At 40.8% G+C, this 487,587-nt stretch overlaps 1 protein-coding gene and 1 long non-coding RNA gene across 2 annotated transcripts; one reads left to right on the top strand and one right to left on the bottom strand.

Annotated features, from left to right (window-relative positions):
- The first annotated feature begins 2,654 nt into the window (after window positions 1-2,654).
- Window positions 2,655-267,628, top strand: SORCS3 (sortilin related VPS10 domain containing receptor 3). The gene is made up of 27 exons (XM_053949043.1): window positions 2,655-3,260; window positions 88,364-88,431; window positions 129,374-129,473; window positions 148,186-148,344; window positions 171,276-171,349; window positions 189,939-190,003; window positions 196,792-196,910; window positions 209,464-209,553; window positions 211,438-211,617; window positions 213,392-213,538; window positions 213,983-214,085; window positions 216,431-216,507; window positions 216,613-216,704; window positions 219,687-219,794; window positions 235,343-235,460; window positions 236,939-237,072; window positions 241,210-241,323; window positions 242,778-242,949; window positions 246,473-246,659; window positions 249,613-249,746; window positions 253,930-254,053; window positions 256,625-256,737; window positions 258,475-258,606; window positions 260,514-260,613; window positions 262,664-262,769; window positions 266,799-266,959; window positions 267,546-267,628. The coding sequence occupies exons 1-27, from the start codon at window positions 2,655-2,657 to the stop codon at window positions 267,608-267,610; spliced, it is 3,648 nt and encodes a 1,215-aa protein (XP_053805018.1). The 3' UTR covers window positions 267,611-267,628.
- On the bottom strand, window positions 59,897-70,528 carry LOC128791402 (uncharacterized). Its single transcript, XR_008432043.1, has 3 exons — window positions 70,316-70,528; window positions 66,408-66,473; window positions 59,897-59,969 (listed from the first exon to the last, which is right to left on the bottom strand). It is a non-coding gene; the product is annotated as an uncharacterized LOC128791402 (long non-coding RNA).
- Window positions 267,629-487,587: the final 219,959 nt, after the last annotated feature.

The raw sequence follows: 487,587 nt of genomic DNA, 5'->3' as shown, positions 1-487,587 counted from the left end.
GACAAGGACTAGGTCCTGAGCAGTGTCCAGCAAGGCTGAGAAGATAAATAGGATTGGGTGGACTGCACTGCAGGGAACTGGCTAAGTAGTGGCAATTGCCAGCACCACAGTAGCTTTTACTATGTGCTGCCTGGGATTCTGGTTGTGCAGAGATCTTCAGGAGCAGCAGTGAGCTGCTGCTGGGTCCAGTGGGACTGCAGAAACTTTGATTATAACTTAAGAACAAGTTCTGCCTGTCACAGCTGCAGCCTCACTGCTAGAGGATGGCATTAGGTGGGCAGTGCCTCTCCTCACAGTGCACAGCAATGGCAAGACACTAGGGTGGCATATGTGCTGCTAATGCCACATACCTGGGGACTCTGTTCCTGCAGCAGTCGAGTTTGGGGGGCAGTGGGGTCCTTCCTATTCCCCACACTCTGCTGTTTGCTTACAAGCAGCAGCGGCGTGCAGCCTCGGGGCTGGTGAGTCCCTGTGCATGCAGGGTAGTGCCTGCCACGAGTGTGTGCCATTTGTGAATTCCCCTCGCCTGAGGTTTTGTGGAGCAGCTCTGGCTCAGGCCCACGTCACTGCTCCCACACAAATAAAATGTCATCTAAACATTTTGGCAGCACAGTACAAAAGGAGCCGATTCCAAGCCAGGAATACCATCCGTTGCGTTGGGAGTGGGTGATTCGCTTCCCCTACCCCCACCTCCCACTTTCCCTCTCTGCGTTGGGAATTGAGGCTAATAAAGGGCCGCGTTTGTGGGTAGGGCCGCCGCCTCCTTCCCGAGGCTGTCAGCTCCGTTGTGTGCGCACCGGCTGCCACCCTGGCCCCTCTTCCCACTCCTGCAGGACAGTTCTTCAGCGATCGCTCCCCCCGTTTGCAACAGGCAGCGCTGTGTGTAGCGCTGTGTGTAGCCCCTCTTTCCTCCTCCGGCTCTCTCCTCGCTCCCCCTGCGGCAGCCGGGCTGCCCGGAGCCCCCCAACCCGAGCCAGGCGCTCTGCAGCAGGCGCTGACCAAGAGCCGGGCAGCAGCTGCCCAGAAACCTCCCCGCTCCCCAGTGCGGGCAGTGCCAGCTCCGCTCCTGCCTCTGTCCTCCGCTCCCTGCTGGGCTGGGAGACCCGCGATAGGCGGGAGAAAGTGCTGAGCCGCCCCCGCACCGGGCCTGGCGATGGGGAGGGGAGAGACCGCGGGGAGACCCGTGTAGTTGCTGTATCCGTCTTTGGACGGCAAAGAATGGCTGATGCGGGAAGTAGGAGGGTGGGACGATAAAAAAATCGCTAATTATCGACACTTTTCAAAGGGAGGAGGAGAACGGGAGAAGGTCGACCGTGGGTTTGATCCGAAGAGAAAGTGCCAACGTGTTGCTGCAAAGAATCGGTCCGGAGTGACGCGGCACTGGCACAGATGGCGATGACAAGGGTGACCCCACAGGGACGCCCCGCAGCCGCGGGAGGCGGCAGCAGCTTCCCTCTCCCATTCACAGCCTGCCATTACTCACACCTTGTCCGGGGGCTGAAGCTGCAAAGGCTTCTTGAGCTTTGCCAGCAGAAAACAGGTGTCCTGGCCAGGGGGAATGCATCCGTGCGGATGGGGAGAGGGAACGCTGCGCTGCCGTGACCTAAAGAAGTACATCCCCTCACTCCTTCTCCCGACACAGTCCCGAGATGCTGCTGCAGGGAGCTGCCTGCAGATACTGCCCTTTCTTCGTTGTTGGCCCCACGCAGATCCTGCTAGTCTCCCTTGCTGGACGGTAGCAAGGTTGCTGGGATGCCCACGCACACGCGTGAGTTCCCGCGGGCGGGAGGCTGCGCTTGGGACGGGCACATCCACACGCACGGAGCTGGCTCTGGAGGGATGCTGCTGGATGGCCGGGTCCGTGGGTACGCTCTTACACACGGGAGGCACCCAAGAGCCGCTCATCCCAGCTGCGTTCCCTCGTGCCCCCGTACCCGTGGCTGACATCCAGCCTTTGTGCGTACATGTACACGCACACACACAGGGCGAGGAGCACCCACACCGCCGTAAACACGAATCTGTGTACATATACATCAGGAGAAGCAGGGAATGACGGCTGCTTTCTCTCGGCCAGGAGCGCACATACCAAATCAGGAGAAAAGGCTGGGTGATGCTCCAGCTGATTCGGTGCAGCGCGGTGTCCCGCTCCCGCCCCCGGTCCCGCTCCCGGCCCCCGGCGGCGCGGCGCGGCGCGGCGGGTGACTCGGCGGTGTATTTCAGCGGCGGCGGCGGCTTGGCAAGGCTCGGGGCTCCTCCCCCCGTGTGGTGGTACCCTCTCACTTGATCAAATCCTTGAACGTGAACAGTTTCACTGAAAAGCACTTTTGGGAAAAAAAAAAAAAATCCAGCAACAGTAAGGAACAGAATCCAACTACCGGGGAGAGTTTTTTTTTCCCTTTCCCCCCCCCTTCTTTCCTTTTTTTTTTTTTTTTTTTTTTTTCCTGGTCATCGTCTCAGAGGCTGAGAAAGAGTCAAGAGAAAACCGAAGAAGAGAAAGAAGAAGAGCGAGAGAAAGAGGCGCCTTTTGCAAATAATAAATATTATAATTAGAATCCGGCCCCTTTCTTCCTAAAAAAAAAAAAAAAAAAAAAGCCCTAAACGCAGCGCCTCATCCCCCCTCCCTCTGCAAGCCCCCCGACTCGCTCCGCAAAGGCATGGAGAAGGGGACCAACTGCTTTCCGACCTGCCACACCATTTTTCTCGCCTGGACATGGTTCTTACTTCTCTCTTGGTGTTGCACCGGCGCCGAAATAACTTGCAGATCCTGCTCATCTCCATCGCCCTCCTGGCCGTCCTCCTCGTCTCGCCTTAGGCAGGAGCAGCGACAACCGCCGCCGCCGCCGCCGCCGCGAGGATTACGGAGCTGGCCGGGCGGCCGAGCGCGGGGCTCGGTCGGGGCGGCGGCCGCCGCGGAGCCGGTGCCGGGCGCGGAGCCGGGGGGCCAAGCGGGGCCGCGGGGAGCGGCGCTCCGCGCGGCGGGGGCGGGAGGCGGCGCGCCCGGGAGCCGGGGCCCGGCGGCGCCGCGGACCCGCCGGAGCACCGAGGGGCGCCGGACGCCGCCGGCCGGCGCCGTCCGGGGGGTGCCCGCGGCCGAGGGGCAGCGCGGCGGCCGCGCTCAGCCCCGCGGGCCCCCGGAGGATGGGAGAGCGGCGCGGCCGCGAGGGGCCGAGGAGCCGAGGCTGAGCAGCACCACCTTCGCGCTCACCGGGGATGCGGCGCACAACCAAGCCATGGTGCACTGGTCCGGGCACAACAGCAGCGTGAGTACCGCCCCGCAGACCCGAGCCGAGCCGAGCCGGTCCGGCGGCGCTTGGCGGGGACGGAGCCGGGACAGCGGCGGGACGGGGCTGAGCCTGCCGCTGCGGCCGGGGGTGCGGGGAGGAGAGGGGCGCTGGGCGGGCACCGTGCCCTTGTCGCCAGCGGGAGTGGGAGACGGAGCGATGGCCGCAGGAGAAAAGTTTTCCTGGGGAAAGGTGAAGGCGAGTGGGAACACGGTTCTGCCCCCGTGCCCGAAGGCAGAGCCGCGATCCCCGGGCAGCGCGGCGGCAGCGCCCCAGAGGGCCGGGCTGGCCCCAGCGCTCTCTGCGCTCCAGCGTGTCCCGTGTGCTGCTCCCCTGGGGACCCCCTCTCTCAGTCTCTCCGTATGTAATAAACACCGTGGCACGCTTCGCTGCCTCCCTGCCTGGGATGTATGATGCGCAGGGCTGGTGGAAAAGCCCTCCAGTGCCCCGCTGTGAGTGCTGGAAACAAGAGAGATCCCATTAATTCCTTAAGGGGTGGAAAGCCCCACAGCACGTCAAGGAGCTTTGAGGAGAGGCACGTAGTGCAAGCAGAGTGGAAAGTTTGTAAAAAAATCCATGGCATCTCACGCGTTTTCCCGAAGTCAATAATAACTAGTCACTGAGGTGTCCCTGAAAGCCTGTGGGACTGTGTGTGTGCGTGTGTAGAGGGCACGTCCCAAAAGCCCACACGTTGTGCCGTGAGAGAGCAGGACCCTCCCTCACACCCGCTCTGCAACTCCCGGCAGGTGGCTGTGGACAAAACTTGAAGTTTCTTTTGACTTTGCATCAGAAATGCCATTTCTACTCTCATGTAGTCTGGGAACAGATGTAATCTAAAGGACTCCGGAAAACCTTTATGTCTGATGACAATATTCCCATTATTCTGATTATTATAGCTTGTCACTGCCTTGAAAATGCCTCTTTTATTGTTTTTCCACTTGCCACTATTGGAGATTAATATAAAGCAATTAACAGCATAAAACAGATTGGCTGCATTTTCAGATACATTCTTCATGGAACTTACTAGCCATGAAAAAGCAAATTGTCTGCCTACTTATCTATATGTGTCTCTGTGCATCAGCTATGGGTTGTAATGTGCAATTCAACTTTTTCTTTTGGACTCGATTTTTTCTTGTCTATTTATTGCTACTTAGGTAATAATTCTGACAGCAATGTAGATGTTACTTTGATTTAACCAATTTTTAAAGGCAGTTGTGTTTGCCAGACATGAATTTCACTCTCATTAAAGATGAAAGCAAACATTGAAGAGAACACAGCTGTATGATATATTTCAGCACTACACTTGTCTCTAGGACTACTTATTTCTAACATAACATGCCATGTAATGAAGAAAACAACCCGTATACCCTCTCTTTTGTTTCATTTTGATGCTGAATCAAGGGGTGTTGAGTAAAAGAAGCTTAAATGCCTCCCCCATGCCTTCCCAGCATGGATTTCCAATAATTTTGAGTATTTCTGCTTAAAGTAGCAGTGAAAACTCATTCTGTAGGCATTTGCAGGGGAAAGAAAGGTTATTTTTTTCTAAAGCAGAGCTCAGAAAGTGATTTTCACAAAATTCTCTCTCCTTGGTTTCTTTTACAGAAACATGCTATTTAAATAACTAGATTCTTTATTCTTTAAGTGACTGAGAAGGGTAATGAAAGAAAATATCTTGATTGTCCATGGCATGCCATTAGGATTTTGCACCTCAGGATATCATGCATTGAAAGCTTCCAACTCAAAAGCACAAACTAAAGCAAAAGACTGGTGTTTATTGCCAGTGTGGTGTTTGTAGAAAGGAGAAGCAAGCATGATAATAAATTAATATGTTATCTTTTTGTGATTTTCCTAACATGAAGTCTAGCATTCTGAGAATTTTTCTCTCTTGTCTTTTGGAGAAAACATAATGCATTTAGTAATTAATTGGATTTTTTTTAACTGTGTAGAGGGAAAGTTATATGCTTGAACCTGGGTTCTTTCATTAATTAACAGATAAGGCTGAATCCAATGCCTATTTTTCTGCTGCAGCTCAGGTTTTACCTAATTCTACTGTTGGTGTGCCCATGTCACAGGAACATGAAGCAATTTGCCCAAGGTCACTTGGGCAAACAGTGTGGCTTCTTTTGCCAGTCACATTGGTCCCCAGCCCCACATCACAAAGCATACATTTTCTTAGGTCACGGGAGATGTAAAGCAGCAGGATGGTGTGTTGGAAATGGACAATAGGTATTAACTCGTGTCATGATTATGCCAGTTGACCTAGTAGAGTAGGTAGGATGCGTCTGTATGTTATCTTGTATTCAGGCTCCCAAAGCAGTAAAGAGGCAAACAGCTTTCTTTTACCAATTCTGTTACTTGAACATGCTTCAAAACCTCAGTTTTTGTCACTTATGTGTTATTAAAAACATGATCAATCAAGTTTTGTGCATTAGTAGTGGGGTATTCCTAAAACTGGATGCATTTGCAAAGAAGATCTGCAGACATTCCACAAAAGGGAGGCCTTTGCAGCTGCTGGACGTCTTGTTACCTAGAATGTTTAAACCCTCTGCTTTTTAAATTATTGTTATTTTAAAAGCAAGTGTCTGTGAATCTCCTATCCCCCTTTTCTCACACATCCCTGAAATCACAATTTAACTTACTAAAACATAATCCCTTCCAGGCAAAAAACTTTTGTTTTCTGTATTTTCAGATAGTGAGGTCAGGATTATGATAGAGGCAAAAAGCTGGTGACATCAGGGAATTTGGGTTCTCTGCTTTGTCCTGCCCAGAGGCTTTTTCTGTGACCTTAGGGAAGACAATTAACCTCTCTGGATCTCCTCTTCCATGTTAAACAAGAATAGTACTACTTAGCTACCACAAAGTGGTGGTGTGGAGCAGAATTCGTTTCTGCTTTGTACAATACCTGAGGATCTTGAAGTGAAAATCGTTAGGTAAATACAAAACTGCTAGTCTGTGTAGAAATGAGGTTTGTGTTCTCTATGTTCTTATGGAGGGCACTTGGCTTAATTCAGTGGGTCTGATATTGGAAAATGCAGACTTCTATTTGGGCTTCAAATACCAGTCTGCCCTAATAGAAGCATTTGTTGAGCAAGGTCATGAAGCTCTTGAGGGACCTTGGAAAGATCAGATAAAATGTTTTCTTGCCAAAGCTTTTCTAAAGAAAGGAGGATTCTTAGTGAAAAATACTATTATTTCCAAAAGATATGCAAGCCATTCTTTTTCCAAAACAATTTCTCTCTGAACACACATGCTGTGTACAAATGTGTCATTCAGTGAGCAGTTGTACCCTTCAGAATTGTTTTCTCTCTCTAGATGTTTATGTTAGTGCATGAAATTTTTCCTTGTTCTGCTCATCAGATGCTCTCTCCAACCTTCTTGTGAAGATGATTTGATTCCTCATATGATCTTCTCCTCCTTCCTCTCTTCCTGATTTATAGGATAAGGACCTGAAAAAAAGGTAGCAGCACCTTTAGTGCTCTTACAGTTTTAAACCTCACTATCTCGTTTCTTGATAGTAGGTTTCCCAAGAGATTCCAAGAAGCTACAGTGAATAAAATACACTTACTAGGATTGCTCTCCTAGTATGGTCACTGGTGGAATGGGAAATGGGAACTGTTTTTCTTAGGTTAGAGAGTTGTCCCTCTGATGAAAGTAGCTGTTTATAGGAAGTACTTAATTTTGCCCATGCCTTTTCCACAGTGGAATTACCACGAATTCTGTGGCATTGTGGCTGGCATTGTTTTTTTTTTTTTTTTTTTAATATCAGAAGAAAAGATGCACATTTCTAGCTTTCTCTGGAAGACATTTTTAATCAACTATCTATGGAGAAGCTGTGGCTATGATCACTGCATGCTTTAGCTATCCCATGTATATATGTCTTTGCTTTTTTTAGTAACCAGGGGCAAACTCCACCGAATCATTGAATATTAATGGTTGGAAAGAATCTTAAATATGATCTAGTCCCAATCCCCACTGTCACGGGCAGGGACATCTCCCAAATTCTGGCATAAATTCTCCCAAACTTCTGGAATAAAGATGAGAAATGCACTATAATGCCTCAGTAAGAGCAGAAGAGGGCTAAGGCATGTGTATCTTGCAGGTTGCTGCAGCCAGGCCTAGTTCCTCTATGATACTAGGGGTTGGATTTTTCATACTATATGAAAAATGTCAGCAGGGCAATTTTTTTCATCTCATTGTAGTAGAACAGTGCAGAAAATAAACCAGTGGAAGTCTGGTGTGCTTCAATGATGCAGCTGCTGCTTATGCAAACCATGCAATTGCACTGATGCTTACAGCATGATCCAGGCCCTGAAAACTGGGGAAGGCAGGATGAGAGCTGGTGAGACACTGGACTGGGGCTTGGTTTGTCTTGGCAGCCATGCTGCACTGTTTTGTCCAGTCAGCCTGTGACTGTTATTTCTAGAGTTAATGTGGTTTCAAGATTAACTCCAAGACTTGGGATATGAGATGCCTTTGGGACAAGATAATAAAGAGGAGGCTAATAATGCTGCAGTAGCTTACAGACATTGGAAGTAGAGTTAGAAGATGCAGCATATCTTTTTGGTTGAAAAGGGATTAACATGTGTTAACAGCCCCAATGTATGTCATACTGGACGTTAGGAAAAGTTTCTTCTCAAAGGAAGTGCTGCAGCAAGGTACCAGAAGGGGTTTTCAAGACTCATGTAAAGATGATAATCTGATGGGAACCACTCTGCTCTGAATGGGTTTTCTTTACCTCCTACTACCACTGATCCTGTTTCTTTGCCCTGTGCAAGCTTTGGAGGCTGGCAGTGACAAGCAGGTTGTGCAAGTTCTTCCAGTGAAGCCTGTCTCTTCCGGGAATGATTCCTCTGAATGCTTTTGGCAGAGTTCTGGTGTGATCTGCTAATGTACTGGTGGTTGGATGCTGAGACATTACTCACTCCCATGGAGCATTACAATCTGGGGAGGCCAATGGGATCACTCTGTGCCAGGTAGTTTTTCATTAAGCTGCCTTGCAATGCGGTGTGCGATGGGCAATATTTGCAATTCCAAATAGACTGCTATGCTTGGAAAGGAGGAAGGGAAATGTTTAGGCAGGCTGAATTTAGTTGTCAGCCGCGGGTAACTGCTCCAAAAGTCCAGCTGGATTTCAGTCTAAAATGTTTACTCCTAGAATGCAAAAATGGTGAGAGAACAACCACATTAATTGCACTGCCTTTGGCAGATATTTTAATTTCTATTCTGGACTGCTTTGTTCTCAAATAGCTTTTGAGTATGCTATGGTCTTGTTGCCATTGAAGGTAGGCCAACTCTGGCAAAATGTCTTTATGCATTTCTACTTTTCCTCTACCTTTATTAATGTAGCTTGTTATTAAAGTCCTTCTCCAGGACTTTGTCAATCCATTTTTAATTAATGTTTAAATGGAAGATTGGAAAGAAAAATGAAACCAACATGGCAGCTACTGTTGTGGTTGTGTTGAGTTAGTAGACCAGGGAGAAGGCATCTGGAAAATAGTTTTTGTGCTATTTCTCTCCAGACTGGTTTCATTGCAAAGTCAGTTTGATGTTTGGACCTGGGTACTGTAAGTGGATCCCAGGAAACTGGCAGGTTCCCTGGGCCGTTTCCCTGCCTGGCACAGCAAACTGTGGATGTTCTTGTAGTTCCAAGCTCAGTAACAGATCTGCTCCTATCTGAGGTGCCTATCAGCAGTTTCTCTTCAGACCTCAGTACTCATACTTTGCCATGATCAGGGATGATGCCCTGGGACTTGTGGCTAAGCTTTCAAAGTGGATTAAATGCAAATAGAAACAGCTATGTGATTCTTTAATTATTTTTTTTCCATAATGGAAAACATTTATCCAATTAGATGATGAAGTCTTTTGAAAAGGGAGTTGAGCAGATAATTTATGTTAGGCAGGAGAGATTTTTCTCAAAAGGGAGGTGAGATGAAACAAATATTTTCTTGAAGGCACGGCTGTAGGAAGATGAAACTTTCTGAGAGTTTCCGAATTTACAGCTGTGTTTGTAGTAGAGATTTTAGAAAACATAGGAGACAAGTGTTGTCTAATGGGAAAAGCACAGGTTAAGGGCAAAGATCTTTAGTGTTACTTGCACTGAAGAATACTGGAAACCAGTCTTGCAAACAGTCAAGAGTTGACTCAAGTCATACTGGAGTATCATGCTCCTTGAGCACCCTGGATGTCTGTGGGTAGAACAGAGAGCAGTACATGCTTATGTCAATCAGCACTCACACACAATTCCAAATTCATACCAGAACTGAGGGCCAGGCCTCATGGTTGGGGCTGCTTTGAGGACAGGGGACCTGTCAGTTATGGAGTTAATGCTTGGGTTTGGCTGGGCTCTGGTCAAGTTTTTCTTCCATTGAGAATCTGTGTTTGAAGGTGTTGAATCCAACCTGCCTCAGTCAAGACAGTAAATTAAATGACATGTTTCTTGTGAAGCATTGAATCTTATAATTGCAGAAATTCCCCAAAGCAGCGAAGTATTTGTTTGGATCCTCAGTTTAAATTGATGTAGGCTTAATCTAGGCTATTTTACTCTAGTGGAGAATTCATCCTGGAGGATCCTAAAGCAGTGGAAAGTAAGATTGAGAAATGAATAAGAGGTGAGGAAACATGGAGCAGTGCAGCAAGGAGACCTGTGGGCCCTTCACGTTTTCTGAATTACAGCCACAGGACTGTGGGCAGATGAGTTTTTTCCTCTCTTGTGCACAGCCTTTCACTGTCTCTTGTTTGGCTCTGAGAGTTTGTTACTCTCTGGGAGTTTGACCCACACTGTCAGCCATGTTGGAGACTGCTCTGGTGACATAATTGGTGGAGCCCAATAGGAATTTTAAGCTGAAATATCCCTTCGATGGAATATACTTTGTTGCAGTCACACCTTTGCATACAAGCTTCCTGGCTTGCTTAAACTCCATGTAGGAATACAAAGTAAACAATTTCCCAAATCCTAACTTCTCCTAATGTTCAGAGAGAACTGCATCATTGTTGTTAATATTTCCTCCATGCAAAAAGGAGAGCATGGAAATATTTCCTTTCCTGTCTTTATGGGGTATTATGAGACGGAGGGAACTGAAGAAAATTTGCTGCATGTTTGTAGAACGTGTCTGTGTGGGTGTAAACATATTTGATAAATAATCTGCCATGGAAACTTTAGGGTCAATTTCCAGCCTTCATAACCAGTGGAGTCGCAGCATGCAATAAAAGTAAAAAAAGATGGATGCTGAGTGATCAAATCTCACTTTTGTTCCTCCCTCTCAGAGCTGAAGGAGACCTGATTGCTCTCCCACTGAAACGAGCGCCACAGCCCTGACACAGAGGCTGTCACGGTGTTTTTTCCCCTTCGTATTCCAGCATGCGCCGCAATGCCAGGCAGGCAGCTCTGCAGAGCACTACAGTTCAATCAGCCGGGATCCCCGGGGCCGGGCCGAGGGAAGGGTGCGGGTTGCGGGGCGAGGGAAGCGGAGCCGGGCGCTAGAGGGAGCGTGGGCATCTGAGAAAGGGAGGGAATGCTGCTGGAGCCGGGACTGCGTGCTGGGAAGGCAGAGGCTGCTGAAATATTGATATGGAAACCCGCTCGGAGTCACAGGCTCTGGGAAACTCCCGCGGTCTGGGGTTCCCTCTGCGAGAGACCAGAAGAGTCCTAGCAGACACTCGGCCGCGGTAAAGCGTTTCGCCATCCCGTGCAGCTGATGCGGTCTCCTTTTGTGCCGTCTCTAATCGCTGCCAGTCTTTTTCCTGAAGATAGTTCTCCCTGTGCCGGGGTCTCTCATCTGCTCCGTCCCCTGCAGCCCGAGCCGTGCCTGTACAAGCTCTGGCATGGCCCTGCAGCTGCCGGCGCCGCCGCTGCTCTGGGCGAGGCTGTTTGGCCGCTGCGGCGCGGGGAGCAGCGGAGCCGCTCCTGCCCGCTCCCTCCTTCTCGTCCGCTACCCTGCCCCGTTGTTGTCGCTCCCGGGGGACTGCTGACACAGCCACCTCGCTGCCCATCTGCTCCCTCTCCTGCGCCATCGACAGCGGCAGGGGAGGGCAGGGGAGTTGGGCTCCTTCACTTCTCTCCCTGTGCCTGATCCGCAGGGGACGCACTTGCCCTGACAGGTCCCTGCCACTTGGCACTCTAACTTTTTGACCGAGCTGAAGGTATTGCACAAATCTCAGGGTTTGTGTTCCTCCTTTCTTTTCTTGTGGATGTGGAAGAATAGGAAGAATTGGAATTTTTGCCAGCCACTGCATTGTGGGACAAAGAAACATTTCCTGGGAAACATAGTTGCACTAGCTGATCACTTTGGGACTAAAATGTAGGTTTGGGATTTAAAAAAAAAACTAGGACTGAGCAGCTGCAAATCACTTGGGTCAGTGATGGGCTGAAGAACTGGGATGCCAGAAGCAACTGCTTTGACACTGCATCAGTCTGTAACATGGGTACTGCTGGTATATCTTCAGTGGTGTTGCTGGTAGGCTCCTGAAATGGGTTGAGCATCTCCTGGGGATTTGGTGGAGGACCCCAGTGAGGGGTTAATGGAGCAGAAAACTCAGCACAGAGCTCCTGCTGACTTTCAGGGCAGAGAGAAATGTATGGGTTGAGTTCAGATGTGCATCCTTGGGCACGGGAGGAGAGCAGGCTGTGCATGCAGGCTTTGTGATTTGTGGTCTTGCCATTGTGCCTAAAATGTCTTGGATTCCCTATCCACAAGCAGGAGTTAACTCACATGAAAGGCTCTCACTGGATGGACATTTGCAAAAGCTGTTGTGTGGAAGAGAATGTGTAAAACATTATTATCTTGCTCTTGCCAAAATACTTTAGGATCTCGTGGGTGAAGGGGGGATGGAGTCGAAGCTTTAATTGGTTGTTAGCCTTTCCCTGCAGTTGGTGCCTGTTTGAAAAATCCCTCTCAGGCGTGATCAATACCATGACGTGCAGGTAGATTTGGCTGGTCTGTGGCCTTATTTGCCTCTGTTAGAGAACTGGGAGGTGAATTCTTTCTGCACAAGGCAGTGGGGTGGATGGCTGTGTATATGGAGACATTTCTCTGTTCCAGTCTTCCTGTCCTTTACTACCAAATCCTACCAATTTTGTGTTTGCAGAATGGCAGGCATGACTGTACATAAAAATGTCTTTGCTGCCTCCTTCAGCTGTGTATTCCAAAGGTCATTAAAAGGAAGGTCAGTAGTATAACCTTTTTTTCCCACTTTTTTTGAAAAAAACTGAGGCATGCAAGAGAGGAGGGATATACTCTGGGCTATGACCAGTATTGATGGGCTACTAAATAACAAAGGACTTACTTTACTTCATTGCTACAACTTAGATGCTGTATATTTTTTTAATAAGAGATTTCATAAAAGGAAAAATAGGCGAGGAGTTAAGAGGGGAAAGAACATGGCTCTCAATAGTAGAAAAGTAGAACATGGTCAGCTAAAATCATTAACAAATTGATCAAGTTAAAGCATTGCAAAGTTCTGTCTCAAAGGGTTTTAAGATCATTGTCTGCTGTTCCAATCCCTTTACCTGCTTGGCTTGACAGATCAAGCCATTTCAAATTGCAGCTTCTTTTGAGCTGGATGAGAATCAGCATTATGGGAGCCATGAATTTGAGCTTTCACTGGAAATGCAGACAGGAAAGGAATCACATCTGTCTGATCAGGGGAGTGGGAGTTGACTCTGAGGTACGTGGATTGTTTGGAATACTCTAGGATGAAAGCACATGTAGGTTTGTATGCCTGTTTGTGCAATCTTGCATGGGATAATGTAGAAGGATGCAAAGTTCAAGGGACTTGTAGGCTTCTTTGGTCATTACAGTGGCCTTCCCCTTTATGTTCCACTTTACAGCCAAAGGGGAAAGTCTTTGCCCAACACCAGGTGCAGGTGAAATACTCCTGAGAGAGGGCAAATGAATTTTCCTTCTGCCCCCCTTGGTGGGGCCTGGTTGGGTTTCCTCCTGGCAGTCTTCTGCCAGGTGGAGGATTGAACCAGTATGAGAGTGGTTGTTCTGTCACCCACAGTGTCTTTCTAGTTTTATTCCCAACCAGCAAAATGTTGTTGTTCTTGACTCTACAGTGGGAGCATGGATGGGAGTGCAGCTGGGTGTCTGGGGATGGGGCCTGGCACTTGTGGACAGACACACTGGCTCTCTGAACTTGCATAAACTGCATCAGCCTGTAACATGAGCACTGCTGGTATATCTTGTGTTTGCAGTGGGGCAGGTTTTTGCTTCTGTCTGGCCAAAAGCCCCAGTGCAAGACACAAGACTGGTGAGCCTGCATGTGAAGAAGCACTGACAGCTCGTGCTCACAGTGTGTGGTGGGAGAGGCAGACATGCACGCCTGCCTCCTGGGCTCTGAAAAACACATTTGTACCTGGCCTGAAAAGAGGTTTGTCTGTGAGACAGTGAGATTGCAAACCTGTGTGATAGCCATGCTACTTGGCACAACTGGTATTTCAGAAGAAAGACTCTTTGTTCAGGTGTACTTTGGCAACTATTGGAGCAACACCAGGATAAAGCCCCATCCAGTCACGGTGTCCATATCAGGTGTCACTGAGGTATAATAGAGATTGTTCAGCTGTCTGTGGTCAGACTTTATGGGTAGCTGAGCCTTTAACTGAAGGGCTTTCAGAAAAGTGTGGGATATGGAATACAGCAGAACAAGATCTGGCCAGGACAGCCCACCAGATTATGATTTCTGCTGAGTGTCTTTGAGGCCCTGCCCCAGTAGCCATGCTGAATACTTTATCTGGTCTGTGAGAGCTGTGTGCTCTCTGAAGGACCAGGAAATGAGCAAAATGCCTGGTCATTTTGTTAAGCAACAGGAGTTTGCAATCACTTAACTGTGTGCCCTCCCAGGACTCTCTTCTCTCTGTGTTTGCTATCATCTCTGTAATGATCCCTCATTCTGCTGCCTGTTTGGAGGGGTGAAAAGTGGCACAAGGTGTACTTGGCTGAGCATTACAGATGTGCTGGAGAGCTCACTGTGAATGATGCATCAATCAGCTGGAGCCCTGCCAGCTCTGAAAGGGGACACTGGGTGCCTTATGGTTCAGGCCAGATATTATTTTGGGGCCTGCTTCTTCACTCAGCTCAACTTAGAGGAATTCTGCACCTCTGTGACCTTTTATCCCCTGTTGAGTTCAGTTCAAATTGGTCCAAAGATTCCAAAGTTGTCCCTCTAGTGCTAACTCACACATAGCATGGTCTGTTGATCCAAAGCAGAAACGGCTTCTTTTTCAAGGCACCTAAACCACAGCTACAGCATCAGCACTGATGAGTCCTTAATTTTCTTAATTAAGTGTTCATGTTGGTTTTTGCTAACCTGCCTGGAAACTCTGTTCCTTTAATCAGAAGGCACCACTGCTGGTAGTGTAGCATTTTCAGTTTGCTTTTACAGCACCTCTTTGTGGCAGGTTCAATGTACCCGCCTTTCCCTTTAATTAATTTCAGATTATCCGCATTACTTGTTCCACTTCACATACTGCAAGTAACAAAGCCTGCCTTTCTGAGTTGCACTAAGGTTTTGTTCTTATGCGTCTCAGCTTTCTGTGGCTTTAAAAAAAAATTTATTTATGCTTCCTGTAGTGCTCCTGGAAACGGGCAATAAACTGGTTTGGGGAGATGGAAAAATGACTCACAGAAAGGGGAAATAGGCAGGTCTAACTCTGCAGAATGAGATCAAATGTTAGACGATAAAATATTGAATCATTTGAGAATGATATGTCTTCTGTAGAAGAGAAGATTCTCATTTTCTTTCCCAAAGACAAAGTTTAACAGTCATGAAAGTCACTGACTAGTGGATGCTGTTCTCAGAAAGGCTGGAAGAGCCAGAGTTTTCCTCATGTTCTCATCCTGGAGGAGACAGGGGTGAGAGGCCAGAGCTGATCCGTGTCAGGACACAGGAATGAGTCAATATATGTGTGAGTGCTCTGTTCCACACCTCATGGGGACACATATATTCTAATGCTGCACATTCTTACCTAAGTGAGTTGGCTGTAACATTTTTTGCCCTTGGTACCTAACGGGTTTAGCAAAACAATGCCTGCTATTACCTGTGTTTGTCAAAATCAGCTATGTGGGAACACCTCAAAATAGAATGGGAGGGGACAGAGTGGATCTTCTTGGGCTTTTTTACATCTTTTAAAGTCTCATTTTAATCACAGTGTTGTTTAAAAAAAAGCCCTGTTTTTGAAATGTAGGGGATACTGTGCCTATGTTTATATGTGTGTCAGGATATGTGACTTGATAACTACAGAACTAGGTATATAAGCATATAATTAGAAAACCTAAGTACCATGTAGCCAGGGATGATTTGGGGCCATAGTCTGAGTTTTCCTGCTTTTTTTCTGTTCCTTCTCTACACCCCTCACTGTAACTTGGGGGCTCTGATGCTCTTACATGGTACTGCAGGTCCCTTCCTCCTTTTTCCTTTGCTGTGGCCTTTGCACAGTGGCAGTGACTTGGACAGGCTTTGGTATGAGTCAGAGTGAAGGTTTTTCTATGCCTGCCACAGCTGGATTTGGCAACCCTTAGTTACATATGAGGTTCCTTAGGCTGAACTTGGTTGTTGGTGTGCTGAATTTGGAGCTCTCCTATAGCACATGTCCTCCCTGGGTTCAGTTCTGCTCTGCTCTCATCTGCAGATCTCACTGATCAGGAGATGGGAGGAAATGGTAGCAAGGTGGAAAAGAGCTGGCAATTAGTTGGGGTCTGTCTTTTCAATTTTTTTTGTCATGAGCTTAAAGTGTTTTTTTTTTTTTTTTGGTTTTTTTTTTTTTTTTTTTTTTTTTTGTTGCTTTTTTTTTTTTAATGACTGTGGAGTTTTTTGGTTTTAAAAGAGATGTAGAAAACTGTGTTTAATGATAAACATTTGGAACAGGGGAGGCTTTGTTCCCACCCAGCTGTATGTACAGCACCTTGCACAAATTTTGTATCTTTAAAGGATGATGTATATGATACAGAAGGCAGAACCTTGCCATTTGTTTTTACCTGCATATATAGAATTTGAATTCCCTGAAGAGAAGGCAGCATGGGCATTCCCTGCCAGCTTGTTTCTACAGAACATAGATGATCAGTTGTGACAGGGCAGATGTGGCCTTTTCTGTTGTTTCAGACTTTTTGACACCAGCCTCTGCCAGTCCCTGGGGTGGCACACTGGTCAGTTTTGTGCTTCCTTTCTCCCTCCTGAATGTGGGGTCAGAAGGTGTTTTGCTCTTGTGATAGTCCCCTGTGGTGAATTTTTCTTAACAGTGCTGGCTACAGGAAGCTGGTAGCTTTTCCAGGTTAATTCTTTATTTAAATTTTCTGCCTCCAGAGGCACACTTGTGCCTGACTGGTCCTGATGCATTTTCCTTGGGCATCCTTCTGCTATGGCAGCTCCTGCCCAGGGTACGGACAGAAAATGAACCTAAGAGATGGAATTAGCACCAGAGGAAAAAAAAAAACCAGTCCCCTGAGCAAGGCATGCACAGCCACTGGGAACTTAAGTAGTGTTTGGATGATGTACTGCTTTGTGCCTAAGTCCTGCTGGGGAAGAAGGGAGGAAAGTGATTATTTGAAGGCAGATGATCTGACTCCCAGGAGTCTGGGACATGGTCAGTTCAGGTTAGACATGCCATGGCTGAATGATACTTGGAGCTGTCTCAGACAAGAACTGGGCAGAGAAATGCTGTCAGGAGGTTTTTCTCCTTCTGTTTTAGGCTGAATGGGTCATTCTCACCTGCCAGGGTGTATAAATTGCTGTCTTGCAAGCTAAAGCTTTAGACCACTGACTAAATGGTCTGTCCTGCCATTAACTGAAGGGAGAGGAAGGATGTCAGTGAATGCATATTAGCCTTTCAAGGAGTGCTGTTCAGCCCATGTTAGCGTTCTAAAATCCACTCTGGTTTATGGTGATTTTACGCTGATGTTGCTTCAGTAGAGCTTGATCTCTGCTAGTGTGGGAAGGACCCTGAAGTGAATATTCTGGTGTGCAACCTTAGTTTTGCCAGTGTGGGTCTTTAAGTGTCTTTATGTATCTCCTTTAATTTGTGCCTGTGACTTTTTTTTTTCCCCCCATTGTCTTGTATTTTCTTTTCTATTGTCCTGAACTTGGGACAGTGAAAATTATTATATCTTATTGTGGGGAACATGACTAAGTCTGTGACTTAAGGAAGGAAGACTCAGGTATTGCCTTACTATGGGCAAGTATCTTTCTCTCTTTCTTGCATTGATGAGAAACTTGGATGTTCAAGAGCACTAGCATGTGCTTTAGCAATAAAAACAGTAATGTTAATTGCCTACCAGTGATTTGGACACTTGAGGGTGAGAATTGCCAAGCTGGAACTTGCCAAGTCTCTGTTCTTTAGGGATATTTAGAATAAAAATCTGAGTGTTACACTGTATCCTAAATGCTGTTGGGCTTGTTCTGGGAGAAGACAGGTATCCCTTCCTAGTGCATGTAGTGTCTCTCAAAGTCTTTTGTGCCGCTGTGGGCTCTCAGTCCACTGCTTAGCTAAATATCTTCACGGCTTCTGGGGGTAAATGTTTTGAGAGGTCACAAACACCTGCCTGAAAGGAAGTTGGAGGGAGGGAACCATTTGTAAAAAAATAGCAAACCAGGCTTTTAAACGTTGTGCTATGCTGTAGCCATGAGCCAGGGTTGCCAGCCTCTTCTGTTCTTGCTGTAGAAACAGCTGCTGTGAGGAATTTTTTTTGGCTGAGTAGATAGAGTACACAGACTTGGCCAGGCAGACCAAGTGCTGTGAGTGATCTCTGCCAGACTGGAAATGGTGTTCTGGATCTCTCACTTCTGCTTGGAGTAACTTGTCACTGGAACCCTTTGGTTTGTCTTTTGTTCTCTCTCTTTAATAAAACTGCTGTGCTTGGTTTAAATCCTTGCTCTTGCAATAAAATCTTGATAAGGACCTTAGCTTGATGAAGCAGGAGCTCCTGTCAGAGCAGCATGTTTCATTTCAAGGGTGTATTTTTCATCTTCGTGATGCTGAGTAGGGCAACAGTAATACCTTCAAAGTCAATGCTGATACACTGATGAAACGTCAGTAAGATGAGAATTAGACCCACGTGCCTTCCTCTTCTCTGGCAGCTGGCAGGCTTGCACAGGATGGAACTTGAAAACCTCTTCCATCTGCAAGGCTGTGCTTCTACCTGTGTTTCATAATGGACAGCAACCAGGAGAGCATTAACCCAGTGATAAATTACCAAGAGTCAGAAGCCATCAAGCTGCCTGGTGAAGCAGAGGTGTCTCTTGGAGGGGTTGAGCAATCCAGGAATGCAGTCCTTTAGAAGTAGCTTAGAGTGATGATGAGGGATCCACTTGCAAAGTTCCACCAAGAAGTATCCAAACAGCACATCAAACAAAAATGAGGCTTCTTTGCTGCCTTGGTAGTGACCATCCTGGATTGTGCTGTGGGGTGTTCTCTTGCTGCTTTGCTTATTGCCTGAGCTCTGATTCAGTTTCACAAATTCCATTGTTGGCTGTGACCTCTCTAGCCCTGCTGTGCTGGTCCTTCACTGGTCCTGGGTTTAGGTTCCCCTCTAGCTCAGGTCCTGCTGGCTTGTCTGACTGGGGCAGAAGTGCTTTACAGGGCCTTGATGAAAGCCGAGAGAAATAATCTGGTTTGTGGCTCAGGAGTTAAGGCTCCTTAGCACTTGAGGATGAATGACTTAAAGCACAAGCAGGCAGAGCAGTAGAGGTGGTGTATTTATTAGAACAAGTTCCCATTAACTCGTCTCCTTGACAGGTTAAATATCTCTAGCTGTTCTTGTCCACTGTCATATAAGGTCTGACTCAAAGCCAGTGAATTCTTTGCATTTCTATTGACTTTAATGGGGTTTGGACATGTGCCCAGGATCATAAGATCAGATGTACTGGACGAGACCAAAAGTCCATCTATTCCCAATGTCACACTGCTCAGTAGCACAGCTGTATCTGGCAGTGAATTGTATCTGGCACCTCTCTGGAATCGAGAATATGTAGTACAGAGAGCTCTGTAAATAACTGACTTGCCTTGGTGTTTTTGAGAGTGTGTGGACTGGTTGGCAGGAGGGAAATAATTTGGGTTTAATCCCTGACCCCCTCACCACCCTGACAAGTCTCCCCAGGTTTTGACTTGGACCAAGCCTGGACTTGCATTCTGGTTTAAAAAAGACAAACAAACACAACCAACCAACAAAATAAAATCACATCTCCCTAAATTTTAAGGAATTGTTTAAAGATTTTTTTTAATGGAAAGGTGATACTTTTATTTTAAAAGTTTAAACCAAAATATTTATCATGTAGCTATGAAAACAAACTCAGCACGGTTTAGAAGATACAGAATATGCTGGCTTTATGAAATTGCTATTTTACTGTAGAAAGTCATGCTTGAAGATACTGCTCCTGTGATTTTTTGTGCCATGTTTTCTTGGTATAAAATCTGTGAAAAGAAGGTTGCAGGTTTATGTGCTCTTGTTGGAGGAGAGCAGTGAGCTCCATGGGTAAAAACAAAGATTATGGTGTCTGATGCAGGGCCTGCTTGTAAGGTCGTGTTGTTTTGTGTTAATTACAGGAATTACCTTGCTGACGTCAGTTTGTAAGTCAGCAGGATGGATACTCACACACTGTTCTGGAGGTGGCCAGAAAATGACAAAATGACAGGTAGTTTAGAGAGTGTTTTTTTGCTTGTGTTTGTTAGCTTGTTGGTTTTTTGTTTGTTTGTTTGTTTTTTGTTTTTTTTTTTTTTTTAAGACTTTTTAAACTGAAAACTTCAAACTGAAATACATGTATGATTTTTGTTTGTTTATTTGTCTGAGTTTTTTTTTGTTTTGGTTGTCATGTATTTAATTTTTAATACGGGTTTCTTAACATGTTTTTTGTTAATTATACCAGTTGATAGAAATTAAAATCAAACTACCCCTTCTTCATCCTGATTTAGAACTGATTTAGAAACTCACCAGTTTATGGCTGGGTGGGTTGGGTGTGTTTGAGAATGGAGAGGGAGTTACACTTCAGATCTAAATTACTTGGTCTCATTCCTGAGATACAAGAAAAAACTACAGGGTAAAAAAACAAAAAAAGTAGCATTTGCCACCAGAAAGTTGCAACTGAAAGGCAGTCATGAGTGCCTTAGGGGGCCATGGGTTAGAGCTTTCATGTGTACCACTCCTGCAGGATGGACAAATATGTGGGAACTCAACCTTTAGGCCTTACATCAACCACTGACAAGTTGTTTCCCTCTGTGCCTCAGTTTTCCCACCTGTGAGAGGCAACTGACCTTGTGTGCAAAGCCCTGGGGGAGAGACTGGTGGGAAGCACTGGATAAGCCCTGTTATCTATAGCTATTGGCAGCTGAGGTCTGGACCAATGTGCCTTTTTTTCTCCTTCCCGCAGGGAATCAGATGTTGGCCACTGTTCAAGGCGGGCAATAAATGCAAGCAGTTCTACTGTATTTTTTCAATCTTAATTTTCTTGGGTGGCAAAAACAGCATAACAAAGTTATGAGACCTGTGGCTTGTTTGAATGTGACCCCATCTGTCTATAGTGGGCTGTACTCTAAGAGCTGCTGCATAGATGTTCCAGTTGAATTCAATTAGTGGTTTGCTTTTTGAAACATAATTTCATTCTAAGTGTAGAAAGTGTACAGAGCTGAGATTTGTCCTGCTGCTGGGAGGAGAGTCCTAGTCTGATTATTTAAAATGAATTAGTTCTGATGAAATATTTAGCCTTTAAACAACACATTTAATGCACTGAATTGCATTTTATTTATTAATGGCTGTTGCAATGAGATTTGGAGAGAAATTCTGCTAAAATGCACTGTTGTGATACTGCCAAATATAGTAATGACTATAATATTTTGTTGAATTATTAATATCCACTGTGCCTACAGAGCTACATAAGCATCAGATTTCAAAATTGCTTTTATCTGAAGACTGATATTTCACCATTGTTTTGGGTTTTTTTTGGTGTTTTTTTTTTCCCAAACAATTTCTAAAAAAAAAAAAAAAAAAAAAAAAAAATTAATTAAAATGAAAAAAAGAAAGCAGGAAGGCCAGTCAGGTATTGCCACTGTTTAACTCTTTTTTTCATTATCAAAGCACCCCCAGGAATTGTGTCAAAGATTATTTCTTTCTGCCCGTGCCAGGTCTGTTTGCAAAGAGAGATTCCTTGTATGGAAAGCCTGCAGTGGAAAGGAAAGGTGTGTGTGGAAGCCAGGCAGAGGGACATCACTGCTGCTTTAGCAAAACAGCCTCGTCCACTGCCACCTCCCCTGCTGCCAGGGCTGGCCTGTACACGTCATCCATCCCTGAGCTTATTGACAAAGAAGGATAGGCAGAGCACTTTTAATCTCTGTGGACCAGGTTTTCTGCCTCTAGGACAGACACTAATCTGTCAGAGGTTGGGCTTCCAGCCAGTGACTCTTCTCCAATAAACTTGTGGTGCTGGCCCCAGGAATGATGGCAAATTCTGTCTGTGGGACCCCAGCACCCACCTCAGGGGGAATGGGCCTTACCTGTTTCATTTCACATGGTGTCCAGGATGTTCCTGGATGTTCCCTGCTCCTGGATGCTTGGCCTGACGTGAGAGTGTGATGGTTTTGCCATTGGTGTCCCCCAGCATTGTTGTGTCCCATGCCAAGGAACATTTTCAGACAAACTCAGACCTGGTTTAAGGGATTGGGTAGCCCAAGAATGTTTACTTTTGGCACCTTGTCTTGGGGAGAAAGGAAATTCATCCAGATGGAGGCAGACCCTGATGTTCCAAGTGGTCTCTGGACCAATAAATAGGCCCTAACTTGTCTTACTTTCTAATATGGGCATAACAAATGAAGAACAAAAGTGACATGAAGGTAAAGGTCTCTTTTGATCTAAGCACTTGTTTTTCCACTCTTTCCTTTGAATTGAATACAAATTGTCTGAAGTCTCCCTGGATTTTATCTGGGGCCTGTAATACCAGTACAGGATGGTAAAGATGTGAGAATGTACCAAAGATTTCCCTTATCCACCTAAAGCTATTGCTTTGGAAGCATCCTGTTAGACCACTTGTCCAATTGCCCCTTGCTCTCTTGTGTGACTATTTTGGTTGCCAAGGAGCTGGGGAAAGCTTGCAACACATGCTTGTTTATTATCAGCAACCACTGTGTTTTCCTCCTCTCCCCAGTGTCTTTCCCAGTTTATTTAATTTTCCAATTGAAGATGTCTATCAGAATAGACAATAATCTAATATCAAATATTAATATCAATATCTAATAATAAAATATTGATAAAGTCTTCTTTTGAGAAGGCTTTCTGAATATTTGGCTGTATCCTTAGGTACATTAAAGGGTCTAATTTGCGTCTCTGCAGCCAGAGATGTTGTATTGGGTCTGGCTGGGATGGAGTTAACTTTTCCCAAGGCAGCGCTCCTGGTGCTGTGCAGGAGCATCTGTAGCTGGAAAGGTGTTGGTAATAACACACAGTTCTGGCTATTGCTGGGTCACCCCCACCCCCCAAAGGCCAATAGGCTGGGGTAGGTGAGGGGCTGCGAGGCCAGTGGCATCCTGTAATCCTGCATCCACATCTCCTTTTTAATGCAGGCTCCTACTCTGTCCCTGCTGTGCTGTCTGTAGTTGTGGCCTGGGGAGCTAGTGTGAGGGAAAATTCCAGGCTTTAATCCAAGGATGGCTCCTGGGAGCCTCCCCAGGGCTTTCTTGTGTCTGATTAGTGGATCAGCCTCAAATCAGTGCCTAGGGAACAATCAATGCACTCAGCTGGGCTCCCTGGCTGCTGGTGAGAGAGTGCCCTGCATCGCTGGGGGATTTGAGTGGGGCTGGCAGAATGCTGCAGGGGTGAGAGGAGACAAGTTCTTTAGAGGGTTAGCTGATGATTCAGACAGCTTAGAACAGTCCTACCTCAGAACTATGCACAGGGGAGGAAAGCACTGGAGGGCTAGAGATGGCTTCAGGCTCCTTTGGGTATTTAGCCCAGAAGGAAAGTACAATTTCCTGCCTGTCCTAATGATCTCTGGCAATTATCTGCTACCTTCTGGTGAGACAAAGGGAGATGTAATGGGAGAAGGGAAGAAGAGGAAGCTGGAGCCTTAGTAGTGGTTGGGTGGTTCAGGGAGATGAAACACTTGGGAGCCAAGCTGGAAGATGACAGTGAGGACTGAGTCAAGCAGTGCTACAGAAAGTAGTGCCCAGATCAGGGCTCCCCATGTCAGCAATTTTTGGGCCAATATCTTTCCCAAAGAGTTTTCATATCTGGAGGAGGAATGTGGTCCTGTGCCATACCTTTGGTCTGCATGGAAAAATGATCCTCCACGCTGAGGCCATGGTCCTCTCTGCTTGCTGGGTCCCACGCTCCCAGTAACTACATTGGCAGTGAGCCACCAAAATCCACTCTGGAGAACTGAACTCCTTTCACTACACATTATCATGGGAGAAATATTGAAAGTCATGCCCTGTTTAACCTTAGAGAAGCTTCTCTGATGGTATCAGACATATGCCACAGTGACTGCACAGAGGAAGGACACAGACACTTGGATTTGTCTCACTGGCTTTACAGAGTGTAATAATCTATTGTGAGGAAGAAAACCGCTTCAGCTCAAACAGGCAGAACTTTGTAGTAAACAAACTTTCACTTCTGTGCAGGGGGTTGTCAGAGAGAAGTGATGGCAATAAATAGATTAATTAGGTTTCATAGAAACATAATAATTGTATGTAATCTACCTTGAATATAAATAGAGGGATCCAAGCAGATGATGTGCTGAGTGAACATACCATCCTTGACTCCTATAACTGCTCCAGAGAGCAAAAGCCTCCTTCTTGCTTATTTGCACACTTGTTTCTGGTGTTTGTTGCTTACCTTTTGCCACCAGAAATTGGTAGCCTGCTTCCATGTGCTAGAAGACAGGTTTTGCTTACCACTGCAAGATACTGTGATGTAATTGTGACCACCCAGGGCTTGGTCTGAAGCCCTGCTGCCTGAAAAAATAAACATGAGCTGATTTATCTTTCTTTAGCTGTCACTTGCATTGTAATCTTAGGCTGTGAAATGCATTTATGTGGTGATTGTCCCAGTAAAGATATCATCCATTTTTTCTGAATTTCCAGACAATGTCTTGTTTTACATGTTGATATGCATGTTACTGTGAATGTGACTGAAACAAAATGGTCCTTGCTTTCTAGTTTTCCCTGCTTAGACTGTGAAGAGGAAATGGTCTGCTTGCAGGCATGAATTTCTTGGGAAGAGGGGAAAGCACCAGCCAATTCTTTGTGTGCATCCAGCAGGGCCTGAACTGGTTCAGGTGCTGGGGGATGGCTCTGTCCCTGTGCAGTTCCCTTCGTGTGTGGTAGAGCTGCAGCAAGCCCTGAATGCAGGGTATGAAGAAGTACCAGAGGACTGCAGTGTGACCCGTGCTGCTATTCCCCTCTGAGTTAAGCATTCTCATTCAGTGGTGTTATCCTATTCTTACTTAAATAAATCCTAATGGACTGCAGTCTGTGGAGAATTTGAAGAATACAAACTCCTGTCTCTGTTCTGTTCCAGGCAAGAGAGCCCTGAGTGAACTTGAGCTTCCTTGGTCATGTTCTAATGATTACTGCTGTTGATGCTCATAGGAAGTAAACTGCAATAAGCAGTGTTAATATTTTGTCAGGAAACTATGTATTAAAAATTTATACCAAAGTATTATCCCCAACATCACTTGTACTCTATTTGCAGCTGGGAGAAGAAAGAAAATATAGAGGAAAGCAGAATGAAAATTTATTAATATATTATCTAAAGTGACTTTGCTTTCAAAAGAATGTTTCTTTCATGTTTAAGTGACGTCATTGAAAAATATTTTTAGCCCTGCTAAAAAATTTTAAAATTTTTAATATCTTGCTGTTTACTGGTTTTATGACAAATGTTGAGTAAGAATTTTTACTTAAAGATTTCAACTGCATGTACTTCTACTTTTAAAGTGGGAATAAAATCAATATCATGAGTCTGTATAAGACTCATGGGAGAGGAGAGTGATTAAAGAATTACTATTGATATGGTTTTCATTCAATTCTCCAAGAAAATTGAAAATGTCTTGAAAAGTTTCATGTTTAATCAAAGGATTTTGACAAAGTACTCTTATGAAAAAATGTTAGGGAATTGCTTTGATTAGGAAATGCTTTGATTGTTTGTTTTTGTTCAGTGCTCGAAAAAATATTTTAAATATTTTGAGCAACTTTAAAAATTGTGTGATAAATATTTACAAAACCAGGGAAAAGGTTGAAACTTGAAATAGGAGGACAGATACTTTCCAGTCAGCTGCAGTCATAGATAAATCTGTCAACATTTATAATCTGAAATAGGAAGTTTAAATATCAAGTATCATGTGCTGAATTCTTATATTGAACTGCCTACAATCAATCCATAGGGTCAACTTTTAAAATGTCAGAGGTTTAAATGTACGTGTTGACAGGAAGCTGAGATTTGCTCGGAACACTCTTGTGCAGCCCAAGATGCCGTTTTCCCAAACATGGTGACTGCTTGTGACCAGTTAGTTTTTCTGGCAACATTTCTGAAGTAATTGGCACTGTCTTTAAAGACTCTTAGTGTGGTTGCATTTTGGGGCACTGGAGCTGATTCTGTGTTGTGAGTGTTGTGAGCTGATTCTCTGTGTATGCTTTGCCCCTGGTAGTTTTGGCCTTAGTGGATTTTTTTTTTTTAATTAAATGCTGCTACAAGAGAGGAAATGATTTGTGGAATCAGGTGAATTAATGATTATTTTAAAGGAAGATCTATCTGTTCTTGAAAGTCAAGAAAGAATTTAGCATCTGCTTTCAGGGCAAGGCTGCACAAATGGATGAGGAGAGAGAGTGTGATCAGGGCTTGTGCTAGCACAGAGGGTGTCACCACAGCCCATGCAAACACATCACCTCTGCAGTGCTGGGCTTTGAAAATGGCCCCTCTTAAATAAACAGCCATCTGATAAAGACCTTTAGAGGAGCTGAGAGTGCACCTCACTGATTAGTGAGCTGTCATCTGGCATCAGAATTTGGTGCCATCTCCTTGTTCTTGAGTGTCTTGTTACCATAAATCTCAGGGACTCCTTGGAAGGACTGAGGCACCCTGGTCTTTTGGGAATTATGTCCACAGGTTAATGCCTACTTTGAGGCTGGGATCAGGCATTTTTGGGTCTGGCAATGATGATTCATTGAAAGTGAAAACTGAAACCTTTATTGTGAAAGGAGATAAAAAGGAGAGGAGAAAATAATGCAGTAAAAGAGTTTGCCCTGCTTTTCATGTTATTTTCAGTATTATTATTTACTGCACTAGTAGTTTAAAACTCTGACTTTGGATCCAGTTCTCTCTACTTGACTTCTTGTAGTGCTAATGACCTCTGCTCAAAGAACCTTCAGTTCAAGCTCAGCATCCTGTGAATGAGAAGAGATCCCCTGAGCCTTGACCACCACCTCTCCCTAGCGCTCTCCAAGACATAAAAGAAGAAAAAAAAAAAATCTTTTCTCCTGGGTGATGGGAGAAGAGCTGCCACTCAGATATTACTCAGTGTGTTGTGGGCTGTGCACTGGAGGAGTTGAACTGCTCTTCTCAGAGTCTCTCAATGTTTAAGAACACACTGATTAGGAGCAGGTAAAAATAGCAGTGTAGGAGGTTGCTCACTAAAAGACTCCCTTAAGTAGGAGGAGAAAATAGAAACTTTGCTGATTATCTACATATATGTATATATATACACACACACACACACAGCCCCTGCTAGGAAACTCTGCAGTTGGATGTGCAGCAGCTTCTTGTGATCTGGAAGTAGCTGGTTGGATTATCCATGAAATGTGCTTTGTTACTTCAGTCATCAGCTCCAACGTGTTTGTCATTGTCTTCAGGATTTTTACCTCATTTCCCTACTCTCCCAGAACCCTTTCCCATCCCTAAACATTTACATCAGGAAATTGTCTTCCTTATTTAGTCTGTGCAAGAAGCATGTCCTGTGCCACCTCATCCCAATCCTTGCCTATATGTGAATCTTGTGTGCTCACATCAGCAAGTGTGGTGGCTTTTTCAAACAGTGCAGAATGATGCCATGGGGTAGAAAAAGTCCAAAACTTTAAAGATGTGTGCTCTTGGGGAAGGGATCTGTCTGGGCTTCTTAGGACTTCGGCACACTTCTAACTTTTCAGAACCATGGATGTATTAAATTTTATGGTGAAGCCCCTACTTTTTGTCTGGGGTAACTCATTCTCTGCATGGATCTCTAACAGTTACTTTTGCTCCCTGGTGAGTGACAGATCAAAGTATTAAACTACAAACACAGCAGAGATTGTGTGCTGCAAAGCATGGTCCTCTCTCCTTGTCCAGCTCCCTGGTTTTTAATGTGGGGCAACTACTCTGCCTTGGTGGACTTTGGCTGGACTTTGAGTCTTCATGAGAACTCTTGAGTATTTAAAAGAATTCTCTTAGAAGGGGTATTCATGAATTTGGCTGGCCAGGGAGCTGTTTAGATAGAGGCAGTTTAAGAGTTAACTGTGCTCTATGCAGTTGTGCTGTTTCCATGTATCTCCTTCAAGCCTTTAACTCCATAGCAACCACATGTGCATGTCTGCCTCCTCCCTGGCTCTCCTCGCAGCCTGATTAATGTGCACCAAAGCTGGGATGTTACTGAGTGATAAATTCTGTAGAGTTGGTTCTTCTCATGTTCTGCTGTGACCCATTTACCCTCCTGGGATTAGAACTAACCCTCAAATTATGCGACTCTGGTATTTCTCAGGATGTTTCCATCTGCTTCTATCTCATCTTGTAGCCAAGTCTACTGCGGTTGTTTTGTAATCATTTTCCTCAATAATGTGATTTTTTTTTCCAAATAATTTACTGCAAGCAAGAGAAGTTTTAAGTCTATTTTGACATAAAACTAAAGTTATTTATATGCTCAATTTCTGTGTTTTTGAAAGAAAATACATAGTTTAAGATATGCTTCTGAATTAATTACCTAGAGGAGGAACAAGTAGCAAGTAAATATCTTTTTTCCCTATTGCATTTTTTTCTCTGTGTTTTTACTTAAATAGCAATTTGCTTCTGCTTCAAATGAAACTGGTTTTGTTTGTGTAGTGTGAGTTGTTTGTTGAGGTGGAGCTGAGTAACACTGACAATCTCTAAAGGTTTCACCGTAGGAATGAATAGGTTATTTGTGTGTACCTTCTTAAAAAACAGATAAAAGCTGATACCCTGAGCTGTGCTAGCTGATTATGGCTGTTCTTTTACTCCCTTGCAAACAGGTAGCAAAATGTGTTAGAACAAAATACAAGTTAAACCAATTTTCTTGGCCATTGGGACTAGGCTGTGAGTTTGCATATGGCCAATTACCTCTGCTCATCTGAGAAACAGTAATTTCTTACGTGTGGTAACTTAATTGTTCATAATTGGCCTGTCTGTACCCTGTGATTTCAAAGCACCAGATAGATGGAAAAGCTCAAATGGATCTTTAAACAGATGTGATCCAGACAGCCAGCAGTGCTTTTTGCAGATAGATGGCATGCCAGATCTATGCAGATGCACAATGTTTTTTCATTATCTGCTTTGGACAGGATGGGGACAGAGAACACCAATTCCTATAAGACTGCAAGACTCCACTTTGCTTGCTGGAGACAATGTAATAAGCCAGCTGTCCTTTAGGGATTGCAAAAGAGCCAAGGAAACCTCATGGCATTTGTGGTCTTGAAAATAAAGCCACTGCAGGGTGAAACTCTGATTTTTTGCTCACCTATAGTAAATTGTCATGCTGGTCATTTGTAGACTCAGTCACGAGAAGAAATTCAAAGAATCTCTTCAGATGAAAAAATTACCACATACTGTGAGAATATTAGGGTTAATGGTATGTATACTTACCTTGACTACATTCTGCATTAGGCGCTGGAAGTAACCACTGTGGCAAAGCAGAACTGTGGGTTAAATGGACCCTTGTTCTGACTTAGAGTGGCCTTCCTTATGTTTCTGTGGCATTGTCACTGAAACTGGGAAAAAACAAAAACTCTTCAACAGAATTTTTAGTGTTAGAGAATCAAGGCATTATTTTATTCTGGCCAGGATGTGCAACAGAAGTAATTTCTGCACATTGCCCAGGCTGTGCAGAGAAAATCATTCCATCACACATGATTTTTACTAGATTTTTCAGATAATTATACAGTCAAAACCCATAGGAATTCATAGTTTCAATGTTCACTGGTCCCAAGTTGCAGAGATGTCAGTATTTGGTTTCCTATTGGTTATCAATCCTTTCGCCTTCAATGTTAATTAGGTTCTCATTCTCTTGTCTCTCTTTTCCCAGACCGGGTGTCAGGGGTGAGGTTTGGAGTTGATGTTCAGTGATGGTTGTTATTTTTTGTGCATCTTCTGAGCTACTCCCAGTTTGTTGAGATGTTAAGTTCATCAGGCCTCAAGTGGTGAAATAATCCTTTGAGGAAAAACTTCAATTCCCCTCCCCCTGGGCAAAGGTGAAAAAAAAACCCTGACTAAACTTATATTAAAAATTTTAAACTTGGTATAATTTCCAACAGGACTAGTGAGACAATTTTTAAAATAGTTGACATCCAATGAATCAAATTCTTTCCTTTAAACAGCCATCCTAACGAGAGGCTCATGATCCATCCTCAACCCAGTCTTTTGCCTTAGTGGAATTCTTGCTCTGAGGAGAAGCTGGACTTTTATATCATAGGATCTGAGCAGGGCAGTGTGTGCCAAGAGCAAGGCACAGTGGAGGCACACTGGAGAGTAACACCTGCTTGTTGGTGGCTTGCTAGCTGGCCTGGCTGCTGTGCTTGGTGGGAGAATGCTGGAATTCCAGGGAAGGTCGTTCTGGGAACAGGATTTCTTAAAAGAGGATGCAGACAGGTCGGAGAAATCTCACACCTGATGGCTGTTATCTTCTGGATATTGGGACAGCATCAAGATCTGACAGTTGGAGCAAAAATTCCTAGTTTTGGTTCAAAACTAACTTCAGCTAAGAAAGGTTGTTGTGTGGAACAGTGTAGAGCCCAGCATTCAGTGTGCTGTCGGTGCCACTTCAGCCTGTGCCATGAAGTGCCTCATCTCCCTTGAGAAACCATAACCAAGTACAGAGCTTCCCAAAAATCTGAAGGCTAGCACAGGGGGAGTGAGGAGTAGCCCTAGCCCCTGCCAGAACAGGAAGTGTTGAGACCTGGACAAACAAAAAGTTAAAAAAAAAAAAAAAAAAAAAAAAAAAAAAGCAAAACTAAAATCTCAAACATGTCAAATTTTAGGAAGCATTGAACACTTTCTTTTTTTGCTGCTAGCAGGGGGTTTATGACATTAATGCTGTCCCAAATTGATGACTGCCTACAATTGTCTTGCATTTCTCTGTGACTGTTCAGATTCTACTGTACCCACAGGGGATCAAAGAGCTGCAAGAAGAGAAGATACTTAGCATGAAAGAGTCTCAGAAATGCTAGTTTAAACAGTTGTGCTTTCCTCTGCTCTAGAAGATAGTGGTAGAGTTATGTTCTTGCTGAGTCATTATACTGTTTCCTCAGAGGAAGACAATTTTCCCAATCTTTGATTCAGCAAGGGGTTTGGTTATTGAGCACTGAGACTTCCAGTGTTATGTAATCTTACAACGAGATTTGAGTGATTTAGAGTTACTGTTCCTTTAGCAGAGTCAAGGTAAAGGATTTTTGCTGGAGCAACCTTGCCTTAACTCAGCATGAAGTCAAACAGGCTCTTGTGCTGGCTAATTAACACCTGTGTAATATTTAGCCAACTTGCCTTTGTGTTTTCCAAACTGATCTGCCAAACACTGGCAGTCTCCAAAGTACAGTAATCTGCTTGTAGATTCCTGCTGATCATTGAAATGAGTTTGTCAGTTTGATGAGGCTGCTTCTTGGTAACTCAGGGTGGTAAAGTTGAGAATGTTCCTTTGACTTGAAGTTTGGAAAGTGGTTTATTAGCTGAAAATTAGGTGTGGGGGAAAAACCTTGGGAGTCCTGTTTCCTCTGGAATGTGACAGCTGGTGCAGTAGTGTCCTGTATTGCCTCTTCCTAGGGACTACAGCCTAAAACATGTTTGCAATAAAATAAGAAAAGAAGAAATTTGTTTTGTTTGGGGAGTTTGGTGACTGGGAATCCTAAATGCTGGATGTTATTGTCTACTTTTATTACTGTTAAACTAACTGATGCTTTGAGGGAAGTTAGAAAACCTTAGTGTTTTAGGAAGCATTCCATTGCCATCTTGGGAGTGTTTGATATTTCATCTTCTCTTTATTTTTGGCTGTGAAGATGTCTGCATAAGAATGAGATACTTTGCTTATGATTCTATCTACTTGCTCCAACTATGGCCAGCTTAATCTCAGATGTAAACAGCATGAAGACTTGTTTCTTCAGGCTTTGTGAGAATAAACATGATTAATAAAGGTGGGATAAACATCAGATTAAAAAAGCTTTCCAGGGAATGCACTGATATCCTTTATGGTGCTGTTAATAATAATTTTGCAATAGGGTTATTTCTGCATTACTGTGTGAAAGTCTGAGCTCTGGGGAAACCCTGCTTTTAAGCTGCATGAGGACTTGCAGTACCTTCATTTCCCGGGTGGCACAGGGTTAGAGGTTGCACAGAGTTGATGTGACTCTCCCATGGTTTGAACATGCTTGGGTTTTGCAAAGTTCATGGAGATCCTGCCTGGAGAGCTGTGTATGTTGGAAGCCTGAATAGTTCAAGCTCTGAAGACTCAGCTGCATCATGCACTTTGCATTGTGCCATATGAGAGTTGATTTCTCCTGGCAGCTGGCCGAGCACTGGGAGCTTACGTTTCAGCAGAAGGCTCACTGAATGAATGTGCTTCTGCAAAACACATTCAGTTGGTGTCTTTTCTGGGGGAAATCTGTCAGAAACTTCTGAGCAGCTGTAGTTGCAGCTTGCACGTGGGTTAGGGATTGCCTGGTGGTAGGAGTGGGTGAAAAAGAGACAATCACATCTTCTCTCTTGCATGTTTCAATAGTAGTGGTGGTTGAATCTCTAAGTATTGAATTCCTCTGTGCCAAACCATTGATATTGACAGAAGCCTTGTTAACCTTGACGCTTGGTGGAATGAATGATTTGTAGAAACTTAATGAGATGATTATCTGATGATTATTCAGTCCTGTAGATGCTTGAGATTGCAGTGATTCTACTGACTGCTGCAGCCAGCAGGTTCCCACTTGGCTGTTGTGTCCAAGCACATCTGATTCCCCTTTGCTTGCACTAGTGCATTTAGGAGTGAGTGATACTTACACGTGCTTTACTCAACATTATGTGCTAAGACTGTCACCCTATGGTGACCCACCTTGTCCTATTCCCTAAGGTTCACACTCATCCCAGCTGTAATAAACTACAGATGTTTTATTCTGATGAGCTGTCGATAAGAGGTATCACTGACATAAAGATGGCTAATAGCAGCAAGAGATGGAAAACAGAGATGAAAATAAAATGTTTTCAGGGAGCTTTTAGCAATTCTCTTGTGATCCTAAGTGTTGATCTTGACTGCACAGAAATGATAGCATGTACTGAGACACTTTTTGCTACATGGGGAGAAGTAGAAATGACCTCTCTGCAGGGTGAATCAGGGAGGAAGGCCTGAATCCTGGAGGCTAACGTGAGATTCTTGTTTCCAGAGTCAGAAGGTGCTGGGTGAATTGGCTGTTGAAAGCTTGGCTGCTGTTTAAGCAACAGATCTGCACAGAGTTCTTTAGAGACATATAAAAGTCCTTCCTAATGAGAGGTGGACAAAATCAGAATGACTGAAACAGTTGTTTATATTGCTTTTGGAGGTTGATTGTTTGGTTTGTTGTTGTTGTGTCTTTTTTTTTTTTTTAATTTTTTTAGCCTGGTACAAGACATGCATGAATGTGCACATGCATACATATATGGATTTCTTGAAACCCAGAGCCCGCTGCTTGGAGTAATGGTGCAGATGCCAAAGCCCAAGCGAAAAAGTAGAGTTAACCCATTGGTCACCATCTAATTCATACCTTGTGCTTCATTGATTCTCTCCTTTGGTGGTGGTTGAGGGGAGGGGATTTTATGGAAGAGCTCAGTTCCTCCTCTGGATCCCTGAAGCAGCTGGAGCTTGGGAACATATTCCTGGACACATGCTGGCTGGAGGCTGGAACTGGACATCCTTGCTTGCCTGGCTCTTCCTTTACCCAGTTGGATTATATTCTTTAGGGTGGGGATAGGGCTGTGGGGCTGTGTCATTTCTGTCTGTTGGAGTCATGAATGGCAGAAAATGACATCCCTGTATTGTTGGTGAGTTCCTTTTTGAGGAGGTGATGACTCCCTTGCCTGTCCCATTCTCCCACAGCCCTTCATGCACACTCCAGTCCTTAGGAAGATGGTAAGGCAGAGGGAAAGCAATTCATTTCCTGCCAGATGGGGAGGTTGTTTCTCCCAGAAAACTTTGTAAAGTCTTGCAGCCTCTGACTCTCCACATGGTATCCAAAGCTTTGAGGGAATGGATGCTTCCATTGGTGTGGATAGCACTGTGTGATGCTTTGTGCTCTGAACCTGGAACAGGAGCAGCCAGGGACCCAAACTAGTTCATGAATGTTTGTGAGCAATTGTTTCTCTTGCTGTTGTGCTGTTGTGCAGTCATGAGCAGGTCTTGCCTCCTACTCAGCTTCCTCCTTTGGAAAAAGAATAAATGCAAATGGATTTTGTCTCCTTGCTGCTCAGGGAAGTTGAGTGTTTTGGTGATGAGACATCAGCCATGTATGATCTTGGGATTTCTGATTTTTAAGCTGTATAATTTTAAAAAAAGAAAGACACCTGTGGGAAGCATTATGGTTTGCAATCCTTCTTACTATGAAGAGGTTACAACTTTTTTCCTGTTTATATTGTCCTGCAGTTGATTTTTGAGCAAGGTAGGGAGAATGTTCTGTGAGTTTTTCTTTTTTTTACTTCTCATTTTTCTTCTTCTCATTGAAAAGAAGGTCATCTTCTACAAGGCAGGAGGGACTTTAAACGACTGGATTGGTAAATATAGACTGCTTTCACCGACCATTCATTATTCCCATGTGTTTTATTTGCTGCTTCTTACATCTTTTTCTTAAATTCTTTGTCCAATTCTACTAAAATTATTTTGGGGAAGAAAGTGTGAGGAAATGAAAGCCTCTTTGAAATGCCATAGCTTTTCTAGTGTTTTTTTCGGTGTGATTTCTTTTCTTTTTGGGTGTGCTTTATTTATGGTTGTTTTCTTAAAAATAATATTTAACAAAGATGTTCTTTTGTATTCAGTTGTGAGGAACCACTTTCGGTTTTCAGTTCTGGAATAAGAACAAAATGTTTAGATCAAAAGGGCAGAGAAATGTTTGCTTTTGGTCAAAGGAATATGCTATTAGAAAGATGTTTGGAAGAAAAATTATTGACAAGGCTCTAATATTTAGGTACTGAAAAGTTTCTAAGTGCTTCTTGTGCTTTATAACTCCTCCCATTTATTGATAACTTGAACTTTTCTCTAAACTTAGCTCTTCCAGCAGCTTGTCTGGCTGTACATTCCATGTTGAATCCCTTTTAGAAATCCTTCACATGTAACTTAGGTTTGGGCAAATACATTTGTAATGCATTACAGCAAAGAACCTGAAAGCAGAATGAATAGTGCTGTCCCATTTTCACTCCATTCTATTTGGCAGTGTCTCCAAGACATGTATTTACTAACCTTCAGCAAAACTTGGATTATTTGAATCCAATGTTTATCTGGGAGGTTTTTTTTTTGTCATGGGCTGGATTTTAGTTCTGTTGGTTACAAGGTGGTAACATGACAGTAATAGCATTTTCATCCTGCAGAATAGTGCATTCAGGAATATTCCAATAAATTTTGTAGAAGGCTCCATGACAGGAACATTTCTTAAATGGAGGAGTTAAAAGACTGTAGCTACACTGTGATTCCATCTGACTCTGTGTGTGCTGCCAGCTGAGGCTGTTGTGTTTGGCTGTGCTACAGCCTGTTCCCATGGCCTCCCCTGGGCCAGCACTGCCAAGGAGCTGATCCATCAGGTGGAGGATTCAAAGACTCCAGGCTTGTCTTTGCAGTTTTCAGCTATCCTTTCCTCCCCCAGAATTCATCACCCATTTTATCAGGGTTGGCACAAGGTTTGCTGTGGGAATGAACAGCTGGGGGTGGTCAAGTGGCATATGACTACTGTTTCTGGCAGCAGGTTGGGTCTGTGCTGCATCAGAGTGGTTGCATAACCAGCCCTTGGTTTATTTCTGCACTGACCAGCCAGTGTCTAGTTATGGTGTACTTACATTTCAAAACATATTCTCCCTGTTTGCTTTTATAGATCTATATAGCCTATAGATGCAATGCTTTTCCAACCACAGCATCTCTGGATGAGATTGCCCTGGTGTTCCCCCCTGACTGGAGGCATGCTATGTCTCAAAAGGTAGCATTCTCTTAGTGCTAGGTAATCAAGAGCTGATGGGAATAGAGAAATGAGAAAAAGGAAACCATTCCTTACACTTCAGGTCTCATTGGAGGCTGGAAGGATTGGAATCTTTCAGGCCAAAATACTGCTGCATTGTGTTCTGTATCTATTTGAAGTTTGCAGCACTCATGAAAATAGTTTACAAGTAATTTTGAGGTCATTACTTGAATTTCTGGTCACCACGGGTAGTTTTTTACATTACTCAGCCTGCCTGTCATGTTCCAGCACAGACTGTAAGGAAAACTAGTAAAACACTTGGGAGTTTGAGGGTAACAATTTAGCAGCTGTGCTGGTCAGAGCTGCTTAAGTGCAGATTGGCTCTTTAGATTTCACTAAGTGCTGCTCTGGGTTTATATGACTGCTTGGTGGCTGCAGATTTGCTTCTGCTTCTACTTTTTTGTAACATGTTTGGTGGGGCTGATGAGTTTCCTTGTGGTTTTTTATGCCTTTTCAGGTATTTTTTGGCTTTCCCAGTCTCCTGAGGATTTACTTCCCAACCTTTCTTGGGCAGGAGGGTTATATGACTGCTGTTATTCTAGCTGGACTTGGAACCAAGTCCTAGCCCTACTTAGAGCTGTATGGCTGTCAGGTGGGAAAGCTTGGTCTGAAAAGGTTCAAATACTCTTCCCTTCTGTGTGTCAATAACTATAAAGTCCTTTCCAGACTGACTAAATGTTCTGTATTTCAAGCAGTGCTGTGGAAACAGTTCCATTTGGCATTATGCATTAGTTGGTCTATTAACAGACGTGGGCTATTGAATGCTGACTGCATTTCCTACCAGTGAATCATGGGGGCTTTCAGCTCACTGCTTTGTTACTCATTTGGGATTTAAGGGTTGGTTATAAATATGGGGTCCAATACTAGATAGATTGGTGAGTCTCCTAGGAGATGGATGCCAGTGCTGGCATGCAGAGAGAGATTACTTGAAAAGCTTTATTTTATTTTCATCCTGCAGGAAGATGTTGCTCTGACTGTGATGTGGCTGCAGGTAGTCAGAAAACCAAGGTGCTTTGTCCTGAGACAGGTAATATTCTTGGCAGAACTGGAGTCAGTGACTGGAAGCTTTAGGAAATTAATTAAAACACTTCCTTTACAAACTGTTTGACAGCAGACTGACTAACAATGAATGAACTGTATAGCACTAAACATGACTAAAAATTAAAGAAAAAAATGGTACCTTCCTGCACATGTATCCATCCTTATATGAACGGGTTGATAAAAACCATACAAGAAAATTTTGTTCAGTTTTGTTCAGCTGTATTAATTTTATTAATTCAGCTGTATCAATTTTGTTCAGCTGTATTAACAAAACTGATTGTAATAATGTACTTCATTATTTGGGTTTGTATTTCTTTTAGGAAGACTTGGGTTCCTTCTAAGAGGACTTGGTTTAGGAAGGGTTAGATATAAAAGGCTCAGAAATATGGAATGGGGAGTATGATATTGAAATGCTTTGAGTGGCAAAGCTGTTTTAGGAGATTCCTGTGCTTTTTGAAATCCCCATCTCTGAGTGTTGTTCCTCTCCACTGTGTTAATGCCACTCTTTGTGGGACTGTAGTTGTCATGACTTAGTGATGATCAAAAGATCAAAGGCAAAACTTAAAAGGAGGGGAGGGTGAGTGGACCCTAAATCTGAACTTGACCCCAGGAATGTCTGTGGGCATGGTAAGTTACCTTGAAGAGGGTGGGAGTGAGCACAGTGGGAATCTCTTGAGTGGGATTTGCAGCCAGAGAGATTTCAAGGTGTAATTGTGCCCTTATACATCCCCAAAGCATTAGTGCTGAGAGTTGTTGTACTTCTGTCAAGGGTCAGTTTTGTTGTGTGATCTGGAGGTAGGAAGAGAGAAATAGCAAATGTGTACTAAATTGTAGAAGTTGCCTGTCTTTGTTGAACCTTCTGAAATACTCCATGCTCTGAGGGAGGTGCTTGGGGAAAGTTTGGGTTCAGGTAGGCAGGAGGCTTGCAGGTTTGATATGAGAGCTGCAGAAGCCTCTGCCTTTTCTGTGCTGCTGGGTCTGTCCTGGTATCTGCCTCTGGTGAGACAGATGGAGGGATGTGATCTCAAGGAACAGAAGTGGTGGTGTGACTTGGTGGCTGAGCAAAGTGTATGAACAAAGGATTTTCTTAAATGGGCAGGAGATGAATTGTTTTTCTTTTTTTTTCTTCCTCTGTGGAAAGGTGTTGGGGGTGATCTCGTGTAATCATCCTTAAGGATGGACTGGGGATATGGGGTGTTTCAGCAGCTGCAGGAGCAAAGGAAGGACTGGCTGTGTTCTCTGACCTGACCAAGTCCTTAGGCTTTCCCATCTCCTTTCTTAATTAATAGTGAGTTTGAGGACACTGGACAATAGGAATCAGCAATTCTGTTTTTCCAATGGTGTTGGAGGGATATGGATTAGTGTGAGTTTTCCTTGAGAGTCCTGCAGTGGGGCTGGAACCTAGGAGTGCTTGGGAAAGCATCCTCTGTTGCTGAAGCTAAGGCAGTTTCATTTTTGTGGCACTAGATTTCTTTCTGGTATTGTCTTTCTGTATACCTCCAGAGTGTGTTGTTGATATACATTGCAGTAACTCTCGTTAAAGTCAGAGACACCTTTAATAGAGATTCAAATTGCTCAACTGTGACATATAAACTGCAACAGCAGCCCACAATAGATATGTTTATGTGACTAGAGCCATCTGACTAATTCATAGCAATTAACTTATTTTGTAAATTGAACATGTTTTTCTACTTGCATATTGTTCATTGGCAATTTGGGATTTTTTTCAGGTTTACTCATTCTTCAAAATTATCTCCTATGTATCTCCTATGACTCATTCTTTGTCCATGGCTAACTCATGAACTCCTTCATACAAGCATTTAGTGTGCCAATTAATTTGAATTAGCTTCATAGGTCATTTGGCATTGGTTTGGTGTCCAGTTGGAAAAGTCCAAATGTTGGGTTTGAGGTCCTGGAGCAGAGGTCAGATCAATAGGACAGAACTGTGCTCCAATATTTGTATAAATTTTCTCTTTCTGTGAATTTTTAGACAGAAGTATGCTCATTGAAAGTGTTTTAAGAAAGGTTGCACCAAAAGATGCTGGAGTAAGACCAGGGCCAGACTGTAGGTTGTCTGGGGAGATAGGATAATGCTACTGAAGTAAATCTTTAGCAGTCTGTTGTGGTAGGTTTTCTGATGGCTCAACAAGATTGGCAAAAACTGTTCTTCAGCAACAGCTTATTCGACCTTCCCTTTTGCTGCCTGGGCAGGTTTGACTGTAGGCACAGGCATGGGATGGGATGCTGTCAAGTTATGCCCCTGTTTTCACTTACTCATCTGAGTGTTCAGTGCTGAATGATGTACACCCTCCCTCTGTGCTGCTGCTGAACTCAGGAGAGACAAGCACCAGTTTTAGCCAGAGCCAGGAGCTTCTCTGTCATCCTTCAGGGTGGGGTTATGCCTGTAGCAGAGAGCAGGATGTGTGAGATCTCATTTGCTCCTCACTCAGCCTGCCTGTCTGCTCTGAAGGAGATGTGGCAGCTACGCTGTCATCTGCAAATCCAGCACTGGTTGGGTTTCACATCTTGGCACATTAATTTGAAAATTATTTAAATCTGTGGATATGTCTGTGGTTCTCAGGAACACCCTTTATTTTTGCTGTAATTAGCCTGTCCTCTGGCAGAGGGGCAGAACAAGCAGCTCAGAGGAGGGAATGTGTAAGAGCTGCAGAAGTTCTTCCAGCTCTTCTCTCAGTGCCTGTTTACTCATTTGTGATCTGTTTAACTGATTCATAAGCTGACTGTGGGACAGGTCACCCACACCTTAGCAATTACAGCATCCCAGATAATGAGTCTTCAGTCAATACACTTGATTCTCTTTGTGTCTGGTATTGGCAAAAACCTTTCTTGGCCTCTGACCCTGCTGAAGGTTCCTGCTGGTCTCACTGGGGTTGTGCCTTGTCATGGCCCTGCCTGGCAGAACCTTGCTGATGGATGTTTGGAAGGAATTGTGTCTTGTGAAGAGGGAAGTGGCTGATAGTGGCTAAACCAACCGTGTTAGTGAAAATGAAATCCTCCCTGCTTGCAAACAATTCTGAAATATTTTATCAGTGTACTCTGGAATTGTAATACTGAGCCTATTTCCAAAATGACAGGCAGTGGAGATGGTTTAGCATGGAGAAAAGGCTCATCCTTACCCTGTGTTATAGGCTGAGCTTGCCTGGATCTGCAAGTTGCTGCTGGTGGCTTACATGTTTTCCCCTTCATCAGTCTTATCTGTCATGGATTCATAATGCTGTGGGGGCAGTCTGGCAGGCAGGGGTTGGTTAAGCTATGTCAGAGCTTTTTATTATTGAAAGCACGTTCAGTCTGTGGATGTTAGTCAAAGGTAAATTAGAATGCAATTGGTATATGCATATAACATGCATATTAATTTTAAATGTGTTTATTGCAATTAGTACTATTAAAATGAATGCCAGAGGAAACAGGGAATGATTAACCTCGCATAAGCTTTGTTGTAATTTGTTTAAAAAGTTCAAATTTAAAATGAGACAATCAAAATGTTGCTGGTTGATAAGGGGGAAGACAGGGGGATGTGTTTGAGCATGGTTTCCCAGTGAATTCATACAGAGTCTTTGCCACTCTCCTCTGGTTTGCCTGGGTGACTCCTCCTCTGCTGTCTCTCTTGTTGCTGATTAAGGCTTTAGGTTTGGATCTGAAAGATTTGTGGTGCAGCAGCTCTTCTCCTTCTTTGTGATACTCTCTGCCTCTGTTACTTGCTCACTCTGTTGTCTTTGTTTTACAGGGTCTTTGTAGGGCTGGTGGGAGAAGCATCAGGGGTGTCCCACCAAGCCAAGCAGGGACTTATGTGCAGAAGAACCCCAGAGGATGAAGTCCTCCCCAGTCATATATGAATTTAGGGTCTCTGCTGATAATACATGGCTGTGATCTCATGTAGCAGGGCAAGAGGAGGCTGAAATGTTTGAAGCTTAGACTGTGTCTATTGGAAGTGTTGATTGGAGTATTCTGCTGGAAGTGAGAGTCACCTCTGGTATCCCAGTAATTACATACCCAGACCTTGTATTGATTGTGTTAAAAAATTTGTTTTGTCTCATGCAACTGGTGCTCCCCAGTGGGTGCTGTTCCGGGAAAATAGATACGTGAAGCTTCCAGAGACTTGCTGAACAGAGCTAGGGGCTTAGCCAGTGGGTGAATCCTGGGAGAGGACTAGGAGACACTCATGTGATTTCTGTCCCTGGGAATCTGTTTGGACTGTGATGTTAACTATGTCTTCTGTAAGTGCCAAAAGGGGTTGTTTCATCTCTTCTGTAGCCTGTGCGGTCTCGCTTAACCCTAGGGATTAGGCAAAGAACAGCCAAAGAGCTGATGCAGAGATCTAGCAGAAACTTACCTCAGACAAGTGCTGTGGGTGACTCACTGCATCCCTCCTCCTCTCTGCCAGCCTCTGCTGCCTACATAAATTCAGTTCTGCTGATGTATTCTCATCCTGGTAAACTGAATTCATGGTGGAGATTGTTCTAGTCCACCTGGTTAATAATAAATACACTAATAAAACTTGTCACTACTTCAGCATTATTATATAAGTATAAATCTGTAAGTAGATCAGGCTTTGTTCCATGAACAAAGAACAGATATGAGAGTAGAAATGAAAGATACTGCATATTAGAGCCTTGGTGCTGTGCAAAAGTGGGGTTGCAGTACAGCTGTGGGCCCTACTATTCAAGCGACATAACTTTGATGTTTCCTCCTTCTTTCATCAAGAACTTCTGTTTTCTGTGAAGACTGATCCCGTGTTTCTGGGTGTGCATGTCCTGTGCAGAGACCTAGTTATGGGAGAACTGGGAGCTGCTTGTCTGTGTTGATGCTGTTATAGAGAGATCATAGTGGAGTGATACAGAAAAGATTTCTTTTACACAGATACACACCTGACCTACTGCAGACAAAGTGCATCTGGTACATGAGCTTGTGCCTCTGCAAAGTGCTCTGCACGTGTGTGGATTGAGCCAGCTGTAGGGCTTTCGCTGCTGTACCCTTTCAGATTATGCAGTCACATCCCAAATATAATAACCTGTCCTCTTTCTGCTTCTCACCTCTGTAAAAGCTGTGCCAATCTCTGTGCGACTCTAAAGAAATGATGGGTAAGCATGCACTTTTTTTTTCTGCTTAATTCTTCTGTCTGAAGGATGACTGGAAGACAGCTTGAAAGAAGGGTGTATTTTCTTTCATTTGCCTCTTTGTTTACATAAATAGAACACAGCCTTTCAAAAACAATGGCAAAGTAATGAACAAATTGAGAGGAGCCCTAAGAAACCATCCATGGACTCTGTCTTGGGTAAAGGGCCTTGGAATACCATCCTGCAGTTTAATTAATCCAAGATCTTGGTGTTTGCTATTAGCTGGCACTTCGGAAATGCTCTTTGTCTTCTCTACAGCCTGTTGAAAGGAAAGGTTGATTCATGTTTGGAGAAGAAATGTTTCAACTATGTCTCTACAGATTTCAAAGCTTGACATGTTCTTCAGTGTTTGCCAACCTGATATCCCTGTGATAGAGGCCAGAGGTTTACTCTGATTTCTGCCTCTGCTGCAGAATGGTTAAGCTTTATTTGTAGTCTAAAAGGAGTGACAGCATGTGGCTTCATTAGAGCCTGCTGTTCCTGATTACATGACGGCGTGTCCCTGTCTCTGATTTGGTCACAAGCTGTGATACCTTTGGTTTTGCTGGGGGCAGCTCATTGGGAATACATTTTGCTTCCCAGACAGTGTAAATAGTTTTGTGGCCAGCACTGTAGCTGTATGAACTTAATGGCTGTCCTAGTTTTGGAAGACATTCATGTACAATGGCCAGCCTTCCAGACATTAGCCACTAATAATAGCAAGTCATGTAGGAAAAACCAATGTGCAGGAAATCCATTTGATAATGACTGCATGATGCTGTTGCAAAACATCACGTTCCCAAATAACATTTGTCTGCTTCTTATCCATCATTTTCCTTCAGCATCCCAGGAGATCTGCTTTCTTCATCCTGGGGCTTCCTTGGCATATTCATTTTCCAGGGGAAAACAGAGGTCATTCAATACAAGACCCTTGAACCATTTTTTTCTGAATCTGCTGAGGACACTGCCTATGAGTCATAGATAAGCAGTTGTAAATCTGCTGGCTATTTGAGATTTTTGGGGAAGAGGCAGTAGGGAGAGGCAGTTGTAGGTGTGTGCTGTTCCTTTGCTGCATTAAGCTGCCTCAGCAGCCGTGGTTGCAGCTCTGGCACTTACACCTGTGTAAATAGATGCATGTGCCCAGTTCTGAGACCCGTCCTCTGCTTCAGGTTTAGGCTCTGAGAGAGGCTCGACTGATTTGACTGGTAAGGTAACCTTCTGTGTGCTTCAAAATGGTCTATGGCTGGGTCAGGGCATGAACTGTTGTCCACAGACACTGAGTTCTACTCAGAAGCCAGGGAAGGATCTGTTGTTTTTTGAACATCAGCCTGTGTCTGGCACTTTCCCAGGGAGATAACTTATTTTTATGCTTATAGGGTATGCTAATCCTTTTTGCTACTTCCTTTTTTTTTTTTCTTTTCCAAATTTTGTCTGAAGACACATAAACTGATTTCAGCCATGCTTGACAAAAAGGTAGAGAGACCTTGATGTTAGAAAGCCTTTTAAGTTTCAGTTTCTAAGGTGTTCAGAGAAGGGAGAGACACCTTTGAACTGGGATGACAGCTCCTGTCACGCTGAGGGAATCCACATGGGGACCTCAATGACTGGGGAACCACTCTGCCCTGGGCAGCTGAGAAACAGTGGGCAGTAGGGGCCAGATATTTGCCCTGCCCTTGGCTTCTTTCTTTGCACCTTGGGGTCAGTTCTCCTCTCTTACAACTGGATGGTGGGGGGCTGGTTATGTTGGGAGCCTGAAGCTTGCAGATCTCTGCCTCATTCGCAGGAGTATTTTACAAGTCTGGATAGAAAAGAACCCAAGGCTGTGGGTGGAAAGCAGGCAGAACACAGCTTTGTGTTCAGGGAGTGACTGGCACAGGGCAGAAGGTGGGTGGTGAGAATGCCAAAGAAGGGATCTTCCAAGGAGCAGGCAGTAATGGCCCTGACACACTCGCTGTGTGTCATGGGTTAAGCCTGTGATGGAGGTGTTGGAGCTGGGGTGTCTGCAGTGAAAGAATTCCTGCTGTTTAGGAGGTAGAGGGGCACAGCAGAGGGTGGAACTGTTGGCTGCAGCCCCAGGAAGTGTCCATTGCTGGACAGCTTGGAATAGAGGACAAGGTGGTGAAGTGGGAGCTCTCAGCACCCTGAAGAACAGCACACATCAACTTCCAGCCAGCTGTGGGCTTTATCTCACTGATGACTCACTGTGCTGCCAAAGAGGAGCTTGTAGTTTTAATCTTGGAAACAGTAACATGTGTTGTGTTATTCCTAATGACCAGTGCTGAACCTGGAAGCAAATCCTGAGATCTGCTTTGGCTAGATTCTTCTACTGGCATGGCTTGTAATTAGCTCAGAAATTACTGCTAGGGTGGCAGGAAAGGGAGAAGGATAAAGATGTGAGATCCAGATTCATAAAGGTTGTCTGTTTTTGCAGCCATCCAGACAACACAACAATTGTTAATGTTCACTTTGGACATACAAACCATGGTTTTTGTGGTTTAAAAGGGATATTGTCAGCTATTTATTTATTGCTTTTAATTTCTTTTTTGCTCTTTGCAATATACCCCAGAGGTTCTTGAATTACATTTCGTTCCCCACCAATTTTTTGTCCTATTCTATTTCACAAAAGACAGCAGGAATTTTTCTTCCTTATTTTTCTCTTCTTTCTTTTTTTCTTTCCCCCTTTATGTCAGGTCTCATGTATAGTTTCTATTGGCAATTTAACCACTTCATTGTGCTACCCCTGAGGTAGCTGCATAGGAAATAAATTTTGACTAACTGAAAGGAACTATAAGGCAATATAATATTTTCCTTTCAAAATGAAAATGTACCGGAAATTTCTGGATTCTTGAAAGTTGCAGAGCATCGAGTCCTGTATATCTTTAATAACCTGTACTATAGGCAAAAGAAAAATACCCTGCAATTTGGTCTGAAATTGTGTATTTAGCAAACAATGCCTTATATGATCTATGCAAGTGCTATGCAGTGGACTTAAAAATGCAGACTCTCCCTTGCTTTGTGATTTTCATCAGTTATCAAAAGCATCAGTCCACATTGTGAGCTTGCTGCTGGGTTCTTGTAATGAGAGCTGAGTATGAGCTATAGAAATGTAAATGGAGCAATCTGAACCTGCATCTTTGCTTTTCCTACTTCTGCAACTTCTGTAATGTGACTGAAGGGAAATAAATCAGCTTAAAAAAAACTCCACCAAACTTCCCATTTCATTGCTTTTCTGAAAGCTTGTATGCTTGGTTTTGGTAAAAGGTAATTTTCCCACCAAATTTTAAACCCTTGGCAAGGATGAAGATGAGGCTTTGCAGTGGAAACAGGAGTAAGGGATCTTTATCTGTGACTGTGCTGATGGATGTTATTATCAGTCTAGATGGTGTGTGCTGCCAGGTGAGCAAATGATACACTGATTTTAATACTTTATCCCAGTAGTCCAAAGAATAATACTTCATTCAGGAGGAAAAGGAGAGAAGGAGACCCAGACTGAAATGCAAATGTGCTCATTGAATGAAAGAAAAATTTGTGTTCAACCCTGAACGGCTCTCTGAGCTTCATGGATTTGCTTCTCTAGGCCTAGGCTTGGACATGCAGACAGGCCATGGCAGGAGAAGCTGAGTTTGTTAGAACGGAGCTACTTGGTGGTGGCTGGATTCCAGGGCTGTCAGGCTGTCAGTCCTTTAGCTTTTTTGTTAGTCATTGTGTTTCTTTGGAAAAGGGGGAAAGAGATCCATGTGCAACACTAAGGCTTCTTGTTGCAAGCAGGGTGCACTGGAGGGCAGAGTGGTGGCTGTGGTGACAGTATCTCCTTCCTCTTTACCTGGGCAAAGATGCAGATTGATACACTGCTCCTTAGCATGCAAAGGTGAGACTGAAGCCAGCCTGGTGAGCACATCTACTAATTGAATAAGGGTGGTGTGTAACAAACCCTGCTCCTTATTGATAGGAAGAAGGTTGCACTCTCTTTAAACTTCATTAAACTCTCTGTAGTAATTAACCACTGTGCAAATCAGCGTTCTCTGCAGTGCTGTTAGCACTGCCTGGCCATACCTTATTGATTAATCCAGCCCCAAAGTCAGTCTGCTGGAGAGAAACGACTTGGAGAGAACATGCTTCTACTTTCTCTCTTGTTGGGAGGGGACCAGGTAATTTGTTTTAAGGGAGCAGTGTCTGGTTATTAGAGTTTCTAGCATGTTTGCTTCTTGTCATGCCAGGAGACCAAAGCCAAGGAGTTTTTCCCACTGCCACGAGTAACCAGGGCTGAATGGGACAATGGCTGTTTGGGACCAGCCTAAAGACTATCTAATTTAGCTTTATTGATGCAGAGGTGATAGATAATCAAGAGAAAAATGAAAGGAATGGGGCAAATTGGATTCTTTAGTTGGCTTTTGGCCATCCTTGTATTAATTTTTTTGTTGGAATCCATTTCTGTTCAAAAGACCTGAATAGTAAAAATTAGCACAATCTAGGGAAGAAAAGGGTAATAGATGCACAAGAAAGGCAGTGATGGGGCCAAAGGGCATTTAGCCCAAACACCTTGGTTCCTAGATGCCTTTTCCGCTGATTTATGTTAAATTTTGCTTTTCCTCTACCTTTAGCATAGACTGTCTACGGCCAAACATTAAAGTGAGCACAGCACCCTCTAGTTCTGCAGATCCACTTTTCCAGTTGTGCCCTTGAGCCTCTCCCTGTAGACGTGACAGTGTGCTGCTTGCTCCTGTGAGCTCTGCAGAGCTAATGTAGCTGTAGGAAGAAGATGGATTCTGCTCCCCTCATCTATCACCGGCAGCGCTGTCACCCGGCTGCGTTTGTGCGGCTGAGCCCCTTACTGCACGTAGGGCCCCGAGAAAGCAGCTCCCTGCCTGGTGAGAATACACCGCTGGTGCCCTCTCCTGGAGCCAAAGCCGCGCTCTGCTAATCCCTGTAAGAGCATCCTCTCCCTTCTTTTAGTGATTCACAGCTTGGAAACCGAGGCATCACCATGGGGGACTGTGGTGGGGTATCAGAAGAATGAAGTGTGCAGTCCCATGCCTTGTGACAAATACCAGATGCTTCAGAAAAATGCTTGGCATCAGTGTGATAATACACACTGCAGGGAAGTTTCTTCTTTACCTTGGGTTGTTTACAGGCCCAGGAACATGATGCTTTAGGTTTGTATGTCATGCTGTAACCTGCCAGTGGCAGTTTAATGCAATGGTGAAGGTTTGTGTGGCTTTCTGGGGCTGTGCTGTGCCAGGAGATAGCCTGTATAGGGTGTGAGCTACACGCCATGCTCTGCTTTGGGGGTCAGGAGCTTGGGGCCTGTAAAGCTGAAATGTTGTTTGCTTTTTTTGTTCTCAGCAGCCAGAAAGATGGTGGAATTTGGCTGCCAAAAATTCTCAAAGTCAAATGAAAGGTGAAACTGAGGGATGGTTTGCCCCCTTAGGAGCGTACACTGAGGAAACGCAACCCATACATGCAAGTTGCTACCTTAGACCCCATGTCTGTGTTCTGGTTTTTGTGGCTCCCTTTAAAAGGCCCCTTTTGCACTATCTGTGAAGTCTTTACAAACCAAGGACATTTAGCTCAAGGCAGTACATGCTGCCACACGCTGCCTCCTTGGCAGATAAATGCAGTGCATATGTTTGTGAAGAGGGTATGGCAGCATTTCCAGGTTTCTCCTGGTGCTATAGGAAAGGCTGTGAGAGGCAGGTAAGGTGGTACTGAGTGCTAAGAAAGAACCAGTGGTGCATTATGGAAAACAAACTAATGGCAGGTTGAGGGAAGCCATCAGCTACCTGGCAAGGCCTATATTCATTTAGTCTATTGGGATGCTGGATTTTTAAAACTTAACACTCCCCAATAATACTGAGTCGCTGTGTTGCCAGCCAGCTGGCTGCAGTTGCTGTGATACTCCCCTTATTTGCAAGAAAACTGAGTTTCCAGGATCTGCTGAATTTTGAAACATCAGCAGAGGCCAGAAAAGTTCTGCTAGAGTGGGTTTTGTGGTAGACCTGGGGCAATTTGACAATTGCACTTCAGATTCTGCAGGTCCCTTGTCAAATACTTAGTTTTGTTAAGAAATTAGTTCCTTTCCCCCTTTTGTTTTAGTTTTTTTTTTCCTTATTTCTCCTAATTATTTTAAACCCCCTTTTATCTCATATGGAATCAGAACCTTTAATTTTAGTTAAGCTTTTGTGTGTATATTTGTAAGGGAATATTTTATACATCTTGGATATTTTCTGTTTCTGAATAAGTTTTATTCTCATCCTTTTGCTTTCAGGAGTGTCTGGAAGAGGAGAGCAAGTGGGAGGGACAGGGCTTTGAGGAATATTTTGTTTTAAATCGCTGATTTCTACAGAGATTTCCCATCTTAAACTATGTTGGTGGAAAGTCATAGCAATCATTTACTCTCTGAGAAGTCTGACTCTTGGGACAAATTTCTGGAGTACATCTGAACTTCCTATATACTGAATTCTCCTTGCAGAATATTGATCCTGTTTTCTGGGTTACAAAAGAGAGATTTGGACTTACATGCTACATTTGTTCTTTATTACATCTTCTTACTTAGTGCTGTATTTAATTTGTTCCAGAAGGAGCTGAGGAACCTTAATTTGAGTTGTAAAACCATGACAGCACCCAGAGAAACAGGTTTTTCTCTCATTAGGACCAGGTTGTTGGAACCACAGTGTACAAGGTGGGAAGCAAACACGGTCTGCTCTGACAATGGGGCAAAGCAGTGCCTGGAAAGCGCCACAGTTGTGCTGGAGGCCAGCATCTCCCAGGCATGACTCAGCTGTGCAGCTGTGGTTGAACCTCTGTAATATTCAATTTGGAAGACTTCCAGAAGAAAGCCTGGGATGTAGGCATGGACTCTGTATGAGGTCTGGTCCAGCCCCTTCCTCTTGTCAGGAGAGGCAATCCTGCCTGTGGAGTGAAGGTGGTTTCTGATATTATATCTGTGTGTGCATGGGGAAGGAAATAACTTACATTGCCATCACAGGTTTTGATGATTTGTTTTCCTATTTAGTGGTCTGTAGCACACAAATACAAACTTCTATGGCTTGGCCAGTCCTGTGCTGCTGTCAGTGTCTGCTTCCCAGCCTCATTCAAGCATCCTCCTGGCATTATGTAATTCCCAGCACAGGTAGGGAAGTATCTTCACTGCTGTTGAATGCTTGAGCAAGTCTGTTCCCTTTTGCAGAACTAACCCCTGTCCATAATTTATAAGCACTAGGAAGATCTCATCTAGAAAATGATGTATAATTCTTGTCAGCCATGTTCAAGGAAGAAGAATTGAAAATGAAACAAGACAGGCAGAGATGGGCTAGTAAGATGACTGGGGAAAAGAGATCACCTCTCACAAGTGGAGACTAAAAGCTTGTAAAACTGGTGGAAATTATGGCAGAGGTGGGAAGTGCCTGTTCTCTCTAAATGTGTTAAGGTCACAAATAGTAGGGAGGAAGAAGGGCTAATGAAAACAGAGGGCAGTGTTGGTTCAGGAACAATCAGCTGTTAACTCAGTGAATGAGCGGAAAGTAAAATGGAAAAAAAAAAAAAAAAGGTTTCTGTGCAGAGCAATGAGGCTGGGTAATGGCCTTCTCAGCAGTACCAGGAAGGAAATGGAGCATTTTATTAATGAGGTAGTTGCTGATGATACTTGGGAGGCTTTGACACACAGGAGTCCTTGCCTTTTTCTAGACAAAAGATGTGGGACACTTTGTTGCTTTCTGGGCACCATATTTTTGTAGGATAAATTCACCTGGCAGTAGTCCAGTCCTCCAACAGTTTTCAGCTGATCATGCTGCTGCTGTGTGTAAACAGCAGCTTCATTTCACTATAGAACAGGTTGTATTTTAAGCTGTGGAAGGTATAAGTAGTGCTTTTAGATATTTCTGTATGTCAGCTTTTTGAAGGTAGTGTTGGGTGAACAGTATTCCTGGAAACTTAAGGAACAGGTGCTTGCTTCAGAAAATGGTGATGAAGACTGAAATAGCACTACCTGTGGCAGAAAACTCTCTCCCCTTCAGAAGAGAATGATAATTGTAAACACTTTCTTGGACATCCAGAAGGTGATTTGGGACACTTGCCTCTTTAGCTGGAAGAACCTTCAATTTGTCTTTCAATTAATAGGGCAGCATGTTTGCACTGGCTTTGGATGGGAGTGCAGGTATTCTTTTCTTCTTTCCTTTGCAAAGAGCAGGTGGAAGATGACAAGTAAATGATGACATTATTACGCTTGCACTTTAATAGTTTCCAAGGAACTTGCAAGTAAGCGAAGGCAACACATGAAATATTAGATTTCTCTTTGCTCTTATACAAAAGGTTGAAAGCTTCCAGAGCTGGAGTTCAGGGTACGTGAAGCATATGGAAATAACACCTGCAGCTTTGCCTGAAGAGCTAACACTGACCTTTTTTTGAATGATAAATTAGGTTGTTTTGTTTTTTTTTTTTCTTTTATCTCAATTGGAAAAAAGAGATCTGGTTTCCACACTCAAGATTCAGTCCGTTTATCTGTAGAAGAATTCCTTCTAGATTCCTAACTTCTCTCCTTTATGTCTGCCCCCTTGTTTGAGGGCAAAATTAGTTTTTGAAGCAAAGTATTTCCCTTTTGCATGCTTTCCCCCTGCCCCAGTTTATAGAAGGATGACAAATAAAAGCAGTTTTCTATAAATGAATGGAAGAAAATAAACATTACGACAACCGTACTTTTACAACTGGTCATTTCCAAAAGGAAGCTCCCTTCAGTATAATGTTGTAGATCTATAAGCAGGAGGAATGCCCAGTTTGCTCCACATATGCCTGTATCTTGGCACTGTAGCCCCAGAGCTGTCAGTGGTGAGTTGAGCCAAGGAGCACTTTGTCCCGGCTTCTTGCTCTTGTGTTTGCCTGGAATACAACAAAGCCAGAGGGAATTACAGGACTTTGATGCTACTTTCTCACCAGGTAACTAGAAAATTACTCAGGACTTTCCCTGAGAGCTGGAGACAGGTGACCTTTCGTAGAAGAGTTCAGTGCAAGGTTGTTCTTGAACTGACTAGAGGGCATAGAACTGAGAGGTGATGTTTACTGTCTCATCTGCCCAAGTTCAGGTGTGTACTGGGTATCACATGAGACAGGTGCTGCTGTTGATCTGTCCATCCTTCCATCCATCCTTCCATCCATCCTTTGTAATCCTGGGATGGGAAGTCAGAAGGGTTGCTCTTGAGGAGTGTGGTCAGGGCTTGCTGACTCCCTACTGTCCTAGTCCAAGTGCAGTGGGAGATCCTTTGGTACTTAAAGCTGCCCTTTCTGGTACCGATACTGAAAGTTTTGGTTAAATGTGGGTGTGAGGTCCCAGGAGGTGAGTGGCTCCAGCCACAGTGTGCTGGCTGGCTCTAGCAGCCAGTTCTGTGTGTGAGCAGGTTTCCTCTGTGGCTGAAATTCCCTGCCCAGAGAAGCAGCACTTCCAACACTCACACCTGTGGAAGGGGACAGACAGTATTGGAGTATCTACACTTACTGCTGGGGTTTGGATTTCCCTCACATAATTTTATTTGTGCATAGTGGATGCACATTGTTTGTTCATTTTTATCTGCGAATTTAACACCAAGCTTTGTTTTCTGAATAATGTCTTATCCACATAGTAATATACCCAGGTCTGATAGTGCCTTATTCACAGAGATAAAGCTGCCTGTCCAGTTCTTGGTACCACCATCTCTTGGCATTGGTAATGCTCTCTAGGGGATTCAACCACCCGCCTACCCCCATGCTCTTGTGGGTTAAAGGAGGTAATTGTGAAAATGTAGCATTTGGAGGTGTAAGTAAGGGTTAGTCAGAACAGAATGAAGAGGAGGTGGTCAGTGAGTACACTCATCCAGTGCAGTATAGGAGAGAAGCAATGACACAGAAACACTCTGTATCTGTGCAACTTTGCTTTGTGTGGCTTGTACTTTTCCTGTGTTCCTTCATAAGCATTTGATGTGAACAATAGCAGGCCCAATGCATCAGAATACCTGAGTGTGCTGAAGGATGAGGAAGTGCTGTGCAAATCCCAGCTGCCATTCTCCTTGGTGACAGGCAGCAGGAGGAATGGATGCTGAGGGACATCTAACAAGCTGCAGTGCATGGTACAAGAGGGAGCACAGCAATAACCAGATGGATGGTAGCTCTAGCTATGGAGTGTGAGAACAAGCTGGTGAACTTTTCCCATCCAAAGTTGCTGAACTGAGAGTTTTTCCACTTTTTTTACTTTGAATGATCTTAAGAAACTCATTGAAAGCTGGGACAGGAGATAAGGAGCTGTAGGAGGAAGTGCTCCAAGCTGTGCTCTACCAGATCAGAGAAGGACTCTTGAACTCCAGCTTATCCCAGACTTGTGAGTGGTGGAGGGTGAGTAAGCTGGCTCCTGCTGTACCTTGATGTCCTGCCTTCTTGCCACGCCTTCTTGAATTCTCATGGAAAATCACAGAGGGATTTGCTTCCTGCCCTCCTGCTGTATTGCTGGGTGGTGGATGGAGAGGAGTGACCTGCTCCCTTCATCCCTCGTGGTCTACAGCTTTTACTGTATTTGTGTCACAGGCTGAGGTGGGGCAGTGGCACACCGGTGGATGAGGGAACTGTCCAACATCTGAAAGATGTCTGTGCATCAGGAAGCACAAGGAGTCCTTTCAATGAGCACTGCTGAGTTTTAGGGCTTTTGTAAGCTGAGAATTTATAGTTGCAGGTATAGTTCAGTGCCTTGATGTTCAGAGCCTTTATCACAGGGAGATATTAGGAGAACTGGACTCTAAGTTCAGGACAGTCTGGTCTTTCATGATAAGAGGGGCTACTTGCACAGATTTCTGGTATGAGAACACCTGGTCCTTCCAGGAAAAGAAATCTATTCTGTGTCTAATCCTCCTGGCTGATTCCATTTTGGTCTGCGTATAAAGGGCCAGCTAGAACCTGCTGGTGGTTTTGAGAGTTTTTCCACTTGCTGATTACGATCTACATTTTCTTTCCACCAAAGGCAAGTGCTCCAAGAAAGCCCTGTGACTGCTGTATGTGTGTCTGCTGAGCTAATATTGAAGATCCATCATTCCCTTCTTCCATCCCTTTTTGTTTGCATCTAAATATTTTTCTGGGGGCAGAATGAATTTGTCATTGTTATTAAGCAATGGATATAATCTTAATTCAGACTCATGCCCTGAGGTGTTTTCTTTGCATAATTGGAACTTCTCTGAGCTATGAATGCATGCCTGTTTCTCTGTGGATATTAGCAGGCTGTGTGTGGTGAAGATTGGAGGGTGGAGGAGGTTGTGCAATGAGTGAGTCTGGTTGTCTTGATGGCAGTGAGCAAATAGAATCAGGATGTCTTAGAATGTCTTTATTAAGGTGAGAGCAACTTCCCACTGCCATTTTTTGTAGTCTGTCATGCCAGCTGATTTAACCGTATCATTTTTTTCTCCTCTCTACCCTTTCAAGCTTCATTTTCTCATATTGCTCGCAGGGAAATGAGCAGCACAAGCCCCCATGTGCCCCAGCAGCCTGTTCATGGTGAAGGGGTGACAGTTCATTCCCCTTGTGAGCATTACACAAATCTAGAATCTTCTTGATTAGGACCTGTCCATGTGCTAAGGCTGGCCTAGACTGGGGCATATTTTGCTTGTATCCTGGCTGCAGTGTGTTACCCAAAGTGTTTTTCTGGATTTGTGGTTGCACAGTCCTGTGGTCATCTCACAGTGGGCTTTCACCCTTCCACTCTGACAGTGGGTCAAGAATGGACATCTCTGTTTTACCAGGAACCAGGTCATGGGTAGTGACTGTTTGGGGTCAGACTGAGAGTTTGGTCTGGAACTGAAAACTGGTCTCTCAAAAAGAGCGGGCCAAGAGTAATTCGTTATTTTTCTCATATTCATGTCTAAACTTGCTTGAAAATGCCTTTCAATGTCTCTATTTCCCTAGTAGCACTAAAAATATTGTAGCCTGACTTCTACCTTAAGCCTCCTATCTCTCTGCAGGTGTCCAAAACCAGCTGTTACGTGTCATGATCACTGGGTTATAGATGAGGAGACTCTGTGACAAAAATATTTTGTGTCATACTGGTATTTGCACAGATCACTGAAAAATCAGAAGTGGAGTGAGCTGCCAGGGTTCCTGAACTAAAAGCTTTGGAAAAGAGCATCTAGGGAGCTGAGGTAGGGCAAATTTTCTTGAAACTCCCCCAGGTAAAGATCTCTAGCATTCTCTTAGGTTCTCCTAAAAGCATGTATTTTGTTGCAGGGAGAATTGTGTCAGTAATACACCGGCTCTTTGCATCAGAACATTTCCATGATGCCTGACTTAAGGGGTTTGGCATTGACCATTTTACCTTGGTTGCTGCTTTAAGCTTGAAGAAACAGCAAAATGTGTCCTTGGGCTCATCCTCTCAGCTGTGTTGCAGCCTGTCCTCTGCTTTTTCTGCAGCTGGAAGCAGACTTTCCCCAGCTGCATATTTATCACTAATTAACATGATACCAGGACAGCACAGGGTCCCCTCATTGAGGAAAACCAGCTGATTATGTATGACAGCTGCCTAATGTAGCCTGGGCTGATTTTGTGGCCATGAAGAAGGGGTTTGTTGAGTTGTTTGACTCCCTTGCTGCAGTGTGCAAGAATTCTACAAATGAGCAATCCTTAGGAGCCTTGCAAGGCAGGGCAAGTATTTCAAAGTTTACCAATATATTGGCAAATTAAACTAGGAAAACTGTGCCAGGTTGTCTCTCTTTCACAGGTACATGAGAGAGGGATATGTACAGTCTTGGCTGAACTGTGCTGGAGCTCAAGGCTGGCAATGAGTGAGGACAGAAGGTCCTGAGTGAGGAGGAATGACTGAGCTGTGCCAGGAACTGACCCAGAGAACAGCAGAGGGCAACACACAGCTTCAGGACGGAGGGGATGCTTCTGCTGTGCTTGTCTTTTGGATACTGTTATCGGTTTTCCAATGTACTAAATGATTTACTCAACTCCTTTACATTTTTTTTTAAATGAATAAATTAATTGCTTAATTTCCCTTTACCTAGGTCTTCTGTTGCATTGGGGCACAGCAGGGAAGCTGGAAATGCTTGTCTATTGGCTATTCCTAGGGAATTAAGGACCTGAACAGCAGCTAATCAGTGTTTTAGCTGCAGTTTTCAATATTCTCTCAGTGTTAATGTTGATAATAGATAGTTGGCCCAATTAAAACAAAAAATTATCAAAGCGTGTTTGAAGTGCCCTTTGGTAATTCTGCATGTGTTTGTTGGAGAGCACCTAGGAAAACAAAATTTGACCTTCTCCAGAATAAAATCATGTTACAGAGAAGGATGGAGACAGTGGGAGACTAGCAAGTAAAAGTTGATGTTAATAAGTTGTGGCAGAGATTTGGCTGTACTGGATCATTTTACCTGTTAAATGCACTCTCCTGCTCATGGCACTGAGCAATAAATGGGTGTTATGTTGTATAATCCTCTGTGGTAGTTCTTCAGTGATATCCAGCGGCAAAGAAGCAGATATCTTTTTGACCCTGAAGGCAGTTAACTTGCATTCTGAGGCATGGGATTTGATTACTGTTATCTTAGCTGCTACAACAGCAGTAATTAACAGTAAAATTAAACAGCTCTTTTTAAAGCCTAGACTTGTTCTGAATATACTGACCATTTAATGGGGTCAGTTTTCACTGATGTGTGAGGTATGTTTGCTGCAGTTACATGCACAGAACTGGCTGATTCCATATTTCACAAGACCATCAGATGGGAACATTTGCTCAAAACCATTTGCTTGTGCACTTGGCCTGGTGTGTGCTGTGATACTGACTTGCCTATGGGTGGTAAAGTTGCTTTGTAAAATCAAGCCCTCCCAATTTAGCATAGAAGTGTAGATATCAAAGTTGAGAAGTTCCTGCTTTGATTTTGTGTGTTAAACTGGGTTAATACTAATTATTTTCTAAGATGGTGCAGAGGAACTGCTAGATTAAAGCAGGAGAAGGTGGTGGCAATTAGGAGAGGGTGACTTCTGTTTTGAAGTCAACAGCGACTTTGAATGCTGAAGATTTCCTCTTTTGGATCATTTTCTAGACTGTGGTTTAGAGTATGTGTCTTTGCTGTGGTCTTAACACACAAACATCTACCTGAAATCCTGTGTATTATGATTAACCCTGTGCTTACTGTGTGTATCTTGTGACACTTACGTCCCATTTGTTACTCTTTTAAATTCCAAATAAAAGGACTGTTGTTACTTGGCTGGCCTTAGTATCATGTCAGCAGACATGAAATGTGCCATGGTTGTTAGCAGAGAGTTCTTGGTGCTCATCAGGCTTCAACAGGGACAATTGTTTGTGCCACATCAATCCAAAAAAGGAAGCCTCAGTTGGATGGCATGGTCATCTTTGCTCTATCAAGTTTTTACACTGCAAAGATTTGTAGAACTGCGTCTTTCCAGCTCAAGAGAAGGAGAAACAGGAGACAAAGAGATTCCTGATCTTAAAGTGCGTGGGTAAGGTTAAATATAGTATCGAATTGTCTACAGAGTGGGTCAGTTTGAGTTTGCTAAAGTCTGTGAAGTTTGCTGAGGACTGTGAAATCTGTGCTGTTGGGGTGCTTTTGGAGTACACTAGTACTGAGTATCAGAATAACCTGCTTGTCTGCTCAGAATTGTTATAAATGGTAAGAACTGCTCAGTCTGAGTGCATTATTTGGAGAGGAACTGCAATACAAGTGATAAAGAGGAGGGATCAACTTTTTATTGGGTTTCAGGACTGGTTTCATTAAGGGGAGATAAAGAAGATTTTCCTCTAAAACCTGGTTTTGCCAATACTTCCTCTGTGCCACAGAGCAAGACACTAGGCTTGCACTTTCTAGGGGGAAGATTTAGGTGCCTGATGCCAGCTTAATTTCAGTGGCTGTCAAGTGCTTGAATAGGAGTTGGGATGTGTGAACCTGGTATCTCGGGCCTCAGGAAAGTTGCTTAGGGTAAAGCAGAGGTGGCTTTCAAAGAAGCTGTAATTATTTGTGAAAACACCTTTGTTGAACACAATGATTGCAGAATAAGTTTTGTCCTTTGAGGTGTTGCCACACTTATTTAAGATTGAATTTCATGCACTGGCTTTTCCTTGCAGAGTCTGGGGTCTCTCATAAGCTTAGTTCTCAGCTTGTAAAATAGAGTTAGTCCATAATTTTTTTTCAGGTTGTAGGATCTTCTGGGGGTAGCATTTGGCAATGATCTTAACAAAAGACCTGACAATCCAGAGGTATTATCTTATCTGGGTCTTGAAGTGCTATTTTTGTGTGAGTAATTGCTCACCAAGAGACAGCTCAGAATCCTTGCTCTTGTGCTGAGGTACTTAGCTTTGATCACACAAGGGGGGCCAATTGCTGCAAACACTTTCCTCCACTCCCTCTTGCTGTGTTCTGGAGCGTCAGGCTGTAAGCTTGTGGTGGGCAAATCCAACACTCAGAAGAAATAAATGAAATGGCCTAGATACTGTGAGAGTCTTGAAACAATATCCAAAAGGGAGTTGAAATTCAAAGTCTCTGAAAACCCTTTGTAGCTAACTTTCTAGATCTTCTGCTCCTTAGCAAAAATGCTGCAGATTGAACTGCCAAGACCAGAAAGTATTTTTCCTTCCATTAGCTTCTCTGGGGAGAATGGCTTGCTGGACTCTATTAAAGCTGGAGAATCGAGAGCAGCTGAGGTTTGCAAGTCTTGGATTCTGAATTGTCTTCTGTCTTTAGAGGTAGCATTATTGTTTAGGGTATAGAACATTAAAATGCATAGTGAAGATGTAATGCTGCTGGACAATTCTGAGCTGCAGCTGATGTACTGGCTGTTAGTAGATGCTTGCTCTGCTAGCAGAGTGCTTGAGGCCATATTTGTGGCACTGCCACTGACAAAAGTCTGTGAGCATTATTAAAGGCCAAAGTTTCTGGGGAGAAGAGTGAACAAATGCCTTCTGCAGAGAACTGGGAAACACTCAGCACCTACCTGGCAGCTTGCAGAGTTGGGTCCTGGATTCAGAGGATGTTCTGCTCAGAAAATATTCTCCCGGTGAATAAACAGAAAGGATGATTTGATAATTCATAGCACAGAAATACATCTTTCACTTTAATCAGGAGGCCTGGCACAGCCTGTGCTGGTGGCTGGCACCAGCAAGTGTTGGTTGAATTAACTACAATGGATTTGTCTGGTACGCTGAATGGCTTGATGATTTGAAGATATGTGTTGATGAGGTATTGAGGGATGTGGGGTGAAACCCACTGAGTCCAAAAACCTGGCAACTGTATTGGAGAAGAATTCAGAAGTTATCCTGTGGGATGCAAGAGATGTGAGTTCAGGTCCTGGCTTGGCTGCTGACTTCCCATGTGGTTTCAGGGCAGGAATTCAAAAGGGATTTGGCATTTACAGAAAAGTAGCAGGAAGCAATATCAGTCCTCTCAGGCTCTATCTTGTGTGGTTCTGAATTCTTCACCTTGTCACTCTAAACCAGGAATGAACATACTTTTTAGGATACAGGGAAAAGTTGAGAACAAGTGTATTTATATATAGGAGGAATCCAGATACAATGATGATGAAAAGTCATGAAATGCCCAAATTTCAGACAGATCAGGCATTCTTCCTTCAGTCAGAGTAGGAATAACTGGTGTTTCAGGTATTGGATACCAGCTTTGCAGAAGGCAGACATGAAACAGGTGTGCATACACGTGTGTAAACAGACCAAACATAAGCAGTTACTTATGAGCACAAGTAGGTCTAATTTTGCACTAATAAACTTTAAAGAAGGCAACTAAAGAAGGCAACTTCCAGTTATCATTCGTCTGGGCTTTAAATGTTTGTTACATCATCTGGAATGGATCAAGTTTGTAGGACATTCTGTTAGCATTTGATGCTTTTCATGTTGTCATCCCTTTCATTTCAATGGTTTGAAACCACTTAATAATAAAAACCCTTGGAAAGCATTTTCTTTTTTCAACTCCACGCTTTGTCTCGCATTTTGTCTACTATCACCCCACGACTCCCCCTCTGTTGACAACCCTGTGTAGAATCATCTGTGTTGAGACATGGCATGAAGTACTTTTTGTGGATGGCTCCATGGCCTGATGACGCTGGGCTGGAAGAGCTCTTTAGGTCAGCTCTTAAAATTATGTATTAGAGCATTCTAGAAAAACCCCAAACCAGTCCAAACCCCAAACCCACTCGTGCAATATGACCTATATCATTTATTGGTAGCTCCACATTTGAGAAAGTTATTTTTCACCTTCGTGGTACAGAAATAATGGCCTGAAGACCTATTATCCTTGAAGGCTGCAGATTATTAGAGTTTCTTTTGGGAGCTGGTGACTTGGAGAAGAGCTCCTATCACAACAAGCACAAAAAAAAGACAGATGTTTCTTGTGTTATCTTTCTACTGAACCCAAAGACAAATTTAGTCTGGGATAATAGATTTAGGTCTGCATTTTGTCTGCTTTGTATAATCTCCTCTCCTTGTGCCTGATGGTGTTTAAAGTATTCCTTTGGCTCATCCCAGATCTGATTATTATATTTTTTAATTATTGATGAAGTAATTATTATCATAGAATAATTTACTTTGGTCTTTTTTGTAGCCCATCTCTTCAAGGTAGCTGAGTTTGTGTTTCTTCTGTGTTGTAAGAAGTAAGAACTTATTCCATCCAGCTGCATAAACAGGTGTCTCTGGGTTGGAAAACAGTGAGAGTTATGTACCCGCACCACTGAAAAGTCATCCATAGGGTCTGGAGAACCCAGAACATGTTTTATCTGTTTGCATTTTGTTTAGATCTAGTCAAACTTCCCACTTGGAGGATGGGAACCCTATCTACAGAATCAAACAGCCTCATCTATGATCTTTGACTACAGACTTCCCAGGGACTTTGTGATTCATTTCTCCTCCATTAACTAGAAGGGCAAAGGTATTTAAAGACTGTGCTGAGGCTCTCTAGAGAATAGCTGGTATCTTTTCTGACAGGATTTATTGTTCCAGTAAATTAGATGAAGCTGATGTTGTAGAACAACAAAAGCATGCTTACTGCAGGCTGTGCAGATTTTTTGAGGGGGGTCATACAAAGAGTGTAGTTTCCAGAGGTGTTCTGTCTCACCCCTGCTGACCTGCTGCCGCACTGAATCAGTGCTGCCGTTCCGTGATCATGACACTCTGCTTTATGGTCATCACTGGAAGGCAAAAATATAAATAATCATAAGCCCTATGCAATCATAATCCATGTATTAAAGCCATGCTGAAGACCACTTTATAGTTTTCATCACAGCAGAATCAAGGCCCCTCATTCTCCCTTAGAGCAGAAGTAAACAACTTTAGGCCTCATGAGCATTAAATGTCTTTTGGACAGATGAGCTAATTTTTGTTGTGGCAGAGCAGTGCATGACCCAGTTTCAAGGGATGTAAATTGTTCATGTCTCCAGACACTAGTGAATAATGCAGAGTTGGACCTCTTCTTGGCCTGGCTTTCTGGTATTAATGAGACCCATTTGTTTTTTCCCGAGTGGAAATGGAATGAGAACACATGCCTTAATTGTGTCTAGGTATGAAAGATGCTACCTTGTTCTTTTAAGAGCATGAAAGAAGTAAACCCCTTCCACTCCTCTTACTAAAGACACCAAGCATGATCCAGAACGGAAACTTCTTGAGTTTTGGAAGTCAGTTTTGGACAAGCAACTCCTATGGCACAGAGCCTCCACAGCAATCTTTCTTCTGGGACTGGGTGCATAGATGGTTTTACCAGAGATTTGTGGGTGGAAAAAATGGCTGTGGCAGTGTCTCCTGCTCATTGTGGAAAAAAGGATCTGGGTCTACATAAGAGCACCTAATTTAGGATGTTGAAGTGTGGTGTGGCACAGCATTGATAAGAGGAAGCTTGTCTAGAGCTTAGAGCCTTTCTTAGGGTTAACATTTTGTTCACTGGGACTTTTAGTGAAAATAAGCCTCTGTTTTGCTTAATATTAGCCCCTCTTCTGGTTGCCAGCAGTGAGGGCTGTGAAGTCAGGAGAGAGCACCCTCCATTCTGGCTGTGCATTTTATACATTTTTATGCATTTTGTAGTAAAGGCAAATTGAACAGTCTGCTGCCCCAGGCCCTGTCTTTGGGTTGCAGAGAGATGTGTCACTTCCATGGTCACAGTCAGCTTGGGTTTGCAATTCTGTTGGTAATGTGGGATTACCAATTGCTTGTTCCTTCAGATCAGCAAATTTTACAAGATTGGTTGGCACAGGGCTTTGGTAACCACCTGTAAGTCTCTTTGGTTTTTTTTTTGCTGAAGTAACATTGGCTTATATGAGTTGACAGGTGGCTGTATATGAAATGACGGGTTTGCTGCAGCAGCTGTTTTGTTTACATGTGTGTGTGAAACACCAGTATTGCCACCCTTGAGGAGTAAAATGGTAGAGAGTCCTAACCTTACCCCCTCATGGGTGGATCTTGCATTTGCACAGCTCTTCTTGCTCTGAAATATTTACTGGGAAATTCTACATTCTCTACCTCTTCCCTGGGCACAAACACACCCACGCTTGACCTAGACAAGAGCATATTCAGGAACAGCAAGTTCCTTCCATGAAAAGGAAAAATGAACAATGCAATAAGTGAGTCACCTTATTGTTTGGATACTGAATTATTTAACTCCATGCACATCATTAACATATCATTGACCACAGCAGAGTTTGACAGGTATATTAACTTCATTCTGTTTGTTTGCAAGAGAACAGATGGGGGCTGGTCAGCCTCATATGGCAGGATAAAAGGCCTCAGAAACTCAGTAAGATATGAAACATTAAGGAGAATTGGACATTAAGTTAGAGTTCAGGCTGAGTTTTCTTACAAGTAGAAGTAATAAAATATACTTTTATTATTTTAATGACCATGGCATGGTTTGAATTGCAAAGGTCACTCTGAGATCTAGAGGAGGAAAGAAAAGAGTATGATCAAGAGAACAACTCTTTTTATCATCTTTGCCATTGTCTACTACCAAGGTTGCATTCTTCTTGTGCCAAATGGTTATAGCACCAGGCAGGTCTGCAGAGTGATTTAGTGTATTACTTTGTATGTACCTATGATTTTGTTTGTGAGACAGTTAAGTGTGTGCTAAAAGATCTGGTTTTCAGGGTGGTGAGTGTGCACAGTTCCAGCTGGCAGCAACAGAGGGCATCTAACAGATCAAGTGTAGACTCTTCCATGCACAAAGAGACTTTGTGTGCTCTGATTCATGGTAGCATCTCTCCTTGCTCTTGTGCAGAAGGACTGGGAGCCAGTATCTTTCCATAATGGTTGCATCCTATTTGTGGTGTCAGAAACACCAACAACTAACCATGGTATCCTCCTGCTTTAGAACTGCTTAGAGCTCTTTTATGACCATTGTATCCCGGTGTTTTGGGTTCCTTGACACACAGGATGGCATTTCACCTGCCTTTCACAGGATGAAGTACTAGAAAAAGGAAGGGGGGGGGACAGCCAGTGCTACAGGTAGATCCAGGTCTCTTTGGGATATTCTGCGGGATCTGAGATACATCTTTAAAGTCATCCTTGGCAATGTGGTTGAAGAACAGCTGGAAATTTGGCTCTTCTGTTTTTTCACCAGCTCCCATGGCCCTTTGTGTATTAATAGCTGGAGCAATCCTCTTTTGGCACAGAGGGTGTGAAATGTTGTCATTAGAGCAGGTTAGGAATTTGGTGGTGAGCTTTGTGTTGAATGCTGTTTCCAGTGCCTGGTCTGTTCATTCCTTTAGGGTTTTCAATCTACCTGTCAGCTCCTTATTTATTATTTGTAGCTTTCTGTTCTCCAAATGTTGACATTTTCTAAAAGAAGAGTGCAGGAAGAGAACTGGCCTTCCTAAGAAGTGAGTTCTACAAAGAGAAGTAAAATACAGTAATGAAGGAAGGAAGAGAGAGAAAGAAAGAAAGAGTGCGGGGTGGGAGGGTTGGGGGGGGAGGGAAGAACAGAAATCCATTTTTGATCATGGTAGTGTGAGAAGTCAGGAAGCAGTGCTGCAAGCCTGGATTAAGTGAGAAACCTGCCCATATCATGTTTACAGAAGGCAAACACTAAAGTTATTACATTAGTTAAACTGGCAAGAGAGCTACCCTTATTATTAATCTAATATTGCAGTGGCTGGAATTCAGGTAATTGTGCCTATGGCAGACACTTCTGAAAGTTCATGCTTGACTAATACTTCTGGGGGACAAAACCTGACAAGAAATGAATTACCTTAGATACAACGTTCACTTCATAGTCAAGGTCCTCTACATCCATCATTTGACACAAAGCTCCTGTTCCTGAATCTGAGTATGTGCTTGAGCTCTTTCTCATTTTATGTGCATTTTTATTCACTTGCCCACATACACAAATACACATCTTCCTAGCCTTTGTGATTATACAGAAAACGTCAGAATGGGAAATGAAGCATTAGCTATCTCCCCAGGACTTCAGGCAGCCGGAGTGAATAATTTTCAGAGGTTTGAACAAGCTTGTTCATTAAGTGAGGTGTTAACCCTGAAATTTGCAGATGACCAATTAAGCACCCATAATGATTCACAAGTGACAGTTTTAGCAAAAACACACAGATAATTTGTAGAGTCATGAACTCGTCCTGTTGGAAGCTCTGTGCAGCACAGGATAGAAATATTTGGGTACTTCTTGTTCATCTATACATGTAGCTTTAGTAAAGCAAATGCAGAATAGTTAGGGAAAAATAAAGCCCATACAGAACAATCTGTGAATACAAATAGTGATGATCATTCAGGGTCTCAGTTTGTCTAGTTAGATGGGATATGGATTAACTGGACAATATATGACAGAATCAAGGACTTTTTTTTCACAGTGTTGGTCTATCTTGCTCTAGAATGTGAAATAATGTATTGCATGGAAACCTGTGCTCTGAATTGTCCATCTGTGGATAGACTTGCCTTGATTACATGTGTGTGGCTGTTTGAGGGTGAATAAGCCTGGTTCCAGTCCCTGTACCCCACCTCTGTTGTAATTAACACTGGACCAGAACAATAAAAGTCTAACTCAAACCTGGCTGCACTAGAAGGATTTGCTGTCATGCGGTCTGTTCATTGAAGGTTTTGTGGCTTCATACACAAAGACAAATGTTAGTGGGTGAGTACCACCTCATATGGTGGGGATAAGCTCTTGCCTGGGGTATGACAACCTCCTAGTACCATCCAAGGCCAGTCAGAGATACCCTCCTGATGCCACCCATGCCCACATTAAGGCAAGAGCTGGCAAATTCCACTTTTGTGGGACTGGAAAGTGTAACCAAACACTGAGAATGGAAGAGGCAGCAAGATTGTTTTAACTGCCAGAAGAAAGTATAGCTCTGAATCTGTAATAAAACTGAAAGTCTGGTGCAGATCATGTGAGTTACGCAAGGCAGAAACAACCATGAACTTGGGTGGCTGTGAGTCAAATTTACTGTAATCCCCTCCTTATTCTAGGCATGCTTTTAAACAACTGACCCAAGACATCAGCTATCTTGGACACAGCTGATCATTTTAGCCAAGGAAGTAACCCTCTAACTCTGTTATGATGGCATATGTTTATCCTTTTGTAGAGGGATGGAGAGGATTTACTCTGGTGGAATGCTGTAAGTAGCAATTTGAAAGAGGAGTTTTCATTTTCCTCTCTGTTTGGAGGCAAAAGGGAATGGCACATTTAAATGAAGGTTGACAACCTTCTTAGCCAAGAACTGGTAGTCCATTATATCAAAAAGGTAGGACAAAGCAGTCCAGGAGAAAATGCTGAATCTAGGCTTAATGTCAAAGCTTTGAACAGAGATAAAAAGTAAAGAGAATCAAAAGGCTGGAAAGATCCAGTTTATCTCTTCTATTGCAAACACATCTGGTTGAGCAAGGGTGGCCAAAGACACTGTCACCTTGCATTCCTGGCACCTGGTAGGCAGAGGTTTGTCCTGGTTGTCAGTAGGACAGGATGACACTAAGTCTTGGTGTGGAAGGCTGAGGGAACTTGTTTTCACCCCAACAGTAGGCAACTAAGCAGTACTTGTTCTTTAATTGCTGATAGAAACCTGACTGGTGAAGCTGATGTATTAAATATATCACAGACCAGACTCAGCTTTGGTCAAGGAGGACCCATTTTCTGTTGAAATTAATTAATTACAATCAATGTAAAATTAAATTATCTGGAAGCAGTCAGAGCAATTAGTTCAGCAGCTCATGCTTTCTTTGGCTTGCTGGAAGACACAGGTTGTGCATGTGTGTGTGAAATGGGTTCATGGAACACCTGACGCTGCTGTGGTGCAGGAGATGGACTTTTCCCTTACTCCCTTGCTTACAACAAACTGTGGGTCACACCTGCACCTTCTTTTCAGCTGTAATTGCACAGCCACAGCCACTCACAGTGCCAGGGCCTGGGAAGAAATTAATTATAAAGCAACAGCCAAGTAAAGGAGGGCTAAACAGCTTAGTGTGCCCACAGGGAATCTGCAGGACTTCCCACAGGCTGGCACTGCTGTTGCAAAGTACCTGTTGTCCTGCTGCCTGTTGCTGTTCTGAAAACATGCTCTTGCTCTCAGCAGCTTTTGGGGGAACTCACACAGCTAAACGTGGTATGATTTATCCCTTTCCATAACACAAAGAAAAAAAGTGTATAAAGATACAGGAAGGTTTCAGATGAGCTCCCTCTATTATAAGCCATTTCTTAACAGCCAGGACACCAAATAAATGCCACATATACACTGAATTTAATGCACACGTGTGGTCACCAACCTCAGGGTTTTGAGCAGCCTGATCTATTAGTAAATCTGTTGTGCATGCTCCATGCAGAGTCAGCTGTTAAAAATGAGAACTTCAGTAACTGTTTTGTGTCCCCTATTTACTGTGGCCTTTTGCTGCTCAGAGATTGCAATTTCCTTTTGCTTGAAGCTACATACAGTGAAAACTGGAGTTTATCCCCAGTGCTTTCAGACGTGATTGCCTTCTTTGTAGGTTAAAATTCAGCCAGCTGGTAAAGCAGGGGCTTTTGCTAAACCATCAGCTATGCTATTACATACCTTTGGGAAAGTTGCAGCACAGGGAAAAAGAGGAGAGTGCAAGAAGTGTCCTATGGAATTATGCTCTTAAAAATGTATTGAGAATCAGTTACAATGATACCATTTTCCAAGCTTATTACCTTTACAAGATTTATGTGATGCCATCTTCTAGTTTCATTATATATTTTGTCATTAAAAAAAGCCTAACCAATAAACTGATAACAGACTTCTTCCCCAAAACCCATCAGACCAATCCACATGCCACCAAAACCTGCACTGGAACTTTAACCTCATAAAAACTGGAAAAACATAGCTATGAACTTTTCCTTCAGATTCCTCTCTTATATTGCTTTCATTTTTTCATCCTTTTAAAGTCTACTAATAGGGCTTTTTTGTTTTCTTCTGAACATCCTTTTTTGGCAGATGCATAAATAAATATGTATTCAAAACAACAATAAATACTGTTAGGCAGTTGTATATGCCCTAGGATCTTCCACCAGATGGGTGTACATTTGTAAAGCAGTAACAGAAATATTCTTGTATAATCCAATACTTTAAAAAGCCCCAAAATGTACATGGAAGTCAAAGCAGAAGGTAAGAGTTCTTGTCTACGTCTCCTGTTGAAAGATTTCATCTTCTCTCTGTGTGTCTGTCTTGTGTGCCCTGGGTAACTGCAACCTGGGGGGGAGAAATAATGGGTCGAGCATCCACGTGGAAAGGAAAAAAAAAATACAAACAAACCAGCTTCAGATGTTTGCTGATGAAAACAAAGTTTCTGTGGAAGTAAGGGAATGTCTCAGATCAGCTGATTTGCATAGTCTGGGGTTCCCAGTGGACAGACATCCATGTGGCAGAACCTAAACCATACCAGCACAGCTGGTAAAAGCGGGTGGTGTCAGCAGAGAGGCTGACCCTGAATGGTCATGCAAAATTGATTTGTGCTCTTACTTTTGGAGATGGGTCCCCCTGAGCCAAGGCTGATGCACACTGGCAGGGAGTGATGCATAGGCAACTTGTTCTGTGCTGCATATCTGTTGTGACAGAAAATAAATGACTTGTTCTCTACTCTTGTCAGGCTAATGCTTTCTGTGGGCACCAGAGAGAAGGGGAAAAAAAAAGGGAGAACCACAATTAAAAAAATGTGGCCAGATATGTGTCATTTTTGACACTGTCACAATAAGGTTAGTGTCTGAGTAGCTTAAGCTGCCTAGAAATGAAAAGTCAGGTACAGAAACTTGGGTTAAATTTATCACCCCAAGTGATGGTAAGAACCAGAACCTGTCTAGCAAGTTACACTGTCTCCTTCCCTTATGGATATAAATTAACTGCATTATAGGCCACATAAATTGCATTTGTACCACACAGATTTGTAAGGGCTGTATATCAGGAAGGACTGTCTTCTCTGCTAATGACAAAGTTGCTTTGGTCTTTTCAGAGCTTGACATATTGAGGCATAATCCAGCTTATTTCTTTGTTCTTTCTCCAGCATTGTCATCTTGTCCTTGATTATTTTGTTTGCTCAGTGACTGTGTTTTCTTCTTGCATCCCATCTTCCTGCTTCCTTTCTAAGCGAGGACAGAATGACAGTGAGTCTTGATGTGTGGCATATTTGACAGGGGCTCTTTTAATCCCATTGCTGAAATATCTGTACAACTATGTAGCACTGAATTTGTTCACTAAAATATTTCTTGAGGACTGGAAGGGAATCAGGTTGGTCTGGAGGAGGAAGAAAAGGAAGGTAAGACTAGACTGGGCTCTCATTTGCTTGCATTTGGACCTGTAAACTTCTCTGCTGTGTCCTCTGCATTTTCACTGGGGCCACTTAGACCAGCAGACTTTATTGTATTATCTTTTACTTCTGAAACAAAGATCAGACACTAATCCAGCATCACTGTACTTGAAAAGGGTATCAGAACCCTATTTAATACCCTGAATGCTAAGAAGTGGGCTTCCTGCTTTGAGGCTTGTGGGTCAGGCCCTTTTGTACTGTGTGTGCAGTGTACTTGACTCTGGTTTTCCTTAGGGCACTGTCTCATGATAGGCAATACTGAAATACTTGCTCCTGCCATGTTCTTAGGGCACAAACCCAGACTGGACTTGATTCTCACTCATTCTATCTCACTACTATTGTCTTGCTTCATGCTCTCAGCTTCTACCAAACTGGTTCTATTCTTTGTCCCATCCCAGAGGTGTGTTCATCTTTCCTTCTAAGGGAAGCCATTATCTCCTAAAAATCACTTTCTGCACAGCAATCCTGACAACATTACCTTCTCTGGCCTGGCTGAAAATACACAAACATTTACTTTAACTTTCCCCCTGCCCTGACTTGTTCTCACTCCTGTCAATCTCTCCTTCAGTAACTCATCTCCACAATGCACTGAGGATGGGTCTTGCAGAGTGTTTCCAGAAAGAAAATCCTCTGCTGCTTCAATGAGCAGGATTATATGTAGCAGGCAAGATGCACAAAGTAATCCTTGCAGTGCACTCAGTGCAAGTAAGACCTCAGCAGTAGCTCTGTGGCCAGTCTAAGTTCACTCAAAGAAAGATAAAGATCATTTTAAGAGACTCTCTCAGAGAAAAATGGAGATACTCAAACACCTGGCTTACAAGGAAAACTTGAATGGATGGGAATTGTTCAGCTAAAGAGGAAACTGCAGAGTGATGATAAAATGAATGGAAAACACAGCTCTTTAAGGTAAACAGGTGGTTTTTTTGGTTGTTTTTTTTTTTTTTTTACTTTTATCTGTGAAGCATCGGATAAGCAATCATATATTTATATATTTAAAATACAGCAAAACAGAGAAAGTTAAGTTATATGAAAAAGCTTATAGTGAGTAAAGCCATATATAGCTCCCTGGGAGGTGTTCTTTCTTGTATCAGAGATCACTAGAAATAGACCAGGCAAATATCTCTTGGGAATGATTCCCTGCCTGGGGAATGAAGGTTGGTTAGACAGCAGAGCTCACTAATTTAGTTGTTCTGCACTTCCAAACCTGAATGATCCTCCAGATTTGTCACTTGTTGCAGCAATGGCAGCAGGTTTTGGTTCTAGTTGCATCTCTCTGTGAGTGTCAATAAAATCTTGATCTGCAAGAATCATTGTGTAGCTTAACCTCTCCTTCAGTCCTGTTAAATAACAAGAACTCTGATACAACTGCATGCAGGCTTTTGAGACAGAAATACCATATAATTCTGTCAGATAAGGCCTGGCATCATTTTCATGGGTTTTCTTTAGGGAAACGTACGAGTACTTTCTGATTGCTATACATATAGGTACAAGTTTTCAGTCTTTTTCTGGAAAATAGGAAGCACTTCAAAACTGGGTCCCTCTAAGCCACTGTATCTAAAGGAAATAATTGTATTTTTGCACTGTGGGATAACACTGCAGTAAGTAAGCGAGTAATTGTATTTCTGCACTTTTCTGTGGGATAACACCGCAGCTGTGGTGATTACATTTTTACTTCAGACTGTGGGAAGAATGATAAGATAAACAAGTGTAAGCAGGCCGTGCAGGAGAAGCTGCAGTGAGGATTGGACTAAGCTCTGTTTGGCAGGGGGACAAATGGAAACTGCCCTTGTGTGGTGGTAAGAGCAGTGTGTGGGGGGCAGAGGCAAGAGTGAATTGCCAGCTGGGTAGGAGAGCTGAGCTGTGTCAGCACAGAAAGGGGTGGGAGAGCAGTGAGGGAGGTCAGCCTGACTGGAGATGGAGTCAGATGGGGCTCTGATTTCTGTCTTCCTAGTGGTGCTTGCTTCTGTGTAGCATAGGGTAGTTCCTAGATGTCCACTGGATCTCCTGGTATTTCCACTTTGTTGGGAGAGTAGTATCCTAGTCCAGGCTTGACAGTCAACTCATTTTACCACCTTGTAGCTGGGACAAGTAAAAGGTACTTCACTTGTGTGAGCTGTGACAGCTTGTGGCTGTTGCAGATAGCTCTCTAAGCTGCTTAGCTCAGTTCTGCTCAGGTGTCTGTTGCCAAAGCTTGCTTCTGATGTCCAAATGTAATGAAGCTGGAACAGTGACAGTACACTATGAAATTCTCCCTTGTTTGTCAGTTCTGCTTTTTTTTTTTTGCAAACTCTCCTCCATCTAAAGCTGTAGTTCCACAATGTCCACGTTGTGTTACTGCTCTCTGATGTTCCTGTGAAGTGAGCCAGTCCCTGCAGCCCCAATGGGCTGGGCACCCAACAGCTTTGTGCAGGATGGCAGTACTAGCTGGCAGCAGTCTGGGGCTGCACCTCAGGTGTTCATTTAAAAGATGACTGGAAGCAACTGTGAGAAATCAAATATGGGCAAGACAGAGGGGACTTAGCATTCCCCTTCTAGCAGCTTTTAGAAACTGCATTCAATTGTCAAGGCACCGTATTTTCTTTATACTTATGTTTGATGTGTCAAACTCTGCATCTTTAGGTGCTGCATTCCTTAAGAGGAGCCCCAGAATAATCTTAAATTGTATACATCTTGATGATTTTTAAGTGCACAGTGGCAAAGAAATCCTGATCTGACTTTAAAGCAAACTCACCTTTTCCAGTCTGAGCACAGAGCTCTCTCCTGACATGGTGCCTATATCAGGCAGTCACTTCTTGGGCTGTGTGAATGCCAGGCACACAGACAAATCTGTGTGATCTCCAAATTGCAGGACTTCCATAGAAGAGGCTGAGTTGCAATAGAGGGAATATGAAACCACTTCTATGTTCTAAAGAGGCAGTTTGTTGTATCCAATGTGTTTTGACAGGTAAGTGCTATCTCAGCCAGTCTTGGATGTTGCCAGGAGACACTTCAGGTATAATTAGGGGTGTAGGCTGCAGTTCAAAGCTGGCTATTGTTCGTTTGTTCTGCTGCTGTGGCAAATGGGCTTTGAGTCACAAAGACATTGCCAAGGTCTGCACTGTCTGTCCATAGATCTCCATAAAACATTGCTTACATGACCATGAAACTTGCAATGGTTGGACATCTATCTAGCTACCTCCAAGGCTGGTTCTTGCCACATGATCCATGACTATTGCTCAGTTGATAGAGAAGAATATTATGCCCTTGTAATGAACAAGATGGTTGTATTTAAGAATGCCCTGAGGTGATAGATCTTTACCACACATTAATGGAGCAGCAGGTGATCTTTACTTTCTAGGCATGATGCAAAAACCACTTGAGTAGCAGTAAAAGAATTATGGTCTTGTGGGTGGAAAGATTTTTGATTCACAGTCTGGCGAAGTTTGTTGTCTGGCAGATTGGCTGCCAATAAACTGGTGAAAATGTGGCCTTGAAATAGGTAAGGATTAGCCTTTTGTCTTCCACACATCTCTCAGTGAATCATCCCTGTGCACAGATGTCCAGATACTCCTGCTTACTCAACAAATGCACCCTGCAAAGCCTCATTTATTACACACCTTTAGCAGACTGAATTCCAGGAGCCTTTGAAATCTGTAGGATTAAATGTGATATGGGCCAGCAGGGAGAAAGAGGCACCTACTATATGTGATAAGAGATAGTGTTTCCAAGGGTTTCTTTTCCCCTGCTTTTTAACAATTTGTTTGTTTACCAGAAAGCAAATTGAGTGATCTGAAATTAAATTTGCATCTGCTTGATGGAATGAGGAAAGTGCTTTATTTATGTTTTCCAGATTAAGTTAAGTGAATGGGGTATTTTGTTCACTTTGCTTTTATTTTTCAAAGGCATGTTCCTGTTTAAATTTGAGTGAACTTGGTTCTGAAATAAAATTCTGAAATAGAAAAATCAAGCTCCATAAGAAACCATTGTGAAGGCCAGATAGCCTTATCAGCTACTCTTTAGCATGGACCTTATCAAACATTTTGAAGCAGTCTTGCTTTCAGTCTTTCCAATAGGAGAGTTTATTATGTTGGGCTGAAAAAAGGACTGTTTCTGTACCAGACCTAGGAAGAACATCACAATCTGGGGGTTTGGGGTACAGAATTTCAGTGCAGAATTTCTGCTGCATCTAACTTTGCAGAGGAAGTGCTCCCAGCATGACCTTGGCTGCTTTGGGTGGTACTGCTGGGGTGGTGCTGCTCTGCCCTGTGGGGTTGCCATATGTGGGGAGGATGTGTAGAGGTGGCTCCACACGGAGCTCTCTGGATTTTGATAGTTCATTTGCATCTGCCCCAAGCTGTGTTATGACCTATTAGACTCTCTCCAGAAGGGGGTTTCCATAAACAGACGCTACATTTTGATTTACTGTGACTTCTCTTTTTTTTTTTTTTTTTTTTTTTTTTTTTTCCTTTTTATATGAGGAATAGGGACAGGAGATATTTTTATAGTGATGAACTATCTCAAGAAAGATAGGAAGGTATGTTACAGGATAGACACAAGGTCCTCTGGCTTTACTGTTGTGTGTGCTTCTCATGTTGATCAATGGTGTCTCTATCTGAAGGGAGCAGAACTCAGCTGTAGTCATTTAGATTGGGTTTGCAGATCTCTTGGTCCAGCTCCTGCTCAGATCAGCTTCAAAGGTTGAAGAAGTGATGTTAGATAAAGCTGCTCAGAGCCTCATCCAGTCAAGTTCTGAATTCCTCTAAGTACAGCGATATCTCAACCTCCCTGGGCCCTTGATTTAGTGGTGAATCAGCTTAATTGTGAAGGACTTTTTCTTCTCCTTTATAGCTTGCTGGAAATTCCTTGGTGCCACTGCCTGCCAGGAAGGTTGGTCCCTGTTTGAAAGACTTGATATCATTTTTTGTGATGATGACTCAGAAGTCTGGGGAGATCATAGATAAGGAAAGTAAAATAATGCATTCCTGAGCTATTACTGTTCCTGAACAGGGCCAGCAGCTTTCAGTTTGAAGGCTCCACAGTGAAAGTAAGATTAATTTTCTGCTCATCTCCCTGTTTCATTAAATTCCTGGTCTCAGCAACAGATTCATTTTGGACTATTTTCTGTTCTTGTTGCCATCTTTGTCATTGGAATGGGATATCAGCATGTTAATGCCTCATATAACCTATGAATGATGGTAGAGCACAGTCGCTCTTTGACATTTTCAATGCCCTGTAATTTCATTATCTGGTCATTCTTCCCTTCCCCTGCAGTGTAGTGTGTCTGACATGGTGATTGCCACTTCTAATGTCTTTTTCTGGTACTAGTTCCAAAGATTTTCCTCTGTCATTATGGGTGCTTTGCCTTTCTTAAAAGCAAGGTAATTCTTCAGGTGAAAAAGAACTTTATCTTGCATCCTCAAACTGTATTATTTTTCTTGTGGCAGAAATAATAAATTGCTGCTTCTTTGCAATTTTCATCCTGAAGGATTTTATAGAACCATGTCAGATACATATGCATCACTCTTCACTGTAACCTGGTCACTTTTCTGAGTGGAATAGGGGAAGTCTGTGTTTAAAAAGTGTCTCCTCATTCGGCTGTGGAGGAGAGAGGTGTTGTGTGTCTGACATGCTCTTGGTGTTCCACTTCAGACAATCATCTTGGCATTTCTCAGATCCCTCATTATTGCAAGGCTGAAGGACAGTGGCAGTGCCCTTGATTTTTCTTTTCCTGTCTTCCTGTGGTATGTTAAAATAAATTTTTTTTGTGGGATATTGCTTTGTTTTGACTTTTGCGGTTAAGGTCTGTCTGAAGTTTGTTCAGATGAGTTGAGAAGTGTCTTGGGATTTGCACGATTTGGGGACACATAAGGTGCTGTGGATTGCTCCAGACAAGGTGTCCTTTTATAATTCCATCTTCTTATGTAATGAGCCCATGTAGTGACTGTGCATGCAGGTGACTGGTTGAAATCCTGCTTGTAAATGTCTCTATGTAGCAAAGACAGTAGAAGTTGGGGCTTGTTTTAGGAAAAAGGTTAGGGCACTCATTAAATACTTATACTAAGCAGGAAGAATGTGCCCACATTAGCAATGCCTCAGTTAACAGCAGGGAATTTTGTAGTGTGTAACAGTGGGTCTCAGTCATGGATATGTTATATTTTATTAGAGGTTTTGGAAGAGTGTTAGAAGGGGGTTCAGAAGAAACCTCTCAGGGAAATAAAATTAGAGATGCAAAACCCAAGAAGTTTCATTTGTGCATGTTCTTGTCCATTGTCCTTGGCAGGGAAGTCTTCTCAAAGCCTTTATCAGGGTCATTACCCATTCACTAGTAACTGTTATTTACAGTTTGCAAAGGCTTTTCTTGGAAGGTTTGAGTGTTAAGAGGCACCTTCTCCCGAGTTCCAACTCTGTTTTGTTGGAAAATTTCATGTGGAAAATGTCACCTTCTTACTGAATCTCTTTTAAAAATTGGTTGTAAAAATTAGATGGCCTAAGGTATGCAGGCTGAAGACTTTTGGTTACATCACTCGGGATCCATTGATGTTTTAATTAGTGCTAAATGCTGTTGTTTCCACCTTTTCACACAAATTCCTCATGGTGACATTACCGACTCTTCTGGGCACGAAGCAAGATGCTGTTGTGTTTGTTGCTGCAATGCTTTGGATTTAGTCTGGATTGTGGTAGACTTGCTATGATTCTTATGTTTGCAAATCTTGCAATTCCATTCTTCCCTCCCTCCCAGCTGTATCTGAGCTCTTCTGATACACATATTAATTCTCTGTTAATTCTGGACTTTCCATGGGACTGAAGCACTGCACAGAGACTTTCTGAGAGTGGACATACAGCCTGGTATTTAGAGCAAGGACTGACACTGTTTGCAGCAAGGACATTTACGTAGACCCAGCCTTGTGTCAGAGCCCCTGCTCTAGTACAGGACACAGTGAGGTTCTGCATTTTGCACTAGAACTGCTGCATGTCCCTATTGAGAGCTGACACAGGGGAGCTGGGTAGAACGAGAGCTGTTTGTGAAGGCTGTAGGCCAGGGAAGGTCAGTCTCCCAACACTCCCCTCTCTTTATTGACTAGAAGGGAATCCAAAGCAGACCGAGCTCCTTGGACTAGCTTTAAACCTTTTTAAAGAGGAAACATTTAAATTTAACGTCTAAAAGAAGCTTTATGGACCTGACTTTTCAGCCATGCTGAGTAATCTTGCTAAAGAGGCTACCTTGTTTTACAGCTTTAAATCTACTTTGGACAGAATATTAGCAATTATCCCATGGGGGACAATCCTGTTTTTTCTGGATGAGCTAATATGCTTCTTGCATCTCTAATTTCTATTGTGCTGTGAAGATGTGGATGATTGTTATTAAAGACTGTGAGAAGCAACTGGTCAGCTCATTGTCAAACTGCTATAATTCATGGGTGTTGTACATGGGCTGCAGTTTGCTTTACATTGCAGTCCGTGTCTTCTAAATTGTTTTCATAGAGCTTGGCCAATAAAATTACAGGTTTATTATGTTCATGCAGATCTCTTGTTTAATCAAGAATGCCACACACGCTGCAAATGCAAAGCTGTTCTTGAGAAGTGTGTGAATCAAATTGGCTTTATTTTCCTTTATGTTTGAATGTACATACAGTATTCTTGGATGGAAAGGGCTCATGGCATCTGCAAGTGCTTGCAATAGCTGTTCAAGAGTGCTCTGTGCTATTCTGTCTGTGGCATTGCTAATCTGAGGCATCTAAAACAGCCTGAGATAATTTATTGTCTTCTTTCTTGGTAGGGAGAAGAGGGAAAATAATGCAATAGGAATAATTCAAAATCATTATGTATATCTATATATTATATTATATATAATGTATGCATACATGCATATGTGTAAAGGAAACATAAAAATAAGAGAATATGAGATTTTGGTGTTTTGTTTTAAGGCATTGCTGGCCTCCAAGAGCTAGGGCTTGTGGAAAAAAAAAAATGCAACAGTCCATGAGAGATAACTTGAGCTCTGTGATGCACTGGAGGACGCTGGTGCTCTGACAGCTTGGTTTAGAGCTGAGCCCCTGGTGCCTGTTTTTGTGCATCAATTTTGTAATGAGGTCTGCTCTGGCTGCAGGAATGTTGTGAGGAGCTTGAAGCTGTTGGAATCAGTCCTGTGCTGGTGCAGTTACTAAAGAGATCTGTATCAATTGCCATTTGAAAGACTGGACTGGGGAATATCTTCATTCTTCTGCATTCTACATGTGCATTTACAACAGGTTACACTTTTCCAATAACTAGGTTTACTGAAGATTGTCTTTGGAGCTCTTGCTGTCAGTCCTGATGTAAAAAGGTCTCAGAGAAATATTTCTGTTTTGGGAGGTGTTTTAGAAGAAGTAGTTTGTAGATGATCATCTTAGTGAAAGGACAGTCATAAAACATCAGAGGCAAAAATGAGCCTTTGGATTTGTTTAGTCTGTCACAGGTACTAAAAGATGTGCTCACCTTGTCCTACGTGTCCATCCTGCAGGGTAAGACAAAGAATCTGTGTTGAGTTTATACACTGACACCTCTACTTGAATCAGCCCTCTGGTCCCCAGCATGCTTCAGCCTCTGGTGATGTTCAGAGCTCTCAGCTTTTAGCAGCTCAACACTTTCTAATGAAAAGTGTATTGCTCCTGTGACTTCATGGTACTGATAAAGACAAGACCTTGTGGTGTGACTGGTGAGGGAGAGGAGAGGAGATTATTCTGATGGTAATCCAGGGCTCTTGAGGCAGTAAAGAGGAGATGAAAACTCTCACAGACCTTGCAGAATGGCCATTACAGATCTTGTTTAGTCAATTTGCATTCTTACTTTGTTGTACTGCACAGTCATTTCCTCTTATGTTCCTTGAGGGGCAGAATGATTTTTGGAAGCTTTGAGAAATTTCTGGCACAGCACATAAAACATTCCAATGCAGGAATAGTCAGTGGGACTATCGATGCTCTTTAGAGCCCTTCTGCAGTGATGGGTGGTTTTGATATCTCAATGCAAGGTGCAAGATAACCCTACAGCCCATGTATGTGAAATTCCCTGAAGGTCATCTGGAGACCCTGCAGACCTGCAAAGGATTTTCAGAGAACATGAGACACTGTCTCTTCTCCCTTTTCTACCTCCAGCTTTTGGGTCCTAGATGTCCTTCTGATGGTGATGCAGGTACTAGAAGAGCAAAGCACTGAGCCTTCCTTTGTTACCCAGAAGTAAAAAGGATCTGTCTCTTAGAGTTTAGCATCCTAAATCTTGATCTTAAAAGCAGCCTTAGTTTAAATGTCAGTCAGCAGTCTCACTTGTCATAAGATTCTCACTTGTCATGATTCTTAGAAGAGATTCTTATAAGACAGTGGCTTGATATGAAGAATGTGCTTCGATTTCTCTGTCTGCTAGAGGGCAAGACTTTTTCAGGTCCATAGAAATAATTTTTTTGATCCCTAATTAAGGAAAGGAGAGAGATTTCACAATGTCAAACCTTCTGAAAGTTTTCTATTGAAGTGAGAGTTGCAGAATGGAGCCAGTAGGTGTCTGACCAACTGTCCCTGTGCCTCAACCAACTGTGAAAGGATTCCAAAAGTTAAGAGAGCTTTGGATTTCTGCAAAGGTGATGTGCCTCTTTTCTCTTATACAATCCATGTACATAATGTAGAATCTGAACTTCTGAGTCTCCTACTTTTACAGCCTGAAATTCTTAACCATAATGTAGCATTAAAGGAAATTGGAATTCAAGTTCCTCTATTTTTCTCAACTTCTCTTTTTTTTTTTTTTTATAAGTAACAGAACACTTAAGTCTGTAAGAAAAATTGCCCTTGACAGCTTCAGCTGTGCTGTTCCATATCTCCCCATGTAGGCATTAGCACAAGGTATTTCTAAAGTGGGAAAAAAACATTTTCTTTCTTTCTTACTAAGGTCAAAACCAGATGAATGGGTTTTTTTTCTTAAACACATTCCCACCCTGTCCCCCCCCCGTGAGTTATTTGACTGACACTAAAAATTACAATTGTATTGAGGATCCTCAAAGATTCCTTCATTTTCTCCTACCCCACCATGAGCTGGTGCCTATCTTTCACAGGACAATTTTTTGAGAGCCAGAAGGGGGGTGGGGGGAATATATTAAAAGTTTTACTGGTGAGATGAGGAGGATGTTATATCTGCTGGCTCAGTGTGGTGAATATATACAGAGGAATAATTCCCAGCTCACATTCTGAAAACACCTAGTGAGAGAGATTTCATGTAAGTCTGCTTGGTTACAAAGGGCCCTCCAAAGGAGATAACATCCTGGCTCCAGGGGTGCTTGGCATGAGCAAGAGCTGCTCTGCACAGGAGCAAAGAAATGAAATTGCCCAGACAGAGTGTGTTTTCACAGCAACATATGAAAATTCACAGATGAAAATAATTTTGCTTTACTATTTAATGATACAAGACATATAATAATAGTAAAAAGCTACTTATGGTACAAGTAGTTCAGCCATTGTAATGATGATGAAATATGTACATGTGACAAATACAGAATAAAAATAAAAACAATAAAGGTGATTAAAATAATGAGTAAAGATTATTTCAAAGGAATATGTGTAGGAAAAGCAGCTGCTAGGGCAGAGTCTGACCTTACCATAGTTGACCCACTAAGTTTTAAAGTAAGTTTTGTCGCCTGCAGATGAGAACTGCATAAACAGAAGTTCAAGGTCAGGAGAGTGCAGTTAATTGGACAGACCACGTTTTTATTACCTTAATATATAAGATAATCAGATCATTTAATTTTTTTAAAATCTATAATAATGCAAAAATATGTTAATTGGCTATTTAGCACTCAAACTCTTGCTTCTGACCTTTTGTCTATCAAGAGCCCTGACTTGTGCTTGTCTCTTACCTCAGGCACTTTCCTATTCTGTGTGTCCCAGACTCAGCCTGACTGACCCAAGTTGCCTGTGATACTTACTCATATAATCTAAATGATCACTTTTATTTTTATCTTGTTCTTCCTGTGATGATTCTCATATTTCACCTTCCCTACTGTTTAATTATAAGTACTCTATGTATGCATATTTAAGACCTTGTGATTGCATAATGAATTTCTACAATGATGTTACAGTTGTTTAAAGTGGGTTCTCATATGTGGTGGAAAATCCAATTATTGGATGTTGATAGTTGCAGAACCATAACTCGAACAATTTGTGCATTTTGCCCTTTTTCCCTCTGTGCTACACTTGACATTTGACAAACTGCAATAATCCTTATTTCCCTGGGATGCTGTGAGAAAGGGAATGAGCCAAAGTCTAAGGTGCTTGGATTGCAGTTGATAAAGATCCAGGAGTGGAAGGTTTTTTAACTGGCCACTAAAAACAGATGTGAGGGTTTATCTCCCAACAGGTAGATTGTTTTCTTCCATGGTAACATCTGTAAAACTCCAACTTTTGGACTGGTTCTCCTGTGCTAGCAGTGAGGCATTTTCACATGAAGTAAGCCTTTGTAGCCATGAGGCTGGAATGCACTTTAAGAGGATATCTACTCAACCTTCTGTCCCTGGAGGGGGAGAGAATCTCTTGCCCATGTACTGATCAATAACAACTGTTTGAGTTGCTAATTGGAATCTGAAGAAGATCACTAATATTTATATATGTACATATGCAGGGGAGAGGTGAGAGGGCATATGTGTGAGAGGAGCGACAGTTCCTGAGTAGAACCTGGAGCCCAAAAAGGAACAACTATAACCAGCCTGAATTTTCTTGAAAAATCACCTTTATAGGAAGTTTTTTTTTTCCCCTCATCCTTTCAGAAATGCCTCAGACACAAAATTTCCCACATAGTTTAGCTTCTTTTATAGAATCAGACACTCTTGTCTGCAAGAAAAATCCTTTCCTGTCCCCTGGCAGTTGATAGGATCTCAAATGGCTATGCTCCTTTACATTTTTTTTTTTTTAATGAAATTGAGAAGTCCTGTGAAGGTAGTGTACCCATACTTGGAGTTCAAGTCATTCCTTCTTTTCAGGTCTCCCCATGTCAGAAGCTTTAAATGGCCCTTCAGCAGAAATGTGACTGACTCCACAGAGATAAATTGCTGCACAAAATCTGCTGCTTAGCAGATGGTATCAGGAGATAATTGGAATAAGAACTGAGACAGCAAAGTATCTGGAGCCTTTTTTCATTTTCTTCTTGAACTTGGAGGTGTGCACACAGCAGCTTTAAAAGGAAGACGGAGAAGGGAAAAAAGATAAAGTTTTCGAGGCTTTAGAGAGGGGCTTCTTAGAAAGGGGGAAGAACTGGGATAGGTGATCTAGTGTGGGTTGCTGAATCAATAGAAATAAATAATGAGTTCTTTGCTATCAGCTCTTATAAGGTATGATAGGGGACCCTTAAATCATATCACTACATGACAGGAGAGATTGTATTTATGTTAAACTGAGTTACACAGAGATAAAGCTCAGGCTTCTGTTATTTTAAGCAATCTAGATGTTTTTTTCTGGTGGGAATCTGTATTTATGTGCAGAAAAACCATCCTGAAAAGCTGGGAAAAATTCTGTGGGGCAAAACTGTGCCTTGTCAGGGGGTTGGATCAGATAATCTGGGGAGTATTTTCTATTTCTGACTTCTCTGACTAATGCTAATCACAAACGGCTCACAGTGCTGGTGTGTCCCCCCTCCCTTCCAGTGTGTTTATTCCTAATTACCACACCTTTTCCAGGCACTCTCTCCTAATTCTGTGTGGCTGATAATTACTTTTATATTACATAGACACAGATGCACATGAGTGTGTGCACTCTCCTGCAGCCTCTGGGACAGGATCCAGCTGCTCTTTAAGGACTGCTGTAGGCATCTCATTTATTTCTTTATTAAGGAGTTTTTGCACAATTGCAATTAGAGCTACAATTTCTGTGTGTGCGTGCACTAAAGGTAAGCATGCAGGTATGAAGGAGATATTCTTGCTGAAACTGAAGCAGGATTTACCAATTTTATTTCTTATTTTCTTGGAAAAAATGTTGCATGAGAGATATTGCCCAATTTTTAATGTGTAGTGGAGACGAAAGAGCCTGTGGCTGACTTGCAGCCACTCTACAGCTGGGGCTGTGAATACCCTCCCTTTGGTTGATAATTGGAATGTCTGCCTTGGGAGGAGGAAAATCAGACTTCTTTTCCCACATTGTTGTAAAACATTATAGTCCAATTCCTTTTCTGAGTCCTGGAGTCATTAGTCATTGCCTTGCTGGTGGGGTTATTCAGCTGCAGTCACTGCCATGGCAAGGATTTGTATTTGCGAGGCATCTGAACATATCCTAAATTACAGTCCCTGCACAAAAATGCCTAAAACTAAAAGCATGAAAGACCCTGTCAGATTCAATTAAAAACACTTTCCAGATTTGTGAGAGGCCAGTAAGGTAAATCCATGACTCTGGAAGAGGTGTCTCTCTCAGTGTTGATGCTGATGGGTGCTGTGTCTTTGACAGACTGGGCTTGCCCTTGAATTGCCAAGGCATCCAAGAGAACCAGCACACAAAATTTCTGCCCTGCTTTTGGTCATAAAGGCACAGGAGGAGAGAGTTGGGTTTTCCAGATATAGCTCTTTCTGCAAGGCATGGTAGTGGTTTTAGTTCTGTGGTTTTTGTTGTTGTTGGTGGTTTTTTTTATTTTTTTTTTAATCATCAGATTCTGTTCATTCAGTGCAAGTCCTGTAAATGAGAATTTTGAACTGCTGCTTACATCTGGAAGGTGCTTTTTTGAAAATAATGTGATCTGTCTCCAGCTGTGCCAGTGGGAAGACCTCTGCTCTGGCTCCAGCCCATTGTGGTGCCTGATTTATATTGAAAGGAAAGAGGGCAGGGGACAGAAGGAGCCTGCTGTGGCAGTTTTCCCACTGCAAAGTGATAAGCAACACAGGCAAAGAAGGATTAAAGGTGAATATCCTCCTTTTAGTTACTGGTTCTTGTTTTGAGGACAAATTTGACAGTCTCAGCTGTTTGGAGATCACAAGTTCACTGGAACATGTTTTGCTTCTGTGTGTGATCTTGGGATTTGTCTCTTTCAATTTCAGAGGGCTCTTTTGTCTGCACTGCCTGAAGCCACCCACAGATCATTTTTGTCTCTCCAGAGATTAAAAAAAGAAAAAAAAAGTAGGAAAAAGTCCTTTGCTGCAAGTTAAATTGGCAAAGCTTTACTCTTACACAAGTGCTACTCTGATTTCCAGGGGCAAGATTTGGCCTGTGTTTGTTGTCAGTACCTCTGCTGTTTTCTTATTGTCAAAAGACAATATTCTTATTTCTTAGGATGAGCTATTCATTAATTCCTATTATCTGGAAATAAGTTTTCTTCAGCTATGCTCACCAGACTGGGGAAAAAAGGGGAGATTGGTATTTAAGGTGTATGTGTTCCTTTATAGCTAATCATTCTCTTACTCTGGGTGAACTCAGATTGGTGTTTTATCTTCCAGATGATGCCTCTTACCTCAAATTATGGAATTCTTTCAGCTATGCTGAATTCCTCGATGGAGACTCTTTTTCAGAATAAAGTAGTCTTTGATTTTTCATATGTATTCACAAAGTGGATTGAACCAAACTCTTAAAAGTTGATTTGGAGTCTTCTTTCTGAGTGTTCCCATGTAGAGAAACACTTAAAATTTCACTTAACCTCTCTTTGCCTCCTCATCAGTAAAACAAAGATGCCGTTATGTGCCTTGTTTCATAGTGGTGATGCTTGCAGAATCTGTGAAGACCTGTGGAATTTAAATTCCTCTCCTGGGAGCTTTGTAATAGTTCTATATGCTTCTCACAACTGGAGATGGCACTCTTGGGTATTGTTGGCAACTGCACTCAGACCTCCAGTGGAAATGAGGTTGGTGATGTTGCATAGTGTGATCACTCACATGCACACATATATTTTTGAGGCTGTATTTGTGTGAAGAGATTTTGATAAGACCAGGATTATGCAGTGATTGTTTTTGAGACTCATGCTACCTTGACCTAGGAAAACACTTGTACTGGAATAATTTTCCTCAGAGCAGCCTGTGCCATGCTGTGTTCTGAATTCCAGGTTAAAGCAGTGCTGATAGCACATCAGAGTTTTAGGTGTAGCTGCACAGAGCCTCGTAGTGTCAGGTTTTCTCACTCTGCCCACTGAAGGAGGAGGTCAGAAAGGTGCTGTGTTCCGTACAACACCATCCTCAGCAGCAGTAACTGTGTTCTAAGGCTGATTTTGCATTGGTCTGCTGGGGAGGACAGCACTTACATCACTTGTTTGTTTGTTTGTTTATAGTTTCTTCCCTTTCCTTGACTAATGACAATGACAATGTCTTTGTCAGGAATGAAAAGTTTTTTTAACTTTTGCTTTTCTGTTTTTCTCCTCCATCAACCTGGGGTAGGACAGAGTCAGTGTCTGGGTTTGTGCTTAGTTCCTGCTTGAGGTCAGCCTACTACACACTTAATCACAAATATAGTTTGAGCATGTAAATGGTCCTTTCCCCATCTTTTGAGTGTTTGTTTGGGAAAAATTAGACTGATATTGGTGGCTTTTGACAGAATTAGGTTTGAGTGAAGAGATTGCATGAAAGAGTGCCTTAGAAATTCATGATTGTGAATGTGCATGTCCATGTGCTTGCCAATCAGTCCATCTTTAGTTAATAATCTTGTGCCTTGAAAACCACCCACCACCACCACAAAAAAGAAACCCAAACCAACCAAACAAAACCCCAAAAAGATCCCAAATAAGAAAACATCAGGGACCTACATAGATCAGTGCTGCTGGTGTTTAAGTCCCAGAGCAGTTTAAGCCAATTCTTCTTTGGCTGTGAGCATTTTTACAGACACTGGTTCCCAGTATCCTGTGGTTGCTCACATTTGAAATTTACTTCTTGGGTGCTGTTGCTCTCATATGGGTTGGGGAATGGCAGATGGAAATTTCAGACAAGCTTCCTGTGGCTGGCTTGGAGGGTAGAAAATGTTGCAAACATCATGGAAATATGTCTGTGGGCAGGAGACAGAGACCCCCAGCATGCCAGAACAAGTAAGTGGAGAGCTCTCATTTTTCACATGTAAATTTGTCTGCCCTCTTTCTGCTGTGCTCTGGGCTGCCTAGTGCTCGTCCCTGTACTCTTTATTAATTACACTTGGCAAATATGTGCACAGGGCTACTGATGAGTTGTGTTAATCCCTGTGCTGATACAGCAGGACCACAGAGAAGAGATATCTCCTGAAGTGAATCAGAGCTGGCCTTTCAGATGTCTGTCTGATATCTACTTGGGCTGCTGTGCTCTTCCCTCTCGTGACCCTAATATTAATGTCCCCTTACACAGGAGTGCAGGGTCTCCACACAGCCTTTGGTGTGGTGCTTTTCATTTGTTCTGAAGTTCATTGTCAGCCTGCTGAAGGAACTGCAGTGCCTTTGCACTCTTAATTTGTGGGAAACAGGCATTATATATTCCACTCTGGGGTATATGCAAAGCACTTTGCCAGTTTAGAATTGGCAAGATCAGGAGCTGGGTTTAATGAACTGAAGTAATTTTCCTTCATAGTAAAATTTTATTGGCATGGAAGATTGTTACACCACCAAACACTCTGAAAAGCTTCTGAGTACTTTTGTGATTTGTGGGCTTGGAGATTCCTGATAATTGCCTGAACAATAGAGATCCCTTCAGGGATGTGCTTTTGAGATGGAATGAAATGTGGGCTAATGTTCCTGGTTGTATTTTTTCTGCTTTCATGCCAGCCAAGTTGTGTTAAGACTCAAGGCTGCTGAATTGGACAGTTTTGGACACTTGCTGGCCTTATTTTAGAAAAGTGGTCCATCATATTAAATCTGGATTTAGTGGTTTAGTATGCTGTAGAGCATTGTGTCAGGATTCCTCAGTGCCAGAGGCTCTTAATCTGTACTGACATATAGACCATTGAAGGTAAATGATTGACAGGTGTTGGCATTTTTATATAAACCTTAAAGCAGGGTATTTAGTAGACAGTGAAAACAACTCCAGCCTATATGCAATGTGGAACTGCATGTGTGAAAAATAAAGCACAGAAGAAAATTCTTGTAGAACTGGAACATCACTTCTTTCCAAAGAAAATATATTTTTTCTGATTATCCTTTCTCCATTCCCATTTCTGTCTACAAAACCAAAACAATTTGTTAAGTTATTCAGGTCATTAAGTTTTGTGTAAGCTCAGCTTGAAATTGCATTTTCTGGAGGGATTATATTGCCTTAAGGGAGATGTAATTCAGCCTCCTTATTTCTACATTCTGTCCTGCAGACTCTTTCCCTTTTTTTTCATTCTCAACCAGCTGAGCTGCTTGGTGTCCCAAGGGACACCTGCCCTGGGGTGTCCTGGGAAGCACAGTGTAGTGTGTGGAGCCTATCCTGCAGGAGATGAGGAAATTTCATATCTAAGCTGTATTTCCTGAAGTGAGAAGTATGATCCCATAGCAAAATGCAGTTTACATTGAGCTGACTTGGAATTAATTTTGGAAAGATTGGTTTGATGAATAGAAACAGTTTAATTTGGCACTATAAAGGTGTTTTCTTTATTTTGATTAAATAATGCCTAAGTGTAAGTTTTCACTGTTTCTGATTTTCTTGGAATTTAATAATTTTTTCTTTTCCCCAGAGCAAAATGTTTTAATTTATATTGCAAAGTGGGCATTTTCTATGGGGTGGCAATTCTTTGTCTCAGTTGAGGGGGAGAAAAAGTTTTTGTTTTGAAATAGTGCCTTAATTGTAAAATCTCCAGTTTTCAGTAGAATTCAGCTTTCAAAATGAGACCCATAAAGATTTTCATGCAAAATTACACTGGCATGGGAAAAAAAAAAAGGTAATTTGTTAGTGTTCACAAAAACAAGCTGAGCTTCTTCAACTGCAAAGCAGAAATTGGAATCAAATTTCTCAGACTGAGTCAAGGAGGGTTTTTCCCTTTTTAATTTTTCTTTTTCCTGTCAGAATTCAGTTCTGGAAAATGTGTCCAATTTTCCTTCTATTTTGTTCCATCCTTTTTCAACTAAAGCATTCAAAAAACAAGATGTCAGAAATTCTGGTACTTTCCCACATCTGCCCCTGCCTCATGTTTCTTGTTAGCATGGCTGGTGCAGCCTGCTGGTGCCTCAGAATATCCTCTTGGAAGGGTTTGATGTTTTCTCTGCAGAGCTGTGTCAAACACAGCCCATGGGAGCAGCTCAGCATCCAGCTCTGCCTCTCAGGCTCTTGTCTGTGTCTCGACCCCATGGTGTTCCCTGAGCAGCTGAGTTTGCTCTGTGGTCTCGCAAGGCAGTGTGTAGGAGGAAGGTGCTTTTGCAACTTTTCTTGGGAAGGTTGTGTGCTCATATTCTCAGATCCTCTCTGATTTTCAGACTCCCAAACCATTGCAAGAGTTGCCTTTATTGAATCTGGGGTGTTTTTTTTCAAAAGTAAGTGGGAGCAGAGTGGAAGCTGCCTGGGTTAGTGGTGTGGGAATGTTGCCTGTCCTGGGCTCATGTGGTGAGTGATTTTTAGGGACAGGTTGCTGTAGTTGTTACCACTGCCTCAGGAAATTCCTGCTATTTCCTGGGACCGTGTGTAAGATGCTGCTCAAGGGATGCTTGTGCTTTCCATGCATCACCAAGTAGAGGTGGATGTTAGTACGTCATTCCGGGCAAAAATCCAGAAGAGTCATCCTTGAACAACATGCTTTTACTATGAATTTATACCCAGGAGCTCAGTAGCATCCAGCCCACTTCCATAAAGCTGCTGTTATCCTGGGATTTGCAGGGTGGTAATACAGAAGTGACGTCTTCATAAATATAGGGCATAGGAGATCTGGGGAGAGACACACCAAGAGCTGGGAGAGTATGGATGCTGCCTTTAGTTGTAATTGCAGTTTAGGGTAGAAATAAGGTAGAATCTGTTGAAATTTGATCAAGACACAGAGATTTTATTTGCAATGTTTAGGAATGAATCCAGGATCCACTGAACTCAGCTGTCTTCAATGTGCTTAGACTTTGAAACTCAAAAACTTTGTGAAACCTCACCACCGTTGTGAGCAATATGAGGGATGTAATTTCAGGCAGGGCAGGGCTTGTGCCATAGTGCATGGCTTCCTAGAGAGTCTTGAAAGGAGTGGTGGCTGAGTGCCTGTGGGATTATAGGGAACATCCTAAAAATGTCATTCTCACTGGGTTTAGCTGGGAGAAGGCTGCCCTGCTGGGTGTAAGGGGTGGAGGCACACAAACCATGCAGACCTTAATTGCTGCAGCTTGCAGCTGGCTCTTCCTCCTTTGTATGGGAAGGTGTATGCAGGGTTTAGGCTGCATTAAAAATGATGTTAGCCTTATTTTCCCATAGCACAGAGTTGGTTTCAGCTGACATGGACTTGCATATGCTGACTCAAATCTGCCTGGCAGGTTTCTTTTCACACCCTGCTGGAAGCAGCTTGGCTATTATCTTCCTAAAGGTCTCTGCATGGGGAAATAAAGAGTAAAATGCAATAGGGGATGGTAAACGTGAATCCAGGAGAGGGAGGAAAGCTCAGAGCATCTATTCTAAAGTCATTAAGATGGGCACTGACTGCATAGTCACGTACCAAGGTCCCTTACAGGTTTTTTCTTGGTATTGTGCTGACAGTAAATGAGTGCTGCAGCAGCTGTGATATTGATTAATCCTTTGGCATTTTTCTGTAAAGCTTTAAACTTTGCTCTCTCTCACAGCTGGAGCAGATGTGAGGGAAACTGGCCTGTGCTTGAATCCAGCAAGGAGGAAATGATGCTGAAATGTTAAAATGATGCAAAACAAAAATGAAGAGATGCCCTGGAGCTCTTCCTTACGGCAGGTCCTGTAGAATCCAAGGGAATGAACTGTATGACATTAGTAATGCTAAAAAGGCAAGGAGCAGATACTCAAATGCTCTTACTTTCCCTCTACTCCCTCTGCACAAGTTCCCATCCCATGTGAGCCTGGAGCTTGCACAGAGGCTCCCGAGCTATCAAAATGCATAACTGCCTTTCTGGAGAGAAGGGCATTGGGCTATGTAGCTTGTGGCTAGGAGAATTACATTTACCTGTGAAATCTGAGGTCACAGCACCAGGTAGATCAGAGGGAAAGTATACTCCTCTATATCCCCCATGTACTGCTTAACTCCCTCTCCCCCAACCTCAGTTTTGCAGGGGCATGACTCAGGAGAGGTTTCTCCAGAAAGTCAGTGATTCCTGGGGCCTCTGACTGTCCTTGAGCACTAAAGAGCCAAGTGAAGGTTTGTCTTGCTCAGTGCATAAGCAGAATGTCATGCTCTGTGTCCCTCTTACCACTGTGGGAAGGTGATGGCATGTAGGAATTCCCGTGCTCTGGAGTCAGTGACAGCAGATGGAGAAAACAAAGCTGACTCTAGGCAAGATGGATTGTTTTGGTGGATGGAGATCTACATAAAAAAACTTGCCAGTTTGTTCTGTGGAGACTGAATAATTAATGATAGAATGTTGGGAGACAAAAGAAATTGACTGTAATTTTAGACTGAGCTATTGAATTAACAAGGGTGCATTTGATACCATCCCTGACTTTGAATAATCATAGTTGCAGAGGGGTCAGCTCACAAAGTCTGATTAATTCCTGGTGGCGTGTTTTACTTCAAATGCAAAACATTTTGGGATTAAAATAAGTGTTACTGGTTATACAATGCACTAAGCTAATGATTATCCATTTTATTTTTAAAACCTACTTTATCCTATAATACTGCAACTTTAATGGATAAATGCTCAGCTTTCTTTTAGGTGGTTTCATATGCCCTGTGTATTGTTACAAAATCTAACATCAACTTTTTTTTTTCTCCTCTTTTCCCTTTCTCACTCCCTCCCTCTCTAGGTGATTCTCATTCTGACAAAGCTCTACGACTTCAACCTGGGGAGTGTTACGGAGAGCTCACTGTGGAGGTACGTGGAACGTGGAAATCACAGCATGGAGGGCTGCACTGTGTCTGGGGGCTGACCTGGGCTGTGGGCATGGGGGAGTACCTGAGTTCTTCAGACGAGGAGCTGGGAAAGAATCTGAGACAAATGGAGCTGCTCTTTGGAAAAGGGATGCAAGATTAGGCCACATTCCTTTCATGAAGTGGGGTCTGCAAACAAGAGGGTTTCATCATGTAATGGCACTTCCCTGACACACAGAGGAGCTTGGTTTCCTTCTCACCTTTGAGTGTCCTTCCTCTCTCTACTGTGAGGCTGGCAGTGAGAACAGGCTCTATAGATGGGTACACACTTGCTAGAACTGTGAGAAGGAATAAAACACAGTGTATGATATAATCTTAGCTGTTCCTAGCCTTGTTCCTCACCCCTGTGAGCTAAGAGGGTCATCTTGGCAGTGACTGTGTGTTGGGCTGTAAGGAGAGTAGCTGCTGGAGGAGCTGGAGATGCCACAGTGTCTTCTCCACTGTGGATGTGCTTGGATGCTGCCACATAGCTGCCATGTTCCTAGTCTGGCATGGGAGATAGACTGTCCTGCCCTGGGGAAAGATGCTTCTGGACAGAGTGTGTGTTTGGAAGTCTGTGTTTGCATTTAAAATAAAGAAATAACTTAAAATCCCCTCAGTCCCCAGACTCAGCCCTATAGACAGGTCAGTTCCTTGATATTTGAAATCAGCAAATTGCTTCATCCTGCCTGTGGAGTGATCCTGCCTTTAACAGAATTGCCATCAGGTGTTTTTTACCCTAGATACATTAAAAAAAAGAAGAAAAAAAAAGGCAGCCAGGGCTGGTGGGACCAGGTGCCTTGTTTCAGATTTACCTGGTGTATTACAGCTATTGTGAAACCTGCTCAAAGTGTAGCTGGTGGAACAGTCAGTGCATTGTAGCCATTGCTTGGGTGTGAGCCCTTCGTGGCAGATGGTCTCTTGCACTTCTTTCTTCACAGGTGATTTAAAAGCTCCTGTTTGGAGCAGGCTTTGGCCATTTGCTGAAGGTTTATTCCTGTAAATGTATTTAAGGGTTAATTATTCAGTAGAGCTCTTGAAACTTCTCAATTTGAACAGTACTTAAGAAGCCTAATTGCACTGCACCATGGTAATCTGCAAAGTATAAATAACCATGCAGCTAATAAGAGAGAACAGTCATTTCCACTTACCCTGGTACTTTTCAAGGTATTAATGCCGTAAAAAACTTTTGCCTCTTTACGTAGCAAGTACAAATGGCACAGTAATTGTACTTTAAATGTAACTTACAAACAATCTGCCCTGCATAAATGATGTAACACACAGGCAAACCTTGTCTTAATCCTGAGCTTGCAGCATCACCTGAGCTCTGCAGAAAGGTAATAGCAGCACCCTTTTTGGAGGCTTCCCAAAGTGATAGAAATGTAATTAATCATCAATACTATTGAAAGCATCCAGCACCTGGTCAGTTGGGAAAACTCACTGCTTTGTGGGAGTGTGTTTTGGAACACTTCTGCATCTGGTCTCCAGTGAAATAGGGGCCAGTGGGGGGCCTGGAGATACAGAGAAGTTGAGAAATTAGAACTTCTTATGTTCTTTTCCTCAGGGTAAGAGCTAGCAGATCTCCTGGGCTCTAAACCTTATTTTCCACTTGGAAAATCTAGGAATAAGCCATGTTTTACTTGAAAGGGGAGTGTGGCATCTTGGAGAGCATCTATGAGTTTCTCTGCAAAGGACATTGTAGAAATGCAAATAGATACGAAGTGTAAGAAATAAGCCAGAGAAATTCTCCTTTTCTGGGGATTTCCTGTTCTATTTGCACATTCAGGCCCCTGAATCTTTCCATTATTTAAATTGGTGTTTTTCAATATTTCCTTTTTGTTTTTGAGACCCTGAAAATTTTAAAATGAGGATTTGTCTTTGCAGAATGAATGTAAGCCTCCAGGCAAAAGGTTTGCTTTCTTTCTTTAGTTACTTTTTGTAGACTCTTTGAGCCCCCATATGGATCACAAACTGAATGCAACTTCAACTATGTATCAAAAGATGATCTGTACATTTCCAAGTTTTTTTTTTTTTTTTTTTTTTTTTTTTTTTTCCCGTGTTCTGGAAATTCAGCTAATCCTTTCTGGTAGCCAGGAGTCCTGCCCATCTGAGCCGTGCTGCTGTGTGATATCTATCCTGACCACTTGGCAAATGCAGTTGCCTTCACAAGAGAGGAATGTGGCTTTTGTGGCAGAGAGCAATGAATTACACAGCAGAGGATGCTGAGATAGAGCAGAGTGCAATGCAATCTCCAAATATCATTTTGCATCAAAATCTCCTCCTCAGTTCCCCCTGGGTTTATGGCATGAGAGGTTTCTTTTAATGGAAAACTGAATTGCCATATAAAAAGAATTTCTAATCACTGCATCTAAATACAAAAACAAGTAAATCAATAAGAAAACATCCTGAATGTAATTAAAAAAGGGAGTGAGAGCAACAGAGGAAGAGAGGAGAATTAGAAGTTACATTTGAAAATTGCTCCTATATCAGCCTGGTACAAGCTTAGACAGAGGAAATTCTAGTCAGCATTTGAATGCAGGAACACAGACATAGCTCTAATATCCAAATTCATGCTTCTTGGGCTCAAACAATCACAAAAAAGGTTTTCATTGCTACTGAAGCAGCCAGCCTTGAAGCAGCCAGCTTCAAGGAAAAAACACACAGCCACACCCCCCCCTCTTGCTTGTGGATGCCACATCTCTTCTTCGTCACAGGAGATACCTGTCAGTTGTGGTTTAGATTTTTGTTTTTCCCACTGAGTTGACTAGAGGTGATAATTTTCCTCCTATGAAAGGAAGCTACTTTATTGCTACTTTACTATACCTGTGATGGTGTGAGTAGCTCATGAATTTCTAGAGAGATGTCTTTTTCATAGGTCAACAAATAGAACTGTAAAAATTATTTAAGCCTTCCTCAGTTCTCATTGCCTAGTGAATTATCTAACTGTGTAGTTAAGAATCCTGCCTGCTTTAAATAAAAAATTAATGAAGGGACGGCCATATGTTTTCTGCAGATTTTTTTTTCACCCCACTAACACCTCTTCTCCATCAACAAAAGGAAAACAATTTTGCCTTTAAATCTGTCAACTTATGTGGTTTTGATTTGAAGTGCTGTTGGAACACCTCTAATTCCCAGACTGTCTGTAGGCCAGGATCTCTGTACCAAAATTCATTGTCCATGAGGAACTGTAAGCATACAGGAGTGATCTGTATGAAATATGAACTCTCTTTAAAGAGTAGATGCCAGGCTCTTCACAGGAATTGTTTAAGCTATACAGTATTGAGATAGGGTTGTGGGAACATTCTGGATAAGTATTTAAAGTTGATATCATAATATTTAAAATGTTTTCAACTGCTTCAACCAGAGTGTATTGAGTAGTTTCTTTCTGCTGAGATAACTGGAATAAAAGGTTTGCCATTGTTGCCTGCTTTAGTACTCAGGAATGTATTCATTTATTTTATTTGTTTGGATTGCAGTAGCTAAAAAGACAGCTTCCCTCTCAAGGGAGCTCTCAATCTCAGGTGAAGACAGAGAGACAACGTGGTGATCCAGAAGACAGGAGAGGCACAAGTGAACAAGGAGCTATTTACGATCAATGCCACAGCCATGACTGCAACACATCAGCTAATTGGGCAGTGTGGAGCAGTTTAGATTTTCTTCCAAAGTGCAAGCACTTGTATGTGTCAGCTCAGAGTCCCTCCTACCATTTTACCCACCTCAGATAGGTCCACCGGAGTTCCCCTCCTTTGGCTGTTTTCCTGGCTAAATTATCTGATTGCACATAATGCTGGCCCATGCATTAACCCAAAATTGTGACTAACTCTTTCTGTTTAAGGGGCTAAAATGCTGATGAATAAATTTATATATATATATATTTTCTTTCTTGTTTATTAACCAAAAAATTGTCTCCATGGCAGCAGTCAAAAATCCCCAAGCATTTTTTTTACTCTTGTGGCTGCTGTGCCTAAAGAGGTTAGTCTGTTGTCTCAGTCTCTTTGTTGAGTTAGAAAAAAAAATCAAACCTTTCAGCTTTTTAATAGAGGCAGCTGCAAAATGCAGCAGCTGCAGCCCTAGTTTGGAGCAGAGAGGAGTAAAACGCCCCAGCTTGGTTGCAGGCTGCCTCATGTCGTGCATTGCTGTTTCATTCAGTTCTGTTTGAGCTGCCAGAGGGCTTCATGTTGTTTCCTCCCATAGAATCTCCTCTTAAGCCTCCCACAGTGCCCAGAGACCCTCAGCATGTGGCAGTGTACCTCTAGCATTGCAAAAATGTCCCAGGTCACGCTGATTTCTATGTCCTAGGTTTGTGTGTTGCACATAGAGCTGGCTTCATAGGGCTGCTCTAGGTGGGAAAGGGTGAATGTGGTGTGAAGTGCCCTTTGGGAACTGAGGCTTAGTCTGGTTGCTCCAAATGTAGCAGCTCCTAAGACTGGTGAGTAAAGAAGTCAGGGATCAGGAGACTGAAAAAGCAAATTTCCATATCATCCTCTGTGAAACAAGATAAACCTGAAATAGGTCATGACAGAGCTTTCTTAAGAGTGTTTCTATCCCAGTATCAACACATTATTTAGACTGCATTATGAATGGCAAATTCTGGTTTGTGCCATAACCTCTTGTTTAGTACTGGTTTGGCTCCACTGGGCCATTGCAGTTTTCTGGAGTCTGCTGTATTGAAATGCACTCTCCATGACCAGCAGGTGACATCTCCTCTCAGTATTGTCAAATTTCATTACATTTATAATTTTCCACTTTTATGCTGATGACATGCATCTTCGATATGTGCTATTTTCTGGATGATTGTATTCAGGCGTAAAATTAATGGAGCTGATTTTCAAAGTAGTAATGCTTCCCATTATTGCATCTTCTTTGGCACTTTTTAATAATGCTGCAAAGTGCAGAAATCCTGTGCTGATGAGGAGAAGGGTTTCTTGCATCTGCAGTGAGCCATTATCAGGGCACTGAGGGACGGAGCCAGCTGTGCGTGCAAGCACCCTGATCTCTCTTGGATTTGAAAACCAGGGCAACCAAAAGTTTGGCATCTCTACTGTTGCTTTGGCTAGAATGTATAAATAACTTAGCTTAATGATGGTGAGTTTTTTGAGGCTATGAGAGCCAGCTATGAAAATCTTTGTGGTTGACAGCTGTTGGTTGCAGATTATATTTGCTGAAGAACCACGGGGATGGGGAACCACAGCAGATGACCACAGTGTGAGACAAGAGTTGTTCCTCAAGGCTCCCAGCTCCCTGAGTTGCAATCAGTGCACACCTTCAGCAAAATCGCAGAATGATGCAGTTCTTAACCTCCAGTACTCTTGATGATTAGTTGTTTCCCCACAGTGGGTGGTTCAACCTGGCTGGCAGTCATAGATGCCATACATAGATGTCATCTTGGCATGGGAGCCACACTGGAACTCTTTGGGACATGCAGAGTAGCTGCATATTGGCCCACTCCTGAGCTAGCTGCTGCCAAATGAAGATGGTGGCCCTTAGTTTAACAGCGTGATCTAAAGAAATACTTAATTGTGGATGTCAGGAAATATACTGAAGGGATTGTTCAGATTTGCTTGGGCTGTATGTAGCGGAATGGGATGGTTCATGGTAATTAAAAAAAAAAAATATATATATGAATTTAAGGAGTTGAACAGAATGAGCCACAGGTTTAGCCCTCTTCAAATGTGCCAGAGTCCCAGGTAGTGTCCAGAGCATACATTCTTTGCAGTTCAAACTAGAAGGAGATGCTGCCATTACAACAAAGGGATAGTGTGAGTTAAAACTATTTTAAATGTCTGTTTTGGCAACCAATAATAAAAATTATTAGGCTTATCTTAAATTCAGGCCTATGCTTTAGGATTAGGCAAAATCAGTAATGGTAATAAAGATAAGACTTCATTTTTTAATACTTTATTTTTTAAGTATAAGACTAACTTCTGTAGAGAGGTTTCATTTGTCTCCTTCCCAATGTTTCCCTAGCCCTGTTATATCCCACAGGATTTTCCAAAAGAAATAGTAATGTTCACACCTTTTCTTTCTGGTGATTCCTTGCTGTTATAGTGTTAATGTTGCCTCAGAGATGGTGGAGACCAAGGGGGCCACTGCAAAATCATGTGAAAAGTATTATCCCAGCAAATGAATCTAAAAGCCTTTGCATGTGTCTTGGGGTGGGATTGAAGTCCCACCTTTGCTTATTAAGATGTCTTAGTCCTCTTGTTTCAGGAAGCTCATTTGTCTTTTGTGAGCCAGCCTGCTGACTGGTCCATTTGTTGTGTCTCCTAATTGCTTCATTAGTGACCTCTCTGTGGGGGTGGGGAAGTCATCAGTCAGGGGGCCTTTTGGATTTATTAATTTTTTGTTTGCCAAGAAAGCTCTGAGACTAATTGCCAAGACTTCCCAGAAGATACTAGTTTACAAATTTTAATGACACTTTTGATTTATTTATGTGCTACCCCCTGCATCTGCTCATCCCTATTCCTTGGTGAAATTCCTACTGAATTGGAGAGAATGAATAAGAACAGAACTGCAGATTGTAACAGTGTTTCAGATAGTCTGCTGCTTTAAGAGTAAATGCCCATGCTTTATTTATATCTGTGAATCTCTGAAGACAGAGATAAATCTTGGCTTTGGCTGCGTTCTGCCCCAGAACCTCATTTTGGCGTTGCATGGTGGGAGCACAGGTGTTCACATTTTCATGTGCAGGTAACTCCTGTCCCACCTGTGCTACATCCTCACTCTGTCACACAGTCACACAGCTTTTGCAGCTTGAAAGTGGGGCTGAAGTTGTTGGTGTTCAAACACGTGGCTGTGAGGGGACTGGGCTGGTAACTGACAGTTGGGTGCTGCAGATATGTTTGGGTGGGGAACGTGCACTTTGAATATACCTAGAGAGGTTATGGGTTTGTACATAGGCGTTGATCTCATAGCTAAAACTGGGCTACTGGCATACTCCTTTTAGTAAGTAGACCTGGGAAGTTTTGGATACATCTTTTCTGGCTGAATACAGGGAAGCAAAAAGAAAAGGCGATTTATCAAATTCCTAATTTTTTGAGGAAACGTTCTTGGGATGAAAGTGGAATTCCAAACAAAATGTACAGAAAAAAAAACATGCTGTGTTTTGTTTTAATTTTCTATGATTCAGGTAAGAGCCCCAGCTATCTCTCTTGAATTATTTATATTGTACAAAAGAGCTGCAACAGGAGAGACTGAGAATCTCTCCAGGGAGAGACTCATTCTAGTCTTATGTGTGGAAGATCCAAGATCAAGCCCTTGCTCTGAATAAGTATAAAGGGAAGTGCTTTTTTATTCCTCAAGTAATTACATTGTGTAACTCATTGCTACAGGATGCTGTGAGGCAGAAATAATAAAAGCATAAATGGATTTCAAAAGGGGACTCAATGAATTAATGGAGGATATTTCTGCTGGTGGCTGAATAATGTAGTAGTGTTTTATAACAATGAAGAAATAGACAAGTCGATAAGTTTTGGATCAGAGTTGCAAAAACATCTTTTTTGTTATCTATTTGTCAGCAATGAGCTAGTCATGCTTTAAGTATTCTAATGGAATTGCTGGGATGGTGCTGGAGATATATTCCACAGTATTTTAGTGGGTTTGGGATCTGGGGATCTCTAAGTCCAGAGAGCTGGATGACAGACCCTGAGAAGAAATCATGCTATCTTTTATCTCTTTCATATATTTTCCCAATAATATTTTGTGCCAGATTAACAGGTAACACAAATATTTGCAATTTGGTGTGTCTACTGTGAACATCTTATTCAAACAAGGGATTTGAGCCTTCTGCATCATAGGTGGTATCTCCATCAGTTGGTGTCTCTTGGATGCTACCACATTTTGTAACTAAAGGTGCTTCATTGGCCTGGAAGTGCTCTTTGAAACTGTAGTTTGAAAAAAACCAAAAAAACCCAACCCAAAATCAAAGCAAACCAACCAAAAATATCTTTGGCATAATTTAATTTTAAGCTAGTCCTTTTAGGCACTCAGCTGGGTCAATGGACACTTAGACCTGTTCAGATCTCTAGTAATTCCATTCCAGAAAACTAGATAATAAAATGGGAAATTTAGGGAATTTAATGCCAAAAGATATTTCCAGTGTAGATTTATAAGCATTAGGAGCTCAGTGTGAACTAATGAAATTTGTGGTGGAAAAAACCAAAGTATTCTAGGAAGCTGGAAGAATATGCTTCTCCCTGTGTTCTCAACTAATATATGCTATATTTATTATAGCTTTTCTGTCCTTATTGGTGAATTTCTTTGATTATGGCTCCGGAAGAAAGGAGACATCCTATCTCATCAGCAATTAATTTCAAGCTCTGGTCATATTCCCAGGCATTTAGTTCTGGGGCTGTGGTGGAGCAGGTCAGAGGAAGCTTTGCCAAGAGCAAATGTGCTTTTGAAGCCTCACTGTCCCTGTGAAGTCATCTTGTCAGGGCTGGCAAGTAAAGTGTGTTTGTATAGCTTTGCCTACTTGTTTAGAAGCAGCAAGGCAGCACTCAGGAGGGAGTCTGTAGCCAAGAACCTGCTGTTGCAGATCCTGAGGGTGTTGTGACTGTTGCTGCATCAGCAGAGGCGCACCTGTTAACAGGAATTGGCTACTCCATCGCTTCTTTTATCGTTTGGAGCAGCAATTCCATTGCTCTCGTTAAAGAGCTGCTCCTTTTGTTGAGTTACCTAATCTTACATTCTAATGAGATTTGGATGTCGACTGCAAAACTTTTTGCAGGAAGTCACACGTAAAGACAAATTTGTTTTGACCTTACTAATGTCTTTTTCTGATCACTCTTTGCTGTGCAGAGGAGTTTCGTTGGCAGAGATTAGTAGCGAATGCATTCAATGGGAATCTGTGCCAGTAGTAATGAAAACCACACATTAAATTTGCTTATAAATATGCAAATAGATAAGTGAAAAATAAAACTTTCTTAATAAATTACATTACAGTTTCCATACTAAGTTTTGTCTACTAGGATTGGGAAGGAGGTGACCAGAAAAGAGCATGTTAAAAATCTTACAATGTTATGTGGTATGGACAGGGTCTCGCTAAAGCCAGTAGGTAGAACATCTCTCATATGAGGAAAGGCTGAGAGAGCTCTTCAGTCTGGAGAAGGGAAGGCTGGAGTGGGACTGGTGGATTGCATCAATGTGTGCAAATTCCTCAAAGCAGGGGGAAAAGAAGATGGAGCCGTGCTCTTTTAAGTGTCTGCCCAGTGACAGGACAAGAGACAATGCATGAGTACAAACTGAAACTCAGGATGTTCCCTCTGAATGTGATGGAAAACATTTTTTACTGTGTAAGTGACTGAACACTGGCTGAGGTTGTCCAAGGAGGTTGTGGTGTGCCCATCCTTGGACATATTCAAAAGCCATCTGGACTGATCCTGGGCAAATGTTTTCTAGGTGTCCTACTTGAGCAGGAGGTTGGATCAGATGAGCTCCAAAGATTCCTTCCAACCTCAGCAATTCTTTTGTTCCAAGAAGAATAAAGAAGCATTGATCTAAGGTTCAGACCCAGTAGAAGAATGTGGTTCTTAGGACAATATGTAGTTAATCTGTGCATCTCCTTGCTGGAGCCTGTTTTTACCCATGTTTTAGGTGGATTCCTAGAATCAGACACAAAATCTTTCAAGGATTGTAGTACATGCAAAGACTTCATGTGTGGCTCAGAAAGTTCCTTGGCCTCTGATCAGTCAGACAGAGATAGATACTGCCACATACTCTCCAGGCAGTCTGGCCTGCATAAGGAGCCACCAGGTTCTTGCACAGAACAGTTTCTGTGTTGGTGCCACCTCGTGATTGCTGCAGTTCTGCAGGGCAGCACCCCTATCCACACTGAAGGTAGGCTTTGCATTGCCTTACAGGATTTCTCTTGAACCAAGCTGTTCTTTTCCTTTCTCTTCCCATCTCCTTCCTCCCTTGGCTTTTCTGTTCTTTCCAATTAGGCTTCAGATCAAGCCATAAATCTTGGATGCTTTGTACAGCAGCTTGTAGAATTTAGTACTTTAGTACTGTAACATGGTTGTGTCTGTTTATATTGATGTTTTATTATGTTGTGATGGTTTCTTTTTTTTTTCCAAATGCACTGCCATTTTATAATGGCTATAAATAATCAGAAGTATGGAGAAACATACTTCTTTATGTTTAAAAAAAAAAAAAACTTGCAAGAAATACTTCTATCTTTCTTTTAGTCTGGTCTTTCTCTCTCATTATGTCCATGGTAGATTCATTAGGCTTCTAATGAAGTTAAAAGTACCCGTGTGAAGTGGTCACTTCTCCAAATAATATTTACAAAGGGCTACATTTCCCCAGCCTGGAAGGCAGTCTTTGATTTATTTACTTACCACTTGTACTTCATCTGTAAAATCTGTCAGACAGTTCTTTTACTATATGCCTGACCAAGTGAAAATGAAAGCTCTTGTAAACTACTAGATCATGAGAAGCCAGTGCATTTTTGCATATAGAGTTTCTACCTCTGAATAAAAACTGTAGAAGATTAGTGAGGCCTTTCTGTAACCATATTGCTAAACCTTGTTTCTGAGTCTTTGAAGGCCAGCTACTTTAGAAAATTGACTCCATAAATATTAGTAGTCAGTTATATCCAGTTTCTCTGAATGTTGCTGTCCAGATGCCTGAATCTAGAAGCAGGCTAGCAGCTGGGCATTCAGCATCCTGCAGGTCAGGTCAGGCATGCAAAAATCTGGCGCTGTATTGGAAAAGTTGGGTTGATGATAAATCCAATAATATCCTTTGGCATCTGTAACAGGACTGTTTTCCAGATCTTGTAGTCTAGCTCAGGGTACCTGTGAGGAAGATGATAATAGGAGACAGGAAGATGGCTGGGCTGTTAATACAGTTACTGCCAAGTCTTACCCCAAAATCAGGTAGTTTGTTCAGGGCTGAGAGATGCACTGTGAACTGACGTGGGTGAATTCTGGTGCATTCAAAATGCAACAATCTGCAGCTATCTGTAACTAGTGCCAGGAGTGCAGGACACTCTTTTTACAAAAAGTCCTGGAAGTTCCAAAGGTGCCTGGGGAGAAGTATGCAGAAAGAAAGAACAACCCATCACTGGGACCTGGGTTCTGGCCCTTGGGAATCTGAGCTCACAAAGAGTAATCAGCCCCATGGAAAGAGAAATGCACATTGGTCCTCTTGCATCTCTTTCTCTGAAATGTTAGAAATTGTAGGAATCATTTTTTTTAAGAAGGAAACCTGGTTGCTGATTTTTGGTCCTGGTGGGGAGAGGGTGATTATTAAGCAGCAGGTTCAGAGCAGAAGTCAGGAACAGCTTGGAAAAGAGTAGTTCACACACAGGTAATATGTCCCAGGTCTTGGTGTGGAAACAGGAGGATCACACAACATCCATCAGCACAAAGGGATGTATGAGTTTCCATGGAAAATCATAAAATATGATCCCTCTGTGAGTCTTGTGTAATTACTTCAGGGATCACAGAAAAGCTTGATCATGAGGTGCCCCAGACACAAATCTCTGTAAAGCCATTCTGTGGGAAACCTTGTCCTTTCTTTGGATTACTTGCAGCTGTGAGTGTGGCTGAGGAAAACCAAGGGAGTAAGATCACCTCTTCAAATGTCAGGTTTCAGATATAATGTTATATTGCCATGGAGTAGTTAAGCTACAGAGTAAGCAGTAGACCATGGTACATCATTCAGCGTGCCTTTAGCAAAGTAAAGAGTAAATGTCTCCTGGAAGATTAAAATCCCATTGCTTCTATTATGTGTAACCAATAAAGATAAAGGGGATGTCTATGAGGAATACAGAGTTGCCACAGAACATTTAGCTTTTTACCCTCAAGTGTGCATTTTCTATTTTGTACAAAGCATGGGGAACAAAGGAAGAAGAGCTTTGGGGTTTCTCTTCTGGAAGAGTATATGGTAGGGGGGACTGGTGGACCACTTTCCTTGCTGAGGCTTGGAGAGTGGTCTGCACCAACACTGCCTAATCGTAGGGGCTGAGGGGTTTTAGTCACATCACCTGCAAAGTTTGTATATGTTTGTTGTCTTGTGGCTTTTTAACAGTGATGGGCACAAGAACATGGCCCATCTGTGGTGGGAGTGGACTTACAAGAAGCCCATATTTCCTTTTTGAAAGTGTTCCTTTTAAATAGTGACAGTGCACGAGCTTTGTTTAGGGGACAGATGAGGGTGACGTTAAGAAGGCTGTGGTCTAACTTAGTTGTTTAGCTAAATCTGATCCAAGCAGGGTGCATGATGTTGTTTGTCATGAAATGTCCTCTGTCACATAACATATCAGAAGAATCATTATTGTGTCTGTGCAGACATGGGATGGGAATGGTGTTTTTCCTCAGTATGCAATAGCAAACTTGTTCTTCTTACATCTGTCTGGTTCCAGAGCATCACTGGACATGGCACTTTGCTATGTCCCTCTGGCACATCTGGAATTGGATCTGGAATTTTCTGCTAGGAAGCTTTTGAAGCATGCTTGGCAGTGGCATTGTTGAGGAGCTCAGATTTTGTGGAAAAGTGGGTTCTTTGCACAGATATTCCAGTTTTCTATTGTTAAAGTCCCTGTATCGCTTGCAAAAAGCCAAGTCAGAATCCTTTGTTCTTAGGGCTCCTTTCTTGTGTTTTATCTCAGCTTCATTGGTCACTGTGCTGTGCTCCTTCTCATCCCATGTGACAAAAACCATTACAAAAGCTGCAGTAAGCTGTGTTGCAAACTACTATCTTCAAAAATGACATTCATAAAGGTTAATAATTGGAATGAGCTCTGGCAGTTACTAATTAGCACCATTACACAATCAGATCACATTCTGGCAGTATTAGGCATACTTAATCAGTCAATTATCATTGATCTTGGAAAGTGGTGCTCTAAAGTTAGCATAAGGTGCCTTTGTAAGTGGAAAGAAGGAATATGACACTGCCACAGTGGTCAGGCTGCTGCGAACACGTGATTTGAGGGACCAGTGTGGTGTACCTGATTATGATGGATAGATTGGAATTAAAAATCAGATAGTATAGACTCACCTTCAAACAGGCATAAATAGGTCCTATCACTGTCTCTCTTTGCCATTTCAAACAGTAGAGGGTGTTCAGGGAGAGAGCTGGCTTTGGGGAAAAATGGATTTAATGACTTCAATGAATTTCAGTTAACATGTAATGACTTACAAGCTTTTTGAAGAACAGCTGCAGCATAAGGTACTATTTTCCTTGGTTTTATTTTTCTTCATGTGAATTATGGTTCTCAGGGTAAGGAAGTTGTAAACAAGATGGGGAGGCACCAAAGGATTCTAAATTCTAAAGGATTTCCCTTTAGAAGTATTTCATAAAGTGACCTTAATCTTATGAATCTAAATGTTATGATTGCTCTGTGCTCTCTCAGACACTCAGAGGCATGGAGCCTTTGCTGCTTGTGCTGGCTCAGAGTGCAGAGGGAACAGGGCTGGTGCTGCACACAATGGCCATGGTTTTCTAGCCAGCGTTTGGCTGTACTCAACTTGAGTGTCTCAACATGCATCTCTTGTAAAACCATCTGTTATTGTGCCTGGTCAGGAAGGTATGCAGACATGCGTGGCCCACGCAAGCAAGGATGGTGGCTACAGCCCAGTGTGTGAAGGCGATTTTCCAGATCTCTGTATAGAAAATGGATATGTGGAGTGGTGAGGGCTGACATGCTTGTTTCTGCACTTGCTTCCCTTTTATAATTCTGTGTTTTGACTGTTTAAGATACGGTCTGCAATGTGTTCAAATTCACAAGGGATAGAACGGGCAAGTTGTCAACAACATGTTGGAATGTAAGGGGAATCCAGGAAACTGTGAAAGTAAAGCAACTTGTGTAGGTGAAAGGGCCAGGAAAAACATGAGTTGTGCTTGACTCCCCTTTGAAGTTTGGCCCAGGGCCTCTGCCTGTTCAGCAGAAGGGAAAATGCATTGTTGCTATTATTTTGGAATGCATTTGTAATCTATCTCTCTCTCCTGCTGCTTATTCTCTGAGAGTTTTCATTGTGGGCAAATGATCCAGAAAAAAATCTGGTTAGAATCTTACAGGCTGGATGTTTCCTCTAAACCACTTTGTGCGGCAGAAATCTGAGAATACACTTCAGGGCTGACTGAAGTCAGAACAACATTGATTATTTTTTCTGTACATCTGAACATTCGCCTTTTGCTCTTGGAAAAATCTGCAAGGGGTCTTGGGAGTAGGAACCAGGAGAAAACATGTGAGAAATTCAACTCTGGTTCCAGCTTTTGCGAAAAGTTAGCCCAATGGGAAGGAAATTGTTTAAAAAGGACTTGATCATACATCTGATTCCAGAAGTAGTAGAAAGTGAATGCAAGAACAAACAGTCCAGATCCCCAGAATTTCCTTGACTGATGCAGAGATGCAGATTCTTCTCAGAAGCTTCTAGGGAACTCGGCTGTAGAAATATTAAATTAATATTAAAAATCTGAGCATGGCTATGGATTGTAGAATGATTATTTAATCTGGAGAGAGGAAATATGTACAGGAAACCTATTTTAGATGTAGGTCACTAATGTAGTATCCAAATTTGAAGGAGATTTGACTAGATGACCTTTAAAGGTCACTTCCAACCCAAACTATTCTATTCTGACTAAGGAAGTCAGAGTGTTTCCAGGCATTTTTCCAGAGACTTTGGGTCAGGTCTTGTAAAAATAATGAAGAGAAACATGCCTTCATATATCAGGTACTTAGCCTGAGAAAATTCCCAGAGCCAACCCTGGGCCAGCCCTGTGGGAATCATGTACCTCAGGAGAAGCTGGCAAGAGCTGCTGCCTGGGCTGGGTGTCGTGGCAGGGCTCTGGCTCCTGGGTGCAGATGCTGCACGGCAGAGCTCAGGCAGGATTTCCCCTCAAAACCTCCAGTATTCCATAGCCTGTGTAGGTAATTCTGGAGGTGACAGATGTGCTTTAAGAAATGAGCAAGGCTCAGAGCTGGTAAACAGCTCTGGCATTCTGCTGTATGACAAATGACATCACCTATGAAGTGTGCCTTGGTATGGCAACAAATACTATGGCAACATCTGTAAGTGGAGCTAATTTTAGAAAAGAGGTGCCAGGCTACAGTAGCTCAGTTAAGGAAAACAGTTGGACACTTTGTTCTTACAGCAGTCCTGTAAATATGCAAATATATACAACATAATCATTCCCTCCCCCGCCTGGCCTCCCAATACCTGTTCTCCACTTACTGAGTATTTTGCAGCAGTGCAGAGGCAGGTTTTAGGAAAAACACCCTTAAAGCAGAGCATGGATTTCTTGGGAAGGTAAGAAGTGTCCATTTTAAGGGACTTAAGGTACATGTTAGCCTTTGAGGTAGATGTCTGCTTCTGGTTAGTCGTGCCTTTGGGAGGGAGGGCAGACACTGGTGGATTTTTCTTAACCCTATGTCTGTATTCCAGTGATAGGAGAGCTTCTCACCCATATCCCTTGGGAAAAGCAGCACAACAGACTTCATATTAGAAGCTGACTACGGAAGGAGCTGAGAGGTTGAATAATTTTTCTTGAGCGCATTCAGCACACTTTTGACCTATCAACATTTTGTGACCTATCCTACCTTGTCTTGAAATGTCCCCATTAAAATATTATATAAATGGGGTAGTGAAGCCAGCATGGAAATTGGACAATATGCAATAAAAAGTGTTAACTTGACATTGAGGCCGTGCTCTCTGCAGAGCATCTGTTCTGATTTCAATCCCATCAACAAACAAAATATGGCAGTGCAGATGTGCAGTTTGATAGGATCTTGGGTCTGATGGCTTGAGAACATGAAAAATTCTCATCTCACCTCTTTGATGCCCTCTCCAACTGATTACACAGTGGAGACCACAGAGTGCAAAAATCAGCTGGCTGATGTTGGAGCAATACTGGAAACATGTGAGTGCTGCCAAAGCAGTTGTGTTTAAGCCAACAGTGCTGGCTGAATGGCTGGTGGAAGAGCAGAAGGATGAGTTTGAAATGTGAGGGATCCTGAGCAGCTCATCATCTTGTTTCTTTTTCTTAAACAGGCATGAAGCTGTGGCAAATGCTGTTGTGTTTGTACCATGAGGCAGTGGATGATTTTTTAGATACAGTACTAGGGAAATTGGTGAATATAGGCAAGGACTCCTTGATAGTGATTTTTTTTAGCTCATGGTGGTTGGGTAGGAGAGATCATAATATAAAGAGAGTCTTAGGACCTTGTTCACTGGAACAGACTGTTGCTTTGCTTTCCAAGAGTCACCCCCCATGGAGCAAAATTACCAAGTGATTAGTTACTTGTGTGTAGAGTGAGATTTTATCATGGCAAGATATATTTTAGAGAAGGAATCTTGACACTACAGTCTTCCCTGAAGCAGATACCTTCTGGAAATACTGGGTGTAATCCTAAATAAAATGAGAAAAAATGTCTAGAAGCAAGTATAGGGATAAGCTGTGAAGTGTTAACTGTGTCACTGGTGACTCATGGATGTGGAGCTATTAAAGAGGTTATAAAGGCAGAAGGAGCATTGTACTCAGACACTGTGCAAAATCATGCAGGAGAAGAAAATCGGTTGCAGACATTAAGCAGAGATTAATTCCTCATCTAACATCTGCTTGATCAAGAGCTAAACTCTTGGGACAACATCCTATCTTGATTGTAATATTAGCAGTAATGAAGAGTTTACCTTATTTATTAGTACAGTCTCCCTCCTGTTTTTTAAAGAAAACCCACCAAAAATAGAACAAAATACCTCCTTACCCATGCTTGCCTAGCCTGAGTTTATCAGATTTTAGCTCTTTGTGCTTTTGTGGACTGAATGGAAAGGCCCTCACTTTCCCAAGTAGAGGGGGGAAGACTATAAACTTCCAGTTTGTAATGTGGGAAGAGAATTCTCGGAAAGGTGCTCTTTGTGGAAGCGCAGCTCGGCACATCCTCAGATTCATAGATTTAAAGTACAGAGAAGTAATGGTAATAATCTAATTGTATAGTGCAGTCCAGAGAATCTTACTCAATAATTTCTACATTGAGTCCCCAGTGTAGTTTGAAGTATTGCTTCTTGGCTGGAAACATACTCAGTCTTCACTAATACTTATAGTCTGTCAATTATGTGATCTGATTTGCATTGCTGCTAGAACTGCATTTCATTTTTGATGTTGCAGCAAATGGACTCTGGGCTGAGTTGGCCAAATTCAGTGATGCTGAAAGACAGGCTGGTTTGCTATATATCTGAGAGCCTCAGCACCTGTGACATTTCAAATTGCAGCCATGATTCCTGGATGATGAAACCCAAGCATTGGAGCTCTTTGTTCCTCACTTTCCCTTTCATGGCATTATAATTATTTGCAAAAAGAGCTCAGGGCAAAAAAAAAAAAATAAAAATCATGGGGATGAAATAAAGCACTGGCTCATTCATGTGGATCCCTTTTTTTTTTTTTTTTCCTGAGTTTTTTTTTTTTTTAATCTTTAAAAGACCCTTGAAAGAGGGAATTTTTCTTCTTGAAACTGAGGATTGAGAAGGTGTTCTTCCTTTTCAACTCTGCCAAAGGCTTTTCATGGCTGATGAGTGTATCCCTGGAGGGGGGCAGACAGAGACTGTTCTCCGTGGATCTTGGATATGGCTGGTGCCTGAGGGAAAAGAGAATCTTTACTTCAGCTTGGTGCTGCAGTAAGATTATTAAGATTGCATGTTGGAGGCATCTTGGATTCAGCCAGCCCCAAGGCTGGACAGAGGGGACAAGGCTGACCAACCAGCAGAGGTGCATCCCTTGGTGGATCCATTACTGCTCTGGTGTCTGCTGGCTCCTGTGCTCTGTGGGTGCCTCCGCAGCCTGGGTGCAGCCTCCATCAGGTGTTGCATCACCTGGGTGCTGTTATCAAACAGCAAATACTGCTCAGTGGCCCCAGCTCCTCATCAGCAGCTGGGAATACAGGTACTCAGTACATTGAATAGCAGGTGCAATCAGGAGACCCCTGCAGATGAAGGTCCTGTGTGCCTTGGCTGGAATAAGGGCAGCTGTAGGGTAAAAGGCACTGTGCTCTCATGAAAATTGGGTAAGGTGTCCAGCTCCTTCTTGATTGTTTCCCCTGCAAAAGTTCCTCTTGGCTCAAAAGAAAAAAAAATCATAATTCCATGGCTTTGTTCTTCTGAAATAGGAGGTGGTGAACAGCAGAATAATGTTGGATTTTATTTGCTGTGGCTATAAGATCAGGAAAATACAGACAAAGGATGCAGCTTTCCTACTGCAGGAACTGATACAGTATTTTCTACTGCAGGAACTGATACAGTATTTTCTAAAGATACGATCTTGGCTAGTCTGACTGCTCTGGCACAAAAACATGGCTCCACATTTTGGAACAACTGGCTTGTGTTTCTTCATGTTATTAATTACCTGAAAATAGCTCTTTTTTTTTTTTTTTTTTTTTATTTTCTTCCCCTACATGGGTTTTAGTTTATCTTCCTAGAATGGACTATTTTTTTTAGCCTTGCAACTGTAGTATTTACTTCCCTCATGTATTTTCAGGTGCAGTGGAAAGATGCTCACTGCACAAAATAAAGCACAGTTTCTATCTGTATTAGATTGTAGATCCCCATGCATTAAGGTGAAAAATCTGTCTTTGATTCCCTGCCATTAAATACTTGTTATGTTGTTTATAGTGTTTTAAAATTAAAACCTCATCTGGTCATTTCAGCATTTGTCACCTTCTACTTTTCTGCCTCTCAATAGACCATTTACAAGTGTTTCTATTGGCTTTTTCTGCCTAGCAACATTTGTTGCAAGTAGTTTAGGAAAATAAATGGTTTTCCATCATAAATCCAAAGCTGCAGCAGGACTTAACAACCTTTGGTTATCTTTCCTCAGTGTTCCCTTTAGAAAGAAAAAGCTATCTGATGTGATAAAAATGAAGACTTGGTGCTATGAAATCTCTGTTTACATTCTGCAAACATGAAGTTTTTCCATTAGAGTCCATTTTTTATGAAGGAAATTGTGAGATGTCCCTCAATTCCATTCTCTTTGCTGAAATAACACAATGGGGCTGGGGTGTTTGTGGCTGATTGCTGTGGCATGGAGGAGAATTCTGGGACTGGTGTCTCTGGTACTGCATGCTGAGGGAGAGCCCAAATGAGAGGCCAGCTTGACAAATTGCTCTGCAGAGAATGATCTCTTCCCTGCAAGTTTGTGCTCTCTTTCTGCTGCACAGGTCTAATGTGACCAATTACATTTAGTTGTGTTTAAGCAGTGACATTTCTGTCACTTTGTTTGGCATCCAGTTGCATATTTTAAGTGCCAGAGCAGTCCCAAACTTGAATTTTCTATCTGAAAAGCCAGAGATGCTTCAATTTCTTAGTCCATCTAGACATTTTGATGAAGTATCTCCAATGGGCACAGCTGATGATTCTTCAAGTTTCAGGATTTTAGTGACATTTGGCCTAATATTTCGGGTTTTTTTTTAGTTTCAATTTTTACATCCATTTTGAAGAGGTAAATAGGATTTTTTTTTCGGGTTGAATCCAACAGGAATTGGATCAGGCTTCTAGACCTTTCACATTCTGATGATTACTAATAGCTCTCTGTCCTTTCTTTGCCAAATTGCATGTCTAATTATTTTCATTTCACCCACAAAGAGCAGGCTTCACCATGGAACACTTAATTCTATTTACTCTACGAATTTTGCCCAAATTCTTGTTATTCATTTCACAATATGATTAAAAACTGATTTTTAATTGAGAATAAATCTGCTGGATTCATTGGAGATCCCTAACACAGCATAGGTAAGATCTGACTTAGATTTGTTTATCTAAGTATAGTTTTCCCAGTGCTATATATAAGTGGATTTTAGGAACAAAATATTTTAATACTTTCTTCCTTAAAAGCCATTGGTTATACAACAGTCAGGGTGATAGTGGTTTTTATTAAATAGAAGTTTGCTTTCAATGGTTTTGGATTTCTTTGTGTTGAAGTACCAATAGTCTAGAGGAAGGAATGTGTCATAGTGTAGAGATGGTTTCAAATGCATTTTGCAGACAAAATGTAGACAGTGTTCTTCACACAATGTCATTAAACCAGAGCACATGTAGGAAAGAAAGTGAGTCCAATTGAGTGTTTGTTAAATTGTGCTGATGCTTTTCTTTCTGCCAAAAACTAATATTGCAAATATGCTTTTTTTTTTCTTCTTTCGGGGCACCAATCTTTGGTAACAGACTTGAGCCATGTTTGAATTTTTAAGACCTTGTGACTGTTCTCCTGCCTTCTGGTTGAATTGAAAGGTCAATTCTTCTTTGGGGTACAGCAGCTCAGAACTCTTTACAGGTGCTTTCAAAGTCCTCCGTGAGGGAGATTTGGAAGCTTTCCCACAAGCTGAAGATCTACCTTTATCATGGAAAGCTTTACATTTCAGTGCACATCTATTTGCTCTGGTTATTCAAGTTCAAAGCAAGTTCATGGGAAATGGTGTCTGAATGCCTCATCTCTGGACTCCTGAAGTTGGTATAGAATGGTGAAACTCGAGGTGGGAGCAAAGTTCAGGAATGAAACTGAAGTTTCTGTATTTTTCACATTGGCAATATGGAGATGGTCATGCTCATTCACTCGAGGAATGTGTAAGTCATTGCATTAAGATATTGTGGAAATGGAAACTGTTGCATTATTAGTATAAATGTCATAGGAATCTTAAAGGACCAAGCTTATCTGCACCTGTATTTTTTTTCAATACGACCTTAAATGTGGACTTCTCAAAAGCAGTTGTTGTACACAGCCCCCAGAGCCTCACCTCTTTTTCCAAACCTCAGGCTGGATGCATGAAAACCCTATTTTTCAAATATTGCCTGCAATAATTCAATGCTGTCACACTTTGTTGATTGACAGTTGTCAAAGGACAGCCTCTGCTTCTTTTAATGGGTGTCAGCAGCAAAAACTTTTTGCATGTTTAATGTTCAGTGTTTATTGCTCAAGTTGTTTGTTTGGTTGAGGGTTCACATGCAAGATCAGAAGGTTCTAGGGAAGGTGCTACTGAGAAAATTAATCTCTCAGGGACAAAGTAAAATGGATTTTAAGAAGGAAGATGTTTCAGAAGATAGGTGTAGGAAAATTTAGTCTGTTTTGATTAGGTCGTCAATGCTGCATACTTAAGCTGAAGATCAACTCTCATTAAGTTTAATTGGACATCTGTATTAGGTAGGTGTCTTTGAAAATCTTTCCCTTTATACTTTCCTCATTTTCTGCACAGGCAATATTACCCACAGAAATTCATCTGGCTTCCGAATTGCAAAGCCTTTTTTTTTTTTTTTTTTTTTTTTTTTTTTTCACTAAGGGAGAAGTTAGATGAATATTTTATTTATGGGATGAAGTAAAAATTTGTCCTGTTCAGCTACTAATAGTATTTGTATAAATAAACTTTTCCATGGAGAGAAGAGCTGGGGCATAACTAGCTTTGGGTGACACATGTCAAGGGAAGAGCTTGGTGCTGTGCTTTGGGAGCTGGGCTGGCAGGGCTTTATGGTGGCTGGCACATGATGGGGGTCACTTGTCAGTTGTCCCTTGGCTGAGTGGATAGGGGAAGGTTGGTGCCATGTGGGAACTGTTGGGATGTGGTGACTGGTTGTCTTTGTTGCTTTTCTCCAGTCCACAGACCCTGCAGAGAGCATCTTGAGAAAGCCCTACCTGGCAGTGTGCCCTCTTTTGCTTCTCCATCTGGAAACAATTTTTTTTTTTTTTTGGACCAAGTGTAAGCTGACATCAAAGATGTTTTCACTTCTCTCAAAGGTTATTATTTTAAAGGGCAAATAATGCCCAGAGCAGGATTTTACTGTTCCCTCTGTATTTTTTTTTTTTGTGGTGACAAGTTGATTACTTTTCCTGCTGTTTTATTTTCCTGTTTTTTCTTTTCCCCGAACTTCCAACTGCCATGAAAACTCCCAAGTGGTTTTTGCCCAAATGCATGCAGGTGAGCTTTTAAATGTGAATTGCTCAGTAGATAAACGAGGATCAGTTGCTATATTTAATTATGCAGTCTTCTGTAATGTGTCTCCAACAAGCATTCATCTTATGGATAGTAATTATTCTTAGCATGCCCATCCAAGCAAGATTATGCTTTGGTAATTGGTTTTGAATCCTATATCCATTTTATTTTAAACAGCACTCACTTTAATCCTTTCTATCAATGTTTGGGGATTGAAAGTGAGGTGAGCATGTGGCAGGAGCGGGGGAAGGATTTCTCTTTTTCTTTGTTAGGATGCTGCCAAGCCGACATGGTAGAAGTGGAGGGTGGTTGGTGGTGGTTGATGATGACAAACAGGCTGCTGGCTTGTTTGTGCTCACACTGATATTCTGCACAATGAGGATGCCCAGGCAGCTTGTGCAGACCTTCCTGCTGTGGTGGGTCCAGGACCTGCAGTGAAAGTGTGAGACATTTCAGGGCCACACTGGTGATACCATTGCTCCTCACCTGCAGTGGAAGTGTGATGATTTCTCTTTGTGGTTTATGTATAGACCAATGTCCCAGCAACTTTGGGCAGCAGGTGGTCAAATAGCTCTTTTTATGTTTTTGAAATGGAACTTATGGTTCTTCAGCTGAAATGGAAGTCATGGTACCTGTATCAGACAGATCTGAATGTAACCTAGGGAAGTGGTTGTTTTGTGGCTTTATTTTCTTTTTCTATGCTTATTTGGTCTTGTTGGTCACACTGACTATTTTGTTTATGAAAATAAGCTCAGACAGTGCTTTCTGCAAAGATGAACTGGATATCTCCATGCTCATCTCTTCATTTCTCTTCAGTGGGAAACTGAAGCAGAGGAGCTGACATGATGCTTTCATTATACTAGTGTGTGTTCCCAGCCAGAGGTAATAACTCTTTATAATACAGAGGAAAAAGAAAATAGGAGGAAATGCTCATGGCTGTGCTTATGGCTGCTGACAAAAGCACATGTGGAAGATCTTTGTAGTGCCCTGATGTTTTAATAGATGCCCTCAAACTCAGTGTGGTGTAGCCCTTTGCCATGGATTTTCTCAAATATTTCTGGTGCCTCCAGACATCTCTCTTTGACAGCCTGTCTGGTACCTGCTTATTCTTCCCCATTCAGCACAATCCATCTGCAGAGCTGTGTGGAAAGACAGGGAGCAGAGAGCTTTTCATTTTCCCAAACTCCCTGCCCTCTGACCTGTGCAGCATTTATGTGGCACTAGACTTGCAGAGTTCTTGTACCAGGGAAACATGGCATCCTCTGGTAGGTCATTCCCTCGAGCAAAGGCCATTGTGTTTACACAGCACAGCCTATAAACACAGCTCTTGGGAGAAACTAAAATCTCTGTTCAAAGGCTGGTTGCTAAAATCCTCAACTCTGCATGAAAAAAACCAGTCTGGTATACCAGAATAACCCCTTAATTTTCTGGAGGCAGAAGAGCTGCTTGCTGAGTACCCACACTATTTACTACTTCCCTTTGAACTCTTCTCATGTCTGCTACCAGTAACTAAGATGTGTTCAGTCCAAGACAGGTGTACCCTGAACTAGTTTTGTCAAACCAGACAGATCCAAGTGACTACTTTGAGTTCCCTAGTTCCATTTGGGGTTTTAAAAAAATGGCAGCTGTCACATGTTATTACAGATGAGTGTTAAGGTGGTGTTAATTTTGAGTGGCATGAGGCATCTAGTTCTTGGTGGGAAAAATAGCATTGTGACAGTAAGCTTTGCCATCCGTGAAAGGGTATTCTTACAAGGATTGATATTCCATTTGCAGGAAGGAATTTATAATTGTTCTTCCTCATGCATAAGCAACAACAATATCCTACAAAAGGAGTGAAAAGGGAGATTAAGAATTCATGTTCTTTGCTCAGGAGAGGCAAGATAGATACATACTTGAGAACGTGGGTTTAGCTGTCTGTCCAGTGTAAGAAATGATGTCAGGAAACCAAACTTTCATCCTGGGATTCTTTGTGACTTGGCAAAAGCTGGATGGTCTTAGGGAGTTATTTCTCACTGTGGTCTGCCCTCCATCTAACTTAAAAAACAAACAAAGAACATCCTTCCATCCTTTTTATTCTTGTTCTTTGGGGTCAAAACAAACTCCACAAGAGAGAAGATGAGTTTGGGATGCTGCTAACAGGGAGTGGGGTAACTATCTCATGCAAGTCCATCTCCACTGGGGGCTGAACACTTCATGAATGTAGATGCTAGGATTAGGAATAATTATTAACATCCTGGGGAGGTAACGATGGGCAAACCAGCATGCACTGCCTTGTCAAACCAGCATGTCATCAGCACTAGAGCCAGACAATCTTTCATTTTTATTATATTTGTGACATCTCTAATTTCCTTGGCATAATGCACTTAATGCATAATTATAAAATATGCAACTACTCCTTGGCTTTGCTCTCTTCTCGTAACATGAGAGTGATTCTGTGTTTTTATTAATTTAACTTTCTATAAGCTAACAGATTGCCATAAAAAAACCCAGAATTTCTCAACCAGTACAGCTAATAGCTGTATTTCAACAAAAGTCCCATGGTACATGTTGAACAATAACTACCACTTCTGTGCCACTTGCAGTTTTTAATTGAATTTCTGTCCCATGGATATCGTGTCAGAGCCATTCATCTGCTCCAGTAAGTCTTCTGATATTAAACAAGTTCTTCCAAGTTATTATTGTAGTACAAATACTGCTCAAAAGTTGATTTGCATTGCATATACACTGGTCTGGGGAAGGTAATGCAGTGCAGAAAATCTTAGCTTGTATAGGCACAAAGCAATTATTTTTGCTGAAATTATCATATTGTACTTTTCCACTTCTTTTCATGTTGGAATGATAAGATCTGCTCTTTCTGTCCTGCTTAGAGTGAGACACTGACATTGGCAAAAAAATTTACAGCTCTCAGTCTGGAGCAAATCACTCCTTGTTTCTGAGGTGGTGGTCTTGCTTAGAGGCTCTGACTCTTGGAGCTGACTGCACTGGCATGAACTTGGGCCAGTCTGTCGTGTGGTGGGGTCCAAACAGCTCCAGAATAATAAACTTTGACACTACTGAAACTGTGCTTTTGGGTTCAGTGAGTGGAACTGAGGGGATCCATGGTGTAGACTTTGCTGTCACCTTAACTCTGCCTTTTTCTTTAATTTTCTAGCCTTTTTCAAAAGGTGAACCAAATCACTGTGTTCCGTGGAAAGAAAATATTAAACTCCAATTTCCCTCTGTTGGGTTCAGAGACTTCTTATGTCTGACAGTATGTTTATGATACTGAAGCACTACAGTCTATGACTAATGACTCATTTTTGGGCTCTTCTTAATGAATGGTGTATTTGGCTGATGGCATAAAGTAAACAAAAGTAGCGTGAGGTTTTTATCTGAACTGGGGAGAGGATCTGCATCACTGGACTGTTCAGGAGGGAAGGTCTGAACTGTGTTTGCTGGCCAGCAGTAAGAAAAAAGCAGAGAGAATGTCTTCATTGCTGAAATAAAAATGAAACACTGTCTGGCAAAGCTCTTGATGGGAGCTTTCTCAGGGGTTGCAACAAGAAGTGCAGGCATGCCATACCAAGTATTAAGTATGTGGAGATGCCAAAGTGCAAAATTAATGGTAATTTCCCAGCATGATTTTCCCTCTCCTCTGTTTTCTATTGATTAGAATACTAAAATCTATTTGGGAATTAATGATTCAGTCATGAGAAGTCATAGTGACTCCAAATATCTGAGCTTTGGAGTTGCTACCTCCCAGCTGAAGTTCAGCCTGACAGCTGTAATCCTGTCACCCTCTCTGCTCAAGTCTGAAGGACATGCTTGGATGAGTGTAGGAGAATCATTCAAATAACTGGCCAGTTCTTGGTTTCATGTGCCAGTGCATGATGGCTGTCAGTGTCTGCCCTTCAGCATCTTCACAAGAAACTGCTCCTCTGCAGATTAGTGGTGTGAGGCAGGTCTGTGTGAGGTGCAGGTTGTGCCAAGACCTCCAGGCTGCCCATATGCGAAGAGACATTGCTCAAGCTCATCAGCCAGAGGTTTCAACTAGGAGGAGTTCCATTTTTTATTTTTTTTTTTTAAAGCATCTTGGAGAATAAATTCTCTTAATGGTGTGCCTATTGTGATGACAAGGTCTTACCTGCACTGTGGCACAAGGACCAAAGGATATCTGGGTACTGCTGAATGGGCATCACTGGAATCTGTTTCATGCATGAAGAAGCACCTGCCTGAGGGTATCCTGATGTCCAAAGGTGTAAGCCTTGCTGTAAGGACAGCATTTGCTGTATTTATTTACATCCTGCTTTCTGGATCCATCATCATTCTGGGATGTTCATGGGACAGCCCTAGTTTAGTGCTCCCTTATCTGGATTCAAACTGTTTTCAGTTCCCACTGAGCTGTCCAGGAGGCGTTTCAAAGCATGCAGCAAAATCCCATTTAGAGCCTGTCTAGAAACCTTGGTGTGAAAAACCCTGCCTCTTTATCTTCCTTGTAAGGTTTCAACTATGATATTAGCTTGTGACAGCAATTATTGATGGTGTCATTAAGGATGAGATAGAATTCCTGGAAATGCATTTAATATTTTCTCCTTTTTTGCTGTGGGGACACTGATAAGTGGTGACAGAATGAGATGTAAAAAAATAAAAAGAGACAGAGAGAAGGTGGGGGTTAAAGAAACCCATGTTTATTGTTTGCCCTCATCCATGAGGAAGGGAAAATAATTAATCAAAAACTTTGTGTAATAAAGCTATTAATGTGCAATCTTGCCAAATAATGACTTGTAGCAAAACCCCATTATTATTTACTTTCTCTATTTTCAGCATCAGTTTTGTAAAGTATGGACAAAGAAATAACCCCTTCAGAAAGCACTCCCAATGTGCTGTTACAGTTGGCTTGAAAAGACAGCTGCTATTTCACCACGCTGCTTTGATTATTACAAACACATTGTTTTGAAGCTTGGCAGCTGTGTAATAGTACATGAGGCATGGTGTTGTATCTCTTTCTGTGTTCTCTTTCTGTAATCACTGCACTTAAAGCTCAGTATGAACTTTATTGATTCATGATTGTAGCTCGTTAACATGGACCTATTCTCTTGCATCTGAGTCAAGGACAAATAAATATTTGTGTCTAAAATGGACTCTGGGGGAAGTTTTTTTTTTGTCTGCATGGACTGTGATTAATATGGGCACACACTAGAGGGGTTAAAGAGCTATTGAGAGAGGGAGGGATGGGGAAATGAACTGGGGGAAACTTAGCAGATTTCCTGTGGTGGGAGATCCTCTCACCAGTATCTATTTTCAACTGCCTAAGTGATGCAGGTTCACTGTGGTGTTCATTTAAAAGTGGATGATGCAGGATGTTCTGAGGAACTTGCTGTACTGTATTGAGGCTTCCAGTTTTGGATGGGATGAATAGTTGCTTTTGGACATATAATAGCTGAGGGCCTGATCTTAAAACATGAGCCATCTGCAGCATACTCATGGCAGTGGTGTGAATTCAGCAAGTTTCTTGTCCAGATGCCCTCACAGACCCCCTTTGAAGGGACAAAGGTGGGGGAAGAAAATTCATCTGTTCTGAGCCACTGGCCACTCATCACTGTGATTCTTTGGAATAAACTGCAGAGATGAACCACTTTTCCTGCATGTTCTTGTGCTCAGGGTGTCCATGCACTGCTCACTGACCTATCAGCCATGACTAAATGCTTATGCTAGAAATCACGGCAACATGTGAATCTCCCTCTTTTGTACCCATATTTCATTTTCTCCACTGTTCCCCCAGTAAAACCTGCAGAGGTGTGCACAGATAAGTCTGCAGAACTGCCTCTGCACCAGGTGGTTGATCAGACCCCTGTTTACTGCAGGGGGTTTATTATCAGAGCATTCCTGTTCAGCCTGCAGGAAGATTCATTTCCAGAATGTTAAAGCTGATGTTAAAACAAACCACGTGCCTTCTAGTAAGACAGCTAAAAGGGATAAGGAAATGGCCAATGATGAGTTGCCACTATTTCCTAATTAATCACAGGCTATTGCAATTTACCTGCTAAAAGACGGGCAACCCTTTATGCTGACATTATCCGTGGGGAACTTAATGGTACCTTCCAGGAGTGTAATACCATGTTTCATTTTGTCATTGGCTTTTGAAGTACCAGGTTGAGTAGAATGAAGGAAAAAAAAAGCCATTTCTTTCCTGGTCTAAATAACATCACTGGAAGAACTTAAGTGCCACTGCTTTAAAACCTTCCAGGGGCTCTAATCCTGCTGGGTTAGAGCACAATTAAAGATATGCTTCACAATTTATTGAATTTGGGTCTAATTTTTTTGGTTTTTAGGCGTAGATCCATGGATAGTGCTGTCAGTAACATGAGCAATGGTTGATCACTAGGCTGATACCCTGAGTTAGACTGGAACCCAGGTTCAAGTGGAAATCATGGCTAAAGGCCCAAAATATACAGTCATAGACTTGAATGCTTGGATAGACAACTACATGGATGGACTCTGAGCTCTGTCATGGCACAGGGCACAGGACCTCACACAGCCCAATCCATCTGCCATGCACAGCAAATATGGATCTCAGTTTACACTTTGAAATGTCTTCCTCTGTGTGAACCTTTGGGAGGTGCCATACTCCAGCCTTGGTGGTTGAAGCAGCAACAAAATGTGCCCTCCTGTGTAAAAACCACATAGGAAGCCTGTGGCAAAGTAGGAACCCTGCAGGTCTCCCAATATACCTTCCAATGCCTTTAGTACAACAGAATTATTTCTTCAGTGAACCTTGGAGACTGCAGGTTGGTTGTTTGTGTTTGAGCCTTTCTGTGATTAAATCCAAAGACATAAAGTAAATCCATGGTGTGTTTAGGAAAAGGACTTGGATCATGGACAGCTTTCTCCTTTCATTTGCATTGATAATATGCAGGGTACTTAGCCCTTCATAAAAATCATTTAGACAAAAGTCAAGCCTTTATGAATAACAATGTTCTTAGCACACTACTTAGGAGTAAGGGCATAGGGGTATTTATCATTGTGTTTTGGGTTGTAAACAAAAGTATTCCTCCTCCAACACCTAGAGGAAATATCTGCAATGTAGTATTGGAGCCAATTCTCAGTTTGAACAATTTTAAGTTGGATCTTTCTCACTATTTCTTGAGTCAACCTATCAAACTGGAGAGGTGACTGGTCTCTTCCAGTGCTTCCTTTTCTGTCCTTGCGTCTCAGCCTCAGATACTTTCCCTCGACAGTTTGAAGGGAATGTGCATTTTCTTGTGCTCTGTTTACTATTCCTTCGTTAAAAAGATAATCACTCAGCTATCACCTGGGGGACTTGCTGATGCTGATTGACTTTTCAAGCTGCTCCCACTTTATTGATCTTCTGTCTGAAAAGATTCCAACAGGTTTATTCTCCCAAAGGCAAAGTGTTTTGTGTTAGATGAGCTTCTGTGGGCTGAGTGCAAAAGATGACAGGAAAAGGAGGCTTTTCTGGGATGAAGTTATGCCTGTGTGGTGGTTTGAAAGATATTAGGCAGTGATGGTCTTAGGGCATTGGTAGAGTGGGAGTGATCAGCTGTGTGCTTTCTGAGCTGCCCACAACTGGCAAACGTTTAGTGGGGAAGCAGGGGACCCCTGCCCTGTGGTTTACAGGAATTTATTAAACTTGGTGATAAACTGCAAGCTTGCATGTTTGGAGTCTGTATTGATGCGAGCTTAGACCCCAGTGTCTGCATTTTGAAAACATGGTAACTGGAGTCAAGGCTGTTAATCCTCATTCTCAGGGAATGAACAAAACTCACACTCAACCGGTGCTGCTGTGAAATAGTTACCTGCAGTGCAGCACTGGATTTAGGAGAGGTGCAATGCAGCTGCTGATCTGACTATTGCACAAACCAAGAAGCTGGGTGACAGCTGTCTTTCACTTTTGCACTCATATCCCTGTCCCTATATTTCTCATCTAAAATTCTTCACTCTGAGGAACTAGGAGAGACTATAGTGTCATATAACTGTCTGGATGAGAATGACCAGAGTCATTTGGGAGCATTCAGAGCAACCCTAGCTTCTTGCCCGGGGAGCCAGTTGTATAACCAGGTCGCCCTGCAAAGCAAGTGGTACAGCCTATAGAAGAGCACTGTCAGCTGTATAATGTGGCCTTGAAGCTCCTTCTGTCTGGTGAATTATGATGTCTCTGCTATGCAATGCTCAAAAACGTTATTCCAAAAGGCTGGAAGGGCTTGCAGACCCTGTCATGGATATTTCAATGGTAATTGGAATGGATAAGCTTTGAAAAATTCAGGAATGTGCTGATTTTATATATTTATTTCTTATATTTAAAGACAATTTGTGCTGAAGTCTGTTCTGGTGGGAATATGAACACCACAAAATACCTGTTGAGAGCAATATTACCCTGAGACTTATGTTCTTTTACGGCTCCAAATTCTGCTTTCTTCTTTAGAAAACTAAATTTGTGCTATTGCTTTGTCTTGTATACGCAAGTTTAAACTTTGAAGATTCTCACAAATGCAAAATTTTGAAATCCTTGCAAAATGCATTACATCCTCTTGTTAATGTTGTTATGAGTCTTTATGTTTATAGATATACACAGATATAATGGGTCCTGACCTTTATTGTGTAAATCTGCCAATATTACTCATTCACTTGTATGTGATAGGGCCATATTGATTTTCACTAATTGGGGATCTGGTCTTGTCCTATTAGTTCTGGAAAAGTAGCACACAGAGGCTCTCAGTCATGTTGTGACTAGAGGTAAAGATGTGTTCCTAAGTCTAGAAGGTTCTTTCATTGCCCGTCCCCAGCTGTCTCAGGTGGCTGCATCTCATGAGCTTCAGATTTTTTATTTTTGGGCACAGTAAGAGTCAGTTTTTCCCCAGGAAGCTCAGTTAATGTGAAACTGAGTGCTGAGGAGCCTTGCCTGAGGTCAGGCAGGATTCTGTGGTATTTATGTTCAGATTGTGTGGGTGTGCTGCTGGGGACAGTAGCCTTTGTGGGTCACAAGTAGGGGTAGACATAAGGCTTGTGGGAGAGGGGTCAGCTGAGGTAGGGACTGGAGGGAGCTGCAGGCTGACTGTAAAAGTTGGTTTGGGAATTGTCTGCAGTTTTTAATATCTGCGTCTAAGGAACTGGACTAAACTATCTTTATCACTGTCCTCTTTTTTAATTACATCAGTTTGCAAAGATTTGCTGATGGTTTGAAAAAATTAACATGCCTTGTGTTATTTTAGAGATGACTCAGGTTCATCTAAATGTCCCCACAGTACTGCCTACCACTGATGCCAAAACAGGCAGACAGTGTCAGAAGCAAGTTTTGGGTAAATCACCTTCCCAGGGGCCATGAGTGGACACTTGTGTTCATCCCCAGATGGGAAACTGAGATTTGAGTCACCTGTCCCCCTCTTTTAGAAGGGTATGGTGAGCTCCTCTCAGGGTAGTTTGTATAACCCAGAGTGTGCTTATTCTGAGTGGTTGGAAGGAATTCTTTGTCATCCACATCTACCACAAAAATATAGAATTGAGTGAGAGAGCAGTTCCACAGTCTCCCCTTGACATTTTGTTCAGGACACATTTAGGAGAAGTTCCAGTTTCAATATGCACAGCATAGCGTAGATGTTAAATGGAACTTCTAGAACTGCTTCACAAAATCCTACATTCAAAGCACTCCCTTTTGCTATAAAATAATGCAAATTAAAATGATTAGCTACTTCAGAGAATCGTTAGAGAAGCATTTTTAGCTATAGTAAAAAAAAGTAGAAAAGGGCCTGGGAAGGGCCTTGTTTCTAATTAATTGTCTAATTAATATCTGATTAATTAATGAGGCTTTGTCATCAAAGCTGTCTTTTATCTTTCAGGCTATTAAAGTGTCCTCTAGACCAAATTTCTTGAATATGTGTTGATAAGGCCATCTTTGCTGAGTCAGTCAAGTGCTTGGAATCAAATCAATATGCTGCCTTATCAGGGATGCATAAAACACCTCTCTGGAAAATTAGAATACATCAGAATCAAGAACACGATAAATATGTCAGATCTTTTAGACAGTACAAATGGAAAATGAGTAAGGATGAAGTGTAGTTCTTCAGAGCTGTAAAGAAGTAATGCTTTTACATAGACTGCAGTAGTGAAATGACCAAAGCAGGAAAAGTAGAGGCCCTTGGAAAGTCAGACTCTCTAAGCTCCAGGTTGCCCCTGATTCAAGGTGGCTGAACTCTATCTTGGGATGTGTCTGCATCTCATCTGATGAGGTTCTGTGAGTACCATTTCTACCAGCAGGCATCAGCTTTCCTGGCCACAGAAGGATTGCCGCTTCATCGGTGGTGTAAGGGGACCAGCATGCAGCGAAGGGAAGGGCTTGTCCCAGCTTTTAAGGAGAAGCCATTTCACATTTTATCAGGTCTCTGTTTATATTCTTTATGCTGCCAGCAACTGTTGGGAAATCCATATCATACTTCTCTGCTTATCTCTGCTCTCTTCATTTTGTAATGCGATAAATTGTGTAAGTCACAGTGGAGTCCTGATACCATTTAGCACCTGCTTCTAGTAGTAATTCTCATCCAGATCCAGAATAATAACATTTAAAATGTAGAGCACTAGAACATTATAATAAATCATGAACTTTTGATCTCAGTCAGGATGGCTGAGGTCCTTCCCTCTCATTTATACTACCAGCTCAGTGCATGCAATTTTCTGACCCATTTATGGTGAGATACACTTTGCTTTGTGCTAGTTGTGTTGCTCTGGTCTCTTTTTACACTGCAGGGTGGAAGACACCTTAAGAGGGCAATATATCCTCATCTATTTTAGGGTGGATAAAGCATCCTCTTAGTTTACAGTTTTTGTCTATAGGTACAAAAAAAAAAAAAAAAAAAAGGTGCACAGACTTGTGATCTAGAGCTACCTAGTTTGTAGGTGACTAAATTTAAGATGAAATAAATGGCCATGGTACAGAGAAGATGGAATCTTACAAATGGAGGAGTTATGTCAGTTTCACAGTAGGAGGCACCAACCTTTGTTGCTTTTGTGCCTGCTTATTGTGGACTATTCAGCAGCAGAGTCTAAAACAAAGCTGAGTAACCACTACACTGCAGCCTGCTTGCTCTGATCAGGTTCCCAGGTTCTCTGAAAGGATTCTTTGCCTACAGGCTTTTATAGTACAGGCTCTAGCCTACCATCATGTTTAGAATCCATCAGTTTAGCTGGGTTTATTTCTGCTTCAGAGCAGAGTTTGCCATTCTTTGGTAGAAGCAAAATATTGAGACAGCTTCAGAGCTGCCTTGAGCCAAATCTGCGTCCCACAGTGGCTGAGGTATAGTGCCTCTAAATGTCCCAGAGCAGGGAATACCACTCTGATGCTCAAGATGATTTTTTTGGTTGATTTGGTGACTCCCAGTTCTGCTTTGCCAAGCATCCCTTGCTTTTTCTGCCATTCTACCATTTCCTGCAATCCCCTTGTCCTCCTTCTTTGTGTCTCAAAAGAGGGTCTTGCTTCTTCAGGTGGTTCTACAGAATATTTTAGATCTGAAACTACTCCTTCTTTTCCACAGAAATAGTGCAACTGAAGGTAAGGGTGTAGAGAAGAGCAGGGACTGGGGAAGGACACCCTGTTTTCTGATGGTATTTAGGCACCCTGTGTCATGATCTGGGTGGTCAGTGGTTGCTGGGGATATCTAAAGCATCACTGTTTTCCTACAGGACAGGTGCAAGCACCATGCAAACATATGGCTTTCAAGTTAGTCCCCACCATTCCTGTAGGGTTAATACACAAAAACTGCATCACCATAGACTGTTCATGCCCATCTGAGTGGTCATCTCCACCAGGAAATGACTGGTGTGAACAGCACCCCTGCCCTGGTGATCCAGTGAAATGCTGATGAGCAACCAGCCAGTAGAAATGTGACTGATATTTGCAGCTCCTGTGTTTTATTTGCCATAAATCCAGAGGTGGAATATTCTGTATCATTTTGTTAAACCTCTGAGACGTCCAGTGTCCTCCCAAAGGCTCATATGGAATAAACAAAAGAGGATACATTTCCTGTAAAAAAATAAAGATAATAATCTGAAAAAAAAAGGAGAAAAACAAAGAGGAAGCCAGTGTTCCTCTCTTCTCACCTTCATTTTGAACTGTGGATCACAATGACTACTGCATCTTGGCATCTCATTTTTCCTTGCCAGTCTCCACTCTATGTTGTAGATGGAAATTTATCTGCAAAGGTCATCGTCAAGTCTTTTGGATGTTTGGTGATGGGAATCACCATTAATCAAAAAAGAAAGGGGGTGGAGGGAGGGTGCTGAGATCATAATAGTAATTGAGGTGGATAATCTGCTGTTTACATGACATGAAGACTAAAAGTTAAAAAAATGATTTTTTTCAAGAGACATTACCAAAACTATGATCTGCTTGAACTTCTTTTTCCCCAGTGGGATCTCTGGTTTTAGATACTTTTCAAACTTTATGGAACTGAAAGTCCACTAGAACTGATGGGTCATGGTTCCAGAAGCATTGAGAATGTAGAACCTTGTGTATGATGGCAGAAAGTGGTTTTATTTAGATTGTGTTAAATACTCTGGGTCTATGCTGATATACTTGGATAGTTGGGTTTTTATTGCAGGAAGATCTTCCTGTTAAAGATTAGTCCCTGAGGCATCCATGACAAAAGATATAATTGGACTAGTAAAACTAGTCACAGAATGATCAAAGGCATGACTATCTTGTGCAAGGAGTGGCTGAATAAACAGGGAGTCCTGAGACTGGGGAAAAAAAAATCTGTAGATAATATGACAACAATAATTGAAATCACAAATGGCAGCATGGGGCTCCATGGTTTTGTACATGGTAACAGTTAAAACAAAAGGGAGCCTCTCTTCATACAGCACAGAGCTGTGGTGTTTACTACCATGTGATGGAGAAGTTGCCAGAAGCTTCCCTGTGGGATTAGACAGATTTATGGAACTAAAAGCCCACTGATGGCTCTTGCATGCAAAGACATCATCTTCAATGTAGGAAGTCTGTGATATTGCTGTAGCCTGGGACATTACAGCAGGAAGCAGCACCATGTGCTTGCTTGATTTCTCTTCACTTCCTCAGACTTTCATTGTGGCCCTTAGCTTCCTTTAGTAGGATGGAGACAAAGAGAGGCAGTTCTTTCTGCTTGCAATTGTAAAATATTCTGGTTTTACATTTATTGCAGTCACTAACTCATGGTTGGGTAAAAGCAAGCTCTCAGCAAATGTTTTGCTCTCTTAACTTGCTAATTCAGACTACACACACTGGAACTTCCTTGGTTACTGAGTAGATTTAGCTCCACAGGGCTCCTGTGGATACTTCTGTTGTAAAATGTCCACATCCAGACTTATGTCAGCTCCAGACAGGGAAGGACTAAGAATTAGATTTTGTTTGTTACCCCCATTGATGTCATATTTGATGCTATCAGATAACAGTACCTGTGGTGTCCTTGCTGTGGGGTTAAAATATCCTTTGCCATAATCTAGTTAAATGTTTTTGGTTTGTTTATTTTTTCAAGGTTTTTTTTGGTCTGTTGTTTTTTGTTTTGCTTGGGCTTTTTTATTTGTGGGGTGTTTGGTTTTTTGTGATTTTGTTGTTTGCTGTTGCTTTGTTTTGTTTTGAATTTTATTTTATTTTGTCAGCAGAAGTCTCTGTGTGTGAGACCAGGTCAACCAGACAGCCTTGCAGTGGTAATAATGGATCTTTCTGGCCACTGCCTCACTGGACTCTGACTCAGAAGGGGTCTTTTCTCTGTATGTCATAGCTTCAGAAGGGCCTTTATCTCAGGGAGGGGAGGAAGAGGAAGGGAAAGAAGGAAACATGTTTCACAAGTGATGGAAGACTGGCTGCCTGAATTCCTGTCTTGTGCAGTTGAGTTCTTTGCAGTGTATTAATATGTGAGCTGTGTTTGAATGTTTTCCTGCAGCTGGATGTCCAGAGAGATGTGTCTCCTCTCATGTTTCATGGGATTTACTTCTATGCTGCAGCTCTTCTCAGAGCTCTCATAATTGCTCTCCTTTTGCTAGCTGTTGATTTTCATGAAACTTGTAGAAACTTTGTTCCTCTTGGGTTTTTGTTTTTCTGCCAAACTGGGAGAAAATTGGCCAATGAGTAAAAGCAAGAAGTTGTTTGGGGGGTATGGAGAGACAAGCACGCTGCAGGCAGACAGTGAGTGTTCACTACACCATCAGAAGTGAAGCAAATATTCATCTGGCACATTCCTGTTGCTCTCTGAAGTGCACAAAGAATTTGGATATTCTTCTGCTCATTGAAGCAGAGCTGTGCCTCCACACAGTTTTCAGTGTGGGGCTGCAGGTATGTGTAGTGGGACTCTGGGCTGGAGATGAATGCATCAGCTTTAGAAAAAGCTTAGAAAATGGCTGAAAGTCTAAAATCAAAAGCATGATGGCTGCTTCTCCACACAGAGAGAATCTCTCCACAGAGAGAGAATCACAGCACAGAGGAGAAACCCTCTGACAGGAGGGCTGGTGGAAGAGGTTGACTTTTTCATCCCAGTCATTCAGTGCCAGCATTTGTAGCTCTTTTTCTCCTGAGAGACTGATACATGTTTTGTAGCCTATCTCCATAGCTGAATAGCTGAGACTTCAAAAAAGCAAATCTGCCTTTCCCTGTCTGACAGAGCCCTGGCATGGAAAGCGTCACAGAGGAGGAGAACTCCAAAAGCCATTCACATGGCATTGTTTCTGCCTCTCCACACCTTCACTTCATATCTCTGTGACTGAGAAAGTCTTATCACTATATGAAGCCTGCTGGCTCAGGCCAGTTTGTTGGATTCACAGAGAAGCTCAGGCTCAGATTCAGAGGAACAAGATGGATTTTGTTAGCTTGTGGTGCTCTGACTTATGACTAGGTTTTTACAGAGAAGGTTCTTTGCCTGGGTGTATCCCTTGCACCTTGTTCTGCCAGACTGGGGGAGGTTGCAGTGATGGTTTAAACATATCATAACCTGTCACAGGAGGGCAATGGAATCAAGCAGATGGTTTTTTCCCCCCACACTGTTTAAAACAGAATATAATTATGGGAGAACTTGTGGTATCCCAATAAAGCACTTTACAAACCTTGCTTTTCCAAATGGAATATGCAGAATTTGGTGAGGAGCAAAAGTCTGATGCAGCTTAGACCCTCTAGGTCATCATCAGAAACAGGGCCAAACCCATATTATTACAGAAACGTGGGACAAAACACATGGACTGAGTTTATACAGGATTGTTATATCTGACCAGAGTCCATTACACATCACAGAATCAGTTAGGTTGGAACAGACCTTTGAGATCATCAACTCCAGCCTATAACCCAACATCACCTTGCCAACTACACCCTGACGCAGATTGCCATGTCCAGTCTCTTTTAGAGCACCTCCAGGGATGTTGACTCCACCATCCCCCTATACAGTCTGTTTCAATGTATAATCAGCCTTTCTGTGAAGAAATTCCTCCTGATGTCCAGCCTGAACTTCCCATGACACAGCATGAGGCCATATCCTCTTGTCCTGTCACTTGGGAGAAGAGGCTGACCCCCAGGTCACTACACCCTCCTTTCAGGCTAAATGCCCCCAGCTCCCTCAGCCACTCCTCCCAGGACTTGTGCTCCAGACCCTTCCCCAGCTCCATTGCCCTTCTCTGGACTCCAGCACCTCTATGACTTTCTTGAGTGAGAGGCCCAGAACTGGACACAGCACTCCAGGTGTGGCCTCACCAGTGCTGAGTGCAGGGGAACAATCCCTGTAGCATTGCTAGTCCTGTATTGAAAGAGTTGCTGTGCTACCAGCAGAGTATTGAGGAGCATTTTATGAAAGCATTGTTAAAAACACTTTCATGTATACACGTGTGTGTGGGTAGAAGCAATATGCAAATATCAGCTGAGACTGAAGGCAGTAACAACATTCCAAGAGGATGAGATTCCAGGCATAGCTTCAGTGGAGCAACCCAGAGAAGAGCCAGGTAGGCAGCATCAGTTTGCCATTAAAGGCCTAAACAAAGTTAAGGCTGGCTTTTCGGGTGTGACTCATGGAAACCGCGTTTTATATCACTGAGTCTTTTGTCATTTTGATATAACTACAACATTTCTTCCCCTCCGCTACTTTAGTAATGTGCTTGGAAGGGGATCATATTGTGACCAGAGGAATGGGAGAGAATACGGTATCCAGTCTGCTTGTAGTGTCAAACAACTGTAAGGATGTATGGCTAGTTAATTTGGAATTAGAAGTGATGAGTAAAGGAGAAGGGTTCAAGTTAAGATTAAAAGATGAATCAAAACTTTTCTGTTCCACCTGTGGGGGTCGCATCTCTTTTAAATGTTCAGGCTTTTTTTTTTTTTTTTTTTTTTTTTTTTTTTTTTAATGCTTGTTTTCTAATTAGGCAGTTTGGTGGTAGAGTTAAGCCCTAGACTATATGATTGCAGAAGCTGAAATGGCTAATTGTAGATGCCTCCTTTTGAAAAGCTGAACCATTAACTATGCAAGCTTTCAGCTTCTTCATCTCTAGAATAGAGATAGTATTTCCCAGTATGGCTTTTGGGACTTTGTTAGTTTGAATGGATTAGCACAAGACAAAAGCTTTAGATTTTTGGCCAGAAAAAGTGCCATGGAAATACAGTATATTATTGTGATATCCTTTGAGATATTTCTGTGAAGCCAGTGGTGACTGTCAAGATAATAAAGAAAGCCTCAGAGAAGCTAACAAAATAACGATCCTACTTCCTTTCTAGCTATCCTTTGAAAGGGCAAATGCAATGAGTGAAAATGGTTTAATGAGAAAGAGTCATTAGAGCACCCAGCCTGCATCTTTAGAAGTGTGAAAGCATTTTGGGAGATCTTAAAATTGCTCAGAGAACAAACGCAAAGTAGCTCTGTCAGAATATTAAACTGTTATTTGTATTCTCTTTTAAGGCTGATTGAAACCAGTGATCTCTTTCACTGCCTGGTGGTTGGTACATGTGTAGTCACAAAAGTGGCTTGTTCATAGCTGCAGTGCTGTTGGAAGGGTAAGATCAAGGAAGTACCTCTGCTTGCCCTCTGTCTGTTATCCTCTGCTTAGAGCTTACTGTTACCTGAGGATTCCTGACCTCTTGAATTTGCATTTATAGGAGGCCTCGTATACTGGAATTAATTGTCCTAGATTATTCAGTTTCATTAATAAAGCTGCTTCAGTTTCAAGATTGGCTGGAGAGGAAAGGCTGCTATTATTTCTTTGTTTGTTTGTTTGATATTGATACCTAGTGAGACAAGAGCTTCAGATACTTTGGGTGGGAAAATTCTATGAAAATACAGTACATTACTGTCATATTCTTTGGGGTACATGTGTGAAGCCCAGTGGGTGATACTACTATGCATTAGTACACAGGAGTGGTAAGTGCAAATGGAGCTAGTATTTTTGTATTAAAGTGTTAACCAAAACACAGGGAAGTTTGAGATTTGAAGCACCTTGGCTGGTGACTGTTCAAAGGAGAAAGGCTGGTTCAACACATTTAAGGAAAGAAGGACTTTACAATGTATTTAGGAGTTGTCCTTGAAAATGCATTTAAGGAAATGTGTTAGAGCCACATCAGTAACAAAGCAAGCTTTTGACTTCATGATTTCAACTACTTGGAAGCCTGAAACCAGCTGGCTGGTTCTGGTCACTCTTGTGTCACCTTAGGGTCCCTCTGGACTCCAGTAGCAGCAAGGAAAGCAGCAGAGCTGGGTGCAGGCTCTGGCATTGCTCAGTTTCACCAGCCACTGTTCATTGTGATGCCAGAAGTGGCTTGGGCCATTTCTCTGCTGGACAGAAAAGGAGCAGAGGATTGGTCTCAAGCAGAACCATAAAGCTGCAAATTCTAGAGGCTTGTTGAACTTGTGAAACCAAATTACTGGAGCTCAGTACTGGGAAAGGCAGAGAATTGCTGCATGTTCTCTGATCACCTGTCCAGTAAAAAGCATCATTAGAGAGGAGAGCAGGGGCCATGGATTCTCATCCTAATAAAATTGTAGATATGTCCAGGTAGGCTTTTTATGAAGACCTTTCCTTGTTCATCCGCTGAAGATTGTGTTTGCTTTGTCCCTTTGACAGAAGCTGAGTTGGATTGGAAGCCAGGCTCTCCCCACTGTTTGCATGGGGTGGGGGGGCTTTTCAGGCAGGGTCCGACACCCCTCCCTCCTAAAGTCAGCTGGTGCTGAGCACTCTTCTGTTGTGGGATCCTGTACAATGTAGCTGTTGGGTTGTTCTGGTAGGAAAAAATCTTGTTTGTTAGGAAAACAAAGTATGAAAACAGTAGAGAAACAAGCAGGGCAGTGAGGTTTCAAACATGCCCACAAATGAGGAGGAGGACACTACAGAAAACCCTCTGTGACGAAGCAGCCCTTTTCCCCAGTCACGAATGGGTAATACCACCCCCAGATCATCTGCTCCTCTGGGTGGGATTCGCTAGTGTAGGGGCCTGAATCTGTCTCTGTTACTCAGAAAAATTAAATGCCTGGCACAAAGTAGGATGGGGGTGACTGAGGACTCAAGATGCCAGTTTAGGCACATTTTTATCTAGACATGAGTTCAGCTGTTACAATTCTGAGCCGCATTTGGATCCCTATCTTTAAGTCAAAAATCAACCTACCTAAATAAAACTGTTGTTGTTGGGTTTAATTTGGATTCTTATGTTGGATTTGTCTGAAAAGAGAATTTGTACTAAGGGTGCTGCTGATATCAGAGTCCTCTTATGTGTAGATACCATTTGCAATCCCACACTGGCACATGAGGGCAGAGCCTACCCCCAAAGTCCACCTGCATGGGAGCACCACAGCTCCCCAGCTGTGCATGATCAATGAATGCAGAGACAGACACTGCCCCTAAGGACTTAAGTTTTCTTCTCTTTTCTGCTGGCCACCCTTAATGAAACATAAAATCTTGTGTTTTAAGCATAATAATGCTCAAACTGTAACTTGGAGCATCTGCTCACACAGTCATTCCCTTCCCCTGAGCTCTAATAACCACATAAACTCTTTTTGTCTCCTCTTTTCTCCAGGTCAACAGACTATGGCACTACCTATGAAAAGCTAAATGACAAAGTAGGCCTGAAGACTGTGCTGAGCTACCTGTATGTCAGTCCCACTAACAAGAGGAAGGTAAGGGAGAGCCATTGCACTGGTAGCTATAGAAACAAAGTGACAGCATTCTGAGAGGAATTATGATCCTAAAGTAGAATCTGTTGGTAACTCACAAGAGCTTGAATTTGCTGTCTAAGTTGCACTGGTGCAATTCTGTGGAATTCCATAGAACTGATCCTGCTTTACTTGTGATGGTGATGAAAGACTTAATTCCCTTCTGAATTTTCTAGAATAGTAAAAAGGTTGCTTTTATTTGCTTCTGACTGTTACAACTTTAAAGAACTCAAATATTTCTGTGTTTCTTGCTTACACTGGCTTTGGCTATTACACATCTCCCTGCCTTGTATCTCCTTATTATTAGAAATCCTGAGTAAAAGGCATTTATTTCTGCATTTGACTCTTTTTCCCCACATTTGGAGGTAAAGATGTAAATGACATTTTCTTTGGTTGCATCATATAAGGGGGCTGAAAGCAGAATATGCCTGTGAGAGTGGGTGGAAGACCTACAATTTGATTTGGTTGTGTAGGAGAAAAGATGAGGTCACAGCTTTCCAACTCCCTGCTCACTCTTCCCACGTGATGCAATTAGAGCTGCAGCTGGCTCACACAAGCACAGCCCAGGAACTGCTACTCAGTGCCTTTTTACTTTAAAATTATTGCCTGTGTTGATTCAGGGGAGCTAGTAGGACAAAGATGCTTTCAGCTACCCACAGAAATCAGTGTGGGAGGGCTGCAGCACGAAGCTAATTGCTGACAGTGAAGTTGTGCCTGGCCACTGTAGAGGCCCAGTGCAACATATTTGCCTTGATCACTTCCAAACTGGCCATATCTTGTCTCCATCAAAAGATTCCCAAACTAGTAACTTGCTACTTGCACTTTTCTTATTATGACTGTTGTGCTTTCCATCACTGGTTAGTCTACAGATGTTTTGGGACTGATGTTTATTTCAGTGTATGCAACCATAAGGCAGACACAGCTCTGGTTCCTAAGTTTGTTTGGATGTACAGGGAAGAGGAAGAATGCAGTGGCCAGAGTTTGGCTTATAATTTTCCTGATTCAGGAGCTGAACTATTGTGACAACTATCTTGACTTCCCCCCCTGCCCCCTCTCTGAGCAAAACAGGTTAAGATGTTTTGTAGTGAGTTTTCCTTCACTCATATGGCCTTCACACCCATCCTATATCCAATATGGGGGCACTGAAGAGTTAATTCTTCTTCATTCTGTTTCCAAAGCAACTCTGCCCACCCAAAAGCACAGGCAATATGCTCAGTTACAAATCCTACGTCATTGGTGTAAAGACTCCCTCACAAATCAGAGTACAAGGATATATTATTATCTTCCAGCAATTTCTCAGGCTACTGAGCTTTACAGATTAGCAGTCTTTTTTTTTTTTTTTTTTTTTTTTTAATTAAAACCACCTACATTTCATCATATAGTGGCATATAGGCCTATCTTTACCTGCAGTTTACTTATTTGAGATTAGAAATTTAAAAGAAATTTTTGTTTTTCTGTCTCAAGGAAATGATTTTTGGACCTATCTGTGCCCTTCTCATCCCTTCTGAAAAATCTTATGAAATGTAGAGACAAGCTGTAAGGAAAGCTCACAGGAAACCAGATTCAGTGCTGGCTGCTGTGCGAACAACTTGCTTCCATTCTTTCTACCTCTGCTAAATATATGAGCACTGTTACTGTGCATGCTTAAACAGCTGGTCTGTCTGAACTCTGCTTTGTTAACCATCAAAGCAATTCCAGACATTCATGTAGCACTTGAAAAATGTCTGAACAAGGTGTCACTGGACCAGAACATCTGAAATTTGTCAAATTCAGGTTTGGGTTTATTGTCCATCCACTCCTCTTACAGATTCTTGAGTTTATGCACTGCAAAAAAATGCACTAGGGTTGTAGTCTTCTCCCAGTCTCTCTGGGTGAATATTATTCCTGTGGCATGGGGAGTAAGCAGAATGATTTGGCTGAGCTCCTGAGGACAGCTGCCAATACTGAATCACAAAGCAATAGGTGGATCCCAGCAGAAAAAGCCCAGGTCCCTTGTGGTTCACCTCCAGCAGCAGAAGTGCTGCCTTGTTGGACATGATGCAGGGATCTCTTGTGAGCTGCAGAAGAGGTCTTTGCTTGAGGCAGTGAGTGGGGAGGGAGGGACCAGCAGTAACACACATGCATGGAGCCTGTGTCATGAGCCATGCAGACCTCTCCAGCCAAGGTGTTGTCTCCTGATGTTCACTCCCAGGCACTGATTGGAGCCTCCTAGCTCCTGTCGATTTCTGGTGGGTTTGCACATTGCTGCCGGCCCTGTCTACTCATTAGTGCTTAGAGGATTAGCACTTACTTGGAGGAGGAGAAAAGCTTTCCATACATTCATTCCTAATTGATTTACTAGTGAGAAGGATAATTACTTCTCAGCTACCCTGCAGAACTACAGTGGGAATTACCTGTCAGATTTCTTTGAAGACCCAAATGCCTATTTTCAGCTGTTAAATAGGAATTGTGTTCAGCCAAATGCCAGTTATATAAACATCATTTACCTGAATTGTGGCATAACCCTGGGCTCAATTATGAGGCACGGGGATTTAAAAGCTGACATTTTGCTTTCTTCTTTTAAAAGAAAAGCCTTTTGTTTCTGATTTCTTTTTTTAAAAAAACTTTGGTGGGAATATTTTAATTTTTTGGCAACGTGTGCTTTATTTCTTGGAGGTCAGGTTTAGTCTGTAGCTGTTTCTGACTTTTACATGTTGCTGCTGGGTGATATCCACCCCACCCTCCTCGTGCACAGAGTTAACCAAGGCACAGAGCAAAAACTGAGCTGAATTGGCTTTGGCTGTGGTGCAGATCTGGGTCCCAGAGCTCCTGCCTGCTCCAGGTGCTCCCCAACCTGCTGATGGCTGCTCTTGGAGCTGAGATGGGGCGTGTCCATTTCCTAGAAGTCAGAGAAGGTACTGGGAAAATGCACTTTGCCCTTGTGTAGTTTGACATTTGCAGCTATATTAAATTAATATAACAATATGCATATACCAAAGGAAGCTGCTGGGAATTCTTTTTCCCAGCTGTGATACCTGAGCCGGATTATTCCTAGTGGTCAGGGCCAGCTTGGTGATCTGAGACTGCCTTGGGTGCCAGCAGGGGAGCTGCCACGCATTCTGCAGCTCACTGTGAATCTGCAGGCTCTGGCTGCATGGTAGCCAAAACACTCCCTGCTGTGAGCCAGGACTGCTTCGTCTTCCCGTGGAGCTGTCACTCTGCTAGTTCCCTTCCCCTAAGAACTAACAAGTTCAGGGTTTCACAAGGCTTTGCAAGTGTATGGAAAGCCTCTGCTGCTGGGAGTTCAGACTGCCAGACTTGGATCTGCTCTCCTGCAGGTGGTTGGGCTGTTTCTCCTCTCACTTTCACAATAGGCACTTGTGTTTGCATCAGGAAAACCTGCATTGAGCTCTCCTTACCGCTGTGAAGCTCCAGGTGATCTTTGCCCTTAGCAGGCAGACAGCTCTGAAGTCCTGGCGAATGGCTTTTTTGTGAGTTACTGTTTTGGGCTCTGGTGAGAAGCCAAGTGCCTGCAGTGTTGACACTTCCAAACCCATGAAGATGCTCCAGTAGGCAAAGTGTATTCCAGGGCATATCTTCCTCTTCAGTGCATCTGTCCACCCAGTTGATGGCCTGAGAGGAACACCACATGTGAGGCATCTGCTTTGTCCAGTTGCCAAATAGGTTGCAACAAGCAGGCAACTTGTGGTAAACTTCAGATTGGATAAAATTTCATATTTGTTTAGTAGCACCCCTTCCTTAAGGATGAATGGGATTTAACAGCAGATGTTTGAGTGCTCTGAAAAGCTGAAATTAACAAAATGCTTCGCTTTGGCTTTTCTACCCTGTAGCCTGCTGTCTGTCTTTGGGGATATGACAAAAAGCTGCTTACTCTCTGCTGGGCAGAAATCTCAATTCCCTGCTGACCTTTAATTTAATGCTGTGTTTTGGGCATTAGTTACATTTTACTAGAGGCAGAATTTCACAGTGGTCTGGGAATTAAAAGTATTTATTTCTTCCAAAACACTAAGGGAAAAATCTCTTCTATTTTAATAGGAACATTTCTCTTGACTTTCTAAATTTTCAGTTTCTTTTTATCCCAATTCTCTTCTTTCTTTATGGTTGCTGAAAAAATTCTGTTAGGAAATTGAATAATTTCCACAAAAAGTTAAGCTTGTGATTCTTTGCTTAACTGGCTGCACTTCAAAATGTCACTGCTTGGAGCTGAAGTGCTGTGATTCTGTATTTTCTAGCATGAGTTGGTCTGCTGGGTAAGATCCCCTGTTGTGAGAACATTTGCTTTATTCTTGGTTGTCAATAACAGGGCTCATTTTACAACTGATGTCTCACAGAGGGATGTAAAGCCCTTCCAAAAGGGTGCAGAAAGAAGATGAGAATTGAAGTCCCATATATCTGAAGCACTGCTCCTTTCAGGCACAGAGGTGCCACTTTGAATCTCAAGGAATTGTTGAACCATAGATTTTAGGTATTACTTTTTCCTGTGAAATACTCTGTAAAGAGTGCTTATTCTTGGTGAAGATGTTGTTTAGTTGAAAACCCAGTTCTCACTAAGAAACTTTTATCTCTACCCTTGGGAATACTGTGGAGGTGGAGATGATGGAGTTAAAAAAAATGCAAAAGAAAGAGAGGAAAAAGGAAGAGAATAACAACTCTGACAAATCAAGCCCATTTTTCCTGTATAGAGTATTGCTCAGATAAGATGTGGATAAACTGGAGGCCCTGATTGCGTTTAAGATCTGAGGTGACAGTTCTGATGTCTTAGAAATACTTTGCTTTGCAATTCAGTTGGCTCCAGTTGTTTTTTGCTTTTCCCCTGAGCTATTGCAATCATTGTTGCAGGTGATGACTTGAAGAATTAAAAGGTCTATAGCCTTTTATGCTGACTGTCTGAACAGAAGCATCACCCAGGTGCAGTGAATGAAATGAGGACTCCCCCCATTTTTTTTCCTTATACCAGAATTGAAGCATTTTAGGTTTTATTTGAAGGTAGACCTTCCAGCTAAGCTATTTGAACAGTAGTTGCAAACAGAATAAAGCAGAAATAAAGTTATGGTATTCATTTAAAGAGCTTTTGGAAAATGGTTTTTCATACTAGTTTCTTAGTTGTCACAGAATCAAAATGGAGGGGCAGTACAAATCACTGAAGCTGTAAAAGCCAAAGTCATGCTGCACCTCTCATACCTCACCATGCCTCTGAACTTTGCCCATCAGAAGAAATGTTCAGAAGCATTTAGAGTGTAAGAATTTCTGAAAGATAAATATAATTAGATTTGTTTGTGTCTGAGCAGTTTCTTGGGAGAGAAGTGCAGCAACTGCGTGTGAGCTGGCAGAGAGCAATATTGTGTTGCTGTTCATTTTAATGAAGGAAGAAATTAATTGTCTGTAATACTGTAATTGCAAAGGAATGCATCTACCTGACTAGCTGGAATATTGGGAGTGACACCCCCCTTTACAGAAACTGGAGATCCCAAAATGAACACAAAATGAGCTCCCCTTTATTTCTTCTTGCTCACTTGGGGAGTAACTGAGAGCAAAACGTGTCCTGGCCTTCTGTATCTCCAAAGGGAATTCCTCAGCTGTGATTGGAGCCTCAGGGCAGAACCATGATTCAAACTTATTTTGGTTTTGCCTTCATTTCTTAGTTCACATGCTCCCAAAGGGAATTTTATAGCATTTTGTTTTCTCCTTACTCCTCAAACATGTGATAGGTTGATGAGGCAGAGATTCCAGCACGTACCTGAAGCTTGCTAGCCCAGCCTGAGCTGAGCTGCCATGCTTAGCCACAGCTCCCATTAATCATCTGCTGCTTTTTCCTTAGACTGCATCCCAAGCTATTGGTGAGGAACTGAGCTCTGGAATATCCTAAAGCCATTTGGACTTTAGGAAGATGGAAGGTTTCCTTGGACCCTTTTTCCTCATTGTGCTGACACCGTGATCAAGAGTCTGTGCTGCACACTGGCACTCGGTGATGTGATCTCGAGAACGTGTTTATAACTGAAAGGCAGTGGGGCTGTGTTAGAGCCACAGGGCAGGAGTGGTGGAACAAGCTCTCTCTACTGTCTTATCCCTAATCTTTCCCTTCAGCCTAATGGAATATAGTCACTAAATAGCTCTTGGTTGTGCAGCCATTACCAGGGACTAAATTACCTGACCTGCAAATGCTGCTGTAAAATTCTCTGTGTGCACCCCTTCTCTGGACCTGTTGGGCTGTATATGATGTTCCTGTGTTTCTCAGAGCTCCAAAATCCATGTCACCCAGTCCAGGGTTGATGTGGGCAGATATGAAAGCTGTGAAACACAGTGCCTGGCTTAGCTGAGCTCAGGTTTGCCTACTCTGATTGTACCAGTGGATTGTACAAATGTGGCTGCAATGGGGGTAACATCTCAGCAAATCCATCTCATTAGTACACTTCAGGGACAGTCACACTCTGTCTCCAGAACTGAAAATTTAAATAGAGGAATAAAATGTGAATGAAGAAGTAATGTTTTTCTTCACTTACTGGTGTTGCAAAGATGATTTCCTCAAGGTCACCCACAATATCTATGGAAGAGTGAGAGGATGTGTGATATGATGTGTTTTAGCTACAAGGTACAGTCTTGTGAGCTGTTGTACATGGGATTCTCTCTACTTGTCCAATTAATTCAGCTTGAATTTGGCATCTGAGAAAAGAGACCATTTTTGTAAATGTTTGCAGAGCTGTGACCTGCAACTGTGGGAAAGAAATCCTGAATTACAGACATTTTGTAGTACTTCAAGAAGAGGACTTTAGGAATTTCTTGCTTTGAAGGGTTTTCTGTTTTCTATTTTGAATTCAGCGAAGTCAGAGTATGTTCAGTAAGTTCAGCCATTTTCAGAGTAGATTTTGCTGACCTTTCCTGCCTAAGATATACACTTTCCTGATGCTGGCTGACTTGGTTTATTAGGGTTTTGAACATGGTTCAAGATCAATGCCTGGAAAACATTGAGATATAAAGGCATAAATACTCTTTAATCTTTTTCAGTATGTCAAACTTGGTGTTTTAGTAGTTGTTTTTTTTTTTTGGTTTTTTTTTTCTGTTGTGTCTTTTGTGTGTGGATTTTTAAAAATTATTATTACTAATATATTTGGAGGTTGTGCCTCTTTGTGAATCTTTATAGTCAAGATGCTCCTGTGATAGTTTTCTGCCCTCCTGCAGTCAGGAGACTGTGGTGCCTGGCATGCCAGATGCCCCTCTGGAACCTGACCTGACCTGTAGGATCCTGTTCCTAGAGAAAGAGCAAAGTCTGCTTGCTTGTAGGTTTTAATTTTACCATTTCTGGCTTCACATAAATCATAGAGAAAAACAGAGGTTGTGCAACATCTCTGGTCTGGCAGATGACCATTTTCCAGCACAGACAACACAGAATTGGAACCCAAACTTATGAGAGACCCCCAGCGAAAGTTTTCCCCTTTCTTAAACAGGGGCAACATGATTGTTGCCCTCCAGGGAAGGCTGTCCTTTGGAATTCATGAATGTGACAACTGGGGATTCCTGGTATTTTTTTCAGTTAGTGCTCTGGAGAAGCAGATACATTTAAAGACAAACAGAAAAAAATCCCCAGACCCACTGAACCACATACACTCCTCATCAGCTGTTTCTAAAAATAAATGCAATTGAGATAATTAACAAAATACTCCCATATGGCATTATTTAATGGGGCTGAAAGGAAGAGGGTTAGAAAATAGATATAAATAGAAACCACCATTTACAGTGAAAGCCATCCTTTCAGTGCTTGTGAAGGAAAAGAAGTTCAAAGATCACAAAACTTGAGTTAGGGTTGTCTTTGTGTACCATTATGCATCTGTATTTTGTGCCTTTGTACATCTATATTCCAAATTGCAGACAATTTTTGGAGCAAAAGGGCAGTTACCAGGTAAGAGTGATAAGCTTGGCAGGATACTGGTGCAAGTCTATGACAGGGCTGCTTTGTCTGGCTTCCCAAAATTCACTCCCTCTCTCCTGTTGCCCTCTCTGCCTTCTTCACCTTGTATGGTTCCAGTCAGGGTCCTATGGCGACTTAGAGATGTTAGAAGGTCATAAAGACAAGAAATGGGGTAAAACTGCAGAGGTTCCATCCACATTCAGATGTGGAGCTCCCAGAGCTGGCTGTCAGAAGAACAGAGGTAGTTTGCTCCAGTTTAGACAGTGGATGTTAAGGACAGGTCGGGAGTTACGATATCAACTAAAATAAAGCTGCAATTTTGTCTCCTAGCATGAGCATTACTTTCATGAAGCGGGCAGAGTGGACCTGTGTGAGCTTTCAGAGTGCCTTGCCTTGGTTAGAGGGAGGAGAGGGTCTGTCAGGAGGCAGCACCTTGTACAGGGCTGCCTGTATTAACCTGTCAGCAGGGTGAACACAGCAGCAGTTCCTGGTCTAGGGCAATTTTATGAGACTTTTTTTCTTTCTGCATTCTCCTTACCATACTCTGAAACATGGCCATCTCATTTACTGCTGCAGCTCCAATAATATATTAATTTATGAAGTATGAAAAATAAGGTAGTTTTGAATTAACGAGGAGGGGCATGGTGCTTCACAGACAGCAGGATAATCAATCAATAATAGTGAGTCATTATTTCCTGTCATTAAAAAGGAGGGAAAAATAATAGAATGGGTGGAGAGCAGCTCTCAGAAAAGGGGCAGGTGGGTCCTTTTGAAGACCATATAATGATCTGACCTTGATCTTTAATGACAAGAGCTGGCTTGCCAATAATTATTTATTTCTCTTTGAGGAAAATCCTCTCCCCAACCCCTGCCAACCCCAAACCAAATAATAAGTGGCAAAATATCTATTTCATTTTTTTATAAAGTGAAGAATAGAGAAGCTCAGCATTACTGAGTGAATTCTCATTTTGATTAGCAGAGTCTGCAGGGCACGTGCTGGCCACAGTCTCAGTTTGTGGTTCATACACACATCTGCCTCTTACACTGTAACTGTAATGTCAGCTCTGGTGTTATCAATTCTGTGTAAAATATTTTATCTCAAGCAGCACTGGGAAACCTGGAAACACTTCTGTGACTGTGTTAAAATCAGTTTTATTCAACATGGAGCTTGGCAGGGCTAGATCTTAGAGAGTTATTTCACTATGTTGTGGAATGCTTGAGGCTTCTATGTTCATTATTGGGAGTTCATTGCCCTTCTCCCTCTCGATTCTAAGATGCCTTTTTTTTCTTTGTATACAGACAGATGTTGCTGGACTCCAAAAGTAATGACAGGGGTTTTCTAAGTGGTACACAGATGTAGTTAGGGAAAACTCAGTTTGTTGTTTTCTTATAAATCTAGGCAATCAACTCTTAGACCAGTCCTTCTATCTCTGAGGAGAGATTGGTTCTGCCATGTACAGTGAGCCCTCTAATATTTTAATTCTCTGTCACTAACAAAACAAACTCATCTGACAACTTTTTTCTCCCTTGGACCCTTCCCATGGCAGACCAACATGATCCTTAAAAATGCCTGCATAAAGCAACGAAACTCCAGAAGCAGCTGTGCTCAGAGATTGAGAGGCAGTGGAGTGCATGCAAGGAATACAGTGCTCAGGACCTGGGAAAGTTAAAAGTGGAGTAAGCTTGGTAATTTTCTGATGTTTGTCAATCGATTCTAAAACCAAAGTGTCAGGGTTTTGTTGGAGATAAAACTCTTATCCCCTCTTCCAGTTCTGTTTCCTCTTACACTGGTTCTTCAGAGCCCTGCAGTGACCAGAGCTCACATATGTGCAGGAAGGGACACAGAAAGGAAAGCGCATGATTTTCCCCAGGCTGTGAAGTACCTGTGACCCTGTTGGAATAGGATGTAGCAGCTGTGGTTCAGTCACTGGGGCAGCCACTCCCCTGCTCAGACAAGACTACTGCCATAAACCTGCAAGGACTGTTTCATTGGGAGCTAATTAATAAATGTAATGGAAAATGTCAAAGCCAGTGAGGTGCTGGTTGGGAATCCTCTACCTAGGTCCAGACCCTTCCCATGTCTGGCACCTGAATCTTTGGCACCCAAGTTAGCATGCAGAGCTGCAACCTCAGTGGATAGCTTAGAGCTGAGTGCTACCATGCAAAGTGCTGCAATGCCATTATGTTTTGTAACTTGGGCCTCAGCCTTGCATCCAGAAATTGGATAGACCTTCTCCTATCATCTTAGCTTCCTCCAGTGGGGGATGTTAGGAAGAGTGAGGGACATGAGTAATAGATGTCAGGTAAGTAAATTGAGATAGATTATAAGCATCTGGATGTGAACAGTGATAAAGCTGACTGTTGTCTATGTTCACTCTGCAATCTGACTAAAAAAGCAGAAAAATAAAGTGGGTAAGCAAAGGAGAAGCAATGATGCATTTAAAATTGTATTCCGATTTAATGGCCTCAAGGGAGATACATAACACGATTTTTATTTTTCTAGAGAGTCATGAAACACTCTAGTGTCCTCAAATGAAATAGATTGCTGAATACAGGCTGCAAAAGTTTACCCTCATGAGTAACTATCCATGCACATCTTTTTTGTTTTCTGTAATGGGGCAACTACTGTGAGTAAACTCATACCCACATGTAAAGTGTTCTCCCAAGTGAGACCTATAATCAGAGGAGTGTTTTTATATAAATGGTGTTCTCAGTTCCAGCAGCTGTGGTGCACACAGCCTCTCCTTACTGATAACATTATTTTCTGTAACTATTTCTGCTTACATGGGAAGTTACCATAATGGTGAAAACTACTTTGTAGTTGCATGGAGAATAGCACAACCATGCATTTACTCAAATAACATATAATTATAACAGTGAATGCTGCTTTTCTCTTTCTGTGAAGACAGTTTGGGATTAGAGCTGTTCCCTGTCACTCGGAAAAAGCTGGTGACCACAAAACAATGTCTCAGATATTGTAACAACTGGGGCTTTCCTGTGCAGAGTCCAGAAGAGTAAAAAGGCATCATGCAGAGCTATGCTATGCAGAAATACCAGACTCTGGAGCAATATAATAATATAGATCAGAAGCTTTGTATTTGTGTGGAAGCACTGGTTGGTGCCTAAGATCGCCAGTGGAGGTTTCTTCTACTTCTGGTTCAGGCCCATTTGTAGAAGTGCTGGTCAAACTGGATGTACAAATCCAGTGGTGATGCTTGTAACCCATTTGGCAGTTTGTGGAGCAGAACTCTGCATGAACATGCTGTGACACAGAAAAGCCTTTGGCAGATTAACTGGACAGCACTGAAGTGGCCTCAGGCAGGTGGGAATACCGTGGCAGAGGACTTTGCTCTGATGATCTGTGGGGAGCTAGAGAATGTGCAGCTCTAACAAGAATATAATGGGCTGGAGTAACCTTGGATAAAGGCTGCCTTGCTGTGACAATGAAAAGGTTTAGCAACCAAGCATGTGGCTCTTGCCAGTCAGTCACTCTTTGCCAGGTCAAGCACATGCTTTTTGGATGGCTTCCATCCCCACTGGCACCTGAAATTTAACAAGCAAATGCTTGCTGTGTTTTGTAATTAAAAGTGAAAAGTACATGTTTCCAGTGCCAAAAAGGCAAGAGAAAGAGGGGAGACATGTTGTTCTGACCTGCTCAGCAGCAAAACAAAGATAAGATGTTCTGCTTTGTTGGGTCTGTTATCATGGCTTATTTCACTCCTGTGCATGCAAATTGGATCCAGCTTGGGATTTGGCATTGTGGGCAGGTTCAGATGGCAGCCTTGGAGTATCTGTGTTCTTTTCCCAGCTCTGAGTTTTGTCTAAGTCTTACAGCCATGATAGATTTTCATTTCCCACCTGCCAGTGAAGATGGTAGAGTGGTTTTCCTTGAAGAGCTCTTACTTTATATGCAATTTAACTTTAATTTGCTCGTGATCCTCAGGGCTTCTTGCATGGTGCATCTGTGCTCTTGCGCAGGTGCTGGAGGTGGTGATTAAAATGGAGTGCCCTCTCCATAGGGAAGGGAGTGTGTGAGCTTGGAACTCTCTGAAGTGTTTTGTTTTGGTGTTGCAATTTATGGTAGGTATGGCTGAAGTGCCAAAAGGCTCTTGCAATTTTGTACAAATCTGAACAGTTAATAGTAATTTTAGTCTGGATATAATTGCATATAAGAGACAATAGAAGACAACAAAAGATTAACCAGGATTATTGCCTGTAAACAAGTGTGGTAGGCTGATGTGCATCTCCTCAGAGAAGGCAAGGACCACCAATGCCCACTTTTGTTTCAAAAACCCTGCTGTTGTATGTTAAATAAATTTTTTCATTTTACAGCTTATTACTTAGTTTCTGATAATGATTCTCTTCTTTTATGTACCCTTTATGAAAGACAAAACATTCTGCAGAGACAATGAACCTGCGTATCACCTGAACAACATCATGTACTCTGATCATTCTGTCTCAGTGCTGCAAAGGTGGGGAACCCATATATGAGTTCCCTATGATGCTGCTGTCTTCTCAAACCAGTTTGGAGGATTAGAGAGCTGTCAGTTTCTGGCACAGCTGCAGGAGTCTATGGAACAGGTCCTCCAGAGGAATTGAATCCTTACAGAAACAGCTGTTGATGTCTGAAAAGTTCAGTGGCAAGCAGTGTGATTCTGCAGACTAGTTGTTGTTTTGTAATTACAAAGAATTCCTTATGGGAAGGAAGTTCTGGAAGGAGGTTAGCGTGAAGTGTCTGAAATGTCTTGAGAGAGCCATTGGGCTCTTTGGTCACGGTACATATAATGCAGACCCAATGCAAAAGTCTCAGGAAACTCTTATTTCATTGCTGAGTTTCTATGGGTGTCTGAGTAATTTTTCATTATCCAATAATAAATACAGTAGTGAAAGTCACCTTTAACACTTAAAGATTGCTTGGGTTTTATGGGATTGTATTGAAGTGAGTGCCAAGGTATAAAAGCCTTATGGTTGAGGTACTTTTATAACACATGCTTCATAAACCCTTATAAAGTCAGTGCAGTGCACTTCATCCTTTAAGATTACAGCACTATGGTTCTGAGAGCTGGTGATCTGGTGCTATATTCATTAATTAGATCTGTCATTAATGTTAAATTTCGGGCAATAAGAAGTGAAGTTACAAGAAGTTGAAATGGGGTAGGTCCAGACAATTTGTCTCTTATGAAAGCTCAGTGCCCCTTTACTGCTTGATTGATACCCACAGGTTGTCCTTAACATTAAGGAAGTTTTTGAGCCATGTGAAGGAAGAAGGAGTCCCAAATCTGGGCTACTCTGTAACGCAAAAGTTTGCAATGAGCATTTTCCTTTTGGCACACAAAGTAAGTAATTATATAAAGCCTATTGCCCTCTTCCTGGACGTCTTTTTTGGTTTCCCAGAGAGCCTATGTCTCTCTTGTCACAGCTGTTGATCCCTAAATGATGGAGTGAATTTCTTTGCTTGTATGTAAATACACAGGATTTCTCTCTAGAGCAGATTTTTATCAGTGACATGTCCCATTTTTTTCCTGTCTGATATGTTTGGTGACTAGAAAACAGAGGTTGCTTTCATTTCCCCCTGATTATTGTAGAGATCAACATGTCTACAGGGCAGTGAGCAGGTATTTAGCCATCTCTGAGCATCAGTGAAAGTTTGTATAAAGTTAAGGTGTGCTTTCTAGAAACCCTCTTTCTAAACTAGTGCAAATCATTCAAAGACTTCTTTAGCTGAGCTGATTTATATGGGTGATACTTTTGCTGTTAAGTAGACAGTTACTTGTGGCACCAGCACTTTTTAGTCTCAGAGGGAATTGGGCTGATTTAAGTAAATGGAACTTTTTTAGTTTAAATAGCATGTAGTGACAAAAGAAGGGAAAAAATGGATGAGATTTTCTTTGCAATGAGTTGCACCTGTCCTCCATGGGAATGGCAGGGAAGGGCTTTAGATCTACTGTGTAGCTGTGTTCTAGGAGATTTGGGTTGTGGTCACATCTCTGAGGGCATCTTTTAGCTTGCAGGGCAAGTAATTGCAGTAATGGTCCTGGAGAGAGAAAAAATGAGGGGGGAATGAATAACCAAGTATTTGCCAGTGAGAAATTTCAGATGGTCACACATGTAATCTAAAATGCTTCGATGTATAAAATTACTTTTCGCATAAGAGAGTTCCAAACTGTTCATATTTACCTTGATGGACTGATGTTTTGAAGGAAGAAAACAACTTCTGCATCTTTAAGCCTTTAAATGTCACTGGATTTTGATTTCTCAGTTTTGAAAGGAGGAAAGGACATCAAAAATCCAAACAAAGCAAAAATCCTCCACTTGCATTGACATTTCAGTATAAATTGTTGAAACTTTTTGGCTTTTCCAACTCAAAGCTACTGTGAACCTTTGTGGGAAGGAGACATGAGGCAATACCCATCAAATGTTTCAAATCAAATTGGAAAAAAAGAGAAATGAAATAATTTTTCTTTTTTAAAATCTGATTTGTTTTGTCATTGATGATGTAGATGTGGCCACACTTTTGGAAGGATCTAAAGTGTTTCTGAGTTGAGAGCCTAGTGGAAGGAGGCAGAAAAAACCCAAAAAAATCCTTTTGACTTTTAAGCTGAGCACCTTCAATATGGAAATCCCCATGAACCTGTAAATATGAAAGCTCAACTTTCTGCCTTTGCAGCAATGTTTGTGGCAAAGCTGCCTTTTCAGTTGTAGGAGAGGATAATGCGGTGCTACAGAGTAAATTCTAATACTTTGCTAAGGAACTGGGTTTCTTTAGAAGCTGTGGAGGCTTGCATGGTTTGTAGGTGTTCTGTTGGTTTTGTTTATTTTTTTAACTGCTTTGTTTATGTTTTTTTAGAATAGCCTTTTATATAGGTGAATGTGACTAGGACCTCTGAAAAGAATAGCTTATGAAAAGTGCATTAAAGTGAAGAGGAGAATCAGGAGGCAGTACACAATGGTTTAATGCTGCCTATCTATTTCTCAGAACTAAAGACATTTATTTGAACCTGTCTTCTTTATTCATTTGACAGCTCTCTGGTGCTCCTTTGCTAATGTAGCTCAGTGGTACTATTGCTACAGATTATTGCACCTATAAAAGTGGTCTGTGCTGATTTAGGGAGATGCGCTGTGGTAATTTACAGTGAAAATTTACGTTCGTTGAGAAAAATAAAAGGCTTCATTGAAAGCTAATATTAATAAAAATGCCATTTATGTGGCATGTTGTTTTGGGGTTTTTTGGTCCAGTGGTTGTTTATTAACTAATTCAGCTGTGTACAGAACACATTCCATCGTGATCTCTGTGCTCAGGCTACCTGAATTTCCATGCCTGTCTGGGCATGTTGTACCATTGTGCCTGTGAGAGGTGTGCTGCCTTATTACTGTACAGTTCAGTATTCCACAACACAGCTCTCTCTCTGCCTTGCTATCCTGGCACAGAAAAAAGAGGAATGTGGCACTATCTTAACTCATCCACCTGCACATAACCCATGTGAAAGTAATACCATGGAAGGTGTGTGCATTAACCCAGTGACTGGAATTTTGATCTAGCAGAAACTCAGGTTCTCAGTTACAAATAAAAGTAGTTTTTATTATATTAGCCCCATCAGAGGGCATTAATTTTTAGTGGATTTGTGCTGCAATATGGTGCCACTTTACTTCCTACCTACTTCTGCATTTGAGCTCCTTTAAGGGTCTTACTGTCCAACAAATCTGAGTGACTCTCAACAACTGCTGTGGTTTGTGTACCAAATACATTATGGCAGGCACAGGTATGACATCTTCTCTCCTTGTTCTTCCTGCCTGCAGCTTGTGCTATTTATTCCCTGGGGTAAATCCCCTTGAAGTGTTCAGAGCTGGATATGTTTCCCGCTAATGTACTAAAGATCTCAGTCCATATATTCTAGTTAATGTTCTTGCAAGGTGACCTCTTCATATCATCATCTTTCCATGTGCTGCTTCATTGGTGTCTGGTGTGCTGCCCACCTGGAGTTCATTCAGAACAGCCTTGTATGTGTCCTCATGGTCCCCAAAGCTCCTGCTTTAAAGGAGATGCACCATGTCCCAGACAGCTCTCTTCCTCTGCATCCATTCCTAAGGAATTCTCTGAAGTTTAGTCTGATTTTCAGCCTGTTTTGTTTGGTCTGGGGATATCCATTCATTGTTCACTGGATTTTGAAGGTCAGAAAAGGTATGTAGCATAAACTAACCTATCTCAAGTATGTTTTCAAGGATTTACCCTTGGCAGTAACCAGTCCTGCCTACCCTTCCCCTTTCCACTTAAACTAGAGAAAAAAGCAACATTTTATATATGCATGTATATATAAATAATCTAGAATGTAGAAAGACCAAATGCATTTTCCTTTTAAATAAAGGCTGCTGTTTAATTTAATATTTTAGAAAATTATTAGATCTTAAACCCTTAAAAATTACATCTGACAAGTCTCTGGTGCTCCTTTGCTACTCCTTATGTCAATTATAAATGGCAACACAGGATGCTGGCAGAAATCCTCATTCAGACTGGAGTTTGTGTATTGTCTCTTAATGAAAAGTGATTAATCTAAATCACTAGTGGGGTAGATGCTTCATCCTGGTCCCATAATGAGAAGTGGTAGTTTCAGGCCAAAAGTTCTCTCCCCCTATAGTTTCCAGGAGAAAAAGTAGAAAACAATAAAAAAAGAAAAGCCCAGAGACTGTCACTTTGCTTTTCCTGTGTGCCATGTAACAAACGTGTGTGCCAGTCTGAGCTGTGTGGCTGGTGGTGAGCTTTTGTTTTTCACTCTGATTGAGCCTCTTGCTTTTTCCATCCTGCTCTGTGTAGGACCAGCCTTTCCTGGGAGGATGGATGACAGCAGAGATGTTGCGTATTCGTTTCTCCATTTGAAGAATGGAGAGTGGATGTGCAAAGTGGGTGAAGGCATGGGGCATGATTTATGTGATGTCATCTCTAGATATGACTGTTAGATTCTTCCACCTTTCCTAACTTGGTGGTTTTATTATCTGATCTTGTAACAACTGTTACACATCCAGAAGAACAAATTGGCCAGATTTGTCAACCATGTGGTGGAAATACTGCTTTTGTTGTCTCATATGACCATTTCTTGAACTATCCACTGAAGTGCTGCAGATCATGTGTGAAAGGGCAGAGGGGATGTCAAAAGTGACAGAAAAGAATATCTTCAAATAGTTGTGAAATCATTATTGTTTGGGGCATAATGAAATTTATATTTTGATTGGATTAGAAAGAAGAAATGTACCAAAGCATCCTTTAGAGTGGAGATCTTGGAGGTCTCTTCTCAGGCTAATTCCCAGGAAATCACTTGTGTGTGGGAACGTTTCTCGTTCCCAGCCCGTGCACCAGAGCACAATGCAAGTGCACTGCTTCAGGACTTGTACTGTGGGTTCCCATGGGAATTGCTGGGGATTGATTTTGGGGCTGGTAAGTGGTATATGTGAGGGATGTTGAAGGTGCTTTGACATCAAGCTGGATTCATACAGATGGCTTCACTCTGGGAAAACGTTCACTTCTACTTCAGTTTTTCATTTCTTAATGGAAAGGATCAGAAGCCATTTACATTATACTCCCTTTCCCTTGGTGACTTCATGGAGTTAATGAGGTACTTAAGATTAAACAAGCACTGAATTTTTTTGCTTGATGAAGGCCTAACATACCAAGGGCTTTTACCATTCCTTGTAACTGATTTTTGCTGTCAAAATTGATGTATTTCCCTATTGTAGTCTTGAAGTTGGAGCTCTGTGAAGCTGGATAAGAGAAGTCAATGTGGACAAAACCCAAAACTGCAGTGGATCTCAGCTAGCTGATCATTCTGCAGTGAGCTAAAAAAGGCCATTCCTAGATGTGTTTTCCTGCTGAAAGACAGTTTCTATATTTGATTCAGCTGCTGTATCAACAACCTGCTGTGTTTAGAACAGCTCTAATTTATTTCCCACTGTTTGCCTTTATTTTATGGTACTGGTATTTGCTTTAATGTGAAGTAGTTTTCTCCAGATGTTAATAAGATGGTGTTAATGTTTCCACAACATTTTTCTTGATAACATTTATGTAGAGCTTACCATCTGATAGTGTGGAATCAACCCATTTTAAAATATTGGTAATAATTTTCTAATTAAAATTAGAGGCTCAGAAGTGTTTTCCTCCCTGTAAAAATTGAGGTCATGCACTTTCCTGTGCTTGGGAAAAATTATGTTTTCACTGACTGAATAAATGTCTCTTCCTGTACAAATTGGGAGTGTGATATATGAAATCGTGTCAGTGTTTGCACATGTGCATGTGAACTATACCCAGATGCCAGCAGCTGATCCAGGAAGGCATTCTGTGTTTCCAGGGAGGTGACGCTCTCATTCATAGCACTGCAAGCTGCCAGGTAATGAACCTTAAATCTCAGGAATGCTCTGTTGTTTACTTTTGGAGAGAGGATTCCACATGGAAGACAGAATATGGTCCAGGAAATCCTGGTGTGGCTGCCTGAAGTTCCTATATCCAAACAAAATCAACTTTGATACATAGAATTTTTCTTTCTTGCTGGGTTTTCTGAATTTATCCAGATAAAATGAAAAAAAAAACCAAAAAAACGAATAGCTCAAATCAGCAAATGAGTTGCCAAAGAAAATGAAACTGAAATACTAAAACCCATCCTAATTCTATGGGATGCTATACTCTTGAGTGATCTGAATACATCTGATAGGAAGCATGTATGACCTCACTCTTAAATGATGTTCACTTTCACATTTCCATTAACACTTTTCCTCCATTCTTCTATTTAGATCATGCTTCTTAGTGATCCAGAGGTTGAGAGCAGCATCCTCATCAGCTCTGATGAAGGAGCTACCTATCAGAAGTACCGCTTGAACTTCTATATCCAGAGCTTGCTCTTCCACCCCAAGCAGGAGGAGTGGATCTTGGCCTACAGTTTAGATCAAAAGGTAAGCAACTGATTTAATGTTTCAATGATTTTGAGCCAGGAGTTGAGGGGGATATTGTCTAGAACTGCTCTCTCTCAGAGATGATGGAGAATTTATAGTGTGCTTTGCTGTTCTCACTTTGCAGGTTTAAATGTGCTCAAAAGCCATGCAGTGACTCCAAAGCCAGTTTGTTAAAAGGAGCTGAGTATTAGTGTGATCATGATGGGTGTGGAAACTTCAGTAGTGGTGATACTATGAAAGATGAGAAGATTTAGAGATTTGACATGACATATGGAGCTGTTCTAAAAATTATTGATTCATAGGCACTGTCTCTGAGGATGGAGCACTCAGGCTGAGTTGGTCTGTAACAGCTGGCTGTTGAGCATTGAGGGGTGCTCATTCTGCTTGCAAACTGGAAGTCAGGGAGCAGCAACTGATGACAAACTCCTCTGTGCCACTTCTAAGCCTCTTTGCAGTGCCTTCTGTGAGTGAGACATCTCCAGTCTGTTACTTTGTCCTTAGCAGGTTTGCTCTTACATAGCACTCATCTGTCTTGAAAGGTGCTGAGCAGAGCAGGTGCAGTGTGCTAGTAAAGTGCTGTGGTAAGGAGATGTGTGCTTCAGTTCTGGAGCAGCATCCCCACTACAGCCCAAAGCTGAGACATAGACAGGATGATCAAGTTACAAATTCTACCGAGTTTAAAACTTGCCAAACTTTTATCTTTCCTCTCTTATGTTTCTGTCATCCCTAGACTCTGGAAAGCAAAGACATGCTGAATAACCACTAAGTTTTCCTTATTGTGGTGGGCTGACCCTGGCTAGATGCCAGGTGTCCATCAAGGCCACTTGGTCACTCCCCTCCTCCACTGGACAGGGGCAGAAAATATAATGAAAGGTCTGTGGGTCGAAATAAAGGCAGGGAGAGATCACTCAGCAATTACCATAATGGGAAAATCACACTCAGCTGGAGAGATTAATGGAATTTATTACCTATCAATACTCTACTTTATCCTACCCTACTCTATCAAATAAGAGTAGAGTAATGAGAAGTAAAACTAGATCTTAAAATACTTTTCTACCACCCCTCCCTTCTTCCCAGGCTCAACTTTGCTCACAATTTTCTCTTTTTTCTGCATCCCAGCAGCAGAGTGGGACAGGACATGGGGGCTGTGGACAGTTCATCACGTCTGCCTCTTCTTCCTCCTCAGGGGAGGACTCCTCACACCCTTTCCCTGCTCCAGCATGGTGTCCCTCCCAGAGGAGACAGCTCTCCACAAACTTTTCCAATATGAGTCCTTTCCACAGGTTGCAGTTCTTTGTGAATTGTCCCAGTGTGGATCTTTTCATAGCATGAAGACTTCAGGAACAGACTCTTCCAGTGTTGGTCCCCTGTGGGCTCACCTTCACCTGTCCTGCCATGGGAAAAGGGGTCAGCCTGCCTCACCATGGCCTTCACTGTGAGCTGCAGGGCAATCTCTGCTCCAGCACCTGGAACACCTCCTCCCCTCCTTCTTCCCTGACCTTGGTGTCTGCAGCGCTGTTTCTCTCACATATTCTCACTCCTCTCTGGCTGAAGCTGTCAATTTGTTTCTTCCCCTCACTTCATGAATAAGTTATCCCCGAGGTGCTACCACTGTCACTGATGGGTTTGAGCTGGGCCAGCAGTGGGTCCATCTCAGAGCTGGCTGGTGTTTGCTTTCTTGGATAGCTTCTTGCAGCTTTTCTTGGAAGCCACCCCTGTAGCCTCCTCCCTGGTATGAAAACCTTTCCACACAAACCAAAGACTTGTGTTAACCTGTCATATGTGGGGGTGTGTTTTGGGTGTGATTTTCAATTTCTGCAGTTATTCTTGAAGATTTCTGAACTAGTCAGTCTCACATCTCAGCTATAGGAACAATATAGCTAAAATGCTGTGCCTCTCTATTTGAGGATTTCTTTTGGAAGGCTAGTGCAAGTTGTTACCAAACTAGATACTGAGAGTATAATCAAATCATTTCCTATTACTCTGCTTCCCATTTGCTAAAAGAATGCTTTGGCAGGCACCAGGTGTTTTGCTGCTATGCTTCTGATGATTCTTGAGTGACATTTGCAAGAACAAAGCTATTGTAAACATACTCCTTTTATAGTATCAAGTCTTTACTGTATGAAGGAGTTGGTCAAATGTCAAATAGTTTTCTGCACACAGAGGATCAGTGTAACAGGGATTTTGAAGTCGGCTGGAAAGACCAAGCTATTTATTTGATGTTACAACATGTCTTGATGCTACTTTTAAACTGGAGATAATGATTTTGCATGATCCTGGTGTTTATACAGACAGGCTTGGAAGAAACAGGCATCTGATGAGGTGGTCATGTATGTGAGAAGCCAGATGAGACATCCTGAGCGTGCCTTTGCAAAGAGATCCATCTGAGTGAGTGCAGAGCATCTGCTCTTGGGCTGAAGCACTGTACTTCTACTTGCAGAGCTTTGTAATCTTTTTTTTGATGTTAGTCATTGGAAGAAGAAATCAAAATACAGGGGAGGCACGTGTGATTGACTGTGCAGTGGTACTAATGCTCCCCTGATCCAGTGCAGCAATAGCAGGCCAGGAGCATGTTTGCTTCTGCTCCTTCAAACAAATGCATCTGTGTGCACACCTCAGCTGCTATCTTCTGCCCAGGAGAAAGACAAGAAAAATGAACTGAGCTAGAAACACCCTGAAACTGCCTGCATTTTATCCAGAAACCAAATGAAATTGTTCAAAGTGTAAGAGCAAAGATGAGTTGGTCTGTAGCTTGTTGGTCAAGTGAAAATGGAGCAAGGCCAAGTTGAGGCTTTTCCATTATGTCTGCCTTTGGTTCAGTGTGGGTCCTGGAATGGAACCATGGAGCAGTGCTTTTCCCAGTTGAAATGTTTGCTTAACACAACAGGTATAGATTGTGCTGAGCCATGTCTTGGGTTAGGAAGAGTTCTGAAAGAACTGTCATACTGACTCAGGATCACCAGCTTCACTGCAGTCACGGCTGATACTGAGATAATGGGCAGTGCTCTTCGAGTGTGACAGCAGTGCCATGGGAAATCCCCAGCTGAAGTCTTCTGAGAGGCCAGTGTAATGCATGCCTGCATGTTTGGAAACAAGGGCACTGCCACAGTCGAGTGGGAACCAGAGGTCAGCCTTGTCTTTCTCTCAGGTTATGCCAATGCAAGAATAAAGTGTCTTTTAGGCTTTAAGTCCCATATACTTAAGGATATTCATCATGTCTTTTGCATCTTCGTAAGATTGTTGTGGTTGTTCTCTCTCTTTTCCTCTAGAAGCCAGATCTGGCTCTCACAGCTTCCCACTCTACTGTGCCATGCCTTCTCTCCTAGATGTGGTTATGGAAATGGCAATGACCATTTCATCTCCCTGCTGCTCACCAAAAAAGAAATAGCAAGAGCTTCTAAAATAAGTGTCTAGAGAGGCTGCAGTTGTGCTTGCAGTTGTGAGGAGGCTATCCAAAGGGATGCCATGCTGGCAGAGGCTAATTGTCCAACTGCAGCCTAGTTCTACTCATGCTCCTCTGTCCTTTGTTTTTGTGCCGATTTTCCTGCAAAACAGCATGAAGTTGCCTGGCGCAAAACAGGTGGAGCTGTATCAAATAGTGCTTGCTTTCTCAATTCATATGTCCATTTTTTGGGGATAAAACTGCTCTGAAGTACTTTTAATTTGATGTATGAGAGGGCAATAAAATAGAAAGTTTAGCATTAGCCTGCAACCTGCGGGTAATTTTCATCCACTGATACGGTGACAAAGAAGGTGACTTGCTGTATGCTCCGCAGTGCAGCCACTGCTACAGTAGGACACCATATTCTTCTACCTCTCTAAGTTTTAGAAGAGCGTTTGACCCTTTAATTTTATTTTAATGACTCCTTTAGGGACAGATTTTAAAATGCAAATGTAACTCTGAAAACAAATCAAGTACATACAATTTGACTCCCAGCAGCAGAAATTATTAAGGGAAGATCTAATCCATTCTAACTGTAAATGTGTAAACAAATTGGAAAAATTAATTTAATATCTTAGATTAAAATACATATTTCAGATTAATATTTTTCTTATTAATTTTCTTTCAATTAAAAATAATAATGTGGTGTTTTAATGTGGTGTTTTAATTGTTTCCAAGTCAACTTGGAAATTAATGAGAATGATGAACCTGGAAACCCATTTTGCTTAGTATGTTCCACACAGTAAAATGAAATCAAATAGGGACAGTTCATATCCCTAAAATTAATGGTTTTGCTAACTGCCTAGATCAAAATATTTTAAAATTGTTTTGTTTATAAAAATTGAGAACAATATCAAAGTTTTGGAATGAAATAAAAATAGTCAGTATTTTGGATCTTCCCATTAATAGTTTTCCTCTAAGGTCTTCTGACCTACAGTTCCATGGCTGTGATTCAAGCCTTTTTTTTAATGATTGTTTTATCCTAAACATCCCTCCTTGTTTTTAGCTAATTTCTGCACAGTTGACAACAATGTTAAGGTATTTATCTAGTTGATTAAAGTCATGACCAACCAACTAAAAAAACCCAACACCTTTTGAATGTTCTCTTAACAGATTTAATGTCCCTTCCAAGTTGATGTTTTAGAAAGTCTATTCCATATTCTGCGACCTTCTTTAAGAGGAGGAGCCCATCTTTTCTCCACAGAACTGTTCCTTGAAATATGGCTTCATATTGAGAAAGCCAAAGACTTTGTGGTATTACCACTTCTATCAAATGAAATAATTGAATATAAAAGCAGTTCAGTCACCAATTCTTTTATTACCACTCCCACATAGGTATTGTCCTGCTTTTTCCTGGTTAGGGCAATACCCAGAAGACGACTGAGTGAGATGGAATTCAGCAGGCTTTCGGAAAGATACATCGCTGTGTGGCTGCTGGTTACTTTGTTGATTTAAGGCCAAATGACAGTTACCACCATTTGTTTTCTCTTTGTAGTATCCACGGAGTTATTGAGGATACTTCCTCAGTATGAGTCAGCACAGAATATTCGTTCCTGTTCTTAATTTTTATAGCCAATTAGGACCCTCCTCTGCTTTGCTAACTCTCCTGTATCATCACATAAATGCAGCAGGGCTGAGCCAAGAAATCTGTGTGTGGGCATGAACATGTAGCAAGTTCATAGACCCTGATGTTTTCTCACAGTGTATAAAGCACAGGCTGGAGGAATTTTTACAGGGCTTTAAGCAAACCTGTGTGGGTTTACTATTCCCCCTTGAGCAGCCATGTGACATTTTATAACTATCAGGTCCTGGGAGATTAAATGCATCTTTGAGTCGAAAATCTTGGATCTCTTCCCAGTAGCTTTGTGTGTATGTGTCTACTTTATTGATAAAATAGTGCAATCTGATGTATGCACAGGTTGATTCTGTTAATGGCCCCCTTAAGTGGCCTTTGGCAGAAGGTGGACACTATGTAAATGTTACAGACAATTTGCTTCAGGTCAGACTGGGTCTCACAGGGAGTGTCCATGTTAACATTTGGATAAATCACCCAGTACAAAATGGAAAATGGGCCTGCAGCCTCCAGTTTTTGTGGGTATTTGCAGAAAATACATAGGAAGCAATTTTAAACAATCCTTATATCAAAATGTGGTGCGAAGGGGAATATATGAACGAGGTGCAATATTGCCTGTTGGAAAGTGTGGGGAGCTGCTCTGTGGAATGCTGTGATAGCTTAAAATCTCCCAACACAAGCTTAAGGTACAGATGTCATTGCTGCCATTCACAGTGACTGGGGAGGAATATCTTGAGTTGATCTTACATTTTTGATGCTAATATGCTGCGTGTCTGATTATTTGTCTCGTTTATCCAAGAAACCAACTAATTCTCAATAGGCAAAACTTCCCACACTCTGATACGTCTGTGAGGAATGGATGAGTCTGGAGGTAGAAATGGAAGGGATTTTGCAGCTCCATGAAGTTTCTCTCAGAATGACATTGAAACTTTCAGAGCAACATGCAAAACTCTCTTGCATAAATATTTTTTAAAAAAGATAATTTTAAAAAGACAATTTGTTTAAAAGAGAAAGTATCAGTTAATAGGGAGAAAGATATTTAAAATATTTCAAATCACCATTGTTAAGAGAAAAAAAACCCAGGTATGCAACATGTTAGAATTCCACTTCTTCCTTACAGACTAAACTGTGATTTGGAGCCTGCTGGGAAGAGGTAAGAGGCAGAATAATTCAGTAATACACCAATTTAAATTCCCCAGCTACACCATTACAAATTTGAGAACATTGGATAAACAAGAAGTTTGGCAATCAGTGGCTTCTCCCTCCATAGAGCTTAATCTTCAGCAGAAAGTGAACAAAAGAAAGTGGGTGTCTCATTATCTCTTCGAATGAGGTGATAAATAAGAGGTGCAAGATAACATTCTGCTGTATCACCAAGTTGCACCTGGCAGACAGTATCAGGTCTGACTGGGGAGTTTCCTTTGGTGTGGGAGATGTGGCAAGTTATCATCTGAAAATTGGATGCAGTGCATGTCACAACCTTGACTATCTTGACTAGACACTGCTGAATTTATCAAAAAAAAAAATCACAGGTAAGACTGGACTATGTGAGAAAGTTTGTTAGGTTTTATTTTTAAATTGTTTTCTCATTTTTTCTAATGTGCTAGACACAAACTGGAGCCATGAAGGCAGTGTCTCTGCTCCAGGTAAAATGCTCCCCTGGAATTTAGGCCCAGTCTCCCAGAATGACATGGGCAGCTAAGGGTGGGGTTGTTTGGTTGGGGTTTTTTTTTGACAATGTGCAGTTGGGCAGGGTGCTGCCAGAGAAATCCAGGGGGAGTTTCTTCAGGAATATAGGCACCTTATTCCAAGCAGTCATTCATCTTTGGGATTCTTTGTGATGAGCTGTTTTCATGGACACATGGAACAATCCAGTTTGAAAGGGATCTCAAAAGATCATCTGGTCCAGCCTTTCATGGGAAAGGGAGCCTAGATGTGATTATCTAGCACTCAGTCCACTCCTGTCTTGAATGCCTCCAGTAAGGGCTCCTTGGTCTCAGATTTTCATGCCCTTTAAGGAAACTTCAAGGCACATGGGGGCTTCAGGGTTGTTCTTGGGTGAGGCTATTGAACTTTGAGTTGGAACTCCTGATGTTGGAAATGTGACTCAAGGATAGCAGCTGCTACTGCAGATGTGCTGAAATTAAGCAGTGAGAGTTGCTGCAGGTCTGAAGTGAGATGTGACTGGCCCAGGCCTGTAGGTTTTCTTTCCTTAGGAACTGAGGTATGGGGCTGATGAGGAGAGGCAGGTTAGTGTCTGCCTCACATGTCATTTTGATATAAATCAGCAGGCACCCAGACCTGGTACCTGCTCCTCAGCAGCACTTCTGCTCCTGGAATTTAAATGTAGTTGTAGTTGTCAGAAGTTGTTAGAATGTGAGTAACTACTCCTTTTATCAACAACAGCTCAAGACTGCACCTCTTAGGTAAAATACAGCTTTTCTTAGCAAGATGTGAACATTACTTTTAATGAGGAAAGTAAGTTCTTTCTGCTCCTGCATGGATCCTCATGGTAGAATCACCATTTCATTACATGATGTGAGAGAACACACCAGGGCTAGTTTCTCATCATGGCTCATTGATATCTGAAGAGCACAATGCCTGTGATTCCAGTCCTATGGATACAATACTCAGCTTTCAGATTTATCTTGCATAAGTTACTTGACATTTGAGCACCCCACAGAGTGAAACTGGAGGCACGCCTACTGCACTCTTTTCTTCACCCCAAAGGGAAAGAGATTGAGGAAGCTGCCATAATAACAGTTAGTCCTACAGGCCTACCATACTGAGGAAGGAAATAACGTGAGTATATTGCCCACCTGTAAAGGAGCACATAGTGTTTCATGTTTAATACAAGCCATATGATAGTAACTGCTCATAGAAATCTCTACCACGCTGACTGGTCCATTGTATTGCACACTCATATTAAGAAGCAATCCCTGCCTGAGAGTGCTTGCAATTAAACGTGAGGCTGGCAGACAAAGTGGTGTCCCCTGAGTATCTCTAGTGTATTCAGGCAGAGGTCATTAAAGGGTTTCACTGCCTAACTACCGCTGAGGCCTATAACAAAGTCAGAAACTGAGCGCAGATAGAGTCCTGTTCCCATGACTTAGCCACAAATAAGCCTTTCATCTCTTTGCCTTTTGAATACTCTTCTGAGAACATCAGGTTCTACAAACATATCATGTGTCTGTGTTGCTGGACAAGCCACCTGCCAGCAGCTCTCCCAGGCAGGCAGGGCTCCATCAAACAGATAAACTGAAATGTTAGTAAAGTTAGAAAAACACAAACCAAACATAAAGAACCAAACCCCAGACCAAACCCTTGAGATTGGGAATACTTAAAAGCAATTTACAGAAGTCTCTTCTTCAATATGATAATAAACTGAAGAATTGAAATCACTTAACTTCATTTACAAATCATGAATATGTATCAGTGCCTTTAAATGAAAGGACGACTAAAACAGATATAGTGTTTGTTCAATTCATTAAAAGGAAGACAATTTATCAGGAGGTTTTTTTCCACTCCTAAACTAAAGCTATATGCAAATGTCAGTAAATCAAGACCTTGCGCTAATTCTGCAGCATGATGAATATTTTTATAATCCTAATTAGAACCAGTCATTTAGTTCAGCAATTTCCCCCAATCTAGCCAATTTGAAATTAAAATAGATGCCTTGATTACAAAACTCATTAGCAAAGAAGCACCCTTTTTGCTAACCAGTTCATTTGGAATGCACAAGCTGAATGAAGTGAGGAGCACTTGTGTTGTCAATTGCCGTAAGTGAAGTGAGCCTTAATTGTTGGCATTGTGAAGTATTTGTATTGCTGCATGTTTCATTGCAGTATAATATATCATTCATTAAACGTAACAAAAGCATTTTTAAAATTTAATTAAGTGGTGTTGGTGCACCAGGTAATTTTTATAAAGTCAGATGTCACAATTGTTTGCATTTGAAGTATTGATGGGCATTACCGTCAGAAAGAAGACGTATGACTCTACATTTATCATTCTGATTATGGTAGGCCTGGCAGTTTTAATAGGAGATGGGAAATTAAATTATGCAACCTTGGCTCTACTTCAGAAATGCCCAATGAATTTTGTCCTGGCAAAATACTGAACTTTGGGCTTGTGATGATTTGTGGTGGCAAAGAGAAAGTAACGGCTTGTGAAACTTGATTTAGCCAGAGCAGACTTTCCTATTGCTTGTTATTTATGTTATAGACACTTCATGAGCAGGTTTTACTTTGAAAAGGGAAATATAGAGATAAATGGAGCGAGACACATTGGATGCTTAAATGTGCTCTTCTGCTGGAGCAACCTAGTTTATTGTGTAACAGAATAAGGATCCTGTGGCTTATTCCTGGGCCATGCTAAATCATGGCTGTATATTGATTTTATCTGGAGCCTAAGTGGGGTGAAGAGTGGTTATAAATATAGCAGATGGGAATAAAAATGAAGGAGTGAAGAAGGCTGAAGAATAAGAATGCCAGGGACATGATTTATTTTGCCTGACTGTAGAGATCTAAAATGTTGCAATGTACATTGGGTGTCGTGGCTTCACATCGTAGTTGATGGTGATCTACTGAATGGTGTTGATTGATTTCTGGAAGCAAATGGAGGTGACTCTTTTAGGATGAGGTAAATTGTACCTTGGACTCATTTGTGTTGACGAGGCCTCTGCTGAGAGTCAAGAAAGTAATTTCCTTTGCTGAGATGTAACTATTTGCTATATTACCTGAGATTAGGGGACTTGAAACCAACCTTGCTGTCTGGATGTGTGCAAAACAGATTACATGGGGTACAATTCCAATATGATCAAAACAGCAAAAAGCAGTAAGTTTCCCAGTTCCTGTTATTGTGCCTACAGATTCGAATGACCCTCACCCTGGAGAAGAGAGCAGACATGATGTGCAAGCAAAGAAGGAGTTAGCAACCTTTTGTTTTTCTTTTCCTTGAGGCAGCCAGCTGGATGAATGATGCTGAGGGGTGAAGGTACAGTCAGTCCTCTGCCCCTCATCCCCCCAAACATGTCTGTTTGTTACATCACCAGCACCCAGGAAGAGGGGCAGCCTGTGAGGGTGCTTGCAGAGGGCTGCATTTCTGTGTGCTGGACTGGGAGCTTGCACTCAGGAGTAGGAATAGCAGGCCTGGAAATAGCAGGCTGGCCCTTGCTCTCTGTTCTACCCTTAAGGCAGGGGTGTTTTAGCTTCCTGAAATCAAAGTATTTTTATTCAGTTGAGAGATGGGTATCTGACAGACAAAGAAAGAGAAACTCCAGAAGGCAGCAGGCAGGAGCTGATATTTCCTGGCAGAACTTCCAGTGTGGTTGGGGTGGGGTACCCTGTGTGAGAATTTCTCATCAGCAGGTGCTGTAGTAGTAAATGGGCCACAAGGCAGAGAGGGTCCTTCTTTTATGTTGTAGCACAGCAGTCTATTAAAAAGCTCATGCATTTAATTTTGAATCACTTTGTGTCTATTATGTGAAACAGGTTTAGGTAATGCTAGAAGCTTGTATGTTTTTCTTGGATTGCACTTTGCAAGCAGGCTTCTCTCTGTTGTTCTTGCCTTTCCTTTTTGAATCACAACAAACCATCCTTGTCTCCAGTGCTTGTTTTCAGTGGGGAAATGGACCATGTTCTGATCTGATAGCATACCTGAGGTGTTTTACAAAAGATGTGTGCAGTCACACATGTAGCAGCTGATATTCAGTGTGAGTCCATTGATTTTAGCAGGGAAATGCTGATTAACATCACTGGAGGATCTGACCTGAAAACATGTACAGTATTCTTTCCTCACACAAAACAAGATAGATTTAGTTTATGCCTCCCAGTGCACAGAGTTTTTTCCCCCCTAAAATATGCCTGGTGAGACATGCAAGATCCCTGAGCAGAGAGCCTGTTTGCAAGTTCTTACTTGTGTTAAGGCAACTACTTAGTTCTGTTGTTCAACCTTGACATATGAAAATCCACTTATATATATATTTTTAATTTTCTATCTTTTTTTTTTTCCTTCTGATGGAAACTTCATGTAATCAATTTTTCTGGGGAATAAAAGTGCCTGAGGAACAGCTGCAACTCCTCTGTCCCCTCACTAGGCATGGATGATTCAAATGTTCCATGTGCTTAATGGTAATCCAGTGAATGTTTCAGCTTTTCATGCCTATTGTGTCATTGGTGAAAGAGAAGGCCAGTTCCTGGACTTTTGGTCTAGCATGTCAGGAACTTCAATCCCAAGTGTTTAGAAATAATGAATTGGTTCTTTAAAAGTAATGAGTTTGGTAGAGAAAAAATCAGAGAGGTGTGTGAATAATTTCAGTTGTCCTCTCTTATATGTCTCTTGATGCTTCTGGGACTGAGGAATTGTTGAAAACCATGTTTTTCAAATGCCTCCTCACAGTTAATAGCATTAGAAATTTTACCATTAAAAAAAAAAAAAAAGGAAAAAAACTCCCAAGATTCTCATAATGTCCTGATTTCAGCACAGTTCTTCTGCAGGACATTTATGCTCCTAAGACATGTATCTTTATTCATGGTTGCAAATGCTGCACATCTTCAGTTGTGTTTTGGTGCATATTTCAGCTGGCTGTCCATATTGGTTGTCTGGGGGAAGAATGGTGACCTGTTTGTGTAGGGTGTGCACACATCTGTGTGCAGGTTTGAATTTTTGCAGTAGAAACCCCACGGTAGTTTTGTGACAGTTACAAGGAGTTCTTCCAGAGTAATAAAATTCTTTAGTTTTGTGTTCAGTTGATTTTTATAGGACTATGGTGGCTGTAAAATGAAAGTTAGGGCATGATGCAGTAAAATTTTGGTTAATTTGGGAGTATTGTGGGTATGATAAAAGGAGGAGCTGAGGCACCAAAATGAAGGGTGATATTTTTGAGAGGATGACAATTGATCAAAGAAACAACAAAGCTTAAAGCTTTATAGAAAATCCTAGTGCAAAAGAAGGAAAATGGGATCCTTCCCACAGCCTCCTACCTTGGGCAACTCATTTCTGCCAGAGGTTCAGTGATCATAAACTGTCTGAATATAGATTTTGTATCCTTTTATACTTGCAGTGTTCAAGAGATAAAAGCTCGTACAAATAACATGTTAGGAGAATCTACTGGACTCAAGGGGACTTTCCTGCCATATTGTAAAAGAACAATAATGTCATCAAAAGTTTTGCTGCCAAAACAGGACTCCAGTTTTGTCCTCTAACATAGCACTTGCTTCAGGCCAGTTGATTTTCTCAGATCTCAGTGCAAATCCATGAGAGTTATGCACACATACCCAGCGGCACAAATGTCACGAGTCTGAAAGTTCTGCTGCAAAATTGAGTTTGATATTCCCTAGCTAGATGAGTTGTACTTTTTCTTTAGTGACAGCATGGAAAAAGCTGCTTTATTTTTCCTTTGCAGCCTTCCACTATGAGTTATGCTGTACCATCATGGTGAACCTAGATTAATATCAGAAATTAAAATCAAGTTTGGTGAGTTGTTGTTGACTATAGCTGTTGCCTTGAATTGAGTTTGTGTAGTTCTAGGTTTTGTAGAGGCTTTTTTTCTTCACCCTGCTTTATAAGATGGGTTGAAGGTACCTAGAGTTTCAATTAAATGGGATAAATTGCTTAAATATAGACACCATAGAATATTTACAAACCTAGAGAGCTGCTGAGAGAGGCTAGATAAGAGCTTTCTTTTTTTTTTTTTTTTGCATGATCTGCAGTTGCAGATTCATTTATTCCAAAGGTACACAGTTTGATTGCAGGAGCTGGGTGATGGATGAATCAAAGATGACAGTGTAAATGGTGTCTGCCCAGCAGCCTGGAGGGATCCCTGGAACATGTGAATTTCTCATTTGGTGATTTTTCTGGCAGTGATGCCTCAGTGCAGTGACAGCTTCTCCTCCAGCTGTCAAGCTAAATTGTTCCTGATGGTGGCTGGTATTTACAATGATGCTGTTCATTTGGGTTCCTCCAGTAAACAGTCTCCTGTGCACGTTTGGATTGGGATGAACTGAATCTCTGTGAGGTGCAGGGAGGAATTTTTCTTTTTCCATGAGACCTCTTACTCTTCCATTCCTGCATGTGATCTCTGGCTTGGCTGTGTATGTGTGGAGATGGATGCCTGCATAATCAGGCTCTACTTTTCCCTTCAGTTGTTGCCTATTGTCAATGCATGGATTGCCAAGGAATCTGGTCAAAAAGAAATTTGGCTGGCTAGAGGTGAACTGAGTTACTCCACTGGATTTTAAGTGTTATAGTAAGAGCAGTACTGGAGAATATCTTCAAGACAGCAGAGCCCCTTGTGAGAGTTAGCTAACCAGAGTTAGCTGCTGAGTAGGAGAGTGAGGCTGAAAGGAATCTAACTTTCTTTATTATATGTTCAAGCTTGCAGAAGCCTCTTGATTCATTACAGGACAGGATATGAAAAGTGCATGGTAAGGGAGATGACCTAAAAGAATGAATTGTACAAGAGCTGGGATATTTGAGCTGGAGATAATATTTGCTGAGGCTGCATCTTCAGTGCTATCAGAAATTGAAGTGTTCCACCTTGTTTTTATAAACTTTTTGCTCATAGAATTTATTTCACAGCAAAAGTTGTCCTATGACCAGCTTCTGTGTTCTCTTTTGGGGGACATAAGACTCCCATGAACTAAGGTGGGCTTTTCTCTGGGCTGGTTTGGTCCAGTATTTGCTCTTTGTCCCAGGCAGCATAGAGCATAGGCTGTATGTGTGGACCAGAGAGGGATTTCTCCCAGTGCAGAATGTGTACATGTCCTAAGCAGTATCTGTTCATCTACTGTAGTTTCCCAGAAGACTTTCAGGATGGCACTGGGGGCATATCCATGACCAAAAGAGATGGAGGTAGGTGTGTGGTAGCAGCCTATAAGTGCTTGCTCTGCCCCATAAATCCCTGAGAGAACCCAGGGCCTCAGGCTGAGGGGGCACAGTGCTCTCATGGGGGGAACAGAGTAGAAGAGTAAGGACAGTTTGAGAGACAGCTCTGACTTTGTGAAGAAATACAACTCTCTGAGAAGTGGGGGGCAGCTACTGAGGACCTGTGAGGTTTGCTGCTCTTCAGCTGATGAGATGAGAACTGAATGGAATGGGCAACTGCACCCAGGGTGAGATGTGTTCAGGTGTGTGCCTGCTCAGTGTCTGAGGGTGGTGGGTCACAAAAACTGGGGAATTGTTTTGAGTAACCACCCCTGTCTGTGAAAATGCTGATAAATGGCAAACTGCATTGGGTGGCAGGTGTGTGTGTGTTAAATAACATACAAATTAAACTGGGGCAGAATACATTGCTTTAATTTTGCCTAAATGACACATACTGCTTGAAACCAGACTAATATTTCTTTCAAGCTGTGTGAAGTATTTTTACATGACTACATCTCAGAAAAAAATGCTGTTCTAAATGCAGTTTCAAAACCTATTCATTAATGCCCATGTACACACTTTCAGAAATGTTTTTTTCCACATGAAGAAATAAATCAGAAAAATCTTATTTAGAAGGTGGTTTGGTGGTGTGAAATCTATTTCTTCCACTAATCTGAAAAAATCCCTCTGCCATTAAATCCTGGTCAGTAAAATATAGAGGTTAACCTACAAATAGTGCCACAGGGCTGGTAAAGGAAGGAGGAGTGGAACAGCCAAGCATGTGATTGTAGCTTTATGTCCCACTTTGGCTAATGCCTCAGCCTCTCCTGCTTTGTCCCTTGTAGTGTTATGCTCAATAAACATGAAGGATTGGTCTGTAATAGCAATGAATGTACCCAGATGCTTGCACTGTAATTAAAGGCATATATCACACAATAAAGCACATTTGAATGAAAAATCTTCCCATTAGACGTGTGCTTCACATTTATTTCCCCTTATTGTTAAACTTCTGGAGTATAACCATTGATGGAGTGTAAGGAGGGACTTCTAAAGGGCTGCAATATGAAGCCCCCAGGAGCAAAGAAAATTTTCCTGTTGGGCTGGGAGGGCACAGAGCTCCTCAGTGCAGGCTGACCTACACAGCAGCATTGGCTTCATCCCCGTGGTTGGTGGATCCAATTAGCACAGACCTCAGACCCAACACTGACTGATGGTTTTTAAGCTGAAGAAACTGGACTAAGGGATCAGCCTGGCTTTGAGACAGAAAAAAACAGCAACCATTAGAGGTGATTCAGTCTTCTGTGAATGTTAAAGAGATGATCTGAGGGAAAAAGTAGTGAAGCAGCCTTTGTGGGCAACAGGAGCAACCTGGAACCTCCCTCTGCCTCTGGCTGAGCCTATTGGATGCCAATGGAAGAAATTCTGGTAAAGATAACTCCTGGTGCACCTTGTAGCCTCTGGTAGCAGGAGGCAGCTCTGCCATCTCCATCCTCTTCTGATCTCTTCATGGCCCCAGTATTGTTCCCTTGTTTCTGTTCTCTACTTTAGTCCTCCCTCAAAGTCTGTAGCTGATTTTGAAATGGTTAAAAGTTCATGGAGAAAGGAATAAATAAGCAATCAGAAAAGTTAGCCTTCCCTTAAAATGGCATTCCTATTTATAGTACCTTTTGTGAGTTGCTAAAGCTAAATTCCTTAGAAATGATTGAAATGTGTTTTGATTGACCAAATTGAACATATTTTTTCTCCAGATTTTCAGCTTAAGAAAAAAAAAAATGGAAGTAATATATTTCATCTTGCTTCTGCACCATTCTAGCATTTCTGGAGGTGGGGGAAAAACACAAAAAAAGAGAGCTTGTTTTTCACCCAGGGCTAAAACATACCTTAATCTCTTTGTGATACTGATTTGTGACACTGCTCCCTGTTGCACTGTATCTGGAGTTCTTGTTCCACTAGAAACCAATCATGGGGTAGAAGAGCAAAAGATGTTCTGCTCTTGGCAGAAATACCAAATTTTTGGCTGAGTGTGCTTGGTGCCAAATATGGCTTAGGAAAAATGGAATTGTGAAGGTTTTTAAATTGACTTTTTTTTTTTTTTTCACCAGTTTAATCTACTTTTGTCTTTTTCTTGGAGATGTAGTGGCAAAGCAGAGAGAACCAAGTCTTGCTTTCAGCATCAGGTTTAAAGTGGACCCATTGAGTGAAAGCATTTATTTATCCATGAAATGTGACATCACTGTATTGTCTTAACCTGTCTGGCTTCATTAGAAACCAGGTTGGAATTGAGCTGTACAATTACATCCCAAAGTCAGACTTTTCCAAAGCATTTGGTCTTTGTGCAGAAGATCCCTGACCAGTGTCTTACTGTGGTGGGATGGAGACTGAGTTTCTTTTGCCTGAAGACCTAGTGTAACTGACAAGTCAGTGAAATATTTTTCTTAAAATGCAAAAAAAAACCCCACTTCCCAGCTTCAGAAACCTTTACTATTTTTTTTTCCTCTCTGTATGAGACAGATGATGGAAATGTATTTAGTATTTAATTTCTGTCTTGCCTGGTTTTCAAAATAGCCTGTTTCTAGTGTCCCATTTATTGTACAACATCTGCAGGGAACCGAGCAGCTCTGGTGAGTCTCAGACATGCATCAGCCTGGGCATATTCTCTTTCCATACTTAAGACAATCTGGCTGTGCAATGCTAGAGAAGAACCTTGGGCTGCAATGAGGTCTCTTGATTCAGCTTTTAATCACCTGGAAAGGAAATCAAAGTAAAGAGATAAACTGGTCCATTTGTTTCCATTACAATTACTAGTTTTTACTGCTCTGTGTAAACAAAGGCCATAAATTTGGTGCTGGTAGACTTCTTTCTACTAAGTTCAGCCCCACAACCTGTTGGACAAATCTTTTGGCTCGAGACGTAGGATTTATTTTTAGCTTGTTTAGTGTGGAGCTGTCAAGGGTGCCTTACCTGAATTGTGGTTTCCAGGCAGCTTGTGACAAGAGAAGAAAAGGATAAGCTCTTTTTTTCCATTATTTAGGGGTCCAGAAGCACTTCCAAGTTTCAGATCTCGGTACCACTGGAGCCTCTCCTTGCAAGGTGGCGAGGATTGGCCACTCCCTTGGAGGGGCTGGAAAGAGCAAGCACAGACAGTCCTTGAGCTGGTTATCAGCTTGAAGGTGATGTTTGTGTCCCTAATGACAACTCTTGACACTCCAGGGGTGTTTCACTGAGGCCCAGACTGAGGGGAATAGTGGAATAGAAGAAAGAGAGGAATACCCCAAATTTTTCTTTGAGTGCAGCTGTTTCTGCTGTGGGTCATAAAGCCACTTTCATGGCAAGGGTTGCTCCTGACCTGGTTTCAGCCACACACTGAAGTATTTTAGACCTGAATCCTGTACCTACAGTACTGCATGTAACATGTCCTGCCTCTCAGGAGAACCTGAGAAAGGATTTCCATAGACCCCACAGTTTAAACATTACACTGATGGTGTGAAAGGGAGAGGTATCCATCTGTCCTTAGAAAAGCAGGGATGGAAGAAGTGCTAAAGAAGTAGGGCATGTTTCTGGGGTACCAGTAGCTGTCTTCATGGCTGTACTGAATCTATCCTGTTTCAACTGGCCATTGTCAGGCATGGCTTATCTGTTCTGTACTCTAGAGACTGAAAAGTATTGTGAATTTTTCCTCCAGCTCATTTTCCTTCTAGGAATGACCTTTCTGAAATATTAATGATGGCACCTTTCTTCTTTTGCAATTTTATCTGTAACACAGAATTGTAGAGAAAAGATACACTGTGGAATTTTCTGAGAATTTGCAACTTTTTCTGAGCCTTTAATCTTTTTCTAGTGCTAATGGTTTTTTTCCTTCTGTAGAAAAAAATTAAGACCCTGCAACAGACTTTCTTTTCTGAGTTATCCTTTGCATGCAGTATAATTTCCTACAGAAATGTTGACCTAATTTTATTTTTCTTCTGCCCTGATTTGAGTTTTTGGCAGGAACCCTCCACACATCTTTTAGATTTTTCCCACCAGCTCTGGCTGAGAAGGTGCTAGTTTGCTTTGTGCTTTTCTGGGATCAGAGCCATCTTTTCATGTAAGCAATCTGAGCTACTGCTTGGGATCGTGCTCTTCTGAGGCCAAGCAGGCCAGGCTAATCTGACCCTCCTATTCCATAATGTGTCAGCTGCTACCAAGTTATTACCACTAGACCCACTCTCACCCTGATGTATTTATTTTGAATACATCTTTCCATCCTCAGCTGTATATATTGTCTGGAGGAAGTATAGTTTTTTGTGTAATAAATGAATTGTTCCTCTAAATGCATGTAGTTCAGCTGATCTTCCTCACTTTATCTGATATCATTTGCACTCTTGGATGACTGGCAGGCAGAAAACTATGGAGTGTCTCACCAGATGTTTTCTCAGGCTGATAGACCTGATTTCATAGCAAGAAATAATATTTGATTTTATTTGCTTACAGGCTTTTTTGTATGTTCCTGGTGCCTACCTTCTCACATGTGTATACATAAAAGTCTATAAATATCAAAGATCTGTGAATTTCTTTGGCCTGTTTTCTATTGCTTTTCAGTCTAAAAGTGACATCTATACATGTTTCTTGCAGTGATGGAGTGTACCCAGGATATTGTATGCTTGGTCTTTCTTGGGCTTGCCTTCAAACTTCCTTCTTCTGTGTGCTTCCCCCATGAAGACCGAGCAGGTCAGCCTGGGAGCAGATAATGAAATCCATCTCAACCAAATCATGTGTCTCTGGTGGGGTCATCTCCTTCTGCACTAGTCACTGTGAGCTGTTTTAGTGTCTGTCAGGAGAGGTGGAAGATTCTAAGGCTTGAAAAATGAGGAATTTTAGAAGTGCCTTTCCTGTCTAAAGATGAGCCTTGGTGACTAGCTTGGACATGGATAACTAACATCAGGGGGTTGAGTGTCTTCCTGTGTTTCCTTCATTGCTCATTCTTCTCTATTCTCTCCATAACTGGAATTGAAGCAGACCAGTTTCTTATGCTGTTCCAGTTCTGAGAAGCTTTACTTTTCCAGGAAAACCTAAAACCTTTTTTTTTTTTTTTTTTTTTGTGCTAGCTCTCCTTGGTAAAATAAAGAAAACACCCAAACCAAATTACCCACAACCCTGAACAAGATCTTCCAAGCCAGCCAACATGATGTGTCACCCTGAGAGTTTGTACTGGAGAATTGCAACAGCATTTTTCACATGCAACACAGTGTATCTATAGCTCATTTCTTTATAGTTCTGTAGTTCTGAATGTGTTTCTGGCATGTTGCTTGTGTCTGTGGCACAGAATCTGACACCAGGGATAAAGTTCCTTCTTTAAGGGGCTTGCCAATTTACTTGGAAATAATGCTGGTGTGAAATAAAATGTTGCCACTGTTCTTAGAGTTTGAAGACTAAGCATTCTGCCTGTGGTACATAAAATCCTTATGACTCAGATTTGTGCTGAGCAAAAGAAGCAGGAGTTAAGGTCTGGCCTGTAGTGAAACAAAGTTGGGTATCGCTGGGGCTGCCAGCATCTTTCCTCACACAGATTGTGTTCTTGGTGAGCTGCAGGGCTGTGTTGGTGGATGTGACATGTTTGGTGCTACAGTCCTTGAGTGGGGAGTATCGTGATGCTGTTTGGATAAATATTTGCCATTTACCTTTTTGATGGTACAGCCTTTCCTGTTGTAAGTGATAGGTCTGACTAGACTCCTGAGTAGAGGCAGAGTCAGACCCTCTGCATGCCACTCTTTAGCTGCATCAGGAGACAAAACCAGCCCAGACAAACGTGAAGACTCATGATGGTCTTAATTTTTCAGTCATCAGAGTCAGTCAAATGACAGAAGGAGGTTGCAGAAGGACGATACCCTCACAATACCACCCCCAGGGTATACTGGAGTCCACCCCTCTTAAGTACTGTGTTGGAGTGCTCTGGGAGGTGGAAATGCCAGAGATTACTCGTCACTAAAGGGCCAGAGCAGAGCTTTAAGATAGGAAAATCTTGGCACCATACCTACATAGTTTTTTTCCTTTGCTTAGTATTCAGCCTTAGGACAAATTAATTTATATTGAATTCTGCTGTACTTGCCACTACATTTGTTGTCTTTTCTAAAGCTTGTCTTCTCCCATGAAGGGAGATAAAAAATATATGTATATATTCAATTTTAATGCATACTAGAAATCACTTTATTGTATGTTTTATTTATTTATTCAACACTAACCTTTGCATTTGCAACTGTAAATAATACTCTACAACTGAACTGGGCCGGAGAGGCCTTTTAGGGATTTGTTCTGTCATACAGCTTTAAGACTCAGTCATCTGGTTAAAGTTTGAAGTGAATGCCCAGAATAAGGAGGTGAATAATAAATAAAAAATACTGATATGAATAATATCCTCTTTATCTCTTTATCTGAAATCACATAAAGGCTGCAACTTCAGTTTAATCCTTCTGACATCAGTCAGTCTGAGCTTTAAAAGAGAAAAGAAAGAAAAACCCCCAGACCAATAGCTGGTCTCTGTTTTTTAACTTGATACAGAGTGGGATGCTCCCTGAAAGAGACACTGGGAGACATGGGTGGTTGAAAGAGATTGTGCTTCATGTCACTGAGCTTTCTGTAGCTACTGCTGTTATGCTGCTGCAGAAGAAAAGGAAATGCCAGGGGCAAAAGATAAAGAGAATCGAAGGAAATGGCTGTATGTTGTTAATCCTTTACTCTCATGGTGAGAATGGTTAATCCATTGCAGAATACAATCAGGATGCTAGACCCACTTGGGCTTGCTTGTGAGCATGACTTAACTGGGACTAAGTTGCCTGAAGCCTGGCTAACTTGCACCTGTAGTCAGGACATACAGAGGATAACCAAGTTGTTTGATGCAGCTGATGCAACTCGGTCTGTGCTGAGGTCTTTGTATGTGTAAACTATGTCCAGTGACTCAAGGAATATTCCTGGCAGGAACTGTGCTGAAGTCTGGGCAGAGTCGTAGCACTGTAGAATTTTGACTTTGAGTGTGGATTCCCAGTTATTGCTTCTAAAAACCTGTATGTTCTGAGAATTAGTTATCTGAATCTTGATGCTGACTTCATAAGCCTAATCTCAAATTTAGAATTCTCTTCTCCTGGCTCCTTTAATTAAAAAAGACAAGTGATGCTTTGTTGCTTTGTTTTGTATCTACACAGAATTCCTTTTGGGGCAGACAACTCTATCATATTTTTTTTTAGGCAATCACCTGAAAAGCAGAGGAAGTCTGGCTGCTGTGGACTTTAAGAGCAGTATGTTACCCTATCTAGACACAATGCTAAAGAAATATGGCCAAATTAGAATATTCAGATAATATCTGATCTCCTGAAGAACATGGGGCAGAAAATCTTCCTTAATATTTCTTACAACAAGCTCAGTGATGTTGGCTGAAGTTTACATAATTGGAGCCCTTTTTGACATGAAGATTGAAGGATGCACTTCCATATCTTTCCTCTGTATGTGTTTTACTGGCAGCTTGAGCTGTTACTGGCCAGACTGGCATTCCTGTTGGCATAAATGCAAATACCTGATTCTTTTGTCTCTACACATATCAGTTGCATTAGATACTTGATGGAGTCTGAATTTCAGTTTCTGACTTTCTTTTGCTGACTATACAGTGATTTGGTTGTGTCAATGAGTACAAACATAGCAAGAATTAATTAACTGCCTCAGGCTTTGGACACTGCTCAAACAGCCCTTTCCAATCATCTTTCTAAATTGATCTGTGGTCCAGCTCTGATGTGGCTGCTGCATCTCTGTGGTCAAAGATGCTGCCTGTTCAAATATTCAGTGTGAGCACATGTGGTTTACCTTCCCAGTCACTCTTAGCCTTCCATCACAGCGGTGCCACAGGACACATCACTAGGTTGTGAACTCTTCCAATCTGAACATGGACCTGCTTACAATTTGCAAATTCAGTTACTCTAATCAAATGCAATGCAGAATCTCATGCTCAAATGATAGCATTTTCCCACTAGGGACTTAAATTCGGCTATTACAAACATTGACGTTTTTTCAGTTCTCTTATCTACCTCCTTAGCTGGCAATCAACCCTTGTTTTGTTAATCCAGAATATATATCAGATGAAATTTATTTGAAATCCTGATCAAAATGCTGCCTGATATTTAGTTCTCTGTGATCTAGTGCTAAAGCATAGTAGTTATTTCTCAAAGCATATTTTTTTTCTCTGAAGAACCAAATTTGCTCATAGTTGGAGAAAATGAGCTTATATATGTTTTGATTGTGAGAGGATGCATTGTGGATAAGAAAATAGTTACATGGAGAATGGTGTTTGTGGTATTAAGCAGAATATACATGAAGCAAACATATGTCTGAAACTCAGTGTGGATTTGCATAGAAATTTGGTTACATTACAGCCGTGTCATTTCTTAACCAGAAAGACTCAAAAAAAATCATTATATTGAAAATTTTACTTCCAAAAAGAGTCACGTCACTATCTTTGATGTTTAACTAGTGAGCAGGTTGTTTTCTACCTTTCCTGAAAATTTAGACCTCGTTCTCAATATTAGAAAATATAAATTAGGAGCAACTTACTTTTCAATACAGAAGAGATCTGATTTATTCCATAAAAACAAATCATGGCATGACCTTGACTACAGAGTCACTACCTCATCAGAGTCATGTTGATTTGTCTCATTGTATTTGATACTAGGAACTTATATGTCACTTGCTTCCTATTAAGCAAAAAAAGCCAGGGGAATGGCCAGCTTTGTTATATGGCAGTCAAAGTGAATGTGTTGACAGCTAAAATTTGGAAGCACAAAGTTGTTTGGCAAGGTTTGGGAAGAGACAACCTGCTTTTGATTCTCAGAAACCCAGTCTGGTTTAAGAGTAAAGGGAAGACATTGCCTTGTTAGCCTCCCGTGGCATTGAGGGTGATCGATAATTGTGTATAATTATTGTGAACGACCCGTTCATGTTCTTTAATCTGAGCTGATTTAAATACTTTATCTAGCAACAGTCTTCCTTCTTTTTCCTCAAAGTTTATTCTTTCTTTCTCTCTCTGTCTTCCAGCTGTACAGCTCCATGGACTTTGGAAGAAAATGGCAGCTCATGCACGAGCGGGTCACTCCAAACAGGTTTTACTGGTGAGTTAGGGCCACTGGCTTGGCTTGCTTTGGGCAGGTCACGGAGGGGAGAAGGGCATCTAATTGAAGGGATTGGTTGCTTTACCTGAACATGAAGTATACCCTTGGTTTTGTTCATTAACAATGCCATAAATTCAGTCCCTAGAATATACCTTACAGTGCAATACTCTCCATGTTTGTACTTCCCATCTGATAAAATGTGGTGTCTTTTACGGAGAAGTACAAGTCTTTTGATAATTGCAAAACTCCTGCTTCTTCATTGTACACCTGCTTAGAGTAACACAGAGGAGCTGCCCAGTGCCTCAGTGACAAACCTGTGACCATTAGGCTTCCTATTTTCAGCCCTTGAGAGAATTACTTTAGCCTAGAACACAGTCTTTGTGCAGAGCCAGCCACTCTGACCAGTCTCCTTATGCAATCTTGGTGAGAAGGGATGATTCACTCTGCATTAAATCACTCTCTGAGGAGCCAGTTTTATTATAGTGACTAGTGAAAGCCCAAGATCTGCAGTTTGCTAAAAATCTGCTTTGTGACTCAATTCCTTCTCATTTCCCAAGTGTCAACCTCTCGAATTGGAAGAGTGTCTTAAAATCAGATGATGAAACAAATTTAGTTCCTATCTCCAGGCTCAGCCATCTCAGATGCCTCTTTTCCAAACTTCTCTGCATGTAAAGGCTCAAGAATTGACTTTTAGAGAAAAAAAGAAAAGTCTAGTTTTTCTGTAGTTGAATTTAGGATTTGGGGCTTGAATCAGATTCTTAATGCTGTACTTACTATATGCCAGATGATGGGGTGTGTGTGAACATGTAGAAGTGCTGATTTACTGAATCTGTGCATAGCTAAAAAAAGTGTCTGGTCCTTAAGACCCAAAAAGATTGTAATATTAAGGAACCAGAGAGTCACATTTTGGATGGTTAAAAATAAAAAAAGGACTTGCAAAACTTAAAAATTTACTCCCAATTAAAAAGCATTATACATATCTATGTCTATATATCTATAGAGTCTGTATCTTCGAGTCAAATTCTCATAGAAATTTTTGCACCTCATTGAAAGCCTCTGGAATCCAGGCACAAAATATCTATAGATTTTCAGTATTTCCACACCTTACAGTGGAGGTAGACTCCTCATTTCAAATTATCTACATTCTTCTGGAAATCTCTCTAAACATCTTTAGACTCCAGTATTTAAAACATTGACTTTTTGGCACCAGGTCTAGAGATTTCCCTTAGTGTCCCTGGGGAATCTGGACAGTGTGAGAAGATTTTGAACACTGAGGAAAGAAAGTTTTAAGGTTTCTAAGTCACACAGACCTGCAAAATATATCAGTGGTCTAGAACCTTGTCTGTCCAAGTTACAGACAGACTGGCTTAATTCTTTAAAATACAGAGTTTCTCAAGGGGACCTGTGCTTTCTGTCCAATCAGCTAAACAGCTGTGAATATCCCCTGTCCATCTGTCTTTGGAGTCCCTGTCTATGTTTGCTGAGCAGACACAAGGATCACCATCCTGAGCAGAGGACAGAGGACAATTCCATAATGTAGGAAAGGAAGTTGTTTTTCTCTCTTGGTTCGGGTGGCAGGTGGATGATTGGCCTAACTATCAAAAATCCTTTGATCTCACTATTCATGCTGGGTGCACATGACAAAGGCAAGTGTGGATCCTCTCCAGGTGTATCCTTCTGTAGAGCAGAATAGCTGGTCCTTGGAATAATTTTACCCTATCCTTCAAATAACACAAGTGGGCTTAGGGGAGAGGCTTTCTTGGAGGATAAAATGCAACGGCTAAGCTGACTTGGGAAGAAAAGCAGAACCTCTTTTTAAAGGACAGATTGTGATGTTGTGCCTTATTTTCTGCTTCCATATAATAATGGTTAATGGAAATTGCTTGTTTGTCTATTTGACACCCAAATGTGTATTGCTTTCCACAGTCTACCTATTTTTTCATTGTCTTTTGCTGCATGGCTTGAACACTGTTTTTTAGCAGTGCATTACATAATGTCTGTGTTTCAGGTGCCTTTTTCTCTTAGGAAATGTACAAGTCTTCTGTAGTTAACACTCATAAGATATAGACTTAGAAATCTTTATTCCACTCAGAAACAGCAGAGTCCCATGGAGAATAAGCTTCCCAAGAGAGTGAATCAGGTTTTTCCCAGAGTGGGAGGGATTTGAAACAATCCATAGTGCAGGGATAAGAGGTATTGAAATTGTGGAACATAACTCTCCTTAGTTGATTTATTTCTCTTTTTCCTTTCTTTCCATTTAAAGCTGCAAACTGTGATGGCTTGCAAGCTCTGGCTTGTAAGATCTGTACAGAAAAAAATGCAAAAAACTATTTTAGCCTCCAAAATTTGTTGATTTCTTTTTAGTGCACTAAAAAAGAGAGAGAAAAGTGGGTATAGCTGCAAGTTTCAGAGGGATGTAAGCCACTACTCTGTGGCTTACATCCACAGAGTAGAGGCTCAGAAAGCTTCTATAAAATAGTATAGGTTAGAAAGGACCCTAAAAATCATCTAATTCCAACTTTCCTGCCAGGGCCAAGGGCGCCTTCCACTAGACCATCTTGCTCAAAGTTCCATCCAGCCTGGCCTTGAACACTTCCAGGAATGGGACATCTGCAATGCCTCTGGGCAACCTGTTCAATTGTCCCATCAGACTCACAATAAAGAACTTCTTCCCATTATCTATTCTGAACCTACCATCTTTAAGTTGAAAGGCACTACTCTTGTCCTATTGCTACATGTTCTTGTAAAAGCTCCCTCTCTTTAGCTACTGAAAGCTGCTGTGAGTTCTCCTGGAGCCATGAGGTTCTCACAGACCCGCCTCTTGAATCTGTCAGTCTCTCTCTCTGGATGCCATGTCACCAGCCTATCACTGTCCCTGTCATCAGTCCATCAAATACTACATTATTGAACCTCTGAATTAAAACTTCCATGAAAGTTGAAATAGTAATGATAGGGAGATGCCAAAATGAGACAAGCTGCTCTTTTGTGCTGCTCTGCATTGTTCATTAGCAGAGGCACAGGTCAGCATCCTTCATGAAATAGGATGGTCTCCATCTGATTGGAATGCAGCTGGCTTTATCTGGGGTAGGCTTTTCTGAATGTGTTTGCCTTCAAAACATGACTTTCATCTCTCAGGCTGCTTTGAATGGGCTTGTGAAGACTATAGACTTCACCCGGTTCATGTGATCAGTCAGCCTGACAAGGAGGGTCTTATTTTTCTCTCTGAGATCTTTCTGAATAATTGTACCTTCCCTGAGAGACCTCACACAAAGAGACCTTAAGGCCAGGAGAGAATCATGATTGCTTCAGAGCTTGTGAGACTGGGATGTGAATTTTCCCTCAGCAGAGTAAGCACAACCTCTCTGTTAGTCATGGAATACAAGTCACTCTGTGCATTTTTTGGTGTAGCTCTAGCAGGCAGCATCTGTGATGGCTCTCCTCTGGTCAAAACCAAAGCCCTAAGCTCCAATCCTGATTTGTGGCATTGTATCCTGGCTCTTGCTTTCAGCTTCTTTCCTCAGTCATAGTTGTTGGTGTTACTCACTGGTTTGTAGTTTTGTGTTATCATTCATTATGGATGTCGCATGCCCAACAGTTCATGGGACATCTCTCATCAGTTCCTGAGCCTGCTCAAAGTTTGTGCATGAGCTGAGATTCACCCCTGGGCCACGCACAGTTATAAAAAAACCTAGGATTTGAGTTCTCTACTTTGGTAGTAGTGATTCATTTGTTAACTACACCCACTGATGACAGTGGCAGAGCTTGAACAGAATGTGTTACTTGATGTGTGTACAGGCATCCAGATTTGGCTCCCACGTGCCTTGGCCTCAGAATTTAATGACTTAGGATCCTGTAAGACTGGAAATAGGGAGTTTACACTAATGTGATACAGAAATTCCAAGATCAATCAAGATAACTGGAACCAGCATGGGTGCAAAGTTTCTTAAAATCCTACTCAATGTTCTTTTTTTTCAGAACACATTTCTGCAGCTCCCTCTGGGCCCTGTTCATTTTGTATCACTGTAACTTAGACACCTGTGCTACCATGTGGAGGATATTAAAAAACAAAGCAATTTTGTACTGTAGAAATGCTGGGGAAGCTTCCTCGCCTGTAAAACACATGGTCTGTTGTGCTGACTAAATACTGCTCTCCTGATAAACATTCGTAGGACTCGAATTGTCCTTAAGTATTTTTTCTTTACTACCTCTGCCTTTTCCTGCAGCAGCATACTAGGAACTAGTCCACCAGGACTAAGCAGGTGGGCAGGATGGTTTAGTTACCAAGCATTCACCAAGCACTTTGCTGGACCACAGCTTTTCCCTGTCACCTTGGGTGGCTTTGCCTTGTTACCCTGTAGGTGAGACTGGAATAGGAGAGCACCTTGATGACTGTGGTGGGTGAAGTACTCAAATAGAGTCATATGAAGTGCTACAGCGGTAGATTAAGAGCACTAGAGGGTACAAGATAATGAAAAGGTGCTTTAGTGGCATATAAAATCCTTTTATCATATTACGGTTTAATTCTTTAAAATACAGAGTTTCTCAAGGGGACCAGTGTTTTCTGACCAAACAGCTAAACATCTGTGAATATCCCCTGTCCGTCTGTCTTTGGAGTCCCTGTCTATGTTTGCTGAGCAGACACAAGGATCACCATCCTGAGCAGAGGACAGCACTATATTCCTTTGGCCACTAACACCCTTTCTTAGGGTCTCCCCAGGCTTTTCTTTTTTGGAGAACACATTCCTGTTTCTGCCTTACATCATCACTAAGGAATATAAAGTGGTGAATATGGAAACATTTTCCTTGTTGTGGGCTTTTTTTTTTGTTGTTTTTTTTGTTTGTTTGTTTGTTTTTTGGGGTTTCCACCTTCACACAGATATTTGTGTCTATTTTTATTTCTTCAGTGTTGTGACAGCACTGATATTTCCTAATTCCAGTGCCAATTTTGGTGCAGGCAGACTGTTTCAGCAGAAGTTCCAGTAGTGACCTTTGGATACAGCTGACATTACCTTTACTTGCCTAGTTTGTCAGCAAAGAGAGTGGTTAGTCAAATATGTGCCTGCCTCTCCTATAAATCCCACTAATCATTAACTGCCAGATGGTGTCATTGCACAGTGCTGGGGAAACATCGCCTGATTTTTTACAGCCAAGTTTAGTGTTAGGTAAACATAGTCTTGTAAATGTCAAATTGACTCTTAAATAATCCCACATTAGAGTTTTTCAGAATTAAAACCATACCATACATGGAGCTATGGATAAAAAGAATGACTCCAGTTTGGCATCTATGGATGACACCTACGAGCATCACCAAGGCGTGTACCCGGTGCCTATTACTGGAGCCTCCCTTGGGCTAATGACTCATTTGGCTCTGGTAAAGGACTTGCTTCCCATGCCCCATAAGCAAGAACACCCAGGGAAGGTTTATCTTCTGGAGAGTAAAGCTAATATAAATCTGGAATGTGTTACTCCAGCCACCATGACCATGAATTGTACTAAGCTGAAGACAACATTTTCAAACTCTAGCCTCAAGCTCTATAATAAGAGTTCAGGAGAGATGAGACTTTCTCATAAGTTCTTGGCATATATTGGAAGATTCCCTTGCAAGGTCACATTAGTTAATTAAAGACTACAACACCATGGTGATAATAAACCTATTTTTTTTTCCTTTTCACTTAAAAAGGGGCAAAGTGAAACTACTATGAGGCTAGGCATTTTATTTCATATTGTGTGCCTACAATTAATGCCATCGGCACTATAGATATTTTGTGTTTCCAAATGTTAGGTTGTGGGTGACTAACTTGTGATTACACAGTAACTCAGTGACAGAGATATAATTGGAACCTGGATGTAGAGGTGGATACTTTTTATTGGCTGAAATAGTGTTTAATTTTGTTGAAAAGGTTTCAAGTCAATAAAGATATTTTAGAATTCATGGCAACATTATCAAAACATTTCTCTCAAAAATTAAAGGAAAGAATACTGTAAAATATTTGACAGTTTTTGGATGGTCTTTTTAAGTAATCTTAAAATTTGACTAAAACTTCATTTTGCAATATATGATTAAAAAAATTAAAGCAGGGAAACAAAGTGTGTGATATTTTATCTTAAACATAATCCTATCCTGGTTTTGAACTATAGATTGGTAAGTGCTCTTCCAGGGACATTGTGAGAGATTTTATGTATATCTAAGAGAATAAAAACCTAAATGACCCTAAAAACAGGAAAATCCTTCACCTTCTGTCTCTAGGGAAATGCTGCAGGACTGTTTTATAGAGACTGCACAGACCCTACGACTTCCATTAGTCAGTGTAATGTTCAAACTACTGTTCCCCTTTCTGAACACATGTTCCCCTTTCTGGGTCCAAACAAATCTGTGAGAGATCAACAGAAACAGTTGATGTGGGAAATAGTTGGATGTGGGAAAGCATCTTTGTAGAAGGTGGAAAAAACCCATAGTACAATACTGGAGAAGCATTACAGACTATTTTCTAGTTTCTGGGACTAAAACCAAAGATATGTGGAGGTTTGGTGTATGTTTATGCTGACTGATGACTTTATCTTACAAAGGAAACTTGTTAGAACTAATCTCTTGCACCATGAATGTAAGCTCTAACTGATGGATGCCTTAGTATTGTGTGGTGCCCCTCTCCTTACTGCCTGCTTTCCTAGGAAAATAAATGTTTGACATTTTTACGAAGTCCCGTGGATGTCATGCTAATCAGGCTGCCTAGGCTCAAAACTCTTTTAACGAGGAAAAAAAAAAAAAAAAAGAAAAACCTACTAAAAGCATTCTGGGTAGAAGGATTGTGTCTGATTGTGTGATTATGAAGGGAAATAATTTTAGGCACTTTAAATTCTCCTTTAAAACCCATCAACTACATAATAAGTGAACCCTAAGTAAAGTGCCACATGATAAAGTGTCACATTATGTATACACCTCTGTAATTCTGGCTGCTATCACAGCAAGAATGAGTTCTTTCAATGAAAGGTATGTCCTTTGGAAGGGCAATTTTGGAATAAGTTGTCTTTGAAGGACTTCTCTTTCTAACTGCCCTCTTTTTCTCTCTAACCTCTTTTTGCTTGAGAAACGCAACATATCTTGCAGAAGGAAGGATTATCCCTCTCCACTAATGTAACTGTGCATGTTGTTACATAAATACTATCAGGCTTTAAGAATTTGTGATTTGTTGTGATTTTAGTACTATTTGCAATGTTTGCCACATTTATGTCTTTAACGTTCTGTGGCTGGCAGTTATTTTTTTCCTTAAGACCTCAGAAAGTAAGGGCTGAAATATTTCTGCTCATTTGGCTCAAATCTAATGCCTACCACTATATGTCACCTGTTGCACTGCAGTTAATGTTTTCAGCCATCAAAAAGCCTTTGGCTTTGGTCTCTCATCTGTCAGTCTTCTTTATCTCTCAGGAGCCAGTCTCTTCTCTTACCTCTCCCATTGCTGATCTTGGATAATTTTATAACCCCATCTCCTCCACCCTCTCTTTGACTGAGTATCTGAGACTGAAGCAGACTAGATGAACCACTAGTAAGAAAGACCAGGAATGCTTTAAGGAAGAATTTGTTGAATATTTCTCCCAGTTTGTATCAATCCCTGAAGTGGGTCCCAGTGCTGTGTCTGTCTGAAGAGTGCATAGTGGGAGGATCTGTCTTCTTCTCATGCAAGAAGGTAACAAAAAAGATCAAAACCCATCAAAACAAGTAAGTCCTGTGTTCTATCACTGTGTTCCAAAGGCCGTGTTGGAAGCTGAAATGCTGCACTGCTGACTCTTGTAGTCTGCCTGGCCTGACTTCATCCTGGCTCTCCTGATGCACGTGAACTCAGACACAAATTAATTCCAGCCTGTCAGGAACAGTCCCAGAGTAATTCTTTGTGACACTTTGTAGGAAGCATTGATGAAAGCCAGCCCTCTAATTAATATATTGAATAATGCATTCCTCTGAGGTATATGGGGGATCTCCCATAATGTCATAGCTTGGCAAAGCTAATCAAAATCCAGGCTGCCAGGCTGAAAATAGCATCATATTTTGTGCATTCTGGCTAGCAAGAAATAGTCTCCCACTTTTTAATTTTTTTTTTATTTTTTAATTCAAGTTAGGTTTTGGCCTTGGTTCTATATCATACTAATCTCTCCCTTTCTGGGAAAATGGGTGAATTCTCAATGTGGGGGAGAATCCCTCTTGTTTTCAGATGACTGAAAGATAAATATTTGGGAATTCTTTTAAAATCACTACTGTTCTGAGATGTTTCGGAATTACCTTTTCACATACTCTCATTACGGACATAATTTTCTGGCTATTTCATTCAATGTTAAAACACAAACAGGCATCAGGAGTGGATATCTTTTCTGGATCCATCCTCCTTTTGCCCCAGACCTCATCCCTGATGGGCCATTTGATTTCAAGAAATGCACCTTTACAGCTCTTGTTTCTTTACAGCAACTGGGGCTGGAAACATCCTTGCAGTGGAGGAAGTTGCAATCTAATAGAGGATTTATCCTCAACAAGTACATCAGCACTATCAGGGACCATTTTTACTTGAAACAAGATACCTCAAAGATACCTCTAGATACCTCTCTTCAGAGAGATTTTCTCAAAAAGAATCAGGCAGGACCCAGGTAAATTCAAGTTCATTTCTCTGAAGGATCCAGGTAAATTCCAGTTCATTTCCCTGAACAGACTTCAGCTGCTGAACCTTTGGAAATTTGCCTGGCATTAAACTGAACAAAACCAGTTGTTTTATTTAACAGAGGAAGTTGAGCCCATGCTCAAAAAGAACAGTCTTATCATGGCAACACAGACAAGATGTTTCTGCATTAATTTAAATGTGAACCATTTGTGTTGCTCAATAACATCCATTAAAGATAAGGAGGTCCGTTTTTATACCTTCTGCTTGTTGTAAATTAACAAACTCTCTTAAAACGACAATTCATCAGCAGTTATATGAGGCAGAATTCATTCTCGGCAAGAGAGGAAAATGAAACTCCCATTCTTTCATTCCCTGGCATTCCCCTGAGTCTCCTCTGTAGAATGAGATGAGTTTAATTTTGCTATTGTTAAGCACAGTGAGCATGAAGCTACATCAGAATGTAAGAACAGGAAGGAGAATCTTATTAGCTGCACTACAGGTTCTTTTAAATAATGTTGATTCAGTAAGTTGTGTCTTGCTGATCATATAGAGAACAATGATGAAAAGCCAGTGAGTGATGCTGTTTCACTTGCATATTTGTAGTAAGTTAATTGGAATAGGACATAGCAGTAGTTATCGTAGCTCTGTAAGTATCTTGCAAGGTAATTGTTCTCCATTGGGCAGAAGGAAATAAAAATGAGAGGTGAACATTTCCATGTTTAGTGGAATATCAGAAGTTCTGTACCTGAGTTTGAGAGAGAAGCATACTCACCTGTGTCTGCCAGCAAGTACTTAAGAAATAATAAATAATATCTGTAAACTTCAGAGCTGATTTCAGTAGATCTGGGTTTTCTCACACAGGAGAAAATCCTGTTTTTTATTGAAAAAAAAAAAAAAGAAAACTAAGCCAAAAACTCTGTCACATTTTTGGCCAGAGGGTACAGACAGATTCTTAGTTTTTGTTCACAGTATTTTTGGTTTTCAGGTCTTGATTGAAAATCTTTGAGTGAAGGAGACATGTTCCATTACAATATTGATTTTAGGGGCAATCTGTAATAGTGACTCCCCAAAGCCATTTCTAGGTCTGCAGTAGTTTCTCCAGAATTCTTTTTTTTTTTTTCTTTCTTTCTACAAATCATTAGATTTGAACAGTGCGCTGGCACTTTGGAATTCGCCTTGAGGATAGAAATCAGCAGAGTATTACTTTTCATTTGGCCTTGTACTTCTCTTTCCTTTTATTGCTCCTCTGTAACAACAGATTAAGAACCCAACAAAGAGAAGCTCTTGATTTACCTACAGCTTGACCATACACCTTTGCTTCTTGACATGACTGCCACTGCAGCATTCTGCCTGAGCATTCTCACTTGATCAGGGTAATGCTTTTGGGATGGGGATGCTTTGGGATGCTGCTGTTGTGAAGAGCTGGGAGTGTGTCTGCCCCCTGGGCAACCTTGTCTCCTTATTGTTTGTTCAGCTGCCTACATTAGAGCAAAGGTCCCACAAAAGATCTCTGGTTTCTCTGGTCTCTCCTGCTGCAGTGCTGCTCTTTCACTGACAGAGACCTGCATGTGACTGTGTCTGTTTTATTAATCTCCATTCTGCCTGTGAGGATGCTTCTGTCTTGGATGCAAACTTGTGGTAATCTGCTGACCTCATGACACGGTTGCTTTTACAAATCATAGCCACACAGACTTGCTGTGTCTTTAGATATCTGTCTGCTGCCAGAATCCTTTCTGTTTCCTGCTTCTTTGTCTTTTCCTCCTGCGGTATTGAGACAAGTGAGCATCTCTCTCTCAGCAGCTAATTGAGTATGATTTTTTTGGGGGCAAGGAGACACATTGATGCATTTATGCTTGCTGGTCCAGAACAGAGTAGTTCATTCTATTCTCTATTTCTTCTCCTTACCTTTCTTCTTCATTCCTTTCTTTTCCTATTCCTTTTCTGGCTCATGGCTAGAAGTCAAAGAAGGAAATAAGGGAAATAAGCTATTTGTTCTCTTCAGGTTAGTGTCTGAAATGCAGAGAAACAGCTGTCACAAAAAATTTGTGAAACAAATCTATTTTTTCATATTGCTTTTCTCCAAAATGCATGAAATGAACCACAAATTCATTTCCAGAATGTTAGATGTTATCCCAGGGTGATTCTTCACAATATTCTGCAACAGGGAATGTAGAGACTCATTCTTCCTTAATTAATACAATGTACAATGTTCATAGGCATGTGGGGCTCATCAGCAAATCCTATACATATTGTCTGTGCCAAGTTTCATACTGGCATCCCCTCTTTGGACAATTTGAGCTTTATTTTTATCCATCTACTGCTGCATTCATTTATTAAATGATGTTCTTGCTCAGAAGCTTTTTGGAGGCACTTTATTGTTCCTAGGCCTCTATTAATAGATGAATCACTAAACCTTAGCATTTCAGACAGCATGTCATATGTACAGTTAGAAAATGTTTGTAGAAATGAGGGCAATTAAACACACAGTAACTGATAATCCTTATTTTGATGTAAAACATTTCTTGAATGGGTCATGTTTAAGATACTTCTGCTAGGAAACAAATGAAAGAATATTACAAGTCTTACAAACATTTCCTTTGAAGGAGAGGAGTAACCCCCCAGTGAAATATTAGGTTACAGGACTGCCAGGCTAAGCTGAGGGGTCTTTGAGCATGTACTTTGCTTCTCTAAAATTATCCAAAACAGGGCTGATTCATGTTTCATGAAAAAGCAAAGCAATAATCTATAGCAATTCCCCATGTACATGACTTTCATAGGAGGGTAGCCAAGCACTGGGAAAAATTAATTAACTGGGCTTTATAATATAATAGACACTAAACTAATTTTAAGCAAATGCAAAAAAAAAAAAAAATACTCTTGTTTCCTAAAGGGAATTGAAATTTAGAATAACGAAAGTGAAATTGTCCTGCAAAAAAGTGTCCTTCCAGAAGAAGGCAAAACAGAATCAAACCCTTGTGCTTAAAACTTGCAGACCTCTAAACCCTAGGAAAATCCCCTCCCTCCTCTCTAGAAATGCCCTCTCTGAAGCAGCACTGTTGGTGTTGTATGCATATGGGATGGGGAGCTGATGGTGTGTCCTGCACTCAGGCTTGGAGAGGCCTTCAGGAAAGTGATGTCTTAACTTGATAAGCTGATGCTTCATTACTTCCACCATATCCTGATGTTCATGCTGCTAGGACTTGGCAAAAAAAAAAAAAAAAAAAAAAAAAGGCTTCTTATTCGATGAGCATAAGAGATAAGCCCTCAGGACTGCCTTTGCAGAGCCTGGATCAGCTGTACCCCGATGAGTCAGGAGCAGCACATTCAGCTCCTCAGCACCAGGACTGGGGCTGCACCTGGGAGCAACCAGGGCTGGCTCGGCATAGCTGACACACTCCCTGCATGAGCCTCAGCCCCATAAGGAGCTATTTCAAGGGCACTACTGGGAAATTAAGGTGCCACCTGGAGCACATACCCTGCCTGTGTTGCTGGTCCTTTCAAACCTTGACCAGGCTGTGAAGGATCTTTGACCTTCTACTCGCAAAATTTTTCAAATATATTTCACAAGAATGTGCTTATATTTGTTGGGATTTATGGTATAGGTTTGGGACAAATGCCACAGGACTTTAAAGGACTAAGATTAGAACTAGACACAGCCTTATTTGTGCATAGGTTTTGGTGTTAGCATAAAGGGAAAAGAAAAAATATTAAGCAACAGCAGTTTTGCTGTTGCTAAATATACTTTAAAGGTATTCCATGTTAATTTCTGTGATAAATAGAGTACCATCTTTTATGTATTGAGAAGAGAAAAAAATGATTATCTGTGCAGCAGAGCCTGCTGCCTTGAATGGATTCTCTGGTGGTGGTTGATGTGGTTGAACCTAAATGCCAGTTTTCACCTCAAGGAAAGGATTGATTTGGACCTCTTTCCTCTTCTTGGTCTGGTTTATGCACGAAAGAACTGTGTGTAGCAACTTTGTGGTTCAGGGGCCTGTGATCCACTGAGTTTACAGGGAAGGTACAGGTTTAGACATTTGGTATTAGTGGGGATGAGGTGCAGGGAGGCAGATGCATGTATGCACACATGCAGATGTCATGAACACCTTAAGTTTTGTTTTTTTTGAGATACCATGCAGAAAACTGTTGCACTACAACACGAAATAACTCACACACTCACACTAAGATTAAAAGAGTAAAAGGAAGTAACTGTTATTTCTGACCTCGCAATATATAGAATTCTAAAAGTGACAGTGGATTGGAGGATGAAATTGTCACCTTGCCAACCAGTCTGGTTAAATTAACAGTCTGTCAATTCTCTCCTCTCACAAAGAAGAATGCAAAATAATCATTATTTATATGAACAGTGTGTGAGAACTCCAGTAGAAATATGTAAACATCAGAAGGCACAGAAAACTTTTAAAAGAACTTTAAAACTTTTAAAATTACAGGGCGACAGAAAACCTCCTTAAAATTCAATGGGACCATTTTAAAAAGGATTGCCTTTGCTGAAAAGAAATTAGCTGAGAATAAACACTTGGCAATTTTTTTCCCTTATCTTGCAAGCTAAGTCTCACAACAATTACTTCTGCCGATGTCCAGAACTATAGCATCACGGAAATTAGCACTGGAAAAGATGTAGAAAGCTCCAGGGACCTAGCAAAGACAGTTCCTTACAGTATCTTCCTGCCCAGCTTTTTTCCCAAGCTTCATTTGAAATATGCTGTGCAAGCAGGTTTTGCCCATAACTCTTCAGAGACCCCATCACGTCCTAACACATCCAGCAGCGTCTCTCCCGGCTCAGCCACGGAGAATGATCCTGTATTTATGTGTTTAATAAACACATTCTTTGCCCCAACAGTTCAACATTTGTATAGTTCTTAACTATGGTAGTTTATGGTGGTTGGCCCAGGGTTGTGTGCAGGTTGGGTGTATGTGGGCCGTTACGTGCCCAGAGTTAATGTCTGCTGGAGGTGATTTCAGACCAATTAATACATGAATCGCCTTGACCACCTGAAACCAACTGCAGTTATTGACACCCAGACACATGTGATGCACTATCAGATAGAGGAGAAACCTGTTGGAAAGGTATGTGTCATTTAGCAAGGATGCCATGTGGAAAACTCCAGGTCAGTTGAGTGGGAATTGAATGAATTATTTCCCGCTTCCATATAGCCACATGGGCATGGCCCTTGTGTTGCTTGGATGAATTAGAAACGTGCACTGCTTGCCTGGTACAACACAAAAGTGTTTATTCACTTCTGGAGCAGGATGAAATTAAAATTGCATCAGACTAATTGGCAACATCCACTAATTTAACTGCAGTTGTCTGCAACAAGAGGATGAGCTTTTCCCCCTTTACGTATTATTGTACAATAGATGTGCCCTTTTCCTTGATGTTTCTAGCCCTTATTTACTGTACAACACCCTGCTAGTTAGTATCCATCTGTTTCCTCTGTCTCTTTACGTGGACACTGGCAATTGCCTTCAGTCTGACATCTCAACCTGCAAAAATGAGTTTCCAAGTGAACAGCTTGGAAGTCTCAATTCATTGTGAAAGTTTTGATCTTGTTTTCAAAGCTGGGGAATGTCACTTTGACTGAACAGAAACTAGACACACCCCTGGAAAAAAGCTCAGTCCAGCAGGTTCCAGACCAAGTTTGAAAGCCTGACTCCTGTAACCTGAATTTTTGCTTTTACCTTGTAAATCCCAAACACAAATGTTGCTCACATTCAGTGATACCAACTCAAACCTCCAAACTCTTTGGACCAGGAGATAGAGGAATAGAACATCTCTTACTCTCAATTGATAGTTTAGGGAGAAAGGATCAACAGAGGCAGTTGGAATTGCTCAGCTGGTTTCATTTAAGATGCTAGAGGAGACATATCTCAATCCTCCTTTTCACATGTAAATGTCTGGTGTCTGCAAAATGGGTAGGGAAAAAATGCAAAAAATATTTATTCCATGGAAATGTGTTAAGAGTTGGTAGAAAAAGCGAGCTGGGGTGTGAAGTAGGCAGGTTACCTGAAGAGTCTTTGTTTTTGTTTTCTTCTTTTCTTTGATTGTGTTGGCATTTTTTATTTTGAAATATGAAGCACCTTATAGGGAAACATTTCAGGAATAGTTAAAGGGCAGAATATTGCACAGAATTTTCCTTGCTCTTATCAGCTGCTCTCCCTCCCAGTCAGAGATGAAATAGTAGCAGAGTGGCCTAGTAAATGTGCATCCATGCACAATGCTCTTCCCTCAGGATAGGGATAAGGATCTTGCCAGGATCATGTCCATCCTTCAACTTTCAGGAGCACACAATTCTCTTCTGAAAAGAAGGAAGGAAGGATATTGTGAAAAACAAGAGCTACCATGAAAACAGAAAGGAAAAGCAGAATCAGAAGATACAAAAAAAAGGTAATAATTCTTCCTTTTAATGGAATTCAGAGGTCGTTTGAATTCTTAATTGGAAAATTATCCTGTGCCTGCTGCAATTCTGGCTGCAGGCTCCACATTTTGAATACTGCTTTTGCAGCAGTTGGGGAAAGTGTCAGCAGGAAAATCTGACCTTTCCTGTCACTACTGCCTGCAACCTCTCAGCATTTTGCCATGCGAGGGGTGATTAATGAATAGGGATGGTGGAGTATGTTGATTTAGCTCAGTTCCTCACAGTAAGGGTGCCTTGTTTTACTCCCTATGGCCATCCAAGACAGCAGCACACACGGGTGCATTTTGTGAACCTTGGTTTAAATTTTGCTGTCTGGAGTTTATATGCACAGAGCTGTGTGACCATGGGTCAGGACCTCAGGCTCCTGAGTGTTCAATACTCTTGTCTTTGTAAGCCTTTGGACAGGGTTGTTAGCTAGAGCACCATGAAAGCCTTTCCCAGCCACTACACTCTGTGAGCTACACTTGGTTGTATAAGTCAGGGGATGCTGACATCTCAACATGCTTTAGTTGCTTAAATAATATTGAGTGGTGCTTCCTTCAAATATTCTTCAGAGTGTAAGAAAATACAAGGCTGTGAAAGTGTCTCTTCTTGTTTTGTTGCTGCTGCCAGACCTGTGAGGTTGTTGTAGTGAGTTCTCAGGGCTGGAGAATTACAACAAGATAAAGAGATAAAGGAATAGCTTTGGAGTCTGTGTGTGTTTCTGCAGCTGTGCTTCAGGATCTGCATTTACATCTTGCTCTTTCCACTGCTGACTTTTTTGCATTCTTCATGTAAAGCTCCTTCAGACAAATGATGAGAGACCATTTACTAAAACTACCTGAATTCAAGAGTCAGAGCAATGCAAAGCAAAGCTCTGTTCCTTGCCAGTGGGAAGAGATGTGAGGTGAGGCATGAAGAAGCAGCATTGACTGGGGATCTGTTTTGCAATCAGTCATTGGTATAAGAGAGCAACTTGGTTTGAGTGAAGGAAGGATGACCAGTGCATCACTTTTCAGCCTTGTTATCTGCCTGCAGATAGAGCAGCCTGTCTTGCTTTTGGGTTAAAGAACACTTTGTGAGCTTTTCAACTTGTAGTGCACTATTTGGTGAACAGAGGAGTACTAGGGGTGTGCTGTGTGCTAATTGTTATTCTGAAATGAACCATTAGGCTTGTCAAAACTAATTAAGGGAACAAGTAGATGTCACTGGAAAGGAACTTCAAGCTAGAATGACATGTTTCAGGAGATCCCTCTCATTCCCTGGTGCACACGTGAAAGGTATCATGAGTAGATCCACAGAGCTCGTGCATGCAAATGCACAATGGTAATGAGTATTCTGGACTTTGTTAGGATATATTCAAGTTTTTCTAATTGCAGTCCCTTTTAAAATGAATAGTACTGTGGCAGATTGATGTCTCTTATTACCTGGGCCGAATGGTTTCGCCCCATTGCTGCATGGGGAGATACAGTGCCCCCTCCAACTGGAGGGGAGGGACCCAGAGGACATCAGGGGCCGAGGTGAAGCCATCTGACATTGTCAAATGTGTGTCAGGATGCAGCAAATGGCTCTGAGTAAGAGTCTGGTGTCTGGCTTCCAGAAGGATGGATGCCAGGAGAGTGCATTTAAGGCTGAATTTAAGTAGGAAACCTGTTGGTAAGGGCTGCAGGACAAGTCCCTAAAGTGTTCTCCACCTTTTCCTCTAAGTTCTGGAATTACCACTCCATTTCATTAAGTTGTGGTGAATAGATATGATGGTAAGCATGTACATCTCTCTCTATTGGCATGTCGTAGACAAGGCTGGTGGTTACTGAATGACTGAAATTACAGCAGTTAGTGCTACTCATTTGAAAAAGGCAGAAAACTTCTGCTATGGACTTGAAAGATTGCTTTCTATATTCATTGGGGACTAATACTGCAGCACACTGTAATGTTTTCCACTGATTTTTAAAGGAATTTCTGTGTATCCTACTGTCACTTTTAACCATACCCATATACTGGGGAGCTTTGATCCCAATAATTGTGTGATCACAAGAAGTCAGGCTCATTCTGGCATCCTTACCAATAACAGACAGCCCTTCTTCCTTATGGGATCACCCTGAAACTGATGGTAGCGATTAAGGAGCAGACTGTTTCTCACTGTGAGTGGAATGATGAAAGCCCTGCCTGTGCTGCTTTGTTTTGTTGTGTTGGTATCTTTTGGCCACAATTCAGAGCATTGTGAATGGACTTGCTATCAATGTGATGCTCTCATTAACAAGCAGTGCCAGGTTCAGTTACCTGCACACTGGGTCCTAATGTAGTATTCTGACATTTGCAGCACTGGCTGATCTTAGCTGAACTCCAGCACATTTATATGTTTGTCATTGCTTCAGTTGCTGTGCTTTTTGTGGGATTCACAGAAATGTATCAGAGCATCTGTATTTTTAAAATTATTATTTTTATTATTTTTACTGTTTTTGCTGTTGATGCCTCAAGGATGAAAACGGCAAAAGAATGTGATAAAAATGTTTTCAGAACATTAGGGTGTTCTGAACATTGGCTGGCTCAGAGGGAATCTATTATTTACAATCTGCTGTATCAAATTCAACTCTCACCGAATTAGAAACTGACTTTTGTCATTGTCCCTTTTTAATCCAACCCCTTGGTTAACTCAGGAGAAGCAGCATCATAAATCACGTGGACATCTATGGATTTTTTTTTTTCCCCTGCCAGCCATTGCTAGGACTAAATGTTCATCTCTCAGTGATTCTTATCAGCCAGGACACTAATAATAACATTCCTGTTCTGGGCTTATCTTTCCCTCTTCCAGGAGGAAAAGTATCTTTTTAATGCGCTTTGAAAAATATTTTTAGGGAGTAAATAACAATGCATGGGAAGATTTGACTTAGGGCGCTTGAGTTCCAACTAGTGAGATTAAAGAAATTCCTTGTGCCTCTTTTCGTAATTGTCAAGGACCATGGATGGCATGGGATCATGGTGTGAATAATGAATACTTTCTCACCTTTTTAAAATCAGAAATTCACCATATATGCAACACTGTTTTTCTTCTGAAGATGGGGAAAAGGAGGTAAAGAATAGCAAGATTGCCCAGCAAACCAGGGGAAAATCAGGAAACTTAGTCTTTCATGTCTCTAATCAGCCAAATAAAACCTCCTCTTAATTTGCTTTCTGAAGGCATGAGGCTGCGGTGCCCTTGTTTTTCCTTCAGCATTAAAACAGAACTCTGATTTTACTGGGTCTTGGGACCAGCTCTGTTTGCCATCACTAGAACAGTATAGTAGCCTTGATCTTGTAGACAAAGGACAGGCAGGATCACTCTCTCGTGCCTGGGAAGGTTGGTGTAGGGGCCCTGAGCATGGTCTGTACAAAGGAGATGAGTTGTTAAAAGGTGGAGTCCTACATTCCAGGTGTCCCAAGGTTGGTTTAAACTGGTTTTGCATTCCTTCACCATCTCTGTCTGATTGCAGCCTTTCAGCTGACTGACTCTTCTTCTCTCTCTCTCTCTCTGTATCTCTCTCTCTCCTCTCCCAGGTCAGTGACTGGTTTGGATAAAGAACCTGACCTTGTGCACATGGAAGCCCGGACAGCTGATGGATGTGAGTGCCTGCAGCCTCTGCTGAAAATTGGGCTTTGAGCCAAGAATGGAGTGGGAATGAGAATCCACTTTACCCATTTTACCTCCCCATTTACTTTTAATTGGTAGGGTAGATGTGGGTCATGGGGTTTGATGTGATGTTCTTATCCTGAACCTGTAGGGGAAGGTCATGGGCTGCAGGGCTTGTGTGTGTGGAGGTGGTGGACAGAAGCACAGTCTGTTGGGCTAAGAACCCATCTATTCTGTTCCCTGTTTAGCTGTTTCAGGATCATGTAATTTACATCCATCATAAAGAGCTGGGCTACCAGCACTCTGCCATGAAACCTCTGTGCATTTCCAGAGGTGCTCAGAACAGCTAGGTGGTACCTGAGAATTTGAGAAATTACCTGCAGTCAGACTTGCCCTCTTGCCAGAGTGTCCCTATGCTGCTTTGTCTTGTATTGAAAGTATTTTTTATTTTTGCTCATAATGTATGAATACCTGTTCCATACCAACACATTACAGGCTTGAAAAGGTGCCTAGATCTGAAGCAGGAGCTAGGAAAAAAAAAATCTTAACTCCTCACTGAAATGAATCCAGTCACATTTGCAGTGGAATGGATTCCTACGTAGTCAATCTCCACATGGTATTAGAAGTAAGTTGGGTTACTCTCTCCAAAGTGTTTTAGATATTTCTCACAGGAATTGCAGCATAGTAATGCATCTGCTCCTTGTGTGGAACTTTACTCCAGTGTGAGGAAATGGGAGCAATGGGACAAGTGTCCCATTTCAATGCAGGGACAGTATAGAAAACAATATAGGATTGAGAAGTTAGAGGATTTCTGGGAGAAAAAAAAGCCTCATTTTTGTTGGTTGCAAACTTTTTTCTGTTTTAGTCAAGTGCTGCGTAGGCCAGATGTGTGAACAAGCTCCTGTCTGTCAAGATGGCTTCTCTGAGGTTGTGGATGTTCTAATATCACTCACTGGCCTCCCACTGCTATTTAGTGATGGCAGCTGAATAAATAACCAGGCAATAACAGCTCAGGGGTGACAGCTGTTTGTTGAATATGTGGAAAAAGCAAAACAGGTCAACAGGTGGGTGGACAAGGTAGGGAGGCATCTTCAGTGCCTTTGCTGCTGTGTGTACTGTCGCAGGTGTGATGGGAGAAGTGGTCAAAAGCAAATTAAAAAAACCCAAGCAAGAAAGCAAACAAAGTGCTGATGGAATCTGTTTTCAAACTAAGTTTAAACTTGCTCACCCAGCTATTTGAATATTGGATATGTCAAGGATGTAAACGTTTGAAAGATGTATCCCCAGCTTAAAGACAGCTCTCTTCCTTCTGTTCTTGTTTGCTCAGGGGTTTGCTCTTTGTTCTTGTTTTAATATATAAATTCAGCATTTTGAAATTGGCAGCTGATGGTGTAGAGGGTTTCACTGGAAGCCAGCCCCAGTGCAGCTGCCATCCCAGATCTGCGCAGCCCTGCTGGCCCTGCTGGCCTGTACCAAAGGACTCCTCCCCCAGCCCAGCACAAAAGAACAGTGCTGCTCCAATTAGAGGTTCTAAGGCTTAAAACAATATTAATTTGTGTAACAAAGCAATGACAGCCTCACAGCTATAGACTTCCACAGTGTGATATTGTTCAGCTCTGGGTGCTCAGGAATGGGGCACTGAACTTTTCTCACAGTTAGTTCTGCAATCAAATTGGGCCTTCATGTGCTCAGTGAAACAGCTGAGGCACTTACACCTGCTGGAAAATGGGGCCCTGCAGTTACTTCCTCTTGATCAGAAAGCTTCTGATGGAAGTTTTCCTCAGTATCATGCAGAAGGAAGCAAAGGCTGCTCTAATGCCTCTTTTAGGTCAGTCTGGTGTTTCAGTCACTTATTTGATGTATTAACAGACATAGATTTAAGTATTCCCATTGCTTAGTTTAATTCAGATAGAAGAATCTGTGCCTTCAATGTCACTGGCTACTTGAAAAATACATGATTCTTCTAGGTTGGGCATTTTTCTTTCCTCTTATTCTCTTTTTCTCTATGTTTTAAGGTAAAAAAAAAAAAAAGTAGAGGGTAAAAGCAGTGGAGAAGGGAGGGGAAGGAATGGAAGTGCTATTTAGGATTAGACTCCTGAATTTGATGATTTTAAAATTTTTTAATTTTTTTTTTTCTCTTTCAAGAACCTATCTAATACCAATTCAGACCCTGGAGCCTAAAAGGTGCTCTGGAGCTGGGAACAGGTGGTGGGGCATGGTGGAATCTCATTTGTCCATAAATGAGTCAGGGCTATCAATAAGCTTATGGATCTGGGAGCTGGAAGTCCTGTTCACCTCTCTAGTGACTGTCCTTCAAGATATTTTGCCACATGGTTTTGTCTTTCCAGTCATTAGAAATGGTTGTGTCTCTAAAAAACCCATCTGCCCCTGCGTCTAGTCTCCTTAAATGCTGCAAGATGCTGATAATTCCAGTGCCTATCTTATCTCAAGCTGTTCCCATCTTTTGTAGCAGATGAAGTTTTTCACATTTTTTCGACATCTTGGCAGAGTCATTGTAGCAGAATAATAATTGAGACTTGCATTTTTAAATTGGAAAAACATGTAGGAGCCTTGGGCATTGTGTCTTCTGCCAGAGTGTAATAGGCAACAGCAAGGACAGGGCTGAATGCAAGGGAACTATTATGATCACACTGACACAAGCACTCACCAGCATTCCTGGGAAGGATATATTGAACTTCCTGATGTTCAGTGAGTTAATCTTCACCCCACTCCCAGATACACTGCAATAAACAGCATTTGAATTATAGGAAAAAGAGGGGGAGAAAAGCTAACCAAAAAGATAAAAAAGGGTAACTAATTCCTGGAGAGTTTACACATCTTTTTATTTGGGGGAAAAATTATTGAGGCCAGTGAGCTTTTTCTCCCTCTTCACAATGTTATGATTTTAAATCTTGCCTGACACCAGGGCCTGATTTAATCTGAGCCAATCTGCCAATGCAACTTGTCTCTATCAGCTGCCCTTTTCCCTGTTAGCCATGCTGGCCAGCCATCCCAGGAGGGAGGCAGGAATTACTGTCCTGTGTCTAAGTCGCAGTCATCTGCACACAGGTTGGTCCTTTGCAGCCTTCAGCACAGTGACACAACAGCTTCGACTGTTTCACTGCCTCCCTTCAGGAACCCACGTCTTTGGGGAGAGAGCCTCTTGTGCTCATGTTCCTGCCAAAGCTGGCATGGCCTGCAGGAAAAGATGAGACTTGGTAGCTTATTTCACCAGTTTGTCCCTTCCAATTTCAAAATTGTTTCCGTTTTGTCACTTCAAAAAGGGTAAAAATACACCCCAGAACCTCAAGATGGAAGACTGTGTTAAATAGCAATGAGGAGGCGGCTCAGGCTCCTCAGCTGGAAAATGGCTGTACATCTGTGAAAGCCATTCCCTAATCCTAAGTGAGGTGGGAAGGGTTTGTGCATGGCTGTACATCTGTGAAAGCCATTCCCTAATCCTAAGTGAGGTGGGAAGGGTTTGTGCATGGCTGTACATCTGTGAAAGCCATTCCCTAATCCTAAGTGAGGTGGGAAGGGTTTGTGCATGGCTGTACATCTGTGAAAGCCATTCCCTAATCCTAAGTGAGGTGGGAAGGGTTTGTGTGGAGGTATGGGCACTGGGATCTGAGCTGCAGCAAGCCCTCCAGGCTGCTTGATGTCCATATTGCCACTTTCACAGATGAGCTGAGGAAGTGGCTGAGGTTGCTTATAAGCATGACAAGTTTTTAATGCTGCCCGGGAAGTAGGGAGCCCTTCTCAACTCCTTTTGCAGTGGAACATTATAAAAATCCCACAAGTAACAAAAAATCCAACCCTCTGAAAGAACCCTGAAAACCAAAACACCCAAAGCCTTTAATTCTGGTATTGTATAGGACAATATATAAATTGGAAGTAGAGCCCAGGTAGAAACAATCTCCCTTAGGCAATACACCTCCCAGTGGGAGGTAAGCAAGGCTTTGTAGGCATGGCTTAGTCTCATGTCACCTGCCCCTCTGGGTGAATGTCCTTTTACCTTGTGGCTGCCCAGAAAGGGGGTGCAAAATTACCTCAATCTGGAGGAGAGGGTGATAATAGCCTGGAAGTTAGGATGGCCTCTTCTCTCTTAATGGAGGCTTTTGTTGAGAGACCCTGTACTTTCTATGTGAGATGATGTGCTCTGTGAATGGGACCCTTCTAGAAGCTTGAGCAAGGACTTGAGATTGTTTCTTGCTTGGAGTTGCACACAAATTGGAACGGAACTGGATGCTGCTATATTTTTTACCTGATTTTTAATGTATTTTTAAAGGGATTTTAAAAAAAGTCTTTGGGGAAGCAGGGTGAAAAAGCAAGACTTAACTTTATCTGGTATCCTAAAGCACACAGGTTTAGATATTTTATTTGTGTCTGTGTTTGTTTTTTTTTTAATAGGCTTGTATTGTAAAATATATGAAAATAAATAAAACAAGAGACTAATGGAAAATGAGCAGTGAGCTACCCCCCTTCTCCACCACCATCTCCTTGTGAATATTAATCAGGTGCCATTCTTTGAGTATATTTGATTGCTGGTGTAACACACTCGAAATGACACATTTCCCAATAGGCAGGAAGCTTGTTGTCATGTCAACACTTGTGATTTATCTGCATTTATTTGTGACAGGTTTTTATTCCTCTTCCCATTCTGTCACTCAGCAGCAGCAAATTATCTCCTTTTTGGAAGGATAAGAATATCCAGGCGACTGTGTGGGAAAACGTACTGGAGGGAATGAGCTTCTAAAAATACAACTCCTGACCTCTCCTCCTTGTTCTGCCTAATTTTAGAGCTACCTCAAAGAGCAAGTCACTGCTGTTGATCTCTTTGGATAGCATGGCAGCACATAAGACCCTCTTGTTATCCGAGAATTTGCTTTTATCCATTGTGAGGTTGTCTTAGGTTCCACACTGAGGAGCTAAACACCAGCTCTGGGCCAAGTGTGTGTATATCAGTTGATGAAGAACTTTAATTTATGCCAGTTGAAAGTCTGACCTCTCTGCTGCTGCTGCTGGAATTTTATGCTGGGAGAAAGCACAGCTCGGATACTCTGGCTGTTGGCACTGTCTCTAGGTCAGGTGTTTTTCACCATACACTTTAATCACTGCCCAGTACTCTGAGCTGGCACCAGCAACATTTTCTGCTGCTTTAGCATCCTCAGTGGGACTACGATTTCATTACTGCACCAGACCTGTGTGACTGCTCTGACTCAGCCCTTATTAACCTGGAATCCCTGGTGCATCAACCCAGAACCAGGTCTGCAGCCTTTAAACAGGGCCTTCAGTCACTGGGTGGTTGGCCATGGACCTTTCTTAGATTAAAGCTATTTCTAAATATTTTAGAAATTATTAGTCTAATTATTAATGCCTCTGATTTGCATTTTTTTTTGCATTTTTAAGAGTGTTGCTGGGACAAGACTCTAAAAGAGGAAACTATCAGTCTGTGAATCTTGTTTTAGAATTTGGGCAGGCAGTTGGCTGAATCTCACAGGATTTCAATCATGCCCCCCAGAGCTTTCCACTGCCCCACATATTGCTGTCACTGGAAGGACACAGACCAAGGACAAGGCAGGTTTTTCTGATGGAGACTCCTGTAAGCAGCTTTGCTGTCCTAGTGACTGTAATTTTAAACTTCTCTTTTATCATTTTGGGCTCAGTTTGACAAGGTCCATGTCAAAAGGCTCTGTTGTGAACTAAAATCACTGCATCAGGCTCACCCCAGCCCTTACAAACTTGCTGTTTACTTCACTGATGTTCTGTCTTCACCCTTTGTAGAAAAGCAAAGAAGCATTTGAATCTAGGAGGTCTGTAAAAGTGCCAGAGTGCAAAAGATATGACCCTTTTATCACTCTAGCTGTCATCTTAGTAGTATTTTTATTTTCTTCCTAATTTGCAGCTTTCAGAAGAGCAGTTGAAAAGCAGAGATGGCATATTTAGATTACACACATCCAGAAACACAGTGCATTCATTGTTCAGTTTCATGAGGCCTTTTCTTAGCCTGAGTGAAATAATGCTTAATCCCCTATAACCTCTCTCAACTTACTGGATGTGAGCACATCTCTTCTTGTTCTAGCTTTCTATATATCTGCCTTTTCCTTCTGCTGTCTTCACATGCTTCTCCCAGTCCTGATCCTCCTGTCAAGCAATGTCAAGGTCAAGGCCTGACAGGATCCCATTAGTGTGATGATCTTCTGTTCTTCTCTCTGGACAGAAGCATTTGATGCTTCATGCAGTGCATATGACTACTGTTAGGAATCTTCAGCTAGTCATGCTATTTCATGGCCATGGCATTTTCATTCCTAGCCTATGTTTGCTATAAAGACTTAATTTGTGGTTTTTTTTTTTTTTTTTTTTTTTGTATTTTACTACCACAATTTAAAACCGGTCAACAAGGCTAGGGGGTTTCAGAGGGAAGACAGGGCTATGACTTCCAGAAGGGTATAGGAATTGGTGCATTCTACCTGGGTGGCTTCTGTTCTATATGGTCTCATCAGCAGCTTTCTGATGCATTTATGGTTGGTACCCTCCATTTATGGTTTGAACTTCAGTCTCCTGAGGGATGTCTGCACAACAGGGAAGGGAATGGCCGATGTTGAAGTGTGATGAATTCCTAACTTCAGAGAGCAGTTACAGTGTCAAAGGCTGGAGGCAGATCCTGAAATAACATCCCCCTAGCTGGAGATAAGACCTTCTTTGGAGCTGCTGATGGTGTTTACAGACAAGTGGCTCCTACCTGGGCATTTCTGATGTGTCCCCATTCTCCCATTGCAGACACACACTATTTGACCTGTCGGATCCAGGAGTGCTCCGAGACCAAGAGGAGCGGGCCCTTTCCGCGCTCCATCGATGTCAGCTCCCTGGTTGTGCAGGATGAATACATCTTCATCCAGGTACGTTGGCTTCATACAAATGGGACGTGAATCCTGCCTGCACAAGGTATTTTTCTTAGAATATTCTTAGGATAAGCACATGGGACAGCAGTTCTTAAGAGCTGGGAGTTCATCCTGTTGGCTCTGCAGTCTGAGCACTTGATCTCTCTGCTCATCACTTGTCTTGAATCATATATTTTTAAAGTTTGCTCATTAAGGGTCCATGGATTTCACAACGTGCTATTTGTGTGGCTATGTAAAATACAAAGGAACTATAAATGAATTGGGGAGAACAGAGAAGAACGAAAGAAATGTGTGAAGGATTAATTTAGGAACTGGAAAGGTTTATGCTGATTTGACAGTCAAGTAATGCTAATAGAGTGAACCAAAATTTGTAGTAGGAGGTAAAATAGCAGAAAAATTGAGAAAAGATCTTACAGGGCAACTTCAAAGTGAAAGGTATCTGTAACTTTGTCAGTTGGTAATGATTCTGGAGATGAAGAGAAAGTGTTAGAAATCGAATTAGAAACTACATGTTTTTGAGATTTTTTAAGAATACATGGGCTGGATGGAACAGGGCCATCTCTCTAAATTTCCTGTCTGTGGAAGCCTGAGAATGAATACTACAGTCTGGAAGATCACTTCTTGAAGATGTACCATTTGGTTGAAAACTGAGAGCCAGGCTGCAGTGATTCCAGATTGTAGGAAAGCTCAGGAGACACAGAAATTACAGACATGCTGATGTTAACTGCTTGCCTCCAGTGCTGAAGCAGGGGGAACAAAATGAGATGAAGACTGCATTCAGGTGGTACAAAAAAGGCACATGCTTCCCTTTTTGAGTAAGACTGGGTTATATTAAGCTCCTATTTTATTTCCTTGAGTGAGCATTTTTCTTGACTGTATCCAAATTATGAGAAAGATTTGCTGTCTGTGCTGGGATTAGGTGGAAGACTGGATCCCTGTGGCCTGGGAGGACTGCAGGATGAAAACTGCATGCATTTGAGCAAGACTTGGCAGAGTTCTGAAAGCAGGGGAGTCTACTGCTCTGCTGCTCTGGAGATGACCTACTGCAATGGGAGCCACAGCTCCCCTCAATCCCCATGAAACCCAGGCTGCTATGCTTCCTTTGGCCTCAGTGGAGATCCACTGCTAGAAAACACTGTGAATTCAGATTTTGCAACTTTGTAAGTCATGATTTGACTAAAAGCAATGGCTTTCCAATCGATAAATGCTCTGCTCTCCAAGGAGTATTTTAGGGAGATTGTCTTAATGTGGGGGTTTATGTCTGTGGCAAAGGGTGTTGTGGAACATCCAGCTCTTTAAGCATGAGGCCTTACAGATGTTTCTCACTCCACAGCTCTCATCTGTGTTAAAACAAGGCCAGTCTGTTTAGAATCTTTATCTCACAGTGAGGACATGGGCCTGGTGTGTGTGTTCCTCTGCCTCAAATCAGCAGTGAGCAGCTCAGGCTATTAGCTTCTAAAAACTTCAAGTTAAAAAAAAATGTGTGTGTACCAACACATGCATGTATGTATATGTAATACTCAAGTGTCTTGACTATTCTTAGCAAGGTTTTATTATAGCTTAATGGGTGTACGAATTGAAAATCACATCCCCACATTTTAAAAAGCTGTTGAATATACACACAGAACATTGCTGCTGCTTTGTGCAGGAGACTCTCCATTCCCAGACTGTCTATCCCTTTCCCTGTGTTTTGTATCACACTGGCAAGGTTTCTGCCTGTCCAGCAGCCTGCTGTAAGTGGCTGCAGATGCTGGGCAGGGATTGAGCCCATGCAGAGCTCAAGTGACACACAGGCACGTCAGATTCCCAGCACACTCTGAGCTGAAGGTGTGTGAAATCCAGGATATGGTCAATGGACTATGCAGAGTGTTTTCTTGGTAGGAGTGCTGATGTGTCCTGGATGTATTAGCCTCACAAACCATGTGGTATTGCTGCCTATTATGGGATGTGTCAGATTGACTGCTTGCAATGTCTCACGTGTATAATCTGGATAATCTTGGACAGAAGTATAGGAGCCAGGTCTTTAGAATTTTAAATATTAGACAGAGATGAATAAATAAATATCAAATTAAGTGTTAAGAACCTGGTGAGGTTTAATAGCTGCATAAAGCATTGGTGCATGAGTTCTGATATGTCTGTTCTGGAACAAATCAGAATTAATGTATTGGAGTGGAGAGAGGAACTTGTTTTTTTAACTTTTGTCATTAAACCAGTAGATTTTTAGCCTAAATCTGTAGGCAGTGCTGCTCCTCTAAATTTAGAGAGATTGAAACCTTCAGGGGCAATTTACCTCTTATTTCACCTATTTCAACATGAGATAGATCTCTCTTTGAGTGTGCCTTTCTCATTAATATTAGAAGGAACCTAAGTAGAGCTTAGTGAAAATGCCAAAATTTTTGACAGCTAAAATTAGGGAAGATGAATTCCAGATATTGATATCAATGTCTTAGATTATCTGCATAGAGTTATTTACTAGTGAATATCCATTCTAACCAAGTTGATGAACATGCCTGTGCTGTAAGATTCCTGGGGAGCATTAACTTGTGTAACTGCACTCAAAGCAAACGTGATACTATGATCCATAATGGATAGGGGAAAGAAGAACCCAGAAGATATTATAATGCCATTATAAATCAAAAATTCCTGTTGTGCAGCACTTCTGAAAGAATCTTTCACAATTACAGTACAAAGAAGGAAAATGAGAATGATCTTACGCTTGAAAATTTCATCTGTTGAAGAGAGTTTGAAGACTGGCACTTGTTACCAAGCAAAAGAGACAGATAACATAGCCCATGAGGAAAGATGTAAAAGGTAATGTGGAGGAAAGAAAGAAATAGCTACTAAGAGAGAGTAGGAAGAATTATTATGAATAAAGCAGTAGGTGATCACTATGAATTTATTGACTGACTTTCTATTTGATTGATCAGTAGTTATTTAAGGATGCCTATCATGTCACTAGGATTGGATTGGATCATTCTGCATAAAATGATACATTAAGTGAAAATCTTACCTTCTCTTGCATGTATAAATTTTCATTCAGTTCACAGTACTGGTCTGGTGTAACCAGGAGCCAATACCATAATCTTCTTTCATGATTAATACTTAAAATTCCTACAAGTTGCAAAACAAATCATTTATTTGTGAGAAAACCTTGGAATATGTCTGGACTTATGTACTATAGCAGAAGGAGCTAATTTGATGACCAACTTTGCCATTTAATGTCCATGTTCAATTACATAGCTGTGCTCCAGTGAGTACTTGTTACTGAAACAATATCACTTTCCAAACTTAGGTGCAAACATAACCTACAACTGCCTAAAAGATGTGATTTCCCCACAATTACCTGAACTGCTTTGGTATTCTCGTCTGCAGACACAGCGATCAGGGATAGTCATTTGGGATGAGTCTAGAGTATTGATATACTTTGGAGAATTTATATGTTAAAAAATAAATTACAGAAGGAATTCTGGGAATGGTATTTTTCAAGCAAGTCTTGTGTCAGGGTTTCTAATGGAATTGCTCAGGTTGCTGAAAAGTGTTGAAAATTAAATAGGCTTTAATGAAAATGGCAATTATTTTTCAGGAAATTCTATTTTGACTGAGATAGCATTGTTTGGAGAAAACCTTTTTGTTTTCTTACAAGTAAACAAATAATATCAATGCTACTTGGTTCTTTAAAGAGAAGATCAGGAATGATCTGTGTATATTTCCTTGTCAAGAGATCAAAAATTTCCACTGAAAATGAAGGAAAACATGACCAAATGTCACTGCTTATTTCAGGCAGTGAGGAGAGTCTGGGCCACAGAAATCCCAGTACAGTGTTGCTCATTGGGGGGGTCTGAGGAGTCCTGAGGGGCATGAATAGGGCAGTGCCTTCTCTGGGAATCAGCTTTGCTCTGGGATGGTGCTTGTGCAGAGAGCAGCATTCCTGTGGGCAGACCCATAGCTGCCATAGAGAGCTAAGAACTGCTAAGTTAAAGGAGCTGCTCCTGGTTGCCCAAAAGTTGTGTGCAAGCATCTCAGGTACAATGGCTCAGTGGTTCTTCTGGGAGGCTGGACTCCCACTGTGGATGAGCCTGGCTGCTAGTGGAGAGGGATGACATTCCCAGTGCTGACCCTTGTGAGGACTGTGTCTTCACAGAGAAACCTAGGTATCAGGAGATGGACAGAAACAGTGATGGAACTCTTCAGAATGTGTGACATGATGACTGCTGGCACTGCTGTTATAGTGCTGCTGACCTGAGGATGTCAGTGGGACAAAATTTACAGGGCAACAGTATTTTTTCTGAGCTGGAACTGACAGAGTTGGAAAAGGACAGATAAGATTTTGGGCATATTCACAAGGGACATGAGAAACGATTTGGTTTCTCAAAATTGTTTTTTTCTCTTTTTTCCCCACTTGTAGATCTAGGTCTCATAAATATGTTTCCATCCCCCTATTAATTTTGTTGTGTTGTGTAAACCCTTCTGTATGTGGCTTTCCCCTCAGAGATTGTACCAGTCTAGTCTGGCATGCAGTTATCACTGTCCCTGTTCCTCTCTGTCTCTATCAGCACTTGGAGACCCTCAGGGTTACTTTGGCCTTTTTGATTTGAGCTGGCTGTAAGTGCAGAGGTGTGTGAATGGATGATCAATACATGTGTTGGTTGTTTTTTATGTATTTATTTTTCTCCAGGAGGCTGCAGACTCTGCTATCCCACTGGGGAGGAGCTGAAGTTGATCTGAGTTGTAGCTCAGATGTTCAGCACTTTCCATAGCAGTGACAACACCTCTGGGTATAGAAGACACCTCAGACTTAGCAGCTGATACCTGGTTTGGGTTTGGGAGTGATACAGGCCAAACAAATGCCTTTGGAGATGAACTCTCTCAGATCTCTCTTTGACTGGTGGTGTCATAAGGACAAGGAATGATTCCTGTAAAGTTTGATTGAAAAGGATTGGCGTTTTGCTTCAGATCCTGGCCCATTTCCACTTTAAAAGGGAAGTGCTTTGCACCACTAATCAGAGAGGCATGCTGAGAGGCAGTGCCTTATCACTTTCCAAAGCCTTTAAAGACTGGAGGCATAGGTACAACTTCCCCTTTCCATCTCATGGCATAATTTATCAAGGTGTTTAGCTGCAGGCTGAAACTCAAGTGTCTTGTCTTTCATTGGCCCCTGCTTCTACTTCTCCTTCTGGAAAGCTTTCTTGTCTTCTTTCTATGCCATTTCATTTGTGATTCAGTCTCCTGGGAACCCTCGGAACTGCACATCTTTCTCTTCAGTCCATATTCCTTCAGGCTGTCCTGGGACATATGATATTCAATAAAGCTTAGTTGCTCTCCTGATGGTCCTTTGTTTTGAGGTTGATGTGATGAAGGGAGAAAAGAGTGTGAGGGCAGCTGGGAAGAGAGACAGGGTCTTGACTGTGGTTTATAAGCCTCCTGAATGTGATGGGGTCTGTTGTTGCCATTTAGGAGCAAGGGATGGTGGCTACTCACACCTTGCGCATGGAGCAGTGTAGAAGCAGCAGCAGTTCCTGTAGGAATTGTAGGAATTACATATGGAAAATGAAAAGTTCAAGTGAAAATGCTCTTCTGTGATACTGATGTTTTATCTGGCTCTTCTTCACCTTCTGAAGTTTAAACTTGGAAGACTTTTGCTGAATTCGGGAGTTGCACAGCAGGGCAGCACCTCAGCCTGCTCACTGGCAGGAGTGAGAAAGAGCAAATCCAGAATTTCTCCAGAGGTGGTTGTGTGGTGCAGCTGAGTAGGAGTCTTACAGAGCACATCTCAATAACTCCTCTGGCTCAGAGGAACAAACGCTTCTGCCAAAATCTGTTGAACCATTTCAGTCTTCTTTTGCATCAGAAAAGTTTCCTTAAAACATATGCAGATGTCAGTATTCACCCACAATCATTGATAATGTCTTACAAAACCTATGGATAATATTTCCATTTTTGGACGCCTGGTATCCCATCAGAGTGTGTCTAAAAATTTCAGCTGAAGTAATTTGATGCAAAATGGCATTTATATACTTTCTTTTTATTTGTATCAAATTCTGGTTTTATCAGGGTGGATATATTTATTACAACCTTTTTTTTTTCCCCAGCCTCAGTAGAAAGAAAAATACTTATTATTTATAATATTAGAATTTAGGTTGGGGGACATTTCTCTTTGAGGCATTATGGAGGGGAAAAAATTTCCTGATTCTAGAAGCTATATATATCTAAGCCCAGCTCAGAGAAGTAGTTTAATATTATTACTGGTTGTGACTATGCTTGTTTAGGAACACTTGAAAGTGCTTATGTTTAGTAGGACATGAGTGTATGTTTCAAGTTTATTGAGTATTTAAGAATAGGCTAAATGAGCATATTTGCTGAATTGAAGTAATTTATCAGGTGGATAGAATTCAACCAGCAGCCACAGCTGAGCTGATGCTAATTCATAGGGATTCCTGACTTCAGTTATCAAGTTAGCAATTTAAAAACTTAAATAAGTGGCAAATTTCCCCAGGAATAAAGAAAGTGGTTGTTTTTTTTTTTTTTTGGATTTTTTTTTTTTTTTAGATTTTTGTTGTTGTTGTTGTTTTTTTAATTAATGTGAGACTTCTCAGCAGTGAAACAGGATAGAGGGGAAAAATTAAATGCTCTTTTCCCAGTATAGAACCTTCTCTTTATTTTCATAGAAACTAAATACACCACGTTCAAATATAAATTTCTTTCCTCCATTTTTTCCTCCATTAAATAGGAGCCAAAGGTCTTAACAGAAATCAATCCATGCAATTTATTTTTAACTTCACCCTGCTTAGCTACGATTGATTTTTATCTCTGCGATCGATGGTAGAGAAAACGGTTTGGCGGGACAATGGAGCACTCTCCAGCTTGTAGGGGCTGGTCTTTGAGTCTTTTATTGAAGGAATCATTAAAAGCTTATTATGAAACTAATAGGATGAAGACGTTTAAATGATGAACACGATTACACCTGTTTTACTGGTGAATAATATCTGCCAGAGCTGATCTCCTCTCACTCCTATTTAAAATGCTGGACAGCACTCCAGTGGGGGAAATTAATCCATACAGATGAAAGAAAGTGCATCCCACGTGCTAGTTAAAAGCTCTTCTTAAAGCAAGACAGGCAGTAAGTAGTTTGCTACTTTCCTGTTCACTGCTGGGTGCTTTTCATCCATTTGTAGCACAGTTTCATCTTTTCTGTGCCAAATATCACATTTGGAACTTGAGCCTAAACATGTCTTGATAAAAAAATTATTAACATTTTCCTTAATTTATTTATTTTTTATTGATTTTCTTTCTAGGGCTTTTTGTGATGTACTTTCTTTTATCACTCTTTCCCCTCCCATCACGTTGTCTGATTGATCAGCTGAAGATATAAAGTATTGCCTTGGCAAACTCATATGTTTCCTCTGAAATCAAAAGGAGGTTTAATGTGTACAATTATGCTCTTCTCACAAGTTGATTTCTGTGTGGGTGATGTGCACCTGCAGCTCTGATGTGGCTTGTGTTTTGGTGTAGCTGCACATTTTCTGCAGGAGCTGCTTTTAAAACAAATGCAATCCTTCTATTCAAGATGACTCTGTCCTTTAGCTGTGTCATCTTTTCTCTGAGGGAAGAGGCAGCTGAACAGGGACTGAGCCAGTATAATAAATGCTGCTTTGTCACAGCAAATTTTCTCTGATGGGTGTGATGCTCTAAAGAGTGTCATGTTTTCTAAGCCTGCTGAATTCACCAGGCAACTTGAGGGTGCTTCATGCACAGAAACTCCACAGCGCACTGCAGTAATTGCATGTTGTTCAATGACTGTGCAGAAGGCATGATGTTAATGGAAACCACAGGGAGATAATTCAGACTGGATGGTACCTGTCATGATGGGATTTATGCTGGGGAATGCAGAACCTCACTGCACAGAAATATCTGGAAGATTGCTTTTCCTCGTTATGGTGGCTAATCAAGAAGGAAAAACATTACACTAGGTTCATGTTCTTCCTCATCTTCTGAATCTTTTGTGACTGGAATTGTGGTTAGGCTTGGGAGAGGAGGCACAACTTTTCAATCCTCAAACTCACAAACTTGTGCAAGGCCTAGGCAAGGCTGTCTCTGAAGAACCCCAAAATCCCTTGGTAAGGGTGTCAGTGGAGCAGCCATCCTGCTGAACTTGCCATGACTCTTCTGTGCTTTAATCCACAATTTGATTTGGGGGATTTTATGCTCACAAGAAGGAGAAAGGGAACCTAAAGTTAAAGCAATGTGGAGGGATGCCAGGGCTCCCTATGGAGGTGGAGAACACAGGTCCAGGATGCTGCTACAACACTGATAGAGTGTTTCTGAACTTTTAACTCCTACCAGCTCATTTGATGTTACTGGAAGGGAGGGGAACTCTACAAGCAGAGGAATCACCTTGGAAAACAAGTGAGGTGTTTATTGAAAATAACATCAACTATATACTATTAAGAACTTACTACCAACAAGAAGTATAAAATTTGGTTCTGTGAGCTTTTTGCTGACTTTCCTGCAGATTCTTTGAGCAGCAGGAGGCAGATGGGATCCTCCTTAGCCCAGGGGTCTTTCTGAGATTTAGTAATTTCATGTTTGTTCCATCAATATCTGCCTTACATTGGAAATTATGAGTCCCAGCATAAGCCAGCCAGAAAGATGATAAAGAACCCTCCATACACAGTGATCTACAATTCCTCACATCATCTAGGGCTCCTTTACAGTCTGAGACCTCTTAAGTCATTCTGCTTGCCATCCAAAGTTTTTTAAATAAACAGATGTTTTTGCCTAAGATGAACTTCAATCTAAAGGAAAAAAAAAAAAAAAAAGGAAGCAAGCTGCAAAGCTTCCTCTTAAATAATCATATTCAATCATTAACATGAGAAATGGCTTTATGTGTTCCTAGACATGTCACAGAAATTACTGAGATAAATAGATTCCATGACAAATTTTATGTACTTTTCTGCAGTCTTGTGAACGTATTTGTTTTCTTCTTGATGCACTCTGTCTCATTACAGGTCAGGAGGGGGAATGAGCCAACATATCGAGACTTTCAGGGCTTTCAAAGACAAATTTCTCATGTTTCTCTTCTTAAGTGTCAGCTGATATAAGTTAGATAAGACTTTTCTCACGAATGTGGAAATATTAAAGAAAAGTAGTAGCTCATGAGTGGAGGGAGGAAGAAAGAACACAGGTCAGGAAAGACAGATGTGTTTAATGACAAACACATTTGTCCATAGGAATAATTCCTACTGACCAGAAGCCCAATTAAACACATAAAGTAGAAATCCAGGAAAACAGATTAATGATCCAGTCATTAGCGATGGAGGAAGAAAAAGACAAACCCAGCTAATTCTGTACTGAGCATGACAGATGAGCTCACAGCAAATAATTGGGTCACATTCATCAAATGTGAACTGAAAGGAGGCATTGGAGGGCAAAACTCTGCCATAATCTCTGGGATTTACAGTGTTGGAGCATTTGCTCATAGGAAAAGGAAAAGTTCATCAAAATAAATTAAGTTGGGCCTTCCAAAATTCATTCTGTACCACAGTGCTTGCCAAAACTTTATTGGAGGCTCGATCATTTTTTTGGAACTGTTATAACTGTGCATGTAAATCTTGTGAAGATGAGACCCTGGCTGGGAAAAACTTGCACAGCTCCTGCCAACAGAATTGTGGGTGGCTTCATATTAACTGGCTCAGGAAGACCACAAACCTCAAATATTTCTATTTCTAAGCCTTTGTCAAGGTGACCTAGTCCAGGTGGAAGCCTGAAAGGGAGTTTAACTATTGCATACTGAACTTTAACAGTGTTTTAATCCTAACTTTCTACATTTAAAAACCAGACAAACAAACAAATTCAAAGAAACCCCCTCCAGGTACCAGTTTTCAGTGGGATAAAGCCAAAAAAAATGGTGTAAAACCTTTTGAGTGTGACAGACTTGTAGCAGAACCTGTTGTGTCACAGAAAGTGGAAGTTGATCACCCCTTGATATTTTTGCCACTCTGTGTTCACTGGATTAACTGGAAGATTGTTGGACTGTTCCCAATCTCAATTGGTCATCACACCATTTACAAAATATGTAAATATTATTGTCCTCATCTACAAGTTGATGACCATGTCTCAGCCCATTAGAAGATGTGGCTATTGAATGCAGGGTTCTTAGCCAGTAGTCACTGGACATATTCAGTTCATGTGAGAATTAAGAATTTGGGTTTTCCAATGGAGGCCATAAATATTAAAAGAGAAGAGGGGATATTTAATTACTCCCTGTGCTATTTAGACAATATCTAGAAGTGTGGGAATCCTTCGAGCAGTGCTTGTAGAGCTGAAAGAGATAAAATTACTGCAAACATGAATTTTGCCTTATAGCTGGACTCAGTATGAATCAACTGCACAGTTTGTTCTATCTTGTGAAAATTTTATTTTGATGTGGAAGTATTAAATGGGAAATATATCTTTCCAAAGTAGCAGACAATGACCTTATTCAGCCTGCAGAAGAGGAGGCTGCAGGGAGGCATTAGGGCACCTTCCACTACCTAAAGTGGCTATAAGAGAGCTGCAGAGGGACTTTGGACAAGGGTGTGGAGTGCCAGGACAAGGAGGAATGGCTTTGAAATTAAAGGGGGTAGAATTAGATTAGATACAAGGAAGAACTGGATGATCTTTAAGGTCTCAACCCACACCATTGTGTGATGCTGTGATCCTCACAGCTCAGAGCTGAAATGCTCACTGCTATGCCAGTCTGTTGCATCACTCTGGGGAATGGTTTCCCCCCCACCAGAGACCCCTGTAGCTGTAACCATGTTAGTTTAACCCTTCCTTCCTTTATGGACCCAATTGGCCGGGAGCCAATTGGCTCTTCCTGAACAGGAGGGTAGATAATGCCCTGCTCCTCCATTGTTCGCTCTCTTTCCCTCTTCCTCCTATGGAATAAACGTCTTGGACCACACTGGGGGTTAGAGCCTCTTTTGGAATCTTTTGCCTTAACCCTGAAATATTTCCCCCAAAGCTCTCTCAGATCTGGGCTAGCCTTGTAACTCCAGGGGGCTGCGGGGGGACGTATTGCACCAGTCCACAGTGCACTTTCCATGAAGTGAGAGTCCAGTGACTGCTGTTTCCTCCCTGTCTCTTCTACTGGCTTGTTCTGGGTCCGTAGACAAGTTGCTTTAGATTTTCCTGTTTGTGTTTATCCTTGGCTTTAGCTAAATGTTATCTGTATAGAGTTTATTTTTTGTCATATAGGTCATTCTTATGACCTTATGCCATGTGTGCTATAATAATAGCTGGTTTTGTTTTTTTCTCTGGAGGGTGATAAATACAGTTATGATGACATTACAAGTAAAAATGGGAAAAAATCTGAAGGGGAAGTCTTAGTGGAGAAGCTGGTCCAACTTTTAAACCTCCCTTTCTTTCCAGTTTTTCTAACTGTCAATGGAAAAGCCTTGAGTTGATTAGATATCAGATTTCATGACCAATAATAGCGTGTGCTTTGGCAGCTTCTCCAGGGAAGAAAGCCACTATCTAGAGGTGATAGCATTGCTGAGAATACAATTGATGCTGTAGCAATATTCTATGTAGCTCATTCTCAAATATCACTGTCAGATAAAGGAAGTATATCTAGGAGAGAATCTAGGACCTTTCTCTTAGCTTTATTGGAAACTTAAGAAGCCAACAAGTGATATTCCATACAACAGACAAGTGCTTTGTGCATTGTTTTATCTTAAGACCTGCAAGACTGCCAAACCAGCAGAATGTAGGAAATTCACTGATGTAAGCCTTGTTTTAGCCAGGTCTGAGGTGGTGCCAGAAAGAACACCTACAGCAGGAGTAAGTGACTCTTGACAGGTTTTACATCCCATATTTTACAAATTATCTGTGTTAGATCTCATTGATGCATGGCATTTTTGCATAGGCTTTAGTTCATTCAGTCCATAAAAGTGCAGATTTGGATGTCTATCAGTTCCCCCTACGTACATCCATTTTCAGAGAGTATAATTTCAGAGAAACCAGTTTCATAGTGACAAAGGGCATCTAAGAGCTTAGCTCCAGCTTTCCAAGAGCACATTTACAGTTAGCAGTAAATGGTGCTAGTGTGGATCTCTGCTGTTAGTCTCTATAAAAGGTTGTTGGAAGACAATCCTGGCCTCAAGGGACTTACAGTGCAGACAAGGCTGAGTAGCAGCAAAGAGGGATTATCTCCTACTTACAGGGGAAGAACAGAAGCACAGAGACTTTAAATTACTTGCCCAAAGTAATTGAGCTGGACCATGTGATGAAACCAGATCTTCCTTTTCCTCCCACTCAATACTTTTTTTCCTGAGATGTTAAAATCACACTGGATTTCAATCATAGGAGACGAAATGGAAAGTTCATTAGCACAACTTAAATAAATAATTCTCCATCCCTCTCAGGTTTGTGATTTCTTTGGAGTTACCCAAATGCCTTTAGGGACAGCTGTGCCTGTTATAGAAAAGGTACCTGAAAGAAAGTTTGTTAGAGGCATCATCACAGAGTGTCTCAGAAGGGTCATCACTGACTTTCTTTGGTGTTTCCATAGGTGACAACTGGTGGAAGAGCAACTTACTATGTGTCATACAGACGGGAGCCTTTTGCACAGATCAAATTACCCAAATACTCCCTTCCTAAGGTGAGTCCACCATTTGTGAACACAGACATGTAATACTTTGGGAAGCCAAATATGTGAGGTTCCATAAGTTGAAGTGCTGGGTCCTTCACTTGGATCACAACAACCCCACACACTGCTACAGGCCGGGGACAGAGTGGTTAGAAAGTGGCTCAGTGGAAAAGGACCTGGGGGTGTTGGCTGGCAGCAGCTGAAAGTAAGCCAGCAACTCCTGAGATGGATAAGAAGGCAAATGGTATCTTTGTATCAAAACTATTGTTGCCACCAGGACTAGGAAAATGACCTGTTCTAATGCAGATTTGTTTGTGGCCCTGATTTAGAATTTGTGAATGCTATAATATCAGGGGTACTTCTGTAATTTAAAGATCAGAAGTACTTTAAGGCTAGGTGTCATGAAAAATTTTCGAGCCATGTAAAGGAGGATTGTTTATGCTGCCCTTAGTTACTAGAATATTTTTGCTGTACAGTAATAACTATCTGTCATGTGCAGATTAAGGAACTCTGCTGGAGTTGTATGTATGTGAGCTTGGCACCAGGGTAATGCAATATTTGCATTGCAACTGGTAAAAACAGACTGAAGTCATTGGGCATTTTGCTTTATTTTCACACTGTTGGAATAGATTGGATACCTCCTTAATCTTTAAGGAATTACAGCTGCCGGGCAAGAACAAACCTCCTGATTTAGTCTTCCTTTGTTGAGGGAAATGGCAAATCTCCCACTGATTGTACTCACTGGGATAGAATTAGGCCCTCAAATGTTTTTTCTCCCCATCTCTTGCCGATAGGATATGTTAGGTCTATTAGAAATAGCCTCATTTAATCAATCCCAACTTTTCATCTAGATCCCTCACACAAAAGATTAAGATGCGTCCTAGGCAGGATGAGGATATTGAACTGATCTTCCTCCAGATATTCTTTCCTGAAATCAGGTCACTCCATCCTTTGGGAGACTTCAAGAATTAAGATTTCTTGATGCAGAAACAGTGCAAGGAATTAATCAAGGCCTCTTGGTACTCTAGAGAAAGTTTAAATAGATACAAAGAGATAAATGGAGTCTCATATAACCACAGTCATTTTGCTTCTAGCTGAACCTGTGTCAGTTTGTTCAACAATGGTAGTAAGGATGAAGTGCTTAAATACTCATCACCACCCTGAAAGTAATTTCTATTAACCTGTTTTAAAATAATACCAAGAAAATGCACTGTCAAATGTCTTTGATATTAAAACTAAATGGAGAAACCATTGTTAGACTTTTTTGTATCTTGGTCAGCAGCAGAAATCCAACAAAGGTTAGTCAGTGGATTATTTGATAGCCCATACAATGTGGGGTAATTGGTCTCAGATAAACACTTAATAGGAAAGTGTGTTATTAAAAATCACTATCATCAGCAGCTCAAACTGATACCTATACTTCACCCTCAAGTAAATGTGAACTCCAAGGTTTTTTGAAACCATCCCTTGCCAGTTGGAAGCACAAGTCCATTATTTCAGCGTGTGAATGAAAATTATCACTGCTTTTAGCCTGGTGCCATATGATGCTTAGTGACTATGAAGACTTCAGGCTCCAAGGCTGTGAATCTTCTACAAGTAATAAAACTGACTTACAAATTTATAAATAAGAAATGAAACTGGATGAAATTCCTTGAAGGTACCAAAAATGAAGAAAGCAAAAACCCTTCACCCAGCTGGTGATTATTTAAAAAGTGAAATGCAGAAGAGTCACAATGCTGGTAATTTATTGGCTTGCTCTAACAGAAAGTTGTTAAACATACCTATAATTCATGCTCCATCTCCATTCTTTCATAATTCATGGTAATTACTACATGTCCCGAAGGGCAAAGAAATACAGAGATCCTCAGTAACAGGCCTTTTGTCTTCTTTTAACAGGACATGCATATTATCAGCACAGATGAGAATCAGGTGTTTGCAGCTGTTCAAGAGTGGAACCAGAACGACACCTATAACCTGTACATCTCGGACACCCGAGGGGTCTACTTCACCCTGGCCTTGGAAAATGTGAAAAGCAGCCGAGGACTGGAGGGGAATATTGTCATTGACCTTTATGAGGTATGTAGTAAAGGTCACCCTACAAAGAGCAGCAATGGCCTGCTAGTTCAAGCAAGTGTAAATCTCTTACTAACCTCCCAGGATTTTCATTTGTATTAGGATCAGCCCTGAGGCCTTTCCTGGATTCGATGCTGAGTTGACTCATGTGGGAATAGATGCAGTTATTCTGCTATAGGTGCAAAAACTGGCTGGGTTCAAGTCAATGACTGGTTAGCTATGTGTCATTTCCAAAAGGGAAAACCATTATCCTTCTCATCCTAATGTGGATATCCACTGAAAGGCTAAACATACTTGGGCATCTAGAGACATCTGCTTATAGGCAGGGAATCTGGACTGCACCCTGATGAGCTCTGAACAGTTTGTGAACTGTAACCAAAATTTTGGTTAAAAAATAGGTGCCACTTGCCCAGAGATGACAGATAGATAACTTCTACCCCAAACTATCTACCATTCTCATGCTTCTTCCTTGGCCAGCAGCAGTGCATTCAGAGCAGCTCCAGTTCCTGGTTTCTTCAGAGCATTCTGGTTTTGGTGTGTTATTATTTGTTGGATGGAAGATCTGCTGAGATGCTCAGTGCTTTGCCAGCAGCAAACAACTAATCAGTATTACTAATAGAAATGGTTGCAGGCTGATTATCACTGTTACACAGAGAAATGTTCTTGCAGCTGCATGCAGAGGTTATGGCTATACATTTTTTTATTTCAGCCAGAATAATGCTCATTTAACAACATAATCAAATTGTTTATAAAAATCCAGTCAGTTTAAGTCAATGAGGGAAAATTCACAAATAACACATTGATTAGTATGAAGGACAGGGTTTACGTTTTTTCTTCACCTGGTTAAATATATTTTCCTGCCTCTGAAAAAGTATATTTCTTTGTTATGATGAAGCAGCTAAAATTAACATGCATTGTCCCACATTCCTGGGCAAACCTGTGTACTCCCCAGTGGTAGATCATATATTTTTCACTGTTAAATGCTAATAAATTTTTACAGAGTCATTTAAAAAGTAGTATCACTCCAGGGGCTTCAGAGTAGAAAGATTTGCATCCTGACAGTTGCCAGGAAGTTGCAGATTTGCAGAAAATTTCTTCTTCCTGTCTCACTTTCACAGTTGTGCAACAAAGACCAGACTCAACATGAAATCTTGGGGATGTTTTGACAGGCCCATATTCTGCTGGAATGGGTTCTGCTGACAAAAATCAAAACATTTGAAACAACTGGCTTGATTTGTCAGAATTTGGATGTGGAAGGAAAGCGAAGAAATCAAGTTTGCAAAACATCAGTGTCACAGCATGTTCAGGATTCCCATCTTTTATATTGATTTTTTTTCCTGGTACACAAAAGGATCCCACACTGCTTCTGATGTGATCTTCTGTCTCCCCTGTTTTGGCAGTCTGTGGAGGCAGTGGGGCAGACCCCATCCTCAAGCTCACAGAGCTCAAGTGTGAAGGTGCAGCCTGCACCTTCAAGCCCATCATCAGCCTATCTGCAAGAACTCAATGAAATCCAAAAGTGGGCTGTTTCCTAGGGATTTGGTCTGTGACCATCCTTTTCTTTTTTTTCGAAAGAGAGAAACCATATAAGACCTTTCAGCTTTGCAAGATATAACTTTAGTGTGATTTGGTGTTCTAAGATTTGATTGAGATGCCTTCATTGCTTTTACAGAGACCTTCCACTCCTATCTGAGAGTGCTCAGATAGACATTGCTTTTGGCCTGTTCTTCCAATTTTTTAATTTTTTTTTTTTTTCACCTCTCTCCCTTTTTCCTAGGTAGCAGGGATCAAAGGCATATTCCTGGCTAACAGGAAGGTGGATGACCAGATCAAGACTTTCATTACCTACAACAAGGGCAGAGACTGGCGTTTGCTACAGGCACCAGACACTGATCTAAGAGGGGATCCTGTACTTTGCCAGCTGGTGAGTGGCTGATCTTTTCTAGGTACAACTGACTCCTTCAGAGCTGCTTACTGTAGTCACTGGGTTAACAAAACTCTCCCTGTGTTTTTTCTCTTGACCTCCTGTGTGTTAAATGAATTCAGTAAGTTTCTTATCTATAGCTTCATAGGTTTTAAGGGAATATTCTAACCATCTTTCTCAATGTATTTAATAGAATTCAAGTCAGAATAAGAAAGTTGCTGGGGAAAAGTTCTCTAAGTCAGATTGTTGTTAAAACAAGGGCAGACATGCTTGTAGTGCAGAGTTCCTGCTTATCCATCAGGGGAACATATGACCAATGTACTAAGAGCAAAGGGGTCATTTTCAGAAGGATCAGAGCATCTGTGTGCAGTCACCAAGGGTTCCTCTGATATTTAATTTGATGAATATTAAAGCTTCTGCCTTTTGTTTGTTTTCTGTCAACAGCCCTTTTGCTCACTGCACTTGCGCCTGCAGCTCTCAGAGAATCCATACACTTCAGGGAGCATTTCCAGCAAAGAGACAGCTCCTGGGCTGCTGGTGGCCACAGGTAAGAACACAGGTGCTTCTCACTGCTCACCCATACCTCCCTGGGAGCCTGAGAGTACATGAGGCATTCCCCATTGGTCTAAAACCTTTCAGCTCTGTTTCAGCAAGTGCTAAGCTAATTCATATTAACTCCCATTTGCTTTGGGCTAGGAGAAGGCATATGGCCCCAAGTTCAAAAAAGATGTCAGGTATTTGTTGCTCTACAATAACCCATTTGCAGATGTAAGCCCACACTTTCAAGGTACCTTTACCCAGTGGCATTATTAAGTCCTTTCATGTTGTTACAACCACTGAGGGACATGTCTACCTGTTTGCTGCAGGAGAATAGTACCCAAGGGCTACACTCTGGGAGGTGTCACTATGTCCCACCTTTCGAGTAGCAAGCACAGAGCTGTCACAAAGTCTGTCAGGTGAAGCCTGGGTCTCCTGGGTGCCTGTCTTGTGCATGGCACCTGCTTTTAACTCTGAACTGCTGCAAGACTAGCAGCATTTAATCAACACTGCACAGGCCATTGGTGTTGTGGGCTGTTCTGCAAAACAGTGCTTTGGCAGGTTGTGTTGTTTAAATGACAGCCTGCTACAGTACTTCATGGTGGCAGTGGCTGAACCACTGTAATTAATCCACAGGATGGATGGGGCTACCAACAGTCACCCTCAGCTCTGTGGGAGCTGCTGGGCTAACAAAGTGCTTCCTGAATGGCTGGTGCTATTGAAAGCTGGCCTCTGAGCCATGGAGGCAGTTCTGTCTTTTTAAACAGAGGGTCTTACCTACACTCAAATATGTCTGAATAGCTTAACTGTTCTTTCTAAGGCTCAGTTTATCTCCTTGGTTCTCTTCAGCATAGCAGTGGCCTGCAAGTGTGGGCAGTTAGCATATTGTCTGCATGAATTTACAGTATTTCCTCCACCCATTTTCATTCTCATGTCCTTCTGTGCTTCAGTGTGTTTGCCAGACTAAGGCAAAACCTGAGACGGGTCCCCTTCATGACATTTATATCTCAACAAGGGAGATGCCTGTGATTTCCAGTTCACTGATCCAGGCCAAATGAAGTGAGATAATTTGGTTCGAACCTCCAGATATCCCCATGCATAGCCAAGTGGAGTCATCACTCCTGGCAGGTTGCACTTGCTAGATGGATGCTTAGGAACAAGCCCTACTCATGATGCTGTAATTACAAAAGCTTTTTTTTTTTTTTTTTTTTTTTAACCTTTTAGGAAGCAAATAGAGGCAGCAGGACTGTGAGATTCTAGGCATTGATCTAAATTGTTAGTAAATTAGGTTCTTTTCAAACTGCCAGTACATGGGATGAATGCTTTGCCAGTCTAACAATTAACCTTTAAAAGGCAGAATATAATTTTTGCCTTAATGCTTTGTAGATGAAAAAACCTTACCTGTTGGGGATATACACATCTGTTTCCACTAACCAGTTTCACAACAGCAGGAGCATCTCACCATGTTGCTAAATGCATTCAAGGATAAGCTTTGCAATTTTTTTCTCACAAGTGTTGGCTGCTCAAACACTTCATTTACAGTGAGGCATTTCCAGCAATGATTGGATACTTGGACACTTGGTACAGGACAGAGGTTAGATTCCTGCAAATGGCAGAATTATGTTTTATTATCTAATTTTACAGCTGCTAAATCCTCTTGACTTGTTTGGGAGTTACATTTTGTGAGGTTTAAATGCATACAGGTGAAACTCGAGGAAGAGAATGAAGGAAATAATGGAACAGCTTTGCACAGAAAGACAGAATGAAGTGATAACAACCAAATTCTTGCCTTCTTACTCCCTTTCCTTGCCTCCATCTGTAAATCCCTGTTTGAAAATTTGGAGTTTCCATTTTGGTGTTTAAAATATGATACAAAACTTACACTGCTACCTTTAAATCAGTGTCTAATGCTTGAGGACTTCCACTCATGATAAGATACTGGGCTAAGAAGATCTTTGAACTGAAACAGTAGATTTATCCTCTTGAACCTGGATGTCCCTTTAGACTGACCTTCTGTATGGTTGCCCATGTCAGGTTTTCCTTACAGCCTCATCTGAAACAGTTGGTGACTCTTGCTGTTGTCAGGGAAGAAAGTTAGGTAGATGGACAGTATGACATTTCCTATATCCTGAGCACTGATGAAAACACCCTTCTTGAGCTGCTCTGCCTCCTAGAGCCAGAACTTTTTTGAAATAGCATTGACACAATAACATGGTTAGTTGAATTCTGTGATGGTAACAGGAGAGTGTCAACCTATTTTAATTTCTAATTTTCCAGCATTAAATGTCAGAAATTTAATTATCATTTTCATTAGCGTGTTCTTCCACATAAGAATGTCTGACACTTATGTTGCAGGCAATATTGGCTCTGAACTTTCCTACACGGATGTTGGTGTGTTCATCTCTTCTGATGGTGGCAATTCCTGGAGACAGGTATGTTTTGCACAGCAAAGGAAAGCATGGAGCCTTTTGCTATTCTTCTGACTCTTCAATTCCCAACAGAGTGGAGCACTCATGCAGTACTTCCTTTGCTTGCAGATCTTTGAGGAGGAATACAACATTTGGTTTCTGGACTGGGGAGGGGCACTAGTGGCCATGAAACACACGTCAGTGCCCATCCGGCACATGTGGTAAGGAAACTTGTTACTTTGAGAGGGTGCCAGTGTCTATAAAATGAACAGATGAAGTCATTCTTATCTATGTTTTACCACCATTTTGGTTTTATTGATGAATATAATGATTATTGCACCATTTTATAAATATAATGGCTTCATACATAATCACCTATGAGTATGAATTACTCTTTGCAGTGGTAACATACTATGAGCCTCCAGGTGGGACTTCTTTCCTACAGACACACATATACTAAGTCATCCTTTGGGCTTCAGGTATTTCTGAGAGGATGTGTTTCTCGTTTCTACATTTTGTTTACAGAATTTAACATTAATCTGGTAAGACAGATAAAGGGAGGGAGAGGAGAGGGCAGTAGGTGTAGATAAGGACAACAGAGATATGTTGCTAACCCCTCTAGTATTTTACTATCAATTTCCAGAGATACTGTGGTGGCAACTGATTAGAGTTGGAGGTGAAATAGGGCAAAATGATTTCTCAGTTGAAGATACTCTTTTGCTATAAATGGGTTGTAACAGCCTAAGCACTAAAGATACTGCTCAAAATTATCCTCTTCTTAGCTCTTGCCCCTCTGACTCCTGCACCATTTACACATTCTGAAATTCATAACTAACACTGTTTACAGAAAATGGCTGTGATAGTACCACCTTCAGTGGACTGACCCACCCAGCGTCTAATGTTGTTTAGAAGTGAATTAGAAATAGATTTCAGAGACAAGATGTGTTCCTGTGTACAATACTGGGTTGTCTCTGAGTGATGGTGCTAAGCACATGTCTATTACTTTGCATGCAGAACAGGAAATGTGGTCTTCAGTCAAATAGAAAGAGAAAGCAATGGTGTTTGGCAGCAGTGATGAAGTGTTAAAGTCTCCTCTACCTGAGTCATTATTGTACAAAATCCTCCAGTGAAATTGCAGTCATTCCAAATCTGGACACCTCAAGACAGGTTGACTTCACCCACTTACAAGCTCATGTTCCAGAGATGTACTTTGAAAACATTAACATCTACTTTTTCAATAGAAAAAGCTTCTGGACTTTATGTTTCTGACCTGACAGATGACTCTGGGATCACTGCAACATAGATTTCGATAAAAGTTTGAATAGATTGCATTTGAGCCCACTTCTTTTCCACCTGAAGCAAAGAAATGACTGCTTTAGTCACGGTGTGTTAGTGGACTGTTAACCACGGGATGTATTGGCTCCATCACTGGACATACAGAGGACAGCAGTAACAGAGCAGACTCCTAATGATGAGCTGCAGACTCCAGTCTGTGGTGTGAATGTGTTGGGGTGTAACTGGAAGCCTCGGATGGGTAACTCAGTTGTCATGGCTATAATTAAAGTGCTCTCAGGAAAGAGGACATAAGGACCATGTCCCAGTCTTTAGACTGAACCAAGGATGAGTCAAGGAAGGAGAAGTTTGTGTTAGCCAAGGGTGAGCATCACTAGCAGTGGGTGCATCAGACTGCAGCAAGTTGAGCTCTGGAAGAGTGAAAGGCGAGCCCCTTATGGAAAAAGCTGCAAGTCATTAGCCATTTGTTACTGCATTATTCAAGCCAGGTGTAACTGTTTTAATTGTGTCTTTAATTGTGAAGACTCTTTGCACATAAAAAGCACGTTACTACAAGTGCCTGTACTTATATATTGGGAAAGATTTGGTCACAGGTTGACTTTTCATAGGAGCCGACAGCTCAGTTCACCTTTGTTTGCAGAGGTTCATTTCAGATGCTCTCCTTTTACAATAAGTCTCCTGAAATGGTGTGTGCAGTTCTGAGTACCCCACCCACTCTATTAAATGAGTAGTGATTTAGATTTGTTATCAATAAGATCCAACAGGTTTCCTTCAAAATGGTACCCTTAGGGACTTTGGAATTTGCTTCATATTGCTTCAGTAGGCACCTGTTTTATGGGCAGGAGTGGAATAGATTAAAGGGTGCCTGTAAATCTATTAGTTCTCAGGCTGAGACATTGTACAATAAGTTTCATGCTGGAGAAAAGAGGGGCGGATAATTGAAAAGCTGAGAGAACTTTAGCTAGGCTAATGAAGCATGCTGTTCCCTAGAAGTTGAAATGCTATTTGGAGAGATAAGCATGCAAGCAGAATGCATACAAATGCACAGGTGTATGGGAAGATACATACATTTAAATAAATAGATTTAGGGCAGATAATCTTTCTGTGTGCTGTTGTGCTCCCAGAGTTCTGTTTTAGGTGTAAAGTTAACTTCCTGTTCTTGCACAGGTGCATTCTGAGTCAGGTGAAAGTGTCTTGCTAAGTGACATGAGAGGCAGAGAGTTAGGGAATGGTGACTGCCAGTCTTGGCTTTCCACACCAGAGATCTGAGGTTGGTGTAACCCATTGTTTATAATGCACACTACAGTGGCCTCCTGGTCCTTTGGTGGTGTATCAGATATTGTCCCACCTACTTGGAGCAGGGGGGATTCGGTGACCAAGAGCCTCCCAGACAGATCCAGGTGCTCAGATGCCTATGTGTGCACACACATTCAACACTCCTCACTCCCACAAATAAGCCAAATTTGCCTTTAAGTACTCACAGGGCTAGAGAGATTGTAGCTAATGCCAAATGGCATTGATACATGGATGAGTCAAAATGTCCTGTGGTGGTGAAAGCAATTTTCATGCATTCAGGCCAGGGTTGCTTATGCTCTGAGTGTTGCTTCATGCCAGGTGCTATTCCAGACCCAGAAACAGGTCTTGGCAAAAACTCTTGATCTCTTGAGGTCTGATGTACAGCTGCATAAAGTATATCCATGCCCTTATTGCCAGTGTTTATGCTTTCTAAAGCTTTGATCTTTCAAAGTATCTCAGGAGCATGAATTTAGTGGGCTGGGAAATGGCAAAGATTGGTTCTTGTCTGTAAATCCAGCTGCTGGAGCTTGCAGACCTTAGCCAACATTTAATTGCTGCATTTGCTCTAGAGTAAGTATTTTTATGCCTATAAATGTTGTCTGCTTCTATCCCAGGGTGAGTTTTGATGAGGGAAGATCCTGGACTAAATACAGTTTCACATCAACACCACTTTTTGTGGATGGATCCCTTGTAGACCCTGGCATAGAGACCCAGATAATGACGTAAGTATAGCAGCTCCAATTTTAAATTAAAAACTTTCCTTTAAAGGGAAGAAAGGGGATGGCAGAAGGGGTGCATGGAGATCCCCGAGTTCATGGTAACCTCATGATGTGCAGTGCAGCGTTGTGTAGCTGCACATGTAGTGTTTCATGAAGGCATGGTGCTGTTTTGTGGGTTTTGCTGGTGGCCATACACCTGGCTGGCATGTTCTTGCATCATGTGGCAAATAGATGATGGAGCCAAGCTCTTTCCAGCAGTGATAGGGGCAAGGAGAGATGGTCCCAAGCTGTAGCTTGGGAGTTCACATAGAACAGTAGATTGATCTACTTCTTTGGAGAGTGGTGTAGCCTTGATCAGGTTGCATCTAGTGACAACCAGAGGTCCTTTCTCAGAATTACTGCTGAGATTGCATTCTTTGGATCTGAAGGCCAAGGGACTGCAGTACTTTTCAGAAGTCAGAGATCTGCATGATTGTACCACATGCCACTTCTGTCCTTGTTCAAGCTGTGCAACATGACTGTCTTTTGACTTTTCTGGTGGGTATGAATATCCCCCAAACTTGTTGCTTGCATTGTGGGCTGTTCATCCAGTTTTAGCTCAAAAGTGTTCTCATTGTGCATATGCAGAGCTGAGCTCAGAATAACCTTCCTGTTCTGGGGTGTAGTATGCTATGGCTCACCCATCCCATGGAAGGAAGAGGCTGGACTGGCACTGATGGTGCTGGGATCTTCCTCCTCCCAGGAGTGCTGAAGCACTGGGTAAGGCTGATGGAACCAGTGGAGTGATGTTGGCTGCAGAACAGGACAGGATTTGAGTTTAACAACCAGGAAAGGGAAGTTTTTAAGTTCAAAGGCATCTTTAAGTAGTCATCTGACCTCTTGCACAAAGCAGATCAGAGCACTGTGCTCTGGGGTTCTGAACAAAGCAAGGACAAGATGCACTGTCTTCACTGGTTTCAGAAATGCCTTCTTACCTGTGTGTCTTTGAACTGGCTGAAACAGCTTTCTGAAAAACATCAGAAAGCAAGGTGGCTAAGATGCCTTAGACTGAGGCACACCTGTGAAGCATACCTACAGTGGCATGAAGAGGTGCCTTTAATCACATCAGACACTGTTGCACCACTCCAGTTCAGGGGCAGGACACTGATTATAAATTTCATCTTGCAGTCAATCTGCTTCTCTGCATCTTCACTTGAAGTTCCTGCACATTTTCACTGCTTGCAAGAGAGAAGAGATTCATGTCAAGTTTATTTTCTTCTAGGCTTCAGTCCATCTGCATACTTCTATGGCATAAACGCGTAGGTGGAGCTCATTGCTGGTGTCACAGGTAGTGAGAAACTGAGTGTCATCAGTTTCTGAGGAAGTTTGAACAGAATAATAGCTGTGTGTCTTAGACATTTCTGCTAATGATTTGAATGTATTCCAACTATGTTGCATGATTTGTGTTGTTATGCCTTTCAAAACCAGCTCTAAGTCAGCTTTACACAAACAGAAGTGGCCATGTGCCTATACTTGAAGTTGAGCTCAGCTGCAAGAGAGGACCTGGGGGAAAATCATATTTTACTCTTCTAACAAATGGTCATTTGAACAGGCTTCTGTGCCATCTATGCCATGGCAGAAGAAATGTTTGGTGCTGTAGCCTTGGAGGGCTCAGGAAAGTATAGCTGACTCCTGTATAGCACATCCATTTCCCCTGTGATAAACTGACTTAGGAAGGACAGGCTAAGTAATTATGGTTATGCTTTACACAGCAGCACTCCTATGCTTTATTCTCAGACAGTGCTGGAGCAAAAGGCAGCCTCTATGTCTGTCACAGACAGCTACTGAGATTTTATCAGAGCAGAGGTGGCGTCAGTTCTGGTGGTATTGCTCACTTTTCCTTTATTCCAAAATAATGCCTTGGCTTTGACATTTTTTTTTTTTTTTCAAAAAAGCAAGGTCCTGGTTTTGTAGAAGAATATATCTGTGCATCTCTTGCCTTGCTATCTGCAAACATTGCCCTGTTTTTGCAAAGAGCAAAACTGAACAGCATATGATATACCAGTGCCTTTTCAGAAGACTGCTGTGAGCATCCTGTTGGGAAAACACATATGCCAATTCCCAGCTAAAGATTAGAACCTGCAATTCTCTTCACTCTGTGCATTTTTTTCTGCAAATGCAATGATAATGTGTAACTTTCTATGTTGTTTAATACAGTGTTTTTCTGTGAAATTCTTTGTGTAATATGTGTCATTTTCCAGCTGCACACATGTGCAAACATATGCACACATGTGCAGAGAGAGATGAACTCACATAAATCTGCATGTCAGCACCTTCATTAAAATCAGTGGAGCTAATCAGTTGCAACTAGCTGTGGATTTAGGCCATTTACTTTATAAATCAATGCAGTTTGCTTTTGAGATGAAAAATGCATTATAAATCTAAGGTTATTGTTATTTATATCTCTGTAGTCTTCTGGTGGAGAATGTAGGAAGTGAGTTATCTTCCTGAATATTGTGTATTGGGTTTGTTGAGAACTTTTTCTTTTGAAATCTTTGCAGGCATATTACCATTATTATTGCCATTGTTATTGTTATTGTTATTGTCTTTATTATTGCTGTCATCATTAGCAGTTTTAAAAACCATTCTTAATAGTCTGTAAAAGCCATACAAAGAAATTTCACATGACACTTGCAATGAATGTTTAGAGAAATTTCTATCCACAGCATGAAAGGAACTGAGGAGGAAAGAGCCCATTTATAAAGCTGTATGCAAACCATTTCTGTACAGAACACTTAGGTGTTTCTCCCAAAGAGAAATTTAGTGAACTCATCTATAAGGGCAGTGTAGGATGATGCTGAGCTTCTGTAAGCTTTGGCTGAGAAGAAATCAATGAATTTCTATTGCTACTTACCACCCCCTGAACAAAGATTACACATGGTGGTATGGAGGTCCATGGAATTTGTGTTTGTGGGTAGAAACCCCAACGATTTCAAGAAGCTGATGAGAGGAGTACAACAGTTTGGGATTTGCATCCCAAACTGATCATGGGGTCAGTGGGAGCTCTTAGACTTGAAGCAGCACTGAGGCAGAGAGATCAAGGCTGTGGTCATATTTATGTGCTGCCAAACTGGGTAGGTCAGTGGCTTTTAAAAGTTTGTCTCTCATCCTGGAAAATGCAGAATAGTTCATCTAGTGGTCTCAGCTGATTACTGTTAGAAAAGATTTCTTCCATAGATTTGCATCAAAGTGTCTGTGTTCACCCATTTAAAAAAATAATATTCTGAGGAGAATGTGTACACATAGTCATTATACTCCAACTATTATGAAAATATTGCATTATTAACAATATTTTCATAATACTATTTTATTAAAATCAATATATCAGTAGAATGACTTTCCCAACCTTCATTTCGTGCCACATGCTGTGAGAGGCTCTCTGGGCTGTTGAAAGGAGCAGCCCTTTTAGCGCACAATTTTGTACCACTTCATAGCTATTAAGTGAGCTTTTTCCATATCTGTCTTTATTGTATGAGTATCCTAGGCTTTTTGAATTCTCTGTGCTTTGTGCTGTGTATGCTTGTCCTAAAGAGTCCTAAAAAACTTGTCAGTATGGTAACATTGGTAATTTGCTTTATGAAGGGGCTTTATATGATTCTGAATATCTAAGAGTACTCTGAATTGGGAGCTGCTTTTAGTGGGGTGTTGGACAGGATGTCTTGAAGAGGTCTGTTCCAACCTAAATTATTCTATAATTTTGTAATTTTGTATGGCTATAATGCTGCAAAAATTAATTATTTGTTTACAAGCTGTGGGAGCTCAGTTAAGAACGTAGTTTTGTGATGCACAGGGAAATATGAGACTGTGTGAGCTGGTCTGCCTTGAACTGCTACCTAACCAAAGTAAAGCCACTGTCCTTCCTCCAGCCCTGGCTGATCATCTTCTGCAGTTCCTTTTGTTGTTGCTTGACACTTCTCTCATCTGACAAGAGAGTCGGTTCAGCTCCTTTAGCATAGAGCTTTGTACCAAAGGACATTGTGGTGCTTGGTGCAGGTGTGGGAAAAAAGGCTGTAGAACATGCAGAGTCCTGTAGGAAAATAAATGCATAAGGGTGGTGGCTTAGACATGTTCTCAGATGAATGCCTAGAATGCACTAGCCTTTTTGAAATCTACAGGTTTCTAAGTGTTGTGCTGTACTCCTCACTGTTAACTAGTGTATCTTCTAATGATGTCATGTTCTGATGGGTCAAATCTTTCATTTCTGGATTGACAAGCCATAGGTGAAGCATGTTACTTATCTGAGGTTGTCCAACAGGGGAAAGGAATCACACTGTATTCCCCTTCTAGTCAGTTGTGATATATCCAAACTAGTTTATACCATTCAAATCAGAGACAAGATGTTGTCATGGGTCCAGAGAAGGGCTTTATGTTGTTCCAACTCTGACTCATAATTATTACCCCTGCCACTTCACCTCCTGTGCTAAGCATCTCTCCAAACCTATACTAAGAGGAACAACCTTTTTGCTTCACAGCCCTGCATCATTTTAGTAGACTCATTATGTGTGTATGTGTGCAGACACTCATTTACAGATGGGGATCATTAAGTTTCTCTGTACTGATAAATAAATATTTATGTAGACACACCCACGTGTGTATATAAATTTCTACGTAGTTCTACGCATGTGAACTTAATGATCTCTATATATGTGTGTATGCATAATTGAGCATTAATATTTTCAGTGAGCTGAAAGTTGGTCTGTCAACACTGCTGTGACTGCTGCCCTTGGCTATGTGTGCTAGAAAATGTTCCTGCTTGTAAATGAATAGGGTACGAGTCCTGGCCCTTTCCAACACCTCCTTGTTTATGTGGCCATGAAGCTTTACCAGAGATGAAGTGGGAATAATTCTTTCTTTCCAGGAGACCCATAAAATTACTGTCAATCGATCACTGGGTGGCAGAAGAGTGAGGAAGAATGAATAAGTAATTGAGAGATGCTGGAAAAGTTGAGATGGGTGCCAGGGGAGGTTTGAGGTGAGAAAGAAAGTATTAAGAGCACAGGCTATACTGTGTCAGACTCTATTTCAGTTCCATGTTCCAACAGTGGCAAGTACAGGATGCTAAAACCATATGTGTTTTACTAAATTATACTAAAAATATGATTACCTTATATACTTCTCACATTTATAGACATTTACAAATTAGGAACTTTCTTGGCCAAACATGGTATTCTTTGTATTTCTAAGATGTTAGTGAGTTTTCCTATTTTTGAGAGTTTTCCGTCTAAATACTTTGAAAAGGTTTTTAGCAGTTACCTTATCTCGTGGCCAGGAGTTCCATGAGTTACTTTTATTCTGAAGAACTGACCGACCTGTGGAAGACATCAGCAAAGTAGATACAGGCATGAAGGCAATGTGGACAGATTCTGATTCACAGTCAGTAGAGATTCAGCAAACTGAGTATGAGAAAAGGACAACAGCTCCCAAATCCAAGCTCCCACTGAGTTCAAAGTTACATGGGAGCCAGGAGTAATTTTCCTGTCTTTTTCTGATAAGGTGATTAACATCTTTTCTCTTCAAGCAAGGCAACATCCTCTGCCTTTTGCTCAAGTCTTACAGTTACATTAAAAGCTAATACAGGAAAGAAAATTACAAGCTGACACAATGTCCTTGAAGCATTCTGCCTCTTTGCCTAGGGGTAGGGAGACATGGGTCTGCCACCTCTGAGTGGCTGTACTGAGAAAAATTAAGGTGAAACCAGTGATAGAAAATAGTGCCTTTGCTGGGATGAGGTCAGAGGAGCTTGTGTTCTCCTCCCGGTGCCAGGCTTTGCCCTCCACAGCCAGCACCTCTGCTTAGCAACCTCAGCAAATGAGACACAGTGTGAGTGGATGGCAAAACACCTGAAGTTGTTTTTCGTAGAAGGAATTGAGGCTCTTGTACAACGTGCATGAAGAAAAGAGTCAGTGTTCCTCAATTCCCATGGCCCACAGGTGCCTTTAAACTTTCCTGACATCAGTCTGGCCTCTTTTCACTTCACTATGTGAGAAAAGAAGAAGAAACTGTCTGAAAAAAGCATAGATCTTCTGCAACTTTGACTGCTGCTGAGCCACACAGAAATTTGGCAAAGAGGCAATCTGGAAGAAAGATTTCACCAGAGTTCTCTAGAAAGCTAAACCCAACTTGCAGCTTCCAGTGTAGAAAATGAGACGGGAGCTATCGTGCTGAAAGATTCTGAACTTTGTCCCTATTTACCTTCACTTCCTCTGGGAACCAAGGCTGTCCACCCAGCCTGCACATTCTCTCAGGGCTACCAGAACTGTGGACTTTTTTAAAGATCAGAGAGAAGATTTCCAAGCCTAGTTTATCCAAATTGCATAAGTACATTAGATACTAGAAAAGACCATTAGGTTTTAATTGTTGTCCCTACTGTGGTTTTATCTCACTTTTCAGTTTTCCTTTTTTCTTCTGTTCAGTGCAATATTTGTTTGTGGTGCAACTGGCATTGTTATTGGCTATGGATTTTCCTGCAAGGCTCTGATGTGTCCTTGTGAGTTCAGTTTCTCTGTCCTCACTCAGGGGACTGTGCAGACTGCAGTGCACAAACCTATATAAGGACTCTTCGTAACAGAATCCATGAAATTAAAGTGAATCTGTGAAAATAATGACTGCACACAGAAAAAAAAGTAAAATTTGGAACTTGATCTGAGAACAAAAATTCCAAGTGCAATTATTAAGTAAGGAAACCAAAATGATTGAGAGGATATTGGCATTTGCCAGAGTGAGCTGCATTCGTGTATCATCTGATCTAATTTCAAAACCTTCTCAAAGTAATGAATAGCTTGGACTTTGCGAGAAAATGATCAATCTGCTAATGGCATCAAGTGACTTTGCAATGGACAAGAAAATGTGTGTTATAGGAATTCCCATTTTATCCCAGCAGATGATCAGTTTATACCCTGGAGTAAGAGAGTTGATTACCCATATCTTTGTTTGCAAGACTTAAAAACATTATTAACGACCCCAAGATTAATCAGTGTCACTTCCTCCTCCATCTCCCTCTCTGCAAGAGGAATAGTCTGTTTTTTAGCCTTTGGATCTCTGCATGAATTCACCTAAACAGTCCACAAGAGGCACAATATTGATTGTGCTGTTAATAATTGCAGTGTGAGCTGAGGTCTTTCTGTGGCACCTGAAAGACAAATCAGGTGATGAGAACATCTGCTTAGAGTAATCTTTCTCAGACAGCACCATGTGATTTATTTGGCTTTAGGAAAAGGATGTCTGTGACCCAAGACCAGTTCCCAGCAGTAGCACCATGTACTTGGAAGATTCCTGGCAGAAGCCATAAGACACGGAGAAGACACTGTGCTCTGTGGCACGTATTGTCCATCTTTGACTTTCTGGGGCAAACGTTATTGTTACTGGAGTCAAGTGCTATTTACAGACAGTAGATCAAATATTATGCTAAAATAGTCAACATCATCAGTTGTATTTTGCCAGTAGGGATGTTGAGGGAGAACAAAGGATGTGCCCATGGTCAGGCACTCAGCAGGCTGTCACTGGGAGAGCTTGGCAGTAATGCAGGTCTCTGGAGTCCCAGATGGGTATCCCACTGTGCAGACTTTTCCCATTTCTTCGGGGGAGGGAGATGCTCAGTCATGTCTATAATGCTCAGACAAGGGGATGGAGAGGTGAGCATATGCAGGGAGGAGGACTAGAGAAAGGTGTGTTCATTTGAGACTGGAATTTGCTGAAGTGAACAAAAGAAAGAAGCCCTTGCAGAAGGAGCCAGAATGAGCAGCAGGCTGATAGATGATTTCTTTTCCCTAGATAAAAGGGTAAGTTTTGCCTGATGGCAATACAATCCAGGTCTTCTCATCTAGAAGCTCATGTGCTTTGTTTCCTGTGCTGCTAAGTAAGGACAGATGGATCTTGGCCCTGTGCTGTCCTCCTGCCTGCAGATGGGCTGGGCTGTATGAAGGACTCAGGCCTGATGGAGGGTGCACAGGAAGGGGCAGGATGCTGTGCACACAGACATTCCTGAGTCTTTCACCTTTTTGTGAGAACAAGACGTGAAATATTCCGGTGCTCGGATCACACCAACCCTCAGGGGACTGAGAAACTACATTGCCTTGGTACCTTTCCAGCTTAATCTCTCCCTGATCCTGCACAAGGAAAAGGGTGGCACAGCACACCAGCTTTTCTGGGAGCTTGAAGGCTCAGTGTTGGGTTGGCTGCAGAGTTCACTCTGACAGATTTTTGATCACTGAACTGAATGAGTGTTGGAAAGCAGCTCTCCAGAACTTCCTCTTCTGAGCCTTCTTCTCTGATATCCAGGCAAAGTTCGTCACTGTGCTTCACCTGTCGCATGCATTTGGAGCTTACATTTTCTAAGGAATGGCTTCCACATCTGTATTGGACATTTCTGGTTGGAAATCTGCTTATTCATAGGATGAAAGACTGAAATGACTGTATGTGTTGTGTTATCTGGCTTCTGGCAAAGCAGCAGCACTTGCCTCTGCTGAGACCACAGACCCATGAGGGGATGAAACAGTCACATTGCTGATACCTGCCAGTATCTTTTCTAGAAGAGAGTGGCAGCATCTTCAGGTTTCAAGGCTGTCAGAAACTGGTTGTCTTTCATGAGTGCTTAGAAGAAGAGAAAGAACTCTTCTGAAAAACAACATTAAAAATTAATATGCTTTCCCATCCCCCTTCCTAGGTGTCTCATACTCTCTTTCATGTTGCTGGGATTTCTTTTGAAGCAATTGTCATGTAAAGTGGTTTGAGAACATTGGTAATAAATTTTTTAGAGACCAAATTTCAAAAGATTTGATTTGTCATTCAGGAAGTACTTATTTTTATAGCACTTCCTATTTGAAAAAATAATAACAAAAATCCCTGTCTCCTCCATTGTCTTATGCAGTTTTTGTATAGCTAAAGGGGAAATTGAGTCCAAACTGTAGGGCTGCTTTGTAATTACATGTTCTGCAGATTACTTACTAATTGCACTTGGCATTACTTGCTAACTGAAAGATCATGTTGTACCATGTCATTTGCAGTGGTTTTCCTCTTCTGCTAGCACTATAAAGGAAGTGCCCAGGAGCTGATGAATAATACCAGGACTGTTTTCCAAAGCTGAGGGAAAGGATCTGCCATGACTGTACTGTAGGATTTTTTTTGCAAGGTTTTGGTTTTGATCTGTAATTCACAGAAACTCTTTGCCTGCCCCATCTCCTCTCTCTCTCCTGACCTGAGATCTGGCAGTGGTGCAGCTTTTCATGACCAGTTCAATATGGACTGCTGGTGGCCAACACTTTGAATTTCTTTCTTGCGGGCAACTTTGATGTCATGACATTCAGTTTCACTGGAAATGAACCACATCCCTCAGATTCTCTGCAGGAGAAATTCTGTGAAATTTTTGTGCAACCCTCCTCTTTGGGAAATAGAATACAGACCAAGATTTTCTTGAACAAATTTGTCCTCATGCATGCTGCTGTCTGGTGTTGGTCCATTCTTGATAGTTTCACTGCTCTTGTTTTTTCTCCTGAATAGCGTCAGTGGAAGGCCTTACACTGAGAGGGTCTATTTAGATGGTCTAAATTAAACTAATTTACACCGACTGAAAATCTAGATCCAAATAGATGGTGTATTTTATTTGGAAGAAAATGCACCTCTTCATTCTAGAAAAAAAAAAAAAAAACAAACCAGCTGTTTTTCTTACTTTATTTTGGTCCACAGACAGACATACAGCAGCCCTGAGTCATCACCCATTGCCCTCAGGCTACTGTTCCTAGTTGACAGGTCAGCCAAAAGCAACTGAGTTAAAATCTCCAAAGAGGCTCTTAGAAACCATATTTATTGTTTAGGAAAAAATTAGAGGGTTTTTTGTTGGCAATTGCCTGACTTTCCAGTGTCATCTTTCATTTCTTATGTTTCCATTGTTTCCAGTCTCTTACTCCCTGCATCATCTTGCCAGGCATGAGACAGTTTAACTCTCCCTCTCCTGCTCTCCCTAACTGCTGATTTGTGCTCTCAATTAAGTTCTACTTCCTTGTCTCAGTCCCTTTCTATCCAATTTCTTTGTAACTAGTGACCTCCTTTAATGCTAATTCCATCTAAATCCTAATAAAAAAAAATGGGAGATTACACAGCCCATTTGGTTTTCTCTAAAGTCATGATTTATGTTTAATTCATGGAGAAATAGTTCATTTATTCATAAAATCTGGTCCCACCAGCATGACTTGCAACTGTTCTACTGCTGCTCATGTGGTTTTGGCCTAGACAGCTCAGCCTGCACACAGGAGTTTGTCTCACTTTACTGCTACTTCCTTACACAGAGATGGATTCAGATCCAGATTTCATAACAGGCCCTCTTCTTTGTGTGAAATTGTCAGCATTTTCTTTCCTTGACTCACAGGCTATCCAGTTAACAAGTTAAGGAGGTACATCTATGTACCAAGACATTCTGTAAGTGTTCACTGAGCCAGCAGCTCTAGCATAAGCTCACCATTTCCCAGGAAATGGGGGACAAAGGTAGCCTGGCTTGTGGGGAAAAGAATCCCAAATGAATCAAGGCAATTATGAGTAAGAGATTATCTGTTAAGATTGCAGCAGTAGCAACATGTGCTCCTCTGCTGGACATCAGAATGAGAATGAGCACCTTCAGCTGTGGTGAGTTATCTACTCTCTGCTCCAGATCTGACACTCCCTCTGGTTTCAGTGAGAGAAGAGCTTCCTCTCCAGAGACCAAACACAAAAAAAAAAAAAAAAAAAAAAAAAAAAAAAACCAAAACAAAACAACAACAACAAAAAAAAAACCCATAAAAAACAAAGCAAAACCCAGACCAACACATGCTTGTTTTCTTGCCAGGAGGTGATTCTTCCAGACTGTGCTTCATAGCACTTCTTGGGTTTGCCCATTAAATATCTACTTCTGGCACTTCCTCTTAGTTACACAGATGTAAATGAAGAGGGATTTTAGCTGAAATCAGATAGTGATCTTACTTGACTTTTTTCCTTTCTGCATTCTCAAAACAAAAGCACAGATTTAGGTCAGCTGAACGATTCACTAATTTGGGTGCTTTTACTATTGGGGATTTTTTGCTTGCTAAGATATTTCCTCTGCAAGCATTTTTCTTTTACAATAAAAGGAAATAAAAATCAAGGTAGGTTTCAGGCTTTTATAAATGAAACAGTCTATTTATGATGACACTGCAATTAGCTTTTCTCTCAGTATTATCAATTAAAGTATATGTTTGGCTCTCTTTCTGTAGTTCTGGCTTTACTTTTCTGTTGATCCATCCATCTGCTTCTGTAGTTCATCTCAAAAGATGCTGTCTACTAAATATATTATTTTGCTTTTATTTTTTTTTTAGCTATTAAAAGTACTTACAGTCTATTCTGTGGGGCCTAATCTTATTAAAATCTAGCTTCAGAGGTCCCTAAGGTACATTAAGAGAAGCAAAAAAAGCACCCAAGCTTTTCTTGTCTCTCACCTTGTTGATGTCCAGTGAAAGAAAACTGCCTCAGAAAGGAGGGTACTTTTGATGTTAGGTTTAGTGAAGATTACCTCATCAGCTTCTTCCTTCCCTGGCATCTCCAGTCCTCCGTCTCAGTGCTGGGCACATCCGAGGTCCGCAGGTGTTACGCACAAAGGAGCTGAGAGGGCTGGTGAAGGGAAAATCTTCCCTCTTTATCCAGACCAGAACAGCCAAGTGCAGGCAGCTTCAGTGCTTGCTTGCTCCATATGATCTCCTACCAATCTACTTCAGAAATGATAGAAGACTTGATTTAGGCAGGAGAATTTACATTTTAATACCTAGCTGGGCAGCTCATCTGAAACTGCCAGCAGGGATAGATCCACATGGATACAGCTGATGCCTTTCCTGTGGGAGCTATTACGTGAGGAGGTCTGTTTCTCATACCATGAGCAGGGACAGGGATTGAATCTATGGACCAGAGGCAGGTGAGTTGTTATCTTGTGACCCTCAATTCATTCTGTTGACCTGGCAGGAATGAGCAGTATTGAATTACAGAAAAAGTACAGCTATCAACAATACAAGGAATGATAAGGCAAAAGCAATGCAATTTGAAAAGAGAGCACTGTATAAATGCAAAAAGCCTTTTAAAGAATTCCTGTACAAGAATATCCAGGCAGTGTACACTGCATTTGTAAGTTACTGTGTATTTAAAAAATTAATGAAAGATATAATTATAGCAGCATTACCAATGATCATTTCTAAAATTACTCCATCATGAAACTGTAAGCATTTCAGAATTTATTTCCATGTTTCTAATAGTTTTCTGCAAATTAATGTCATCCAGTTCTGGCAATAAAAGCTTTGCCTTGTTTCTCCAAAGGAAGCATTTTCTGTTTTCTTAACAAGGATTTCACTGTAAGCTATGCATAGAGCCAGTTAAGATGCTGTCCTATCAGCTAAGATTTTATGTGGAGTTGTAACTTACTCAGAGGGATAGATCAAAATCTATGCAGTCTAAAGCCAGTAAATTACCATTCTATGTCTTAGGTTGGAGAACCTTTGTTAAATTGAGCTTAGTCAGAAATCCGACTCCATCTAAATACCATCTGGGCTCTTGTATTTATTGTTTCTCAAGGACTTCCACATCAGACTGCTTATATGGAAAAATCAAAATATACCTTCTTTGTTGGCTTCTCAAAGTTGGACCTTGAAAACACAGCTCTCTTGTTTTCTATGCTTGCAACAAGCAATTAAGAGCTTTCAGTTAGACCACGGTAGGCAAAGTTATTGAGGTAAAATTTATAGTACCTCATTTCCTTTCTCCCTGTATTATCTTGATAGTTTAGCTATGTTTATTTTAAAAAATCCACCTCCCTTATTTAGTGACCAAAGTAAATGGGAAATGAAGGCGCATGGGAATCAGATAAGTTGAATGAGACGGTATCTTCAAAGTGATGTGAGGACTCACCAGTCGACTAGGGAAAAATAAAGCCCACCAATCTCTTTTTGCATCTCCTTCCTTGGAACTTGTTTCTTTGCACTTGATATAGAAACTAATATGTAGGAACTGGAACATTTAGTGCCAAGCACTTGTTGATAGCTGCACACTATAAGTTTTAAAATGTTGTAGCTCTTTGCTGTCTGCCCAAGACTCTATTTGATCTGGCCACCTCAAAACAGATATGGGGGGGAGGTCATGTGCATGAACCTTGGCCACTATGGAAAAACATCCAGTGATGTCATTCATAAAACTGAGAAAGTGGAGCTCAGCTGCAACACCTGGTTTTGTTCAGTTGGGATTTGTGCCCTGTTATTATTTGTTTAGCTTTTTTAAAATTTCACAAACAATTAAGATTTTCATCACTTTCCAAGGAAAGCTGCTTGATAGAACCTTGGAATTCCACAGATCACATAGCTCTCTCCTCCATTCCTTGTATTTTCTTATAGAAACTTACAGAAGTTTCAAATGCACAACAAAGTCATCTTGAGGTGTCACACAATGTTCATGGCGTTGGCCAGCGAAGCCATGCTGTAGGTGGCATTTGGCATTGGTGAGCAGTGCTCACGGGGTGCAGGCGCTTGGTGGCTTCTCTGCTGCTGCTTTTATCTCAGAAGTGTCTTCCATGGTGATTGATTAGCCTTAACGAGCTTTTTATTGGACAGGGGAGGGTGGAGTAGAGAAGTTACTATTTTAGGAATCAGCAGAACCAGAACCATCTCTGCAGTGCAGAGGAAAACCTCTCTCTGTTAACGCTCTCTAATTACATTTTGTGTAGTATTGTTTCCATCTAAATTGTAGCAATTATACACAAAGATCTTCTTTGAAATAATTTAATTAAAGAGTACCTGATGTTCTGTGCTTTTGGAATGCTAATATGTTGCCTTCCTCTCAGAAAACCTTGGGTTCCTTTCATTAATTATCAAGAAAGAATTTCCATGTCAGAAGGAATTGTTTAAAAACTTGTTAAAATAGATTTAAAAATCAAGTAATTCTGGTGATTTTTGTAAAGCACAAAGAAACCTTTTGCTCTCCTGATGGACAGTTAGCTAAGGGACAATCTGAGGAGCAAGATTTTCCTTTTCGATGCATTGATTTACAAAGTGTTGGATTTCTCCAGCCCTGTTCTCTTCTGGGCTTATGCCAATGTTTCTCCTTGGTCATGTTCTCTCTTCCTTTTGCTGTGTTTTCTGTGTAATAAGCACCAAATCCTATATTGGTGTAAATCTGCTGGATTAAATGACTTCTGCCTGCTGCATTGCTGTTTTGCAGGTACTGATGTTTCAGTAATGCAGCACAAACAAGGCTGTATGTGCTGAAAGCAGTTGTAACAGCTGATGGGACATACCCAGCACCAAGGAAAAGCGGGGAGGAGAACTGCAGTTAGAATTCCTATTGAGTACAGTTTTGGAGGCTTTCTGCATCCCCCCACCATGCTCCTTCCCATTCCTCCCTTCTCCCTCCTGCTCCCAGTGCTCTGACACCCCATACTGCTTTGGTTTCTGAGGGTTTATCTTGGTCCAGGGTGTGCCTTCTGTGCTGAGGAACAGGAATTGCAGCTTCTCCTATAGCGTGACCTGAATGCCATGGTGTTTCCCATCATTGATACCCTGCAATTAGGACTACACTAAGAATGGTTCTGGACAGCCAGCAACAATCTGCCTAATAAATCCATTCTACCAGACAAGTCCTTCCCCACTTGCTCACTCCTAACCTGAGCCACTTGTTCATGACAGCATGCAGGTTCTTCTTGTATCATACCCTTCCCACTTGTCAGCTTAGTGGAGCTTCTCTGTGAGGCAGAACTTGGATAGAGACAGGTGTCCACAGCAAACCCACCACTTCATACTCTCAGATATTGGCCACCCACCATTGTCTCCCTGATCCCCATGAGCTGAGATGGGTCTCCAAGGGAGAGCATGATTGATTCCTGGGTAGTTGTTGTTTCATGGAGAACAGCACAGTGCAGAGCAATTTTGGCACAGGTTAGAGAAGGGGTGAGGAGAGAGCAAAGCCAACAGCTCTGTATGATTACAGTCTAAACCAAGATGAACTGGAATAAATAATGGCAGCACACTGGAGACACAGCAGGATCTGAATTACAGTCAGTGTGGGGAAGTCTTGTCCTCTGCTTCTCTTTTGATTTCACAGGAAAATTTGTAAATCTTGTCTTTCTCACTCTTTCTTTGTTAGTCTGGAATAATTAGAACAACAAAAATTTTAATCTTGTAAGTGGCTTGGGTAAAATTTAGATTAGTGAAAGACCTGGAATAATAAAAAAGTAACATTTACTGTCCTCTAAACATTGCAATAAGGGTGATTAGACTTGGGCTCCATTTTGTTGGGTGCTAAGGTCAGGGGAAGACCTTCCAACACAGGCTGTGTATGAGGTGTCAGGAAAAGGCTAAACACTCCTGGGATGTTGTAAGAACAGGAAAATATGATTCATGACAGAATACCATTTTCTCTCATTAAGCTCCAAGACTGTGTATCAGTTTCTGCAGCTGAGATTCATGAGATGTTATTTGCTGAATGGAAGTATGAGTCTGGCTGACTCCAGCTCTTTCTTTTCTTTTGTCTCCCACGCTCAGAGTTTTTGGGCACTTCAGTCTCCGTTCTGAGTGGCAGCTGGTCAAGGTGGATTACAAGTCTCTCTTCAGCCGCAGGTGTACCAAGGACGACTACCAAACCTGGCATCTGCACAATCAGGTATCCCCACTCTCCAGGGGGGCCTTGCTCAGGGTTCCTTTTCCTCTGCTCTGAGTTGCCAGGTGGGAATGCAGTTGTTCTTTACAGTGAAGCATATGGATTTTTTATGCATCCCTAGAAGAATGTGAATAAATAAACATGGGGCCAGGCATCTATGGGCAAGTTCAGGATTACATTCTATTTTATGAAAATAATCCATTGCACCAGCTGGATCTTTTTGGCCTCAATGCTTAGGGCAGTGTAAAACTACACCTTATGACTGGATTGTAGATGACACTGAATTCTTTGTAGCTCTGTCACTGACTCATGCAAATAATTTTGTTTCAGTTTGCCTCTTATTTCCCCTACTCAGAAATGAAAATAAAAACATTTATTCAACCTGCAGGTCCTGCAGGTATCTGTAAAACTCTTGAATATCTGTAAAACCCTTGAATCTGAAAAGCTCTTGAATAAAAGACACCAGAGAAAACCACATTATTTCATTCTACTCAAGGACACGTGCTTTGTTTTTCATACACTGGCTTATTTTCATGGTGGATATATTTATATATTTTATACAACTGAGAGGTCGATAACCTCTGCGGATTACTTATGGGTTACTGGCTACCAGTATGATGTCCCACACCCTGCAGGGTAACATAACTAGAGCCAGAATCATTGGCACTGTGTCATTCCTGAATGAAATCCGTGAATGAGAAATGAACATTAATTTGGCAAGGATAAGATAAATGAAGTTGTAGAATTGAATAAATGAAAATCATTTAAATAAAAGAAAAGGGAAGACATATGTGTTACCATGCAGCAATCTTGGGAATTGCTGTTCATAGGGAAGAGAAGTACTTCAATTAGGTATTGTCTTTTTTCTTACTTCTATGCAGACAAATTACTTCTGCAAAATAGAAAATTCTGTTTATAGCAACTCTCCTAGATATCAAATGTTTGTTTTAGATTAGCTACTCCCAGTAGTGTTCTTGAAAACCTTTCCATTCAAAAAGCCCAGTGAAACACACATCAAAATTGTCTATAACAAAGCCAGCTCTGTCACAGAAAGAGCAAGGGAGTTGAGCTCTGTGTTCCACACCTGGGTTTTGTCCCCTGCCCTGGGATTTAGGCCTGGGCACTTGCTTCTGCAGTAGACTTTATTTGACATATGGAAGAAACCCTGGCGTACATACACATTGTCTTCAGGATAATTCGTAGGACTAGATATTGGTGGATACCTTCTAAAAGGTGACATAAGTGGGTGTGATGGCTTGGGCATCCAGACATTTTGGCCCATTGTCATTGGCATCCCATTGAGTCCTCCCAAGGAGACTTTTGATTTTGCAAAGCCACAAAAGAGCAGGACTGTAAGTCCCCATCCTCCCAGTGATAAATGCTCGTTTTCATTGCCTTTTGTGTCTTTTGAAAAAGTGCTCCATTTAAGACCCAGCTGCCTCTACAACTGTGTTTCTCCTCTTGTTCCTTTGCCAATGAAGGGGGAGCCTTGTGTCATGGGGGAGAGGAAGATCTATACAAAACGCAAGCCTGGAGCCCCGTGTTCCCTAAGTCGGGACTATTCCCAAACTGTGGTGTCTGAACCGTGTGTCTGTGGCCAAGGAGACTTTGAGTGGTGAGTATGTGACTCTGGGGACTTGTGCAGCAGCTGTATTTTTGTCCTGAAATACTACCCAGACAGAAAACCTTGCAGAAGAAGTGGGTTTCATGCAGCTTTATAGCTGTGATCATACTATATAGCAGAACTGCAACCCCCAAACCTGCTGAGTGAGGGAGGCTTCCCCTTCATCTGTAGGAAACATTTGTTCATCTCCATGAGAAATCCAAGCCTGGAATTCAAAAGCAAAATAATTGCAAGTACTGATGGACATTTTATGTCTGTCATTCCGGAATAGTGACAGCCAGGACTTCTCTGATCCAAAATATATTCCTTTTAGAAGAGGGAAGGTATTTCTCCCCCAAGGTCATTGACTTCCTAGGGGGCAAGCCAGCAAAACATGCACATTTTTATCATTATTCCTTTGAATAGCTGGGAACATTTTATTGCTTCTTAACAATGTTTTACTGAGAAATTTCTGAAAGGGTTTCTGTGACATGACTGTACAGCCCACCCTTGTTGGATATAACTACTTATTTTGCATAAATATTGGTGTTTCTAACTTAATGGGGCCATAATTTCCAAATTGCTTTAAGATCACTTTGAAGGCAGCTTAAAAATGAAGCAGGGAAAAAATGAGACACTGCTTGCTATTGTTTGACAATCAGAGACAGGAGATGGGAGAATGCATGTCAAGATCTCAGCCCAAGGAATTCCTACATGGCACCTATGATAGGCAATATTTCTAAGATTTAAGACTGTCAATATCTGTGACATTTGAGCTTAAATGATCTGAATGTCATTTAAATGGAATTCAAAATACCCTGAAATCTGATCAGATGGGAAAACATTTTAATCTTTATAGTAGGTTATTCAGGATCAGTGTCTGACTTGGTGTTATTCCTTAAGACTTCACCTACCTTCAAATACTTTCTGAAGAGGTGTGAGGCATGAGATTTGTACATATACTTGGACTTAGCCTCACAGTTCTCTTTTAAAGCATGGACATAGTGAAATGCAGCAAAATTAAGAAAAAATATCAACCAGAGTATTTTCTTGGATATTATAGTAGCTTGTCTTTAAGAGAGAGTCAGGGATATAGAACAGATATTTTCATCTGATCTGGATGGGTATTTAATTTGTTCCTAATGTCAAGATTACATCTGAGACTCCATATCTTGACTCATGAGTTCTTTCCCCTTTGTTTTCATGATGGGAACTCACAGGACGACCTGTCTTGCCTTGCAGTTTCTGCCCTTGGCATTTGCATAGGCCTCTGGGGTGAATCCAGCACCAATCTCCAGAGATGGTTATCAGTTTGTTTTGGTTTTTTTTTTTTTTTTCCTTATGCTGTCTTTTCCTTACCTGCTTTATATTTTCACAGTGAAGTTTCAGTGAAGTTTGTCTTTTCCAAGCTGTAAGCGGAAAACTGTGGTAGCTGAATTGGCCTTAAATACTGCCTTGAAAAGGGTCTGCATCAGAATGCACCTTTTCAATCACTTGACAGGTTCCTTGCATGCATTCAGTATAATTTTTGCTTAACTTTCCCCCTAATATGAGAAAGTATTGCTGTTAAACTTGTCATTCCTGCAGAGGAAATGCAATTAGAAAACAACAAGCTGGCTTTTGTTTCAGACCCTGCACTGCCAACAGAATTGTTAACTGGCTTCTAGCTGCAAAAATTACAGCTGGTGATGAAGAATCAGTAGAAACTTTATGTTGAATTTTGATGCTACTCAGCAGGGCTGTCTGGAATAATGTGTGAGACAGTCCATTTGAGGAAAATACTGGCAATGCTGGAAGTGGGGCACTGGGCTTGATCATTTTAAAAGTGAGAGGAAGGGTGGACTTGTGCTCTGATTTGTGACTTCTAAGGGATGAGACACTTGCTTAGTCAGTGGCACGACACAGGTTATTCCAGAATATATTTTAGATTCATCTGCCTTCCTTGGATGTCAGTATGAGAAGGTGAGATGCTGACAAGTGCCTTTTCTCTGCTCTCTAAAAGGTGAACAGGACAGGTGAAAGGACAGCTCCTACTTTTGCTTGATGCTCTTTCAAGAAAAACTCGTTCCCTTTCAAGGAAAAATGTCCACTCAGCCTCTTCTGCCTGGGCTCACAGTTGCCAGTTCTTGAAAGCACTGACTGCTCTGTCCTTTGTGTTGAACTGAGCAGGTCCTGTGGGTCCAGGGAAAGGAGGAGGGCCAGCAGCCAGGACTGTGTGGGTACAGTGACCAGCAAGTCCTGCCAGATGGGCCCTCTGCTTCCTCAGTAAGAAGGTTTGGAGCTGGTTCTGGGCTTGGAGCACCCTGTGCCACTTGCTGTGATGACACCTGTCTTTGAGAGCTGTGGGGATAGGACAAATAACTGCAGGAGCCCTTCAGCACACGCTGTGAGTGCTGTGCTCCCTTCCCACTTGGTCACAGTGCCCTTGCCCCTGTCTGCCTCATGGTTGCAGTGCTGCTCCCTGCAGTTAGATATAAGGCTGATCTAAAATTCAGGGGCATAAATCACAATTATGCCCCAGTTCAACAAATATTTATGAGTCAGGATCAGGGGTGACTCCTGCCAACCCTTGCAGTCATTTCCAGAAGCAAATCCTGGCCTTTCTCTAACAGAGAGAATGGCAGAAGGATCTCATAAGTGGTATTAAAGTGCTCGCTGAGCTTTCTTTTCCCTCCTCCTGCTTCTTTATTTACTCTGTCAAGATAGCTTTCCTGAGAAAGACAGCACAGCAACTGGACTTGATTATTTCCTTAACTTATGCAAACCCTGGGGCTTATGAGAGGGAAGGTGGGCAGCATGTGAGGTTTTAATATACATTTACCAGAAGTTAATGAACAAGCACAGAACCTTGAGGGCACACAGCAATGTTGTCTTTAATTTTATTAAATATTTATGCAGCTCTTTTCTTCTTTGGGGCAAAGTACAGCTCCTCCTGAATATTTTTAATTACAAGGTCCCTGCCAGGCATTTTTGACTGTGCAGGTCGGACCCACTGAGAATGATTAAATTGAATGTTGAGAGAAAGAGCATTAGGGAATCTCCAAACCATTTAAAGTAGCTCACAGAATTTTTGCCCTCCAAAAAAAGAACAGTAGCAGCCTGGGCCACTGAGGACATAGCACAGTTTTGTCTCACCAAAGCTCTTCCTAGAGACTTTCTGTTGGCAGTTCAGGCTCTGAACAGGGGAAGGATAAAACTCAGAGTGTCCTAAAGGGCACAGAATGCTTTCAAGACAGTGGCTTCTGTAGTGTCTGTGTTTTCACAGAGGTTTAGCATTTTGGCATTTGTTAACTTGCTGCAGGCAAAAATCCAGAATCTCTTTTTATTTGTCCTTTGAATCCGGCCTGTCAATAACGGCTACACATAGAAACCTGATCCAGACCTGATTAAAACTTATGGAAAGCTTTGGATTAATCCTATTGCTTCATCATTGTATTGGCACACAAAGGCAGCTGTAAAAAGAAATTTTGGATGTGGTTGTGTACACTTCCACTCTTAGGTGGTCCAAGGAAGAATCAATACCCTGGATTGCCTTCCCTGTGTGACACAATACCATGTAATCCTTAGACCACTAAGCTGGTTGTATTTTAGTTTAGTGTTGGAAAAACATCAGCTGTTTTTTTTTCTCTCAGGCGAGTCACAGCTTAGCCAAGGGAGCCCATTAACATACATAAATATACATACTGCGGCTAGTTGCTTAGGAATTGCTCCTAGTGTTTTATATTCCTAGCCACTGTTGTGAAAAAATGACTTTAGATCTTAGAAATAGCCTGGCTCATTCTAAAAGCAAAGACTGCAAAAAACAAGCAAACCAAAAGAGCCCAAAAAATGAAATATAAGTTAGAGATTAATAGGAAAAGAAATGAACAATACAATATTCTTTCTGAATCTCTGTCATGTTTTGTTGCCAAATGAAGCACAAGTCCTCCAGTGCTCAGCAAGTTAAGTTTGGTAGTTCTGCTGTTGTAGAGATCAAATGCCTTCAGTGAATTGTGTTTCTGCCTCTCACACTAGTCCAGCACTTTGTCTCTGGATGAGCCCAATCCATGATGTTGTGCCATCCCAGCAGAGAACCACCAGTCATCCCCTAAAACTCTGAACTGACTCTATTAGAGGGTACAGTGATGGATTCATGACTTCTCTCCACAGTGACTATGGATATGAGAGGCACAGCAACAACCAGTGCATCCCAGCCTTCTGGTTCAGCCCATCCTCCCTGTCCAAGGATTGCAACGTTGGTCAGAACTACTGGAACAGCACTGGGTAAGTGCATCTTGCTATCTGTCAGGTTTTGGTGACTGCAGTAGACAAGAGAACCTGGATAGTTCTTTTTTTTCTCTGCATCCCATTATGCTCTTTTTTAGTCTTATTCATGAGGTGATGTTTGCAATAGTATCTGTATGGAAAATTGCCTTGTTCCTCAGAGAGAGGGAGAAGCACGTTAACATAAGTGACACATAGATATTGCATTGCCATCAAGTGATGTGTGATCCTTGGAGCCTAGACTTGGAGCTCCCCTTTGTTGCAAAATTAAAACACAAATCAAAAAGGTCTGCTTGAGATACTGCTGAATATTTAAAAGGAAAGGTTTGAGGTATTTCACATTGTATTTTATTGAATCTCTTACTATCTTACAGCTCATATTTATATCAGCTTCTAGGAAGGCTCAAATGAGCAATTTTTAGTCTCTTTTATGTTTTCTTCCTCTGCCATTTTCACTTTGTACGTACAATGCCTTGCATTTCAGACAAGCTTCATGTGCTGATTTCTCCTGGTCTAACCCAGAACAGATGGCAAGTGTTGGTTTATTATGGCAGCATCACTTTGCAAATGTTCTACTATCATGCAGGAAATGCTGTGAGACTTGAGTTTCACTGTCTGGTGCAAAATTGCTGTGTTCATTCTACGACAGGGCAGGTCCTGCAAATTTTGCAGGGATGATTCTGGGTCATGTGTCCTGACTGCTCAATGGTTATGGTAGGAACCAGCTCTGTTCCTGGCTGGTTGGTGCAGGTGGCTGGATGAAGCGAGGCTGCTGGGAGTCTGGAAGCATTTGATCTCAAAGACCCCCTTTCAGCTGAAAAATTGCTTTGAATACAGGATGTAATTACAGGAGCCCTGGCCAGTATGACTGTTTGTAGCCTTCTTGACAGAGAGCAACAAGAAAATAGTGGGGGTTGATATGAAATTAATAGAAAGGGTCCCCCCCCTCAACAGCACCAGGAATAGCCAAATGTCTTGCTGTTTAGCCAACATCTTCCAAAAACAGCCAAGAGAAAAAGCCATACCTCAAATCATCTTAAAACTGAATTGGGCAAAGCCCTTGCCATATTTTTTCAAGTGCCCTCTAGCCCTATAGAGGCAGACAAAAACCTAATAAATGGTATAAGTAAAAAGCTGGGATGCAGGATGTAATGGGCTGGGTTGGAGTAATTCTCTGCCTTTTAGTAAGGCAGAGTAATTCACCTCCACAGTGTGTCTCTTTTCAGTGATGCTGTTGAGAATCTCTGGAGAATGTTGAATTGTGATTGGTTTGGCTTTCTCCTACTTAATAAAGTGTTAGATTTCTTTGAGTCTTCCTTTCAGTGAGGGGATTGTGCAGGCAGTTAACCTTTGAAAAAACACATGCATTAATATGGAGGAACAAAACAAGAACAAAACAAAGGAACTTTTCCGCCCACTCTCTGAGCTCAGTGTCCTTTGTTACTGTTCCTCAGGTACCGCAGGATTGTGTCTAACAACTGCACAGATGGCTTGAGAGAGAAGTACATGGCCAAGATGGAGAAATGCCCTGGAAAAGCACCTCGGGGATTGCACATCCTCACCTCTGATGGGAAGCTGGTCATGGAGCAGGGGCACAACGCCACCTTCATCATCCTCATGGAAGAGGTGTGTTAGTGGTCTCAGTAAACTTTTCTCTGTGTGCAGGACTGGCATTCTTTTCCTTTGCTTTTCAGATTGCTGAGAGGAAAATAGCAATCAAGGGGGAATCGTGAAATGGTGAATGGTCCTGAGATTTATGAGATTTAAGGAATTTAAGAGAATTGAAGGCTATATTGACACATACAAGCAGGTCATATTAGGTCACACCAAAGGTATTTGGTTATCTTGTCTATCCACTAATCTGACAGGGCCTCTTTACTACTTCCTCAGAGGTTCATGCATGCTCTGCTTTTATACAAGGGGGATTTCTTGTCTACTTGCTGCTTCTTTTCTATTCTGCAGACTTGACATGGTAAGACAATTTGTGTAGAAGCTATGAGTGGGAGTTCAGAAAAGAACAGATATAATCTAAAAATTAAGAATCAACTAGTAATTTATTAAGGAACTCAAGCGTAACTGCTACGTACGAAAAATGATAAACAGATGGGGAATAAGGCAGCAGTCAAGGTAGCTGAAGAGTGGAATCTTTGCAAAGATTTAGAGATTGAAGAGGCAGCTGAATAAATGTGTGAGGGCGTTCACTCTTATGTCTCTTGTTGAAAAATAATGGTAGTTAGAAAAACATTTCATTGAAACAACTTTTTTTTTTCTAAGGGAAGAGGCTCTTTGGAACATGTCTCTGTAGGTAAACAGCTTATTCCACAAAAAGTTGTGTGTTGAGTTTGTTTCTTAAAATAATAGAATTTCAAGAAGAAAAGAAAATGAACACTGAGATTTTGGACAAAGGCATTCCAGTCTTTTAGTGTGAACCTGAGAAGAATTGTGGCCAAAGATTTCCTTATGACTTGGAAGAAATAATTTCTGTAGAGGTCTTAATAATTACTTGCCTTGCTGCCATACAGATTCATTCCTCGCTTCCTCCACCTTCTCTGGTCAGTCTGTTTACTGGTGGTAGTTTTGTACCAAAGTTCACACTTCCTTTCTGAGCCAAAGAGCAGCCTGACCAGCCCTCCTATGGATACATCTGTGTGGTGTCCATTCAGCTGTGTCAGACTCACCCTGATGAGCCAGCAGCTCTTTCCTGCCTTCTAGTGCACACCCTCAATATATGGAGGTGACTGACCTTTGGGCATCCAGTAGTTAAATAAAGACTTCATCACCATCAATTAAAACCTAAGTTTCTCAGGATTTATAGAATTAACTTTAGTAGGATTTTTCACAATGGTATTCAGAATACATGTGTGACAATGACTATGGAAAGAAATGCAGAATGACTGATGGTTTTTCTGGGTTTTCAGGAATATGGAGCTAGACTGTGATTTGGACTGTATACATGCAAGGGAACATGAGGAGATAACCTTTTTAGACTTTTTTATTTTAATCTGAATTTGGTTTTGATCACAAAGAAATACTAGACTGCCAAATAGCTGTTGTGGAGTTGTGTTCTTGACCATGTCTGTTCACCAATTTCCATACTCAGAGCCAATCTTTGTGACAGCACATACCTTGTTTCCTTTCAGTTATTTATGGGCCTTAAAGCAACAAAATGTGCCTCTTGAATATAAATGGATAGCAATGATTTCTTTTTCCTTTTGAAATGCCTCCACTTCTCTTCTATTTTCATTTATATTTATAAACTCCAGAACATCTGACATCTTAGTGTGGGACTCGCTTGTGATGGGCGGCCTTTGCATTAAAGACCCAGCTCATAATTGGGTGAAAGGATCATCTGCCACTGTTTAGTCATAAAAAATCTGTTCCTGCTTCTCTGTGTGAAACCGTCCCATTTCAGAGAGAATCGTATTGGAGAGGCAAGAAGGAAATAGAAAAGGGAATTGTCAGGCAAGGGAGATGAGCTGCAATGATTGGTGCAAGAGATTTCAACCTGAGGTCATCAGTGATGAATCCAACCCAGATCAAATTTTTATCCTCTGTTCAGTATCTTCCATATGAGATGGACTTGGGGTCTTAGTGCATTCCCTTGAGAAGTGGTTTTGAAAGGTTTAACAAGCTGTGGGAGTCTTTCTATCAAATAACTGAATATCTCAAGAGTGTAATTTTGCTCCAGCTAGAGACTTTTTAGAGTGACTTTAAAAACTCTCTGTCTAAAGGATGTTATTGACTACTCAATATAATAGGTATGTTTTAGTGTCGCTACCACTTTAGTCCTTTCTGATTGCTCTTTGGTTTATACTGAAGTTTTAATGTCCAAGTAGGGCAGAGGTGAAAATGGTGCCCTGATCAAGTCAATAGCCAAAACTCCCCTGGCTCCCATGGAATGGGAATAATGGAGCAAGGAGGAAGAGAGGTCTAACATATATAATCAAATACCCATATTTCAAAAACTACATGCAATAATCCTGACTATATGAGAGTCTGAAAACCCCAAGTATATACTCAAAGCTGAAAAATACCCTTCCTGCACTCAGCTTTCTTCATGCAGATAAGGTCTATGAGAAGGATAAATTCTGTGGGGGCTGCTAAGGTCCTGATTTTCTACACATGGGAGCTGCTTCATTGTGGTCTGGCTTCTTCTGCATTTACAGCACAAGTGCATTTACAGCTATAATGGGGTTTATGAGATGACTGTAAAATATTTCTGAATTTGCCATTAAGAAAGGGTAAATTTATGAGCAGGGATTTTTTTTTTTAACTTTTAGATAACATCCTCAATATATCTAGGGACTGACTTCAGTTTGGGGCTAGGAATATCTCCAAAGTGCAGTGATATCTTCTTCACCCCCAGTGAATACACTGCAGATCTTTCATGAAAGGAAATTACTTGGCACAACACATCTTTTATATATATGCAGAAACCTAAAGCTACAGAGATTTAATTTGAGTTGTAGTTTTATTTTAGTTTAGTGAAATCACTGCAGTGGGCTTTAGCTTTGTTGAAATTAGCCTTTTTTTGTGTTACATTAGTCAGCTGGGGACAAGTATAAAAAAAGGCTCCGAGAAACCGAAATAACAGACACTTCTACAATTCAACTGCAGTGATTTAAAGCATGATTTAAACTGAAATAGTGCAACTCTTGTCTCCAGACAATACCTGTGGTGCTGGAATTTCTTGTCTGTTTTTCCCTCCTTCATTTAATAACTGTCATTGACAGTAATCCTAGAAGAGATTTTCTCATCATCTGCTTCATTCTTCTGTGTATCCAGGCCCTGTCTCCGTGTTGACTGACATTAGACAAAAAAAAACCTGTCAGTCCTCAATGGGGACTCAACCTGTATAAATTCAGCCATCCTGAAGCTGCATGTCTAGCTGAAACTGGTCTTCTAAACTCTGTATAATCAGGGGTGGATATTTGCAAGAGATGGTTCATGTCACCTGTTTCAGCTTCTTTAGGATGAGGTGTTGGTCTTTTGCTGTCTGTGTCTGGCCACCTTGGGGAATGACAGAACAAAGCTTGGCTTTTTTTGAAAAGTTACTACTTTGTGTCTATGCTAATGAAATGGAACTAAGTGGGATGGATAAATCCTTTTTTATCAGTCTAGTTTCCTACTCCAACCTTCTCTGTTGCAGGGTGATCTCCAAAGGACAAACATCCAGCTTGATTTTGGAGATGGCATTGCAGTGTCCTATGCCAATTTCAGCCCTGTGGAGGATGGCATCCGGCACGTGTATAAGAGTGCTGGAATCTTCCAGGTGACGGCGTATGCAGAGAACAGCCTGGGCTCAGACACTGCTGTCCTGTTCCTGCATGTGGTCTGTGAGTACTTCCAAAAATCTGACCTCACTCAAAGTCCCTGCAGCTTCAGTGCGACTCAAGAATACATGCAAACCCACATACCCATGCAGCTCATGCTTTTCCAAATGCTTGGGCTTCCAGACACTCCTCTAACTTGTTAAATAGACTTTACTGAATGAAGGGAAAGGTTTTTTTTTAACACAAGTATATTTGCAGTTCTCAGAGTTACAGAGAAAAGTTTGAAAATGTCTGTTGAGCTTTCTGAAAAGGGTCAGAGACCAAGCAGCATATGACCCAAAGTCCAAATGTGTATTTTCAGTACATGTCTCATTCCAATTAGATTAGAGGATTAGATTAAACTACTGATTTTTGAGTCACTTATTCAGAATTTCAGCATTTACAGTGCTAATTTAATGAAATTAGAAGCATTATGCTGAGCGTGCTTCCTGAGATACGAATGTACTGAGGGCTAATGTGCTGCTTTTCACATTTCCTGTGTTTGACGTGCATCCCTGATGTTTCTGTCCTGTTTGGTAGATCAATGCAATTTCTCTCCAGCTGACACATGAGCAAACTCAAATATAGAGCTCTGAGTTAACTTCCCAAAGCCACAGGAGACAGCAGAGAGTGTGGAATGCAGGATGAGACCAAAAAGAGCCCAGTTCTTTGATCTACTCTTAGACTATTAGATCTTCTGTGTTCAGATGCACCCCATCAATTTTGCCCCTAATAGTGATCACAGCCATATCTGCCTTCCCTCTTTACCTCTCAGAATGTCTTACATACTGCCTTTTGCTTGAGCTTTTCTGCTGAAAGGAAGCACATTAGAAATTTCCAAAACTCAAGAACTTTTTCTCCATTTTAATTTCCAACTCCCTGTATGAAGGAATAAATGTTCCTTGAAGCTTTTATTATGCTCATAATTCCCTCAAAGTCAATCATGGCTGCACTTAACAACCTGTTATTAGAGCATTAACTGTTTTTTCCTTCACCTTGGGCCATTAGCTGACAAAAGTGATGGTTACCTGGTAATAACAAGCAGATTTGTATAGATTGTCTGATTTTTCTCAAAGGAACTACTTTTTCATGGTGAAGATTTTAAAGCAGAATGCAACAAGGGTCAGTTCCTTGGCCTAGTTTTGCTTCTCCGTTTTTGATCTGAAAGATCAACCTTTCAGATCTCTCTTTTGATTTTTATAGCATTCTTAGGTGACCAATTTATTATCATTATCTCTAGGGAAATATTTTGCAAGCACTTATATTCATGCTAATGATGAAATAAGATGACACCTCAGTACTAAACTTTTAATATATTTGGAAGTACTGGTCAATATAGGAGGTTTGACCTTGAAGCTCAAATGTACAGACAAATATGCCTGAAATCATTCTTACTGTACAGTCACTCTGGTAGTGGGATCCTGTGCTAAAAAAAAAAAAAAAAGAGAGACAAAAAGGCTCCTTGGCCTCAAGCAACATTAATTTTCTACCCTGCAGTTTTATTAGCAGCCAGTTAACTTTTCGGCTTTCTGGAATCTGCTGACAAGCTGCTTAACTTGATATTTAAAACAAGCAAAGATATTAGTGTTTTTCCTCTTCCATGCACTGTCACAAAATATTTAGGTTCTTGCTGTTCTTGCAAACTCAGAGTACTTCTATGGTCAGAATTCAGGAGTGACTTGCTGGTAGAGACTTCTTGGGAAAAGAGGGGAAGAAAGATCAAGTTTTAAGGTGCCAAAAGCAAGAACAGCTTCCTTTTGTGCTTGGAGCTCTATGTTCCAGTAGTAGAAGAACAGCTCTTGTTTTCCACAACCTTTGTAATCTAAGTAGATGGAGAACTGATTAATGTTCCCATTTTGTGCTGAGAGGTAACATAAGAGGATTGTCTCTGTTGAAATCACCAAATTTCCTGCTTCCCAGAATGAATGTGTTACCAAAAAAAAAAAAAATCTGACTTTTCTCATTTTGTCCTTTCCATCTCACAGAGATAGTCTGTCAGTTTGCTGTGTTTTAAAGGTACTACCCAGAAAGTAACACTGTCTGATGGGCAGCAGTTATCAGCTGAAATTCAGTACCAGCAAAACCAAAAGATAAACAAGAAGAAAAAACAATGGACATAGTAGAAGCTTTAAACAAACTACCAAACAAAACCTCAGTATTTTTTACACTTTTTTTTTTTTTTTCCTAGAGGATATCTGCCTTCTGAATTCAGGGCTTCATGCCCTGGATTTACTCTGGGCATTTGCATTTATTAGATACAACTTTGCACTGGTACTTTGTTATTTTTTAAGTCTTTCAGAATCAAGTTCTTCTGACAGTTACATGCTTTGTTATGCCAATGCACACATCTTTCAAGTGGTTCCTGATGTTTTACTAGGGGCAACTGACTCCCCAAAGATTTCCTGAGGTCGGGCCTACGTCAAAAAGATACCAAGGATTTCCAAAATCACGAGTCTTTATTTTGGAGACCTTTTAAAAAAAACTGTTTGGGGTATTTAATCAAGTCATAAATGACTCATATAACCAGATTTAAGCCATCTTGGCTAAAATGATTTTCCCACACCTCTTAATAGCTCAGTGGTGATATTTTCAAGGAAAAAACCTTCTTTCTCACTAATGTCCTATCCTTATGGCTTTCAATAGCAACTTCACTATACAGTGCAAAGCCAGTTCATTGTTTTTCTTCAAAATGCATTTTAAAATTCTTCTCAACACATTGCTGTCCCTGTCTGAAAATTAGTACTATGGAAAATGTGCATAATAGGGGGGAAAAAGTATTTTCAAATCTGATTATCTTTTTCTGTTGTTCATTGACTGCTGAAATTCTCTTTTATTTCTAAAATATAAATAGACTGTCACTAGACTGTTGCTGCTGACATAGGACTTTTGATTTATTTAAAGGAAAGATCCTTGCTGTTCACAACTGTGCAGGGAGGATTTAACTCAAAGCCTTTAATAATGAATTCTCTTCCCACAGGTCCAGTGGAGCACGTCCATCTGAGTGTCCCCTTTGTTGCAATCAGAAATAAGGATGTCAACATTACTGCAGTAGTTTGGCCCAGCCAGGCAGGCACACTTACCTATTTCTGGTGGTTTGGCAACAGCACCAAGGTACAGACACCCCTTGGTTCATTTTTTCTTCCGAAGCTTGTCACAACAGTCAGGGAGCTCTCTCAGCCGGCATAAAAACTTCTTGCCTTTGCCTGTTTTGTGTTTTAGTTTTTAACTTGGCTGAAGAGGGTTGTCATTATCTGAACTTCAACCTTTGTGAATTTATTTCCTTCTTTCTTGTGTTGTTCTTAAGAACCATTACTTTCTCCACCTGGTTGTTATCAGCCCTACTGAGATTTGAAGACCACTGTTATTACCAGTCTTCACTTGCAACTTAACTGAGCTATATGTGGAATAATGCTGGCTTTCAACACAGTGTTTAAAAACTGCTGGTGTTCAAATAACCGAGGGGGTTTCCATTATGTGCCAGTGTGCACTACATAATGCTGGATTCCAACACAGTACTTTAAAGCTCTTGGTGTTCACATAAACAGTCGTATCTAGAATTTCAAGCTGAAGAGTCTGGCTATGTTAGAGAGGGGGATGAGACTTCTATGTAGCGAATTTTCAAATGATGTGTATTGTAACTGTATGTATTATAAAGAGCTTTTGTAGCAATAGTTAAAATAAGTGAAAATACAAGTTAGGATCATGCTTTCAAATGGAGAGAGCAGGATTGCCTATTAGCTACAGTTTTTATTGTAGACTTTAGGAGTGAGACAGGCACTATTATCCATTCTTACAGTTGTGAAATGTACAACTGTTAATTTCACGATGTAGTTTCTGCTGTTACTTACAAAAGCAGTTTAAGTCATGTCACTTTTCTACATTTGCAGTTGAAGGTGTGCTCTGAGGTGAGATTTCAGCAGAAAGAAACGGGAATTTTACATGAAATATGGAACTTGAGATAAAAAATAGGCACACAAGTATTTTGTTTTCTCTTTGAAAAGCTGCTTAGTTTTAACCTCTTACCCTAACTACCAACAGTATCAGTAGAGGCGAAATAAAAACAGTAAGTGCTTCTTCTACTGGGATTTTACATCCAATTAGGAAGCTCACTGTAAGGACTTGCTGATTTTTGTGGAAGCATAGTTGAGGCAGTGGAAGAGCTCAGGAGCAAAAGCCATTTACTATAACTTGGCAAGTTGCTGTGCCCTACTGAACTATAGTAACCACCCACATATGCACATCCAGTCCATTGCAAGTACCAGGTAATTCCACATAGTTTATACTGCAGTGAAATACAGGGATGCAAAATCATGTTACAGTTCAGATATTTTTCGCTCAGTGCTCACACATGGAGAACCATTGAAGTACATCAGAGATAATTTAGGTGATTTGATCATCTGCTTAAGCCCTCCAGTATAGAATTTTCCTGCCATTGTTTTTGTCCTTACTATAGAAGTTGATTGTGAAGAGGGCCTTAAAAAGATTTTTTGAAATAGAAAAGGTAGTGCAAAGCAGTGGTGTTTTCTGAAGATTTCCATGCAGTTCTCACAGTGCTTGCTTCTGGGTTGGACATATGATCTGTTTCATCTAGCTAAAATTTCAGACACATAGGCAGCAGAGTACAAGCAGATGTGGATGCGTTTGGAATGAGTACTTTGGACATAGCTGCACATGGAGTAGCTGATCCTTTGACACCTTGGCATGACTGTAGTCATTGCTGAAATATGGAAGAGTAAACGTGGTGCCACTTAGTTGTGTCTGAGTCTTAGACCCAGAGCACTCTTCAGTTTTTGCAATGCATTATCTCCAGCTACCTCACAGAATGTTCTGTAACTCTGACAGAAGTACAGCAAGGGACATAGACATAACTGTAACAGCCACCTTTTTTCAGAACAGCAGTCTGTATCACATCAAAATTCCTCCTGAGATGTTTAACGTATGTGTCAGGTCCTTCACTGTGCCCACTCATGGTGTTCTGAGTAGAGGTGAAAGATGGGGACACTGAATTAAAGGATGAGTAATAAAAATGATGTATTAAAGGTGTGTAATATTGTGGCTGGTATTATTAGATGATATCTTTTAGTTCCATACTGAGGGATTGCAACTTCTTTTCCTGTTCAGCCTGTAGCCATCCCAGGCAGAACCAGATGTGTCTCATGTCACTGTGCAGTCTCACTCTCTGTGCTGCAGAACAGGAGAATGTTGTCTTAGACACAAATGACCTGGCTGAGACTCCTCTACTGCTCTCCCCACCCTGCTGAAACTCCTGTACTGAATTTCTACTGTACTGATTTTTGCAGTATGCCCAAAGGCCAATTTGCCTGGATTAACACAGGTCCAGTTTAATAGATGTATCCAGCTGTCTAATAGGTTTGAGCAAATGAACCTTAAACTACTTGATTTAATTTAGAGTTAGTTTCCAGGTCTTGGTTCTTGAATTAAAATTAAGGAGTTGGCTGAATGCTAAAACTCCATGATGGAGGTGAAATCATCCATGATAATGGAATGTCCAGCATACACATATACAAAAAGAAAAAAATGTAATTTTAAAGGCCAGACTGCATCCTCTTATCTGCCTTTGCACAGAACCACAACCTGTAACCTCCAGGAGGATTGCTGATATCACTGCAGTTTGAAAGAGGCCCATTCAGCTTCTCCAGGGTCTGTGCATATCTCAGTAAATGTTAGCTAGGCGTCCAGGGCTGGCACGAGCTGGTGCCCTTGGACTGTGTGTGACATGTGATAAGACTTTTAGTTTTTTACTGCTTTTTCAGCTCATGGATGAGGGGGTCTAAGGAAGGTGCTGCTCTAGAGAGAGAGAAATGTGTTTGCCAGTCTGTCCTGTGCAGGTGGAAATTTTGATTTGTCTATGAAAATGGCATTTGTGACCACTGTTGTGAAGTGCAGTCAGGCTGGCAGCATGATGAGATAAAGTGTGAGAGCTGGAAGGCGAAAATTTAGAAGTTTTCCTCTGAAAACCAACTGGCAGTGTAATGAAGGGACAACAGCAATGGTACAATGGCTTTATCTGTTCTCTTAGACTTCTGTGTGCTTTTGCAATGGAAATTAGTATCACTATTCCCATTTTTGTAGTTTCTCTAAATAAAGAGTTATTTCTGTAGACCAGCTGTCAGATCAGTGGCACTGTGGAGACTGGACCTTTGATTTTCAGTTGTGGTGGGTTGACCCTCTTTAGACACCAGCTGCCCACTAAAGGCAGTCTATCACTCCCCTCCTCACATGGGCAGGATACATAAAATATAACAAAATCAGGTCACAGTAATGACAGAGAGATACCACTAATTATTTTTAAAAAACAAAACAGCCTTGACTTTAGGATATTAGTGTAATTTATTTTAAATCAAATCAGAGTAATATAATGAGAAATAAAACCAAATCTTAAGACATCGTCCCACATCTCTCCTTTCTCCACAGGCTCAATTTCACTCCTGAATTCTCTGCCTCCTCCTTTGTCAGCAGTGCAGGGAGACAGGGAATGGGGGCTGTGATCAGTTAATCACATGTTGTCTCTTCCAATGCTTCCTCCTCAGGGGGAAGACACTTCCCACTCTTCTCCTGCTTTTGGGAGGGAGTCCCTTCCATGGGAGAGAGTTTTCCATTGATTTCTTCAATGTGGGCCCTTCCCATGGGCTGCTCCAGCGTGGATCCCTTCCACAGCCACATTCAGTCAGCATTGTCAGCAGGAATTATGCCATGCTTTCAGCCTGGTTAGCACAGCTTGCCAGCTCGTGGCTGCAGCTTGCTTACAGACTCACAGCATGGACAGGACAATGCTGGATGTCCTCACTCTGACCTGAGCAGTGTTGCTCTGTGAGAGATAAATGGATTTGTGCTCATAAAAGCAAAGGCTGGCCCTGAATCTGAACAATATGGATTGTTTGAAGAAGCATCTGCATCTTTGGTTTATTTTCAATTTGAGGTTGGGTTTTGTACAACAAATAAAGCAGCTGAGCTGGCTGTGTGTGTACAGCGCTGCATTCTACTGCACTAATTCTGCAGTTGCTGACTGCAGTCTGCTGAGGAGTCCATACAACAGTGGGTTGCAGTTCAATGGAATAATATTTCAGGAAACGTTTACTGAAATGAGAGAAACCTCTGCCTGTGGGACACTGCTCACAGGATGGTGTTTAGGCCTTAGCAGGACATGCAAACTGGCAGCACCACCCCTGTATCAAGGAGCAATGCCGTTGTTGCCTGGTGGATAAATCAGGTGCATGTTGTGATCCTGAGTTAATCTCACCCTGATTTTGTCATTTGTGTTTGCCTCCTACAGCCCCTCATCACCTTGGAGAGCAGCATCTCGTACATGTTCACCGTGGAGGGGATGAACACTGTCACCGTGCAGGTTGCTGGGGGCAACACCCTCATCCAGGACACCAAGGAGATCGCAGTGCATGGTACCCTCAGCCTTTTGCTGTCACATCTTGGGGGGTGAAGGGCAGACAGTCATTGCTGATCCAGAATGAACTCTAGGAACTTGATAATGCCTGGAGGAACCTGTGAAGACAAACCTCTGATGAGAGAGTAGCTCAGATGTGTCATGATGACAAAATACAGACGTGAATAGAATGAGGCAGCTAATGAAAATTATAATCTCAGCATTAATAAGATGGCTGGTGTCTTCTGTGTCTGTTGATCTGTCTGTACACACAGACAGGGAACTCCCAGAAATAAAAAACACTTGAACTAGTCTGCCTTCCTTCATCTTCCCAGCTGTGGAAAGAAATAGTCACAGTGCATGATTAAGGTGATCTGAATGCAACTGGTGTCTCTATCAGTGACTGTACAAATGACAGGGGTAAGGAGGGGTCTGGAAAAGAGGACAGAAATGACTCTGTTGTTGGTATCACTGCCCATCTTCCATGTCACAGCTTGTCAATGGTTTTGGTATGTTCTTGCCATATCTGCATCTTGTGGGCTTCAAAAAAGCACCCTTTGGCAGACAATAGAGCTTACCCTGTTTGGGGCTTGATAAATCCTGGGTGAAAGGGCTCTCTCAGCAGCTTTGACCAGGACTTCTAGAATAATTTCCACCCTGGGCCAGTCTTTATTTTCCTTATCCAGTTTTTGGCATTCAGCGTTTGAGAGCAAGCTTTTCTTTGGACTTCAAGTTTTATTGAGAAATCTGGGTTTCAAATAACTTGGGCTTCTTTGAAGCCCAGCACTGTGTAGCTGCACTGTGTGTGTCTTATTTCGGTAATTAAATACAAATAAATGTCCCACTGTATACTCAGATTTAACAGCAGCTATATAGATATTTATTGATTGTCTGACCATGAAATGCAATGGTTTTTCATAATTTGTTAATGTGATTTAGTAATAACTGGACTTGCTATCATAAATTATTAGGAACCTTCTACTTCATAATTTTGAGCACTGTAAAATGCAGTGTTTACTTCTTGGAAATTTCTATCCTTCCACTAGTTTCTGGAGTAAACCTTAATCAAATATGTTTGAGTGATACCCACAGGTGATCTTGATCTTTAGACCCAGCAGGTCCCAAAGAGAGCTCCTCACTCTGTTTTTAAACACTTTGGAAGAAATTTTGCCATTCTGTTTAGAAGATCCAAAGTTTTGGGTTCTATCACAAAGAGAAATTAACCTATTTGGGTCCAGTGCAAATAGTCCTATCCAGTGCTGTGCTGCAGACTGACCTGACCTAAGGAAGGAGTCCTTCCAGCCCCTCAGTCTGGTGATGAGTTCAAGTCTGAGTACATAAACGAGCGATGCCTTTAGTAAACTTGTCCTCTGATAAACTTGTATCCTAATCTGTGTCCTGAGTCAAATGATTATGGGTCTAGGCAGTAATCTAGGCATGGATTTCTGGTGTTATCAGTGGAGGAGATTTAATCACGTATATTCTTAATTTGAGATTAACAGAAAAGAATTTGCTCAAAAAAAAAAAAAAATTGACATGGTCCTAAGGGGTCAAAAGTCAAATATCTGACTCTGGGTTAAACCTTCAGGACCTGAGAGACTTTCCCTGTGCTCTTTGATACTTGATTTATTTAAAAATATATCACACCATCTAAAAAGAAAGAACAGTTATTAAAAAAGATGCCACATAAATGGTGTGCTGGCACATCCGTGCTTTTCTGTGGATTTCCTCATTTATACTCTGGCAGGTTTATCTTGATCTAAAACTAGTGCCTTCTTACAAATGATTAATGGTACTTATTTGAAGTGTCTGGAGATCAGTTGCTTCAAGGTGAGGCACAGAACATCTCCAAAATCAGAAAGGAGAATCTTTTACACTGAGAACTTTCATAAGAGTGTGGTTCCCATCCTGAATCTTTGACTCCCACTGGCCCAAATCCATTGTGCACAGCTGCCATAAGGACTCCAGACTTGGTCTTTGGTCAGATAAGCAGGGAGAAATTGGAGAAATCTGGAGAAAAAATTAAATCGTTCTGTATTTTAAATCTAGGAAGCTTGTCTTCCTCCCAGCAATCATTTAGTCAGGACAGAACTTCCAGGTGTTTTGTCAATAGCCATTGCTTGATGAGCCAGTCATTAGCACCACTGGGTTCTCCTTTGCTGGGGAATTAACCACTCCTGGTTTCCCTGCAGGAGGATAAACAGAGAACATAATTTACAGCAATTGTTTGCTCTGCAATTGTACAGACAGGACTCCCAAATTTCAGCCAGGTGCTGCCTTATTTCCTGGTCAACCTTCTTGTGAGCAGAATCTGAAGTTGAGTGGCAAAATTACAAAGCCCAGAGGCATCACAAAGGCATCCTCTCACCTCTCTCATTCTTGGTTCTGTTTCCCTGGGGAAAGAAAGAAATTGGCAATAGGTCAAAAGGTCATTTATAAGTACCATTACAAACATTCTTTCCTTGCAAGCTCTCTGTCCTGCTTAGTGTTAGCCAGCCTTTTTCTTCCTTCAGCCCTTCCTCACTCTCTTGCTTGAAGTCTGTACCCTAAACACTGCCCATGTAATCTCATAAATATATTTCTATTCTAGAGTATTTCCAATCTCAGCTCCTGTCATTTTCTCCCAACTTGGACTACCATAACCCTGACATCCCTGAATGGAGACAAGATGTTGGCAAAGTCATCAAGAGAGCACTAGCACAGGTGAGCATCTGTTTCCTTGTCTATACAAACATTGACTAGGCTGTTAAAACATGCACTTTTTTGACATGCTAGCTTAAAAGAATGGGTAAGCACAGCAGTGATGACACTCGTTAAAAATCAATAAAAAGCTTCTTAATATGCTGGATCTTTTTACAGAGCCAATCTGTGTTGCTGATTTTGTGGAAATATTACAATTACTTTTATTAATATTTCTGTGTGCTTTCCAGCTTTTAATATCCCTGAGGATTTTGCAAATTCTTGATTGTAATACTATCATCATTATCCTTATTTTTCCAAGTTGATATGACAGTATGTACTGTTCTCTAGTCCAAATATTTGGTTAGTGTTAGTGTGTGTTGTTAAACAGCTGATCCACTTCATCCCAGAAGACAGACATTGTAGTATTCTGGATACATGAGGAAGATATTTTTATCTCTTCCTGATAGTCAGGAGTTTCATATGCAGCTAAGTGCAGCAACTGGTGAACATTTTGAAGCTCTACTCCCTTTCCAACTGGGGCAAAACATGAGGATTCAGAAGGAAAGTAAACTTACCTTTAAAATACAGGATAAAGAGAAACTTCTGTAGTTGGAAGATACTGAATCTTCCTTTGGGATTAATTCGAATATGTAAACTAGTACTCATATTCTTTCAGGAAAAGGGACAGAATAACTTTTGATGTCAAATAGTCAGGGACTTTAGTTTTGTGTGAAATTAGGAGCTAGATTTAGACAAGCTTTTGTGGGTTTGGCATTTTGCCAAAAATGTATCTTGTTGGGGCTTTTTTTTTTTTTGCTTTAGCTACAGCTGTTCTTAGAAATGGAGGCTGATTATTTTAACTGGGAAAGTACATTCCTGCTCAGCTTTTCTCATCTGCGGCCCACTCAAAATTCACAGGTTGTAAGAGTTTCCTTGGTTATTTTTCCATCCTGAAAAAAATGCTAAGTTTATTTTCTTTAAACTGTTTTTCCCTTCTACTATAGTAAAAGAGTCAAGCTTGCAGGACAAAAATAATTAATTAGCTTGTAACTGTGAATGGTTACAGAACAGTAGAAATCTGGTAGAAGTGCTTGCTTGTGTATGCCACCAGGAATGGGCTGCCCCAATGGTACATTTCAGCTCTGGAGTGAGGTGGGATAGGACCAGAGAGCTAATGGAGCTAATGAAGCCTGATGGGCAGGTCTTGCTGAAGGCAGCTGCCAGAGCCTTGGTTCAGCAATCTGAGCCATTCCTACCACAGCCCTCCTGGTCAGCCCCAGGAGTAAAGTCTCCCTCTGGGGACATTGCTATTCATGTATGGCCAGGGTGGATCCCTGTAACCTGACAGCACAAGGTGATTGCAGGCACTTTTCTTCATATTGTCCCTGTTAGTTGCACATTTACCAGTAGTTGCTCTGAGACAAACTCTCTGGATCTGATTTTGGGTCAGTTATTCTTTTGTAGCAAGGAGGACTACATGGAGCATTCAGACCTGGAGACATGCTAGGATTGGACTTCAGGTTGAGATCTTTGAGCCCAGGAGTGTTGTCAAGCCTACATTCACTTCTAGAAAGGAAGTAAAGTGCATCTTTAGCAGAAGCTCAGTTTCTGACCTACCAAATAGGCAGAACAGCTCATGAAGACCACAACACCTACAGTGAAACAAATAACAATTTGATGGGAACACCATTTCTGAAAGTCAATGGAAACATAAGTAACAAAATAGCAGATACAGACCTATTTTTACTTTTCTTCTAGGTGACTGGTATCCCTGATGAACAGATCCTGGTAGCTGTGTTCCCTGGGCTGCCAACTTCTGCTGAACTCTTCATACTGCCCCACAAAAACACAACAGAGAGGAGGAAAAGCAGTGAGGCTGATCTGGATCAAGTAAGGAAAGAAGGATTCATGGAACATTTATTCCTGTCGTATTGTTTGCAGATGGGCCCCTGAAGCTGCACAGCATTGGAAGTACTTAGAATAAGTGTGGTGGAAATGGATGCATCTGGGACTGTGGCAGTATAGTTTATGGCATTAAAGAAAATTATTTTCAGAGAAAAACCAGGATTTTCTGATACCTTGCTGCGATATGTTACAGTCTACCACTAGCAGAAATTCTTCCTAAATCAGTGGAGTGTCCTTTTTACAGTAGTTACGGCCAAAGGAACCTTGAATATGTACTCCCTCTACTCCCTGGAGGAATGCTAATAAAGGGAGGCCAAAGCAGCAAGATAATATACTGAGGTTTACTAAAAATAAATCAGACTCTTCAGCTCATAGATCACCACAACAAGACCTCTTTTTTTTTTTTTTTTTTTTTTCTGCAGCAGTGAACGGCCTGTGCAAACTATATTTGGAAGTTACAATATCCATCCATTTAGATAAATAGGTAATTACAGTGATGTATAGCAACAGTGATATGCAGGCAAGGGAAGAACAACAGCACTAGGCTGCTGGAATTTTCATGTTAGAATTACCCAGTGATTAAATCAGGTCTATAAAGGCAAAGGAGTGAAGTACTGTTGGAAAGGCTGCTTGGCTCTAGCTAATGTTCTTGTATGCAGTATTTTTACAGTGTGCAAACTGTGTGTGAGCCCATTGCCAAGTAACTCTTGTAAGTTTGGATCAAACATTAAATTATTCAAAGGACTGGTGAATTCAGTGCAATTTCTTGTCACCCACTGAGTAAAGTGAGTCCCTGCAGAGTAGTTCCTTTGTCCTAGAAAGTTATCAAAGCTGGTCTCTTAAATTTATAGTGGTCAATGTGTAGGAAAGGTGCATTGAGGTGGGAAGGTTTGAAAGGCTTTTTGGAGGGATGGTCTTGGAGTAATTTCTGTCCTGTCCTATGACAGAATTCCTGTCCTGTAGGATCTACACGTATTAAAACTCCTTCTGAACAAGCTGTTGTGTCAATATTTCATGTATCAGTGTTATGCTGACATCTCAATTAGATTTCTGACTAATTGACTATGAGGCTCAAAGCTCTAGTGCTCTAATTTTAGTTGACAGTCTATTCAGTTGTACTTTGCCAATTGTTGTTGCCTTCTGCTTGAGGAGCTCTGCCTGAAGAGTGGGTCATTAGAACTACTCATTAACTGTGCCCTGTCCATCAGAACTACTCTATGGAGATCAGGCATTAACAAACTGAGGCTCTGAGGTGATGTGCTGAGTATGTGCTCTGGGACAACCATACACATCAGAGCTGTGTTGCTGATCTCCCAGCTCAGCAATTCCAGTATATCCAGTCCAAGGTCCCTTTTCTAAGTGAAGGACAAATATGGCAAATTTTCCATTGACCTAAACTGGATTATCTCCTCCCCAACAGCCTATTTAAATAGAAGCGACATGACAGAATCATTGGGAAGAAAGAAATGTAGGTCTGGACTGCCTAATTTAGTTTCATTATCCACCAATGAAAGGCCAATATGTCAGTGATTTCCAAACACTTTTGATCAAACTCAAAGGATATTATGGAAGGTGAAAAGGTCCTTAGCTATTTTCACTCTTCTCATAGCCCCCAAAAAAGAAAACCAAAATTGCAAACCTTCTAGGTTTGCTTCCCAGGAGAGCTATAATAACATACAATGAGAGTCTCATAAGTTCTGTAAGGGAGAGTTACATGCAATGACACCCAGTTCCTCCAAAAGCATGTGTGCATTTCTCTCCACTTCCTCAGGCCCTGCTGAAGCCAGTAAGAGATGTCAGCCACTATTAACGGGCTTTGTGTATTCCTGAATGTTCTCCAGACTTTGCAATCTTCTGTAGTTTAACTGCTGTATCTCTTCTTATTTCATCAGGTGGTAGAAATCCTTTTTAATGCTCTCAACCAGAACCTGGTCCAGTTTGAACTGAAGCCTGGCGTTGAAGTGGTTGTGTATGTTACTCAGTTAACATTAGGTGAGTGTGTAGTCAAAGGCACAGCTGTGGTTCTCCTGAAGCTTCAGACAACTCCAGGAGAATCAGTCTACATCAGAGCACTCACAGTTTGGCATGTGGCACTGGGCTATGTGCCAACTGAGACATTTTGGTAGAAGCAGAAAGTGTAAAAACCAACCCATCAGGGGTATCTTCATGCTCCAGTTTGTACAAGTATAAAAAGTACCTTGTAAAAGTTCCCTGTGGCTTAATTAACAAGTGCATTGGTGTTTTTCAAGTGTTTTAGAAAACCAGGTGAATGGTGTTCTATTAAGCCCTTATTGAGCACCTGTGGAATTCAGTGGGATATTACTAAGTTTCATGGACGTTGGATCAAATCCTTATAGCAAAGGGTTTGTTACTGTTATGACTAGCTAGGAAGCTTTAAAGGGGCAAAGCACTCAGGAAAAAATTGAGGCCTCTTACAGGGAATATGTGCCTGAATACTGACTTCCAAAAATTAGAACTTAAATTTCAAAAAATAGAACTTAAACTACCTATCTCCATTTTTGTACAAAGTAACAAAGACTCCACTTAAGCTTTGTCAATGCCTTTACTTTAAACCAGCCTAGTGTGAAGGTCTCAGCTATTGATGAAACAGTGATGGTTACAAAGAAGGTGATAGATTTATTTTTGCCCTTACTGTTTGTGACTATCCTTGCAATTGTCTGAAATGTGGGATCTTGTGCAAGTGCCCTTGCTGATAGCCTCTCTGAAAGATTGGGATTCATACCCCACAATAATACACTTCAGCTTCTTGTCAGAGAGCCAGGAGCTGGGCTAAATCATGGCTCATGACCTTTCCTACAGGTAATGCCTTTTAACCTTCACTCTCTAACTGCTCCTTTTGAATGCGAGTGAGATGCTAATAGGAGTAACCTGAAATTGATTAATTTGCAAAATTGGGAATGTGATAAAATGTCTGAGGTCTCCAGGTGGCTGGAATTCTCAAGAATCTGGCTTGGTTCTAGCAAGGCACTGCATTTAAATTATGTTTTGCAGCTATTCTTGCCCCCCCTCCAGTGCAGGTGCTGCATTTCATTCATGAACATTTTGATAGTGTTTTGACTTGGGTGAAATGACAGTCTTTCCCACAAAAGGGACAGAAGTATTAGCAGCAGAATACTGGCAGGATCAGACTGTTAGGTGTGGAAATTTGACAGTGAAATCAGAACTGACTCTATTTGCATGACTTTGTCCCTATCTGCAGGGTGATGGAAAAAGAATAGAGAATAGTAAAACACCAAAGCCAAATATTTATGCAAAATGAGAAACACTCAGCTGCTACTTATAATCATTTGTGCATCATTAGAGACTTCTCATCAGACACTTGATCTCAACACAGTGCTCAGGCCATTAAGATGGTGTGCTCTGATGAGCTCTTGGAATAGCTGCATAAACAAGGTATAGGAATATACTGTATTTAGCCAGCCAAAATGTCAAGGATAAAAATCTCCAAAATATTATAATGTGTTGTGTGATTGAGTCCAGGATTATTGCTTTGGGCTCCTCCACATTATGAAACTGACTCAATTTAAAAGTCTCTAAGGTCCTGTACAAGGATGGACCTTGAGGCTTGTCACAAGAGTAGATCCCTGTCACATGTGAGATAGATGAATATCCTTGGAAGATGGGAGTCGTGCTGTTCATTGATGCTCTAAGGTATCTTCTCTGAAGGGGAATGATATTTATTAAGCCATGCTTCATAAAATTCATTTCCACTCTAGTACCTGGAAAAACCTGAAAAGTAATAGCCCAGACTGTTAATACAGAAGTGATTGGGCATTCAGCTGAGCGTGGCTTGCTGTGCTTTTCCACTCAGGGATGTTAGACTGCACTGTCTTGAAAAAGAGCCTTGACTTTTGAAGGACAAGAGAACCAATTTGTTTCCTACTGATTGGTCTTGCCAAAACCAGCATGCACCATGCAGTAGTGATAAAGCAGATGTGACAGAGTTGAGCTCAACTCTTGGTACTTAATGTGTTTCCTTGTAATATCCCTCAAGAGTAATGCTTTGCCTTTCCTCCTGCAGCACCTCTTGTGGATTCCAGCTCGAGTCACAGCAGTTCAGCAATGCTGATGTTGCTGTCAGTGGTATTTGTGGGCTTGGCTGTTTTTTTAATCTACAAATTCAAGAGGTAAGTTGAAGAACTTTGGGATGGGAGGAAGAGACTCTGGATGGTTTACAGGAATCCTAGGCAGAGGTGCCTGAATTGCAAATGAAGAGTGAGCTGTGCTGGGCATCCGTCTTCGATGAATGTAGCTCCCTATTTCTGATACTTACAGAGGAAACCATCTACTGCTATTTCACCACAAAATGGTGCTCTAAAACTTCACCAAGAGCTCAGAAATCATCTTCTGCTTCAGCAGATGTATTTAAATCACAGACCAGAAATGGGAACCCTTGTGCTCACTGAGTACTGAGATACACAAAGCAAGCTCAGTCAAAAACCACATGATGGATGACTTCACACAGTCTCTACCCACCTGCCCAGCTGCCTTAGTGCAGCAGCATCTCATTTGTATCTTGTAAAGTGAATAGGTTAATCTTGCAGAGGAACAGGTGTGTTTATGTTAAAGGTGGGAGACTCAAAGCCAGAAAAATTTGTGTAAAGCACCAAAATGCCTTTGGGAATATGTGCTGAGATTTACCTTGACAGATGTTAATATAAACCTTTGGCTTCCAGACAGCAGGCAGGACCGGGTCTGGTCCATGACACTTGGCTGCTGCAAGCTGTGAAACAAAATATGTGATAAGAATGGCCTGTTTGCTGAAGGTCTGCTTTATGAAGATATGTTTTAGGCAGATGGAGCTCCTTAGGAGGAACTTTGCATTCAGTACAGTACTTACAGTATGAAATAGTCTGTGTGCCTAGATCCTGACCAGTGGCCAAATATTGTGTTGGAAACATAAACTGAGTCTGACTTAAATAAATAAAACTTTCTGGACATAGTAGTTCCTCTAAATAAAAAACTAGAGCTTTTCCTATCTGGATTCTGGATTCCAGCTAATTGTTACCTTCTCCAGCTTTTCTGCTCCCCAGGATAAGGGTAGTGTTCTCTAAGGATGTTAGTAGGACACAAACAATATTCAAAATTAAATTATATGATAAGGCATCTATCCTAATCTGCAGGTTTAAAGTTTCCCTCCTTGCTAGCATCTTGCGTTAACCATTGTCCTAATCAGTGAATGGCACTCTTGTAGTGCTTGACCCTGTGCACACTGCTGTTATCAAGCTCCCACTGACTTCAGTGGCCCAGGACAATTTCCAGGGAAAGCATTTGTGTGACTCTGCTCAGACACAGACTTCAAAGCATTCAGCATGACCTCCTTTTGCAGCCTGAAATCCCCTCTCTGCTTCTGTGAGGTGACTACAGCTTCTCAAGGGAATGGGATTTGTTTAAGGCATTGATTTAACAGTGTGCTGGGGAGGCAGTTGATGATTACTCTCACACCCAGATGAAGGATGAGGAAGGCAAAGAAATCTTCCTGGGAAATGTGACAAGCTGTAGGTACAACCCTGTGTAAGACATGCTTTCCCTTGTGTCTTGGTGAGATGGTTTTCTAGGTTTGGCCTGATCTCCTTGGCCCTGTGGTCAGCAGTTAGCACTGCTGTGGTTACCACTAGCAGTTAAAGAAGGGTCTTTATATTCCAGCTGCCAGAGAACAGAGAACAGTGAGGAGCTTGTTAATGCACTTTGCTCTGGCACTCTTTGGGTCATTTTCTGCTACTACAGCTCATAAAACTGACTCTTGTACTACTTAAGCACCCTGAGCTTTGAGTATAGCAGCCATCAGCCTTCTATTATGCTCTAGGGCTATGGAGACCCTGCCTTGTTAAAATCTGTCGGAAAGTTGATTGTATGACAAATTGGGAGTGAGGAGGAAGGTGGTCAAAGGATCAGTTTTGCTTAGTCCAAAAGCTTATTAACTGGCTGTCCCCTCTTATCTCTCTGTCCAAAGGGGATAAACCCAGATCAAACTGACAAAGTTTAGGATGAGTCATATACACAAGTAACTTTTCAGTTCTGTCTAAAACCCCTGGCTCACTGGAGCAGAAGTGAGAGCATGCAATGATTCTTAATGGAAAAAGGGGAGCAAACCCAAAAGCCTTCCTGTGGCTCTGAATGATGCAGAGGTCCATTAGTCAAGTGTACTTCTCTGATTAATGGTGGTCCCAGCCTGAATACAGAACTTCTGCTTACAGGGAAAGGTTATGAGAGAGCATAGGCTGACATGATTTTTTAATTCTATAAATTCATAGATTTGGTGCTTTGCTGGTTTGCACACAGACTCCTTATTACGAGTCCATCAATTTATAGACTCAGCAGGCATGTTAAACACTGCTGTCAGAAAGATGCTTATTGAGGAGGTCCCAGTGGAAAAGAAAGGAAGAGGGGGAAAAGTATGGAAATAATCTGTAAAAAGGTTGCTTCTTTTCTGGAAGACTGAGCATATATCAGTCAATACTGTGTGTGTATGAGTGCTGAGCAGTGGTGGGGCTGTAGGGCAGTCCATGTGTGTGTCCTGGGACAGTAGTGCAGGACTTTGTGCTTGTGTGTGCTCAGAGTGATGTGGTTGTGGCCACCTGTGTCTATGTGAAGTACCTTGGCTCTCTGCCTCACAATTCTAAAGAGCTTTTCTCACCTTTCCACGCAAAGTTCAGAGACGATCACTGCTCTGCTATTGCATTGTTTGGAAGTAGAACTGTCTTCCACTATCTCCAGGCATGTTCTCATGTCTCTATGCAGTTCTTGACAAATTCTGGGCACTTAAATCCTATGGGAATGCATTAGTTCTCACTCATTTCCTGTGTAGTTCCTGTATCTTCTGGTGGCATTTATGGCATATTTTTAAACATTAGAAGGCAGGATAAAGGGAGATGATAATGCGATTTGTTGTCTGCTGCTAAACATCCCAAATATGTCCTGGCTTGATGCTGGTTAAGAACAGAATGCTAAATCAAGCCAATAGCACAAGTTGATTGAGGCCAGAACTTCACTGGGGTAAAATCAGTATAGACCTATTGAATTCATGACAGCTGAGGCAATTTCCACTGCTTTCAGTCTCTGACATATCCAATAGCAGATAGATCAGCATAAAGATATGGCATTTTATATTACTTCTTTTGAACACATCTTCTTTCTCTCTCATTCCTGTGCGCTTTAAGGAGCTCAAGATATTCTCCAAAATTTCCGTATTGGAGCAGTGTGAACTGCATGGCAGGAAGACTTTCTAAGAGCATTAGGAAAGACAGTCAACTTCCAACAGGCAGTGCAGATAATCCTGGCAACCCCCATGATGCTTAACACACTCCTTTTCAGGTCTCTCATTTAAACTTGCATTCCTCCAGGGATTACTACCTGTCTGTCTAGGCCTGTATAATCTGTCTACCTCCTTGACTCTCAAGGATATCATTCTAGCAGGCCAAGGTAACTTTGCTTGGGAGAAGGGGGAAGAAATAATCCCTTCACTTCCTTGGCTTCCTGAGCAGCAAGGAAAAATAAGTCCCTGCAAACTTGTATGAACCATAGCATGACAAACTGGTTTTTGCTATGGAATGGTAACAAATAGACTTTGGATGGGTGTTATGAGGTCCAAATCCTTTCTGACTCTGAGGCAGGAGCAATTCTTTATAACTCTTTCAGATGTGGCAATTTCTTCTGAGTCAGTGTGGGCCTGTCAGCAGTAACAAGCCCAGCAATTTTTTTGCTCAGTTGATACTAGTGCCAAATTGATTTTTACTTTTGGTTTCCATTGCAATACTGATCATATAATAAATGCTGAGAGAGTTGACAATTGCAGCTAATTGTACTTAGTTAATTGCTGTTCTCTGAGCTGAGTGTCCACTGTGTGCACAATTTCTCATTTAAAAGGGCAGAATGCTGAAGTTTGCAGCTGAGGGAGCCTTTGTGCACATGATATGAAGACAATGGCCTGAGATTTGGAATACCTTAGCTGTTACTGGAATTAGTGGATGCTAAGGGCACTTTCAGAGATGAACATCCATGTGGTATTTCCACGATTCTGAGAGCTCATACTTTGCATCACTGCCAGTGCTGCATTTCTGGGATTGGTCTCAGCTTAGTTTTGTCTCATTAGTAAATGACATGCTGAGAATCCCTGTGTTACAAACCATGACCTCTCATTGTCCTTTCCTGTGCAGGAAAATCCCTTGGATTAACATCTATGCCCAAGTTCAGCATGACAAGGAGCAGGAAATGATTGGCTCTGTCAGCCAAAGTGAAAATGCCCCCAAAATCACCCTGAGTGAGTTCACAGACCCTGAGGAGCTGATGGACAAAGAGCTGGACACACGAGTGATGGGTAAGAGACAACCCTCAGCTGAGTTCTGTTCCACAGTCTGGGTGAAGATTTTGTTCTTCTGGGTATTAGGAGAGGCAGTGACTGTGGCCCTGGGTAAAAGTAGAGCCCTAGGGCACTGGGATAGGGAGTAAATCTCTCTCAGCAGCAGGATAATGGAGTTTCTCTTACAGCTTTTCAGCTTTCCCCATGGTAGGAACCTGGCTCCAGCAGTAGGTATAAAGAAGTTAGTAATAGCTGTGGCTCACACCTATTCCTGCTCATGACCCTGCCTCCCTTGTGGAGGAGTGCCAAATTCCCTGCACTCTCAGAAGAATCAGCTGAGCCAGGCTCACACTATTGGTGTGCTGTGATTACAAGCAAATATGTCCCTAATAGCTTAATGAGTCTGCTGCTGGTCAGCTGAGCTGTAGTAATTGAGTTTTCTGCATGCTCCCTGCTTATTGCAAATGCATAAAATAATGTGTTACGTTTAAGCATCTTTTCTGTCTTTACACTTACATTACCAGATCCTAAAGAGTGAGAAGCAATATAGACCAAACTGTTGAAGCCACTGCACTGATTCTCTTCTCCATTTTCTCCTCCACAGGAAGCATCTCAACAATTGCCAACAGTGAAAGCACAAAGGAAATCCCCAACTGCACTAGTGTTTAATACTGAGAATCCACTTGGTCTACAGCATTTCTGAATTTTTATTTGTAATTATTATTGTTATAATTATTATTATTATTATTATTATTATGAAAAAAGAAAGAGTTATATGTCATTATTATCATTTGGGAGGGAATAGGGTGGGCTTTTTGTGTTTACCAGGGCTGCATTCATAAATAGTAGAGGTTCTTCATACACATCAGATTAGAAATAAAAAGCAAAGAATGAGTCAAGTGTACAAAGAGATTTGAATGCCTGCTTCCTGTTACATACAGAATGGGAATTAAGTATTCAAATCCAACAGATAGGTGTACCTTAGGCAAGATGTTGTAAGTAAATTGTCCCTTTTCAGCCCTTTTCAGAATAAGTAATGAATCAGCTGCTTCATCCGGCCAGAGGGTTCAGACTGGGTTGTTGGACCAGGCTCTGCAACATGCCAACATCCCTCGCTTTCCAATGACATGCATGTCTCAGCTTTTTGCAGGCTCTTGCCTCTTTTAATTGCTTTTAATTTCAGTCACCCTCTGGCACTGCTGACTGCTGAGAAAGGGAAAAAAACAAAATCAGAGCAAACAGACACGTCAGTGTTCCTTGGACTACAGACTGGCTGGAGGGGACAGCACCACAAGCAGTGAGGAGCAAGCCTGAGTTTATGAATGCAGCCTGAACCCTGTGCATGTGAATAGCGAGGATGCCGAAGGCCTACTGTAGATAATTACAATGTACATAGCTTTTTATTTCTTGGGAAATAATTTAATGTTTAGTAAAAGAAGATATGTTTAAAAGAAAACCTGAACCACACACACACACATGCACGCCCATGTGCGCACACACACACATGTACACGCCAGCCAAACAGGGATCCTGGTGAGCACTTGAATCACACTTTGGTTCCAAGTGTGTTCCAGTTGTCTGTCATATTTCAATCTGACACTGCTCTCTATAAAGAGAGTAGTATATTTCTCTATGTATAACTGCAAGCCTTTTTTTACATATATATATATGGTGTCATTTCCTGTGATGGAGCAGAAAACAATATTAGCAGGCCAGACTATGAGCCTGTCATGAATATTTTAATGATGTTTATCATCTATTAATCTCTGTCACTGTTGCCCACTTCTGAGAATGATCTTAGTGACATCTGTTAGTGAAAATGAGGAAAAGAATCCTGAAATTATCACCATCTCTGTGTGGGTAAATAACAGCAGCCTTGCCATACCCAGCACAACCTCAGCTCAACAGTGGGGCAGGTTGCAGTAGCTTTATTCCCAGGGGGAAGTCATGCTTTTTGCAGTTCAGCTGATGCAGTGAAGTGCTATTTAGGATGTGTAAGAGTAGTAAATTTTGGCTGAGCATGATGTATGCGATTAGGGACTGCTCTTTGGAGAGGGCAGTGGAGGGTCAGACCTGCATTAATGACTATGAAAGGTTCTTTCTTGTGCTGCAGAATGGCAGCTTCCAATTCAGAGTGGAGATTTCTGCATGGTGGGTTGGTGTTTTCTGATTAGAACAGGGAGGTTAATGAAGAAAAAGTATTGAAAAAGCTCTTTAGAAATTTTTTACTACACTGAACTGAGGATATCCCTATGAAGAGGTGGAATTTTGGGGCAAGAGGTTGACTTAGTGGTGAGTTACTTTTTATCTATTTTTCTTGCGTTGATGTCAAAAATGAACCTTATTCTGCAGAGTATTGACTTGTAGGACGCAGCAGGAGGGTACGGAAGATTGGGGGTATGTCTAGGAAGATGTTCTAGTCTTTGTGTGCTAACAGGAGGCAGAAATGACAGCAGATGACAATGTTTGTTATCATTTCTTAGGATCTGAGTACAGGACTTAAATCACCTTTAATATTCCTGGGCTGAAATGAGGAGATGGCTGGAATTTAGGTGTTGCTATCTCTCTGCATTGCAACAGGCCAGTGGGCTACAAACCAGCCTCAGCCACATGCGTTCACTCTATTAGTGGGTTGGAATGTCTTTCAAAGGTTAAAATCCTGATGACTCTGCAGGTGGAGAGAAAAGTGGTTAAACACAATTTTGCAGAACTCAGGAGATGTTTCAAGATTAATATTGTAAATCTAAAAAATAAGGAAAAACTCTTTCTTGAGAAGTACTAAAACTAAATATTCTCAATTCTTTTCCATCAGATTTGTGGATTTTTTTTTCTGTTGATTTAAAAATATTTCTCTACTGTTTTTCCCCTCACTTTTCTGCTGTGGTTTCTAATGCAAGGTGAAGAGCGATAGCTGTGTTATTCTATTTAACCTTGGTTTCCATCCATCACAAGTGCATAAACTGTTGCATTGCTGTTTCTGTTCTACTGAAACGCCAGAGTAGTTTACAGTAATGGCCCAGTCTGGTGATAAGACTGTTAGCACAAGGCCATAGCCTCCCATTTAGGTATAGGTGGGAGGGATGTACATAAACAATGGTCCCATGGGCTTTGAGCTAAATTGTGGGCTGATCTCAGTCTTTGCTGATCATTAGGATTTGAGGTACTGCTGTGGTGAGCTGCTGTAGAGGACTGAATGTAAAATACTCAGTATTTTCTGTATTAACTTTTTCCTTTATAAACCATGAGGCAAAATGATGATTTTCATTGTTGTTTGGAATTTTGTAGGTTTTTCATGGGCTTCATCTCATGTTGTTTTAATAAGAAAGGCAGAGGATTAGTTTTCACAATCTTTTTTCTTAATTTTTTATTTTCACTTTTTTTTTACATTATATTCCATTACTCTTTTAAAAATTGCTGTTAAATGTCCCAAATGGGAGAAAGTAAGAAGGAAAAATTAAAAGTAAGCTGTTGAAAAAAATGGAAAAAATTTCACTTCTCAAAAAGAAATTTAATTAGTGAAGTTGAGAAACTTCTGAATGACACTTTTGGAGAAACATCTGTCTAGAAAGTAATTTTCCATCCAAAATGATCCTAAAATATCCTACAAAACAAACAAGAAAAATCCATGAAGTCAAAGCTGCATGTCAGAAAAACCTGACTGATTCTTATGTTTGCTCAATTTTCCTCTTCCATGAGATTTGGTGGGTGTCACTGCTTCTCAGCGTAGTTTGTCACACGCTGTCAGGACCAGGGTGTGGGCTCCAGGCACATCCCCAAGGTGTGCATGGGACCATATTTACCAGGTCATTCCTGCTTCTTTAGGGCTTCTTTAGGTCATGGCTGATTGTGGCTGAAGAAAGCTTGGAGTCATCACTGAAATCTGCTCCTTTAGAATGCAAGAAGGGTGATTCCTGTCTATCCATGGGACCTCTGTAAGGTTTGGACTGGGCAGCCAGCCCTCTTCATCATTTTGAAAGTACTGAGCTGCAGTGTTAGCACAGACTGGAGTATTTGCCACTTTTATTTGTCTTGCTGGGAAATAACAACTTGGTGGGGTCGTCATTAGGGTTTTTTCCCCTGCAAGTTTTACCCCCAAGGGAAATGTAGTGGAAATCCTTGAAGCTGTAGATTATTATTTACCTGAATAATGAGGGAAATAGGCAATGTCATCAATGGAACATAAATAACTCCCACACTGTAATTATGTAAAAAGAGGAAATGAAAGAGAGAGAGACAGAGAGCAAGAGACTGGGTCAGTGCCCTCTATCACAGCCAGCCTTTCCCCCATGATGGATTAGCTGTAATTTAGGAATAATGCATGAGGTCTGGAGACTACATGCAGCTTTTGGTTCTGTGTGGCTGACAGTCTGACATAAACCATGAATAGGTCCTTTGTTTAGTTTAACCAGTATTCAAGAACCCTACTATTAAACCTGGATGGATCAGAGGTGAGACCAGAGTGGCAGGGGGCTACAGAATGTTTCAGACAAAGTTGTCATCAATGAGAGCATGTGTAGGAAGTGTGCATTTTCTTCTGGACTAAACTTTGGTTTCACAGATGTACAAAGATGTCCTGATGTCCTGTTCTCCTCCCTTCCCCTTCAATCAGCTCCCACACATATTCCAGGTCTAATGAACCGAACCAGAATCCTCACATTCTTTCTGATGATGTTGGACAATGCATTAAACCCAAACCACCACCATGGTTTCAAAGGATTAAATGAGACAGACAATTGCAATACCTGTATTGAACACAGTAATACAACTGCATGAGTCATATATATACATATATATATACTGTTCTTGGTTTTATTGTTCCATTTGAATATTTCTACTGTAAAAAAAGGCAGTGGTTTTGAAATTGTTGAAAATAAATGTATTTTTGTACATCAGAGTTACCCCTGGCTGCTTTTTCAATCCTTTTTCTTTTTAGATTTCCTTTTGGCAAAGTCTTCTTTCTCTTCTGAATTTCCCTTGACATATCTATCCCTCCAACTCTGTTGTTCAGGGTCATGCATGCACATGGAGTGTCAACAGAGAAATGTTCTAAGGCAAGACTTTTAAGATAAAAGAGAAAACAACTATCTCTCCTTCCTTCTTAGTGCTCCTCTCCAAAAATAATTATCTTCTTACCTTTCTGTTCTACAGGCTGATTCTCTTTTTGGAGCCTTGGAGGTGAATAGGAGGGGAGAACACTCTACTTGTACAAGCACAACCCCATAAATCCCATGCTCTCACCTATCTGATTTTATCTTGTAAGACTGTGAAGTGCCAATGTGGGGAAAAAAAAAAGAAAAGAAAGAAAAAGTTTCTTCACTCCTTGGCAGAAGAGACTGTTGGAAAAACAGAAAAGAGAGCATGGAAATATGTCTCTGGATATGTATCAGCCATCTCCACCCACACACATGCATGCATGCCCTAGTCTCCCTGCTTTCATTTAGGTCTGAGGTCCATAAACTACAGCTGTTTCTACTTTTCCTTTATGTCAGAAAGCTGAGAAAGTCAGGCAATGAAGGACTGGGTTGGCTGTCCCCGAGTGTGATGTATGAGATGCTTTCAGCATCGCAGAAGACCTCTCAGCTTTTGAAATACTTGTGTCTGCCCCTCTTTACAGCAGTGATAGTGAAACACTTGTGTTCATGGGCTCCTGAACTACAAGTTATGGACAGACAAGCACAAAGGATGAAGTTGCCATGGCTTAACAAGCTACCACTGAGACCCAGTGCTCAACTGTTCAGAAGCCCAGCTAAGTGCAGCTGTGAAGTCAAGTGCAGGCACTTAAACTTCATAGCCTAGAAATATGAGCAGTAGCTCAATCTTTGAATCCAGCTGTTTTTTCTGTGATGGAAGGACCTCTTATTCTCTTTATTAAGGGCAGTGTAAGCATTGTTTACTACATTATGAAATTGTCATGGCTGTACCAAATGCTCCTCTATTAGGGAATATGGTGCTCAGGAAAATGCAGCATAACTACTCCTGGAGTCAGCTCTTCACTGTCTTGTTTCACTCATGGCACCCCACACTTCAACAGGCTGAGGCTGTGCATAGCTGACTTTGCCTTCTTTGCCTGGGTCGTCCCTTTCCCTTGGCCCTCTCCCCAGTGAAGTACTCTGATTATTATGGACTATCAAAGCACCACTGCATTACTGACATATTATTGTAATACATCACTTGAGTGCTAGTCTGCTGTTGTATATCATGGTGCTACATGAGAGAAATGACAGGTGGCAGGAACCCCAGACCCAGAGATAGATCACTTTTCTAAGCTTTATGGCCTGCTTTTTTTTTTTTTTTTTTTTTTTTTTTTTCCAAAGATGGCAAATAAAGGCAAGGAAAGCAGTATTGGACTGCTGCCATGAAGCTTTCAAAACCTTTAAATATATTTATCTATACATTTTTCCCTTGACCCTGAAACATTAATTAAACAAATTTGCTGATGTTTCTGTATGAGACTAATGAGATAAGTTTATTTTGGGTCATGGAGGAAAGAACAATTCCTCACTAGGAACTGTTTCATACATGTCTGTGAGAGAGCAGAAAAGAAAGATTTGTCCTTGCAGAACAAAAAAAAAATAATTTGTTCCTGAATTTCAAAAAAAATATTATTAGTAGGTCAGTTGACTGTATTTTAGATGTAGTTGTGAAGGTAGAGGTAGGACAGAAGGCAATTGTGCTGTTGGGATTTTACCCTTGATAAATATAAAAAGATTTGTTTTACAATTGCTTTATGCTGGTTCTACCTGTTCAGGCCCCCTGATATCAGTGAATTTAGTCTTGATTTACACCAGTCTGAGCTCTCACATTAAGAGGAGTTACATGCATACTTCAAGGACAGAATAAATCCTTTTTAATGCCTTATTGTGAATGTCAAGCAGTTTTCAGACCAAAATTTAGGGGAGATTGTAATACTACTACTAATAAAAAATCACATACAGGGGCATAGTTGGAAGGCAGGAGTAGCGTGTTTATTAAACTAAACAGAAATGTTATGATGATGTATGTTTTTAAAATCTTCTGTTGGCTACATGAACCTAGAAGAAAAAAAGGAGAGAAAACCTGGAAGCCAGATGTGAAGCAGAGGGAGGAAGAAGAGAAGTGGATCAGGCTGGCTGAGATCCTGTGTCTGACCAGAAGGCACAGTGAGAGGCACATGGTTGGTTAATCATTTAATGACTTTAGCACAGGAAGTTTCTAAAGTCTCAGGCTGGATCAACTAAATCAATAGGAGATGTAGCACATTCAGGCCATATAAAATGGAGTAATCTCTGCTTCCACATCCTGATGCTCAGCATTGAAATTCAAATTTTAAGCAAGTGATTCCCTACTGAAGTCCCAGTGTTGAGCATTGAGGGTCCTGATAGAGCAGTGTTGGGTGAGTGAAAGCTCAGGCAGGATTTGTTGCCTGGTTTCAAAGCTCAGCCCAGGGTTGCATGTGATTTTATTCGTTAGGTTGGGTGGTTGCTGTGAAAAAGAAGCAGCTCCTCATGCGGGTTGTAAGGAAAATGGACCTGAAGAGGTCAGTGGGGGAAGAAGAAGGAAGATGAATGACAAAACACTGTAATATTTCTCAGTTCATGGGACTCAATCCTCCTTCATGGATATTAATTTGTCTGTATGCTGGGTGAAACAACGAGTTAAAATCCTTATCTGGGAGGGGAGACAAGGAGAAGCCTTACAGGGAGCTATGTGAATGGGCCATCAAGAATGGCTAAGGCAATTGTCTGGGCTAGGACAAGGGGTGCAGCTACCTATCCTTGTCCTTTTGAAATGAGCATTCCCTGAAGAGACCCTCAGAGAAACCAGGGACACTAGAGAAATTTTAATGAGTACAGTGAGTGGTGAAAATAAATGTGAGATAATCTGACAACCAAGATAAATCAAAGTCAGCCTGGGGAGCATGTGTTGCTGTGCATCTGGAAACATTTGGGTGCACTTACAGTGCCCCAGCATATACACACCCCTCATTTCGGAGTGGTTCTGGGTCTCATGAGAGTCCACAAGGATGGAGAAAGACTGAGACCCATAACATGCCACACAAAAAGTTTCTCTTCCCTCAGGAGCCCTCCACGGCGTGCATGTGCTGAAGGGTGTGAGGCTTATTGCAGGCAAGTTTGAAAGTCTAAATCCATTTGTGGCTCTGGACCTTACTGCCTAATAATATCAGCTACACTCGGAATACTCTCAGATTCTGTTAGGAAAACCTGTGAGACTATGGTTTTAATTTTTTTTTTTAACCTTGAAATGTTCCTGTCAGTTCCAGTCTACAGGCTTTTAGAGATCTGAACTGAGCTATAAGACATTGAGGGACTTTCCTCTTTTTTTTTTTTTTTTTTTTTTTTTTTGGTGTAAAACTTCCCTTCCTTTTGTAGGTTATGCAGAAAAGTCTCAGCATAAGCTTCAATAAGCTTCAACCCCACTTTCACTCACTGCACTTTGGGACTATGAATAATTTACGATATGGATAATATTTACTGTGTGAACAATGTGTCCATTTCTAAAAGGAAAAGTCACAGAAAGGGCAAGCACATGCAATCCTGTGGCTTTGGTGCAGGAGAGCCTGGAGATGCTGTTGGCATCAGTGGACACTTTTCCTCTGGATCTGTCATTAACTCCTGCAGACCTTGGGGCACACCCTCACTCTGCACAAACACTCATAAGCATGCCACAGTCCCTATAATTTACCAGCAGAGGAGGGGGATTTAAGAACAGCTGCAAATTACTTATCAATTCAAAATGCTTTCATCAGCCTTGAAACATAAAGTGATCCTGAGTAGTAGGAGGGAATTGATCTAACTTATTTATTTACCTGTTCTAGTAATGAATTTTTTGACAAAGCTATTTGGAGAACAAGATGTGAAGATGATGCAAAGTCTAAGCAAATTAGGGCAGACTATGCCAGGCTGAGAACCATATTCCTGCACATCAGTCTGGTGGAAGTTTCTGGGCTTAGGAACTCCTGAGTCAGCCCAGGGCTGTTCCATGGGGACAGAGAGCAAGAGGGAACTGAAGAAAAGGTTTAGTTCCTTACCTAAGTGGCTATTTGGACTTAAACCACTAACCTAAGGTCATGCATTAGTTTCTGTTTCGGGCTAAGGTGGGTCTCTGCACGCAGTTAAGTTCCATCATGTCTGAATCTTAATTTCCATTTGTAGCTGCTGCACACCAACAGTTTGCAAACTGGGCTGGATCTTCCCCACAGACCATCTGGCTAACATTAGGAACTCTGGCTGTAGGAGAGCCTAAAAGGGACACCTAGACTGGAAGGTGTGCTAGTGTTTTGGTTTGTTGATTTTCTTAGATGGTAAAACCCTGCCTCTAGTTTTTAAATAATAATTAATAGCTCATCAGGAATGTTGGCTTCAGAAGTTATTACTATGCTTCAACAGATGTTCAACCAGTCAGATTATTTAATTAGCTTCATTTAGCTCTTTAACCTCATAAATCTGTGAAGGCTGTGACAACGAAAAGGAAAATGAATTCATGAAAATAAATCAATACCCTAGACCTTAATATAGCCTGAAAAATTTTGATCCAAGCACCACTGAAAAGTTTGGGGAGCAAACTGAATGCTTGTCTTTGGGCTATAAATCACATGTGAGCACAGTTTTAGAGGAAAATGCCCTGGATTCTCAGCAGAGCATTCTTGGAAAGTGGGAAAGGTTTTACACACAAAAAGCCTTTGTGTGTAGGGTCTGGTTTAGCATTGGAGAAAACTTGCATGTGGTCCCTACCTTTAACACTGACTTAAGATGTGACTTTCAGAAACTTTGTTTTTTCCTGCCCTCCTTAAACAGTGCAAATGTTGTCTCAACCGCAGTCCAACCCTAAGGATATTTCTTGAAATTCCTTCAGAGAAGAGGGTCATCATTTCAGACACTATTTGGAAGAAAACCCTCTCTGCTTCCTGTTCACCAGGATGCCTTGGGAGACTGACTCCCTGATTTCCTCACCTCTGTTACTTAGCTTGGGTAATAGCAGTATCACTCCTGTTATACTAAAAACCTTTTTATATTGTTTTGAAGTGGGTGGATTGATAGATAGCCTAGGAACCTGCCAACATATCTGCGGAGCCCCAAGGCCACCCTAGCCAGTGAAGATGGAACACTAAGTGACAATTTGGTTGCTTCACTCACCATGGGTCATCTGTAGTACTTGGAGCTGCTGCAGACAAATAAGGTTAGTGCTCAATGTGTGCGAATCTGACTTGGAAAATAATCCTCCTCTGCTCAGTTTCAGGCCATTCAGTGAGCAAATCTTTCTATTGCATGGCAAGAACCAGCCATTGCCAAGATCCTGGACCAGCAAGTAGACTGGCGCCTCCGCATTTACTGCACTCATACATTGTGTGGTTACAGGGGACACAAGTCGGTGAATCAAAGCATACAGTGACCCACTTCATCCTCAACATGCTTGGAAGTAAAGTGTTTTATTCCCATGAGTGGTATTTTAAAATGTGTTTCCCTCATCTTCATTTCAAAAAAATACTTTGTTAACAGACTTTTGCCCTCCAGAGACCAACTTCAAACAAGACATCACAGAGGAAAAGCTCCATTCAGTAAGGGTTTTTTGTACCTTTTTTGGCTCCAGAAAACCATTTTTTTTCCCTTAATTTTTCCTTCCAACAATCTCATAGAATGTATTTCACAATATGCCTGACTTACATAAACCAGAGGGGATGGAAACCTGCACATGGCAGGAATGGATTTGCTCCAGAAACTTCTGAAGGTCAGTTTTGACTTTGCTCTGAGCTCTGTGGAGTGGGATTGAGGTCAAGCATGGACAACATAGTCCATATATTTCCTTGAAGCCTGCAATTTTTTATTTTTTTTTTTAATGAACCTGGTAACACTTTCTACACAGCATGCACCAGCCATTGCTCTGGACTGTGTTTTCCTGACTGCAGCACTGCAGTGGGTCTGCTCTTCCTGTTGCTATTGCCGTGGTAGGAACTAACCTCGCCAATTGCATTTGTCTATTTTTTATAGTCAGATACTTTCCTATGGCTGTGTTATGGTTTAGTTTTCTGGTTAGCTGCTTTCTTTCACCTCCTGCACCACCATCTACTTCTCTGCCTTTCTTACTTGCTTATATCCCTGCTCAGAAATTTCCACCAATGCAGCCAGTTTAGTAGAGAGGTGAAATTCACCCTTGTTAATTCAAAGGTGGGGAAGAGGAGAAATCTGACTGTTAAGGATGGCCATCTTCTGCATCTTTACTTCACCACCATAAAATTTAAGTTCAAAATGTTCAGGCAATATGACCTCCCTCCTTCTGAGAGTTAAAAACCATCATCTGCTGTGTCTGCTTGCAGGTTAGGGACACCCTTCTGCTGAAAGCATCTTACTCAGGCCAGGCTTTGATGTCACCTGTGAAGAAATGGCAGGACTCTGAGCTAGTGCTCAGTTTATCTTGTTTCCCTGTTCCCATCCTGTAGGAAAACAAACAAATAATGTTTACATTTGTTGCCTTTGTTGCCTCTCTGTAGGAAAGATGCTACCTTTGTATATGTTGGTCTCATCACTTTTTAGCCATGACAGAACTAAGAATGAAATTGCAAGGGAAGAAAATGCTTGTAACAGTTACATTTTTTTTTTTTTATGAAAAATACCTCCCAGGTAAAGGGAGACATTCTTCTCTGATAAATCCCACATTTTGTGCAGGGCATGAACAAGTAGGGCTGAGGTTCTCATGGTAACCCATCTTTAGTACTGTTATTACTGTCAATACCCAAACAATCTTCTGTTTTCTAGCAGTTAAAAAAAAACCATAAAAATATCTTTCAGTACAATCAGGAGGGCTTCTTTTAGAAGCTCTTCTTTTAGAACTCCAATGCCTTTAAAAACATAGAGTTTTTTCTTCCCCTTTCATTTCTTTAATTTTTTTTAAAAAGAAGAATACAACAGGGATTAAAATGAAAAAGGATCTGGAATCATTTTGACTGAGAGGAAAGAAATATTTGTACATTATTCATTGTACTCTCAGTTATTCATCAAAAGTTTCATTCTTCAACTAAAGTCTTTTCCTTATCTTAAAGCCACTGACATGAATATATATCACCAAGTTAAAAAGATTGAATTACACTTCTCCTGCTGCTGCTGAGATTCATGGAAGCTCAAAGCCCAGCCTAGTCCCTAGGTGTACCAAGCCACTGCATTTTATGATTTTCGGAGAACAACGCTAACAGGGTTTGTCTCTTCATTGTGATACGGAGATGATTGAAAATGTGCTGCTGTATTGCTTGATAAAAGACCGTTGCCAAAAAGGAGAGCAGCTTTGTCATTTGAGAACATTACCCATGGGGTTTCAGAGACCTACTTGACAGCAAAAGCTTTAGCAGATTTTTTTTTTATTTAAAGCAATATGTTCTCCACTGCCACTGTCAACAGCTAGAACAAGAGATAAGAAGGAGCTGAGATGTGATCCATAAAATCTTCCCCGAGTATTGTGTTGCCCCATAAGTACCAGGGAACCAAGTGACATTTTCTTGCTCTGGTTCTTAGTGCTTGTTCAGAGAGAGAATCACTCTTGGTTTGTGCTGCTCTCGGTTCATACACCAGCTCACAGTTCCTGATGTCTGTTCTGTGGGTGCCCAGGTTCAAAATGAGTGGGCAGAGCACGGTGCTGCAGACTCAGTGCAGGGGCACTGACTGCCCACCCTGACTCACTGCTTTTTGGAGTTGCAGGGGAGAGTTTTGCTGCCACAGTAATACATGAAGTGCAAAGAAAGGTGTTTTAAAGTGAATTTGGTGTGTTGAATGTGCACAGGTAAGATATGTCCTCCGCAGGATATACCGTGATATCTGGAGGCAAAGATGTAGGGATGCTCTACTCCCCAGCCATCTCTGTGATGGCAAACAGAGCCATTTTTAGGTCCTGCATTATGGGGCCAGCAATGAGACTGGAGCACTCCTTAGTTGGCAGCATGCAGGATATGGCACAGCCTTGCTCTGAGCAGTTTCAGCTGTCACCCCTTTCCTTACCACTGCAAGGGAGGAAGGGCTGTCCCTGGTGATCCTGCACCAGGGCACAAACTTGGTGGCATCAACTTCAAACTCACCGAGATGGGACAGTGAGAAGGGCTTGCATGTGTCCTGGCTTTCCCAGTGCATCCTGACAATGTGGGTCTTGGCTCATTTTACCTTTGACACACAGGGGCTTAATTTTTTCTCGATCTTTTTGAAATATATTGAAAGAGCCAGTTCACACCAAGGGGCCTCAAATTCACGACAGACAAAAGTGCTGAGACTCTCTCTCATACCTGTGTCACAGGTGCTGATGTGGATGCAAGGGCAGCTGTTAATGTCCCAGGACCAAGGAGCCACATCAGTCTGCAAAATGCTGCTGTGACCTTTAGCAGGAGGGAACTCAGTGGGTAAAAAAATCCCCTTGGTCCTTGTGTCCTAGGAAGTGTGAGTTCAGTTTCATGACAGACTCTTAGACAGAGATAACATTTTCACCAAGTTTGTTTTGCATTTCTGGATGCAAGGCCACCAAATAGTGTGTAGGATCACGGCAGCACCAACACAATGTAAAAATATCATCTAAGGATGTCAAATGCTGTTACACAGCTATTTGCTTTGCTAGCACTTCAGACCTAGAGCATTTCACTGCAGAACTGGTTCTGTACACAGCCACACAGAGGCCTCCAGACCTCCTCAGCCACCTTCTTCTGTCACGATCCACAGGTGCATTTTTCTCCCTGTCCTGTTGTTTGGGCACCCACCAATCCTTGTTTTGCTCCATCACAAGGAGTGTTTGATGATCTGCACTGAGCCATATGTCATTTTGCAGGAACACACCTTTAACTGGAAAATAGAACACTGCAATTTGAGAAGGGCTGAGCTCTAACTTGCCAAGGTCATGTGGAGATATCTTGAACTGAGAGGAGTTTGAGAGAGGGAAACCGAATCTAAAATCCCCATTGAAGTTCAGGAAAACTGGATAAACTAATGACAAAATGGCCAAGAAAAAAAAAAATAGTGACTTGGTTAATGACATTTCAGATTAAATGGAACCAGTTTAGTATAGTGATGGGGAGAAATGTATTTTTAGAAAACATAAAGGGCCTTTACACATCTCTTCCTTGTCCTTGACAATTCAGCAAAGGTTGTTTACCTGGTTGCCTCACTCAAACCATAATACTCGCAAACTTTTTCCCCTCTTGCTGCTGTAAAGTTCAGAAAAGAAGACTGGTGTTTAAACTCAGCCCATGCGGCCCTCGACTTACCAATTTGAAGAAACAGATTGTGAGGTCCAATGAGAAATCACCTTTCTGTGATTTGAATACCCTTCCTTCTCCCTAAATTATGAAGTGATGCTGGGCAAAAAGTAGCTGAGGCAATGTGGTTTGCTCTCATGCCGCTTGAGCAGCAGGGCTGAACCAGGCAGATGACCAATTAGTGAAGGCAAATAGCACAGGAGCAAACTCTTTTGAGCCAGGCTGCTGCTCCAAATGAAATGAAGGTATTTTCGGCCTGTGCCCAAAATTAAATGAGGCTTAAGTTAATCCAGATGTCCTAGCTATGCCCTCAGCATCAGTATTGATGTACACTATGCTTGTGCTAGGGTGTGTTTTTAATAAGAGGACAGAGACTGTGAGGAATTTGGAGAGGTGTCTGCTTTGTTTTGAACTCATAAACCTCTTAGTTTCCAAGACCTGTGCAAAAGCCTAAGGAAGTTTTTAAAGCACAAATAAGAAAATACTGAAAAACCCCACTTGTGCCATTTCTGCTACCAGAAAATGTGCCAGTAGTAGCAGGTTCCTGAGGTAATAAAGAAGGAGGTCACAGCCCATCAGCTCTGAAGCTGCTGGACTGGAAGGATGGTGTAAATCAGTGCAGTGCTCTGATGCCAGTCACACCAACTTCCAGGGAACTGCACTGGGTTGTACCAGCCCTGCCTCTGACCCCTTGCAGTGCTGGATTGAGATGCACCAGGCCAAAACAATCTCTTCAGCAGCTGCCCTTATTTCACAAGTTAACTTTTTTGTCTGTTTCCCCCTTCTGAACTCTGGAGCTCTCTCTCTCCACATGAGCTGAGCTTCCTTGAAAACGATTGTTTAATGGGAACATCTGGTATGTTAATGGAAGACTTAGTACTCCTTTTCCCTTCAGTAAATGCTCATTGCATACCTTAAAAGTTGATCTTTAGTTTTCATTCCCCGAGCAGAGAAAAAAATATGGATCATTACTTGACAGAACAGCCTGTGCTCTTTAGTTACTCAACATGTGCAGGTGTAAACTGCAAGCCCTGACTTATGGGCTTTCCTCATAATTAAAAGTTTTCTTCTATAAACTCTTGGTTTCTGATGAAAATGTAGCAGTCCTTCTTATTGTTCAATTAGTGCTAATTAGATATTACCTATGTGCAATACTCCTTTTTGTTCAATAACCACAATCTGGGACATTTCTGGGAGGAAAAATATCTTACAAAAAGAACTCCACAAAAATTTCTGAGTTCTTTTCCATGGGTGCTGTGGAAAATTTTAAAATGAAAGATAAGTAGGTATAAAAAAAGGTATGATTTGTATCCATATTTTTACTTTCCTTCTCTTCCCTCTTCCTCTTTGCAATGCAGGTGCTACACAGAGATAAATGCTGCATGGGCTTTTATAACAACTGGCTTGGCAAACATCTGGTGCTGTTGGTGAATTCATAGGCTCCATAAAGTTTTGTTCATGCACTCTGATGACTTTTTGGCTTAGCTAGCTTTAGCTGAACTCCTTGCCAGCTGAAAATGATTTACGATCATCCAATGGGAATTGTATAGGCCGCATAGAAAAAGTGGATGTGCAAAGTTTTAGGGCAAGATGCTGCATATTAACACAGTTGCTCTAATATTGAATCATGATGACTCCCAACAGATTTGTTTTGATTTATGCCATTCCTGACCCTGACATGAACAGTTTTGGCATGAAAATGGTTGAGGGTCACCTTCCCTATGGACTCAGGAACACCTTAAATGGGGATCTGGAATCTATGATTTCTTTAGGACAGGCTCATAAACTCTACAGATGGAAGCAATTTGGCAAATCCCATGGCAAGGAAAATTGATATAGCAGTGGGCAATATCCATCCCTGCTTTGAGTGGTAAGAGTCTGCTGTGAATCAGCCTGGTACGGCAGTGGCACTGATTGTACAAATGAAATGATGGGCACTGGTTTACCTAAAGGCATTGGAGCCTCCAGAAAAGGCAAAAGACAATTGTGTTGTTGGGGTTGAAGCACTAATTATTCTGGCTAAGGGAGAACAGGGCAGAATTTCACTCTCTACAACTTCCTCACTCTGTACAACTCCCTGAAAGGTGGCTGTGGTCAGGTGGGGGTTGGGCTCTTTCTGCAGGCAGCACTGACAGAACCAGAGGACACAGTCTCAAGCTGTGCCAAGGGAAATATAGGTTGGATATTAGGGAAAAGGTGTTTTATGGAAAGAGTGATAAAGTACTGGAATGGTCTGCCCATGGAGGTGGTGGAGGGTGGTAAACCATCCCTGGATGTGTTTAAAAAAAGACTGGATGTGGCACTTGGTGCCAAGGTTTACTTGAGGTGTTAGGGCTGGGTTGGACTCGATGACCGTGAAGGTCTCTTCCAACCCAGTGATTCTGTAATTCTGTGTGATTTATGGCATGAAGCAGCAGCTTGGTCTGAGAATCATGAAACAGAAGCCATTTACCATTCTTTTGGAATGAGTCAATGTCAAAGAGATAGAAAATTATGCCAAAGTTTAGAAAATGCCATCCTGACCCCTCTGTGTCAGGTAGAATTACCCTTCCCTGCTAGCTTGGGTCAAAACTAACAAGTAAGATGATTTGCAATGGCATGACTCATCAACCTGTGCCTCATCCACCTGCCCAGCCAACTGTCAGGGAAGCACTGGCTGCATCCAGCTCTGCAGTTGTTCCAGTTCATCCCCAGTCAAGCCAAGCAAGGTGTGCACACCATTTGAAACTGCCTGCACATGCTGTTTGAATGACAAGCAGAAAAGGGAACTCCAAGTCAGAAATCAAAGCCTCCTTTCCAATGACTGACGTGCTAGGGCACGTGGAGTGCTTGTGAGGATCCCCTACCCTTCACTGCCCTGCAGGCTGCAGTAAGTAGCATCTTGTCTGTCTATTCTTGCTTTACTTTTTCCCACTCTGCATTGCCAAAAAAAGTCATATTTTGAATAAAGATGAAAATTTGTTGCTTTTAAAATCTTCTTAATCTAATTGCAATTCCCTGTAGGGGAGCTCAGAGCCTCCTATAAAAGACCTCTTGGTCTTTTGGCCTCCGGTTGTCTGAGATATTCAGAAAATCTGTGCCACATCAGCTGGGACTTTCAAATAACCTCATGTACCACCAGGCACAGTCTACATAGGACTGATTAAAATATATTCACCTGGTAAATGACAGCTTAGCTATCCTGAAAATCAATCCATCTCCTCTATAATTTGGAGACAATGTGTCCCACTCCCTTCATTTCTGCTTAACCATATCCTCTTTTGTTGCAACAAGATGCTGTTCTCTGTGTGGGCAGCTTGGTCCCACTGCTCTTCCCCTCTACTGCTTCTCTTTCAAAAATGCAAACGCTGTTCATCTGGAGCCTGCTGTTTCCTAGACATTTTACTCCCAGCCTTGTGACACTGGCAATTTGGATAATTTTGCTCTAAGCAGATTTCATTGTGCAATTATAGGATCAGGACTGTGTCAGGTGAGCTATACAAATGATACTTTGAATGCCTCTTTGGGGGTTTTGCCTGTGTGTGGTGTTGTTTTGGTTCACTTTTATTGAGCTTCAGTCTCAAAAATAATAGACTGTTCATTTATTCTCTGGGTTTTAACAACCACCATGGTAAGCATCAGACACCACAGTTACACAATGTTTCACACCTTTATTATTTCAATGCTGCCTTCTGAGCTTTATCATGGAAATGGGATAAGTGAGTTAAATGCAGGTAAAAGGTGGCCAAAGAAGATTAAAGCCAAGACCATCACTCTCTGCTGTGGTCAGAAACTTATCTTTCAGAATCTATTTTTGATTTACTAACACCTATATTGGAAGTAACAGGACTTAATGACAGGGTTGGCTGAGTTGCTGAAGGTTTCACTCAGAAAGAGATTAGGAGGAATCTTCTGACCATAAACACTAGAATTAGCGCTCCCCCAGACTACACAAACCAGGATTATTGTTCTAAATTATGTTTAATCAAGAGCTTGAAGCAAAGAGATACCGTTTGTTTTTAGAAGTTTCTCTGATGAAAAGGGAACAAAAATGCCCTGTTGGATGGATAACTTCCTTCATCTCTTCTTTCACCTTCTGCATCACTCTGGGCAAACCTTTGTTTATCTTTATAGAAATTAACCTTTAGCTGAAAAAAAAAAAAAATTCAACCCCCCAAAAACATACCCAAACCCTAACTTAATGAGACTTGTGTACTTTTTCTATGGAACAGCTCTCTACATACAGGCTTCTATTTTCTTGTTTCCCTTTAGGGGGTATTAACTATGTAAACAACTTCAAAACAAAGAGGCAGGATTATCTCATTAGGGAAAACCATCCCTGCTTCCAAAGATCTCCTGGGAAGCAGGAGAAGTTCATTAAAGCCAGGGTGATGTGAAGGCTTTGTGCACATGCAGAAATGGAACCACCATGAAACATTAATAACCTCAATGCATTAGCAAATCTTAAGCTAGAGTAGAATTAGGCTGCCTCTGGGGACCCATGAGCACCTCCTTGGATTTTGTTTTTTTAATGCTAGGGAAAATCTAGCCTTCAAATTTTAATTTGAAGAGCAAAACACTTTGATGGTGTGAACTGAAGAAGGCAATCAGGCTGGCCCTATGCCACTGACATGAAGAAAGTGAGCATCCCAATTGTCAGCTGCTGCCCTTGATCCAGTCAGTGGTATTGCCAAGACAGAGCTACTTAATCCATATTGCCAAATAAAGGCTCACCTGATTTCTTTTCCTTTTGATTCTCCATGAGCAGAGTCCACTGCTGAATCACTTTTCTTGCTTTGATAAGTAACCACATGCTGGCCATTTATAAAGCACTGAAAAGACATTTGGCAGTGTTATGTCAACAGTAGGCAGCTGTTCCAGGCTGTATTAATCCCAGTGGAAATTACTGTATAGGTCTCTCCTATGAGTTATGATCTCTATTAAAGTTGGGTGACATTTCTCCAAGGAATACTTTGTTCAGCAATGGTAGAAAAAAAGCACAATTTCAGATGCATTGAAACCTTGCAAAACAATTTATGCTGAAATCTACAAACATTATCAGTCTGAAGAAAAATATATACCTCTCTCCCCAAGAAATTTAGTTTAGAAATGATGGATCAAGTTTTTTTTAAAGTTGCTATTGAAAAAGGAGACCAAGCCTTTGATGAGAGGTGGTGTCTTCCACAGTTTTTGAGTTCTTCTGTCTTCCCTTCCTCTTGTAGTACAGGGTGGAAGGAGCAGGTCTCACCTGGATGACGAAGCTTTCAAGACTGGAGGATGTGGAGAATCTGAGGAGTGTGTCTGTGATACAGATTGAAGAAGGCATATGGTACAGTCCACTGCTTCTCATCTTGGACAGTGTGTGTGTCCTTGAAAGGCAGGAAAGGTCATCCCGAGTCAAAGTGAGGCACGAGCCAGCCCAGGGCCCTCCTTTTGGCAGTGGCTGTATGAAAGGCTTATGGACAAGAAGGAGCAAGGCAAGTCAGTGAGATACTTCTTTCCTTGTGCTCTGCCTGCTTCAACTATGACTAGGCTTGGGACTTTCTGAGTCTGATGGAGTCTGTGTAACTTGTAACCCTGAAAAGATCTCTTCCAAGCACCTCAGCAGTTTCCACTGGACCACAGCATCCTTCAGTAAAGGACACTTCTGCCTGTCATGATTTGCTCAGTCTGAGAACCACCAGTCTTGAAGAGAAGGAGGCTAACCTTTCTCTTCCTTGTTTTGTTTGCTCTTTTTAGATTCACAGCTGTCTTTTGACCCAAATGACAATGACATTTCTATGGTACAATTGTCCACTGTCTATGGTGCATGAAGCATGTTGGGATTGCCTGAGCCAAAGAACTAACACTGCTATGTCAGATGCTATTTTGCTGATGCCAGCTGAGCTGCTGTTCTTTATTTCAGCCCTAAAGTTAGCCAAGAACACCAGATCCTCCACCAGCAAGATCCACAAAGCACCCATGGTATGAAGTTCCCACTGTGCCATGATGCCTGAATGACACTGGTTGGTAAGATCAGGGTGGAGAGGAAAAAGTAGCTGTGCCTACTCACCCTTGCAAGGTGTCAGTAACAGGCAAGGACATTAAATACTCCTCACTACCACTGAGCAGCCCTAGCAAGCAGCTGTGCGTATTGGGAGGGAATCCGAGGGAGTATCTTCACACTGGCAATCATTCTGAGCTATAATTTGATTTTAATTCTTTGTCCAGACCTATTATTAGGAATACCCCCTCTTTAAAAACCTGGCATGGGTGAAATTCAAGCTAATCCCTCAGAAAGTGCATTTTTAAGTTTTCAGTTACTTTTTTCATAAAAAGAATGAAATATTAAGAGTACATTTACATTTGTAGACACATGATGTGGTGCATTTGGTGCATTTCCTGTTTGTCTGAGGGATAAGTTCTTATATGAAGCAAAGCTTTTATTCAAGTTTTAAACTTTAATGTTGGTTAAAAAGTAATAACACATCTATGAGGCATGGGTATGGAGGTAAATATTTAAAGGAATTGCATAAATCTGCCTTGTATCAGGGGCAAGGGTTTGGGAAGGATGCTTCCAAATTTGGAAAGGGAACATTTTTATCATTTGTGTAGTGGATCAAATATCAGTCCATCCTCCTCTGCCTTTCCCCAGTCAGTGGAGAACTTGAGTATCTTTGCCAACAGCACAGTGTCATTCTCTTTGTGATTTGTGCATGCCTGGTGCATTGATTTTTCCATGGCAGAAAGCAGAGCAAGCTCTCTCTTTAGTGGAGAACTCAGAAAGACAATGTGTAAAAGAGAATCATTGTTTTTAAAAAAGCAGCTTTTCACTGTTCTTGATTCTTGCTGAGACAAACAGTTCTGGAACCATCCTCAGACTGAGCCTGCCAGCATGTGTGCTATCAGCCTCTGGGTAATAGCCTAGATTGGAAGTTGGCTGTGGAGTTGTTTTTGGAAGGCTAATACCTCATGCAGCTTGTGACACTCTTAGTTATTTGCTCCCTTAGAGCAGCAAGGGCACATTGATCCTTGGGTGTCCTGGTGGTACAAACACATGGTATCTTTTAGCTCTCTCAAACCCTGACTCCATCAGCTGGTGTAGACAGAGCTGTAGCTACACATCCTGGAAGTCCATTTTTCAACATTCCCCCAGGAGGAGAGACATATCTTTAACTGGATGTGATAATTTTCTCAGGTTTCAAAACTGGTTCTTGACAGCATCCATTTTTAAGTTCTAACCAAGGAACTCAAGATCTAATATTTTTTTTATATTTTTATTAATAACGACAGTCAAGTCTTTTATTGCTAAATTGGAAAGTACCAGAGGGGGAGCTGGGAGGTTTCTCACTTGCTGGGAGTCTGTACCAGTGCCCTGGGCCTGTGTGTTCTATAATAGCCCAAAGTTACTATTAAACAGAGCAAGCAGTTGGTATTTTCAAAAGGGATTTAGTCTTGCTGCTTCTGCAAATCCCAGAACAAGGATAATAAAAGCCCAGAGGTGTCAAGCTTGGGTCTCCATGTACCCCTCTTGACTTTCAGCGCTATCTTAAGTGATGGACACCACAAAATCACCACATGTAAGAGCTTCTCAGCTTGGCACATTTTGTTAGATAATCTCTTTTTCAGCCATGACCATAAAAATTCAAGTCAGAGAGATTTCCAGTGCTTCCTGGGACAGATTTTTCAATGAAAATAATTACATAAATGCTGGTTAAAAGGGACTTGTGGAGGTCTTTTGTCCCGCCTCCCACTCAAAGAAGGACTTTCACCACTGCTAGAGGAGAGCAGGTGTTGCTTCACTTTCTAGCTGAATCTAGAAAGTTGCCAAAGACAGAGATCCCACACCTTTAGTGTCCTGTTGCTGTTCTGCAGTAGCCTCCTTGTAAATAAAATTGCCTGCTGTCCCATCTGGACTGTCAAAGCTGAAACCTTGGCCATTGCTTCTTGTTTTAGTAACCGAAGCAGCTCCAGGAATCCTTGATGTGTTCCCTTAAAGTGTTGTTGTCAAATATGGGGTGTTATTTCTGAAGCAGGTGCATTTTGTTGGATTACAGAGCACAGTAGTCATTCCCAGCTGGATCTGTAAGCACATTATTGACAACCCACCCTCTCCTGTAGACCATCAGTACAGTGAACAATACAGCAATTGGCACCTTTCCAGAACAGTTTTTGGTAGAGGGAAAGGAAAACCAGAAATGCAAATCAGACAGCTCTCCAGGTTGCTCTGTTGTCAGTCTTGTGGGTTTCCTTTCCCCTGCTTTCCTTTCTCCTGCCCACAGTTAATTACATGATCAGGCTGAGAAGATAGCAGGAATATTAAAAAAGCCTGTGTGACAGACTTGTTGCTGCAGCCAGATGCTATTTTTGGCCAGAGTCGAAGGAAGGAAATGAATTAAATTGTCCTGCCTTGCCTGTGGAAGAAGATGCTGCTATTGAGCAGGGAAACAATCTGATCAATTCTGGTGGAAGAAGGGAGAGCTGAGGAGGGCAAAGGGGAAAGGTGACTGAATGGCAGCTGGTGGAGTAAGCAAGTAGCATTTCCCTGTTCTAGATTGTAACAGGGATTGGTTTATGAGATGGATATCTCATTCTTTTCACATTTGGCTTTTTTCATATCAAATCAGGAGACCACAGGCAGACAAAAACCAAATTTGGCAACCTCTCATCCAAAACTGCTTCTGGATGGCCATGATGACAGTTCTGACAAATGCAATCACTCCTCACCCTCCCATCTCAATATCCTTCCCTCATTTATTTCAAGTAGTTCTTTTTCTTCCCGTTATGCAGCTTTTCTTCCTGTTCAGAGTATGGTGTGTATGTTCATGCACACATACAGCTGGTGGACATGATCATAACACTGCCAGAGTAGAGGGAGACATTTCTGAAAAATCCAGTGTTCATATTCACATATTTAAAGCCTTTAAAGAATATTGTGGATAGGTGACTGGAAACATATTTTGATGGCAAAGGTAACAATGAAATTAAAACATTCTGCCAGTAAGGGAAGCCTGTTAAAGAACAGTGTATAGCTGCAACACATGGAGAATGGGCAATGGTGTCATCAGGCAAGTCCCAGTGATACGCTGTAACACTTAAAAGGAAAATTTTCTGGTCCAGAAGTGGGATCTACTCTTTCTGCTCACAGAATTTTGAAGATGTGGTAACAGACAAGGAATAGCAGCACTGCACATTTTTCACATTTTTCGTGGTAAGAGGCAACAGGAACAAAATGGAACAGAGAAGTTCCACCTGAGTATGAGGAAGAGCTTCTTTACTTTGAGGGTGGCAGAACACTGGAACAAGTTGCTCAGAGACATTGTGGAATATTTTATTCTGGCGTCATTCAGCACTGTCCTGGACACAGTCCTGTGCAATCTGCTCTGGGTAAATCTGCTTTAGCAGAGAAGTTGGATTAGATGATCTCTAGAGGTCCCTCCCAACCACAACCATTCTGTGATTCTGTGATACCAGAAAATTTCCATACATATTTCCACATTGCTGTGCTTCACAGCAGATCTAAGTCCATGTTTTCAGACCTTTCTAGTTTAAGACCAATGGCATTTTCCTTTTCTTTGCTGTCAGAAAAAGACCACAATAATGTGAAATAGATTGTTCTGTTCACAGCAAGAATATGAAAAAGCCCTTGTTCAGAATTTCTATTCATTTGTTTTGCTTTCTCTGAAACCCTAATACCAGTTTGTGCATTCATTAGTTCTTATTTTAAAAAAAAATAACAACAACCCAAAATGTAATTTAATTACTAATAGTACTGTGATTAAATTTGGCCTTTCACTTTCCTTCAGAGTCAACCTCCTCAATTCCATCTCCCCAATGGCTCTCTCTATAGTATTGATTTGGTACTGTTAACCTTTCTTTATTACTTGTTTATGTTTCCCCATCAGTTTAAAAACATCAATAAGAGGCTTTTTAAAAAGGACAGAAGCAACAAATAGAGAGACATTGAGGAAAGGTCAGGGATGCAGAAGAAGGCAGTGCCTGCTTTGTGGAAGGAGCAAACAGACAGTACAGAAAGGTTAGTGGTCCTGCTGCTGAGTGAAGGAAGGATTTGCTTATTCTACAGAAATGTCTGCTACTGGTGCAGCTTTAGCAGCAGACACAAACATCTGTTCAGCCCAGTCTGAGCTTCAGGGTACTGGGGAGAGCTGGACATAACATCAGGAATGTAGCTGAGGTGGTCTGCAGGATCCTTCCCTTCAGGGATCAGGAAGCTTTAGGTGTTTTGTGTTGATTCTACTTTCTGTTTGACATAAACCCAATCTGGGGGCACACCATGCTCTGCTCAAGGCTGTGCAGGGTGTAGATGTGTTGGTTGGCTGTGGCAAGGAAGCAGAGTGTCTGCATCAGTGTGTGACTGAGGGCATTCAGCCAGCAACATTTATATCCTCAGGCCAAGCATCACAAAGGACCTCAAGATGGCTTTCTCTGTTTTGGTGTCTGCTGAACTAGGAAAGCACCCCAGCTCAGAGGAACTGGCTCAAGAACCTCTGCCTCCTCCTCCTCCTCCTCTTCTTGGCCCATAAAGCTGTGCTCTGGGCAACTTGGAGCTCACTCCCAGAGCAAATCCTCTCCTGAGTGATCCTCTCCTTTTGCTTTGAAAGGAACAAAGGATCGAGCCATTATAGCAGTAAATTTTTCAAACACTTCAGGGGTAATGTAAATCCTGCTCAAAGGTCTCCAACAGCACGAGAAGCCCATTAAGGCCTTCCCATTCTTGGCTCCCCAGAGACATCAAGGCAGCTGGAGAGTAGAAGGTTAGTGTGGTGGAGGAAGAGATACCTTGTCCACCCCCAACTCTTTGAAGTCTTAAAGATTCCTGGCACCTAAAAGCTAAGTGCTTTTCACTGTTTGCTTTGATGTTACCATTGCCACTATCAGATCATGCCATTCCTCTGTCTTCAAGAATGGTTTCATATTTTTCCGGTCTCCAGAAACTCTGTCTTATACTGGAGAAGGTTTTTGCAATGAAATGGTAAGAAAATGCTTACTATTTTTTCCCTTTTCATGGTTTAAAAGCTGTAATACCTTTAGCTTCAAGACAGAACAATTTTTACTCAAACTTCATGAACAAACATTTCTTCTCACCTTATTTTTCAGTCTTAAAGTGATTTCTTTACTGAGCACGGTGTGGCTATTTGTAGAATAACTCCTTGTGTTGGGTTGAGTAAAGGGGTTTGATTTTTCTGAGATACTTTCCAGTCTATAAAAAGTCTGTCCTGGCTTGGGCTGTTTGGTTGCTCCATGAAATCACTGTTCTTGGTATTTATCCCCTTAGGCTCCATTCCCACCCCAAGGAGGAAAGCCTTGGGAGTTTAAGCGTTGTTCATTCCTCAAGTTCAGCTTTCACCCAGTATTACGGAAAGGCAAAGGATAGAATGGATTTCTCCTTTTGACTGCCCAGTCACCTGAAGACATTTACAAGCAACCAGTAAAAGTATGTTAAAGCTTCATTTTTCTTTTATTTTGAAGTTCTTTATTCCATTACATGATGGATATTTTAGCCTTAGGCATATTGTTTTTCTGCTAGTTTACAATAATACTATTCTGTAAACAGTAAATGGCTTATCTGTCACAGAGGCAGAGGTGACACCATTTGCTCTTCATCATGACAAGGTACACTTGCAAATGACACTTCTGGGTGACAGAAAGTGGGAAAGCCAACAGAAAGAGAGCAAACTGTGTGAGTCCATCTCAGTTAAACCACCTTCATTCTTGTCTCCTTAGTCAGGCACCTTTCTTCATTTGGGGAATGTGCAGTTGCAGGGTGAACTCAGTATAATCTCTACTATGGCATTTGTACATAAAACCACTGAGAAACTGTCACTCTGTGCTGTGAAGAACACAGTCACACTTTCAGGGATGTCAAATGAAAATGAAAATGAAAAGAAGGAGGGTGTTCCTGGGCCATGTGATAAGGGGATGACCTTGCAAAAAGTCCTGTGATTCAACATAGGGTCTGAATCACAGTCTCTGTCTTTTGTTGTTATGATGTGATTTCAAGAGTCAGAATGAAGTGAGAGACAAAAAAAAAAAAAAAAAAAAAAAGACAAAAAAAAAAAAAAAAGTTTTGTTCTAGAAAAAGCTAGAGCCAAACTATATTTCCAATATTATCTCAAGAACATAAGGAGTAAAATCCTTTCTGTAGCAAGCTTTTCTCATCTAAATCAGGATGTCTATCTCCTGTTTTACCCTGGTTACTCCTAATCACTTTCCTGAAAACATTGAGATAAGAGTTTTCTGTAGCGGCACTCTTCTCTAGCCAAGAGCATGGTTTGTGGAAAAGAGCTTCTGCCTGAATGGCCTTTCTCCATACTCCTTATTCTCTTATTTGGAAATTAGTTTGTCACCCAATCAGAGAACAAAAAAGAAGTCAAAATCAACAATGAATGATGAGTGGAACATAGACATCTCTTATACCCAGACAGTTACATGACACTTCCAGTCCTTGGTGACAGTGATTTAAGAGTCAACTGATTATAACAGATAGACAATAAATCTTCATTTACAAAATGAAATGAAACAAAAAATAATAACAGAACCTCTCCTTGGTGATTCTGAAGGGCAGCAAGTGTTTAATCTCTAAAAGCAGAGATGGTAGGATAAATGTTTTGCTCAGAAAGATGGTGGAATAAATGGTTAAAGACAGTGTGAGAAAACTCATTTCAGCAGCAGAGAGAAATGATGGCTGAGTCTTTCAAGTCAGTGGTTAGCAGTGATTTATAGGGATCTGGGTATCTTCCTTTTGAGGTAACTCTTTACACCAGGGAAGTCAAGACATCAACAGTCAAGATGGGTTAACTGAGGGCATTAAGAATCACTTTCTTTAGGTATTATTAGGGAAGAGGTTTTTGCCCTTTTTTTTTTACAAACAGTGGCTCTGCCTTTCCCTGGTGCAGGTCGTCTTAGATGTACAGGTTCAAGCTGAAAACATTTCACTTGGGCAACTGATAACCCAGCAGAGAGATCCAGGCTATTGGAAGCAAGACATCTCTAGGAGTAGAAGCAGTATGAAGAACAATGCTCTTCAGTAATCAAACAACTCACTCCATAAGAAATCCTCAGAGGAGAAGCTGCAGAATATAGTTTGTAGACTGTTCTAGAAGAAAAGACTGTATTACAAATGAAAGCCAATGCTTGATCTTACCTGTTAGCAATGGATCAAAATCCCAACTTCCAAAATCAATGCACATAATCTTAAGAATAATAAGACCAGACAAATGAAAATTTGGAAGAAGAGAAAAGGTAAAAGTACCAGAGTATGATGGAGTATTAGAGGACCACATTAAGAAGAAATATTTAGATTCACTGTTCCAGATGCCTTCTTATCAAGGATGCCTTTGTAGAAGATATGGTGGTCTAAGCATACCTTTTGTGTTGGTCAATTAGCTATCAATTAGTAATATCAACGAAATATCATAGTTTTTATATTTAAGCCATCCTGAATAGGTTCTTCTGAATCTGGAGAATCAGTCAGGGAGGAAATCATTGAGCACAAGGAGTGACACGAAACTGGAGTTCAGGCTCTTGGCTCTACTTTGAAAAATCCAATGCCTACCCAGCCCTTGGTTCCTTAATGAAGCACTTTTACCCCCTCAGACATATTCTGATGGGGCTCAGTGTAGTCTGTAAATACAGATAGAATGTTTTTTTAACCTGGGACTCTACATAGCATTTTCAGGAAAGAATCTAACTGATCCACAATGAAGTAATTTTCTGTAATTATGGTTATGTACTGTTGATAATTAGTCTAACCAAAAGAAAGAAAGTAACCAAGGAATTTTTATGAAATCAATTAAGTGGAAAGAAAAAAGAGAAGAGCATAATGAGGTGATCTAAATATCATGAGTTTCATATATGTGAACTGTGCTGCAGGATAGATTGAGCACTTATGGTGGGCAGAGAATAACCTGCTTTGGCAACAATCTACCTCCTTCTTCCCTTGAAAGATCACTGATCTCAGTCAGTAGAGATCAGACTGAAGATATAAATATTTGAAACATCAGGTGTCAATTAGGAACTTGGAAGAAAATTTTCTGCTCTATCATGACATCATGTGATGGAGGACACTTGAAGAACATGAAGGCAATTTTTGATGAGAAAACTCAAGTGATGGGTAATCTTTCTACTGCAAGGTATTTATGCATGTAACTTCTGCAAGGACACTGTGAGGGTGGTTAAACATTGGAACAGGTTGTCCTGAGAGGCTGCAGAGGCTCCATCCCTGGTGGTGGGCAGGTCCTGGGTAAGCTGCTCCAGCTGACCCTGCTGTGGGAAAGGGGTTTGGGCTAGCCTACCCTGAGAAGCCTGGGGAAGTAATGCTATGATACTTGATACTTAGGTAATTTGCTTACTCACAAATACATGGTCTGAATGACTAAACAAACAGTAATTCTAAGAGAAGGAAAAATTAATAGAAACCTGACAAGGAAATAAATGAATAAACAGTAACTTCTAAATTTCAGCTATACTGACAATGATTAACTGTCCTTTCCTCTGTGTATACTACTGCTCAGCCATTTCTAAAGTAACCTTTTATCATAGCTTATGATTTTAAGCTTTTCTGAATAACAAGACCTGATTTAAGCTGGGCTAAACTGTTGCCTGGTTTAGTTTTTGCTAGCTACTCCTTGCTTCAAGAGACTCAATTAGGCTTAGCTATGCTTTGCTCCATTTCTTGAACTCACTATATTGTCCAGCTGTTTCTCTGTTTTGCTGACAGATTTTGCTACTTTAGTGCCTGTGAGAGTGGAGAAGAATGCACAGGTATCAGCTCAGTTCACAGGAAATTAGGAAGTAGTTTTTTCTATTCATACAGCTGCAAAATCTCCTGCTTCTCCATGTCCCATCTGTAACCTTTGAACTACATTGCTAGGAGGGACTGTCTAAAATTAATGGGATGCCCAGACATAGCTAATTAGCTTAAATTTCTGTACACTACTGTGAACACAAACTTCACCTCCTTTACTAGGGAACTTCTAATTTTTAAATTATACCACAAGAATGCAGAACAGCCATATTTCAGGCAGGTTTTTTCCTTTCCACACATTCTTATTCTTATTTATTCTTATTCTTATTCTTATTCTTATTCTTATTTTTATTCTTATTCTTATACATTTTTTCTTATTCCTCTTTTTACCACATGCCTACTGCATAGTGTGTGTTGGTGTGTGTGTTTTTTTTTTTTTTTTTAAAGTGGGTTTGTTCCTTCTGAAGTTCATGGAGAAGAATGAGATACATGAATCTTGCCTTGTCTTGGCTTCAACCTTTTCTGTACATCTAAACCTTTGTCTAGAAGTGACCAAAACCAGATGATGGGCAGAGTCATTTTTATCAGGACTCTCTGTCTAAGCTATTACCAGTTCCCACAAACAGATTGTACCAGAAAATTATTACCTCAGTTAAAAAAATTAAGTTTGAAATAAACTTATTTTCTTTTCAGTATCTTCTTGAGAAAGAAGCAATGCCTCATATTCATCTGTACCATGATTCCTGAAATACTCTGGAGTGCTTTTCCTTTAGGAAGGAATATATAATTGTATCTAATGGTATTAGCTGTTAATCTTTGCTATAATATTTATGTTTTAGAACAACTGGTGTCACTGTACAGTCCCTATGTGTACACGCAGTAAAAGCAAATCCCTATCTCAAACACCATACTGTTCAAATTGACAAGGCAGACAAAGGCACTAAGAGACTCTCATGATCCTCATCTTAGAGCTAAAATTTCAAGCCTTGGAGACATTAGACAGGTATTTTGTTGTCATAAAGTGGTTTGCTGCTGAACAGGGAGATGAATGGAATCTTGGGTTCATATTTAACAATAACTAAATCAGTCTGGAAAAATTATTTGAAGAAACACAGTCCAACAGTGAGTGGTCTCCTGGATTCAACTCATTAGTATTGTATGACAAGATGTCAGAAAGAAGAATCATGGGGATATGACACACAGAGAAATATCTGCTATTAAGATGGTATGATAACATTGCAATTTGATTTAGCTCTCAAATTAGAAAGTTAGAAAGGAAGAAAATATAGATGGGAAAACCTGTGATAAACTGCTACAAATATGTTTTTGAGATCTACATCTGAGTGTATTTGATGAAAGGTTCTTGATAATTCTTTTGTTGGAGTATGTTGCATATCTAACTGTCACCAATCAACCTTTCTGCAGGGAGTGCTTGGCTGTGAAGACAACTTCCTCTGGGATCTCAGCAATGAAACCCATTCCCATACTCCTGTCTACCACAAGCCCTCTCTCACTCCCAGACAAGTACTGTTTCTCCACCAGCAGCTTCCACAGCCTGTGAATAAAATGCCTGGGCTGGTTCTTTAAAAAAAAAAAAAAAAGCACTGGATCCAGCTGCACTGCTGCAGAAAACACAGCTATAAAGCATCTGGAAGCAGCTCAGGTCTTACCCTCCAAGGCAGAGAACCCAATCTGCTTAAAGACCTGAGCAGGGTCTCTATGAGATTTTGTCAGGAAAATCTGCAAACATCAGAGATTTATGTCCAAAAAGGAGAAAGAGGAGTCCTGCAATTTTATTCAAATAAAGGGAGAGAGGCCACTGGGGCACACACCCCTGGGGTTTTCTCACTCGAGGTTTCAGAGGACACAGCCTCCTTTTACCCTAAACTTCCAGCTGCATGTTGCCCTCTTCCTTTCCCCATTGGCAAAGGTATTAAGAAGGTACAGCCTTCCTGAAGCCCTACCCATATTCTCCCTTGAACCATTTTACCCCAAAGCTCAGAAGTTGAGGTTTGTGCAGACACTTGTCAGGAGCCAAGCTCTCTGGACTCTGCAACAAACGTGCTGCCCAAAGTTAGTAGAGACATTAAAGCCATTTCAAAGACATTCACACCCATACCTTCACCCAGCCAATTGTTTGTAAAGACTTCAGCATCAGCATTCCTTTCAGTAGGATATCACAGTTATTGTGGCCATTGTCTGATGAAGCTTGGTGCAAAGGTCGTTCAGCTCCTGAGGAGGGAGGGAGGGAGCATTGTCATCTCCAGCAATTGATGGAGATTGTCTCCTGGCTGCGTGCTTTACAGAGGACACCATCGGCTGAAGTGCTGATACACACAGCTGAGGACTGCCCTGAGCCTGCTCCTAAGCCCCAGGTTTCAGCTCAAAATGCCTGATATGAGAGGGCCATGCTGCACCCTGCCAAATTGTTGTTTTCCTACTAGGATGATGAGAGTGTGTCTCACATGCCCCGAGGCAGCCTGGATAGTGCCAGAAGACTATCCTGGGTAGGGGAAAGTGAACTTTTTTGTGGTTTCCCAGTAAAATTTCCTAACTTCTTTCTAAGTGAACAAAGAAAAGTCTACATTGGATCTGAAGACTCTGCAGCTGGAAAAGTGCAAGTATACAATCTTTCTGTCAGAGCAAAAGTGGAAATAGGGAAAGCAGTGTGAAAGCCAGGGACTCCCATAGAATCAAACAGCATCATGGAAGAAAATCCATCAGAACTGTGAACTACAAAAAGGACATTCTTGCCTTAAGAAGCAGTGGCTTAGTGCAGTCTGGGAGAGTGTATCAAGGAAGTACTGCTACTTGCTTGCCCTGCTCTTACATTCTTCCTCGAGGATCTTTTAAATTCTAATGCTTGAAATGCTCAGCTGATGGGATGAAACCTTATGGTGCAGATTTGATGTGGTCCCTTACTAAGACTCCTGCAGTTTCACTCCTAATTCTCTTTTACAACTAAACAAATAAAGAAATGAATTATCCAGGTAGAAAGAAGAAGCTCATAAAAAGCTAAGGCCTCATTGCAAAAATAATAATAATCATAGTAGTAATAAGTGATCAGTCTTGCTCCAAAAATAGTACAGTCTTTTTAAGAGCTTTGACCTTGAATTTTCCTTAGTACTGGTGTAAGTTACTCAAAAGAGCTGTTGTCTTCCATGCCCCATCTAGTACACTTTAAAATGGAGGGAGGATGTTTTAACATCTGAGAAGTTGCAAAAGGTAACATCTATTCATATCTGTCTCACCACCAAATCACCGTGTGACATAAATAAGACAGGCAGAAAACTTTAAAGCTCCTTGGAAGGAGATGTTTAGGGACAGAAATGGTCATGCTTTGCTTGCCAAGTGGGACACAGTGTTTAGAGTGAGTCTGTGACCTAAGTATCAGACACCCATTGACAAATGCAGAACCGCTTGCAGGATCACCTAATCATTATGCAGAAAAACTGGTGGTCTTTGCTTTTAGCCAACAGATTCATGTGCTCAATGCTATATGGGAGCAAAGGGTTCACAGCATAATGAGCCAGAGAGCAAAACAGTGCTTAGATGGGATTTTAATGCGGAATTATTTAAACCTGTGTTGTTGGAGAGGGTGGGCTCAGCTGTTGTGCATGGCTTTCACTTAGCAGCATCAGGAAGCCAGGCCTGGCTTCTCTACTGCTTACAGTGCACAGCTCCCCAAAACTAAAATCCATGCAAACAAATTTAAATGCTTGCGACTTCTAGCTATGTCTGAATTTTAAGAGTAGCTTGGAGGAATGAATTTAAATCCACAACCCAGAGGTAAACAATGCTGTAAGCAACTGAATTACTCCTGTCCCTTTTCCGTGTATGTATAGCACTGTCTCTACAAGCAAATCCCTTCTGCCCCATCATTTATGCATCCAGGTGGTGTATTTAATCTGCATCATCCCCAGACCTGCTCTTCACAGCATTTAATAATCCACCATATGGGTCAGTTTCAGCTGTGGGAGTTGCTCCCACTAAGCTGTGTGAACCTTGAATTCTGGGCTCCTCATTCCTCTTTCCTCTGTTAGAGATCATGCCTACATGCACAGAACAAGTTCCTGTGGGATCAAATCAACATTGCTTTGATGTGACTGACAATCACAGCTGCTTAACTTGGCTGCAATGGCTTTGGGATGACCACCTTCATAAAGGAGTATTTTTAATTATGTACAAATTAAAATAATTTTTGGAGCAAACTTTAGAATTTTTTTACAAAGTGAAGAGGTTTAGAAAATTTAGAAAATATGGACAGATAGATGGACAGATAGAGGCACAAGCAAGAGGTTTGACACAGGGTCAGTTATCTGTGACCCCAGTATGATAACTCTGGGGATTTCATGAGGTGAATATTAATGAATCCCTTGCAATTCTGGCACCTGAAAAGACTTCAGGTCTTTTTGAGTATGTGAAGCTACCCACTTCATCTTCCTGTGCTTCAGCTTCCTCAGTTACAATGTACAGACAAAATATCCTTGCCTTTTTTTTTTTTTCCTAGCTGTGAGAGCTGTATCTCTGAAATTATTTTCTATGGGCAATATTCTTCACTTGAGTTATGGTCATCCTTCCAAACTTGTATTACTTGAGATGCTTTGTGCTGCTGCCAAAAGCAGCACTATACATTGATGTAGCAGGAGAACACACTATCTCATTAAAACTCATAGACAGAGCCTTAAGCATTGCACTCAGGCCACTTCTGACCCATGTAACACATTTCTGCCACGTGGACTAAACAAAAATCTTGCTTAACAGAGACCAGCAAAGCTCCTGAGAGATGAAAAGTCATCTCTGATACACGAGGGTTCAAGCAGCAACTGACTCTGAATTCTACACTACAGTAAGTAAGGGCTGCTCAGCTCGGCAGTGGGACATTTGCATGTTTCTAGTCCATTGCTGAGGAAAGTTGTCAGGAACCCATTTTAAGTGAATCTGATGTAATTTTTTGTCTGTGATGGATTAGTAATCTGGCCAACCGTTGGGTGGTAGCCTTTTAAGATGCTACCTGAATTGCTTTCTACTGAAATACAATTCCCAGGCATTTCTCTATGTCCTCCAGCGCTTCTCTGTTCTTTTTATCTTTGCCCTGTAAAGTAAGACAGAGCTGTACTAGTCCCATTAAGGAGATCAGATAGTACATCTCCATGATCCCCATTATCATCGAGAGTAGATCTAGGGTAGAAAAGGGCATTTTTCAGCTCTCTTCCTCCAGTCCCTCAGCTCCTGCAGACTGCACAGCTCAGTCTGAATTTCAGAGGATTTTGGTCTGGAGTCTGCTTTTGATTATAGTGATACAAAGTTGGAGTCCTCTGGCTTTGAGGGACAGGTCTATTGCATTTGCAAACAGACAGAGGTTTTCAGAGAGCATTTTTACTCCCAGTCTGATGTGCTGGTGTGCAAACATCCCCCACCTTTCTCCCTGGCCTCCAGCTCCTTCCAATCACTCATTCTGAGATTTTATTTATAAATGAGTAATGAACAGGGAGAGAGTAAATGATCTGCTGAGGGAACAGAGATGAACCTTATTAATATTCTGTCTTTTCCCTCAAGTGACAGGGTAGGTGACCACAGCCCCATCAGGGATGTCCTGGCTGCTCAGTTCTTTGGAGAAACAATTAGAAAATGCAAATATTGACAGAACACATCAGTATATCACAATCTTCAATATTATTTCCTGGACACGGGTTACAGGTAAGAAACAACATCTAATAAGCCTTTTTCTCATTAGACTAGGGTTGCTGTTCAAATAAGATTGGGTAGGGCAGGGAGAAGACTGAAGTGGATGTGTTTTTTTATGAGTCAACCAAAACCTGCTGAACAGGAGTCATGTCAGACACATCCCAAAAAATTCTTATTTGCACCCTTACCTGACTGCTAGGGTCACAGCTGCATGTCAGCTGCATCCTGGGAAAGCCTGTCCTCATTTCACTGGGAAGAGAAAGGCTTAAAGAGCTCAGGTTTGGGGATGTGGAAACAGGGGGACAATGAGGTGTCCTGGTGTCCAGTCCCTTCTTATCACTGTGTCCACAAAATCCTGCTTCTTATCATGTCCACAGAGCTCTCCTCTGCCTCAGTTTGTTTCTCAGGAAACTGATGCCAGCCACACTGCCTTTATTTACTTTGTCAAGGCTGGGTTTGAATTAGAGGAAAAACCTTTGTAGACTGTGGATTAGGACCAAGACTCTCGAATGAGCTGATGTGTGATAAATTATTACACAGATATCCTGGGAAAAACCTTCTGATATCAGTGTCAGAAAAAAACAAAACAAAACAAAACAAAACAAAACAAAACAAAACAAATAAAAAAACCAACCAAAAAACAAACAAACAAACAAAAAAAAAACCCAAAAAACCCCACAAAAAACATGGAGAGTTTAATGAACAACTCAAGCCTGGATTTGTTTGTTTAGCAGCTCTGCCTTTTGACGGGTATGGCAAATCAGGTACACTATCGAGCACCAAGAAAAACTCCAACTTAAAAATGGAATAGACTAGAGTTTATTGAGAGGTATCAATATATCAGTCCAAACAACAAAAAAAAAAAGTTAGGTGCTAGGATGTCTTCTTTTTATGGCTGGATACTTCTAAATGGTTCCTGAGTGGGAAAAATGAAGCTCAAGTCTCAGAAATGCATCCTGATGGTGGGACAGTATTTTTGCCTTGTAAAGCTCTATCGTGCTGATGTTATTGCTGTCATACTGATAAAGTTTATGATTTCTGCCTGAATTTTCTTGCAGTTCTCTATTTTTAAAAGCCTATTAAAATAACCAGGTTACTTGAAAAAAAGGATACTCTTGCAGAATCACATGGAAATGAGACTCAAGAGAGCTGGATTTGACTACTGACAGTCTCTGTGGACTCCTACATGAGCTTAAGCAGTGGCTCAGGGTGTGGGTATGGAAGTGGGTTAACTTGCATTGCAAGACAAGTTATCTTCATTATAAACAAAACATGCAAAGCCTGCAAACACAAGATACGGGCTTTAACTGTTCTAGTTGTGTCCCAGGAATGATAAACTTATCCCTGGATTAATCAGGGATAAGCATTTCATCATCTACGACATCTACATCTTCCTAGTTTTTCCTCCTTCATGCACAGTTTTGATTGGGTGATTTGTTAGGGTTTATACCCTGTATTTTATTTCTTAGTTCAGGCAACTCTTATTCACAGTCCTTCATTATGTTGTATCTTGAGCTAGGAGGAACCTTTCCAGATGAGCAGCTAGAGATGGAATGACTTCAGAAGTTTGGGTGAATAATTTCCATCAAAAAAGCGAAAAGTGAAAATAAGAGAATCCTGCTCTGCTATGTCAAAGCTTTTGGAGAGGTTCCATTTCTTTTTCTGGAAACAGAAATGATAGAATTTTTGCTAATTAATCTTTAAAATAATTCCAGAAATCAAACCTCTTTTTTTATAAAGTAATAGTTATTATTTAGTGAAGTGGTTCCAATTAGAGACACATTTCATCAATCTAAACTGATTGATTTTTTGCTTTGTTTGGTCAGTGGTATAAATGCACAAAAAAAAATCAATTGTTTCTGCCAGGCCTGTGTTTTATGAGATGAGAGGCTCAACACCTCTTTTGGTCTGCCCCCTCCAAAGGCTGTGGTTACAACAGCATTTCTTTTGGCAGTTCTGATTTCACCTGGGCTCCTCCCTTGTTCCCACCCTTGGCCATGCATTTGTGATCCCACATGGTTCTCTTCACCACAGTCCTTTAAGGGGCTATCTAGACCACAGAATTGAGCTGGTTTAAAATAACCATTCCTTAAAATAACCCCTTCCCTTACCCCTTCTAATAAGGTTTAATTTTAATTTAGATCAGTCCCTTGAGTGAGTGATCAGAGAACAACGTGATACACCAGGTTGGTTATATCAAGGCAGCTGAACTGGTGTTTTACCAGTTTTTGTGTTTTGCACAAATGGGATTTAAGCACTAGGAGGAGGTGGTGCTGGGAGAGGGGACTTGCAGTTGCCACTGATTTAAGCACTGTTATGATGGCCTCCAGTCAGAGCTGAGATTGCAGATTCCTTTGGACTCCACAGGTTTTAATCTACTGCTAATGCTGTGGGTTTGTCAATGCAGGATGAGGCTTAGTATGGACTATTAGATAAAGAATTTATCAAGTATTGATTTAACTCCTGCTAGGTTATGCAGTCTTCCCTCACCCTTCTGCTGCTTCAGTTTCATTGCTATTCATGTCTGAATAACTGTTAGTAAAAATTAGGGTTGGTAATTTGGATTTGTAATTGGATCTGATAACTAAATAAGTGGAGGGGTGGGTAAGAAGAAGGAATAATGTGCTAATTGTGAATAATTACAAGCCCAAATCAACAACTCCATTGCCTCTTCTCCAGAACAAACATTCCCCACTTCAATTGAGTTTCAGAAATTAAAATGTATCTGTTGCAGGTTCCCAAGCAAAACCTAGAAAAAGGGATTATTCTAGCAAGTCCTCAGTACTGAGCCCTTTCAGAACTAAACTGCTGGACTGGAAAACATCCTTGACCCAGGTTCATGGCACAGAAGTGGTAGCTCTGGTAAAAGCAGTTTTCAGATATCAGCAAGAGCTCAGGGACAGAGCACAGGGGCACATTTCTGCAACACCTTTCATTCCCTGCTGCAACAAGCAATGCAAGTAAGACAAGTCTGAGGAGTTCCTGTGAGAGAGAGAGTTATAAACAAATGGGAAAAAAAAAAAAAAACAACAAAAAAAACCCTTACTCCCTCCTCACTACTGCCTTCAGTTGCCATCTCAAGGCCCCACCTGTCATGCCTAGGAAGTGATTGTGGAAATAGACCTTACCTTGGCCATTTTTTACGTGTCTATCATTTGACATGTGGCCTCCTGACAAATTGCCTTGCACACAATATTAACATGTTGATTGACTGAGGAGAAGGTTGGCCTGTATATGGGGTGGGCCAACCCCCCCAAAAGACCTAGGCTTATTTTCAAGCAGACTTTCTATGTCACCATGATTTTATCACCAAGAAGCAGCCTTGTTGCTACAGCCCTGATCAGCATGGCTGGGAAGCTGCTTGTACCCACTGGACAAATGAACAAATATTTTTGTCCTTCTGTTGAATCACAGTTATGGGAATCTCCTTTTGTATTGCAGCTTATTTGTGGTTGATAAAATGGACACCACTCTTATAAGCTCTATGTGTCATTAGGGACAGAGCTATGACCAAAAATGTAGGGTGGAATCCTTGTCCAAAAACTTTTGCACCACTCAAATTTGGCCATTGCCTTCTCCTGACAGACAATTGTTATACTGCTTAACTATGAATTTATAGATGTGATCTGAATCTTGCATGGTGGTTGGCAGCATCAAAATACTCATTCCCAAAAGGCAAGAAATATTTAGGTAATCTGGGGATTTTTGAACTGCCACAAATATCAAGGTGGGTTTAATAGGATACATTTAAAAGATTCAGCAGTAACAGTTCAAATGAAGGTTGACACCACCCTGGCTTGAGAAAATGCCTCTGCCTCTAACTTTCCCCAAAAATCAGCAACAGAGCCCTCCTGACCCACTGTGGTGTCCTAGTTTAAGCTTACATGTGACATTTCTAATAAAAATAATAAAAGCTGTCATACAGTGGCAAGCCTGTCTATTTTCTCAGGGGACTGCAAAAAAGGGTTTACCTAGAACTCATTTTTGCTTTACAAGCTATTGGCAAAAAGGCAAGGAAGCAATCAATAACTAGATCATTCAGGACCCTGAGGAGGGATCTAAATTGTGGAGCACTGTTACCCTCTGGACTTGCTGTACAGTCCAGAAATACTGCAGCTGTGTGGGCATGAAGATAAAAATCATGATGATAGATGTCCTAGAAGCAGCTTTTCCCTATATCTCTGGGAAAATTTTTGGGAGGAATAAAAAGCCACTCTGAAATCCTGTATAACCATTATCTGAATATACCAGCTTTCACAAAGTATTCATTTACACTTTTGTTTTGCCCATTTTTTTTTGCCACGCCCTTCAGGTCCTCCTGTTTGTATCTCCGATATATGGACTAGTAGTTGTCTCCGCTCCTAATTTTGCAAGCCCAACATTTTTTGGGCTTTTGTTTTGTGTTTTTGTGGTTTTGGGCTTTCTCTTTGATCCATCAAAATTCCTCAGCCTCTCCATGTACAGAGAAACACTTTTTTACTCTCCACCATTGCTACACACAGTGTACATCTTGTTGCTAGATCCAACTAAAAAGTGGGAATAAAACAGTTGTCATGACACTCAGCAAAACAGGTCATCTTTGACTCCTGCTTCTTAGAACAGCTTTACTTTTTAGAAATTTTCAGTTATCTAGTATCTTCTCTCTTGGGAGCATATTTGGTGTGTTGGTTCAGGATATTGTACATGTAACACATTTACAAGCAGTTTGCTACATTAGCTGTGTATACCCTTGAGCACTGTGCAAAGTCCTAGGCAGAATATTAGAAGATGAGACAAAGCTGGGATTCAGGATCTACAAATGCTTTTCTCTTGTTACCAGATTTGCTGTCCTCCAAGGATACACAGGTCTGAAGTGCTCTCATCCTTACAGTGACTGCAATACTTGCCAGTGAACTGACAAAATACACCTGCTGAACAGCAGCTCTCCTGTGTCTCTCCCCCCTCTCTGAGTCTGTTTCTCTGTTTATACATGTCTTCAAAAATGGGAATGTGGGGTTGAAATGTTTTCTCAGTCCTCCCACTCCCGTTTTTTTTCCTTTTTGTGAAGCCTTTCTTCTCCTCCTTATCCTACTCCTTGTGTCTGTTGCAAAGCATGCTGAAGCAGTCTGCTCCTTGTCACATTTTAGGAGGAAAATGACATTGATATTGGATTAAATGCAAAAAGAGACTTTCCCCTTCTGAAAACTGCCTAATTGATGTCAAATCAAATAACTTTAAAGCTCTGTGATGGCTACAAATCGGATCAGAGAGGGCAATACCAGTTCATTCAACTTCATACAGGGGCTGTGCTTTGCAGTTTAAGCAACAACACTTTGGCATTCAGAGCTTCTTTATAATCCAAACAAATCAAATCTCAAATATTTTTGATCTTGATGCCTGACAATAGCTTATGATTAAAACTGCCACACTGGAACCTAGGAATGGATTGTTATTATAAATAGCTGCAGTCTTACCATTCCCTATTCTTTTCTGTGGGTCTGGAGGCTTGAGGCAAGAAAAGCTGGGGATAATATAATAGATAATAACATGAGAGGTCAAGTGGGACCAGGGGGAAAAAAAAATCTACTAGATTAATTTCAAAGATACTAAGATTCTCTGGCTTTTTACCTCTGTGATTCAGACTTCAACCTAAAAGGTAACAAAATATAAAGGTTATTTAAAAAGTTAAAACCGATTTTTCCCAGTGGTGATTCTCTGAATTAGAACTGAATTATCTGTTGCTCTGCATTAGAGAAATACAGTTTTAGACTGTCCATTCACTATAGCACAGAGATGCAAGCTCACTCTTCACAGGTTCCTTGTGGCACACGAGTTATCCCAAATTCTTCTCTGGGCCATAGAATACAGTCAATCTTTTAAAGAACAGCAAGAAGTCAAAAAATTAAGTAAAAAGGGCTGTGGGCAGAGATGACTAGCAGAAGGAATTAGAAGCATTAGAGGAATTTTTAACCATCATTTACTGATGAGGGGAAGTTTTCCTTAGTTGCATTTGGATCCAGAAGTTTAGAGGGCCTCAAGCCTTTTCTAACAAGGTTATTAGAGAGGGTGGGACAAAAGGCACTTTTAACCAAGAAGCCTCAAGGCACATCATAACCCTTGATAGTGCCAGCCACTCTGAGAGGGCAGGCAGTGCACAGGACACTGCCAACACAGCTGGGAGGCTCTCGGGTGGAGGGTGGCTGAAATCACTCTCAAATAACATCACTTCTGTATTTCTGCCAATAACTGTGAGCTCTTTTAATTGTATGATGAAAATGTAGGAATATCTATACCTGTTCAGATCAAGAGCTGTCAGAGTTTTTCCTCCAACTGTAGCCATCAGCAGATGTCCAGGGAACAGTAAGAATGAGACAAATGAATTTTCATTTTCCCCTGAATATTGTACCTACCATAGTATTTCATGTCAGGAGATTCCTGAATCTGGTTTCTTTTGCCTACCAAGCAGAAGAACCTTTCTGGAAAACAGGAAAATCTTCAAAATAAAAATTCTTTGCATGTTTTTTAAGGCAGTGGACTAGATCTTTCACTGGATTAAATAAGCAGAGAGAAAATTAGGTTATCTAGTTGGTAACAATGCAGGCAAAAATATTTTTCTTATTTTGAAAATTTTACTTTAAAAAAACAGTTTTTTTGTGGTTTCAGATGAACATATGCAATAAAAATATATAAGGAACTTAGATGAAAATCAGTAAATAAAACCTTGGAAACTGTTTCAATTTTTTAGTAAAACCCTTGCTTAGCAACATTCTATTACTCTGTTAGGAAGGAAAATCCAAGCCATATCAAACCTTATAGATAAGATTGCCCAGATCTGCTCTGTGTCTCTCATTTTATGCCAATTCAGTAAGAAAGTATTGTGTGTTTTCAGGAGCACACCAGGTTTTAAAGCTGATTCAATTTTTTTTTTTTTTTTTTTTTTCAGATTATATTTTTTTTAAGAAAAAGAATGGAAGACAAGATAAGCCATGTGTTCAGGTGGGTTTAGTATAAATTAACATCACTCCTTGCAGCAGAGACTTTGCATATTCTAAGGCAGCCAGGCTATGTGTAATGTTTTACTCTCTGCAGAATGATAATTAGTATTGAAGACTGATTCTCAGTCTGATTGCTGGCACACATTTACAATTTATCTCATGGCAAGCTCTGGGTAGAAGACATTTTGAGAACTGATTGGGAGTTAGGCAAAAAAGATTTATGCTAAAAGACAACCCTTATAATTTAGTTAACAGACAGTCTTAAAATTTAGTTAACAGATAGTCTTAAACATAAAATTAGACTCTCAGGTTATTTTTAGTATTGATGAACTGTAAAATTCCACTCCTGTATAGGTGTGTGGAGGAGGGAAGGGTGGACACTCAGACTAGAGAGACCAGACAAGCTGAACCAGGAGGTAGAAGCTAATGATGAGAAAAGAGCATAGAACCAAAAAAAAGTTTCACCACTGCTTTTCACTGTTTAGTTTTGGTACTGAGAGAAATACCAGCTTGATTTCTTTGTTGCACCCACAGCACCAATCGGGAATTGATATGGGAAATCACCTTTAATGCTGGAAATCATTTGATTTTTAAATGCAAATGGTGGCCAATTAAATAAAACTGTAAAAGTGCGCCTTTTCTTCTCTTTACATTACAATACAAAGCTGATCTGACATATGAGCAAGAAATCTTATGCTGCAATAGTGGCCAAAGGAGAGGGACAGAAAGGGATTTCAAATAATCATTGGTAACATGAAACCAGTAGTATGGCTTATAAGAAGACTTTATTTTTCTCTCCAGCAGTCTACAGAGTTGTCAGTATGCCCAACGAACGTGGCTTTGAGGAACAAATCACAAAGAATTTAAAGGACAACAGGCTAAATCAACCTCAATCTTTTATCACTGGAATTGACCTGGAAGGACCTTCAGTACAACCAAGAGTTCCTACTGTCTTCAATTTTCCGGCTTTTTCCGTCATCTTGGCCCATTCAGTCTTTGCCCTCTCTGTTGAGGCTACCCGTAAGGAGAATCAATGTCTGTGTGTGATGGTAATTTTTGGGATGTGGAAATACGTTCAGCAAAAAGACCCTAAAGACATCATATTCTTTCAATAAAAAATTATTCAGCCCAAAGCAAGACAATAGTTACCATATTGCTGTGTCTTGGATGCAAAATAGCAGGCTTTGAAACTCTGCAGCATTGAGCTAACAAGCCTGCCTGGTGGTGTGGTATGAAGGGGTAGTGATTTAAAGATCATTTTAAACATTTACTCTCTTTTATTGCAGTGAAGACTTTCCCTTCCCCAAAATTTAAAATTTAAAATGTGCCTCCTCTGAGCATAAGGGCAGTGCTTTTTGCTTTCTGAGATGGAACAAAGTATTTCTGTGATGAAAAAAAATATGATTTTGATTTTAAGCAGTAGGAACATTTTCCCATTGCATAATTTTTCATGCTGTGGAAACTAACCATCCACCAAATATTTCAAATGTGAACTCTCAAACAGCTCTGCTGAAAGATATTTTCCTCCTCATTTTATATTAAAGCATAGCCCTGAAAATTGTGATTGCAAATAATGCTCTCCCAGCATCTCTTCCCCCAGAAATCATGGTATCATTCCCCAAATTCCCTATGCAAAAAGGAAGTTTTCCATCCCTTTGTAGGACCTGAAAAGAAGAAGGATGAAGTTAATGGGCTGGAAAGGAAGTGGGTAAGTAAGGAATCATATAATTTCATTTTTAATCCTCAAAATGGTCAGAGGGGGGAAGACAGAACAAATTTAATCTAAGTACATGGTTCATAGATATGTGTATGAAAAAGTACAATAGCACAGATTCCAGATTCCATCTAGTGAACAGCTCTACAACCTCCCTTGAGCTTTGGTGTATAACACTGATTTACACCTTCTAAGAATCTGCCCTGGGAGATTAATGAAGCTAATTCTTTTTTTTTTTTTAAATAATTTGCTTTAATCCATTTAATATTTGCCATCCCATTAACCTAAATTAAAGGCTTTCTTGTAGGTTTTTAATCTAGCACACTGACCCCCAAAATGGAAAGGCCACTCACCATTGCAACCCCCACAGTGCAGCACCACCGTCTCCAATTTGCAAGCATCCTTATCATCCCAAGAGTGTTTGTCAACTTTGCAAGCAGGAATCCTTTCTTCTGTGGGTGAGTTCCAGTAGATTTTCACTGATGTGGTTTTCCATTAAAGTCCATTAATTTCTGTGGTTTTGGTGAACTAATTAGGGGAAGGAAAGGAATGTACATATGGCTGTTATTTTTTTCCCTGAGGTTTCATGGGTTCTGTAGAAATTTTCCAAAGGGTGAAAAACCACCTGCAAAATATGCACCAAAGGAAAGCCCAGGAGAGTTTCCCCACAGCAGCTGGCAGCTCAGATCTGCCCTGGGCTTTGAAGGTGAGGTCAGAGTTCTGGCAGGAGGCTGCCACTGGAGGGTCAGGTTTAGTTTACCTTGAAGACTCAGCAGAAATCTCCCCAGGCAGCTCTGAGCTCTCCTGTAAAACAAAACATCAGGGTGCTTCTCATCATGGCAAAAGGGCTTTTTGAAGAGACAGGAGCAAATGCTTTCATACTGGCCATGCCATGTTTCTGTCAGGTGGAGCAGGCAAGGAAGCTTCAGGTGTGCACATAAGCTGCAGAAACAGTCCTGAAGCTCTGGAGATACAAGGAATTTTTTAATGTAGCCTGTTGCTATGCCTTCACTGATGAGGGTGCCCTGCATCAGGCTGGAGAGAAAGGTCTAATTTGTTTCAGGGACAGCCCAGTGATAAATTAAGGTAGCTTAATTAACTGGAAGGTGTGTGCAGAGGTAAGTTTTTAGGTACCCAAATTGTCACTCTGTTTTTTTCCCCACTCTCTGTACAGCAGATGCCTCTGACACATGTTTGTGTGCTGGGCTCAGTGGGCAGCTGAGCCAGCTGAGCAATGGAAGGCAGCTCTGTGTCCTCACCTGCAGCTGGGATGAAGATAATGGTAATTATGGGGTTGTGTTTGTCATGAAATGCAACAGCTTTTGGTGAGGCTATTGCTGTGTCTCCCACTCAGACAAAGTGTCCCACCAAGCTGTCCATCAGAACAGATCTGCCCTGCTCAGCCTGGCTCTGGGCTAGCTGGAGGCTGACCCACACACTGGAGTGACCTACATCACTCAGTGGTGAGAGTTTCTGTCTGCTCTTGCAAACAAACAGAAATATCAAGCACCTGTTTTCTGACTAAAGACAAAGTCTCATTTTAGGTACCTAAACCAAAAATTGAGTCTATCTCTTTGCTAAGCTTTGCTAAGGAGCAAAAATGTTTGGTTTATCTTTCAAGTGGTTTGCACACAGTTATCTAGATGTATCAGTATTTCCAGGGCTGGAAACTTCTTGTTGGTCCTAGACTTTAGCCTGAAAAAGGTACTGACGTATCTTCTCTTATTCAGGCCAGCCAAGTAATTCAGGGTGGGGATAAATCCACAGAGCAAAAATGTGTCTATTATTTTTTAGCTCATATAGTCTCTGCTCTCCTTTCAAAACAAAAAAAGAATTCAATCCACCAAAATCCCAGTGGATCCACCAGCCTCCCAATCTTCTGCTTTAAGAGGGAATGAAATGAATTTAATTTCCATAGATTCTATTGAACACTGCATTGCCAGCTGTTTTCTAGCAGGGGCTGCTATTGCTCAAAGGTCATAGTGCAAATCCCTTGATTAAAAAACAACAATGAACACATTTTAAATGGCTAAAACCATAAGACACTGCTGTAAAACAGATTATGTGAAGTAGATACTGTTAAAACAGTTTAAATGCCTCTTTCAGGCATCAGTTTAGTTATCTCAAAGCATATTAGAGAGAGCAATAAAATTTAATGGCCAGCAGTAAAGTGTTTGTGCGTGGCCCTGAACACAGCATTGCCCAGCTGGGGAATGTGTTACCTCTGCCACACGGGCCAGGCGTCCCCAAGAAATGGGATTTGGGCCCCCACTGGAGCTGGTATTAGACCTGCCTGGGGACAGCTCAGCAGAGAGGCTCCAGAGAGCCCACAGATGGGGGCAGGAGGAAGCCAGGGCTGCTGCAGGGCTGTCAGGGCAGCACGTCCGGGCTGCATCTCCCAAGGACCTGATTCACTTAGAAACCCTGCGTGTCGTGTGTGTTAGTGTGTTGAGACACAGCCCCTGAGAGGACAGAATGGGGTTTCAACCTAATAGCTGCTGGTTTTCCAGCATGGCATGAAGATTGGAGTGCTTCCATGCTGCCTTAGTCAGGAGGATCCTGGTTTTCCAAGGTAATTGCAGGGTGCCTTGCCTCTTTCTTTGACTATGCAGTGGTGCATCCTAGGAAAAGCCAGCACTGTGCCATGTCAGGGATGGTGCTGATGGTCATTTAACATCAGCCACAAAATTCTGATGGACCAGCGCAGGGAGCCTAAACCTGTCAATGTGTATGGACAACTTTAATAAAGTTGTCTTGTCTCCAAAGGGAGCAGATATGTTTCTGGCATTTCAGTACCTCTATTTCCTCTTCTTGAACATGCAAGACTCCCAGAGGCTTTGCTTCAGATAACTTTAGACAGCAGGCTGGCTGGTTACATCTGGCTGGTGCAGCCTGCTTAGTTGCTTTCAAAGCAACTAAGCTTTTTGGGCTTTTCAAAGTACAAGAGCTCATTTCCTATCTAGGGCCTTGTTCCCAATTAGGGAATAAAATTCAACAATGGCTTGTGATGCAATTAGTCAAGTGCCTTAGTCTGATTCCTGGACTCTCTTGAGCTGTTCCTTTGTTTTTGCCCATCCCTCAGCTCACTGGGAGCCCCGACTGCAACAGGGAGAGACCATCTCCCATGGGATAGCTCTTCCTGCTTACACACTGAAAACAGTGCCTTCCCTTGCCTGCAGCTCTCCAAACCTGGCTGGAATTCACATTTTTGATAGAAAGTGAGCTGGAAAAGGAAATCAAGAGAGGGTCAGTTTGAAGTGTCCTCTGCTTATCACTACTGAAACATAAAAGCAGGCAAAAGGGAGAGGAGAGGAGAGGAGAGGAGAGGAGAGGAGAGGAGAGGAGAGGAGAGGAGAGGAGAGGAGAGGAGAGGAGAGGAGAGGAGAGGAGAGGAGAGGAGAGGAGAGGAGAGGAGAGGAGAGGAGAGGAGAGGAGAGGAGAGGAGAGGAGAGGAGAGGAGAGGAGAGGAGAGGAGAGGAGAGGAGAGGAGAGGAGAGGAGAGGAGAGGAGCTGGAACACTGCCATAAGTAGCAGGCAGTGATGCATATTCAGGATAACTGGAGCAAACAGAGATATATGCATGGGCACAGATTTTTCTTTTCCTCAGAGCATGCATTACGATATTTCTTAAATAAGTAAAAAAATGGTTTCAGTCAGTTCTATTTGTTTCCAGCTGGGAGGTGAGGATAGGCAAGGAGGTGAGTGGGAAGGGGACATGCATTTTAATTAGCAGACTGGCTAACTTTTTATGCTATAACCTCCCTCAACTTGTCTCCCAGGACCATGCCAACCTCTCTTGCAGAATAAAGCATGGAAGGGGCTGTCTCACACACACAGCATGGTTTTGCCTTCATCTTTCCTGCTGCTTATCACTAGCTAGACTGCACAGCTCTGACTTTGACAGTGGGCTCGACTGGTGCATTGACTTTTTATTGAAATGTTCTATCATTCTGTGAACAGGAACAGTGATGCCAGCAGCCTGTCACTGCTGTTTTTCAGGAGCATTCTGATATTATCCCTTAACCCCAGAGTTTAGAGGTGCTGGAGAGCATTGAATGTACCCTCTCAAGGAGAATAAACCAGTCCTTGGCATTGTTTCAGCTTACCTCATCTGTGAAACTGAAGTGTTGCCATCCTTGCTTATCAATACTTTGGACTGTGCATCAAATGATTATTTCAGCTATGGCTTAACCTGGCTATTCTCAGCCTTTATGTGACACAGGCAGAGTTTTACTCATGTACCCAGCAATGGAAGTTGCTGATTATTCAATGGCTGTTAGGTTTGAGTGCTTATGAGACTGATCAACCAAGCCAAGAAGTAATAAATTCTCCTTACACCTTGCTCTCCTCATTTGGATAAGCAATTGACTAAGCAAGAGACTGCTTTAATTCCTGCTCATAGAGCACAGCTTAGCTGTTGCTCCTCATATTCTACAAGGGAACATTTCACCTTCTCCCATCAGTTACGCACTGCTTCCCTCTACATCATGCCATGCCTAGCAACTGAAGCAAGAGTCACTTAGTTCTTTTTTTTTTCCTCAGCAGAAACTTATGTGTCTCTTGGCTTAGGGGGATGAAAAGTCTCCTTAAATCACAAAATCCTTAGGCTCAGGAAGCAATGTGAATATAAAGCTTTAAGCCCACTCATTTTAAAAATAACCTGCATGAGGTGAATACACTTTAAAAATTTTTTTTGCTGAATTTCAGTAGTTGAGCTATAGACCACTTTCAGTATTAAGAGTGCTCTGTGAGTTTCAAAACTGCCTGGAATGAGGTCTATGTTTTTTGGCTGTATAGGAAATATAGGTTCCAAAAGCATTAGTTAAATCAGGCATAGATGCCTCCCCATGTATTTTCACCAGCCAGGTCATCAGCCAGTAAAATGAGCTAAGATTCAAAAATGCCAAATATTTATAGATTTGGCCAGAAGTTTCCCCCACAGCAAGGTACATCTGTTCTCCTGCTAGACAACAGAAAGACAACAGAAGACTACTTTTTTCAGTTTATTTTTTTTTTTTGGTGTGTGTTTTGTTTTGTTTTGTTTTGTGTTGTTTGTTTGTGGTTGTTTTTTTTTTTGTTTTTTTTTTTTTTTTTTTTTTTTTTTTTTTTTTTACTAGATGCGTCTGTGTCTGGGAAAACATATTAGAACTTACAAAATTACTGCAAAGGAAAGGAGATAAAGTTTTTGTGTCCAACAAAATTGCCTCAGCATTTGGCAAATGGGAAGAAAAGGGAAAGTAGGGAAACAGAATAAAAATGAAAAGCAAAAAAGAAAAAGAATTAGAAATGCATCCTTGTTACATAATGTACACTGCAGGGATTTTAAAGAGTGGAATTACATGCTACTTATTGGTAATCACTTGCCTAGCAAGATATTTGGTATCTGCTGACTTAAGTAGCAAAAAGAAGCTGGTGTATTTCTCTTGCCACTGTTTAAATGTCTCCTGCAACCCCTGCTGACTGGATTATCACTGTGCTGGAGCTGTCACCGTGCAGGCCTGGCTGCCAGGCTCGTAGGAGACGCAGAGCTGTGTGTCCCCATGTGTGCCTGTACTCGTGCCCAGCTTTGTCCCTCTTCCTCTCTCCTTGTAAGAGAGATCTGGGACAATCCCACTGTGTCTGTGTACAAGAGTATTTCATAGCTAATGGGCAGATAGAAAAACTGGGGTATTTCTTCTAACAACAAGAGGTGAAAACATGTACAAGCTTTTGCTGACTATTCCAGTGACTCACAGTCTATTAGAAAACTTGCACACATTCTGAAAAACTGTAAAATGGACAATAAGATTATTTTAAAAATCAGTGTAGAAGTTCCTCTCTGCTTGACACAGGCTCTGAAGCATTTGAATTCAAATTTCTTTAAAATTAAATCTCCAAACCCTTGCATTTTAAAATCAATTAATGATTAATTTATAACCTAACAAGGCTCCAGAGAAAGGGGATATTAAAAATATAATTACTATACAGCTCTTAATAGATTAGAAAAATAACCATTACTCCCCTCAAGACTAACAGTAGGAGAAAAAAAATTATTGATTTTGGTTATGAATACATTAACCCATATATTATTAAGGAAGCAGCAACTGTTTTCTTCTGACTGTAATGAAGGCTGTAATCAGATGAATTTTTCCAAGCCAATGTTAATTAGTTAATACCAGTCAGCACCACTTAACTGGTTGTTTATCTGAGATGAGCTTTGGAGGGAGGGGGAAGGATATTTAATTAGGCTGGTATCGAGATTATTTTCTGAGTTGTGTACATGGTTCTGAAGGAACTGTTCTTCTCAGAAGCAAAATTCATTGAGGGAAAACGAAGAGGGCATTTATTAGGACTGGAGAAGAGCTAGATCTCATTGTGACTTCACATCACACTCAATTGCTCTCTGACACATGAGCCCATCTCCCTCTGTGTCATTAGAAATACTTGGGGCTCCCTTTCAGGCCATAGGAACTACTATGTTAAACACATGATGAGCTGCTTTAAAGTGAGGGTTTCCTGCTGTGGAAGAGGGTGGTCTTCCTCCTTCCTCCTTCCTCCTCCTCCCGTTCTTTCCCTTTCCTGTGCCAGTTTCCTGTGTGTGATGCCTGCTGAACTGGTTCAACTCTCAAAGCAGGCAAAAAGCACTTTACTTTTTGCTAGTTGTGCTTTTCAGGTGCTTTTGCTTTAGCAGAGCCAATTCACCAGAGGTCTGGTGAGCATCAAAGCCTGTGCAGACAAGCAGCAAGACCACAGAGCAGAGCTACTTATTTTGGTGTCACCAACAAGATTAATTCTACTTTTCTCACCTTCACCTTCAAGAACAGAGAATAAGGCACCACTGGCAGTTGTGGGAGAGCTGAGGGAATAGGTTGGGGGTGTTTCTGAAGGTGAAAAACTTCAGTGAGGATTGTCACACCTTAAGCTTTTGCCTGGTGGTGATATGCTCTGTCTATTTCTCCAGACAGCTGTGATCATTCTTGTCTACTGCCACACAGCATAAATATTGTATGGCTGCATTATAGATTATGAAATTAGCATCATTATCAGATTTAGATAGAAAGAAAGCCTGGCTAGATGTGAGGAAAATGGATTAAAATTAAAAAAAAAAAAAAAGTTCTGTTAGCGAATAATGCTAGAGGAGTAAGTCTGGAGCTGAAACCTCTTTTTATCCAGGTTAGCCAGCCTTTTGTGAAAACTACAGTTCATGCATTGGTAGAGGCAGTTTTTAGCTTAGAGCTATATCAAAGACAAATTTGATTCCTGCAGTCTGATTTCCCTGTTATCTTTAATGGATTAGCTGATGTATTGACAAACAGGAAAGGTGGCAGGATTTCAGATGTAGATAGATGCCCACCAGGAATTTGAATGACTTCATCTAATCCTTCTACAGGGAACTCTACCAATAGGAAAGTAATGACTTCTGAAACTAAATCAGTTCTTGAACAACAGATTCTTGCTGAAGTTCATGACTCCAGTGCAGCTATCCTTATTTACACAGTAGTTCCCAATTCTGCTAACAATTAATCTGGTCTCTCTGTTGTCACCAGCACACTTACACAATTTTGTAAGAGCACAGTCAAGTGTCTAGAGAGAAAAATCTATTTCATGGAGCCTCTATTCCCCAATTGCTTGTTATTTCCAGCATCTTCTATTTCTCCTGTCATGAAGGTGCATTTCTCACTTTAAATTGGCTTCATCCAATCATCTTTCTGTTTTTCTGCATCTTGTATATTTGTTCTTCCAAGAACACACTCACTGCACCCATTACTGTAATGATTTAAGGACTTTTAAATTCCTTCAGCCCCCATCAGCGGGCTTTCAGTTTTTGTGCTGCAATATTTAATACAACTGTACTGAAGAAGGGGGTAGAATAAAGGACACCCTTTGATAAAATCTTCTCCAGGAAAGTGACTTTAAGAGTGGGATCTATGAACTGGGCTTTTCTACCTTTCCAACTTACATAGAAAACTGTCAAATCTTTTTCCACACAAGAAAAAAAATCTTTAAAAATACTGTTTTAATTCCATTTCATAATAGAAGTCCTATTTCTCCAGGGAAAAAAATAAAGGAGCAAAGTGATCTGCCTTCTAGTAACTAATCAAAACTGAAAGTGGGACTGGAGGACATATGGGATGGCAGACAATTCATCTCAGATGCTAATGACAGTACTCTCTTTTTGTACCTTTCTCTTGGCATTTCTCATGATCATTTGTACTTTGCTTCCTTTCAGAAGAGGATCTTTATGTTTCGAGAAATCAGAAAGCTTTTTTGTGGAATAAATACTTTCTTGTTCCTATGTATGTCTTTGGCTATTTGCACATTCCTCTGCAAAATCCAAGCTTTTCCTTTTGCTCTCCCTCCACAGCTGTACTGGGCTGTGGGCTGGGTGACACAGTGCAGAGGGAAATGTGGGGCATCCCTGTGGAGTCTGGGTTTTACAAGACTGCAGGTCAAAACTCTCTGCTCCCAACCCACTGCACAATGCTGCTAAAAGAGATGTACTCCACTAGCTCTTCTAGAAATCTCCAATAAGCACTCATCAAGATCCTGGTGCTGCAGCATATGCAAGGAGAAACAGCCTAGAAATGCTTTCCATCTTAGGTATTGGGTCTTGCAAGAGAGATTTTCTCCTGCTGAAATATTTCATAAAGTCCACAAGTGGTTTTTAGAGGTATTGAAGTAAATACAGCAGTGCTAAGAATGATATTCAGAGAGACAGCTGGATGTGCTAAGTAAAGCTGATAGCAGGAGATATAACAGGAATTCAGCAATGTAAAATGAAACCATGTATTACCTGAGATTTATATCTTTCTACACTTCCAGCATTGCTGGTTTTACTAAGGAAAAAAAGACTCCAAAAATGTACTTGGTAAGATATACTGGTGATGGGATCTCACCTGGCAATTCTAAGGATGCTGTAGAAGCTGCTGTATCAAAAAAATTATAGAGATTCCTTTAGCAGCTCTAAGCATGGGACAAGATGTTATACTGTTGAAGATAGCTTCAGGAAATTGCAGCTGCAATCAAACCTGCAGGCCTTGCAATTTGTGTTGAAAGCAGATTGGAGCTGGAATTCTCCCTACCCAGGGAAAAAGAAAGCTGCAGGGGCAGAAGAAAGTTAAAGCTCTCCTCTGTGCAGAAGGTGATGTATTCAGATCTCCCAGCAATAAATCTTGTAACTGCTGGCAAGCTCAAATAATTGAAACAGATAGTTAATTGAAGGAAAATGTGAACCCCTTTTGCAAAGACTTTTGGCTACTGGAAGGGTTGCTTAATAGCCAAAAGCTGGAGCCTTGCTAAAGTAGTTCCATCCTGCATTAGTAACCACAGCTCCACCCCTGCATTGCTGAGCTTCCAAATCCTGCTCAGGAGCCAATGGTGGGAATGTGGAAATGAGCACTTTTGCTCTCAAAAAAGGATTGTCTGAGAGCAAGTAAGCAAAGTTTCAGTAGGCTTTTGCCAAGGATAAAAGGGAACACTACTGAGATGAGGGTGGTCCTGTGGCAAATGGATTTTTCAGACCTCAAGAGGTTTGTGTGAGATCTAGAGACACAGGGTGATGTGCGTGTTCCAAAGTTAGGAGAGTCCATTTTGTTGGTGTAGGGAAACTTAGTTGTACAGTGTGCATCTCCCCATATCTATTGATGACACCTCTTTTCAGATGCTTCAATTTGGTTGGATAACCAATTTATCAGGGTAAAGGAGCTCTTCCTGACTTCAGAGGCTCGCTGGGAGCGTATGAGCTATGGCAGAGATAACTGTTGATCATGATGGTGGGAGAGCCAGACCTCACAGCCCACCTGTTCTCAATACCAGAAATAAATTCTCCTTGCCAACACTTTACACCCATAGAAACATCCCAAGGCACCTTAGGCATGGCACAGCACACACCAGAAGCCAGCAGCAGCTATGCAAAACCAATTATTTCTGGGTTTACTGAATTCATCAGTATAACTGAGCTCCAAACAGAACCTATCACAACTGCAATCTACAGGACTGCCTGTTGTTACATTACTGGGATTTTAGGAGGAGAAGTGAATAGTAACTTCTTTCCTTTAGCTTGCCTCATATATAAACAACCTTTTTTCCTTTTTCCTTTTTCTGTGTGACTCAAGAAAGCTGCAGATTACTTTTTATTACTATATGAAAGCCCAGGGAAGGAGTGAGAAATAGGGGAGCTAAGGTCAGTCACTAATTCTGGATCATCCACCTGAGAGCAATGGCATAGACTTCACCTGTTGAAAAAAAATATCTACAAACTGGGTTCCTGAATCTGAACTAATCACCTTGGGCCCTCTCAGCATGAGCAGAGAAGAGCTGTGTGCAGTTTATCTCAAGGTAAGATAGGCATTTGGAAGAAGATAAACATGTGTATTTATTTCTTACCACTGACTGTGAAGCAGGTGTGGTAAGCAGCACAGGTAGAGCTGTTCACACTGTAAACAGCTGGAGTAAGGTGAGGACAAGCAACTGCCCTGGTGCTGATCCTGTGAGGCATCAGAGTTTACTTATTCTTGACACTTTACCTCTGCCAAGCACTGCTATTAGCAATGGAAGGTATTCACATGGTTTTTCCTGAATTTCTTAGCTATATTCTCTAACCTGCTCTCTTAAGGAACTTCTGGAGAGACCCCAGCATTTTCTGTTTTATGTGGTGTGAAGGCACTTCATAGGGAACTTTGCTCCCTCTTGCCATCCACAACAACTTGCTGTGGTGCTACAAGCCAGCTGGGTCAGTCTCAATTGCTTCATATCAGATTCAGTTGCTTAATTGGAGTCCATGCTGTAGAAACTTTGTGAACTTGCAGCAAAAATAGCCCAATTAAGTACATTTTACCTCTGAAAATGGACACAGTATATGAACTAGCCATCCCCTTTTTCAGCAAAACTCAACAATAGCTAAATGAAGCTAACATTTTCCAACTCAACAATTCTCTAATACATAGCATTTAAGTAGGAAATAAAAAGATGGTTTACTAGCTGACCCAGAAATTATGACCAGTGCCCAAGAAATAGCCCAATCCTAGCAAAAGGAAAAATGTAAATTGTTCAACTACAAAAAAGGGAAAAGTGACTGAAAAACATTAAAAAGTCTGCTTGTAGGAAGGGTAACTTTTCACCAGAATTGCTCACTGACAAAAATCATAATGCACTCATAACTATAGATGAAATTATATATTTGAATACAGAATAAAAGATCCTCTCCCATCAATCAGTAAGAGCCCAGAGTCCCTGCACTGATTTCAGTGAATCCAGTCAGCAGCTTGGATACTGCATGGCGGAGTATTTCACATTGCACTGGGGCTGAATTTAAACTTTGCTACCATAACAGATGGAGAACTCTCACATTTTGGATGTTTTCTTGACTACTACAAACGAAAGTCTAATCACAAAGTGGGGTTCACACTTGCAAATTAGATGCATGAAGAAGAGGAGGAACTGTGTGGCAAAACGTTCTAACATGCTGGGTAACAAGATGAGTGAAATAAAGCAGATGGTCTGCAGTCTTATTCGTAGCATGAAAACTCAAAAGTTTGGACACTGGTGCATTACCCATGATATTAAATTAACATACCTCTTATGTGGAACAGAAGCCAGACAGCATCACAAATCCTTTTATAACATTAATACTAAACTATTTTACCCTGCAGAAATAGGATGGCTGGATCCAAAATTGACTATTGACAACAGTCTCTGATCATCTCCTCAGAAACCAAAAATAATTTTGGAGAGTCATAGATCACCTGTGTCAGCACCAGGCCTGGGAATGTTCTTAGCCTTGTTGAATCTACTGGTACAGCCAAATACTGGGTTAGCAGAGATTAGGGTTAGGAGAGATTTTGCAGAGCCCACACCAGAACTGTGACTTATGTCTTCTGGCTCATTAAATTTCTGTTAACAAAAGCTTGATGATAAAGCACAGATGTGCTGTTGTTTGCACGACTGAAATATTATTGCAGTGTGATAGAGAACACAAGCAAAACAAATTTTTGAGAAGTGCAATATTTCCAGGATGGAAGCTTCAAGTAAGACCTGAGATGTTTCAAAGAAAAAAATACAGCACAACTCTACAGCAGCCGAATCCTTCTTGCCTTTTCCCCAGATGACTCCCCCTGTTCTTCAGGAAAATTTTAATGTGACAATGGCACTTTAGAATCCTAGAAGAGTTTCATGTAGACTGAAACAGTGTTAGGTAAATTAAAACAAGGTTGGTAGCAGTATGTGCCCTGAGTGATTCCTTGATAAACTCCACTTTGTCTTTCTTTCAAATAATTCACTTTAATTAGTGCAATCCTATTCAGGAGATTATTCACTTATAAGCTTCCTCTGAGGAGGAACTTATATGGAAGTTAATGTCAGCCTCTAGATATAAAGATTCATATTCCTGCTGCTTGTCATCACATACTGAGGTTCTGTCTAATCCCACTCTACGTTCAGATGTGTAAACCACCTCCTGCAGGCAAAGCACAGCGATCCCAGATTTACCTGTTATTTGTGGAGCTTCTGTGACTGCTGACAATCACCTATGGTCAAGATGCTTATTTCAATCTTCCACTTTTCTCTTCAGCTGCGAGGCTCAATGGTAGAAAATTTATTTTGGTTCTTTGCTGGAGCTATCTGAAACCAGAAAGAAATGATGAGGAATTGGAGATTAGCACCTCAGGACATTGAATAACGATCAGCAAATGGAGAGTTAAACACACACAGGGACAGTTTCAAATGCAGGTTCTGCATTTATTTTGATGCTTCTGTCTTCTGATTTTAAAGGGCAGATGTTAGATTTGCTTCTCTAAATAAACTGTGTTAACATTTCTAGGCAGATGTATTGCATATACATTGTCAGGAATGTATTACAAAGAAAAAAATCTTAAATTATTAAGTTTCTGGTGTAGTCAACATTTGGAAACTGTATTATATAAGGGGAAAGCTTCACAAACTGAAGGAGGAAAATAATAATAATACTAATAAAAGCATTAAATAGATTCAACCAATTACATTATTCCTTTCATTGAAAGCAGAATTAATCATCAGTTAGCAAAAGCTGACTTTGTGTCTCTATCTGATCTGTGACCTACTCACAGTACCAACTCACTGTGAACAATTCTGTGAATGTATTCATGCTATTTGCTGAGTAACACAGTGTTCCCATGTAGGTTTTTGGGACAGGCATGCAAGCTGTGGTTGTAATAACTGCATCCATTCACAGACATTTCCTATCTGGCTGAGAAACCACAATCTTCTTCATGTGAGGAAGTCACATTTTCTTGACTATCTTGATATTCTGTGTTGGATTATGGTTCTACCAGACCAGTTCACAGAAGAGACTTTTCCTCTAAATTCCTTGTTTTAAGTGACAAAGCACACAAAAAAACTGGTAGAGAAAACAGAGGAAAAAAGGTAAAAATTGCTGAAGATCATAGGAACCTTCTCCCAAATTACTGTTTTACTCATTGAGACAGAGCAGCTCCTAAAAACATGTGTCAAGCCAACACACAAAAACCCCTCAATCTGTCCAAAAGACAAAATTTGTTCTTCTTTCTCCTCCTGCACCTGCATTTCTCCTTTTTTGTCCCGATTTCATCTGATAATTTAATGGCATATTTTACCTCATACTGAATCTCAACTCTCTATTTCATTTCTCCCTGGCCTAGTAATAAGATTGCAAGGCTCACATTTCAGTTTCACCCTGTGGAGAAGCAATGCTGATTTGCTTTCCTTCCAGATGTGAAGCAACCCGTTTATGTTTAATATTCGCTCTTCAGTCACACAGAGGCCTGCAGATTTAACTACATTTTTATGCATTGTAAATGCACATACATTTGAAAGAATAAAATTCCTTCCATCTAACATTCCTCTAAATGGAGCTGAGGTGAGCTCTTGTTTCTCTGAGGCAGCCTGACATTTGAAGATCACTTTTAACCATTTTGGTTTTGAAATGTACTTTTTCCCTTCCTTAGCTCCCTGTGTTCCTGTGTCTCCAAGTGCTTCCCCAAAATAGGCAGGGAGTAACTCTTCAGACAATGTGCTAAGGAGAAAAGTGGCTGGAAAAGAGAGCAACTTTCAGATGTATCTCCCAGATTCACTAGAGGGCTCAGGATCCCTTCCCAAGGCTGTGGAAGGAGCACCCACAGCCCTGCAGTCCACTGCCACCTTGACTTAGTTCCCAGTCAAGTGAAACTTTCAACCTTCTCAGTTAAGTGAAATTCTCATGTCTCTAACATGCCTCCACCAAGCTGTGATACACCCACCAAGCTGTGATAATTCATGACTTGCCCTGGATATCAGCAGCAAGTGTCCAGGCCCCAAGGCTCTGCAGTGCCAGAAGAGCAGGAGATATTGGCTTTGTGTTTTGGGTAAGACACATCCCATGGCATGAGTCCTTTTGCAGCCCCTGCAACGCCACTGTGAATGGCACAACACTCCTTTTGTCTTCATGGGGCAGGCAAGGATCATTGATCAAGAGTCATACAGCTATAAAACTCGTGCTGAAAGAGATGGCAAAATATTCTAGAGCAAGACACATTTCAACAGCCTTCTTAATGTGTGTATTTGTGGATGGCTTGTTTTTGAATGGTCTTCACAAGCCTCATTTTCAAGTCACAACACATGATGAATAATTGCAATTACTGAGGGAGACTGAGACTATGATGATTTGCTTTGGACAAAAACCCCCACAGAACCTGTCTGTCTCCAGCACCAGCTGGAAAGGAATTTATGAAGTGGAAGCTACTTATCACATTATGTGAATTGAAATATTTTATGGACTGATCTTTTTAGATCTCCAAATCTAAGGACATTTTTTGTTTGATCAGAAATCAGTGTAGACCCATTACAGAGCATCAGATGGAGTGGTACTGACTATTCTCTTTCAGTTTGTTTAAAGACAGGGTCTAACCATGACATTGTTGACTCTGATTTTTGAAAACATGCAGAGAATGAGCTGAAAATACATACTGCAAAATCTAGAAGCACAGGCTGATTAGAAATTAGCGATGAGGATTTGAACACATAAAGCATGACCTGTCTTGTAACAGTGAAAGGAATCACTGAACAAGGTGACTAAAGATATGGTAGATTTACCAGCATATGAAGCTTTGAAATTAATTTGTTTTCAGCCACAGTAGTTTGTGCAATTTAGGACATGGCCACATCAACCTTTTTCCCCAGCAGAAAAGAGTGGGAGAGACTGCACAGCCAAGGATAAGACTATTCATGTTGGCAGTATGCTTACCTCAGCTAAAGGCTTCCTGCACCCTGAGGAAGCACAGAATACTTTGTAGTATAAATAAGATTATTACTCTTGAGGAGCTTATTCGTTGTGTTTGGAATTCATCCCACTGACTCTCAGCAAGGTTAGGCTGGCTTGGAGATATCTGCTTTGTGAATCTCATCCCTTGAACTGGTACCAGAGACAGTGAAGTGATACTAAAGCAATTCTATGCCTATTGATGCATTAATCTTTCCTAGGATACCTGCGGTTCAAAACTATGCAGCCCCTACAAGATATTTACAAAGGTAATTTCCTTTAAAAGTTCTGCCAAATTCTTTTGCTATGTGACATCAAGGAAGTGAGACAGAGCACTGTCTTCTGCTGATCAGTTTGGCCATGACTTCAGGCTGGAGGCAGCAGCTCAATCCTTTCTGGTACATGCACAGAGTGACTCCTTTATAGACAGGGCTGGATTGTGTCCACCTTTCTCCTGGGCAGCTGTTTCAGTCTGGAGCAAAGCTCCATGGTCTTAATTCACTAGCTTGAAAGCAAGCCCTGCTCTGGGAAGGGAATCTGGGCTGGATCCCAGCAGCATAGTCCATCTGGATTTCTTAAGAGGTCTGAAGGGGTTTCTCTGCAATAGATATTATGGACATATTAAGGACTTTAAGAAATATCTAGCCAGAGTATAGAAAATTGTATTTCATAGAAAACAGACCCCAGACACCTTCAGTGACCTTTAAAGAGAGAAGCAGTGTCTTCCCCAAACTCATGGAAGAGATGTGAGAAAAAAATAAAAGAGTAAATGACATTTATTTCATTTTTAATCTTGCTAAATGTAATTTCAGCATGATCTGAAAGACAGCAGCATGAGCAGAGATTGTTACTTCAATAGGATTATTGTCAGAAGCTGACTGTGTTTGTACTACAGTGTGGATACATTTCCATGTTTGATAAGTTACAAAGACTGCTAAATGTATTTTATTTTAGATATCAGATTTGCAGCAATATCTGTTTTTCTCATATCTGAAAGATTATATCTGTGAACATCTCACAGAGGGCTGAAACCTGGATTGTAAGTCCTAAAGTCAGTCTGTTTAAAGTTTGTCACATGGTGTTGATTTACTGATATGTTGGGTGGGTGTAACAGGGTGCCTGTCTTTAAGAACCTTTCTTATTTCCCTGGATGGATCCTGAAACTGTGGTCATATCTCTGCTTGTGACACTGAATTTCACCAAATTTACTCAAACCAGGCATTTGGATGGAGATACAGGCTGTGAGCTAGGCTGGTGAAAAGCTGTAGCTGCATCCTGAACCTTCCTTACATCTTAGGATAGCCCTGAATGCACATTCCATATGGGACACACACCCTGCTTGGTGGCTGTGCCTCAACATGACGTCCACAGTGCTTTACAGTGGTGTTAAGGGGGCAAGCATCAGGAATAAAAGTCAGATGGACTTTTCCCTTACTGCCATCTGCCACAAGGGACTGTAGGAGTTGTGAGGAGTTCAACTGGTGGGTATCCAATGTAAATACAAGGTGTGCACTTCTACACTGCTCCCAGACTCTTTCACAGGTGCCTTAGCTTTGGTATTATTTCTAGAGCTAGATTTCATTTCCCTCAGCTGGCAGACACCCAATTAATTCTTTGAAACCGTAGTTAAGCAACAATGATTTACAGTTAAGATGTCTCAGCTAATCACAGCATAATTAATTGCCTGTAATACTTTTATGTCCTGGAGAAGGAAGCCTTTAATACCAAGGAGTTTTGGCTGCACTACAATGATGGTTTGTAGGACATGCCTTTTTTTAAAAGCTATTGCCTTATTGTTTGGGAAACTGAGAATTCCAAATAGCTTGAATGTAAATTTGACATTTTGATATATTGTTCATTACTGCAACATTTTCAGCTCTTAGGTAGGATAAATAAGCACAAACCAGTTGAATTTCATTTGCCGATATATTGTGAAATTTCCTACCAAGAATGCAGTAGACAATATCCAATATCATAATTCAGAATTTTTGTATGTTTGTCAGAACATGGGATAAAAATAAACTTATTGGGCTGAGAATCAAAACTTCTGTCTTTTCCTATTTAATGAGTTGTCGATGTAATCTGGAGGAGACCCATGACCCTCAGTGAAAAGAGGTGGTTTGGAAAAAGGAAGGAAAGTTGCCTTCAGTCACAAAACCCCTGTGAGAGTCAAATCTGAATTTTGGATGACCTGTGGGAGCAGGATGGGCTGCAGGAGCTTTCCCTGGCAGAGTCCTGTGTAGGGAAACCTTTGGCAGGAGCTCCTGTCTGCCAGAGCATCCTTGGGTAGATCAATCATGTCTCTGCTGAAATATTCAGAATCATAATGTTAAAAGCTGATTATGTCTCTTTTAATCTTTCATTTAATCCTGATGTCAAAACCTCCTGTGTCCTGTAGGACCCCTTGCAGCAGCACTGCTCTGTCCTCCAAGACAGCAGGGTTTGGAGAGGATCTAGAGGAAGGTTCTCTGGGCCCTTGCTGGCACAGCTGATCTGATCCTGCTGAGAAAGGGACAGACATCAGGATCAGTTCCTGTGGAACTTCACCATATCCTCCATGTGGAGTCCCAAGAAGCCTGTCCAGGCTCAGGGCTGGATGTGCCAGCAGAAGACAATTCTATCCAGTGCTCTATGGCCAGGCCAGGAAAATGATTCCTGGCAGGCACTGCTTGAAAATTAAGTGCTGGTCCTTTTCAGCAAACTTTGATTGGAGAGGCAAGCTTAATTGTCAGGAATACCTTTTCCTGCTGTTTGATGGTCAGCCTTTGCATTTGGCAGTTCTTTTAGCATTCCTACTGCTTCTACTAGAAAACTGTCAGGTGAGCTCCTGCTGCCTCATTAAAAAATAGTAAAGTGATTAAAAATTTCAATTTAAATTTTTTTTTCTTGAGAGACATGATTGTGAAATGTGCAAGTAGTTTTTACATTTCTATTAAGAGAGGAAATAACCACTTGAATACTTTTAATTTTCATTTCAAATAAAGCATTCTGAGTGATATTTTAAAAAACACCAACAATAAAAAAAATAAAAACAGAAGAGAAATACAGTACTGTGTATGCAAAATTTTCTTATGTTCTCATACCAAACCTTTTGAAGAAATTGAAACAGGTTTTCCATAAAAGGCCCATGAAGAGCTATGTGAACAGGTTTCACATTGAAGCTAGCAAAGTGAGTAATGCAGAGCAGTCACCTACACTTGCAATCTTCTGTCTTTGCATAAAAACCTTTCTTTCAGGTTCAACAGTGAACAACCACTTGACACCATTTGACATATCTGAAGTGTGCCCAGTACAGTAGCATTCTGAAAAATCACTCAATATTATTCAAAATATCATTAAGGATAAGTGAATTTTAATTCATGGGTCTCTGGGAAACTGGATTTGCTATGTGGACTATGGATGATTTAATTAGGAGGTAGTCTGGCACAGATGAGTCACACAGGGCCTTGCAGCTCTATCTAGGTCAAATTTGGCCATTACAACAGAAAGACAGAGAGAGAGAGAGAGATTACATCCCAAGTCTTTGATTCTCTCTGGCCTGATATGGAAGGAAAAATATGGTTTGTGCTTCTCAAAGAAGTCAGAGAGAAAGGATTTGCTCTCTAAGACTTTAAGGGATTTTCTTTCTACCTAAGTATATTTTCCTGGAGGCCTCATTACTACTTGCAAAAGAGACCCCCAAACCAGAACGACCCTGCTGCACTGCTAACATTTCAGCCAGTCTGTCTTTACTTCACACAAACATTGGCTAAGGACACATTCCCTGCACAGTCCTGGGTGTTGCCCTTTAGGTGGCCAGGAAGGGACACCCAGCCGTGGCATGTGGTGTCAGTTTGTGTCACTGTCCCTCACAAACTGATTCTCGTTCCCTTTGCTGAACTGACCACACAGGCCTGGGTTCTGATCCTGAGTTCACAGCCTTGACTCAGGATTAAATGGTTTTCTGACTATTTAGTCCATGGAGAGGCGATGGTAATGAAGAAGAGCTCACAGATGACAATGTTAATCACAGCATCTTCTTGTCTGTAAGTAACCCCTGAAATTAATGTGTTTTAAGCCACCAAACCTATGGAACAATTAAACTCAGGTGGACCTTTGACTAAAAATAACAGATAGGAACATTTACAAATTCAAAAGGAATATGTTATGTTTTTACAGCATAGGTGTCAGCATTACAGATTATTTCATGAATCCAGCAGGAAAAATTTAATTAAGATCAATTTAATTAATTGCTGCAGACCCAAATTAGTATTCTGTTAATGCCAGGACATTTAGTTTCTCCTCTGATTTTTTTTCAAAACTGTGGAGCTTTCCCTCAAATGCTCAATATATTCCTGGGCATTACTGTTAAATTTAAACGCTAAAAAAAGAGAATTGTTAGGTAACAACTGCCAAGGAATATTAACATTTTTCTTTTCTCAGTTACTGTAGATCATTTTCGCTCCCCTCCTTCATTTTGGTATTTTTGCCTTGTGCACCAGTTGTCACAGTTCTTGAGCTCCAAGCCCTGACAACAGCAGGTGGGATACAGCCCTCTCATTTCTTTAGGGCATCAAGAGCAAGTAGGCATCGAACCCACTCTCTGAACCTGCCAGACTTGTTTCTGCTGAGAACCATTTACTGACAAAATATCTTATCTGATCATAAAAAGTATCTTTTATAACTGAAATAAAAATGAAACATGCTGGTCCTTTCCCACTTTCTGTGGAGGATCAGCAACAGAACCTCCTAACTCAGGTCACAGCGCTTGTCTCTTTAGGGCTGGAGCACAGGAAAATACCTTTAATTTTGTGGTAGGTCTCATAGTCCAAGTTAAAGAAACCAAAGGGTTTCAAAGGCTACAAAAATATCTCTTTATGTAAATAGCCTTCAGCTATTATCCGTACGTCTATGCATGGGTAGACATATATCTATCACTGCAGTTCACAAAATTAATTGATTCATTATTTTAATGATTTATGAATTAATGATTTTGCTGTCCAAGCCAACACAGGAGAGGGCTGCCATTTTGAAAGGGATCAGGGAAATATGTGCCATCCTCCTGTTTCTGCATCATGGCAGGACACAGAATGATGTGTAAGCACAACAGCATCCTAAATATCCTGTGCACATCTTCTGGAAGTCTAAAACCCACTTCTTCCTGACCTGAGGAAGATCCTGGATGAATTTATGCAACTCTGGTACCCACAACAGGATATTACTGCTTAATCAACAATGATTATTCTGAAAACCCTCAGCTGAGAGATATCTAGTTTTCATGAGTAGGTCCCTCTTCCCTCCTCCTCCATGTTCTAGAACTCCCACAAAAGTCACCTTCCTTTCTCACCCAGGGAGCCCCCCTGGACTTTCTGCACCCAGAAACCAGGGCAAGGAGTGGCAGCCTCTTTCCACAACACCACCATATCCCTGTCCTGTATTTACTGCCATTGTTTCAAGGCAAACAGGCAAACCAAAAGAAAACTCTTGTGCAAGAGACAGATGTGCCAAGAGAAGATGCAGACATAGTTGTTCCCCTTTCACACCTAAAGCAAAAGAATATACCTAGTCTGTTTTGGGGGATCACATCTGGCACTTATTCACAGTAGCATCACAGGACAGGAAAAGAAGATACAGCACATGTCTCCAGCCTTTTAAAATCACCTGTACATATAAATGCTCTTATACACATACTATAGGGTATATAGTATATAATATGTGGTATAGAATGCTTACTATATTGTATAAATTACATAGTATATAAATGTATTTAACTGATTCAATTCATATGCACCTTTGAAACAGATTTCTCAGCACTTGAACAGCTTGGACCTGGCCCAGGGCCAGGATTCCTTCACATCTGAAAAAATGAGACCTGCTTTAGTCCTTCCAAAAATTCTTCATTTTTACCAAATGACCACATCATAAACCCTCCTGTCAGGTACCACACTCATCATATGAAAAAGATGCAGATTACTGGAAAATGTTGCCAAAGGAGTTCCACCCATCCCCTTCACTGAATAAGTAAAGGTCAATGGAATTGCCAGGGGTTTTCCCAGCAACCAGACAATGTGACTAAAATCCTTTGGGCATGTCCCCTCATATACACCACTGTGTTCCTGGTATCCAGAGGGAAAAGTGTTTTTCTAATCAGCATGCAAGGCAGGTGAGCTGTGGTTGAAAGATGATTGCTTGCAGCCCCCCCACAAATCCCCAGTATCAACAGTGTTAAAATAATACAAACATCATTAGTGACAAAGACAGATTCATTGCCTGCAGCCAGACTATGCTTGTTAAAGGAGTTCTGTACAGCTCCATAACTGGATATGAATTCTAATAAAGTTTGTTTAAAAATGTGATGGTATTCCAAAAGCAAATGTGCAAAACAGGCAATTCTGATTTTAACAAATCTACTCCTTGTAACTCCTCAGAGACCTCTGGGTTTGATAAGAAAGGTCCTTTTTTCCCTTTTTTTGAACACCTCTTACAAAAAGCACAGAAAGTAGGATTCCTTCCTTATTCCCACTCCCAAACATTTTGGGTTTACTTAAAAGAAGCAATTATTTCTGTACATGTGTATATACTGTGAAGTTGCCCAGATATGCAGCATGCAGAAACCCATGCAGAAAACTTATTCACAGTAATGAGGCATAACCATGCTCTAATCCCAGAGAGAGAAGATTCCCTGACTTCCTTTACCACAAGGTCATGTTCACTCTGAGATTATGCTGTTGGAGCTCCCATCAATGCTAGATTTTATTGAAAAGAAACAGAGTGAATCTGAACTGACAGATATCCTGGGAACTCTTCCAGGATATACAGTAGCTCTGGAAAAGAAGGGCCATTTAGTTTGTATTTGTCCTCAGATGCAGAAGGAATGAGCATAAATGGCAATTATGAAATTAAAAAAAAAGACAAGGACACAACAATGCCAAGCTCAAAGAATTTTCTCTGAGGACAGATGCTCCATCCCTCCTTTTGAAAAAGACTCTCAGCTTTTGTCCCATCCATGGATTTTTCCACTCACCTAGAGCTGAAAATATGAGTCTCTGGGTTTTGATGTGGAAGTTTTCATTAGAGGTAACAGGGCAAAAAAAAAGAGATATTCACTTAGCAATTTAGCAATGAACAGCCAAGTGCATACTTCACCATGGCACCTTGGGTGCTGCTTGGCAGGAGCTGCAGTTTGGAAGGATAAAGCCATGGCTGAGCAAAAGCTCCAAAAGCACCTCAGTGCCATCTACACTTTGCCGAAAGTGCAGGACAGTCCCACCATTCCCAACGTGATAGTGGGGAGTAAAGTACAGGACAGGACAGATCAATAGGTTAGCTGAGTAAACTTGTGCACTTGAGAAGCTTCTGAGGGAACAAGTGGTTAAAATTGACCTTAAGGGTTCTCCATATGGGGGTACAGGTACTCCCAGCCTTTGAGCTTGGACCAAGCATAGTGAAGAACATATGAAATACACAGTCACATAAGAAAGATAAATAAGATAGTAAATAAACTTCTACATCTTTCTTTATACTGTTTTGGAGAGTGTACTTTAAAGAGAGAAAGATGCATTGCTGCTATTTTGATTTTTTGTCAGGAGGGGTGTGTCTCAGACTTCAGAGATGCTACAGAAGCAATTACAGTGGCAAATAAAACTATTATTAAAACCCTGACGTTTTTAACTGCTATTTGTGTGTAATCACTCTTAAATAAATGAAGGAACAGTAAATGCTAGGAGAATAATTTGCTGTTAATCAAGACTAATAAAGTGAACAGCTTCATTTCCTTTCCAGACTTGTCTGATTTTAATCTCACTGAAGTTTGACAGCAGGAGAAAGCAAAAAACAAAGTTATGCTGTGATGGTGTGTGTGCAGTAAGAAATTCAGGAGTCTCACTACTGTGGGTCTTGTTCTTTTTCTCTCCCTTACCTTTTCCCAGGTCTTATGCAACTGATCTGTTTAGGCGTGCATTTTTACACACTAGGATTGGTAGTAATATAATGCTGAAGACTCTGAAATTCTGGACACTTCACCTTTATCCTAAAAAAACCACCATTTGTTTCCAGAAACTGGGCCCTTCTCTAAGAAAAAAGTCCAACAGTATTTTGAAGGCAGATGCAAAGAGTATCACTGATTTTGATGTAATTCATTTCACCCCTGCTCCATACCTCTAACCACCTAGATTGCAGACTTTCACTTAACAGTGGGACCATAATCTATTTATAGATCTCTAGAATAGGAAAATGGAATCAACCTCTTTTTCATAATGTAAGTTTTTTTGATAACTGAAAGAGTGAGATTTTTCTCCTTAGGAGCCCATATTGGGACCTGAGCAGAAATCCTATTCCAAGGCTATAACCTTAGTGCAGTATCTGACATAAAAAGCAGAAGTGGCCACTTGGCTCAATCCTATTGAGTTGCTGTAATGATATCCATGTGTACAGCAGTGATGAAGGCACATGACTCTGTGTAACCACAGGCAAAACATTTATGAATGGCTGCTTATTATTCAGTTCTACATTGTGCATCTAATAATTTCTGAATGGAAAAAAAAAATCAATTCACTCCTATCACAATACATTGTTGCTGGTAAAATTGAATATAGCTTCAACAATGACAAGAGAACTGCCAGTAAATTTATACTGGATGTAAGCAAAGGTGGGAGAAATTTCCACAAATGTTGCACAGTATTTTAAATGAGAAAAGTTTGATTTTGATAATGACTCTACTCACAAAGCACCTCATTCTTTTAATTTATCCTGTTATTAGCCCATTCAAAAGGAATGATACTGGCAATAAAATAGGAATCATGAACATCAGATATTCCTTGAAAGCCCTACAGCAACACGTCTCAACTCCCTCCTCCCTGTTTTCCTTTACCATCCCTACACCTCTGCATGCTCTTTCCAGCCAGGGCTGGGCTGGGCTCACTCCAGCTCACTCATGTGAGGCCACCTAAGTGGGGATGCACTGCAAACGCTGCAGCATTTGTGACTGATTTGTGTGAGAATCCAAGTCAGTCCTGTGCAGAATGGTTGATAGACCTCACAACTCCAGTTCCACCTGTGTTGCATACCAAAGGCCAGAAACAGTACAGTCTGGTATCCAAAACCTTCACCTCCATCTGCTCTTTTTGGCACTTGCTCCACACCATCCTAAGTACTTATCCTCATAGGCCTGTAAATGAACTTTCCCATGGCTCTGCAGTTCTCCTATTCTTCTCATCTCCTACTCTTTCACCTATCTTTTTGCTGCCTTTGGTGTCTCAGAGGCTTCCAAAATACCTGTCATGTATGTCAGGGATTGTTCCAGGGCCAGACACAATAGTGCTGCTGACAGGTTAAAGAAGGGGGAGGAAGGGCTGTGCTGTGACATGACAGCTCTGTCCTTATTCCATCCCACAGACCAGTGCAAAGACAGTGAACAGGATGAAAGGTGAGGAGATTTTTCTCTTAGATTCCTGTGTAAATCCATTTTATGTCAGCTCTTCTTTCAGAATTTGGAATGGACAGAAAATGAAATAGAGGGTGGAAGATCAGTATGTAGGAACTCTACCTAAATCTACCTCTACCCGAAGCCTAAGCACAAAGCTCTTCATCTGCTTCTCCATTTTAATTTTCAGGTTTCCATGAATACATTCACCAAGTAAATTTAGGAGAGGGAAGGAATAAGTTTTTAATCCGTGTTACTGAATACTTCCAGGGAAAGATTTCATATTCATTCTGCTCTAACCAGACATTTGATGTGGCTCCAGTTGGAGCACACACACTTGTAACTGTTGCACCAGGGTCTGGCTTTCAGTAGTGTGATATTTGCAATGTTTGGCTTGGACTCCATCTGGAGGTGGTGAATTATTCATAGAAATCAAATAGGAGACTCTTGTAAATACAAAAAAAGACATCTCCTTCTTTGAAATAGACAGTTTTCAAGGAAGAGAACTTAATTGTAGAGTAATAAGGAACCCAGTGCTCATGTGTGGTTTAGCCCTCACTTTTGCCCGTTATCTCTCCCCAAATTGTTGACAGTAACCTGGGAAGAACAGGAGACAAATTTGAAAACCTACACTGTGCTGTGATAGGCTTTCTCTGCACTGTCCTTTGCTAAATCTCTGGCATACCTCAGGAAGGAATTTAATCTGTACAATAATTGAAATCACTTCTAAGAAATAAAAAATAAATGTAATCACCTTTTTTTTTTTAACTATTACATCTCCTTGCTTTCTGGATTCCTATTAGGAAACTTTAATGGAAAACATTTACCTTAATTTAAAAAAACAACAACACAAGCTCCAAATACTACTCTTTGGTTCAGACTGGTTTTGGAGCTACACATGTTAATTGCTTGCAGGGTTTGGTTCTTTCAAAAAATTCTTTGCCAATCTTGGATCAATGAACAGTTTCTGTTAAATCCAGATTTGAGAAAAGTAAGAAAAGCATAGAGAGGGGAAACTAGAGTGCAAAATAAATATCTAAGTGACAAAGCTGTTATATCCAGAGTGGTTTTTAGGAGTTTGCCAAAGACAGAAAATTGGGCCAGTAGCATTGAACTGCACAATCTTACTGAACAAGAGTCTTTGTGCCATTCAGATGATGCTGGCATTTAAAATCTCTACACTGGAACAGTTTTCCAGAATGTTGTTCCTCTTGCATCTCAGTTTTAACTTCTCCTTTACCCTATTTCTCAAATTATTAAAGGTTACTCAATTTTTTTTCAGCAGCACCCTCCAAGACTGGTAATTTATTAGAAACTACCACCTTTGAGAGATAAAAAAACTTCTGTGCAAGCATGTAGTGAGTTTCCCAGCCCAGCAGTCATTCAAGGAGGCCATTAAAAAACAATCAAATTTGACAACTCTTCAACAAATTCAGCCTTCTTTCTGATTTTTGTGACCATAGTATCTCTTCTTCAAATATTATCATCTTTATCAAAATTATACTTTCAGGTATTACTCCAGTTTTGAAGCTAAATCTAACTTTTGTGACAAGTCTTTGCCAGATGATTCAGAGAGACATTCAGCTAAGCTGATGCATGTTACTTGGAGAAATATCATAATTAAAATGTCAAACTCCTCTCTTTTTATGCATGTATTATATTCTTTTTGGTCTAGATAGGCTGTGGACAGTACACAGAACATCTAATAACATCCCATGTCTAAACAGGCTTTTATCTTGTTATCTTTCCTCTTTCCTTTATTAGCAATGACAAATCCCATGCTTAAATTAATATTTCTACTGAAGGCAGCTCCATCTTGTGCAAGCAGGAATAGTAACATTACCAGTAGTAACACTGATATTCAAACCCAAGCCAAACCTGGGGTGAATTTTTAAGTCTGGCACAAACATTATGACCTTTTGCAAATACATCAATTCTTATATAGGTGGAGTGAAAGAACAAGGGATGGCTCTTAACACATAAGCATAAAGACCTCTAGGAAAAGGCTCTGTATCTGTAAATGGAAACTTGAAGTGCTTGTGAAAGAAACCCAGTAATAATTATATACTTTACAATTGTTCTTTGACCTCTTATTTTGTTCCTGTAAGTTCTTGTCTCGCTGGGGGCTGGGGCTGCAAAACAGTATTAATGTACAAATAATCAGTCACTGCAGTTATTTTATTGTATAGGGAGAGATCCCTTCATTTAACCCTGTTGCAAATAATGTTGGCCTTCATATTCTCATATTGTCAGCTTTCGCTGAGGAAAGAAGTCAGAAATGTCCCAAGCTTTTCAACAAACATCCTGGGAGCTGTCCAAGAACTGTGGCACTTGAGTCATTATAGCTACTCAGATTGCCTGGATTTGGATTCACATTTTTCCTAACTGGGGCTTGTTTGACAGACATTGAGGGCAGAGTGAAGGGTGCAGCCTTCCCTTCTGAAGCTGAATCACTGTGTAGCCAAGGGTACACAAAGCAGACAATCAAGAGCAACAAGCGCTGGGTACTGGAGGCAGTCTGAGTTTGCAGGGTACATTTCAGGCACTGCCAAGCTTGCAGCACTCTGGAAAACAAATAGCATGTTTAAACTTCAAGATTGTTGGGCTACAAAGTGAATAAAAATGAATACTGTCTGCTGTCTGGTATATAGGAGACTGCAGTGGTCCTTCAGGCACTGTGCTTCAGCAGTTTTCCTTGTCACGGAAAACTGGTTATTGAGACCAGCTTCAAAAGCAGCTGTACAAGCTCTTGTGTAAAAATCCATTGAGAACTATGAAATAGGAAGATAATCTTTCTGTCTCAGGAAGTGCCTGCACTGTCATCACTAGAAGATAAGACTTTCTGCCAGCAGTATCCTGAGCTCACTGTTCTTATTCATACCTGGGCATGGGGATAGAGGGAAAATACCAGGTTAGAAGTCCCTGTTTTATGAGTATGGTGATTCTTACATTTTCTAGTACACCAACAATAACTCAGGTGGTATCTAGGAACACAAAATCAATCCCATAGTGAACTGGGTTAGAGCAGAAGTTGGATCTACAAAAAATCCCTTGGGACACCTCTGCTCTCTTCCAACACCCAGTCCCTCTACCAAGCCTGACACAGCACCAGTGCTTTTGGAAAGGGTGTTTCTGGGTTTAGTTCACCCAGCTGAGCCCCCTTTAGCCCTGCCCATGAAAGTCAGTTACCACAAGCTCCCGTCTTGCTTTTCAAGGATTTTCCTGCTCCTTGTTGGTTTTCCTTGGCATGTGCCTTTCAGAAGACATGAGGCAAACACTAGACATGTGGCTGCTGCTCTGGCACTGCCAAAAAACACATCAGTGGGAGATCCAGGCGAGCAGATGCAGCCCAGCAGGCCTGTGTGGACTGCCTGCACTAGGCTCTCCGTGCTCAAAGCAGTGCCAAGTGCCTCAGCCATGGGTAATGGGCACCATGCCCTCCAAACAGACAGACTGACAGCACATCGAGGCATTCAGCATGAGCCTGGTGTGAGGCACTCCTCCTAGCCAGATGACTCAAAACAGATGGCCAGACCTGGAGATCTCTGTTTTACACGTCTTAATTACATACCCTGTTTACTGACCCTGTTGGAAAGTCTCTCTTTTAGGACCTTTCCTATGTGCACAAAACAAGGTTTTGCAAGAGCTGTCAAACACATGACAGGGGAACAATTGCCTTATGGAAAGAAGCAGCTAATTTCTCTGTCTTTGGTAGATTATGGTTATATAGGAGGGACTGGACTATAATTAATCAGATTAAATCCAGAGCAGATACATGCCAGAGAAAAGCTGGAAAGCAGTCTCAGTGATGTGCAGAGTGGAGGAGCCAGCTGTGCAGCTCAGGCTATGGGGATTTTTGCTGGATAGGGGGTGAATGGGAATCAGTAGCACATTGCTGTCAGAAGGGTAGACCACTTTTTGAAAAAGGCTTGTGGCCACCACCAATTTGAAGGTCAGAAGATGGCTTTCTGTACTTAATAACCTTTACTAGACCTTTTTTCCCGTGTTGATGATTTTGCAAGCCCTGAGATGTAATTATTCCAAAGCCCTAATGAGGCAATTTGGTAAGGTATAATTTTATACATCCTACACAAACAGACATTTAGAAAAAAATGGAGAAAGTCCAAAGGAAAACAGTATGGGTAATAAGTGGTTGAGGAAACATGACCTAGAGAGAAAGGCAATTGAAATTAGGCCTATTTAAACTGAGAAAGCAAGAGAGGTCTATAATGATAGCTTTCTACACTGTCAAATGCTCTTAATGGCACTGGCAGAGCTTAGCTGTTTTTTGAAGGTGATAGGACATGAGGTAATCAACTTAATTTGTTAGTAGGACATTACAATTTAGGATTGAAAAAGGAGTAATTTTACATGCAAACTTGGAGGGGGATTTTAAGACATTAAATTTTAAGTTAGACCAGATGAAAACATGATATGATCTAAGGATTGTGATTAACAAGCACTGTCCAGCTCTGATATTACCCCACAGGACAGCAAAGATATTTTTACTTAACTGCCATGACAAAAGTCATGTTGTCTGTGTACAAAATCAGGACAGCCTTTCACAGGAAATTTCAGGAAGTACGAATTTCTGGTGTTTTGAATTTCCCCCCACTTTTTACAAAATAATTCTTGTCACAGAGTTGTAGCAGCTCTCTGTGTCAAGGGGGAATATTAGAATGAGAGGTTTTCAAAGATGAGCAAAGGAGGCAGCTTTAGTTCTGGCATCTTAGGCCTGAGCTTACATGTGGGTTGATTTTTTGCTTGCTCCAGGGGTTAATAAAACCACTTTTGCAGAAAAGCATGTTTCACAGTTATCAAGGTTTCCAGTGCTGGATTTGCACTGTGCATGCAATCTGCTGTCAGGCAGGATCTTCATGTCTAGTTCCACGACAGGCCAATTTCACTGACCAATTTTTGTTCAATGCACCTATTTTAGTTTTTAGTTTGGTTTTTTCCTTTTTTTTTTTTTTTTTTTTTTTTTTTTTTTTTTTTTTTTTTTTGGTTTTTTTTTTTTGTTTTTTTTTTTTTGTTTCTTTGTGGGGTTTTTTGGTTTTTTTTTTTTTGGTTTTTTTTTATTTTTTTCAATGTATTTGGCCTTGGACAGCTGCAACTTCTTTTGCTGAACATTAGATCATTTAATTAGAGAAAGAGATTGGGCAGCGTTCCTGTGCCAATATTGGGTCCATATTCAAAGAGGCAGATCTTGAAAAGCAACCAATAGACACAGCAACAAGTGGAGAGAAAAACACGGACATCCCTTCCACACACCCTGAGATCATCAAGCAGACGAAATATTCTCCTCAGTACATTAGCCACAACACATCCTGGTTCAGACAAATGAAGAATTTAATATTAAAAGTGTGTTTCTCATTTAAATTAAAAAAAAAAAAAGAATAAATGAGCCTCAGATCTAATAAGCCTCCACACATTTATAATATTCTCATTTGGAAGTTACAAGGCAGAGAAGCTGGAGATGTTCTAAATATGAGAACAAATAACCATGAATGAAATGTTAAGAATTTGAAGCCAAACCCATTTGCTAAAAAGCATAAATCGAACATCATTTTGATTGGTTAGATGCCAAATTAAATGTAAAAAAGAGACTAACAAAATAAAATCAGAGCAGAAAATGTTATTAAGAATTAAGCTAAGAGAAAGTATATGTATTTTCATTATTAACACAGGCCTATTTTGGGAGGGAGAGGGGCAAGTTTGAAGGGCAGGTGGTAGGTTTGCAAATCGAAACAGCGGGATGCTGTGGTCAACACCTAATGAAGAGAAAGGAATAATGCAAAAAGTTTCTTTTTCTGGTCATGTTTGTAAGAGAACTGAGCTCTCTACCCAAGTGATATTGTGGAGGATTTAACTGGTGAAGCAGGCATTTTTTTTGCCTTCCTTTTCTGAAGCACTATGAGAATATGCCCTAAATCCCATCTTGCTGTGGGTCTGGGTGTCACTGGAGGGGTGGTTCTGGAACATCTGGAGAACATTCTTGAAGCAGCTGGGACGTCTTTCCACCCCAGCACTGAAGAGACAGGTTTTGGAGCAGGTGGGCACTGACTCTTTGCAGGGATGCTCTGGGGAGGCAGCAGTGGGTGACAGCTGGCCATCAAGGAGACAGACCTGCTCCTGGACAACGCTGGCACTCCAGGGAGTGCATGATGCCATCAGGTTCCGCACCCCTTCCTTCTCCCTGGTGGCAAAGGAGCACCTGGGAGCACCCTCACCTTTTCTGTCACAGCAGGAGCCTCCTTGGGCTGCCCTCCCTTGTACTTCCAGGACTAGAACAATTGCTTTCTGAAATGGGTGAAGCCGTGAGAAAGGGACAAGATGGCAGAGAGTGGGTTATTTGTTTCTGACACAGAAGAGAGACACCCAAGACAGATTTCTGCAGAAAGGGAGCTCCTCCAGAAAAGTTAAGGGGCCTAAGCGCTCTCTAAATCTTTGTCTGGGCAAAATGTAGCAAAGGAACAGAGGCCAACTCTGCTGTCTCATGTCAAGGAGAAGAAAAAGATTTCCATGTACTTTCTGGAGTCCACTTGTCGCTTTTTGCTTTAATACTTCATCATTTTCATCAATTTTGCAGCCTCCACTCGTACTGGTAATGGAGGAAACTCCTAAGCCAATCACATCAAAGGCCCCTCTTTTCCTGTCCTGCAGCATGAATTGTGAACACAAGATCTGTGCAGACATGTATAAGGCTCTTATAGAGTAAGAATATTCAGACATGGTGCTATCCAGAAACAACTGGCTGACCCTGAGAGAGTTATTCCAGCACAACTTGATTTTGAGACAAGCTCTTCAGGACACAAAACCTGTCATCAAGGAGACTTAAATACAGATGACTGAGAATTTTCCCCAACCATTTTCTTGATTAAACAGGCATTTCCATTTTAAATTGGATGGAAATCCAGAATATTAAGCATTTCATTTTCTGACATAAACTTGGCATTTTTTCATCAAAACTGTTTTGATTTCTGCTGATTATAGATCCTTCTTTTCAGTAGAATCAAGGGATCTGTGCCCAGGGTGTGCTACCTTCACCTCTGTGACAGCCTGTTATCACCTGGGAGGATCCACACACCAGGCAGTGTGAACCAGGACCCAGGGCCAGCTCAGCTGACAGCAGGGCTGTGGCCAAACAGAGAGAGAAAATGCAGACCTGTAAACAAAGAGACAGAAAGGTTTCAGATTTATCCTCTGTGCCCTAGCAGGGAAGCTTGGTTACTATTGAACTGTCCTGCTTTTGCCATGTGGCTGGAAGTAATTCATCTTAAGAGCATGGTTTGACTGATGTAGCTTGTCTGTGCAGCTGAGATTAGCCAGGAGGAAGGCAAAGGACAGCCAGTGGAGTGGCTACAGGACTCATAGATGCCCACAGAGCAGTGCAGTAATATCTTGGAAATCTCTGTTTAAGAAGTCTAAGATTTCTGAGGAAGAGCAAGCAAAAATAAACCTCCAAGTCTTATTTTAGACAGATGAGGAAACATTCTACAGGACTGCCCATGACATTTTGAATTAGCAAGTTGTTCTCAAACAAGGTGTAATGGGAAATCGACCTTAATGAAAGCAAACAACACCTTGTGGTTCACAGCCTGTCACTTGTCTTGCATACCACCCCAGAGAAAGGCACTGAGAAATTTCTCACAGAAATAAATTTAGTCTCCAATGCAACATAATACTGACAGAAGCATATCCACTACTACCACTTCTCTCCTTTACAGATATATTCTCTTTTTTTGTTTTCCTTTCAAGACAAAAACATAACACTTTTTGTTCCACACACCTTCAATCCATCTGTTGTTGTAAGTCTACATACATGGAAGTGAACTTTAAATTAGGAGGGGAGAAAGTAACAAAGTAAGAGATGTTTGTTTTCCATGAGCAGCAGGAGCAGAGCCAAGAGAAGACCTTTCTGAAGAGATGCTCTTGGTCACACGAGACAAATGGGTTTGGACAAGCACCCATTAGCTGACCCTTGATCCAATTTAATTGGGAGCTGCTTCACCCATGGGCAAGTGCTGGCCTTTCCCAGAGCTGCCACATGCCCAGCCATCAGCTGTCAGCCCAGATTTCCACAGCACTGATGTTGTCTGAGCAGGTGGTAGCTCCTTTATAATTCTCTGCAGGTTCCTGCTTAAGGCACTTGTTTAGTTTGCTTGAACTTAGACCTGGCCTTAAATTTACTGACAAGTTTATAGAGACTGAACCTGTCGAACCTCTGAATCTCAGAGTAACTCAATGATTTTCACAAACCTCATCTCCAGGAGTCATGTGATTTGTATCTGATTCCCTCTTTTACAAAGTATAGAATTAATAATTACCATGCTTTTGGAAAAAAGCTGCAAAAAATAAAATGGTCAATGTATCTTTCAAACAGGAAACCAGAAGACCCAAGAAATACACCATAATTACTTTCAAATAAAGAAAGTATATATACTGTAAAAAAAATCCCAAAACATCTAAAGGTTGTGGAGCACCTGGCCTGCAGGAGCCAAAGTTTTTATGCTATATTTATAAAATGGGTGCTTTGTACCCACAGAAAGCCAGTACCTCAGAGAGGCAGGCTGAGCTGCTTCCCCAGAGCTGTGTGCTCAGCAGAGGCCCCAGCAGCATTTGAGCAATTTAGCACTTTCCAGGAAACCAGACAAACTAACACAGCCTGTTTATTTCCTCTTTCTTTCAGTACTCCTACGCTGGTGCCTCTGTAAACGAAAATATTGATGGATCTGAAATATGTACAACATAGGCTCAGAGTCCATGGCAGTCACCCCCTAGCAAGCTGTTTCTGAGGCTGTTTTCTTGGGTGAGACCATGAATTATTCTGTCTTTCTCTTACTCCATTTTTTTTTTTGTGTGTATCTGAATATGCCCTCTGTTAATGTGCCAAATAACTGCAACCATCTATGCCATGGAGGAAGAAATAGGAATTCACTCTACGGTAAGATGTTTGCAGAAGACTTCAAGAGTCAGTAAAGAAATAATTTCCCTACTTAAAAAACAAAACAAACAAAACCAATAAACCAACCAACCAAGAAACCCTCAAACAAACAAACAAAACAACAAATTAAAATAGAGCCAGCCTACCAAATTTTCGAAATGTCACTGAAATTTCTGATGATCCATTTAACTTCTAAAGGGTCTGAGCTTTAATTTCAGAAATCCCTTCCATCAGATGACTAATCCCAACAGAAGGCTTAAAAACTCACTAAGGAGAGGTTAAAGTGAGAAAAACAAGGAGCCAGGAAATCGCTTCATGGAGCCCAAACTGAGCGTATCTTATCCAACCCTTTTGTGCCAATGTTTTCTGGTAGCAAACAGAGAATATTCCCTTTGGAGGACTTGCCTGGCACTGGGCATCATCCAGCAGAGGCCACAGAACAGTCATGCTGTAACTTCCCAGCAGGAAAATGGATTGTGGTAGCTCTATTAGTGCAAGATTCAATAAAACAACAATGAAACTTGTTTTTTTTCAACATATGCAAAGATATGATTTATTTTAGTTATGACTGGAATGTTGAAATTTCTCAGTGTTAACCTGCATTCTCTATTGAGCCTTCATTTGGTCAGGAAGAAAGAACACAGCAATGTATATATTGTATATAGACAGAAATTTTCTTTTTCCTTTCAAAAATTAACCCCCTTTCACCTTTATGCAAAATTCACAGCAACCAAAATCATTCCAGAGACAGCCTATTGCTGTAATTTCCTTTTCTTTCAGAAAGTACCTTCCTTTGTGAAAATATCAGGTAAAAATAATGGCTTCACCTTCAAGGTGTGTTAAATCACAGCTGGAAGCCAAAGATCAGACACATCCACCTGAAAAACCCTTTGAAACCCAAGCAGAGATACTTTGACATCCAGAAGGGAGAGTGATTCATGTGGTTACATTTTCTTTTCCTATTGTATCCCCATGTATTCGCCTGTTAGGCTTCCCTGTTCCATCTCAACTCTAAGACCCCAATTAATCAAGACCCTGAATTTACTTCCTGGCAAACCTCCCAAGGCAGAGGGCCATGTGGCTCTGCAAGACCCACATGGTTGCTTTAATTTGCAATATCTTCTGTGTTATAAGCAGCAAATTCATACATTTATACCCAGAGAACAATGAATTTCTACAAATGAAGGCAAGTCTAGCAAACAATTCGATCAGGGGTTTTGTTTATACCTATTTTGACCAAGCAATGGGCAGAATAATCCTCCCTCCCAAAACCCACAAAAACCTCAGTACAAAGTAGCACTGTGATTTTGCCCTGCCCTGTTTCACAGTTCAGTTCCTGTGCTCACCTCTTGTCCTGCTCCAGACAGGATGATTTCCACAAACCATTTTTCTGTGTAATGGAACTACTCTTCAAGAGAACAAACCAGACCATGTTGTGGGGAACATAGAGTCTAACAGGCCACTTTGGGAACAGACTGAAGGAGGAGGAAGGGAACAATGAATACAGATTTATATGTGTACAGGATTAGGAACAGGAGGGGAGAGAGAAATGGATCAGAAAGTGTAAAAATGTCAGAAGTGGCAAAAGGGCATTAATGAAACTTCAGGATGATTGCAGGAGTGATTAGAGGTAGGAACAAAGAGCTATGAAGGAAAACCTTGTCTTTTCATCCTGTCCTTTGCCTTGTGCTGCAAGAAATAAAACTGACATAAAGGAATGCCATCTTTTGGCTTCTCCTGCCCTGTCCCCTGAGGCTATGAACCCACGCAAAGGGTCTCCAGCTATTGATCTAATTTTCTGCCCAAGGTTTAGTCTCCTAAGACAGATCAATCTCCTGTAGGGCTTTTGGCAGCCATGTGAGAAGAGATATTGTGTGCGAAATTTGAATTGCCACGCTGAGTGATAGGACTGATGGTAGACAGCAGAAAACTTACTCCCTTCACCTTTCTGTCCTGTCCTCTGGAGACTCAGTAGCAATGAGGAGCTGCTGTGCTCTACACAGGGAGCATAAATAATTCCAGAAGGGAAAGGAAAAATCTGCAGACAAATATAATCCTTCTTACTCTGTGGATATACATAAACAAATGAAGAGGAAAACAGGAACATTGCACTCAGCAGGACATACCACCACAAGGGGGTAAGAATGAAATTGCCTTGCAAAGAAATTTTAAAAAAAGAACAAAATCTGAAACTATAAGAAAGTTGGGTTATGCTCAGCTCTAGCCCATATCTCAGCAGTATATTACATTCCATTGGCTTGTTTTCCCTTTGGGTGTTTATTTGCATTTAAACCAGCCCAACATCTGGTGGAGGACAGCATTGCATGTTTCAATTCCTCCGCTTGGATAGCATCACTTTAGAATAAATGAGTGCCTGAATGCATTGCACTGGGAGTTCAGTGAATTGTGTACTTGGGTTTTACACATTCATTTGGAGAGACAAGTGGGATTTGAAGCAGGTGATGAGGGAAGAGCTGCATGTATGGCTAACTCAACATGTACTACATATTCTGAAGAATTAAAAACATAGTGTGTTGCAAGCTAGATAAGAAAATATTTTAAAATCATGTCTCTGTGATAACAGAATAGCTTTGAGGAGAACTGCTGGTAAATCACAAGGAACCACACAAACAAGGAAAAAATGGGTAATGTTTGTTAATACCATGGCAACTCTCTGGACACACAGAATTCTATTTGTGACAATACAGTTCCTAGCTCTGTTTTCTATAAATGCAAACAATTTGCTCAGCTTCTCTGCCTGTCTTTTGTGTTGGATTTCTAACAAAATGCCCTTAGTCCTGGCAAGTCAAGCAAGATGCATGGTGACATGCCAGCTTCCCTGAAGTGTTTTAGGAACTACCAATTGCACATCTATTCACCTGCACATAATCCACTTAGGTTTGTCTGCTGCAGACCATGGCATTCTGTTACCCCTCACGTGTTTTCTGCACAGGCTCTGATGCCCAGTGCAGAACTAAAGTGTGTCCCATCATCCCTCATGATCTTGAGTTGTTTGGGAGGCTTAGTCAACATAAAAGATTTTACCTTAAGTAGAAACAACCTAGAAGATAATTAAAAAGGAATCAGCTCTTAGACAGAGTTATTGTGGTGAAGATATGACGTCCAAGTGCATGGCATGGAGAATTCTAAACAGAATAACCTACACAGGAAGCAATGCATAGGAGTCCCTGAAGAGAGGACAGCTGGCAAGCACAGAATCAAGAGTTTAGCTCACCAATTGCATACAATAAAAAAAAAAAAAAACAACTGAAACAATCCAAAGGTTTCAATTTTTCTTGCAAACCTACTTACATGTTAAATTGGAACATTTGCTTTCCTCAAACCTCAGGAAAAGTACTGGTTCTTCCATTATAAGCAATTTAATCCTCATTAAAAATTGATATATATCCTTTAATATGCTTTGGCACACATGTTTATATGTGTTTGCTTTTTTGAACCACCCTCTGGAATGTCCCATATCCTCCTTGTGATCTGTATAGCCCAGGACTTTTTAAATGAAATGCAAAAAGAGGAGATAGTAGAAGGTACATGTACAGAGCTGTCTAAGCTCATTCTGGGGCTGAACCACATTTAGTTCAACTTCAGTGATGTATTGAATATATGGCCAACCAATGGTCCCCTCCTTCTGTTAGAAAAACAGGAGGAAAAAAATGGGAGAGGAGACTTGGTAGAATGTTCTGGTTCAGGAATCTAACATCTGGCCAGGTAGGAATTTCATCAATTAGAGCACAGCAAAACAGAAATCTATGTAAAGCCATCTGAGAATTCTGTAACTCTCCCTTTCCCTAAAAAAAATGCCTTGATTCCACAGGGCACAGAGCTGCAGCACAGAACTACACTGACAAAAATCAGGAAAAAAGTTTTTTCAGATACATTGAGGCCTTTTCTGTGCTCAGGAATTTATGGATGACTTAAAACCAAAAATCACTGATAAAACATTTTTCACTTGAGTGTTTCTGATGAGTAGCAGCAGTCTTGCTTTCACTGTCTAAAAATGACACCTCTTTAAATACATCCCTCCAAACAAGGGCAACTTGTTGCTTTTTTCCTTATTTTTGCAGAAGCAAGTGTCCCTAGAGCTTTTCAGTGCCAAATCTCTTCCCAGTACATAATCAAACATAATCAAAACCAAATCAGCAGCAAAGAAGTAGCAGTAACAATGATTTCATGATCTCCTGGTTTGGTAGTTACCTTTCTTTCCTTGTGGAAGGGGTATTTGTGGTCTTAGGGCAGTTGCATTTATTTTACTCCTGTATTTTTGATTTCAGAGAGATTTTGCATGTAATGCATTTCACCAGAGAGGGGCTTTATGGCCTGTGTCTCAAGCAGTTAGGGTGAAAAAAAGATAATCAGGTGATGTTAATTCCTTGGTAGATGTTACAGATAAGTGGAAAAGCCTTGAATGTCCACACTGATAAGGGGTCTGTCATGTTAGGGAATAAGGAAAAATGCAATATTCCTTTAAGTGCTTTAAACTGCATTTTTATTCTGACCTACTTTTCTTGCTGTTTTAAAGGTTTGCTTGGTGATGACAAGGGTGAAACTAAGAGTGACTGATAAAAAAATCTAGCTTTGGGAAATTAAGCCTAGCTTGTCCTGGTGGCTCTGAGAAATAATGCCTGATTTACTATGGCTCTTCATTCCTATTTATTTTGTCCTGTTGCTGTAAGTCTTGGTACTCTGAGCATTATCTGCAGGAACCTGTCAAAGATTGTAAATTACCCTCTATCAAAAAAAAACCACCTCTTTTATAGTAGAAGGAGTTCTCCAACTTTAACTATGGCAATCACTTAAAAATAGGATTATTGGTGGTGCAGGAGTGTTTTTTGGGCCTGGTCTTGTATCAGTTATGACTGTGATAACCTGTTCTAGGATCTTGTCTGACATGAGCGTCCAGCTGTTCTCTTGCCTTCACAACATTCAGGAGTGCAAGCTTCCAAACCATTCCAGCTGCTGACCACAGCTCAAATTCATTCCATAGGATACTTCCACAAGATACTTTACCTCCTGCACTGGAAACCAATTTCATCCCACATCCCCCTTTCTCTTGAATATGAGAGAAAGAGATGCCCTTCTAGAATGTCTTGCAAGGCATGGCCAATTTCTTACAATCCTTTGAGGTGCCTCCTGACACCTGAAGAAATTAAACACCCAAGTTAGACACTAAAGAGAGGCAGGACAAATTTAGATCTTTGGTTCCAGCTCCACTACACAGTGAGCCACCTCTCAGGGCTGCTGTTGACTTCCACCTGCTGGTTTGTGCTGAAGGTCAGTAGAAAGTGTTTGTGGGAACATGGCACAATTCCTATTTCCTTATTTTTTTGCAAGGAAAATATAAGGAAAATTAATAGGCATCACTAAGTAGCAGTCCCATGTGCTGGAAAACTGAATGAGAAACAAGTCCCTTGTGCATAGGATAGTCCCAGACAAAACTGTAGGTTCGAGTCTGTAGTTTCGAGTCTGTAGTTTCCTGAATACTGACAAGATTTCATCAAAGCACAGGCAATGCATCCTGAGGATAAAATATAAACAGAATAAGATTCCGAAGATATTGCATATTAAATCCCAGCAACCAGAAAAAGAAACAATAGGTTCTTTCCATTTCCTTGTCTTCTCCCTGCATAGCTCCCAGCTCCTGCTGGGTTCAACAACTTCCTCTGTGTCTTGAACAAGAATGAAAGTTTTCTAGAGCTTTTGATTCACTTTTAAATTCCGATCCCAGGAAGCACAATTTTGCATATCACTTTCATTAAACAAACTAGGCTACAATTCAGTCAAGACTTCCCAGTTCTAAGTAGTTAAATTGATAGTTTCAGAGAGTTTACAGACTATAACATGGGGTTAGAGAGAAACTCAACACCTGCATTTACATAATTACTTTTTAATTATACTAGACTTTTTCAGGAAGAATATTCCAAATATGTGTATGTCTTTAAATAGTCTTAAAATAACCCCAGCTAAATGAGCTCTCAGGGATAGACAGAGAAATGAAAAAAAAAAACCAAAAAACACCAAACTATTGAATGAAGTTTTTGTATAGTTTGCTTTGATTTTAAACCTTCAGGTAATGCTGTGGATAGAGGTGTTAGTCAAGGAAATAAAACTGTGGCCACAAACTACTTGTGTACCAGAAAAAATGAAAGATCTAAATTTGAGCAGACTAACATCACATTTACATGACTTGACTAGTAGATAGATAAGCACTATGAAATTAGAATACTTCCTTAAACAACTGCATTATATGTAAACATTCCTACTGAGGTATAAATTGGCACTGTAAAAAGAGCAGCAGGTGCTAAAGCAAATCCCACACTCATTTATTCAAGATGAAATCTTGCCAAACCACATACATGTCAAATTTGCTGTTCCCAGTTATACTGGGAACTGTTCTATTAAGGGCTGACTTCCACAGACAGAGAAACCCTGTGTTGTTTTCCTGCAGCCAGGCACAGCCAATTGGACCTGCAGTAAAATGAGTGCCTTCCAAGCGTGCAAAGCACTGACTGTTTTTAAGCCCCATGTGGTACCAGGCACTCCTCCAGAACCAGGGAGTGTAGTAAAGTGATTATGGGATTCTGTGACTGATGGCTCCATCACATGTCTGAGATTCTTGGCTCACATAGCCACGCTTCAGTGGTGGGTACTGGTGTGTCTGCAGAAAATGCAAAGGAATTTGCATTTTAATGTAGCTCCACCAACAGCAGCAAAGGGTTAATGCTGGTCATCTTAATTTGCAGTGTGCAAAATAAGGGCCTAAAGACAATAGCCACAGCTTGATGTTGTGTGCTGATTGAATATGGCATCTGAGCCTCTACTGTGGAAAAGTCCTCAGTGGTCTGGTTAAACCACATATCCTCAGGCTCCCTAACTTTTAGGTATCTGTTCACACTGAGTCTCAGCTTTCTGCTGTTCCCTTTCACTGTTTCTTCTGTTGCCTTTGGCTATCAGCTTGCTTTGTGCTTTAAAAAAGGCAGCATTGCCTCCAAGGATATTTCAAGCTTTTCTTCTTTGCAAGATTAGACAACCTCCACTCTATTCCTTAACTAGAGGAAAAAGGCTACCCTTTTAGCTTTTCCATTCTTTCAAGGACTAACATCCCCTTACTCCTCCATTTCTTTTTTCTTATTTACCATGGCCATCAGTGTAATACTTTAAGTGCGCTCTTTTCAGAATACAAAGGTTTTAAGACCACTCTTCTAGATTCTAAAATAAGGTTTCACCCTGCTGCCTTATGTGAAAGAACTTGGGTTTTAGTGGCTAGCTTCTCTCCCTTGCCAAAATCCTCCTGCAGCTTTCTTGAGGAAATGGTTCCTCTTCTGGAGTGCTTGTTCATTGGGTTCTGCAGCTTCCTTTCAGAGAGATGAAATGGGTTGTGCTTTCAGCCCTGCAGTCCAGGTGGCCATGAAAGAGGCACCAGGGGCTTTTGGGGTGAAGTATTTTGTCATAAGTAAGCCATGGTTATGGAAGCCATATTTCTGTTTTCTCAACACAAGTAATAAATCGTGAGAGTACAGCTGTCTTCCACATAAGTCATAACATTTAAAATTATATAGATTATAGACACTAGGAATGTCCCTGAAGTTGCCCATGGCCCCTTCTTAGGGAGGGGAACATATCTGCTTTTTTTTTCTTAGGGTAGGTTCTAACATATAGCAATACTTCTCTGACTTGTTCAGTCTTAATAAAAAATCAAAAAACAAAACAAAACTGGAGATGAGCAGGGAACTGGTTATCAGCTCACAATCAAGAATGTATCTTTTTCTCCCTCCACATCTTGAAATCAACAAAAGTTGGTTGGAAAATGCCCTTAGCAGAGACAAGCACTGAGCACAAGAGAAACCACAGAAAAGATTCCAACACCATTCCCCTTCCAGTGTTCAGATGACTAAGAAAAAGGTTTTTTAAAGCAAAATGTTTTTCCCTTTAGGCTAATTTACACAAGCAAAAATCCCAGACCTTTTTAAACCACACAGAAAAGCTTTAAAGCAAATGAGTTGTTGCCAGACCAGAGAAAAGAAGCCTGGTTCCTGCTGTTGCAAGTGGGAAAACTCTGGAAACTGTCTCATTATGTTATCAATATTGAACCAGTTAGGATTCTCCCTCTGCTGGAGGCTTGAGAGGCTTTTCCAGAGCTCTTTTCTGCTGGTTAGCAGTTTTCTCCCATTTATGAGCCTAAATTATTATCTTTATTTTGCCATTGCTTTGCTCCTGCCCGTTTTACTTCTCTGTTTCACAGCTTCTTCCAAATAAAACCACCATCCTGGACCTTTGTCAACTGGCAAGTTGAGACAGATTTCATTTCAGGCCTGGTCTAGGGCCCATTTAAGTCAACAGGAGCCTCTGTTGAGTTCAGAATGCTTTCCAAGTGGGCCTTTATAGGCCATCCCTGTAGTCAGCTGGATATCAGAGTTCTGTGCTGATAAACCACTGTGCCTGACAAAATTATACTGCAACTTACACACTGCAGAATCCTTCATTTACCAGCTTTTGTTGGCCAGTTGAAGAAGGAAAGACAGGGAGGCAGAATATCCAACATTTCAATAAGAAGTGGGATCTCACAAACAAAAGGAAAGGCAGAAAGTGCAGTGGAACACTTCCCTATGAAGTCATTATGGTGACATTACCTCTGGAATTATTTTACTGCCATTTGTCTTCATTTCATTCCCCTGGTCACTTGGGCACTGCACAAAACCAGCATTCCTGGGAAGAAAAGCACACAAATGATCTTTTCATGTTTTTTTCATATCACCCAACACATACTTCTTTATCACCTATAAGAGGGAAACTCTCTAATTCTCCAAAGGTCACATTATTATCAATTATAATTAACTGTTTCAAAAATGCAGAGCTATTTGGTTGCTATCAAATACATAAGGGGTCCCTCATTCTAGCTTTTTAGAGTTTTTCTCAAGTGTCACTAAACAAAGCTCTATTTTACAGTTATACAGCAATCATTTGACTTGTAGTGCTAAAACCACTTCATCTTAAAGAGGTCAAAACAACACACTTTTAGAAGTAACAAAGCTGTTGTCAGTGGATTGTTTGGCCAACATCACAGACTGTAGAAACTTAAGGGATGATTCATGGAGATAAAGTAGCCACATGAAGCAGCAGATGTTAACTGCAAAACTAACTTGAGACAAAAGTAGCTTGAGACACAAACAAGCTGTAGGGAAAAGACTGGCTCAGTTCAGGATTTAATGTGACCTAAACCCAGCACAACAGAAGGGAAAGTAGAAATGGTGTGAGCTTGAACAGCACAGTGGTAAGCCCCAGCAACTCAGCATATAAAATCCATACTGATCCAAAAATTCCTCAGCAGTCTTCCCAGAAGAGTTAGGCTTGTTTGTTGCCTTCCTCTGTAACTCCATACTCAGTTAAGGAGTTGATTTAACTATTTAAATGTTTGCAATCATTAACCTTTCAATAAAATACAGCTTCAGCTTATTAAGCTCATTAGCCTGTAACAAATGAAGCTTTTGAACATGCCAAGGAGGAAAATATAACTGGATTCAGAAAGCAATTAGATGCATTTGGAGAGGATGATAGGTCTCTTGGGGACTGTTCAGCACAGAGATGTAGATACAGGCTCTGATTCAGGAAGTCCCTAGGCTGCAGGGTGGTTGGTTATATCAAGGGAACACCACACTAGTTTTTCTGGCTCTTACTCTCTGTTACTCTGTGGCCTCTGGGTCAGGTAGTTCTTTGATCTGCAGCTTTCTTATGTACTATTAATGCATGGCCAAGAGCCACACACAATGTTAAACTAGCCAAAAGAAAGTAGGAGAAAGCTTTGGTTTTCACCTTACAAACTAAACTGTGCAGTGATACAAACACATGAGCTGGATCTCTCCACAAGTCTTGCTCTTGTCCAAAGAATGAATGCTATTCAGCATGGAACATAAAACTTACTCAGCAGCAGCTGATACTAGAGTAATTAGCAACCACACACAGCAATCACAAAGCATCTCAAGCCTTTGATTTTTTCCTTGTCATTTTTCTTGTTTTTTTTTCACGGAGGCAGGAATACCCTTGAAACAGATAGATTTGCACAACTACACATCATAGAGGATCAGTTCTGAGTGCCTTGAAAACCTAGGCTCTGTCAGGAAGGAATACATGGCTGTATCACCGTGCATTTTACAATTTCAGACCATGTGTTGTTTTCTTGGAGGATCACTCTTCTTATTGAAGCTCTTTACGACATTTTTGGGACATGCCTCCTCTCTTCTCCTCCAGGATTTCTCTCAGGAACAAAGCTTCACATGCACAGATTTAAGCTCTGCCACATGTTTTTCAGGAGCCTGCTTCAAATATCAGCAGTACACTTACAGGTAAAGTTTTCAGTTGTCAGATGGCACAGTTGCCTGACAGACTGAAAACAACACTAAAATAATAGGGAGCTATTCAAGCTACTTCTATGATTAGTGAGAAGTAAACAGTATAAATCCACTTCCAGCATAGTTTTTATTCCAGTTTTCATGCTTGCCATGCACTCTAAAAATTTCATATCTTCAGTCTTGTGTGCTCTTAATGCCCCAGAGTAATGTTATTGCTCAAGTAAACGCTAAATCTCAAGGAACCACTCAAAATCACCGAGCCAACTGTGCATCTCTTTTATCCCAAAGGAAGTGAAGGAAGAGGAAGGAAAAGAAATGAAACATTTTGTTCTGAATCATTCAACCTGAGCTCTGTGTACTTAACTGCTACCTTGGGCCTCAGAAAAATGTTACTCTCCTTAGCGGCTGGGATTATTTGTACTGTCCACTATGACATATGGATTTAAAACTCAGAAGAAGCATTAGTGTAAGAGACCTCTCTGCTATCAGGCCAAGCACAGTTGGGAGCATGTTCATTCTGACAGGTTTTTATTGGCATACCCAAGCCACTTACGTGAAGAAAAAAGCTGTGTCCTTCAATCTCCTCCGTGTTGCACATGCCAGCTGTGATCAGAAAAAAAAGTGGGCGCATGTTTATATTCTGTTTCAAGATCATCATCTTGTGGAAAGTTGTCTGGAAAGCTCAATTTAACTTTCTGAGGTTTCAGATTTTAGGTACCAATGCATGAATTTCTGACTGTCCCCACCCAACTCACATCATGCAGATGTTCTCAAACATAGCCTGGTTGCTTTTACAAAAGAGTACTCACATCTGGACTGTGACGAACAACTGCACAAGAAAGGCTTAATAATGATACTAGAGGCCTTAAAGTTCAAGTGTTTTGGGGGGTTTCCCCTCTCATTTCCTGAGATTTCATCTGAGGAGACAATGGTATTGTTGATTTTAAAAAGGCAGATTTCACAAGCAGAATAACATGCTCCATATGCCTGGTCAGTTTGTTGAAGAGCCCAAAATGTGCATCTGTTGAATATAATGAACAAGGAATGATAGATGATGTCTCACACTCCCCAACTTGTAATTAAACAGGAGGGAGAGGCTGCAGGGTAAAGAGTGGGGAAAGCATCCTTCAGCCACAAATCCTTGATGAAGAGATGCCAGTTGCTCAAAAGAGGTTTTAACATCTCTGACAAGAGGACAGCAAGGGAATGGAGAAGTAAGCAAAACAAAGCACTGGAAGGGCATTTTAACATTGTGTTAGTCAAATGAGTGGATAAATGATGACTGTATATTGGATGGCAGTGGGAGGGTTATAAACATTAGAGAGACAATTGCTGCTAAATGAGGTGTATCTCAGGCAGCTGTCCTGATGCATTAGGAGGCTGTTTTCAAAAGAAAAGATTATCCCATCAGCATTAAAACAAAACAAAACAAAACAAAACAAAAATATCTCTTCCACACAGTTCACATGCCATGAATAACTCAGCAGCATGTGAGTCAAACCCTTCCAGAGGCAAGCTGTGTTCTGTCTGTCTCCTTTTGGGCGTTATTTTAGCATGGATGTGCTCTCTCTGTAAACCTTAATTATCAAAGCAACCGTATAAGCAAGCTAGCCTGCCTTGTTTATTGGGACTTTGGTCCTTTATGCCTTTGTGATCTATACACGACAAATCCGAGAGCCTCCATGCTGGCCCAGCCACCACCATTGGAGGGACTTGGTTGATGATTCTCTAACTGTAACTATAACTGCATTGCTCTGATCCCCAAAATGATTGGTTTCTTTCAAGGCCCCTTCTCTTCTTTTCTTTTTCTTTAATTCTTTTTTTCTTTTTTTCCATGCCATATAGATATCTGAGCTTTTTGTATTTCTTTAGTAGAAATTTCTAGCATGCTGATGTAAGTGCAGTGCTGTCTGAGGAAGAAATACTCACATTAAAACTAGCAGTGCTTGTTTTGTTACTCTTAACAACATATTCAGTTATTTCAGAGCACTTTTCTCCAAAATGCTTCCGATTACATTATTTCACAGGCAAGGAAACTGAGACAGAGCTAAACACAACATCTGTCCTGGGAAACAGTGTCATAGATGAAATACTATCAAAGATTTCTTTATTGTAGGTCAGTGACCTGTCCAGAAACCCTGATTCTCTTTGGCATGTGGGGAAATTATGGCCTAAAACTACTGTTGTTGTTACTTCAGTGAAATATTCTTCTGAAACCAAGCTCATAACCAATACTCCTTCATGTCCTTATTATGCTAGAAGCCTCAATAATGCTGACTTCAGGGAATTGAGACTGGGTCTTCCCATTGCATTAACTGATGGATGCTGGCAGAAGGTTTTCAAGCCATATTTCTTTTCCAGTAGTCAGTAGATCAATAGTGATCCATGGTTCTCCCTCAGGTGTTCCACAGAATGATTGCAAATTCCTTTTAACCACCAAAAAATGTGTCTAGGCATAGCAACACAAAACCAAAATAAAGGAAGAGGCAAAGTCTACAACTAAGTTTTAGTGGACTGAAAGTGAAATGTATTCTGGCACAAGATGGTACATGGTGTTTTAGCTAAAACACTTCAGTTGCTACAGAATGAGTTGTCTCAAAGATTTGTGTAAAAGTGCTGAGAGGTAGGATGCAGAGATTCTGCCACTATACAGCCTTGGAAAGGAATGGGAACTACCTGCTGTTTACTGCTCTGACAAGAGAGAGCTGTGTCAGACATTCCCTATATCCCTCTGAAATGCCAAGATTGTCTGGAGCAAAAGAGCATCTCAGTAGGATGGACTGCATAAACATAAACAGTTTGCATAAACACAGTACTGCTTTCTATGAGCATTATTGCCACTGTGCTACAATTGCATCCAGATCTGCTCCAGGCCATCCTGGCACACTGCAGCCATGTCAGGGAGTAAGAAGCAGCTCTGCCCCCAGGGCACTGGAGCCAGGTGGGCAAAGGGAAGCACAACAGCTGAAGCACAAATAAAAGCTGGCCTGTGTTTTGGGGAGACACTGACCATTTGGGATAGAGCTCAATTCAGAATAAAAGTAAACCAACTTGTTAAATGTTCCATTTTCTGTCAAAAAAGGTGTCCAACTATATAGAAAGAGCTGGCCCAGCTGCATCTGGAAAGTAAAAAAAATGCAGCCTTCTCCAAAGAGCTGGTCAGCAGCAGCTGCAGCAGGAGAGATGAGCTTCCTGAGGGAGCTGGTCTCCACCAGACTGTTTTGCTTCCCACTTCAGCAGTGTCCTGTGCTGCCCTGCAGCAAACCTCTCTGAGGCATAGCAGGCACTCAGCAGCCTCATGCCCACCTCCACCTCTGCACTCTCTGGGTGTCCAGACAGTCTTTGTTCTGTGCTGCCACAAGGACTGGGTCCAGCAGAACAGGCTGGAAAGACTGTGTGTCCCTTCTGAAATAGTGCTAGAGTGTTGACCTCCACTCTGGACTTTCAGAAGTCCCTTTTGGAGACACCTGATGTAGGGAAAGCAGCAGAAATTAAATCCTGGCATAGGCTTGGAAAGAGTGATAGTGGCAGTGAAGGAGAAAGTCTTTAAACGTGATAAAAGGAAGCATTTTCCTTGTGACTGAAAATAACTTGGCTTCTAGCTACAGTCCACTATCCCCTACTAGGGGAACTCCATAGGGGTGTTGCCAAAACCACCTAATGAAAATCTCTCCCCTATCTGGGAAGCAGAGCAGCTGCACTGCTTAAGAAAAGGAAGGATCTTGGCTCCAGTGTATTCTGCCTTTCCTCACAGCTAGGAGGAGGGAATGGGAATTGCTTTCTCCATTGCATATCCTTTGAAAATTGTAGTTTTCCTGGGGGATTGCTTCCATAAAAAATTCACCTGAAATAATTTTCTTTCTCTGTGCCCCTCTGCCCCACTTTCTCTCCCTTTTTTCAGCAGCTGAATGTGAAACAACTTCAACGTTGGAGCAAAACTTTTTTTTTTTCCTTTTATTTAGAGAAATAAAATCCTATAATTCATTTGATGAAACCTTCTGTTTTACAGGGAAATTAATTCCTCCTTCAACCCCAATTCATTTAATTGCAGACACTAGAAAATTACTCATTCCCTCCAAACCTGACATGTGCCACCAGAAGGTGAGAAGGACCCACTGTTTCTTTCAATACAATCTTTTTAAAAATATGCTATGTACATGGAAACACTTATTCATCCATCAGTTGAAAAGTTCATTTGTTCCTGCTGCCCTTCACCCCACTTTCAGGGCTCCCAAGCCAGCTGTGGCTGTGTAACATAACTGACTTTGCTATAAATAAAAGCTGAGGAAGTGGAAGAAATTAAGAACTCCTCCAGCCCTAAGTATCACTCTCCTATTTGTTCTCTTTGTATACTAGGCTTAATACTTTTTCTCAGCTGGGTACAGAAGCTAATATAGTACATAATCAGAGGGAAAGTATCACCTTACTGAAATCTCATTTCTTATCACACGTGAAGTTTCAGTGGATACTGGAAATACTTTACTTTTTTCATAGTATGTGGGCAGAATAGGGAAGAAACAAGTCAAGAGAATAAATACTTTCAGGAGTAAGATCTCATTTGTATTAAGGAGTCTAAGCACTGCAAGTGAAAGGAGACTCAATCTTCTTCCCCCCCCGCCCCCACCACCACCATGTATGCTACCTTGTTGCTGAAATGTAAGTAATTTCCATGGAAGACCTCAGCTGATGCACAGAACCCTAAATGCACCCTGTCTCTGGTGTGCATTTAGTGATGGACACTCACAATCCACCTACAGTACGCGTTTCCCCATCATGGCAATGACATGAAGCTGTCTCCTTATCTACAATATGTGTTTGACTCCCCTCCACAGGGTGCATCCTTTCTTTGTGATTGGTGGATCTGCAGGACACATCTGTCTGCATGGCCTGGTCTGCAGGAATTCAGCCTGTGAGTAATAACCTACTCACAGCAAGCCTATCTCTCCAAAATGAGTCAGGAGTCCAACAGAGTGCAAGTCCCAGAGCACTCCCCTATAACCAGATGATTTTCACAATTCATCCATTCATAATTTGTCTGTGGTTAAAAAAAAATGGAGAAAAATATTCAGATAAAGGCACTCACATGAGGAGAGAAGCTAGTTAATCAATATAGCTCCTATCCTTTCAGGAGCCTTTTAAAAAGCTGTAAAATATCTTAACAGAAGAAGGAAATTTGCAAAAATAGAACCAAGCTTGAACCAAATATTCATCAGTTTGAGTAGAAATTGATAAAACTTAAACCACACAATCTCAGTCCTCCAAGCCAAGCCGCAAGACTCCCCTTCAGTCTCTGCTGTATTGGAGGGCAGATAGAGCTCAGCCAGCCACATCACCTGGCTTGTGAACAAATTTGTGCACTGATTATCTAATTATCTAAATGAAATGAGAGTCTGAGATGAAAAATGGGATGTAAGAGAAAGAACAAAAGCAAAGAGGAGAAGTCCTATTACTTCTTCAGTCAAAACCCTCCCAACTAATTTTTTGGTCTTTGGCACTTTCCATGTTAGACAGTAAAGATCTACAGTAAAGAGCCTGCATGGGAGTATTTTTTGCCTCAGGGATGCACTCCAGAGTCAGGACTGCCCTCCTGTCTCCTGGGGGGATTGTAGAGTGTCCTGGGTGACACCAGTGGGTTGGGCATGGTAGTGTCAGCTGCAGGACCAGCCCCCTCCCTAAGGAGACAGAGAAATACCCTTGCTATACCACAACAAACCATGCACAGTGACACGTACACATCTTCTCTGAAGGTAGTTAAAGCAGAGGAAAACATCTGCAGAGACTATCCACAACTCTTACATTACCTATTTCAGTTGCCAAGAAATTCTGAGCATTGCTGCAAGGACAAAAGACAGATGCAATGAGAGAGGCTAAGGGTCATGCTCAGACCAACCACTGCAATGCTGGAAATGAATCTAGCATAGGGAAATTCATGCAGTCTGTGGATAATTCATATTCCCCTTATTCAGAATCCTATCATGCAGTGCAAAATCCTATCATACACTGAACATGGCTCCCTGTACATCCTGCTGATGAGGAAAAGCAGGATTGCAAGCTTACATACCCCTACTTTTTTCTCTACAACGTGTGGAGTTGAAATAAAAAGGAATTTATATGCCAACATACAGCCCAGAATATGTCTGATTATTTATCTGAGGCAACACCGGAGATGAAGTAAAACACAGTCTTGTATTGACCCCCTTTAAGTAATCAACAATACCCCAACATCTTCCGAACATGGTTCAAAGTACAAGAATATTTTTTTATCTGTTAAATATTTTGATCTTTTATTAAATATGTAAAGATAGTTGTTGTTGCTTTCAATGTATGTTTTAGCTCTCTTTTGTATAGATGAGGGAATATTGAATAGTACAATACTGCTACATTTGCAATGTAAGATGTTATTTGCAAGCCTTTATTGTCCCCTAAAATCTCAGGACTCTGAAGATATCTGATTTTGCCATATTCTTAGATATTCATTCACACACACAATCTCTAGATTCCAACATTGCAGGAGCAACTGAAAAATTCTAATCTTCTTTTTCACTCCTTTGTCTTCTCATGAGCAGCAGCAGAAAACAAGTCAAAAGATCACAATGTGACTTTTTAAAACCTTCTGACTACTGAGCTAATATCACGAACTGTCTGGCAAGGGTTTGACTTGGGATTTATCCTTGTCTCAGCTTGGCAGTGTACGTGCTGGTCTACTTGTTATAGCAGACAGATGCATGATCCTCAGAGCACTTTCCTGTACTTCTCCCTGCATTGGTCAATGCTTCACAGAAGCTGGGAGAGAGAAGTCCCTAAGCCTGCGTCATGTGGAGCTGGATGGTTCTAGCAGTGCACTGCTCATGGGAGGAAAGGGAAAAGATGGATATCATTGAGCTTTCAGCGCAATCAGAACCACATGGAAGCAACTCCCCTTCCTTAAAGGGGATCTTTATAGGTAGTAATAAGAAAACCAAAAAGCCCTGCAGAGTGGCTTACTCTGGAGGTTATGCCATGAGAAGCCATGGGCCACGAGTCTGATTAACAATAATGACTCTGAGCTAGGATCTTTCCTTTGCACTGAAGTCCCATTTGTCCCTAGCATAAGGCAGGAAGGGAGGGAGGGAGGGAGGCAGGAAGATCTCATTCTCAGGTATGGCCAAAATGGAAAATTATGACATGGGGATTGTGAAGGAGTAAACAGTGAATTTGAGGAGCAAATAATGTATCACATTAACTACAGAAACAAATATTCTTTGTCTTGGAATTTCCTTCTCTCATACAGATGATTTTTTGTTTTCTCTGCTCACTTTCTAATCCCTAATTCAGGAGACTGTATCAAAACCAGTCCTTTTCATATCTAACTGCCCGGCAGACACCTTTTCCCCTTTGAGCTGGGCCTTTGTGAAAGGCTGGCTCCTAGATCAGTTGCAAAACAAACACAGCTTGGTGTTTGGAAGTGACTTTTTTATTCCATCACAAGCAATTTACCTTTCCAGCTATGTGGGAACTTGATGTAATCTTAAAGAGCCAGGGAAGAATGCTGTGCAGGAAAACCAGCTTGTGAGCTCTCCTAGGAAAATGTGTCCCTGCTTCCTGCCCACAGCCCCACACTCATCTCTGACCCAAGGCACGAGGCTGCACAGCTGCTACCAAGCACAAAGTCAGGGCTTCATGCGCCGTCGTTTCTGCCACTCTGGGCTGCGCTGTGTCTCGGAACAGCTCCCAGAGCAGCTTCACCAAGCTGCTAATGCCAACCAAGTAAATAATGCAAATATACATTAGTCTGATAGAGCGTAACAGCCACCAAGACTGTTGTGCTAAGCAGTCCTTAGCTGTATATTTACTGGATCAATGGAGTGCTTAGAGCTTTGACACATAAATCAGTATTTACGTAAGTTTTTAAATAGCTATTAGAAGTAAAAGAGCATTGCTGTCCACATATAGCAATTGTATGGAATGAAACCTTCTTTTTTGTGTTGCTTGTTTTTTTTTTGTTTTCTTTTTTTTTTCCTGGAGTCCCCAGAGCCCTGATCAGCAAAAGCCTTTTAACACAACTGAGTGAGATGAAGTCAGTGTCTGAGCTTCACTCATTTTAAGCATTACTTCAGCAGAATATGGAAGGTACTCAAGGATCAAACATATTCCCTTGGTATCCTTTCAGAGCAGCTGACACTACCCAGGGCATTTGAATTATGTCTTGTTTTTTGTACAGGAAGAAAACAGTGTGATGTTGGTCTGCTCACTCTGGGGCATTGGAGTTGGAGGAGGCAGGTGATTTTGTCACTCTGGTCATTGATAGAGGATAGGAGGTTCCAGTGATTGTGGACATTCTCTGAGAAAACTCTTAGGAATCTACATGGTGGATGCTGGACTGAAATTCATTACTATTGTGGCCACAAGTGATCTGGTTTTTCAGGTGAATCAGCTCATAAGATTTTTTTCTTTCAGTCTTTTCTGTTGGTAAGTAGGATGGTGGTTATCCACAGCATCTCATCTCTTCTTTTTCCAAAAACATCAGCTATACAATTTGGAGTACCGGATATCTGCAGCATTTTGGGTTTAGGCCAGATAAAGCAAAAGCTGTCCCTAAATTTCAGGGGATATTGCCATTTATGATATGATGATTCCAGCTTGTCCAGTTTCTTCATTGGCTAGGACCTGGGAAAAGGTGAAATGAGAAGAAACATGCAATCCAGATCTGTTTGAGCTTGACTGTCAATAAAATACCCAACATTTCACAATTAACTCTTGGTCTCCAGAGTCCTGACTCACATTTTTCATGTCAAAGCATCAACTGTTTGATGCTTCTTGTTCCAGACCCCAGTTGTGTTGATCGTGGCCTTTGTACACTACTCTGCTACAGCCATTTGAATAATTAGTGTCTTATGCAAAGATTAGTACAATCTGCATAAATAAATAAGAAATTGTAGTAAACAGCATGTATGGCAGCAAAATATTGGTATAAGAATTCCAATAATATCATGATTTATTAATGCCCTTGTCAGCATCTGCTGCTGAAAGCATTATGTATGCCTCAGTAGGATTTGCCTTTATTTGTTGAATGAAAGTCAGACAGACAACAATCATGTAATGAAAAGCATGATGGTTTCTGAATCTCATCTTTTTAATGACTAAGGGAGAACTGCCTCATGCCCTCTCTGAATCTGTCCTTTCTGTATAACTTTATTATTAGCAATGAAAAACCTCTCTAAATTAATTTCTCAGTCTGTGTACTCTATTCTTTCAGCTTCCATGGTTGGGCAAATCCAGCCCAACAAAGCTGATTTGGATGTTTCAATGCCTGATTGTGAATTGAAGAGTAACATGCTATTTTTATATAAATCTCTCCACAGGAGAAATAAGCAGAAGTGGGAGAGCTCAGAAATGGATAAACATCAGTTTTCCTATTCAGCTACCCCATCACCATTTCTGGGGAAACTACTGATGTTAAAAGTGGACTAAAATGAGGAATGGATGCACATTTATGCTATATATATATCATGGTGCTCATTTAAGCAGGCTATTTTACAATCATGACTGATATTTGCATTTTGGTTCACATTTCTTTATACTTCAGATGTCCTGTCATCTACCTGGATTTTCTCTCCAGGCATTTACTCCAGGGATCAACAAAGGAAAAAAAAAAAAACCAAAAAAACCAAACCCAAAAGAATCACTGTTATTTTCACACATGGTGGACAAGAGAAGCTAAATTCTGCAGAATTTAAAATTCATTTTTTATTGTAATTTTAATTGCAAAAGATCCTTAACAGATATAGTCCTTTAAACTGTTCTTTTCTGTATTATGCTTAAGTGCTTTAAGGTAGGGCTGACTGAAAATCAAATTTTTACAGCCACTGTGGAAATGACACTTCTTATAAATTTTGCAGTATCTTCACTCCCCATGAGATGCCGCTCTTTTGGGTGTGAAAAAGTGCAGTGGCTGAAGTTTTAGAATCTCTGGATTCCCATTTCCCCAAAAAACTAATATTTAATGGTTTAATCATTGAACCTTAAGACATGGGAAAGAAATGTCTTGTCCTCTCCTGGGTTTAAGTGCTCAAATATCTTGCCTGAGATGGAGTCCACCTCTCACCCATCCAGCTACTCTACATTTCCTATCAGCTGTAGAATGTTTCCCTATTTGCATGCTGGGTCTTGGCTATCCCATTTGAGTTAAACTAGATACAGTTTCCTGCCAATTAGAAAAAGGAAAACCGTAGCTTTTCCCTCCTGAACCAAGCACAGGCATGGAATTCATAGCACAGCAGTGAAGAGTATAATGAGTCTCAGAGAAGGTGGGAGCAAATATTCCTCAGACACTTCTGTGTTGCCTCAAGGCAGAGTTCCCATAGGCTGATGGAAGTAGGATGAGCAGGAAACAGCAGATGGAAGGGGCCCTAAGAAAACTGATTTCCAGATGTCCAAATATCTTTCAAACCTTTAGGATCTCAGCCTAGTGCTTTAAGTCCAGGATTAAAAGCTATCTTTCCAGCCACATCAGCAATGAGCACCTTAGACTAGAAAATGCTGGACAAAGTGATCCATTGATCTGTTAGTCAGAAGCCCTACAGCAAATCCAACGGGCAGCAGAAGATTTTCCAGTGCAGTAGAAGCCTGTTAAACAGATTGCACTGGTGTACAGAAATGTCATTTTCTTAAGAGCCTTATAACACAGATAAATAGTGGCTTAAGAACAGAGGTGGCCTTTGCTGAACCTCATACATTCTCCTGATCTCTGTGAACCCTGCTCTCCAGAGGTTTATTGCAGATATTCATACAGCACATTTTTTTTTAGATAAATAATAACAAAAACTGGTCTTTCCTGGGGCACATCAACTCTCTTGTCACACTTATTTCTCTCTATATTTTGAAAGGTCATTTTATTTCAAAGGCATTTAATGAAATACCACTTAGTGTGATATCAGTGACATCTATTTTTAAAACAGATTTAGTCCTTTAATCTGTATTGTTATTTCTGTATTGTTTTTATCTTTAGATCTCATATGTGTTTAGCCTCCTAACAAGTTTATACCTTCAACAGATTTTCTTTTTCTTAAGGAGACATGATAATTCTAATAGCTAATTATATTATTAAGAAAGATCTGTTTTTTTTAAGCTGTTGGAAACTTGATTTTTTAGTAAGAAGCAGCAGAAACATTATTAAGAAAAAAAAAGACATAAAGAACTGGATATATTGCAGGGAAGCATAATACAAAGAATGGCAAACACTCTATCATTGCTATGCTACTTTTCTATTGCTGCTCTTGTTGAGGAGAGTGAGCATGCAATAAAGATATGGGAAGATACAACTGGTGCTCCAATAAGGGTGATGCCTTTTCAGTATCTCAGGGAAAAGCCACCAAGCGCATGGAGCAGAGGGGAAGAGTTGCACTTTCAGTGTCACCAGGACAAATACAGCAACTACTGAAAGGAAAACAAAACAAGCAACAGGCTTTAGCTGCCTTCATTACTGTTATTTTTTTTTTTTAATAAAATCCCTGACATAGAGATGAAATTGGAAAGATAAAGTAGCAAAGCTTGTTCAGGTAACTTAAGAAAGTTTTAGAAAGCTTGGAGGGATTAGTGGACAGAAGTAGGCAATTTTTTTTACATGGCATTTCTACTTGCATTGTGTTGCAACTGTTGCTCAGCAAAGTACAAGATGGTTTATATTGTCAGATTTAGGTGGTAAAATTTAATGTAGTGCTTGTCCGTTTTAAACACTGGAAATATCAATTAAATGTCAAACTGTACTTGACTTCAATCCTGAATGGTTGTAAAAAATCATTTAGCCTTACTTCTCCTTTTCTCCCTGTCCCCCCTTGCTTTTCCAGTAAAACTCATTAAAGGAGATTGTCTGGGAGGAGCTAAGTTGTTGTTATTTTTTTTTTGTTTTGTTTTTTTTTTTTTTTGTTTTTTTGTTTGTTTGTTTGGTTTTTTGTTTGTTTGTTTGTTTTTTTTTTTTTTTTTGTTTTTTTGTTTTTTTTTTTTTTTCTGCTTGAAGTCTAGTGATTCATTGGGCTTTACATCACCAGTTAAATATTCTTCCCTTAAAAATCAATGGCTGAGGACTGAAGTCTTACTTCAGTCTGAAGAGTCTGAGACTGAAGTTTTAATTATGGCTTGAAGTAATGTAATTGTGGATTTTAATGGCTCATACATCTCTTTGACAGGTCATCTGAGTTTATTGAAAGTTTTGAAAGCAATTAAATCAATTTCTTGGACAGTTAGTTAGAAAAAGAGAACACATCGATGCCAATTGGAATGCAGACATAATATCTCTTATAGCTCTGTACCTTTGTGAGATGTTTTAGTCGTTGAGGATTCTCACCAGGAGTCTGCTAAGGAGAGCATAAGAGGTGCCTGCTGCTCCTTCTATTCAGTGATATCTCAAGTTCTTGATGCCTCAGTGAGCATAGCAGCATGACTGAGTGATGAATTCAGCATTGCCAGGCTTGGCTATGGAGAGAGTGAGTCTGGAAAGATTTCTGGAGGTTGGGAGACGTTGGCTGACAGTACCTGGTACAGTCACATCACCCTGTTCCAACATTCAGTGCACACTTATTCAATATCTGCAGAAAGGCTGATGTTGGTTAGGGTGATTCTCAGGGACACTAACCAAATCCATTCCACTTACTGTCCAGAATACTCTGCCACGCTGCAAGGGAAAGCTTCTGCCTATTAACATTCTTTTCAATACTGATTTTGTGACTCATGTGAAACACAGAGCAACAGGACAAAACACAGCTTGGAAAGGAAGAGATTTATGTCTTTTACTATGACATTACCAGCATCTGCTGCAGATTTGCTCAGGTTTATTAAGTTGTTTCTGTTATCAAAAACGTAGACTGAGCCTGTTCTCAAGAAACAGCATGAACCAGAAGGATTCAATCCATACAGTATTATTTTCTTTTAACTAAGGGAAAACCTCAGGAAGTACAGTGGAAAAAAAGAAATACGTATTACTGAAAATACTATGTTTTTTTTTAAGAAGAATCTCATGAAAAAAACCAAAGAAAACAGCAACAACAATAAAATGTTCTTTGTAAAAGACACAGAAAACAGTATGTAAGCAATGGATAATGGCAGTCAGAAAAAAGGCTTCTCAAGTGAATCTTTGATCAAGAAACACCATAGATATTTCAAGAGGAAGGTAGTATTAATCTGAAAGTCTAGTAAAATAAATTTCAGCTTTAAAAAGGCCTTCCTAAGATGACAAAAATGGCTTCTTTAAGTGATGTAATTCTTCAATATTGATCCTCAAGAACTAAGAAAGATTTAAGTACCTGAAAATATTAAAATAAACTCTGAAGAATTCATTGAAGTTGCATCACACCTATAGTTAAGGACCAGCCCTGACTTACCCAAACAAAGAAGGGAGTGAGAGGGACAGTTAGATACTACAGTGCTCTTTGCTGCCCTCATTGGGGTAACTTTGATAAGATGTTCACTGTCCTTTGGGACAAAATGTCACGTGATTGAACAAAGAGAAACCGTCAGCAAAATCTGCCAGTGTGAACCTGATTTGACAGCAAAAGCACAGGGAAGTTGTGTGACTATTTCAATGTACCACAGTGTTCAAAAATGAAGCAAGAAAGAGACCCAAATCTCTTCAATTTTCTGCTCTCCCTGGACATACTTGTTGTAGATGTTGGTGAACCCAATGGGAAGAATGATGATGTCTAACTCCAGTTCAGAAGGCTGAATGATTTCTTTATTATAGTTATGCTATAATACATCAATATACTATTGTACATGCTAAGATACAATAGTATACATTAATATAATAATGTATATGCTATATACATTAATATATAAAAGAGGATACTAAAAACTACATGCTACTTTCTCTAACTATCATATCTAACCCCTCACAACTCGTGACCCTGTTCTCTGGAGTCCAGACACAGGTGGATCTGATTTGCCATCAGGCCCAAACAATCCACCATGATCCAACCAAGCATTTGCTCCAGGTAAACAATTCTCCAAACACATTCCACAAGAGAAAAACAAGGAGCAGAAATAGAAATTGTTTTCTCTTTCATTTCTCTCTCTGCACCTCAATGAAAAATCCTGAGAGAGAGAGAAATGTGCTTGCCACAGGACACCAAGGTCGCAAGGCAGGGTCTGCCAGCCGTGGCAGACAAAGGAGCTCCTGTCATTTTAGCTGCCCCTTCTTCTGGAAATATCAACTGCTTCTCCCATTGGGCAGAATTGCTTGGCACATGGTCATTGCTGTCTGTGACTTTCTGATGTCAGATCAATAGCACAGCACTGCTTTGGAGTGACAGCTCAATTAGAGAAGAATTCTGATATAAAATTTCAGAGGCAAAACCAAATCCTGCAGTAGAGTGTCACAGGAATGACCCTTTAAAGAATTAAATGGTGTTTGTCAAAGATAGTTCAAAATTTCCCAGAGATTAGCTCTTAGCAGTTGATTTATACAGTGTGCCAGGAAATTGTGACAATCTAGAAACTATTAAAATTTGATTCTCTTTTTGCTTCACAAACTCCCTCCCTCATTTCTGAGCTTTTGGTTGCATTGGGCAAACTCCATCAGATAACTAGATGCAAACCTACCCCTTTTCAATTTCTGTCAAATAAAATCTGATTTCTGGTGTGATACTACTTTAGGGTGCCTGACTGCATCATTTGCATCAGAGCTAAGCATTTCTGTTGTAAATGCAGTAATTCTCTCTCAATAGGTAATTACACAAATATACACATACATATACAATAAAATCTTTTCATGGCTGCATGACAACTTGATAAACAAATAGGTAGTGATGTTGTTTTTTTTTTGAAATCTTTGCAATAACTTTATTGGAAAAGCCTGTACCTCCAGAAGTGAAAGTTAGAAGTCAAATGAAACTTCCAGACCTTTAGATCCAGCAGCATCACTGTGTTTTGATCTTACAGTTTTGGAAGATTCAAGGTTCAAACTTACATCAGCTCCAAACAGATCCACTTATATTTGATATAAAGAGAGACAGGACAGTCACTAGAGTCCACTTGAGCAGTCACAACTTAGACTTCACTGGATAACAAGATTTCTCAGGTCATTTTTAAACTTGATTGGAAGTCTATATTCTTACGAAAAGGGAGTTTAAATTCACTTGCAACTCCTGTGTTCACATCTGACTGGTGGTGACAAAGAGACAAGGTGAAATTTCACGGGTCTCTAATGAAACACCACACTGTGCTCTCATCCTCAAAAAAAGAGACTTCCCTTTTCAAAAATAGATATGGAAAATGCAGGTATGATGTTTTATCAGTTCTGTGATTTCTTGTCCAAGTTTAGACTGCAAGGAATATATGACTTTAATGTTTGAATAAATCCCAGACACCAAAATTTATTTCTTGCCTACAGTACCCATTCCTCTTCAGACAACTTTCTGTACTCTTTTTTGCCTTGGCTGGCAAAGAGCAAAATCTCTGTCAGGACAGAGACTGGAGAGTAAAATTAAAGCTGATGAAGAAGCAACTTTCACAGTCCCTGATTGGCCATGTTTTCACTGTGTTGGTCTGTGCTAACAAAAGTTAGCCCAATCTTGCTTTTTTCTACTAGACATTGAATTGCAAATCATGTTTACAGTGTACAAATCAGATTTGGTACTACTGTATCACCTGGAAAAATTTCCTCCTATGCTAGGCATGGGATGTTAAGAATGCCCACCAGAGGCTGCTCCTTTTGATGTGCAACTCCAGAGATATCTGCAGAGGAAAACTGTATAACACTGCAAAATGAAGCTCTTTACCCTGATAACCCAGGAAAAACTCCTGATAACAGCAAACACTTTGGAGAGGACCCTAGGGAAACCTAAGGCCAGTAAATTCTTCTGTCTAGGGACAGGAAACTAATGAAAGAAGGAAAAAGCAGTCACCCTTGTGAATACAGAAGTATTTTTGATGTCCTGATGAGAAGCCTGTCTGGGAAGATGCTAAGATGGAGCAGAACATGAGTCAGGTCTCGGGGGCTGTGTAGACTCTGCTGTAGATTCCCAGCATGATATTGGACAGGTCTGATTGAGAGTTCTTACAGAAGAAATGGTGCCAGTGGGAAGTGTCCAGGGTATAACAATTTTTCTGTTTAAAAATTACAGTGATCTTGCAGTGCTATACTTTTCTGCACTCTGGCTCAGAGGACTGGTGGGCTCGGTTATGGGGTTGTGGCACTACTTGGGGAGCTGTGGCACCTGAACAGAACAAGAAAGCTCTTGGAAAAACAAGGAAGACACATCACCTGTGAAAGTGTCCTGGTGAATTTGCATTGTTTGTACAGATGTATGGGAATTGAAATGGAACTGTTTTCTGCAGCCAGAATATGTAGAGGAAGAATAGCTGGTAGCTAAGGTTGGTGCAATATACAAACAAACCTGCCAGTTAGTCACACAAAATTTGTGAAATCCATTTCCTAACAGATTAGAAATTTCATGTTAAGGGCTCTGTCATTATAATGCTGCATAGAAGACTCCTGAAAAGTTTCAAAGGCCAAGCAAGAGACAATTAGCTACAATATCAAAGCAGAAGGGTTCATTTAGTCAAATGCTATTGATCTTAAATACAATCTCTTCTTTGAGAGACAGCAACTTCTAAAAGAAAAGTAAAAATAAAAATAAGGAAAAAAACCCTCATTCAAAAGCAAATCACAACATGACAATTGTAAAGAAAATGAAAATGCTATATTTCTGTTCCTCCAAGAGGCTTTGGAGAAATGCCGCCCATGATTTTGCATCTAAATACACTTTGAATCAAAGTTTTTCATCAGCCAGCCATACAGCATATTTCTAAAAGTCCAGATGAATAGAAATACTTCCAAGTTGGTCAGCTAGTGGTTCACATAATGATGGTATTTACTAGCTTGAATATTTGAAAAATGCATCTACCTTGACCTTACATCTCCAAAAATTCTCAGTCAGATGCATTTGACTCTCCTTTTACTGAGATCAGGTAGAGATGAAACTGAGTCTTTGAAGTCAGAGGCTTATTGCCCACATGCTGGCCAAATTTCCACTGCTAGGAGAAACTTTCCTTTACAAATTCATCCTCACAGAAGAGGCTTTTGAACACTAGGCCCATGTAACTTGAAAGTCATGTGTTTTTTGAATGTACCACAGGCAATGCCTTGGCCATAATTTCACTGTAATATTAGTAGTATTAGTAATATTAGTCTGTAATATTAGAATTTTTCTCCATAGAGGAATGTGGAGACACAAGCACCAGATATACTAGTCCACAATAACACACTGGTGAGTACATCATTTCCAGTAGAGCACTGACTTTATGTATTGATTATTCAGTGGCCATTGCTACTGCTTTAATTATTTTTCCATGAAAAGCGACTGAATTACTTCAGCACACACTAGTGTGAAGAGATATTTGCCTCAGAATGTGGAAATAATACCTGTGTTTAGGCCAGCTGAAAATGCTACATCCAGAACAGACACGGGACCCTCCCAAAAGCACCTGACAGAAGCAGGAAAGGATATCAAGAGAGATAGCAGAGACCAAGGAGTCATCCTGAAATAAGCCTGGAAAAGACCTTTGCTTCTGTGCACAACAAAGGAGAGCAGATGGACATACAGAAATAGCTATTAATAAATATTTTCAGTGAAAGAATAGCACTGCTTGTCTGATCTCTGCCCATCAATCACAATGAAAGATACATCTACCTGATGTCCTTTGGGGGTACAGTGAGAATTTTCTAGGTGAGAATTTTGGAGATCTCCTTGCTCTGCCTGTCTCAGCATCCGTTTTTTTGTTCCAATGTCTTCATTCCATTTTAGGGTACTGGCCATTTTTGATAAATAACTTGGAGATGATCAGGTAGGAGTCACTTCAGAACAAAAATTGAGATGTGAGTAGTGCCACACTTTTCCAGTGATCTATCTTTTCCTCTCATCTGAAAGATAAGCTACTATAGAGCAAGGGAGATCAGTTAGATTCAATCCTCACTTGCTCTGGCCATTTTGACAAAAGAGACTGCCACCTAGAGTGAATTATCCAGATTTTTGGAAATGTGCATATGAGACTTGTAGTTGCTTGTACATCTTCTCACTACATTTGAAATATGTAAGCATAGCTTTCCTGGCTCATCTTTTTCCAGAAGCTCCCAGTGTTTATAACTGTTCTTTCCTGCCCCCACTGAAATAAAGAAAAAAAAAATTAAATCCAGACTGAAGCTCAAAGTGCAGTTCACATATTCAAGGTTAAAGTGATTAGACATTTCAGTATAGCTATCTTTCCCTAGGAACATCTGTGCAACCTCAAGTATGTTCAAACCATGAATGTTCTGCAAAACTCAATGCTTACAAACGTCTTAAAACATTTGTAAACTCAAGTACTATTGCAAGACATAAGCAAAACCACTGCTTTTTTAACCAGCAAAAGATTAAAAGGAATAGTTTTGAGTGGCTGAGGACAAAAGGATAATTATTCCTCTCTGTTCTTTTTAACAAGGCTGTTATGTCCAGTACACATATGCACACATAAATAGTAATAAACTTACAAGTAAATGTTTTATTCAAATATTTGACTGTGATCTTTGTTTAACTCATAGAGTGTTCATGCTTTCCACGTGAATTTAGCATTACTTGCTTGGACTGAATATGGTGTCCTTAAATATTATTTTTCAATTCTCCTTAGACTTCCCAGGAACTCTACCCTTAATATCACTGCATTTATGAAAACTTACAATGAAAATTTATGGGTAAGAATCCCAAGGATCCTGCTAAATAAGGAGATACATTTTAATTAAAGAATTTAAATGGATCTCTGAAAGAGTGGTGCCAATCCTTTTTTTTTTAAGGTTTTCAATAAAGAAATATTATCCTTCAATAAAAACTGCTTCACTCGGGGTTCATGTTACTCTGTCAGTCATTCTTCAGAGACAAAGCAAAAGCTTCTTACATGATATTTGAAAATGGAAAATAGACATTTTTCAATCCAAAGGGAGCCAAAAAATACATGTATTTGTGGAAATCTATGTTACTATAATATGTTTGCTGCAGTTCCAGTAGGAAAGAATACTGTGTGAATAGAATTGTAATGAAGGCAGCTACATGTGAAAAACCCTTTCTGCTGAGGTTTTGATTAAAGGTAAAGAGAAAAAGAATCTAGAAATAATAATAACAATAATAATAGGAAAAAACAAAAATACCTTGCTTAAGCACAGATTCTTGTTTACTTCTCTGATATCACGGTAGACCAAGCCAGTATTATTACCTAAAACAATAGAGAATTCACATTCTTATCTAGGTGGGCAGCTGTTATTTGACTAGTTCAAGTTGCAGCTGAACGTAGAATTGCTTCTGGCAAAACAGTCATTAAGGCACGTTAGCACCAACAGTTGTAGAGATGCCTACAGGCACTCCTGTATTATCAAGCTTTAATGGAGATGTTCATGATATTTGCTGAGTGTTTGCTGCATGAGTTACACACTGAGTCAGTAGAGGAAAGAGAGGGTTTTCTATAACCCTAAGGTTCTGTGTTGATGATCTTGCAGTTATAGACTGAAAAAGTGCCTACGACTCAGTTTAATGACCCTCTTGGTTTAATAACGCAGCATATCATCGTTTGCAGACGTGAAACATCTGTTACAATCACATACCAGAGATTTTGTAGTGGTAAAGGAATAAAGAAGCAGATGGGTTCCCTAATGTCAATGGCGTTAGTGTTTATTTAGAGATCACATATTGAATCTCAGGCAGTCTTTATGTTTTGGTCCCACTTCCAGCAGCAGGGTTTAGCACTGCTAATTTCAACAACATGAAGATTTTTTGAAAGGCAGGATGACCTTTTTTGAAAGGCAGATTATTGGTACACCCCTGAATTTGTATGTCAACAAAAAAGCTTATTTTCAGGAAGGATGTTTTATTTTGGGGATGTTGAAGCCTGTATTTACTATGAAAATGTTAATTTTACAGCAGTTTAGACATACACATATCCAAGACAATTGCAGTCTGACTTCCAAGGTACCAGTAGTCATGCCAGGGCTGCAGGCTTGACCAAATTTTTGACTTCAAATTAAAAAGCCCCAAAGGGTTTGTACCATGTCTGCTGGTGGTGCAACACAAATTTCCAAACTGGATGGAACAGGGAAAGTTCACACACACCTGTGTGTGAGGCAAAATTATCTCCAAGATTAAGATCACTGTTCCAGATAGATATTAGTGTTGATCTTTTTGATACTTGTCAGAAAAATGTCTATATTTTTATAGTTAATTTTTCCTGAAAAAGCTTTTCCTTAAATTTTGAGTCTTTCTCTCCCATAAACTCTTCACCTTGTACTTTGCTATCCTCTACCTAAATTGAACACCTGCTTAATAGCTGAAATTATCCTTGCACTCATTTCTTTGCTTGTCAGAAATTTAGGATTTGAAAGTCATGATCACTGAGTCACCACACCAGCTGAGATCAGGTCCCTCATAATTTATCAGCTATGCAAATACACTTATTTTACTTCATTATGTAGCAGGAATTTGAAGAGAAAGTGCCTCAAGATGATTGAAATTCTATTGCCACCAAGCAGAGTTACTTGGGATTGTACGCTGGAGTTGGCATTTACCTTTGCATCTTCCATCAGCAAAAGCAAAGTTGCATTTACTACCTCCATTTAAAAGCAATCTTATCTCTCACTGTTCTCCTTTTTGGGGTTTTAGCTCCATCAGAATTGCTGTTAGTTATCAAATTCTTGGCTGCATCTCAGACTTCTAATTAAATTTGAGGCCTCTCTTGTCTGGAAACCAGCAGAGAATAGTTAAATGGGGCTTCTATAGTGACTGATGCAAAACAGTTGTATTCATGATGAAATACAATTAAAATTTTAATATATCTTATCTGCTACAGCCTGTGATCCAGTTGGAACAAGCCAGTTGCTGCTGTGAGTATGTCCTTGTAAATAGGGATTCAGGAAAGTGACTTTGTGTCTGCTGAATTGTGTGAATTGTATTGCTTTTCTTAAAAAAGACAAAAAAAAGAGGGAAAGTCTCAAGGTCTAAGATGTATAGCTTCATATATTTTAATTCTATGTGTCAGAATTATTTTGGGGATTTTCTTTTCAATCTGTGAAGACAAACTGATTTATGCCCCTTGAATTTCTGTCCCACAAACAGTTGGAACAACAATCAGACATTTGTTTCCAAGTCAGACAAAGGCTGTCGAGTTATGCATACTCATATACCATATATTTGCCAGGCTTAGAGAAGAGAAACAAACACAAATCAAAGCAGCAGCTACAAAAAATTACAATGTGCTTTTACAGTCAGTGTGCAAGAGTCCATTCCTCTCAGCAAACAAGAGAAGATGGTTGATTATCAGGGAGGAATTAATCATAACCACAAGTATGTATCTTTTATAGTCCGTGATATTTGACAGTGGCTAAATAGATTTCTAAGCCCTCACCAAAGGAAGTATGAACAGCAAATCCTATGGGGAGCTTGAAAACTCTAGAAGAAATTATTTAAATGTGTTTGTATTTCCCACTGAATCAATCCACACACTTTCTCTCTCCTGTATATGTATTTTTTTTAATGGTTACCTTAAGGAGACCTTTAGCCATTCTTGGGAAATGAGGAAGAAATTATCTTAAAAATGCAAGACTGCTCTTTTCTGTAAATGTGGTGGGAGAGGATAACTGTGTGAAACTGCTTTGCAATCTCTCTTGGAGCATTTAAAAAAAAAAAAATCAATGACATTGAGTTGGAGCCATCTGCCTAAGAGTTTGATATCTAGGCTAAGGAAATCTTGCATGTACCACTTATATAGTCAGTAAAGTGGTTGGCATCACCAGCAAGAGATTGATTCCATCCTATGTTAGATACTTAAAGCAAATGGGAAAAATGACCCTCTGGAGATGCCTGCATTTTGCTGTGGATAGCAGTACAGCCTAAGCATCTAACTTTTATCTAAGTGAAATTAAATTCACCCATACTATATAGAAACCAGCGTAAAAAATTCCCTGTTTATGCCTACATTCCACAATTTCATTATTGCAGCCAAGGGATAGCTATCAAACACCCATGGGAAATGTAAACCTCTAGGGGGATGGATTTGCAGGACTCAAAATGTCCTAAAATAAGACAAAAGATAAACACTGGCACTTGGCTGAGCAGTACTCTTCACCTTTCTCACAGTAGGCACTGGGACAGGCAGTGCTCCTCTGAAGAAAAATCCTTTGCAGTCCACCCAGCTATCCCTGCTCTCCTTACACGAGCTCCCCCCCTTATGGCCAGTGAAGGCAGCTTGGGATTTGAGATGTGAATTCTCAGCTTGAGACAAATGTTTGGTGCCTCAGCACTCAGACAAGCAAAGGAAAACATTCCCTGGCAGTCCTCTCAGTACAGGCTGATTTTAGTGGGAAACAGCAGCTTTGATTTTAAGTGGTGAGAACTTGGCTTTTGTAATCCATAGCAAAGGCTACAAAATATCTTTTTTAGTGCTAAGGACGGGTCCAGCCTATAGTGCATCTTCTGGATTGTGAGTCATGAACTTGAATAAAAGCCAGAGCCCATTTGGTTGCTGTGGCCTCCCACATCCACCTCCTTAGCATTCTGTGCTAAGTGTTGTCCTCACTCTGCCAAAAAGAACAACATTCCCTTTCCCAGACCTTCCCTGTTAAATCCATGCAGATTTGTTAGTTAGCACTGTAAAGGAATGTTTTCATTAGGCTCACAACAGTGCCTTTAAAAGAAAAATGTTTATAAATCCCTATTAAAGCTTTTGTGAGATGCCAGCATGGGGCAAGGGGAGAAGAGAGGGGGGAAAAATGAAATGGGGTACCTGGTGGGGCAACCAGGTGATGATATGGTGGAAACTCCCACTGCTATGATTCCTGAGCTGCTGCCTGGGGTGACAGCCTGGTACCATGGCAGCTCCTGCTGTCCTATACTCCAAAACTAGGCTCGGTATTCATCTTCCTTAATATTTCACCCAGAATGAACCTAGAGATGAGTTCCATGTGGCTAATTCTGGTTGCTGTTAAGTCTCTTTACTTTGAACATGAATAAAGTCAGCCACTGAAGTTTTTATCAGAAGCTGGCCTTGCAGCTGGCAACACCCTCCCTGCATTTCTATTACTAAAAGCCATCAACCAGGATTTATATTTCAGCCATACCATTTGTTTCAGTCCACTTACATTTGTTACAGTAGGTTTCAGGCAGAGAGCACATGAATTAGCTATTTCCAGTGACACTGACAGATGTACAAAATACAGACACCACACACGAAGCACAAACAAATCCAATCATGATTTTTTCACTATTACAACTATTCATAGAGGAATAGGATGGATAGACTCCAAAGTACTGAAACAGCATCACTAGCTTTGTTCAAGCCCTGCTCAATGCAATAGCATCACTTATTACAAATGTTCCTTCTCATGGTGCTTGATGAACATTTTTAAAGCTGGCTTTTATTTTTGAACCCTAAATTAGAAAAGAAAGTTTCCAGAAATAGTCTGGCTATAGAAACTGTTCAATTAAAAACAAAACAAAACCCCAAAAAAAACCCAAAACAAACAAAACCCAAAAAACAAGCACCAAAAAGCTCCAAGAAAAGCAAAGCAATGGTTAAGTTCTAGATTTAGTTATAGTCAGTACCCAGAAATAGCTTTACAAGATTCAAGATTGCATTTTTTCTCAACCACAATTAATTTTATTCTGAAGAACGAGAGTAGAAAGAGAGAAAAAGCTTTCAAATTTATGTAAGCCAGGTGACAATTCAACTATTTGCTTATGTCCATGGGTGTATCCTGACCTGATAATGGACCCACAAAAGTAGCTGCCTTTTTTCTTTTTTTTTTAATAAAACAATTTAAAAATATTTTATCCCAATAAAACATTTTCTTCTAAATATTTCAGGGTCTGAAATTGTTTCCATCTTACAGCATTACAAAAATGCAAGTCACTGTCAAAATTAAAACAGATTTGGACAGATGAATTCTTATAAATTGTTTCTGAAAAATTCTTGTTTCTGGAGTCAGCAAATTCTGACTCCATAATCTTCCTTAAAAAAACAGTGTCAAATGGCTTCTTGTTTTGAAAAAGATTTTTTTTACTGGATTAAAATTTTTCAAGAATGGAAAATATTGATTATGTTATTCTTCCTGAGCTCGCAGACAAGATGACAACTTACTTGTTGAGCCCTGAATGAATGATTGTGACTCCTTTCCTATCAGAGCCACAGAGTCCACATTTCAGAGCAAGGGATGGGAGGATGTTCTTGTATACTGCTCTGGTTTTTGGGACACTTAGGGCAGAACCCATCACTCCCTGGTTGACTGGGAACAGTTACATGCATAGAATGCCAAGTTTAATCTCTGCAAATTAATCTGCATCAGACAGAGAGGAAGCAGAATACTGCCATCTCCCACCTGATAATGCAAGATGACTTACACATATCCAGGGAACAAAGGCAAACTTTAGAGATTATACTGGAGAATCTCCTGGTAGTTCTTTGGGTGCTCCAGAGACAATTCAGCAATACCCAAAATGCATTTTCCCAGATAGCAAAGCAATGCCAAAACATAAATATGGTTATCTCACCAAACAATAATAACTGAGCATGAATCTTCATAAGCCAGTGGTCGTGTCTTAGCTCTGTGTGTAAAAATAAAATAATAATTCCATTGTGAATGTATTCTTAAATTGTACCTGTTTTAGTAAAAACATATAACCATGGAGTTACTTTTCTTACTGAAAATTTTTTTATGTTTCCTAATATCTCATGGATGTTTTTAGCTGTGATTGAGGGACTGGATGTAAATAATATAATGCTACAGGGAAGCTTCTTGATCAAGCATTAAAATGAATGGATTATTCCTTGAGGAATAGAGAAAAAAATCACTTGATATTTTCCTTCGTCCTTAAGGATGCGCCGCCTTAACAGCAAGTCTATCTCTGTTCCAACAATTATTTCAAATTGCAATGAAGGAGAAGAATCAAGCTAAACACATAAAACTAGATGCTTTCAGCCTACATGCATCTTTTGTTTCCGGGAGATCTGAAGAAATCAGAATTATTTTGATTATTGAGCTCTAAGTTGATTGGCACTTCCGAGGTGCACTTCAAGCTACAGCTTGAAGATTCAGGAACAGAAGCTGACTTTTGAGAAGTGAAAGTTAGTGAAAAACAAACTTGCAAAAAGCAACCAAAAAACCCCCAAAACCACGCAGAAAAAAACCAAACCCTCCTGTGACAGATAACAGGCTGTGGCTAAACCCTGCTGAGCTCATTTTCAGTTTTGCTTCACAGACCTTGATTCAGATTACAGCACTTCAGGGACCTTAGGAGGTATTGATTGGGGAAGTTTTTGGAAGCCACAAAGTTTGTCCTGCGCTCTTGAGAGGAAGAGAACTGAGTCAATACAGAATCCTCACTGGAGGAATGGAATAAAGCACATGGAGTTAGCACAAGCAGCTGTTGCCTTGTGGCGGGCAGTAGCTGTGTGACAAGGAGGGATTTATAGAAATGAGAAAAAGTAAGGGAAGAAAGAACTAGTGATGTAGATTATCGAGAGTATTATGCTGAAGTCTTGGTAAGAAGGATGTGACTGTGCCAGTTGCCATGTGGTGATTTCTCCTAGACTCTTTGAAGTCATCTTTAGATGTGAGCAGAGGCATTCAAACCCCTTGGCATTCTAATGAGAACCTGTTTTCTCCGCGAAACTTTCTTAAGAAAAAATGTTTTCCAAGCCAGAAAATTTCCTTAACTTTTTTTCACATCCATTGCAACAGTTAAATCAGTTTCCTTTACAGAAAATCATATTTTTAAACAGAGAACCAGGATATGCAAATTAGACAAAATTAGACAAACCATTTGGTTTGGATTCTTTCAGATTTTGCCAGTAATCAGGCTGGTTTTTAGCTGGTGATAGGGCTTGAAACCAAGCTTGAATAGCTTGGTGTCTATTGCACTCTTCTGCCTCCTGTATGAAACCTTTGGAAATTTGGGTTGTGGGGTCATATCTGGACTCTGAGGTTTAGGTGTTAGTGATGTAGAGTCTCTAGACAGAGACATGATCCTGGAGAAGGGAGCTATGGTAGATTCCTACTTAACTTGCAGGGTTTTCTTCCTCCTTACTACATCTTTGTAGCTTGCCTCAATAAAGCTGCAAAAGCATTAATTTAGCAGCTCACTCTGTCCTCCCACTTGATGCACCCTTGTTGCTCTGACTCTGACTAGATACCTGAAACAGGGGAATACTCATGTCTGGTGACCCCCAAAAAGGATGCAGGGGGTCAAGCACAGCCCTGGGACTGGGTCTCTCATGAGTTTGTGTCTGATCTCTTTCTACTTAATGCAACTCACAAATGCAACTGACAAATCAACATGTGTTAATACTTCAAAATTACATTTGGAGATGCCTCAGTGAATTCTAGCAGAAAAAACTATGCAAATAAATGTAGATTTCTGTTATTATCAGCTTCATCAAAGCAAACATCCAGCAGAAGGGCCATTATTAGACTTTGATAAGAGTGCGTATTGAATGATTTCCCTAAGGAATTCAGTAAAACTCATCTCATTCCATTTCCATTTATATAATAATATCAATTGTTTCACACAGAAACACCTGCAAACAGGGTTGTATGACCTCTTTATTAATTTATTTTATTTCTTGAAGGGGAAAAATGCAAGAACTGTTCTTTTTAAGTACTATATTGTAATTTCAAAATGTGAGAAAAGTCTGGAATAAAGGTATTCAGACAGGAGCTGAGGAAAGTAGTGTCACAAATGAATAATCCTGAATTAATAAAGTAATGTCTCTGCAAAGAAAATGCTTTTGTGTCACAGATGAAGAAGAGACTGAAGAAAAGAGAAGCAGAAAAAAGAGAATGCAAAAGAATAAGAATTTCTTTCCTGAGAACAAATAAAATGAGGGAATTTGGTATGAATAAGTAACTTCCACATCCTATACCATTCCAGCAGCATTTGGCAAGTAATCAAAGTTGATTTTCTTTCCATTCAAAGGCATCATCAGAATTATTAGCTTTTGTAATACCTATATATATATAAAGCTGAGACATGTTTATAACTCTATTTCAGTGCTGGAAAAATTTCTCTTGCATAATACTGTACAAGGTCACCCACAAAAAAATCATTCCTAGAAACAATTTCATTTCTGATGTAAAATAAATTCTGCATGCATTTTACAGCTGATATTAAGCTGATATTATCAGCTTTGTAGAAAATATCCTTGCCACGGAATCTATTCTTACAGGGAATGTTTGTCTCCATGAAGGGTTTGTGAGGAATTGCAGGGAACAATTTGCTGTGAATAACAACAGGGATTCAGTACAGCCCTCTGCTAGTGATTTACCTTTCTACTCCTGTGTAACCCTGCCAGACTTCTGGTCTAGTTAGTTGGCAGGACTTTTAGTAAACAGTGCTTGGGCTGTGTTAAAATCATTAAGCATAATTGGTAATATAACCACTAGCAGTTGCATCTAATGAGAAAGGTGCAAAGGTTTGCAAAGCCTTTGCTTTATTAGATAGGGAAAATTATGGGAGAAACTTGGGCCTGCAGAACAGAGAGCTGCAAAGACATCACAGAGCTTAAGACTTTTGCACATCCTAACCATGAATTATTTGATTCCCAGTGAGAAATTTATAACACTATTTTACCTCAAGGTTGATGGACAGTCTTACCTTTTTGTGATTCCAAATCTCCCTGACCAAAATCTGCTCCACAGCCCTAGACCATTAACAGACAAAAAGTTTCTCTAATTTTGAGTTACTCAAGGCAGATTACAGACATCTCTATTTTAGTTCAAATACTCCTTTTTTCTGAGACAGAGGTGATCTGTGAATGCTCTTAGTACTGTCAGAGAACAGAACAAAGGAAAATGGTCACAATTAATGTCCAGAGAGGTTCAGGCTGGACATTAGGAAAGAATTTCTTGAGTTTATGGGCAGTGACCACCAGGGAAGGTGTGGCATCCCCATCCTAACAGTTTTATAAGATTTGCTTTTACAGAGCCATGGTTGACCTGAGCCACTGATGTTGACAGTACACACTCAAGCTGGGGCTGGACAACAGGATCTCTGGCAATGCCTTCCAACAACTGAATCTATGACTGTTCCCAGATGTTTAATTCAGCAAAATTATTCCACCTTCTCTTGGGCTTTGTTCCACCAGATGAAACAAAATTAACTTGTCATTCTCTACTGTCTTTACAACCCCCTGTTTCACAACTACTTCTGAATTTCTCTGCTCAGTTCCATCTCCCTTCTACATTTGTAGTTCAGTGTAAATGATGTTTCTAGGAACCAGCTGGCAAAAGGTTGTTCCTCTTGTCTAATGTCTTTTCCAGAGACATTAAATATTTTCTCCTGGAGTAATTTGTATATATCCAAATAAACATTTGCATTTTTCTTAGTCACATCACCCAGGCGGCTGTTGCTCATCCTATTGTTGATTTATTTACCTAAATATTACTTTTCCTCTGCCATTTCCTAAAAAAAGAATAAAGAATAAATATTACTTACTTTCTATAAGGATATTGACTATGCTTTCTAGGAACAAGTATTTGAACTTTAATAATCTGATTTAAATTAATACAGACCTTAAAGTCACTCATTCCTAATAGTAATACTCAGATTTTCTTTCATTTTTTCCAGTTCCTCTAACTCTGTGTCATAGCAAATTTCATAAGCACAGCCTCTCTATGTTACATTTCTGAAGCAATATTGCCCTGATGCCAGTACTAGGGAATGCCAAAAAAAAATTCCCTTCAGCTAAATATTTCTTATTTTAACACATGCCATTGTAATCCCTTCTCTAATAATGACTTGCCTTGTAGTTATTCTAATAATAATGATTTTCTGCAGTGTTACTGCTCTATTCCCATGCTGCACCATATCAAATGCAGCTGTGGAGTCTGAGTAGGTTATTTCCCTTACCTGAAAGAAAAGGGTGGTTGCTTATCAACAGAGGAATTAAGCACTAATAAAAGACAGCAGTTTCCCTTATCGAGAATTGAAATTATGACTGTCTAAACATAGGACTATGGTGCCCCTTAAGGTATCCTATGGTATCATGTCTGGTCACCAGCTACAGTTCTAGAATGTCATTGCTCTTCTGTGAGTCCTGTGTCACATCTGCCAAACCTGTGTGCCTGCATTGGATAGAGCCCAGGACACCTCAAACGCCTCTGCATGCATTCATCCAGGACACCAAACTGAGCCATCACTCTCCTTGTGAACTGTGTGCCTTTTACAGCACAAATTCGTGGGGGCACATGGTGTTTGTTTGGCTGGCTGCTCAGTGATGTCCACAGAATGACAGCTCTTCTTGGGAAAGAGCTGGAATTCAGTTGAAGATTACGAACTTTATCTTACATATCTGGGTTAGAGCTGATGTCTGTCCTGCCAGGATAGTCAATAAAGAACCTGCTTTGGAGACTGTAGAGCTGCTCATTTAGCCCACCAGCCACTGTCTGCTTTAGAAGGTCTGGGGTCCCCATGGACTGCAGCAGCTTTTTAAACACCTTGCCCCAGTGTAGGCATCCAGATGTGGATATCTGTACTTAAATCCCTTTATCTAGCATACATGTCCATCCTAAATTCCTCCTGCCTGCAAATGAAGTGCTGAATGCCTGGATGTCTCCTTCCATTCCTGTGTGTCTGTTCACTCCCCAGCAGAGCATTTGAACAGCTCAGTGCTTCTCTCCAGTGTGGTTTTAAGTGGCTGGTTTGATGAAGCGTCCAGCTCAGGAGGCAGTTGCATCCTCTAATGAATCTCAGTTAGGCCCTTGCTCACAGTACCCAACTGACATTTTTGCTTTGATCAGTGTCAGTCCATTAAACCCATCTCTCAGAGATCCCTGTGCTCAGCTTTATGACTATTGGGAGATTATTAGAATATGATCATAACCAGATAGACATGCCTGCTCCTCTGGGCAACGATGCCATGGTCATTTTCTGGTCTGACACATCTTGCTTGTCAAAGTGATCCAGCAAGAATTTAAAAGAAGGTAAATTAACTGCAGTGTTGTCTTGTGCTGTGAATTCATGTGTTTGTGGTGCTTTGGTTGATCACTTGCATTGCTCAGCTGCAGCCAACTAAATGAAACCTTTTAGTTTGCAGCATTCTTAAAGTCATTTGGCCCATTGTTCATTACGTGCTTTTTAAAATTGTCATAGTAGATTAACTAACTAATGGTGGCTGGGCAGGAACATTCATTCTGGTTAGGTTATTGCAGAAGCTGAATTTTTGCTTCTGCTATTGGGAGCAGCTGGTTCTGGTCATGGTTGGTGAGAGAGGACTGGGCCATTGGGCAGATCCAGATTAGGAATGCCAGTGTGGGAAAGGTTTTGTAAATACATAATGCAAATGCAAACATAATGACCTCAAAAAAAAAGTGATTTCTCTGTGGTATATAATGGCATGAAACATCCCACATCCCTTAAAATTCATGGCATAGGGATTTCTGAACCATAGCTGTCCTGGAAAGTAGTCAATAACTTTTTAAATTGATTTCATCTCTCATGTTTGATAGATGATCATGTAAAAAGTTTCTCTGTGTTAGAAATAATTCTAAAAAGGGTTTTTGAGGTATTTAAGTTTCAGAGAATAAACATGGTGCTTTCCTGGTGATATTTTGAAGTATTTTTACCTCTCCTCCCCTTTCACTTCCCTCCCTTCCATCTGCCAAGTAAAGAGAAGTGCAGAAGTAAAAGGAGAAATTTAGAGTAATATTAAAATTTAGTCATATAAAAAGTATCTCAGCTTCAGAAAATTAACTTTTTTTTCCTCCATGAACTAGAACACAATTTACAGACACAGGAGAAAAAAAAAAGAATTAAGAAAAGCATACTAAATTAAACCAAGCCAAATCCACAACATTTTAATGAGAAGTGTCTATTAAAAGAGGATAAAGACTAAGTCAAGTATCTATATACAATATAAATAATATTGGAGCATGTAAGAAGCATTATAGTTAAGGCTGGTTGTATATTGATTTATGTAATTTAGGTCTAATTTCCCATGGAATCATAATTTTTAGTCCTTTAAATCCAGGGATAAGTGATAAAACACTGAAGGATTAGATGAAAGCATTCATGGAACAGAGATCTCCTTTTCAAGCCTTTCTCTCCGCCTCTCCTTTTAGACAGAGAGAAATAGTTTCTCATTTGAGAGGCTGAAGGGTTTTGAAGCACAGGAGGGAGTATCTATGCTTCAGCCTGTCTGTCTGTCTGTCCATCCCTCTGTAAAAGTCTCTGTCACACTCACACGTCGGTGCCAGCAAGGGGGGGAGGGCTGGCAGGCAGACAGTGAGCACACAGTGACAGGAGACACCACTGCCTTGTCACATTTGGGGACAATAAACCCTGGTCATAAGAGGTCACACGGGCTAATGAAACACATGGAAGTTCACCCACAGCATCCCTGGGAACTGATGCTGCCAACAAAGGGGCATTCGGGCTCAGGGCTCCATTTAAGAATTCAAAATTGAAGCAATCTAAGCTGCCTGTAGACGTGGGTTTCCGAATTACTCCCTGCCTGGAATACCAGCAGGGTTCAGGACTGTGTGACTTACACAGTTGTGAGTTTGTCTTTTGGAAGTGGGAAGTCTGCAAAAATGAAGAGAAGTTTCTCAAAGAAAGGCAAGAATTGTAAGTGTTAATAGAGAAGGTGCATATTTATGAAGCTTGCCTTCTCTCTAGACAGCAAGGAACAAAACTGCATAAAATACAGTGTTTTCCCAGGAGCTAGATCTTGATGATTATTTATAAGGAGTTCCCATAAACCACTTTAACAGTATTTTAATTTAATGCACTTAGTGCTTTCATAGTTCTTGTAAGCAAAGGGAAGTTTTATGACCCAGCTGAATGTGCACTGGGATACATTTTGCTGGCACTTAGAACACAGGAAGTGATGCCTTTCTCCAGAGAGCAGCCCTGCTGGGCACACGAATGAGCTACCTACACACAGCCCACCTGAGTCCTGTGTGAGCTGGTAAGAACAGCCCACTTCTCTCCACAGAGAGTCTTCTAAACAAGGTAAAACTGATATTTTTGATTATTTTCTCATCTTTCTTTACATGGAGCAATTTCATTTGGTCTGGAAGAGGGGAGTAGGCTCACACTTCATCTGTCCTGGAAGTGTTGCCTGCTGTGCAACATCTCTGTACTGGCAGGGTTTTGCTGGCCACAGCTTGGGGAGTAACAGCATCAACTTCAGGGGCCTGTGCTATGGAGGACTACAGACAGAAGACTTTAGTGGTTCCCTTCATTGTGAAATCTCCAGCAAACAAATAAATCCCAGAAAGAACCTACTCTTGATTTGGAGGCATATTCATCTGGCATTATCTGTTGTGAGAAGTATGCCTATTCCCAGAAGCAGCATATTCCAGAAGAAAAAACTCCTCCAAGGTAAATGCTGTGGTGAACAGATGGAGTTTGAATCTACATCTCTTTTCCAGTGTAAATGAGATTAATCCACCTGAAGCTGCCGTGAGTGTCTCCTGGCAAGTCCTTAAATTCCCAATTGTCTTCAGCAAATCATGACATTAAATAGCAAACAATCCACTGAGACCATGGGCCATGCCGCAGTTCCATTGCTCATCTCTGTGACAGTGCAGACATTCAGCACCTCATTCTCAGCACCACTGGTGGTTGCTGTGTCACTGAAAATTAATTTTACCAGCTTCTACATGTGCCAGCTTTCTACATGTGCCCTCCCCATCCTATGAAAATTCAGGTGCGTGTATGCCCTGTGTCGAGTCAGAAAACACTGTCCTCTCGATACCTGCAAAGCTGTGGCTGCTTTTCACCCCTTCAGCCTGCTGTGAGCTTGGGGCCTGTTAGAGAGCTCTACCAATGCACTGTGGAAACTCAATATTTTGAGCTTCTACAGTAATTCAACTTTGCCAAATGTTGTGATTACTAACAACCAAGGTTGGTCAGTCTGCTGTCACATCCACAGTAAAAAGCTATGGAGAAATTGTAACCATTTGTAGCCATGGGCTTCTGGGGAGAATGGAGGTATCCTGCAGACTGATTGTCAAAACAAGAAATGGATTTCCCTGGTGCAATGATAGAGATGTACAGCAAGTTTCAGCAATCTAATTAGTTTCTTGATCAGAGGAAGACAACTCTTCAAGGCAAATGAAAAGGTCATTGCAAATCCCAGAGAAGTATTCTTGTCTTTTGTCATATTTACTGACAGATATTTAAATACAACCACTCACTTTTCCTGTAGATAGTCAGCAGATGCCAGACAGCTGCCAAGCAGCAATGAGTTTGTACCACTGCCCTGACATACCAACAACAAGGAAGTGGATAAAATTGCTAAGTGCTCTTTCTGTGCTGCTGGGAGACAGCTCCGTGGCAGCTAACACTCACAGGCCTGACTGATGCTTAGAGGACATGGTGACTTCTCTGATGGTTTTAGCCTGGTACACAACATTAGCAAGGGAAAGGAAAAGCGTTCTCTCACTGAAGCACTACAAGAGGATGTGGGAGATGGGATCCTCATGAGACTTGCTGTATGATATGACCTTAGCAAATTCTCTTAATATGTTTCAGGACTGCAACCTAACTACACATTGACTGCAAGATGACTTCAGGTGCTGCAGATGAGGTCAGTTTCTTCTCTTTTAGTTCTGTGTCTGTAAAACAGGGACAAAGGTACTTCCCTTCCCCACCTCTTCATTTTCACTTCTTTTAGCTGTAAAAGCTTCAAGGCAATTATGATGTGAATGGATATATTCACATTATAGCACAGGATCCTACATACAGAAGATGTTGACATGAATGAAGCCCTCATGATGGGAGGAGTAACAATTTTTATTGTATGCATAAAGTGTACAACCAGGTTTCAGTATTAATCAATACTTTTATAGGAAGACAAGAAGAAGTACTAGCTGCTTCCCATGGTATCTCATTCCATCAAAGAACCTGACCTTCTTCCTCTGTCAGGATTATTCAGTGTTCCTGTTCCGTGGTATCATGCATCCAGAGCACTCTCCAACCTAACATGGAAAGGATGTGTGTTGATAAGCCACATGGACACTTCTCAGAGAGTGGAACAGATATATTGATTTTCGTAGAAAGGTTTTACAGACTGGGAACAAGAGATTTCTTGCTGGGAAAAGACTTCAGCATTTAAGTTATGAACTTGGAGAGAGAGTAAGGGATTTTACTTAGACTTGTGTATTGCAGACAGGTCATTGTCTGCACTTAGAGACCTGGTAAATCAAATCTCAGGTTTCAGATTATTAGATGATAAATGCATAAATCAGTTAATTTCTAATTAGGTAGAAATGTACCTATGAAAGTAGAAGTTACTTTTCTTTGATTGGAAATGTGATGAAAGCAGGATGTATATCATATCCTATATTCTTGAAGGAATCCATGGGTTAATGGCATGCATGTGTTAAAATCATAAATACATAACTTGATGGGTGCTTTTACATGTGTGAGTTTTTCACTCATGATCATCTCTCCCAAAACCAAAGGTAAGATTTTACTTTACTTTGACTTCCATGCCCCTCTGGTATGCAAATGGACAAAATAAATGTGTGAAATATCTTTAGATGTTCAAGAAAAAAAGAAGGAAGAAAGACATGATGTAAAAAACAAACTCAAAGAACACATTTGTTCCCTAGGAAGCAGTGAGGCTTTTTTTTCTCCTTGCTTTTCCAAATCCTGCTTGCACAAAAAGTATATGAAATACTCAGAAGGAAATTCTGCCTGTTAGTATCTACATCTTCTTGAATAAGCCTTCAGACAGAACAAAACTTACAAGTCTGATCCATTTTAATCTCTAAGTGGGCCAAGGAACTTGACTAATATTATTATGGAAGCAAGAGGATGGTAGCCCTCCTTCCCATCAACATTTTTTAATTTCATGGCTACACATAAGTCAGGTGGGGCATTTGTGTCATTCATATTGTGTCTGCCAAAGCTTCTGGTACCACTTCATAAGGCTGAACTGCATCTTGAATTGCTTTGCAAGGTGTGCCTGGTGAAAAAAAAATATTGCTTGATCCACACGGGGACCTGAAGAGAACAACATCTTCTGTGTTGTTCCTCCCGTAACCTTTATGTCTCTCTGTGTGCACATAAACTATATTCTATCTATGCACACTGCCTGTCAATAGGCATGGAAAATGGCTTTCACAGCATTTACAAATGTTCAAGGAGAAAAAAGGGGGTTTGTAGGGATATTGAAGTTCAGATTCATCACATCAAACAGAGAGGACTGAATTACAAATCTGAAAGAGGAATATGGAGAAGGAATTTAACTATCTTAAATGAGGTCTTCCTTTCCTTCCTTTTTCTTCTCCTGTTGGAATACACAAACTCTAATCCCTTGTGAATAAATTCAGCTTAAGGAATTGGCAGAAAACCAAGCTTGGGACAAGGAAATTGGCCCTTTCTAAAATTGTTTTTCACCTGATCTGTTCACAGCAAAGTCACAGAGATACTCGTAGGGTTGTAAAAGAAAGGATCATGCATGGAGTAGGAGTGAGAAACCAGGGCTGGGAGAAAGGTGGAAATGTCCTCTCCAGTGGAAATGCTGGCTTCTCCCACTTGAACTGGCATAGTAGATACAGCATTGGCTGGCTCAGCTTAGGCTCTACATGCACAAGTTGGGATGTCTCTTCTGAGTCAACTTGTTTATAGACACGAAAAAGAGCAGGAATATTTTAGAGCCTGCCACCAAGCTGTCCCCCTTGGACAGATGAGCTGTTGGAAATGTCTACACTGGGGAAAAACTTGGTTTGACATTGCTTGTGTCACTTCACAGGACAGCTTCCCCCATACTCCATTTCTGATCAGACCCTAACCAGGAAAAGACTTTGTAACCTGGTTTAGATACCCAGTCCCTTGCCTGTATGCTCTTTTTTTCTTCCTCTGACTTTATAAAGTACAGTGCACTTGTGTTCTCCTTTTTGAAGCAGGTGTGATTATTTCACCACTCTATGTATATGGCAACTGAGAGCTGCAATTATGATGTGACTTATTCAGGTTGTGAATATGCCTTCAGTAAACCCCCAAGCCTCCCAAGTGTCCTAGGTGTTTGTTTTTATCACAGAAGTTCATTTTCTCTGAGTCAACTAACAAAAGTAGTCTCTTTTATTAATATGATCATAGTATGACTTTTGAAAGAGGGAATATCTGTTTCTAAATTGTCTTGCTTGGATATAAATTAACATTTGAACTCCACAGGAAGAAAAATCATGTCCATTAATGATTCTTCATTCTAATATTTATCATGTAAAAACTAACACAATCCAGATTATGGCACTATTGCATTGTGACAAAGCATTTTTTAAACTGAATAAATAAGTTTAAATTATAAATCTTAAACTATCATTTGAATTTCAAAAATTATCATTTTTCAATTATGAAAAGAAATACTAAGGAAAACAATTAGGAGGTCAAAGAAAATGTGGCATTTAATACAAAAATAGAGAGGTGGTTCATTTGTTTGTTTTTCTTTAAACTTTTATATTTAACTTTGTTCATGGATTGGAATGGAATCTATTTAAACAAGAATCTGAGGTTAATCTAAAGTGACATTTATTTTAGTTTTAAGTCAGGAATGCAAAACAAAATCTTTCTAGTCAGAGCAGCCCACTGTGTTTGTTGAGTCCTTGTGGATTAAATAAATTTAAAAATAAAATCTAAGTATATTTCAAAGCTCACCAGAATACTGAATGTAGGAACAGGCATGTTTTTTCCCCCAGAAAACATTTAAAAAGCCTGAAGCAAGTTAACAGTCTAAAGGCTATTTTTGCCTGATTTCTTCTGCCAGGAACAGTGGCAGGAATATTCTCCCAGGAAGTTGTGCAACACAAGATGCAAACATTTTAGATAGAAGCTGAAGAAACTTTTTGTAGATCTCAAGCTGCAGAGGGAGTTCAGGTGCTCATTTAAAGATTATTGGCAAGTTGAAATCCCAGATTTCTCCTTACCTGATGAAGCCTAATTACTTTATAAGAGAGCAGTGGATTAAATTAGCCTCTGGAGGTACCTATATCTCTCCATTGCCTCCACAAGGAGTGTAGGGTGAAAATGCTCAACAGTTACCTGGGTATTAAGTAGAATTTTCAGAAGTTAATAGTATCGCTGAATCTTTCTTCCCCCCTCCCCACCCCATTATATTGGTTGCATAACGTGCTGAGGATGCTGGGTTTGGGTTAGTGCAGTTTGGAGAAGAGAAGGCTGAGGGGTGCCCTCTTTGCTCTCTGCTTTCCTGAGAATGAGAAATGGTGAAGGAGGTGCTGAGCTCTGCTGGAGGCTGGTGCCTCAAGTCTGTCAGTGTGTAAGAAGCATTTGGGTAAACTTCAGGAACAGCCCCAGAGAGGTCAGGCACCTGAAGTAGATGATGATTGCAGGTCCCTTCTAACTGAAATATCCTATTCTATCCTATATACATGTAAGCCTCTACATATATTCACATACATATTCCAGACTGTGACTAACACTGCAGAGCTTTCAATATAGAATGAGGCTCTTGTTCCTGGAACTCCCAGCTGCTCTGCACAGATAAGTTTACCCGATTTATAGAGAGATACTGGATTTATTTTCACCTGATTTATGTATCTTTCATTCAAACCTAACTGTTTCTGGTCAAATGTCATACACAAATTTTTCAATGTGAACAAAGTTGAAAGCATACTCTCTTGCTTCCTTTGTCCTTATGTTAACTACTCCAGGACTGAAATATTGGAGATTTTCAAAGGAGAGGGAAAGTCAGCAGCCAGGGGATTCATGCCAATGAGAACACGACCCGTTCTGCAGACAAAGAATCTGCACAGAGATTCAGCACAACATAATCAAAAAAAGATCAGTGGCATTCATGGCAGATATCTTTTGAAGCCTCTTGTCTGGAAGAAGCTCCTGTGCACTGACCTTATATATGGTTTGTGAGACTGGGCTGGTATTCTGAGTGTTAAAGTGACAGGAGAAAGAATACTTGTCTTTCTAAAGACTTTTGTGCCTTTGGTAACAGTTTCAGCTGTGATGTCTCTGAAGACCTGTCTTTGTGACAGTTTTGTGATTTCAAGTGGGCAAAAAAAGGAGGAACCCTTTAGTGAGATTTGGCTGCACCATTACACTTGTCACATATCTTTTAGTATGCAAATCAAGAATGGTTCTAGTTAAATCCAATTCTGGTCTTTTTTGTTTCTACTTCTTGAAGTATATAAATCCTAAACTTTTTAAACCCCTCCAGACACAGACATTCTCTCTCACTCACAAACACAGAGCCAAGTTTTGCTTTAAAAAAGCCAGAACAACAATAAAAATACAAAGCCACTTTAAAACTGAACAGAGTCAGAAAGAAAATTCTGCTTGTCTATATACTGAAAAAAAACAAACCCAGAAAAATATCTATTTAATGTGAAGCTAAAATATGGTTCTATGCACACACATACACACACTGGTGCTTCTGTAAAAAATCTTTTCTGGATGGGAGAAGAGGCTTTGCAATAATCATACAGATATGTTATTTAAATTCAGATATACTCCTAAAGGTAAAGAAAGGTAATCTTAAAGGTGAGCAGCACAGAGTTAGAAGAGAACTGACAGGGTGAGGGTCGCTCCTGCCATCACTCCTGTGATGTGTAGTTTTGCTGTTTCCATAATCCACTAACTACAGACATGCCCTGTGGATTTGCCTGGAATTTAAGAGACTCTACTGAAATGTGTCATTTTGCTCCAACTCTTTCAGGTGAGGTGCTAACATCAGTCATTGTGTAAATCTCCACGGACTCTTCCTCCAGAAGAGGAAGCAGGGGATTAACAGGTTCCTGCCAGGAGTTGCCTCCTCAGCAGAAGAAAATGCTATTGACTGTTCAGTATTTCAGTGTGTACAGCAGCCTGGGAGCTGCAGCAGAAGGGAAATCGAAGTAAACTGCTCCTAATACAGAAATGTCCATGTAGGGCAGGGAGAACTACTGGAGAAGATAATACCTGGAATACCCACAAGTATTACCAAAAGACCTGATCCTTTCTTCCTCTCCTCTTTGCAAACAAAGTATGAATAATTATAATTATTTATATTTAAAAAATAATAATTATGTGATGCTCAGCTCTGCTATTAATGGAAATTACTTGAGTGCCTCAGAAACATCAATTCAACCAGCAATCTGACCTCTCACAAAGAAGTATTTTGCCCTTCCAAAGGTCTAAATCCCAAGGCAAGCACCAAGATTTTAAATAGCTTGTTTGATAGAACCAGAATTATCCATTATTAGTCATAGCAGAGGACAGGCAAACTAATGTTTTTGCAGGGGAAGGAACAGATCCCTCTACATAGTCAGTCACAGGCATTTTTCAGTGATTATCATTCATGAACACTTCCACCTTCAAGCCAGTTCAACCCTGCTTGGTATTTCCTCAACACAGAGAACATGACAATAAAGTGTCATCCCTCCTGAAAAAAAAAAAAATGCTGTCTTGTCAACATGGAAGTTTAAGTTTACCTAACAACACTGAAACAAAAATTATTGCTACTCATTGGAGTCATAAATGTCAGCAGTGACACTTCAGTGGAGAAAATGCTCTCAGCCATTGCTGCTCATCCACACATAATGAGAGGCACAGCCAAATACAATTGTAGTGCTGGGCAGAGTGAAACTCTCTGGTACCATTAGATTTTATCTCCAGTAATAAAATCTTGCCCATTAGGCCTTCAAGAACTTGAACATGACAGTGGGGAGATAAGCATGGTGTAGGGATAGTTCCTTTTTAATTGCTAAATCATTACCTGCTAGAACTCTAATGGCTGAGATGAGGCTTCTCCTATTGGTTTCAGCATTCATAGCTTCTTTTGGCTTTGGGGAGGGGCTTCAAGTTGCTCTGATTTTTGCATAGATACCACAAAAGTGGAGGGTGATTGATGTAGGAAAGTAGAAGGCATCATAGCTGATACTCTGAGAGTGAGGGGTTATTCAGGAAGTGGTCGTTTTTGAAAGGAGTTTGCAATTTCATTATTTTTCTCACTCTGCCAGCTTTATTTACCTGTGCTTTTGATTTCCATTTTTTTTCTTTCTGGAAGATTTCTTGGTTGGACAGATGCCAGAAGTGAGAGGCCTCCTTTCCTCATCCACTTTGTGATGGAAGACATCAGTTTCCCTACAGACTCAGCACTGCTGAAGGGAGTAGGAGTTAGGGTCCATGAACCACAGCAGAGGGTTAATAATGTAGATTGATATGCAGGGATGAAGTAAACAACATGAAGATTTCATGTCAAGACCACAAATGCCTTGCTTTGGCTTTTCAGGAAAATATGAGTATTTTAGGATCTTGGAAAAATCAGCTGACAGATATTCCAATAGCTGTCACAGGTAGAAAACCTGAGATTTCTTGAGACAGATGCTGATAAAATACATGGCAAGTTTCCACAGCCATATCTGAGCAGACTGGGAAGGGAAGCATTAGCCAGTTCTAAAGCAAACATACAGACCAGAATTTGAGGAGGATGTCTGTGTTAGCAGGTTTTGCATTTACAGAGAGAATCAGGTGCTCTATAATGAGTAGTGTGTCTCAGCTTGCTCTGAGAATTCCTAGCCCAAGGCAGTTTGGCTGCAGATGGTTCATGTCTATGAGCTTTGTTGTGTTTGTGGGACAGTTTTTTGAGTTTTTTTGAAAGCAATAGCCTTGGTAAAACAGTTTCAAGATAATTTAGCAATAACAGCAATGGGCATATGAGAAATAAAAGCTAGTTTTTTGTCAAAGTGATCTTCAGTAAAAAGATTAGGCTGCTTGCAACTTTGAAAGAAAATGTGCAGGTGAAAAGACAGGAAAGGAATAGAACATTTGTCCTTTTTTTTTTTTTTTCCAGCTTAATCAACACAGCACTAATTGACATAATCACTGTAAGCTGCTGCTGTTTTTTAATTTTTCTCACAGGCAGCTTCTTCCCTTGATGTGCCTGTATCAGATGGGAAATTAAGAACCACTTGCTGACAGTGATGTAGGCAAGGGAATGAATGACCACTGAACTGTAGCACAGTCTGCTTGACTGGCATCCCAAAATGCTCAAAGGTTTTGAAGAAAAGGAGGTTCTTCTGCCAGTCTGCATTACTTTCAATATCGTTAAAGAGAATATTTTTTCTCCACCAAGATAACAAAGGGAATTACCTGGACAAGCCTTAGTAAAGAACAAGAATGTTGTATGTAATGGAATAAGGAACATCTGTGATTCTCACTTGTACTGGAGGGACCCACTGAATCCTGGGGGGACACAAGAAACTGGGACTGTGGATCAGGATGAACAATCAAGGTGTTTCAGTGGATGTGTGTGTAGCCACAGTTATTCCCCTAAAAAATAGTGAAAATACAAGTGGGCAAGGGACTTACAGTTGCCATCTTCTAAATGAAAAAAATTACTTTGTGGAGGATATGAGATTTCTGAGTTGGCATGATAACCCGGGCAAAGGCAAAATATTCTGTATCTTATTCTTTTATTTCAGCTTTGCCTAAATTGGGAACTCAGTGCATTAGCCTATGGGAAGTGCATGCCTTCTACTCCCAGCCTCTTTTGTGCTGGCCCTCACGGTTGAACATTTTTTTCTCATAGAGCACATGGTTCCCTTCTCAACATCAAATGCCACAGACACCCTGGGAAACTTAGGTTAGTTCAGCCCAGATCCTGTAAGAGCTGGGGCATCTGGATGCCCATCTCCACAGGTAGTGCAGGTAGTGTTCAGTATCAAAGCAATTGTCAGTGTTTCAAATCTAATGGCATGGAAGAACCAGATTTTCCTATTTCTCTAAAAAGAAAAGGAAAAGGAAACAAAATTTTTGACTTAGCATGAGAAGAACACAAATGTGGAATTACCAGAAATTTCAGGTTTTGGCAAGCTTTGATAAATACAGTAAACATGAGCTAAATCTATTTTCTTTTAGAGGAGTTTGTAGTGGTACCTGATTTGTTGAGTGCAAGATGTAGCAGCTATATTTTGGTGGTGTAAGGTATCAATTAAGCAGTAGGAGGTGCAGGGCACACAGCCTGTTTATAACTCACATTTCAAATTGTTTCTTTTGTGGAGAAAGAAGTACCCATCGTGCCTCTTGCCAGAAGGTTTAACTCCAGCCATCCATTCATTATGATATTTTTGTCTGATGATTGCCTATACAGTGGCATCAGCAGTACAAGTCTCAAACCCAGCTGGCTTCTCCCTGATACAAAGGAGACAATTCAATTCCACACGAGGATAAGCTCAAATTCTATCTCTTTGTTCCACTGCTATTCTTTCCAACAGGAAAAAACAATTTGTGCCATTTTTGTGGCAGATGTACATGAAAATATTGGAAATAGGGAACAGTAGTAAGTGCTTTCTCCCAAATAGTGGAAATCCTGACTTTTCTCCCAGAATACTTTAATAATCTTGAGGAAATCACCTGATCTCCCCAGCTCCCAGAAAGGACAAGAATATCTTGGCATTTCAAATCTGTGTGGCAATGATAAATACTTATTCAGAGATGCTCAGGAAGAGGATGCAGCAGAAGTAGATTTATAGGTAAGTGATATCCTTGTTTTCAAGTATTCATGAAAACAAAAGCAATTAAGTGACTGCAGAACAAGACAAACTGTTTTTCATGACTGCATGTCATGAAAGTTCCAGCTCCTTAATGAAAGCAACACAACAACTGTTTGATATGGAGTATTGTATGAGACATTTATATATCTAGTCAACTTGACTTTTGACTTTGTCCAACATCATCCAGCATTCACCTGAACACCCAAACACAAGAACCTCAACTCTGAAGGGTCATTCTACATAAACAGTGTCCGTGGACAAAGTCTTGTCTTCATCTCTTACCCACAATTTTAGATACTACAAGAGAATCTGCAATTGTTAGATGTGTTCTATATGGCTATGGCCCAAAAATTGCAAACATAAGGCCAGTCTGCATAAAGAGATACCCACCAGTATCTGCACAAACAGGTGAGGGAGGCAGAGTTTTTATCTGTTTCAGGAGAAGCCCAGTTCTGGAATCCAGTGAAGCACTGCGTGGCAAGCTGCTGGAGTCTGGACTCGCCCCCATGTAGCTCCTTCTAAGATTAGAGATCTATCATTAGTGGATGCCGTTTATGAGGATGTACCAAATTAAAGTTTGGAAATCTATACAATACATGAATGAAGATAAGCCAGAATGATAGATTCTTAGAAGACTTTTACTTGCTTCATTCTTGCCCCACATGAGACAACAAAGCAATGTGTTACAAGGAAAACTTCACATTATCATTTGTTTACTCACATTCAGAAGTAGAACTCCGGTGCTGGTAGGGAAGAACAATCTATTTAAATCTTCTGTTATCACTGTTGGTAGTTATTGCTTAATGCTGCTGTGAAGTATGGGGGTTCAGGCTCTAAAATCTCTGGTGTAGACGTGTGGAAGATGGAAGTGGAAGGGTAATAGAAGAGGATGATCAGATCTGAAATCACTTGCAAGACCCAGGAAGATGTGAGGTTTGAGTGGGGAGGAAGGGGTAAGAGAGAAGATAAAAGTCAGAGCAGACTTATGCAGCAGTCTGATTGCCAAGAAGAGAGATTGTTGTTCTCATGTTTCTTTTTCCTCTCTCTGGCAGAACCAGAGCCACAACTGAAACAAATGAGGTGAAATACTGATAATAAAAGATCTCCTGCCTGCTGCCATGACCAAGATAAGAATGAAAGAAACTGACACGGGACCTAATTCAGGTCAAGTCTGGGGCTTTGTAGAAAATAAAGCAAAACGATAAAAGAAAAACAAGACTGGGATAAGTGATAAACTGTGCCCTCTATCCTAACCCTGTCATTTTTTCAGCTAATAAATATGAAGATTAATTGACAGAAAAACAAAATTCACTGCTGTTCATGGGATTGTCAGTGTTTGCAGCAGGTCTGCCCACTATGTCATTGATGTTATTCTATCCTTGCCTAGAAAACAGAAGCAATTAACTCAGCTAAATGTGATTCCATTGAGGCTGGGTACTCATTGTACCAGGGAATTATACACTAAACTGTGTTAAAGAAAAAAGACAACAGGCAAAAAATAGAAAATGAAAACTGGAAGGACCGCAGTTATTTGTGAAACTGTTTCACATTTTGCAGATAGTATCAGCACTTCTCCCTTGTACTGAATAAAGGAAATGGTTTGTGGATAATTGATTTTTAAAAATTAAAACTATAACACTTCACTATTATCAAAATGAGAAATAATACCTCGGATGCTAAAGCTCTCACAATTTGAGAATTTTAAAATAAAAAGTTATCAGTGTCTTTCTTTTAAATGAAAACTTGGCAATATGAAATGTATTAAAATGTATTTAAAAAATATAAAGAATTTTTCAATGCCAAAATAAAATGAATCACATTTCTTGGGATTGAACACAATATCTGCAGATGGCTTTTATTAAAAATAAAAATGACAAAAAAGATATCTTCATTTTCATTTAATCTACAGCAAATTCTTTTCCTGATTTTTAAAGTCAGCCACTGAATAAAAGATCTCTTCTTCATTCTGATTTAGTTGTGATCTAGACAGGGTGATGTGAAGAGTCATAGTACCTTTAATTTACAAACAAAAAAATAGAGCACTGAGAGAACAGATGACTTTCCAAGATTACATGTGACAAGTAGAAGGAAGGTAACCTAAATGCCATCTTAAAGAATACCTTAATTTTACCTCTACTGCATGGGTAACAGCAAATGGACTTTCAGATTGCAATATACAAGTAAATTCCTTTATTGTATAAAATAAGACTTGACTGTCTAGAAGTAATTTGCACAGCATTTCAAGGTATCCCTCCCAGGTCTTCACATTTGCTGACAAGGGCAAGCACCTGTGGATAAGACAGCCACAAATTGATCATTATCTGTTGCAATAACTGAAGATGAAATTTCCTTTTCAGCCCTTACTCTCCAGTACATCCAAAAGGATGCCTGAGGACTTCATGAGCAATTTTTCCACCACAATGCAAATTAATCTCTCTGAGAGACTGATGCTTTTCAACAGGTGTGTTGTCTAGAAGTCATTTATTTGGCAGAAATTATCCAGTTTCTTTCATCATATCTCTGTGATATACTCAGAACTTGGTCTTTCGCTTTCTGCTGTGTAAGAATCTCAAGGTTAACAGCAGCTGAGAGTGTTCTGTTCATGCATCCAAGGCAGGGAAGCACAACTCTGAGGTTAATGCACTGTCAAGAAGGGAAGTTTGAGCCCCAAATTCACACTGATTTCAAGAGGAAATAGAAAGTCAGTCACTGCTGTCCTACACCTTACTTAAGCCAGGATTTCTTTCTGAAGGTTTTTCAACTTGAGGCATAAGGAGAACAGCTGGTAGCTAATGAGAACAGAAAGGGGATGACGACAAGGCAGGTCTGCAGGGCACCAATCAACCACTGAGGGCACTGAACAGCAATGGGCATTCAAGGCTTTAAGGAATTTAAAGGCAATTTGCCTGCTGCTGTCTTTGCTTTCCCAAGATGCATGTGGAGAACAGAGAAAAGAGAGTGAGAGCTGAACTGAGCTGGCCTGGGAATGAAAACAAATTTAGCTGTGCTTACGCTGCTGAAACCTTTACTTTGGTAGACTTTTGAGGACAATATGGGACCCTGGTCAAATAATGGTGCTTTTGTTGCCTGCTCAGAACTCTGAAAACCTAATCCCATGTTCTTAGTCTGAAAAGCACTCTGGGACCAGTTATTCAACATATATTCAGACACTCAGAAGTCAAATATATATATATATATTGTCAAAGTCACATTTGTAATGTGAGCATCAACACAGTGAAGTGCTCAGATATAAGATGACTATTTAATTATCAACAGACACAGACCCAGCTGCTGTTGCAGTTAGTGGAAATTTTCCCTTACTACACAATAGGAACTGCAGAGAATCTATATTTTAGCTTTTATTTTGGCATTCATTCAGTATCTTGTAATGACCAGCATAAAATCTTTCAAATCACTAAAGGACCACTCACTGCAGGCGAGGAACATCTGTACACTTCCAGAGAGCCATGACCTTCCTGTGCTACGATCAAGAGCTTATTTGCCTGAGATTTCAAGCCCTTTTTAGATAAACGGAGAGGCAATTACTCCCTGGCTCCTCTCTTTTCTGTGTAGAGGGAACTTTGGCTTTCTGAAGCACCAATTAAAAAGCCCCACAACTCTCTCTTTGAATTGCTTCATTACTCCTGTTAATTGTCTCGTTTGAGTCTCTGCCAGAGTGAAAGTACCTTGTTACAGAGCTATGAACCTACAATCAACTTTGAAAACTTCCACTTTACAAGAGCAATCTTGTGCTTTTTTTTTAAATAACCCTAAATTAAAGGGAAAAAATAGAAAAATATATTAGGTGTTTCCTAAATCAAAGTCTTTAATAACATGTTAATCTAAGTTTTTATAGATTCTAAAATGCAGTTATAGACAGCTGAAATTTTCCTATGGCTTACTGTCAAATATACAAGAGAGTGTTTGGAAAGTCTGTAAGCACTGTAATCATGGATAAAATATATTCTGCAAGGGGACTCGAAATTTGCAGTAATTATGTACCATTTAGTTAATCTGTCTACATTATTTATGAAGAGTATTTTGTAGTTAAATACTTGAAGAGTTGACAGGGTAATGTTCAACAGCTACTTGGAACAGAAGTGATGGAGAGGCCGTAAAAAAATAATTTCAATTTTAAATGACTCTCTTTGTGTTCATTTCCATGTTTGTTTTTAACTCAAAGACATAGCGTGAGATCTCTTTTTTTAAAGGAAGATAAAAATAAAATGTGCTCTGTGTGTGCATAACTTCTGTGTACATCTGTAAGCCTACTTTACAAATAGCTTAGATTTTTCCAGAGACCTCAGCTACCTGTCCTTTTCCACACTCATCTCTGTGGATGCAGTTTCCCACACAGATTTTTCATTTAAAAGAGGAGTTGAATTGGATAGAGGTCAGTGTCACAACATGTTTTTTACATCATATAACACATATATAAGTATATAAATGTACTGAACCCTCATCCTCACAATCCTAGAAAATGCAGAGCAGGAAAGACAACAGGATGCAAAGATGCCTGGGCTGTTTTCCTTGCCCTTTTCTCACTACCATGCGAGGGGACCAGGACAAACCACCTTTCTGCAGTAACACCTGTAATCTGGGAAAAGTAGAAAGGAAAGATGAGAAAGTCAAATGTACTCATGTTCAAAAGTGGGCCTGACTGATAGAAAGTCAGGTGGATAGTCCCCTGACTTCACAGGAATTGCTGATGTACATTTCTGAATCCCCTGGGGGTAGAAGGAGGACTGGGTGCACGTGTACAAATCCTCCCAAAGCACTGACACCACCACCAGCTGGGACAGATCCATAAATTATTTCCTCTTGTTTTTCTCTACCTCCAAAACACTGAGATTAACTGTCATTAGAACAAATTCCCATCTCCCTCTGGAATTTCCTCTGTGAAAAAAATCTGCTTTATTTGCCCATGTGAGCTGTCTGTACAGCACGTATCAGATTCATGTGTTGTTTATAACCTCGTGAGACATAACATGCAAAAGCTGTTCCTTCAAAATCAAATTAATGCCATTCATTATAAGGTGAGTGGTGATTCACCACCAGATGACAAGCCTGTTGAACGCAGGATTTATTCCTCATGCAAGTTAGTGGCATGAATTTTTTTAATTTTTTTTTTTCAAGCTGGAACTGAGTGCACTCAATCTCCCAAAAGGGAACAGTCAATCAGTTTTATCAGGTCTTACTGAACATGCAAAAATATTATTTTTGTGATTTTTAAGATATTATTTTTGTGACATCCATGGTTATAATAGATGCCTGTAAGGCACTGCCACTAAAATAAGCTTTATTTGAATCAGGTGTCTTGGTGCTTTTTTATTGGTTTTGAAGCAAAGGGCTTAACCATCTGGTATGTGCTGCAGTATGTGCTATGGTATGGGCTATGGCAGTGGCTCGATCCAGCATGGTTATGTGCCACATGTGGCCAGCACAAGGAGTGAACAAGCAGCTGCAAGAGAAAACTGCCTCTTCTGATTGCAGCCCTCATTGCACTGGGTTTGATGAGGTTCTGGTAGCCTGAAGGGAAAGCAGATTTGGTAGCAAAGTTCCATAGAGCCACAGGCATTTTATATTCATGATTTATTTCCTGAAGTCAGAGGACTGATTCCATGAAAAATCCCATCAGGGTTTTTCAGGAAAAAAATTCAGGCAGCTGCACAAGACAAACACTTGTCAGAGGAACAATGTTACTTTATCTCTTCTGATTCCTTGTCCAGAAATGTAGGACGTGTCTTGTAAGTTACTTTCTACATTAATTTTTTCAGTAAAACGCTGTGAGGCTTACTGACAAAAAGAAACACATAGTGCTTCTTTATGAAAATGAAGAAAAGCTAGAGATATAATCTGCTGATGCAAAGTACACAGAGTCCTGCCAGGTTCTACAGGACTTGACACAAGAGCTGCCTTCTCTGTTTCATCAAGGCATGAACTCTGGGAATCTGTCAAAGTAGCACTGCTCTTATTACTGCTGTGGTAGGAAGGATGCAGCAGAATGAACTCATCCAGAGCCTGCCTGGTTGGGAATGTGGCAGTTCTGCTGCTATCATTCCTAGCACATCAGAAGAAGGTGGCAGCTTAGCGCTGCCTGATTGCACACTGTGTACCCGCTGCTGTGAACCCGCCTGAACCTTTTCTTGACATTTTTGCTCTGCAGAAAAGGTGAACAGTGAGGAGTCTTGCTTCTATACATTGTTTCCCATCTTTGGATCGATCATCCTGAGATGCAGCCCCAACTTTCCTGGCATGATCCTTAGCAGAGCCTGGAGGATGAGATGTACAAAAGGGGAAAGGACCAGCTTCAGTGAGGAGAGAGGGTGAAGAGAAAGAGAAAGATCTGGGTCCAGCTACAGTGCAGCTGTTGCAATATACTGGAAATAACCAATTCCTCTTCAATTTGTTGTTCAAGTCAGAAGAATTTCAGCTAGTGTTAACCTCTCTAGGTGAGGGTAGCATTGCAGCATAGCTGTAACAGAACAGAGCCCAGCAATTGGTACTCAGGGAGCAGTCAGGTGCTCCTTGGTTTTGCTGTCAGTTTTGTTTTTAAACCATCTTTGATGTGTCTTCCCTCTGCAATGCAGACATGAGAAGAAGGTTACTTTATACTGTAGCTAATGCAGAAAACACCCCTGAGACATTACTGACTGGTTCCCTTCAGCTTGTTTTTCTCCTCCATATTTGCCATCCTTGGCTCAGCTGCACAACAATAAGTACAGAGCCCATGTGACTGAGGAGAACTGAATCAGCCCTACAAAAATTGATGAGACCTTAGGTACCTTTTAAGATATTTTTCCCTTGTACAGTTATAGAAGGCCACTGACCATTACAGTGACAAGGAAAATAAATAGGCTATAAAATTCATGGTGTTAAACTCCCATTTGGTCTGAACTCTCAAGTGTTAGACTTTTTAGTTTTTCCTCTCCCTTTCTGGCATTCAAGGTAAGCAGGATATTAGGAAATGCTTGGCTCCTGACCAGGGAGCCATCCTCTCAGGAACAATTGGCATTTACCGCAGGAATCAACAAAGACTTTGAAACACAATTCCTTTCTGACTCGCCCTGTAATTTTGCTGAAGAGGGTGGGTATTTTTAAAAGAGGAATGCCTTGAAGGATCCATGCCACAAGAAAGCAGTTTAGTGAAAAGGAGCTGACAGGTTTCCATCTGCTAAGCAGGTCTTTCATCCCGACTGCAGAGTGCAGAACACATTCAGATGCACAGACTACACACAGTCACTGTCACCCACCGATGGGCCGTGAGTGCCCCTTGCTGTGGCACTGCTCACTCACTGCTGCTGCCAATGCGGTGACCCTCGGACCACGGTGGAAGTAAGGCTGTGCTAAAGAAGAGATGATTGCTAAATGCACAGGTGACAAGAACCCGTTTTTATGCTGGTCTCTGAAATCTGAGCAGCGCTAACCACAATGTATGAAGTCTGGTCTGAAAATCATGATTCTTTCAGCAATTTCTCATATTCTATTCAAAACGAAAAGCTGAAGTAAGGATAACTGTAATTTTTTTTTCTAAACAATTTTTTAAAATTCTGAACTTCTAATTTTTGAAATTAGATGTTAATACATAATTTTAAAAGGAATTAAAACATACTTAAATATCCAAGTAAAATGAAATTATGACATACTGATTACAGTATGAGGATTACACAAAATGGTTTTGCCTTTTTAAAATGAAACTTCTTCAAATTAATTAACGTAGGAATGTTGAAGTAATGTTACATTTCATATTTTATCATAGGAGATGTTTCATGTTCAGAAATGTAAACTGGATCTTAGTTTTACATCAAGTGAGCTTCTGTCTTTCAAAATTGTGAAGAAAAAGGAAAACAGCTCATTTGGTAGGATTTTCGGCCATTTTTTCAACAGAAACTGAAACAGAAATAATTCTGAGGTTTTTCAAAGGAATAGGGAATAAACCCACTAGCTCTCTGGAGTCTTGAGTGTGGCTTTGACTTTCCTGTGGAGTTCAAAGAGAGATCAGATATTCACGGAGGGACATGCCCTTCTATAAGCAAACTGGAGACTCAGTTATACAGGGAACCTGAATGACTTTCAGGGAGAGGCTACCAGGCTTTGGGCAAGTAAATAAGTTGAACTCAGGCCATTACATGCACATACCATGACACTTCTGATGGATAAAAATTACAGCTGATTCACTGACATTACTCAGGTTCTTATTCACTGAATGCAAGGGTGCTGTGTTAGGATGGAACCTGAATGCAGACCTAGGCATGGTACTGAAGTTATTGCAGGCAATTGGAGCTGCTGCTTTATTTTTGTTCCTTTTAAAGACCCCTGCTTATTCCAGATATGAAAATCTAATGAACAGTGAAAAATAGCAAGCTTTGTTTGTCTCTCTTTTTTTTTTTTTTTTTTACCTCAAAGGAATGCTGTTTAAGAATGAGATTTATGAACACTGATTCAAAGTTCTTTCACCAAAGGGCTTTAACAAGGAACATGACAGGTGCTAGGGTAACTTTTAACCCAGACAAATAGATAAATAAATAAAAGATTTGAAAATTCAACTTTGTTCTGCAGTGGACGTAAGCAGTTTTGACATTTCAGACTAGAATCCCAGATTGTGCGTTGAACTCAAGGATTAAAGAACGACAAGTATTTTTTCCTTTCTTTCTTTTGTAAAAGTGCTCAAAGAAAGCAAGAGGCACAGTCCCAGAGAGCTGTAAGTGAGTATAACAAGCCATTTAAAAGGGCAGAGGAGAAAAGAAACAAGCAATGTGCTTCCTCAGGAGTCTAGTGTTTTGCTTCTAAACTGACTTGAGAGATTTCACCTTTGTTTTATTTCTGCATTGAAATTAAATTCAAAGCTTTAATGAAATGGAATTTTGGTGAAATTCCCCTTTCCACAATAAGAAGGTAGGAGTTTTGGTGAGCTTCAAAGTCCTTGGACTCATCCAAGATGTCTTCTCTAGGTCTTGGGAATATTTCTGTCCGCAGTGCCATTGATCAACTCATTGTTAAACCCTGGTTTGATCCCAACAAAGTGACACTTGAGGAAAAGCAGAGTTTGTGTTCTGAACAGCCCTAGAGAGGATCCTGCTGGTGTTTGGTGGGTGAGTCTGTGCTCACTCTCACCTGCCTTGGTTATGGGTCTGTCACCTCAGCCACCTTCCTATCACCAGGAAGGATTAAATTCGTTATTATAAAACTGATTTAGGCTCTGTTTATGTAAGACACCTCTGAGGGCAGGTGTGAGGAGCTGTCTCGCCTCCCTCTTAACATGGATCACTTTGAATTGCTTGACCCAGCTGGGGCCAGAAAGCTCAGCATTTTGGAAGATCAAGTCAATAAGCAGCTGACTGAACTGCAGAAATTATCAGCTGGAATTCTTTGACTTGTGTTCTGCAGGTCACACTGGATGATAATAATGGCTCACTCCAATCCTAAAATCTAGAAATTGACTACTAGTATGCAGAAGCCTGTTCTGGACCAAGGCTCAGAGTGGCAAAAAATAGAAAAAAAAAATCAAAGAATTGAATTTGCTGCTGCTTGCCCATCAATATATGATTCCTTCATTTATTTTGCATCTTGTGATCTTTGTGTTTTGCATCAAAATTAAGATGGACCCATATGAACTCCTGCACTCATTTAATTATCATTAAAGATATTTATCCAAAAGGAAAGAATGGTGCTGACTGGTTACTTTTTTTTTCCTGCTGAGCTATTTGACTATTTGACTTTGCAACCAGTGTATCTTATAAGCTGAGAAGGAAAATGTTATGGAAGTTTCTGTCCTCCTGAAAGTCCTTCCTTAATTTTTTGGTTGTTTTTGCTGTTGATTTTGACACAAAATCTGAATTTTGGAGCCAAACCAAGTGCCTATGACATTTTATTATAAAACTAAATAGTCACTCAAAGGACAAAGAGATTTGAAACAGAGATGGATAAAGTGGGAAAAGGTTAATAGATTTCCTTCACTGCTTTCTTTGAGGAAAAGAAGGTCTCTCCAGTGTGTCTGTCTACCTGCCATCTCACCCCTTGCCATCACTTCAGAATATATTGGTTGATATGAACCACATCTGACTGAGAACTCACAAGGGAAATCTCAAGATGAGTGGCCATATAAATGTGAGACAGGGATTCTTCCACAATAACTCACTGTGCTAAATGTGGGAATGTTGGCCTTCATGCTCTAGAAGAGAGTTAACAGTACAGAAAATCCTTGCAGATGTCCAAAATGGTGGGCAGAGCTTTAGCTGTGTTTTCAAGGCACCAAAAAATCTGTGTCCAGGATCTGTCACAAGCAAGTCCTGGCTGTCTTCCCCTCAGTGTTTTCAGCACAGCTTGTCCTAACTTTCAAATAAGTCCTCTATTTATGTAATGTTTTCCCTCTTTTTTTTTTCTTTTTTTTTTTTTTTTTTTTTTTTTTTTTTTTTTTTTTTGTTTACAGTAATTTTGGTAATTAAAATGTTGAATCTGTCTTCTCTAAGAACTGGTGGCCACACTAACAGCTGGAGTGGTTATCTCAGCCTCATTCCTCAGTTCTATATAACTGACTGATAATACTTCAAGTTCATTTGAATAATAACCCACATTTTTCCAAACATCTATCTAAGTAGGTACATGACCTTCATTGTTCAAGGACCCCAAAGCACATAAAATGTACTAATTAACTAAATCCCACAATTGCTAAGTACAATAAGCACGAGACTGACATTAGATTACTATTTCTAATTATATCTGGGATGCCTAAGGTCTATTAAGGAAAGCTCAAAATCTATTACAAGTATAAAGATTAATCTCACCTTCCCAAAGGCAGAGCTGTGAAAAAAACTCTGGATTCCTGCCTCCTTCTTCTTGGCTCAAGCCATGCACATGATTCCTTTGTTTAACTGTTTGCCCATTAAATCCCTGATTCAGCAATGTCCTTTAGCACAAATTTAATGTGAAGCCTACAAAAAATTCAATTAACTCTGTGTTGCATCTAATGTTTTGAGACAGGCGAATACTCTGTAGAAGACCTGGTTGAATAAGCAGTTAAGGGTGTATTTCAGGTCTTCAATTAACAAATTCTCTGATGAAGGCATTTTCCTAAATCATTCTGCAAACTGGTCTAATAATCACCCTGCAGGCCTTCTCATAGTTTAAATTCTTTAAAATATGTTGCTAATATATTTCAGTGCAGTACTTATGTGTTGACTTGATTGTTAGCACATGCACAGCTCTACCTCCACTAAATAGAGCATAGTGTAGAACAACTTGTCCACCAAATGTATGCATTAGCATTGTTCTATAGTAAAACCAGAAACAGCAAGTTTATTCTCTCAGTAAATATTCAATGAAGGGCATTTAATGTGCAACGCATCTTCTGAGATTGTGTTTTTATTCTTGTGCCATAGCTTTAGAAATACTTAGCTCAGAAGCATTCAGCTTTGAAGGAGCCACAGTACTGCTCTGTCAGGCCTTGCCCATCAGATGAAACATTGATTGGAAACTGCCAATGCTTGGGGGGAAAAAGGCAGATGCAATTCTGCAGCCTGCATCGTGTGATAACAATTTTATTCATTTGCAGAAGGAGTTTGCTCGTTAGGGACCCAACACGGTCTATGAAATCACAGCTCCACATGGGTCATTTACAAATGCTGCTTTTCCCCATTCAAAGTACATGGAACTGAACATGAGGCAATGCCTGACAAACCCATACTGGATACCAGATGAGACAAAGCCATTGGATCTCTCATCACTGAACCTGGTCTCCAACAGTGAGCAATGCCAGATCACAAGAAACACTTTCACGGCAAGCGGAACAAAGACTGAGTCCCCACAAATTTGTACCACTTGATTTACTGACAACTTGTAAAATAAAGGGAGACTTGAGGGATGCTTTTCTACAAAGCTTTGCAGTTACTTATGAACAGGCAATGGGATCCATTTTAGTCTGACAAACCTGAATAGAACTGATCAGGGGTTTAGAAAGTTATTGGTGAGAAATGGAAAGCCAGGCCAGCAGGATGTGACCTCTCTATGCACATGCAATTACATGTGTGTGTACACATTATACAATATGCACAACTATACATTTGATTCCTCAATTTCCTACTAGAACTGTATGTTGAGAGAATGGCTGAGTGTATGTGAAAGATAACACAGCTGGATTTTCCACTCTTGGATGTATAGAAAGAATATTCATTCTGTGCCTTGTGATAAATTTACTAGGTACACATCTGCCTGCCAGGCTTCTTGAGTTCAATAAAATTATTTCCCACCACTTTCTCCCATGGTGGTCCCTCCTCTGTGGGACTTCAGTGGGCACAGAGGTAAGAGGGGAGGACAGTCAGGGTCTGAAACTGCAATTACCCAGAGGGTCTCTCTAGAACCCTGCCTGTGCAGAGAACAGACTCACTTTGTATGGAGCTACACTGGAATTTCCCTCAGTCTGAAAGGAAGTTTGCCCCTGAAGCACCAGTGTGGATCACCAAGGGCAATAGCCCAGAGCAGGGACCTCACTCATCATTAGGCTGAAATAAGCATCACTGCGTGGACAGAGAGCTGGCACCACAGAGGAAAGGGTCCCTGCAAAAGAAGACTTGGCTCCCACACTCTTCCAGGAGTTTGCTTCTTATGTTCAACCACATGGGCAATTAAAACAGTACCAGGGGCCTTTAGCAGTTTGTGAGAGGGAAACAACAAAATGGTCTTTACATTTAACAACAGCCATCCCTTCCCATCTAGAAAAGAGGGCTGTTTACCATCCCTTTCCTTGCTCAAGCTCCTTTCCCCTTTCCCAGCTTCTAGGAGGCAATGTGTGCCCGAGGAGATGTGAGTCTGGCCTCTGCAGCTCAGCTGGCAGGAACTGGGCAGTGGGAGATCACGGGGCAGTGGCTGCTACCCTGTGTGCTCCTGAGGCTGCCACTTAACTGGATACCGAGGTAAATCAATCCATTAGCTTATCCTAACCACCGCCCTAATTAGCTGCATATGTATAATCAGCATGCTCACAGGTCTCTCATCAGGGAATAGTGGGCTGACAGACACAAATTTGTTACTCTGCATCTGCTGCCAGATTTGGAAATCTGAAGTTTTTGAAAATGAATTAAAGCAACAAAACCCACCCAAATTTGCCAGCTGGCAATGTTCCTTGTGAACAGATGGCTGGGAAGACCTTTTGTGAAGAAAGCCCCTTTAGATAGGAGGACAGTACAAGCTCACAGTTATATCTGAAGTGAGGAGTAGAGACCTTTCTCTCCTTTTGTACGGTTTATATATGCATCATGAAAGACAAAAAAGAGAAGAACTCAGTGCTTTAATTCCTGATACTATGCAGAGTGTGGGGTGGGGCTTAATTTTTGAATCCAAATATTTTATATAGCCTGACTGAATTTGCATACTGAAAAGATGCTCCCCATAACCATTAACCCTGAAAATGATAGGTGTAGAGGGCTGCAAGTCAAAGTAATTCCCTCATTTGTGTTAGAAATTATCAATTTTGTAGCTTACAGTGATGTTTTTTCTTTGCAGCATGATTTTCGTCTGAAACCATAATGTATTATTGAACTACTAAAAGAAGTCTAAATTGTTAATAAAGGAACTTGTATAGATACACTCATGGGCTTGCCAGTATATCAAAATTAGTGTTCTTATTTTATGTGGTTTTATTACATATTTCTATTCAATATGGATAAAATCATAGCTTTGCTCAGACTCCCTAAAAGTTTTAATCACGTGCCTTATAAAGTTTAGCCTTGCTGAATTACAGTAGTAACATACTTTTCAGCTCATGTGGGTTTTGTTGGCTTTTTTTTTTTTTTGTCCCTGAATGCATGTTGAAAGAAAGACGTTATCTTTATGGGCTCACTTATATTTGAATTTCCATAATTACAGGCCATTTTGTGATATTTTTCCATGGTGATATACTGTTCAATGATATGTGACCTTTTTTTCTGCTCTTTTAATCTCAGTTGAATATTTTACATATTTCAGTTATGATTAGGAGAAAAAATATTCACAGAAGACTCATCAAAATAAATATTAATCTTTCCTATAAATCTTAACATAGTCATTATTAACTAAGTGTGAAAGCTGGAACCATAACTAAGAAAACAGCCCAGCAAAAAACCCCAATATTATAAGCAAAAATATTGTTCAATAGTGACAAGATTCCAGTTTAAAGCTGAGGGAATTTTAACTAATTTTAACAGTATGGTTTAATCAGTTCAGTAACAAAATTATGTAGAAAAAAATTTTGGTTTTATCACTAAACCAGGCAGTGAACAGGCATAGTTTTGAAAGAATTACACGAAACAATGTAACTTTTTCAAAATATAAGTGGCTTTTTCTTTATTTTTGTAAGGCAAACGTGTTATTACATTTTCCTTCTTTTCAGTGAAGAATCTTGAGTTAGAAATTAATATTTTTCTCCAAGGAAATTTACTTTCAGTTGAAAAACATTTTCTTTTTAAAATGTTTATTATTTCATGGCAGAAAATAATTAGTTAATCTCTAAATTTTCCCTTTGGAAAAGTGAAATTCTGTAAGACCTATCTCAGCAAAGTTTGGGACAAAATCTTTTATGTTACCCCAGAGAGGAAAGGTTTTATAATTGAGGTAAAGATTTAATAGTTCTTTGGACAGAAGCCTGATACTTAAAAAGTGGCCAGTAATACTCTTAGCAGGATTTTTTTGAATGGTCATTTTCAGAGAACAAATCTAATTTATCCTAAAATTGGGAGCAAATTTATCATCTGGTTGTGTCACTTCAACTGAGTTCTTTGCATCATCCTGTGTTAAAACTGCATCCAAGAAGTAATTTCAACTAGAAATGACAAAAACAAAAACATTAGAAAAAACAAAACATTAGAAGATGAATTCTGGTTACTAAACTTCCTCTGGACTCTAGACAGACTTTTATGAAAAATAAAAACGTTTTCATTTTCCAATTAATTTTCTAGTGCATTAATAATCTTGGGTCATATTAATGACAAAGAAATATCCGTGATGATGACATTTCCAGGTCTAAATTAAACTTTATAGAATCTCTATTTCTGAGCAAAATTTCAAATTAAATCTCTAAATCTACAAGCATTCATTCCATATGGTGGACAGAAAAGAGCATTGGCTCTGCTTAGAACCTGCTGGACATACCAGAGTGAAAATACATATTTTATTAATAACAGCAATGACATATTTTATTAATGACAGCAATGTGGCACAATGAGAAGCAGATCCTTCAGAGAGCACTCAACCCAGAAACACACTCACCCCTACCTTTCACTGGGCTGATGAAATGAAGGTTGTTGAGAGCTCATCTCCAGCCCAGGGCTGAGAACACTGTGAGAGCAAACCATGCCAAGATACTGTATTTAATGTGCACAGCTGGCAGCAGGGAGATGCAGGACCTGTCCTTATTCATTCTGGCCACCCACCTGCTTGTCTCAGCGAGCTGATTGTGGAAGCAGCCACGTGACATCCATTATTGAGAGGAAAGGGAGCAGCTCTGGTGCTGAGAAATGGTGGATGAAATCTCTTTCATTCTCACTTGGCTGAAATTCCACATCACTTGAGGGAACTTTTGTCCAATTGATATATTTCAAGAAAAGAAATCCGTTTTAGCCTGTGCAATGCTTTTCCTCTTCAAACATCTAAACATTTCACAGAAAGGAGAGTGAAGAATCAAGCTTTCATTATTACCAAGGGAAGAGTGGTGATTTAGGGACAGAATTGTGCTCTGCTGCAAGTCAGACAGCAGTGGAGATGACACACCAAGCCATGAATCCTGCCTCCTAGTTCATTGCTTCAGCAGAGTTGTATAAAATCCTATATTCCTACCTGCATTATGTGGATGGTAAAGAGACTTTCAAAAGGCTCAATATATTTTAAAGAATTAAAATATATTCTTTGCAGATAACTTATGTGTTGATTTCTTCTCTAGAGAGATTTTGGTTATATGTGGCTGAGAAAAATTAAGTCTTAGAATAAAGCACTTTCATGGGTTGTTTTTGGTTCTATTCTAATATTTTGTTTGACAAAATAAACTTAGTTTTCATGTACCTTTATCTGAGAGGATGCCTCCTTTGGTACTCACAATCTGTACTAAAATACAAAAGGGCTTAACCAGCTTTTCATTTTTCCACAGATAAGGCACATGATGAGGCAAGAGGAAGTGTTTGATGTTTCTCAGTCCATTTCTCAGTCATTAATGAAATCCCCAATGCCCTGACATCTCCAATTAGTACGCTCATCTGTTACCTCTGCTTTGCTGGGGAAGGCTGATGTATTATAAAAAGAAAACCAAGGCAAACTAGATGCTGATTAAATAATATTGTGCTTACTCAGAAGGGAGAATGCAGGGGGGAGCAAAAGGGAAACAAACAATCAGGGGTGTTAGAATGACTGATTTAATTAATCATCAGTGCACAGCTTCAGGCACCTTTCCAAGCCCTGGCTGTGGGGAAATACTCTGACCAGTCATTCTGGAGGTCTTCAGTCAGCTGTAAGACACAGTTAGGTATATTGTAGGAGGAGGCAACAAAGATGAAGGCACTTGTAAAATTTTCTGGAAGATGCTTTTTTTGACCAGGGAACTCATGTTTGTCTCCAAATGAAAATTTGTCAGTCCAAAATCACTTTGAATTCTGAGGTTCTGTAAAGTGAGTAGATGTTTATGGTAATTTCTCAGCTCCTGGATTTATTTTTCTTGGCTGTCACCTTAAAGGTGGTGGCATCAGACTGTGACAGAGGATTAAATAAAAATAATAAAAAAAAAAGAGAAACAAGAATTAGAAAACCTATTAACTAAGATTTATATGGTGTTAACAAGCATGAATACATTTGACAGATTCAATAGAAAAGCATCCTTTTTTGGCTTATGCTCATGAATCAAACCCTTAGCTTCTGGCTCTGAAATTCTGCCTAGTAGTAAATTTCACAGTTCGACTTGGACTAGATTCTTTGTGTTTTTTTGAAAGGGTCTTTAAAGCACAGTCATATCCAAACTGAGAAAGCAAATCTTTCCTTGCAATGAATAATTGCCTAAGTGATACTAAAACAAATACATGCTTACTTGCAATTCTCAGACTAATACAGTATTGTTGGGAGAGCTGCCAATAATGTAAATAATGTAAATTAGAGTGAGTAGAACCTGTGTGTTATGAACCAGGTTTGGAACAAAGCTGGTGAGCTCATTTCACTCAATTCTGGTGATAAATACTTCAGATCATTATTAAGCTTCTTTGGCAACCAACATCAAATCAATAGTGTAATCAAGGGTAAATGCAGAAGAATACAGCTCAACCATGTTTAATTTAACAATATATCTCGGAGAAAGAACTTCTCACTGCTTGTTTGGAAACAACAGGTTGGTAGGTTTACTCACATTTTCATGAACAACTTTACTGCTATTACAGTGAAATTTATCTTTGTAGTGCTTTAGTACTTCTGCAGAGCTACCTACATCTGAAGTGTAAAATAGGGGCTACCGATCAAGGTTCTCTCTTTTGTGGATGGAATTAGGTTCCTCTCTTTTAGACATTTATTTTAGGATAGGACTGTTTAGCCTACTCTTCACCTTACAATTGCTTAACAATAAATTCCTGGCTTTAATGATGTAAGACATGTCTTGTGGTAAGACCATGCTGACAAGCTATTTCTCCTGAGTAACTTGCCTTAATTATCTGTTGATTTTGAAATGTAGCTTGTGTTATGGGTGTGTAATTAGTTCTTACAGTTTTCTCTGTTCGTTGTACTATTTTACCTTGCAAGCTTTGAATTGGTTGAGCTAAAAACTGGATGAAAAGGACAGAAATATGTCAATTTACTGAATAATTCAGCTTGGAAGAGCCCTTTAGGAGACTCCTGCTCAAAATAAGGCTCAAAGTTAGAAAAGCTTGCTTGGGGTGTTGTTTAGGTAAATTCAAAAAATCCACATGGAAGCATAATCCAGAGCCTCTTGGCACTCTGGTGGAGGGCTGCTGCCACGGTGAGTTTTCTCAAAAGGTGAAATTCCCCTTGCTGCAGCTTGTGGCTCTTGTTCCTTATCTGAACCCTGAAGTCTGGCTGTTTCTTTTGCTGAAAGCATTGACTGCCAAATTCCTGTAGAAAACAACAGGCAGCTCTTTTATTAACCTTCCCCTGTGCAGGTTGATAGATTCATCTGTCTCCTCAGTTTGCATCACCATGTCCATGTCTCATTTGCATGGGTGGCCCACAACCAGAAGCTACTTCAGACACCAATTTAGCCAAGTACCAAGTAGGAGAAAAAAAATAATTCCTTGGATTTGCTGTATATGTCCATTTTTAACCCAAACCAATACTCAGCCTTTGCTGCCATTAGGATGCCTTGCTGAGAAATATTCATTCTGCTGCCCACAGGCATTGCTGTGCACTTTACTGCAGAACTGTTCCTTGTCCAGCCCAATAACCATTGTTGTATGGAGGTTTTATCTCCTGCTGCAAGACATTGCGCTTGAAATTTTTTTCACTTCCTGAAATTCCCATTGCCTTACTCTTCTGTGACCTCTCTGAACAGCAGCCCTACCCTCCAGGCTTTCAGCAGCTCCCTCTCCCCTGCCTTATGAACTATCACCTGGGACTTGGCTGAGGGTGTGTTCTTTCCTGTCAAGCAGGTTGTTAATGAAGAGTTGAAATATCATTGTCCCATGACACCTGAGGTAAACACCACATCGTTTAGACTTCTAACTGTTGCACCATTTGAAAATCCAGCCAGATTTTCACCCATTTTGTAGCCCACTCATGCAGTCCCTCTCTCCCCAGACTGGCTCCAAGGAAGCAAGCTCAGATGAACTATGGTCACCAGTCACCTCTTACCTACAAGAGTCAGTTACCTTGTGACAGACAATTTTCCATCCTCTGGGTGTGGAAGAGAGGGGGGTAAGGAATATTTTCCTTCAGGAAGATTTGCACACAGAGAACAACTTGGTTTCTGTTTTCCAGTCTGTCAAAAGAAACCCACAGCCTTCTGCTGAGTATGTGACAAACTCCACTTGTGAAGGGTTTAATAAGGCCATTATTTGTATGATGGACAGCCCAGAGCAATTCACAGTAAGTGACAAAAGGTAGCTTAGGACTGTAAAATCTAAACTTCTTTGTGGATCTGACCCAAAGAGACTTCTAAAAGCCCTACCTTGGGTCTCTAGCCTATCATTAGAAACAACTCTGCTGCTGGAGGGGAGAGGAGCAGAATGAAAGTCCCTTTACCTTAGTGATCAGTAAAGATCCTGTGCTACTCCCAGGGCCCTAAGCACGTCTGAGTACAAGTCCTTTATCAGTTTAAAATATCCCCTGCAGCTTCAGCTAAAGATCTGTCTACTTTTAGACTCTGCAATACTGTGCTCTGCTGGAGATTGTTGTATTACTCTGGGGTTCAAAATATTAGCCTTCTAGGGGGCAAAAAAGGAGCCAAAAGAAAAACATTATTGGTACATTGCAAATGTTTATCTCTGTTCACAAAGTTTAAACTGTCCTTCAGAGAACAAACAAACAGAAAAGCCCTGATTCTAATTGTAGCTAATTTGCTATAAGGTGGCTGCTTTATTGTCATTGGTTTCATGTGAATTAGTAAAGTTTAACACATATTGAAGTGATATCTGACCCAAGGAATCTATTAATAAAGCTGTTGAATAACCCTATCAAGAGAATAGCACAGCCTAGTAAATGATCAGGGAATAATATGGCAAAAACCAACTCATAAGGCTAAAATATTTTTTGAAGCTTTAAAACTGAGATTTCCCAGTGCAGTGACCTGACTGCCTCCATCAGTCACTGGGAGATGAGTTGCTTCTTGTGTGCAGGGCAGATGGCTCATTTCCCCCACTGCCTCTGGAGGGGACAGGGAGTTGCTCGTGCCTTGCCAGGAAGATGTTTCCTCAGGAGGTTGTAGTTTATGTACTCTGATCAGGAAAAAGTGCACAGCCCATGCAAAGTCACCTGCCCTCCGGGAAAAACCAGGGAGCCAGGTAACTACAGTTGGACTGAAAGGCTCCAAGGCAAGGGTGTACATGAAATTTTGAGAAAGAGGGTTGTCACTTTGTTTCCTCTACTTCTTTTTGTTTGTTTGTTTTTAGGGGAGAGAGAGTTTGTGGCTAATGTAACAGCATTACATATCCCTTTGTAACATTTCTGCCTTCCCCACCAGGCTCTAGTCCCAACCTATTGCTCTAATTTGCCTCTTCCGAAGGCCCATCCTGGCTTATCATTTTTTACTTCTCTCTCGATACTGCACCAGCCAGGTGGATAGGCACCTATCCATGTGTCTGAGATGACTCCTGCTCTTCTTTGAAGAGGCTGCAAAGGCTGCTGAGCTAGTAGGGCACTTTCCCTTCTTCAGTCTCACTGCAAAGGCCTTCTCTAGTTCTTCCACCTGCTGAATCCTCCCTTTGAAAGCTCTGCCTCACTCACTTACTCTACAACAGACTGGGGCAGGAAAAAAGGTTTCTCAGATGATCTCCCCAGTGGAGCTGGCACTAGGGGATTTTGTAACAACACTTTGAACTGTGGTCTCTGTTATCCAAGAGGATCCAAAGGACTTCTAAATTCATTAAGTCCTGATCCCCTAGCATTATTATCAGTTCTTGGAGATAAGAGCACCAAGCCTTAAAGCAAGCCCTGCAGGTAAATGACGGGCCAGGATTGAGAATGGGGTGTGTCACCCCCCACGCTTCAGCAGTAACAAGAAGAAAACATGGCTTTATCAAAGCCTGTTGGTGTGATACTCTGCATTTTACATAGCTTTCACATAGCACTACATGATTTATTTTAGTGCAAATGTTCATAGTTAAGGTGCATAACTTGCCCTGATCAAAGGAAATTTATGATATTCCTAAGGCAAAATGACTTGAATATTAAATTATATTAACAATCTCAATTTATATTGTACATAATAATGAGGCTTTAGAATGTAAGATAATTGCATAAATGACCTCCTTGTCCATCGCTGTATTTTGACTATTTAATTGCAAAGTCTAAAGAAAGAGCACAAAGTAAGGGGAAAATAACTTGCATCTCAATGCCAGAGATGTAGCCTCTACCACACTCCTGACAGAGATCACTCAATCATGGTAATCCATGTGTGCTCAGACAGCTGTTGATGCTTTACAAAATTGACAGTAACCACAGAAGGTCTCTTTGTTAAGATATACAACATTGCAAGCACAGGAAACTGAATATTCTAGGAAGCTCATGATGAAAGGAAATATAAATGTCCTGCACAGTCTTTCTTTCTGAGCACAAATCAACAGGCTGGAGGCTGCTTGCTATTCCAAAGTCTGGATGGATTTATAGTTTGACCTTGGGAATAGCTCTTCTTGTTTCCTTTACCACCTTTTGCATTACAAGAAGAGGAGTGAATCAGAGTCAGATGAAATTATAATATGATTGAAAGCCAGAAAATGGCCTTTTCCCTGTCATGCCACCCAAAGCTTAGGCTGTCCTGGTTATTGGGAAAGAGGCAGAAATAGTGCAGACCTTCTCTATCATTGTGTAAGTTTATGTTGCCTACTTTGAAATACCAACCTCCTCAGCTCCCAGCCACCAGCCACTGCTGCAACAATAAATAATCAAAATGACATATTTGCTGGAATTAATGAAGTCTTGCTCAAATAGAAATGGCTGTTCACAGTTCCAGAGAAACAGTGACTCGTGGACAGGCAGCAAGGCCATTGCTCAGGCAGAGCTCAGCACTGAGGTCTCAGGAGGAAGCAGGAGAGCCTGGCTGGTGCTGCCCTGCCCTCCCCACGGTGAGAGCTGCAGCTCCCAGCCACGCTGCCCTGCCTCAGCTGCAGAGGCAAGCGCTGCTCTCTGTGCAATGCCACATCCTGTGCATGTTCCCTCGCTCCCTACAAATCACTTTGGGCGAGCCAACAGCCATTTCAGCCTTTCAAAGCAGTTTGTTCTTATTTCTCAAGAAAGTGTTTATAGCTAGGATTTAATAAGTCTGTAGTGCTTTATATTTTGGGAAAAAAAAATCACATTCTGCCCTACACAAGCTATGTAAACAAGAGCAGTGATTATACATTCAAGTGATGAAATGAATGTAATGTTTATACAGTAGGATAATAGAATATTTCTGATTCAATTGGTGGTTATTTGTCATAACCAATGGGATTTTTATTTTAGTGCAATAGGCTCTGACATTTTCACCCTGGAGTAATTGTGTTCACAAATTTGGTATCTCTCCAGTCTATCTCCTAGATATTCTAGCCCAAGATTTTCATGCTGTGCAGCAATTAATTTTGTGAGGCTTCTATGCGTGTTGTGGTTTTTTTTTCAGAATTTCACTCTTTGTATTCCCCTCACACAGTTTTTCAGCACAACTGCAACTGAACTCTATTGGTATTAATAATAGTGCAAGGCAATCTTTCTTAGCTAAAGTTAGAAATCTGGTTTTCTTCTTTCTTAAATCACTCTGATGATGGTAACTACCTGCAATAAAAATGGACGTGCAGTAATAATACATTTACTTCTTTACTGTCATATCACATTTCTTTTTTCATCTCTCTTTTCATTTCTTCAATCTCTTTTGTTTTTGAAATATTCTCTTTTCCTTTATTCAGTCCTTATCTGAAAGAAATTAAACACCTCATTCTACCCTGCTTTTTTCCCTCCCACACTTTACTCTCTCACTGTAAGACACAAAACATCAAGCTCAGTAGGAGCATTAACAGGGAGACAGACAGGACCGCCTAGAGCCTTTAATTAGAACCTTCCACATCTGAGTAGAATATGGATTAATGAAAGACTATGCATTGTGGTTTTTCACTTTTTTTTTTTCTTTTCAGACAACAAAGAAGAAATCAAAGTCTTCATTATGGGAATGTCTATTGGACAAATCCAGTAAAACACCTAACAGACACATCAGACAATTAAAGCAATTGCCTATTCTCTTTGCTGCCTTATGTGCTTGGAAGGAGCTGAGAATTCTGTACAAGCAGACAAGAAACCACCAGAATGGCTAAACCTGTTTTGTCTAACCATGGAGAGGATGGAGCCTCCTAGAACTTGCAAGTTTGAGGTCCTAAGAAAGACAAAATATTCTGAGGAAAGGCACATTAATGATGCAGAATATGCACTCAATGAAGAATAACTTCTGTTAATTCTTTGGTATTGTCTTAAGTATTTATAACTACATGGGACAAAGCAATAAACTTCTACCACATCTTCCAGGTAACTAATGTGAGAGATCAAAAGCACTTCCAACCAAAGAGTTTTTATTACTATCTTGTCACTATTGTTGCAGGTCAGAGATGCTATATGACCTTGTGCTCAGAACATTTTCTATTGTGTTTTAATCCCTTTGTAAGTCTCTTTGTGGCCTCTGTAATGGATTTTTTTGTTTTATTTTTAACACTTCCTCTTCATACTAACAGGAGGATTGCAAAGGTGTACTATCTGTAATATCTATAAGAAAGCAATAGGTCCAGGGCCCAGAACAAATGACTTTGTTTCTTATCTTTTCATTGTTTCCTTTTTCATCTAGAAAAAGGTTGTTGTACAGAATAGATGATGAAGATACATCAATGTGTCTGGCTTGGTCCATGCACAAAATCCAGGGCTATTGTGTATACAAATCCCAGCTTCTGTGGTAGAAATATTTAGACTAAAAATGAAGAATTAAAAAAATCTGGAGGCTAATGAATGTACATCAGTACTGTGGATTTAGTTTGATGCTTCTGGAGGACATCTGCCCTACAGTCTGTTAATGAGTGAGGAGCTACTCCTGCCAGTGAGGAAAATATTCATGCTGCTTTCCACAGATGGAAAAAATGACTGTTAATGTGGGCATTCATAAAGGCTACTCTCACAAGGATAATATTAATCTGTTTTATTGTCCAGAGCATAGCCCAGCATGGGTTTTCAGGGTGACTCTTTCAAGAAGTTTCTATCTTCCTTTTGGCAAAGGAAAGAGTATAGAATGTAGATTTTGGGAGCAAAAGACAAGATTTCTTTTCCTGGCTCAGTTCCTAGATTTCCAGGATGACAATTGACAGGATGTATCAAGAAGCTAACTTTAATTAAAGAAAGTAAACTGGAAGAAAGTGTTATCAGGCGTGGGTGAACAATATGGCGCTCTCCCCCAAATAATTTTGAGAAAACTTAAAAAAGTATTTTTGCTAATGTTTTCAAGGAGAACGTGGAAACTCAAAACTTCAACCTAGTTTTTTAAAGTTACAATACACCTAGAATGGTTTTAGGTTACAAAAATTAACACAACAAAATTTAAATGTTTGTTTAAATATAATTTTTTTGCATGGCCGATACCCTCTCATGATTTTTAATTTTAAAGTACTAAAATGGATTTTGTGTTTCAAAATAGAACCCAAAAGCTTTCTAATGGAAAAACTATTACAGCTTCTTTCCTTCATGCCTGTGTTAGGATTTGAAGACAAAGCAAGGGCAGACGAGGTCCCTAAGGTTAGGATAACTCTACTGTGTGGCTAAATCTGTTTATTCATCTGTATGACTCAGAGGACTTATGTCAATTTCTTCTAAATAGCAGAAGACTGTTAAAAATGACTGTTAGTCATATAATGTGCCAGCGTGTGTATTACTTGCTCCTCTACTGGTTGATTTGCTACAAGATAATAGCCTATTATTGCTACCAGCTGCTAATTAGCTGCTAATTAATAGGTTGATAGACTCTGAAGCCAGGAGGGACCATTAGCTCATACTGTATGACCACAGAAGTTTTAACACATCTCACCCATGCTACCAGAACTTGTGACAGGCTGTTAAAGCCAGTCCTTGGCAGCAGCAACCACACTACTGAAGTTACCTAGAAACTGAAATTCTCCTGGAGCTTTTAAAATTATTCCAGTATTCTACCACCATCAGTGATAAATATTTAGACCTTGATTCTCACTGAATGTGTTTGCAGCTATTAGTTGTTCTCCACCAGGATAAAGCGTTGTTTATTATCTGGTACTTTCTTCTGACAAAATTGTTCACTTATTGTAAACAAGGTGCCTCTCCATCATATGATTCATAAACTAAATAGGTTGTTCCCAAACTAAATAGGTTGTTCCCGTTGACTGTCTGTCCACAGAATTTCTCATTAATGTCTGGAATTATTTCCTACACTCTTTTCACAATTTTATTAACTTTTTAAAAAAGGAGTGAGACTAAAATATCTGCGAGGTTTTACTAGGTGGAGGATTGAAAACAAGCTTTATGCATCCATCACAGAGAAATGTCATCTGGATATTGTCTTGAATTTGGTAGAGGTGATGAGGCAGTTTACCACACTATTAGGTGCTTCACCAACCACATAATTTAATCTATTAAGCAATCTTTTCATTTAGAAGGGATCCTTTTTGAAACACAAAGGAAGGTGATATACCCTGCACTTGAAATGGCCTTAGGATTTCATAAGAACATGCAGATATCATTCCTCTATCGTGTCCCAAACAATGGGAATATGTCTTCAGTTTCAGTGTGTGACTACGACATGATGGAAGAGAAGGAACAATTTCCCTGGAAGCAGACTGGCATAAGCACAGCACAGTAACCCTGGATTCCCCCATTCTTGCTCCAAGACACTCGATTTGGCACTCTGATTCCTTAAGCATTTTTTGTATCTTCCAGCAAAGGTCTCATTTTCTGTGACATAAACTCTGAGGAGATCCAATGTGATTTCCTTTTCTTACTTCACATTCTCTTTACTTCTCACTCCATCCCCTCCCAGCAGTGGCTTATTTTATTTATTTATGTGTAATTTATGGTATATTTTTAGGTTCACGTGTGACAAGTTATACATTATTACATAATTGATTGCATGTAGCCTCATGTGATTATAACAAATGAAATCGATTCACAGCTTCTTTTCTACAAGTCAATGTCCAATATCATGTGGAGAGGGGTGACATCAAAGATACTTTATTCTGTGTGCATTATTATCGTGAGACAGACATCACAGTATCACTGCTCGGCTGAACTAAAACACAGTGCTGGGAATGCAGTGCCAGATTGCTCAACCAGGTGCAAAAAAAAAAAAAAAAAAAAAGAAAAGGTTCATTCAGCACATTCATCAATACACAATAGACAGGGTGACTACAGGCTCTTAAAGTTTTGGTGTGCTGTTCTCCTAAGCCACCTGGATACTGAATGTTCTAAAGAATTCATAGATATTCTCAACCTTGTTTATTAAGAAACTTTTCGTCACAAAGTAAATTAGCCAGCAAGTCTAAACCACTGAATGTTTTATCGTAGTCCTTTTATAGCTTCTCAGCTCCTCATTTGGATTTCCTTCAACCATGGAGGAACATACTCCTTTTTCTTCAGAAAATACAATTAAATGCTAACAGTAATTTAATAAATCCCATAAGATCCTTCTTTAGGAAGAAATATGTATTCTGGAATACACACTGCACAGGGTTAGATTATTAATATGCTTTTGTGCAGACTGGTTTCTTTTCTTCAGCTTGGCTTTACTGTATAAATACACTTATCAGTCACCTGTTTTCTGGACCAATCTTGTGAGCTGAAGTTCATATAATTAAAAGGTATGTGTGAATTCTGGGAGTACAAAGTCTTTAAAACAGACATGTGCTGAGTGAAGGGCTGTACAGTGACTACCACGGTGTGGTCACCCCAACAGCCAGAGTCTGAATGCTGCCAGTGCTGTGGGGTTCAGATCTCTGGAGCTCAGCAGCTGCTTTCCCCACATGGGCTGGCCTCAGCTATCTGTTCCCGTTCTTTGGAACAAAAACAATTAATATGGTGCTGCAGACATTACTAGGGATAGCAAAACATAAAACATTAACTTCGTCGTGTGTAATCATTACTGGTATAAACAGCCAAGAACATTTCCCAGTCCACTGGCTATTTTATTAAGCAGTAAGATGCATCTTTTGTCCCAGTTTTTGATGGCAAATCCCCCTGTCCCTATTTCATGAAACACAGTGGTGCAGTGACTCACTGGCTTCATGCCAGGAGCTAACAAAAAAGCCAGAAACTCTGTTTAAATCTTTTGTACCCAGCTAAATTCTTAATATAGTAAAAAAGTACTACTTGCTGGTCCATGGGGACCTAAGAACAGTCCTGAGGATATGTGGTACATAATTTAAAGAAAATCATAAGTGATGGGAATTGCCCTGTACATTTGGACTGTCTGATCAAGACCCACATCCATTTTACCTGACCCACATCTGATCAAGACCCACAGGAGAGGGCATGGGTCAGTTAGGGACAATTTTGTCTATTATTTCCTGATGTTCCCCTCTTTGAGCTATTTTTTAACAGTTCCTCTAAAATGTTGTTCCTGTTGTTTTATCATTTTTCCATGATAAAACATCCATTGTGGGAGAACAACAATCTAAGTTCCCAAAAGAAACCCCCACGATGTATGTATATATACATATAAATATAAACATATATATATATATATATATATTAACAATTTATTCTGTCCTATGAGTAGGAAACAACAAATTCAGACACAGGGGAAAGATGTTAAATTGTTTTTATTTCATTTCTTTTAAATATAGAGTATGCCAATTCAGCTCTCAGAGGCATTAACTGAAAGAAACCAAAAGCAACATAAACAAATTCAAGCACAAATAAAAACAAATTTAGCACTCACAAACAACCCCATAGTAACCTGACTTCTATTTCCAAGTCAGGGTTGTGCTCAGAAAACCTAATATTTGAAAATTATTTTTTAGGCTCCTTATAATTCCCTGTTTCTGGGTATAACATCTCAGGAATTTTGGCGGGGGGGGGCTTTGACGGTCAGAATGAGAGCTTTGTCATTATTAGTTGTTAGATAGTACACAGAAAAGAAATACCAAAGGAAAACATTGAAACGGTTGAAGGGAATGCAAAAAATAAAGGAAAATCTATTACAGCTGCAAGGTTCAATAACAATAATTAAGGGCCTTACTGCTGATTATATTACAGAGTTGTAATTGGTTTTTTGTACTGAATGCTTATGGCATGTACTTTGTCTCTGTAGTACCTATGCCCTCTGTGGGGAAACACCAAATCTATTAAAGTAACACCAAAAAAAGAGCTAGAAAAACTTATTATAAACAAATTTCTCATATGACCGAAAAAAGGCTCATTATTTCCTAGCAAAGTCAACAACACACTCTACCAGGAAGGTCCCAAAATTATTGTGACTAATATCAGAAGATCAGGCCCTTGAAATCTCTGAAAAAAATCTGTTCTTTCTGTAGGACTTGCTGGCCTGGCTTTGAAAGAAAATCATTACCAGCCTTTTCAAAAAGGCAGCCTTCTACTGCAGCCTGCAATAGTCTTATGTTGGCTCCAAAAGGCATCTCCTGGCACTTGCTCCACTGCTGGTCTCCAGATTGTCATTTTCTGGAGTAGATTAGTCAGCAAATTGTGTGCTGATTCATTTATAGCAGTATACAAAAGAGAAGGATCAAACCTTGACAGAGGAAACAGAGAGACATCTACATTAGTGGAATGGGGACAAAATGCATTATGTGTTTTTTCAATAGTAAATTAAAACTGGACAAACTTGATGCTTTTCTGTTATTTTTAATTAGAGAATGGGTTTGGGGTTTTGTTCATTTGTTTTTTGGGTTTTTTTTTTTTTAATAGAAATGGGAGAGAGACTAAGAGAAAAATCCCTAAATGATTACTGTCTTTTGTGTTGCCCTTGACAACCTGGGCACAAAGTCCTGCCACAACTGATGCCAGCAGCACTTGGTTATGATGCAGACACAGTGAGAAATGCAAAGTCAGGGCAGAAATAAGTTCATTTTCTGCCTAGGACTGAACATGTGCAGATTTTCCATGCCTGTTCTCCTGGTTCAGGATAGGAAGAGTTGTAGCAAGTTGCAAGGAAAGGAAAGGAAGAGATGGAAAGTGTTTGTATGGACATTTATTACATAACATGCTGGAAATTTTATTGTGCACAGTCCAGTGGAGACATACTGCAGAGATGCTGTCTCACCTATTTAAAAAGGAATGGCTGAAAAGAGATTCAGGTTATGTTAGGAGACTGGGATATGAGAAAGCCAAGTTTAGTTACTGTCTTGACATCTACTTACTTATATGACCTTAGACAAATGAAGGAATTGCTCTGTGAAGTTCCTCATCTATTAAATGGTGCTAGAAGTATTTCCTGACTTAGTAGTAGATGTTGCGGGGAAAAATACATTAAAGTTTACATTATGTTCATCTCCTATTTTAAAAGGGTCTATGGGAGCATCATTCTTCTGGAAGCTGACACTGGATTTAATGGAAACCAATGATTTCCAGTGAAAAAAATGTTATTAAATTATATAAACACTTAATTGGCTGTGTATAGATTGATTCTAATCTGGAAAATTCAGTTTATTATATTATTTGGTTTCTAAGTTTTTTGCTACCTGCAACTTCAGGCCTTATGATGTTGCTTAAACACCCTTCAACTTTGAGTGCTGCAGAAAAAAAGCTTGACTGCTGAGGAAGTATACCCTGTCCACACAGGAGAGGAGTCCTGCTTGCCCAGTTAGTGCTGCAGGACACAGCTGTCCAAAGTGTGCAGTTGCAAGGCTGAAATTGTGCCTGGTAGCTGGAGCCTCCCACACTCATCCTTAAACTCAGTTTAACAGATGTGTACTTACACAAAATCTGGGGACCTGTCAGCTCAGCACTCTCCTGGATTTAGTTCTAAAACAAAAATAACTGCTGTTAAAAGGCCACAAGAGTTAAGTGGAAATGGGACAGAATCAGAAGAGGGCAAGGAGAGGAAAACATTTTGGAACCCTTTTCCATTTAAAATGTACTCTTTTGGGAAAATGTCACTTACTGCAGATAAAAATGCAGTGCATTGCTGAGCAGGTGTAAGTAATTTTGTCTAATTACTACAAATGGCTTTTCCATGTATGTGAACCAGTTGGGATTACTGAATGGTGAAAACATGTAGAAAGAAGGTAGATTTGGAGAAGGAGGAAAGAAATGCTTTTAGTAGCTGATTACAGTGAGTACTCTGGGGTAACAGAGACATTGAAAATGATCTTAGGCAGTTTTATAAAAAGAAGTTATTTCAATAAGATATTTGGAATAGCCTTTAAGAGGAACATGGAAAAAAGTAGCATCTGCAATGGTTTTGTAAATCCACTAAAGCCAGGAGAGGCATGGGAAGTCCCATGATCACCAATGCTTCCAAGAAGTTACCTGGTTGTTGTTAGGATAGCCTACTTAGGCTACATCAGAAATCAGCTTTCTCATGTTAAATAAATAATGACAAAACTTAGTTGGGGGGGGGGGGGGGAAGAAAAACTGTTTTGCAGTAATTTGTTTTGGTGGAACTGAACTAGAGACATGGCAAAGGATCTTATGTGTTCTTGCAGACTTCTATGACTTAGTAGTTCCTCCATTTTTTAAGGAGAAAAACTCTATAAAGAAAGCCATAAGAGAGGGAGTCAGCTGCTTGCAGTCATACTGATCATAGCAGCTAGGGCAAGTATTATTCATATGCATCAGCTTCTGGGTGGTCCATCAGAACTTGAAGGACCAAAACCATACAGTGATCAAGCAGGAGCCTGGTAACATTTATACCAAGTTAGGCAGTTCTGATCTTCTCCTTCAGAGAATGGCAACCATACACCATTGGCCATCATCTTCCTCTCTTTGGCTTTCTCCTTCAGAGTTCTATGTTTCACTGTCAACCTCTTATTGAAGGATTGAGCAAACAGCAACCACCTTGATAAAAAGGGGTGAGCACCCACCTCATGCATGGGCTGCTTGAGGCTTTGCCACTGTGTGTGGTTTAGTACTTTACTCTGTCCAAGCTGAGATGCCCATCAGCTCCTCCTGTGTATGGAGTGCCTTGGGAGCACAAGGCTCACGGTGTTTGTCTGACATTTTGACATGCAGAGGGTGTGATATATGATTCTAAATGGTCAAGGACAAAAGCATGTTGCTACAGGTGGGTAGACACTAACTCCTCTGTGTAATGCAAGCCTGTCAGCAGCACTAAAGATATGTGCTGAGGAGAGGGGTATCTATGTTCTAATCTATCTTATCTCAGCTAAGGCAGGTGATGCATTGTTCTTTGACCAGCAGCACAGTGGGACCCATCCTTCATACACAATAATACCTGAGAATCATTTCAGTGGTTTATGGCACCTCATAGAAAGTCAAGATTTGGTAGGGAAAAACAGGAATAGGCCTGAAAAACGGGTTGATTTTATAAGAGGGAAGAGACAAATTATGACAGATGTGCTTGTGCATGGTAATGCCAGAATGTTTTAGAAAGCCACTGGTCCCCAGTGGCTGAATTTCCCCTTCACTTGAACCACAATCCCTGATCATGTGTACATTTCCAGCTCCCCACACAGCAGAGTAATCTGGGATGGATTGCAGCAGCTGTTTCCTTTCTTGCTGCTGTGCACAAACAGCCACTTGCACACTGGCAGCTTCTCACAACCTCCTGCAAAACCACTGGTACTGAAACTGCAGCATTACTGTAGCACAAGGGTCCTTGAGTTTGCTTTCCAGGTACACACTGAGAAGGACCCCAACCACTCTGAAAGCTTTATCATGGCTGTAATGAGATCTTGGAGCAGGGGATAGGAGTACAGACCTGCACCTGCATTCTGTACATTCTGCTACATGTGCTTTTACTCCTTTTTTTTTTTAATGCCAAGACCACCAGCTGTGCAACAGGTTGAAAAGAAGGCTTTGGAGTACTCTGAAAAGCAGCCTTCTCTGGGATGGATGACTTGACCTGTGAGTGGATATGTAGTGTTACAATGTCAGGTTCAGAGGGCCTGAGGAAGGAAGGATCTCACAGCCCATCAACATAGCAAGGGAAACAACAGAGCAGTGGGTAGTACTTGAACTTGGACTGTCAGAAGGCAAAGGTTAGCTCCCCTACAGTTTCTTCCTATACAGCCACAACACCATACACAAATGTGTCTCAGGGAAGTTGCTGCCTTCACTGAACTCTCTGTTTCCCTTTTAAGCAGGAAAACATTAAATTGCGATCTTAAATTGTAATCTTAAAATATTAAATTGTGAAATAAACCACATTGCTTCTGCTGTCCAAGGCACTTTCCTTGACCTTGGCTAGAAGGACAAATTTTCCTATGGATCTTTAAGGGGTCATGGGGTGGGTCTTACGCTCTCACCATCTGTAGTAGTGTGGCTCCTCCACGGCTTCCTCGGCATCCAGAGAAGTGCCAGACCCACTCCTCTTCCCATGCCTGACTCCCACCGCTTCCCCTCTCCCACCTTAGGGAGTTGCCAAGCAACCTCCTGTGAGAGGAGTGAGCAAGAGCTGTCAAGCTTATTATTTTTTTGTCTTAAAGTAGCAGTGTCTCCTACATAACTGAAAAATTATAAGAGAGAATTCATTTTTGGTTTAATATCACAATTAGGCCTCATTTCCTTGCCTCTCCCCATTCCCTCACTTGGTGTCCTGCATGGTTTCAGAGGACCCAGGAAAGAGTTTACTTGAATACATGGAATGAAATAAAATTTGAAGCCAGCTCTGTTTTCCAGATTTGCAGCTGCTTCAGGAGTGAGTGGACCAGCAGGGTCTCCCACACAGTTGAAATTAGAATCTGAAACACTGCAGGAAATTGAAGCCACGGGGGTGGGGGGGCAGGGGATTGTATTTTCTAAAGGCAGTGAAATTATATGTATTTAAAAACAAAACAAGATGTAGATACGGCTACAATATATTTCTCATTGTGATTGGCATGTCTAATCTATGCTAACTGGGGCTCTTCTGACTGACCTTAAAGGGTGACAGAAATAACTGTAGAGCAGGGGAGAGCTGGCAGTGACACATGAAGTCACTTAGCATGAAGTACTCTGTGCTCCACACACACTACATCCGTGCACAGGTACACAAGGAGTCCATACAAAATGACACTGAGTTGTATGTGCAGGTCCAGTTTGAAGAGTGGGTCACAGCTGGGGGCAAGCAACCACCATGTCCCCTTCATCCAAACTCCTGCTCTGACTCCTGACAGACTCGTGGGCTTTGTCTGCCTGTGGAGCTTTATGAAGGTTTTATAGAAGTTGTATAATGTGACATCATGGGTAAGATGAACAATACATAGAATGTAGCTGGGTCATGAATCGGGATTTGATAAAAATGTCGCAATAATGAACAAACATGTTCACTAGCACGTTTATGGCCCAACAGCTCAAGTGTCATTTGCTGCTACCTTACGTGAGCACAGTCTTTGCTTACTGGTTATGTTCAAACAACTGATGGGTAGTAATGGAATGCAGGCTTGTGATTCACAGGCTTCATGAATTTGCACCAAGTTTGAGCTCTCTGTTCATTACTTGTCCTTTTTTGGCTTCTTTGGAAAAAACAAAAGGAAGTCAGTCATGGAAAAGAAGCAAAGGTTTTGGGGCTAAAACTACACTAGTGATAATTATGGGAACAAATAAGTACCAAGTGAGATCACTATTCATCCCCAGGTAAATGAGGGAGTGGGAAGGAAGAGATTTTGAAATATTCACAAACCTCAGTGAAAAAAGCTTGATTTTTCAGTTTGTTTTCTCATTTTTAATCAGATTTACTGGTGGTGCATCATAATAAGATGATGGTGTGCTTTTTTTTGAGGTAGAACATATACTTCTTACAGTAAGGAACAGTCATTAACAAAATTCTTCCCCTCTAGTAGCCCTCCTTATCTTTTTCACTACCTGTGCAGGGATTTATAGAGTTTTCAATCTAAACATGCAAGAAGCTCAGGTAATGATAGAGCAGGTGTACCTTGGGAGGATTAAATTATGGAAGTCAATGGACAATTATGGGGTAGCAGCTGGATGACTGAAATAATGTTAGCAGCATTAATAGTTACAGAAAATACTGCTTTTGTGCTCCATGTGGAGGTCTTTTAGTGCTCAGAACATAAACTTATAGATTCGACTATAAGATTCAACTATAGATTCAACTATATGTTTTTTGAAATGTCATAAATGAGACCAATCTTGTGTTTTTGTGACCCTGGGTGCTGTCTTAGACTCTGGTAAGATTTAGTCTTTACAGTATTGAAAGTCCATAGTGTGATAGTAGGGGACAAAGATGTTCATGGAAGAAGATGGAATAATTTACATTTATTTCAGTGACATTTCCATGGTGCCATCATGACTCTTAGATCAGAAGAATTTGCCACTGAAGTCTAAAAAAGCCTGGTTCTGAATAGTTGTGTCTTCTCCCATTAAATATTAGTTTGTTAATCTCTTATTCATCAACAAATGTTTATGCAAAAGGTGGAAGGAACAGTCCCTCTGCTGGGGACCTGAACTCTTCAGAACATTAGAATTCAATAGAATAATGTGTCAGAAGTGACTGGCACCATCTCAGCCCTTTTTATGGCAGGGTACATTTGTTTTTTCCACTTGTGGTTACCTGATCTCATTGTCTGTTACCAGTGTCATTATTGAAGGCATGTGCAAGCTTTGGGGCAAGCTTTAAAAAGAGACAGCACAAAAAAACACTTTGAATGTCAGAAACACCAGTGACAGTGAGAGGAAACCCCAGGCACCATAGCACTTTGAGAGAGGCATCAAGATCATTATCAAGTATAGCTGAAATTTTTTAAGAAGGGGGAGGTACTGACTGCAGTTTAGGCATATTCATGCAGGATTACAATAAGAAAAAAGTATATTTCTTAGGAGGTTCAGATGAAAAATAATCTGTAATATGCAGGGCTACACAATTTAGAATGTTAATGAAAAAAGTCTAAAATTGATGATTGAATCTTGTACTTAAGCCACAGGAGAAATGAGCTCCCTCAGCTCTTTCCTTTTTGCAACCTCTAGAGAATGTTTCTGTCATCCAGAATATGAGAACAGATTCTTCAAAGTGTAAATCTGGGTGTGCAGTGCCAGTGTATGAATTAAAATAGACTGAATGATAGAGGTGATTTAGCAAGCAGTTGATCAGCTTTGCTTTTCTGAGCTTGCTCTTGACAAGGTAGACCAAAACCAGGATAAAAAAGTGTAAAAGAAGTGATAAATGAGTATGCTCTTCTGACAAGAGATACTTGATTCTACAGATTTCTTCCCCAAAGTTTAGAAAAGGGAATGTCAATATTTGGTGCATTGAACTTCCTTCAGGATGTATTTTATATCAAAACCTCCTGTCAAATTAAAGCTTGACAGTCTTGACCGCTCAATTGCTCTCAATCACTTCCAAAAGTCTAAAAGATTACTTCTAAAAGTACAAAGATGTCCGGCATCTGATGACTGAATGAAATGTGTTGAATTTGGTTGTCCCTTGGCAAAATCTTCTTCTGACTGTATATGAAAGTGGAGAGAGGATGTACAGCATACTGATCTATTGACTCCAGCTGGAAAGGATTTATCCAGGGCTGTTCTATGATCCATTTCTCAGCTCTCTGTAATACTTTATTAAATAAAACCTGTGGTGGAAAAAAGGAATCTCTTCCAAAATGTTATTTTCCCTACTTTCTCTACTTTGTTACTTTCTCTACTTTGAACAGAGGAGTGTCCTTTTAGATGTGAATCTTTAGTAGGGGTTTTATTATCTCAGGGGACACTCTTTGGGGATCAGGACCTCATCTAACAGGACAGGATTTGTTATCACCTGGAGATGGAAACACTGCAGATATTTGCCATACAAACTCATCACCAAGATTGCCTTTTAGGAACAAAATGTCTTTGATTTTGCATATTGGCATCAAGTCTGGATCCAGGATGTGTTCAGAGAGAGATCTGATCCCATGGGGCTTGGTTATGGGACCACTTCCACATGATGTAGATACAGGACACCCTTTGGATCACTCACTGTGCCAAAGACACCAGACCTCACCCAGTCAGCCTACTGCCTGCTGGCTTGTAATCAGCAAGTACTACAATAAAAACTAGGACAATTCTTGAGTACATGGACAAGCCAATACTGCCTGATCAAGTAAGACTGGATTAGGAGGCCTCAGCCCTAGTACAGATAACAGTGCTGATCAGTCCCATTAGTCTGGAGTAGCTTTTATGAAGTTGGACACCCAGTAGCACATTAAAATGTGTGAGAGATGTGAAAAGGCTCTCTGCAGAGTGAAAAGACAAATACTGCTGAGCCACAGACCGACTTTGAAGGTTAATTGGACATTTAGTTTTAGCTGCTGTCACAATAAATCAGTCATGTCACACTGTAATCAAAACTAACACCTTCCAGCAGGCTTGTTAGCTATTCTAACATAGGAGGCAATTGTTTCAGTAATAATGGCAAAGGTAAGGAATATTCCTTTGTGTGTTACAGACATTTACAGCAGCAGCACCACCTGTCCCCTGGAATTATGAGCTGTTCTGTTTGTGAAGGAATGACCTGATTTTTTTTCTGTTTGTTTGTTTATTTGCTTGTAACACACATAGAAGTCTGGCTGAATTAAAGTAATTCATGGTAAAAGGTCAAAAATGAAGAGCTGCTTGATCCAGAAGATGTCAATAAGAAGACTAACAAATAAAACCACAGCCTGCAAAAGACTGTGGCTGTATTTTTATATTGAAATATATTGCATTTAGGTATATAAAAAGATAAGCTTAAAAAGTTGTCAGACAGAACTGAGGATCTGAAGATAAAACTATTCCACAGAGATGTGTCTTCAAGGAAGACTGAAAACAAACTTCAACCATACCACAACCACGTTATACAAAAAGAGGCTCATGTTTTGGACCAAGGGGCACAACAGAAAGAAGGGAGGCTACATTCCTTCAGCACCTCCTCTGTACATCTCCTGACATTCCCAAGGCTGTATGGTGCATTCAGCTTATAACTGGTACTATGACAACAGCAGATCTTTCAGCCCATCTATTAGCCTTTTTAGGTTCTTCTCACTTCTTACCATGATTGGAAAGTTTCCAAGATTCTTTTGGCATGACTTGTTCAGGAAAGACTGGAAAATTAAATGGCAAATACTAAGCTAAGGAGAAGTATAGATGTGAAAGAAGATGCAAGGGAAGTTTTCATGAAATATTAATATTGATTAAAAATATTTTAACAGGCTATGACATATCCAAATATTGTATTCTAGTGACTCCTTTGTATTCTGTTATTGAAAGCACCAATTTCTCAATATCTATATGTACCATAAAATAAGGACACAGTCTTGCTTATGGTATATTCAGTCTGAACAGGCCTCTTTGGAGAAGGAAGCATGACCAGGAAAACTTGGCACAAAGATTAAGGAACCAACCAAACAACAGTTTTCAGAAAGTTCAGTGCATCCCACTGAAAGAGATATGAGTTTGTATGAAGATGCTTCATTTCCATGACCAAAAAACAAAAAAATAGAGATTTACTAGAAAAAGAAATATTCATAAATTTGTTTTGCTCATGATTGCACTTTCAATTCAAAGTGTTGTATTTACAGGCATATATGTCCCTCATCTATATGTGAGGGGCATACATATTTTGTGATGCTACAGCAAAAGCTCTTAAGGCAATTGGAAGAGAATTACTGTAATGAAGTGGTAAAACTGTGTAATATAGTCTGGTAAAAAAAAAAAAAAAAAAAAAAGAACGAAATCAAAATATTAAGAAAAAACCTGAGCAGAGGTGAAGAAACTCATGGAATAAAGATGCAATTCTTCTTCAAGACTGAAGAAGGAAGAAAGAAAAAAACCATGGTGAAAAAAGGCAGTATGATCTGTATTTAATAAGGCCATGTTGCTACATAGCTGTGACACAAGAATAACCATGTTTTACATCCAGTACCCTTAGGGCTGAGGACTTTTTTAGCCCCCTTCATAAATCTTTTCCTGAAATTAGAAAACAAAAATCTCCAAAGTAGTTTTGCTCCTTGAGCCCATGATTCAGGTGTTGTGAACATCCGTGAGTTTCCTATTCCTTCAGGCTGTTTTCTTTGGCAGCTGCTCAGTTTTCCCACTCAGATTTGTGTGTTGTAGTGAAGGCTGCTGATAAGATGCTGTGTACATGGCTGGCTGGGGTATCTGCTGCTTGAACCTGCTGGCAATTTCCTGGTAGGAAGGGATTAATTCTCCAAAGGAGGGGAAAATCTGTGGTTTATAAATACATTCTTTACAACTCAGCCTGCAAGGAACTTAAACTAGAAAGACATTTTTCTACTTTCTTCTGTAAAAACTCCTTGCCCAGGTTTTTTACTTTCTTCACTATCAGTAGATGCTTTTCTCTGTATAGCTGCAGCTGAGCCCTCTTGGATGGATGGTGTCAGACAACACTTCATCAATAATATTCTTGATAGTTATAGAGCAGCTCTGATTCCTTTGCTGGAGAAACATCAAGTTTCTCCAAGTGTAGAACAGCAGGGACAGAGATCAAGAAGCAAACTATAAGCAACCCAACCTGGAGCTTTCATCTCTGCGTTACATGGGAGGGTTGTGCCTTGAAGCAAAACCTCCTATAAATCATCCTCCACAAATTTGGCTACTCTTTTCCTTGGGCAGAAAGCACAGTGTGCCATGCTGTGGACCCCATATTCCTGTGAGATGTAAGAAGAATTGTTGTAGTGTACAGCTACGCAAACGGAGCAAAAAGCTTTGTGAATTTGAAATGGGAGTTTCTGTTCCCTAAACCTAAAGCTGGAGTTTCTATTCTGTATTTTTACGTGTATTCATCCTTCCCCGTGAAGCTATTTCCATTGGATTTTACCTATAATGTATTCATGCTGGGCACTGTTCTATTGGTTTCACCTTATCTCTTATTTTCCCCTATATAACCTGTAACTCAACCCCAGACCATTGTCACTTGTACGTGCGGCGATCGGGCAAATACAACCTACTTTGGACTGCACAACAAGTGTCCAATCTCTTGAGTCTCTTTATCCCGGTCTTGATCGCGCTCTCTAAACAGCTCTCTCCGTATCAAACAAACCACAAAGGTGTTTGTTGCTTCTCTCCGGCTGCTCCCAGAAGCGCCTGGCCAGCGCCCCGGGAAAGAGTAGCTGGGCGAAAACATGGAAGTTGGAGAGAAAAGAAGCAACAAGAATTACTGGCCTGGGAAAGGCAAAGTGCTTCTCTCTGAGCCACAAGCTGGTTGGCAGCCACCTCCAGTACGTGTGACTCTCAGGCAAAATCACAGAATGACCTTTAATGTCATTGAGTCCAGCCATTAACCCAATGCTGCCAAGTCCACCACCAAATCATGTCCCCAAATGCAGCAAACCTGTTCTACTGAACATACATGGGCTTGAATGACTGCTAACTGAGATCCAGGGCATCTCAAGTGGTGATTTCTCCATTTGGTACCTTCTCCATCATCATCACTATCCTTCTGCACCTGTCTTGGCTTGAAAGACTCGGCAGATTCCCTTACACACTGCAAGGCAATCCTGCCTGTCATGCTCAGTATTTAAACTGGGGGAAAGATGGCCAGGGACCACTGGTCAAGGATTGGCAGGGCATCAGTCAGTGAGTGGTAATTGCATTGTGTATTACTTGTTTTTTATATTCTAATTCTATTATTATTATTACTACTGCTGCTATTATTACTGTTGTTGTTCTTATCATACATCTTTGCTGAAAAATGCTTGGAAATATCATAACTAGAAAATTCCCAATCTCATAATTTCTAATTCCCTTTGCAACAGCACACTCTGCAAAAACACACTCCAACTGAGCCTCTAAGGGACAGGAAAAAAGAGAAATCTGGGCAAGCATCACTCTCTAATCAGCAATAAGTCTTCCCTGTGAAGCTCTGGAGGGCTTGATTAAAAGCAGATATGGGTAATCCTAATGAGAGAAAAAATTACAACTTCTGGAAGGATTGAAAGTTCCATGAAGGCCCCTTGACTCTGTAGCAGACCTTCACACAGGGTTAATAGATTTAGGCAGGCAGCAAGCTATGGTTTTATGATGCTTTTTATTAATCACAGGAGCTGTGTGTTGCACTGCAGGATGAGCAGAGGGGATATATTAAAGTTGAGCCCTCCCTAGCTGCATGCCTCTAAAATTGAAACACAGTTCTGTGATCACTCTAAGAGATTTGTCTTCCAGGTATCCATGTGGTTGCAAGTATCCCTTTTTTCAGTGTGCAGCATCTCCTTGAAAAACCTGAGGGTAGAAGAGAAGGATTATGCCCAGCAAACCATGGTGAGGGGGGACAGTTTTACTCTTCCTAACTGGTAATGCTGGTGGATGTCTGCCAGCTAAGGGGCTGGGGGGTGATGTGTTCCCTTCAGACCCTTCTGGCAGGAAAATGGCAGCAAAGTTTCCAAAAGTAATTAAAATTTATCTTCAGCTGCAGGAAAAACAAAACACACAGAGAATGCCTTAACTGGCAGCACTGTGAACAGGATATTTGTTTTTATAAAAGAAAAGAGCAGTTCACACAGCAGTAATGGAAGGAGCTTCAAAAAGCATTACCAGGGGAAAAAAATCACGCTTTAAGACGCTCCAGTTGGAAGTTTTTCTCATCAACTAAATGCAATGATTTTTAACTGCTTTTAAACTCCAAAGTATTACCAAAGGTCTCTAGAAATGAGGATTTAATGGAGACATGTAGCTTCCATGGACTGCATTCACATGTATGAACTGGCATTTCTTCAGGTGCCTAACAGGGATGTCTCAGATGGATCTGTAAATGACAAATGGTTCATAGAGCACAGAACTCTACTCTTGCATTTGGCTGATCTGTTTATCAGTCCACATCAAAAGGCCATCTGAATATCCCTGCAATATGTACATCCTTACCACATTCCCATAAGACAAAGTGATACTTCAGACCGTATTTCAAACTAGATATTTCCGACAGTCATTAATATTTTTCCATATTTTTTTGTCACTAAAATATCCTTGTCCAAATTGTTTCACTCTTAAGAGTTAGGTGACATGACATGACATGACATGGTTAAAAACTTTCTCTAAAATTTTTCTCTCTATAAAATTTTCTCTCTTTCATTTTAAATTCAGTTTTATTGTAACAATACTTTTGACAGAAGAGTTATTTTGGATTAATTTTTAAGCTAAAAATGGGCCAATGTTCTCAAAAAGATTGCTTTAACACTCATTAAAGGAAGAAAAAGTGTTTCAATTTGAAGTGCCTTTGTATTTAAACATTAAGACAATTTTAGTCATCTTTTGTTTGAAGCCAACATCTAAATGAATATTTTATGATTTTCATTTTGAGCCTTTTCAGTGGGCCCTGACAGAATACATTTTAGTGTGACCAGTTTGGGGGAAGATCTGTGATTTGCATTTTTCGGGTTTAAGGTGGAGTTTTTGAAATAGCATCTTGAGTCTGGTTTTCTTCAGAGATGAAATTTTGTTTTCCTGACTCAATTTTCCCTGTCCTGTTCACCTGGGAGATGGTGAAACAAATAAAGAAGCTTTACTATTTCAAAATCTCTCCTGATGTTCATTGTAAGTTTTTTCAAATGGCCTCCACACAGCACAGCCTCACAGCTATGCAAAATTGAGAATAATTTTGCATATTTGGCTATGCATTTACATCCTAGTTAAAGTGATTTCTTTTCTAAGGTAGAATATACTTCAGAAAACCTTGAGGAAAAAGCAATGGTCTCAGTGGTCTCACTTTGTGCACTTTAGATTTCAAATATGTAAATAGTTTTAGGAGACCCTTTTTTTAGTAAGGCATGTATCTGTAAACTTTGGGGGTTTTATAAATTCATCAAAAGGAGCATGGATTAAAAAAATGCATAAAAAGAGTAGGAAATCTCCAGAAATTCTGTGCACAAACAAGAGCACCAGAAAGAAAGCTTTCTTGAAGCAGGAGAGAGGCTGTTATGAGAACACATGGTGGTCCAGAACATGTCTGTGCTGAAGCCAAGTACATACTATTTCCCAATTTAAACAAAGGGGAGAATTGAGGAAAGACACTAGAAATGAGCCCGAGCTAACTTTATAAATGACTAAGTGATAATAATTCTAAATTAATTAGTCTGTATTACTTAGGCAAGTTATCTACCCACCACATTTTGCTCCTCAGAGAGCAGCTCTAATGTAAGCACTTGAACTTCCCCATCATGTCAGCAGCCGTAGGTGTTCTTCAAGAGCTCCTGGATGATGTTCTCTCCCAAAATGAAGCCTGTAGTCTTCAGCCTTTTCATTTGAAGACTGCTTCAACCAGTGCCACTGCTGGGCAGAATCGTTCCTGTGTTTGCTGTGGTTTTGATGGTGAAGGTACAACCACAAGAAAACAGGAATGGAGATTTGGTGTTTATCTGACCACACCAGCTAGCAGAGCATATCCTGTAGGATTTGTTGAAGCAGAGAACTGAGCAGTTTGTTGGCTGATATTTGTCTGCCATGCAACACAGCTCACTCGCTCTAACACAGACACATTTACCTCCCAACTGTGTTTACACATCAGCTAATTTCTACTTGTGGCTGCTGCTGTTTATAAAGAAAACCAAGCAATTGTTCCTAACAGTTCTCTAAAAATAAATGTACTGACTTTACTGAGGTAGTTAGAATTCTAAATAGTGCATTTCATGATTATTTATAATGCAACAGCCTTAATGAACAGTGCCAAATCAGTCTTGAGTAGCTCCTCTCTTTCCATTACCTTTATGGAAAGAATAACAATAAATCCCATTATATTTAGAAAATTCCTTTTTTATCCAGAATTAATCAAAAGGATTAACAGCCCTACACACAGTCCTCAAGCCCTCATTCTAGAAAAAGATAACATCAGCCATGACAGGAATTAGAGCAATTACTGGAGCAGGTTTTATCAGTATTTATTTATTTTTGACGCAGATATCACAGAAGAACAGAGTAGCATGTAAAACATTCTGGGTCACAACCAGAACTGCAGAAGAGAATTTGCTGAACTATTTAGCATAAATCACTGTTCTTGAAGAAAATTGACATTAGCCTTTTAATGACATGGATCAAAAACTCTTTTTTAAAGGCTTCTCTGAAAGGTAATAAGCTCAAAAGACGTGGCCCTAGTAGCAGTCTTTGGATATTGACTCGGTATGGATCTGTAGGTTAAACCATCCTCCAAGGCTCAACAGGACCATTTACTTCTATTGGGAGAGACTCCATCCTAGTCCCCTAACTAGCTCTGTGATAAAGGTTACATACTCTTCAGCATATTTGATGTGAGCTTTTCACTAGAGCTGAAGCAATAGAATCCAGTGCTGAGAGTTCTTCTTAAAAGGGACACTGGCTGAGAGGAATGAATGGCTGAAAGATCTTGATGAACAGTGTTGGATGGCACAGTGTTTAATAAAAATGAGTCACACCTTGGCAGCTCTCAGGAACAACCCTACAAATAATTAGGAAATTAAACTTACTGGAAAAGAACCTGGTGCAGTCAATTCTTAGTTTTCTTCTTTTATATTCAAGGATTTTTTTTCAACAACACTAAAGTCCCCTTCAAAAGAACCCAAAACCACCAAAGTTAACTCCAGAAGTTACACTGCACTGCTGACATTTTTCTTTTTCTTATTTGGTATTTTCTCTTTTCTTTTCTATCAGTGACAGGGCTAGGATTCATCTGTTTTCTTTTCCAAGTTCCCTCAGGTTACCAAACTGAATGTCCTATGAAGAATGTCCAACAAATAAGTTTTTTTTTTTTCTTTTTTTAAATCCCTTAGAATACAAGGTTTAACCTTTTCTCTTCTCATTTTACAGTGATCTTGGGGGGGAGTGGAACAGCTTAAGTTTACAACTATTTATAAAATGTATTGGCTTTGCATGGTAAGGTGTTGGTAGCAAGTGGCTTCTGAGAGAAGTTAAAGCTGAACTACAACAAAATTAAAAGGCTGAATCAAAGTTGAAAACCACCACATATTTGAAATGAAACATGGCATAGTTGTGCTGTTTGAAAGCAATTTCTCAGGTTGGCAGGTATTATTCTCAGAGTCCTTTTGCTTAAGTATAAGCAATTATTACTTCCCAATATTCCATTTGGATATTTCAAATCAAAATGGCAGCTGTTTTGGACATCAGTTTAATCCAGATGATCCATATCTTGAATGGGTGAATTTATGCAGAAGAATTTTTAATCCTTGCTGGATTTCAACAGAAAACAAAGCATCACAAAGTAGAAGAGATGCTGAGAATTGTGTCTAAACAGTGTAAAATCCCAGCAGAGTATTGAGATTCCACTGCTCGCTAGTTTATTATTGAAGGCTATAAAAGACAAGAAAGCATTGACATAAAACACACATTATTGATATTTGGTCTGTGGTGGCAACAGAAGAGCTGAAAATAAGGGGCAGCTCAGCACATTGTTTCATTCTCCCTTACTTGCATCCTACCTGTTTGTAATACATAGTTTGCTGAAATTCAGCTATCCACCATCTGCTTATCTTAGAAGCAGAAGCACCAGAAATATCAATGTGTATGAAACATATGAATCATCATTACTAGTAAGCATCTGGCAATGCTAAAAGCAGAAACATTAAAAAAAATGTGCATAGTAATCATTTACAACTAATACAAATGTGTGTGGAGGAAAAGGGCTTTATAAACAAATTCTAAATGCCTTTTTTTTTTCTTCAGACTGAAAGAATCTTGGAAAATTAAGTGCCTCAATATATGTGCAAACAAGCATGGAGAGAAGACTTTCAACTTCCCATAGTTCAGAAAAGACTTTCATAAATACCCAAGTTAAAACAGTGAGTTTTGTATATATAAAATATTGGTTTACATAAGCCAACACTAAACCAGTTTAAAAATCAATAGCAGCAGACAATGAAGAGGAGTTAACATTTCATGAGTGATGGAAGAAATACAAGTCTGTGTGCAGATTTCGGCAGTGAGTGAGATAGCCACCATCCCTTCCTTTCATCCTTTTCTGTTTGCATATTCATTTTCATATAGTCATGATGTATTACCTGCTAAGTTTTATAGTCACATGTAGAAACACAGATTTTCCTTAGCAGTGTCAAATTCCATTAAACATAGGCTGTTCTTAGCTTTGTGACAGAAATAGACATTAAGTCAAGGATATGGCAGGTGATGATTTGAACTGTATCCTGGACATGGGTGTAGCAGTGACTTCTGGAGTAAAGATCATGACCCCATATGTAGTGCACCTGAAAGAAAACAGTTTTATCCCCCTTTACACCCTGCCACATTCTTTAAAGATACATGTACTCCCTTCATATAGGGAATTCATATAGGAAGTAAATACATCATTCCTGGTGAACCACTGCAGAGGTAACACTAATTCAGTCCAGTAAAGCAGAAAAGTCCTGGGAGGAAACTGAGCTAAGGTAGCTGCATAAAAAGTTAAGCTTGTGGTACAGTGGCATAAAGAGCTGCAAAGAGTAATTAGTGGGAGGGGAACTCAATTAACTGAAACAAACAACTGATAGTGCAATTAAGGAGCACCCTGTAAATCATTACAAACCTCTTGTCATAGAGCAGTTCTCCACAGTCCTGCTGTACTGGCCCTGCTCTGTCAGCTAAGAGTTAGGGCTAAGCTGCAATCATGCTTTGATTGCTGTATTATGAACCACTAATGATAATGACTTGTGTACTTTCCTTAATTACCTTGAAAAACAATACACATGGCTAACCCTCCATCTTACTAATAATTTACATATGGATTATGTAAAAGGAAAAGTGAAGGAAGTCATACAGAAATATACAGCCCCATATACCCTATACCATGTGCAGCTTACTGGTTTGCATTTGTACTTTTTGTACAAAAGACCAGACCTCCAAGGGAAGGCACAAAGCTCCTTTATTATCAGGTCATTTAGCCAGAATGCAACAAATGGTTATATTTTAAGTTTCAAATCCACTCAGACATCATTGGGAGGAAAACTAGATTTGCACTTCTTTGATTATAAGGTTTGCTTCTATTTAGAAGAGATAGGAAGAGAGAGAAGAAAAGATCTCATTTCAGTATTATTCAAAAAGGGAATAATAGAGAAAAAAAGAGATCAGTACAACAAAGCAGAATAGTGAGACTGTGTGAGAAGGAGAGGATGTAAAAACTAAGTTGGCACAATTGTCTAGAAATAAGATTCCTTGAAACTTCACCTTTATGAAGTTGCTTCTGCTTCCTTGTTGTTGTTTGTGATGAGATTGCTGTGTTAGCTGAGAATATTGGGTGTGTTTAGTCTCTCGAATTTCAGTAGAACTGCATGAGAGATTGGTAAGAGATGGAATTAAAAAGTTTGTGCTGTATTTTGTCACAGCCTTTCCAACTACATGAAAAATGTTAATGTAAAAAAAAAAAAAAAAACAAAAAACTTTGCCATTGTTCATCTGAATTTCCTGGGGGGTTTTGGTTTTGGTTTGCGTTTTTTTTCAATCCTTGTATGTCAAGAGAACTTTGTTACAAAGGCAGCAACTGCCCTCATGGTGGTTGGGCCATCACAGTCACCTGCAAAAAAAGGAAGCCCTGTTCCCCAACCTCCTTTCTTCCATGCTGAGATGCATAAGTAACTTCTATCTGAAAGCACAACCCCTGATATGTCCTCCAGCACTGACTGCTGCTAGTGAGCAGTGCCATACTGACTGCTCTGAAGAAATGTCATCTTTTCACACACTTTTCACAGTACAAGCAGCTGTTTCCTACATTCCCTTGCTAAATGCATTTTTAAACCATGTTGGCAAAAATAATCTCTAAGGGAAATTTGCCTTCTGTGGCCCATTGGTCCTTGGCTTGGGTTTAGAGAAGCTACTGACGAGGCTGGTGATTAGTGACAATTCTGATGACAGTACATGTGGTGGGAACATCTGGCTGGATGCTTTGAACTGGATGCAGACCCACCAGCCTGACCCACCATTTGCTACTGTGCAAATGGCTTTGTATTACATAGACTGCTGGGTCATTTATCTTCATTAAGCCACCATCCCTAAACCCAATTATTAATGACAACTTGTCCGGGAATGGCTGTATGGAAATGTGAGTACTAACGGAATTAACAAATTCTGGTAAGAGGAAAAAGTGCAGGCTGGAGGAAAAAAGACCTGCAAATGTTTTCCTCTCTGAAAGTTCTTGGGATCCTGAGAGGACATTTTAGTGAGGAATGAACCACTGGTATTTCTTGACCAAAGTGAGGAGGTCAGTGGCTGTGTAAAGCTGTCTGAATGTGTGAAAATGACACAGCTGGTAGAGGGCAAGCGTGGCAGCTTTCCTGGCATCCCAGGCATGGGCTGCACTGTCCCAGTAAATAGGAGAGCCACAGCTGGGATCCATATCTACAGGAGGAATAGGAGGAGGGTCTTCATGTGAAGTGTAGACAGGATTTATGGCTTTTCTTCTGAGTTTTTCTGTGCATCCAGTCCCAAATTTCAACCCATCCTAGCTGCCCACTTTCTTGAGCTACCTGAATTAAATTTTCCCTATTCCTGGAAGCAGGTTACCACTTCCTAGGTACCTTGGCATTCAGTCTTTGCAAATAAATTGTACAAGGCACAATCATGGGATGGTTGCCATGAGTTTCCCAGAAAGAAATCTTCAGTGAGAAGAAGTTGACAGCTTCTATCTAAGAAGGACAAAATAGTGACAGAAGATTTTAAAAATACACTTTAAAAATCTAGTGGACTCAAGGACCACAGCAGAAGGAAGCCTAGTATGCAGCTCTGCCCAGCATCATGGGCCTCTATTAAAATTTCCCCTAAAACCCTCAGTGACCATAGAAAGAAAGGTGATTTCTGCAAGCAGTGGTTTAAGGTAAGAGGGAAAGTGGTTTCTATTTACTCTTGTATTATGTTAATTCACATAAATACTTGAGAATTGAACTTTAAAAAATATTGATGGGAATTGCTGATGGGTCTTGTCCAGTTGTACAAAGAGGATTTTTTATAATTTCTAACCAGCATTAAGACCCAGCACTAAAATTGCACTTTTGCCCTTTGAGCCCACTGCTTGACTAATGACTTTTCATTACTTTCTAGTCCTTTTGTAAAAAAAAATGGAGGAAGGCTTCTGATATTCTTCTTTGGCCTGTTCTGCAAAGAATAGCACATAAAATCCTTCTTCTCAGGGCTATGAAGAAATTTTAACTTTAAAATGAGAAGATTCCTTTATCAGCAAATCCCAGCAATGTTCCAATTGGACTAGTGGGGGAGAAAGTTCTAACTCATTTAAAGTAGCCTTGACAAGTTTATAATGAGCTTGTATGAGAAAGCAACCTCAGGTCACAGAGGACTGGCCTTGATCCAATAAATATGTTTTGGTTCCAAGTTTTAAATGTGCTGAAGGCTGTTTTATATTTTAATGAAATTTAGTAATGTGCGAATACCTTTTCTTCTGGTGTTTCAGGGTTTTAAAACATGAGTAGCATTCTGTACTTGCTGAGAAAAAGTACAAGTATGCAATAGCAGAAGAAGCAGAAGTAAAAATGAAGGAAGCAAAGAAATGAGATTTGGGCTTATTCAGAGGCCTCTATTTTTTACAGTAAAGATAACATGTATTGACCAATGACTCACAGGCTGCTGGTGGTCTGCAAAACCATTCTAAAAGGCTCACAATTGCTCTAAGAAACAGTTGTGAGAGATATTACTCACTTCCAAAAATTTAGAAGGGTTTATTAAGCCTTATAAAAAATACAACAGAAGACTGAATACAGAAAATATTATGGCACCAGGAGCAAAGGATTTTTCCTACCATGTGCTCACCCACACAATGGAGGTTTTGCCTTTTAACCCTTTTGCCCCTCCCAAAGTTCTGTCCATCTACTCCTTCTTCGCTGTCCAGTGGTGGAGTGTACTCCCTTAAATCTTGATTGGAGGTCGGGTGTTGCCTCAGTAACAAACCAACCCTCCCAAATGTCCGAAACCTAGGCAGTCCCTGATAACAACACAAGGGGGTAAACCATAACTATAAATCCATAAGACTTTTCTTAACATGATATTTGCCTTTTAATTGTGAGAGTCAATCATCACATTACTCATCTATCACACAGTGTCACCTTCCTATAGCTAAGTCAAGAGGAAAAGTTAACTCTTCCAGCAGGAGCCAAGTCTGCTTCCTGGGGATGCTCAGTCCTTCACACATTTCTGGACACTCAGGAAAGTCCCTGCATGGTGGTTCCTGCACTGAGAGTTGATCACCCTGCAGTGCCAGAGCCACGGGTGCTCATCCTCACAAGTGCAAGCCAGAGATCCCATTACCTGGAAGGGAGGGAGAAAGTTCCTCCTGTGTACTGAGTCTGGGTGATCACCTCCTGTAGTGGCTGTGGTGCCTTGGTTTGCAGCAATATATGGACAGAGGTTGGTGGGCAGCTCTGGTCTGGCCATCTCCACACATCAGTAAGTGATGGAATTCTGTTGGCACCTGATAGATAGAAACCAGCAATCCTATTCAAAGGCATCACCCTCTCATGGGGAAAAGGATCAGTGTGACCCTGCATGAGCCAATTCCCTTTATATGTGTGTGTTAAATACCAGCCATTGTGAAGGGCCAATGAAAGCTCTCGGGCACAACCACAGTACTAATAATTTCTTTGCTGTAAAAAGTGGTTGCTATGCATCCCTGCATAAAAATTCAGCACAGTTTTGTGAACTTCAGCCTGTTCCTGTTTCTCCAGTGAGCACCAAATGTCAGAATCTGGTCACTGATTCTCTGCTTGTTAGGAGCAAAATGCTCAAGTAATAATAAGCTGGAAACCTGTATGAATGGTCTCCGTTTTAGGAGGCTATGAAACAGATGGCCTGGTTATAGCATTGTTTCTCTCTGCAATAAAGGTTTTGCTTTAATTCTATAAGTACAACTCATCTGTCTCAGCCAAGGGGCTCTAAGAGGCTTTGTCAGTTTAGTGTGTCTGTTTGGGGGCAAGACAGAAAAGTTGCTTGCCATGAAAAATTAATGTTGTTCAATACAGCAAAAGAAGGAGGAAAAAAAAGAGACACATTATAACCAAGGAAACAATGATTTTTTCGTGCAGGACAGGCTATATGGGGAAAGAGGGCAAGCAGAGCCCCATCTTGTGGCGGAAAGTCCAATTCCTGTTCCTCCGGCTGTGGATGAGTCACCGTGTCCCAGTGACAATGCTGTGGCACATTGCTTGTGCAGCTGGCCTTTAAATATTTAAATGTATTGGGCTACAAGAAAGGTGTCTGTTCTTTGCCAAGCAGCTGCCTATAAACAGCTTTGTAAATTGCAAGTCTAGACTGAACTAGTGTAATCCGGAAGAGAACAAGAGGAATTGTGTAATTAACTTTTCCCTTTTTTTCAGAAAATAACCCCTTTGTGCTGGGCAAGCAGGGATGGGTCTGAGTCTAGAAAGGAGCTGAAGTGGTGCTGAGCTTTGTTGGCGTTTGTTTGTTCAATTTGGGAGTTTGCTGTGGTTGGGGGCAGGAATACAGCTACATGCTGACTGCTGGCTTATCTCTTGTTAAAGATAAATTCTCCAGCTCTCCCTTGCACCCAATCCAGCCATCAAAACAGACATTTCTTCAGGTAATTTCATATTCCAAGATAGTCACCCCACTCAGCTAGCTGCAGACAGACAGCAAACTATCAGTCAGTGACCAGGAGTTGCTGTTTTGGGTTTTTCTTTGGGTGCCAGGCTGCAGGAGTACAATGTAGAAGTCTCTTCAATTTGTGTCCTGGCCACCTCTCCTAGGATTTCCTTCTGTGGATATACACCAGACAATCTGCTGCATGTTGAGGAAGACAGGAGCAAATAACTTGCAGCTATAGATGTCTCAGCCATATCCATGGGACTGTGTGAAAGAAATCAGAGATGCATTCACCTTTTTTTCTAATAAAGATCCAGACCTTTAAGAGATTTTGGCACATTGCATGATTCCAACAGGAGCTGAACTTTCTCCTAACTTTTCCTAAGCACCATCAAATTCTGAAGTTTCATGATTGGGGACTATCCTGACCTAAAGATGGATTTGTCTGAGTACAACTTACCTCTCTGAGTCTGCCTTAGGTCTCCAAAAAAGATTGGAAATCATTACAAAGTTCTCTCCTGAGCCTTCTCTTGATTTCTCATCTCTGTTAATGAGCATTTATACATGGAGAACATGTTCTCCCGTGTCATTTTGTTACCTTTGCATCTTACAATGAAGTAAAATGAGTACAGAGAAGGGTTTTGCATACTCATGTTTATTAGAAACTTTTGTCAAGTCAGATGCTTCATTATGAGCTTGGTCCAAAATTTGCAGACTACCTGTGTTCATCCAGGTGTCCTTATAAAGAAAGGAAAAGCACTTCCTAGAAAGCACATTAATGAATCAATTTGTCCATTTATATTTCCAACTCAGATAAGAATCTGTGGAGGCTCATTTCTGCTTTCCTGTGAGTGAGAGTGCAGTGAAGAGCTGAACAGAACCCTTCACCTCCCACAGAGACCCATGTTCTGAACGAACGTGCCCACAGGTGACTTTTTAGCAGCCTTTGCCACGTGGCTTCTTCCCATTCTCAGTTCAGTTCCTCTAGAGTGGGCATTTGTAGCAGGAAGTTGAATGACAATTTATTGGAAAACTCTCAAATGGGATGTGGACCTGTCATGGAAAAAGCTCTCCTACATTGAGACATCTCTTCCTAAGAAAATAATCTTCACTTCTTTCTGAAGAAATATTTTGTGGTGAACACAACAGCCATCACATCCTACACACACAAACTTTTTTATTAACACTTTTTCCTACTGGAAGCATTCAATTGTTGCCAGACTCTGCTACACTATGTGTGCTACAAGCAGGACTTGAGAGAAAGTGCCTAAGGATCTTCAGGCTGAGCACAAGAACAAATGAAAACAAGAAAATTAAGTTCATAAGCAGAACCAGGAAAAGGATCCATATGTTTTAGCTTACAAACATATGGCCATTGGGCCACACTCACTTCCATCCCTCTCCTTCAGCCCAAGCTTTTTCTGCCCTATTGGATGTTCTTTCCCTGCCTGCAAAAGATGATGGTTCTGTAAGAGAAATGGCTGGACAAGAAGCAAAATCATTAAGAAAAAGCTGTAATTTATGATGGAATGGTTAATAGAAACACTAAAAGGGCATACAGTGAAAGATCAAATGGCATTGGGGAATCTTTGGATTTATGGGATGGCATGCTGGAGCAGTGGGAGGTGACATTTGAGCATGCCAGAATCTTATTTACCATAGAAAATATGCTGATACATTTTTGATTCTAGAGAATTGCCAACATCTCTCCTAGAAGCATCAAGGGACCTAGAGGGATCTTCACTGGTATAAAAGGAAAGCACAAATGCCAATAACATGAGCCAACTGTGGATTATTCCCTGTTTCTGGAAGAATGCAGAAATATTTTGTTCAGTATTTTTCAAAGTTTTGTATTTTCTGTTAACTGACTTTAAAAATACTTCACAAGGATTATTTTCAAAAGGTCAGGAAGTGGTATTAGTCAGGTTCATTTTGCTGAGCATCCTTTGAAAGATGCTTTTCTACAGTAAACAAAAACTTAAGAAATCCTTAATTGGCAATTAAGAGTGGAGATCCCTATTTTTTAAAAAGGGCATTTAAAAAAAAAGCTCAAACTGATATGGGGGTGAAGTTTCAGCTTGGCTTATTAATGCTTTGTATAAATTTGTTCTCAGTGTATTTCAATGCTTTATTTGCAAATGTTTGCCCAGTACTCAGTTCTGGCTCCAGCTAAATTTTCTTTACAAGTAATATTATACATTTTTTTCTCCCCAGCTATTGTTCACATGTTTTCTTTGCTGGTACTCAGTTGTTGGTGTACACATTTTGTTGCCTTATGCAATGAAATTTCTCAAGAACTTTAGCTGAGGGGAGATCTTGCTGTTTGTGGGGGCCAGGTCCTTCCCAGGACACGTCAGTCAGTGCGCTCTGAACTCTGGCCCTCAAAGGCAGAGCTGGGAGTTGTTGCAGTAGATGCCAACATCCAAATCAAAAAGGAATGTTTTTCACCTTTCACAATAACTTTCAGTCAGACAGAAAACCCTATGGCAGCTGAACTCCTTTGCCTTTCCTGGTATCACTTTCCCATGAATGCCACGGCCTTCTCTGCACATTCTGTAACCTAAAAGAAGTTTTCTTGCCCCTTTTCTGTCCCTCCCCACTTCTCACCACAGTTTCTTCTCTATTATCTGTGTATCCTTGCTCCTGGCTGTCTTCATTGCTGACCATGTATCTGAACACTTTCATTTTATTCCCCACAAACCAGCTTAGCACCACTCCTTCTGTAATTCACACCACATCCTGCCTGCTGCTGAATGTTGTTTAATTCTGTAAAGGTACAAGCTGATATGCACTGTGTCATCTTGTATTGGCATCTTGAATCTTTATTAAAGTTGTTCTCAAATAATGTTTCAATAAATGAAATGTACCTGCTGAGTTGATATTTTGCATATCAACATGATGAGCAATTAATGGGAAAGGAGACACAGTCAAAGGGAGTGATAGAGTAGCTTAGAAAGAAAGAAAAAGAGCCTTCCCACTATTTTTCTTTTTGCATTCAGAGATTTCAGTTCTTTTTGCTTGAGATTTCTCCCACATAATTGTCAAATTTAATTATTTAGAACACATACCTAATAAAGCACTAAGACTAATTCCCTGGAAAACTCAAATGTGTAAAAAGGAGTGGTGAGAAAAGCCCTGGAGGGATTCTGTTTAACATTACTGCAATTCATAAAAAGGTGTGTGCTTCAATACTAAGGGCTTGGGTATTTGCATATGGCTGAAGATGTGCACACGTGTTTATACATGCATATGTATTTATTTGCATACTAAACATTCCCCCCCCCAAAAAAAAAAAAAAAGTAAAATAGATAGCTGAAAATTGTCTCTTTTTACACAGAAAAAAAATCCCCACAGAATATGTAATTTCTGACTCTCTGCATTGATACAAACAGTTGATAGAAAGATTAGTGCTGACTTATTTGAGATTAGTGCTGACTTATTTGAGATTTCTTATTTGAGAATCTGAGGATTCATTATGCTGTGGAAACTGAGATCCTTTACAAGTGCAGAGGCAACCAGTTACAAATGAAAATCCATAAGAAAGAATTGTATCCACCTCCTTAAGAATTTGAGCCAGAGCACCTCATCTGTGGCCCGTTTTTTGGTTTCCAGGGACTTGGGAACAGGTGCTTTCTCAAAGATGCTGCAAATAGAGATGAGGCCAAGGTCTGCTGCTCAGCCAAGGGAAGATAATGTGTTAAAGCATTGGTGCACTCCCTGGCAGCTTCCCTGTGTCCCCAGGAGCAGCAAGGATCAGGCAGAGTTAACCAGCTAGAGAAGGACAATGTCAGGACAGAAAACAGCTGAGAAGCAGGAAAATGGGTGCCAGACAAGTAGTTTAAACTACCAACTCTAGTCCAGATATTCTCACTGCCTCTTGGTTCTTTGCTTGTGGATTAGCACTGATTTACTTCTTAAAGGTGCAGGAGGGACAATTCATCAGAGCTGTGCTGAAAGGAACTGCAGATGTGTCCTGAGTGACAGTGGGGAGTCTCCTAGGAGCCAGATAGGGTCAAGAACTCAGCTGAAGGGCCTCAGAAGAACATGGACAGAGGAAACAGAAAAGGATGTTCTTCATCTCTGTTCTACTTTCAGGGGGCATTAAGGTCTGGTGAAGAGGGGCTCTCAAAAAGTAAAGCCCAATAAAGCATCTACAAGCCTCCTCTGGCCTGCCATTCCCTCTTAAAATAATGAGATCTTTATCCACACAGAGCTGTCAAGATGGATGGAGAAAGAAAGGACTACAATAGATATTATTTTTTTGTCTAAGAACATTCTGAGGTTTTAAAGGCCACAAGATATGGTGGAGCCTACTCATTAAGTGGCATGCTTGCTTTTCCCATTGGTTTTGTTATTTACTTCAAGATATCATAGACTGATCTCATGATCTGTGCTATTCTTTTATCAAGGACTTTTGTATCTGCTCAGGTGTACCTTGTGCATATGCATGAGATTGAGGTGTCTGGATTCTGGACATGTGGTTTCACTCAATGTTGGTAAAGCCTCAGGCTTTAGGAAGAGTAAAGCTGGGAGAATCAGCAAAGATAGTAATAGCTTCTGCTAATGGTGGTAATTTAGAGAGCAACCAGAAACTAAATCAGCTATGTTTAACTTTTTGCCAGTATAAAATAGTGATCCTGGTTTCTTGCTTTTCTCAAGAGTACCCTGAAAGTTAGAACTGGGCAGAAGCAATTAATATTATACTTCTCAGATGTTGAGAAAGTGTCTCTTGGGAAAAATTTCTATTATTCAGAATAAAATTAGAGCCTGTAAGAGCTCTGCCACCCACTATTAAAACTCTTCCACTCCCTAAATATTCCTTGATTTTACCGTTTCTGCGAGTACCTGAGAATGGATGGTAATTCCCCTGAAAAGAAGCCTTAATAGCATAATTAAAGCTGCAGTGCATCCTTTCTGCTCCAGTTTTGAACTTCAGGGGAGCTCAGTGCTGTAATCTCCCTTCTGGGATGATAGATATGTGTCTCCCACTGAGTTACTGCTGATTCTGAATTCTGATCTGGAATTCTGCTGTCATTCCAGATCTGCTCCTCTTCGCTCTGCTGCAGCACCTCAGGACCTACTGTCCCAACACTATCCCATTCTAAATAAATAACTACAAACCAGAAGGAAAATCTCCCTACTGTTGTAAATGTGAGCTAAGTCACGTTTAGCCACGTGTTCTCAACCTGGCCAGGCTACATGGTCTCAAACCAGCCACAGTTTGAGCCTTTCTGAGGGTTAAAAGGGGGAGAATTTCCTTTTTCATCTTTACTCTGTCTTAAGACATGAGCTGAGATTTCCTGAGGTATTACAGCAAGAAAAAAAAAAGAAAAAGATGGTCCACCATAATGTGAAACAATTCTTGAAGGGGTTGCTGCTGACAGGCCTATAGCTGACCTTGGCAATATGATGGATTTCTCCAAACCATCCGTAACATCCCAGGGAAGATGCACAGACATTTCTTCATACACATCTTTCAAATCATTCATCAAAGTGTGGATTACACCATGGAGCAAGAGCTGAGGTCTTGTTGATCTTCCCAAGCTGTTTTTGCCTAGCAAAAAGTACAAACAGATAAAGTTTATCATACCTGTATTGCTTGCTTGATATAAACAAATTACATTGTGGGTCAGATGATGTACAGGAGCTGTCCTATTAGCTTGACAGCCTATAGTGAGGATCTGGTGGTTTTGTAAAGGAAAACAAAGACACAGTATTTTTGTTCAGTTAGAAAGTTTGGGTTGTTTTATCATGAGGTACAGAGAACTATGAAATCAGGCTGTAGTAACCAGAAGACTAAGCAGGGCAAGTGCTGAGCTAAGCGTAGCAGAAATCTTCTGGGTAGCCAGCAAGAGTTATATCCTAACGTGGGTAAGAGATGCTTAGGAAGTGAATATGCAAAAGAGCTGCAATAAAGTAGGAAAGGCAAGCCTGAGGGGGTGGCTGTTTTCCACAGGACAATATTTCTAGGTGTCAGAGCACCCCACATCTGGCAGGTTGTGTGCAGGTAAACAAGGCGCAGAACTGCTTTGATGTTGGAAATACGCCAAAATTTTAACTCTGTTTCCTGATTTTTGCTTAAGCAAGTCTGTGACTTTCCCTAATAATCTCTGACTAATAATCTATTTCCCTAATAATCTGTAATCTGTGACTGATCAGAAGCAAACCAAGCAGAGATAAAGAGTGGCAATTGTGCTACTTAATTTCAGTGTTATCTGATGCTTGTGATCCTAGTCTCCCATAATGCTGGTTATTGATACAAAACCAGTCCATTCTTCTCTGTCAAGGAAGCTAAAGCAGGCTTGCATCCTGTCTAAATCTCCCATTGAATGTTATTGTTAGGAGAGAGACATTTACCTCTGTCCTGGGGGTGCAGTCATTAGGAGAACAATTAACAAAAGCAATCCCTTTCCTTGCTGAGCAATGCAAGGTGGCTTCACCTCGACAGCCAAGGAGAGGGTGAAGCGTCTAACTAGTGATGTTCAGTGGCACAGAGTTTGCACCCAAAAGAGATTGATTGGGATTTGGGATGCACATTACCCAGAAAAAATTAATTCAAACATTTCAGAAATTGTTATTCAGGTGTCTTGAGTTTCACAGAGTCTGCAGGCAGCTGAACATGAGGTGTTGCAAACTAAGAACAGCTGTTGCTCTAATTTATACCTCAGGGCCTTTTTCCTGCTCAATGTCTGTTGAAGTGGAGTGGGCCTAAGGGGAATGTAAATTCATCTTATTTTTGCCCTCGCTTTAGTCTGTTCTCCTGGAGTGTAGCATGATACACTCTGTATTTTCCTATGAATTTCTTTCCGATGATCTCCTCAAAATACATTTTTTTATTATTGTTTTAACTCATGGTCTATAGTTGACTCCTACTGTCCAGTGTGGGAGAATGCAATGAAACTCATTTGGCTTCCTAATGCCGATGTAGAAGTGGGGAGTTTTCCAGAAAAAAAAATGGACTCTTAAATTTCCCTGGAATGAATGCTTGTTTTCTCTGAGTCTCACTGAAATGAAAGGGGACCAGTTTGTTTTATAAAGCTGTCTTTAGTTCCTTGTAAGAGCTAATGATAGAGGCTTGATCTGGGCTTGAAGGATAGCAAGGAATATGTTAAAAGGTCTAAAATCCTTTCACTTTGAACTAGTGGCTCTTTCAATGAATGTGTCTTCCACTCAAATACATGTGCCACTGACAAAATTAGACCATGCCGCTGAATTACAAACTCTTTGGAGCAATTAGGCAGTCTTACCCTTAATATCTCCTCTTTTATTGAGATTGCATGCTACTTTCTCATTCTGTGTTGGCTATATTTTATCTTGTGATTTAAATTCTTCCTGGGAATCAGTCACTGCAATACACTGGGCGAATATCAAGGATGGTGTAATTCTCATTCACAATGCAAAATTCAAAGGCTTTATTAATATTTTGCAATATTCTTGCATATGTCTCATTATGCATATAGCTAGACTCCTGTTTAGCATATGTACCAGTGACATGGATATAAACTTAGTTACAGAAACAGAGCTGCATGCAGTGCCTTCCAAAAATAGCTAAATATTCTTTATCTTCTTTATAGATAACACTTCTGGAAGCTGTCAATATATATGACAACTTCTGGGTCTAATGTGCATTACTCATAAAGCTACTCATAGGAAATGTGATGGGGCCACAATGAGTCTGTGGGAATATTTTTTATACCACTGAAAGTGGGGTACTTTGACTCATTTTAATTTCCACTCTAAAGAGGAAAGAGCACGATTCTAAGAAGGTGACATCGTCTCTTAAAATTTCTGAAGCTTTATTTGTTTATTTCAAAGTCACTGTTTCCCTACTTTGCTGTTTTTTTCCTATAGATAAATATGTAATATTTCAAACAGCAATGAAGACATAAAGGATTTGTGGTTTTGTTCGAATTAAGTATTTCTGAAGACCCCACACAATCCACTCTTGCTCTTCTTAGCCACTGGGTAGAGCTTTCCTTCATTGAAATTTTCAAAATTTTCAGAGGTTTTTCTCACCTGACACAAACCCAGTCTCTTTTCAGCTCCTGCCACAATAGCAGGTTTTTCTTTCTCTCTCTTATAGAACCATCTGGTTTTTAAACTCTTTATTCTTAGTAATATTATTGACCTTTTGTCACATTCCCCATTTCAGTTAACACAGTTAAAATTTCATCCCTTTACTCTCAGGATTTCTGTAACTTGAAGACAAAGATAATTCTGAAAGGCATTTCTTGGCCTAATCTCACCAGCTGAAAATGCTTTGTAGAGGCAGAGCCAGGGGACTCAATTGACCATGAGATTTGACTTCTGTGGATTAATGTTTTTTCTTAACTCTCTTTTGACCCTGGCCAAGATTCCACATCTGACTTCATCCTGCTCATTTGCTGCAAGAGGGTGTTTAAGTATCACTATTTAGCTACTATTTTTTTTTTAGAATTCAAATAATATTTGGGTCTCCGAGACTATTTAGAGAGGTTTAAAAAGAAGCAGACTTCTAGCTTAGGGGAATGTGCTTCTTAACTCTGTGCTTTTGACTTTTCATTATTTCTTGTTTTCCTGACAATAATACTATCAATACCAAGTCAAAGGGAATTCCCTAGTTGAACTTGTTTTTTTCATAGATTTCTTATCAGTCTGAGCATTCATCTGCCCAGAGCTTGGATCCTACTCTAAAGTTTTATAACGTTTGTTTTTATCAGACAGAGATCTTCTTTTGAATATTCTTCCTTTTCTCTGTTAAAGAAGACTGATTTTCATGTATAGCACTTGCTTTTATCAGATAGAAGGGGTTTTGAAAATTATTCTTTTTTTTTTCTGTTAAAAAAAGACAGATTTCATGTAAGTTTCATATTGCAGAGTCCTATGGTGGCTGCAGAGTTAGCCTGGGATTCATGGCTGAAATCAAAAGTGGTAAAAGAAGGAAAGAATTCTAATGCAGAGGTATAACAGCTAAGTTGCTTCATCATAGGTTTAATGCCAGATTTTTTTCATAGTTTGCCCTAAGGACATCTGTAACATTATGGTGTTTAGAGCATTTTCATGTGTGATTTCAGGAAAGGTACCATAGTAACTTATGTGCCCTATGAGTTCATTCAGCTCTGGATTGATCTTTTTTGGATCTAGATAGAAGGAAAATGAAACAGAGTCTACTTGATGATCAAAAGGGTTGAGCAGTTGTCTGTTTTGTGCAGCAGATGCATTTTTTAACCTTTTGAAAACCAATAACATATAACAAGGCCATTTGTTTGAGCAAGTGCCCCTGACATTGTGGCAGGACTTTCCAGACCTTCACAGACTGTAAGTAATGCATTGTTTAACAGAATATAAATGAATCAAGTGGGCTGCATCTTGTTGGTCCATAAGAGTCTGTTGCTAGCCACAGTCCCTGACACTTAAAATCTCTGGATGTTTCTAGCACTGACTGCAAGCTGCTCCTTGCTACCTGTGCTTTGTCACCTGCATACGAAACAAACATTGCTTTTCTGCTGTATCATTTCTGCTTCAGAGGTTAAAACTCTAGAAAAGAAACACGACTAAGTCATCTTTGAATTTTAGTGAAATGCTTTAGCCCATCAGAGCCTGTGTACTCTGCTAAGCCCTTCTAAGCAGCCAGTAGGAGATGTGACAGAATCAAGTTTGTGCCTGCTGCCCTCTGTCACAGTTTGGCTGCTAAAACAAAAGCTGCTCCCATCACTGCACTTAAGCTCTGCTAGTGATGTTTGTCACCTCAGGAGGCAAACACAGATTGTGTTGGGAGTGTTACTGCCTGGCTCACAGTGTCAGGTCACTCTCAGCTCTAACCAATCTGAACATGGTGAGTCTCTCAGACCTTTCATAAATATTTTATTTGAAAGTCATACTGAAAAGGTATTCATAAAGAATTAATTTATTCATTTTCTTAAGATACAGCAAATAATTCAAACAAATAGTTATTTAACCAACTTGGCTCTGTAGCACACAGCTTCTTTGCTGATATAAAATGACATAGTTCTTTTTTATTCAGTGGAGCTATACTAATTTATACATGCTGGACCACATTATTCCTGACTGTTGTTGTAAAATATAACCAGAAATGCAGAAACCATCTCTGTTTCAGGAAGGTGAAAGAGCAATACAGAAGATCAGAGACATACCAAAACATCTAGAAGAGGTCATCTTTCCTAAAATGCATGTTTTACTGGAATTTGATTTTAAAATGAGTGATACACATTTGTATATTTCAGATATAAATTACATTTTCTTGAATTGTTTCATTTTCCCTCAATATTTTAATGGAAAATTTATTTTTTAAAAATTATTAAGAACTCTTACTAAAAAAAAGAGTAGTAGTAAAATTTCACTAATATAGAAATTGTGTGTATTTTCAGATTTATTCCTTAACCTAAAACTTAGATTTCTATGTTTGAGCATGTACAACAATAAAAATAATGATAATAGCTGATTGTTGTAGCTGACCAGCTCAATGAAAATTTGGAATATTTTAGTCACATGCATGAGCAGTCTGTTCTAGTACAGTTATTTTTGATAAAAGAGATTTACAGTTCAATTTTGGATGAAATAAAGTCAAGCATTTCAAATTTCATGGACAGTTTTAGAAGCAGGCACAAATGACAAAAATATCAATTATGTGTACAGTATAAAGGGAGTAGGAAAACTGACCTCCAGCTTGTCCTGCATTTGGGTAGCATTTTCAAGAGGGTATGAAGATAAGTGGATTGGGGCCATCTGTAGAAGAGCTACACTTGAGTAGAAAAATCATGATATCAGGTATATGAATCTCCAGTTTTCATTTCTTCAACTCTATTATATTGATCTCTGGCCTTGCTTGAGTCCCTCTCACCCAAGAGAGAAAGGTCTTTTAAAGTTTCATGGACTCAATTTCCCTTGGGTTGGTACCTTCCACAGGAGAAGCTAAAAGAATACACAGAGTGTGGAGTGGGGCCTTCAGAAATACGTCAATGACAAGAAAAGGAAATGAGGGAGTTTTGTACAGCCTATCAAAACTCCATGGGAAATAGCAACATTTAAACTTGAGCATTGCTCTGTGTCTCTCAGCTGGAGGGTTCCTTTGTCCTCTGTTATTTCTGTGATCAATACTGAATTACTATCAGAAACTTTCAGGCATCAGATAACCCTGATTCCAGGACCCAGCCCCACAGTTGCTAGAGCTAAGCAGGGATTTCTTCAGTTTGTTGTAGGAAATCAGATTTTTCAAGTTATTTCTTTTCAGTTTGTTAGAAATGCCTTTTTTTCCTCCTCTGCAGCTAAAAGACTTTTTCCCTTGCTCACAGCAAGGAACAACTTCTCTTGGGAAGGCTCTAATTTCTCCTGTTTTCATCTGGCCATTCCCATCCACTCAGATCCCAGATGGATCCTCTGCTTCTCAATGCTTGGATGGTTCAGCTGCTACCCTACAGACTGAAGCAAGTTAAAACTTCTCTTAGCTCACTTCAAAATAATCATACATAAACAGCAATGTTCCCTCACTGTTGGAGCTGAGGTGAGAGAATTTCAAAGGGGCCTTCAAAAGTGCTTATAAATTTCACCACTCATGACCCAAACTCCCAAATGGCTGGGGCTGATATAACAAGGATATGCTGGTATCTCATTCAAGAAGACATCCCTTTATCTGCAAGGAAACTTTCTCTTCTCCAACAAGTTCCTATTTTCTTGACAAATAAAGGGCTAAGCCTGAAAAGAACAGATGTTCCTTATTTAAGTGTCATTTTCTCCGGTAATCCCTGCTTGGTTTGGTTCTTGTCCCTCCTAAAGAAATTTGAGCTCTTCCCAGTAGTGCCAGAGTTCTGAGCCTAAAGATGCATCTTCAGCAGTACTGAAGGAAGGCTGTGAAAAGCCTCACAAAATCTACAAAGCAGCAGATTTGGTTCTTGGAGAGAGAAACTCACTAAGTCCCAAGGTTTGTTAGCAATCAAGGACCCAACATTTTCTATCCATCCTTCTGCCTGAGGGAAAGATGCAATCATCTGGCACATGTTTATAGGGCATGAACTAACAACTTGGCTGTGACATCTCAGGTCAGATCCTTTCTGCTGCTGAGCCTTGAAGAGGTGGGGAGAAGATTGGGACCAACATGTACATATGTACAGATCATTTTCTCCCATGCTTAGGATTTGATATAACTGCATTAGCACCTGCTGAACAGAAAACTGAATTCTTCCTGCCACTTGAATGACAAAGCAGCCAAAACAGTGCTGAATATTTCTTTCAAGGCTGATAAAGTAATCTATCAGTGCTGGTCACCACTGAGTCTCTGGGAAACCTTCAAATGTAATTTTCCCTGTGTAGGGTTGTACTTATTTTGATTTTCAATGAATTGCATCAGCGTGAAACCACCCAAAGAGGACACACAAGGAAAGAAAAAGACTTAACTGGTGTGTTTCTGATTGATTGTGTAGTTCAACATTGTGCTGTGAGCTGCATTATCAGTTAAGCTCATCCTTTTCACAGGGAGTGGGATGCTCTGGAGGCAAAGCAAGTTATCTAAGCTATGTAAAGGACAATAAAATTGTGAAGGGATTGGGTCTTTGACATGGATGAGACAGAGTAAACCACCAGCTGCTGCAAATCTAGATATTAACATTTTCTTAAGAACAAGTCATATCAGAGCTTTTAAAATTAGAACTTGATTATCTCACACCTACACTCACTGTCCCCCTGCACTGCATTCACCAGGTCTCAACTTCCCTCCCCATGGGGAGCTGGCATTACCAGCCCTGGCCACTGATTGTCCCTCAGCATATATCTTCCTGATCTCCATGATGTTCCCCACAACTGACATCTTTTTCCCAGCAGGATCTTCACCTTCTTCTTCCTAGTCTCACTTCCTCCTTTGGAAACCAGTTCTTTTTGGGAAACCTTTTTTGGAGTCTCCTTTTTGCCCACTGTTTTCCTAACTTAAATTGTCAACATGCAGGACAGTAGACTACAGTGGATGAACAGCAAAGTCATTTAGTTACCCTCTCTCATGCACACCCAGTCATCTGCTGCCAGTTGGCATTCACTCTATAAAGTGATTTTTTCCTATTACAGTTTCAGATGGTAAAAATCAAACTCTCAGAGTCAGCAGAGCTGTTCTGATAGCTGTGAATTGTCTGGCCCTGAGATTCATTGCCCAAATTCCACATGCAGAAAAGGGGACTTCAACACTTGTAGGGATCTTTATCTTTGTTTATCAGAAACTAATCCTAGAGTTGGGAAAGTAATTTTCTTACTTGCTTGAATATTTGTGTGGCTGCTTTACAACAGGAACATGATTTTTCTCATTAAAATTTTGTGTACAACATTGTTTGAGCATCACGTAAACCCTTCAAATAAAGAAGATTTACTGCTTTTCCTCTTAATTTTCCTTGTTTAGTTCAAGTTCCTGTGTGATTACTTTAATGCAGGGGTTTGCCACTGAGGACAATTTGAAATGCAATGCTTGCTACTCCCTAAGCAATGAGGCTACCTAAATGAATTGCAAGCTGGAATAAATTTGAGTGCTCTGCCCCACTTCATATTGATGCAAAAAACAATAGTACAGGGAGAGCACGGACTGAACAAGAGGGACAACTTCCTAAGTAACCTTGTCATGTATATATATGTATTTAAAAACACACACACATATATATATATATAACATGTATGTATACTTTGCTGCCTTCTATATTAATTTCCAATGAGCTCAGTTTCTGATATTTCTGATATCTCCCCCTTCATAGCTTCTTTTTTTCCTGTGGTGAATTAAGCCACTAAAATGCAATGTCAGAATGATATTTACATGCCTAATCTCAAACTTTGGCAAGTTTTGTTTCTTATCTCTTGCTTCACACTTCTTCCTCAGGCAGTTTCACAGATTTGATAGAAAGAATTATGATGAGCCTTCGTGGGTCCTTGCCTTATACTGCAGATCATCAGTAAAATGAATCCTTTGGAGAATAATTTTAGAAAATTATGAGATAATAGTCTTTAAAAGACACCTCTCTATATGTGTGCAGACAGAGCTGAATTCCAGCACTGCTGTTTTGAGTTAAATGCTTGCTCTTTGGTCCAAGATATTCAGAACCACATCAGATGTATTTGTGCTTTTAAGTACATTGCCTGCCCTTGGCAAATTTCAGGTTAGAACAGGTTCAGCTGACCAGCACAGGCTAAACTCTGAGTGCCTTTGTCTGTTAATAGTCTACAAAAATCAATGATTTGCCATTTTTTAAGGATATGAGCCAAAATTTTAAGTTTCTCTATGCTCATGTAAATCCAGTCTCCCCTTTCGGGGATGCTCTGTCCCTGGGATAGCACTCAGGGTAGCAGAGGCTCAGAAGGCATTTGATGGGATGCAGGATGGAGCTGCTGGCTTGCAGGTTGTGGATTTCCCTTTCTAGAGACACAAAAGTGACAAGAAATGTGAATTTATTAGGAAACCCTCCTTCTTGTGCAACAGATAGATGACACATACTGAGGCAGGATGGCAGGTTAATGAAAAATAAGACCTGGGAGCTTTTAGCTGCTATAGTAAAGTAGGGAAGCCAGGCTGCAGTGTCTGTTTGTAGTTTGATCCTTCTATGATTCTGGAGTATTTTAGAGAGCAAAAGCCAACTCTGTGCATGTAGAAGCAACATTATTTCAAATTTCTATGGGAAATGCATTTGTTTACTTGGTGCTTCTAATCTGTTCCCTGAAATGGGGAGCAGCCCCTAAGCTGTCCCTTTCATGTGGTGGCAGAAATTGCTCAGAGGGTACTTTACCCCTTTCTAAATTATTTTTTTTATTAAATAAATATTTTTTAAAAATCTAGATGGAACATCTGAACCTTTGGAAGTATTGAGTTGCTGCATCTGAAGAACTATGGTGAAGTGCAAGAAATTGCTCCCTCCAAAGACTGTTTAATGTCCCAGCTCACAGCGGGGGGGAATCATCCCTGCTCCTTTTCCAAGCTAAGAAAACCTTCCAAGAACTGCTCTTTTTAGCCTCTGAGTCAGCTGCCTAAATGTTTAAATTCCGAGGCTTGGCACTGTAGCTTTGGAAGCAATCAGGAAAAAGCTGGCTTTATATGTGGTAATTCTGCAGGAAGGGGTAATTTTTTTCCTGAGCTGAGGCATGAGGTAGAACAGAGGGCTCCAGCTTCCCTCTCTGAACCACAGTCACATCACATAAAGTCTTTCCTAAAATCATCTAAAAAAAAGCAAGCTAGTGAATATGGGTGAGACATATAAAATGATAGAATTCTTTAGCTAAGAACATACCTCTGAGATCATTGAGTCCAATCACTAAACCATCTCCCTAAGTGCTACACCTGCACATCTTTAAATACCTCCAGGGATGGTGATTTAACCACTTCTTTGAGAATCCTGTTCCAGTGCTTGACAGCCCTTTCTGTGAAGACATGTTTCCTAATATCCAATCTTAACCTCCCCTGAAACAACTGAAGCCATTTTGCCTTGACCTCTCACTTGTCACCTGGGAGAAGAGACTGAACCCCACCTGTCTGAAACCTTCTTTCAGGGAGTTGTAGGGAGTGATATGGTCACTCCTGAACCTCCTTTTCTCGAGGCCAAGCACCCCCAGCTCTCTCAGCCCCTCCTCATCAGACTTGTGCTCCAGATCCTCCACCACCTCCATAACCCTTTTGAAAGTAAGCACGTGGGGTTTGCAATATTTAGTAGCAGCAAGGGGTGGCTTTTTGCTCTCATCAAAGACATATTGACAGTACAGCTCTCCTCTGCATCCTGCTGAGGCACAGGGGCCATCCTGTAGCCCACTGGCTTGTCACTGCTGACCCCTGCAGCAGCCCTGGGCTTTGGGAGGGTTTGCTGCTCTGCCTCCTGACCTCTGCGTGTGTGTGATCTGACTTGATCACAGCCTGCAGAAACACAGCCACAGGCAGAAACAGAGGATATCAGCAGCTCTGGCTGCTCTGAGCTGGAGATGGGCAGATGATGAATCAATGCAGGCAGAGAGGCACCATGGCAGCAGCAGAGAACTGTGTGCACCAAGGGGCTGGGCTCTGTCTCGTGTCTGATTTGTGTCAGCGGGCTACAGCTGAGGTCAAAGTGCTGTTCACATGGACGGGAAAACAAGTATTATCAGAAGATGTATCCAAATGATACCTTCTGGGAAAAAGTGTTGAAGGATAAGAAGCTTTGCCTAGACGTGGCCTCCAGCTTCTGACCTACCCTCCTCTCTGGACCCCAAGTGGCTGTCTGGACAGGGGAAGGGGAGAGGAGAAAAGGATCAGCTGCATCTCAGGGCCACAGCTCATCTTGACCTCATGCTCTTAAATTCACAGTAAATCCCTGTACCAGCTCTGCTGCTGACTCTCTGTGCCAAAACAGACAGGAGTAAATATCACCAATAACATGTTCCAGGCAGGAAGTCAAGAAAATTCCATGCAAGGTGTCAGCAGAGATGAGAAGAGAGGCCACTGCTCATTGAGTCCAAACTTACCACTGACTCATACACTCAGGCTAGCAGAGAGTTAGAGAAGACAGAGATATGTGGACCTTTAAAGATAACCCTAAAGTAATTAAAAAAAAAAAAAAAGTCATAATAATCACCAGAATTTTCACCTGAAATGGGTGATGGCTACAGGGGTGCAGGTGTTTTTCTGTCTTTTAATCAGACTTCAGGATATAGTAAACGTTGAGGATTTTTATTTTCCACATGTCTGTGTTAGTGTTCCGACCAGCATAGTGTCTGGAGCAGTAAGGAAAATTAATATATTCTTTCATGTAGTTAACAATTCATAAGAAAATTGCTTATTTTAGCAAACACTGCCTCTTTTGCTCCTCTTTTGCTGCTCTTTTGCTTCATGTTTTGAAATAACAAGAAAATCACCAAATTTCATCATTTTAGCTACAAGATTTATTTATGTGGTCTAAAGCTGTGTCTGACAATAAAAGATGGTTTAGGTGTGTGAACACCCTAAACTCTGCAGTGGGCCTGCTGCTGCTGTAACTGGGTATTTTAATTTTCTCCAGACAATAAGGCACTGTTATCACATGAACATTTTAGAGCACAGTTTGATCTGTCAGCCCAAGCTCTTCTTTCCCTAAACCTCCAAGATAAGGTAGAAGAGCCAGGATTAGCCCAGGGCCATTTAAAAGGTGAAAGTAAATGAGTCACTGCTGTTTCCCGCTTGGCTGTAGATGAAGTTGGCAGGGAGCTGCTTCTATGGGGAAGCAGAGGTAGTTATTTAGTGTAGCTGATCCCAGCACAAATGGGAAAAGCTGGGGGAAGAGAAGGAGGAGGAGGTGGGGGTGGAGGTGGAAGAGCAGTCAGTGCTCAGCTCTGGGTACTACCAGGGACATGCAAATGCAGGACTGAGACTTGATGCCAGAGCAGATAATCATGTGAGAGGGCTGAAACAAGAAAACATGCAGCTTGGAGCTCTGCCATATTTTTAGATGTGAGTAGTTAATTACTGAATCTGGCCTTCTGTTTCCTCACGTGCTCAATGTCAGAAAAATTTCCTTGGTTTTAGTGGGGAAAGGGGAGTGTTTGATTCCAGTTCCTGCAGGAGTGTTGTGTCAGAGCTTGGTGTTTTTGCAAACGTTGGGTTAATAGGTTATAACTTAAACACTCCAGCATAAAAGGCAGATGAGATTTTAGTTGCCAGACCACTGAAATAGTTGTGTACATTCAGTACCATGTTCCAGGGGATGGTGAGTACTGGGCACTTGCCAGATGCCAGGGAATGTCTCACTGCAGTTCTCCTGTTGTGGCCCAGAAATGGAGTGCTGTTATGTAGGCACTAGAGGGAATAAGCTCTTTTTATTACCAAAAGATATATCAGTGACTTGGTTGAAGAAATTCTTCACCCTCCATTTGGGGTTTCTTCAGAAATATGGTGTTATAGTAAATAAAGCTGATCCCTTTTTACCTATCAGCTTACACACCTCACTGTCAATTCTGGGAGGTGTTTGTTGTTTAACCAGTCAAAAGCTTCAGTCTCTTCCAGTGCTTAACAAAGCTTCCTGCTAGGCAGCTTTTCCTCATGCCTAGTGAACACTAATTTACCTCTCTGCAGCAGCCTCTCAGGCACATTTGAAGGATGAAACGCTATCCTCAGTCTTCCCTACTAATCCCAGTTATTCCAGCCTTTCCTATATTTTAGATCTCTGATGAGCCCCTTTTTATTTGTAGAGTTTCTCCAGTTTTCCCTGGTTTTTAAACTGTGGTGTTCAACTGGATATATTCCAGTTGTATTTTTAACAACTACAGTGAAATCATACATACCTGTATCTCCACAGCTGAGCACCCTTCATGCATATTGATATTTATAGTTTACATAAATCAAGTTTCTTTCTGCAGAAGGATGCAAATGTTCCTTATTTTGCAGCTTTTGCAGTTCATTATTCCTGTGCACGTCTTCCTCAATTTATTTTCCAAATCAGCTCATTTAAGATGATGTTTATATTCGTGTTCTGATAACTGTGCTACAACTCCATCCCAGCTATAACTCCATCATTTAGGCTTTTAATGCAAGTGCAGTTTTTCAAATAATAATTTGAGGGAAGAAGACACAGTGACTTATTTGCAGGTGTTATGAGATTGTGCCCTAGCACAAGGGGCATTGGAAGAGAAAGTACAAAGTGATGCAATATCAAAAACCAGTTATCACTGATGAAAAATGAGTGAGCTTTCGATGCTGAATAAGACCAGGTGGAGAGGAGCAAGCAGGCTGAGCCCTAATACGAGTGTGTTTTGATGTAAGAAGGACTTGAAAAGTAGGGAGAAAAAAAAAGATGAGGTGGAAACAACAACAGGCTATGGAAACATCCTGTATCTGTGTTTTTTGGGACTTAAACTGCAGGAAATGACCTTTACATGATGAGTGTGCATATGAAAGTGTAGCATGCTTGCACTTGGATAGTTTATTTGCTTTCTGACTGATTTTGGGGTTGAAATGGGATCTCTGGGATAACTGAGTTATGCTGATTCTGCTGAGATTCATGGTTGTACTACTAAATATAGAGAGGTTTGTCATGCTTAAAGAGTAGAATCTAGTGTTAAGCAGGATTTGATGTGATGGTCAAGGATTGATGATTGTGTATTGATGACCTTGTAAGACTAAAATCAGAAATATAAAAGATGAGTAGTGCAGACTGAGAGGACAGTTTCAAATCAAAACTCACCTCTGGCACTATCATGCTTTGAATTTTAATTTTTGAAAGGGAATTAATATGTCAGTCATCTTCAAAACAGCTTTCTATGGTATCCCAATATCCCATCTAACCTTCGGTGTGAAGCCATTCCTCCTTGCCTTGTCACTCCAGGGCCCTGTCCAAAGTCTCTTTCCAGCTCTCCTGAGCCCCTTCAGGTATGAAGGGGGTTCTAAGGTCTCCCCAGAGCCTTTTGTTCTCCAGGCTGAACACCTCCATTGTGTAAAAACCATCATACTTCAGAACTTAAAAGGAAACTCAGGAAATCTGTGGTATTATGATGAGTATCTAGTCTGTTAAGGAGTTCTGCATATCTCTTTTGGGTTCAGTTTCTTCCTTTGAAAAGCAAAGGCATTTTGTTACTGATCTCTTTTATAAAGAGCTCAAGAACTAAAAATTATTAATACATAAAAATACCCCTATCTTTGGCTAAAAAAAAAACGTATGAAGAGTAGAGCCTGTAGGTATTGTTCCAACTAGCAATTTACATCTCATTATCTTCCAGAATATTAACTTTCATCACATTGTGGATTCTCCTTATACTGTTTCCTTTCATACTTAGGTTGACTGTAATACAAAATCACAGGAAAAATCTCTCTTGTTCAGTTCAAATTAATTGTGCTGTAGTTGAGGGATTTTGATAAATTGATACTTCACCCCCATCATCTTTGGACCTGAAGAGGATGGAAGAAAGAAAGATGAGATTTTATCCTAATATTTTGCTTTGAAAATGAGAAAGTATATGTAATTATTTTCTTCTGCTAGATATGATTCTGTGAAGGCAAACCATAAAGGGCTGTGCTGCTGATGGTTGGGCTCATAGGGTGATAGGGCCTTTACCTCAGAATGTGTCTACACAGGTGTAGAAGATAGGTATTGTTTATTGAAGAGTTGTTTCATAAAAACTTTTATTTTTCCCCTCAAAAACCCTTTCCCCCCTGGATTATTAGAGGAAGAGGCAGCTTTTAATCAGAATAGAGAACTAGAAGTTTCCTGTTTTCCCTGTTACATGGTTTCTGAATCCTTTAAAAAATATAATTTAATCAATAGATGAAGCTAAAAAGAGGTTTGAAGTGTTGGGGATTTTTGTTACCAAAACTACTACAACCAGTCAATAGCCCCATCTACCACAATTACATTTTTCCATCTTCAGACCTGTAAATGTTTTCCAGCAGTACAATGATTGCAGAAGCACAAATTTAACCTTAAAGATTTCCTTGGTCAGTTTTGTTGGTTCCACTAAAGATGCAAAACAAGCTTAGTGGCAACAGACAAAATGAAGGATCCCTCTGCCACCTAAGTGACACAGATCCTCCTGTTCCAGAGCTGGCTTTAGAGAAGAAATATTTGTCTTTGAAATGGACCATGGTAATAAACTTCCAAAATACCCTATGTTTAGCTGCAATTTGCAGCAATATCACTGCTGGGATAGCTCATTCCTTCTCTCCAGACAAGAATGGAGGGTGCTACTTTCATGGCCTCTATGATAAATGAGTGTGTACAAATTCCCAGCTTCTATTCAGAATGGTATTTTCAAATGTAAGGTATCCTCCTAAAGGGCTAGGCAGTTCATTTTCTCATCTCTGCTTCAACTTCAACAGAAGCAGAAAACTCATTTCTCTCTTTGAAAAAATGTAATTTAAAACAAGAAAAAGAGCAAACTTCCTTACAAAGAGAGGCATTTTGTTAGATCTGAATGTTAAAATGAAATCCAAAGTTAATTCAGGAGCGACTATGATTTCTTTCTATTATTTTTTTCTGTATCATTTATATGCAGATTTGAGGCACTTTTCAGCAAGTGTCAATGGGGAGAGGACTAATGACACCTCAGGGGCATTAGGGAAAAATCCTCACCTGAGAAAGAACACAGACATCGCTGAACCAAACTGTTGTGGATTTTCAGTTTATGCAAACTGTTTCCAACACCCCAGCTTCTCAGTGAGGTCTCAAAATGGCATAAATCAGAACAGCTCCACTGAAGTTCCTGATGGCGTCAATAAATTGGAATGTACCATGGCCTTTGGCTTTTTCTCTTTAACAACAAAGCCTCCAACCTGATGAGAGAGCACTGCAGTGGTCATTTCTGTAATGTCTTCAATAAGTACATAGGTAGTTATTTCCTCCATTGTTTGCATGTTTTTTCCTATTTAATTACCTTTACTTTTATCTACACCAAGTGTTTAATTTCCTACACAGAAACACAGAATGGCTAGGGTAGGAAGAGACCTTGAAGATCATCTAGTTTCAACCCTCCTGTCATTTTAATTTCTGTATCATACTAAAAATAAGTTTCCCATTTAAGTAAAGTTACAAATATTTACTTCATGTGATTGTTTATCTAATACATTCTTTTACTCATCATGAAAACGAGAGGTGGAAACCAACAAACAGAATTTTGCTAAATAAAATCTAAGCATTCCTGATTCTACACAATTGTGTTGCTGCTGCAACATGGATTTCTTTCTGCATGCTTTCATATTTTATTATGATTTAGGAGTTGAAACTCTTTATTCTCTCACTTTCCCAAGTGTCTCACTTCTGGGACACCTGATTTTACCTATTTGCCTCAACATTTATATATATATATATATATATATATATATATATATATAAGTTATTATTATTATTATTATTATTATTATTATTATTATTATTATTATTATTATTATTATTATATTAGACATTGAAAAAGAATGAGATGGAATAGTACGTCTCTCCAGAAAGATGTTCTCTATGTGTTTGTTGTAATGATGGACTGTATTTTCAAAGTGGCAGTATACTGGATAACAGCACAAAAGACTTGAATATAAAGTCTGTTTTTCCAAGTGGCTCTGTCAAGTCAGTCCATGAGATAATCACTCTCTATCTTAATTTTCTTTCTTATACACCATCACCACATGAATTTAGACTCCAAGCTTGTTGATGTACAAATTGTTTCCTAACAGAACTATGGCACTGCACAAAAAGAGAGATTTTTTTCCCTACACTGGAACCTCCTCTTATTTACTGATAAAGAAAAGATCAGTTATGGTTCTTCCAAAACATCCCAGATATACTGGATAGGGAAGTGAAGAGAGTCTTCCAAGTCTTATCTGCCTTATAGCAAAGCGCACCTGAGATATGAAAAAAGACTTTCTCTAAGATTGAGAACAGCTTGTTTGCATTCTGGTCCATGTCCTGAATCATCACCACACCTATTCCATACAGCCATCTACAGGAGTCAGCTGCAGATGAGAGCACGATTTAAAATAATGAGCCAATCACAGTTAATTTTCTTGGTATTTACTGTAATAACATTAATTTGATGAACCCCTCCATTATTAATGTGAATGTCACAAGTGCTTCTATAGCATTTTCACTTGGATTCCATATTAATTACCTGGACTGTTAATCTAAAGTGCAACTACAGGAATATAATAGAACATAACTGTGAGGGGAAAAGATTTCTTAGTCAATGGGAGGGTATGAGCTAAAAAAAAAAAAATTACCTTTGCTCATTGATTTCTCAGGCACAGTGAGGTGTCAGTGCCTTGGATGGAGTCACGGTCCCATAATGGATACCATTTCCTCTTCTGCAACGTGATGATACATGGCTGAATTACCATTTGAACTCATCCCTCTTTACATGTAATGGACATCAATTGCATTTATGTTTTCTTTATAGCCCACTTTAGTGCCATCATGGAAAAAGCTTTAGAATAAATGAGAGCAGACCCACATTTCTTATCCAGTTTTCAAAACATGGATCAACTTGACTTTTTCTTACGGAGTTTGAAGCTAGCAGGGTATCCAAAAAAAGGGCGACATTTCCATCTGTGAGAAGCATCATGTCAGGTTTCTAAAGCGTGAGAGCTGTAAAGCTAATCTCTTCTATGGTTTCTGTCCAGTGCCCCTAATCACCCTCTTTATGAATTTTCTATATTGCAAGGGAGCACTATATAATTCACTAACTGAGCAATATCTGTTATACTTTCCTTTTATGAGCCATTCCATGCCCCCTTAATGCAGATTATCCCAGATAATTTAGATTCCAGGAAAAAGCACTTTTCACCTTTTCTATTTTATTTTTGTAAACCAGGGTTTAAAACAAGTGGGATAGAGATGGATTAAAAGCATCATTGTTAATGTAAATGAGTACTCTGCTTGATACTCCTCTCTCTCAGACTTTATTGTTATCAAACATTTTCATTGACATAATCTAAAATTCCCTCTTATTCCATTGCTGCACTTCTGGAGGTCCCTTTACCAGCCACTGCTTCAGACCCACAGCTCCTATTCTCTAGATTCTCCTCCTGATGCCCAGATGCAGAGCTGGAGACTCCAAAGGACCAGTATCCTTTGTGTATCGCTGTAAATTACCCATCTGGACCCCTTGTTTGCTCCTTACCTTCCCAGCACCAGAAAAGCCTTTCTAGCACTTCATGAATGGCCCTTCCATGTCTCAAATCCCTGAGTAATTTTCCTTTACATTCTAACACACTCATGTCTTGTCTCCACTCATGTGCTTTCATCTTCTTTTCTTGCCTGTCTCCAAGCTTCACTCTGCTTTTTCCTTTCTTCCTCTGTGTGCTTAACTTACTAAGGAATAAAATAGAAAGCCAGGCATGCACCCACATGCCTTGCTCTGATATCCTGGTGTGCTTTTGGCTTTCACAAAAACCTCATTACCCCTGTCCCTGATGGTCATCATAGATCTGGGCCTCATATAAAAGGAAATTCTATGCACAACTCCTCTGCTTCCAAAGAAGAAGCTTCCATTTAGAGTATGATTTGAATGCAGATTTTGATGAGCTGCTTAACTATTCCTCACAAGCAGAAGGTGATCCATGTGCCATCTCTGCTAAGAGCTGTGCTCTGTGAGCTGTCTGCCTGGAGAGGTTTGAGTCCTGCTTTTTCTCGACTGATGGAATACTGACAACAAATGCATTGTTTTAACTCCAGAAGAATCCATATCACCAATTTTCTGTGTGGTTTGTTCTCGGGTTTGGGAAATATCAGCTTTCATCTGCTTTCTTCAGACAATGCCCCGTCTTATATGGAAAAATCCGAGTGTGTTTAGCGTCTGTCAAAACCGACTTCATCACAGTGCTGGTAAAAAACAGTGATGAATAAGTGAGAGAAAGATATGAAAGCATAATAAGCCTTATCTATCTCTCCTAACACATCAGTGTTGAGGAATTATGAAGACCCCTTTTCTCAGTCTCAGCCTCTAAGATCACAAACCTTGTCAGTCAAGCTTCTAAAACCCAGAGTTGCTAAACATGTTACAGTATTGTGATGATGTAACAGATGGCAGGGAGCAAGACACCAACAGAATGTGATTATATCCTAAGGAAACTATTTTAAAATATGGCAAACACATCAAAAGCTCCTTTCACATATTCTTCCAGGCCTAACAGCAAAATACTCTAACAGCTCAGCAAGAATATTAGTGAAGCTCAGTAAAATTAAATGTTGGAAACTGCTTTTTCCAACTCTGATAGAAGCTATCACCTACATGTAGAATAATAAGAGTTTTATGTTACAGCTGGATTTCTTAAAAGTGAAGCAGGAGATGCCAAGTACATTAATTATTATGGAAAAGATTTATTGATGATTTTAAACTTGGGTGAGAGATCGACTATATCAACTGAGCTGATGTGTCACTGCTTGAGAGAGGGTTTTATTTTAAAAGAAATGACCTTGTCTAGTCACTGTGGCTGCTCTCATCACTTCTTATGGTCTTTACAGAGTTTCACATGCCAGATGAGGACATGGTTTACCTTGTGTATTTTTTGCAAAAGCAGAAGAGCTACATCAATTTACAACATCCAAAAATCTGCCTCTTTTTCCATGTTGTCTCTCACAATGAAGTACAGCAGGATTTTCAGCGTTGCCAGCTCACAGTTTTATTATGAACCTTGTTTTCATGACTGTCTTCTGCATAGAATTTGTTTTAATTTTTTTACTTTATGAGATCACCCTTTCAAAAAATGATTCACCTTAACAGCAGGGAAAATTTGAAAGGGCCCCAAATTAGTGATCAAATTCATCCAAAGGCATACGATTCTTAATCTTTAAAATAACAAAATAGCAAATTTAATCCTTTTTTGCGAATGCTTTTTATTTTCAGTCACCATTTGATATTTCTGATTCCAATGAGGTCTCTTGGGCTGACTGGGAAGCTGAGTCAAAGAGCAATTAGCCAAAAGGTTTCACGGGTGTCAGCATACCCAGTGCTGACATGAGAAATCTGGGATTATCCAGCAGACACTCCAATGGTAGCCCACTGCCTCAGTGTCTGACAGTTCCAAAGGCACCAACATGTTCCTGGAGGGCAGGAACAAGGTCTCCATGGAAAAATCCCTCCACAGAGTCAATCCTTTAACTGAGTAGCTGAGAATTGCCACCCAGAATAAGAAGAAAAATATACTTATTATACTCCTCCCTTTCAATTTTCACATTTTGCTGCTCTTTTATCAGCTACCAGAAAATGCCCTTTCTCTCAGCATATTACTGCAGAGACATTGTGTGAAGTGCTGAGGAACAGACTGAGCAGAGCTGAAAGCTTATTAGTGATGGACTTAACCAATTAATAAGCATGCTTTCTCTGCTCTCTGAAAGCCAGAATGGAAATACTTTGGGCTCCAATTCCTCTTGCTCATGATGTATTTCTTCTTCACTTTTGCTTTGTGGGGTCTCTGATTCATGGCTGCTTTATACAATGTTAGCATATACACTAATTAAAAAGGATTTATCAGGTTGAGCCCATGATGACTGAAGAATCCCTTCTCTCTTGGCAACGTTGGACTATTTGACTAGCTCATTAATGCTTCTGCTTTTTCTCTTTGTAAGAGGAGACTGAAAAATGAAAGAGGGGATTTGCCATGCAGCTTTAGATGAAAGGTTGGTTCATTTATTTTTAAAGCTGTCTAAAGGGTTTAAGCCCTACTCTGATTTACACCAAAGGGCAACATACAACCCCTCAGCAAAATAATTGCTCATTTTCATTGACGGGCACCATTTATTTGCAGGATTTCTTCAATGTAAACAAGAGAAAAATTTATATGGGTTTTTTCCCTTTAGAGGGCATAAAATTGGCAGAGCTCTTCTGATTCTGTGTGAATCAGGAGTTACCTTAGTTGACCTGGTTTTGATATTTCAGACCATCATAGTCTTCAAATTACAGGGAAATACCCTTATTTATGCCTGGGGATTTGACCCTTGGTTTTAAAAAAAATGTCCAGTACTTGACTCTTATTCTGCCACTATTCAAACACCCCTCCAAGCAGAATTACTCCAGATTTACCTTGCCACAGGTGAAATCCCTGCATCTTCAGAAATGGAGTGCCCATATAATAGTTAAAATTTTCAAAGTAATTTAATATATCAAAAATTTACACACATATTTTAAAAATGCCTCCTATCAGAGCTAATCTTTGATGTTTGGCTGGATTATTAACTCATGAAGATTGTAACCCTGAGAGTTTTAAGTGCCCACTATGTCTTCCTTTTTTATTCTTTCCAAAGTGCTTGAACGATCCCACTGAGTCAATTACACACAGTACCTCTTAATAATGTCTTCTTCCTGGCACATCATTGTTTTCCTTTATGTTTATTTCAAAAGGTCAAATTAAACAGGAGAGTAGAGATAAATCCACATTATGAATTATAAAAAGTTACCACATGCTCCTGAGAATGCCTAGAATTTTGATGGGAAGGATTTAGTGAAGCAGTGCCCTGGGGAAGTCAGTTCCAGAGAAAGCCAGGATTGTTTAAGTCAGAGGAAAGCTGGGTGCATGAACTTTGCTGTTTACAAGTTTATTTTTTCCTGCACTAGGAGTCTGGTGCCAAACATCCTCTTGCTTGCTGACTCCAACAGTTCCGTTTGCCTGAAAATCCCTGCACGGCGTAGAAGATTAAGTGGATGCCAAAGAAAGTGGAACAAGTCCCAGTGGTTGTGAATTCTCAGGAAAAGATTATTTTGACACCATCCAGGACTGATTTAGGTCCTGACCCTTCTTTCAGCAAGGTGATCCTTGGAAAACCCTCTAGCTTTGTGATTATCTGAAATTTTACTACAGGATGGAGTTACATTGTGTAGGGGAGAGAGTTGCTGCTTCATGGGAATAGCAACAGTGAGCATCTGAATGCTACAGCTGAATCCCATAACCTTTCCTGGTGCTGCACCTCTCTGGAATGATAACTTAGCAAACTCTTCACTGTGTGACTTTGAGCTTTATCTTCACTGTGGACTATGAAACACTGGCCACATCTCTCACACCAAAGTTGCATCTCATGATGAGTGAAATATTACTCATATTGCCTTTGAGTGAGTACATAAAGCACCTGATGAGCCTTCCAAGTATAAAAGGTGATATAAAAGGAAATAGTAACATACCCACATAAATATTAAGGGAAAACTGACACTTCCCTTTTATAAAAGCAATATCCATTCATGACTTAATATTTTCTGGAATATACTGAAAGATAAAATCTGCATGTCCACATTTTATGACTATATTCTTGTGTACAGAATTGCACTTGGAGTTTGCTCACCCTCCTCATTTCTTCCTCTCCTCCCCAGTAAATAATTAAAAGCAATATGGCTTGTAAACCTGTTGAGTACAGGACTTCCTGAAATTCTTTTCAAAAAAGGTCAGGAAGGAGAGATTTGTTCTGAGAAGCAAGTGATGAGAAATGAAAGGAAAAACATCAGCTTTTTATGCAATAAATAGAAGAACATGGTGCTGAATCTTAGAAGCAGGCAACAGCAATAAATGTCAAACATAGTGGGTAATAAACTCTATCTCCAAGAGTGTGAGGAGTAGCCAGTGTGTTATGCAGGTCATCATTCCTTCATTGTCCTCTTTTCAGCTTTCCCATTGCACATGGCCACCTGAAACCAATGAAGTCTGTAGCAAAAAAAAACCCAAAACAAACAAAAAAAACCACCAAAGCAGGGCTTTCCCTGTGAGAGAGATAAAGCCTATTTGCCATCTGCTCTAAACTGTTGTATTGCCTAACATAAATTGGTTTTGCCTGTCACTTCAGAATTCTCTACTGAAATTGCAACAAAATGGTTCTCTGGCCTCCCTTTCATCCTCAGTGACACTTCATTAGAATTACCAGCACTTCCATTTCCAGCTTCCCTTGTTGTCAGTACTGTATCATGAGGAAGATACCTATAATAGGGAACGGGTTGTGGGGTTATGGCACTTAAATGTAGGCATTTCCACTGGCTGGTTTTGATTTCCATGTCTGGACCAAGGTTTAACTCACACAGTCTAGTTTGAAGACTTATGGAGGATGAAGAACCGGACAAGGCAGTGATGGATTATCTGAATCAGCCATTATTCAAGTCTGTATCCTTCCCTAGTGACATATCCACCACAGCAGAGATGCACAGAATGAAGCTGCCCCCGCTGATTTTGGAAAGGGCACATGGGAAAAGCAGAGGGAACAGAGTCCCAGCCATGCCAGCTGAGCTGCTGCATGGCCACACTGTCACTGCAGCACAACCCTGCACAGGGACAGCACAGGAGCTGAGCACTCAGCTGTACCGTGGGGATGGAGTAGCTCACTCCCTTTAGCTTTGGCACTGCTCTGCCACCCTTGGCTGAGGACAGGTGGAGAGCCCCTGAGACAGGAATGTCACAACCAGCTCTGGAAGCAGAAAGAGTGTGGGAAGTAGCTACTAAAATTAAACACACATGAGATCCTCAGTGTTCCTCAAAAACTTAGCCAAAATGCTTTTTTTTCTGTGCTTTTTTTCTCAGAAGGGAAGACTATCAGCACAACCCAACTTTTCCTTTGGCACCTCTAACCTGGGCTGTAGGGGTTTAATGTATGCAGAAGGAGGAACAGCCATTTTTTAATCTCAATATTCTGCTACACCAGGCCACTACCTGCTTTGCTGGAGGCTGGAGCTGTCTCTGGAGCAGTCCCTCCAGTGATACCAATAAAGCAGAATGTCACAGCTCCTGTGGCTTTGCATATTAACAAGGCTATTATGGCTCCTAAATGACATAATATGACCCTTCTCTTCTCATCCCCTGGGAACTCCTCCTTTTCAAAATTATTTTATTTACATGTGCAGTGAAAGTCAGGTCAGGTAGTGATTTCAGAGAACTTTGTGAATTTGTTTCATTTTTCAAAACCAGCCTGAGTTTACAAATTTTTCTCCCTTGGATTCAATTACTTGGGTTGGAGTTTTGTTTCAATTTTTTTGTTAAATTGCATCCTGCTTCTTTAAATAAATCCTGACTCCTCCAGGCCTTTAATTCTAAATGGTGTAACTGTTGAATTCTGTAGAATAACTCATCATAAAGTATATATATTCAATCCACCTACTTTATATTACACTACTTCTTGCCCTATCATTGCTGTTCGCTCGTTTGTTTTCTGTACTGACTGATTATTATTTATGTCAGGCCAAGAATTTCCTGCAATGACTATTGCCCTTTAAAAATCCCCATTTTACAGTTCCCTAATTACCCTTTAAAAAAAGCTATTATTAAGCAGCAAAATGGTCGTAAAAAGACTTGGCAATCCTAACAAAATCTGATCTATATAAACTCTAATAGAAGTCATGATAATTTCACACAATTCCATTCAGATATTTCTGGATTGGAACATTTTGATATTAAAATTACTTAATTGAAGGATTTTAATTTTATTGCCTGTTATAGATTTTTAAAGAAATCATTTAGAACATAAATTTTAATGTTTAGTTAGATTTTTTTTTGCCAGGCCTTTACTTCAAAAGAAGCTGGTGCTTTTATCTTTCAGTATATGTGTGTGTGTGTGTGTGTGTGTGTGTGTGTGTGTGTGTGTGTGCTTGTGTGTGTCTGGTTTTTTTTGGCCCTATTATACTCTCCTCCCACAAAAGACCCATCATAAAGGAATTATGGCAAAAATGTTATTTACATCTCTGCCTAGTTACAAAGAAACTAGTGATAAGAACAGATTCTGTAGATGGTTTGATTTTGTATGCAATTTCAATATTGCATGATTGTCACACCTCTTCTTTCTCTCCAACAACAAAAAGCCACATTGGTCCTTAAAAAAAAAAAAAAAAGAAACATACATAGTAAGTTAAACCAAACACCCTCAAAGACAGAATATTTTCTAGTGCCCTGCAGTGATTCCTTTCCTCTTCCTATACTCCTATATTAATTTAGTGACTTCTTGAGTTCCTAATCTTGTGTTAATCTTTCTAAACCTGGCCAGACTCAGGAAGTGATCCTGAGTGAGAGCAGACTTGGCCCAGAACAATCCTGGTACACTTCTGCCATATGGTAATAAAATCCCTTAGACTTTTCTTAGGTTTCATGAAAACTAAACATTTCCCAACTAAGGTGCAATATTTAGAGGATCCTGGGAAGATGTTGTCCATTCTTTTCTTCACTTTAACTACATTATTTCCCCGTGGTCTACCTGAGGCAATGGGTTCATTTATGAATTTCAAATGAAGCTGAAGTCAGAAATATTCTCAAATATTTCTACAGACAGAATGAAAGCCCAGTTAAGGCAACTTTCCCCATCCTTAATCCAATTAAGCTATTCTAATAGAGATTGTCCTCTCAGATATGGAAGAAGAAACTCAAAGAGAAGAGCTGATACTTTCAGAATTTCTTGGTATTCATGACTTACTGAGAGTGAATTAATATTAACTGTGAGTAAAAGCTTGAAAATGAACTTTAAAAGCTGCAAATTGCCCCTGTTTATGCCTAATGATCATTTTCAAAGTAACAGGTGGCTGATTGAGATCTTCAGCTGTCTTGAAAGGTGATGAATTATGTTAGTTCTTCTCCAGGTGCTGTTGAATTCCCATATTATCCTCTAAAAACATGTCTTTTCCTGTTAGCTAATATTTCATGGGGTGTCAGAACATTTATAAAACTGTCATATTGCTGAGTGGCAAATAGCTGAGAATGACAAAAAACATTAACAGTGAAAGATTATGTCCTCAAATGATTAAATTAAAAGATAAAGTATTCACAGAAATTATTGTTTACCAAAATTCCTAGTGAACAGAACCAGAGTGCAGTTTTTTTAATTAAATTTGTCTTTTTGCACACACTATTATCCATGTCCATTTTTTTTAAGTGATTTTCCCCAGTTCATCATTCTACAAATCAGGTCCTCTTCTGAGTCATTTTGTGCTGCTGCTCTATACAAATAAAGGCAAACCTCTACCCAAACCTTTATGAATCATTGACTTTCCTGATTTAAAATTCTTACAAACTCTTCTTCTCTTTGAGGAGGCCGACAAGCGAAAATCACACAGAGACTATTATATGAAATGATTAGGGAAGACATAAAATCAGTGAGTCTCTTAGAAATATATTATACAGGGATTATTGAAGGAAAAAACAGCTACCAGGAAACAAATAAATGACTGACACTTGGTGATGTGATAAGAGAAAAACTGTCACTTTACAGTTCAGAAGAAATCTGAAGTCAATGATTCTACTCATTTTGCACTTCATAGAAGTATTACAGATTGTTGGGATCAATAATAACAACTAATATACTACCAATCACAACTGTTATTCCAAAAGCCACCCATCAAAGGCAATCATGTTTTTTCTTCAGAAGTCCATGCATTAAGTAGAAAAACATCTGAAATGAAAGTAAAACCCCATGCCAAAGTCAGCATGGCTATTACACCACCACAGCCATAGACATAAAAATGGAGTTGTTCCTGTACTGAGCCCACTAATCAGCTCTCAGTTAAGATAATTCTGCCTGGAAAGATATTTTGGTCTTTAAAAGATTTCCAGATCTGCAGAATTTATCCCCTCCATAATTTCTACAAATTTTTGTAGAAACAAACACTCAGTGTTCAAAATCTTTATCTTGCCTCTCATTTAGACATGCCCAACTTTAAACTGCCAGCTCTCAGTTTTGATTAGACTTTTTTGGCTGGACTAAAGAGCCCTTTAGGATCTGGTATTTTCTCCCCACAAAAGTACTTACACAGACAATCAGCACAGTGACCTCCCGATTTGGGGTGCACATTTAAAAGTTTTGCTGCTTAATTATTGGAGACAAACAGCCAGGGATTTCATTGACTCAGGCAACCTTGTCAGGATCAGAGGCAGTGGTAGCACAGCTGAAAATAGAAGCAATCCTTCTGGGCTCTGCGTACATGCACTGATCATAAGCTATCTGCCAGATAAAAGTCACACTTTGCTGGAGTACACAATCATGAGTGTATTGCTCCAGACATAATATGTTGTGCCACTAATGGAAGGTAGCTCCAGCGGGATGGGGAATCCAACCAAGAGGAAACTTAAAAAGAAGTTTGGCAGTTCTGTGTTGAGCTCCTCCACTGCAACAGACATTGCTCTGCTCTCAGGCACATCACTTAAATTTGCCATGTTCCTCCTAAAAACATAGCCCTGGCAATAACAGTGTGGGGAGAAGGGTGTGAGACACTCTGATTCACCCTGCTGTAACAGGAATAAAAGGCAACCTTCAGTGGCATGAAATAACTTTTATTATCCAAATTCATGTTACCTGGCTGCATCAAATACCACCAACTCTGAGCATTTGCACCACAAAATCGGGGTTTCTGAAAGTCCAGAAACATGAAACTCCAGCTTTAATTAAAAATAAGCATTTCAATCCTTGTATCAAGAAGATGTGAACCATAACAGCTTAAACCACAAAGCAATATTAATAAATAAAGTTTTATATTTTCATCTGCTTTTTTGCCTTTCAATCACTTTTTGGTGGCTATAGCTGATTATAGCAAATCCCCAAGGTAAACACATAAACCACGATTACTTTCAATCTCCTGTTATTGTTGAGAATTTGCTCTGAGTCAGGACATGTAACGGTACATCAAACTAGAGAGAGTCAAGTTTTATCAGTGTAATGCTAATATTATTAAAATGTTTCTTCTTTACTCAAATTCCATAGATTTCTGGTCATTATTTTTAGACTGGTTTTTTTTCATCCATTACCTTAGAGCTTAGATAGCCTTACTTACATATTCATGCCTCCATGCAGAGAGCAGTTGGTTCTGAAAATGCAAATTAATAAACATATAAAAAGAAGACCCTATATTTTAAAAGAAAACATGTCCTTATTAAACAGAGAAGTATCTACTTGGAGGAGCTCAGTCTGAGATACTGAAAGAAGCAAGGGTTTTGTATGGATTGTTTGCTTTTTTTAAGAGTACCCAACAGTGAAAAATAAACTTCTAAGACTTGGATTAGGAAAAAAAATGTATTTTTCAGATACATAACTGCTCCATTTAAAATTATATACTTAATTTTCTATCCAGATTAGGCTTTTGAACAAAACAAGTGAACTACACCATGAACTTAAAGTGAAGAGTATTGCATGCTTTTCTAGTTTAACAAACCCAATGTTGCATTATGTAACTACTCAAATGTGTCTATTTAATGGACAAGATTTATTTCAAATAATGACTTCCCAGAGAAAAACATCTTTGAACAAACCCTGGTGCAACAGCTGCTTCTAAATTCCAGATGAATTGTGGCTCCCACTCCACAGCACTGTGTGGCCAGGCGTGAAGGAGTGACAGCCTTCTACAGCCGGGGCTGGGCACTTCATCTAGTGCCTTCACAACATTTGTATATCCAAAATGATGTTAAAGGAAAAAATATCAGCTTCCACCATTCCTTGCCTGGGTCATGGTTATGCCTTTCCCACCCCTAGGCAGAACAGTGACACCTGGTTTTAGGAGGATTTTACTATTCCCTTGGTACCATTTCTGGCCATGGCCACACGTTCACTGTGGCTCCAGCCCTCTGGACATGTTCTTACTAGAGCTGTGCATACACACAAATGTGTGCACTTGGAAATTTGTCATGTTAGATAAGAATTAAGAAGCACACTAGGTACCAGATCAGCTAATTATCTTAAAATAACCATGAAGAAATCTCCTTGGAGCAGGGCATCCTGCCAGCTCTGTCCCAGCGTGGGCCAATAGCTCTCTGCTGGGGACCATCAAGACCTTCTCTTCTGAGGACTGGAAAACACTTTAAAAATGATAATTAGATGCAGATCAAAGATATCCCTAGGAACAGCCAGGGATTAACATCCCTGCTCTGAGCTCCAGTTCTGAGTAAGAGGAACTTGGTTCCTCTTACTCAGAGGAAACTTGAAACTGGTTATATAGAAGGCAGGAGCAAGAATGGCCCCATGGCAGGACACTCCATCTCGGGAAGGTGAAAGCTCATCTGTAACTGGTGAATCTGAAGATATTTTATGCTCTCAAAGTGAGCATAAAATACTCCCTTAAAGCTGTTAGAAACTGACCCCTCTTTTCAGAAGAAGGGGACTCAGCTGCACAGCCTGAGTGTCACACGTCTGTGCAAACCTCTGAGGCAGCACATTGTCATTTCCATCTGTGCCACGAAGGAAAAAGATTCTCCACCTAGTAACATTCTCCACTGGATATCTGATAATTCACAAAGCTGCAGGAGGGTAAACATATGTTTTTAATACAAAGGAGGAGATTTTGTGCCATGGGGGCAAGTGGACAGCCATTACCTTTGCCTGCAGTGATAGGACCAGCAGGCAGCACAGCTGGGAGCAGGAGCTGTTGTTTCTACACCAAGGAAAGGCATGTGCTGCTTGCAAGTACACAGTAAAGTAAGGATTTACAGCAATGACTCCAGAGTTTGAAGTGGTCATTAGGTCAAACAGGTAACAGCAAACACCGTTTTCCTCATAATGATTTGTCTCCGGTTGAGTGTCAGGGCACTTGTAGGTGTTTGAAACAGGATAGTTTATCTGGCACATTTTTGTACACACATCATTTTCCTGGTCAGAAATGGAAAATGGTTGACTTTTTGATTTCAAATCACCTGCTCTCACACTGGTCCTGACAGTCATGTTAGCTGTACCTGGACTCTGAGATTTTCACGGCTAGAGCAGACCATGCCCCATGCTGCAAACACTGCCATTCATTTGAGCTGAACAGCAGCATTTCATAGACCTGAAATAGAGCACTGCTGTTGTGGTACTTCCCCTCTGATCTCATTTCCCTTCCTTCTCTAATCAAACAAATGAAGACACCTTGTTTGTTTTTAGAGAAACACACCAAAAAAAAAAAAAAGAGAAAAAAATTAAAATTTAAATATTACTCTTTGCTGTGGTCAGAAAATTGTGATAAGTTGGAACTTTGTAACTCTAGTTGCCTCCATATCTTCTTTCATATGCATTTATGTTTTTTCAAAGCACTACTAATTGGGGAGATTGAAAAACAGTAACTTTTTTTACACAGACTGCTTGTAATTTCAAATGATGTTCCAGTATGGAAACCGGGAAATGTATTAGAAATTAATTCATTCAGATATTCTCTTGATTATTCACCAGTGAAAGTATAATTTTTTTCTTCCTTTATGGTAGTTTTAAGGAGAAAGGAGAAAGATACAGTATGTATTTTTCTCCCCAAATTCTTCCGATTCCTCTGTCATCTTTCATCTTCCTATTGAAAGCAGAAGAAAAGGGACAGAGAATATGCAGAGAACGCACTCAGGAAAAGAAAGGAAGAGTTCTTTGAAAGTTTTCAGTCTATGGAAAAAGGCTACTTTGGAGGGGGCAAGAAGCTTTCAAAATGTTAAATGAGTACTTCAAAATTTGACATTTCAGACTTTGATGTCTATTGCTGTAGGGTAAACATTCGATAGATAATGCATTGGAAGCTTTTGTCAAGCATAAATCTTAGATTAGTAAGATAAAAAGGTCATATATAGATTTAAATAGAAGCATTAGAGGCTATTGAAATGGTGATTATTTGAATTTTTGGATTTAACAGTACTATGACCTACACATGAAAAAGTAGGCCCAGAGATTTATTATCAGTTTTTAAGTGTAAAAATGTTATAACTTGCTTACTGAAGATGGGGGTCAGAATTAAGGCAGATCATAGGATATTAAGTTAAGAAAACAATCACTGTGAGGTCAAAGAGACAGAAAGATCTATTCATACTGAAATTATATAAAAAGAGGCAGAACAAGAAACTAAGCAAATTAAAAATAAATGAAAAATAGTTTATAGAACTATAGTGGGAAAAACCTGAGGGAAATAATTATTACAGGCAGGGATGTGAGCACTTCTCCTGAGTTCAACCATTACTTTGCTTGGTGACTACACACTGTATGTTCTCAAAAAATTGAGTTTGCAGCTGGTTAGCCTCAGAAATCTGATTATCAGCAATGGGAAAGCATTAAGAAAGGACTACATGTAATGAATAGAAGGAAACATTTCCAGATGGTGAAATTAATTAGAAAGTGAAGCATGCACGTGGGGAATTTCTAAGAGCCTCCCTGCAAAGGTCACTGAGCACAGGACTGAACCAAGCATGGCAGATATCTGCTGAGGGATTGTTCATGGCCAGCCATGGTTCACTCTGTTACTAATGAAAAACCTTTTTTCCTTTGAGGAGTGCAAATCTTCACAGAGTTTATATCAATAGTCTATTTCTACCAACATTAATCAGGATCCCTGAAGGACCCACTTCTTTAAGTAACATGTAAAAAGTTTAAATCTTTTATTCACCACAGCTGGTACATAAACATAGGCTAAATCCAAAACAGAAAAGGACTTCACTGCTTGACACATATAGCATGATTTCAATTGCCAGTCACAAGTTTCCTGAAACACAAGGAGACTTCAGATGTTCGTGTCCTGAAGACCAGCAGGGCTCTTCCTTGAATTACCCTGTAGCAGAACCTGTGGCTTTATTCAGTCTCACCTGGAGTGTGAACACAGAACATGATTTATTTATAAATTTTGCCTGGCACACACACACACACTATGTGAGAAGCACCTGAGCAAGGCAAGGTGTCATAATATGAATACAGTTCTTTTCTCATCTTGCAATTAAGCTGACAATAAGCCCCAGGCCAACTCTGCTTCATGTCAGAAGGACACCCAAAGCCTTCTGATAGCAAATGAGGCTGCACTAATGCACTGCATAATTTACTTTCCAAGGGGTGGAATGGGGATTTGCAACAGCTAAAGATGTTCATGGATTAAGAAGATATGCATCCCTTTAAGTGTCCTGTGTTTACAGGGACTTCTGGGAATGCTTCTGAAGCACAGTGATTTCCCACATTTTTTTCCTGCACATGTCTTACTCTCCACAAAACAAATGAACTACACCATGAACTTAAAGTGAAGAGTAAATATTTCTCCACAACCAGAAACAAAGATTTTTGGGGAGAATCTAATGATCCTTGGAGAAAAAAATCAATCATTTCAATTTAGTTTCAACATGCACCACCTTTATTTTATATTGATTTTCTACCTTCACAATCAGCTTCACACCAGAAAGTGAGAGAGGATGGTGACACACCTCCCTTTTTTACCACTATCAGCTTTTACAAAAATCCATGCTCTGCTTACACCACTGGAACAAGTGTTACATATACATGGTTGCTAGAGAAACTTTAAAAGTGAAAAAAGAAAACAACTTCACAGTCAGTGTTTTAGGACCAGGGACCACATGATAAGGGAAGCCAGTAACATACAGCCAGTAAAAATGTAAGGCAGAAAAGAGAGTTTTAAGCAAGGTGGTGGCCAGCAATGCACTAGGAGGATGTAAGGGTGCTTCTTGAAAGCCAATATGACTCTATTGATCTGAGAAGTCAAAGCTAAGATGTGATAATAGGAATTGTGCAGGGTGCCTGTAGTTACATGGAAAAACTAAAATTTGTTTCTAGTTCCTATAGTGAAAACCAAGGCATAACTTTCCTGGTTTTAATCAAGTTCCAGCAATAACAAGAACCAGTGTATGGAAATTGGTTCTGTTACCAACTGTCAATAAGTTCTCTTCAGCTGCAGTGCACAGGTAGAAGACTGGATCAGGTTTTCTTTACATTCTCATCTTTTATACACCTTTTATTTTTTTTTTTTTTTTTAATAATGAACTGACCTATGATTTTTGCTGGTTGAGTAGAGTAAAATTGGTAAGAACCAGCTGCTGCAACTTGGCCTGAGGACATAGGCCCTGAATGCATAATTCCTAAGATGCTCATCAAACTGCATTCACAAGAGCTTGACAGATTTTAAAGGTATTTTTAAGGAGTAACTGCAGGACAAAAAATATCCAGCAAAAACCCAGTAAATCTGTGCTGCATCCCTGCAGGACTTGGCTACAAGATTTGTTGATGTCACACCGAAGATCAGATAATCCATTCAATATTTATTGCTATTTAATAGAGTGAAAGGTTTCCATCACCCATTCAATAAAACTGCCAGATTAATGGTCACATGCAAGACTTTGGCAAAGATTTACTTTATGCTCTTGCTAAACTTTCTCACAGTATTCCTAAGCTCAATGCTTTCTTCCTATATGATCCTGACAGAGGTTACTCTTGTTTCTAAGAGATTTGTGCTTTGTGAATTACTTAAAAAAGTCTGCTCAAAATCTCCAAGAAACTTTTTCTTAGCCATAACAACAACACTGCCAGCTTAGAATTTCCTGCCATTATTTCTGTCCTATTACAACATCCTTAGAGCAGTGAAAATCAGATGAAGAAGAAGAAAATAATAACCTAAATAAATGTACTAATTTTTTGAAATACTTGTATTTAAGGGACCAAATGATTGTTGAAAATGGATGTTGGCAGTGCTAATGCTCCTCCACAGGTGGATGATTAAAGTAAATGTTGTTATAAAAAATCTCCATAAGAGAGCATTCCAGGATTAGGAAAATAATAAGAACCAAGATGTGCAGCTATGTAATGTAACTAATGTCCCAATGCAAGGCAAACTTGATATTTCTGCACTCCTTTCTCAGGATATGAAAGTGAAAAATATTCAAGTATATGAAATTATTTTGAATTTTAAGTATGAATTTTAAAAAATAAATGTGTAGTTGATTATATTTATTATGTGAACTTTATATGCTTGTATACATTTTTATTTACAAAAATATGTACATTTGGACAGACATTAACTTTGGAGAAGTTGGATGAAACACTAGACAGTAGGCACAGGGATTTCATGGCTGATGGGAAGACTTTTCCCTGTAGCTCTGAATCAGTTGGAGTTTGTTAGAGCATAAACACCCAATCTATTTTCAGGGTGAGAACAAAGACTGGAGGGTGGAAAGCAAACTTGACAACATGAAAAAATGAAATGAAGTTGACCAAAAGAGAATAAAAGTCTGGGGTAAACTTCAAACTTTCTGTCCCATCAAGCATACAAGACACACCTGCCTCAGGCCTCTGGATCTGTTGCTGCAGATTTTGGAAGTGTTACAGCCTGGGGTAAAATCTTTCAGTAGGATGAGCAGTCACTGAGCAATTCTCTTTCAGGTTTGCCAGCCAGCCACATTTACTTTCAGCAATGTGTACAGAGATCTCTAACTTACCTGAGATTTTTTCCAGCTCTTCAGCTTCACAGTTTTCCTTTTAGCAGCTGGACCTCTCTCATTTGAATTTCAGCCTAATTAGGCTACAAGATTTTGGCAAGCTCTGTCCATTCCTATTATTGCAAATGGGCCTCATTGTACTGCAGAAGCCAGTCCAAGTCAAAGAAAAGAGTATTTGCTGTATTTTCTTTACTGGAAATGTTATAGGCTTCTACATGACCTTAAGCTTTGCTCAGCTAGTAGATTGCCCCAGGTCTCAGCCTGAAATCTGCTGGTCAGCTTTATGCTTCTGGAAGCCTTGTTGAACATTTGGGCAGGAAATGAGCTTGATCATTTTAAAATATTCACTTTCCAGAGACAAATCAATTTCTGAATGGTTTTAGAGCCATACAGGATAGCTGAAAATTAGAATCCAGGTGGTTATGGATGCTCCATAATATTGACCTAACTGTACCAGCAGCACCTCCTGCAGACTTTGGATCAAGTCTGAGCCAAAATTCTCTTTGCACACTGCACAATTCTGAAGATGGACGGAAACATGCACAGTACAGCAACAAAATGGCATCAGGAAGCCCGTTAGGATGTGTCTGTGATTACTTACTGGAGAAGGTTTTTTCTCAAGGAAAAGTTTGTTTCTCAAAACAAAGAAATGTTAGTCAATCAAATGAACATCTAAACACTATTATGTGGCCTTTGATAAAACATTTCATTACAATGTATTCAAAACAAGATATTGAGATTTACCCAAAGGAAAACCAGCCAAAAAAAAATAATAGCTTTGAGATTTACACTAATAGATTTGGATTTTATTCATAATTAAAGAATGAGATCCTTTTCAACATGACTGCAACTGTTAGCAGAAAAAATAAAACATCCTTTGCATAATTTATTACCTTCTATTATTAGTGTTTAATATTAGTCTGGGTTTTTTTTTTTTAAACAATCCCCTTGTATTTGCCCAAGCAAGAGTATAATACAGTGAGTGTATAATGTAACAGATTGTATGCCTTTCCTTAGTAAAGATTTTTTTTCCAAATTCTGTGAGTTAACCATAGTAATCTAATTAGGCTGTTGTCCACTTTATGATATCCAAGATTCTAACACTCCTATCCCTTAAAACCCTATCTCATTAACCTGCCAAATTTGCA

The sequence above is a fragment of the Vidua chalybeata genome, chromosome 8 (assembly GCF_026979565.1).
Source record: "Vidua chalybeata isolate OUT-0048 chromosome 8, bVidCha1 merged haplotype, whole genome shotgun sequence".
NCBI classification, from domain to species: Eukaryota; Metazoa; Chordata; class Aves; order Passeriformes; family Viduidae; genus Vidua; species Vidua chalybeata.
Note: the sequence above shows the minus strand (reverse complement) of the source record. Positions and strands in the feature narration are given on the sequence as shown.

What these genes read in the sequence shown, in the direction of transcription:
- SORCS3 (XM_053949043.1), top strand. Translation starts at nt 2,655, where the DNA reads ATGGAGAAGGGGACCAACTGCTTTCCGACCTGCCACACCATTTTTCTC. An exon ending in TGGGCTGCTGGTGGCCACAG is followed by an intron (nt 214,086 to 216,430) that starts GTAAGAACACAG and finishes CTTATGTTGCAG; the next exon opens with GCAATATTGGCTCTGAACTT. An exon ending in GTGAGGCTGATCTGGATCAA is followed by an intron (nt 258,607 to 260,513) that starts GTAAGGAAAGAA and finishes TTATTTCATCAG; the next exon opens with GTGGTAGAAATCCTTTTTAA.